Genomic DNA, 513,185 nt, shown 5'->3' on the forward strand with positions numbered 1-513,185 from the left:
AAAATGAAACATATTTTTAAAAACAATTTACATACATACATACATATATAGATATATATATATATATATATATATATATGCATGTGCGTGTGTGACCCTGGACCACAAAACCAGTCATAAGTGTCATTTTTTCAAAATTGAGATTTTTATATAATCTGAAAGCTGAATAAATAAGCTTTCCATTGATGCATTTGTTAGGATAGGACAATATTTGGCCAAGATACAACTTTTTTAAAAAATCTGGAATTTGAGGGTGCAAAAAAAGAAAAAGAAAAAAAAAAGATAAAATTGTCTTTAAAGTTGTCCAAGTGAAATTCTTAGTAATGCATATTACTAATCAAAAATTAAGTTTTGATATATTTACAGTAGAAAATTTACAAAATATCTTCATGGAACATGATCTTTACTTAATATCCTAATGATTTAATATTTTTATATATATATATATATATATTATTATATATAACTTAAAATATTGTGTAATTTAATATTGCTATTTAATCTAGATTTTATATAGTGTTTTTTAATGTTTACAATTGTATTAATTTTATGTTATATATAAATTTGTGTTATAGAAATAATATATATAATTTAAATAATATATTATTTTTATTTCTTTTAATTTTTAATATAGAGTTATTTTTTATATTATTTATACTATTAATTTTTGAGTTTTTATTTATTTATATTTTATATAGAATTTTCAACTCAATACAAAGCCTATTTTAACCAAATTTCTTCATAATGGCAAAATTACGAGGCATCATCACATATATACTTTATGGACAATGCAGTGGCACAATGCATTACATCTAACAGCGTGGTAATACATACTTTAAATATTTTTTAAATATTTATTTATAATTTTATAACATTTAAATATTATATTTAAAATGTACAAATTTGTGATAGAGTAGTGAACATTTTTATGATATTCATAAATATAAATGTTTATTTATATACTATTTAGCTATGTATATAATTGCCTGGACATTTACGATGCAAATTTTCAACAGTATTTTGTTTGGAGTCTATTGGTCAATCCTATCTAACAGGTCGTGCTCAGATTGTACAGCTGAAGCATTTTACAGCAAAGCCTTCATATGTTACTACTGGGGTCCCACAGGGCTTTGTTTTGGGTCCTCTCTTAATTATTTATCTTTTACCTCTCGATAATATTTTTAAGAAGTCTGGTATTCAGTTCCACTGCTATGCTGATGATTTAGATATATACATATATATAGTGTATATATACATATATAATGTATATATATACTGTATGTATACATTTTCCAGTGTCTACACATATAAGCACATATAAACAGTATCATTCACTTATTTCCACATACATAATATTAACCAACCGTGTCCAGCTCTTTCGGTAAAGAGCACAGCAATTCTTGTTCATGTTTTAGTCACTTCCCATATTAATTATTGTAACGCTCTTTTTTTATGGTCTGCTTTCAAAGCTTCTTTATAAACTTCAATTAGTACAGAATTCAGCTGCATGAATGATTTGCAGATATAACTGAACACACTACTTCCATATTACAACACTTGCACTGGCTTTCGGTTAAATACCATATTTGACTTTTTAAAATATACAAATATATGATTTTATAGATTTTTAAATTTTACTATTTTAACTAAATACATTATATCAATACATAATTGCCTGAACATTAAAGATTCTAAATGTAATATTAAAATTATAATTGCTAAAGCCTTTTTGCAGAAGCGGAGATTAGCGTGGGAAAAACCACAGGAAGTGAGGATGGCTAATTACGCGGAGATAAGGAGTATCTCATTTCCAGAGGAAATGTGTGGAGGCTGTTTGTGAAAGGATCCGTGCATTCACGCAAAGAACAAAGGAGAAAAGATTTTAAACCAATCTGACTGCTTCGTCTTTCATGCATTGAAACCGTGCTTTTGTGTTTGTTAACTCTGCCAAATACAAAATTGCTCAAAAGCATATTAAAGTCTCTACTAAAAGCATTTAATAGATAATGATAAGACAGCTGACTTTTAGCATTCTTAAATGGTAGTTAATGGGAGTTATAATCTGGAGGTCAAAGTTCGAGGTTCTGCAAGTCTTACCACATCCAAGAGTAATGATGTGTTCATTCATCCTTCCAGCAACATGAAAGCAGCACTTGTGTGACAGGAAAGCAGTTGTGGATCATGACTCAGCTACGGCATCTGTGTCATAATACTCGGAATACACAATTGTTTAATCACAATAGAAGGAAAATTGACAAAAAAAATGTTTTTACCATGAAATGAATAATTTAGGACATTTAAAAGAAAACTCAGACAGCTTCTCAGATACAACCTGGGGTCAAAAGTTTTGCTCAAGTCATCAATAATGAAACTCTGACTCTGTTCCAGATCTTATTGAGCTGCCTGTGTAGACACACTAACACAGTTAACTATAAAGGTAACTATAGCGAAAACTATATTAGCATCCGCACCAACAGACGATAACATTGTGTTCGTTTTCAGATGCTACTACTGTTTAAGGTTGTGTGGATTCTGATTAGCTCTCAATGTTTTCATTGGTTATTTAAAAAAATTATTTTGAAAGTGATTCCAACGATTATTCCTTTGTGTTGTTATTGTTGTAGTTAAACAATAATGAAAAATTTTTAGTTATAGAGACATATTTTTATAGGCCAAACCCAGAAACAAGTTAACATTTTAGCATTTCTGTTGTGCTGAAGTCAATGGGTTTTTAGAACTATAATAAAAATTTGAACTGTAATGAAAGATTTTTAGTTATAGAGACATATTTTTGTAGACTAGTGTTCAGTGTTTGAAATATATGTGGTTAACACAATCTCAACATGTTTTCATGTTTTATTTAACAACATAAAATACATCAGTAATACTACTTTGTGATCTTTTCTTAACAAGTGGCTAAATGAGACTAAAGAGGTTGTCAGGGACAGTAAACATTATCACACCGAACATGTAAAATAATCTACTCACTAGTTTACGTTCCCTGCCTAAAGTTCGAGGGAAAATGTTAAATTAAAGGGATAGTTCACCCAAAAATTAAAATTCTGTCATTAATTACTCACCCTCATGTTGTTCCAAACCCATTAGACCTTCATTCGTCTTTGGAACACAAATTAAGATATTTTTGATGAAATCCAAGAGCTCTCTGACACTCCATAGACAGTAAGGGTACTACTATGTTCAAGACCCATAAAAGTACCAAAAGACCAAAACTCAAAACTTCACAAAAACCTCTGAGCACAAGTGATTTAAAACAAGCATGCAAAGTTTTAAGGAGGAGGACCACAGCTTGCACTATAACAGTCATAAATGTTAAAAAACATACTATTTCTATGATAAATTACCTGGTTTTGTCGAAATTGCTTTTGACAAATTTTGGTGGTTACAGGCATGCTAAAAAATGTCCTTTTTCATATGTGCTTAAATGCCTTAAAGCGCTTGAACCTGGATAATCACTGCTTGCAGCTATATTTTTTCTATTTTGTTTTTCACTGTACAACAGAACATGCACCGGGACGGCCTGTTGACAATGTCGATTGTCCTCCATATGTTTTTCTTCTGTATTCACGTTTGATCTGGTGACTCTCTGTGAGATCTCGTGCCACTGTGAAATTGTTCCTACAATCAACAAGTGTGTGGTCTCGCGGTCTGGTTGAATCATCTAGTGTGGGTGTTCAGAGGATTATAAGGCAAAAAATCATTAAAACTGTCTTCATGTCTGTGGTCTCCCATGGTTTTAAAATTGGTTAAAGGAGAGCTCCAATTCCAGAACAAGAAGTTACAAATAATTTACTCACCCCCTTGTCATCCAAGATGTTCATGTCTTTCTTTCTTCAGCCGTAAAGAAATTGTTTTTTGAGGAAAACATTTTAGCATTTTTCTCCATATAATGGACTGATATGTTGCCCCGATTTTGAACTTCCAAAATGCAGTTTAAATGCGGCTTCAAACGATCCCAAATGCGTCTGTAAACAATCCCAGACGAGAAAGAAGGGTCTTATCTAGTGAATTGGTTATTTTAATAAAAATAATACAATTTATATACTTTTTAATGCCAAACACTTGTCTCATTTTACTGTGCCTGCATTGTTTTTGTTTCCGGTTCAAGACAGTTAGGGTATGTCGAAAAACTCCCATCTCATGTTCTCCCTCTCCATCAGTCCATTATATGAAGAAAAATACCAAATTTTTTTTTTCAAAAAACATAATTTCTTTACGACTAAAGAAAGAAAGACATCCACATCTTGGATGACAAGGGGGTGAGTACATTATATGTGACCCTGAATCACAAAACCAGTCTTAAGGGTCATTTTTTCAAAATTGAGATTTATACATCATATGAAAGCTGAATAAATAAGCTTTTCATTGATGTATAGTTTGGCCGAGATACAACTATTTAAAAATCAGGAATCTGAGGGTGCAAGAAAAGATCAAAATATTGAGAAAATCACCTTTAGAGTTCTTCAAATAATGTTCTTAACAATGTATATTACTAATTAAAAATTAAGTTTTCATACATTTACAGTAAGAATATTACAAAATATCTTAATGGAACATGATATTTACTTAATTTCCTAATGATTTTTGCCATAAAAGAAAAATCAATAAGTTTGACCCATACAATGTATTTTTGGCTATTGCTAAAAATAAACCCCAGCGACTTAAGACTGGTTTTGTTGTCCAGGGTCACATAAGTGAATCTTTGTTTTGGAAGTGGACTTCTCCTTTAAGATTTGAAAAGTGTCTAGTGTGTCCCAGGCCTTAAGTAGACAATCAGGTTTTGAATGGTGCTAGCAATCAGGCTCTTTTTAAAACTGATAAACAGCCTTAAAGCAACACCAAACCTGGGAGTTTGTATCTCCTAGTTACAAGATACAGTTTAAACTCTAAGCTGTTGCAGCTTTTAAGGTTACTACATGTTCAGGACATGTAAAGGTCAAGGTAACATTTCACAGACTGACTAACTGGACCAAAACGGTTCTACTGGATTGTTCCAGTTCAGTTCAGCGGGCCTCTCTAAAATGACATAGACTTAGCTGGTGCCCCACTTCCTCTGCCCGGCCACTTCCTTTCCTGTCAGCCTCGAACTTACGGGAACAGTGTGACGCAAGACTAAACAGAGCAGTGCTAAATGTTTTAGCGACCCGCTGCTTGGGTATCAGCCAGTCAGATGTATATCACATACAGATTCCTAGCTCTCCAGCTAACAGAAACAATCATCCATCATGTTCAGCCTTAGGCTGCAGAGACAGATGCAGACTCCACCTCTGCAAACCACATCAGCACAAAGCTGCTTTACATTGGAAAAGGCTGACGATTGTGTCTGTAGGGCGGCACTTGATTTTAGCTCTTGAGGACTGATTGGCTCATGAGTCATTTGGTTGGAGTGAAGAGGTTGGTGACATCAAAGGAAAGTAATTTAAATGGCAGAGCAAGTTATTAGATTTTGATGATAGATTATGAAGATTTATGCCAATGTTTTGTTTGTTTGTTGTTACTTTGGAATAGGTGTGTGCTGATGAATTGTGTACAATAAGGCCATGAATATGTATTTTAAATGACTTTTATGTTTTTTTACAATGAAAAAACTACACAAACCTTCTTAAAGAGATTGGACCCAATTATTTTTCATTGTTTGGACACAAAATTAAAAAAAAAAAAAAAATCAACATGTCATACTAACAAGAAACAATACTTCTAACCACAAGTCGAGAGCTTCCAACCACACAAGTCTGCAATGCTGTTTGCAAACGTTTGTTGTAACTATGGTTTCAGGAAATGCTGAATCTTTGCACATGTTGGTAACAATGGGACTTTGGGGCAACCATAGTTTCTGTATGGGGAAAAAAAAATGAGGGTGTAACTGATGACTTCTTAAAGAAAAGATTGTTCACCCATTGTCTCACCCTCATGTTGTTCCAAACCTGTATGACTGATTTTCTTCCAAAAGAAGATATTTTGATTAACTGTTTATGTCCACATAATGACAGTCAGTGGGGTCCAAACAAAACAGTAGGCCCCATTGACTCACATGTTTCAGGATATCTTCTTTGTCTTCTACAGAATACAGTCATACAGGTTTGAAATGCCATTAGGGTAAGCAAATGAATTTGCTTTTCAAGGTCTATGCGTTGAGTGATTTTCATTCTTGAAAGTGTGCAAAAATGTATTTTACTCAGTAGATCATGTGATTTATGATCATGTGACTCCAAACCTGTATGACTTTCTTTCTTCCTTGGAACATAAAAGAAGATATTTTGATGAATGTTAGTAATAAAACTGTATGTTTTTATTACTGTATGGACAAAAAACCTCAAAATGGTTTCTTTCATGTTCCACAGAAGAAATTAAGTCATACAGGTTTGAAAAAACACAAGGGGAAAATGGTAGTAAATGAGAGTAAATAATGACAGGATTTACGTTTTGGATGAACTTGTTCAACTATGAAATTATGTAATAATATATTTTACTCAGTAGACCATAAAAGCATGCAGGGTTAGGTGATATAACAGAGTTAATGATAGAAATTTGTCAACTGCTAGAGATTTTTGACTATTGTCTCTATCTTGGTTACACACTCACATGATGTTGCTGTGCTATGTGGTCATGAAAACGTATCATTTGCATTCATTTTTAAGCATTTCGGTTTAAAAACAAGTGATTTTAAGCTGTTAAAAGGCAATCAGCAGTGAAAGAGAACTCATTTCGCTATATGTGTGCGCTGTGTGAGTGCTATCAGAGAGCATTGTGCATCTTAAGACGGTGCTCAAGGAATGCCGGAGTATTGAACCGAGTTATTTTTGCAACTTTATAGGTCTTGAATGGTCAAATACACACATTTGTATGTGTTAAAATGCCCGTCTTTGCAAGTATCCTCGTAAACACAGTAATTTAGGTCACTTAAGTGAAAGCAAACATCTGAGAAAGAAAATACACATGTAACAGTATATTGGATCCGGGCAGCTCTTAAAGTGACAGCAGCCTAATATTCCTGCGTTTGTCATTTATATTAATGAAACAGCAATCACTGCTATTGACTAAATCTTTTGTAACTTTAAATAGAAGAAATAGATTGTTAATTTGCAGTGTTTTTATACATTTGATTACTTTTTGCAGTGTATGTAGCATTTCTTATTTATTTGTTTTACTGTAGTATTTAATCGCTGTTTTATTTGTAGTATTTAATCACTGACTGTTTGTCTTCAGTGATCCTGAGGGGTTTTTAGGCAAGTATTAGTTTTTTGTGATATTGACACTTGTGAAAAGAATCATGACATTTTTATGGTATCAAAAATTTAATTTAAAGCAAATATAACTATTGTGATATACATATATAGTTACCGTGAAATAAAAAGACTCATATCGTGATATAAGATTTTGGTCATATCGACTATCCCTAAGAGCATGTTTAAAAATAGCTTCCTGTGATGCGTTAAAAGGATGTTTGACCCAAAATGAAAAAGGACGGAAAATAAAAAAGCCTAAGACAGATCCTTGTGGCACTCCATAATTTACTAGAGGTTATTTGAGTTGAGTTATAAAGGTCGAACAGTTGGATCTAAACCATCTTAAAACCTGCCCTTAAATACCCACATAGTTTTGTAATCGATCTATGAATATGTCATGATCTATAGTGTCGAACGCAGCACTAAGATCAAGTGATGTTTACTTGGGTCAAATAGGTTTGGAATGACATAAGAGTTAGTTTTATTTTGACTAATTTTCATTTTATCCCATTTTAATTTTTAGGTAAACAATCCCAACCACCTAGCAATGCATTACAATTAGGGGTGGGAATCTTTAGGTACCTGACGAAAAATCGATTCACGATTTTTAATCACGATTCACATTTTTTTATGACATCAAATGCACCAGTATTTAGATACAAAAACACACCAGTCTATAGTATGGGTAGTCCTGACCATATGATAGTAGTCCTATCATCATTTACTCACTATCATGTTGTTCCTAACCTGTACGACTTATTCAGTTATTGGTATATAACTATTGTATGCATGAAAAGAACAAAAAATAAATTCAGGTATGGAAAATGACACAAGGGTGAGCAAATAGTGTTTTTACTTGTAAATGAGTATCATCAGCATAACAATGGAAACTAATCCCATATTTTCTAATAATATTACCAAGGGGCAACATTTATGTTGAAAATAGCAGAGGGCCTAAGACAGAACCTTGCGGTACTCCATACTTTACTGACGTTAATTGAGATGATTTCCTTCCCCGTTTAAATAAACAAAGTGATAACAGTCGGACAGGTGGGATCTAAACTATCTTAAAGCCTACCCTTGAATACCCATATAGTTTTGTAATTGATCTGTGAGTACGTCATGATGTATAGTGTCAAACGTTTACTTCTATTGTATGAAAAAGAGCAACCAGGACACTCAGCATTTGTTTTTACGAATTCCACAGAGACAACAAAATCAGATGGGTTTGGAATGACATAAAAGTCAGTCGATTTTAGTTTGAATAATTTTCATTTTAACCAATTTTCATTTTTAGGTGCACTATCCCTTTTTCATTTTTTCTTTGTTTAAGGTAATTTAACTTTAAAATGTCACATCTGGCCAAAATTTTGGATGAACTATCATGAAACTGTGGAATAATATACTTGACTCAATAAACATTTTAATCAACATTAATTTCCCATAAAGGGTTAAGACTCATGAGAGTTTCTCGAGAAGAATAATTGTGTTCAGTCTCAGCATGGTTACCTTGACCCTCCCACCTCTCACCCCCCGTCCCCCAGTAACGCAGTGTTTGTTGACGAGGCCTTTATCATTGCTTCTCATTACATTCAGGATCCCGTGTGCTTGTGGCGTCTTGGCCATGTGCACTTTGTACTTATCCTCCCACTCTCTTTTTCACATGGCATCTGCTCTGTCCTCCTCCCGCACCGATCGCGTCAGCAGCGCTCAGTCATCCGACCGGCATGAAGCACTGGAGGCGGTCACAGAGTACACCAAAAACCCCTTTCACCCTCCTCTTCCCTCCTTAGCTTCTGCAACAACCCGTTTCTGTGCTAAATGGCTCTAGGCACCTGTTTGAAATCCTATGATGAACTATGTTGTTCGTGGTTTGTTAAAAATCTGTCTATTTTAGTATGTTGCTTTTGTAACACACTGTAACGCACGACCTTGAGTGGCTTATTTGCACTATTTTTTTATTTAAACTCCTCTTGTGTACGTCTGAGCTGCATCTAGGCAGAAATGATGACGGATGCAATGACAGACGGTTTGAGAAAGAAACAGGTCCACAAATAGACCCGTTTTCGGGATCCACAGGAGAATTCGAGCCCCACTTTACCACAAGCGCCTCTCATTTTGCTTGTGCCCCAAGCCAAAGGAACCACTGGGAAATTAAAGCCGGAATTATTAGATCACCTACTAAGACACGCAATGCAAAAATGAAAAAGACACATGAATAAATACATGTTGTTTTAAAAAGTCACAAAAATAGGTTAATTTTAGGTATGACGTCTGGGAATTTGTTCATAAATTTAAAAATAAAGTTTTAAGACTCCTCATGTTGTTTCAAACTCGTATGACTTTCTTCTGTGAAACACAAAAGTAAATATTTTTAGGAGATTGTTCTGGCTGCTTTTTTCCATACAGTGAACATGAACAGGATGGATTTTGTTGAGTTCCAAAAATAGCATTGGAGAAATTTTGCATTATACGTTGCCCTCCAGTGGACCCTCTGGAGTGAATGGGTGTTGTCAGATAATTTAAAAGTTTCATCTAGTCTTGTTGAAATATTTAGTTGAGTATCATCAGCATAAAAATGGAAACTAATCCAATATTTTCTAATAATATTACCAAGGGGCAACATTTATGTTGAAAATAGCAGAGGGCCTATGACAGATCCTTGTGGCACTCCATACTTTACTGGCGTTAATTGAGATGATTTCCTGTTTAAATAAACAAAGTGGTTATGGTCGGACAGGTAGGATCTTAACTAACTTAAAGCCTGCCCTTGAATACCTGTATAGTTTTTGAGCCATACTTTTGAACGCAGCACTAAGACCAAGTGAAGTTTACTTCTATTGTATGGAAAAGAGCAACCAGGACACTCAATTTTTTTTTTTTTAGAATTAAACAGGAACAAAAAAATCAAATAGGTTTGGAATGACATAAGAGTAAGTCATTTTATTATTTGGAATAATATAAATTTTTTAGGTGCACTATCCCTTTAAATTCTATCTTTGTATAACAAAAATACTACAGGTGAAAACATACACTTAAACAATCCATCTTTTGCTCTGTAATAATTAAGGAGTTTTAAACGATCGCTTCTGGCCAAAATACGCATCTGTTATCCATAATAACACTTCGTTCAGTGAAAAAGTCCATCCCCTGTTCTCCTGTCACATTAAAATCCACCAAACATATTTCTTTAGAACTGTTCTGGACTGTTTTTACTTGTAAATCATCAGCAAAACGATGGAAACTAATCCCATATTTTCAAATAATATTACCAAGGGCCAGTATGTATATTGAAAAGACCAGAGGGCCTAAGACAGATCCTTGTGGCACTCCATACTTTATCTTTATCTTTATTTACGTCATGATCTATAGTGTCAAACGCAGCACTAAGATCAAGTGAAGTTTACTTATATTTTATGGAAAAGAGCAACCATGACACTCAATTTTTATTTTTATTATTATTTTTTTGTTTTTCAGAATTAAACAGGAACAAAAAAGTCAATTTTATTTGAAATAATATTCATTTTTTAGGTGCACTATCCCTTTAAATTCTATCTTTGTATAACAAAAATACTACAGGTAAATAATCCATCTTTTGCTCTGTAATAATTAAGGCGTTTTAACTTTAAACAATCACTTCTCAAAATATGCATCTGTTATCCATAATAAAACTTCTTTCAGTGAAAAAGTCCATCCCCTGTTCTCCTGTCACATTAAAATCCACCAACATATTTCTTTAGAACTGTTCTGAACTGTTTTTACTTGTAAATCATCAGCAAAACAATGGAAACTAATCCCATATTTTCTAATAATATTACCAGGGGCCAACAAGTATATTAAAAAGACTAGAGGTCCTAAGACAGAACCTTGTGGCACTCCATAGTTTACCAGCGTTAATTGAGACGATTCGCTGTTTAAATAAACAAAGTGATAACGGTCGGACAGTTGGATCTAAATCATCTTAAAGCCTGCCTTTGAATACACAAATAGTTTTGTAATCAATCTATGAGTATGTCATGATTCACAGTGTCAAACAAGTGAAATTTATTGCTGTTGTATGGAAAAGAGCAACCAGGACACTGTTTGTTTTCTAAATTCTGTCTTTGTGAAAACAAAAATACTACAGGTGACAACATACAACTGAATAATTCTTCTTTTGCTCTGGAAGTAAAATTACTGTTCGAGTTTGCTACAGTACATAGTAGCCTACAATATACTGTAAGCGCAACATACAGGTGCAAGAACAAAGTCCTCATGTGTTACAAAGAGCAGAGATTTAGCCGCGTACAAAGATGCGGCCCCTGACTCCTCCAGGCTTCAGATAACAGACAGCACTGAGATTACATTACTACCCTCAGTTTCTCACAGGAAGCATCACGCGTCACGCTGATATAGGCTGAACTTTTCCTAACCTATATCTGCGATCTCACACAAAACACGGCTCGGATCACCACACGAGTAGGGATTAGTACAAGTATAGAGTTTCCTAGTTCCTTGTATCCAGCTGAAGCTTTCTTCATATAGATGTGGAAGACTGGTTGTGAATGACATACCAAAAGAGATTGGATTTCAGTGTTGTGTACTACTTTGAGCTCAAATCAAATTGAAGTTTGCGGCTTTGTGCAAGAGAATAAAAAAACATAATACCTTAGTCTCCCTGGGGATAATGTTGCTGTGGATGGACCTATTTCTTATTTCCGATTTATAATAAGCATTTTTTCTTAAAGGCATAGTGCTTCCAAAAATGAAAATTATATAAATTTAATCAACTATAAGGAATTCACTTGAATTATATGTAAAAGAGCACCTGATCTCATGAGAAACATACTGTAGCTATTTTACGTTTTGGTGAATTGATGGTGAATTTGTACAATTTGATTCGTATAAAAATACAGAAAATGAATAACTAAAGCCTAAATAATTCACAATATGGTGTTACAATAGTACTCATAATTTCTCAATTTCTCATAATTGTCATTTCAGTAAGCATTACATTTATTTCCTTAAAGAATAAATAAATAAATAAATAACTTTCCTTTCATTTTTTTTAATTTAGCTGTATTTATAATCATAATTGTTACTAGCTGTAGGTATTTTTAGTTTTAGTCATTTTTGTTCTTCAACTTAAACTTGTTGTGAGTTATAGGTACCAAGGCATTTTTTGTCTTAATATGGGAATTAAATTTTATAATCTAATATGCTTTTTAAGTGATGATGCATATTTTAATTCATACATAAAAGGCTTGAATAATTGGTTTAAATTTGCACTTTGTCTCGTAATGCCATTTCAATGAGCATTACATTTATTTACTTAAAGAATGTTTTCACCAAAATGTAATCTATTTATTTATTTATTTAAATTAAATTAAATTAAAAACATATTTGATTATAAAATGATTAAATTAAATATAAAATTTAATTGAATTAAATGTAAAATTAAATGTCATAATTTAATATGTTTATATGCTAATGTGTTATCGAATAAATTAAATTTTGAATTAATTAAATTTCATTTACTAATATGTTTTTCAAGTGATAATAAATATTTAAATTCATACATAAAAGATCTGAATATTTGGTTTAAATTTGCACTTTTTCTTGTAATGGCATTTCAGTAAGCATTATATTAATTTACTTAAAGAATATTTTCACCCCAAAAAAAAAAAAAAAAAAAAACAAAAAAAAAAATAAATAAGTAAATAAATAAACAATTAAATTCAATTTAGAATGAAATTTAATTAAATTACATTTAGAATTAAATTTCACTATCTAATATGTTTCTTAAGATGATAAATATTTAAATTCATACGTAAAAGGCTTGAATATTTGGTTTAAATTTGCACTTTTTCTCATCATGCCATTTTTTCATAATGCCATTAGATTTATTTACTTAAAAAAATAAATAAATAAATGAAACTTTCCTTTTTATTTTATTTAGCTTTATTTATATTTATATTAATTATTAGCTGTAGGCATTTTCAGTTTTGGTCATTTTAGTACTTCGACTTATACTTATTTGTTTGAGTTAGATGACAAGGCATTTTTTTTCTTAATTTGAGAATTAAATTTATCATCTAATATGTTTTTAGCAGTGGTAATACATATTTATATTCATACATAAAAGGCTTGAATATTTGGTTTAAATATGCACTTTTTCTCTTGAGCATTATATTTATTTACTTAAATTTTTTTAACTAACTAAATAAATCACACTTTCATTTTTTTATTTTATTTAGCTTTATTTATATTTATATTTATATTAATTACTAGCTGTATGCATTTTTAGTTTTAGTAATTTTCGTACTTCAACTTGTTTGAGTTTTTTTCTTAATTTGAGAATTAAATTTATCATCTAATATGTTTTTAGAAGTGATGATACATATTTAAATTCATACATAAAAGGCTTGAATATTTGGTTTAAATTTGCACTTTTTCTAATCATGGCATTTTCTCAAAATGTCGTTTCAGTGAGCGATATATTTACTTTTCACCCAAAAACAAACAAACAAATAAATAATACAAATTATATATATTTCTATAATTTTAATTTTCTTTAGTTCAACCAGGACACTGTTTAACCCTAAATGGTTAAACCCATTTTTGAGTGAACTGTCCCTTTAAGGTCCTTAGACATCACTCTGTTTGAGTTTTATTAAAAATTACACTTGGTCTTCTAATGTAATGCTAGTTTTCGGAAAAATAAAAGGTGTGTGCGTCTGTCTGAGTCGCTGTTATGGTCGTATGTGGGTGTTTGTGAGTGTGAATCACCGGGCCGTCTGTGTATTTCGCCACTTGTTTTGTTTGGCAGGCGGATCACGTTGTGGCAGACGAGCTTTTCTGCCTAGACGACACAGCTGGCCTGTCCTTGAGACGACCTTGAGCTCACACACACAAATACCTGTGTGTGTGCGCTTAGTCCACTCCTCACCCACCGTGTGACTGTGCTTGCTTAAGTGAGCAGGCTTTGTGTGAATGCGGCATCTAGTTAGCGTCTGACTTCCATGAAGCGGCGTCTGCTGTACAGGGGAGGATAAAGCACGTTGAGGGTCGCGTCTCAGGTTACCACGAGCAGATTAAAAAATAAACACGGCATGAACTCGAGCCAGCCGCTCTTTCAGGGGATACGGGCTTTGGCAAAGCTGACAATGCATCCTTAAGAAAGTCTGCAATGATACCGTGGTACAGTGGCTGACTTAATCTAACGCTAATACTTTTAGACATTATTAGTTTAGTGCTCTGGCTTTCTGTCTACACCATAAAAAATACAAAAGAAATACTATTTCAGTTTTTCTAATTCAAAAAGTTCACATTTAATTCAGTGTGTTACTCATGGAAGTCACAGAAAAATAAATGAATAAATGTAATTACAACTTTCTTGCTGTTCTGAGTTTACATCTCGCAATTCTGAGAAAATAGTTCAGAATTGCTAGATGATGATTATTATTATTATTATTATGTGGCAGAAACTTCCATAGTTGATGTTTCTTTCTAACTGTTTGTTAAAATTTATTAGTAAAATTCTGAGCTGAATTTCTGCACCATTATTTTGTGTAGTTTTGTTTTTTAATAAATGCACAAAGGAATAAAGATATCTTATGATATTAAAGGCATAGTCCACCTTACAATGAAAGTTTAGTTATCATTTACTCAACACAAAAAACAAAAAAATCACAAAAACACATTTATTTATTTATTTATTTATAGTATTTTTAGTAGTTTTAATTTTAGTTTAAAACAAGGCAACATTATTTTAAGGTGTAAGGTTTTTTTTATTCATTTATTTATTGGCATTTTTCTTTTTCTTTCAGTTCTGTTTTAATATTTATTTTTCTTTCAGTTCTTTATATATATATATGAACTGAAATAAACTGAAACAGGACTATTATATATTAAATATACACATATATATTATATATTATATACTGTATATATATATATATATATATATATATACATATATAAACTATGTTATATAAACTATGTTATAAATATATATATATATATATATATATATATATATATATTGTCATTTTAACTTTAGTTTGTTTTAGTAATTTTGTTTGACAATTTTATTATTTTTTGTTTATTTAATTAATTTTGTTATTTCAGTATATATATGTATATTATATGCTATTATATTATATATTAAATGTTTATTTTATCTTTCTCTCTCTTTATATATATATATTACATGCTATTATATATATATATATATATATATTATAAAACTATATTATAAAACTACTATATATAGTCATTTTCATTTTAAGTTTTAGTGATTTTGTTTGACATTTTATTATTTTTTATTTAATTTTTTTTTTATTTCAGTTTTTTGTTTTAATAACTGTAGTACTTCATTGGTTTTAAGGGTTTTATATTTACTTATGTATTTTATATATAAATACCATAAATATTCATATATTTGGTAACAATGTTGGGAATTAGCTTTTATTTTTAGCAGTTTTCATTTTTATTTTATTGTAAGTTTTAGTCATTTTGTAATGCGCTTTCGCCATTATTCCCTTTTTACTATTTCTGTTTGGCTTTTATTTATTTTTATCTCAGTTTTTGTTTTAGTAATTGTAGTAGCTCAAGGCAAGGTTTTATATATTGATTTATTTTTACATTTTTGTTTTCAGTTTTGCTGATATATATATATATAGAGAGAGAGAGAGAGAGAGAGAGAGAGAGAGATAGTTAACAAATAACAAAACTGGCAAAAATTAAAATCTCTACACTCAAAACATCTCTCTTCTGTTTAGCTCTCAAATCTCATTTGCATTTGAGCGTGTTATGAAATTCCAAAATGTACAAATAAATGAACTCTTTTGTTTGTAATTTTAAATAGTTCAATAAGAAGTCAAAATTCCAAAGTAAAATGCAGAGTGTACAAATAAACAGACACATATTAAACGGTTTTGTTAATCATTTAAAAAAGGGTTTTATTATTTATTTAGTTGCACCCCTATTTTGGAAGAACACATAGGTGCACTAGCGACTAGCATCACAGCAGTATTATATGAAGTGCACTGAATGCCCTGCGCCTTAATTCACACCCTGTGGTGTCTGAGTATTGCTTCATCAGGAGAGTGATTGACAGGAGAGCTGATGGCTGAGGCAACACAGCCCCAGGCAGAGAAACTGACAGGGAGATCCACAGGGAACCAAGGAATATTGTGCACCAGGAGCAGCCGGCTTCAAAGCAGGCTTACTGTGCATTATTAAAAGCCTCCTCAACACCTGCACAGTCGGCAGGAGACACAACAGACGCGCGGCAAGGGCAGAAGCGCACTCGTGTGGGCGAATGCATGAACATATACGTCCATACCAGTGCACACACACTCATGCACTCACAGGCGAGTGAGCGACACACACTGTGCAGGTGCGAGATAAAGATGAAGCCAAGATAGAGCCGCAGATGGAGCCGGAGGTAGACAGACGCGCTAATTTAGTCTAGTATGCAGACATGACCTATGACACAGGCCAGTTTTTAATGACTATATCATATAATTACTATATTTTGCAATAGGCGTCTAAATGAAGCACATGTTTATACTGCAAAGAATTATGGGGAATTATGTTACGTTAGGATTTTGCAGTCTAGACATGAGGGTGTCCAAACTCAGCCTGATGAATGTAGTCTACTGGGAAAAAGAAGAGGGGTAAAGTTAAGTTCACTCTTCTGTTTGGTATCCAACTACATTTATGGTTGCCATTAGGGGTGTGCAATATTTATTATCTATGATAATACCATAATTGCTGTTTTCACAACATGCAAGCTGACAATATAGAATGTATACACTGACCAAAATTATAAATGCAACACTATTGTTTTTGCCCCCATTTTTCATGAGCTGAACTCAAAGATCTAAGACTTTTTTTTATGTACACAAAAGGCCTATTTCTTTCAAATATTGTTCACAAATCTGTCTAAATCTGTGTTAGTGAGCACTTCTCCTTTGCCGAGATAATCCATCCACCTCACAGATGTGGCATATCAAGATGCTGATTAGACAGCATGATTATTGAACATGTGTGTCTTAGACTGGCCACAATAAAAGGCCACTCTAAAATGTGCAGTTTTACTGTATTGGGGGGTCCGGGGGGGTCTGAAATCCAGTCAGTATCTGGTGTGACCACCATTTGCCTCATGCAGAGTTGATCAGGTTGTTGATTGTGGCCTGTGGAATGTTGGTCCACTCCTCTTCAATGGCTGTGCGAAGTTGCTGGATATTGGAACTGGAACATGTACTGGAACATGCTGTCGTATTGTCGTAAACATGCTCAATGAGTGACATGTCCAGTGAGTCCAGTGCTGGCCATGCAAGAACTGGGATGTTTTCAGCTTCCAGGAATTGTGTACAGATCCTTGCAACGTGGGGCCGTGCATTATTATGCTGCAACATGAGGTGATGGTCGTGGATTAATGGCACAACAATGGGCCTCAGGATCTCGTCACGGTATCTCTGTGCATTCAAAATGCCATCAATAAAATGCCCATACCATAACCCCAGAGCCACCATGGGCCACTCAATCCAAAACATTGACATCAGCAAACCGCTCACCCACACGACGCCATACACGCTGTCTGCCATCTGCCTTGTACATTGAAAACTGGGATTCATCCGTGAAGAAAACACCTCTCCAAAGTGCCAGATGCCATCGAATGTGAGCATTTGCCCACTCAAGTCGTTTACTTCGACAAACTGCGGTCAGGTCGAGACCTCAATGAGGATGACGAGCATGCAGATGAGCTTCCCTGAGACGGTTTCTGACAGTTTGTGCAGAAATTCTTTGGTTATGCAAACTGATTGTTGCCGCAGCTGTTCGGGTGGCTGGTCTCAGACGATCTTGGAGGTGAAGATGCTGGATGTGGAGATCCTGGGCTGGTGTGGTTACGTGGTCTGCAGTTGTGAGGCCGGTTGGATGTATTGTCAAATTCTCTGAAATGCCTTTGGAGATGGCTTATGGTAGAGAAATGAACATTCAGTTCACAGGCAACAGCTCTGGTGGACATTCCTGCATTCAGCATGCCAATTGCACGCTCCCTCAGAATTTGCGACATCTGTGGCATTGTGCTGTGTGATAAAACTGCACATTTTAGAGTGGCCTTTTATTGTGGCCAGCCTAAGGCACACCTATGCTAGGTTATATATATGGTTGCTAGGTTGTTCTGGTTAGTTGCCAGAATGTTGCTATACGGTTGCTAGGTTGTTCTGGTTAGTTGCTTGAGTGTTGCTGTATGCTAGGTTGTTCTGGTTAGTTGTCAGAGTGTTGCTATAGGCTAGAGTGTTCTGATTGGTTGCCAGAATGTTGCTATATGCTAGGTTGATCTGGTTAGTTGCCTAAGTGTTGCTATATGCTCGGCTGATCTGGTTAGTTGCCAGAATGTTGCTATATGCTAGGTTGTTCTGGTTAGTTGCCAGTGTTACTATATGCTAGAGTGTTGTGGTTAGTTGCCAAACACCGCATAGCTTTTGTCATAGTTTGGAATTGACATTCTGTATTTAACATCTATTACTTTCAGTGAAGTAAATGATAATAATAATAAAAAGAATATCCATTATAATTATTGATCTGTATATGTTTTTCATGCAATTCCCAGATCCAGCAGTTGAGAAATGACTGAGGGCCTGTAGTCTAGACAACATAACATTATGCATTCAAGTGGGCTATCAAATGATATGTGGACTATCCTGTTCAGACAGAAAAAAGTATTTAAAAAAAAAAGCAGACCTGGTGTTGATGTTCCCTCTCTGTGGACATTTGAGATTACAGAAGATCAGATAACACACCCTCACTCCATCCTCCATTCTGGGCTGAGGAATATAAAAAGACTGTCCAACCTCCACCCATCTCCATCCAGCAATCTCTCTGTATTTCTCTCATATTGCCTCACAATGAAACCCAGCACTGCAGGAATAGAAGCAGAGCAGAAATAGAAGGTACCTCACATCCAGACTTACTCCCCCCATTAAGAAAATCTATAGCGGATGCTTGTATACTTTGACAATGAGACCTTATGAATAAAGCAGGAGGTGGCTCATCCTAATGGCTCAGATGGTTTATTGTAATACTTTCTCTCAAAGACTCAGACAGTGTTGCACAAACACACATGTAGACATATACACACTTCATTTCTCCATTTCCATCAACATCCTGTTCTTTATCATAATCCACTGATGGAAAGAAGCTGTTATCATTCAACTATAATAAAACCACACACATATTCGCTACTACAGGCTAGTCATAATCTATGGAAATGTAAACCTGTTGTTAAACCTGCATAGTGCTATCGTACAATTGAATTAATGCATATCTATCTGCATTAAACCCTTGAAGTAAAATAAATATATCTCATATAGTGGCAGGCAAGTGAGATAATTTGAAACCAGATCTTTGGCACCTCTTTGTGTTGTGAACGTATAGAATTAACCACTATAGAGGAAAGCAAAACTGTTGGCCTAGATACCTGACCTCCCTGTTGAAAAAAAACAGCATATGCTGGTTAGGTAGGTTTCGAAGCATGGAGGCTGGTTTTAGCTGGTTTAAGCTGGTCCTTAGCTGGTTTAAGATGGTCCCCTGATAGCACACGTACATCTTTGAGACATCTATGTGACGTCTGCATCTACATCTGCAAGACATAGTTTACTCATCTGTAATACGTCTATTGGACGTTTCCTATCAGATGTCGAATAGACGTCTATTAAATGTCTTTAAAATGCTTATGATTTAGAATGTATGTAAAACTGACATCTTACAGATGTCTGCCAGACGTTTGCACACAGCAGATGCTTTCCAGATCAAGAGATCTGTAACAGACATCTTGCAGACATACGTGTGCTATCTGGGTCCTTAGCTGGTTTATGCTGGTCCTAAGCTGGTCCTGCAGAGGGCCAGCATAAACCAGCTAAGGGCCAGCATAAACCAGCTAAGGACCAGCTTAAACCAGCTACCAGCTAAAACCAGCATCCATGCTTTAAAACCTACCCAACCAGCATATGCTGTTTTTTTGTTTGTTTTTGTTTTGTTTTGTTTTGTTTTTAACAGGACTAGCTTAACAGTGTGTTTTGTTTGTTTGTTGTTTTTATTACTCTACTAATCATGTAATATGTTGATTCATTATTCAAAGGAATCACAATTCTCATTAAAATATCAATATTTATTAACAACCCTAAAATGCAGACACTTTTGAAGACATTAGCATATTAGCAAGGTTTGAAGCTCCCAAACAGAAATCAAAACAAAACAAAAGGCTAGTTAGCATATAGCCTATTAGTGCCAGCTAGCATATGACATAACTACATGACCTGGGACCCAAAAAAAGCATGTTTAATTGAAAAGGTTTTTTTTTTTTTTTTTTTTTTTTTTTTTTTTTTTTTTTTTTTTTTTTTTTGATAGCAACACATAAATTCAAAATATTTCATTATATTGCAAATGTTTGGTTACAGTCCAGCCAAGGAACTGTTGAACGTTTACTATTGTCAAACCATGGTAACCATAAATTAACCATAGTTTTGCTACACTAAGCATAGTTTAACCATGGTATTTGTGGTTATACAAATGGTAATCAATACACCAAATTCCATGGTTACTACACTTTTACTGTAATAAAACCATGGTTCATTTTCATAAGGGTTTTCTCCCAAAGAAGTAATCAAAAACAGTATTTTGCTTTCACATTTTGCATTACACCCAGTTTTTATCATTAAGTTGCTAAAAACACATAGTCAAAAGGAAACCAAAACAAAACAAAAGGCTAGTTAGCATAGCCCATTAGCGTCAGCTAGCACATTATGTAACTACACCACCTGGGGACCCAAAAAAGCATGCTAGCAACACATAAATCACAAATATTTCATTATATCGGATGTTTTGTCACAGTCCTGCCAAGGAACCGCCTTTGAGATGTTAACAAATAGGTAGCAACACAACACCCGCATTTCAAAATCCAGTCAACACTCAATGGATAAACAGTTTGGTTCAATATTTAAAAACTGATTCTTTTTTTCCTAAGTAGCATTTTTGGAGGTTTTAGTAGTAATAAAAATTAGATTACATTACTCAGAGTCCATATTTTAACTTAAAGCCAAACAGGCACTAATAGAAGTAGTTCCCTTACGAAAATTAACCATGATTTTACTACACATAAAACCAAAAAAAAAGGTTTACTATAGTTAAACCATGGTAACCTCAAATTAACCATGGTTTTGCTACACTAACCATAGTTTAACCATAGTATTTTTAGTAAAACTGTGGTTATACAAATGGTAATCAATATGCCAAATACCATTAGGGTGACCACCCGCCCCGCTTTGCGTTGTACTGCACAGCATTTTCACCCCTTGTCCTGCACATTTCATATTAAGAAATTGTCCCATTTTCATCAGTCTATTGGTTTTAATTATCATATTAACAAAACGCCCATGCGTTCTTTTGCCTTTTTAACAAAGCTTAACAAAGGATTTGTGAACCTCATCAAGTGACCTCCCTGATAGCACCCATACATCTCGGAGATGTCTATTTGACGTCTGCTTTTACATCTGCAAGACGTAGTTTGCTCATCTGCAATACGTCTATTGGACATTTCCTATCAGATGTCAAATAGACGTCTATTAGATGTCTTTAAGATGTTTATGATTTTGAATGTATGTAAAATTTACATCTTACAGACGTCTGCCAGACGTTTGTACACAGCAGATGCTTTCCAGATCAAGAGATCATTAACAGACATCTTGCAGACATACGTGTGCTATCTGGGCTAGCACCACCGATGGAGATGGTCGAGCGCACACGGAAAAACAGATATTCTCCATTCATTTTAACCAATTTAAAAAATCGGTGCAGCTTTCAGACACAACTTTCTATGCCGTTATTTTAATGACAAACGTCTAGAACGCATTATTGTAATGCAAGGGCGTATCAAAATGCGCAAACACAACCTCTCTTTTTTTGCAGGTGGATTCTCTTTACTCTCATAAAAAAGACGCGCTTTCTCTCACTTGCATGTGTGCGCTCAAAAATATAAATCAGCCCAAATGACATTGGATGTAATCAGTATTTACTTAGCATAACAGTAGAAAATGTATCTGTCTCACACGTGTCCCGCATTGTCTCGCAAAATCAAATCTATGTCCCTCAACAGATCTGTTGCCAGGTGGTCACCCTAAATACCATGGTTTTTACACTTTTAATGTAATAAAACTATGGTTAATTTTCATAAGGGTTTTCTCCCAGAGAGTAACCAAAAGCAATATTTTGCTTTCACATTTTGCATGACAACCAGTTTTTGTCATTACGTTGCTACAAATATATCAAAAGTTGATGTTTTTAATAGCAGGCCAAAGCCTTAGAAACCAGCATTTAAACTCAAATGTGCCAGAGTCATAATCATTATGCATTCTCCTTTGCATACTGTATATCAACTGATTTAGAGCGATTAGCCTGCTCATAATTTCCTAGCGCCTGGAGGCTTGCTCTCGCTCAATTTGATTTTCAAATGAAGAGCCCATTGCTGGAAATATTTTCTGTAAAATGAGCAGCCATGAACATGGCCAGGAGTCTTGAACTGTCATTTCGCACAGAGGAAATCCATAAGGGAAATTTACTTTGCGAAAAATGTGGCTGGCGTGGTAAAATGACCTCAATGAAAATCTGGGTAAATTGGATAACGACTGGCTGTTGTCAAAACTTGTTTGCTTCAATTCATTTGCGAATAACAAGAGGTAACCGTTTCAGCCATCTGTGGAAGTGCATCCGTTTTGTTTGCTTTCTTCCAGCGCGCTGCTCTCGTAACTGATAAGTTGGTGTACATAAACTACTAAACCATTTAGCTTGTTTTACAACGGCTGTGGATATTGCTTTACTGGGTTTTACTGATCTGTGCTTGACATGACATGGAAATTAATTTACTTTGATTTGTTTTCCTAATACACATTCCTGGTCTTATTGTGAACAATTCATCATGTTGTTTAAAAAAAAATGTTTGTCTTTGTACCTTTCATCAAAACCTGGCTCCATGCTGGTCAAAGAGTCCATGTATGGCTGGTTAGCATAGCCACATTAGCGCTTGTGGCACATGGCACAACTACACCATCTGGGATCCAAAAAGGCATGTTTCATTTTTGCAAGCAACATATAAATCCCAAATATGACTTTATATTTCTTATTTCATTATATTCTCTTGCCACAGGCCTGCCTTTGGGATGAATGGGAATGCTAACAGCCAACAACATGTAATGATGCATTCAAGTGATGTTGGAAAGATCGCATTTAAAAGATAAACACATATGAACACCATCACAAGTCGTAATTACAAGTTGGAAATTCTGACCTTTTGCTACCTCCACGTGTGATTGGAAACTTCCTACTTCCCACTTCTGAAGTTGTAATTATGAGTTTGTCACGTTCAAGTGCTTTGTTGTCAGAAAGAACAGGAATCATGGTAGACGGCACATTCATGAGTTCATTCTTGCCTGGAAAATCTTACTAAAGCTAATAGATATAGAAGATATTTAGTCAATATCCAACAGGTTATGAATGAAATGTAGTGTCCTTTATTAGTAACTACATAAACATTCACTGCACTAGATATTCAGCTGGCTCACAATTACTAAATTTCAGTCAAATAAATGCTATGTTTTCTGTGTTAAATACATAAAACATGCATCAAATAGTTATTTATATAGGAGTATACATTACTATAATGGTAGGAGAAAGCAATAATAAATAAAAGTTTACAGTACTACAGCTATGTTTCTTTCCTCCAACATGTTAAATGTTTATGGCCCACCAAACTCTGAAACGTGGGTACGTTTAACTTGTAAATATGACTTGAGAGGCCGTTCATGTCCAATTTCTGACTTCTAAACTTATACTTACATCACATTTCTGAGTTGAGTTTGTGTCAGTGAGACAAAATGGCGGATGCAATACGTGCTGCATCTCTATTGACTGAAATTAATCAAATTATTATCTCTCATGTGCAAAATACAATAATATTACACAATTACGTTTGAATATATAATGATTCAATTCACAGTATACCTTCATAAATTGAGTAAAAATGGAAACACACACACACACATCCACCCAGTGTGCATTCTTTATTCGTCATTTTGTAAAGGTAGAGTAAAAAATCTTGCAAAAATTTTTTTAAAAATAGATACCAGCCACCTGACGTCATAATTTTGACTTCTGAATGACTTAAACACACCAAAACACCCAGTTTTTTACATCCAATCAATACTCAATTGATAAAATAAAGGGATAGTTCACCCAAAAATGAAAATTAAGTCATCATTTACCACGTTCAAGCCATCCTAGGTATATATGACTATCTTCTTTCAGATTAATACAATCAGAGTTATATTTAAAAATCTCCTGGCTCTTCTAAGCTTTATAATGGCAGTGAATGGGTGTGAGATTTCGAAGCAAAATAAAGTGCATCCATCCCTCATAAAAAGTTCTCCACACAACTCTGGGGGGGTTAGAGGAGACGTTCACTTCCAGAACAACAATTTACAGATTTAATGTACTCACCCCCTTGTCATCCAAAATGTTCATGTCTGTCTTTCTTCAGTCGTAAAGAAATTTAGTTTTTTTTAGGAAAACATTTCAGGATTTTTCATGGACTGCTATGGTGCCCCGATTTTGAGCTTCCAGAATGCAGTTTAAATGAGGCTTCAAACGATCCTAAATCCGGTTGTAAATGATCCCAGCCAAGGAAGAAGGGTCTTATCTAGCAAAACTATTGGTTATTTTCATTTAAAAAAATACAATTTAAACACTTTTTAATCTCAAACGCTCATCTTGTCTTGCTCTCCCTGAACTCTGTGTATTCTGGCTCAAGACAGTTAGGGTATGTCGAAAAACTCATCATCCCACATCGCTGCAGAAGTTCCGACCCAGTCTTTGCAAAGTGAACATGCAAAGAAGATCAAACACGCTTAAGAAAAAAGGTAAAACAGCGATATAGGGCGATTTTGAAGTTAACTAACTGTCATGACCTGGAAAAAAACAGAGGTCAGGAAGAGCAAGACAAAACTGCATTCAAACTCGGGGCACCATATCAGTCCATTATATGGAGAAAAATGCTGAAATGTTTTCCTCAAAAAACATAATTTCGTTACGACTGGAGAAAGAAAGACATGAACATCTTGGATGACAAGGGGGTGAGTACATTATCTGTAAATTGTTGTTCTGGAAGTGGACTTCTCCTTTAATGAAGGCCTTCTGAAGAGATTTAATGCATTGTGTAAGAAAAATATCCATATTTAAAATTTTATTAACCGTAATCTCTAGCTACATGGTTACTGTCATGCGCATGTTCATGAGAGAGTGGCGTTCCAGCGGATGATGTAGGATGTAGGCATAGCAAATGTTTTATAGTTGATTGATTCCCTTCAGAAGGTCTTTATTAACCCCCCAGATCCATGTGGAGTACTTTTTATGATGGATGGATGCACTTTATTGTACTTTAAAATCTCAACAGCCATTCACTGCCATTATAAAGCTTGGAAGAGCCAGGAGATTTTTTAAATATAACTCCGATTGTATTTATCTGTAAGGAGAAAGTCATATTAACCTAGGATAGCTTGAGGGTGAGTAAATAATGGGATAATTAAAAATTTTGGATGAACTATTCCTTTAAGTCCCACCCCAATTTTGTTTCTACACACATAATGTTTCACATTGAAATACATCAGTTTATGAAATTAGACTGGGTTGCAATGCCATGTCATGTAGGCTTTAACGGTAAGAACTGATCTCTCATTAGTTTTGAGAAGCTGCTTTAACAGAAAATGATAAAAATCTCTATGTAAATATCTTAATCTGTATAGATTACTCTGTAGCATATAAATTTCCTCTGAAGTTCCACCGGACAAAGGGGGAGTGTCTGTGGAACTCTTGTTATGTTTGAATTGGCCAGCGAATAAACCTGCATAGAGCTAATGTGGAATGCGTCTTAAAGGACAGATAGACAGCCATTTGATTTACATCAGTTTTCCTCAACTGAAATGGAAAAGAAGGCAGAGCAGGCATTAGTGGAAAAAAAAAATAGCTGGCACCATAATGCTCCTTGATGTTTTCAAATAAATGAGATTCCTTTAAACTTTAATGTTGCGCATTTAACATCTTTCTCAACAATGTGGCTTTCTGAGAAGGCCATCTCAGGTCACGTGGTACTAAAAAGCTCAACACCAACCCACAGCCTCCAGACTGCAGACATAACGCATGAAATACCACAGTCTGTCACTTAATTGTCACACTTTTAGAAAAAAACGTACTAACTAAACAACTAAAAGACATTTGTTGGCTAACACTACATATAGCAAAGCCCTTGAGCGCCGTGTATAAAATCGTGAAGTAAACTGGCTTTGAACTCAAGCAAGCATCTGCTACACTTGAAAATTAAGTGAAATTATAAACCCCTGTTTGTTATACGCGTCTCTTCGTGCACATTTTAAAAGCTTCCTTATGTAATGCCCTCTCACTAGTCTACAACCCGAGCTCAACCCATCACACAGACAAACCACGTTGCGAACATGTGAGGTTTGAATTAAGGAAAGTGCACTAATTGGTATATATACTCAGTTCACATGTACAAATTACTTTTTATGGGGAATTACAATTAGCTTTATCTCTTTTTTTAGATGAAAATAGTTGATTGTACTATAAAAACATTAAAAAACAAACTAAAAAAAAACATTGAAACACAAGCTCTGAGAAAGGATTGTTCTTGAAATGTTCATGCAGTGTTCAGAAACTTCACTCCTAAAAATAAAGGTTCCAAATGGAGTGATGCCATAGAAGAACATTTTTGGTTTCCTAAAGAACCCTAAAAAACCATTCTGAACATTTTAAAAATCTAAAGAACCTTTTTTGACTATAAAGAACCTTTTCTGCATTTGAAAGGTCAAATCCATGGATGTTTAAGATTCTTCACAGAACCATTTATGCCAATAAAGAATCAATATTTTTAAGAGTGTTGCTCCGCCCCTTACTGGGATGTAATATAAACTAAGTATCTTTCAGTTGGCCAATGCACCAAATTTTCAATTTTTGTCCTCAGGCGAAATTCCTATTTGAATGACTGGATTTTGCCATGTAAATTTCATTATATAAATCAAAACTGCCTAATGTTACCGACAGAAATGACAATCCAGGAAGTGGTTTAGGAAATGTGAAGCTTTAGATGTGTTGTTTAAGTGATCAACCCCAGCTGTGCTTTGATCATACTCAGAATTTGATTCAAAAGTAGTCTTTTACAAAAACGTGATTTTTCTCAGCTTTTTGTTCAAAATGTTGCTAGTTTCTGAAACGTACCCACATTCAAGTGTTGACAGAAAAAAGAATACATGAAACTAGAATAAAATAGTTTTTTGTTTAACAGCATATGTTCTCTTTTTTGACATATTGCACATATGAGCGACCAATTCGTATGTATTTTACGTGGCTAATTCGTACGAATTTGCATGACCTCACTCGTACTATTTTGTACGATTTGTCTAGACCCCAGTGACGGGTAGGTTAGGAGGTGGGGTTAGATTTTGGTCACTTGTATGAATTCATACGAATTAGAGAACTAATATGTACAATTTAGACAAAACGTACTAATTCATACAAATGAGGTCATACAAAATATGTACACTGTAAAAAATCAAAAACACAATTTGTTGAGTCATCTTAAAATAATGTTACCCTGCTTCCTTAAAATTTCTTTAAAAGTTTTAAAAGTTCAGTCAATTCAAATTAGTTTAGTCAACTTGAAATGTTAAGTTGTACTAAGTAACAACTTAGATATTTGTGTTTGCTAAACTTGATGGGTAAGTAACCCAGCTGCCTTAAAATTTGAAGTTGATTCAACTCAAATATCTAAGTTGTCACTTAGTATAATTTAACATTTCAAGTTGAATAACCTTTTTTTGAGTTGACTGAACTTAAAATTTTAAGGCAGCCAGGTTACAAATTATTTTAAGTTGACTCAACAAATTGTTTTTACAGTGTACATATTGTCATGAGAACGGGTTGGTTGGGTAGATTACATACAAATAGTAGTCCATTACTGATTACAGGTTACATGATGAGAGCTGTAGTTAGTAACATAATCTAGGTTACGCATTTTAGGTAATGTATTCTAAGTACTTTTTAGATTACTTTTAAATTATTTTTTATCTAACTTGTTTTAAACATTCCATTAAATGTACCATTTTGTACAATGTTGAGCGAGATTAAAGTCATAATATTTCAAGAATAAAGTTGAAATGTTTCGAGAATAAATTTGAAATTACAAGAATAAAGTAGAAATGTTTTTAGAATTTAAATTGTAGAAATTAAAGATATAATACTTTATGAGTATAGTCTATATTACCTATGCAAATGGCCCAGATTGAGAGCACCGGGAGAAGTTGCCAGGCCACTGGAATTTATTCGAATATTGTTGCATTCGAGTGGCCACATCATCTTACTGGGATGAGGAAGAGTCAGTTTTACAGACTCGTGGAAACAGCTTAATATCAAGAATACGATATTTATTAACAGACTGAACAGGAACTACTTTTTATCTTAACATCAGCTCACACACCCAGTCGACATTCCTTTGGGGGCCGTAGCTCTCTTATTTAACCCTTTTTAATGCACCACAAATATACTTGGGATTATTAGCAGAAATCATACCTTGTGCCGTACTCGCGGGAACAGTATGCTTGGAAATAATATTTCATGTCTTCAGTTGCATTCGTTATTTGTAGTGCGCCAGCCCTCCAATAGCAATAAGCTTTGTGCTTTTGGTATTTTTAATATAAAACAAAGTCTCAGCCTTCAAAATCAGTTTTATAGCAAAACACAAACTATGTGTCTTACAATAATGTGTAATCAAGCTCCTTAACGTGGCGGGACAGATCACTGTATTCATTTGAATTAAATTATACTGTTTCTTTGTGAAAATTCCACCACCTACTCCACAAAAACACCTACGGTGTCCAACCTTTCATTCCTCAGATGTAATTAATTAAAAACAACAATAAAACATTCTAAAGGTTGAAGTGGGCACCGACTCGTTAACATAAGTTACATTGTTGTCTTTTCTGAGGTATATAACGTATTCACAAGCTGTTTTTGTCTTCCATTCATTATTTGTAGTGTATCATGCCACCCAGTAATCGAAATAATTTTGTGCTTTGTTGCTTTTAATATAATACAGCTCAGCTTTCAAATTCTGTCAATTTTATCACAAAATACAAATGATAAATGTGTTTATTTCAAGTTTATAGCAAGATATAAAAGTGAAGGAACATCAGAAGGCATGAAAAAAACCATCATAGCCTAACTTAATTAAACAAATGTCTCTTTATTGTAATTGGAAAGATGATTGACATTGACATGCCGCTTAAATTTAGGTGAATACAGCGGTCTGTCACACCACATTAAACAGCGTGAAAAACACATGATTGTAATAAACATATTGTTTGTATTTTGCTATAAAACTGACAGAATTTGAAAGCTGAGACTTTGGAATATCTCCCAGTGCTCCCAATCCAGGCCATCTGCATGCACAATAGGAGAGAATATACTCTCAAAATATTATAACTTTAATCTCATAATTGCTACGAATTAATTCTTGTAATTTTGACTTTATTCTCATAATATTTCAACTTTATTCTCGTAATATTTTGACTTTATTCTCATAATTTCTACTTTATTTTTGAAATATTTCAACTTTATTCTGGAAACATTTTGACTTTATTCTCATAATTTCAACTTTATTCTTAAAATATATTAAAACTTGAATCTTAGATTTTTTTCGTAATTGCTACAGATTAATTCTTGTAATTTTGACTTTATTCTCAAAATATTTCATCTTTATTCTCGAAACATTTCAACTTTATTCTGGGAACATTTTGACTTTTTGAAATTTTCATAATATTTCAAATTTATTCTCATAATATTTCGACTTTATTCTCGTAATTTTAACTTTACTCTAGAAATATTCCAACTTTAATCTCGTAATCTTAGATTTTTAATTTTTTTGTAACGTGGCACTAAAATGCCATCGTAATATTAATATAAAAAGCAAACGGAAAGAAAATGTATTCCTTTTTTATATTAATATCATAAAATGCATTAAAAAAATTACATTAAATCAGGGTTTCCCAAACTGGGCTTAATGTAAGAACTGCAGTGGGTTTGTGAGTTGATAAAAAGCTAATAATTAATTGAATCATAAAATATGTCCAAAAAAATTATTTAAACACTTTAACACTAAAAATAGAAATAATTTATTTGCCTGTTTACCATATCAGTGTGACCATTAATCAGCATCAGAGAACTGTAAAGATGTGAATATGTGTTAAATTATTGAAATATTAGCTTCCGCAGAGATATTGCAAGTAAATATTTCATTTCAAATGGGTTTGGCTGACAAAAACATTTGGGAATCCCTGCATTACATGAACAAACATTAATAAACATGAAAACAACAATGACATTACATGCTCAAAGCTATCAGAATCAGTCAATTATGAATGATTTCCTGCCATTGTGTGAATATGTGATTAGGTAATTAATAAAAAAAGTAACTGTAATCTGTTTATGAGCATTAAAAAATTTAATATACTCTAATTACGAGTACTTGATTTTTGGAATTAGATTACGTAATCCAGATTACATGTAATCAGTTACTACCCACTCTATGTATATATGCACACACAATAAAACATTCTGGGGGGCATGAAAATTTAGTGAAAAAGATGGAATGGAAAATGGCCAAGGGGCATTTTTATCTAGTAAAATTCTGCAAGCAAAAAAGGTCAGTTTTTTATTGTCTATTGTGTAGCATGTGTATGTATGAAGCATAGCTGACTAAGAAATCACTGTCAAACAAAGCAGCTATCTGTGCAGCGAAATGGATGCAAAATCATGCTGCGAATCTGAAGAATGTGTGGACTTCTATTGAAATGACTGTGTTTTGACCACAAAAAGCAGCAAACAATGGTAGCAGATGATCACAAGTGAACCACAGTGACAAAAATAAAATAAAAAATAAAACAAATATGACTTCTTTAATGAAGCTTCTGTAGGCATGCAGCATTTTATGAATCCCGAAAGACCTGCAAAAATCCCGGGAAATGCATTGCAGGACATGAGAGATGCAGTAGGAATGTCTATGAATGTGTGCTGGGATCTAAAAGAGAAGCCAGCGCACCAGCAACCATTCCTGGATGACATAAATCAACTCCCCCTCCCCTTCTTTTCCGCTCAGCCTGTGAATTTCACTACAACGTGACTTCCCTCCCACAGTTTTTACGAAACAGCTCGTGGCCTGAGCTGCCTTTGCATTCCTCCACCCAGAGGGAGAGAAAGAGAAGGAGAAAGAGACTGTACATTGTACATATATGTGCAGATCTTATGTCACAACTTGCCCATGTGCTTCAGTCCAACCAATAAACATCCTCAATATAATTTATCACCTTCTGCTGCTTGTTTTACAGCTTTCCTCATAACCTCACGCTTGGTTTATATGGAATATGAGGACTAGCATGTGAGGATAGGCATATGTATAACGTGACGTTTTCCCAGCAATAGGTGGTGCCGTGAGTTTAATGCAAACATGCATTACGGGCCAAAAACGTGAGGGAGCGGAAGTCATCCGAGACTTTGCGTATATACAATGCCCCTATTTGCAGCAGCCAGTCTTTCCGGTTTCCTGTCAAATGCATATGTTTCAGGCTTACATATACAAAGCTGCTGGTCAAGAGCTGGATTAGACATTGAGAACAGTCACGTGGAAACATTTACAGGTTGATGCAGGCTGGTGATTCATTTCTATAGGCGGCCTGGAGGAAACTGGCTCTTATATGGACTTATAAGCATCTGGCCCGACTGCACCTGGCGAAAACGGCTGTGATGCATTTTAAGCCATTTGCTTTGAAGTTTATCTAAATTGCTGTAAGGCATTAAAGCTCTTGATCTTGAACAAACTCTGGTTTGGACTTTTGTTTGATGAAACTCCTATCTATTTTGACGTACGTGGGGAAGAAAGGTGCGTTAAGGTTCCACAACCATAAAAAATCAATTCTTTTAACTTAAAATAACTTTTTCCAATGTATTTCATCACAGCTGTACAAGTGAAAGCCCTAAGAATTTGTAAGGAAGTTGTAAGAAATGCATACTGAGATGGCAACATTTCCTTCCATGACCTTCTCATGAACGCATGACAAAATCTGTAAGAATTAAATGATTACGAATGCAGGCAAAGGTTGCACAAAAAATGAGACAATGTAATGGTCTTTTGAGCTTCGTCACACATTTTTAAGGTCTAAGACCTTCAAAATGTAACTGTCTCAGTATGTTGCTGTGTTTTGTGACATTCTTGCGAATGCCTGACGAAGGTTGTGAGCCTGAAAGTCTAAATATGTTGCTGTGTCTTACACCATTTTTATTGTAGGAATGTCTGATGAAGTTCAAAATACCAAAATCTTGCTTTCTCAATACTGAAAGCCTGCATCTTATGCCCGATGCAGGCTTAAGATGAATGAAGATGCAAAATAAGTACATATCACTGCAGTTTCCAACAGAAATGAACACTAGAGGCGGTAACACAGTGTGCACTTGTAATCGTTTTCATACACAGTTATGATTACAGCTCCATATGTTTCACTTGCCGGGTCTAACAAGCTTTCTCGGAATCCTTGGGTATGAATTCCGTGAAAAACGTGACTTACAATGAAAGAGCTGAAAGATGAGATATCAAAAACCAGCCAAAACAACACACTTGCGATTGCGTTTTTACATCACATTCGCTTTTGTTCATACTACCGGGTAGGTTTAGGTGTAATGCAAATGGTATTTGAAAACATCACGAAGCATTAGAGTTATAGCGCCACTCAACAAACTTTGGTGACACATACAAAACCAACGTCACATAAAACATATCATATTTTTTACACTCTTTTAGTGCCATTCAGTGTTCATTTTTGTTGAAAACTGCAGTGATTTGTACTTATTGGTACCTATTTCACGTCTCACGAAAGAGTTCCCACAGGTGTGTTTTTGTCATGAGATCAGGTTGAAAAATGCTGGTGTTTTATTACATTGCCATCTTTTTACAAATACCTTAAGTTTGTAACATTGCTGGATTTATGTTGCCTCCTTTTAGAACCTTCTACAAAATGGCTGAAAAAGTTTGAAACAGCTTTTTTACAAAAGCCTGAAGTTTGTGAGTTTGTAACGTTACTGTCTTTAAACACTGCCTTTTTTACGACCTTCTTACAAATGCCTGACCAAGTGTGTAAGACCCAAGTATTGCAATCACTGTACGTTGCCGTCTCATACAACCCAGATAGCACACGAATGTCTGCAAGATGTCTGTTAAAGATCTCTTGATCTGGAAAGCATTTGCTGTGTACAAACATCTGACAGACGTATTTAAGATCTTAAAGACATCTAATAGACGTCTATTTGACATCTGATAGGAAACGTCCAATAGATGTATTGCAGAAGAGCAAACTACGTCTTGCAGATGTAAATGCAGACGTCAAATAGATGTCTCCGAGATGTACGTGTGCTATCAGGGAACATTGTAGTTTGCAAGGCCGACATATTGATTTCTCAAGAATTTGTTGTTTTTAATGGGGTTAACCCTTTATGTCTCAGTAAAAAACATTAATATTTTGCAAGATGTGTATGTCCAACATTGGCTTATTGGAAATACGTGCCTCTACAAACATTTCTGCATAACTGAAAAAAAAAAAAAAAAACATACCTATATGTACAAATCACTGCAGTTTCTAACAGAAATGTCCACTAGAGGCAGTAAAACTCAGCCGGCCAGAAATTGAACTTAGGATGTGGAATCCTTGGGTATGAATTCCGTGAAAAACATAACTCACAACAAAAGAGCTGAAAAATGAGAGATCAAAAAACAAGCTAAAAAGGCATGCCCGTGATTGTGTTTTTACATCGTAGTGCAAATGGTACCTTTAAAATTTCTCGGAGCGTTAGAGTTATAGCGTCACTCAACAGACATTTCAAGTCAGAACAAAACCAACTAAGGAGACCACCTGTCCCGCTTTGCGTTGTACCACACAGCATTTTCACCCCTTGTCCCGCACGTCGCATACTGTACATACGTTCTTTTGACTTCTTAAGAAAGCTTTTTATTTATTCTTTTTGCAGGGTTTTAATTGTTCAATTAAGGTGGTTTCTATGGCATTTTAATGACAAATGTCCAGATCACATTATTGTAATGCGAGGGTGCATCAAAATACGCGAGCACAAATCTCGTCTCTCACAGGTGGATTCACTTCATTCTCACGCAAAACGGACGCGGTTTCTCTCGCTTACATGTGCGCACTCAGAAACATAAATAAGCGCATATGACAACGGATGTAAATCAGTATTTAGATAGCATAACATTAGTAAATGTATCTGTCTCACAATTGTCCCGCATTTTTCAGCAAAATCACATCTACTATCCCGCAAAAGATCTATTGCCAGGTGGTCATCCTAAAACCAACATCACATAAAACGTACCATATGAATGTTTATCTGTTCCAGGGGAAAAAAAATTAACACTCAGAGCCACTCAGCGGACATTTCTGTTGAAAACTACAGTGATATGTACACTGTAAAAAATAAAAAACACAATTTGTTGAGTCAGCTTAAAATAATTTGTTACCCTGCTGCCTTAAAAGTTCATTCAACTAAAATAAGTTTAGTCAACTTGAAATGTTAAGTTGTGCTAAGTAACAACTTAGATATTTGTGTTTGCTGAGCTTAACAAATGGGTAAGTAACCCAGCTGCCTTAACATTTTAAGTTGATTCAACTCAAATATCTAAGTTGTCACTTAGTATAATTTAACATTTCAAGTTGAATAAACTTTTTTTGAGTTGACTGAACTTAAAATTTTAAGGCAGCCAGGTTACAAATTATTTTAAGTTGACTCAACAAATTGTTTTTTACAGTGTACTGGTACGTATTTTGCTTCTTGCAACAAAGTTCCTACAGGTAGGCTACATTTTCATCATGAGATCAGGTTGAAAAATGTTGACGTTTTAATACATCACCATCTTTTTACCTGAATACCTGCAGTTTGTAACGTTGCTGTATTTATGTTGCCTCCTTTTACAACCTTCTACAAAATGCCTGAAAAAGTTCACAAAGATTGGGCAAAGATTGATACAGCTGCCATATTTTATGACCTTTTTTTTTTTTTCGTAAAGTTTTGTAAGTTTGTAATGTTGTTGTCTTTAAACATTGCCTTTTATTATGACCTTCTAACAAATGCCTGACAAAGTGTGTAAGACACAAATATTGATTTCTCAATGATTTGCTGTTTTTAATGAATTTAACCTTGTCTCAGTAAAAAACATTAATATTTTGCAAGATCTGTTTGCCATTTCGTATGTCCAACAAAGGCTCATCTGAAATACGTGCCTCTACAAACATTTCTGCGAAACTGAAAAAACGTACCAATATATATGAATCACTGCAGTTTCCAGTTGAAATTAACACTATAGAAGCAGTAAAACCCCAACAACCTTTTTTTTTTTTTAAAAAAAAAAAAGGTATAATTTATACATTGAGTTTTGATTAATAAAGCCAAATTTTCAGACAGTTATAAAATATTATATTTTTGCTTAAAAACAATTGGAAACTTTGGAAACTGAATGTTGTCGTCACATATACAGCTTCATATGCATGAGTTTTCTACCTTCCTGCAGGGTTCAGCTCCAACCCTGATCAAACACAACTGAACCAATGAATTAGGATCTGAAGGAGCACTTGATAATTAAAGACAGGTGTGTTTGATCAGGGTTGGAACTAAACCCTGATAGATCCTGGTAGATCTCCAGGAACAGGGTTGGGCACCCCTGATATAGAGCCACGCATTTCCAAAGTGCCTGGGCTGCCTATGTCTTACCTTCTTTTAGTTTTTTAGATGGTTGTTAGGTGTATTCTATCAAAATAAAAATATCTTTTTAAATGGTACTAAAGGGATAGTTCACCTAAAAATGAAAATTCTGTCATTAATTACTCACCCTCATGTCGTTCCAAACCTGTAAGATCTTCGAAATTAAGATATTTTTGATGAAATGCAAAAGCTTTCCCTGATAGCACACATACATCACGGAGACGTCTGTTGGATGTGTGCATTTACATCTGCAAGACGTATATTTTAGAGTGTTTGCTCATCTGCAATGCGTCTATTAGACGTTTCCTATAAGATGTCAAATAGACGTCTTTAAGAGGTTTATGATTTAGAACTGACATCTGAAAGATGTCTGTCAGATATTTGTACACAGCAGATGCTTTCCAGATCTAGAGATCTTTAGCAGACATCTTGCAGACGTACATGTGCTGTCTGGGTTGTGACCCAGAAAGGTAGTACGAACGTTGTTAAAATAATCCATGTGGCTTCAGTGGTTCACCCGAAATCATGATACTCTTGTAATTGCGCATCAACTGACACTGAAGAGAAATTGTTAAAAAAAGTAATTATTTTTGTTTTCTTTGTGCAACAAAAAGTATTCTCATAGCTTCACAACTTATGTCACATGGACTGTTTTAACAATGTCCTTACTACCCTTCTGGGCCTTGACCGTGTCAGTTGCGTTTCTGTCAATGCAGGGTCTGAAAGCTCTTGGATTTCATCAAAAATATCTTCGTTTGTGTTCCAAAGATGAACGAAGGTCTTACGGGTTTGGAACAACATGAGGGTGAGTAATTAATGACAGGATTTTCATTTTTTAATAAACTGTCTCTTCAAGTTTCCAGATATTGATCATTGGCTGAAAACTTTCGAAACAAAACAGAAAAAAATTATATTGCAATGTGCAATGATTTATGAGCTCCTCAGAGATTGTGTTTGGCCATAGTAGACTACACAGATCCGACGGTTTATAGCCAGTCTTGCTTCAGGCTGATCACACACATTAGAGGCCCACTGCTGTCTACAGCCAATCAACACTAACCTCACTGTTGCCCCTGGGTGTTAACTAGTTCTCTGTTTTGAGAAAATACAAGAGCTGGCTTTAGTAATGTGAAAAACTTTTTTTCTTTGAAAGGCCACTGCAGTTTCTTGGCTCCGTTGCCTGATTGCTTACACGTGACCGTGCACATAAATAGTGTCTAATGTTTTCCGCCTTTCTAAATCTGTTTGCTGGACCTCTGACATTATCAAATGCTTGAGAAACATTAACCAGATTACATAACCACTTGGAGTGGATTGACATCCACAACAAAGAAATACCTGATTGAGGAGGCAATCACAGCATGCTGATCATGTTTTGCCACTCGTTTGACCTCTCAAACAAATTACGAAACGTCACGGCCGGTGCCATTTCTCGATTTCACAGGGTCAAGATGAGAGTTTTATGGGTGGGCCATGAAACTTCTTGTCCTGGTCATGGGAATTTTTATGAAGTATTGATTAGGCAGACGTTATCTAACTGCTTCTTAAGTACACAATAACAGGAATTTTTCACAACGATAAGCATTACTTGAGTTTTTTTTCGTCAGACATTTACTTATGTAACTTGACAAGTACAAAACCTTCAGCAAAAGAAAGACAGCGAGAGCTGGAAAGAGATACAGATAACAGAAATGAGAGAAAAATAAAAAATTATCCCAATATTATTTCACCCTCCAGCCTTCAATCCATCGCAGCGAACATCCTGTGGAGAACGCTGGCTTTAAAACAAGGGACTTTCTGTTAAGGCTCATTACAAACTATTTTGTTTTTCTATATTTATCTCCAAAAATATTACAGACTATTTAGGGACAGAATGTGCGATTGTTCTTCACGCAGCCTTGATGATGCCCTGAGGGTTTGAGGAAACCGTGTGTTTGACTGGATTACATACACTTGAAAAAGGTCAAACAGGCATAATAGAGGAAGAACAAATTCTGTGTCTCTAAGAGACAAGAACATCTATTTTCGCTGCAATTACGACGCAAAATAGTGTGGTCACGTGGACAACGCAGACACTGGCCAACCTACTTCTACACTCCACAGCTCTTACATAATATGTTTCTAATCACAAACGCTGGAAGACATCCAACATGGCCTCAAATAACTCTGTGCAGGCTTTAGGTCATAACTCTCCGTTAAGACAAGATAGCCACAGCTCGTCCTCTGAAAAGAAACTGATATTAGCTCTTTAATGCAAAAAGCCTGCAAGTAATATTATAAAACAGAGAGTTCTGGTCCTGATACAGTGTTAAAGCTGTGATAAAATAGAGTTATAAAAGATTACTGCTGTTATAAAACAGCAATATGATTAAAGGCACCAATGTTTAATTCATTAATAGCTTGAATAACCTGTAAGTAATACACTTAATAAGTCTAAATGTAGCTTTTTTTATTGCCAAGCAATTTAGGAAATTGGTAAAGAGATATTACATTTCATTCTAAATATTTCAATGCATAATAGTACAAAAATACACAGGTTGAATATATGGGTCAAACGTCAATGCTAATATGCCATATATACTGTCCAAAAATGCTAGGTTTTCTTATACTGTGTGTTTTAGTATGGCTGAAATGCTGTGCAACTGTTTTGTAATACAAGATGAATGAATGAATGAATGAATTTGCTTAATGAAACAATGTTTTTTTTCTATTTTGGGCTATTGTTTCTATTCTCTAAATGCTTAAATGTCAATGCAATAAGGCACTCAGTGCCATGGTGTATACTCTAGTGTATATTTCAGTTTCTCGCACGTTATTGCTTAATAAATGTCATGCAGCAAGGCTGTAAAAGTGTGCTCTGTCAAATATTGTTCTTGCATAAGAGGAAGTCCAAAACCCACAATGAGGATAACCAGCTACGAGTAGTTCCAAAACTAACCTAGATTATGCAACCAAAACATGCTGGGCTTTTGATAAATACTGGGTTTGCAAATGTTTTATTATCAAAACCTAAGATGTGGTTTAAATTTGTGGACTGCAAATTGAATACTTAGTTTTGTACTGTGTACTTGACTGCTGAGTCACTTCATGGAGTCAAATGGACAAACAAACAAATGAAAAACATCCTAGCGAAGAAACAAAAAAATGTGAAATTTGAAATGAGAATACATTTGCTGATAAAATTTTGGAAAGGTAGGAAAACTGAATGCATACAAGGAAAACGAAATTGGAATGAAAAATTACAAAAGAAATAGTGAACAAAAAAATAGAAAATGAAACTGGGACATAATTGGACAGCGTTGTGAACCTCAATTTGACATGAATTCACTAGGTAGCCTCTTGCTGTCAGGAGAAGATCAAGAACTTCTGCAGAGCTCTCCTGATCTCTGTTTTCTCCTCAGGCTTGCTGTCTGGAATCATATCGGCGCTGTGTAATGCGCTCAGGTGCACTTCTGGTCTCTTGTCTGTGACCTTCTGCAGCCCTGCTTGGGTCACGTTGCGACAGAAGTCCACCCTCACATCTGTGAGACTGTCACCGTGGTCCACCACAGCCTGGAGGACCGAGTCAGTCATTCGAGAGCAGTTTTCTAGACTGAGGCTACGTAGCCTCCTGCAGCTTTGTAGCACGTTAATAACATTGTGGTCCGTAATGTGCCCACATCCAGATAGAGTCAGCGAAAGTAGATTCGGACACCTAAAGAAACAAAAAGCAGAATTTTGTCATGCTTTTTTATTGTCAGGAATAATAATTGTGTATATTGTACAAGTGAAATAATGAGTAACAAACAAGTGTCTGTCAAAGCTGAAGAGTGAAATTTCTGTGCTGCTTGTTTTCAAACAGGTTTTCCCAAACACACCCCCTTTCATCATTGGTCGATTATACTGATAGCCCTACCCCCAAACTCATGCCATTGGTTGAGTCAGTGTTGCTATGCAGGCTGGTCAGGATTTTCAAACAAAGAGTTTTGAAAGACACTGTTTATATGTTGTGGGATTCAACACGTAAAAAAATACACATACAAAAATCTACATTGTGTGACATAGAACTTATGTGAATTATGAATTTATGTATGAATTTATGTATATATTTATTTTGTGTAGATTATGTTAAAAGTGGCGATACAATTAGTACAAACCAATTAAAAAAAAAAAAAAACAGGTTTACCGAATGCACTCCTGTATGCTATTGGTCAAACAAACACATAGCTCCGCCCCCAAACTCACCCCATTGGTCAGTGTCAAAGTCAGTGTTGCTATGCAAGCTGGTCAGGATTTTCAAACAAAGAGCAGTGAAAGACATTGTTTACATGTTGAGGGATTTAACATAGAAAGTGACTAAATTACCATTGTCTCTGCATTTTAGATTTGAATAATGTCATTTTAAAAAAAATACATGCGTACAAAACTCATAAGTGACATAGAACTTAAATAATTAATTTAAGGCGAGACACTGCAGGTGAATAGGGTAAAAACAAATTAACTATATAGTTATTACCTTACTTACCCAGTTGATTGATTACATTGATAATTGCAAACATTTTTTTTGTATTACAAGTTTTCTAAAATGTTATGTTTAAATATGCAAATGAGGCATTATTTAATGAAATATGTGCTAATTTGCATACAATTCTAGTACAAAAATCTAAACACTGGATGAAGTCAGTTTCAAAATTCATTTTTTTTGACATATTAGAGTCAAATATTTTTACAGAGGGAATTTTGGATATCTATTTTTTTTTACTCCATAATTCAGAAAATACTTAGAACAGAGAGAAAACAATATATTTTTTAAAATTTTGGAGGGAATAAAATGTATAAAATCAAGCAAATTATATATGAACAAATTCCCTTTGTAAAAAACCTTCAGGATATAGACAGGAATAAAAAAATTAAGTTTGGTGTGTATAAGTGTTACTGAAGTGGAGATTTATGGCTCAGTGTAGGAGAAAAAACTCATTTTGAGAAAACGGCCTTTAAAAATATGTATTCTAATTGAAATTTATTGACAGATAGATAAAGTGCTATAAAAAAAAATGTTTTCTTTCCACTAGTCTGAAAAAACACTTTATGAAAAAACAAAAAGCCTAAAATCTCAAACCTGACAGGTACATGAAAAAACTGTGTTTTTGCCTGCAGTGTCTCCTTGCATGTTTTGCGAATGCTCCCCTGTCTGCTATTGGTCAAACAAACCCAAAGCTCTGCCCAGACTCACCCCATTGGTTGAGTCTGTGTTGCTGTGTTGCCAATTCTCAAACAACAGAGAAATGTTTTGAAACACCACAGAGACAGTGCTTGGAATCAACAATGATTTAGACTTAGACTCTGCATATTACATTACAAAATGAGGACATGCACTTATGAAGTAAATAGTTAAAGTATTTGTTAATTCAGACAGGTTTTGTGAATGTTCAACCATCTGCTATTGGTCAAACAAACACATAGCTCCGCCTCGGACTCACCCCATTGGTTAAGCCTGTGTTGCTGCGTTAGGCTGGTTGGAATTCTCAAACAACAGAGAAATGTTTGCACATAGGGTCAATCAACAATGACTAACATTCACTTGTCTCTGCATATTACATTTGTAACCGAAAACATACACTTATTAACTTAAGAAAGTTCATAAGTGTATAATTTAAGATATTATTAAATGCACTAGTACAATCAACAGCATTGAAAGGGTGTTTGACCCTCCTTGCACATTCACTTTGCAAACACTGGGTCGGTACTTTTGCAGTGATGTAGGATGATTTTTAAGTTGGAGGAGAAAATGAGATGGGAGTTTTTCGACCCTAACAGCATTGAACCGGAATGCACAGAGTTCACCCAGAGTTAGACAAGATGAGCATTTGAGGTACATTTTTTTTAGAAAATTACCAATTGTTTTGCTAGATAAGACCCTTCTTTCTCAGCTGGGATCATAGAAGTCCACTATATGGAGAAAAATCCTGAAATGTTCTCCTCAAAAAAACAATTTCTTTGCGTCTTGGATGACATTGGATGACAAAAAAATTTTGTTCTGGAAGTCTCCTTTAACACACATGAAAATGATTTTTTTTTAAAAAGTGTTAAGATCTTTTTAAATGCACTAATACAATCACTAGCATTGAAAGAATGCTTCCTGATTTGCCATTGGTTAAACAAAGGCGTAGCTCCGCCCCAGACTCATGTCATTGGTTTTGGCCGTGTTTCCGTGTCAGGCTGGTCGGAATTTTCAAACAACGGGAATGTTTTGAAAACAGCATAGAGAGACTTATTTTTTCTTTTGGAAAATTGGTCAACAATATGCTTGTCCCAACATATTAATGTGGTGACGGTGAGAAATATGAATTGCACATATGTTAACGCCTGGTTGGAAAAAACACTAGTTTACTGCATTACGAATGTTATTCCTCGAGGGACACATCAAGTGCTAGACTGTATAATAAACGTGCTGTCAATAGACAGTAATTGACGCATATTGCAACATAGTAACTGTAACCCAAGATTGTTTAGGCAATAATTTATGTGGCCCCATCAGGCATTTGCATGGTATTACACTAAGCATAGCATAACAAAAACCATTCCCTAAGTCAGTGTTTGCTGTATCAGCTGTTTTTGCCACATAAACACAGCTGGTGCTCTTGCTAAACAGCACCAGCTGAAACCAGAGACGTTTCCCATGCCCACACCAGCGAGCTCGGGCAGCAGGATCCTTTCATGCCGGCTACTGGCGAGAGGTCCTTCTGTGTGTCCGTGTTTCTCCTTTGCTGCAGCCTGCTGGTGGACTCACACAGGGTCAGCTCTCACACACACTCGCACAGAGTGAGCTAATGGCTGTAGCTTTGAGATGTCATTCACGTTTACTGATGCAGATTATATAAACTCTTACATAATCTTACCACTTAACCACATGTGAGACCGGCACATTCCAGCCGCCTGTAAGTGTTATGAGCACTGTCCCAATAACCCTGGCCATGGGGCGGATCTCACGCTACACGTGCCATTGCTTTTATTATCACAGACGGCCATCGGTGACATAGACTGTGTGATAAAGGGATCAGCAGGAGAGGAAGCATGAGAGAGGCTCGCAATAATTTCAAGCCCCAGGGATCGGTTGGTTAGATAGTTTCTCCTGGAGCAGCTTTCAGCCATTGTGTTTAAGCGGGAGGAGCTTTCAGAGCTGGCCAGATGAAGTAAACACGCCAGATATATGCGTCGCATCATTCCCGGTTACATAAGCATGCCTTCCTCTGGTAGCTCCGCCCTTCTCTTGTGCAGATGTTTTGTTTGCTTTGGTTTTTTCAAAGGCATTTCCATCAAACAGGCTTAATGAAAAACTAACAAAGACTTAAGACTTAAGTCTTATTTTATTTTGCTTTTGAGAATAAGGCTGGGTGTGGGGGGCCAAAATCCTACTAACATTTTCCATAACACAATCTGTGAAGGCTTCCCTATGTGGATACGACCTCTGTAGACATCCCACACGTGGCATGACGGTAATTTACCAGGAATTCAATTCAGCGTCTTTTCTTTGAGCTCATAAAGTCGTCACAGTGACAGTAGTCATTCAAGAGACTAATGTCACTCTCGGGACGCGGTGGAGGGTGTGTCTAGGACTGAGTCTAGAGACTTCTTTTCCCTGAAGTGGCCCTAATGACCGGTCTATGCCAAGAACGTCAACAGAGAAAGTCCCACACAGCAGATGGATGTGGCCAAATGTAGCTGGGTTCATTTTCTTTATTTTCTTGGTTTCTAATAGCCTGTTTTGAGAAATGATGTTATTCATCATGCAATATCTATAATAAATTGATTCAGTTTCTTGTTGTGGAGCCAAAGGTCTACAGGAGATTAAAGCAGTCAAATTGTTGTGTCTTTTTGAGAGTTACAGGCCATTTAAATCGATGGCATATTGTGATCATTAGCATTTATTAATAATTCAAGAGAGGTTATCAAAATGTTCATTGTAGGAATGCAGATTATAATGTAGATACGTTAAATTGGTTAAGAAATATTGTGGTTTAAGCGTCAAAATTATTCAAGTAAAAATGTACATACTTTAACTTTAAACAGACAGACAGACAGACAGACAGACAGACAGACAGACAGATAGATAGATAGATAGATAGATAGATAGATAGACAGACAGACAGACAGACAGACAGATAGAAGGAAGACAGATAGACAGATAGACAGACAGATAGATAGATAGATAGATAGATAGATAGATAGAAGACAAAAAGTAAGACAGATAGACAGATAGATAGAAGACAAAAAGACAGACAGATAGACAGATAGATAGAAGACAAAAAGACAGATGGACAGATAGAACAAGACAAAAAGATAGATAGATAGATAGATAGATAGACAGACAGACAGATAGATAGAAGGAAGACAGACAGATAGATAGATAGAAGACAAAAAGACAGACAGATAGACAGATAGATAGAAGACAAAAAGACAGACAGATAGACAGATAGATAGAAGACAAAAAGACAGACAGATAGACAGATAGATAGAAGACAAAAAGACAGATGGACAGATAGAACAAGACAAAAAGATAGATAGATAGATAGATAGATAGATAGATAGATAGATAGATAGATAGACAGACAGACAGATAGATAGAAGGAAGACAGACAGATAGATAGATAGAAGACAAAAAGACAGACAGATAGACAGATAGATAGAAGACAAAAAGACAGATGGAAAAGAACAAGACAGATAGATAGATAGAAGACAAAGAAGACAGACAGACAGATAGATAGAACAAGACAAAATATAGATAGAAGACAAAAAGACAGACAGATAGACAGATAGATAGAAGACAAAAAGACAGACAGATAGATAGAAGACAAAAAGACAGACGGACAGATAGAACAAGACAAAATATAGATAGATAGATAGATAGATAGATAGATAGATAGATAGATAGAAGAAAGAAAGACAGATAGACAGATAGAACAAGACAAAAAGATAGATAGACAGATAGATAGATAGATATAGATAGAACAAGAACAGACAGACAGACAGACAGACAGATAGATAGATAGATAGATAGATAGATAGATATAGATAGAACAAGAACAGACAGACAGACAGACAGATAGATAGATAGATAGAACAAGAACAGACAGACAGACAGACAGACAGATAGATAGATAGATAGAACAAGAACAGACAGACAGACAGACAGACAGACAGACAGATAGATAGATAGATAGATAGATAGATAGATAGATAGATAGATAGATAGATAGAACAAGAACAGACAGACAGACAGACAGACAGACAGACAGATAGATAGACAGATAGATAGATAGATAGATAGATAGATAGATAGATAGATAGATAGATAGATAGATAGATATTTTTGTGTTCATTTTTGGCTATGAAAATTTCATCTGAATTCGGTTATAAATTTTAATAGATGCCAAGAGTAAGTTGGCAAAAGGTGTTCAACAAAGAGAAAGAAAATAAAAGTTTTATTTGAAGAATAAAACTAGATCCCTTCTTGAACTTAATGACACCATCTGAGACTGTCTCTTCCCCAGGCGCTCAGTGTTTTATATATTTTCCTGCAGCTGAAATGTATTGCCACAATGGCGTCAGCAAGTGTGTGCATCTTTGAAGGAAAGTGAGCGAGACACACACACACACTGCACACAGTGACTGCGACGCACATGTGCATTCCGCCCTCATCAACAAAGAACTGATTGTAGGCTCCACCTGCCAATGCAAATCACGAGAGGAGAGCTCACAAGGGAGGGACTTTACTCAGAGGAACTGCTTCTCTCCAATTTCATCATGTGTTGCTCCAATTTTCTCTGGTCAAAGAACAACTGCCACTACACTGATGAACCCATAATGTAACATCAAAAACATCTTAAAGGGACAGTTCACCCAAAAATGAAAATTACCCCATGATGTACTCACACTCAAGTCATCCTAGGTGTATATGACTTTCTTCTTTCAGACAAATACAATCAGATTATTATGTTAAGAAAATGTCCTGGCCCTTCCAATATTTATAATGGCAGTGAATGGGTGCTCAGATTTTGAAGTCCAATAAAGTGCATCCATACATCATAAAAAGTACTCCAACGTGTGCACAACAGTTCATGGAAGCTAGAAGTTTTAAGTGTGGATATTTTTCTTACACATCTGCATTGCTTTGCTTCAGAAAGCCTTTATTAACCCCCCGGAGCCATGTGGAGCACTTGTTATGATGGATGGATGCGCTTTATTGGTCTTCAAAATCTCAACAGCCATTCACTGCCATCATAAAGCTTGAAAGAGACTATATTTGTCTGAAAGAAGCAAGTCATATACACTTATAATATAACATCATATGACTCCAAAACCTTCTGAATGATTCTTCAATGGTTCCTCTAATCTGAGGGTGATGCAAAGAACCACTAAAGAAGCCTTTTTTATTATTATTTTGAGTGTTTTGCCAAATCACACAGTTTCTATTTTTCTCATAAGTGAGTTTACAGTGCAAAACAGCAGCGGGAGAAACCGCAGAGCTCCATCACATCTCTCTTTATTATTGGCTGCCTGGAAGAGGCTGTACAGATCTGCCCTTAAAACTCCAGAGGGTAATTCAGCTGTGCTCTGCGTGCTACTCCGCAGACCTCGTGTCAGTCAAAACTTGAGGCAAACTGCATTCCCAGCCTCAGCACGCTTCGAACACAAGCTGCATCTATCGGTGGAAGACAGTGATGACGTACTTGCTCAAAGCTAAAATGTGTTTCTGATCAACTTTTATTGCAACAAAGGTTTAAGCAAATCCCCATTAGTCAGACACTGCCGGAGTTAAATGGCTATGTGAGGACCGCTCATGCTGAAGTACTTTTAAGCTTCTCACCACTGACGTCTGTTCTTTAAAAAAAATATCACGCTACGTAGTAATGTATCGGTGTTCCTTAAAAACAGACGTTTGTAATTGCGGAATGTTCTGTACTCATGCAAATCTTGTCAACTCATAACAAAAACTGGTAAATGAGTAATGCCGCCGCACACAAAAACAAAAGTGGCTGAATGGCCGACGTATTGTTCTGTACTTTAAATGGTTGTGGTAAAAGATACTCTGAGTCCTTACGGGTGACAGTCCCACAGCTTCCTGTTGACTGAGGGGTCTGCGGTGTGCCAGCAGCTGTGGTGCGATGGGCCAGCTGTTGCAGGCAATGGTTAAAATTGCAGTGCAGTGTCCATTTAAAATCTTTCATATTGGGATTTAATAAATTTATGTCACATTCAAAGGCCTATATGCTCCTTCCTAAACCATACAGAGTTCATAAACATTGAATTGTGACTTGTTTTACCATGAGTCAGGAATACTTTGATGATTTTTTAACTTAATGAGTTAGTTCTTACAAAAATGTCATTATTTACTCATCCTTGTGTTATTCCAAACCTGTTTGATCTATTTCAATTGGGGAACGCAAAAGCTGATATTTTGAAGAATGTTCCTGCTGCTCTTTTCCACAGAATTCTGTTGTTTTAAATTATTACTGTTGCTGCAAAGCGAATACAGGAACTTGCTACTGCCAATACATACGCTGATACAGTGCTGTGAATATTTAAGTCATACTGCTGCTAAATAGCATATATATATAATCTATTTTTTTATTTAATATTTTACCAAAACCTGAAGTACAAAAGATATTTCATTTAATACTGACCTGAGTAAGATATTTCATGTAAAAGAGGTTTACATATAGTCCACAAGAGAAAATAATAGTTGAATATATAAAAATAACCCCGTTCAAAAGTTTACACACATTTGATTTTTAATACTGTTGTTACCTGAATGATTCACAGCTGTGTTTTTTTTTGCCTAGTGATAGTTGTTCATGAGTCCCTTGTTAGTGCTGAACAGTTAAACTGCCTCAGGTCTCACAAATTATTTGGTTTTTCAGCATTTTTGTGTATTTGAACCCTTTCCAACAATGATTGTATGATTTTAAGATCCATCTTTCACACTGAGGACAACTGAGGGACTCATATGCAACTATTACAGAAGGTTCAAACGCTCATGGATGCTTCAGAAGAAAACAAGATGCATTAAGAGCCTTTTGGAATTTGAAGATAGTGGTAAATTTAACTTATTTTGTCTTCTGGAAAACATGCAAGTATCTTCTAGCTTCTGAAGAGCTAAAAGTAGTAAATGAAAGAGATACGATATTTTGGCAAAATAAGAAAAATGTTCGAAAGTTTTCACCCCCCATCTCTTAATGCATTGGGTTTCCTTCTGAAGTATCAGTGTGAAAAGATGCATTATACATTTATTGTTGGAAAGGGTTCAAATACACAAACGTGCTTTAAAACCTGAAGGAATTATCTGAAGAACAGCAGGCAGTTTAACTATTCAGGACAAACAAGGGACTATCCAACAGCTGTGGACAATTCAGTAACAACACAGTATTAAATGAACAGGGTAATTTTTTAAAATTAAAAAACTATTATTTTCTCTTGTGGACTATATGTAAAAAATCTTTTATGTGAAATATCTTATTCAGATCAGTACTAAATAAAAAATAACATGCATTTTGTTTTATCCCTCTTATTTTGATAAAATAATTAACATTTTGCAGATTCTGCGAGGTGTATGTAAACTTTTGACCTCAACTGTAGCAGATCTATACAGGTGGAGCTGGGGAGGTGGAGGGTTTCAAAGGAACTCTAGCGAATGTCTAACCAGTCATTTAAATGTAATGAAGCAAGCTTATTGGCTACGTATGCAACCGTTTGCGCCAAGTAGTTTAATGCTGTGAATATTAACAGCCTGCACCATCAAGAGTTTCATGACAGAACTTGTCATTAACCAGAAACATCAAAAAGCATCATTGAAGTAGTCATTATGAAGTCTGTGGGAAAGAGACAAAAAAGAAAGTCGGCATGAAGCGGAAAATCTGAGTCTTTTCTTGAATGGGAAAAAACGAGACGGTTGGGAGTTTATTTGATAGTTTACATTTGCTAATCGCTACGATCTCATGTGAGTAAGAAGTTGCTGGAGGACATGGATTGAAACACGTCAGGCTGTCGGACAAACACGCCAGTCTACAAGTCATCAGAGAAGAGACGTTGCAGAGAAGAAAGGATGTGCATGTTTTTAATTTAAAGAAATAAAAAATAAATAATGACGTGCGCATTTATAATAAACACATCACACAGCATTACCAAAATATAAGCAGTGTCTGTTTTGATTTCATGGTGACTTTGAATTGTTTACTGACAATCATTCCCTTCATCATAGCTATCAAATCTCATGTTGCTCAGTGATCAGTTATGAAACAAAAATTGAATGTGATTGGTTTCTTTGATGTAAAGACACATCGTTATGCACTAAGTTCGAAAATATGCAAGCGCAAATGAGATTTAAGCACTATGCCAAAAACGACTACATTTTCAATTTGTTACACAAATTGGTCTTATTGATTTTGGACAATATTTATGTAAACAATAGTTTGTATTTTGTACTATTTTGAAAGCCACTGTATACTTTTGCTTACAATGGAACAGATCTGTGTAAACATTCGTCTTTCACGGTTTGGAAAAACACAAGGGTCAGTAAACAATCGCAGAAACTTAATATTGGAGTCATTACCATTCTTCTAAAAATAAAACTAGATGTGGGATGCATTGAGGTTATTTTATCTGTCTAAATATCTCAGAGTAGCAACATCTGCCTGTCCAAGATCAAACCAGTGAAATGTTGATGCCAAGACAAACAGAAACACTCACATGTGGCAAACACGCTCCAGGAAGTCTCTGACGAGGCTCTCGTGCTTCCTGCAGAGGTCCTTCTGGAATGTGGTCTTCATCCAGTCCTCAATGTTGCACACTTTGACCCTGCTCGAGTGCCAGCATATAGCCAGGTACCTCAGCGAAGAGCCCAGGACGTAGTTGTCCCTCCTCAGCTCGCACGGAGACCTGAAGTGAAGTAGCGTCCACAGCTGCGGGTCCAGGAAGACCTGTCTCAGTCGTACGCAGGTCAGGGACAGGCTGTGGCGACTGTCCTTGTCTAGGTATGAAAAAAGGTGTAGTAAACACTCCTGATCTAGTTCTGTGAGATGCATAGTAAGACAGGAGACACTAACAGGCCTGCTAGCAACCACAAAACAGCAATGGGACAACGGTGTGTCTCGTGTGGCCTGGATTTGTGATTCTCTTTCAGACTATAGTCTCGTGGAGGCCTTGCACATATAAGGTCGTGAGGAATGGGGGTTATTTTGGGAGGACCGCTGCAGGCATGGTCAAAAATGGAAATGTGTGAGGCACATGGACTTTCCCAGTCCATCTGTCTCCGACGCCTGGACAGGAGGCAGTGTGAGGGACGTTTAGAGTGTGACAGCTTCTGTTTATCACTCGCAAGAGGCGCCCTGCATCTTGGGGGATGGGGAATGGCGAGACACTCTTCCACTTTGAGGCCCGTTTACACCTGTTTTTGCTTGCGTTTTGGTTGATCCGATCACAAGTGGTCAAAAGAGACACATGTCAATTTACACCTTGTGTAAATGCAACTCAAATGCGTCTCTTCTGACCACGATTTTGCATGTTGAGGGCAGGGTCTCTAATTTTATCTCACTGTGTGTGTTGATAAAGCACACATGTAAACAAAAATGGGGGAAACCATCCAGTTTTTTAAATTGGAACTGCACATAATGGGTAAAGTTTAAACCCATGTTTTAGCAAAGAGGTTGATCCCAGTTCAAAAGTATTCAACCCTTTGAGTGTTTGCACTACAAGTGCACTGTGGTCAATTGAATTTTAACCACCTTCAAATGCACTTTAAAGTGGACAAGTGCAAATCAGTTTTGACTTGGTTTACCCCGTATTTAGTCTGTTGCTTTCTTGTGATCGGATAAGCCAAAATGTATCTCAATACCAGGCATAACTGTGCCAGAGATTCTGTTGGATTTTGCTTGTTCGGGCTGCCAGAGCTTCACTGACACACATTTGATGAAAATTTACATAAAACTAACTAGCAAAGAAGAACATTTGTATACAGACAAAATGCAAAAATAAAGACAAAACTGGCTTCTAATTGGAATGATATTTAGATTAGGGAGCTACTCGCCATCGATGCAAACAGCAAAATTATCCATCAGTTTAGCTGTACCATATGCAAATGTTTATAAGAAGATACAACCATAAATGATAAAGTGGGGCTTCTCAAGAGGAGCTTATTTTGCTACGTGTTTCACGTATCAGATCTTCTAGTACTAATCCCAGTAATGTTACTAGGGAATTTTGCAGATGTTTTTGTCTTAGATAGTTAAGTAGAGACAAGAACTGATAGGAGAGAAGAGAGGGGAATGGGATCGAGAAAGGACTTTGAGTTGTAGCTCTCAAAATTATGGCTCTGACTGGGATTCATTTTTTTTCTGTGTTATGTTTCCACTTTGCATTTACATAAAAGTCTCTGAGTCAGAAATTTTCCAGAAGCAAACCCATTGTGAATGTTAAATTTTGAATGCACTAACTTTTACTTAGACTTTTGCCCTAATTTGCAGTCTGGATGAGTCAACGCTAGTTGCCATTCTGCGGATTTTGGTCAGTTTGAGTTTAATCGAAAAAACATTGTGTATGATGGACATTGTTAGAATTTAATATCTAATCTACTGCCCAGATTGAGTTTGGTTGAGCGATGGAGAACAGAGTCGGGATCCCGGACCAATCAAATGAACACACACAAAAGTGCAATTCACTCAAAGGCATTTATTAAGAGAAGACTCCAACATTTATATGGTAAATATGGAGAAGTGAAAGATCAAACATCACATCCTTAAAGGAAGTACACCATGTCCTATGATTCTCTAGACTAGACTTGGGTCATGTCTGCTTTTCAGGTTAGTATGAGAGGGGCACAGGAGGTCAAGATTATTACAATCTCACAATGGCCCCTTTATGACAGATTGCAACTGTGTTTTAGCTTTGGAATATTGCTATGTTTCATTTCAAGACTGTGTGTCCAGAGATTGCTAAATAAGTACAATTTAATTACAAAATAAATGTAACTGTAATCTGTTACAGTTACTGAGAATAAATGTGTAATTAAATTACAGTTATGAAAATGTTAATGATTACAAAGGGGGTTACATCCGAATATTTCCACACACACACATTGCATTGATTGCTCTAAAATATGAGACACCAATGTTTCAGGAGTTTAGAATAGGACACATGCTTATTCGATAATTGTTTTATTTTCTATTTGGGTTTATGTATAAGTTTTTTTGTTGTTGTTTTTTTTGTTGTTTTTTTTAAGATTTTCAAGTTTTTTGAAAGGCATTGTTAGATGCCAGTGTTTCCTGTTAAGAACTATGCAGAAATTCGATTGTAAAAACAGTATCATAGTTATCAACTACTTATTATAATTTTAATTCAGTATTTAACCTCAGAATGATCTTAAAGTAAAAAGAGGTGCTAAAGTCTGATTTTCTGATGGCTGGCTGTGGTGATCTGACTAATCGTAATGCCGAATCCACCATTCTGTCTGACAAACAAATCAGACAGGAGAGTATAGATTAACTTCGGGTGGACTTAAACTTGAAAAATTGTGTGTACTGACGTCTTTCTGCGATTGAAAGAAAATACCTTCTGATGTTCATTCATGTTTTTTTTTCTTTTAGCAAAGAAGAAAAAACGATCGGTAAGTGTGTCGATTGATCTAATAAGGCAATAGAGTGATCTGTCACAACACAAGAGCCACAAAATGGTATTTATTGTTTAAATTTCTTTCTTTAAGCTTAGAATTTCTTTCATACCAAGTAACCGGCTCTGTCTTGTCTGTCGGCGCATTGTCGGCGATGTATTTTTACTGCATGAGAACATGATGTGTAGCGTGAGAGCGGCATTGTACAAAAAGTAGTAAGTTACATTACTTTAATAAAGTAATTGAAAAAGTTACACTGATTATTACATTTTAAATAGGGTAACTTGTAATCTGTAACCTATTACATTTCAAACTAACCTTCCCAACACTGATTTATTTACACCTCACAAAGACTAAGTGTCAGTTTTTATCATGGTTTCTTTTTAAGATGACACATTCTTGATCATGTATGCCGCCGATGAATGTGATCTCTAGAGCTGTTTTCGAGCTGTTTTTCTCTGGCGCAGCTTATAATTCCAACCATTTGGAGAATATCAAACGTGTTTGATATTTTGAGCTGATTTTGGAACACAGTTTTCATTCAGTGTTTCTGCGTTGAGTTTATGTTCAGAACAACTTGAAAGTCTGGTATCGTGCGATCCTCAGTCATTCAGTGTTTTTCTCTGTAACCATTTACAAAGTTGGCAAGTGTATGATGCCTGGTGTTTTAAAATCTGTTCAGATTTTAAAAGTTGAGTAATGTATGCCTTAAATGGTTAGTTCACAGAAAAATTCTGTCATTAATTACTGACCCTCATGTCGTTCCAAATCTGTAAGACCTTTGCTCATCTCCCGAACACAAATGAAGATATTTTTGATGAAATCCCAAAGCTTTCTGACCCTGCATAGACCCTGCAAACACAACTGAAACGTTTAAGGCTCAGAAAGGTAATAAGAACATTGTTAAAATAGTCTATGTGCATGTACATCAGTTGTTCAACTGTAATGTTATGAAAATACAAGAATACTTCCTGTGTGCAAAGAAAACAAAAATAATGCATTAAGTAACACAAGTTATGTAATCAGATTGCTTTTTTCAAGTAACTAATAAAGTAATGAATTACTTTTAAATCCACAACAAAATATCTGAGTTACTTTTTAAAATGAGTATCGCAAGTGTCTATTTACATTAACTCCGCCCACCAACGTGTGATTGCGATAGTCAACACTACAAAAGACGACAATAAAACATCTGTTATAGTGGCGTAGATGATAAAGCACGTGCAATAGTGTTTTCGACGCGACAGACCCGAGTTCGAATCCACCTCTTGCCAAACCTTTTTTCTTCATTTTCAAGACTCACATCATGTCGGAAATGCATTTATTTTTGATAAAAATGAAGGAAACAATCAAAAAGTTGAAAATAAAGTATCAGGTAGGTGTAGGGAGGGCTTTATTGCCCCAGTAAGGTGTTATCCATTTAATAATTCGAATTAACATTATAATTTACACTCAATACGTTAGAATTGTATACTCTTTTATAATTTACTACAATACTGAGATGCAAATAATCGCCACTGTTTGCAATAAGTAGTATAAATATCAGAAAATCCTACTATTTTAACATAGTATAAATAAAATATGTAGCTATTTGCACTTAGTGTAAATATTGCTAAAAAATACTACTATTTTCACTTCGTGTAAATAGCCTCTTTTAAAGGAGAAGTCCAGATAATGTACTCACCCCCTTGTCATCCAAGATGTTCATGTCTTTCTTTACTCAATTGTAAAGAAATTATGTTTTTTGAAGAAAACATTTCAGGATTTTTCTCCATATAATGGACTTCTATGGTGCCCCGAGTTTGAACTTCCAAAATGCAGTTTAAATTCAGCTTCAAACGATCCCAAATGCATTTGTAAACGATCCCAGCCGAGGAAGAAAGGTATTATCTACCGAAACAATCAGTTATTTTCATAAAAAAATAATAGAATTTATATACTTTTTAATGTTAAACGCTCGTCTTGTCTTACTCTGCCTGAACTGTTTTTTTTTCCGGTTCATAACAGTTAGGGTATGTCGAAAAATTCCCATCTCATGTTCTCCCTCAACTTCAAAATCATTCTATATTGCTGTTTTACCTTTTTTTGTCAAGTGTGTTTGATGATCTTTGCATGTTCACTTTGCAAAGAGTGGGTCGGTACTTCTGCAGCGATGTTGGATGATTTTGAAATGATTTTTGAAGTTGAGGAAGAAAATACAATTGGAGTTTTTTTGACATACCCTAACTGTCTTGAGCCAGAATACACAGAGTTCAGGGAGAGCAAGACAAGACGAGCGTTTGAGATTAAAAACTATTGAAATTATATTTTTTATCGCTAGATAAGACCCTTCTTCCTCAGCTGGGATCGTTTACAACTGCATTTAGAATCGTTTAAAGCCACATTTAAACTGCATTTTGGAAGTTCAAACTCAGGGCAGCATAGCAGTCCATTATATGGAGAAAAATCCTGAAATGTTTCCCTCAAAAAACAATTTCTTTATGGCTGAAGAAAGTATGACATGAACATCTTGGATGACAAGGGGGTGAGTAAATTATTTGTAAATTGTTGTTCTGGAAGTGGACTTCTCTTTTAAAAAAAAACAAATAAACAAACCCAACCAGGTAACACAAATGTAACATAATGCATTACTTTCCATAAAAAGTAAATAAGTAATGCAATTAGTCACCTTTATATGGAGTAACGCAGTATTGTGATGCATTACTATTAAAAGTAACTTTCCCAACATTACATTACAGGTGAGGTAATGTTGCATCAGCAGCACCGAACTGAATTACAAAAATTATGACTCATTCCCATCTGCAATTGGTCAGCCAGATAGCCACGCCCCAATCTCACATCATTGGTTGAGCTAACATTGCTGTGTCAGTCAGGCAAGTCAGGAACCTCAAACAAACAGAGCAATGTTTTGGCAATAAGCAAGGCATTCGGTTTTGGCAGCCCGTAAAATTGAAGTGAAAGTACAGGGTGAGCTGCAGTTCTGCACGACTTGTGCTCGGCGAACAAAGTGTACTTCTAAACTAGCTAGGCTAGCATTGCTGCCTCCATACAGGAGTTATTCAAGACAACATCAACACTTGATATGGCACATGACAACACCACCTGATATCGTTACATGACTCATGGCAGACCTGGCAAAATCTTTCTGGGGCAAAGTTCGACTGCAGCTTGTGCTGTTTGAGTCACTCTCATTGAGTCATGACGTGCTGCGATTGACGCAGCGGCATTGATAACACAAGCAACGTGATCTTATCGGGAGAGAGAATGAACTTAGTTGTCCTTTCTAAAGTACGGCGGTTTCAGACAGACAACTGCGAGCGAGTCGAGCAGCTGTTCCTTCTTGCCTGTCAGGGACGATACCTCGCTGGCACGTGGCGTGTGGGGAGCCCCAGTGTTTGTTTGCCCCTGGGAGCTCGTGCGAAAGCGTATGTGTGGGCGGCAGCAACTGATAGAAGGAGCGAGGGGGAAGAAAAAGAAAAACTCACAATGGGAGCGAAGCACGCCCTCTTACGCTCTTGTTTTGGAGCGGTTTACGTCATTAAAATCCATTCAGCATTTACATTTCACAGTGGGTGACACTGGAAGTAGTTCTTTGAAAAAGATTAGAGAGCGCACGTTCTTGCCGCTATTTCGAGCGAGGTTGAAGAGATTGCCAGCTACTCCACCTGCAGCAATTACATGGGCAGAACAGAGGAAGCACATGCAATCGTCTGCATTGTGACACACTCTGACTGAACCCACACCCGTGTTTGAGAACAGAGCGTACAGAAACATTCAATTCCATATCAGCATTTCAGATTGAGCAACAGTGTGTTCTTTTGTATACAAAATACACCCAAGTTAACATGGAGATCACAAGCAAAGCAAAATCCATGATGTTACATAGAACACACCTTGTATATATATATATATATATTTATCATAGAATTGACAACAGGAATAGGGTGACACTGGCCATGCAAGACAGTGAACTGACGCCATCATATTTTCAAATGTGGCACATTTTTTGCTTTCCTCTAGGATTTTATTTATTTATTTTTTGGCTGAACACAGCTAATCTTTTAATTTTTACCCTATTTCTATGTCTGATACACAGAAGTGGGGCACAGCTAGTCTCAGCCTCAGACGGCACACCCACGGACCATCTGATGCGTATTTGAACTCACACACACACACAAAAATGGCATGCACTTCCTCTATTTGGCAAGCTGTAATCTGATTGGCTCTTTTTGCACAACTATTGGAAACCAAAACATGTTTATAAGGTACAAGATTGCTAGAATTAACAGTTGTGAGGAAGAACGAGTTAAATGGATTTCAGCTTAATCTGGTCCTAATTGTTACGTAAAAAAATGAGCCATGACACTAAAATAAAACTATAAAGAAGAAGGAATTTTAATTCATTTTAATTTTTTAATTCAGCTATTCACCCAGGCATCATTTCTTATTTAACTTGAACTAAAATAACTAAAACTAAAATAAAAATAAAATAATAAAAAAATAAGTAAAAACAATGGAAGCCTATTTTTCGCCCCTGAATAAATAATGAACAAAAAGGTAATTGCAACGTTTTTTCTTGGAATTGCAAGTTATAAAGTCAGAACTGCAAGATATAAACTCACAGTTCTAAGAAAAAAAAAAAAAAAAAAATCACAATTGTGAGACACAATTCTCAAAAAGTCAAAATTGTGAGATATAAACGGGCAATTCTGAGAACGTCACAATTGTGAGAAATATACTCGCAATTCTATGAAAAAAAATCTGAACTGAGATAAACTTGCAATTCTCAAAAAAAAAAAAAAAGGTCAAAATTGTGAGATATGAACTTGCGGTTCTAAGAAAAAAGTCACTCCTAATTCTGAGAAAAGTTATAATTGCAAGATATAAACTCACAATTCTCAAGAAAAAATAATTGTGAGAAACTAGCAATTCTCAGAAAAAAGTCAAAATTGTGAGATATAAACTCGCAATTCTGAGGAAAAAAAAAGTCACAATTGTGAGAAACTCGCAGTTCTGAAAAAAAAAAGTCAGAATTGTGATATAAACTCAATTCTGAGGAAAAAAGTCACAATTGTGAGATATAAACTTCAATTCTGAGAAAAAAATTACAATTGTAAGATATAAACTTGCAGTTCTGAGAAAAAAAGTCACAATTGTGATATAAACTCAGTTCTGAGGAAAAAAAGTCACAGTTGTGATATAAACTCAATTCTGAGGAAAAAAGTCACAATTGTGAGAAACTCACAATTCTGAGTGGAAAAAAGTCAATTGCGAAATACGAACTCACAATTCTGAGGAAAAAAAAAGTCACAATTGTAAGTTTACATCATGTAATTCTGACGTTCTTTCTCAGAATCGAGTTTAAATCTGAGTTTTTTTCCTGGCAGTTTTGAATTTATATCACACAATACTGACTTCATAACTCAACAGTGTGTTTATCACACTTTATAACTTGAGTTTATATCTCACAGTTCTGAGAAAAAAAAATCTAAATTGTGTTTTTGACGCAATTGTTTACAAAAAATCTGAATTGTGAGATTTAAAAAAACAAACAAACAAAACACAGTCATCTTTTTCGTTTTTTTTTTTTTTATTCAGTGTCAAAAATGGGCTTCCATATATATATATATGGAATATATATATATATATATATATGATCTTGTGAAGTGAGCAGGTGTTGGCCAACGTAAGCTTATGTTTCATACGGTTTAATTTTGAGAATATAATAAACACACAAACCAACTTTTGCACAATCTGCCTCCCTTTAATTCTAAAAGGACAGAAAAAGTACATCTGGTCAAACATTTTCAAGCGTAAAGGAAATGAAACACGTGAGCTACTGGACCCTTCAAAAGTCATTTTCACATTAGTGAGGTGATCTGAGTCAACTACTGCTTTGTGATACAGACGACATCTTGTTTTGTCACGTAAAATCAAACATTTCAAGTTTTAGTCTGGAAATCCCTCCACATCAACCTAGATCAATGAACAGCAGGCTCAGAGGACAAGAATGAATTTCCGAGCTGAACAGAAAACAGTTTTTCCGGGAGCAGCGAGCGGATCGTTGGCGTGAGTAGGAGACGTCAGTGTCTGACACAGAAACGTGACAGCTGTCATCACTTCAGACGACGGAAAAACACTCAGTGAGGAGACGGGAAAAAAAAAAAAAAAAAAAAAAAAAAAAAAAAATTGTAAAGCATTTTGTTTCTAGTTAATCGGAGTTCATTCGGCAGACAAAAATCCCCCCTGAAGAATTGCCTTTGGAATCTCATTTCACAACGGTGGCGAATGGAGACAAAAAAATGTGACAGTCTATTAAACGTAAAAGTCATCAAGTCGAAACGTAAGCAGCAATTCGGTTTGTACTGAGGTTTTGTGACGCAAAAATCTGCGGAAATAAAAAATAAAAAAATAACTGGATAGCACAAGACATGAGACAGATGAAGACACACATATGAAGGTCCGATAACTGATCTGGAGGAAGTCTTAAAGCTTGGCTGGACTCTCTTGATCGCTGCGCTCTGTGTAGAACAGAATGTAGGCCTTGGCTTTCAGCACAGCCTCCTCGCTGACCAGAGTGACCGTGCTGTCGTTGAAATGGTACCATCGGCCCTCGTGAAGCCCGTATGCCGTGTAATGTCCCGAGCCGATGCTGTGGGAGAATAAATATCTGATTATCTGTACAGAGTGGGAATTGATTAAACAGGAAAGATCACTAGAGATACTGATTTAACATCGCCCCCTAGTGGAGGACAGGAGAAACCCAACCACAGGCTGGTAGAGTAAATGAGATGCAAGTAGTTTTGAAATGAAACAGTTGTCTATTACACTTATGAGAAGTCAAAAACAATATTATACTGTTATTAACGTATGAAGCATTCACTTACCCAGATCCATGATGCACCACTACTGCAGCAAGATCATACAGACATTTCTCTGGCAAGCTGTTTTCAGGCTGAGGAGAATTACATAACTGTTATAAAATCAACATTACATAAAACAAGACATCATATCATTAAAAATTCTATTTAATGATGTAATACTGTAATAATTATTTTAACCATATTCGTTATAAAAGGTATATAATTACATTACAAAAACTAAATGATTATTAACTCTTTAACTGTCACTCCCATTTTTGAGACTTACATTTTTATAATTCATGAATGAAAACATTTTGTAATATGATTTTAATGTACATTTTTCGTGGGTGGTAATGCATTGTCTGATTTTAAAATGCCTTTCAAAGGATGAATTTTGAGATTTTAAGTTTTGAACTGATATTTAATTCTAAAACGTGGTAGGGAAAAAGGCAACGAAGAAAGTCTTTTGTGACAAAGGTCAGAACTCATGTTACGTTGCAATCTTGACATATATTAATCTATTACTTTTCTTACATCATTTGTAACACAAAAATATGGTGAAATATCTATTTAGGAGTCTTAGACCTTTCCAACGATGTTTAGTTTGTCATGATTAGATTAGGATTTATTTGTAATATGATGAAGACAGGGAGGACGGTGACAGTTAAAGAGTTAAATTACAAATATATTTAATGATAAATCAAATTTTAATGTAATGGGCAATAAAACAAGTGCTGCATTAAAGTAAAATTACTTTATTACATTGCTATACATTGTATTTGTATTATTATACTTTATATGTTATAGTACATATATTTATCATATTTGTTTAAAAATAAAAATATAATATTGTAATTATTTTAATTATGTCCATTGTATAGAGTATATAATTTAAATGATTATTAAATTACAAAATTAATAATGAATCAAGTTTTATGTAATAGAGTTATTAAAATGATTTTACTTTATTATTTGTATTACACATTATATTTTATTATTGTACTTTATATATTAGACTTTATGTAGTACATATATACAATTTATTTAAAAACAAAACATTTATATTAATATATTTGACGTTATAATTAAAAGAGTTTCTGCAATGTATGCATTTATATGTTAAGTGTAATTATATTTAATTTAATATTATTTAATAATATTTCCTATTATTTATCTTTAACATTTAATATTATTTAAAAGATATTATTTAAAAAATAAAATTACAATTAAATATTAAATTAGTATATTTAAATATTAAAATATGCAAGTATTCAATAAATAGTAATATAAATATATTTAATTACTTTATATAAATAAGCATTATAAATATTTAAATATTAAAATTAATTAATTTATATTATAATTATATTTCATTTAATATTAATTGAGTGATATATAAATAAACACACATATTACATTATTACTGTATTATTATTTTAAAATATATTATATTACTATATTATGTTTAAAATTTAATTCAATAAATAAATATTATATTAATACATAGTTATTGAATTAATATAGCTATTCATTTAAACAAAAATAATAAAAAAAAATGTATATCACTATTATATTTCATTTTCTATTAACTGAAAGGGATACATAAATAAACATACATATTACATATTTACTATATTATTAAATATCACCTTTAAAAAATTATTAAATATTAAACTAATATATTAAAATATGTAGTTATTCAATTAATTGTAACATGAATATTTCATTACTTTATATAAAATAAGCAAATATTATAGTTATTTATTCAAATATTAAACATTAATTAAAAATATATATTACATAATTATATTTCATTTAATATTAATTACACACATATTACATTATTACTGTAGTACTTAATATCTTTAAAAATACAATTATTAAATATTACATTAATGATTGAAATATTAATATATATATTTATTCAACTAATAGTAATATGAAAATTGTATTATTTTAAATAAAATAAGCAAATATTATAGTTATTTAAATATTAAAAATGTAATTAATTTTTTATATTGTTGTATTATAATATTTCATTTAACATTAACTGAAAATCATATAAACACACACATTACATTACTGTATTATTACTTAATCTTTAAAAACAAAATTATTAAATATAAGCTAAATATAGTTATTCAATTAATAGTAATACGAATATTATTTTATTACTTTATAAAATAAGCAAATATTATAGTTAATTAAATATTTTTTTAAAAAAATTACAATTTTATGACATTTTATTATTATATTTCACTTAATATTAATTGAAAGTGATATAATATTAAGTAATAATACAGTAATAATGTAATAGGTGTTTATTTATCTTTACAAATAAATTATTAAAAATAAAATAAACCATATGAATATTATTTTATTATTTTATATAAAATATTATATTCTATAATTATATTTCACTTAATATTAATTGAAAGTCATCTATAAACAGACATATTACATAAAAATTTTACATAAAATTAGCGTTAAAAATAAAATGATTAAATATTAATTCAATATAAAGTTATTCTATTAATAGTAACAGAAATATAATTTTGTTACTTCATATAAAATAATGAAATATTATAGTTATTTATGTAAATATTAAAAACTATTTAAAAATAACGTAAACTTATGACATAATTAAACACTTAGCTCGCACCTCCAGCAAGTAGCTTTTCATGTCAAGGCCACACATGGGAAACTCTACATAGGTGTCAATCTTATTCCTCAGAAACGCCGTCCAGTGGAACCTCTTCAGATGCAAACAAAGCACCTGCACACGGAAAAGACAAGGTATAAACGTTACAAACTACATAAAATACATTTTATTTTGAAAATCTCATATTTCTACACTTCTGTCACCGTGGGCAATTTCTGGATCCAGAACTTCTTAGTGGACTTCTGTCGCTTTTTGCACTTGTGACACATGTAGAGCTCGGTTTCATCAAGCTCCTCGAGGTCAGTGAAACTCCGAAGACAATCTAAAAAACAGTACATGCTGACATAGCGAACAAAATGAACCAAAAAATTCATGTAATAGGTTCTAATAACATTCTTACCATTTAAAGTGCACGTGGGCCGCGGCTCTTGGTCTTTCGTGGTCTTAATTCTGAACTGGCTGGGAATGTCCAATGAGAGATCTGGAGGAGAACGAGATTTAGAGTAACCATAGTGACAGAGACCAACAAAGCTTTTAAAGCTGATAACCCAAATTGAAGGCTCACCTAGGAATGGATCAAATTTTCGAGACTCGGTGCCACATATCAAGCAGTAAACCTCATTTTGCAAGACGCCACCAAACACAGATGTAACAATAGTGGAGGTCCCATTTCTGAAAAAAGCAAAACCATTCTACATTACTAAATAAACCCAAACAAGTCCGTTCTGATAGAATCAGGACTTAGTGAAAGCACATCTAGTCCGTCTATTCGCAGCAGGATTAACCTGCCATTTTGTTCAGCACAATCCACTGAGCACGCCACAACATTGCACTTCCTTTTCAATAACCCCGGCAAATCCAGTCAGGTCACCCTCACGGCTCTTGGCTGAGGGCTTCCTCACTTGTCTGCAGCTATTAATACAAACACAACAGGGTGGCTCTGGCTGTAGCAGCAGGCAAGTGTGGGAACAGCCGTCTCTGTGTACGAAAAAGACTTCCCTCTGTGCGCCGTAAAGAGTTATCTTTATCACTGCTGCCCACGTACTCGCAAAACTAGCAGGGAAGATATGGAGCGAGGGGCGGCCTGCTGAGATAGACCAACCTCGAATTAGAAATTTGCCCCGAACCATCTGTGTAGTTCACTCAAGACAAGTTGTGCATTTTTTCATACTGAAATACTGTAGCGCTTTCGTAACATGCTGTTTGTGTTTGAGGGGTCCAAAATATATACAGTTGAAACCAAACGTTTACATACACCTTGCAGAAACACAAAATGTTACTTATTTTACCAAAATTTAGCTTTTAGTACTGACTTGAATAAGATATTTCACATAAAAGACATTTACATACAGTCTACCAGAGAAAATAATAGTTCAAAAGTTTACATACGCTTGATTCTTAACACTGTGTTGTTACCTGAATGATCCACAGCTGTTTTTTGTTTAGTGATAGTTGTTCATGAGTCCCTTGTTTGTCATGAACAGTTAAACTGCCTGCTGTTCTTCAGAAAAATCCTTCAGGTCCCACAAATTCCTTGGTTTTTCAGCATTTTTGTGTATTTGAACCCTTTCCAGCAACGATTGTATGATTTTGAGATCCATCTTTTCACACTGAGGACAACTGAGGGACTCATATGCAACTATTACAGAAGGTTCAAACACTCACTGATGCTTCAGAACGAAACACGATGCATTAAGAGCTGGAGGGTGAAAACTTTTGGAATGTGAATATCAGGGTAAATTTAATTTATTTTGTCTTCTGGGAAACATGTGACTATCTTCTGTAGCTTCTGAAGGGCAGTACTAAATGGAAAAAAAAATATGATATTTAGGCAAAATAAGAAAAATGTACACATCTCCATTCTGTTCAAAAGTTTTAACCCCTCAGCTTTTAATGCATTGTGTTTCCTTCTGGAGCATCAGTGAGTGTTTGAACCTTCTGTAATAGTTGAATACGAGTCTCTCAGTTGTCCTCAGTGTGAAAAGATGGATCTCAAAACCATCTCTCAAAACCAAGAACAGCAGGCAGGACAGCTGTGAATCATTCAGGTAATAACACAGTATTAAAAATCAAGTGTATGTAAACTTTTGAACAGGGTCATTTTCATAAAACTTTTATTTTTTGTGGACTATATGTAAACATCTTTTATGTGAAATATCTTATTCAGGTCATGACTAAATAAAAAAAAAACAGCATGATCCTTTGTATTTTGGTAAAATAATTAACATTTTGCAGATTCTGCAAGGTGTATGTCAACTGTAGTTTTGGGAGTGATGACCTGTTTATCCAAACAAATTTGGACAAGGGAGTACAAATGATGATTATATGTGTTCGTACATGCAGCACTTGCTCTCTGAGGCATGTTTGGGTTGGTCCGGGGACAGGGTGGGACTAGGCGACCCGTTCTTGCTTCCCTGCATCTCTCGGTGGAGATGATCCAGAAGGTAACGCAGGAACTCGTGAGCATCCTGTTGCTGGTAACCCCTGCAAAATACATCAGATAGTCAAGTCAAAATGTACTTTCTTAAAGACATTGCTGATTTTATTTTGAACAATTTGTAAACATGTTCATTTAAAGACATTTTTATGAAAAAAACATCCAACATTGAGAATTTAAAGGCACAGTTTACTCAGAAATGAAAATTTTGTCACTAATTACTCACCCTCATGTTCCAAACCTGTAAGACCTTCATTAATCTTTGGATCACAAATTAAGATATTTTTGATTAAATCCGAGAGCTTTCTGACTCTCCATAAGCAGCAACACAACTGATACATTCAAGGCCCAGAAAGGTAGGAAGGACATCATTAAAATGGTCCATGTGACATCAGTGGTTTAACTGTAATTTTATAAAGCTACGAGAATACTTTTTGTGCGCAAAGAAAACAAAAATAATGACTTTATTAAACTCAAGACTTCATCATTTTAATGTGTTCCGAAGATGAACGAACTTCTTACGGGTTTAGAACGACGGGTTTCTTCTTCTTACAGGTTTAGAATGGATAAGTAATTAATGTCAATCTTCATTTTTGGATGAACTCTCTCTTTCACGTATGCATGAAATTGGAATATCATATAAAACAAAGCATAATCGCATTAGCACCGTTTCCATCCAAGTCGAAGAGAACAAAATCGTCACTTCCTGATAAAATGGCACTATATATCACTAAGAAAATAAGGAGAAGCCCCTAAACTTTCTGGAACTGGTATTTATAATTAAGGACTAAATTTTACTCTTTACATTGAATTGTTACCTTTTTCCCCCCCATTTAATATTATGCAGTATTATTACAGATAATATTATAAAAGTAAAATTCAAACATTTGACATTTAATATTGTAGTACTGAATATATTTAATAATACAAAAAAAAAAAAAAAAAGTTGTCAACCAATTTGTATAGCTAAAGCTGATATTAGGGCTGTCACTAACTATTATTTTGGTATTCAAGTAATCGGTCAATTATTCTGACGATTAATCGAGTAACTGGATAATTATATTTTGGGGTTTTTTTGTAGTAATAAAAACAGCATGAACCATGATTAGTGCTGTCACTAATGATTATTTTAGTAATCGAGTAATCGGTCGATTATTCTGCCGATTAATTAAGCAATCCGATAATTATATTTTTTGGAAAGCAATAAATACAGCATTAACCATGATTAGGGCGGTCACTAATGTTTATTTTGGTAATCGAGCAATCTGTCGATTATTCTGACGATAAATTGAGTAATCAGATCATTATAATTACATTTTTTGTAGTAATAAATGTCAGTTTCATGGATTCTCATCCAATAGAATGCTCCACTTCTGGTATTTTGCTTGATTAATTTGTACTTAAAATTGATTAATTTTCTAATTATTTATTTCTAATTCTAATATTCATGTGAAGTGTTGTATGCATGTTTAGTTTACATCCATCTTTAAATTAATTGATGTCTATCTATCTGACCACATACATATAAATAAATAAATAATATATAATGAAACAAATTCAAATTAATTTTGGTAAATTTGTAGTGTATCTTAAATAAAAGCTCAGGATAGTAAAAACTGTGCAACTGTGTGATTTTCATGATACCTGAAACTTGGCATGATTTTCCAGATGACATAAAAGAGAGCGTCTGGGCTAAAGGCAGTCTGACTCCCTTGCCAAAGTGAACAGAGTGTTTTTCTGAACTCCTCAACCAGAGACCTGCACAACACAGCAGAGAAATGCAGGTATGTTAATGGACATTACAGGGACTCAGTATATCAGAGACACTAGTACAGCGCTTATATACTGAAAGATCAGGCCTTTTCTGATTTATTGAGAAACAGTAAGTACGCAAATAACACTGTGTATCTCACCGTATAATTGTGTGTTTAGGAAAACAAAATAAATAGGCTGCCATCATCCTCAAAAACCATAAACAAACTACAAAACAAGGTAAAAACAATAACAAAAAGACTCCACTTAAATACGGGCTGTAGTGAGGATAAACACGGATTGCGTCAACGGTCAACCACAAAGTGTTTTGTGAGCTTAATTATTGGCTGCAGAAAATAAGTAACCATTAAAATTCATAATAAAAAAATTCCTTTTAAGCCTTTATTGTGTTAATAATTTACATAAAACTAAACAGTTACATATAACTAAAATGTAAAATTCAAATTCTTTTTAAAAATGTAAAAAGATATCTATTATTTTTATTTTTAAAAAATCAGAATTTCACATTTTTCATATTATTTAATATAGTTTTATACGTGTAATTAATTTATATTTATTTACTTTTAATCCTTATTTTTAAAAGACAATCAGATGTTCGTCAAGGTATAATAATTCTGTAAGTAACAAAAACCATAAGCATTTAGACTAATATGGTATTTTTCATGACATAACACATGATATTCAAAGAGCTGACATTATGAAAACTACATTCTGACTATTTCTTTAAAAAAGCACATCATTTGAACCCCCCCCTTTTGCCATTCAGTGGAGAGGACCTTACACACTGCTGTCCCCTTGACTTCTGGTGTGGTACATTCTCCTTCCTGCCGTTTTCCCGCTTCGTAAGGCCACCGAGGGCAGCTCCTTAAAATAACAGCTGAACACCTGGATGTTACTGGAGACAGGAAACAAAAACCAGTGTTTAACTAAACAGTGATGTCTTAAACATGACTCAAAATCATCCTGAGTTACGACCGTTTGGTATATCTTTCCAAACGCAAATTAAACATCGAAAATACGCCAGAATACTATGGAAACCTTGCCAAGGCTTCCTTTTCCATGGATTATGGCCAGCAAAAGTGCGCAAATGGAAAGGTTTTTTAGGTGGATTTAGTGTCCTCATCCAGGCCTTAAAATCAATAACAGCTCAGCAATAACAGAGGTTTTTAGTAGTCAGAGTCAATAAAATGTTGCAAACATGTTTTAGCATTGTGCTAGCATGACTTAACATGTTACTAGCATGTTTCTCACATGGTTTGGCACAGTGCTAGCATGTTTTAGTATGTTGGTAACATTTCTATCTTAATTAACGTGTTGCTAGCATGTTTCAAGAATGATTTAACACATTGCTAACATGATTTAACATTACTAGAATGTTTAAGAATGCTGATAGCATGATTTAACAACGTTACTAACATGTTACTAGCGTGATTACCACATGACTAGCATGATTTAGCATTGTCAACATGTTAAAATGTGAACATATTAATATGATTTACCCCATTGCTAACATGTTGCTAAAATTATTTGACATTACCAGCAGGATTTTGTTAACATGTCAACACACTAATATGATTTAACACACTGTTAAAGTTTTATCATGCTGCTAACAAGATTTAACATTATTATAATGTTTGATAGCATGATTTAGCTCATTGCCAACATGTTACTAATATGATTTAACACATTGCTAGCATGATTTGTTAATATTACTAACACACCGCTAGCATGATTTAACATTTTGTTAATGTACTAATACGATTTAACAATTAACGTTAACGTTTTATCATGTTGCTAACAAGATTTAGCATTATTAGAATGTTTAAGAATGTTGTTAGCATGATTTAGCTCATTGCTTACATGTTACTAACATAAATCTTCATAGTGCTAGTATGTTTTAGTATGTTGGTAACATCTAGCTAACGTGTTGCCAACATGATTCCCTTTTTTTTAAACGCATTGCTAACATGATTTAGCATTTTGTAAACATACTATTATGATTTAACGCATTAAACACATTACTAGAATCTTTCAGAATGCTGGGAGTGCGATTTAGCACATTGCTAACATGTTATTAGCAAGATTAACCACATTTCTAGCATGGTTTAACATTTTGTTAACATGTTAACATAGCAATATGATTTAACACACTGCTAACATTTTACACGTTACTAGAATGTTTAAACATGTTATTAGCATGATTTAGCACGTTGCTAACATGTTACTAGAGTCATGTGCCACACTGCTAGACGGTTTAACATTTTGCTAATATGTTCATATACTAATATGAGCCGTTTCTCAATATGCGTTCTTGTCTGTACTTGTGTTCTTGTGGACTTGTTCCAATTCAAAGTTCACATCTAGCCAAGTACAGTTCAAATCCACGGATGTCTTCTTGCTCCGCCCCTTTTATCAAAGATGCATCAAGAGGAGACTTGTGCGAACTTGAGGCAGCCATGTATCCCAGAATGCATTTCGCACCAATCAGCGAGCGTTAATGGCGGAGGCGAAAACCCGCGTAATTTTCAAAATACTATTGTTGTTGTGTCATGAAATGTAGTTTTAAGAGTATTTCAGGTGAGAACGTAGCTGTTTAAAACTCAAATCTGTGGTTTATTTACAAAGACCGTGCCTATTTGAAAATTTGTTTCGCCGATTTCGGAGATGTGAGTTCCAGGCGAACACCGGGTGCTCAGTGCTCATGTGTCCCGCAGAGAGAGCCTCACCACGGCTAGTCCTTCTAACGTTTGCCGCTGGTCCTGACATCTCTGTAGTGGTTAATCAAGAGGTATAATTCGTTTTGGGTAAATCTAACAGCTAATTTTTGGTCTCATGAATCTATTATTTATTCCAGGTCATATCGTTTTGCCTGAGGACTTTAAGGAAGTTAAGCTTCATAAATTATTATTTATCAATCGTAATTCAACACTGACTTTTTAGCATGCATTTGACTGAATTGTTTGCCTTTGTCTTAATTTCCAATTACATACGTCTCTTATACTTTATGCTTATACTTTTATAATGGCTAATATTGTTCATTAAAACTGACATTTAACAAAAAAGTCAGAGTTGTGCTTGTCATGTTTCACTTTATTATACATAGAGTAAAGATGTGTTATATACAGTGCACATATTGCCTAAATCACATATTAATGTGTTTTATTTTTTTTTAATGAGTACGAAAAGAGGGTTGTGGTTTATATTTTGAAGAAAACAAAGGCAGTGGTGTTTGCTATCGCTTCGTTTTATTGTAATGCGTGTACGCGCTGCATGAACCACATTTTTGTCGCTATTATTATGTTTAAATGAAACAGAAAAGAGGCAGTGCTGTTTGATATAATATTTCATTTCACTGTAATGTTGTACATTCCCTGAACTACATTTTTGCAGCTATTAATATGTTTAAATGAAAGTGAAAACGGAAAGAGGCAGTGGTTGATATCATATTTCGTCTTATTATAAATACATACAGTGAAGATTACCGGAGTAGAAAAGGTGAGCTGACTGACGTTATCAAGTACGCTGCTGTTCCATTTGCAGAATTACAGGACTTGCGTCCTCCCGTCCTCAGGAGTTCGTACTCCCAAGTCAAACTACCAAGTCCGAACTTTGCATACTTGGTATTGAGAAACGGCCATGATTTCACACATTGCTAACATTTTAAAATGATGCAAACATGGTTTAAAACATCAATATAATGTTTAAGAAAGTTGACAGCATAATTGAACATGTTACTAACCCTAACATGTTGCTAACAAGGTACTAGTATGATTTAACACATTGCTAGCATGATTTAGCATGTTAACATGTTAAAATGCTAATTTTAACACATTGCTAACGTGATTTAACATTACCAGATCGCTTACGAATGTTGATAGCATGATTTAACATGTTGCTAACATGTTACTAGCATGGTTTATGATTTTGTTATTATACCAATATGATTTAGGACATCTCTAACATTTTAACGTCCCTAACATGTTTTAACATCAATAGAATGTTTAGAGACATTGTTAGCACGATGTTGCTAACATGTTACTAGCATGATTTACAGCACTGCTAGCATGATTTAGAATGTTGTAAACATGTTACAAGCATGTTAAATCATGACGCTATACTAAAAACAATAAAAAAAAACAATACATTGCTAACACGACTTGTTAGAATGTTTCTAGCATGATTTAACACACTGCTAACGTTTAGTATGCTGATATCATTTTAGCATGTTTCTAGCATTATATGCCACATTGCTAACGTTTTAACATGTTGTTAACATCATTTAATGCATTGTTAGCATATTCTAACATAATTTAGCATTAGCATGATTCAGCACAAGAAACATTTCTTACTATTATTTAAAAACTAAATATTTATGTGGAAACCATGGTAAATTTTGTTCAGGATCCTTGATAAATAGACATTTCTGAATGACAGCATTTACTTCACTGCAGATCAATTTAATTAATCCATGTTGAATAAATGTATTAATTTTGCTCAAAAAAAAAAAAGACTACAAACAGACTACAGACTTTTAAACGGTAGTGTAACTTCAGTGAAATGAATGTTTCCCCTCAGTAGTTTGTAATAACGCAGGCTAAACGGTTTATGTGATATTTGGCATGAGTTGCTAGCTGTGGTTTAGCCATCAGCCCAGCCAGTGTAAGGTTGGCTGCGGTGAGCAGGCAGACGGCCTAATCCGTCCCCTGGCTGCCCACCAAGCTCTCCTCCTGGCCACAGAGGCACGGTTACCCGCCAGCACATACTAGAGGCTCCAACAGAGCACAGGGAGGCTTTCAACCTCCACCAGCCAGGCCACCCACACCCTGCCAGGCTACGCATCGCCGGCTGCCCTTGGCTTGGGGTCGTGAGGGTTGCTCTTACCTCAGGGACTGGAGAATGGCGTTCATGAAGCAGGTGTTGCCCAGGTTGCGGAGGCCCGTGGCACACTGCGCTACGGTGCCGTCCTGTGTGGCGGCATTAAAGAAATATTATGGATCAAGAACACATTTGACAAATGATGCATACAAAATTGTAATTATAAAGCAAGTGTAGGCACTTCACTAATTAAATTTACCAAGCAAAATTCCAGGTACTTAACAGTGTTGTCACCTTATACTGTAACTTATACTGAATGTGTCAATATATTTTACAATCATTTTATACTCTACATCCTTAGATAGATAGATGGATGGATTGATAGATAAATAGATGGATGGATGGATAGACAGACAGATATTTGTAACATTTTAACAGTATTTACCCCTCAAAAGCATAATTTTCAAAGTTCTACACTAGAGACCTATACATGTAAGCTAGTCAGCTTCACTTTAAAAAAAACTGTTATTGTTGTTTTTTCTCCCTTTTTTGTATATACTTTTATATATATAATATACAATATATATATATATATATATATATATATATATATTAATGCATTAATTATAATTATTTTCCCTACATAATAAACATATAATAATAATACAATAATACTATATATATATATATATATATATATATATATATGTATGTGTGTGTGTGTGTGTGTGTGTGTGTAAACCAAATTTTTTTTTTGGGGGGGGATGCATTAATTATAATTATTTTCCCTACATATTAAACATATAATAATAATACAATAATACAATATATATATATATATATATATATATATATATATATATGTATGTATATAGTAATTATAATAATACAATAAATATATATTAATGTATTAAATGTATTAAGTTAAATTACAAACTACATTTATACGTTAAATTTATATGTCATATGTAAAATATATGTTACATTTTTTATTTTTTATATATGCACATTAAATCATTTTTTACAATCTTTACTCCGGTTTAAAATGTTTTTTTTTAATTATTATAATTATATGTATAATAATATCATATATTACATTAAATTATTTTTTAATAAATAATAAATATACATTTATCTACTATTTTATTTATTCATTTTTGTGCTTTTTACCTTTTTTAAAGCTATATGTGACCCTGGACCACAAAACCAGTCATAAGGGTCAATTTTTCGAAATTGAGCTTTATATATCATCTAAAAGCTGAATAAACAAGTTTTTCATTGATGTATGGTTTGTTAGTACAGGACAATATTTGGCCGAGATGCGACTATTTGAATATATAGAATCTGAGGGTGCAAAAAAATCTAAATATTGAGAAAATCACCTTTAAAGTTTCCAAATGAAGCTCTAACTAATGCATATTACTAATCAAAAATTAAGTTTTGATATATTTACAGTAGAATTTTACTAAATATCTTCATGAAACATGATCTTTACTTAATTTCCTAATGATTTTTGGCATATATACCCCAGCGACTTAAGACTGGTTTTGTGGTCCAAGGTCACATATGTTTGGCCTACACATAATGATTAAAACAAGAAAATATTCAGCTTCTCTTAGACTTAATGACAGCAATCATATAACAATTATGAAACCTGAGTCATTTTTACCATCCGGTAATTATTAATCATTAAATATGTGGTGAGAAATTTGGATGGATACATCAAGTTTTTCTGAAGCATATCTTAGCACACCAAGGTCTTTTACACACGTATCTAAAATCCAGTTAAACTCACGCTGTCTTTCTTCAGCTTGCTGTCAGGAGAGGAACTGTCTGACAGTTTTCTCTTCCTCTGTCTGTCGGTATTAGACACAGAACTGAAGAAAAGAGAATAAATCATTTCAAAAACAATAATATAAACAATTTATTTAAGTGTTGATGATTAATGAATGGATACACTTCGATAAACACCAGACATACTTTTCCAAACTCTGCAGATGTTCTCTGACCCTCTGCACATGCCCGAGTTTTGTGTCGTTCACCACAAATTCATCACATCTGTAACTACAGGAAAATAAATGGTATAAAAAAAGAACATCAAGATTAACACAACACTGTTCACTGAATAATACCGTATGTACTGTCCCTTTAAGACACTCGCATCTTACTACTGTCCAATTTAAAAATAATTCTGGAAAGAAACTGTAATAGGAAAGAAACCCACCAGAATGTGCTATAACTGTTACAGTCCATACACACAGAGTGCTGCTGACTCTTCTCGCTTGACTTTTCTCGCTCTGGCTTCCTTTGACCGCCTCCTGGTGCCTGAATCTCCTCGAAATGCTTTTTGGCATGGCCGTTTACATATCTGCCACAGGAAACAAATGCAAAGTCTTTTTCTCAGTATCTTTACATTGTTGTATGCTTTAATTCTTTAATACAGCTTGCATATAATTCCAAATAATCAATTACATGTAATGTTTACTGTAAGTCATAAAGAATGAAACCACACAGACTAAAAATATCAGTGTAGGCACTCACCTTCCACAATGCACGTTCAAACACGTCAGGCAAACCCATGGGCTTTTGTTTGACCGGCAAACTACAAAACATCAAATTGTACAGTATATGAGAAATGATTTGATTTGGCATTTTACAAATGTACAAATTGACCATTTTAATACATTTTAGTTTTTTTCTTTTTTTATGAATTATTTTCTGGATACATGTAAAATAGTCAGCTTCTTTTGGGCCAAATAAATGTAAGCAATATGTAATATAAATAAGGAAAATATAACAATATAACAATATAACTATTAGGGCTGCAACGATTAATCGAACGATGTCGTGAGGCGCGTTTAGTCAATGAAGCCGGTACGTTGATTAGTAGTAAAGCTCCATCACGTGCGTTCAGTACACAGAGCAAGTAATACACAGAGCCGTAAAGCACTGACAAGCTACGCCAAATCGGCCGCAAAATCGAGTTCGATTTTGAGCGCGATTTTGGCGTAGCTTGTCAGTGCTTTACGGCTCTGTGTATTACTTGCCGCTCCAGCTGAACGCACGTGGTGGAGCTTTACTACTAATCAAAGTACCGGCTTCATTGAGTAAACGCGCCTCACGACATCGTTCGATTAATCGTTGCAGCCCTAATAACTATAACTATATATATATATATATATATATATATATACATACACACACATCCCATTTCTGAATGACATACAATTCTTCTCTTGGCCTTAAGAAAAAAAATGTATATATAATATACATATAATAAAATATTAAAAAAGTATAAGCATATTTTTTTCAAGCTCTGTACTACACCCATATATGTAATCTCTGTAAATAAATTAATAAGGAAAATATAACAGATAATAACAACAAAAAAAGTTGTCTAATTTTAATTTAAAATAATTTTAAATGAGTATACAACGCCTAATAAAATATGTAAAATATTCAGGCTGCCATTAAAATATTAAAATAGGCTACAACATGTATTAAAATTGTATAAAACCAAGCCTTTTTTTTTTTTTTTTTTTTTTTTTTGATTTGTAAATTTTTTTTATTTATTATTTTGTCCAAACTAGTAAAATAAGCAGCTTCTCTTGGGCTTATAAAGAAAAAAGAAAAAGAAAAAGAAAAAGAAAAAAAAGGTATGTATGTGTGCACAATACATACATGTATGTATAACTACATATAAATTCAACTATTTATATTATATATATATATATATATATATATATATATATATATATAACGAAAGTATTTTGCCTATATATATAAAATAAAAAATAAAATAAAATAATAAAATAAAATAAAAATTAAGTAATATGTAACATAAATAGGGAAAATGCAACTGATAGCAAAAAAAAAAATAAAAATAAGATAATAATAATAATAATAATAATAAATATTTAATTACATTTAAAATAATTACATTTTATTACATTTTGCCTACACTTGTAAAATAAAACAAAAATAAAATGTAATAAAATATTTTTTTTAAAAGGCAGTATTTTTACATACATGTAATTTTGGGAGTAAAATAAATAAATAAATAAATAAATTGCACCATATAGTTTCTTTTCTGTTTAACATTTCTATCTTCATTTAACAAATATCATTTTGACCCACAAATTCAAACCATGAAACCTTGTGTATAATAAAGACTTTTGCAATGTGAAGAGAGAAGATGGTATGTTAACCTCATGTGAATGTAATCTCAGGCTGTGGCCTGCTGAGAGCGAGCGCTTTGTTCTAATTGCCTTGATCACCTTCCCTCTGAGCGCACAACAAGCATCTGAATTAGCCGTTGCTAAGGAACGGTTGATTCTCGTGAATGCCGGTCTGTGCACGACCCAACAAATGTGGAAAAAGTCAATAGACCCGGTCCGTTTCCTCGTACCTGCTGACCGCCTGGGCGCTGATTAAGAAAGCAGCAATGCTGTGCTATTGTAACATGCTTTATATAATGAGCTTCACACACAAAGGCAGCAACGTTTTAACAAAATCACACTGTTGTTACGAACAAATCAACCTAAGAGGTATGTGGTGTACGATTTTTCCAAAGAATCGGCCATTGAGTGGAGTAAAACTGAAGCCATATTGATTTATATTGTATTGAAGGTAGTTCATAGCTGTTTTACTATTTAAAATGAGCACTTACGTAAATAATTTTTGCAGTACTGACGACTGACATGTTTCATAAGTGTGAAATGTGTTAAACAAGAGATAGGGGCATTTCTAATGCTGTGGGTGTGCTGAGGGGCCACTGGGCGTCACACCCTAAATGTTTATGGGTTTCCAGTGTAATCTAACATTTCAATTCATCTTCATTCTGGTCTTAGTCAAAAATACACATCATTATAAACTATTATGTAATAATTATGGATGCAGGATATATTGGTGATGATATTGGTGTTAAAGTAAAACTATAATTCTTTTTTTTAGATATACATTAGGATAATAGATAATAACATCAAAAAAGACAAAATGTAATATTTTCATTTTAAAGCATTTTAAGTAGTAAATTATTCAGGCTGGGATAATAATATTACAATAGGCTACAAAATGTATTAAACAATTGTACAAAAGCACAAAAAAAAATCAATAAAATAAATTAATAAATGAATTAATATTTAAATATATATAAAATAGGCAGCTTCTCTTAGGCTTAAAATATATTTTTTTATTTAAATAATAAAATACATAAATTCATTTGATGTATGCCAAGTAGCATGAACACTGGTTAAAAAAAAAGACAGAAAAAAAAAGTACAAAACCAGATCATTTTAAAAATAAAAATACAGTAAAAAAAAAAGTTGTCTCATATTGTTTAATTAGTCATCGATGCTAATATTTATAGACTGGAATGCCAGAAATATAACCTAAAAACTGTATGACATGAAATAAGATGTACACAAAATGGTACATTTACATTTTACTATATATAACAAACTTTTTTATAAAACAAACCTTTTTTTACTGGTTGTCTATATTCACAAAATACCTAAAAAGGACATGTTTATGCATTGATATTTGTTGGGAAGATAAAAACAGATAGATAGATAGATAGATAGATAGATAGATAGATAGATAGATAGATAGATAGATAGATAGATAGATAGATAGATAGATAGATAGATAAATAAATATTTTTTTAAATGAAAAAAATAATCTTGATGATGATGATAATAATAATAATAATAATAATGTATAATATCATACGTTAATATGAAGGATCATGTGACACTGAAAACTGGAGTAATGATGCTGGAAATTCAGCTTTGCCATCACAGGAATAAATTAAAATGTTAAATGTATTAAAATAGAAAACAGTACAATTTTATATTGTAACAATAAAATAATTTAATAATAAAATATTTAATGAAATAAAATTGAATAAAGAAATAGTAACAAAAAAAAGAAAAAGAAATTGGATAAATAAATTTAATAATAAAATATTTAATAAAATAATAAGAAAAGTAAATAATTATATAGTAAAAATAATTTGTTACACTACTCTTTTTACTGTATTTTACAGCCTAGGTGAGCATATTAAACAGTTATTTTACATTGTAAAAAACAATTTGATAATAACATATTTGATAAAATAATAAAAGGGTAAAATCGTAAAAAAAAAAAATAGTGAAGTAGTAAAAATAATTTGTTACATTACTCTTTTTACTGTATTTTCAGCCTGTCAGCCTATGTGAGCATATAAAATAGTTATATTGTAATAAAATAATTTAATAATAACATCTGATAAAATAATAATAAAATGTAATATTAAAATAGTAAAATTAACAAAAATCAATAGTTAAATAGTAAAAATAATTAGTTACATTACTCTTTTTATTGTATTTTATAGTCTAGCTGAGCATATAAAACAGTTATTTTATATAGTAATAATAAAATATTTAATAAAATTTTATAATAAAATAGTTAAAAAACAGTACAATTTTATAACATTGCTCTTTTTACTGTATTTTACAGTCTAGTTAAGCATATAAAAGTTATTTTATATAGCAATAATAAAATAATGTAAAAATAAATTATTTAATAAAATGTAATAATAAAATAGTTTTTTAAAAAAAGTAAAATTTTATAACATTGCTCTTTTTACTGTATTTTACAGTCTAGTTAAGCATATAAAACAGTTATTTTATATAGCAATAATAAAATAATGTAAAAATAAAATATTTAATAAAATGTAATAATAAAATAGTTTTTTAAAAAAAGTACAATTTTACAACATTGCTCTTTTTACTGTATTTTACAGTCTAGTTGAGCATATAAAACAGTTATTTTATATAGCAATAATAAAATAATTTAAAAATAAAATATTTAATAAAATGTAATACTAATACAGTTTAAAAAAAACAGTACAATTTATAACATTGCTCTTTTTACTGTATTTTACCATCTAGTTGAGCATATAAAACAGTTATTTTATATAGCAATAATAAAATAATTTTAAAATAAAATATTTAATGAAATAATAATACAATTTAATAACAAAATAGTTTTTAAAAAAATAGTACAATTTTATAACATTGCTCTTTTTACTGTATTTTACAGTCTAGTTGAACATAAGAAAATGTTTTCACAAACATTTTAAAAATTGTGCCAACCCCAAACTTTTGGAAGGTAGCGGTCTTTTACTACTTATAATATTGGCCATAATATAAAAATAAATTTCGATAGCACGCATCCCAATAAATACTCTCTTTAATATACCCATTTCATTTTTATGGTAACACTTTACAATAAGGTTCATCAGTTAACTACATTAGTTAACATTAACTAAAAAAGAACAATACTTCTACAGCATTTATTAATCTTAGTTAATGTAAATTTCAGCATTTACTAATGCATTATTAAAATCACAAGTTGTGTTTGTTAACATTAGTTAATGTGCTGTGAACTAACATTAACAAACAATGAATGACTGTATTTTAAATAAAATTAACAAAGATGTATAAATAGTGTAATAAATGTATTATTCATTGTTCATTCAAGTTAGTTAACACATTAACTAATGTTAAAAAACAACACCTTATTGTAAAGCGTTACCATTTTTATCTGTACATGAAATCTGTGTGTTTCAAGGAAATGCTGATGCTAATAAAAACAAACACTAGATCCTACACTTCTCTCCACAAGTTTGTTGCCATGAGACCTAATGGGTTACTCTAAAGGTCTCTCCAGACTTTAACAGCTTCCTCGAATGTTCTCGGCAACATTTTTTCCAGCAAACGGGCCCCTGTAAAAGCAGTCCCACACTAGGCCAACAATTACCATCCACAATAGCTCACAATAAAACTTTCCTTTACAGCAAATTTCTCAGAAGTGAGAAAAAGTTACAAAACGTTTTCAGATCCTTTGTATAAACTCATTTAAAGCCACAAAGGTATAAACATTACACTAATGTTGTAAAAGCGTTTGCAGACATGATTTCCGGTTTATTTTGAGGTCTGCCCGTCTAGACTGCTTTATATGCTCTGCATATGAAGATCAATACTAATCATTTACTGTAAATCAGCAGGTCTGTATGTTAAATCAACATACTCGATATAAACGACAATAATATCAAAATAACAGACGAAAAGCCACTAAAAAAACTCACTCAACTTTCCGAGGGTGAAACAAACAGTAGAAAGCCAAAGGAAAATAACGTTATTGTTTATTATTATTCAAAACATTTGCCTCAAATGTGTTCACAGAACAATAAGCTTTGCGCTATCAGACACAAATTAGCAAGCTTGACTGTTGTGTGAAGCTAAAGTCGGTTTGGTTTTTAAGATTTAATAAAGCACGCTTATTTATTAACACTCATTTTATACGTTTATGGTTTTCAGTTTTCAGTTTTAATAGTAGAAAAACACAAAAGTCTCCTAGCGGGAGCTGCACTTCACGTTAGCCGGTTCGGCTAGCTTTAGCTGTCTGACAGGAAACTGACGGAATTGTTACTCGGTAGTTGTGTATTATCATTCGGATCCGTTTTTAACTCACCGGAGCAGCACCATGAGGAGGGGGAACCGTTGGGGAACCGGGTCGGATCCACCGTCATACAGACACTGGAGTTGAGGTGAGGGCACTCCATGAGTCTGTGTGCTAGCTAAAGCACTAGCTAACCCAGTCTGTCGTCTTCTGGATGGTTTCTATGGCCGTTTAAACTCTCAAAAGTGTGTTAATAGGCACTAAATGTGTTTTCGCTTTCCAGTTGGTAGGTTGTTTAACGTTTAAATGCGTGAGGAGTGATGTTGGTGCGCTAAGTGAGCTCTGTGTGTTGTTATGGTTTAAGAGAGCAGACATGCATGCACACACTCGGGCTGTGTCAAATCTACTGAGCGCCCTAACTAGACAGCAAAGTAGAGAGCGGACTCGACAGTCTGCTTTCAGATTGGGTTTGGTTAACTTTTACTTTAATGGGATGTTTACACAAGCGTGTGGCTCGAGAAAAGGTATGATTCATTCAGGACCACTGCTATATAAGGCGAATAAACGTTCGTAGGGAAAGCAATGAGCGTAAGAGAGAGAGAGAGAGGAAGTGGAAATATGAATAAATGTTGACGTCTCAGGACGAGATTCGTCACAGTGTAGCTATTTTACAAGTTAGTATTATGTTGGAGGTGTTTTGAAACGTTTTGATGCTGTGAATAAAACTATGGATAGCAATGTGATAATATAATGTAATCTGTATGTATTTATTTACTTATTTATAAATGGTAAACAAATTTGTAAAATTGATAAAATAATAAAATATATAATAGAAGAATCATCTTATTTTTTTTTTTTTTTTAATTTTATTTCTGAAGCAAAATCCAAAAACTATGACTAACTATATAATAGCATATTAATTTTGTTTAGTTTAATTATTTTATGTATTATTTTAACATTATGTGAATGATAACCTATTTATTTTTAAATGATAAATACATTTCTAAAATTAATTAAATAATCATATATATAATATATATATATATATATATATATATATATATATATATATATATATAATTTACTCAGCTTATTTTATTTATTTTTTATTATTTTTATTTTTAAAGCAAAAGCCAAAAACTGACTAACAGTATAATAGCATAATAAATTCTGTAAATGTTCATTTATTTTATTTTGTGTTTGATTTAATTGTTTAATTATTTGATTATTATTTTATTTATTTATTATTTGATCGTTAATTATTTAAATTATAAAGTATTTATTTTAAAATGATACATTTCTAAAATTGATTACATAATAAAATATATAATCATATATACAGCTTATTTTATTTATTTTTTATTATTTTTATTTCTAAAGCAAAATTAAAAAAAATTGATTTTATTTTTAATTGTTTAATTATTTTATTAGTATTATTTTAACAATAATTATTTAAAAGATAACTTTATTTATTTTTAAATGATAAATACATTTCTAAAATTGATTGAATATTACTAATATTTAATATAATATTATATATTATTTTATTTCTAAAGCAAAATGTTAAAATATGACTAACAATATAATAGCGTAATAAATTCTGTAAATGTTCATTTGTTTAATTTTATGTTTAACTTTTTAGTTATTTTATTATTTTATTTATTATTTTAACATTATGTAAATTAACTTATATAACTTACTGATTTTAAATAGTAAATACATTTATAAAATGTATTAAATAATAAAATATATAATATCTAATTATTTATTCAGCTTATTTTATTTTATTATTTTTATTTCTGAAGCAAAATCCAAAAACTATGACAAACAATATAATAGTATCATAAATTCTGTAAATGTTTGTTAAACTTTTTAATTATTTTATTATTGTTTTATTTATTATTTTAACGTTAATTATGTAAATGATAACTTATTTATTTATTTAATTTTAAATGTCTAAAACTGATTAAATACTAAAATGTATAATATATAATTATGTATTACGCTTATTTTATTTATTTTTTTATTTTATTTCTGAAGAAAAATCCAAAACTAACAATATAATAGCATAAAAAATTTTGTGAATGTTGATTTATTTACTTTTGTTTAATTTAAATTATTGTATTATTATTTTATTTATTATTTGAACATTATGTAAATGATAACATATTTATTTATTTATTTTTAAATGATGAATACATTTCTAAAATTGATTAAATAATATATAATCATTTATTCAGCTTATTATTTTTTTAAATTATTATTATTTTTATTTCTGAAGCAAAATCCAAAAACTGTGACTAACAATTAATGTAATAGAATAATAAATTCTGTAAATGTTAATTTATTTAATTTTATGTTTAATTTAATTGATAATTGTTATTATTTTATTTATTATTATATTATTATTATATTAACATTATGTAAATAACATATGTATTTATTTTCAAATGATGTTTTCTAAAATTGATTGAATAATAAAATATAATATATAATCATTTATTCAGCTTATTTTATTTCTAAAGCAGAAGCCAAAAACTATGACTAACAATATAACAACATAATGAATTCTGTAAATGTTCATTTATTTAGTTTTATGTTTAATTGTTTAATTATTTTATTATTTTAACATTAATTCTGTAAATGATAACTTTTTTAAAATGATAAATACATTTATGAAATAATAAAATATATTGTATATAATAATTTATTCATCTTATTTTATTATTTATTTATTTATTTTATTTCTGAAGCAAAATCCACAAAATGTTACATTTATATTTAATTGTTTAAGAATTTTAATATTATTTTATGTATTGATATTAATTATGTAAATAACTTATTTATTTTTATATTTTTACACACATAATATTCTCTCATAATGAAATTATATCTACAGTTATCTGGCCTGTGATCAATTTTCCAAGCACAGACATACAATGCCACACTTCTATACTTTAAGGCATTTACGACCATACAGACATTTCTACTTTAAATGTTTATTGCTATATGACCAGTTTAGCGGACATATAAAACAAACGAGTAATTGACTTCCAAATACAGTACAAAGTACAAGTAAATAAGCAACAGAAATATAACATACCAAGCATATTTACCTGCACATCTTTAAAAAAAACTGTAAACAATGATTAGCCAAAAGTTTCAATGTACATTTGTTGTTTAAAATTTTAAGTTTAAGTAAAATTTCAATTTTAAGTTTAAGAGGCTTCACGAGCGGCAGGCTGTGCTTCTCCTCCTCCCATCTCAATGGCCAGCTCCTTCAGCGGTTGCTCTGCAGACTTTTCCTTTCCCTTTCCCTTTCCCTTTTCTTTCTTCCCACGTTTCTTCGAGCTAGGCCTAGAAAATTCAATGTTGACGATGTAAAAATAAATCCAATAAAGCCAAACACATACACACACACATACATAAAATGTAATGACATACTTCTTCTTCTTGACAGCAATAACAATCACCACAATGATGATAACAGCACCAATAAGACCGAACACAACTCCCACGATAATTCCTGATGGGATGATGGCAATACATTAATATCATGGAATAAAAAAGTTGAGTGAGGCAAAAAAATAATATTTAAGTTTCACTTACCAACTGGTACACCTGAGTCACCTGAATTCTCATCTAGTCAAACAAATATACATTAACATACGCTTTTGCATAGGGTGCTCTGGGTAAAATCACTATTAGCACATACCTGCATTGTGACATGTGGCATTGCACCAACTCATCGAGAGGAATCGGTTTCCATTGCCCTCACAGCCGCTCCAGAGGAAAGACTTGCATTCCTTATCCTCAGGACTGTAGTAATAACGTCGATAGTTACTGGCACATGACCCTACCAGTTTTGGAAGATAGCAACCTTGTCTTTCTGTTAAAAACAGTAAAATGAAACAAAAACAAATCAAATATTGTTTCAACCACAGGGTGGCGGTATGTTCTTAAGCCAACAAATGAATGAATCAGTCCATCATAATGTACATTTCATGTATAAACGCAATTATATTACCGTCCGTAGGAAACAGCTTTTCGCCCCTCTTTGAACAGTTTCTCATGCATTGTCTCTCTATTAGGAAACGGTTTGCATTTCCACCTTTCCCAGTGTATCGGAACGGATAACAGGCGTCTTTTTGTGCATCGTAATGCATTAAAGTTGTAGCTTCAGATTCAGATCCCGATTCCGTCCCCTTATCCAGTGGTAGATTGCAGATATCTACATTTTTTGAAGAGGAAAGACAGAGAAAGTGATTTGTACTGCATTACATGTATGTCCAAGATTTAGAAAATCACAATAGCCTGGTGAAAAAAACAGCATATGTTGGTAGGTATGTTTTGATGCTGGTTTATGCTGGTCCTTTGCTGGTTTATGCTGGTCATGTTGCTGGTCAAAGACCAGCATGAACCAGCAAAGGACCAGCATAAACCAGCAAAGGACCAGCTTAAACCAGCATCAAAACCTACCTAACCAGCATCTTAGCATCAAAACATACTTACCAGCATATGCTGGTTTTTTCACCAGGGTAGGCCTGATAATTTTGCTACATTATGCAAAAAATTGAAAAAGCAACCACCGAAATGGTGTGATCTTTGTATCTTGAATGAGTAATGTGTAACTAGTCTGGCACAGTCCGCACCTAGTTTTTATGACGGTTGTAAATGTTGTCATTTTTTTACAGTATGTTAACGATTACTAGGGTTTTACACCGGGACAGCCCGTGGCCAACAAAAACTCAAACATAATTTGTACCGGTTACAGTCGTAAATCCTAGTAAATTTGCTATTGTAAACAAACTCAAATGTTTAATAGTCTGATTCTCATTTATCAACTTATCTTGCAATGCCAAGTGTTTTGAAAGTGTAAAATAATCTGCCAAGGTTGTAGTTTACACCGTTTTATGAGTGAAATCTGTTTAAACTTGTCTATGTGTTGGTTCATATGCTGGTTAGGTAGGTTTTGATGCTGGTTTAAGGTGGTCCTTTGCTGGTTTATGCTGGTCCTTTGCTGGTTTAAGCTGGTCCTTGACCAGCAACATGACCAGCAAAAACCAGCAAAGGACCAGCTTAAACCAGCTAAGGACCAGCAAAGGACCAGCTTAAACCAGCATCAAAACCTACCTAACCAGCATATGCTGGTTTTTTCACCAGGGCTGTTAATACATTATGCTGTTGTGGATCCATTAATGTTTCTTCGCCGTTTATTTCTCCGCTTTTTTACGTGACTGACACTTACTGTAAGCATTAAGGAGCTTTTTTCATGATTTAGCAAGAATATTAATCTTATTTTTACCCTAAAAGCGGACGCGGCTATTTGTAAATTTCATGTGCAAGGCTTCCGGTCTCATTAGCTTCTAGCTATTTTTAGCTGTACAAAAGAGCCCGTTCTGCTGCTTGATACGTCAACACTTCCCCATTCTACTTCTATTTCCCTGCAGCGGCTAATAAACTGTCTAGCACATGCACAGAAAACGGCTTAATTTCACATTGAAAAATAAGTTGGATAGTGTATATATATATATATATATATATATAGTCATGAGTTTGAATTTGAATTAAATTGGCCACACCCCACAGGAAGCTGACTTGGGATGACAGGAAGTGGAATTTACTGAATTACAATTCAAACTTTTTCAAATGGAGTATTCTTGCAGTTAGTTCATAAAATACAAAATTACAGCTAGTTCATAAAATGTAAGTTAATTTATTAAACATGAAGACGTTCAAGCAAATTAAGTACATCTTTAGGGCCTAACATTTCGAACAGATTTATACATATTTTCCATCCTGTTTGTCTTTTAATGTTTTTTAATGTTTTTAAGTGTTAATTCAACATTTGTCTCAATGCACCTTCCTTTTCTAGATATGAATTACATTTAAAGTCAAAGGAAGTTTTTTTTTTCCAAATTCAGTTTATTTAAATTCTACCTTCTTAAAATATAAACTGCAATTCTGCATTATTTGCTTTCTCAAAATCAGGCATACACACACATATAAATGTACATATACATAAATACAAATTCCCTCCGATTTGCTGCCAATGGGCGAAGGGACTTTCTAAGGTGTGACTGTCTACAGAAAGTTCAAAGAAGAACCTTTGCTCATGCTTATATATTTTTCACTTCACCTCATTTTATCACATAAAACATATTTGTTAGTTTCTCTGACCTTGAGAATAGTATTTTCTACATTTAACATTTAACAACATTAAATAATTAGGAAAAAACAGAACAAGCCAGACATAAACCCCTTTATCAATCATAACATAATTTAATATCTTACCTGAATTAATTGTTTGGCCCTGAATGTTGTAGCTTAGAGCAAAAATGAACAAAATTACGCCAAGTTCCCTCATAGTGAACCACATAGTCGTATGAACACTGGTGCAGATGAACGTTTGCAAATTCTGATCAGAGAGGGGAGGACGATTTGCACTTTGTACTTCTCCAGATAAGAGTAATAAACTCTAAGGAGGGTACAACAGACCTATAGATTAACAGTATGATTTGTTACAAATAACTTAATTACCAGAGACAGTTTTACAGCAGTAAAATTAATCTTTGTTATTTAGCATTCTTTATTTAAAAGCAGTAACTAATGCTAATTTGAAAATTGAACTGAAAATATGTGTTTGTAATCCATAATCCGCAATCACACATCCTCTAGTTAAAAAAAAGCCCATTAACTGTTGTCCTCTCACATCAAAATCCACCAACATATTTGTTTAGAAATATTTTGGACTGCTAAACAGTGCTTGTGCATATTTCTCTCCTGATACAGATGACTTTTTCATTGCAGAAAGCAATTAATAAATGCTTAATGGATTTGTTTTTTAAAAACATGCAGCTTTTCACTTTACAAGACAATAGTTGATAGATAGGATTGGTGTGGATTGCTTGTGGATTATTGTGATGTTTTTATCAGCTGTTTGGACTGTCTTTCTAACGTAACCCATTCACTGCAGAGGATCCATTGCTGAGAAAGAGACGTATTGATGAATTTCTCAAAAATCTGTTCTGATGAAGACCTGAGGGTGAGTACATTTTCAGCTAAATTTTTATTCTTTAATATATTTTTGTAGTAATAGTAATACCATAGATAGTGACCAAAGCATTGGCCATTCTCTTTTGGAAGCTTGCAAGCTTTGCAAGGCTTTCTGGTAAAAATTAATTGTTATTTTTACCACATGATGGCAGTATGTAAGTCTCCTACAAAATGCAGTTCATATGTTGTGTTCATAGAAAAATTACAAAAAAAAAAAAAAAAAAAATATATATATATAGAGAGAGAGAGAATTTCTTATTGCATAGATCCAGTCTACCAAATAGTTTCTACAACATATTTTCAAATGCTGCCACTTCTGCCCAATCCTGCAATCCACACAATAAAAAATGATTGTAGTTTAATGGCAAAAAACTGTAAAAATGCTACAGTAAAAACCTGTTATTTGCTTAACAGTATGTTCACTTACTATGGTGAAAAACTAATCTATCAGGACTTAAATGTAATTTTATGTTCAATAATGAAATTTACAGGTTTTGGAAGTAAAAAGAACAAGTAAGCTTATAATTAACATTCAATATTCCCTGTGTAACATTTTGCATTTGATGGTATTTCATTTAAATAAATGTGTTTTTATTAGGTTTTGTTGTAAGTTATGATTTTTGTTACATCGTTTGTTAAATGAATGTTTATTGTATTATTTTAGTGATGTGTTAACATGTTTTGTGTTTGTGTATGAAACTCTTCACCTTCTATATATTCAGATTTACGTCAACTTGTGGAAAAGCTGGTGATGAACTTTGATTCTACATGTCTTACTCTTTACCACCTGTGTTATTATGGTGGTTGTCAGTATATGTTAAAGGATCAAAACAGATTTTGGTAGCAGTGTGGTTGTGCTAATTCAGCAGAAAGTGACGGTTGGATTTACTGGTTTAAAATTGGTTTTGTAAAACGGACAGGATTTTACAATTCAAAACTAAATAAATTCTATATATCATTCATCATCTAATATCAATTTTGGATCTTTCTTTTTTTTTTTTCCATTGGTGCTGTTAAAGCTTTTTCATCAAGACTTTTTTGAATGTGTCACACCCCTGTGAACTGTTTCGTTGGTTTTTTCCTATGTGTCCTTATTTGGTCTTTCCTGTTCTGTTTCGTATTATGACGTCATTGTTTAATCACTCACACCTGTCCTTGTCTTATTAGCCTGGTTATTTAAGTTTGATTCAGTTCTTCGTTCATTGTCAGTTCTTAATGTTACTTTTCGTTGTGTTAGCATGTGGTTTCCCTGCTGTTCCTGTTCCCTTGTTTGGATTGTATTAATAAACTGTGTTCATGACTTCCTCGTCCCTGCTCCTCCTTCCCGCACACGACGCCTGACAGAATGCTGAAGCTGCAAATACCTGAAAAGCCAAGAATGTGTCTGTTTTTTACTATTCCAAATAAAAGTCACACATTTTATCAGCTTGTTTAAAGAAAGACAGAAGAACTTTACATAGGATAAACTGCAGGGGATATTTTTATTATATATTTGAAATGCATTGAACTGCATAGATTAAGTAAAACCCATCTATACACTACCTGTCAAAAGTTTTTGAACAGTTAGATTTTTAATGTTTTTTTAAAGACGTCTCTTCTGCTCACCAAGCCTGCATTTGTTTGATCCAAAGTACAGCAAAAACAGTAAAATTCTGAAATATTTTTACTATTTAAATATTCTATTTGAATATATTTTAAAATGTAATTTATTTCTGTGATGCAAACCTGAATTTTTAGCATCATTACTCCAGTCACATGATCCTTCAGAAATCATTCTAATATTCTGATTTGCTGTTCAAGACACATTGTTTGTTGTTATTATTATTATAAATATTTAAAACAGTTGAGTACTTTTTTTTCAGGATACTTTGATGAATAGAAAGTTTCAAAGATCAGCATTACCCCAAATAAAAAGCCTTTGTAACATTATACACTGTACCATTCAAAAGCTTGTCAGGATTTGTTTTTAAAGAAATTATAGAAATTAATATTTTTATTTAGCAAGTGTGCTTTAAATTAATCAAACGTGATGATAAAGACATTTATAATGTTTCAAAAGACTTCTATTAAACAAACCTGAAAAAAATTCTACTCAGCTGTTTTCAACAATAATAATAACAACAATAATAATAATAAACATTTTTGAGCAGCAAAGCTGAATATTAGAATGATTTCTAAAGGCTGGACATGTGACTGGAATAAATTATATTTTAATATATATTCAAATAGAAACAGTTAAAAATATTTCAAAATGTTGCTGTTTTTTGCTGTACCTTGGATCAAATAAATGCAAGCTTGGTGAGCAGAAGAGACTTTTTCAAAAAAAAAAACATTAAAAATCTTAAAAAAAAAAAATAAAAATAGACTAAAAATCTGTTCAAAAACTTTTGACTGGCAGTGTACATATCACAAGTCTCTTGCATTAAACAAACTCTGCTTAATCTCTTAAATTTGGGGAAAAGCTTCTCTAAGATGTTAATGCTTTCCTAGTGTTTAACACTTGGGCAACCACTCATTGTGGCCTATAAAAAGCTGAGGCAATGGTTTTGTTTCTGTTTTCGATCATTACTTAGAAAATTGTTCTTTTGGAAGAGATGTACAACTGCAGGTCTAAGTAATTTTGGTACCTCAGTGCAAACATTTTTCTTTTCTAATTAAAAATAAACTTACTGTACATAAATGTCTCTGAACTTCAGTTCATTTTAATTATACTTCCTACATTCAAATTTGAATTTGGATTTCTACATTCTGTTTGCTACCTCATTTCATTTAGGGAAAAATAAATAAATTCATTTAGAAAAAAAACCAAAACCTTATACTTTCACTTTACCACAGCTGACTTACAAATTTGATTATGACAACTTGATTACCAGAGTCTGTTATGCCAAGAGACAGCAGTAAAATGAATCTTTATTACTTGGCATTCTTTTTTACAAGCCGTAATCAGTAAAATGGAGTGGATTATGTGGATTATTGTGATGTTTTTATCAGCTGTCTCATTCTGACGGCACCGATTCACTGCTGAGGATTCTTTGGTGAGCAAGTCATGTAATCCTAAATTTTTCAAAATGTGCTTCTATGAAAAAACAAACTTATTTACATTTTGGATGGCATGAGGGTGAGTACATTTTTAGCAAATGGTAATTTTTGGTTGAGCTGTTCTTTTAAACACAATCAGCACTGGTCTAGCAAGGAAATTCAGAACTTCAGTTCAAAGTGTATAGATATAGCAGAAGACAGTAATATAATATCATATAATATAATGACCATTTTTGTGCACCTCACTATGGGAGAATTCTTCACAGGTTACAGATGAAAATAGTATCCAGCATGGTGCCAGTAAGAGGCCCCACAAAAGATGTGCATGAAGATTCAGGTTTCATCATTGGCCGTTACTTATAGAATGTACATTAAAACATAATTTAACAACATTATTTTTCAGTCCCATCAATTTTATTAGTAGGCTTTTAAAAATGTTAAATATCTTGAGTGGTTCAGGTGGTAAATTACTGAAAGATTCTCCTCATTTGAACCTTGGGTTCACTAAAAGATCATCTACAGTGTCTCCAGTGGCTGATTCACATAGTATGTGACACACATATGTGACAGATTTAGCTTGTAGCGACATTATAAAGCATATCAGAGTGTATAAGGAACAAATTCTCAAAAACCTTTTTTACAGCATGGATTTTCCCCTCCTTCAAATTATGCCAGGTAGACAAATTGGTTAAAGGGATAGTTCACCCAAAAATAAAAAATTACCCTATGATTTACTCACCCTCAAGCCATCCTAGGTGTATATGACTTTCTTCTTTAAAGTGAATACCTAATCTAAAAATATCCTGGCTCTACCAAGCTTTCTAATGGCAGTGAATGGGTGTTGAGATTTTGAAGTCTTATAAAGTGCATCCATCCATCATAAAATGTGCTCCAGATGGCTTCGGGAGGTTAATGAAGGCCTTCTGAATGGAAACAATGTGTTTGTGTAAAAAAATATCCATATTTAAAACTTTATAAACTAGGGTTGGGTACCGAAACCCGGTGCCGTACCCATGTGACCGGTATGTACCGGACCGAATCAGAAATTTCGGTGCCTCATTTTGGTGCCACTTAAATGCCTGAACTGTCGATTGAAATATTTGTCTTCTAGTGCTATGACACGGATGTAGAAGCATTGATTCATCAACATGCATGATCGCTAGTTAAATTTAAATACTGCATTACTGGGGTGTCAGAATGATCAGAAAATTTATTTACTGAATGAGAAAACTCACGTGAACGTCGGAAAGCTTTGATGATAGAAATCCAAGACATCTTTGTTGTTACTATCCATTTTCACATTTCGAATTAAAAGCACAAATTGTCTGGAAATGAGACCATCACCCAACACATGGTAAAATTTTACCTTTTTTAGGTTTTGACACCATATGAAAGCTGAGTTCAGGCCCCTTTCCAAAACTTTTATTTTTTACATAACCTACATTATGGCTATCTTAGGTTGGCTGATAGCGATGATTTTCAGGAATGGGATTTTGAGAAAAACGGCCAGTTAGTCCAGTTAGGAGCGCTACTGCATCATTAGACAAACAGACTAACGTTTGTTTTCCGTTGATCACCCATTTTATGTTTAGTAAATAATGCAGCCTACCTTGGAGTAAAAGCGAGCGCAGCGCAACTGTTTGCGCACTGTGCATAAAACAGACTGTCATCGGACGACTCCTCTTTAGTAACTTCATCATCCGATCTTTCATCTCTGGATGTCAAATAGCCCGTAACATCATTTAGGGCACTGACATCACCAAAACTGAGCAGACTGAGACGAGTAAGATCGGTTAAGTGAGCAGCTGCAGTACTTTAGACGGCGTTGTTGTGCTCCGCCATCTCACGATATTAAAATAAATAAATAAATACATAAATAAATAACCTTGCTTGCCGTACTTTACACAGGACTGGTGGAGAATGTGAACTGATACGCCTTTACTAAATATGTTACGTGGTTTATTTTGATAGGTTAACTGTTTTTGTGGTGTTAAGGGAAAGCACCTCCGCAGCGCGTTCTTAACAAAGAGAAAGACAGTCATTTCTGCAATAAATGTCTATTTTTCTGCACTAAACAAGTGAATTTCAAAGAGATATTTTCAGAGATGATAGACAAGATGTTATAGAATAATAATTTAATGAAAAACGAATTTCCTGAAAACGTCTCACCGCGACATCCGACGGGTTTTCCCAGATCTCATCACATATAGTCATATTTCTGCAAAAGAATTGCTGAAATTTTAAGCTGTTAAATTATTGTAGTTGGGTTAGGTGGCTTAGGTTTTATTGTTGTTGCGTTTTGCATTGACTTAATAATGTATAGTACTATTTTTTTTTTTAATACATTGTTCAATTTAAAGAACTTTTTTGTCCAATAAAAATATATTCTTGTGTCATCCACCACTTTGTGGCTTTTTTAAAAGTATCGGTTCAGGCACTGTTTTGGCACCGGTACCGTTTTAAAAGTATCGATTTGGCACCGGTATCGAAAAAACCCCAAACGATACTCAACCCCAGCTTCCGCTAACTTTCGTATACACGTTCATGACAGAGTGCCGTTCCAGCAGGTGGTTTCTTAACTTTTAAATATGGATTTTATTCTTCTCCATTTCAAAGCTAAAATAGATGAGAGAAAAATAGAAAATTGACCCCTGAAACAAGTCAAAGGTCTCCAGCAGGGGGAACAGAGATGGGCAAAATCCACTTTTCCTGTTCCAATAGAGTGTTTTCATGACACATCATCAGTCAGCCATATTGGCAGCATTGAACGTAAACAGTGCCACTGAATGAACAAAACTTGCATATTTTGATGATTATTGCTGCTGAAAATGGTCAATTATTGTCATGTTTTGGGCTGTACTAATCGGTCAGACCTGAAAAAACATTTGGAGTACTACAGACTGCCAAAAGTTGTGTCATTCCATAATTAGGGGAACATTTAGAATTTGACAATATGAAGAAAAAAGTTTTCCTGTTTCCCAAAAACCCAAACATGACCTTACATTGCTTTGAAACAATCTATATAAATGAAGCAGTAGAATGAGTAGAATGAGCAACTTTACAAAGTCGGACAGCCGAAAACCAGGGTTGTATGTGATATGAACATCACTTTTTGAACAAATATGGCTTTTTTTTTAACATTTAGTAGTGTGATTGGGAAAAATATAATTGTGTGCTAGAAAATTAACCATCTGGGCTTTATATTGATGAAAATATATTAAAAATATACTTTACAGACATGAGATGTACCCACAATTATAGAATGATAACTAATCAAGTAGAAGAGTGCAAAAAACTGTCTGAGGACCGAAAGACATTTGTGGTTGACCAAACTGAACCAGGATTTTCAGGGCAGGAATCTTGACAACATTCGTGTTTGTTCTTATCATTTTCAGTCAGGTAGGTGGAATATTAGGCTAATATCTTAATTAATACTGCTCTTACGTATCTTTACCATCTAATAACTTTAGTTTGTCAAATATTGCGCTCTTCCTGCTTACTAAGTCCTTCTCTTCCATCAGCTTCCACATGTTTTTTCAGGGGTTTAGACAACATAAATTAGCAGAACAGTGTATTCAGTAGTACATTAACTGTGCAATCCATGCTGTTGTTTATATATTTGTATCACCAATATGTCCGCACATCCGGGTAATTGACCAAATCGTGACGTAAGTGCAAACCCTCTATCTTTAAAAGAGAACTCCACTTCCAACAATTCACAAATAATTTACTCACCCCCTTGTCATCCAAGATGTTCATGTCTTTCTGTCTTCAGTTGTGAAGAAATTATGTTTTTTGAGGAAAGCATATCAGGATTTTTCTCCATATAATGGACTTCATTGGTTCCCTGATTTTGAACTTCCAAAATGCAGTTTAAAGGCAGCTTCAAAGGGCTCTAAATGATCCCAGCCGAGGAAGAAGGGTCTTATCTAGCGAAACGATCTGTCATTTTTTTGGGAAAATAAAAATTTCTATACTTTTAAGCACAAAAGCTTGTGTAGCACAGGCTCTGGGATGTGCGTTCACAACGCTACGTACTATTGAATCACGTCGAAAGGTCATGCGGAGCGTAGGCGGAACTACAGACCCACTGTTTACAAAACAAACATGCAAAGACAAAGAAAGTGCAAGTAAGTCAAACGCTGTTTACAAACAAAAAGGTACAACGATGTCGGACGATTGTGAAGTTGTAGGAGAAAATAAGATTTTATTTTTTTCACCATACTCTACCCTTTTTGAGCCGGAGTACACAGACGATGAACTTAGACGTGATTCGTAGTAGTGATGGGAAGTTCGGATCATTTTACTGACTCGGACCTTTGAGTCTCGTTCAGCAAAATGAACAAAGCTTTTTTCGAGTCATTTTGTTCATTTTAGCAAAATATTATTAAAATTATTAAAATCACACAAACGTTGATCACACTACAAACAAGACAAAACTATAATGCTATAAGAAACAGAAAAGATTAATTTATTGTTTACCTGGGTCTTTAGTCTATGATTAGCTCACCTCACCTCTTATCTGACAAGTTTTCGGGTTCGAGTCGTTTGTTCATCACGTAACAGCTCTATAAGATGAACGAATGACTTGAACAACTCGAAGACTCGAAACAGGTGAACTAAATCCAGTGCAGAACTTAACAGGATGTTGCACATGAACAAATCACTCCCTGAGACAACTCGTTCTTCCAAGTCACATTAAAGATTCGTTCAAAATGAAAAATTCGTTCAAGAATGAGCCATCACTAATTTATAGCATCGTGGACGTGCATCCCAGAGCCTGTGCTACACAAGCTTTTGTGCTTAAAAAGTATACAAATTTTTATTTGTAGAAAAAAATGACCGATCGTTTCGCTAGATAAGACCCTTCTTCCTCGGCTGGGATGTTTTAGAGCCCTTTGAAGCTGCATTTAAACTACAGGTTTGATATTACATTATTGTACATTTTGATAGTATGTCATAATTTATATTTTTGGTGTTTTATAAATTGATATGTGTCAAATCATCCCTTAGGCTTTACAGTGCAGGCTATTGGGGCATGTTGTCACAGGCCAATTAAATAGCGAGATATATGATAAATTATGGTGCGATAGCAGCAAAACCAGTCAAAGATAATGTATATACAGCTGCACAATAAACACGATGCCCACAATATACATGGACACCTATAATAACGCAGTATGTTATTTGCGGGCACTGTAAACACCGAGCAAATGCTGCAATATGGAGATATAATCACTGTCATATAAGCTGTAATTTTTTTCTCGTATCAGATGACGCTCTATTGTAACGTTACCTTGTTTGCGGAGTTTTCAAATTACCACTTTGAGAACGTGTGGCTAATAGCTATTTATCAAAGTTAAGACAAAGCTGTGCTCCTCTGATGCCCAAAATGCTGTCTGGGTAGGCAGCACACTTGCTCGAAGCACAGCCGCAGATTTGTATGAAGTCACTCACTGTAAACGCGCGACAGATATTCTGAGGCACTGCTCTTGTCATCGCCGTGACGTCAGTTTGTTTAACTCGCGAGCGCTTGATATAAGAGACGGTTCCGACAGCTATGTCAACGTTTTTCTCCTCTGAGTCGACTTCTGAGGGCACTTGAGAAGCACACGGTACCTTTCCGCAATGACACTTAAACTTACGTTCATCATCTTCGTCGTGTGTCCCTTCGCGTCCTCAGGTAAGTCTTGGAGAACTTATGTTATAATAGCCTAACTTTCATTGATTGGTCAAAAACGTGATGACCTATCAATCACTCAACAGGTCAGTACTACATGTGTATTCCAAATTGTAGCCTACACGTGAAATGAATTATTAGTAATATGTTAAACATTTTATAATGTGTGAATCTTTGCTAATAAGTTGATGTGTACAGTGTTTGTTGGTGAATAATGAATTATAGATGTGACGTTTGCATATTATACTGCACAGATATGTAACATTTACTTTTATTTCTGTTCATTCTCTCAAACACTTTCATTTCTGAAAACTGTGAATGTTTTTAAAGTACTCAGTAAAACTATGCAACATTTTGCATCACTTTAAATGGACAATATGTTCTCGTATTGGTGTAGAAGCAGTAATTTGGAAGAAAATTGAACATTAAATATAGATTCCTGGAAGTTCATTTAAGTTGTTAACATAATGAGTGGGTGAATGCTGTTTCCATAAATGAACAACCTTGGGAGTAAAGTAAGAGCACATAAAATCATAATGTGTAATTATAAATTTGCAGAACCCCAAAATGCTTTGAATTAGCAAGGCTGTGTGTGCAGATCTGAGAGATGCCTTCGAATGACCTCAGTGTAGTGAAAACCACAGGTGAAACATTTGTCACGCCAAATTAGCGCTCAGGTGCTGACCTAACTGCGCTGTTAATATCTTGTCTGTAGATCTTCCCCAAAGGGTCAGTTTAGGAAAAACCTGCGGTCCTACGGTAACAAGGTAGATTAACTTTTGCGAATTAAAGCGATGACCAAATTGCTCTGTACATTTTTGCGGCTTCCTGTTTGGACTCTCAGTCTCATATTGAGAAAACATCATAATTTCCTGTGTAATTTGGGAAAATTTTCCATTACTGTACAGTTAATGCATTAAAAATAGCTGTGCAAAAATGCGTTTTATTATAGACTCTGCGTCACCATCTGTTATTGAATTAAAATTAAACTTATGAACTTTAATCATTAGAGGAATGCCTTGATTTCCAATGACTTACTCTTTAGCATTTTAAGCAGTGATGGATTATACATGCTCCGGGAGAATCTTATTGTCAGCCAGAAATCTCTGGGAAAGACCAGCAAGAGTCTGGCTCAGCCTGTCAGTCAGATTGACTGAGAGTAACCAGCAGTGACCAGAGCAGCAGGTTGCAGCCAGAATGGAGTCCAGCTGCAGTGGAATGCATTATCTGACTGATTTATGATTAGATTGAGTGATTCGTTTAGAACCTTAAAAACATTTAACATTTGTTTTTGTTTCTTTTTCAGGGGTAAAATGGGCATATAATGGTAAGTAGACCCTTTATTTTATTATTTTTAACTTCAATGAAATAACCATTGTTGAAAAGATTAATATAAACTTGGCAGGCTTTCCACACTAAATGAAGAAAAATAATTTACGTATATACAGTTGAGGTCAAAAGTTTACATACACCTTGCAGAATCTGCAAAATGTTAATCATTTTACCAATTTTTTTTTTTTTTTTTCACATAAAAGATGTTTACTTATAGTCAACTAGAGAAAACAATAGTTGAATTTATAAAAATGACCCCGTTAAAAGTTTACATACACTTGATTCTTAATGCTGTGTTGTTACCTGAATGATCCACAGTGGGGCAACTATTGCAACTATTACAGAAGGTTCAAACACTCACTGATGCTTCAGAAGGAAAACTATGCATTTAGAGCCGGGGGTGAAAACTTTTGAATAGAATGAAGATTTTTCTTATTTTGCCTAAATATCATATTTTCCCATTTAGTACTGCCCTTCAGAAGCTACAGAAGATACTTACACAAAAAAAGTTGAATTTACCCTGATCTTCAAATTCACCCCCAGCTCTTAATGCATAATTTCTTTCTGAAGCAACCTTAATTGTGTAGATAGATTTTTTTTCTGTGATGCAAAGCTGAATTTTCAGCATCATTACTCCAGTCTTCAGTGTCACATGATCCTTCAGAAGTCAACTGATTTGCTGCTCAAGAAACATTTCTCATTATTATTAATGTTGAAAACAGTTGTGCTGCTTAATATTTTTGAGGAAACTGTGATGCATGTTTTAGATTTCAAATTAGACAAATTAGATGAATTATTCTTTATGGTCATTTTTGATCAATTTACTGTGTCCTTGCTGAATAAACGTTTTAATTTCTTTTTAAAAATCTTATCCAACCCAAACTTTTGAATATTTGAAACATTTTAATATGTTAAAGTGCCACACAGACTTCTGTGAGCAGTGCTGATTTGATGAAACACATAATTTTTTATTTGAATCATTGAATCATTTGATTCATTCAAACAAACAACTCAAACTGATACCCTGAAATTAATCGAACCAAACTTTACGCCATTTTTACTACTGAGAAATGCTCATTGAAATCAGAAAGTTGCCAAAGAATTTGTGCTGACAAATGATAAAAAAACCCAACAAATTAATCACACATTTTTTCTGAATTAATCACATTAATCCCAACTAACAATGAAGTTTTTAAATATACTTTTATATTGATATAATTTCACATTCAATCCTCATATTAATGTAGAAACAACATAAAGACATATTTTAAATATTTTTATGACTAATGGTGAGTATCGCTGATACCAATATTACTGATGTCTCTAGGAAATTGTTCTTTTATTCCTAATATTTAACCACTGACTATAGCTATTCAACATTACAGTATAATTGAGAGCTGTTAATTTTAACATTTATTAAACTTCTAATTTAAGTGAACTTAAAAACAATCTTCACATAACCCCATTATTTACCTGTGCCCTTCAGCAAGTAGGATATATACAGAAATTAAATAAAGTCATCAAACACTAAAGGTCATTGCACAATTTTCAGAGTCCGAAATTTTCGTATCTCGTACACAGAAAATCGAACCTGATCCGAACTTTTTTATGACGGACGAAAGTTTTGGAGGCAGTGTGTAAATGTGATTGACACAACGTAAGGTTGTATTTGTTTTTTAACTCATCTTAAATACAAAATTAATTATAGATTAATTCTTAAATCTACAAAGGTTATTGATTTCCTCTTTTTCTTTTGTTCTTTGATTAATAAGCATGACAGCAGCTTGGATATTAGGTTATTTGACTGCTATTACTTTAAGACCTGCCCTGTTAAACATGACGCGGATCTGACGCGCATGCTCATAGTTTCATTCGCGATTTAATATGGCTGACAGGACAAGAAAATTTGTTTTTCCTGACATATGGCCTGACAACATCTCATCTGACTTCAGGTTGACCAGCGCCTGGCGCTGAAGTGAAGTTGAGAGTGCGTCTGAAAGCTCTCCCATTTGATGTGGTCGTAAAGATGTTCCACAACTAAATAAATGCACTTCTTGTCAAGAATAAAAGAGACAGAGCAGCAGTTGTGAGTGGGGCGGCCAACCCTAGCAAACCTGCGTTAACTGTGTTACATATTTTTAAAGCCATTAAACTGGAAAAATTAATTGCCTATGTTAACATGCTAATTTTGACAGCACTGCTGCTGTTTTTTTCCAATCAGATGCAAGAATCGTGAATCTTTTAAGTTAGGTTATCCCCTCAGATGGAGTCGTTTTCACCTTTTCAAGGTCGTCCAGTCATCTGCTACAGAGACCAGCAAAACGTGCTCTTTAGACGCTGAAGAGCTTTAAAATAAACATGCTCAATCACGGCCCCTGTCGCAGTGTTCTGCTCTATTGCCTGCACCTAGGGAACCAAACAGGGTTCTGGTTACCATGCTTGTGAGTCAAGACTATTCCTGGGCAGGCTTTTTAACCCTTATCTCTAACAATCCCAGTGTGCCATACCAGTGTGCACATGGAGACCATTTGGCAACCACGAATGAGGTATCAAAGAACATGTTGCTCTTGGAAAATGGCATCTCGTGGTGCAAAAATGACCTGGTTTTGACCCCTGTTGGCTCTCACGGCTCTCATGTCATTCCTGTTAGCTTGCCCACTCAGTTCTCTCCTCATGCCGCTGCCACTCACGTGTTCTTTGCAAGAATACCATGTTGAATTATTGGAGGTTCATTGAGTAACCCAGAATTGAATTACACACTTAATTACACTACATGTCTTGTTTTGACTTATATTAAGGCTGGTTTTGAACGATGTAAGACGACTCAAGGAACCTCAACTACAAAATAGAGAGTTATAATAGCTTTATTTTAGGAAGGGATTGTTCGTCTAATTGCTCGGCTGTGAAAATTCATAGCTCTCTATACTTAGGAAAGAACAATGCATAATATTATTCTGTCTTTGTGTGTGGCACATTGCAATTTACAAGCTGAATCCTTTCTATCCCTTCAGTTAAACTTGTGAAATAATTTTCACTTCTCTGTGCAAATTTACAGTGCCTACAAAATCAGACTAGCTTGTACTGTGCTGTATTTAGGCTTGTAGACTAAAACTTTTAGACAATGTGATTATCAAACCAACCACCCTCATTAAGCAAATTGCTAAGTTGAGTTGCTACTAAAACTAGATCTTTGAATTTTCTGAAGAAAACGTGAGTGCTACTCATGCAGAAGTCACCAAGTGTCCCAAAGTCTATAGGAATTTTTTGCCTTATTAACATGTTAATGTATATCACAAAAACTATATTTTGAAATGCAGACAATGTGACAATTGAGTGAAGTGTCCAGCTGACCACTGTTTGAAATACCATGATAAATAGCTCAATGACAAACACTGCAGTGCTTGTCCTGTTGTGTAGATGTTATCGTGCCCATCGGACAGAGCTCAGATGAGTGTTGTCCTTTGTGCCAGCTAACACTGAGAGCTCTTGACATTCTGAGTCTGAATTAATTCCGCTGAGTCAAGGCCGTTTTCAATCATGTACAGGGACATAATGACATCAAACATCTCACTGCCTGAGGTCTAAGATGAAAACATATGCACCAATGCTCAAAAGTTAGCTGAGATCTTAGCATAATTTATCCCAGACAGACATTAGTGATACTTTAGTCATGCATCTGGTTGAATATCACCTAGGATGAGGAGGCTCTTTTGATTTGAGTCAGTAAGAAGTCACCTAACAACCATCTAGAACAGTGGTTCTCAGCTCCAGTCCTCGGGGCCCACTACTCTGCACATTTTGTATGTTTCTGAATCTGACACACTCAGTTCAGCATGGAACTTTCTCCTAACAAGCTGATGATCTGAATCAGGTGTGTCAAATGAGGGAGACATACAAAATGTATGTAGTGGGCCTCGAGGACTGGACTTGAGAACTATTGATCTAGAACACCCTAGCAAAGAGAGTTCAGACTGAAATTGTGAACTAGATAAGTAAAGCTGAGAAAGTAGGGAGAAAGCCTAGAATGAAGTTTAAAGCATTTGTAAAATCATAAAGTTTGAAAGTTAGACCAGTCTTAGGTTTTAGATTAGACTAGTGCTTCCCAACCATGTTCTTGGAGGCCCCTCAACACTGCACGTTTTGGAGTTCTTCTTTGACACACCCATTTCAGGTCTTGGAGTCTCTACTAATGAGCTGAAGATCTGAATCAGGTGTTTAATTTAGAAGACAGGGAAAACATGCAGTGTTGGGGGGGCCTCCAGGAACCACATGATTAAACAGATGTTGAAAGCATGTTGCTAACATGATTTAACATGTTGCCAGTGTTGGGGGTCACAAGTAGCGCAAGTTACATAATTAGATTACTTTTTTTAAGTAACTAGTAAAGTAATGCATTACTTTTTAATTTACAAGAAAATATCTGAGTTACTTTTTCAAATAAGTAACGCCAGTTACTTTTTTTTTCTCCTATTTATTGATTGAAAGCTCTGCTTTTCCCATGTTGAGAGAAATCTGGGGGTGTTTCATAAACATGTTTACCAAATAAGCCAGGTTTATTTTAGTTAGTCTGAGTTATTGTCACTTGATTTGGCTTAAAATGAGTCAAACCAGCTGAAATAAGCCTGGCTTATTTGGTAAACTTGTTTTATTAAACACCCCCCCTGGAGTAAAATGTTACTTTAGTGTTACTTTAGTTCTAGAATAAATGTGTACAAGCATTAATTCATCTCACTCACACAAAACAAACAAACAGATTCAGTTTTCCTTAAAATGAATAAAAACAGTTGTAACTCAGAATATGATGCCAGCCTGCAATATTTAAAGGGGTCATCGGATGCCCATTTTTCACAAGTTGATATGATTCTTTAGGGTCTTAATGAAAAGTCTATAACATATTTTGGTTAAAAATTCTCATTGGTTGTGTAAAACAACACCCTTTTTACCTTGCCAGAATCAGCTCTGCAAAAATCATCCTGTTCTGGTCGAGGCTGCTTTAAATGCAAATGAGCTCTGCTCGCCCCGCCCCTCTCTTCTCTCTGTGGAGTGACAAGCCTATTTACTTTAGCCGTGTTTAGCTGCTAAACTTGCTAACTAGCACGTTATTAGGAAAGGTGATTGCAGAGATTCATAAAAAAAAACCTTATACTCACTTCTGCTGTAGGTGAAGCTGGATCACGAATGATAAATATACGATGAAATATAATCCACTGCATCTTCAGCGGCTCAGATGTCGGGAGTAAATGACGACCACTATGTTCATTATTACATCCAGCAACACAACACCTCAATCGCTCAATCTGAGATGTTCTTGTCTAACTTACATCCCTGCTCCGGCATCGAAACAATGGAGGTTGGACTGTTACAGCTGATCTGAGGTAAGACGCTCATGTCAATCAACTATCGTGGGAGCGGCCTCTGTCGGTGTGAGAATCTGGCATCTGAGAATGGCTCGATTTGAAAAAGGGGATATTATTTTTACAGATTAATTAAAAACCACTGTGTGGATTTTTATCATTATAGGGTAGATTTGTACATACACTGACAACACACATTAATGTTCAAACAACATGAAAAAGTGAACTTTGAATCCGATGACCCCTTTAAATATGTTAAATTATACAAATGTCTTTTATGTATTTAATCCCGTTTTTTAAACCAATGTCTATTTACCTTTTTCTTTAACGTGGAAGTAACCCTGTTTGAGACTTCCGGTTTGGGAAATAACGAGAATAACAACGTGCAGTAAATGGTAAAACTGTTTGAACTACAAACCAGTGTGTTTGTAATTAAGATAATACATTAAAATAACATGGTAAGGCACCAATTTGTAATATCAACAAGCTGTTTTCAGGGCTTGACATTAACTTTTTTGCTCACCAGCCACTGTGGCTAGTGGTTTTCCAAAATTACTAGCCACTCAGTATTTTCACTTGCCACAATTTTGTTGTTGGGAAATTACGTTTTATATGACTAAAAGTACTGCATGCTAAACATTTTTTTTAATTAATTTGCAGGTCTTTTTTTTTTTGCCTATTTAAAGGAGTCATTTGAGTCATTGCCTTCAAACGATTTGTTCAGACGGCTGATTAATTCAAGACTGAAGCAAGTGCCTGTCTTTATAAATGGACCATCACTGAATCACTGACTCAAATGATTTATTCAAAAACAGCAAATCATTCAGTAATAAAACACTGCTGTGTGTTGATCAGAGATGCACAATTGTTCTTCTGTGACCTTTGTTTAGAAGTATTTTTGTTTATCAAATCGAGCCAAAACATTTAACACTGACAATATTGCACTGAAATGTATGTTAACTACTCGTTTGAACTTAAAGGGGTCATCGGATGCTAAGAACAATAATGTGTGTTGGCAGTGTATGTGCAAATCTACCCTATAAGGATAAAAATCCATGCAGTGTTTTTTAATTAATCTGTAAAAATAATATCCCCTTTTTCAAATCGAGCCGTTCTCAGATGCCTGTCATTGTTGCGTCACACACAGAGGCCGCTCCCACGATAGTTGATTGACATGAGCGTCTTACCTCAGATCAGCTGTAACAGTCCGGCTCTTTGTTTCTATGCCGGAGCAGGGATGTAAGTTAGACAAGAATAGTGGTCATCATTTACTCCCGACATCTGAGCCACTGAAGATGCAGTGGATTACGTTTGTTTGTGAAGGGATGTTGTCAGCATCTTCTAGCATGATTAACATATTGCTAGCTTGTTTAACCATGATTACCTTTGTGCCATCATGTTTCTAGCATGATTAACATGTTGCTAACATGTTTTTAACATGATTAGCATGTCGTTAGCCTGTTACTACCATGTTTTTAGCATATTAGCATGTTGATAGCATGTTTCTTGCATGGTTAGCATGTTGCTACCATGTTTCTAGCATGATTTATATGTTTTTACCATGAACAGCATGTTGTTAGCATGATTATCATATTGCTAACATGTTTAATTATTTAGGATAGTCGTTAAGCTTTGCTAGTGATAGACATCTTAACACTGTAGTTTCTAAGTCTTATTGTACAAAAGTTTTGACCCCCTCAATGAAAGTCTGTGGGATTTTTCTTGTTTTGATCATCTGTTTAACATAAATCATAAATCCGATCAGTTAGAAAAAAATATAGCAATCCGAGTCAGACCAGTCTAAATGTCTGACCCAAACTTGGTGGTTGTAGCTTGAAAACTCATGGAGGAGAAACAATCCAGATTTTGTCTCAAAGGAGAAGAAGCATCTTAAATAGCATTTCATTAAGTTGGCTTGCAACAAATTCCATATTAGCTTTCTTTTATATATATATATATTAATTATAACTGAATTATTTAGAATTTATGCAATTTAATTATATTGAATATTACATTTATTTATTATTCTACTATTTAAATAATATTATTTAGATAATTGTTTAATTTAGTTATTTAAAATTAATAAAATTTATTTTAATAAGTTACTCATTTTAATTTAAGGTCAACACCACCACAGGTTATTTTAACTTAAGAATTTTGTTCCAAATAGCATGACCTCAGCTTCCAAGTTCAGTGTGTTAATGTCCGACACATCCAGACCGGAGTGCTGCAGATGTTTTACTGTAGAGGTCAGCTCATTATGACTACACAACAGTTATGATTTGGGGTTATGAACCTCTTAGGGCCGGCCACAGGCATCTGATGTGATTATGATTGAGAGCCCAGTCCAGATTAGAAATGAACTGAGCAGTGAGTAATTACAACCGCAAGGGAGGAACATGTTAAGCTACTAAAAGAAACATTGTGTTGAAGTCTCACAACTGCAGCAGTCCAGAAAACAAAAGCTGCCCACAAAACCATGACCGTCATTGACAAAGAACACACAAGCCCTTAATATGATGCTTTTAGCCCACAGCGACAACAAACTACTTTTACAGCCACTGTTTCAGTAGCAGAAAACAATGCTAATTGCATTCAAAAAGCCTTGTTATAATTAATGTAGAAACTTTGCCGTAGTATTCAAAAAATGAACTTTTCTGTACCCTCTTCTCTAGAAATGCCTTTTAAACTGTTGACTTTGAAGCCTCCCCCAAAGCAACAAAACATTATCTTTTATTGTTGGGTGTGGTATTCATGTAAGGGCATTCATTTTGTAAGGCAGTGTTCTGTGACCGCTGACCTTAGGATGTGTCTTAGCAAAACTTTAATGCAATCCAATTCTGCCCACATCAATTGTTCAAACGTGCACTGCCAGATAAGAAACACTAACTTCTGTAAACACAACTTTTGCTTTCAGGACCTGACGGAGAACACAACTGGTCCAGCAGCTTCCCATTTTGCGGAGGAGCGTTCCAGTCGCCCATCGACTTCCAAACAGAGCTGCTGAGATACGATCCAAACTTGCCGCCCATCCAGGTTCAAAACTACAACCTGTCGACCAATGAGCAGCTCACTCTCAGCAACAACGGACACTCTGGTTGGTGCAGTATGATTATGGGTCATTTTGTTTTTTAAAGACAACTAATGACTATTGTCACCTTTTAAATGTACATTTTTAGATATTAAATTTCATATTGTAACGTCTGAGCGAAAACATACACTACAATGGATTAAAGGATTTGTGGTTGTTAAGCTAATGAGACCGTGCGTCACACATAAAGGTAAAATAGTCTTTCTTCTCCAGCTTAATTTCTAGGTCAACGTGGAGAAAATGATAGAAGGATCTATTTTGCATGTCTCCCATAGCAATTTCCCGTAATCACCTGCTTATTATGATTAAACAAACCTGTTCGTATTTTAGTCTGGAAAATAATGTTGTGATTCGAGGTAACGTCTTAAACAACATCACAAATGCTACTTTTCTAGGTAATGGGTATTTTCTGTGATATTTTTGGTCAAAAGTGCTTTAAACAGACTGAAGTTCTTCAATCTACTATTTCTTGACTGGGATTGTTTACTTAAGATACTCTTTTATTCACTCTCACTCCATGACTGGTCAGAAAGAGATGGAAATGTATGGTTAACTACAGTAAGCGTGCACTGCCACCACAGAGCTTTTGCCACGAGGATGAATACTGATGAAGTTTCCAAACAGTGTACCATTCTGTTTGGAGTTTTGAAACCATTTCAGACTTTGTTTGGAAAATTTACGCAGGATTACTAGTTGAAAAGCTTGCAGAATTTGTATAGTAAATGGAAAACTTGATACAGATATGCAAGGCCTTAAATTAAGGCTTTTTAGGAAAACATTCCAGGATTTTTCTCCATATAGTGCACTTCAATGAGGATCAACGGGTTGAAGGTCCAAATTGCAGTTTCAATGTAGCTTCAAAGGGCTTTACATGATCCCAGCCAAGGGTCTTATCTAGCAGAGGGGTTCTTATTTTTTTCTTTGAAAATAAAGAAACAAAAATGTATATAGTTCTTCGTCTGTGAATTTCAGTTCAAAAAGGTAGGGTAGGGCGAAAAACTCCATCTCATTTTCTCCTCCAACTTTCAAATCGTCTGACATCATTGTTTTACTTTTTTGTAAGGGCATTTGACTTTCTTTGCACATTCGCTTTGCAAACACTGAGTCGGTACTTCTGACTACGTCATGCGTGACCTTTCTAACTTGTTTACGCATTATGTGAAGTCAAGCTAGTGCACGATGAGCATTTGTGGTTAAAAAGTATATAGATTTGTATTTTTTTTTAGAAAATGACCTGTCGTTTTGCTAGATAAGACCCTTATTTCTCAGCTGTAAACGTGCAGAAGCAATGAAACTAAATTAAAACTACAATTTAGACCTTCAGTCCATTGGATCCCATTGAAGTCCACTATATTGAGAAAAATCCTGGAATGTTTTCCTCCAAAACCTAAATTTCTGAAGAAAGAAAGACATCTTGGATGACATGGGGGTGAGTAAATTATTAGGGATTTTTTTTTTTTTTTCTGGAGGTGAACTAATCCTTTAAGACTGGTTTGCCCATCAAACTAAACCTAGGAAAATCCCATAGATTTACATTGAATTTGGCAAAACATTTCCCCCTATTTTGCATCAGGTTCAAGGTCTTTTTTGTCTTGCATGCAGTATTGGGCATGTTACTTTAAAAAAGTAATTAGTTATAATTACAAGGTACTTCTCACAAATAGTACCTGAGTTACTGAGTTATATGTCATTATAAAAGTAACTAATTACCAGGTAAAGTAACTATTGTGTTACTTTAAAAAAATGTCAAAAAATGTCAAATAACTTGGTATGCCCCTAATATTAACTATGGTAAATGAATAAAACATTGTACACTGATCTACACTGTTTTAATGTTGCTGTAGGACAATGTGAGAGATACTTTCCAGGGGCTAAATATTATGTTATTGGGGTTGCTTCAACCCACAGACATGAAAAACATCCCACGGCAACACTGTTAACCCTCCTTGGTCGTGTTTTTTCTTGATGAGCGCTAAAAGAGCTAAAAATACTCCTGGCATCGTTTTGAAACTGCAAAGGGTCTACTTTTATTTGTGTATGTCATAATAACAAGAAAACAATGTGCTTTTGTAAAATAAAGAAAATAAACAGGGTGCGCTCTCTGACAGTGCCTCACAGATATGAGAAATATATGTATAGCAAGCTAGAAATGTCTACTTTTAAATGAAGTAAGTCACACTGAAAACAATGTTCTCTGTTAAAGTAATCTGTATGATACCAACACGAGCACTAGTTTTTCTAATGTAATCACACTCACGAGCGGCTCCACTTTTCAAATGTTAAACATCCACATGAGACACCCGGACATGTAGGTAGCAGCCGTGTCACCTCCGTAAACAAACGTGAACATTCATCAAGTTCATCTCGGCTAATTTTTCATTTCTGGAAGAAGACGCGCTAAGAAGAATAAGCCAGAATTTATCTCAGAAGAAGAACGCAACGCGGAAATTATAGTAACAGCACATTTTATTGTCAGTAATGGTAACAGCATTCTAATTAAACCATTTCATATATATATATATATATATATATATATGAAATGGTTTAAGCAGTTCTGAGCGAGATGTCTATAAGCCCCTCCCTTCCATAAGCCTACTCTGTTCTGATTGGTCAGCTGGCCAAGCCTGTTGTGACTGGCACATAGAGGAGTCCTTAAGCAAGTTAGCGAGTGCTACAATCTGTGTCGCCAAGTCCGTGGTTGTTTTTGATGTCGCGGGTTGAAACATCCGCAATAATGTCATTTTTAGCCCCTGGTATGCAAATTTACCAGGGGAACCCTGACAAAAATGTGTATTTTACGACCTCAGAACGCAGATTTTTTAACAGTGGACCCCCTCAAATCACTGGCCGGGTTTTGTTGTGACAACCTGGCAACCCTAGCATGCACCTTTACATAAAACAATAATATAGTGCTCCAATCCGTTCTTAAAATAATGACAAAACATTTTGTTTAACACTTATGCAAGCACATCATTCCTACAGTTAAAGTTTAGCTGCTAAACTGTAAACACTTCATAAAACAATAATGGTGGATACATTAGCCGACTGCTAACATGACTAGCTAATGAAACAATACAGTTTGTAAACCAAAATGTGTCTACTGTAATGACGAAAGACAGACAGAAGACATAGTTCCATATCTTAACTTTTAATCAGAACAGCTGTATCACAGGCGCGCCAGCCTAAATCGTCTGTCTCTCACCACCAGGACTTTACTCCATGCATTAACTCTATAACTGCCATTGCAACAAAATAAACAGTAGTTTTGACAATGATTATAAAGTCTGTGCACTACACTATATTTTTTATTATTATACGAAATATTTACAACAAAGACAGTCTACATTAACCGACACATTCTTAAGAAATAATGGATTGACAACAAATTATCAGAACTTTCCGCAAGACAGTAATATCATGGTTTACCTAAACCTAAAGCTGCAGTAGGTTTACATCACATATTAGCACAAAAAATACTTGATGTTTTGAGCACTCACTTGAAAATGTTCACATAACATATTGTACTTACAGGTTGTGGTTCGGAAATGCTTGTTAGTGCAAATAAAGAAGATTAGAAGCCAAAAAAGATAAAAGCCAAGATTAGAAAAGCAGTTCTTGGTAAAATGACGAGCACAACAAAAGATTCAGTTTGTATTGCTGTGGTATTGTGGAGCACAGTGTCTTCTCAACATAATGTAAACACACTATAGCGAAGTGTTTGCGGGCAGGATAGAGTGTTTGTATTTTGACAGTGACGTAGATCAGTAACAGCCAGAAGATTCAAACATATAACGACTCATTAAGGCGATTCTAAGTCGACTCTCTCTTTTGAGAGACAATATAATGTACTTTTTTGATTAACAACTTTGCAGATTAACAGCTCTTTACATTGAAGGATAAGCTGTAAACTGCAAAAGAGATATTTTTCGAAAACTCATACGACCTGCTCTTAAATGAAATTTATGATTTATTTCCTTTATACCCACAGTGCAGTTGTCTTTGCCATCTCACATGTACATCTCCAGCCTCCCTCACCGATATTCAGCAGCTCAGCTCCACTTCCACTGGGGCTCTTCCGATCTGCTGACTGGATCAGAACACACTGTTAATGGCAAACGGTTTTCTGGAGAGGTAAAGTAAATATGTACATGCAGACACCAAAGACGAGACCTCGTCCATTACTGTGAACACATTTAGTGCGTGTTTAAACTGCTTGCAATTGCATAAGCCCATTAAAGAGGATTTAAAATGAAACCTGAAGTCAGGACTCAACAGTGCATGATGCAATGTTTGGTAACGTGTTGAGGTGTGCCAAGTAATAATCACTCTATCTCTGTTACCACTTTAGGACAGGGAAAATGCCTACACAGTTTGTGTTCCTAGAACACACCTAAATGTGTTTCCAAAGATAGGACTAATAGTAATTGTGGCTCTGTAGTTCAGACCTCTGCCCTTTTATACTGGCCTGTTGCCTTTCCTTCCAGAGTCTAGAGGGCACATGCTGTGAATTGACCTGAAAAAACACTGTGAGAATTTATGGCTTTCTTCTAAAATTCTTTACACAATCAAGCAGCATGTCCAAAAGAGTTTTCTGTAAGATGCAGCACTAGGTCATGAGCTTGGCATTCAATCTGGTATACAGTTGAAGTCAAAAGTTTACATACCCCTTGCAGAATCTTCAAAATGTTAATTACTTTACCTAAATAAGAGGGATGATACAAAATGCATGTTATTTTTTATTTTTAGTACTGGCCTGAATAAGATATTTCACATTAAAGACATTTACATTTAGTCCACAAGAGAAAATAATAGTTGAATTTATAAAAATGACCCCATTCAAAAATGTACATACACTTGATTCTTAATACTGTGTTGTTACCTGAATGATCCACACCTGAAGGTTTTTTTTTGTTTAGTGATAGTTGTTCATAAGTCCCTTGTTTGTGCTGAACAATTAAACTGCCCGTTGTTCTTCAGAAAAATCCTTAAGGTCCCATAAAGTATTTTGTTTTTCAGAATTTTTTTTGTATTTGAACCCTTTCCAACAATTACTATATAATTATAAAAGCCATCTTTTCACTCTGAGGACAACTGAGGAACTCATATGCAACTATTACAGAAGGTTCAAACACTCACTGATGCTTCAAAAGGAATCACAATGCATTAAGAGCTTGGGGGGAGGGGGACTTTTGAACAGAATAAAGATGTGTACATGTGTACATAGATAGATTGATTGATATACCTGTGTTTCCCCATTAAAGCCAGCCTTTTCTGTTGTATCCAGATGCATATAGTACACTTCAATTCTGAAAAATACCCCAACATCTCAATGGCAGTAGACAAGTATGATGGATTGGCTGTGCTGGGAGTTTTCATTGAGGTAAGTCCAGACCTCAAACCACTGCAACTGATGTGGTGTAGTGGTTAAGGCTCAAGAATGATGCTCGGAAGGATGGCGGTTTGATTCCCGCAAGAACTGAGTAATAAGCCATCACCGTGAGGCATTTAACTCCCAATATTTTAGGGTGTGCAGGGATGCCCAAACTTGGTACTGGAGGGCCGGTGTCCTGCAGGGTTTAGCTCCAACCCCAATTAGACACACCTGAACCAGCTATTCAAGCGCCTGCTGGGCACACTAGAAACTTCCCGGCAGGTGTGTTGAGGTGAGTTGGATCTAAACTGTGCAGGACACCAGCCCTCCAGAACTGAGTTTGGACACCTCTGCTTTAGGGTGATTCTCCCTGTAATAAGTACTTGAAAACTCTCATTTTCTTACGAGTCAGTGTTTTATATCATTTAGATTGGAGATTTCAACCCTGCTTTTGACAGATTCTTCAAATTCATGAATGGGATAAAGTACAGAGGTACATCAACTTCATATAGTTTCAAAATACCTGTGATTGGGATGTGTACAAGTATGCTAACTCTCTCCTATTGCTAACCTGTGAACTGACAGATCAGAAAATACAGGTTCCAGCATTTAACATCCGTACGCTCCTACCAGCCCGTTTAGACGAGTATTACCGCTACGATGGTTCTCTGACCACACCGCCCTGCTATCCCAGTGTGCTATGGACTGTGTTCAGGAGACCAGTCACCATTTCAAGAAAACAGGTATTTCACAAAAACAGGTACTTTACATGTAATCAGTGATGCTTTGCTTTCAAGAAAATGTGGTTTAGGAGAAATCAAATCAAAGGCAACTGTTAGTTCACCCAAAGGATAGTTCACCCAAAAATTTAAATTCAGTCATTAATTACTCACCCTCATGTCGTTCCAAACCTGTAAGACATTGGTTAATCTTCAGAACACAAATTAAGATATTTTTGATGAAATCCAAGAGGTTTCTGGCCCTGCATAGACAGCAACGTATCTACCACGTTTAAGGTCCAGAAAAGTAGTAAGGAAATCATTAAAACAATCCATGTGAAATTAGTGGTTCAACCATAATGTTATGAAGTATATTTTGGTAGAATGCATGGCTACTTATTAAAGGAGAAGTGCACTTCCAGAACAAAAATTTACAGATAATTTACTTAATTTCCCTTGTCATCCAAAATGTTCATGTCTTTCTTTCTGCAATCGATAAGAAATTATGTTTCTTGAGGAAAACATTCCCGACTTTTTCTCCATATAGTGGACTTCAGTGGTGCCCCCAAGTTTGAACTTCCAAAATGCAGTTAATTTAAATGCAGTTTCAAATGGCTCTAAACGATGCCAGCCGAGAAGGATCTAGCAAAACGATCAGTCATTTTTTAAACAAATTGAAAATTTATTTACTTTTTAAGTCTTGTTTCTGCGATGCACAGTCTGTGTAATCTGGGTCAATACAGTTAGGGTATGTCAAAAAACTCCCATCTCGTTTTCTTTATTAACGTCAAAATCGCCCTACATCGCTGTTTTACCTTTTTTTTGTAAAGGCATTTGATCTTCTCTGCATGTTCACTTTGTAAACTCTGGGTCAGTACTTCTGCAGCGATTTAGGGTGATTTTGAAGTTGGGAAAGAAAACCAGATGGGAGTTTTTCAACATAGCCTAACTGTATTGACCGAGTTCACGCAGACTTAGACAAGACGAGCGTTTGAGGTTAAAAAAGTAAGAAAGACATGAACATCTTGGATGACAAGGGGGTGAGTAAATTATCTGTAATTTTTTGTTCTGGAAGTGAACTAATCCTTTAATGGTTGTCAATAGGTGTATTACATTTAGTTATGGCATAACTGCAAACAGCTAACTAGCCAAACCTTGACCCTTTGAGTGTGACTTGCAACTCTGAGGCAACAGTCTCAGCTGTCCACATTGTGTGTAGTAATGTTACTATTGTGTATTTACAGTTTTTGGCACTGGCCACAGCTCTGTATGCCTCTCATGCTCAAGAGACTGCTACCGTGCCACTTCACGGAAATTACCGGAAACCACAACTCGCAGATAACAGAGTGGTACTGGTTTCCTTCAAGGACGGTAAGTACAATCTAGATTGCAATTTGATTGTGTATGATATGGCCTGGAAGCTTAATGAAGGACTAAATCTGAAGTGCTAAAATATCTGCTGCAATGCTTAAAAGAAACGGCGTGGTTTCCTATCAAAGAACTGATAGGAATATGAGCTTTCAAGTTGGCTTTGTCTCGCTTTCGGCCTCGGTTTATGCACTGTTACCTTTTTTCCTCGATGAAAGACCTTCGCTACTGCAGGCTTCTTCGAAACAAATGCTGGGTTTTAAATTAGATGCTTCAGCTGACATAAATCTTTCCCTCTAAACCTGGTTTTAGAGTTGGTGCACCACAGAGTTTACTTCTAAATGTCAGGCATTTTGTTGCTATGAGAGAACTCTGGGTTTGCTGTCATCACCAGACGCTTGTGATCTTGCTCTTTGCTAACATCCTTGCATGAAGGCTCAGTCCATCAATATCCTAGTCTACGCTTGCTGCATTCTTTACCGCATGGCAGTGTTTCCTAAGAAGCAGAATTATGGAGAAGAAAGATCGCTCCTTCGTTTTTCCTTCCAGCTCCTGCACTAGTCAGGCTTTACCTTAGCAGTCCTTCATTGCAAGCTAAGCTTGAACCTCTCTCTACATTGTGTCTGGTGCAGGACTGCATGGTATTCTTTCAGCGGCGTCCCCCTTTCAGAGGAAGCAAGTCATCCAGAAGCTTCTGGTGGGTGACCTTGCGGACTTGGCTGACGAGGGACTCCACCAGCTTCTGCCAAAGTTGAGTTCCCAACCGGTACAGGATAAAAAGTGGAAGAAGAACAAGAAAGGACACTGGAGCCAAGCAACCCAGAAAGAGCAGTGGTCCAAGAACAAGGTGCCACACAACACTGGCTACTCCTTTTCCGCTAGAAAGAATGTGGCAACACCGTGGTATATGGGAGCATTTGATACAGATAAAGGGATGTGCTTCATATCCCTGGAGGAGAATGTCGTGCACCAGCTCGAGAGATACCATGCAAAGGGTCTGATGGTTGAGGCTCTGAAAGAGGTTGTATTCCCAGAGTTGAACCTCAGGAGTTACTTGCACTGCCGGTCCGATCTAGACCTTCAGACCATAAGAAAACTCATACAAGGACGATCTCGAGACGAAGCCGCCGAGCTCGAACAATCTCTGGCTGAAGCCATGCTCAAGAAGATGAGGAGGCAAATCAACCAGCATAGAAACCCAAACATGAAAACCACCATAGGGCACCCTCCAGCCACAGTCCCGAAGGACTTCAGCTCGGCTTTGACTTACCGCAGACCTCAACGTGTCGAGTGGGAAGATTAGACCCAGCGAGGGCCACGAACCTCCCCGAGGGCCTAAATTTCTGCAGTTCGCTGTCACGCACAATATTCACATAGTCAAGTCAGCTCCTAAGGCTAGCATGTCATTTAAATAATATTTATTTAGTTTGATGGTACCCCTCTAACGCTGTCTTTGTCTTTGTCTCAAACTAGTTTTGCTTTTGCAGTAGATGACTTGTTGAGCAAATAATGTTTGTGATATGTTACGCCGCCGGTTATGAAAAGTTGTAGTTACTTTCCACTGAACTGGAAAGTATCCTTGACAGGACCAAAAAATTTTCATCCTTCAAAATCCAGATTAACTATGTAATGATTAGTCTAGACTAAAAGCTAAGTCTGTTTTAAGCATTAGTGGGATTTTTGTGGGAGAATAAGGCTGAAACAATCTTAATTATGATATGCAATGCACAAAAAGACAGAAGACCATAATGGTGAGGGCATATTTTTACATTTTATTGGGAAAAGTTGAGTTGTATGTTGCAGTAATTGTATTCTGTGGTTGAAAAGAGTCAAGCGCAAATTAAAAGGGACAAAGAGACAAAATCAGCACTTGAAGTATTTTAACATTCTCACGTTCTCGAATGCTGTGTGGTACTGTTTTTTCTTTGGGTGTGATCTAAGACCAGAGAGAAAGCAGACAGCGTAACCTTTTTTTGGACACTGACTCAGATTTTGGTCTGTATAATTCTGTGTAAAATGTTTAGATCATGGACTGTAAAATAAAAGCAAAACTTTAATTAAAAATGTATCACTTTTTCCACTTGTAAAGGTCAAACATGTCGGTTTATATTCTAAATGGTGTTCAGACGTGATGTCTGAATATTATAAAGTACAATGGTGTATGTTTATATTTGTATTTATACTGAGTGTATCAGAATCTTTGGACCTTGTATGATCCACATTAGTAAATCCAGAAATTATCCCTAAATTCTGTCTTTGTTTATTTACCCGAATGTCATTCCAAACCTGTTTGACTTTATTTCTGAGTACAAAAGATATTTTTTTTGTCCCAACAATGTAAGCCAATAGAGTCCAGTGTTATTTTGGACCCCACTGACTTTCATTGTATGACTTACATTCCTCACAATTCATAGTTTTCTCTTCTTTCCTCTAAGGAGACTTTACTTGGATGAGCTGGGGTACGTTATAGTAAAACAAACAGTTTGTGCATGCATGTGTGTGTGTCTGTTTGTGATGTCAGACGCTTCCTCACTTCTGGCTAACAGACGTGACGTCTTATGTTATGACACTCATGCGAGGCGATGAGCTGGTGGCCATGCAGTGACGTTTAGCTGCAGTGTTGCGTCACCACTGTCATTGGCCACAACATAATTGCTGCTGACATAAGATTGAACATATGGAGAGGGCATGTTTGTGCACTTAGCATGACTTTAGGCCCTTTCATTGACGTATCCATGGTTTAGATCTAATTGTAGTGCTGCGGTGCCTGACAGATATCTTCAGTTTAAACCACTGCACACTATACGTGTGCATGCTTGTCTCATTTGACACCACTTGTGTCGTCATAGCCACATTTGTGCATTTTTGTGCATTATGTCAGTTGTGTAACATTAGTGTGTGATGACTGCTTATCATATTGAGAGCTGCTAACCAAAGAAGCTAATCTGGGCTTAAGGAGTTACAATGTATTTTTAACTTTTGTTGAGTCAACATGAAATCAGAATTTACCCCAAACTTTCTTAAAGGAGAAGTTCACTTCCAGAACAACAATTTACAGATAATGTAATTACCCCATTGTCATCCAAGATGTTAATGTCTTTCTTTCTTCAGTAAAGATATTGTGTTTTTTGAGGAAAACATTTCAGGATTTTTCTCCAGATAATGGACTGATATGGTGCCCCGTTTGACATTAAAAAGTGTATGAAGTCAGTCCATTATATGGAGAAAAATCCTGAAATGTTTTTCTCAAAAAACATAATTTATTTACGACTGAAGACAGAAAGACATGAACATCTTGGATGACAAGGGGGTGAGGACATTATCTGTAAATTGTTGTTCTGGAAGTGGACTTCTCCTTTAATACACATTTACATGCTTGATTCATAAGTGAACATTATTCTAAAGAAAAATGTTGAAAACTTGACTTTTCTTGTCAACGTCCACTTTTCATAACTGAATCAGTTCCCTCCTGCCATTTTTTTCTTGTTCCAAAATGGGTTCCAAATGCCATTTCATGTTGACTTTAACGGCACTGACTTTCACTTGATGCACAAAAGTAATTTTAAACCAGGTAACCATATTCTTTGATAAATGTTCACAGTTAAATTGCATGAAAAATGCACTTTGTAAGCGAAACAAATGCAAGGTATGCTGGATTAAAGCAATAGTTGAGATAATTAAACATACTGTTAATTATGAGGTTAATTTTCCTTTCAGGTATTCTAGCAACAATAATTGTGGCCTCCATGCTAGGACTGCTACTCATCATTACTCTAGTTTGGTGTCTTTTGAGAAAAAGGTAAGTGTTAAACCTAAATTAAATAAAAATGTGGTCTTTCTGCAATTGTTTAAGATCAAAATTTAGTCATTTTAATAGGAATCAGTGTGATTAATCACCCTCATGTCATTCCAAACCCATGTGATTTTCATCCATCTTCAGAACGCGAATTAAGATATTTTTGATCAAATCCGAGAGCTTTCTGACCCTGTATAGACAGCAACGCAACTGACACATTTAAGGCCTGGAAACGTAGTAAGGACATTGTTAAAATAGCCCATGTGACATCAGTGTTTCAACCGTAATGTTATGAAGCTATAAGAATACTTTTTGCACGCAAAGAAAACAAAAATAATGTTTTATTCAATCATTTCTTCTCTTCTGGGTCAAAGGTCAGTATTCTTGTAGCCATACAAATTGAGTGAATTATAAATAATTTATTCACAATTTGTGAAGATCACATGCCATGTAATATAAAGATCCTATCAGAATTAATTAACACTAATTTAGGGAGCTTCAGGCACATACCAGCTGGATAAGTCATCTTCAGTAGAAATGTTGGTTGGAATCCAACTACATGGTGATTGTTTTAACAGAGTACATGATTTTATAGATGTACTCCCACATTCATTTATTAGTATTTTTCATTATGCTAAAAGTGCAGTCATATTTACCGTTGCTTTGCAAAATTTTAATGGAATCTGCATGATCAGGATTTTGAATTAATTTGTGTTGAAGTTGGTCACGCTGACTACGAAAAACACTGACTTGGTTCCAAAACGACATCTTTTAATCGGACGGTTCACCCAAAAATGAAAATTACCCCATGATTTACTTACCCTCAAGCCATCCTAGGTGTATATGACTTTACTCTTTCAGACAAATACAATCAGAGTTATATTTAAAAAATTCCTGGCTCTTCCAAGCTTTATAATGGCAGTGAATGGGTGTTAAGATTTTGAAGTCCAATAAAGTGCAACCATCCATCATAAAAAGTACTCCACATGGATCTGGGGGGTTATTGAAAGCCTCCTAAAGCAAATTGATGTGTTTTGTATAAAAAAAATCAATATTTAAAACTTATAAACCGTAATTTCTAGCTTCCGCTAACCGTCGTACGCACATTCCTGAGAGAGTGTTGTTCCAGTGGATGATGTACAACGCAAATGTGGTGTAAGCTCCGGTGAGAATATGCTAGTCTCACAAGAACCAAGCTTTGTTTACAGCGAAGGAAAACCAGTCCAAGTCCAGACCGAAGACAGAAAGACATGAACATCTTGGATGACAAGGGGGTGAGTAAATTATTTGTAAATTGTTGTTCTGGAAGTGGAGTCCTCCTTTAAGAGACAGGGGGTGAAAACTTTTTGAATTTAAGATCAGGGTAAATTTGACTTATTTTGTCTTCTGGGAAGCGTGTAAGTATCTTCTGTAGTTTCTGAAGAATAATATGTATTTTGTATGATCCCTCTTATTTTGGTAAAATAATTAACATTTTACTGATTCTGCAAGGTGTATGTAAACTTTTGACTTCAGCTGTATAATGGCAGTGAATGGCTGAAGTCCAATAAAGTGCATCCATCCAACATAAAAAGTACTCCAAACAGCTTAGAGGGGTTAATAAAGGCCTCCTGAAGTGAATCGATGCATTTTGTATAAAAAAACCAAACAAAACAAAACAATATTTTAAACGTTATAAACTATAATCTTTTGCTTCCTCTTACTGTCAGATGGGTGTTCACGAGAGAGTGGCATTCCAGCGGATGATGTAGGACACATGCGTAGCATAAGCTTCAGTGAGAATATGCTAATCTTGTGAGAAACAAGTTTTGTTTTTACCAAAGGATAACCAGTCTCTTCTTGGCTTATATCGAAGTTTTGTTCTTATATTGAAGTTCACCGCATTCGTCTACGTCCTATGTCATCCGCTGGAACGCCACTCTCTCGTGAGCGTGCATACGACAGTTAGATTACAAGAACCTAGAGATTACAGAGGACTTTATTAACCCCCTGGAGTTGTCTGGAGTACTTTTACTGATGGATAGATATACTTTATTGGACTTCAAAATCTCAACACCCATTTACTGCCATTATAAAACTTGGAAGAGCCAGGACATTTTTAATATAACTACGATTGTACTCATCTGAAAGAATAAAGTCGAATACACCTAGGATGGCTTGAGGGTGAGTATGTGAAATGTTTCTAACGTCTGTGAAATGTTGCTAATGTGGCCACACCTTTTTACCAGTTTACCAGTTTTATTATTCCACAAGTTAACACAATAAACTGCAAGTCTTGTATTCTTTTCACTAGATCTAACACTGAAGAACAAAAAGAGAAAACCAATGGGTACAAGCTGGCTGAGAAAGAAGAACACATCTCCAAAGTATAACCTCTCAACATCTGATGAAACTTGAGCAAATTACACTTGCAGTCCATCCACTTTTCCAATATTCACATTTTGTCCATGGCTCAGTTGAAACCATCTAGTTGCATGCAATATTTAGATCAAAAATGTTCAAGGAACTCTGACTATTTGAGGTCTGTTCTTCTTCGACCACATTCAAATCCAACAGGACCCGAAAAAAACCCTGTGATGACACGAGAGGAGACTAAAAAATATGTTGTTTTCATACAGCATGTAATTCACCTCATTTTTATAACCCACCAGACGACATCAAACCCGGTGCTTTGCGAAGCTTGAACAGTCATACAATAATCTGTCGGGGTGGCCTTCCTTTGCTGTCCACCGGCATGTGACATCTCTCTGTGCTATGCCAAGCGGACGTGGTGGGAAAAAGCAGCTTCTGCCCGAGGCTGCAAGGACATTCTGGTTCAGCATGGATATGTGGCGGCTTGAGATGGGTAGTTATGATGTCCCCACCCTGTATTTACTATTGTGCTGTTGGACCGATTAGAGTAATGAAAGGGTACGTGCCGAGCCGGGCTCTCGGTTTGCACTGAACATGCCACAGAACTGGCCTATTGTTCCTCGGCTTGAGTGTAGGTTGACCTTTGACATTTTATGGCCTGAGCAATCATGAGACAAAACGCCTACGCAAACCCTGTAACCCGTACAAATGTATTGTACCGGAATGCTCAGGCTTTCCCAGACTGCATAATGAGTGATTAGCTTGATTAGCAGGCTCGTTCCTGATTTTCAACATCCACCTTCACCTGTCTATAATTTCTAAAGTGAGCAATGATCTTGATTAGCTGTTTGATTTTAATCAACTCCACAGGAAGTTGATGAGGGTTTGAGTTGTGTGGCATAAGAACTAATGGCAAAATAATGATTATAATTTCACTTGAGGATCTTGAAGCTGTGAATTCTCAAAAGACCAGTTTCCATGCTGTTCCAGGCTGGTTTTTCTGGTAAAGCTGGTTAACCATTTTTGCTGAAGATGACTGACCAAAGAACTTTGGTGATTAAGCTTCTGTCATGAAGAGAGTTTAGCATGGTAACATACACGGCAGTGTTGTGTATTTGGTCTTCGCGAAACAGATTTACAACACTGCTGCAAAAGAGCAAGTACTGAGACTTGCTACTGCTAATACATCCACAGACATGCTGCTGTAAGCATGTAAGAAACATAACATATATGAAGTAACCGGCATATGTAACATACATGAAATCACTCCATAGCAGATCTATACAGGTGGAGCTGGGGAGGTGGAGGGTTTCTGAAGTGCTGCAACTGCTACAGCAAGCACTAACCGATTATTTGAATGTTGAGCAGCAAGCTTATTGGCTGCTGATGGAAAAAAAGAACCAATCAGATCTAGAGCTTAATGACAGAACTTTGCATTTAAAAGCCTTCTTTTGCACTCCAGCAGTGGCTGAATATTGAAATAAACTCTCCACAGATGGAAAATGATAAGAGATGGCAAACAGAATGTGATTTTGATTTATTTTGCATGTTAGTTGTACACTGCACATATTTGTGATGCACACTGTGAATTTTGAGGTGTTATTTTTCATTGGATTTTTCCTCATTTTGTGTCTTAAAAATTGTTTTGGTGTAGTGAATCTTTGAGTTGTGATGTTTTTGTGCTGACATTAAATTGACCTGATAAAGCACAAAATACACTGTTTTTAGTATTATTTTATATTTATTTATTAATACTTTTATTCATTTTTTGTATAGTCTTTTTATTATGGGAATTGTTGTGTATAAAACGTATTAGTACTACTAATGCATGAAATATAATGTACTAAATTTTGACTACATTTAAAAATTTTGTGTACTACTTTGACGTTGATATTAGTTTAGTTTACAAACTACATTTGCGAAGTACACAAAGTAATATCTGATTATAATTTAAATATATTTTCATAGCATTTATTTGTCACAAATAACAATAATTGATATTTTTTGCATACTATGAAAACCAAAACACAATTTGGAAATTTGGTTGTTTAATCACTGTGGCACCTGCTATAAACCATAATGATAAACAGTTTCAATATATAAATATTATTTATTTTATTACACAAGTTTATTAAATTGCTAATTTTAGATCTACATTTTATATAGTTTACTAATTATATAAGTTTACTATTAGTTAATGTATACATACACATTACCAGTCAAATGATTATGAACAGTAAGATTTTTGTTTTTTAAAGTCTCTTCTTCTCACCAAGTCTGCATTTCCCCATAATACAGCAAAATCAGTAATGTTGTGAAATATTTTTACTATTTAAAATAACTGTTTTCTATTTGAATATATTTTAAAATATAATTTATTCCTGTGATCCAAGCTAAATTTTCAGCATCATTACTCCAGTCTTCAGTGTCACATGATCCTTCAGAAATCATCCTAATATGCTGATTTGCTGTTAAAGAAACATTTTTATTAATATTATTATTATCAATATTTAAAACGGTTGGATACATTTTTTTTCAGGATTCTTTGATGAATATCCAAAGATCAGCATTTGTCCGAACATTATACACTATACTACTCAAAAGCTTAGAGTCTGTTTATTTTTTTATTCATTTTTTGGGGGGAAAGAAATGATAGAAATTAATACTTTTATTTAGCAAGGATGCTTTGAATTGATCAAAGTGATGATAAAGGCATTTATAATGTTTGAAAAGATTTCTATTTCAGACAAATGCTGTTCTTCTGAATTTTCTATTCACCAAAGAAACCTAAAAGAATTCTTCTCAGCTGTTTTCAACATAATAATAACAATAATAATAAATGTTTTTGAACATCAAATCAGAATATCAGAATGATTTCTGAAGGATCATGGAGTAATGGTTCAGCTAAAAATTCAGCTTTAAAATCACAGGAATAAATTACATTTTAAAATATATTTAAAGAGAAAACTGTTATTTTAAATAGTAAAAGTATTTCAGAATATTACTGCTTTTGCTGTACTTCAAATCAAATAAATGCAGGCTTGGTGAGCAGAAGAGACTTTAAAAAAAAAAAAAACATTAAAAATCATACCGTAATAGTTTAGTTTACAAACTCCTACAAAGTACATAAAAAGATACTCAGTTATAATAAAGTAAGTATAATTCAATAGCATTTATGTGTCCTAATAGCTTCTAATCATATAAGTGCACAAAATACGTTAAATTATATACATAGAATCCAATCAAAACCAATTCAATTTGGAAATACAATAAAAACATTTGGACAAAAATATATATTTGTTATTTGTCTTGTTCTATTCACATATTACATTATAATAACTTTTGAACAAAAACACAAAAGATTTTCACACATTAAATGTTAAGATGGTCTGTGCTAATTTTACTTTTTGATCATAGTCTTATGATGCACCATTTAAAATCTGGATTGTATCAAACAAAGCAAGTATAAAACATTACATTTTATTACAACGTTTGAAATGAAGCAGAAACAAATCATAAAAGCATTGGAATATTTCCAAGACCGCTGTTTAAGAGCTTTAGATAGCTAATACAAACATTTTTTTTATGGAAATCTACTGTAAGTAGCAAAACAAACAAACCCTGTTGACAAATATAAAGTACAGGCCTTGAGCCTTTTATGTCTGAGTATAAAACTATAAACATAAAGGAAACCTACGTGACTGAAGATCATGGAGCTGTATTTTTGATAGTGTAAAACAATGCAATGGCGTCCTCTAGTGTTCATTAACCCAAGCACTCGTGATTTGCAGCTGCTTGTTATTGTCATTGTACTTCCGGGTACAAGTGCAGAGACGCGTCTGCAGCTGATCTGTTCATTCATAACTACATTAGTTTATAATCATGTACCACCAACCCATACTGAAAAACAGACGGACTCTACTGGAGCGAGCGGAGAAGTTCATCTCCGATATATATTTCACAGACTGTAATCTTAGAGGAAGGTAAGCCAGTGTTATCTTATGTACACCGTCTCATTTTTTCTATGAATTCTTATGTTTGGAATTTTAATATTTGTGTTTATGCAAATTAATTGGACGTTATTCAGGTTAAACTTGCGAATTATACTCTACATGTCTTTAAATATTCGTGTAAGCTGTTCCTTGAAAGTTCACAGAAGACCTTTGACCTTGTTTACTCTAGTTGATGGTTTGTTTTGAGCAGTGATTTAAACACTTTTCTCTGCAGACTGTTTGGAGACACTCATCCACTTGAATCCATCTCCGTGTTCCTGTCAGAGAAGCGTATTCCTTATTCAGAAGCCGTCCAGAAAAATTTTAAGCCTTGTGCAGTTGGTGATGCGTTCGGGCCCACGTAAGTTGCGTAAAATGTGAACTGTCTGACAAACTGTGTATAGTAGCGTACTGAAGTAAATGTTTCACAGATGGTGGACGTGCTGGTTCAAAGTGGTCTTGAAGATCCCAGAGGCCTGGAGAGGAAAGGAGGTCCACCTGAGATGGGAGAGCGATGGAGAGGGAATGGTGTGGCGGGATGAACAACCTGTCCAGGTCAGGAAAGAGCAGATCAGAATCTCATGAATGCTGAATGTTGACGAGAGTATTTAATGTGATTTATTTTTCAGGGTTTGACCAAAGAAGGTGAGAAGACCAGTTATGTTTTGACCGATTGTTTGGAGGACAGTGAGCCTCATGGGTAAGTGAAAATCAGCGTACTGATCTATTATTTAAACTTCTGAACCTAAATTTAAACACTATTTCGTCCTAGAGTTTTTGAGCTACGGCCACCGAACTCAGCTCAGACCTTCAGACTGATCTGACTCGGGTTGCTACATTTTTTTTAGACTGATCCAGCTTATGGTTTTCATAAACCAGACTATCAAAACCACCAAAAATCCCATAGACTTACATTGATGAAATGTTCAAATGAGCAACACTCTTCAAACTCCAACTTCAAATTTGAACTCCCAGAATTCCTTGAGGCTCAAGCTTCCCTTCTGTGTATTATTTCTAATCCATTTAGACTAACATTTAATACATATAATATTTCTAATCTATGTAAATGATGCTAGCAATATGCTAGTCATGCTTACAAACATGCTAGTACCATGCTAAGGTGCTAGAATCATGCTGGTAATTTGCTAATCATGTTAGCAACATGCTAGTAACTTCCTAATCATGCTAGATACATGCTAATCATGTTAAAAACATCGTAGCAGCATGCTAATCATGCTAGAAACATGCTAGCAACTTGTTAATCATGCTAGAATCATGCTAGTAACTTGCTAATCATACTATCAACATACTAGTGACTTGCTAATTATGTTAAAATCTTGCTAGTAACTTGCTAATCATGGTAGTAACATGCTAATCATGTTAGCAACATGCTGGTAACATGCTAATCATGATAACAACATGCTAGTAACTTGCTAATCATGCTAGTAACATGCTAGTAACTTGCTAATCACGCTAGATACATGCTAATCATGTTAAAAACATCTTAGCAGCATGCAAATCATGCTAGAATCATGCTAGTAACTTGTTAATCATACTATCAACATACTAGTGACTTGCTAATCATATTAAAATCTTGCTAGTAACTTGCTGATAATGTTAGATACATGTTAGTAACTTGCCAATCATGTTAGCAACATGGTAGTAATATGCTAATCATGCTAGAATCATGCTAACAACTTGCTAATCATGCTAGCAACAGGCTAATAACGTTAATAATGAGAACAAAATGCTAGCTAACTTACTAATGCTAGAAATATGTCAGTAACTTGCTAATCATGCTGGAATCATGTTGTTAACATGCTAGTAACTTGCTAATCATGCTACTAACATGCTAGTATCATGCTAATCATGTTAGAATCACGCTAGTAACTTGTTAATCATGCTGTTACATGCTAGTAACATGTTAATGCTAGAATCATGTTAGTAACATGCTAGTGAGTTGGTAATCATGTTAGAATCGTGTTTACAACATGCTAATCATTTTAGAATTTTGCTACTAACTTGCTCATCATGTTAGAAGCATGCTAGTAACATGGTAATCATGCTAGAAACATGTTAGCAACATGGTAGTAACATGCTGATCGTATTATCAACATACTAGTGACTTGCTAATTATGTTAAAATCTTGCTTGCTAATCATGGTAGCAACATGGTAGTAACTTGCTAATCATGCTAGATACATGTTAGTAACTTGCCAATCATGTTAGCAACATGTTAGTAACTTGCCAATCATGTTAGCAACATGGTAGTAACATGCTAATCATGCTAGAATCATGCTAACAACTTGCTAATCATGCTAGCAACAGGCTAATAACGTTAATCATGAGAACAAAATGCTAGCTAACTTACTAATGTTAGAAACATGTCAGTAACTTGCTAATCATGCTGGAATCATGTTAGCAACATGCTAGTAACTTGCTAATCATGCTACTAACATGCTAGTAACAGGCTAATCATGTTAGAATCATGCTAGTAACTTGTTAATCATGCTGTTACATGCTAGTAACACGTTAATGCTAGAATCATGTTAGTAACACGCTAGTAAGTTGGTAATCATGTTAGACTCGTGCTTACAACATGCTAATCATTTTAGAATTTTGCTACTAACTTGATCATCATGTTAGAAGCATGCTAGTAACATGGTAATCATGCTAGAATCGTGCTAGTAACTTGCTAATCGTACTATCAACATACTAGTGACTTGCTAATTATGTTAAAATCTTGCTAGTAACTTGCTAATCATGGTAGTAACATGCTAATCATGTTAGCAACATGCTGGTAACATGCTAATCATGATAACAACATGCTAGTAACTTGTTAATCATGCTAGTAACATGCTAGTAACTTGCTAATCACGTTAGATACATGTTAGTAACATGCTAATCATGCTAGAATCATGCTAACAACTTGCTAATCATGCTAGCAACAGGCTAATAACGTTAATCATGAGAACAAAATGCTAGTAACTTACTAATGCTAGTAACATGTTAGTAACTTGCTAATCATGCTGGAATCATGTTAGCAACATGATACTAACTTGCTAATCATGCTAGTAACATGCTAGTAACATGCTAATCATGTTAGAATTATACTAGTAACATGTTAGAACTTGTTTATCATATTAGAATCATGCTTGTAACTTGTTAATCATCCTGCTACATGCTAGTAACATGTTAATAATGCTAGAATCATGTTAGTAACACGCTAGTAAGTTGGTAATCACGTTAGACTCGTGCTTACAACATGCTAATCATTTTAGAATTTTGCTACTAACTTGATCATCATGTTAGCATGCTAGTAACATGGTAATCATGCTAGAATCGTGCTAGTAACTTGCTAATCGTACTATCAACATACTAGTGACTTGCTAATTATGTTAAAATCTTGCTAGTAACTTGCTAATCATGGTAGTAACATGCTAATCATGTTAGCAACATGCTGGTAACATGCTAATCATGATAACAAGATGCTAGAAACATGTTAATCATGCTAGAAACAGGCTAACATGCTAATCATGTTTGAAGTTTGCTAGTAACTTGCTAATCATGCTAGTACCATGTTAATTATGCTGACAACATGCTGGTAACATGCTAATCATGCTAGTAACATGCTAATCATGTTAGCAACATGCTAGTAACTTGCTAATCATGCTAGTAACATGCTAATTATGCTAACAACAGGCAAGTAACATGCTAATCATGCTAACAACATGTTAGTAACATGCTAGTAACATGCTGATCATGTTAGAAAAGTGCTAGTAACATGTTAATCATGTTAGAAAACACGCTAGTAACATGTTAATCATGCTAACAACATGCTAATCATGTAAACAACATTGTAATCAGCCTATAAAAATGCAAACCACAAGCTAATGTTAAAACATGCTAACAACATGTTAAATCATGTCAGCAATGTGCTAGATCATGATAGTAACATCAACATGCTAGAAACATGGTAATAACTTCCTAATCATGCTAACAACTTGCTAATCATGCTAGCAACAGGCTAATTACCCTAATTACCCTTGCCTTGCAGAATTACCCTATATGTGGAACTTGCATGTAATGGACTTTTTGGAGCCGGACAAGGTTCCATGATCGCCGCCCCCGACCCAAACAGGAAGTTTACTCTCCAGAAGGCCGAGCTTGTTATTTTCAATCAAGATGTCAGGGAGCTTCTCACTGACTTTGAGATGCTCGTGGACATTGTTAAGGTATTTTCACACTATGATGTTAAAGTTATCAGGGAATCAAAAATGTATGCTGTAAATACACATTCCCGGTCTGTTTTGCACTGTTTTTGGGCAGTTACTTGGAGAAGGAGAGCAGCGTGGATTCCAGGCCTTGTTTACAGCCAATGAGATGGTGAATCTGTGTGATCCAGCCAATCCCAGTTCATTTGCTGCTGCTCGAAGTCTAGCCCAGAAGTTTTTTGGACAGAAAAATGGGGACAGTCAACATGTGGTACATGCTATGGGTCACTGCCATATTGACTCAGGTAACGTTTAATAACTTATAGTAAAATTAGAGTAATTAAATCTAATTTAAAAGATTCAATTGGGACTCAAATCCAAAGGATTCGGAATCGACTTGATTAATTGATTCAGAATTAATAGTTTACACTTTATTAACTGTTCGTCCAGCGAAAAAGTTTCACTTAGTATATCTTACCAATTCTGGATGTTTATATTATTTCCGTGGCCATAGGATTATAATATAAACACAGTATTAGGTTGTTATTGTGAGCTAGGTAGCAAAATCTAGGCACAGGCAGTAACTTCGTAAACATAAGAAACAAGACAATGTTCTTTCGAATGAAACAAGAATTTATTGAACTACTCTAAGATACATGAACTAAACTACTAAAAATTACACACATACACACATGCATACGGTTCAAGGAATGAGAATTTACGGAGTTTGAATGGAATCCCAAAAGTTCTACTATCTGCTACTAGATCTTAAATTGCAACCTGAGAAGACCACAAAAGCAGAGATTTGACTTTTAGCTGCTCAAGGAGATGGTTCTTTGGATGTCCTCTTTGGGAAGCCTTCGGTGGTGATTGGACAGTTGGAAAGGCTGGAAGAAGCTTCAGTTGGTTGCTTGGTTACGCGGATGATGCTCTCGGAGCTCAGGTGAGCGCTGGTGAAGTGTTTTCTCGTTGTGAGCGTCTCAAGCTGTTCACGCCATCAGAGTGTCTCAAGCTGCTCCAGTTCAGCGTTCAGGTAGTTCGAGCAGTTCAAACAATTCTCCCAGTGCAGGCCGTGGAAGCTTGGTCACCCAGTGTGATGAGCTGTAAGTTCTTTGAAAGTCAGAGTTGCGGGTCGCAAAGACTTTGAGAGTTTCACAAAGCTTTAGCTGGTTCTGTGGAGTTATGGATGGCACAATTGCGTAGTGGTCAAGCTGGGAGCGCTGGTGAGATCGAGCTCAAATGAAAGGCGAAAGGCTGTTCTGGACATTTGATTTTACCCGGGCTGACGAAGTCCGTCCCACAAAGTTGTGTTCCAATCATTTGGGTTGCAAAGCGGAGCTCCGCCCCATATGGTTGCATACTGTTTGTCTGTCACGTGAAGGCAACTTTTCTTCAAGAGTTTGTTAATCACTAAGTGTTGTAATGCAAGCATCGTACATAATATAAACTTTTCCTTCACGTCAACATCTTGGAAATAAAATAAGCTTTCATTTAATACCAAACGTCAGGTATCTTGAATACACATTAATAACTTTGTCTACCTAATGGGTTACACAGACATTGGTTAGCTTCGTAGGTTACAATGAACACACCGAGCATATAAAAGACATAGACAACACATAATTGTGAATTATTTGCTCTACTAGTAACGGTGATAAATGATTGTCTTATAGGATTGTTTGTATAAGTTTGTGTATTCTTTGTTGGAGGGGAAGAACATTTGGACGTATCCAAGAGGAGGGGAGAAAGAAATGTTGAGTGTCACATTGTAGTGACCCGTGTGTCCTGTGGGCTGGACGTGCCAATGTAAATCTGCCTCTCTTGTTTATTTGATTAGCAATTGATTCATGTAAATTAGTCTTTCCTGTTTTTCTTACATGGGTCTGACTGAGGCTGGTCAAAAGGTGATGATGAGGCATTTGTGGCTTCATGTGATCCCAGCAGAGAACAAGAGTTCTCTGTCCTCCTGAATTAATTCATTTATTGCCGATTCATCCCTGAGGTGAGAAGTCAGTCTAGGGCAGGAATTGGTCAAGACGCGCTGGCGTCATGTGAGCTCCCAATCTGTTCTTATGGTCGCCCCAAATGGCTCACAGAAAACTCTGAGTTGTTCTCTTCTCTGAGGCCCCACAAACTGTTAGTTTACTGTTTGTGACACAAAAAGTAGTTATTGTTTCATTTATGCAGCTGTTGGTAATTTAAAATGTATACTAGCTTTCCAAATTTACACTTTATTAAGAAACTGTGACTTTTTTTCAGCAAGGACACATTAACATGACCAAAAGTAAAGTCAGTAAAGACTTTTATATTGTTACCGAAAGTATATTTTAAAAAAGTAAATATATATATTATTTTTATTTTTTTTAAACAAATGATTTCTTTTTTCAGCAAGGACACATTAACTTGCTGTTATTATTCTTGTAAATGCTGTTCTTGTGAACTTTCTATTCATCAAAGAATTCTGTAAATAAATAAATAAGTGAATAAAAAAAATATGTATTTATTAGAATGATTTCTCATGTGACACTTAAGACTAAAGTAAAAAATTAAAATTCTAAATATATTAAAATAGTTTTAAATTGTAATTAAATTAAATATAATTAAATATATTAATGTTGACAGTAAGTTTATATTGTTGCAAAACTTCTATTTAAATAAATTTAAATTGTAATAATAATTTCACTTTTTGTTTCATTTTAATATTAAAATATACTAAAACAATTGGGATCTGTTTATTCATCAAAGTATTCTGAAAAAAAAACAATATATATATATATATATATATATATATATATATATACATGTAATAAGCATTAAATAATAAACATTTTGAATTTCACATTTGTAATTTTTAAAATTAAAAAAAACGATTGTTTTAAATTATAAGAATAATTTCACTTTTTTCAACAAATCTGCAATATATATAAATTCTTAATACAGAATTTTTAATTGTAGGGAACGTAACAAATACTAGATCATGTTGAAAGTGTTCAATCTCCTCTTCAGCTTGGTTGTGGCCATATGAAGAGACCATCAGGAAGTGTGCTCGCAGCTGGGTCACTGTGATCAGACTGATGGAGAAGAACCCAGAGTTTGTCTTCACATGCTCACAGGTAAGTTTTTCAACGATGCTTACAGATTTTCTTCCTATTTATTCACAACGAGAAGGAATTGCCTTCACTGTGGCTATTAGCCGATGGAAAATGCTTAATGAACATACCAAATACTGTTAATTCGAATGTAAAAAGATTTTAGTACAAACCAAAAAACATTGATAAAGTACTTGTATCATGATCGAAAAACAAACGTGTATGTCCAGGCACAGCAGTTCCAGTGGGTGAAGAACTGGTACCCGAGCCTGTTCTCAGAGATCAAGCAATTTGTGCAGAAAGGCCAGTTTATTCCGGTCGGAGGCACGTGGGTGGAAATGGTAGGATGGAAATATACTACACAAGGTTTCTTCATTGCACTCTGTTCAGAACTAGTTAAAATATCTTTAACAAGCTGGTTTGTTCTGCTTCTTTGTATTAGGATGGCAACTTGCCATCTGGGGAATCCATGGTCAGACAGTTTCTACACGGCCAGAAATTCTTCAAGGATGAATTTGGACATTACTGTAAAGAGGTACCACTCAACGTACATTCCCCCACCATGACACAATAGTTATTTTCTCTACTTCGCTATCAGTGTTGATGCAGGTGCATGCAGTAACTCATTGGCACAGGTCTTGAAATCTTTTAATCCTAATAAATCTGCAGTTTATCAGGAAAAAAACAGATTAAGAAAAACAGTGCATGTCTTTTCTCAGCCAAGGCTGAGGAGTTCTTGAGAACCTGAAAAGGGGGGAACATGAGCCTGTATATCTGTCAGACGCAACCCACAGATGGGCCTTGAGAAGAGATAACAGAAAAAAGCCATTTTAATAACTTGTAACTAATTTATGACATTCATTTTAAAAGGATCATTTTGAACCATATCGATATAAAAATACATAGAGAAAGAAAATATATTCCATTCTTTGTTATCAACAACATGAAGTGCATTAAACATTACATTGTAAGGGTTTCCCAACACTGGGTTGGAAGACTAATTGATTAAATTATAAAAATGTAAATAAATAAAACTCTAAAATAAGATGAAATATTTTGTTTACTTGCATATCGTGGGAACATCAACTAACATCAAAATCTCAGGAGATATTGGAAACTGGATCTCTGGAAACTGAGGGTGCAAAAAAATCTAAATATTGAGAAAATCTCCTTTAAAGTTGTCCAAATGAAGCTCTTGGCAATTTCATTACTAATGAAAAATTAAGTTTTGATATATTTATGGTAAGAAATTTACAAAATATCTTCATGGAACATGATCTTTACTTAATATCTGAATGATTTTTGGCATAAAAGAAAAATTGATCATTTTGACCCATACAGTGTATTTTTGGCTATTGCTACAAATATACCTTTGCTACTTAAGAGGTTTTGTGGTTCAGGGTCACAAATTAGATCAGTAATTTGTGCATTTTAACATGTTTAAAAAATACAAGGCTTCTGAAGACATAGCAATACATTGTTAAATGACTGTGCTAATATGCTCAAATAGTAAATAAAGTGTGTTTATCAGAAGTTGATTAACTATGCATCAGTGAATAATAATACTGTAATCTTTTACAACTTAATCTAATTACAAGTATTAAATTTGTAAAATCTAATTACATATTACGTAATCTGATTATACATAAAAGATACAAATTAGAAAACATCCTGCAATTTCCTTAATTTCAAGGTCATTGCTTTGTCCTTTGTCCTGTAGTTATCCTAACAGAAATAGAAGGGCAGTTTTTAAAGCATATTTCAAAAATTAATTGTATTTTAAAGCATAGTATAAAAACTTAAAATGAGATATTTGAAATACAATTCTGATCAAAATTACAGAAAACTGAGATATCTTTAAATTATTACAGTTAATCTGTTGCTAATTATATGACAAACCATATTTAAGGTGACTGAAACCCTACGACAGGAGGTTGTCCAGATGAAGGCCAAAGTGATGACCCTTTCAGCCACTATGAGAGAAGTTGCTCATTCCAAATCTGTGATTTCTCACAATGACACTAATTCATTCAAGTCCCAAAAAAGGCTAGTCGTCCACGTAAGACAAATGCACGAGAAGACACACTAATGCAGAGCCGCTCAGTGGGGAATGGGTTCAGCACTGCAGCTGGAATTGCTTGTCAGTTCAATGCTGACCAGGATTTGGATCTGTCTCAGCTCTGAAAGTGGTTACTGTTCTCTAATTTTGATCACTGTGTTTTCTACACAATAAAGGTTTTTGTAGAAACACCTTGGATATTCTGTCAAACATGTTAGTAGAACAGTGATATACCTACAGCTAATACTCCTTCACTCAGATTCTACAGGTTTATGCATTATGCTAGTCACTGTTCTAAACACACTCAGTAATTTCCTGTACTAAATCATTGTCTACTGTGTCTCACACAGTTTTGGCTGCCAGACACGTTTGGTTACTCAGCACAGCTGCCTCAAATCATGAAAGAAAGTGGGATCTCTCGTTTTCTTACTCAGAAGCTAAGTTGGAATCTAGTTAATACATTCCCGGTATGTACCTACCACATCTTTATCTTAAAATGATTGTTTTTTTACATTTAAAGCATTTAAATCCTCGTTCCACCAGCATAACACATTCTTTTGGGAAGGTATTGATGGGACGCAGGTCCTCACTCATTTTCCTCCGGGTAACTCCTATGAGATGAAGGGTAAAGTGGAAGATGTAAGTATGTGATGTATCATTTGAGAGCTTCCTCTAATGAACGCCCATCTAATGTCTCCCTTTTTTTTGGCTCAACGCAGTTGGTTAACACGGTGAAGAACAATAAAGACAAGGGACGAGCCAATCATAGCGCGGTATTGTTCGGTTTTGGAGACGGTGGCGGTGGCCCCACGCAGCTAATGCTGGATCGTCTACAGCGTATCCGCAACACTGATGGCTTGCCAAAGTCAGTTTCCTTTTTCTCTCATTTCCTTTTGTTTAGACAAGTGTAAAGACAGACATTAAAATGTGTGACGTCAATGAAGGATAATTACCAGAATCAGTCTTTATTTAGTAATGATTTGAGATGATCGTAATTGTGTCATCCAGGGTTCAGATGTCAAATCCGGATGTCCTGTTCTCTCAGCTGGAATCGGACTCATCCCTTCTGTGCACATGGGTGGGCGAGCTCTTCCTTGAGCTACATAATGGCACATACACCACACAAGCAAAGGTGTGTCTCCGACTCCTAAAACCCAATATATATATATATATATATATATATACAGTTAGAGCCATAAATATTTGGACAGAGACAATTTTTTTTCTAATTTTGGTTCTGTACATTACCACAATAAATTTAAAATAAAACAACGCAGATGCAGTTGAAGTGCAGACTTTCAGCTTTAATTCAGCGGGCTGAACAAAAAGTTTGCATAAAAATATGAAGAACTAAAGCATTTTTTTAAAACACAATCCCTTCATTTCATGGGCTCGAAAATAATTGGACAAATTAAATAACTGAAAATAAAATGTTCATTTCTAATACTTAGTTGAAAACCCTTTGCTGGCAATGACAGCCTGAAGTCTTGAACTCATGGACATCACCAGATGCTGGGTTTCCTCCCTTTTAATGCTCTGCCAGGCCTTTACTGCAGCGGCTTTCAGTTGCTGTTTGTTTGTGGGCCTTTCTGTCCGAAGTTTAGTCTTTAACAAGTGAAATGCATGCTCAATTGGGTTAAGATCAGGTGACTGACTTGGCCATTCAAGAATACGCCACTTCTTTGCTTTAATAAAGTCCTGGGTTGCTTTGGCTGCATGGTTTGGGTCATTGTCCATCTGTATTATGAACCTTCTCCCAATCAATTTGACTGCATTTAGCTGGATCGGAGCAGACATTATGTCTCTGAACACCTCAGAATTCATTCGGCTGCTTCTGTCCTGTGTCACATCATCAATGAACACTAGTGTCCCAGTGCCACTGGCAGCCATGCATGCCCAAGCCATCACACTGCCTCCACTGTGTTTTACAGATGATGTGATATACTTTGGATCATGAGCTGTTCCACGCCTTCTCCATACTTTTTCTTGCCATCATTCTGGTAGAGGTTGATCTTGGTTTCATCTATCCAAAGAATGTTTTTCCAGAACTGTGCTGGCTTTTTTTTTTTTTTTACATGTTTTTTAGCGAAGTCCAATCTAGCCTTTCTATTCTTGGGGCTTATGAGTGGCTTGCACCTTGCAGTGTACCCTCTGTATTTACTCAGTAGCCTTTGAGTCAATTGTCCAATTACTTTTGGTCCCTTTATAAAGAGGGTGGCACATGTTAACGAGCTGAAACTCCTAAATCCTTCATCCAATTTGAATGTGGATACCCTCAAATGAAAGCTGAGAGTCTACACATTATGTCCATGTCCTTTATATAACTATAACTGGAATATGTTTCAGTAAACAACTAAAAAAACAAAACTTTTGTCAGTGTCCAAATATTCATGGACCTAACTGTATATATACAGTGCTGTGCAAAAGTCTTAGGCCACTAGTATTTTCACCAGCTAAAAAATGGTTTAAAATAAGTTATTTCTATCTTTTGCTGTAGTGTGTCAGTAGGAAACATCAGTTTACATTTCCAAACATTCTGTTTGCCATTAATTGTAATAATCTAGTGAGATTTTTGTTTGCACAAGGAGTCTGACAACAGCCAGTGCTCCACACAGACATCTGATCTCACCATCATCCAGTCTGTCTCTGGAATGACAAGAAGAAACAGAATAACTGAAACAGACTAAATCGAGAAGAACTGTTTCAACATCTCCAAGATGTTTCAAATAACCTACCTGCAAAGCTACCTGAAAAACTATGTCACAAGTGCACCTAGGGCAAAAGCTACTTTAAATGCAAAGGATGGTCACATCAAATTTATTTTAGTTAATAGAAGTTCATTGATAAAGAAAATCTATTTATGACATTGTTTTTGACAGCATCCTCATTTTATGTGCCTAACTGCCTAAAAATGTTAACAGTACTGTAGCTTTGTAGGTGTAAGTCTTTTAAAGCATCTTGGAGATGTTGCCACAGTTCTTCTGGATTTAGTCTGTCTCCGTTTTTTCTGTTTCTTAAGAAAGACTGGATTGAATGATGGAGTGATCAGATCTCTATTTGCACAAGGAGTCTGACAACAGCCTGTGCTCCACACAAAAATCTCACTGGATTATTACAATTAATGGCAAAATGAATGTTTAGAAATGTAAAGTGATATTTCCTACTGACACACTACAGCAAAAGACTGACTTTAAACCATTTTTTAGCTGATGAAAATACTAGTGGCCTAAGACATTTGCACAGTACTGTATATATGCTGTTAAGAATAAACAGTGAAGATATTGCATTTTTTGGTTACTGTGCCTTTACAAGTTTGTAAATTACCTCAGTTATGACTGGCTAACCTCAACTTGGAAGTGTAGTTCACAACATTATTCATCAGGGTTGGGTGTCCCAACAGCATTCTGCCATCTAATGGTCTCTACGGTCAGCTTAGCTCATGATGGTTTTGAGAAGCCCAGTCCAGATGTATAAAGGACGTCATTTGCTAATGCTTTTCCAATGTCAATACTGTCAATGTCTGAATGATTAGCTTGGTTCATGTGATAGATTATATTTATATTATTGGTCTGTTTTAACCAACAAGGCCATGATGTGTCCCCTTTTAATTCTTTTTCGGTAGATAAAGTTGGGAAACCGCCAATGTGAAGCTCTGCTTCATGACATTGAGGTGGCTAGCTGCCTAGCCTTGTGTAAAAAAGAGTGCTTCAAATACCCAGCATGCAAACTTCAAGAGCTGTGGAGGCAAGTACTGATGCATTACAGATCCTAGTGATAAGTGCATAGCTGAGATCTCAAGTGACTCTCTGGATGTCTTTTAGATTGCTTCTACTCAATCAGTTCCATGATGTGATTCCTGGCAGCTGTATTGAGATGGTTGTTGAGGATGCTTTACAGTACTATGACGGTAAACCATCTGTCTGTATTCTGTCTTCTAACTATCGATTTTGGAAGAATAAGAGGTAGTATTAAATAAATGTTTAAAAATTCAGTTATTGTATTACTCCCCCTCATGTCGTTCCAACTCTGCATTATTTTCATTCTTTAGTGGAAGATGATCTTTTTCATTCAGTCTAAATGAAGGGGGACTGTCTGTGTCTAGCTTTAAATATGGGGGATGGGGTGGGGAATGAACCTCATAAAATTACCAAAAAGTATTTCATACAATTCAGGCATTCTATTCCAAATCTTCTAATGTCATTTGATAGCTATGTGTGGGCAGTATATTGAATTTTAAGTCATTAAAAGTGTTGCCCTTAAGCAATCTCAAATCTCAGTCACACTCAAATTTGAGACTCATGAGAACCAGTGGCACTTGGTATTGCTGACAGCAAAATTAGTGTAATGTATCCTCACATGGCATATTTCAGAGCTATGGTGGAGGAATAAGAACTTAAAGGGTTAGTTTATCCAAAAAATGTAAATTCTGTCATTTATTATCTTATCTTACCTGTCATTAAAATATCTTAATTTGTGTTCCATGATGAACAAAGGTCTGACAGGTTTGGAACGACATGAGGGTGAGTAATGACATAATGAATAATGGCATATTTGGGTGAACTATCCCACAAGTAATTTATGTAGGAAAAATAGAAGCAACAACTTCTATTTTTATTAGTGATACTTAACGCCTATGCAACTTTGTAAGAAAACATAGCTAATGTTGTATGACTTGAGAAGATTTGGAATCCAAATGGAAAACTTGTGTAAACATTCTGCCTGTCATCCCATCCTTCATGTTGGGTTTGGAATGGCATGAGAATGAGTAAAAGATGACAAAAAACAAAAAATATGCTCTAAGACAATAATCATGTCCACAAAGTAATGACAAATCTAACATAAGTAGTATGGGTCTCGATGATTTATAAGATAAGCTCTACTTCCTGTGTCTGTGGTATCCCCAGTGGACTGCATCATCAGATGACTTAATGAACTTCATATTTTCAGAGATACGCACCACAGGGTCAAGACTACTTCTTGCTGCTTGTGAATCTCTGGGAACCACTCCTGGGAAGAATGTAGGATCCAGCATGGCTGTGTTGAATACTTTACCTTGGGAGAGAACTGAAGTCATATCACTGCCGGCGGAGGACACTCAAACAAGATTAGGTACTTTCCACAAACAAAACGTGACTTTGTTCAGATGACCTTATTTTTGGGTAAACCTCTAAGATATCACCTACTCATGTAGGAGATAATAATAGGGCAAGATTTTTTTAAAGTAGAGAAAGGCTCTTTGAACCACATCCATCATTATGGTCTATACCCGTTTCCACAGTCTTGGTGAAAGTACCTAGTGTGGGAGTAGCTCAAGTCATAGAGACGGAAGAGCCTAAGGATTCTGTTTCCATCACAAAGATGGTACTTGATTCCCTTGAACATTTTCCAGCATTTAAAGTTTCTCTTCAACCCACACATTTTCATCATTCATTGGGTGCTCTTTGTGATACAGGTCGATGGGACTATTATAATGGAGAATGGTCTTTTGAAAGCCACTATAGACCAAACAGGTCATTTGATATCCTTGCTTTTACTCCAAACAAACAGGTGAGTCATAATGTAGGGCCTTCAAGAAAAGTGTCTTATAAGGTTGTTTATAGTACTGCAAGAAACTATGTTATGACTTCAGGGAAACCATTTCTGAGGGCTGCCTCGGGAACCAGTTTGCTTTGTTTGATGATGTACCTCTGTATTGGGATGCCTGGGATGTGATGGACTACCACCTTCAGACAAGGTGAGCCTGTTTCTTGTCACTGCAGTGGGTGGGATCAGATTCTGATCCAGTATAAACCCAGCTTTGAACTCCGTACGAACCCAAGTTAATGTCATATTCTTAATGGCAATTACTCTGATTTCCCAGGAAGCCTGTAATTGAGGTCATCGAACCTGCCAAGGTGGTGAGATCAGGGAGTCTTCAGGGCAGTGTCTCCTTCTCTCTAAGGATTAGCGGGAAAAGCACTATTAGACAGGAGATTCTTCTTGATGCTTGCTGCCCCTATATCAAATTCAACACGCAGGTGAGCGAAGATGAATTACTTTAAGATTGTCATTTTATGCTTGATAGGCACTCAACCGATTGTAATGGATATCTTGTTTCCAGGTGGACTGGGAAGAGTCACATAAGTTTCTGAAGGTGGAGTTCCCTGTGCAGGTGCGCAGCCCAAACGCTACCTATGAAATCCAGTTTGGACACTTGCAGAGGCCCACTCATAGAAACACCTCTTGGGACTGGGCACGCTTTGAGGTAGTGTGTACTTGGTTTAATCCCTTTTACACAAATTTTACCCTCAATCCTGGCAGTTCTTTTCTAGAGTCAACATGCTGGTAACTTCACAGTAGAAGTCAAGTAGTAGTCTACTGTGTCCTCACCAATGTGGGTATGGCAAAACGTCACAACAACCCAGCAAACATGCCCCTTTGGGACAAAAAAAATTAGCCCCATGCGGGCCGCCCACTTTGGGCTCTGCTACCAGCGTGAAACGGGGCACATGTGGGCCCCACACTGTTGGTCCTGAGTGGGACAGCCCAAAGTGGGGGCTGAGTGTATGCTGCCCCACACAAAGCAGAGCTACTGTGGGCCCATAACATGCCCATAGTAGGTTCACACCATGGACTGGGAAGGGAACATGGTGGCCAAAAAGAGGTGCTCATGAGAGCCAGAGCTTAGTTTCAAATTGGTTCTTTGTCTTTAGACACCAAAAGCATCATCTTGGAACCAGGAAAAGTGGTTTGTAAGTAGCACCAAAACATTGCTGGGAAAGATGAGATGTATTCAGTAATGAAAGACCTGGTTCTGTGGTGGCTCTCTAGCCCGTAGAAAGACAGACCAGTTCTTATAAGGCTTGCCAGTCAAACCAACTTCGAACCAGCAAGAACACTGGCTCTGAACTAGCACCCGTTCATGCTGGTGGAAAAGGGGTAATAGTGGGCTGGGAAGGGAACATGGTGGCAGCAAAGAGGTGCTCATGAGAGCCAAATAAAAACACAAATTGATAAATAGGACACCTTGCAGCAGGTTTGGGCATCTCAAGGTCAACTGCCTTGCAGAGCATCAACACTAATGATTTCTGGAGGACAGTCGACTTTGAGCTGGAGCTGCCCAGCCTTGCTCTAGGTTTGTAACAGGGGTGTTCAAACTCAGTCCTGGAGGGCTGACTTCCTGCAGAGTTTAGCTTCAACCCCAATTAGCACACCTGAACCAGCTAATCAAGCATTACTACAGTAGGCATACTAGAAACTTTCCGGCAGGTGTGTTGAGGCAAGTTGGAGTTAAACTCTGCAGGACACCAGCCCTCCAGGACTGGATTTGGGCACCCCTAGTCTATAAACTTGATAGACTTAGTGTAGCCAAGGCTACAAGTCAACAAAGCCCACAAGTACTCTGTTTGGCGCACTTTTGTACACTTGGGTAGTGTACGGTTCAGTAACTTGTCCACCAACAAAATCAGGAAAAAAATTCATATGGTAAACCTTGATTCTTTAGCTCAAATCAAGCTAAAAGCTGCATTTTTCTAGTTCGGGGTGCCCAGACTCAGTCCTGGAGGGCCGATGTCCTGCAGAGTTTAGCTCCAACCCCAATTAGACACATCTGAACCAGGTAATCAACCATTACTACAGAAGGCATACTAGAAACTTTCTGATAGGTATGTTGAGGCAAGTTGGAGCTAAACTCTGCAGGACACCGGCCCTCCAGGACCGTGTTTGGGCATCCCTGGTCTATACAATTGATAGACTTAGTGTAGCCAAGGCTACAAGTCAACAAAGTCCACAAGTACTCTGTTTGGGACATTTGTTGGGAAGTGTACAGTTCAGTAACTTGTCCACCAACAAAATCAGGAAAAAATCTGCAGGACACCGGCCCTCCAGGACTGAGTCTGGACACCCCTGCTGTAGTTGGTCCAATGAATGCCCATGCATGTTTTAGACCAGAAAGACCAAGACCTGTTGGGTTTTTTTATTTGAAACACCCTCATGTTGAACACTGCAGTTTCTCCCATGGGTTTCTCAGCCATGTCTCCTCCTTGTAACATCTGTGGTTTTATGTTCTTTTGGAGAACTTTACATAATGTATGAACTTATGTTTTTAATATTAGGTGTGGGGACACAAATGGGCTGATCTTTCGGAGCATGGCTTTGGTGTGGCTCTTCTTAATGACTCCAAATATGGCTACTCAATCCATGGAAACATCATGACCTTGTCCCTGTAAGCTACCCACGCAAAATGAAAAAACTAAGCAGTTTCATTCTAACACAAGTACAGACAGGTCATTAAAATGTGTTTATGTTTGGGCTAAAACCACACTTTTTTTCCACAGCTTGCGGGCTCCAAAAGCACCAGATGCCAATGCGGATATGGGTAGTCAAAATTTTACCTACGCCTTGATGCCACACACAGGTTAGTACATACTCTTGCAACAAAAAAACATTATAAATCATTTTCAGACAACACCACAAATAAAATTAACACATCTGTAAAGGCCCCTTCCAGGATGCTTCAGTTATCCAGCACGCCTACAACCTGAACTTCCCACTTCACGTCTTTCACCGTGTTATTTCTGAACCCTGGAGTGCATTCTCTGTGAACTCCCCTGCTGTCATCCTGGAGACTGTAAAACAGGTGCCTATTTATGAAATGTCCTGCTGGTGACCTCTCCTAACAGATTTTGCCCACTCTCTGTGTTCGGCACAAACCCTGTTTACTTTTTCTCACAGGCGGAAAGCAGTAAAAAGGCTCTTCTTATTCGCCTCTACGAGTCTCATGGAAGCTGCGTGACTACGACTCTGTCAACATCCCTTTCCGTGAAAGAAGCATGGCAGTGAGTACACAATAAATAAATGTTGTTAAACTGTCAAAAACACTATTCTTATAGATGATTGTTTTAACAGTTGTGATTTCCTGGAGCGTCCTGTTTCCAGTATCCCTGTGACAAAGACCACATCTGGAATATCCTTAACATTCAAACCCTTTCAGATCAGATCTCTGCTCCTAATTATATAGTATTCAATTTAACCGCATATCAATTATGATGCAGGTACTTGAATCACTTGTAAAGTAGCTGCTGCCACTTTCACTTTTCGAAAATTGTTGTTTATGATATTAATACACATTTTTTTTTTTCCACAAAGCTTTATTTTTTTTTGTAAAAAATAAATTCCAGTGTAATTTAAAATGGATTACTTGTTCTTTTTTCCCCCGTCAACTTTTTTGTAAAATCTTAAGAAAAAGGTAGTGAAGATGATTACAGTTGATTAAACACTACACTGTAAAAAACAATTTGTTGAGTCAACTTAAAATAATTTGTAACCTGGCTGCCCTAAAATTTTAAGTTCAGTCAACTCAAAAAAAGTTTATTCAACTTGAAATGTTAAATTATACTAAGTGACAACTTAGATATTTGAGTTGAATGAACTTAAAATTTTAAGGCAGCACCCAGCTTACTTACCCATCTGTTAAGTTTAGCAAACACAAATATCTAAGTTGTTACTTAGTACAACTTAACATTTCAAGTTGAATAAACTTATTTTAGTTGACTAAACTTAAAATTTTAAGGCAGCAGGGTAACAAAATATTTTAAGCTGACTCAACAAATTGTGTTTTTTTATTTTTTACAGTGCAGAAGTGAGGCCCAAGCAGGCATTTTACACAACAAAAATATATATTTTTATATACTTAATTACTACATATATTTCTTATTTGCTTTAAAAAAGGACTATGAAATCACTAAGTCAAAAATATATATATTTATATATTTGATTACATACATATATTTCTTATTTGCTTTAAAAAAAGAAAATCTGGGTGGTCCATTACAGTAGCTTGCTGACTTTCACCTCTTGTTGAAAAGGATTCTGATGATTCAGTCTGAGTGATTCACTTGGTATGGCGTCGTCTTGCGGCACTATTTTTCCGCTGTGGTTTTGCTACAATAGAATTCAGAGGATGATTAAAATACCAAGACACAACAACTCATTGAGCACAGTCAGCCTAAGAATAAAAGACCGAATCATACCTTTTGTTGCGCTTTTCCTGCAGGTGACAGGATTCCTTTTAGTTTTAATCACTTTCTCCACACGTTGACCTTTGATTCTGTTAGTTCCAGCTTTTGGAGGAACTTAAAAAAGGACAACATTGTGGTGAAACCAGGATCTGACTACTAATAATACTGCAAGTAGCCATAAAAATGGTAAATGTGAGATTCTGACCTTTTAAGCTTCTCTTTCCTTGTGTTTTTGGCTTCTTGTTCTTATCCGCAGGTGCAGTGGCCCTTTTTGTGCCTTTTTTCAGTCCCTTTGAAGCATTTTGTGTTTTAGAGGTTGCTTGTTCTTTTTTTACCTTTATGTTTTCCTTTTTCTTGGCAGGTTTTTGTTTTGGAGTGCTGTCGGTGCTGGTCTTTTTAGCTTTCTAGAGTGAAGCAGATATTGTGTAAAGTTCTTGCATCTGTTTTTGAACCCAAGTGTTGGAAATGTAAAGTAACAACATCTCACTTTTGAATTGGTGTAATCCTGATCATCTGTCTGCCTTTTCCACATAATTTTGCGAGATTTGGCACCTAATGGAGGGAAATTTTTAGTTTTGTCACGTGTTACTTTAACATTCTTAGGATCAATCATGTGTTTATATTGCAGAGGGATTTTACCTTTAGGCACCATAGGACCAGGATCCCCCTAAAACCAAAGCAAACAATGAAACAAAATCATATTGAACTCTAAATATGTTACAGAGTAGTTACAGGATTAGAATTAATATTTGCAGAGAAATGCACATACTTTGAACCAAACTGTACGTCCATTGTGGTCACCTAATGAGTTCATTCCTTGCACGCAGTAACACTGCATCCATGCTTGAAGCACAGAATACTTCCCCTTTGCTGGAGCATAACCATTATCACCTTAAGGTATAAAAAGAATAAAGTAATAAAGCAGATGTCATTTAGGATGCAATGGGTATGCAAGTACCATCATATGCACATCTTAGCATGTACAACTGTGCAAAATAAGTTAATAAATCACAATTGGTTGAAGTGTAAACAAACCCAATTTCACCACCTCCAAGGGAACCGTGTGACATAAGGAAAGGAGGTCTGGGGTCTCAGCCTTCACCCCTTTCTTCCCGATTTTATCTGTTGACTGAATGAAAGAGAACAAAGAGATGATTTATGCCAAACAAAGTGCCTATTAATACACTGACACAGACAAGAGGGTCAGATTCCTTCACCTCTACAACTGTAATCGCCTTTTTGACCTTCGTTTTATCCTCGTCTTTCAGTACAAGTCCCTCTAGAGCAGTCCGTGCCTTCACAAACGGAGGGATTTGTAATCTGAAAAAGATTGGGGAAAATAAGTCCTTTTTCTCATAATTAGATTTGGACTGACGTGATAGTAGGCCATCAAAGAGAGAAGTTCAAAGGCTTTTTCAGCTAAACAATGTGGTTTTATTCTTAAAGGAGAAGTCCACTTCCAGAACAACAATTTACAGGTAATGTACTCACCACCTTGTCATCCAAGATGTTCATGTCTTTCTTTCTTCAGTTGAAAAATAAATTGTTTTTCAGGATTTTTCTCCATATAATGGATTAGTATGGTGCCCCGAGTTTGAACTTCTAAAATGCAGTTTAAATACGGCTTCAAACGATCCCAAATGCGGTTGTAAATGATCCCAGCCAAGAAAGAAGGATCTTATCTAGTGAAACGATTTTCATGAAAAAATACAATTTAAATACTTTCTAAAAGTCTTTCTCTCCCTGAACTCTGTGTGTTCTGGTTCAAGACAGTTAGGGTATGTCAAAAAACTCATATCGTATTTTCTCCCTCAATTTCAAAAATCATTTCAAAATCATCCTACGTTGCTGCAGAAGTACCGACCCAGTCCCGACCCATGGGAGTTTTTCGACATACCATAACTGTCATGAACAGGAACAAAAACAGAGGTCGGGAAGAGTAAGACAAGACGAGTGTTTGACATTAAAATGTATATAAATTTTTATTTTTATAAAAAAAAAAATTTTTTTTCGCTAGATAAGACCCTTCTTCCTCAGCTGGGATCGTTTACAACCGCATTTGGGATGAAGCTGCATTTAAACTGCATTTTGGAAGTTCAAACTCGGGGCACCATAGCAGTCCATTATACAGAGAAAAATCCTGAAATGTTTTCCTCAAAAACCAATTTCTTTAAGACTGAAGAAAGAAATACATGAACATCTTGGATGACAAGGGGGTGAGTACATTCTGTAAATTGTTGTTCTGGAAGTGGACTTCTCTTTTAAAGTTGAGATACAGTTTAATTTAGAAATGCACCATTCGTGATTTTTCATGGTTGATTCTGATTGCAGTTTAATTTATTCATTTATCTTTTTACAAGCAAATCAGACCAAGCTCTGCACGACATGCAGGAAAACAAAGTAAATATCATTCTCATAAACAGATGTAGATGCCTCTCACTTAAAATGATTCCGTGTAACGCTGCAAGGCTTATTATTATTTTGTGCACCCGATTTACTTAAAATGAGGGAACGGATTATTATATTGTGTGCACTATTTACTTAAAACGAGGGAACAATGTGTGCACAATTTAATAAACCGAGAGAATGAATTAGTGAATCATTTGCATGATTTAGTAAACTGAGAAAACGAAATGGTAAATCGTTTGCATGATTTAGTAAACTGAAAGAATGAATTAGCAAATCGTGTGCATGATTTACTAAACCAAACACGAATGAATAAAATCATTTGCATGATTTAGTAAACTGAGAGAATGAATTTGTAGATTGTGTGCACGATTTGGTAAACCAAGAGAACGAATTACAAAATTGTGTGCACGATTTGTTAAACCAAGAGAACGAATTAGAAATAATGCGCACTAATTACTAAACCAAGAACTAATTAATAAAATCATTTGCACAATTTAGTAAACTGAAAGAACTAATTAGTGAAACGCTTGCACGATTTAGTAAACCGAGAGAACAAATCAGCAAACTGTGTGCACGATTTAGTGAACAGAGAGAACAAATTCGTAAACCATGCACACAAGTAAACACTAGTAAACTGACCGAAATGGTAAATGAAATGGTAAATCGTTTGCATGATTTAGTAAACCGAAAGACCGATTTAAACCGAGAACGAATGAGTAAGATCATAAGAATGATTTAGTAAACTGAGAGAATGAATGTGTAAATCGTGTTCATGATTTGGTAAACCAAGAGAATGAACGAGTTAATAGTTTACATGATTTACCAATTTAGGAAACAAATTACTGTAGCAAATCGTGCTGATTTAGTAAACTGAGAGAACAAATTAGCAGATCATGCGCACAATTTAGTTAACCGAGAGAACGAATTAGCAAATTGTGCACACAATTTAATAAACCGAGAACAAATTAGCAAATCATGCGCATGATTTACTAAACCGTTAACTAATTAATACAATTATTTGCACAATTTAGTAAACCGAGAGAACGAATCAGCGATCTGTGTGCATGATTTAGTAAACCGTGAGAACGAATTAGTAAATCATGCACACAATTTGTTCTCAGTTTACAAAATCAGTAAATAATTTACACGATTTTGGAAACCGAGAGAACAAATGACTAAATCGTGTGCACTGAGAATTAGCAAATTGTGCACACGATTTAGTAAACCGAAAGAACGAATTAGAAAATTGTGCGCACCATTTGGTAAACCAAGAGAATGAATTAGCAAATGGTGCACAGGATTTACTAAACCTAAAAAACAAATTAGTAAATTGTGCACAAAATTTGTTTTTTTAAGCCACAGACAAAAAAAAAAGAATACATATATGAACAAGAAATACTATATAGCATCAGAAGTTGTTTTTGTTGTTTTAAATTCGAGCAAAAAACTGAATGGTTTGACTTTAGCTTTGTAATATTACATAAAATCAAAATATATAAAATCCTTAAAAATATATTATGCAACCAATTTATGCAATGAGTAAAACAAAGATGCTACAGTAGTTGTTTTATTTTAAATCAAATGATGTCAATGTAATTTTAATATAAAATGAAATGACAGTCCTACAACAAATTAAAATGGTTGTGCTTAATGTCCTTCTACACTGTAAAAAACAATTTGTTGCCTCAACTTAAACTAATTTGTAACCTGGCTGCCTTAAAATTTTAAGTTCAGTCAACTCAAAAAAAGTTTATTCAACTTGAAATGTTAAATTATACTAAGTGACAACTATATTTGAGTTGAATCAACTTAAAATTTTAAGGCAGCTGGGTTACTTACCCATCTGTTAAGTTTAGCAAACACAAATATCTAAGTTGTTACTTAGTACAACTTAACATTTCAAGTTGACTAAACATATTTTAGTTGACTGAACTTGAAATTTTAAGGCAGCAGCGTAACAAATTATTTTAAGCTGACTCAACAAATTGTCTTTTTTATTTTTTACAGTGTACTTCCATTTTTTTAGACATCACAGCTTGCAAGTTTGGGAAATTACATAGAACAGTTGAAGGTGTGTTAAGAGCAAGCCGGTTCCAGTTGATGGCCAGTCGACCAGTGCAAGGTGAGTTACCTGAACAAAATCTCTGATCGAAGATAGTTCCCAATCCCGTTGAAATACTTCTGATTTAAGAGCACCTCACAGATGGGTTTGTCAAATGCCTTATCAGTCAGATGTGAAAGAACATTCTCCCTGAAAAAGTTAAACGTGCAGTTTTAGTAGTCACCGATAAGCCGACAACACTGTAAACTGACCTTCTGTTTGAAATGCAACTTCGCTGAGAACTGTGGAATAATATACAATACCAGCATCACATTTTGCCCAATATCAGCATTGACCTTAACAGTTTCCATGATGTAACTTTATGTGCTGCGCTGGTCAAACCAAAATAGCAGACTAATCTAGTACACCACAATAGCAAACCCACAGGGATAGAAATGAAAATGACCCCATGATGGTATATGACTTTGTTCTTTCAGACAAATACAGCACAGTTGGAGTTACCGGCATTTCAAACAAAGCAGTTTTCTGTCAGTCAGGGTGGAGAATTCAATTGAAAATAGGTGGGAGGGGAGGCTTTTTGCACTGACAGGAAACTCCAGAGCCCTCCCGAAATGATTTTACCAGTGAAAGTTTGCTGATTAATAGTACTGTAAAAATAACCATTCCTATACAGTTGGATGCATTGTGAAACACAGTCCCAATGAACTTTTCTCCCTCACCTAAAGCTCTCGTACTCAAACATGACGCAAGGCCCTCTGTCTTTCTGCCAGGTCCCATTTGGATGCCAGCTGCCAAATCTGCGGGTGTCCTCGAAACTCAGCACCCTGCGTGGGGCTTCATTAGTGTAGAACCGCAGGTGGGCATGTTTAGGAAGATCGTCTACTGCAGTGAAGCGGAAAAACCCTGACATCCCAAATCGGAAAACCACATCCATGGGCTGCTGGGACTGATGTTTACTGACCTTGCGTTTACTGTTGTCATCAGTTTTAATGGGCGTGAGTGTGAGTCTGACTTCTTTTCCTCTGGACTGGGCTTTGATGCAGTAGGCATCGCAGCAGAACGGGACCTCGGGATTTTTATTGACTTCAGATTTCTCTACAGCACCAGTAAACACAAGCCCTTCGCACATCTTGTTGACATACAGGCTGGCCAAATGGAGCTCAGGGCCTTCTGGCATTTTTAAGCAGGAAATGAAGATAGGGCGACAGAAACCTAAACATAAGATAGTAAGGGGTCAGACGTTGTTACAGAAAATCAATTACAAAATAAGGCCTACAACTCCTAAAAACGTAACTTTTTACCAGTCTATATCATTTTTTTTGCAGCTTTCTAGGGAAAATCTTTACATAAACATCCCAAATGAACAGACACAGGCAAAAAAGATGATTTTATGACCATGGGTATCAGAGTTACTTAAACTGTCCTTAGGAGTTAGCTGGGTCGTAAGTAGTAACTAATACATTTACATTTCACATAAATCGATGAGGGGAAAAAAGTGTTTTTCTTAAAACGTGAGTAACAGGATTCAAATTTCAGTCACCTCTACAACTCTTGTAAACCGTAAATAATAAGTGGACAATAATAGCATTTATACTCGTATATGAATATGTGTACAGTACACTAACGAAAAGCATCTGACAAGCTTTCTGTGCAAGTTTTCTATAAAATCTTTTCCTCATGCTGAACGATGTTATTGTTAAAGTCTGCTGTTAGTGCTAAGCAACTTGTACGTGCATATGTCTCTACATGCAGACGTCAGGAATTGCCCCATAGCAATGTGCGCTTCAAAATAGAATGTAGGATCTGCAGTAAATCGATGATTAAAATTATTGAAGCGAATCGTGCACCAACCCACCTTTGCTCCTCAAGATTGTTATGTCATCAGGGAAACGCGCAGGGTTTATGCTACCGTTTATGAAACGGACACGAGAGGCTCATGGGAGTTGTAGTTTATTTCTAGATTTTCATTTCTTACGCCGGAAACTTGTGGACCGTTTGAATTGGTCCAAAGTCAGAGTTGAAAATGTCTTGAACAAAAAAAAGTATGTATGCAAACTGTATAATGTCCATGGTACACACTTCTAGATATTGTGCAGTTAATTCTCATATTGTATTTTCAGAAAGTTTTGAATATTTGTCCTCTCCCAGAATTTATCACTAGGGAAACGCAGTAATATATAGATTTATACTGTTAGATCACTGTCTCCATGCCTAGACAATTAAGATCCAGCCCCGGACACCAGATCCCGTCAGAAAATATCAGTTTGTCCAGTATCAGAACAACTCGTCAGCATAGAGGCCTAATACCCAAACCCTGTTAACAGGAGGTCTTTGTCTGGTACCCAAAAATACCCAAAACACTATTAACAGTCTTCTATCAGCCAGCTGACTGAGGAAAAACCAGTGAAAATGAAGAACAGAAGCAGGAGATGAAGTAATGATGGTAAAAATGAGCAGAGTTTATTGAATAGTCTTAGTTGCGAATCTCAATGCACAAATACAACAAGTGCTGTTATACCAAACTGATTCACAACAACATCCCATAAACCTTGAGTTTCTATAAACCTTCCCTTGTATCTCTTATTCATGAAGACAAACAGCCCTTGAAGCTACACAGTCATAAGACTAAACAACAATGGAAAATATATATAATATAATATTAAAAAAAAACAACTATAATATAATATAAATGACTAATCAATTAATGAATCAATAAAATGAATATATAAATGACTATAATGATTATTATGAATGATTATATGAATACATGGAATAATAAAATGATTAAATGATTAATGATTAAAAAATGAATGAAGAACAAATGAAGAATATATAAAAAGAAAGCAAAACACAACACAAATGTATGGTTGCTCTGAGGCAAAACACACACAGTTTGCATTTGAGGATCGTCGGATCCTTCAATACTGACCTATATAAGATATATATATACACTACCGTTCAAAAGTTTGGGGTCAGTAAGACTTGTAATAGTCTTTAAAGAAGTCTCTTATGCTCATCAAGGCTGCATTTATTTGATTAAAAATATAGAAAAAAAACAGTAATATTGCAAAATGTTTTTACAATATAAAATAATGTTTTTTATTTTAACATACTTTAAAATAGAATTTATTCCTGTGATGAAAAGCTGAATTTTTATCAGCTGTTACTCCAGTCTTGTGTCACATGATCCTTCAGAAATCATTCTAATATGCGGATTTATTATTAGAATAATCAATGTTGGATAATATCAACAGTTGTGCTGCCAAATATTTTTTGGAACCTGTGATTTTTGAATAAGTTTAAAAAGTACAGTGTTTATTCAAAATATAAATATTTTATAATAATGTAAATTATTTATTATTAACTTTTAATAAACTTTTAATTATTAACTTAATACATCCTTGGTGAATAAAAGTATTAATTTCTTAAAAAAAAAAAAAAAAGAAACAATAAAAATGTACTGACCCCAAACTTTTGAACGGTAGTGTGTGTATATATATATATATATATATATTTTTTTTTTTTTTCTCCAGAGGTAAATCAATAACAATCAAAAATCAGTTACATTTTGAATCCAATTTTTCTTTGTAAAAGACGAAAAGTTGATTGTACTGATTTCAAAGTTAAGGATTCATTAGTTTGAATATACATTGAACCAAAAACTATCATAACATCTTAGTTGATAATTCAGTATACGATAAAAACATCCCATGTTTTTGCAAATTTTTGGTAGCAACCACATCACATTACAGAATTTTAACTTGCATACTAAAACACTACTAAAACTTAAATAACAAAAAATTTCATAACTACTAAAATTTGGTTTATTTCCCCCAAAATATGAGGATTATGTGTTCCCCTTTGTCACTACTGTCCACTGTAAAAAACAATTTGTTGAGTCAACTTAAAATAATTTGTAACCTGGCTGCCTTAAAATTTTAACATTTTTAGTATAACTTGAAATGTTAAATTATACTAAGTGAAAACTTAGATATTTGAGTTGAATCAACTTGAAATTTTAAGGCAGCTGGGTTATTTACCCATCTGTTAAGTTTAGCAAACACACATTTCTAAGTTGTTAATTAGTACAACTTAACATTTTAAGATTTCCAATGGGTCTGAATAGATGTCTCAAGGCCAAGTGAGTTAAAAAAACAAACAAAAAAAAAAACATTGAATATTTAAGAATTAAACCAGAATAAACTCTAAAAAGCATGCACGTTTGAAAGATCCATATTTTTCCTGTTTATTCATAACATATGACAAAAAAATGAACAAAAACTGTAAGCATCATTAAGGATTCTGAATATGCAGCAATGTGACAGACACTGAACATTTTTTTTTTTGTTAAGAAAAAGAAACAATACAGTAACAAAAACACATATGACATTAATATAATCAAGACAAATACATGAGGTGAGAAATCACTAAGAGCTGGTTATTCTCTGAATAACACAGATCAACAAGTGACAAATTAATCTAAGAAATTAAAAGAAATGAATAAACATAAATCTGACTGAGGCGCTTTTTGAACTCAGTGCTCAATTTGAGCAACATTAGTCAACATTTTGACTACTCAGGATGTGAAGAGCTATGCAAAATACATGATAGTAGAAAAACATTTTTCTTTTCTTTCTCAGAAGCACAGTATATATAAACAGGCAGATTCTGTGCACATTTCAACAATATTATTCAGGAAACGCTGACTGGCTCACTGTAGTGCATTCATCATAGTCTGTGCTTGTTTGAGTTCTGGAAAGCAAAAACAAGAAAATTTACAATAACTAAAAAATACAATATACACTTAAGTATGTTAAATATTTATGCAATTGATTTGCACATAAAATTCCCATTCACACATGCAGCTTTTCACATCACAAGATGTTAACTGATACACTGGAGTTGTGTTGATTATTTATGCATTGTGTTTTTTTTTTTTTTTTTGTTTAAATCAGCTGTTTGGACTCTCACTCTGACGGCACCCATTCACTACAGAGGATCCATTGGTGAGCAAGTGATGTAATGCCAAAATTCTCCAAATCTGTTTTGTTCAAATCTATATCTTTGATGACCTGAGAGTGAGTAAACTTTCATTTTTAGTGAACTGTTGTTTTAAAACACATTCAGTTTTTTAGTACTATTACAGGATGCATCATATACATCAAGTTTATACCTTTAAAAGAGAACTCCACTTCCAGAACAACAATTCACAAATAATTTACTCACCCCCTTGTCATCCAAGATGTTCATGTCTTTCTGTCTTCAGTCGTAAAGAAATTATGGTTTTTGAGGAAAGCATTTCAGGATTTTTCTTCATGTAATGGACTTCAAATGTGCCCCCGAATTTGAACTTCAAAAAAGTAGTTTAAATGCAGCTTCAAAGGGCTCTAAATAATCCCAGCAGAGGAAGAAGGGTCTTATCTAGCGAAACGATGTGTCATTTTTTTGAAAAATAAAAATTTGTATACTTCTTAAGCACAAAAGCTTGCGTAGCACAGGCTCTGCGATGCACGTCCACGGGTTGTTCTTGAACGATTCGTTAATTTTTTTTTTTTTTATTATTATTATAATTTCACTTACAACTTAACCAGAATCACACATCAATTTAACTTCCCTCCACCCTCCCAACCACCCTTCCCTTGCGGTCTCATTAAAATGGGGTACCTAATGAAATAAAAAAAAAAAAAGATAACAGAAAAGCAAAGCCACAGGAATCATAAAACATAAAATCCAGCAATCAACAATGCAAACTAAAAATACATAAATAAAATAAAAACTACAGCGTTAAGACATTCTTTCTGAGCCCTGGTCATTGTTTTGTGCCATGAACTTGGAGATCTTCTCAGCAGCTATAGTCTGTAATGTAGACATTTGTGCCAGGTTCACCCGAGCTGTGGATATTTCAAGCATTATAATGTCCTGAAGTTGTATCAACCATTTGTACATATCCAGGCTATGTGGTGGAAGCCAGTGTTGCGCTAACAGTTTTTTTGCTGATGTTAACCCGGCCAGCCAAACAGTTTTTTGTAGCTTAAAGAGATTCGACAGAGAATCGTCACTCAGTAATAATATAGACGGGTTCACCGGTATAGGATATTCAATCATTTTTGATAAGATTGCACACACCTCATTCCAAAATTTTTTAACTTGGTCACATTCCCACATCATATGAAAAAAGGATCCAAGTTGTTGGTCTGGACATTTATCACAGAAGGGACTAAAGGAGGAATCAATACGACGTCTTTTAAGTGGGGTCCAATAACTTCTGTGACAGAAATTATAGTGAATCAGTTGGTGATTGGGATTTTTAGATGAAGCGAAAATATTCAACCATACTCTTTCCCAGTCCGCAACACCTTCCTCTTGTTGACAGTCTCTTTCCCAAGTGCGCTGTATAGCTAAGCGTTTTGTTGTAGCCACTAAAGCCTTTCTGTACATCCATGAGGTGAAATGGCTGGAAGAGGACAGATCAAACCAGGCAACGATTGGATGCACGGGTAGATTTTCCCCCCAGGGAACCCCATAGGCCTTCATGGCCGACCTTAGACGCAAATATAAGAACAGAGAGGAGGGTTCAGGTCCATACCGCTCACACAATTCTTGAAAACTTAACATGCAGTTAGAACCAGAAATATCTTTCAGTGTATAAATACCTTTCTGCATCCAATCTCTTGAAAAAAAATGGTGCACCACCAGAACGAATATCATTATTGTACCAAATAGGAGTATGGGTGTGCCAATTATGTGAGTGTTGAATGCATTTTTCCATCAGTTTAAAATTGGCTATTGCATTGGCAATGATTGGGCCAAAAGCTTGCATACATTGTTTGTTGTTTAATCCAGAGAACAGTATATCTTGTAACCTATATTTATGTGCTAAACTCATTTCAATCTCTCTCCAAGAAACCCTAGAAAGCGGGTTGAGCCAAACATTGATGCATCTTATTTGAAAAGCCCTATGATATAATTCAAAGTTCGGAAGAGCTAATTCCCCATTGTCTTTTGTACGCTGCAGAGTTTCAAATTTTAATCTAGGCTGTTTCCCATTCCAGATGAATTTACGAATCATAGAATTAAGTTTGAGCCAAAACGTTTTAGGAGCAGGTAAAGGAATCATAGAACTAAGGAAATTGATTCGTGGCAAAACATTCATTTTAACACTCGCTATTCTGGCACGTAGTGATAAGGGCATCGAGGTCCATCTTTGGAGATCTTGCTCCACCTTAGTTAGAGTTTGAGGATAGTTGGCATCTGGAATAGCCTGCAGGGATGATTGAACAACAATGCCTAAGTAACTCATGGACGTTTGTATGGGAACATTACATGGTAGTTTGACTTTTTTAGCCATGCAATTAAGTGGAAGCAAAGCAGATTTATCCCAATTAATTTTGTAACCGGAAAGCAAATTGAACATTCCAAATATCTTCAGTATCTGAGGAAATGACGCTTGTAGATGTGAAATAAACAGTAATATATCATCCGCATAGAGAGATATATGTTGTTTGTAGGACTAGGCTAGTGGCTCGAGCGACAGTGCAAATAACATGGGGGATAACGGGCATCCTTGTCTGGTGCCACGTTTTAAATGAAAAGGTAGAGAATGTACCCCGTTGGTTATAACAGAAGCCTTTGGGTTTTTATATAATACCTTTATCATGTTCACAAAATTTGTTCCAAGGCCAAAGGCATCCAAAACAGACCAGAGGAAGTCCCACTCCAGCCTATCGAATGCCTTCTCTGCATCCAAGGACAGAACTGCAGCTGGAGTGGGACAAGCTGCAATCGCAAGGCCAAAATTCTGGCATACATTTTAATATCCGTATTTAACAAACTAATGGGTCTGTAATTTGCACACTCTAAGTGATCCTTCCCTTTTTTGGGTATCAACGATATAAGTGCTGTATTCAACTGTGGGTGAAAGGCCCCAGCTTCTACTGCCACATGAATGGCTGTCAGGAAGACAGGACCGAGTAGATCAAAGTATTTAAGAAATAACTCTGTAGGGATCCCATCTAAACCTGGCGCCTTGCCTTTTTTAGCACCCTGTAACGCCTCTTTAAGTTCCTCCAAGGTAACAGGCTGACCTAATTGATCCGCTTCCACATGACTAAGACGAGGTAAAGTAAGAGAATGCAAGAAAGTGGTACAGCTTGGACTTGAGGGATTAAGTTCAGATATATAAAGTTTAGAAAAGTAATCAGAAAAAGCAGAGTTAATTTCTTTGCCATTCCTAACCAATCCTTTGGATGGGTGATTAATTATATCAATGTATGCTCTCACTTGACTTTGCTTCAATCTAAGGGCTAAAAGTTTGCTAGGTCTAGCACCACTAAAATAATAGTTCTGTCTGGTCGTGTGAAGTGCAAATTCTGCTTTCCTTCTCAGAAGATCATTCAGTTCAGCCTTAAGGATTTGAAGCATCTTAAACACGGAGTTGGAAAATGCAGATTTTAACGAACGTTCAAGTGATTGACATTCTTTTTCTAAATAGTCGATTCTCTGATTTTGCATCTTTTTTAAATTAGTATAATCTCTACTCAAGGGGTTTCCAGATCTCCAAACATCGATCAAATTTAGCGCTTTTACAAAATTATTAAGCGCGGCAGAAGAATTGAGCTGAACTTGATTGCACAAGGAAGATCTATCCAATACTGGAACTATAACCGCATTCATTTCCCCCTCAGTAATCAGAGAATAGTCTATCAACGAGATCAAGTGGTTAGTAATTTGTGGAAAAAAATTTGCCTCAAATATTGTAGGGGCATAGATTGATACAAATGCTATTTTCTTCCCTTTAATGTTTGTGCAAACATAGGCAAGTCTACCAGATTGATCTTGGCTCTCTCTATCAATCTTGAGGTTACATCTACGAGAGATCAAAACAATAGTACTTTTAGTTTTAGTATTGTCAGTAGAGAAAGCCGCTACTCTATAAAATTTATTCTGTAACCTCTGAACATCTGCTCTCTTAAGATGGGTTTCCTGAATTAAAGCGATATCAACCGCTTTCCTGCGCAAGTAAATCAAAAGTTTGGCTCTTTTGTTAGGACTATTAAGTCCTCTGATATTAAGCGATATAACTTTGAATTTATCCATAATCTATTGGAAAAATGGTGCGAATTTTAAGAAGTTTTGCACAACCAAAATATATCTGCCTGACCTGTGACGAAACCAAAATAATGCAAAAAATACATAGAAATAACATGAACAAATACCCCCTATCTGAGACTGCAAAATCCCCTAACATTACACCAACATCAACACCTGGCAACATCCACCTTCGTACACCAGAAAGTCAACGTCAACCCCCCTCTTCCATTGAACATGAAATATGAAGCAAAACAGCATGCATAATGTAAACAGTAATGACAGTCAAAATATATGTAGGCTACAACATAAATTAACAGAGGGCAAGTGCCTCACCAAATAAATAAATAAATAAATAATAATAAAAAAAAATGTGGAAAAAAAAAATATATATATATATATATATATATATATATATTTATATTAATAAATAAATAAATAAACTAACAAAAATCTCAGGACTCAAACCCTCTGAAACAGATCGTTACATTGTTACACTACTACATTACATTACATTACTAAACAGAGGCACTTACTCCTAACCCGTTCATGGACTCTTTACTCTTCCATAGACTCTGCAGACGGCGAGGGACCATAAAAGGCCAGTTTACGTCTGGCACCGGATGCGTGCCCATTACGGGCTTCCACTAAGAATTCCTACGCTTTTTTAACTGAATCAAATGAGTGTTGATTCCCACCAGAACTAACGCGAAGAATGGCAGGGTAAATGAGGAAGTTTTGGAATTCCCAGCGCATGCAACTCCTTTTGAATACTTCCGAAGGCCTGTCGTCTACGGGAGGTGAACCCGCTATAGTCGGCGAAGAAACGCAGCAGGTGATCCTGATCACGAATCGGTTCGGTTTTCATCACTTCCCTGGCTCCCTGCGGAATCGCTTGCCGGTCCTGGTACCGTAACACGCGAACGATTAAAGTGCGGGATTTACCAGAGCCGTAAACTCTGTGCGCTCGGTCAATCTCGATCGGTCCCTTCTTCTTCAGCGCTGGTATCCAGGCAGGGAGCATCTTTTGAAGAAAACCTATTGGGTCATCTCCTTCACGGCTCTGCGGGAGCCCCACCAGACGCACATTATTACGGCGAGACCTGTCCTCCAACTCCGCAATTTTCAAAGTGAGGCTTTGCTGCTCTGTTGTGCACATGTTTAAATCTTTCTTCATCTGTCGCGTCTCACCCTGAATCTAGTCAACCTTTAATATCAAGTCTCGTACCGTGTTTGTTTGAGATTGTACTTCTTGGCGGAGCTCTATCACAGATGATTTAACATCTTCCATGGCCACTCGTATAGCTTTCTGAACCGTTGTTTCAAGCGATATTTGCTGTTTCGAAAGCGCCTCCGCAATGGCGTCGGTCAAATTAGCTTCGGAGCTCGCTAGCTTCATCTTTTTCTTCCCCGAGGGGGTTGTGGACGGCGAAGAGTCCTGTTTTCTGTTTCCGTACATAATGCTGACACTATCGCAAGTAGAAATTACTGACTGTCAAGTACAATAAACTATTTAAATGGAAAAAGAAAGTGGGTTTGGACGGAGCATCAATATCTCTCAACCATTGCGTGTATGGGTCACGTGACCACTCAACGATTTGTTCATTTTGAACGAATCTTTAATATGACTTGGGAAAAACGACTCGTCACGGGGAGTGATTCGTTCAGTCGTGCGTGCGCAACATCCTATTGGTTTCTGTACTGGAATTAGTTCACCTGTTTCGAGTCTTCAGGTTTTTCGAGTCGTTCGTTCGTTCGTCTTATGGGGCTGTCACGTGATGCTGATTTTGCTAAAATTAACGAAATGACTCGAAAAAAAGATTAGTTCATTTTGCTGAACGAGACTCAAAAGTCCTAGTCGGTAAAATGATCCGAACTTCCCATCACTACTACGAATCACGTCTAAGTTCATCGTCTGTGTACTCCGGCTAAAAAAGGTAGAGTATGTCGAAATACTCCATCTTATTTTCTCCTACAACTTCAGAATCATCCGACACGTTGTAACTTTTTGTTTGTAAACAGCTTAAAAAGTATACACATTTTTATTTTACAAAAAAATGACCCATCATTTCGCTAGATAAGACCCTTCATCCTTGGCTGGGATCGTTTAGAGCCCTTGGAAGCTGCATTTAAACTACTTTTTTGAAGTTCAAAATCGAGGGCACAATTGAAGTCCATTATATGAAGAAAAATCCTAAAATGTTTTCCTCAAAAACCATAATTTCTTTACAACTCAAGACAGAAAGATATGAACATTTTGGATGACAAGGGGGTGAGTAAATTATTTTTGAATTGTTGTTCTGGAAGTGGAGTTCCCCTTTAAAGACCATAAGACCAAACCCATAAGACCTTTATCTTCAGAACACAAATTAAGATATTTTTGATGAAATCCGAGAGCTCTCCGACCCTGCATAGACAGCAATGCAACTGACACGTTGAAGGCCCTGAAAGGTAGTAAAAATAGTCCATGTGACATCAGTCATTGTGGTTTGCACACAAAAAGTATTCTCATAGCTTCATAACATTACGGTTTAACCACTGATGTCACATGGACTAATTTTAACTACCTTTCTGGGTCTTGAACGTGTCAGTTGCATTGCTGTCTATGCAGGATCAGCTTTTGGATTTCATCAAAAATGTCTTAATTTGTATTTCAAAGATGAACGAAGAGAATGACTAATCAATGACAGAATTTTCATTTTGGGTGACCTATACCTTTAAGCCAATGGAAATGTTATATGCAATTCAAACTCATAAATCTTACTGATCAGTCACCTGTTAGCAGTACTCTGAACTTGTCAGCAGTGATGGAGACAACGGTGGTCTTTGTGGAGTCTGTCTCGGGGTCCTGAGCCTGAAGTCTGAGCTGGACTGTGGGTTCATTCACTTGCTTCAGTTCGCTGGAGCTCAGGGTGTAATCGACCCGCCAGTTCACCGCTTCCAGTCGACCCACTGACACACGCCATGGATCAGGCACATGGATATTACATTTCAATGAATGATCTGAACTGTATTTCTACTTTTCTTCTATTTTTTGCTAATACTCACAGCGCAAGCTGCTCTCCCTCAGCTTTTCCTGTAGAGCGATGTGCTTATCCTCATATGATTTACACAATCCGGTGGTGTGCTCTAAAAACGGATACAAAAGTGTGTTAAGTTTTAAAGGGGTCATCGGATGCTAAGTTCACTTTTTCATGTTGTTTGAACATTAATGTGTGTTGGCAGTGTATGTACAAATCTACCCTATAATGATAAAAATCCATGCAGCGGTTTTTAATTAATCTGTAAAAATAATACCCCCTTTTTCAAATCGAGCTGTTCTCAGATGCCTGTCGTTGTGGCGTCACACCCACAGAGGCCACTCCCATGATAGTTGATTGACATGAGCGATTTACCTCGAATCAGCTGTCACAGTCTGCCCTCTTTGTTTCAATGCCGGAGCAGGGATGTAAGTTAGACAAGAATATCTCCGATTGAGCAATTGAGGTGTTGTGTTGCTGGATGTAATAATGAACATAGTGGTCGTCATTTACTCCCGACATCTGAGCCGCTGACGATGCAGTAGATTATGTTTGTTTGTGAAGGGAATGCGCCTCCCGATCTACATAAATCCGTCTATGTTCGCACGAATCATTCATGATCCAGCTTCACTTACAGCAAAAGTGAGTATAAGGTTTTTTTTTTATGAATCTTTGCGATTGCCTTTCCTTATAACGTGGTATTTAGGAAGTTTAGCGGCTAAACGCGGCTAATGTAAACAAGATCGTCTTTCCACGGAGAGAAGAGAGGGGCGGGGCGAGCAGAGCTCGTTTGCATTTAAAGGAACAACCCCTCAGAATGAGATGATTTTTTCTGAGCTCATTTTGACAAGGTAAAAAGGGTGTTGTTTTACAAAACCATTGAGAATTTTTAATCAAAGTATATTAGAGACTTTTCATTAAGACCCTAAAGAATCATATCAACTTGTGGAAAATGGGCATCCGATGACCCCTTTAAGTAAAAACTTGAAAAAGTTGATCAAGCGCATATCCTTACCTTTAGGCAGGCCAAGCTGCTGAAGTTCACTGGAGAGAGATTCACTGTCCACATCGTGCTTAGCAGCACTGGACAGAATAAAACTCAGCACTGCTACACTGGCTTTAATGTCTCCACTTTCTGGAAAAAAAAGGACACTCTAATCAAATGCTTTAGTATTAAAAACTACTAATTTTAATTACATTTCATTTATATTTTAAACAAGCTCATTAGTATTAATATTTTTATTTCACACTGAAAAATTACTGAGACACAAAAACAGGGATTTACTTACCAAACTTTGCATCTGAGGTTAGTTTTGAAACTTTGTCATACTGAAAACAGATAATTATATGTCATTTAACGTAGAGGAATATCTATTAGTAGACATTATAACATGACTGCTGTATGCACTGCTGTCTTACATCGATGCCTTCATCAAGCAGATCTTTAATGACTTGCACGCACAGAAGTTTCATCTTGACGCTCGACTGTGAAGAAAAACAATAAGGAAAATGACTTGTTTTGAGCAGAAACTGTCAAGACGGACAACACTTATTAATGTCAGACTTACTATTCTAGCTAAGGTACTAATTTCTGCAAGGACCCAGTCAGGACAGTCAAGATCTCCACAAAATCGGAACCTCTGAAATAAAAGAAAGCAGCGAAATGAGTTTATGTTTACGTCTATTGCTTTGCCTTTAAAACGTACAATGATTAGCGTTCGCTATCCATAAAAATTAATTGAAGTAACCATGCACTAACAACAGCGGACGCATGTTTTAACTTTAATGGTTTCAGACTTGAAACCAGAGTAAAACGAGCTATTGTTCAATAAGAAATAAGACAAATAATACCATTTTGACATGTATTCATTCAAGTCAGCTGATCTCCTTTCTTCTTCTGGTACGTAACGCCAGCTTTACGGAATATTTCCGCCACCCAATGGACTGGTTGTATTAGTGTTGTTCCTTATATTGACAAAATTGACATATTTGTAAGTAAAAAAAAACAACTTCGAAGCAACAGGGACCAAAGATGCGCTTTTTGTATTATAAGGTCTTCGCTAAAACTGCAGTAAAGTGACCTTTTGAAATGTTTCTTGAGGAGCAAATCAGCATATCAGAAGTAAATTACATTTTAAATTATTCAAATAAAAAATAGTTACTTCACATTGCAAAAATATTTCACATTATTGCTGTTTTTACAGTATTTTCTGTATAGAAAAAAAATAAATACAGCCTTTAAAAGAATAAAAATAGCCTTAATTTAAAAAACGTAATAAATACATTTAAATAAAAATAATGTTCCCAAACTTTGGCAAGTGCAGGTGAAATAACTGGAAGCCAAGGATACCGGAAGCATCGCACATTCAAGTTATAAATGGTTGCGTCCACTATAATATAAGGTAGAAACATTGCCTTATCATTTTGAATAAAAAAAAAATATGTAAAATATTTTAAAACATTTAAGAAGACAGCAAGGTAATACAGACTAGCAGGGGGCTGGTGGTGCTGTGTTGTCACGGTCTTTTCACATTATTGCTGTTTGACTATATTTTTGATCAAAAAAATCCAGCCTTCAGATGTATAAAAGAGACTGTAAATCAATTAAAATAAAAATGTAAACATCATTATGTTCACACCTTTGACAAGTACTGTAGTTATTGTACAGGTTTAAATAAGTAACATGACATTGATCTTCAGGCCTTGTTCATCACAACTTGATATGAAATGTGTCCAGGTCCTCCGCATACTTGAAGATGAATAAAAAGACACACATTACTTCTTTGGGCATTTTATATTTATTTTTTTACAAAAATAATTAAATTTAAAATTTTACAGAAATATACACTACTAGCCCAAAGTTTTTGAACAGTAAGATTTTTATTGTTTTTTTGTTTTGTTTTTTTTTTAAAGAGGAGTCTTCTGCTCACTAAGCCTGCATTTATTTGATCCAAAATAACACAAAATTTAAGCTTTCTATTTGAATATATTTTAAAGTGTAATATATTTCTGTATATATATTGCACAGATTTTTTTATACATATATACATACATATATATATATATATATATATATATATATATATATATATATATAAATTTGTTGTTAGCTAAGTAAAACGTGTCTGTGTGAAGTTTAAAACACATACTAAGCGTGCCGAACTGTTGTTTATGTACATGAACACAACAATGCACACATTCCTAAAAGTTGTCACTGTTTTCAGTGATGGTAAAAACCAAAGATATATTATTTACTTACCCACACGGCAAACAACTTCTTTTTTAGCGGTTAATTCAAAAAAGCAGATGAAAATATACAATCACCTTCAGGAGAACAATAACAATGTAGAGAAGGTAGAAGTAGGAAAGAGGAGAAATAAAATACAATAAGGGGGTATGTTGCTTACAATAAAGTAAAAAAAAAAAAAAATATATATATATATATATATATATATATATATACACACACACACATAAATAAATAACTACATAATAATAATAATGATAATGAAAGAGCAATGAAGGAAAGCTCTCTAAACCTAATCAGAGTTATTAGAAATATTTTTTTCATATATTCATATATTCATACATACCTACCAGCATATGCTGTTTTTTCACCAGGGCACGCTCTTCTCCAATCTATATTATTAATTAAGGCAGCCCAATGGGATCTTCCTCAAGGAACAATTAGGTCTCTCTTCTGAAATATCTGGCGAACATGTTTATTATTACATTTCTTGTCATAAATGCCAATGCTGCCCAACAACAAAGCCGATTCCTGTATATCTTTGTTGGTGTATAAAATATGGCCTTTAACCAGATGCATTAAACCAGTGGGAAAAGCTCTAAGAACAGTGTTATATTCTTTGAAAGGAAAGTCATGGACAGTCGTGAAATGTTCATACGACAAAACATTACCAAAATCGTCAAATAAAGATAAAACATAAATTAAACCTCTATTAAACCAATTAGTGAAAAAAAGAGATTTGTTCCTAACAATTATATCCATATTATTCCACAAGAGAGTTTTGTGTGGTGAGAAGTTGTGAACGTAACACAACTTCCATGCAAGAAGAGCCTGCTGATGAAAAATTGCTAATTTAACTGGGAGTTTATTATACATATAATTACATTTTAAGATAAAGGGGAGGCCTCCGATTTTATTAAAGATATAATTAGGAATAAAGGATCATACAGAATTTGGACTTATTAAACACCTTCTTAGCCAGTTTATTTTTAATGCGTATTACTAAAGTTTATAGCTTCAGGTCCCCCATCACTTCTACAATTAGATATCACTGCTTTTTTAAGTGTATGAGACCTGTTTTTCCAGATAAAATCGAGGAAGAGTTTATTGATATCTTTAATAGTACAATCGTTGACATATAAAGAGAGTGAAGGATAGATGAAGCAAGAAAGACCTTCTGCTTTAGAGAGGAGAACCCTACCATAAAGAGAGAGGTCTCTTTGTAACCAAAGATTTAAAATATTTTGAGTCTTGAGTCTACTAGAAAAATTAAGTTGCTGTCTGGCTATTACATTTTTTAATACATAAATACCCAAATATTGTATTGTGTCTTTAACTGGAATACCTTCAGCTGACACGTCATCACATTTATGCAGTGACATTATCTCACATTGGGACAAATTTAGTTTTAAACCAGAAGCACACGAAAATTTTTTAATTATCTCAGTGGCTTTACAAAGTTGATTTTTATCCTTTAAAAAAAGAGAGGTGTGATCAGCTTGCTGAGAAATTTTTATTTCCCTATCAAAGATGGAATTTCCCTTCAGATTCTGATTGTGCATAATAGGTAAAGATAATAATTCAGTAACCAAGATAAATAAAACAGGGCAAATCTGCTTATCCGTACTACTTCCTGTTTCAAAATGAATGAATGTGACGTATTTGGACATGGGCGTGGTTTGTGGCGTCGCGCTTGGACGTGGACGGGGTTGGATTTCAACCGCAGGCTGCAGGGAGCTCTGCTTGGCCAACCCCGCATGCATTCAGACACAAGGCTCGTTTGAGATGAGCAAATTCTGCGCAGAATCGTTCACCGCTGATCACCGCAAGATGCATGCCGGTAAGAAATGTGTCCAAGTTATGTCCGCCTTGCTCTGATGTCATGCTGACGTGTGCCAAAAAACTCTGTGTCGGATTGAGCAGTCGAGCGCAGTAGCTCTCCTATGCCGCGTACTCCGTATGGCGCGTACTTCGTGCCAAAATCAAGCGTTCGACCGACCGACCGGCTAATCGAACGTCTAACCGAACGTCCACGTGACGACCTGACGTGACGTCAACGTCATGAAATTACTTGGTTTTTAAAATGTAATGAGCTCAACTGCTCTTTAGAGACTACACATGAACATTACAACAACTGGATGTACATATTTGATAACAATACCCAACCATTTTTATTAGCTGATTTTTTATTAGCCGTCAGCATGACATCAGAGCAAGGCGGACATAACTCGGGACACATTTCTTACCGGCATGCATCTTGCAGCTAATAAAATTGGTTGGGTATTGTTATCAAATATGTACATCCAGTTGTTGTAATGTTCATGTGTAGTCTCTAAAGAGCACTTGAGCTCATTACATTTTAAAAACCAAGTAATTTCATGACGTTGACGTCACGTCAGGTCGTCACGTGGACGTTCGGTTAGACGTTCGATTTAGACGAGTTAGACGCTTGATTTTGGCACAAACTAAGCGCCATACTCTGCACCGACTGCGCTGAACAAAAGCACGATGGGAAACGCCTGGATGACGACACATGTGCTCATTGGTTCAGACAACTGTGATGTTGCCGTTCTTTTCTAAAATGTTTTATTTTTTAATCTAATGTCATGTGGTTATGTGTTTAAATTGTGCATGAATATTCCCAAACACTATGTCACTGCGATCTCTGCGTGAGATATGTGATTGTTGTCATATTTTTTATAAACACGTAAAATACACGTTTGTATTAAAGTAAAAATGGTTGATAAATACGCCTTTGGTATGGAATTAAATAGCAAGCACTTTGAGTGTCTTGTTCATCATATTTATTTTCATATAAAAACAACAGAGCTGAAATTGTATCACGTTTATCAGCAACACAGGTGAGCGTGATAACGCGATATCCGCCTTTGATCTCGTAGGTGTCTGTTCCGCTTCGAGAGGTCAGAACTGTCCGTCGTGACTGCGCTTATTTCACTCCTCCCCTCATAGGAGCAGCCTACTCTCGTCACATTTCAGGCGAGGCGCATCTCAAACAAGCCTACAGTCCGACATGGGATATGGTCGTGTTATTCTGAGCGGATAGACTGTGTGGGACCATGATTTTAAAACGGCAATATTTCTCTGTCAACATCAAAAGGAATTTGGCGTATCCGTGGCTTATTTATGGAGCGTGCTTTCATTGTGTCTTTTGTTCTTATAATCCCAGATTAACTCTGAGACAAGGTAAGATAACATTAAATTTTCCTCTGTAATCAGAATAATTATGTACACTAGTCATTTACACACGTTTTCCTAGTAGTCTATTCAGAAATACACTTATACAGGAGACTTTAATTGCTTTAAATAATCAAATGAGGCAATGTCTAAACATATTATATATTAATAGACAACATAACTTTAGGTTTGTTTGTTTTTCCCCCAGATGATGCGCCATTTCTATACAAACGAAATTATAGTCATACAGTCTTATTCCATCAGGAAGGATCAAAGAATCTGTTTGTAGGAGGAATAAATAATGTCCTGCATTTTGATGTAGACAATTGCCAGATTGTGGAGGTAAATACTAAACTGGAACTTGTCATTAATATGTAAATTATATGTGACTATGGACCACAAAACCAGTCATGGTAAAATGTATACGAAGGTTAATAAATGAGCTTTCCACTGATGTATGTTAGGATAGGACAATATTTGGCCAAGATACAACTATCTGAAAAAATCAAAATATTGAGAAAATCGCCTTTAAAGTTGTCCAGATGAAGTTCTTAGCAATGCATATTACTAATCAAAACTTAAGTTTTGACATATGTACAGTAGGAATCTTCTTCATTATCTTAACGGAACATGATCTTTACTTAATATCCTAATGATTTTTGGCGTAAAAGAAAAATCAATCATTTTGACCCATACAATGTATTTTTGGATATTGCAACAAATATATCTGTGCTACTTAACGACTGGTTTTGTGGTACAAGTTCACTGTAGGATTTTGCCATTTCTGTTGCAATTTTTCATTCAAATAATTTAACCCTGCCCTTTCTAAACCTTTCATTTACAACTTAAATTAATAGTTCTGACTTTTAGCAGTGGGTGTAGTAAGTCCAGCCTGCAGTAAATTATATATTGTGGATAGATTTCAGTAACTGTAGCCAGTGATGCACACACAGACAGCTGTGTCCACATTGAACATGTCTGGGAATAAAAAAGGCATTTCAGATGTTCATGAAAGATTTATTTCCACAAACAAGTCTGTTGTTATGGTTGCTGTAAATAATTAAAATGTTAATTGCGTGATTGATTAGTGAAAAAATAAACCTCATGGTTGCTTTATACACGTTTAGGTAAATAATTGTGTACGCATTGTCTTATCTCTAGAATTTAAAATATTTAACATCAATTTTTGAGGAGTGTTCAGTAGATTTAGGGACCAAGATAATAATGAAATATTTACATTTTTATGTATTTTATTTTATTTATTTATTTATTTTTAGAACTTTACTCTGAATCCAAGATGTGGTAAGGTGAGTTTTCTAATTATGCTGAAAAATAGAAAAAAGTAAGAAAATATTATTTTGTTGTTTCACTGTCTTACTGATATTGTTATATCTATACAGGGCTCCTGTGACAATGTAGTTACGGTAATTGAGAAGTTTGATGACTACACACTTGTATGTGGGACGAATGAAAACCAGCCAAAGTGTTGGAAACTGGTAAGATATAAATAAACAAAGCAACAATTTTGGCGTAGTTTCTGCTACATATTTAGAAACACTTCTGCTTCTGCATTGCCTTGTGGTATACTCTTTTTTAGTACGAGCATACTGAGGAAAAAAGTGGGTTTTCTTTTAACTTGCTTGTATGATTTTTAATGATACCTAATGTTTAAGTTTGTGCCCGCTCACAATGTGCCTCATTCGCTAATAATTTCGTACAGTTTACGAACTTATGTGCGCATACGAAATCACCACCAGATTGACAAGAGAAGCTCACTCGATACTCACACTGCAAGTAAAAAGCTTGTCAATTTTCTGCCATGACATTCATTAAGTCTACAAAAATTTCCTTTACCAAAAACAGAAAAAAATGCAATGTGAAACTCAAAATACAGTAAAAATCAATGCAAAATTCTCAAAAACGAGCATTTCCTCAAATCGAATTAAAACAACAGTTTTATGTGCTTAAACTATATGCAGTCAAGTTTCAAACCTCGCATTTGCCGACTTTACAAGATGCTTTTTTTCAGATGTGTGGTCTTAGATTGTAAGTTTTAGTGTAAGTTTAGAAAAAATGTAATTAAAAATGTGATGAATAATCAGTTATGTGTGACGGTTCGCATTTGTGCGCACAAATATGTGAACGAGAACCAATTTCTTACTAGTTTACATTGGATGGCAAGCCAATTTTACTTTTAATTATTACCAGAATATGAATTTTGTAAATTAACAGTTTGGTTTTTAGCTAAAATCATAATTCTTGATATGAGGAATTGAATTTTTACTAGTAAAAATGTCTGTTTTAGATATCAGTAATTACATTTCCAATAGTAAAAATGGGAATTCTTGATATAAACAATTACTAAATTGCTCACAGTTTTCAATTCTTGACAGCAAAAAATAAATGTTGACTAGTCGAAAATGAAAATATTTGAGATCTATAATGGCAGACGCATGCAGAATGCATGCGATTCTCTCTTTTGAATCAATTTCGAGGTTAGTTTTTAACAGCAGATGGCACTGCACGCTTTAGAAACAGGTGTACTCTGCTTGCTTCCAATTCCTTACATGCAGTTGAACCTAAAATAATCATTCATAAAGTTCAAAAAGGTTGAAGTGAATTACAGTGGGCTTTGTTTACATTAATCTTGCATCATAAAGGCATTGCAGGTACATGACTAGTGCCAGAGATTGTCTTACTATAGGGAGGTGAGAGGGTCTATATTATTTATTAAAAAATAGGTAACTGCTAACTTGGATCACGTGTCCCTTAATAACCAATCACATTACAGCCTTGACATCATTGCATTTCAGTCAGAGTTGTTCAACACTCAATAGTTCAATCCAAAAGTGTGGTTCAGTGTAAAACATGTTGAAGATTAGCAGATGTCGATTCATTAAATTATAACTTCAGAATCAATTCCAGAGAGAATTGTGAAGCATTTGGAAAATCTCAGAAAGGATCCATGAATTGATTCTGCACTGATTTATTGTCACATCCATATTATCTATAATTTGTATCCTCCAAGTGAATAAATGTTAAAATGGCTTGCCATATCTCTGATCTCTAATAACATCTCCTTCCCAAAGTTTGCCGGAGAAAGCAACCATTCCACAGAGGATATAGACGGCACAGGAATCTCACCTCATACGTGTTTGCAAAACTCCTTGTCACTGGTGGCAGGTATGTTGGAGCACAAGCAGCTTAGTGTTTTGATCTGCTTAGACTTGGTGAATGAGCTGGAGGATTGTAGTTGCTTATGTACCGTAACACCTAGGCTTTCTTTGGTTCTATACAGATGGAGATCTGTATGCGGCAGCTCCTCTATACGATGATGGAACCCTCCTGCAGTTTCGCAGAAAATATGGACAGCGAACCAGTGTGTGGATGTATGACCAGTGGGTCTCAGGTTGGTAGAATCACACAACTTTATTTAAAATGACTAGAAGAAAGCATATTTAAAGACAAAAGACATTAGTTTATCCTCGAAACACAAATCATAGTGATTTTGATCAAATCAGAGCGCTTTCTGACCCCGCATAGACAGCGACACAACTGACACAGAAGAGAAGAAATTGTTGTATAAACTCAATTACTTTTGTTTTCTTTGCGCACAAAAAGTAGCTTCATAAAATTACAGTTGAGCCACTGATGTCACATGGACTATTTTAATGATGCCCTTTCTATCTTTCTGGGCCTTGAACATGTCAGTTCCATTGCTGTCTATGCAGGGTCAGAAAGGTCTTGGATTTTATCCAAAATATCTGATTTGGTTACAAACATTCTTCAAAATATCTTCTTTTGTGGTCAGCTGAAGAAATAAATGAATAGAGGTTTTAAACCAGCTGAAAGTAAGTAAATGATGACCAACATTAATTTTTAGCGAACTGTCCCTTTAAGTAGACTGGTAAATCTTACTTTGCCTAATCAACATTTTACCACTGATGCTTTAATTACTAAACTCACTTGAGTCTGCACTTTAATGAAAACAAAGTATGTTTGTGGACAGAGTGGGCTGAGCCAGCAAAAGGTCCTCATTTACTGACTTGCCTTCAGACCAGCCAGCATTTTTTCTCTTCCATGTTGCAACTCTAAAAATACAGCCAGTCACTGTTTCTCTCATACATTAGGCTTCTCACTTGAAAATTAGTGAAAATTTGGAATGAGTCTTTAAGAAATAATTAATGAGTCATTCATACTTCCCAACAGAACCCACTTTTATTTCTAGCTTCCTGGCCAAGCGCAACAACGACCCCTTGAATGAGAAAATATACGTCTTATTTCGTGAGAAAAACTCAGACATGAGTCCAGAAGCAGATCCGTGGATATCCAGAGTGGCCAGAGTGTGTAAGGTATGTTTCTCAATTACGTAAGAAAGATGTAACGGTTCTTTGTGAGGCTTCCTACACATAACCATCAAATCTCAGACTTCCATTGTTAGGAAAAGTGACCTTCAGCATCAAATTTATCAACCTACACATTTCAAAGATGATGAATGGATTTATCTTATAAAGCCATCTGATTCACGGATTGTTTAGCATGAATTATTCAGGAGATGGAAATTCGAGGACTTTGAGAAAGTCAGAACAAGCCTTGAACAAGCCTTGCACACTGTCACAGCTGACAGTTTTAGCCAGAACAACATGACTGTTATCAGCAAAGTTAGGTTAGAAAACAAGAGTGTAGGCAAGAGTCCAGATGTGAGACAAAATGTGAGACACAAGCACCGTAAGAAACCTTTCAGGGCCTGAGGATAAAAACATCAGCTTCCTGACAGAACATTGTTAAACAGCTGTGAAAACATCAATCTCACATAGGTCGATGAAGGTGGTCCCAAGCAGTTACTTCAGAACATCTGGACCTCCTTTTTGAAGGCACGACTAGTGTGCGGGATTCCTAGTGAATCACTGTACTTCAACCGCCTGCAGGACATTTTCATCCAGCATGCTGATGACTGGAGGAATTCACGAGTATATGCGCTCTTCTCCAGCAGCTGGTAAACACTGCATTATCATCTCACATTTACAGTTTTTTTTTTCAAAAATGCTTACACAGTTTTTAAAACTATGGCTCCATTTCTCAAAAGTCAAAACCACAAAACGTCACACATCTTGCAAAAGCAAACACTTCTGTCTGACACAAAGATATGAAAGATGTAAAACACTAGCACATACAGTGCCTCGCAAAAGTATTTATACCCCTTCATTTTTTATTTTTTTTTTCACGTTTTATGCTAAACTGCTTTAAATTATTTTTTTCCATACACTGTAATGACAAAGTACAAGACAGGTTTGTAACAACTTTGTAGATTTATTAGAATTAAAACACTGAAATGATTCCATTGCATAAGTATTCATACCCTTTTTAGGGACACTTGAAATTTAGCTCAGGATCATTTATATTGGTTGTAGATGTTACTACACTTTGAGTGGAGTTAACCTGTGGCAAATTCATTTGAATGAGTATGTTTGGAAAGGCACACAGCTCTCAATAAAAGGTCTAACAGATAAAAATGTATATCAGCAAAAACCAAGCCCTGAGTTCAAAACAGCTACCTGTAGAGCTCAGAGATTGCATCAAGCCACACATTTGGGGAAGAGTTGAAAAAATTTTCTGCTGCAATGAAGGTTCACAGAAGCATGTAGCCTCCATTATCCGTAATGGAAGAACATTACCAGGACTCTTCGTAGAGCTGGCCTCCTGGCCAAACTGAGCAATTAATGGAGAAGGGCTTCAGTTAGACTGGTAACCAAGAAGCTGATGGTCACTCTAGTTGAGCTCCATGTCATATGTGGAGATAAAAGAAACTTACAGAAGGACAGACATCACTGCAACACTCCACCAATCTGGTCTTTATGGCGGTGTGGCAAGACTCAGTGTCTGATGAACCTCAATTCCAAGTATCTTGAATGGAGGAAATCAGACACTGCTCATCACCTGCACTGCTGGTAAAGGTGCTTCAACTAAGTATTGAGTTAAGGGTATGAATACTTAAGCAATATACTTATTTGAGTATTTTATTTTAATAAATGAGCAGATTTGTCACAAATCTGTTTTGTGCTTTGTCATTATGTGGACAAAAAGGTAATTCAAAGCAGTTTAACATAAGGCTGCAAACGTGAAAAATGAGAGGGTGTTACTTTCGCAGGGCACTATATATATATATATATATATATATATATACATACAAGGTATTGTTTTCCTTTTAGGACAACTTTGATGAAAAGTATAGATCAACTTCAAATGTTGAGTACTATATATGTGTGTGTGTGTGTGTGTGTGTGTGTGTATGTGTATCAGGGTTGCCAACTTTTGCATTCAACTTGGAGTGAGAACTCCCACAGCGGGTTGGGGTTTTATATATACCAGCCTTAAGTAGCACTATTTGTAGCAATTGCCATACATTGTAAGGGAAAAAATTATTGATTTTTCTTTTTTTGCCAAAAATCATTAGGATATTAAGTAAAGATCATGTTTCTTGAAGATCTTTTGTAAATGTCCTACTGTAAATATATCAAAGCATAATTTTTGATTAGTAATATGCATTGCTAAGAACTTCATTTGGCCAACTTTAAAGGCGATTTTCTCAATATTTTGATTTTTTTTTTGCACACTCAGATTCCAGATTTTCAAATAGTTGTATATCGGCCAAATGTTGTCCTATCCTAACAAACAGTGTTGCCAGATAGGGCAGGTTGCCGCCCAATTGGGCTTCTTTTGTTTGGCTTTGACCAGAGAATAACACATTGGGTGGGTTGACAAAATTTGGGCTGCTTTAAAAAAAAATTAAAAAAACGCCCAATCAGCTGCTATTTTCTTCGCTTTTATCTTTAGTCATGTTATTTTAATATGTTCGAGTTTAAAGTATATCAGTAAAATAATGTGTAGTGCAGTCATCATCATCATTTAAAAGAGACCTGTCAATCAATTTACCATATTTTATGTTGGTGAGATGTGATGACTCGTGAGTGACTGGGTTTTGGCGTTATAAAGGGCAAGATTTTGAATGTGCAGCTATATATTCATTCATTTTATTTAAGTGATTGCGATGGCAAAGTGGCCTAAATATATGTTACACTATAAAGAGTCTAAGAGGGACTGAAATCTCACAACGTGGATTACATGTAGTGAGAGATGAATAGAAGTGTGTTTGCATCATGTGCATCATGTGTACTTTGCATCACCTACCCCTTACAGAAAACATGTTTGAATTGTTACATTTTCAGATAAACATCATTTACTATTTTAATCTTTTTTTTTTTACATTGTGGGGACCGTCAAAAATTTCAGGTTTTACTATCCTTGTGGGGACATATGGTCCCCACAATGTAGCAGGAACAAGTACACACACACACGCACACACACACACATAGTATATAATCTGTCTATCTATCTATCTATCTATGTACTTATTCATGTTAACAACATGCTAATCATGCTGAAAACATGTTAAATGATGGTTATCAACATGTTAGCAATGTGTTAACAACATGGCAATCATGCTAAATCATGCTAGCAACATGCTAATCATGTCAACAATGTGACAGAACATGCTAGCAGAGGGCTAAATCATATTAAACATGCTGACAATGTGTTAAATCATGCTAGCAACATGTTAAATGATGTTAAAACATGCAGTGTGTTAGATCATGCTAAAACAAACATGTTAGCGTAGCAACATGCTAATTGTGCTAAAAACATGCTAGCAACATGTTAGTAATGTGTTAGCAGCATGGTAATCATGCTAGCAATGTGTTATATCACATTAAAACGTGTTAGCAGTGTGCTAAATCATGCTAACAACATGTTAAAGCATATTTGCAATGTGGTAAATCATGCTAGCAAAACATACTAACATGTTAACAGTTAAAATGCTGACAATATGAATTACCATTTGTATAACCATAGTTTTAGTAAACTATGGTTATTGTAGCAAGACCATGGTTAATTTGTGCTTACCATTGTTTAACTATAGTAACTATTAGGCATGTGAGGAGATCTGATGTGTCTCGCGAGATCTCGTGACCATATCAACGCAAAACGATAATCCAAAAAATATGGAGATCTCCATTCAAACACCCACACGATCTTATTCCTGAATAACAACGATTTCGCTATGTCTATTACATCGCGAGTGTCAGTGGAGCGTGAGAAACACGTTTTGTTGCTGCCAGTTTTGGGCAAGTTACTTCCAAAATGTAATACATTATATATTACTAGTTACTGTCTTTTAAAAATAATTAGTTACATTACAATAATACCGTCTCTGAATTGTAATGCGTTACACTACTTTTGAGTTACTTTCACCAAAATATCCACAGAAGTATGACTAGGCATTATAAAATATCAAAATGTAGTTTATTGCTGCTTATTACACACCCAACGGAGGGTAATGAGGTAGGTCTATATAGCATAAAATTATAAAATCATATTTAGATAGGCTACCGGTATGTAGGTCTACATTAACCTTACTTAAACACAGATAAGCACAAAATTATTACATTTATAAATAACGCCGGTAAATAAAGCGAAAGGTTATAATGTACAAACAATATACACAAAACTTAGCCTGTAGACTATTTTAAACGGATTTCGGAAAAACACAAGAAATAAATATATAAGTTGCTAAACAAACTTATAAAAACATCCTCACATGAGCAAATATGTCTTTGGCCCGACCTCAGGCTGAACCCCTGTAGATGTTTGGCTGACTGTATTTTATTCTGATAATGAACAGACTGCAACGTTTGCAATGCTGTATGTGTGTGCGCGTGGGACGTTGGGCGTTTTCGTCATACAGGTCATTCCAAACTGCAGTGTTTTTACTTTTCATTTCTGTCATCTCGTTTTTTCCCGTAAACTTTCGTAGAGCGCCGCGCCACACAAACATGAACCAAACTCAGCAGCATATGTCACTCAGTATTTTCCTTTGGTTTTGTTAATATGTTAATTAGGCTGTTTAAGTTAAGTTAAATTTAATTTTGAGTTAAAATTAGGGGTGCTCATTTTAACCGGTTAACCGTTAACCGACGGAAAGAATTTTGACCGATTAATACAATCAGTTAAACGGTTTAAAAGGTCAATTTTTTCCAGTAATTCATCAAAATACTTTAAAACGTTTGCTGGATGATTAAAATAAAATAAACTTGTATTTCTGAGAGGAAAAAAGATAGATCGTCTAGGCCTATAAGTCGCATTTTATTATTACATTCTGAAGCCGAAGCGAAATGTTTACAAACACTATAAACATAGGCTAGGCTATTGTAGTTCTCCCTCACTCTATAAAAAAATTTTCAATTTAACAATATTCAGGAAAGAACAAGGATGTAAAATATAAGAAGCTAGGCTATATAAACGACAAGCCAAAATAAATTCATTAAGGCTAATGTCGGGTCTCTCATTCGACACAAATTCAAATGTTTCCGTATTTGAGATGTATTTGAATGCCAAAATATTATTTATTACATAAACCTGGTTTTGTACTTCACTTGCATTCCAGTATCCACATAAAACAAATGGTTTGGCATGATATTACTTCAGTGTGTTGATAACGATTAAGCAGTGTGATTTTTCCATATGTTTGGCTGACTGTATTTTATTATGATAATGGAAAGGCTTTTTCCTTCTAACAGTGGAAACGACTCCTTCTAGTCATACAGATAATCGAAACTGTAAACGGTTTGCTTTTGTTTGTGTACATTCACAATAAAAACAAATCTTTGTGCTTTTGCAAAATAAAGATCAAAATAGGATGAAGCTTTTTAGCCGTCTTCCTTTCGCGCAGCACAAAAATGAATCAAAAACTCCGCATACTATAGCTACTTGGTGCACAGTTTTTTCTTTCGTTTTGTTTAGTATTAATATTTATTGTATAGGCCTATTCATTCATTTTATATATATAGCCTAGCTTTATGACGTTTTTCTCCGCTGGCAGAAGCGCTGCAAGTGCGTGATGTGATGCGTCCATGCGATTCCTCATGTTTTGTTGTTTGCTGCTTTTTGCACATGTAAAATTAAGGAGTCACAGACACTTATCCTTTCTAAAATTATTAAATTCTATTTTAAAATAATCTTGTCGGTTAACGAGCGTCTGCTGTTGGTTAGGAAAAATAATGGAAATGAACATCCCTAGTTAAAATATGTTGTTGTAACTTGCGTTACTGAGATTGTAACGAGTAATTTTATTGCCCAAATTTGATTAGTAATGCATTATATTACTGCATTACAGCAAAAAGTAATATACTACTGTAATATTATTACTTTTGTAATGCGATCAAAACGAAAGTATCTTAACACTTGTATGTATTGTAACGCGTATAATATTCCGACAGGAGGTGGCCACAACTGCCCGTTTTAAAAAAGTATGTCATTGAATCATTCACTCAGATTTCAATAGTCAAACAAGTCTCAATGAAGTGAGACACTGACTCCATTGAATGTTTTAATTATGTTTTTAAAAGACTTAAGCAATGAACAGTTTGTCAGAACCACTAGTAAATTACGTTTGTTTAGTTTTCTAATCTTTTTTTCTCCAGAATCGTGAGAGAATCATAGTCTCCAATTTATTAAAAACAACTGGGATTCTCAACTTATCCAGAATCGTAAAGCTCTTGTTTAAATGTTGTTTATTACTGCATATAATTCATTAAAATGGAAGTTTAATTTCATAAAGTTCAAAACGCACCTACATTTTTTTGCATTTTGTCTTTTTCAGTTGAATAAAAGACTATTTTCCCTATATATTTCGTCATTGAGGATTTCGTAAGAAAATCGCGTCTCGTCTCGTGAACCCAGTCTCGTCTCGTGGGATAACTGTCTCATCACACCCCTAGTAACCATGTTGGTTTTATTTGTAAAACCATGGTTAATTTTCATAATGGTTGGTTTTTTATGTTTTTATGTTCAAATGGTATTTTTTTTATGTTGTTGTAGGAACTCTACTGCTGTGTGTATTTACTCGTTGGCAGACCTTGATGTTGTTTTTGAACATTCCTCCTTCAAAGGTTATTCTGGGGCCATCCCCACCCCAAGACCAGGAACGGTGAGTAACAACATACACGCCCATGTTTCATCAAAAATTGAGTTTGGTTGGGTAGAAAAAAAAAACGAAGTTCTGTTTGTTTGGCCCCTTTTGTTTTTATACTACACTTCATTACAACACTCACTGTTGACCACTGTGTTAAAATAATGTGTGCGGGTTTCCTAGTATTCACAAACACCACAAACAGACTTCTTCATGGGCATGACTGCAGTATTCCATGTATTGTTTCCAGATTTGTCAGGATTTGGAAGTGTTGAGTAGCTACAGTGGTATTGTGGTACCATTTTTTGAAAAATAACCATGTTAATCAATTCTGATTAACAATTCTGGAAATAATTATTGTTTTTAATATAATTAAAACTTACAAAAAAATAGTACTGAGTAACATCTGAGTCAGGTGAAGCATGTTCAATTCAAAATGAGATTAAATACACATTTTCCCCAGCTTTATTTTTGTATTTTGTTTATGCCCAACAACTTCCTCAATCATTTTACACTTGACCGAAAGGTGAATTGTTAATGCCTGTTGTTTGTGAACCAAGGTTATTGTTTCCTCACAATAGCTATTTTAAATCTCCTCATATATTTGAGGAAATGAGCAGTTATTTTTGCCACAGCCTTGACAACAATGGGATGGCTGTAATCTGGGACCTTAAAAGTGCTATCCAAAATTATATTATAACAGATATAACTCTCTTTTCCAGTGTGTCAAAAAAAGCAATTCCATTCCAATTTCTACCCTTCAAATCATTAAAGACCATCCAGAAATGAGGGACTGGATTCACCCCATTCAAAAAGATACACCTTTTTTCACAAGTAACAAGAACTTCACCAAAATTGCTGTTGACAGAGTCCAAGCTTCGGATGATAATATGCACAATGTGCTTCTGCTTGCAACAGGTACACTTTTATGTGGTTTATTAATTTAAGATGTCTGTATATTGTTTTTTGCTTTTTCCTTTATACCACAAACAATAACAATGCTCTTGATGAAAATAAACCCCTCCCTTGTTACCGGCTTTTGTTCTGATTTCTTTTTTTTTTTTTACCAGTGGTGGACGAAGTACACAAGTCAAGTATTTGAGTAAAAGTACAGATACGTATAATAAAATATTACTCCAGTAAAAGTAAAAGTGCTCCTCTTTCAATTTTACTCGAGTGAAAGTACAGAAGTACCCGATTTTTTATGTACTTAAGTAAAAAAGTACTGATAAATTTATTTAGCAATTTTATATAGGCTACTTAATTGAATTTTATATTAGCACATATTTTTTATAATCCTACTGCTCAAAATACTTGGGATTTTCCCAAAATAACCACTATATGGAGTAAAAATACATTTTTGTTGTTGATATGGACTGAAGTTAGCAAGAACATTTTAGGGAAAATATATTTGGATTTTCATAATGATTCTTTCTTTTTCCCTCGGATGTAATCTATCTGGTTGAATAAAAATATTTGGACTTTATATCTAAAAATTACCTCAACTTAGCACCAGCAAGCTTATTAGCTAGACAGTTCGCATCAATATTTACTTATTTTCAGTATGGTTAGGAATAAACATTCATCAATTTAACAGGTTCATTGAAAAGAATCAGTTTGTTCATGAATCAGACACCGCTTTTGCGTCTCAAAGCATGTGATATATTATAAGGAGTAACGTTTGTTAATGTTTTATGAAATGTAGTGAAGTAAAAAGTACGATCTTACACTTTGGAATGTAGTGAAGTAAAAGTGAAAGTTACTCAACATAAAACTAAAGTACAGTACAGATACTTGAAAAATGTACTTAAGTACAGTCACGAAGTACAACTACTTTGTTACTGCCCACCACTGATTTTTACTGAAGCCTTAGTCAAGGTTTTACACGCACCTAGTATTTTACTGCAAATGCTCTTGTTAGTTCTTTCAGACCGCAGACTGTCTTACTCAGCCATTTGGTGTCTTGGTTCTTCTTAGACAATGGAGCGATTCTCAAGATCCTGGAAGATGGCTCCAAAGCCTTCATCATCTCTGAAACGCATCTACATAATGGTTCAGCACCCGTACATTCAATGAAACTCGACTCTGAGAAGGTAATCAAGCAGCCTTGTGAATCATTAAACACTTTGACTCTTCCATTATGACTCTTCAGAAGTGTCTGCAGTTTGTTGCATGTTCACCCACTGTTGATTTTCTCTGCAGAGGAAGTTATTTGTAGGATATCCTGGGCAGATTTCCATGTTAGACCTGCAGAGATGTCAAAACTACAATGCTTCGTGTGAAGAATGTGTCCTTTCCCGTGATCCATACTGCGCTTGGACCGAACAAGGCTGCACATCACAAACTAGGTAGAGTTTTATATGTTGTTATGCAGGAATATTATATTATTTTTACACCCTAGCATTGTTTTTAGTATTTTTCTGTTTGGATTGTGTTTCAGAGGAGGAATACAAAACATTGCTGATGGACTCACTGAAGTATGTCACCAAAAACCAGGTATAAGATCTCCTCATTGCTTGCGTATCATCAGACACAAAACTGTCTTCCTAACTCATGTATATTTAACAAATGTCTTTTAAGGTGGAAGATTCAGAAGAGAAGTACAAGAAGTGCAGACAGTTCCATTAAGGATTCAACTCTCTGTGCCCACTGGTGTCCCCTTCTATCTCTCTTGTCCTGTCGATTCCCATCATGCCGATTACAAATGGGAACATAAGCAAAAGAGCATCCCATGCCAGAAGACCCCATCAGAATGTCTCCTGCTCATCCCAGCCATGACAGATGACATGTATGGCAGTTACAAATGTACATCGAATGAACTCGATTACGCCAGAACTGTGAAGGAATACAATCTCTTTAATAACAACTTCAGATCTGATTCTAATGATGCTCAGATGCACAGAGTACAGGGCTGGTTAATAGGCGCATTTGTCAGTAGTGCCTTCTATCTGCGTACACTTTAAGGTCAAGGCAGTTATTTAAATGTCAGTGCTTCCATCTTCAAGCTTTTCTGATGACCTGTAAGCTGATTAAAACCATCAGTCACACGTTGCCAGGCGCCAGTCGTTGGTCTTATCAGGTGAAGTTTATAGGGAAGTAAACACTAAATTAAAAGCAAGAAAGCGTCCATCCTAGCAGGTAGCTTGCCATTACGTGCTTCGCAGCTGTTGAGTGGCTGTGGAGTGTATACAGTGCGGTTCAAAGTCTGACACTGAAGTGGAGATTTGAAAAACTGGAAATCCTGTCCAACAGTTTTAGAGAAACAAAACCTCATGACGTAAAATGAAGAAAATATTTCAGAGGCTGCAGTGTTTTTAGGTCACAAGATACCTTTTAAAACATTCCCCAATATTGTTACCTAATATAATAGGCCAGTGGATGGCAAGAAGTGACTATTTTCATGAGTGAGTCGTTGAATTAGTCATTCAGCCAATTTGTTAAAAAATGCTTATTTTTTCAGAAACAAAATAATGACTGTTTTTGTAAGTGAGATTCATAACTGATTCATTCAAAAACACTGATTCAGAATAGTCAAAAATATTTAAGTTAAATGAGTCATTCAGCCAGTTTGTTAATAAATACTAATTCTTTCAGAAACAGAACAATTAGTGTTTTTGTGGGTGAGTCATTCCATTATTCACTCAACTGATTTATTCAAAAACGCTGATTCAAAATAGTCAAAAATGTTTGAGTTGAATCAGTCATTGAACCAGTTTGTTAAAAAAACGTTAATTTCAGTAACAGAACAATGACTGTTTTTGTGAGTTAATGAATCATTCACTTAACTGATTCTTTTAAAAATGCTTGTTTAGAATAGTCAGAAATGTTCAAGCTGAATCTGTCATTCAGCCAATTTGCTACAAAATGCTAATTCTTTTACAAACAGAGCAAGGACTGTCTTTGCGAGTAAGTCATTGAATTATTCACTCAACTGATTCAATCAAAAATGCTGATTCAAAATAGTCAAAATGTTCGAGCTGAATCAGTCATTCAGCTTTTTTTTTTTTTAAAAGCAAATTTTTTTTAGAAACAGAACAATGACTGTTTTTGTGAGTGAGTCATTGAATTATTCACTTAACTGATTCATTCAAAAACATGGATTCAAAATAGCAAAAATGTTTGTCGTATCTGTCATTTAGCCAATTTGTTAAAAAATGCTAATTCTTTTAGAAACAGAACAATGATTGTCTTTGCGAGTGAGTCACTGAATTATTCACTCAACTGATTTGTTGAAAAACGCAGATTCAAAATAGTCAGAAATGTTTGAGTTGAATCAGTCATTCAACCAGTTTGTTAAAAAAACGTTAATTTCAGTAACAGAACAATGACTGTTTTTGTGAGTTAATGAATCATTCACTTAACTGTTTCTTTTAAAAATGCTTGTTTAGAATAGTCAGAAATGTTCAAGCTGAATCTGTCATTCAGCCAATTTGCTACAAAATGCTAATTCTTTTACAAACAGAGCAAGGACTGTCTTTGCGAGTAAGTCATTGAATTATTCACTCAACTGATTCAATCAAAAATGCTGATTCAAAATATTTAAAAATGTTCGAGTTGAATCAGTCATTCATTTTTTTTGTTTATTTTTAAAAAAGCAAATTTTTTTTAGAAACAGAACAATGACTGTTTTTGTGAGTCATTGAATTATTCACTTAACTGATTCATTCAAAAACATGGATTCAATATAGCAAAAATGTTTAAGTCGTATCTGTCATTCAGCCAATTTGTTAAAAAATGCTAATTCTTTTAGAAACAGAACAATGATTGTCTTTGCGAGTGAGTCACTGAATTATTCACTCAACTGATTTGTTGAAAAACGCAGATTCAAAATAGTCAGAAATGTTTGAGTTGAATCAGTCATTCAGCCAATTTGTTAAAAAGGCTCATTCTTTCAGAAACAGAACAGTGGCTGTCTTTGTAAGTAAGTCACTGAATTATTCACTCAACTGATTCATTCAAAAACGCTGATTAAAAATAGTCATAAATGTTTGAGTTGAATTAGTCATTCAGCCAATTTGTTTAAAAAATGCTGATTCTTTCTGGAGCAGAACAATGGCTGTCTTTGTATGTAAGTCATTGAATTATTCACTCAACTGATTCATTCAAAAATGCTAATTCAAAATAGTCAGAAATGTTCAAGTTGAACTATTTTCATTTGTAGAGCAAAAACGCATACATGTTTTTCAGGCTGTTGTATGAAAGCATTTTCACACTCGCAGACATGCTATTCTTCCAAACATCAGAAGAACTGTGAATTAACAACAGCTCTGTTGCTCACTTTTAGATTTCACTGTATGAAATGAAAGCACTTTAAATTTGTTTCTGCATTATCTTTAAAGACTGTAGCTTGTCTGTACAGTCACATACAGTATGTGATGTAATCAGGGGCACACCAGACAAACTATTTTAGATCTATAAATGGGCACAACGGTCTTGTTCTCACCGAATTTCCCAATTGTAGTGTGTTTGTTTACTGGAAAACTTCCTTCCAACCTCCCTCCATTAGGGTAGCCTAATTTGTGAGATAGCATATGTTTATTAATGATTATGCCTGGCACTCGTGTTTGCACTTTCTTTTCATTTGTCATTCGTATTGTTTCAAGCACTTGTCCTTCAAAATGTATATCGCTAATGGTTCATGAGTTTGGTTTTGTGAAGAGAAACAGAAATGTTGGGTGTTATCGTGTCCATACACTTGTTCAGGAAGTTTGTTAAATTGGGTGTAGTAAGGGAGTTTCTGGAATTTTGGGTGTGGTGGGCAAACGCAAGGTCTCTATTGGACTTCAGTGCTTTTGGCCGATGTGTAAAAATGGATTTTGTTCTTTAAAAACAAAGTTAAATGAGTTGAAGCATTTCCAAGATGTGCAACTCCAAAATAAATATACAATGGATCATTTCTAGTTCTCAAAATATGTAGCAACTATATGTTCTGAAAGAATTCTCTTAATTTAGAATTATATAAGTATATAATATTATAGAATTATATAATATAAGTATTTAGGGAACAAGATTACGCACCTTGTGTTTTTAATTCATTACAACTATAAAGTAGGTAATAAAGTAAGTTTGAATGATGTGCTTGTAGAGAACGAAAAAAGGGGTGCCTTAGGTTGTAGACTTATGAAAATGAAAGGAATTTTACATATGTATGTTCACCCAAATGTGTTACTGCAGCAATGTAGTTTTATGTAAAAACACATATTTGTCTTGCAGATATTTAATATTGGCTTTATTGTTTCCTATGCCACTGATAGTACCAAGGCATTGCTTGTAATACAGTGGTCTCATTCATTTTTTATGTAATGATGTAACATATTAATTTATTAAAAGCTGGAATTAACAGCATGACAAAAGAGCCACAGCTGTGAACCGGCTGTTATGTTTCCAGTGTATTTCACGTCGATATTTTGAATTCAATTCTTTGTCGTGTTATACAACAGCCGCTTTGTGATTAATATTTTTTCTGAATAATTTTTACCTACAGCTAAATACCTCCCAGTGTACACCTTATATTATGTACTGCTGTGTTATGTTGTACTTTCTATTTATTTTTATGTATTTCCCTAATCAAAAACTAATACAGCTATATTTTTCTATCACTTGAAATCTCTGTTATTCTTACGCACATTCTTAACACACCTAAGCACATTTGGAAAACACCTCAGGATTCACTATATTCAGTATTTCTGTAAATAAACACAGATAACAACACAAACAGTGATAGATTTGCTAAAAGCCCCTACACTTCTGGATTTTATTAATACTTCCATCAGTAAATGTTCTGACAACAGTTTTGGAAATATAGAAAGGCACAGGGAGTTGTTTTAAATTCCAGAAAGGGAAATACTTTATAATCTCAAGCCAATCGCAGTCCTTCGGGTTTATAAACATCTGGTCTCTAGCTGCTTTCTTTAGATCTGAAGCCAGACCGAGCCGTTCCTTTGAAGTCTGGCCTGACCTGTTGTCCATTAGCCAAAAATGTGAATAGGTAAACTAAGCTTTTGTGTCAGATCACAGAAATATCTGTTATTAACCACCCAGCCATATATGAATGATAAAAAAGGGCAGTAAATAAAATAAGTTATCAAAATCTTGAAAAATAACACTGGGGGTGTGTCCGCCGTTGGTGCTGAAGCCACGCCCATATGCGGGAAAGATGCCTCCTCTCTCGACTGTCAAATGCAAATAAATGTATAATTTTACAATAATATGTTAGACAAATAAAATAATAAATTTGAAGATGTATTTATAACTGTAGCAAATATATAGTTGCATGCAAAAATAGGGCCCTATTTTTTTCCCCAAATTTCGCTTTTTTTTTTTTTTTTTTTTTTTTTTTTTTTAATTCTGTTTTTCTGTTTTCATTTTTCTGGACTTCTTTTTAATGGTTAAATTTAATTTTATTTATCAAAATGTAATTAATCATGTGTAATTAATTAAAACCATGAATCGTATACAATTTACCATCAATTTATCAAAAGTTAAGAAAAATGACATGTTTAGGACCCCATGAAATGTTTTATTTTTTCTCACCTTATGTTTTATTGTTACCAAATATGTTTTAGCATGTCTGTTTTTTTGAATGCATAAAAACAACTTTTATTTATTTTTACAATAGCCTTATGGGATTATGTGTTGTGTATTGTTCTGGTTATCAAATGAAGGTATAAAATATTAATTAAATTGATCTTCTAATGAAAATGATATTTTATTTTTGGCAAATAAAGGGGATTTACTATTCAAATTTAAAACATGGAAGAAATATTGTGTGAGAAATTTGTATAAATTTTTTTTTCATTAATAGTAGTAGTCATAGTAGTAGTAGGCACCTACATTATACTGAATGGTTAACAAAGTTAAACCGAACTTTTACTTTGACGGGTTGACGTGAATACCTTTAAATTTCTGTGTGTATATTTGACGGTTATTATATTATGTGATAAGTGATACGTTATAATTGTACTTTTTAAGTTTAGACATAAGTCGTTGAAAAAACGACACTATCAAATCTTTACATTTGGCATGACTTATTGTGCCTTGTGTTTACATGCTGCCTCGAGTTTCCACAGAACACATTAAAAATCCCACAAAATACTTTTGGTTGTTTTTGAACCACAAAAATGGTCCTTAAACGTCACGTGGTGACTTTTATTGTCAGCGCTCTAACCTGAACACATGAAGACTATAAAACATCATACAATAACGTTTTCCCCAGACAAAATGAGGCATATTATATTATTGTTTGTGGCTGTGACTTGTTTTTATGTGACTTGAAAAGGTGGATTCATATGGCATTGTTATTTAGAATGTCTAGACGGGTGTAACTGTACTATTTTACTATTGTCTGTTGTATTGTGTAGTTAAATTTAAGCATTTTGTTCCAGATATTACTCATTACCACAGAGCTTTGGTATCATACATCTCTTTGGAAGCTATGTTCAAAACCTAAATGTTTTAGTTTTTACAGACAGACAGTTATAAATGGTCATGTACATGGAAAACATTAAAATTAACCAGTTTTGTGTGACTGGGAAATCATCACAAGCTGCTTAAGGAAACTGACTCATAGTAAACCAAAAAGCAAAACAGAGTGGCTAAAAACAGCTAAATTCCGTTTAACCCTAACAGGAGGTGAAACGTTTCTCTCGCTCAACGTTTACCGTCAATCCATCTGCAATTAGCTAATTGGCTTGAGCTTCTTTGGTGTGTAGGCCTAATCTTTAAAGGTTAATACCTTCCATCATCTGAAAGTAGTGCATAAGCTTTACAGCTGATATCTTCATATGTCCATATTGATTCACTTCATATGTCCATATTGATTCACTTTACTTTGTTGGTTTGCCCATGAATATTTTCAGCAAGGAAATCAGATCATAGAGCATTATGTGTATGCGCTACATGGAGACAATCAATAAGTACATCTCTTCCTGAAAGCCTTTTATATTTAGCTTTGTTCAGGGAAGATTGAAATTCAATTGCAGTATCATGTAGCATCAGTGGACTGGATAAGCCTAAATGTATATTTTCATGACACAGCGCCACACTTCACTCTTGAATCACGGCCTTTTTGTACCAAGCTGTATTTTGGCACAGTGATTACTGTGAAACAATGTTTATTTTTTTAGATGTTTATTATAATTAGGGGTTTAAGCATGAAGTGCCAATAGGGGGTGCTACAGTGATGGTAAATGTGAAAACACTTTTTAACTCCACTTTTCGCCCAGTTGGAACCAAACCAGTGCAGAAAAGTTCTCTGGAGTCTGATTAGCAGAAGTTATCAAAACCATTTGAAATTCAATTGTCAGTCTGAACAGGACGCAAAAATGTTCAGAGTGGTTCAAAGTGCTTTGGTCACTTGTACCAAAAACAGTTAATTGTTGGTACTATAACAGGAAAAAAAAACAGGAAAATGTCTGCATATCTCAAAAAACATGACCACCATCAGCTAATCAAATTTAAGCATCTGTTAGATGAGGTCAACGGAGGCTGATCGGAACGGGAACTCGATGGACCTGTTTGACTCATGGCACAAGAGGTCTGAGAAATCTGAAAGAAATGGGCCAATAGGTGGTGTTGTTGTGTTTTACGCCTCACACAATGTTTCACACATACACATAGATTTCCTCAATCTGAAAAACTTCATTCTAGACAGTTTGTCTGGTTTTCAACAAAACTGATCCTTACCAAAACTTATCAAATGCTTCTTAATAGACGGAACCGCTCAGCGCTTTATCGTGTATACTTTTGCGAGTCCTAGGTTTTTCACGCAATCAGAACCAAAATAGTGCAGAAAAGTTCTCTGAAATCTGATTAGCAAAAGCTGTCAAAACCAAGTTGAAGTTCCATTGTCGGACGCAAGAGCAGGACGCAAAAATGTTCAAAGTGGGTTGGGCCCACTTTTAACATTGTCGTGATTTAGCTCAAAGGGAAGCGTATATAAATAATTACAATTAATTTTGATTAATTACAATTATTTATATCAGCTGCAAGTAGTAACTGTTGCAGCATTAATTTTCCATCAACTAATCTGTTTGCCCAGCGAACTTTCAGTATAATTTTATATCAGCTCTAAGAAATAGTATTTTCTTGGCCACATAAAAAATAACTTTCTTAAAGTACTATTGCATTAGAGCATGTAGCTTGAATCGGAATCATAAAGGGACATTAATTTGCAAGGCAGAATCAGAATCAACACTCATGTAATTTGTGCACAAGAGTTTTATTAATGAAGGACTAACACATAACTAATCTAAACAAACAAACAGGAAGTCACTCATACATGGGGGAATGGTCAGTGAGAAGCAGTTAGAGAGAGACAAGGAAATGAAGCTATGAAAAGAGTCAGTTAGCCACCTGAGTGAAACCATTAGTGCTGTCTACAGCTTATACTAAACCTCTGTTTTGTTTAGTTAAATGTACAATACTTGCATTGCCTTGACTTGAACAAGTGTCTGAATGCAGTCTCGGGTGAAAGTCTTGATGGTTGGAGCAGTGGTGGTTTTTGGAATCGTGATCACGTTCTTCTGGGTCTGAAGAGTGATGAACTCCAAAGATGTTCTGACTCGATGGTGACTGGGAGTTTCTTCCCATGTGAAAAGTGAAGAAGAACCAAGAGCTGAGAGGGACCCAGCTGAAGTCCTGTGATCTTTGGGGAATGGAAAGACAAGGCTGCAAGGCCTGGCGCACGCTTAGGGAAGTCCTGAAGAGTTCTAGCTCATCTTCTAAGGTTCTAAAAGAACCACTGACTGACCGAGGCGAGTCATGAAGATGAATTCCAGGGATGAGTGGAATTGTCTGGCTCTTTGTGGTCGAGAGCCACAGCTCTGTATGTTGGGGCCTGTCGGGCCCGCCGGGCACGCCCTGTGCCGGCTCAGGCTCCCCGTGGGTTCCTCCACACGGGCAGCGATCGGAAAAAGAGAGCGAAGTGAAGAGAGGGAGGCGATCAATCGTTTGATGCCTTTAAGCTCTCTGGAGGCTGTGCCTCCAGGAGGTCCACAAACCAATGGTAACTTTCACCTTTGGAGGGAAAGTTTACGACTCTTTGTCTGTGAGCATAGTATTTTGCATATGTAATTTGATTGGGTGTTGGTGCAAAAACTACTAAGGTTTCTTAAAACACTAATATGTTACATAGGTATCAACATCTAATTTACACCATCTTTTAGATCATCAAAATACGAATTCAAAGAGACCAAACATGGCACAGGTGGGTTATACGACTAGTCATCTATCGTAACGCATGCATGAAATAGTAGAAAGACAAATACAAATACAACAGACAAAATTAAAATACAATGCAGTAATACTGTACACAATGACCTGGGCTATGTGTGATAGGAAGGTCAAAAAAAGGTTTGTCTGTTAATGAATAGGAAAGAGTCTATTTCTATAGGCATTGTGCCTTTCCTATGGGCAAACGTAGCATGGGCAAATGTGCATTCCTCTGGGCAATAAAACCTCTTATCAGATAGTCGTCCTGGCAACTGAGCCCTTTTGGGGTGTTAGCTGCTTTGGGGGGTTGTCTTTAGAGCTCCAGCATATAGCTGGCTTGTTGGGTTTAAAGACTATTTGTTAAATGTAACAATTAATGTATGTCTGATTGGTCCGGATGCTACAACGTCTGTAACTCCTGAAAGGAATGACATAATTTAATCAAAGTTGGAATGCATATGAATGAGCATAGTCTTTAGTAAAATTACAACAAATTGGGGAGTTTGGCCACTTGGCAAAAAAAAACATGAAAATGGCTTGTAACTACACACCCATTAGACCGACTTGAAATCAATCAATTTTAAGCACCTGTTAAATGAGGTTAACGGAGGTCGATCGGAACGGAACTCGATGGGCCTGCTTGACTCTTGGCACGAGAGGTCTGAGAGAACCGGTATAGAAATACATCACACAATGTTTCACACATACACATAGTATTCATGTCATATTATAGATTTCCTCATTCTGAGCAACTTTGCCTCTAGAACCACTGCTGTCAATCAAACCATTCGCTAAATAATTGACAGTGTAAAAAATCTGCTTTTTCAAATTCGTCCTAGAAGGCTTGTCAGGCTTTCAGCAAAATTGATCCTTACCAAAACGTATCAAATGCTTTTTAATAGACTCAACCATTCTCGAATAACTCACAAATGAATTTGACGAAGAGCTCGCCAAAGTGGACACGAGGTTATTTCTCCTAAACACTTTATCATGTTCAGATCAAACTTGGAGTTTGTTATGGCAATTATGTCTGAGGTTACCTGCACAGTTTCAGCACAGTGCCACCTAGTGGTCAGGAGATATGAAAATGCCAAAATAAATATAAGGCTGTTTCTCTGCAATTCTTATATAATTGGAACCCTTGGCTCAAGACAAACAAAATTACATTTCTGTCATGAAATTTGCGCCATTTAGAATTTTCCGCAAAGCGCACTTTTGCAAGTCCTAGGTTTTTCGCCCAATCAGAAACAAAAAAAGTGCAGAAAAGTTGTACTAAAATGGCTATAACTCTTAAATGGAATGAGCTATTTTCATTAAATTCGGAACACATATAAATGAGCTCAATCTTTAGTCAAATTACAAAAATTGTGGAGTTAACTATAACTATGGGTGTAATGGGTGTAACTATGCACCCATTAGTCTGACTGGCTCGAAATTTAGCATGCTGTGTCTTTGTCCAATGTGCAACCAATATCTATGAGGGCATTGGCATCTCTCAAAAAACATCAATTTTAAGCACCTGTTAGATGAGGTTAACTGAGGCGACTGGATTGAAACTCGAGAAATTTGAAAGAAATGGGCCACTAGGTGGCGTTATTGTGTTTTACGCCTCATATATCAGACAGTGTTTCACATAACACACAGTATTCATTATCATATGTTAGATTTTCTCATTCTGAACAACTTTGCATCTAGAACCACTGCTGTCAATCAAACCATTTGTTAAATATTTGATATAATCTAAAAAAATCTACTTTTTTTGAACTCGTCCTAGACAGTTTTCAGCAAAATTGATCCTTACCAAAACTTAGCAATTGCTTTTTAAAAGACTCAACCATTCTCGAATAATGCGCAAATGAATTTAAAAAGAGCTTGCCAAAGTGGACTTGAGGCTATGTCTCCTTAACGCTTTATCATATTCAGACGAAATTTGGAGTTTGGAGAAACCTACTTTTGTGAGACCTAGGTTTTTCGCCCAATTGGAACCAAAAACATGCAGAAAAGTTCTCTGGAGTCTGATCGACAAAAGCTGTCAAAACCAAGTTGAAGTTCCATTGTCGGTCAGCAGTGTTGGGGAGTAACTAGTTACATGTAACGGAATTACGTAGTTTAATTACAAAATAAATGTAATTGTAATTAGTTACAGTTACTGAGAAAAATGTGTAATTAAATTACAGTTACTTTTGAAAAATGCCAGTGATTACAAAGGGGATTACATCTGAATTTTTTCACACACCCACCCCCACTTACAGATTCAATTGACTTCTTTCATAAATTGCATTGACTGCTCTAAAATGGGACACCATTGTTTCAGGAGTTTAGGACACACATGCTTATTCGATAACTGTTTTATTTTCTATTTGGGTTTTTGCATAAACTTTATTTTTTAAGTGTTTTCTGTCATAACTATGCAAACATTTGATTTCAAACTCTGATTGGTTCAAAATCTGATTGGTCATTCCAAGGTATGTTATTCCCCAATAACAACTGGTAGGAGGTAATAACTCAGACTCTAATGAATTTGACCAAGAGCTCAAAATTGACATGAGGCAATATCTCAACGCTTTATCATATTCAAACGAAACTTAGAATTTATTTTGACAACCATGTCTTGAGGTTACCTGCACAGATTCAGCACAGTGCCACCTACACTGTAAAAAATTAAAAAACACAATTTGTTGAGTCAGCTTAAAATAATTTGTTACCCTGCTGCCTTAAAATTTTAAGTTCAGTCAACTAAAATAAGTTTAGTCTAAGTAACAACTTAGATATTTGTGTTTGCTAAACTTAACAGATAGGTAAGTAACTCAGCTGCCTTAAAATTTTAAGTTGATTCAACTCAAATATCTAAGTTGACACTTATAATTTACACTTAAACATTTCAAGTTGAATAAACTTTTTTTGAGTTGACTGAACTTAAAATTTTAAGGCAGCCAGGTTACAAATTATTTTAAGTTGACTCAACAAATTGTTTTTTATAGTGTAGTGGTCAGGAGATATGAAAAATGCCTTAATGGATCTATAGCTGTTTCTCCGCAATTCTGTGGTATATTGGCACCAAACTGTGTGTGTATGTGTGTGTGTCATCAGCAGCGCCACCTATTGGTCAAAAGTGATAGTTAAATAATATTTCTAGTGATTTTACTTATGATTTTTCAGCCTTTTTGAGTGAAATCATCTTAAAAATGTCTATAATTTTAAAACACTTCTTACGTTTCTTTAAAACACTAGGTCTTAAAACGTTTGGCCCTCTGTAAATGCTGCTTGCAGCTATATTTCATTGTTTTTTCATCTGCTTATGAACCCCTGCTGAAAGTTAAACTTGCCTGAAAGCAGAAATGAGAGTGAAAAGATGGTTGCTGTTGTACAGTATGTCAAAAAAGTGTTAACAGATTTTTATCAACATCTATTAAAAAGTGTCAGGCAGTAATAACGCCAGCAATAACAGCTACCTCCCTACTGATCTCTGCCGAGAAATAAAAAAAGAAGCCAGTCTGTTGAGCTATTACTGAGAAGAGTGAAATGTGAAATGCATATATAAATGTCTGTATTGTGAGCTACAGACTTCAGTTAGTACTTTTCAACTCTTGAACTAACAGAATGGCTCACTAAAAAAAATAAAAAATTGCTCAAACAGGAAGAACAGGTACAGCAGGCTATACATCCTAAAGCCTCCCATCCTTCCTGCTTTTGGTAATAGTGGCTTCCACTGTGTGACACACAAAGGTCTCAGGAAGTTAATACGTGATCCAAGCCATTAGTGATCACTATTGAGGCCAGCTCTTCATTAATTTATTATGAAGTATCTGACGTAGACACATACTGGGTGTTCCCAGAATGTATTTGGAAACCTAAAACACACATTTACAATTCCATTTAGGGAGGGAAAATGTTAAACCAACAAGCATTTATCTTTAGGAAAATACTGCATAAGCACAACTCATGCAAAACATTTAAGTTAGGGTTAAAATTACACAAAAATAAACAGTTGAAAAGCAGACTAGTTTTGGGCATCTGGTAGTCAGACTGGGAGGAATGTGTTCAACGTGATAAACCATACATGGTTACTTCTACTGAAGAGAAGGAGTGAATAGCAGGTTAGAGTAGAGTGTGTGTTGAGACATTGACCTCTGGTGGTCTGAAAGAGCAACCGCAGTTATGCTAGGCTAATGATTATCAATGACTTTCATATTCATATTATTATTAGCCTATTTTTCCATCAAATCCTGTCTTATCCTATCCTCTTGTCTTAAAGGAGAAGTTCACTTCCAGAACAAAAATGTATAGGTAATTTACTCACCCCTTTGTCATCCAAGATGTTCATGTCTTTCTTTCTTCAGTTGTAAAGAAATTATGTTTTGTTGAGGAAAAAAATCAGGAATGTTCTCCATATAGTGGACCTCTATGGTGCCTGTGACTTTGAACTTCCAAAATGCAGTTTAAATGCAGGGTCTAAACGATCCCAGCTGAGGAAGAAGAGTCTTATCTAGTGAAACGATTGGTTGTTTTCTAAAGAAAAAAAAAAAAAATTACAATTTATATACTTTCTAAACTCAAATTCTCCTCTTGTCTAGCTCTGCGTGAACTCTGCGCATTCCGGTTCAAGACAGTTAGGGTATGTCGAAAAACTCCCATCTCATGCTTTCCTCCAACTTAAAAATTGTCCTACATCGCTGTTTTACCTTTTTTTTGTAAAGGCGTTTGATCTTCCTTGCACGTTCACTTTGTAAACACTGGTTCAGTACTTCTACAGCGATGTAGGACGATTTTGAAGTTGGAGGAGAAAATGAGATGGGAGTTTTTCGACATACCCTAACTGTATTGAACTGGAATGCACAGAGTTAACGTAGAGCTAAATATATATATATATATATATATATATATATATATATTTTTTTTTTTAGAAAATAACCAATCGTTTAGCTAGATAAGACCCTTCTTCCTCAGCTGGGATCGTTTGGGCTCTTTAAAGCTGCATTTAAACTGCATTTTGGAAGTGTACTACATGGAGAAAAATCTTGAAATGTTTGCCTCAGAAATCGTAGTTTCTTTACAACTGATGAAAGACAGGCATTAACATCTTGGATGACAAGAGGATGAGTAATTTATCTGTAAATTTTTGTTCTGAAAGTGAACTTCTCCATTAATTTGTAAATTATGTGTAATATATATATACTTGCTGACACTGGCTGATGCAAATGTTAAAATGCAAACAAGGGAAGGAAAATATATATATATTTTTTTATGGGAACTTTTTTTATGCAAAATAAAATTAAATTACTGTAAGCCCTAAGAATATATTTATAGATGTTTACTTTCCTATGAAAAAGAAATGACGTCTGCAGTTTAATTATCTTTAAAGTTCAGTTCTCCACAGATTCTCCATGTTTAAATAGTCATAAACAACATTAAAGGATTAGTTCACTTCCAGAACAACAATTTACAAATAATGTACTCACCCCCTTGTCATCCACGATGTTCATGTCTTTCTTTCTTCAGTCATAAATAAACTATTTTTTTGAGGAAAACATTTCAGGAATGTAATTGACATGTAATTGATTTAACATGTACATTAACGTAATTGACTTAACATGGTGCCTCCAAATTTGAACTTCCAAAAAGCATTTTAAATGCAGCTTAAAAGGGCTCTAAACGATCCCAACCGAAAAATAAGCGTCTTATATAGCGAAACGATCAGTTATTTTTATTTAAAAAAAGTACAGTTTATATACTTTTTAACCTCAAAGGCTCACGTCTAGCTCTATGTGAACTGTTTTTTTTTCTCCGGTCATGACAGTTAGGGTACGTCTAAAAACTCCCGTCTCGTTTTCTCCTCGAACTTCAAAATCGTCCTACATTGCTGTTCTTACCTTTTTTTTTTTTTTCTGTAAAGCGTGTTTGAAGTTCTTTGGATGTTCACTTTGTAAACTGTGGGTTGGTACTTCTGCAGCGACGTAGGAAGATTTTGAAGTTGGAGGAGAAAATGAGACGGTAGTTTTTAGACGCACCCTAACTGTCATGACCGGACAAAAAACCGTTGACAGAGCTAGACGAGACGTTTGAGGTTAAAAAGTATACAAGTTGTAAAAATAATAATAAAGAACGATAGTTTCGCTAGATAAGACCCTTCTTCATCGGCTGGGATCGTTTAGAGCCCTTTGAAGCTGCATTTAAACTGCATTTTGGAAGTTCAAATTTGGGTGCACCATAGAAATCCATTACATATGGAGAGAAATCCTGAAATGTTTTCCTTAAAAAAAAAACATAATTACTTTACGACTGAAGAAAGAAAGACATGGACATCTTGGATGACAAGGGGGTGAGTAACCTTACATTATCTGTAAATGTTTGTTTTGCATGTGAACTAATTCTTTAACTATGAGGATAGTGAAATTCTGTTCAACTACAAGCTGCATTAACTGAAAATTAATCTTTTCAAAACCTCACATATCTTAAACTGTATGCAAAGTATATTTCCTTTAATGAAAGCAAGAATAAACACTGCATAATGATGTTCTTTATTCATCTCCTGAGTATTTCAGTACAGCCAAAGTCAATTTTTCCAACCGTCAAAATTATTGCTTTGGTGTTCAGGAGACTATTTATCACCAGCATAAAACGTGTTACATTTAATCCAACAGTGAACAACACCGATTTATAAAAATCAAATCGTATTCTTCTAAGTCAGGCGAAGTTCAACACAGGACCCAAACTCATTTATTAGGATATTTAAATAACAGACTAAGTGTTTTACAGGGTTATTCTAGATGTATGCATGAAGGGTACGTCTGAAAGCCCAGAGACTGAAGAACTCCAGATTGTATGAACTGTTTGGAAAAAATAATGCAGAAGATACTGTATTTATATACAAGTGTATGTGAAGAAAATCTAGAAGTTGATAGCTTTTCCAAACGAAGCAGCAAGGTTGGCTTCTCTGAAGGCCTCTGATACAGTCTGGGAAAAGAAGAAAAGGTTGATTAACATTATTGTTTGTGGGGGGAAAAATATATAGAAAATTGTAATCACTTAATTATTATTATTTGCTTAATTGTTTTATCATTAATACCAATTTTATAAATATTACTAATTAATTAGTTATGTAATTATTTTAAATCATTCCTCAGAATGTCTACTAATTACAGGGACTACAGAAAATAATATTATATTACATTCAGAGATACTTACGGGATGGGCGTGACACACTCTTGCAACATCCTCACATGATGCTCCATATTCCATAGCTAATGCAGCCTCATTAATCATTTCACCTGCCCCCTGTAAAATGAAAATTGAATATGAATTATCACGTAATTAAATATGACCTCCTATAGAGGAAAAGCATAAACTGTCACATTACCGATCCCAGAATATGTGCTCCCAGCATCCTGTCTGTGTCCTTGTGGCTGAGGATCTTTACCAGTCCATCTGTATCAGCATTCGTCTTGGCTCTGCTGTTGGCTGCGAAGGGGAATTTGCCTACCTTATATGGCACGCCCTGAAAAACAGGCAATTATTGTTATTTAATAGTTATTTTTAATGTATATTAGAGAAAAATGATTAATATGACATACAATTTAAATAGAAAAGCGTGCCAAAGTAAAAACAAGTCATAGGTGGGCGAAATGACCAAAATCTTATATCACAAGACAAGTAATTTTATTTCACAGTAACAATATATATTACAACAGCGATTAGTTGTTGTATTACAACAATTAGTTATTTTTTCTTTAAATAAGGTCTTTATGATATCAAAATTTGATACCATAGAAATTTCACAATTCTTGTCACCAGTGTCAATATCACAATGAACTAATACTAGCCTAAAACAAACAAACAAACGTGAGTGCAACAGTCAAACGTGTCCATGTTTACATAGAAAGAAACTATGGAAAAGTGGCGCAATCGAATAAAAAACCTTGTGAAGAACTACTACTGTATGTCTGATATTTCATGTTTGCATCATGGTGACAGACTGGAGGCTGCTGTTCGTTGTTTTTCCAGAAGATTTATAGTTAATAATAGTGAATTTGAATTACCTTGACTTGAGATTTTTTTTTAAAGCATTTTCCTCTTACTATCTCTGAACATGTAATATGTATAAGACAAGTTTGTACAATATGTAGTTGTAGTTCATACATCTTTTCTGCAAATATATTGTGATTGTTTAATATTTACATCATGTTGAAAACTTCATGTGTGGTCCACTTGGAATAGAAAATTCTTTAACTAGAGGGTTAATACAGAAAAAGTTACTTGATTCATTTTGTATTTACATTTTTAAGTTGACTAGTTAAAAAAAAAACAACAACAAAAAAAGAGAATCGGTCAAACGATTTTCATTTTTTGCCATATCGCCCAGCCATATGTAAGAGATTTTCTCTCTTTTGTTGTTTGATTAACATGAATGACTGACAGCAGGAATATGAGACTGCTGTCACTCTAAGAGCTGCCAAGATCCAATATACTGTTACATGTGTAACCGTATATTGCTGTTTGCTTTCACTTAAAGGAGAACTATACTTCTAGAACAACAATTTACAAATAATTTACTCAGCCCAAAGGGCTCTAAATGATCCCAGCCAAGAAAGAAGGGTCTTATCTAACAAAATGATTGGTCTTTTTTTTTTTTTTAATTTGCATACTTTTTCAGCACAAAAGCTCATGTAGCACAGGCTCTGGGATGCATGTCCACAATGCTACGAATTAGTAATGGGCCGTTCTTTGAACGAATCTTTAATGTGACTCGGGAAGAACGAGTTGTCTCGGGGAGTGATTCACAATGGAATTAGTTCACCTGTTGAGTCTTTGGGTTTTTCAAATCGTTCGTTCATCTTATGGGGCTGTCACGTGATGAACGAACAACTCAAACCCAAAAAAACTTGTCAGATAAGAGGTGAGGTGAGCTAATCATAGACTAAAGATTCAGGTAAACAATGAATTAATCTTTTCTGTTTCTTATAGCATTATAGTTTTGTCTTGTTTGTAGTGTGATCAATGTTTGTGTAAGCAGTAGATGTGTTAGGGAAGTAACATGCAACATTTTAATTATATTTTGCTAAACTGAACGAAATGACTCGAAAAAAGATTTGTTCATTTTGCTGAACGAGACTCAAAAGTCTGAGTCCGTAAAATGATCTGAACTGATCTTATTTTCTCATACAACTTGAGAGGAGGACATTGTTGTACCTTTTTGTTTGTAAACAGCATTTGACTTACTTGCACTTTCTTAGTCTTTGCGCTTTCGCTTTGTAAACACTGGGTCTGTAGTTCCGCCTATGCTCCACATGACCTTTCAACATGATTCAATAGTACGTAGTGTCGTGAACGCACATCCCAGAGCCTGTGCTACATGAGCTTTTGTACTTAAAAAATATTTTTAAAAAATGTATTTTCCTAAAAAAAATTACAGATTGTTTCACTAGATAAGACCCTTCTTCCTCGGCTGGGATTGTTTAGAGCCCTTTGAAGCTGCATTTAAACTACATTTTGGAAGTTCAAAATCAGGGCAACAATGAAGTCCATTATATGGAGAAAAGTCCAGGAATGCTTTACTCAATAACCATAATTTCTTTATGACTGAAGACAGAAAGACATGAACATCTTGGATGACAAGAGGGTGAGTAAATTATTTGTGAATTGTTGTTCTGAAAGTGGAGTTCTCCTTTAAGATTTAAAGTCCAAAATCTCTACCAGTTGACAAATTTCTAGTGGTATATCGCCCACCTCTAACGACTCAACTCACTTCTTCTTTGAGCTGTTCCTCGGTCTTGCCGACCCAGGCGACCTCTGGATGTGTGTATATAACGGAGGGCACACAGTTGTAGTCGATATGGACGGCTCCTCCTGCCATTCCCTCAACACAAATGATACCTTCATCCTCAGCTTTATGGGCCAACATGGGTCCAGCTACAACATCTCCAATGGCGTAGATACTGTAAGAGATTTTCAATGCATGTTAGGACTTGTATGTCACAACATATACAAGACGACTCATTTGATATCTCCATACCTGGGCACTTTGGTCTGGAAACGGCCGTTGATGGGGATTCTCCCGCGGTTGTCCAGTTCAATACCCACAGCCTCGAGACCAAGGTTACCGGTGAAGGGACGGCGGCCAATGCACACCAGGAGAACGTCACAGGTGAGCGTCTCGTTCTTGCCGCCAGCTGCAGCTTCCACACTATCCAATGGAAACAACAAAATGAGCAAAAGCACCAGATTATTTAGTTCCTACACAGCGGCTGGAGAAGCAACACACTTACGCCACATCGATCTTGCCGTCAGGTCTCCTGGTGGCACCCATGACCTTGGTGCTCAGTTTGAACTTCAACCCCTGCTTCTGAAGAATTCGCTGGAAGTTCTTGGAGATCTCCATGTCGATGCCCATTCCGCCGACGTGGCCGAGGAACTCCACCGCTGTGACTTTGGCGCCCAGTCTCTGCCACACAGAACCCTGGGAACAAACAAAATGGATCTCCATTATCAAACCCACTTCAGAAGCACCATCAGAGTTTAAATGGTACGAACAAGCAGTTTCACTAGCAAAATTAACAATTTAGATCAGTTTTATGATAAATATGGAATAAAACACCTTAATCATCCAGTCATGAACACTCACCAACTCCACGCCAATGACTCCAGCTCCAATCACGATGAGCTCCTCTGGAACCTTCTTGAGGGACAAAGCACCAGTGGACGAGACAATGGTGTCTTCATCAATCTATTAAAAGGGGACTATAATTATACAAGATGGCAGAACATGCAAGAAAAACCTTAAACATGCATCACTAATTAAAATAAAAATGTGAAATGTCACTTAGTACAGAGGTCGACAACCTATGTCACACAGGGATAATTAAAGAGATCATCACTGACACGTAAGCAGTAGGAAAAACAGAGAGTTAGGAGCTGTAAATACTATGAAAGTGTGAGAATTAACCTGTGCTAGTCTAGAGATGCATGTGGCTCCGGCAAACCATTTGCACAACTGCTGCGCCTACAAGGTGCTTCAGATCAATGATGCATGTGCTTTCGCATAGGTTAAGTCCATTTAGATTCAGTCACGCTACGCTATTGAGTGCATGACAGCTTACAGTTTATTCTGCATTTGTTGCTCTTAGCAACAAATAAATTACTGCTGGAAATGTTGGTTATTTTAAAGTTGGTATATGAAGTTTTTAACACTCCACACATTGATCACAATAGTGTTGTGTGAACAACATTATTCACACACATACACTACCAGTCAAAAGTTTTTGAACAGTTTTTTTTTTTTTTTTCTTCCCACCAAGCCTGCATTTATTTGATTCGAAGTACAGCAAAAACAGTAAAATTTAGAAATATTTTTACTATTTAAAATAACTGTACTCTATTGAATATATTTTAAAATGTAATTTATTTCTGTGATTTCAAAGCTGAATTTTTTAGCATCATTACTCCAGTCACATGATCCTTCTTTGAGACTTCTTTTAAAAAACATTAATCTTACTGTTCAGAAACTTTTGACTGGTAGTGTATAGTGATGTTCAGTAAGGTCACACTGTAAATCTGTTATTCAAAATGTAATTTAAAGATTTTAGGATTTTATCATAAAAAACTATTTATGATAAAATAATTCAGAATTCTGCACTATTTGTATGATAATCAAATACAGACTTATCTGAACATTTAAAAATGATTATGTACTGTGGGGAATAAAAATAATTCAGAAGTAAAAATAATATTACTATAGTAATTTTTACAGCTGTACTATAAAATAAAATAATTCTATATTTTTTAAATACCCCATTTATTTTACAGTCAAAGACTACAATTGTTATATTTCTTATTTTATTTAGCAATCATTTAATTATTTGTGTACAGCTGGTCAAAAGTTTACATTCCCCTTTCAGAATCATTAGAAATGTTAATTATTTGAGCAAAATAAAAGGGATCATACAAAATGCATGTTATTGTTTATTTAGTACTGACTTGAATAAGATATTTCACATAAAAGATTTACATATAATTGATTTTAGTTGAATTTATAAAAATGAGCCGGTTCAAAAGTTTACACCCCCTTGATTCTTAATACTGTGTTGTTACCTGAATGATCCACAGCTGTTTGTTGTTTATTTGTTTGTTTAGTGATAGTTGTTCACAAGTCCCTTATTTGTCCTGAACAGTTAAACCGCCCTCTGTTCTTCATAAAAATCCTTCAGGTCCCACAAATTCTTTGGTTTTCCAGCATTTTTGTGTATTTGAACCCTTTCCAACAATGTATGATTTTGAGATCCATCTTTTCACATTGAGGACAACTGAGGGACTCATACGCAACTATTACAGAAGGTTTAAATGCTCACTGCTGCTCCAGAAGGACAAACGATGCATTAAGAGTCGGGGGGTGAAAACTTTTGAACAGAATGAAGATGTGTACATTTTTTTATTTTTATTTTGCCTAAACATTTTTTTTTTTATTTAGTACTGCCCTTCAGAAGCTACAGAAGATACTTACATGTTTCCCGGAAGACAAAATAAGTTAAATTTACCCTAACTTTCAAATTCCAAAAGTTACCTTGACCTTTTATCCTTATTACAGTTTTGAGCAGTTAGTTTAGCAAGCTCTTTATTGACATTCTCTACTGAATTTGCATCTAAGCTCAAAGTATGCTTCAACCGTCCACATTTAATCTTCATCAACAGAAGTGTACACTGTCCGCATACAGCCCAATTTTTGTGTCCATGCAGACAGTCTGCATACAACAGTGCAGACACGAGGTGAGTGCTGAGAACGAGTGCCCTAGGTCAGTGGTTCACTCCTCTGGGCCCACTGCTCTGCACATTCCGTTCAGTTCATGTATCTTTCTCCTAATGAGCTGATGATCTGACTCAGGTGTGTTAAATAGGAGAGACATACAAAATGTGCAAAGCAGTGGACCACTGCTCTAGGTAATACAGCATGTGTGTTGAACCTGTCTGTGTGCATCTGCAGTTAAGTATTCTTTGAAAGCTGTGCAGACATGGCTATGTGCGAGATGGAGCGGAACGTGCAAAAAGAAGCACACGTGGGTCTTTAGAAGGCAGCTGTCTATGTAGGTCAATGTTCTTAAAAAACCAATCCTGGAGGGCCACTTCCCTACAGAGTTTAGCTCCAACCCTGATCAAACTCACCTACCTGTGATCTTCAGATGATGCTGAAGACCTTGATTAGCTTGTGTGTTTGATTAAGGTTGGAGCTAAACTCTGCAGGGCATTGGCTATCCAGAGCAAGATTTTTGGAACCGTAGGCAGTAAACAGTGAGGCTTAGGTTCTTGTCTGTCTCTGTTGTACCTCAATGCCTGGGAAGGGGGTGACCTCTGATCCAGTAGCGATGAGGATGTTCTTGGTGTTTATGACTTGCTCTCCTTCAGCAGTCTTTGCAGTCACTTGATTCTTGCCGGTTATCGTTCCAAAACCGTTGACGTGAGTTACCTACGGATTGCAAAAAATGATTTAGTATGGCACTAAATAGTGTATTGATCCACAACCACATGATAAAGCAGAAGTTCACTTCCAGAACAAAAATTTACAGGTAATGTACCCACCTGCTTGTGATCCAAGAAGTTTATGTCTTTCTTTCTTCAGTCGTAAAGAAATTGTTTTTTGAGGCAAACATTTCAGGATTTTTCTCTGTAATGTGGACCTCAGTGGTGCCCCTGAGTTTGAACTTCCAAAATGCATTTTAAGTGCAGCTTCAAACGATCCCAGCCAAGGGAGAAGGGTCTTATTTAGTGAAACGATTGGTTATTTAAAGGTCACATATTGTACACACAGGTTTATTTTAGCTGTTGATGTCCTTAATAATATATGTTTGCAGTATAAGTGCCAAAAACCATCTCAATATATTTTTACAGCTCCTCTCTTAGGAGCTCTGTCAATAACAGGTCGATTTTGGCCTGTCTAATTAATATTCATGAGCCTCTCTTCTGATTGGCCTGTGGATTTTTGAGTGACGCACGGCCTGTAGCTTGCTGTGGCTCAACAGAATGTTTCAGAATGGTAATTATTTTATTTTTTTTTTTTTCAAACACCGAATGCAGTAAGCTACGTAACTATTGCTTTAGTAAAGCCCCTTTCACACTGCATGCTGATTCCGGAAAATTGCCGGAAAGTTGCCAGAGTGCGTTCTGTGTGAATGCAAATACGTCCTGGAATTGACATTACACGTCACAGGTCTTTACGGGATCTGTACAGGTTGTGTGTAAAGCATGCACAGATTCCAGAAAATCACTGTGTGAATGAACCAAATTAAACAATTCCGAAACAAATCATGGGACACATCATCTGTTTATTTTCCGGAATCGCTGTGTAAAAAAGGCTAAAGCTGACGTGCCACTGGTTTCTTATATCAATGTTGTTCGGAAGTCTGTACAATGATGTAGTTTCCTGACATCCATCAACTGAACTGCATTTTCTCAACTTGTTTCCGTGTTGTTGCTCAGCAATGGCATGGATGCAATTGTTGTCTGTGGGTTTGGCAAAAGGAGGGTGCGATGGTGGTTGGTGCTCAGGGTAGTGACTGAGTAGTTTCGGACGTCACATTTTTACGGAAATCACAGCGGCTTGTGAAAAGGCACAGCTACTTTATGCAGGCTGTGTGCATTTTACTGTGGATTGACTGTTTTGAAACTTATATGACAGTTACATAGCCCCTAGACCTCAGTTATCATAAAAAAAGCCAGGAAAATTCAGTTTTGACAATATGGGACCTTTAAAAAAAAAAAAATTCTATTTATATACTTTTTAACCTAAAACGCTCATCTTGTCTAGCTCTGTGTGAACTCTGTGCATTCCGGGTAAATACAGTTAGGGTATGTTGAAAAACGCATCTCATTTTCTTCTCCAACTTCAAAATCGTCCTACATCGCTGTTTTACCTTTTTTGGGTAAAGGGTGTTTGATCTTCTTTGCATGTTCACTTTGCAAACACTGGATCAGTACTTCTGCAGTTCTTCTGGCTTTGATGTAGGGCGATTTTGAAGTTGGAGGAGAAAATGAGACGGGAGTTTTTCGACATACCCTAACTGCATTGACCTGGAAAAAAGAGTTCAGCGCAGACGAGCGTTTGAGGTTAAAATAACCGACTGTTTCGCTAGATAAGACTATTCTTCCTCAGCTGGGATCGTTTAGAGCTCTTTGAAGCCGCATTTACACTGCATTTTGGAAGTTCAAAATCGGGGCACCATATCAGTCCATTATATGGAGAAAAATCCTGAAATGTTTTCTTCAAACATGAACATCCTGGATGACAAGGGGGTGAGTACATTATCTGTACATTTTTGTTCTGGAAGTGAACTTCTCCTTTAACACTGGACAAACAGATAAAACTACTGGAAATATAAATACTAAATCTCACTTTGTTCTGTTTGAATAAGTGTGCGATTCCTCCAGTCAGAGCTTTGACAGCCCCGCTCTTCTGTGCCATCATCTTCTCCAGGTTCAGTGAAATCCCCTGAACTAATGTAAAATAAATCATGTTGAAATAGATGTAAAGACAGGAACTGAAATACCCAAAATGCTCTCAAATGGCCTCTTTCAAATCCGTTGGCTTCTGCATATCCTTGACGTTCAGGTCACAGCAACATGTGATATGTGGGCTCATATCACATGTTTACACTTACTTTCAATGCCTCTGCTTTCGAAATCTTTCCCGTGTGCCAAGTGATACAGGTACGAGTTGTTCAGCAGAGCCTTAAATGAGCAAAAAAAAATAAAGTTAAGCAAAGTTAAAAGCATTTTAAAGGCGCTTTTAAAATTACAAACCTTTGACGGGATGCAGCCAACGTTCAAGCACGTTCCTCCGAGGGTCGCGTTCTTTTCCACACATACTGTCTGTGAAAGACAGTTCTATGTTACCAATGCATTCAAAGAAATGTTGATGGTATCTGTGATCCGGGTGTCAAAATGATACCTTAAAGCCAAGCTGAGCTGCTTTGATGGCGGCGACATATCCTCCAGGTCCAGAGCCCACAACTGTGACATCAGCATCAACTTTGACAAGACAAATCATTAGATGAATATTGCATTACATATTAGTGCATTTCACATCATTTAACTTGTCTTCAAAGATTTTTGTAATGAAGGTCATGGCTTTATTTAACAATACCAATCAAATATGTGACCTTGGACTACAAAACCAGTCTTAAGTAGCATGAGTATATTTGTTAGCAATAGCCAACAATACATTGTATGGGTCAAAATGATACAATTTTTCTTTTATGCCAAAAATCATTAGGATATTAAGTAAAGATCATGTTCCATGAAGATAAAATACTTAATTTTTTATTAATAATATGCATTGCTAAAAACTTAATTTGGACAACTTTAAATCAATTTTTGATTTTTTGTTGCACACTCAGATTGCAGATTTTCAAATAGTTGTATCTCAGCCAAATATTGTCCTATTCTAACAACCCATAGAAAGCTTATTTATTCAGCTTTCAAAAATCGACCCTTATGACTGCTTTTGTGCTCCAGGGACACATATGACTTTAATTCATCTTACTTGCTCCTTTATCAGCATATGTTCTCGCAGACAAAACTGTGGCTCCATGCAACTTGCAGGGGATGTGCTGACCTCGCTATATTGTACAATAGAAATGGAAACAACATAATTTTATTTTATTATACAGATATTGCTTCTCCATGCTCTATTTTAATGCTTACAAATGACAAACAAAACATCTGAATACATTTTAGAATAAAATAAACAATCCAAAGGGAGAAAAAGACAAAAACAGAAAAAATACATTTCAAAATGTAAAGAATTTTTTAAAAATTAAAAAAAAAAAAAAAAAGTTAATAAGTTTTAAACAGTTGCATAATTGTGTTGTAATAAAGGCAGGCCTCAAATATTTCCATAAGAATATTAATTAAAAAAAAGACTGAAAATTAGTTGTCTTAGCTACTAACTTAAAAAAATATAAGTTTAAGTTAAAGTATTAAAATAACTAAAACAGCAAAATAAAACACAATATATTTAATATATTTAAGAAAAAAAAGTATATATATATATATATAAATATATATATATATATATATATTTTTTTTTTTTTTTTTTAAATAATAAAAATAAATAAAAACTAAACTTTTTTTTTTTTTAATCTTTATTTAGATTTTTTTAGACTAAGAATCACTACCAGTCAGCATCCAGTGACAAAAGGCACAAGGAATATTTTATTTATTTATTTATTTTATTTTTTTTTTTTTTCAGTTTGCTTTTCCAATTTATTTTTGCACAGTCTAGTACTAATAACTGAAAACAGACATATTTATTATATAAACAGAAACATGCCCACATTCTTGTACAGTAAGACAGCACATGCATGACCAAAAAATTTTTATAATATGTAATCACTTCTTTTTCCAAACTAAATGTTCCCTAAATGTGGTTTTGCCTTAAAACCAATGTTCTGTCTACCTAGTCTGCACTTTTTGCCATCACTGGCATATTTTAGGTAGGTGGGTCACTAAATATTATATTTAAACAAGCTTGTAATAGCTAAAAATGCAAAATAATTGGTGTGTACTTAAATCAGAATGATGTGACCTATATGGCAAGTTATCAAAAAGCTCCACAGACTTATTAAACTACACGCCCCTACAAGTTCAACCAATGATCACAGATGTAACTCGTACTTTCAGTTGTGTAAATATGCATTAGCACTTTCGATAAATTACATATAAATATAAGTAAAGTAAATTAAATTCAAGTAGCTAAACTCAGTCCCCTTCGTTTGTGTTTATTGGCTGACAACTGTGCAGGATGACATGCGACTATGTTGGGCCTACACAGTAATAACATTGCATTTTTGTCCACGACGTCTTCTTTACATTCTAACGGAGTATGGATATGAATAAAGTACAATGTCCCTGGTCAAATAAATAGACATTACCGTGGCGAGTGTGCGGTATAGATGGTTCCAGGTCTGCATTTTGAATGTACGTCCCTTCCGAGACCGCTTCACCTACAGCGATCGCTGCGTCCAAGGACTCGTCGATTTACGCATGCGCAGTACGGAAAGCAATCGGAGTCGCTGCCTGATGATGTCACTCGTCCAGCTTGTTACTCAACCTGGACAAACTTCACGAAATCAGAAAGAATTTTGGTCTCAGATTTCATTAATTGTTTTAGAGGTTTGTCCACAAAAATATTTAAATATTTGATATAATGATTTGTTTAGGATGATTTGACAATACAATCGAAAATATCACGTACATAAATAAATTATGTGACAGTTGTGCCAAGAATTAAACTGTTTACGATTGACAAACGTTTTTTTATGACTTTATGACTCATTTCTATACGGAACAATAGTAAGGCATTATGCATGGATGTATATATTTTGTTAAAAAAAAAAAAAAGAACTGTTATTAGGTGTTAAATTGTTAATTGTATATTGTTAACTGTATATTAACTGTTTTGGAATTCAATAAAATTAAAAAAAAAATGTATAATTGAAGCGGACTCACTTCTCAAATCTTATTTTACTAAATATTTTAAAAACTGACTTACTGTACGAAATGTTTCAGCAGTTAATGTTCATTGATTTATACACAGCTTTCTATGTACCTTCTCATTAATATTAATGAATGTGTAGGAGAATAAAATACATTTTCAAAAATATTTACTGAGGATTTTGTTCCCCCGGCTTCTTACACCCTAAAAAATGCATAACATAAATAAAGCATCCAAATTGTAATATAAAATAATACAATACAATACAATATAATATAATTTAATATAATATAATATAATATAATATAATATAATATAATATAATACAATACAATACAATTCAATATAATATAATATAATATAATATAATATAATATAATATAATATAATACGATACGATACGATATAATATAATATAATACAATACAATACAATACAATATAATATAATACAATATAATATAATATAATATAATATAATACAATATAATATAATATAATACAATATAATATAATATAATTTAATATAAAACAATATAATTTAATTTAATATAATATAATATAATATAATATAATATAATATAATATAATATAATATAATATAATACAATACAATATAATACAATACAATGTAATATAATATAATATGATATAATACAATATAATATAATACAATATAATATAATACATTTTATTGCACAGTGGGTGAAAGTGTAATTCTTTACTATCTCTGCCATCCCATCAGTGCGCAAAGAAACAGTTCCCTCTAGTGGTTAAAGAAGTCAATTGATACTCAGAAACTTTTTTTTTTATATATATCCACAAGCAATACTGACGTGTTTTGGCTCGGTTTAGACTATACTATTTAAAAAAAGATCATGGACACATGGTTCATTTTGACACCCTAAAGGTAAAACTCTTAAGAAGTTATTTAGTAAATTAAAGATTTGTCACATTTCAGCTGTTCATTACTTGCTGACTGTTGTATTTAATTTAATTAATTAAATGTGTTTTCATTCGGGGAAAAAAAATATACATTTACAATGTTAATTTAAACATTAATATTGCATAAAAATGCAAAGATATGTAAACATAATGTAAATTACGTCGAAGCCGGTAACACAGTACACAAAACAGAACCATATATCACGGTTGATTTTCCATCAGTTTCAAGATAAATAATCGGATTAAAGAGGATTAGACCGGAAGTTCACTCAAATCATTGTTTTTTATTTCTTTATTTATTTATTTTTTTTTTTTTACATATGCGTAATTGTACCTGAAGCTTTCATTATGTCCAATCTCCTTTTTTGCTTCGCAAAATAAATTATTTCACACCGTTTTGTAATAACATAAGGATGAGTACATTTTTGCTTGAACTATTCCGTTAAAAAAATAACTATTAAAATGATTTGCTTCTGTCTTCTGCAACGATTTTCTTTATTACAGCTTCACTTCAATTAAGACTATTCCATTAATAATTAATAATTAATAATTAATAATAATGAATAAATCACGGTAACTTTTCCTACAGCAGGGCGTTGACTTTTGCCACCTCGACTGCGCATGTGCGGTATCACAGCAACAGTGATAAACTTGCAGACGGACGGTGAACCGGTGGCCGAGATGTCATCGCCGCGGGAGCAAGAGGCAGCAGAATACCTCGACAAACACAAAATTGTTGAGCTAATGGATAATTTAACTAGTATGCTCTTCTTCTACAGACCAGGTGAGGCTTTGACGCGTTTCGTAGTAGATTTGGTAGATCAGCCTACTTGTTTAGTTCACTGTCTACCTCTGTATTCGTCGCATTCACCTTAATAAATTTGAAATTGAAAATGATGACATGAATAAAGACCGTTTTGTGTAGTGCATAGACATCTAGAGTAGTAAACAATTTCTTTTCCAGCAGTTACATTTCTGAAAAACAGAAAAAAAATCTCATGAGTTCTGCCGTTACAGATCGTCCAAGAGAATTTCTAATCGAGCAACTCGAAAAGCTCAAAGTTTCCAAAGTTCATCCAGGAAATCCTCCGTGCCTCTTTAACGACTCCAACTTAGATGCTCTATTTGGAATCCTGGATCCTTCCCATCAAGGCTTTATTACTTACAGTCAATACAAAGAAGGTAAAACTGCCTAAAACTGAAGGTAAAAAGTTGCTGAGGTTGTAAAAAAGGTTTTGTGTGAGGTCAAATGAGGTCATTTAAATAAAGGTGTCTGTCAAATGCATGTAAATTAATTTTATGAAGTATCAACAAACATGTTTTGAATTGAGAATTGCACTGAATATATATTATATTTTGTTGTTCATTTAAATAGGCTTCATAGCTGCAGATTGGGCAAAATATCAGTGCTTAAATACCAGCAAATAGTGCTCAATGTTAATTAATGCAAAGACAAATGATGGCAAATATCTATGAAATTTAAGGATAAGTTTTTATCTTTTTTTAAATTAAATGTTTATAGTGGCACAAGCTTTACTAATTCTACATATAAATATTTAAATGTAATGACACTAAACGGGGACTTGCACATTGGTGGATATTCAAACGTGACCCTGGACCACAAAACTTAGTCTTAAGTCTTATCACTGTATGAGTAATAATCATTAGGATATTAAGTAAACATCATGTTCCATGAAGATATTTTGTAAATATATTAACACTTAAATTTTGATTAGTAATATGCATTGATAAGAATTTAATTTGGACAACTTTAAAGGCAATTTTCTCAATATTTAGATTTTTTTGCACCCTTAGATTTTAGATTTTCAAATAGTTGTATCTCAAATATTATGCAGTCCTAACAAACCATACATAAATGGAAATCTTATTCATTCAGCTGATGTACAAATCTCAATTTCAAAAAATTGACCCTTATGACTGAATTTGTGGTCTAGGGTCACATATGAATACTATTTATAAAATAAAAAATATATTTTTATTTTAAGATTTCTTCTACATTACTTACTTAGTTTACCCAAAAATAAAAATGTACTCACCCTTAGGTCGTCCATGATGTAGATGAGTTTGTTTCTTCATATGGACAGATTTGTAGAAATTTGTGGATCCTCTGCAGTGAATGGGTGCCGTCAGAATGAGAGTCCAAACAGCCTGTTTCTAATGAGACGCCGGAATGAGAGTATAGTTCCTAGCCATATCGGCCTAGACTTTTCATTTTCTGTCAGTCTTAGTACACAATGTAACTGCAGAAGAGTCAAGTTTTAAATAGGAAAAATATAGAAACTCTTTGGTCATTTTTGAGCGAGATGCTAATGGTCTAATCAAATTCGAAGATCTGTGCTAAGCTATGATAATAGTGCTGCCGCCAGACCCGGAGATCGGCTGAATGGATTCGAAAACGGTAAAACTCAACTGTTTAACTCTAAGGGAGTTGGAAAATGAGCTTATTTTCAAAAATATTTATGTGTTCCTTTAAGGCACTTTAACTTTAAACTGTTGCTTCTGGCCAAAAGTCCAGTCCATAATCAATAATAACACTTCCTCTGATGAAAAAAATCCTGTGTTATCATCACACATGAAAATTCATTGATGTATTTGTTTAGAACTGTTTTGGCTTGTAAACAGTACTTGATCTGTGCATATTTCTCTCCTGATACGTACAACTTTTTCACTGGAGAAAGCTAATATTATATATTTAGCTGGAAGCAATGGTTTCTAATTAAAATTGCTTAATGATGGATTTGTTTCTTACAAACACGCAGCTTTTTACATCACAAGATGTTAACTGATGGATTGGAGTAATTTACTTGTGGATTATTGTGATGTTTTTATCAGCTTTTTGGACTCTCAATCTGACGGCACCCATTCACTGCAGAGGATCCGTTGCTAAGCAAGTGTTCTGATGAAGAAACAACGTCATTTACATCTTGGATGATCTGAGAGTTGCTGAATTTCAGTAAATTTGAATTTGTGTGTGAACTATTCCTTTAAATCTATCAAATAATGTAACTGCATTCAGCATCCGGTTTATTGTATAAGCAGTAAGTCATGAGGAAACAATAGACCCTGAGAATGACCTAAAATATGTCACTTTTACAGTATTTCACTAAATACTTCCATGTAAACTTAAATTGTTTTGTTTACAATTCATGACTATAAAAAATACTAATGGTCTGACTCTATATACGCACAACATGGCTTCCCAACAGCCCTGAAGACACTCGGCATTAAGAATTTCAATGAGTTCCCAGAAGGAGCCAGTGATGACAGAATATCACAAGAGACATTCATAAGAGAGGCGTAAGTAGAACTGCTGGAGTGATGTGGCATCATTTGAAGATTGAAAAGCTCTGAATTCAGACCTAATACCTAATGCATTCACTATTCCTATGTAGTGTTTGGTATATGTTTGATTATACCAGCAGTATGTTATGCCTCGCATGTTTTAATACCCTTGAATAGGAAAAAATTAGATCTGTGCATTTTGCATTTTTGTTCATGCTTTATCCAGACCTCTCTAATTCTCTCTTTAGGACAGAAGGGCTTGTCGGAAGTGCAGCGACATTCCACCAATAGGAGAACTCAACAACTTTGTCCTAAGTATCTATATAATTGCTTTTATATAGGAAAAAGTACATACTGTATGTGTGCATGTATATACAAATAAATGATATAAAAAAGTACCTAATGCAAAATAAAAATCTTTACACATCTCACCATTTCAGCTGTCCTGCACTTCAATTTTAACAGTTCTTATGTGTGTGGGTCAGATTTTGCCAACTTTGTGAAGACCAAATGTCTCTATAGTTAAAACTTTAAGAGATGGTTCACCTAAAAATAAAAATTCTGTCTACTTTAGTCTTCTGCTGAACAAAAAAGAAGATATTTTGAAAGAATGTTGGTAACCAAACAGTTGATGGTCCCAACAGACTTTCATAGTATTTTATCCATTTTATCTCCTTGAAGACCAGCCAACATGAGTTAATAATCTTATTTTAATGAAAGTATAAAAATAATAATAAAAATAGTGTTTTTTTTTAAAATGCGAGATTCCATGAAATACAGCATTATAAATGTATTTTTATATTTTTTATTTATTAAATAAATATTATAATAATTTTGTATGTATTCATTTGACAATTATTCAACTTATTTAATTTTTATCTAATTGTAAGAGTAAAATGATGTGTCTAAGTACATAAAAATACCAGAAAACAGCTGAAATAAAAATGAAATGTAAACGAATCAACACAGAGCATGAATACATTTTATAACACATACAGTAGGACTCCTTATTAATGCAGTGATGCTGAATAATTCATGACAGCCTCAATGTTACAGTTTGAGATGTAACCATGACCTCACATTGAAAGTGTTCTTTTTTTTTTTTAGTAACAGCTAAAGCTCTTGATGCAAATATGACTCCTTATTGACCTTGTACCTTATTTCATACATTATGAACATGGGTTTTATTATTACATGAGCTTTCATGCAAGTGTTTTAACCTTTACAGAATTTGAATGATTTCTTATATCAAAATAATTTTACACATTTTGTATAGGTGATTACTATATGGAATACAGTACAAATTATAATGCAGTGTAATGTTAAAGCTGTTTGGATACTGGATGGACAAGGAAAATCTAGTATGCATATAAAGAACATTAAAAGAAATCATTCATTCCAAAATCAACATTCTGTGACCATCAACTGTTTTAGTCCATACTATGGAAGTCCTAGTTACCTAGTTACATGAGTCATCTGTCCTTCTAACACAGGGACAGAGACACAGGGAAAAAAACATTAATGGTGTCAAAAACACCTTATTACCTGAACTAGAGAAAAAAAGAAAAAAAACAAGTATTTTCTTCTGCCATTTCCCTACTGCATTTACAGTGTGTCTATACAACTATTGAAAATTCATTAGTAGATGTCACATGACATTCCAGCCTAAATGTATTGGAAGTGCACAGAATTGTCTGTGGTGCTACCTTTCAGTGAGAATCTAGAACTTTTATTGTTTGCCTATATTAAAAATGACACATAACCATTAGATAAAATGTTAAAATTAGTCACGTTATTAAAGGAGAAGTCCACTTCCAGAAGAAATTAAAATTATGAAGAAAACGTTTCAGGATTTTTCTCCATATAATGTAAACGATCGGTTGTAAACGATCCCAGCCGAGGAAGACGGGTCTTATCTAGCGAAACGATTGGTTATTTTCATTAAAAAAAAATACAATTTAAATACTTTTTAATCTCAAATGCTCGTCTTGTCTTGCTCTGCTTGAACTCTGTGTATTCTGGTTCAAGTTAGGGTATGTCGAAAAACTCCCATCGTATTTTCTCCCTCAACTTCAAAAATCATTTAAAAATCATCCTACGTTGCTGCAGAAGTTCTGACCCAGTGTTTGCAAAGTGAACATGCAAAGAAAACCCTTAATAAAAAAGGTAAAGCGATATAAGACGATTTTGAAGTGGAGGGAGAACATGAGATGGGGAGTTTTTCGACATACCCTAACTGTCATGAACCAGAACAAAAACAGTTCAGGCAGAGTAAGACAAGATGAGCGTTTGACATTAAAAAAGTATATAAATTGTATTGTTTTTATGAAAATAACCGATCGTTTTGTTTGATAAGACCCTTATTCTTCAGTTGGGATCGTTTACAACTGCATTTGGGATCGTTTGAAGCCGCATTTAAACTGCATTTTGGAAGTTCAAACTTGGGGCACCATAGAAATCCATTATATCGAGAAAAATGCTAAAATGTTTTTCTCAAAAAACACAATTTCTTTACGACTAAAGAAAGAAAGACATGAACATCTTGGATGACAAGGGGTGAGTACATTATCTGTAAATTTTTGTTCTGTAAGTGGACTTCTCCTTTAATTAATTTTTTGAATGAACAAAAACATGCAGGTAGGTTTAAAATGATAAATCAATAAATATACGATGCAAAGTAAAGATAAAAAGTATTGTGACACTTTGTGGAAATCGGTGCACTCTTTAAAAAAAAGGGGGTTCTTTATTGTCATCTGGCTTCATGAAGAACCTTTAAAGCTTTAAAATCCTTAAAGGGTTAGTTCACTCAAAATGAACAAAATGAAGATATTTTGTATGAAATCCGAGAGCTTTCTGACCCTGCATAGACAACAACGTTGAATAAATTACGAAATTCATTATTTTTGTTTTCTTTGTGTGCAAAAAGTATTCTCATAGCTTCATAACATTACGGTTGAACCACTGATGTCACATGGACTATTTTATCAGTGTCCTTATGACCTTTCTGGGTTTTGAACTTGGTAGTTGTGTGTCTATGCAAAAATGGGTTTAACATTTATGTTCTGAAGATGAATGAAGGTCTTACGGGTTTGAAACAGCATTAGGATCTTCACACAAACAAAAAAATGGTTGTTTTAAAAACTGTTCACTGAAAAGTATACTTTGACTGAACCAAAAATGGTTCTTCTACAGCATTGCTGTGAAAACACCCTTTTGGAATCTTTACTGAGAGTATGAGATCATTAGTTTACACCTATATAATTTCATAAATCCACTAAAAATCACTAGGATTTACTAGAAAACGTTAAACATAAACTAGTAAAAGTGAAGTTTGATAAAATATTAAGCATTATTTCTTTGCAGATGCTGCTTGGGAACTTCTTATTTATGTGGAAAAACATTGATTACATGAGTAGGCTACATTTATCATCAGACACCAGTTTACCTAAACAACCCTGTTTGTAATTACACTTACAAAATGCAGATGTGCGCTGGAGAGAGTGACAGAGAACTGCTTACATTAACAGTTCAATGGGAAGAACAATGACATGCTAATTCTGGTGGCAACCGTTGAAAAGTTGTGAACACAAGTAGGTGTGTTCATTCAGTTACAAAGAGTTGTAATGTCTTTTCAGCGTTACTTTCTGCAGTGTTACAGTGAGTAGGCCACTACTTTTATGCTGTGTTTATGAATTAGGTCTTGCAAATGCTAAAATCGCAAACTGTCATAGCATAAAATAAATAGATAAAAATAAAAATGTAAAATAAAAAGGTATTCAAATAGGAGAAATATTCTGTCCTCCATGATGGTTTTAATAACGATAATAAAACACTTTTTAAAAGTAGATTTAAATAGAATTACACCTACTTTACATTTACAGTACATAAATCGTGTTAATGATGTAAACAGTAGAAATGTCATTTATTTTACACTTTTACTAAATAATCTGAGATTTAGGTGTCTTTACCAAAACTGACTGTTATTTTAAAATTTTAATTCAGAAACTATTTATTTATTCAAAAAAATTAATTAGCTGCTCAATTATTGCATTAGCAAGTCTGACTTTTCTTAGACTTTTCGACAAAAAAAAAAAAAAAAAAATTCATTACCATCGCAGCAATATAAAAAAATCCAGACAAAAAGATTTTTAAAATCTACTTGAATGTTGACCAAGGCCTGACTTTATTCCAGAATGTGATACATTTTTAACAAACACACTTTGAAGAAGTTTTTCAAGATCTCAAGTAGTTAGGCTAAAAAAGTTAAGTACACTGTAAAAAACAAAAAACACAATTTGTTGAGTCAGCTAAAAATAATTTGCTACCCTGCTGCCTTAAAATGTTAAGTTCAGTCAACTCAAATAAATTTAGTCAACTTGAGGTTTTAAGTCGTACTAAGTAACAACGTAGATATTTGTGTTTGCTAAACTTAACAGATGGGTAAGTAATCCAGCTGCCTTAACATTTCAAGTTGAATAAACTTTTTTTGAGTTGACTGAACTTAAATTTTTAAGGCAGCCAGGTAAAAAATTATTTTAAGTTGACTCAACAAATTGTTTTTTACAGTGTATTTAAAATTGATCAAAGAATCAAATATAAAATAAATAAATTGTGTTAAACAATAGAAATGTAATTTATTTTACTTTCACAAAATAATCAGAGTAGATATATGTTTATTAAAAAAAAATAATTAGCTACTGACTCACTTATTGTGTTAGCAAGTCCGACTTTTATTTGAAAAAGAAAAAGAAAAAATGTTGTTACCCTCAACGTCATTACCATCACAACAATATCAAAAATCCACACAAACAGACATTACAATCTACTTGAATGATGATCAAGGTCTCACTTTATTCCAGGACATATTTTAACAAAAACACACTGAAGAAGTTTTTCAAAATTTCAAGTAGTTAAAAGTTTAAAGAGCCCCTCATAAATGAATTCAAACATAGTTAAAATATCATTATCATCCAAACTTTAATTCATTTATCAAAGAATGAAAAAATGAATTGTGTTAAACAATAGAAATATCATTTATTTTACACTTTCACAAAATGATCAGAGAGTAGATTTAGGTGCCTTTACCAAAACTTATTATTTTTCTTCTTATTACTTATTAGTATTTTAGTTCAGAAACAATCAATTTAGTTATTTATTTTTTTCAAAAATTCAAAGTTAATTAGTTGTTAATTCACTTAAGGCACTAGCAAGTCCGACTTTTATTCGATTTTTCGACTAAAACCGAAAAAATGTCATTACCCTGGCCATCATAACCATCACAACAATATCAAAAATCCACACAAACAGACATTAAAATCTACTTAGAGGTTAATAAAGGCCTGACTTTATTCCAGGACATACTACATTTTTAACAAACACACTTTGAAGAAGTTTTTCAAGACTTCAAGTACTTAAAAGTTTCTGTGATTAAAGAATTCCTCATAAATGAATTCAAATCTAGTTAAAATATGATTATAATATGATCTGGGAAAGATTTTTGTATAAAGTCGTTTTTTATATTCTGCATACATTGAATCGCCGTCTTAATCGCCAAAGCAAAGACCGGTTTGGCTTAAATGTGGATTTGGAATCGGTGCATTCGCAACGGTTTCGTTTGGGTGTGTGAAATAGAAACGGCTCGTTAATTTCCTCACTTAGTGGCACGGGTTGTGGGGGGTCAGATGTAAAAGCACCAACCCGGCGACAACATCGGGTGCCACATTTTGGTGGTCTTGAACATCCATTGCACCTTTGCGCAACAGCCGCTTCTCCGCCGAGAGGTCCTCGCGGTGCACAAAGGCAGCTTCCGAGAGGGCAGCGTCAGCGCGACAGGCGAGAGAAACAACCCCCGGACCGCGTCCGACCATCTTAACTCGAAAGCCAGCGTTGTTTTTCCACAAGGTAAGAACTCCGCGAACACATCTCGCCTGATTTCGACCGCGGGAGTTGCCCACTCGGGCCCGGAATCGTGCAGCGGACCAGTGTCGTTTCCTATCCTGCGCGAGCGTGGTTGTTCTTAACAGAAAATGGCGTCACCGTTCGTGCTGGCTGTGCAACCGGGGAAAACGCACTTGTTCCGAGCGCTTAAATTAGAGCGAGAGTTGATTCGGACTCGCCACGACCGCCCGCAGAGGTAGAGCAAGTCCACGGGCCTACTTGGGAGCGAATATGGCACTTCATAACAAAACACCGAAGCGGAGAGGACGCGTAAAGGCGGAAGGGTCACCAGACCTGTGCGCCAAAGCGGCTTCGGGAAGATGGCACAGCGCCGCAAAGCGCAGCACTTTATCATTCGGACCTGACCTACAATCGCGCAAATCCTCTCGAATGTGCTCGCTTTGTGACTCTGAGGACGCGATTTCATATTTTGCTCGGTTTGGGCTCGGAAAAAGCAGTGCAAGTTAGTGGCAACGTCGTCTTTTGTATCAGGCTCTCGCCTCAGCCCGCCTTTACGCCGCACTCACTCCCTGGTAAGCATCAGTCCTTCTTACGCCGCTTTAAAGCTCCATTCTGCACATGGGCTCTCCTTCTCCATCAAGTTAATCTGGCCCATTGTGGTCCGCAATAGAGGAGATTTGGCCTGACAATGTAACCGTGTAAAAGAGATTTACAGAATAATGGAGCGATGCAAATTGCTTCACGAAAACGCTAAATAGCCTGAATATCCGCAAAAACCCGGCGATGTAACCTGCACTTACATTTTAAAACAGTTTGGCTAAATGAAGTGTATGCGCCACGACGTGTCTAAATTGCGCATAGGGGACAACGCAAACCAGCGCTTTTCCAACAGGTTTTGGAACCACACAAACAGCCACGAATAACGCAAACGCACAGTTTTCGCTGTAATCCCAGTGATACTATAGGATGCAGTCTCTCTTTCGTGGTCAGATGCTTCTTTTTAGCAACTGTGGACTTGGTGATGCTTGTGCAGCCAATGGCTTCGCGCGTTCCCGCACACATGCATCCACAATCTAACATGGTAAGTCAGTCAAACGTGTGAACTCGTGTTAAAATGTGTTTGCTTGCCATCCACATGTTCCAGCTGGATATATTCGCTTCCATTTGGAGACTGTCAGTGCTGGATTTGGGTATCAACTTTTCACGTTGCTCTCTCACATTTGGCCCCTTGTGGTCCCAGTGTGTTTTGATGGGGACTCGCGAATGCGAGTGTGTTTTTAAACAAGTTACGTACATTTTTCATACTTTAAAAGTGTGAATTCATTGCTTAACCGTAAATAAACAGATCTGTTTGTAAAAGCGTGATATTAAATGATGATGTTTTTGTTTGGTGAATGTGCTCGCTTGACCACGTTATTCTAAACAACCCCAAAATCTAGATTTTTACCACATCAGTTTTTAAAACATCACTTCATGATGATTTTAATGCCTACAGGGCGTTTAATCCAAAAGCTTCAGGAGCTTACAGATCGGGTGTCTATTATTTTAAATTATTATTTTTCCGGTCACGTGGCCAAATGTCTCTGATGCTTTGGGTGGTGATGGTCATTTCAAGACGTTCTCGGTTGTTATCCGTGTACTCGCAGGCGGATATCACGTTTTAGCATTATTAGTAAATCTTCAATTGTTATGAAGTTTGCAAAGTACTTGTTCAGGCACGAGTCCACACGGGTAGCGAGATGAACCCGCGACTTATTGATTTGCCAAACACAATACGACTCGTATCGAACACATTTCCCTGCCATCAACCGAATCGCTGCATATAAAAGCATGAAGGTGGTATTATAAAGCATAATTATGTTTATTTCTACGTTTGGCCACGGACACGTGCTCCGTTCGCGACTTCCTGCCTCGGTCGCGAATGTTTGGGCAGGACACTGGCAGTGCGGTCAGGTGTATGTCCTTCATAATCACAACACATTTTTCAGATATCATTTTTGCTTTTAGAAGCAAACAGGTTAGGTTAATACAGCGGCACACGCCGAAGCACATCAGTGAATAACGTTACCTTTTACCATGGTAACTAGAGTTTCCGCCCAAATACCACAGTCACTACAGTTACAGCTGCTACTTACAGTGACGACTATAAAGAGAGAGCTGACAAGAAAAGTCAACCACTTGTCACACGACAATACTCTTTAAATATATACAAAAGCTAAAAAATGAAGAATTTAAAAGAAATTAAATATTAATATGAAATGTGTACATATGTTAAGCTACATATGTTAATACATAAGATACGTTCATGTTTTTGTAGCTGGTATTTTTTATGCATTTTCAGTTTTTGAGGCACAGTTTTAACCGAGTTACCTCAGTTTTACTGTAGTAACATTATAAGTGTCATACTGTGGAACTATTTGTGATTGCGGTGGCTGCTAAAATAATGATTATTTGATTATTTCCATTGTATAAATTTGTGTATTTGTCTGGTTTTGCTAGAAATCCAAGGAGTTTTACATTTCATACTTTACATTTAGACTAATTTGATTAACATTCAGTGTTCATTGAATGATTTTGTAAGATGTTTTAAAGAGATAGTTCACCCCAAAATGAAAATTCTGTCATTAATGTCTCACCCTCATGTCGTTCCAAACCATAAGACCTTTGTTCATCCTCAGAACACAAATTAAGATATTTTGGATGTGGTACTCGTCATAATGGCGCTAGGGTGATAGCGTATTATTATATAAAGTTGCTATTTTTTTTTCTTTGCACATAGAAGTATTCTTGTAGCTTCATAAAATTACGGTTGAACCATTGATGTCACATGGACTGTTTTACAGATGTTCTTACTGCATTTCTTGAACGTGTCAGTTGCGTTGCTGTCTAAGCAATGTCAGAAAGCTCTCATATTTCATCCAAAATATCTTTATTTCATACTCAAAGTTCAAAGTTTCAAAGTTCATGTCAGCTGATTTTGTGAAAGGTTTTAAAGTTATAGTTTACCCAAAAATGAAAATTCTGTCTTTAATTACTCACCCTCATGTCGTTTCAAACCTGTGAGACCTTCGTTCATCTTTGGAAAACACATATTAAGATATTTTGGATGTGGTACCCACCATAGGGTGATGCAAAAGAGAAGATTTGTCGAATAAAGCCGTTATTGTTGTTTCTTTGCACATTCTCGTAGCTTCGTAAAATTACAGTTGAACCACTGATGTCACATGGACTGTTTTACTTTTCTTTGCCTTGAATGTGTCAGTTGCATTGATATTTTTCATCCAAAATATCTTACATTTTTTACGTTTTATACTTTAAATTTAGACTAATCTGATTAACATTCAATGATCATTGAATGATTTGTAAAAGGTTCACCCAAAAATGAAAAATCTGTCATTAATTACTCACCCTCATGTCTTTCCAAACCTGTAAGACCGCCGTAGGGTGATGCAAAAGAGAAGAATTGTCAAATAAAGTCGTTATTTTCATTTTCTTTGCACATTCTCATAGCTTCGTAAAATTACGGTTGAACCACTGATGTCTCATGGACTGTTTTACCGATGTCCTTCCTGCTTTTGCTGTCCAAGCAGGGTCAGAAAGCTTTCAGATTTCATCAAAAATATCTTAATTTGTTTTCGGAAGATGAACGAAGGTCTTACAGGTTTGGAACGACATAAGGTTAAAGTAATTAATGACAGAATTTTCATTTTTGGCTAAACTATCTCTTTAATATTTAAAACCTCTGATGCAATCTCATTTCAGTTTGTCCTGTTGTCAGGCATTCTCCTTTCCATTACAACTAGGCAATTATGATGTTTGTTTGATGCATGACAGACATTTCCATAATTCATATTGTTTTGTCCTTTTTAGCACATAGCCGTTATGCCTCATCTTGACATTTATTTCCTTGGTAAATGTGCAGTGAAAGGTCTTCATCATCATACGATCATCACGGCGACAGTAATGTCTGTTTGTCTTTGTCAGTACCTGCATAAACGACCAGCGTCGACTTACAACAAGCAAATATTTCTAGTACTGTGTATACAATTTTTGAATTTCAATTTGTGCTGCTGGAGAACTTGTTGCCATTTTGGAAAGCAAGCGGGAATGAAATCATTCCTCCATCAAAAGCAGTGAGGAGAAACAGCTCCGCTGATTAACTTTGTGATTTGTCTTTTAAGTTCATAAAAGAGGCCTCAGAGATGGAGGCTGCTAACAGCGAAGATCAGGGAAGCCGGACTAGTGACAAATGCTGCCAGACTGAGACACTTCAGGCCTGCTGTTGCCAAACAACAGAAACCCCTCAAGAGCCTTGTGGCAAAAATCCAGGTAGGAACTCAGCACCTTAAAGTCAACATGAAATCAAAACTGACCCCGTTTCCTTTTTAAATACACATTCCTAGTCTTTTTGTGCACCATTTGTCAGTGCAAGTCAATCCAAAGCGGAAAGAAACATCTTTCCTTTTAGGATGACGTTACAAATCACTCTAATTTTTGACTGATTTTTGGTATCCAATCAATTTTAAATGAATAAAATTAACTCCTGACTTCACTGAACTCTCATTCCAGAAGTATGAGTTGAGAAGGCTGGTTTCATGGTTTGAATGTATTTTATTGATAATCCTATGCTGTGTTATCCCTTCTTCCTGATATCCGTGCATAATCAGAGGTAGTTGCTAACCCGCATGCATTGTGAAATCAAGATTTATGCCTTCTCTACACATTTATTGCAGAGATCTATCAGTGTAGTTCGATTTAAATGCAATGTCTTGTGGCGACTTGGTTGTTAATGTTGGACAATCACATTCCAATGTGTTTACCACATATTTCCATAATTATCAATGCTGGAATAAGATTTCTAGCTCAGCGGGTTGTTATTTGTGTTCTACAGTGCTGCTAATTTCAGTGACCTGGAGTTGTTTGGCTTTATAGTAATTTATGGCCATAAATAAAGACAAGCTGTTCTGAAGCAGAGAGGGTCACATATACTGGCTGATAGTGAGATGCAGACCAGATAAAAGTTAATTCTTTCTTACTGAAAAGAATCAGGGTGGGCTTTTAATGCAGAAAGATTTGTTTGAGCAGCATCATATTGTTTTAGCTTATGAAAAATATTTAATACACAATAACCCTTTTCATTATTTATTTTAATTTAAACATGCATTTACTTTGTCCACTCTGGACAAAGTAAATGTACAGTTGAGGTCAGAAGTTTACATACACCTTGCAGAATTCGTACGAATAAGACATTCACGTAAAACACATTTACATATAGTCCACAAGAATTTATAAAAATGACCCCGTTGAAAAGTTTACATACGCTTGATTCTTACTGTGTTGTTACCTGAGTGATCCTCAGCTGTTTTTTTGTTTAGTGATAGTTGTTCATGAATCCCTTGTTTGTCGTGAACAGTTAAACTGCCGTTGTTCTTTAGAAACAAGATCCCACAAATTCTTTGGTTTTCCAGCATTTTTGTGTATTTGAACCCTTTCCAACAATGACTGTATGATTTTGAGATCCAACTTTTCACACTGAGGACAACTGAAGGACTCACATGAATCTATTACAGAAGGTTCAAATGCTCACTGATGCTTCAGAAAGAAAAAACAATGCATTAAGAGTTGGGGGTGAAAACTTTTGAACAGAATGAAGATGTGTACATTTTTCTTATTTTGCCTAAATATCTAAAAAAATTTTTTTTTTTCATTTAGTACTGCCCTTTCGAAGCTGCAGAAGATACATGTTTCCCACAAAACAAAATAAGTTGCGTTTACTCTGACCTTCAAATTTAAAAAGTTTTCACCCCCGGCTCTTAATGCACTTAAATAAATAAATAAATAAATAAAACCCCCACAGCTGTGGGTCATTCAGGTAACAACACAGTAATAAGAATCAAGTGTATGTAAAATTTCGAACAGGGTCATTTTTATAAACTCTTTATGAAGACTATACTGTATGTAAATGTAATTTATGTGAAATATCTTATTCAGGTCTGTACTAAATAAAACAAATAACATGCATTTTATATGATCCCTCTTATTTTGGTAAAATAACATTTAGCAGATTCTGCAAGATGTATGTAAACTTTTGACTTCAACTGTATAATGAGAAATGTGGAAGGTATTTAAATAAAAAAAGACAAATATATAAATAATCTTATATAAATATAAGAGACCTGTGGACACAGATGGTGTTTAATATGTAATATTTTAATGTATTCTCATAGTTTCTCATAGTACTTTTAGACACCTGGTGTCAGATGAGAAGGTGTAACTTACACATCCTCAGAAGTCCCCTTAGATTAAACGGTTTTACCAGGTGACTCTCAGTTGGTAGATGTCAATGAAAAGAAAATAACAGAAGGTTGAGATCACTACTATCAGTGTACTGTAGAGTTGCCTTAAGGAGCAATGATAGAGTCATGTAGGTGTCCAAAAGAATGATGGAGTGTTGCAAACCAAAAGATGGTTGTGTCCGTGGGGAAATAGAGCTACTATTTTATTTTTTCTGGCCTCGGTTTTGGCCTCACTTTCCTCCAGTTTTTGCTGGAGACGTCTCTGATAACTAAACACTGAGAACATTTACATTCTACTGGTTTATTTGAAAGCCTTGAGGCAAGAATGCCATGTGGATTTATTGTTGTTACGTTCTAGTGACGAATGCATTAGTTCATTCATTTGGATTATATACCAAATGAAAACAATTACAGAAACCTGACCCAAAGATTTTCAGTTTTGTCAAAGAGATTTCTTTAAGATTCTAGTGCCTTTACATAATAATTCTACTTTTTCTTGTAAATTTGCATTATCATATTCAAAATGCAATTATTCAAGCATTGAGTTCCTTCCTATAGTTATTATCCATGGTGTGTATGTGTGTAATCCATCTTGCTGTCATGTACTAGTTGGTATCATGTGAAGATGAGCAAAGAGTAGAGTTACATGTGGCTTTAATTCAAATTAAAATGTAAATGAAAGGTAAAAATGCATCCAGGTTGAAATTGTGAGGTTCTTTTGGGTGAGAAACCAAAAGGAGACGTGTTGGCCTCTTTGTGATGAAGGAAGTGGCTTAGTATTTTCAAACCACTTGCCATCCTCTACCTAAATGGTGGAACTCCAACAGAAGATTGATGTGAAAACCTGTTTTATGTAAAGCATAATCTAATGTGTTGTTTTCTGTTTTAGTTCATGCGATTGAGCCTGGTGATCCACCCCTGCTTCAGCAGCAGCTCCAGACCTCCAAGTCAGGAATTCATCAAATCATTGAGTGTTTTCGCTCAGGTACTTCAATCCCAGAACCTCATTCAAGTAAATACATTTCATGTAGACTTCTTTTATTCACCAGGTGTGACATTTTGCCAGCATCAACTTATTTTCTGTACTTATTGGAAATACAAAGTCGAAAACCACGATGAGTGAGATTTTGGATGAATGAGATTCCCCCCAGTATACTTTTCTATCATTAAAATATGTGTTGGCTTATTGCTTAACGATAACTGCTTGTTTTCAATATGTTCTGTAATTGCAGGTACAGCTCAACTCAAACACATGCTGCTGAAGGAGGTTGACACCATATTTGAGTGCAAAATCTGTCGAAGTCTGTTCCGTGGTCTACCAAATCTAGTCACTCACAAGGAGCTCTACTGCTTTTCCCGACAACCTCAGTCAGATGGTTTGTACATCCATTTAAGTGCTCTGATTTATAAAGCGATCAGATTAATGAATGCTTTTAGATAAACAACAAAACATAGACTGTCTTTGCTTACCTTGATGTTGTTTGAAACCTGCAAAAACACAAAAGGTTGAAGAATGATTCAACTTTTCAAAGTCATTTGTGGTCCTGTGACATTTTTTTTTTAAATATATTATTCTTCTGAAAACAAGTAGAACATTCAACTACCTAGAAATGGCCTAGTAACTTTTTAGCAATACCCTCGATACCACTCACAACACCATAGCTTTGCGATGACAGGTTTTGTGTGGACAAGCACCACTCACATTTTCTGTAGTTCAAATTTGTACTCAGTTGGGCCCACAAATGTAATACATTTTTGATGCTGTTACTTTCTACAGAGCCTTCACAAGGTGGGCAGAGCCAAGCTATCAAAGAACTTCTTCAAGCCATCTATCCACAGAAAGACCAAGAAAAACATGTCATTCAGCTGGAGGCCATTGAGACCAACCCCAATGCAGTGTTCCAACAAGTGGCAGTAGTGGAAATTCAGGACATGCCGGAAAACCCAGCCCCTACACCCCAGACTATGATCCCACCAACTGAGAAGAAAAACAGACGCAAATCTATTTTGGCACCCAAAAAGGTCCAACAGTCAGATTTTGAAGACGAAATGGAAACTGAACCTGAAGAACCACCTGCTAAGGAAGGTCAAAGCTGCGAAGAGCAAATAAAGATTGAGCCGGTGGAAGGGGAGGAAGAAGAAGAGGAGAGTGCCGCCTCTGAGGTAAAGGAGATGAGGATCTCTTGCTGCCTCTGCGGAAAAGACTTCAGCTCCAGACGTAGTGTCCGACGCCACTGCCGGAAGATGCACTGGCAGAGGATGGAGGAGTTACGCAAATTTACAGAGACACGCACAGTGCCTACCAGCCTGCTGTCTATGGTGAAGGACAAGCACCCTGTTGAACCACCACCTTCTCCTGGAAAGAGTTGCCCAGTGTGCAAAAAGTCATTTGCCACCAAGGCCAATGTTCGTCGCCACTTTGATGAGGTCCACCGAGGTTTGAAACGGGATTTGATCACACCAGAGATTGCCACAAGACCAGGCCAGCCTCTTTTACTTGACACTCGTCCTCCTTCTCCTGCGAAAGCACCAAGCTCTCCTTTGAAGCAAGAGAAGACACAGTACAACCTGACAAATTGTCGCTGCAAGCTGTGCAAACGCAAGTACAGCTCCCAGCTAATGCTTAGGCGGCACATGCGAATCGTTCACAAGATGCCCATTATAGAAAGCAGCTCTCAGAAGGCCAAGTCGAAGCATGAGAGAAGAGATAAGGTTTTCCCAAAGAAAGAGTCTCTCTCGAAAGCTTCAGAAGATGATGGAAACCATGGTGTGAGTTTTGACTTCAAGAGGATCTACTGCTGGTTGTGTAAACGTCAGTTCAGTACCAGTCAGAACCTAGGCAAGCACATTGCCGAGCTGCACACCGATGGAAACGACAGCATCTACATCAAGTTTTACCGATGCCCCATCTGCAGATACGAGTCACGGCGAAAGCGTGACGTTATTCGCCATATCACAGTGGTGCACAAGAAGTCATCACGTTATCTGGCAAAGGTTATGCCTGCCTTGGAGAACCAGGCAGTCAAGAAACCAGCTGATGCAGTCTTGAACAGCGCAAGCAAGAAAACAAACTCAAAAGAAGAGGGTAGTGGAAAGCAAAAAACGCAAGACCCACCAGCTTCTCCTAAAAGTTGTCAACAAGATCCTCTTGTATCTTCCAAAGCAAAGAAACAAGAATCCCCAACATCTCCAAACACTCGAAAGCATTCCGCTCTAACGTCGCTTAACACAGGCAAACTTGAGTCTCCGCTTACACCAAATAGACAAGACAAGAACCTTCAAGCATCCAAGAACCCACATGTCACTCGCAGTCATAATGTTATCAAGGGGCCACCCATCACCAGAAGTCAGGAGACCTGCACGGAGGTTAGGGTAACAAAAAACTTTTCCCTTCACGCATGTGATATGTGTGGCCGGGCGTTTGCCAAAAAGGTCTACCTTGAGACGCACAGGCGGAGACACAGGACTGCCATCGCGAGTGGGGACAAATTACAAGGAAGAAGCACTCGATCAAAGGCCCTCATTTGGTAGGTTGCTCTTCAGTTATGCCATTCCAAAAAGCATCTTAAGATAGTTAACGTTGCTTGCTAAAGCTAGCCTTAAAGCCTGTAATCCAGGGATCTCCAAACCTGCTCCTGGAGAGCTACCGCCCTGCAGACTTCAGTTCCAACCCTGCTTCAAAATAACTGCCTGTAATTATCAAGTAACACCTTAATTGGCTGGTTCAGGTTTGTTTGATTGGGGTTGGAGCTGAAATCTGCAGGACGGTAGCTCTCCAGGAGTAGGGTTGGTCCCTGCACCACTAAGCGTTAAACTGTTGGTTGGAACTTGGTTGTAACCCCAAAACTATGTGTTGTTTTGAGGTAAGATTTGTTAGTTATTTAAACAGTTAGACATTTAAAAAGGCGGGAAATTCCTTTTGACCAGTGGTGTCTAAACTTGGTCCTGGAGGGCCGGTGTCCTGCAGAGTTTAGCTCCAACTTGCCACAACACACCTGCCTGGAAGTTTCTAGTAGGCCTAGTAGAACCTTGATTAGCTGGTTCAGGTGTGATTAATTGGGGTTGGAGCTAAACTCTGCAGGACAGTGTCCCTCCAAGAGCAGGAATAGACAACCCTACTGTTAGAACTACATTGACAAAGGGACCTGAGCCATATGTAGGGACCAGAATATCATAGAGAACTGGAGGTTGAGTCCTTCAAAAATTTGGACCAGTAAGTAACCACCTAGCAAATTCTCAGCATCCCGAAATACCATAGCACAGCGCTGGGCAACTTTGGTCCTGGAGGGCCACTGTCCTGCAGATTTTAGCATTGACATTGATTAGTTTGTTCAGGTGTGTTTGATTAGGGTTGAAGCTAAACTCTGCAGGACAGTGGCTCTCCAGGACCGTAGTTGCCCAGCACTGCCCTAACAAATACAAAGCAACAACCTGATAACCACGCAGAACACCTTAGCAATGGGGTGTCCAATCCTGCTCCAGGGCCAGTGTCCTGCAGATTTTAGCTCCAGCCTGCCCTGAAATGCGTGCCTGGAAGTTCCTAGCAAAGCCACTAGAAGGCAAGCCTGCAACCATTATCTTAAAAAGTGTAACAGTTAAAGCTAACGCTTTCAGTCTGGCAGTACGTGGGAAAGGAGACCACAGACCGTTTTCTTTGAATGGATGTGGAAGAGAGGGTTTACTACGCTGAATAAAACAGCTTTTTAGAGGAAACGGCTTATTTAATGAATCAACAGCCTATCTGCTAATCTTCAACATGTTTTACACTAAACAATACTTTTGGATTGAACTATGTTCAGAGTTTACCACAAAAAACTTTTCATGAGAAGTCACTGACTTTTTGGGATTCAGCTTATGGCACTTTTCATTCATTCCTACGGTATCCGTAAACGGCGATTGAGTGTTGCACAACTCTGACTAAAATTCAATGACGTCAAGACTGTAATGTGATTAGTTATTAAGGAAAACGTGATCCAAGTTAGCCATTAGGCTTTCTCCAATAGTAAGTAATACAGACCCTCTCATCTCCCTGTAGTAAGAAAATCTCTGTTCCTAGTAATCCTGAAGGCCTTGATCACCTGGTTCAGGTGAGTTTAATTAGGATTGGAGCTAGACTCTGCAGGATTGTTGCCCTCCGGGAGCAGGATTGGATCTCTGCCTTGGCGTAATGACGGCAAGTTTTGTACTGGGAAGCACCACTCACATTTTCTCCCAAAAATGCAAAAATCAGAATCAAAATTCTGTTAGTAACAAGTTACAGAGCACCATAGCCTGTAAATAACACTGTGTAATACTCCGAATATATTTTATCCATCCATCTTAAGTACTCCTAAGCAAGCACTACTTAGTGTTCCAAAAATAGTGATCTTAGACTATGTCTATGAAGGTGCAATCCCTTATAATTGGATGCAAGGTTTCAAACTGATGTGAGCTTTCATGCCTTAATATGCTTGCAGCATTCCCCCAGAATATAATGGATGAGATGCTCTACAGAATCAAACACCATTTCATAGTGTTTGTCTTTATTAAAGGTGCTCTCTTAGCCAAGTATCACAGTTAAGATTTCTCATATTTATGGTTGAAGGTTTGCTTTAAAGCCTCTTCAAATCCGAGTTTAGCTCAAACTCTTATCAAACTCACCTACCTGTAATTTTCTAGTAACTCTAAAGACCTTTATTAGCTTCCTTAGGTGTCATTGATTAGGGCTGAAGCCAGTGGTGGCGTTTCAAAACTCCATAAGGTATGGCATTGCCATCCAGGGGGAGCGGGTGGGTTGTCCCCCTCGATCCATTTGTGAAATTGCATTCTGGGGTCACAGGGGGCGATTACCAGGGTATGGCAGGAGAGGCTAGGGCAGGGGTGTCCAAACTTGATCCTGGAGGGCCACTGTCCTGCAGAATTTAGCTTCAACTTGCCTTAACACACCTGCCTAGAAGTTTCTACTATGCCTAGTAAGACCTTGATTAGCTGGTTCAGTTGTAGTTAATTGGGGTTGAAGCTAAACTCTGCAAGACAGTGGTCCTCCAGGAGCAGGACAGGACACCCCTGGGCTAGGGTATGGTGACTGCCATACACCGCCCTGGTTAGAGCTAAACTCTGCAATGCTGATGTCCCCTCCAAAGCCACATTTGAGAAACTATTTTAAACCAAAGTATTCAGACTAAGTTGGGGCAGTAAACAACCACCCAGAATCACCCTAGCATTGTTGTGGCAAGTTTTGCATGGGCAAGCAGTACTGACATATATGTAAATGTAAAGATTTGGTTGTGTTTCATTTCTTAAACTTTTAAGTGGTTTCTAGGGTTCCAAATTGGGCACATTTGGTTTCTGTTATTCTTTTGTTACCCAAGCCAGTGTTGCCGCAGCGCTTATTTTTCCCATCACATGCTCAGACAAAGTCTCTAAGGTCACTGTAATAGGAATTGCTCTCTAATTTAAATTCCTGGGTACAGATAGTATCTAAGAGGGATTCCCCATCGTCTCCTTTCTGTAATAGATATGTAGATGTGGTGAACTTTTACACATTTCGGCCTGACCTTTTAAACTCCTGGCGGCCTCCAGTGGTTTTGCCCACAGAATAGTGATACTTGAGATTTTTTTAAATGCCAATTTCCTTAAAGTGATAGTTCACCTAAAAGTAAAAAAGTCAGATGTTTTGAACGTGATGTCAGAAAATTCATTCATGGATTAACTATGTTATTGACTACAGTATGTTGTTATATATTTAATGATGAATGACATGTTTGATTCTCTCTCATTTACTCTTTCTTTCTCTCCATTTAGACTGTTTTTTCTCTGAATACGTAGCACATTTGCACTGGATTCCATGGATGGGTTTATCTCCATGCGAAAGAAGAGGAAGGGATATGGACAGACTTGTGGGTAGAAAACAGAGAATAAACTTTGCATAAAGAGGTTGAGTGAGTCAAAAAACCAAAGTGCACCAAAAATGTTTTTCCAGTTTTTACACAAGAGGGCGCTGTTGTAAAAGAAATGGTATCCACCCTCCAAAAGGAGAATGATCTTTGAACAAGTTTGACTGATTACTGGTGTTGACAAAGTAAACCAACTCTCGAAATGAATTTTGATTAATTTGTAAACGGATTATACCACTATTTTTTGTATTCTCTCCGACAGTTTCAAAATACACAAAGAATGTTTCATAAATGGACAATGGACAGACATAGGAAGTTGCTCTGTATATGTACAGCATGTCTAACTAATGTTAAATATTCATACGTAGGTAAGTTAATGTAACTCTGCTTCATATTTTCCTGCCATGTGATCACCTCTCTAATCAACTATGGATTGAAATGCTGCTAATTTGTTAGAAATGTTAGAAATGTACTTATATTTCTTCTACCCTTTAAGTCGAAGCCTACATATTAAGCTGCTCAGGATGTGTCTTAATTGAGAGCCCAGTTTTTTTTGTTTTTGTTTTAACAGCTTAAACTTTGTCTTTAACGAAAAGTTGCAACTGTGACTAAAATCAATTAGAATACTACTGTATTTGTTTAGTTGGTAGCCTACTAATAACTGAAGCTAATGAGAAAATAATTTCAAGTTTTAGTAGATGGCTCTCATCGTTGCTTTCAAGTATAAATAGTTATAACAAAGCTTTTGAGCAAGTAAATTGCAAGTACAATTTATTTTAGATGGGGTGCATGCAGAATGCCTTGATTAAACCCTTTGTTTATGTGTACAATAGGGCTTTATCTAAACGCCAAAACTTAGATCCATTCTGATGGTGCGCACTCCTTTTTATTTGCAAAATCCTGGTATATCCTTGCTTGCAGTAGGATTTTTTTTTTTTTGTTCAAATAAAGATAATGAATACAATCTTTGTCAGCTGTTTTTGGTTATTATCTATCTATCTATCTATCTATCTATCTATCTATCTATCTATCTATCTATCTATCTATCTATCTATCGTCTATCCTTCTGGCTACACACACACACACACATACATCGATTAACAAGTTTCGTAAGTTTCATTAGAATTCATTAACTAGTGAATTTGACATACATAAATAATATAAAGGCTAGAAAATCTGACAATTAGTCACCTTACCTTCAAACACTCATTAAATTTAAGGAGAAATTACCTTGGGTGATGTGAAACAAGCATGACGATCACACATTAATAAGTCACATACGTATACGTAACTCCTCCCCATTGAAATTACGTCAGCATACGGATGTTTGTGAGTCTTGCAAACTTGAGTGAATGAGCAAACTTGGATGAGACCGCGAAACTCAAATACGAATTCGATATGAAATTAACAGCGTTCAATAGAAAATCTATACAACCGGTATAATTGCATATATCACGGAAGCGAACTCATATTTGCATATGGGCGGGAAAATTAGATCAGATTCATATTCGTTTTGATGAGACACCACGTTTAAATACACTCTGAGACTAGGAAAGCAAAACAAAAAAACAACAAAACAAAACAAATCTGTCTATATATAAAATACATATAATAAACTGAACTTTCCACAGGCCTGCAGGCTCTACACCACTGGAGAGGAATTATTGCCCTTTATTGCTGTCAAAACCCGCTAGTTTTTCATATAGGAGACCGAGGTCACACTTTTCTCTCCAGTGAATATTTTCAGGGGTAGGTTTGTTTATTACTTTCTAATTGTTTTTTTAGAAATGTCACTGTAAAATGTTGCCCGTAGGCTAACCTAAGCAGTCTACTGTATACAAAATATCAAACTATGTGTTAGTGAACATAGAACGAGTTTTAAAAGGATAGTTCACCCAAAAATGAAAATTACCACAAAAGTTATTCACCCTCAGGCCATCCTAGATGTATATTACTTTCTTCTTTCAGACGAATACAATCTGAGTTATATTAGAACATATCCTGGCTCTTTCAAGCTTTATAATGGCAGTGAATGGGTGTTGAGATTTCGAAGAGCGATAAAATGCATCCATAAATGATAAAAAGTTCTCCACACAGCTACAGGGGATTAATTAAGAGTGTCTGAAGTGAACTGATGCATTTTTGTGAGAAAAATATCAATATTTAAAACTTTATAAACCTTAATCGCTAACTTCCGTTGACTGTCATTCGCCCAAAAATTACTACAAGAGCGTAGTTGCGTACCACAAGAGTAGTACTACAATGACGTAGGTGAGCGCTGGAGCGAACGTAGTGCAAAACAAGGAAAAAAATGTTGGAAGATTTCGATATAAGCCAAGAGGAGACTGGTTTTCCTTTGCTGTGAACAAAACTTGGTTCTCGGGAGATTAGTATATTCTTACCGGAGCTTACGCTACGCCTACGTCCTGCGTCATCCACTGAAATGCCACTCTCTCATGACTGTGCTAATGACAGTTAAGCAGCAGAAACTAGAGATTATGGTTTCTAAAGTTTTAAATAAGGATATTATTCTTAAAAACACATCGATTCACTTTAGAAGGCCTTTATTAACCCTCTGGAGCACTTTTTATGATGGACCAACACAGTTTTTTCGGGCTTCAAAGTCTTAAACCCCATTCACTGCCATTATAAAGCTTGGAAGAGCCAGGGCACTTTTTAATATAACTCCGATTGTATTCGTCTGAAAGAAGAAAGTCATGCTGCCTTCGCCATGTCGTAATTACCGTAATTCCGAGATGACAACACGTGACATTTTACTCATAGCTTTCCATGTTGTCGGACTCGGAGGTAGCGCCTAAGTTGCGCCAAAACGAGCCTGACGGCGGTCACGTGGTACATCTGTCACTAGTTTAAGTCGTAATTGTAAAAAAATTCCGAGTTTACAAGTTGTAACTACGAGTTCAGGAACACGTGAGGGCTTTGGCGTTGATAGTGTTACCATAGAAACACATAATTCAGATAGAATAGAATGTCACGTGTTTTCATCTCGGAATTACTGCATGGCGTGAATGCAACTGCATATACACCTAGGATGGCTTGAGGGTGAGGTAATTTTCATTTTTGGGTGAACTATCACTTTAAATAATTGTATTATTTTGTTCCGAATGGCTGTTTTGGATTGTGAATATATAGTCTATATGGAATCTTGTGAGGATTCCAAATATGACTGATAGAACCCTTTAACGTTCTACATAGAGAAACTTTTTTTCTAACAGTGTAGGAATGCTGTAAGTCCACAGTGTTCACACTAGATGGCGCAATGGGATAATTCACAGCAGTGACTGTTGAACAGCTTGATCTCTTCAAACCAGCTGTCAAGCCAAACTGAACTGATATTTCTACGTACAGTTTTGCATTTATCAGTCTGAACAGTAACAAATACTAATATCTTCATTAATATCAACGACACTATCGCTCATTTTCGACTCAGTACAAACAAATGATCGTTACTTAAACGTCATAGTCTGTAAGTCGCTTCCACATAATAAACTCTTTTCTTTTCCATTTGTAATACTTCCCAGGAGTCGTTCGCAATCGATTGATTCCAGTTTGTCCTGATGCGGCTCGGGGCGAAGAAAGCGTCCAAATTGTCAGACCAATCATAACGGAGTGGGAGTATTTGCGCGAGAAATGATGCGCTCCCTCCCAGCAGCATCAAAGCAGCAGCAGCGATCAGCGCACGGAACACAGCTCAGGCACCTGCAGGTATGAATGCTTTCAAAATGTTATTTCTTTATCTTTGCGAAAGCAATACAGTGAGTTGTGCTGGTCTTATAATATGGTGTTTATATTTGTTTAATTGTTGCAGTGCTATTTGGGCGCAACTATGGTCTGTTTAAATGTTTCGTGGTGATGCTACTAAATGCGTTTAATCTAAAACAACTATTAGACAAGGGTTTTTTTTCTGTCATTTAAATGTTTGAAAGTTTTTTTTTTATCTGTTTAGTTATTTATTTTTTGGCAATGCCAACAGTATGCAAAGCTATTTCTTCATTCCTAACCACAGTTTCTACTACGATGGCATTTGATGAGTTCTTACGCAACAGTGTTGACTCGTTTAAATTTATTCATTGTAAATTTGCGTTTATACATTTTCGTTGCATGTATTGCCTATACTTTGCACTGTAGATTTAGACTACTTAAAGGGCCAGTTTGCAGAAAATAGAATTTCTGTCATTATTTACTCACTTAAACCTTTTTTTCTTCTTCTGTGGAGCACCGTTTTTGTCACATTGACATTTATGCTATGGAAAAAAATGCATTGAATGTGACATCTGACTGAGACCGATTGAGCCATCTGTATTTGTGGTCTATGACAGAAAGAAATGCATTTGGAATGACATCAGGCTCAGTAAATGAGCTGTCCCTTTAAGATTTTTATTCGACTTCAAGGAATCAGTCAAACTTATTCTGCATTGACTTATTGCTTACTATCTTCTTCTGCTCTTCACTGGGATCGATTCCAAGCAGCATTTGCAAAGCACAGTGGCTCACTTGTTGTATAAAGATATTTCAAAGGGAAGTGTTAGACAGGCTAATTATGCATGCATATTTATGCATAAACACATGCATGTTTTAAAAGTCGATTGTCAGATCAGATGTGTTTAGCGAATACACAAATGCACTGATCGCTCTCCATTTTTCACACTTGGAGCCTCCCTGCTGTGCAGTGCATATGTGTGCTCTAATAAATAATGTGCCCAATCTTTGCTGATGAAGGCATATTCCTCTGCTGTTCCCTCTCACACAGGGTTCTAATGGTCTGTGACCTCTGCAATTGAGGAGCTAGCAACTATGTGATTGCCTCCTATTCCATCATCTCATTTGTGTGGCACCCTTACTCGTCTTGCCCCCAAAAACTTCAGGCGAATCCAATGCTCTCCTTGTCGTCGGATTGCGCTGCTCCAGTGAGGGGCACTGATGACCCCGTTCAGTTATTGTGCACCGTCCCTGCTGGCTTCCCACCTTTGTAACTGCGTCCCCACTGCTGCTTGTGCATCTGGATCCACTTTATGCCGCAATGGTGAGTGCCTTTGAATGGTATGGCTGTTTTCTTCTGCTGACGGGGGTGGCCGGGTCCATCAGCCAGCGTACGGATCCATTGGCGCCCCCTGCTCCCGAATATGCCCACTCTATACGTCTGGATGGTGATATCATCCTGGGAGGTCTTTTCCCAGTGCACGCTAGGGGCGAACGTGGCGCCCCTTGTGGGGAACTGAAGAAGGAGAAGGGTATTCATCGGTTAGAGGCCATGCTCTTCGCCATTGACCTCATCAACAAAGACCCCGACCTCCTGCCCAACGTGACCCTGGGGGCGCGTATATTGGACACCTGCTCACGCGACACCTATGCTCTGGAACAGTCGCTTACCTTTGTGCAGGCGCTCATCGAGCGTGATTCTACTGATGTGCGATGCGCAAGTGGAGAGCAGCCAATCTTTGCCAAGCCGGACAAGATCATTGGCGTGATAGGTGCAGCTGCGAGCTCCGTCTCCATCATGGTGGCCAACATCCTACGCTTGTTTAAGGTAATTCCTGTTTGTGCTATGCTAAAAGTTGGGGACTTTGCTGCAGAACCCACGGAACCAATCGAAATCTATGTTTAATGTTGTCTATGGTGTATTTTTTAGATGGTCTAGATAGTTTTTAAGGTTTCAAGGGCATGTAATGCAACTTACCATGTTGGTATCTGCTTGGTCTTGAAGTGAGGGATGAATATGTGCCAAAATAAATGGATCGTTCACGAAAAATGAAAATCACACCACCCACAAGCCATCCTAGGTGTATGCCTTTCTTCTTTCAGATGAATACAGTCAGAATTATATTAAAAAATATCCTGGCTTTTCCAAGTTTTATAATGGCAGCGAATGGGTGTTGAGATTTTGAAGTCCAAAAAAGTGCATTCATCCACCATAAAAAGTGCTCCACACAGCTCTGGAGAGTTAATAAAGACCTTCTGAAGTGAATCGATGCATTTGTGTGAGACAAATATCTATATTTAAAACTAAATTAAACAAATATGGATATTTTTCTTACACAAACACACTGATTTGCTTCAGAAGGCCTGCATTAACACTTCAGAGCTGTGTGGAGTAGTTTTGTGATGGATAGATTAACTTTTTTGGGCTTCAAAATCTAAACAGCCATTCACTGCCATTATAAATCTGGGAAGAGCCAGGACATTTTTTAATATAACTCCGATTGTATTCGTCTGAAACAAGAACGTCACACTTAGGATGGCTTGAGGGTAAGTAAATCATGGGGTAATTTAAATTTTTGGGTGAACTATCTCTTTAAGGTCATTTCTTTCTTTGCTACATTATAGGTCAGTGGATTTGCTTCAGGACCCACAGAACTAGATGCAAACCATATTTCATATGTAGTTTAGGGTGTAATTACTTTAACTTTGTGTAGTTTGGTCGTGTTTTTTTTTGGATCATTGTCCTGATCCAACCACGGCCCATCATAAGATTTCTAACAGAGGCAGTCAGGTTTCAATTTTTTATCTGTTGGTATTTGATAGAATCCATGATCCCATGTATCTGAACAAGATGTTCAGGACCTCCAGCAAAACAAATAGGCCCACAACTAAAGAACCAGCAGTATCTGGTGGTTTTGCTGCCAAAAAAGCTCTTGTTTGACCATAGTTCCAGTGGTGTCTGACAACTGAATATGCTGGAGTTTTGTTCTTAAAACCCCCCTAAACAGCTTGTGCTGATGTAGAGGCTGTGATATTTTTTCAGGCTTTCTGACCTCAAGACTCAACTAACCTCTGCAATTCTCCAGTTGTGATCTTTGGAGAGTATTTGGCCACTCAAACTCTCCTCATCATGCATTAGAATGATATAGACACGTCCTCTTCCAGGCAGATTTGTAATATCTTTAGTTGATTGGATGTTCTTAATCATTGTCCTCAGTGCTTTAGCTATTTTCTTACAGCCACTTTCTATTTTGTAAAGCTCAAAAATCTTTCAGCACATCGGAATTCTATTCGTTGGTTTTACTCATTGTGATGGATGATGAAAGGAATTTGGCCTTGTGTTTCTCATATTTACAATCCTGCGGAACAGGAAGTCATGGCTGGACAATTTCATGTTCTTAGTCAGCCTGGTGTGCTAAAAAGTAAAATGAATGGGAATATACTTCAGAGATATTTTACTCGGAAGAACGTCTAGGGGTGCCAATAATTATGGCCAACTTGCATTGAAGAAAATGCATGAGTTTCCCCCCACTTTCAATTGTTTCACTTCAGTGAAAGGTTAGAATTTTGTGCATTTTTCAAATGAAAGATCAAAAAAGATAAACAATGCAGATTTATTTTAACAGCCGCCTTTGCTCAAATTTACCAAGGGTGCCAATATTTGTGGAGGGCTTTGTATTCACAATGTAAATATATATATAAAAAAATCTACCTAGATATTTTTATAGTGTACACAGTGTGATGATGTTTGTAATTCACTGGTGGTTTCCTTAGTGTTTTAATTGTATTTTTAGACAAAATAGTACAGAATTTAAATGTATGCCATTTATCGGTAACTGTAATTAACAGTCAGCTTGACCATAATTTTAATATCAGTGCATCCCTAGATGCCTCTTCATTTTTTTAAGGATTCATAAGCATATTTACTTCGCTCACTTTAACTATGTGTGATTATATGGCTTGTTACGTCTTATAATTTGCATTTATCATCATTTTCGCCCTGCTGTCCATGACTGCTATAAACATGAAATAAGGAAATCTTTTGGAGTGATTCAGATGCGCTTTCAAAGGGAATTCACTTGCGCACACTTTTTGGCAGCACTGCCCTGACTCTTTTAGTGGATATAGCAGCCTGTAATTGAATCTGTTTTGAGGGCTAATCAATATTCACTTGGGTCTCCTGAGCACTAAACAGGAACCACCACTGATTATAAATGAATAGAAATTTGTCAGAAGCTTCTCCAATGGTGTTGAATCACTAGATCTGTAGATGAAATATTTTTTTCCGGATTGTCCTAAACTGATTAATTTCCTGCTATCTGCTGTTTATGCTGTGCAAAGATTTTCTCCCTTTGAGTCTCAAAAATACTGCCACTGGGTTATCTTATGTTTCATGTCTCATTAATAATTGAGTGTCTGTTACAGATACTAAATATAGCTGGCTTGTAATTGGATCAAATAATGGGTGTCGTGTTTATCTGAAGAAAGCATTCACCTTTTCAACTGCGAAAGAGATCAAACACAGCATTACTCCATCTGCAGCAGAGATATGAAAATAGAATCATAGAAATGGATGGAGAGGGAAAGAGTGTGTTTATCAGACACTAAAAGTTGGCTTGGACTCCAGAAGAAGTGAGACGTCTGGCTTCACCAGTTCATCTGTATTGAGCTTGTTGACTGGCTACTGCATTGTTCCTTACCATGTGCATCAGTCATTTAAATCAGATATTGATTGTGGATTTTTTTTTCTCAGTTGTTTCTACAGTCACATGCATGCACAGATCAATTTTAGCTGAGGCAGTAGATGCTTGATTCCTTTTGCTGTTTTTTGAAATTTTAGAGCGTCCCCGACAATGTAGAAAATGTGTAATTGGATTACTCACCCTCAAATTCCGTCGTAGCGTCTTTTCTCTTTCCTTTGCTCCTTCCTCTCATTGATCTACAGAGACTGGACATTTGAAATTGATATGTGTCTGGAAGTCTCAAAACAGGAAAGTCACTGGGTTTGTTTCTGCCTTGGATTTAATGTAGCTCAAGGCTAGCAATTAGCTTAGTAAGAGAAAGTCAAGTAGATGTATCATGTAGATTACGCATTGACTTTTTAAAGAAATTCTGTCAGGATGTGGTGAGATGAGATTCATTTAGTGCAAACCAATTATCGTTTGCTGGTGCTAGCGTAGTTTGCTAACAGTCTTTTTAAATTTTAAACAAATGCTAATGATTTTTACTATATTTGTGAGGTGTCGTTAGGTGCTGTTGCTAATGTTTTCTGATGTAGCCTTACGTTGCAGTGCTAACATCACTTAATTTGCTAACACCTATTAAGTGATTTCTGGCTAACATTTGGGTTACTTAAAGGATTAGTTCCGTCCAGAATTAAAATTTCCTGATAATTTATTCCCCCCCCATTGAAAAAACTAGCAGATGCTGGTAGCTCTGGTCCTTTGCTGGTTTATGCTGCTCATGTTGCTGCTCATAAACCAGCTAAAGACCAGTTTAAACCAGCATCAAAACATACCTAACCAGCATCCCAGCATCAAAACATACCTACCAGCATATGCTGGATTTTTCACCAGGGCCCTGTGTCATCCAAGATGTTCATGTCTTTCTTTAGTCGCAGAAGTTTTTTTGAGGAAAACATTCCAGGATTTTTCTCCATAGTGGACTGCAGTGGGGATCAAAGGGTTAAAGGTCCGAATTGCAGATTCATTGCAGCTTCAGAGGGCTCTACACGATCCCAGCCGAGGCATAAGGGTCTTATCTAGCAAAATGATCTGTCATTTTTAGGAGTGTAACAGTACACAGATGTCACGGTTCGGTATGTACCTCAGTTCGGGGGTCACGGTTCGACACATTTCAGTACAACAGGAAAAAAGCAACAAATCTACTATGCTGTGTTTTTTTATATTTTTTTTTTATTTATTTTGAACAGAAAGTAGTACCAATTACAATTTTTTTCCACCTAGATGTGAAAATACTACATATTATATCAAATTATAATGTATATATGAAGAGTTCAGATGCAAAACCAGCTAAATCCATCTGACGTCTTTCTTTAAAAAATGCATTTTTATTAGGCTTAGATGTATAGGTTTCTATGTAAGTACCAGTACTTCTGATTGGGCTGAGGCTGGAATTTAGCGAGTTTGAAGTAAAAGTATTTGATGGACGTATAATATGTGTCAAGAGCATTCACACAGTATCATTATCTCATTTTTGACCGAGATGCCTTTTAGCTGGTTTTGCATCTGAACTCTTCATATATACATATAATATGCAGTACATAGCCTATATACATACAAGCAACAAATACTTGAAATATATTTGATTTAGTTAACAAATAAACAAAGGAAAAACAGTGCGACACGTAACATAGCCTATATATGCTGAGTTTCAGTTCATTTTGTGACAGCAAGTAAACTCAAATGGCAGAAAGCGACATCCTATTTTTTTTCTTTATTTTACAAAAGACCTTTTACAGTGATGCATTATTAATAAAATAATAAATGACAGTGTGTTCAGTTGATTTTGCTGGTCTAAGGTTGAAGTAATCGCACTGGCGTGTGCACACACAAAACATATCAGTTCCAGCATTGCTGACTTGACAGTGCAGTTGGTACTTTATCAAAATAAAACACAGTGAAGCAAACATCAGTGCGCCCACCTCATTGTGTCACTGTTGTAACGTGACTGTACAAAGTCTATAATTTACATAATAAATAATAGTTTAGCATTTGGATACAATGCAAATATGAAAATATTATGGAATATTTGGATTTGAGGTAGGATTCAAGAGCACAAAGCTCCATTTCGCAGTGGAGTGCACAAGCCTTAAAAGTAACGTTATACTCCTTTGTCAGTGAGAGACGCGTTCAGAATCAGCACATGGTCACTGTCTAGTGGTTTTGTTCTCAAGTGCACAACTCCTGGCATTCGCTGTTTTTCTGCTGGCGGTTATCAAACAGAGTTGCATTACTGAGGGCGCCCCCTTCTGGATTGAGTTGAATTGCGTGTATTCATTGTAAGGCCTCATGCACCGAACCGAGATGCCCGTACCATGAAGGTTCGGTACGGATACATGTATTGTATACCCCTAGTCATTTTCTTAAAAAAAAGAAATAAATTACATACTTTTTAACCACAAATGCTCGTCTTGCATTAGCTTGACCTCTCACGTTGGAAAGGTCACTCATGTCATAGGTGGAAGTACCGACCCAGTGTTTACAAAGCAAACGTGTTAAAACAACAATGTAAGACAATTTGAAGTTAAAGGAGAAAATGAGACAATTTTTATCCGAAATACACAGATGTAGAACGAACCGCGTGTGAATTTTTCAACGTGATTACGTAATGCGTGAAGTCACGGACGTGCATCGCAGAGCTAGTGCAAGACGAGCGTTTGTGGTTCAATATACTTTTTTTTTAGAAAATGACTGATCGTTTCGCTAGATAAGACCCTTATTCCTTGACTGAAATCATGTAGAGTCCTCTGAAGCTGCATTTAAACTGCAATTTAGACCTTTAACCCGTTGATCCCCACTGAAGTTCACTATATGGAGAGAAATCCTGGAATGTTTTCCTCAAAAACCTTAATTTCTTTTCGACTGAAGAAAGAAAGACATGAATATCCTGGATGATTTGGGACTGAGTAAATTATCAGGAAATTTTAATCCAGGAGTGAACTAATCCTTTAAATCAATGATTGGCAACAGGCGGCCAATTTTATTTACAATTTATTTAAATCTTCTTTGAATAAGCACTTGCCGTTCACTTTCACTTTCGAGTTTGCGATCAGGCACACTCTGTGTAAAGGGAGCACATCTTACGATATAACACTGTGTCCTACTACGCGACGCTGGGACACACAATAAAAGGAGCTTTTGTCCTAACTAGCTGCGATGGCGACACACAAAATTTCTATTTTAGAAACTGTTTCTATTTCTGCAACGTCATAGCTGGAACAACAACACAAAACTATGACAGTTAACATCTCAGGTACTGATTATGGGCTTTATCAATGTAAAAAGTGTCCAATGTGAGTTTGAATATCATTTTTGCGTAACATTTATAGCTATGCTGAAAGCAGCAACAGATAGTTTACCTCAGATCTTGAAAATAAATTTAAGCAAACATATGTTAAAACTGCGAACAAATGTTTTCCATGACAAAGATGGTATCAGTCACTCAATATTTAGTTTTAACAATGTTAAAAAGGTTGAATATTTATGAATTAGATTACAAACTTGTACATTTTGTTGAGAGTGCAGTGCAATTCTGCACTTCTGAATGGCTATGGCGTCATGTGACTCACGTTTGGTGTGGATTGCTAATATGCTTGTTGCTGGAATCTTGTCGCGTCACGTGTAGTTAGGAGCTTAGGATCTTTTGAGCAGCAAGACTTGATCAGGTGCAGTACTAACTCTCTGTGTTTAAAGGATTTGCTCTGGTGCATCAAATCAAGCAGATGTTTGTCATGAGAAGTGTCCACAAAAGAGCTATGGTTTGCAGTCAGTTATAAGAGTTGATGTTACAAGTACTTTTTTTGTTTATACTGTGTGAACTCATTGTCTTGTTAGCTCGGAGAGCTTTATTTTCCCTCCTCACTAGGTTTTGTCAATTGTTTTGTTTATTGGTCTAATTCTTATTTTGGGTTTCTCTTTTTAATTAACCTTACATTGGGTTAGCCACTCAATTAATTCTCTTGTGCTTCGTTCCCACCTTTCTGAATTATATTGCATTGATAAGGAGTTATCACAAGCTAAGACTGTTTAGTTGTGCTATCTTACAATCAATATATAGTAAATGTAAGTTAAAGTGTTACCAATGTAACCAGTTAACACTTGAAGTGGCGATGAGGTCTTAAAATGTAAGGAAAGAGTCTTAAAAAGGTCTTAAAAAGGTATTAAATTCAACTCCATGATTCCTGTATATAGCCTGGAGTAACAGCTCACTACCAGTTACAAAAGACACTGTAACAGTCTGTCACAAGCTGTGTTTCCATCCACCTATTTTTATGCACGTTTTGGAATATCGCATAAAAACTCTGGATAGAAACGTGAAGATGTGCATAAATTCTAAAATTGTGCATACATTTTTTTTTTCTGGCCCGATGCCAAGCTTACTTGCCGACCACTGCTTTAAATGTTATTTGATCTGCTGTTTATAAGTTTTACAAGCGAATAATTTAGCCAATCATGGTGGAGGTCATTTGCATAGTCTTAAAGGATAACTCCACTTCCAGAACATCAGCTTATAAATAATTTACTCACTCCCTGTTCATGTCTTTCTGTCTTCGGTCGTGAGGAAATTATGGTTTTTGAGGAAAGCATTTCAGGATTTTTTTGCCATATAATGGACTTCATTGGTGCCCCTATTTCGAATTTCCAAAATGTAGTTAAATTCAGCTTCAAAGGGCTCTAAACGATCCCAGCTGAGGAAGAAGGGTCTTATGATTCTGAAGTTGTAGGAGAAAATGAGATAGAGTTTTTAGCCATACTCTCCTTTTTGAGCCTAAGTACACAGACGATGAACTTAGACGTGATTCATAGCGTCATGGATACACATCCCAGAGCTAGTGCTACACAAGCTTTTGTGCTTCAAGTATACAAATTTTTATTTTTTGAAAAAAATTACTAATTGTTTCGCTAGATAAGACCCTTCTTCCACAGCTGGGATCATTTAGAGCCCATTGAAGCTGCATTTAAACTACATTTTGGAAGTTCAAAATCGGGGCACCAATGAAGTCCATTATATGGAGAAAAATCCTGAAATGCTTTCCTCAAAAAACATAATTTCTTTACGACTGAAGACAGAAAGACATAAACATCTGGGATGACAAATGGGAGAGTAAATTATTTGTAAATTCTTGTTCTGGAAGTGGAAGGTACAGTAGCACAAACAACTAGTTCAATTCTGAAAATGCAGTCACATTAACCGCTGTTTGATTTTAATGACAGTTTACGCAATTTCTGTTCATGTTTGTGTCAAGTTGGTCACTCGTTGGTCAACTGAACAAAACTTTGTTTGGAAGTGATTATGTGTGAAACACAAAGTTCTGCCATGAAATTCTAGATGGCGCAGGCCGATACGTTCTAACTCAGTCTGATATAATCACAGCTGATTGGTTCCTTTTTCCATCAGCAGCCAATGAGCTTGATGCTCAACATTCAAAAACTTGGCTAATGCTTACTGTAGCAGTGTGCTTCAGAAACCCTTCACTTCCCCAGCTCCACCTGTATAGATCTGGTAAGGGACAATTTCATGTATGTTACATATGAGAGTTATTTCATATTATATGGGCAGCAGCTGAATTTCCTACATTACCATGTTAAACTCTAAGAGTTGTCAAGACAGAACTGTGGCTTAAACATCGCTACACTATTGAAAACAGACAATGGCCATAATTTTGCAGAAATTTTGCTAATGTGGTTATTCATCTCTAAATTACCAATGTTTGGTGCACGAGACCATTTTAAATAAATGTAAACCCACCACAAATTACATTATATGGCCGTCTGCAGAACTTTATATCACAAAGCCATCGCAAATGAACAAACAGTTGATGTTAAGATGTATTCTGTATTTCCTACACTTACACAATTGTCTAAACAGCAATTGAGCTCAGTGATTGAGCACTTTATCCAAGCAGGTAAATGGGAAGTTAGGAATAATTCAAACAGTCACAGTGACTGCATGTATATTTTAGCAGCTCATCCACTCAGAAGTGTGAAATATATTCATGCATATTTCATGAAGGGGAAGAATAAAGGAGACATCACAATCCGGTTCAGATAATGACTTTATTGGTCACCAGTTGCAGGGCAGAGGTAAAGCCTGTCTCATTCATCTAGCTTGTAATGTAGACGTAAGACTTGAAACACTGTGACCGCTACGCACCTGAGATCACAGTAGAACAGACAGAGGTGACACTGGGGGTGTGCGTTTAATAGAAAAAGAACAGATTGCTTGAAGTGAAGACATTTGATGAATTTATTGGATTTTGAAGATGTGGGATGCTGTTTGGATTCACTTGCCTGTTTTCTTTGTTTACCAGTTCTGGGATTTAATCAGCCAGAAGCTATCCACTTGTCTTTCATCTGCGATTGAATAGATAAAATCTAATTTTGTTAGTTTTAATATTTTATTCTTTTTCATTTCTGTTTGTTTGTTTCATTTCGATTTCAAGAATTAATGGCTTTTCTGATAAGGTGCCCTAAAGCAAAGGCTTCACACATGAATGATCTGAATAAATAAAAAATGCAATCAAATAATAACTTCGACTACATAAGCTTAAAGTATAATCTGTCAAGAAATGCATATGTATAAATGAATTGTCTAATGAAAAATTAACCTCTGAAAACCTTAAAAACAAAGGTTTGTAGAATAAACCATGAATGCAGATGTGTGTGTAAATGCATTTCTCAACTCACAAAATTATTTTACGAATAAGTTGCCTTCATACATGAATGATCTGTATAATTAAATAAATAATACAATGAAATAAATAATTGTAAATAATAAAATAAATTAAAAACCTGTAAATACATGTTGTTTTAAAAGCAAAATGATCGGTTTGTAGAACGAACAATACATGAATGCAAATGTGCGTGCATGCAAATGTGGTTTCAATAGAAGAAATAATAATAAATTAATGAATTGTCTCAAGAAAACATGTAAAAACGTGTTGTTTTAAAAGCAAAGCGATCAATTTGTAGATTGAACAAAGAATGAATGCGGATGTGCATGCATGCAAATGCATGTTTTTCAATTTAAGAAATAATGATTTTGCTAATAAGGTACCTTGAAGAATTGCTTCACACTTGAATGATCTGAATGAATACTGCAATAAAATAATTGCTTTTTCACAAAATAAATTAGCTGAAAAGTGCAATTTTGGTCAGAGTTAAATTTGATTTGTCTAAAAAAACATCAAAACTTGTAAATACATGTTGCTTTAAAAGCAAAGCGATCAGTTTGTAGAATGAACCATGAATGAAGTATGAATGTGGATGTGCATGTGTTTAAATCGGCTTGATTTGTTTGGCATTCAGGGTATGATTGCCACCTCCAGGTCTCTATTATGGCATTAGATTAGGTGAAGCGTCGCATTGCAGTCTTAATCAATACACAGCCTTAGCACAGTCAGAGAAACGGGGGAGGGAAGATATTCATTCTTTCCTGTAGCCGAGGCTGTGAAAAAAACATCTGTGTTTTCATGCCAGCCTCCTACGCCAACTCTCTTGTGCTGAGATGAAATGTGGTCAGAGCACTGGTGTGACTGTCACCCTGTATTGACTCGGTGAAGAGATATGAGTGGGGTCAGTCCACCTGAGGGCATATGTTTTAGCACAAGACAGGAAATGAGGTCATAGAGGGTGAAGCTTTAAAAGAGGGTTGCATGTTTCTTGAATATGCAGCATTTGGATGGCAGAAATTGTCATACTGTGTGTGAGCAACTGCAGCAGTAGATTTGGTTTATTTTGTAAGGGACAGAACCCATGTTAGGGGTCAAGGTAGTTTTTTCATTGACGGTACGTTCAAAAGGTATTCTGATTAGGATTTTTTTGTTAGCAACACTTAAATAAGAAAAAAAAAGTATTATATTAGAGTAGATGAATATTCCAGTGAATATTCCAAATATTGTTACAGTGCAAAACATTGTACAGAAATACTCTGAATTCACTGTTACATTGCAATTGACTCTATAGTGCAAACATTTTGTATAAAATACTCAAAATTCACTGGAACATCGCAAATGACTCTACAGCATGAAACACTGTATGAAAATACTCAGAATTCATTGTGACATCACAACTGACTCTACAATGTAAACATTTTGTACAAAAATACTCAGAATTCACCTTAAAATCGCAGCTGAACAAAACATGTTCCAAAGAAAACATTGTATGGAAATACTCAGAATTTACTGTAACATCGCAACTGCATCTACAGCACAAAATGTTGTAAGCAAATACTCAAAATTCTCTTTAACATCACAACTAAATGTAAATTCACTCTGACATCTCAACTGAATCTACTGCACAAAACATTGTACAGAAATACTCAGAAATTAATACATCACAACTGACTCTACAATGTGAACATTTTGTATGAAAATACTCAGAATTCACTGTAACATCACAACTGACTCTTCAGAGTGAACATTTTATATGAAAATACTCCAAATTCATTGTAACATCGCAACTGACTCTACAGCGCAAAATCGGGTTGTCAAAAGGTATCGGGTTCGGTACTTTCGGTACCAAAAAATTTTAAAAATGTCCATTTCCCGCTCACATTTGAGTGCTGTTGAGACGATTTTTAAACTTCGCTGATTCACCATAGTGTTCACGCGCTCAACAGACATGACTGTGATTGGCTACGATGATAACCGAACGCTCACACATAAGCACAACAGAAGCGTTTGAAAGCCACATGTGTCAGCGGATCCTTAGTACATCTGCATATAGATGGATCCGCTATATATAATTTTTTTTTTAATTTCATACCCGAAAGTACCGAACCCGGTACCTTTTGACAACCCTAGCGCAAACATTTTGTTTGAAAATACTCAGATCACTGTACCATAACAACTGACTCTACAGCATGGACATTTTGTACAAAAATACTCCGAATTCGCTGTAGCATTGAAACTAACTCTTCAGTGTGAACATTATATATGAAAATACTCAGAATTCACTGTAACAATGCAACTGAATCTACAGCAAACACATGCTACATTCAAGTTTCCTCCCAAAAATTATTCTTATGAGTCGGTTCATGTTAATGTATTTTGATTTATGATCAAGTTACTTTTGAGATCAGTCGACCTTTTGAGAGGTTCTTTTTATTGAAACAAAAAATATACAGGGTGACCACTGTATTGCAATTTCTGAACAAATGATTCTTATGACCTGGTACTTGAATAAAAAATGTACAGTGCAACCAGTGCAGTCTGATTTCTTAACAAACAACTTTTAACTTTTAAGTTGGTTCTTAAACCTTAGTGAATGACTCAATAACTGAGTTCTATAACTGAAAACAGCTGCTTTAAAAAAAGTTAAGAAGTCTGTTTAAACAACTTTTGCAATTTTTTTAAAAGATATATATTTATTATTTTATTATTTGGCAATGGAATTGCATTTCTTTTTTTATAAATATTTCTTCCTCAGAAGTACATGAAAGAATCAATAATAAAGGTGATTAAGAGACCATGTCATTAAGAAGAGGAATCCAAACCAGAATCATTAAACTGTCTCAAAGCGCTACATAAACATCCATAAATGATACCATCTTTTGCACCTGCATGAGTGCAAAAAACATGTCTAGATGCTATTTATAAACCTGTTTGGTGTGCTATTCTTGATTCTTGCTATTGTGGGGTCTATGCAGTTCTATCTTCAGCTCTGTAGATTTGTTAAACTGCAGACTACGAGTGTTTTAGGCCTCTGCTCCGCTCTACTCTCAGCACCAAACTACACTTATGTAACATTCTGCAGTGTACTGGAAACATCCACATCATCAAATTGCTGATTACACCACAGTAATTGGGCTAATCAACAGCAGTTATGAACCTCCACAGAGAAATAAGCGAGAAGAAAGCCACTTTGAAAATAATATCTTAGCAAATTTGGGGTTTGCAAACTGTTGCGAACATCTAGGAAATGATCCCATAGAGTTTTCACACTGGTTGCATCAAGTCTCCTTGAATTTAAGGGTAGGACAGGAAGAACACTGGGGGGCGAATTCACTAAACGCTGCACTATTTCAGCTCAACTTCCATCTTGTTAGGCTCATTATAGATTGTGCTGTATTCAAAATTCATTGCTGTTTGGTGCAATTAACACCGTAGTGATAATGTGTGCAGAGACCAACAAAATTTAATTTAGATTTAGATGATCACAGCTTGAGTTATTCATCGAATGTTGGAGACAAGCATTATAAATGACTAGAAATCCAAGTTTGCAATGTAGATGAGCTTTTTTCTACATTTTGTTGTTAAACAATACTGTAGAGTGGTAAAGTACGCCAGATTTCATAGTCTGCAGCATCCTTCAAAATGGAGAGTTTAGAACAAACCTAAAAAAGCTTTTAAAATCTGTATGAACAGCTAATTATAGAAGGCTGATTCCATAATGAAAAAAAAAAAAAATAAATAAATAAATAAGGTAACTGCAACTTTACTGCAAAATACAGAAGTTCTTGTAATTCTGGAAAATCTTGCAAATCTGTTAAATGTAAATACAAAATTGCAGGATCTAAGCTCCAAGTCATTGATTTGATTGATAGATTGATTGATTCATTCATTCATTTTGTTGCGGAAACGGGCTTCTGTTCTTTCTTAAAAATAGGAGAAGGTGTTGTAATAATAAATTGCATACTTTTTCACACCTTTAAGTGAAACTTTTGTGTTTTTGTTCAATATATGTGCCTATAGCCTCATGCATGATTCACGAGTGAATTAACTGCCTGTGAATTAGTGGCACGTAATGTAATGCCGCAAACTGAGGAACATTAAATATTTAGGAAACAGCAATAAGTGTGTCAATAAAACGGCAAAGGTTTCTGCTAATTGGTCTTTTTTTAGATTGCTTACCTGCATATCATCAAGCCTAATATGCACTAAATGTCAATAGGAATATGTAGATTTCATCAAAGTATATCTAGCTGTTGATGTCATATCCATGCTAAATCGTTCACTGAATCATTTGTGGGAAGTGACTTCTAAATCTCACAGCTCAAGCAAACCAATATTGTTCTTGCCGGCAGACCTTGTTATTTCAGGTCAGTATTGAAAAGACTTCAACATGATGTCTAAACAACTAAACCGTTCATTAGAGAACACATTATCTAAGAATGAATCACCCTATGAATCATGCCTTATTGTCCCAAAGTGATCCCCAAAAGTTATTTTTGCCTCAGTGATTTTAACAAGAACAATTTCAGTGTTATACTTGTGTATATATGTGATCTAATATTCTCTGTAGTTCAGATATTATGAGAAGTACCCTGATGAATCCAGTGCTTTACAGTCAAAAGTGGTTATTTTTAGAAAATAATACAGTTATAAACTTGCCTTTATTTAAACATTTATCATATAAATAACCAGTCAGTAAGAAGTCTAAGTAGGTGTCTCAAAAACTTAATACACCTTCTAGATTGATTTAACGATTGAATCAGACATCATTCAAAAAATGACTCGTTGTTCAGTGAGTCAATTGTTAAATTGTGACGGCTTTCGACGATTTACTGAGTGAGTGAATCTGATTCAAGCTACTAACTCACTTGCAGTTGAGGATGTTTTGTGAAATCATAATAAAGCATAATGCTATTGTGAATTCACAAATGCTATGATTCACTTAAATATATGCAATGCAGGTTTAATATATACAGGTTTAATATTTACGTGTGTGGAGCATCTTAAACTCCATCTCTGAACATTGTGTTCATCTGGGAATGCAGTGTGCACCATTTCTTCAGATTTGTAAAATAAATCATTTATAAACCTACAAAGACACAGAAAGTTTAAACCCTCACTCTGAGTTAACACATTTTGATATACAAATATTCAAGAAATGGCCAAATATTAAAGATTAAGTGGACATTTGAATTTAAATGTTGTTTAGTCGATAATAAACAGGGATTAGATCATGCTGTAAAGTACATCACACGATTTTAACAGTTTTGTTCAATAAAACCATACGATTATTTGCTTTTGATACTTTATTTGAACTAATATTGACTCATTACTGTTTATATATATATATATATATGTAAGTCATTTTTTAAGACCATTCACTTATGCCTATTTTTATTACTACAAAAAATAATTATAATTATCCAATTACTTGATTATTTGTCAGAATAATCAGCCGATTACTCGATTACCAAAATAATTGTTAGTGACAACCCTATTCACGGTTCATGCTGTATTTGTTACTACAAATAAGTTAATTATAATTATCCGATTACTCGATTAATTGTCAGAATAATCGACCGATTACTCGATTACCAAAATAATCGTTAGTGACAGCCCTAATTACAGGTCCTGCTGTATTTATTACTACAAAGAGTTACTTTAATTATCCGATTACTCGATTAATTGTCAGGATAATCGACTGATTACTCAGTTGCCTAAATAATTGTTAGTGAAAGCCCTAGTCACGGTTCATGCTGTATTTATTATTACAAAAAAGTTGTTTTAATTATCAGATTAATCGATTAATCATCAGAGCAATCAACTGATTACTCGATTATGAAAATAATCGTTAGTGACAGCCCTAATCATGGTTCATGGGTGTATTTATTACTAATGAAATGATAACAATAAAAATCTGATTACTCGAATAATCGTCAGAATAATTTACCGATTACTCGAGTACCAAAATACTTGTTAGTGACAGCCCTAATTACGGTTCATGCTGTATTTATTACTACAAAAAATTATTATAATTATCTGATTACTTGATTAATCATCAGAATAATCGTCCGATTACTCGATTACCAAAATAATTGTTAGTGACAGCCCTAATCACATTTCATGCTGTATTTATAACTACTAAAAATAAATAACTAAATAATTATAATTTTCAGATTACTCAATTAATCGTCAGAATAATCAACCGATTACCTGATTACAAAAATAATTGTTAGTGACAGCCCTAATCATGGCTCATTCTGTATTACTACAATATATATATATATATATATAATTATCCGATTACTCGACAGCCCTAATTACGGTTCATGCTGTATTTATTACTACAAAAAATTATTATAATTATCTGATTACTTGATTAATCATCAGAATAATCGTCCGATTACTCGATTACCAAAATAATTGTTAGTGACAGCCCTAATCACATCTCATGCTGTATTTATAACTACAAAAAATAAATAACTAAATAATTATAATTTTCAGATTACTCAATTAATCGTCAGAATAAACGACTGATTACTTGATTACCAAAATAATCGTTAGTGACAGCCCTAATCATGGCGCATGCTGCATTACTGCATTACTGCAAAAAATTAATAATAATGATCAGATTACTTGATTCATCATCAGAATAAAAGACCGATTACTTGATTACCAAAATAATCGTTAATGACATCTCGTTTCATGCTGTGTTTGTGTGAAATACAAGCGCACACAAGATGATATTTGTGAAATAGCACATGGATCCATATAAACATTAAATTTTAAATTATTTAAAATCTAATTTTTAAATTTAATTTTTTTTAAATTTTCACAGTCTGGAGCAGGGGAATGTTTATGGAAACATGTTTTAATACAGTCATTATTGCTGCAGTATTGGTTGTTCAGAAGATGCTGCTTCTTTATTACTACTGTCTATTATTTAACACGTGCACTTTTGATTTAGTAGTAATTATAGGTCATTTAGTCTTTTAAGAGGAATTGGTGGGACCGCGGTTGTTAGAATAGAAACCAGCAGTGAATACGAATGAAATGAAGAGCAGATCCAGCATTGGGTGTTTGTCTACTGGGACATTCTGCTCTCAAGAACTGTGATGGATTTTAAATGGATCCATTCTGGCTGCATTTCAGCTTTCATTTCGGCCATTGACAGGATAGATATGAACTGGTGTGTTTAAACAGCTTGTTTAGAATTCATCACTTATATCTGGTTATTATGCAGTATCTGAATGAATGCTGCAGTTACAGGAATAGTTCACCCCAAAGAAGGAAGATGTGCTGAAATTATACTCACCCTCAGGCCATCCAAGATGTAGATGAGTTTGTTTCTTAATAGGAACAGATTTGGAGAAATGTAGCATTGCATCACTTGCTCACCAATGGATCCTAGTGAATGGGTGCCATCAGAATGAGAGTCCAAAAGGTGAACTACTCCTTTAATGTGTATCTTAAATCTGATATTGCTGTTAAGTACTTTTGTAACATGTCAGACTCCTTCAGTGTGATGTCTGGATTAGGATGCCAAATTAATTACAACCACCCCTCTCTGTCTTCGTTTGTCCCTGAGGCCCTATTAATGAGAGCTCTAGTCTCTAATCGGTCAAGCAGACCCAAACATATGACAGCGGTTGAATAAAACTCACCTTCAGTGACGGGGCATGTGAATCATCACCCCTGACCCATCCTCCACCAGCACTCACACGCTCCAATCGATCACTGCACTCGCAAAAGCCTGTGGTTGAGCATCCATATGTATGAAACGGATCCCACAAGTGGATGCAGTCGATTGAGCTCCCACATTCTTGCAAGTATTGCCGTTTTCAGATAAGCTACTGCAGCCAAATCCAATATTCCTATTTTTTTTTTTACCAAAATTGTCAGTAGAGGTGGTGGTCAGTTCAGAAATACACTAAAATGTGTAGGTAAGGTTATGCATTAGGTTAGCTTCTCTGATAAATTGTTTCGCTTTTGCTGAAGTGGCAATAACTGATTGAATTATTCAGGTTTCTTAATTTGGATCTGGGAAGAAATGTCAGAAACCAATGACTAAAATACTTAATACTTAATCATTAAAAAAGACAATACAATTTTGAATAAAAAAAGTTGTGTATATATGCATGTGTGTAAATATATATTTAAATAATTAAAATATATTAAGAAATAATAATGAATGATTATTAATAATAATTATCATTGTAATAAAATAATAATAATTATTATTATTATTATTAGTAGTAGTATTAATAATAATTACCATAAACAATAACTGCAATATTTAAATAATATTTAAATAATTAAAACAACAACAACAACAACAACAACAATAATAATAAATATTATAACCATAAAAAAGACAATACAATTTTTTACATAACAGTGAATTAAATTATTTAAATAATTACAATGTAACAATAAATAATAATAAATGATTTTTAATAATAATTATGATTGTAATAATTAATAAATTAATAATAAGTAATAATTACCATAAACAATAACTACAATATTTAATTCATATTTAAAATTAAAATAAATAATAATAATAATTTTTGTTTCTAAAATAAAAAAATAAATATTATAACCATAAAAAGACCATAGAAATTCAAATAAAAGTGTGTTTATATGCATGTGTGTAAATGTATATTTAAATATTTAAAATATATTTAACAATAAATAGTAATTCAAATAATTGATAATGATTTTTTTTTAAATCAGGTAAAAACTTATACATATTATTACTGCATGTATTTATCACAAAAAAACAATACAAATAAAATATGTTTGTGTATATATATGTGCATGTGTGTAAATGTATATTTAAATAATTAAAATATAATAAAAAGTAATAAATAAAACTTAAAATATTGAATATTTGCATTAAAATAATTCAGTTACAAAAAGTCTATATATTGTATTTATCCATATATTATGTAATAATTAATAATAATTAGTAATAGAAATAATTAATATAAATAATAATAATAATAATTATTAATATAAATATTCACATTATTATTAATATTTTAATTAGGAAAAATAAACAATAACTACAATATTTATATTATATTTAAATACTTTAAATAATAATAATAATAATAATAATAATAATAATAATTTTTTTTCTAAAAAAAAAAAAGGTGTTTCTCTTTATTTTATCTTTAATTGCAGGAAAGAAAAAAAATCCAAATAATATCTCACTTGTTTTTCCTAGACAGTAATTTAATTGTATAGAGAGCAAATGTAGGTGTCACGAATCTGGTCTGTGTCTCGTTGTCCACCAACCACCAGATGTCACTCTCGCATCACTTACACACTCTGACTGTCACTATCAATCTCGGACTGCATCTCCCATCCTCCACCGCTCTTATTGCGTCAGTCCCCGTGACCAATCAGGCATCCTTAAAAACCCCGCTCCCCCTCAGTGCACTTACGGAGTATTGTTGTTGTTATTGTTGTGTTTCCTAGTTCCCGGTTCCAAGTTCCTAGTGTTTAGTTCTATCGCCTGGTCTTCTCGTTCTCGTCTGTCTAGCCGCCTGCCTTTTGTACCCTCGCTCGTGTTTACGGATTATTCCCTTCGCTCAGCCCCTTTATGGATTATGTTCGCCACGGATCGACCCACGCCTGACTCACGGACTTCTATTGTGCATCGCCCCAACATACCTGTTTGCTGTGATTTTGACCCTGCCTGTCTGACCATGTCTTTGCCTCGTCCATTAAATAAAAGTTCGCAATTGGATCCGCTTGCCTCTCGTCTCGTTCATCCCGTAACAGAATACTCCGTCATACAAGGATCCAGCAACTTTTTTCACGGACATCATCCAGGTATGGACTGTACTTATTTGACTGTGGGCTCGTTTTTCACGGTGGGGGTCGCTAATGAGGAACGCGATACCCCAGTGATGCCGGTCGCGCAACCCGCTCGCGGAGTGGCGGGCGCGTCGGAGCGCGGTCATATAATGGCGGCTACTGTGGAGCCGGCTCGCAAAATGGCGGCCGCGCCGAGCGCGACGCCACGAACACGCCGGCCGCCTGGCCTGCTCACGACACGGCGGCTCTGCTGGAGCACGCTCAAGCAGGGGTGGCCGCGTTGGATCGGCTTCTCGAAATGATGGCGAACTTGGAGCTCATTCGCAAAATGGCGGCGAGAACGGAGCTTCGTCACGTCACAGCTGCTATACCTGAGCCATATGAAGTTGCAGCTGCGTTTCCTGATTCAAGTCAAGTTTCCAAGTCAAGTCAAGCTACAGCTGCTGTTCCTGTGTCAAATCAAGCTGGAGCTGTGTTTCCTGTGTTAAGTCAAGTCAGAGCTGCTCTTCCTAAGGCAAGTGAAGTTAGAACTGTTGTTCCTGTGTCAAGTCGGGTTAAAACTGTGTTTCCTGTCTCAAGTGAAGTTACAGAGCCACCGCACAAGATGGCTGCCACGCCAGAGCCACCGCACAAGATGGCCGCCACGCCAGAGCCACCGCACAAGATGGCCGCCACGTCAGAGCCTGCTAAAGCCCCGTCAGTCAAGCCACAGCCTGCTCAGGCCATCTCAGTCAAGCCACAGCCTGCTCAGGCCATCTCAGTCAAGCCACAGCCTGCTCAGGCCATCTCAGTCAAGCCACAGCCTGGTCACGTCATGTTTTCTGCTCCTGAGTCGGCACCCATCATGGCCGGTCTTCCCGAAGCGGTTTCAGACTCAAGTCACGCCCCGCCTGACGGCCCAGACTCAAGTCACGCCCCGCCTGACGGCCCAGACTCAAGTCACGCCCCGCCTGACGGCCCAGACTCAAGTCACGCCCCGTCTGGTCCCAAGTCTGCTCCAGAGGTCCCGTCAGTTGGAGAAGCCGCGCCAATGCCTCCTGAGGTGTCAGCCGTGGCTGTGGATCCTCCCTTGAAGGTGGCGCCCCCCTACAAACTCTCTGCTTCTTCCCTCATTCTGTCTGCCTCCTCTGTCACTGTTCTCCCCAGGTCCCAGTCTATTATGCGGGTTCCTGCTCAGCCCTGGTGGGCCCTGGCGCCTCCTGTTCCGCCCTGGAGGGCCTCGGCGCCTCCTGTTCCGCCCTGGAGGGCCTCGGCGCCTCCTGCTCTGCCTCCGGTGCTGTCCTGGAAGGTCCCGGGGTCTCCTGCTCTGCCTCCGGCTCCGCCCTGGAAGGCTCCTGCTCCACCTCCGCTCTGGAGGGCTCTTGCTCCGCCTCCGGCCCCACCCTGGAGGGTACCTGCTCTGTCGGTCCTGCCTCAATCTCTGGGCTTCCCTCATGGACCTGGTCCTCCAGCCCTCGCCCTGTCTCGCTCCCACCCCACCGCTCCCCTGGACTGTTGTTTCCCTCGAGCGTCTGGAAGCCGCTCCTTGGGGGGGGGCTATGTCACGAATCTGGTCTGTGTCTCGTTGTCCACCAACCACCAGATGTCACTCTCGCATCACTTACACACTCTGACTGTCACTATCAATCTCGGACTGCATCTCCCATCCTCCACCGCTCTTATTGCGTCAGTCCCCGTGACCAATCAGGCATCCTTAAAAACCCCGCTCCCCCTCAGTGCACTTACGGAGTATTGTTGTTGTTATTGTTGTGTTTCCTAGTTCCCGGTTCCAAGTTCCTAGTGTTTAGTTCTATCGCCTGGTCTTCTCGTTCTCGTCTGTCTAGCCGCCTGCCTTTTGTACCCTCGCTCGTGTTTACGGATTATTCCCTTCGCTCAGCCCCTTTATGGATTATGTTCGCCACGGATCGACCCACGCCTGACTCACGGACTTCTATTGTGCATCGCCCCAACATACCTGTTTGCTGTGATTTTGACCCTGCCTGTCTGACCATGTCTTTGCCTCGTCCATTAAATAAAAGTTCGCAATTGGATCCGCTTGCCTCTCGTCTCGTTCATCCCGTAACAGTAGGCTTTTGCTTAAATCTCCTGTTTCTTTTAAAAGAAAAACACCAAAGAAAAACATTCTTGTCAATTTTTTTTTTTTTTCAGCAAATGTGAGAGATTTTGAACTTATTTCAGAATCGTTTTTATCAGATTCTTTCAAGACCAAATTTTTCTGGGCTCCGCTTTCCACATAAATCTTGTTTGTGTTTATTTTTATATCTTCTTAGAAGTTTTAAAAGAAAAAAAAAAAAAACTTTTTTAAAAGTAAGAAAAAAAAAAACATTGCCTGCGAGCTCTATTAAGTCTCCTGAGATATGAGGGAGCAACCTCTGGGTGACAGAAAGGATGCAGTATTTTCTTCCTTATCCACTTTTATCAAAAACATAGATGGCTTGATTTAAAATATACTGAAATGTAGTTAAGTTACTCCCCAAACAATACAGCAGATCCTCAGTTCTGTAATATACAGCAATAGTCTCTCCCGTCGTGTCTGGTTTGATGTGGAGAGATCTCACTGCCTCTCAGTCCGTAATGCATCCTGATGGGAAGTGAATTATCTGAAGTGTTTGCTTATGGAGAATAGTGTGTGAATGAGGGATTAGCTCAGCACAAATGAGGTCTGAAATTCAATTTTAAAGAACATAGTCCGTTTCATGCTTCTCATCACTCCTGATGCTTTTTGTCCTCGCAGCTAAGGCGAACAGCGATTACGACAGACATCCTCCTTTACTTAAGAGGAAATGAACAGTCCAGCATACTTCATATTCACGTAATATGCACATGGAGGAACTAATATGATACCAGTGAAGGAGATATTTGTCGCATTAAACTATATTAGCAAGCATGCTCGCAGTCTGTTCATTCACAAAACTAGCTACCTACCTAGGCAGCCTTTTAAGCTTCCCCTCACATGATTGATTTATTTATTTTTATGTATTTATGTAGACTGCATGTACTGTATCTTTCAGAAAAAGGCAGCAATCCCAGGCCAGAATGCTTTGGGTGAAACACAGATGTATAATCGTAAACATATTTTAGCGCTTAGGCACCTATTGTATCTATTGGTTTTCTTGTTTCTTCTTCGACTTCCACTCTAGGAGTCTATGGTATCCCATAGAACTGGTTGCGAAAAAAATTATGAAATTTGGCACACAGATATAGGACAGTCTCAATATTAACCATAGCAAATTTGGGGTCTCAAACTCTCTAGCGCCACCAATAGGCCAGATTTGCGCTCATATTTCTGCTAATAACTACTAATTCAAAATGCAGTTTTGAATTTAGCAAAAAATCTGCTTTTTCAAACTTGTCCTAGACCAAAATCTGTCAAAAGCATTTTGTTATACCAAACTGTTTTCGTAAAGCTTGTTAACTAATTTGACGAAATTCACCCAAAAATGGACGTGAGGCTACATCTGTGCAATGCTTTCATGGATTCAGACCAAACTTGGCACGTGTTATACCAAGCATGACCTGAGGGCACATGAGTAGCTTTGGCACAGTGCCACCTACTGGTCAAAAGATATACAAAATTGACATTTTTGTTTATATTTTCTAAACAGTTTGACCAAAAATCATAAATGATTTCATTAGATTCTGAGTAGCATACTGAATCATATGTCAGCCATTTTGAGCATGGACTTTTTCGAATTTTGTAGCAAAATTTTTTAAATGCTTTAGCATATTGTTATGAATCTTATAGAATCGCTTGCGAGGAAATAATGAAATTTGGTACACAGATAGAGGACAGTCTCATTATTAACCATAGCAAATTTGGAGTCTTTAACTCAAACTTTCTAGTGCCACTAATAGACAAAATTTGCACTCATATTCCTGCTAAATTGCTAAATTTGCACTCTTATTCCTCCTTGCGAAAAATCTTCGTTCAAACTGGTTCTAAATGGTTTGTCCAATTTTCACCAACATTAGCTCAGATCATCTTCAGACAAAAGCTTTTTGATATACCAAACCGTTTTCGTAAAGCTTGTTAAAGAATTTGACTAAATTTACGCAAAAATGGACATGAGGCTACATCTTCGCAGTGCTTTAGCGGATTCAGACCAAACTTGGCATGTGTTATACCAAGGGCACATGAGTAGTTTTGGCACAGCACCACCTACTGGTCAAAAGATATAAAACTTTGAAAATTTTGATCAGTTTGACCAGAAATCATGAGATCGATCTTTTTTACATTTGGAGCAGCATACTGAATCAAACAATATCCAATGTAACTATGTCAGCCACATTTCGTATTTTGTAGTGAAATGCATTGTATTGTATTTTTTAAACACTTTACTGTATTGTTATTAATCTTATGAATCTTATAGAATCGCTTCCGAGAAAGTTATGAAAATCGGCATAGTGATAGAGGACAGTCTCATCATTAACTACAGCAAATTTGGAGTCTCTAACTCAAACTCTGTTTATGGTTTTGCAGTTTTTAATTGTCAGTTTTCAAACTTGTCCCAGACAGTTTGTCCAATTTTTACCAAAACTGGCTCAGATCATCTTCAGTGCATTCTGGCAATAAGATTTTTGATCCAAATCATTTTTGTAGGGTGCACTAATGAATTTAACAAAGTTTGTGCAAAAAAAGGACACAAGGCTATATCTCCGAAACGTTTTAGCGGATTCTGACCAAACTTGATGTGTGTTATAACAACCATGACCTGAGGGCATGTAAGTAGCTTCGGCACCTACTGGTCAAAAGATATAAACTACTGACATTTCTGCTTATAACTTCTGACCAGTTTGGCCAAAAAGCATGAGATCTTGTTAGCCTTGTTAGATTTAGTACGGCATGCCGAATCAAACAGAATCTAAATTTCCTATGTTGAGTTTAAAATTCTGTATCAGCAAATGTCTTTAACAGAGGTCTTCAGCCCTGCTCCTGGAGAGCTACCATACTGCAGAGTTCAGCTCCAATCCTAATCCAACACGCTTGAACCAGCTAATCAAAGTGTTCAGGTCTACTTAATTACAGACAGGGGTGTTGAAGCAGCGTTGGAACTTAAGCCTGCAGGAAGGTAGCTCTCCAGCAGCAGGGTTGGAGATATTCAGGATAAGTATCAATACATTCAGTTAAATTAATAATTGACTATTGTACAAATTATTTGTGTGTACATTGTATTGAATGCACATTTCATGCTTATTGGAATCTTGCTCTGTTAGCATAGCAACACGCTAACAAAAAAACTCTTCCAAATGAAAATAAAAACTTAATTTTCTCCATAGGAAAACTTTAAAGACAGATCTGAGGTGGTTGTTCAACTTATTTTTAAAGGTATCATGTTTATAAGTGGAATTTATGCTAAAAACTACATTACCCATGATGCTGTGCACAAAATCCCACCAATCAGAGAGTCACAGCCAGCAAATCACGCCAAAAAAGTGCAACTAAAACACATTGTTTCTACAGATGTGATCAACAACTTTACTGAAGGGTTTTATATTTCTCCATCATTTTTAATTTGATCATGTAATTCGCAATGCTTCATGGGATTGTAGTTCTTGCATTTACTGAAGTTATTAAGTACACAGTGCTTGCGCTTCTGCCTTCTTGTCCATAGTAGTTTTTTCAAATACAAGTTTGCACTGTTGTAGTTTTACCTCATAGCTGGTTGACTGAATGAAAAATGAATAGAAAAAATGCTATGGCTAATGTGATGTTTGGAGTTCCAAATCAGTTATTTATGAGGTTCCACTGCAGCTGGGATGCAGTCTTTGTAGTCAGTTATCAAATCAGCTCACTAGGTTTCGGAACAGAGCGGTTTTATCAGTCATCCTGTCATATTTTTCAAAAGTCATTAGAGATGTTTTGCCACCTGCTAAGCTGAGTGTACTTAAGCGCTGCAACTTCATTATCAATTGACATTTAATGCTTTCAACCATTTGTCATTGTCCTTTTAAAACCGAGAGTCAGAATTTTGTCTGCTTTAGCAAAATCGTGACACTATGAGGGATAGGTCAGTTGTTTATTTTTTTGCGTTTATGCAAATGAGAAGTTGTCCTTGCGGTCTGCTTAGTGTCAGGTGAATAGATCTGCATAATAAGTGTAATGAGGTAATAGGTCAGCATCTGTCTCAGGCCTGCAGACCAACGCATGACTACACATCTTCATTTTGTGAGGGTCGCTTGTCATACAAGCATTCCTGCAAAATTAAAGACTGAGCAACATAATGTGATATATAATGTAGTAAAATATACATAATGTACATATTATATTATATTATATTATATTTTTGCAGATGCCACTTGTGTTGCTGTCTAATGCCATTTCACACATTTCTAGGTGTGATTTACATCTCCAAAAGGGCTCAGTTACTTTATAGATCTGTGTATGTTTGTACTACACAGGTTTGGTAGGCTCGTGGCTGCTTGAACATTGTGTGTGTGTGTGTGGTGAGGTCTCCTTTATTTCTTGACATTGAATTCCAAGGTGTTTGATCCCGACTTGCCCCCAAGACATATCACACTCAGCATGCAGCCTGCCATGTCCACGACTTATCAGATCTAGAGATATCAGATCTATAGCCGTAGTTTGTGTGTGTGCTTCACACTGACCCTTTGAAAAATCTATGGGACACTATTAGAAATTCATACAGACCAGCGAATGTTGTGCTTTAACTGGTTCTCTTCACTCTCACACCTTAAATGAAATGAAAGGAAAATGACATTTCTGTCATTAATTACTCTCCCTCATGTCGTTCCAAATGCGTAAGACCTTTGTTCATCTTCGGGAGCACAAATTAAGATATTTTGGATGAAATCCAAGAGCTTTCTGACCCTCCATAGACAGTAATGGTACTACCACGTTCAAGACCCAGAAAGGCAGCAAAGACATGATTAAAATAGTCCAAGTGACATCAGTGGTTTACTAACACTAATGACTTGATTCAACAATTTCTTCTCTTCCGTGTCAGTCTTCGACATGCATTCATGAGAGTACGTGGTCTCTAAATATAGCTTTTTTGATCTTTAATAGCAGATTAACTCAGCAAATGGCAAAATAATGTTTGTAGCTTTTCTGGATATATCTGTATTTTTTTAGTAAACAGGCATTTGAACAAACAGCGCTATCTCACAACCAATTTGTATGTATTTTACAAGGTGGCTAATTCCTACGAATTTGTGTATGACCTCACTTGTACAGTTTCTGTGAGGGCTAGGTTCAGGACAGGGTTAGGGGTGGTCCTTAGTATAAGTTCCTAAGGATTTGCAACCTCATAAAATATGTACGATTTTTAACAAAATGTATAAATTTGTACTAGTCAGATGAATTCATATGAATTAGCCACCTCATGAAATATGTATGAATTAACTTAAGATCAGGTTGGAACAAATTATAGCATACTATTTTTAATCTTAAGTATGTAAATTATATGTAGCAAATTAGCTTTTTCCATGCAGCATGTAACTAGCCTCCCACTTTCTCTCTGAAGGTTAGCTTTTAACTTAGCTAACTACTCTTAGCAAGTAGCTTGGACAGCTCTTACCAAAAAATAAAATTCAGTCTGTTTAAAGGGTCACAGACTTCTCACAATAAGAAAATAAATTTAGCTTTTTCCATGTAGCATGGAGTGCAACTAGTTGCTCTCTCTCTCTGAAAGTTAGTTTTCAGGTTGGTTTAGCTAACTACTTTGAGCGAGCTTGTACAACTTACCAAAAGAACAAAATTCAGTCTGTTTAAAAAGTCACAGACTTCTCACAATAGTAAAAGAGATTTAGCAAGTTAGCTTTTTCCATGTGGCATGTAGTGTAACCGGTCACTGTCTCTCTGAAGGTTAGCTCTTAGCTTAGCTTAGCTAACTACTTTTAGCAAATACTTGTACAACACTAACCAAAAGAATAGAATTCAGTCTGTTTAGAGAGTGACTTCTCAAAATAGTAAAAGAGATTTAGCAGGTTAGCATTTTCCATGTAGCATGTATCTGTATCTAGCTGCTCTCTCTGTGAATGTTAGCTCTTAGCTTAGCTTAGCAAACTATTTTTAGCAAGTATCTTGCACAATAAAAATTCAGCCAGTTTAGACTTCTCACAATAGTAAAAGGTATTTAGCAAGTTAACTTTTTATGTAGCATGTAGTATAACACTCTCTCTCTCTCTCTGAAGGTTAGCTTTCAGCTTAGCTAGTTACTTTTAACAAGTAGCTTGTACAATACTTAGCAAAAAAAAAAAAGAAAAAAACAGTTTGAAGAGTCATAGACTTCTCAAAGTAGTACCAAGGACCAGCATAAACCAGCAAATGACCAGCACAGACCAGCAAAGGACTAGCTTAAACCAGCACCAAAACATACCTAACCAGCATCCCAGCATCAAAACATAGCTACAAGCATATGCTGTTTTTTTCACCAGGGTAAATAAAATGTGACTGATCAGGACTTAAAAGACATTTAACAGATTACAGGATACTGTTTTTAATATGTCACACATGAAAACATAAGTAGTTTATATGTAGCAGGTGAGCTTTTTCCATATAGCATGAAGTGTAACTAGCTGCTTTCTCTGAAGTTCACCTTAGCGGAATGTTCTATAGAGTAGTTAGTAGGCTGTATCCGAAAACTGGAAAATGCTGCCTTTGGAGGACACATTTCAAGGTAGGAATGCATCAAGGCACGTTCAAATTCAATGTTAGCTTCACTTCCTGCCTCCTGAGTTACCTTCATACATAGATGTATCCTTCGCTGCCTTTGATATCTCACAATCCTGTGTGTTCCATTCCGTGATGGTTGAGCACAAAATAAAGATGGCATCTGAAAGTTGCGTTTGGTGGTCAGTTTGTGTGTAAATGCATGTTATTTCTAGCAATAAATCAGCATTATAGTAATTAAATATTCACTTACCAAAGCTCGTTCTATTTTGTTGTAAAAAAAAATCTGTCCGAAATCAGTTTCGTGAGGTGCCTTTGTGCGCAAACGCTGCCTGCGAAGTCAGTGCTGAATAAGCGAGGCAACAGGTCAGCTGCCTAGGGTTTCGTATGCAGCTGTAGTTTAGCTAGCTGCCATAGCTAAGTTACAAACTGTAATAGCCTGCACAACATTTACGAAAATGAAAAACCAGTCTCACCCCAGAAAACACATGTACATCTGCAAGATGTCTGTTGAGGATCTCTTGATCTGGAAAGCATCTGCTGTGTACAAACATCTGGCAGACATCTGTAAGATGTCAGTTTTACGTACATTCTAAATCAATCTTAAAGACATCTAATAGACGTCTATTTGACGTCTGATAGGAAACGTCCAGTAGACGTCTTGCAGATGTCTTGCAGATGTCAAATAGACGTCTCAGAGATGTACGTGTGCTATCAGGGACAGGTTTCACTCAGTAGTAAAAGAGATTGTATTTTAACTGACATGGAAGACCTCTAAAGATCTGATAGCACAGGTACATCTTGGAGACATCTATTTGACGTCTGCATTTACATCTGGAAGACGTATTTTTTTTTATTTTTTGCTCATCTGCAATACGTCTATAGGACGTTTGCTATCAGATGTCAAATAGGCATCTATTAGATGTCTTTAAGAAGTTTGTGATTTAGAATGTATGTAAAACTGACATCTTACAGACATCTGCCAGATGTTTGTACAAATGCTTTTTTTTTAGCTTTTCCATGTAGCATATACTGAAACTAGGCACTTTCTCTGAAGCTTAGCGTAGCATAGCTGATTGTTCTAAAGCGTAGTTTGTAGTTTAGCGATCTGCTCTTTTAAAGAGAAAAGACATTAACAAAAATTAAAATTCAGCCTCTTTAAAGTGTCACAGCCTTCTCACAGTAGTGAGACATGGGAGACATTTAAATTCAAATGTGACTGAACAGGGCTTTAATGAAAAGCCTTTTATGTAACCTGTATCTCAAAGCAAGATTCTTAAGACAAGTTTTTCTACGGATTCCTAAAAGTTCAGTTTTAAGTAAGTAAGCCTGAGAATTCAGACCCATCTGTCCCCTTTTACAGTGTAAGGTCTGCTAAAAGAGAAATGGCCTGGAAAAGCAAGGTCACCAGCCAAGTGACTCGTGATCGCACAGGGTTCACGGTTTCTTGCCCGTCGGCCAGTCTTTCAACATTACTCTACATTAGCGTCCTGAGGTCACATGGCCACGAATCTCTTTGGACTATCCTGGCAAACATGTTATTAAAAATGTGACAGCCAGGGCGAGTTTAATTAATCAATCTCTAATACAGAGTTTTAGTTACTCGTTCACAGCACGGATGCAGGTCACTGCTTGCAGCTCCATGAATCTGGCATATATATTTGGCTCGGCTTATGAGGTGGGATTCAGGTCTTCAGGGAAAGAAAAACTCAGAGCCCCATTCCTCATCATTAAGTTTTAAGCACTTCTGTTGAGTTCACCCAGGCTGACCGCTACAGTTAATCACTAGCTGGGGGTGTAACAAGGGACAGAGAAAAGACATTCAGAGGAAACCATAAGCAGTTAGCAAGTGAAAGAGGCCTGTTGTGATTGAATATTCAACTACAAAGTGTTTAGATGCCTTTATGGCAATTATATTCCATTACTTTTATGGTTATAGCTAATGAATAAATATACATTTTCTTTAAAATGTTTTTAAATGAATATTTTCTGGGTTAAATACAAGCTAACTGACAGCAATTGTAGCATAATGGTGATTGGGATAAAATTATTCCACCTTTTACTTAAAAAAATGAGGCACTTACTGTACAATGGATTGAATGCAGCCAGTCTGTGAATGTTAAAATACACTGTAAAATTTAAGGTAAAAAAACAGGAGCAGCTGTGGTTGCCGGAATTTTACAGAAAAAAATCCCTGATAGCACATGTACATCTTGGAGACGTCAATTTGACGTCTGTGTTTACGTCTGCAAGACATCTGCAAGATGTAGTTTGCTCATCTGCAATACGTCTATTGGACATTTCCAATCAGATGTCAAATAGACGTCTATTAGATGTCTTTAAGATGTTTATGATTTTGAATGTATGTAAAACTGACATCTTACAGATGTCTGCCAGACTTTGGTACAAAGCAGATGCTTTCCAGATCAAGAGATCTTTAACAAACATCTTGCAGACGTACGTGTGCTACTAATTTCTGCAAACTCAGACAGAGAGTCAGAAGAGAGTTTATATTTTGCAGTTCTGAGAAAAATAGTCATAATTGCGAGATATAAACTTGTAATTACAAGAAAAAAGTCAGAATTGCGAGATAAAAAAACCCCTTAAAACATACATATTTTATGATATAAAAGAGTTAAGAAATTATTATTTGGTGGAATAACCCTGATCTTCTGTCACAACAAATTTGTCATTTTGACCAACTGTCATTTTCTGGGAAAAAAAGGACAATATTTGTATTTGAAATTTGGAAGAAATTACCCTTCAGGTCTTTCTACACTGTAAAAAAGAAAAAAAAAGAAAAACATTTGTTGAGTCAGCTTAAAATAATTTGTTACCCTGCTGCCTTAAAATTTTAAGTTCAGTCAACTAAAATAAGTTTAGTCAACTAAACTTGGGTAAGTAACTCAGCTGCCTTAAAATTTTAAGTTGATTCAACTCAAATATCTAAGTTGTCACTTAGTACACTGTAAAAAATATTCCGTAAAATTTACAGTAAAAAAACGGCAGCTGTGGTTGCTGGAATTTTACCATAAAAAATATGGTACATAAAAAATAAAAATACATAAAAAATACATAATACGTAAAAATACATTTTATGTTTTGCGGTTTTCACTTAAATTTACAGGTAAATACCGTAATTTCATTAACTGATATAATGGTAATGTACCAACCTATATTGAAGTACTGAAATCTGTTTTGTACCTTTGTAATACACTGATAACCACCAAAAGCAGGTGGTGATGAGAAAGATGATGAACCAAAGCTCATTACAAATAGCTTTTAAATATTAACATATAGAAGGTGCACAGTGTCATTCACACAAACACTAAACACCATCATGGTAACACACAAACTGAAATAATGCATAAACATTAATTTAACAACATTAGATGTAACATAGAACACTAATGTATAAAACAGCTAAGAAAAAACTAAGAAGAAAGGGTTATTTCAACAAAAAAACATCAAATTTAAAAAAAAAATGTAACACAGGGAATTCTGGGAATGTCAGTTTACGGTAAATTTGATCACTGTTCACTGTAAATTTAACGGCCTTTTACCATTTAACAGGTTTTTACTGTAGCATTTTTACAGTATTTTCACCGTTAAATTCACAGTAATTTTTGGTGCAATTTTTGCATGCACCAGGTTACAAATTATTTTAAGTTGACTCAACAAATTGTTTTTTACAGTGTAGAGGTCCTTTAAATCAGACCTTTATAGAATAAAACAAATATTTTCTTAGGGCTGTCAAATGATTAATTGTGATTAATCGCATACAAAATAAAAGTTTGAGTTTGCCTAATATATATTTGTGTGTAATTTGTGTAACTATTATGTATATAAATACAAACACATGCATGTATATATTTAAGAAATACTTACAAGTATATGTATTTATTATCATTTTTATATAATTTATATCATATATAAATAAAAATATTTTGTACATAACATATTTCTCCTAAATATATACATTAATTTGTGTGTATTTATATATACGTAATAATTACACACAGTACGCACACACATATATTAGGTAAACTGAAACTTTTATTTTTTATGCGATTAATCGTGATTAATCGTTTGACAGCCCTAATTTTACTCAAACCCATTCTTAATAAATCCAGAGAAACTGAGAATTTTCAAGTAGTCTCTTTTCCATTTGTTCCCCCCATATAGTGTGTGTATATCTATCTATATCTATATATATATATATATATATATATAGCTTTTTTCATTTTAATAATCATAGTCACAGCTAAAGCGTTGTTCGGAACAGTGTTAATGGCCAAAACTACTATTAAAACATTCCATAAAGTCTAGCAGAAGAATTTGGCTGAAGAATCATATAAAAGCCCAGCCTTTATTTCCCTCCAGTGCTTTCCCATCTTTAATGTATCACCGTGCTCTGACACCTCAGTGCAACTTTGCATTTGTGAAGACACAGTTATTAATAAGTACTTCACTAACACCTTTAACAGACTTTTTGCTTTCTCATGCTGATAAGCGGATGAAATGTGTTTAAAATGAACCACGGGTTTTGATTAAAGTGCAATGGCTTTCCACGGCAGAGCTTTTTGAAGTTAAAAATAACTGGTGCGATGCAGAGGTGCAATATGCTGCCACACATTTTTTGCAGCGTGTGAAGGGGAGCTGTTATTGCAAAGTGATAATTAATTGGATCTTCAAACTGCCTGATTTAGAAAGCCTTAGGCAAGACTTCCCATAAAGCTCATACTGCCATTGATGAAACATGTTCGTATGCATGATTTAATGGGCTACTTTTTCTCATGAATGCAGGAGGTATATCTAACTCTTTTATGTGACCTACCTTTTTTAATCCAGTGTAATGTAGTAAGAAAATTCTTGATAAATAAATAAATGCTAATATGATTCGACTCAGTTTTGTAGCATAATAAAAGCTGTTTTATTTCACATTGGAGCTGGTCACCTTATGGCTGTGGCCATATTGTGATCCTGAGATGTATCACTGTACTCTGACACCTCAGCACAACTTTGGATTTGTGAAAACACAGTTATCAATATTTACCTCAATAATTCAGTACTCGTTTTACATGGAGCAGGTCACCTCATGGCAAAGCCACTAGAAGGCAAGCCTTCAAGCATTAGTCAAAAAAGCATAACAGCGAATGCTAACACTTCCGGTTTGGCAGTACATTTTTTTAAAAGATATCAGTGGAGGAGAGGCTTTACTATGCTGAATAAACAGCTTTTTAAAGGAAATGGCTTATTATTTAATGTATCAACAGCCTATCTGCTAATCTTCAACATGTTTTACACACAATACTTTTGGATTGAACTATCTTTAGAATTTACCATGAAAAAATAGCGTTTTGTAAGAGAAGTCTGATTTTTTGCGACAAGTGGGATTCAGTTTAAGGCACTTCCTATTCATTCCTATAGTATCTGTTAACAGTTATTGAGTGTCGTACAACTGTGACTGAAATTCAATGACGTCAAGGCTTTAATGTGATCAAGGCACACATGATCCAAGTTAGCTGTTACGCTTTTTCAGTGGTGGATGAAGTACACAAGTCAAGTACCTGAGTAAAAGTACAGATATGTATAATAAAATATTAATCCAGTAAAAGTGCTCCTCATTCAATTTTACTTGAGTGAAAGTACAAAAGTCCCCGATTTTTTATGTACTTAAGTAAATAAAGTGCTGATAAATTTTATATAGGCTACTTAATTTGATTTTATATTAGCACTTATTTTTTATAATCCTGCTCATTAATGCTCAAAATACCTGGGATTTTCCCAGAATAACCACTATATGGAGTAAAAATACATTTTTGTTGTTGATATGGACTATGCTGATGAGACTGATGCAGTAATATTCACTGTGAAGCTTACACTGCAGTGTACCTGAGGGAAAACAGATTTGACCATCTAATTTTCAGCAGTAAGAAAAAAGTGCTTTAGAGCTTGTATAACGTCACAGTTATATATGGTATCAAAAATAGGGCCTGAAGTTAGCAAGAACATTTTAAAGGGGTGATATTATGCTTTTTCACTTTCTGAACTTTAGTCAGTGTGTGGTGTGTATCTTTGGGCATAAAAACATCTACAAAGTTACAAATCTCAAAGTACACTTCAAAAGGAATTATTATTATTATTATTATTTTTTTTTTTTTTAAATCCGTTTTTAAGAACTACAACAAACGGCTCCTTTGGACTACAACATTTGTTTTCTGCATGCAATGATGTCTCAACACAGTCAATTAGAATATCATTAAAATAAACCCTGCCCACAGACATTTGAATTGTTGCTCAACACTACTGTAGCGTATCATTTACTCACCCTCCATGCATCCTAGGTGTATATGGCTTCCTTCTTTCAGACGAATGCAATCTGAGTTATATTAAAATTTATCCTGGCACTCCCAAGCTTTATTAACCCCGGTGGAAAAAGCGCTGTTTCAGGGGTGTGTTCCCTAACATGAAAATGAGCTGCAACTTCCCGCCCAACTCCAGAAAGGGGCAGAGCCTAGACGTCTCTGTTTTGCGTATGGTAATAAACAGAGAGGAAAAGCAACGTAAGCAAGCGTGAGAGGACTGGTATTTTTACTGTGCTTAAATGGAACAAATGCACCAAAAGTTGCAATGAATCACAGTCTGCAGTCTGTGATTGCATGCAGTTGATGACTTCAGTTGCTTTCTTATGCGCTCTGTTTTATCGGTTTCACTTTCGCTTTCTAAATCAATGATGAGGATGAGAGAGGATGGACAAGGGGGCATGGCCTGTGATTGCAGTCACGTCCCCCAATTTTTTAACCCTTGAAGCTGTGTGGAGCACTTTTTATGATAGATGGATGCAGTTTATTGGACTTTATAATTTCAACACCCATTGACTTCCATTATAAAGCTTGGAAGAGCCAGAGCTTTTTTTAATATAACTCTGATTGTATTCGTCTGAAAGTCAAGTCATATACACCTAGGATCAAAAGTGTCAAACTAAATGTAATGTAAAATATAGCCATTTTATAAGACAGAAGTTGTAGTAAATAAGATATCAAATTAAGTAGCAGTTAAATCGTCACTGTGCAGTTGGGTAAATTCCAGCTTAGAGCCTGAATGAGGTAGAAGTGGATCTCTGGCATTGTGCCTGTACCAGGGAAACCCTGAGTGGGGCACCTTGGCAGACCAGCTGTTGGCCGACTGGGCACAGGAAGTATTTTGGCTTCCCTTTTAAAAAAAATGATAGGTGGTTTCTGAAACGGAACAAAGTACTTGGGAATTTACCACATATAACATTGGATTTACTTGCCTTGCCCGCGGCCATGTGGGCAATACTCTTACATTCACACGCTCCAGTGCACTGTGGGTAGGAAACACTTATCCTTTCCCAAACCAGTGGTCACTTCTCTTGCTCATCTCATTACTGTCATTGCGTTTTACCGTGAGATAGACTTCTGAAAGTTTATGAATTCACTGAGAATATCACTAATATTCATGCATTTTATAGAGCAAGTACTTAAAACAGCTCGTTAAATTTGACATTTTTGATGAAAGCTTGGTAAATATCAGTGATTTTTATCAGCTTGATGAAACCGCAGGTTCTTCCATGTGCCGAGGACACACTTTCCACCACCAGCTCCAGTGTCAGAGCACCGTAATAGCAACAACCACGTCAGTCAAAATAATTGCCGATGCTGAGGGCCAAAAGTTTGCTGAGCAAGAAATTATTTGTTTGACCGAGTGGAACAGTCACTTAGACAGAGTGGCCTACCTTATGTTGAGTCATACAGCCTTCAGGCTGTCTCCTTTTCTGTTCACTTCAGGCAAGTGAAGTGTTACAAAGTATTTTTGATGGCTGTGCTAAATGAGCTTCCATTGCTCCAGGATGCTTTACAAGACCGAGGGGTGTTATTGTGAATGTGTCTTAGATCCATAAAAATAATGCTAATCAGTGACATTGAGCCCTACATGCTTTGAGATGTCACTGTGTTGGTGCATGAAATATGCGCAAGTGGGTCATTTAATGAAGGTTCACTTTTAGTTCAGTGGTCAGTGTATCACAGAAATGTACAGTGTTGTAATTATGCATTTAAAAAAAAGAAAACTGCTCTGGTTTTGTGTGTAAATTTAGTACTATGATAAACTATGCCGTATCATACTATGCTACATTGTATTTAATCATCGCGCAGAATATTTGTGTCTTAACATATTATTTTAATGTTTTAGCTTAATTACAAACACACTGGATTGTAGTGCAAACAGTTTTACCATTTACTGCACGTTGTTATTCTTTCTCTATAGCAGCTAATGAACCGGAAATCTCACCCATAGGCTTACTTCCGTGTTGAAGGATAAGGTGGATAGCGCCTCAATACCATAGTAAAAATGTAATCACAAAAAATCCTGTAATTATATTCCATTACTCCTTTAATATACTTGGTTAAATTAATAATAAAATAAATTCGATATGATTAGAGGGTTTGCACGTACGTCACGGTTTGGTCGGTTACCCGGATGCACCATGGGCCATATTGGCGATACTCAGATGTAAACAACAGCTTGGATTACACGGTTAATATACGTGATACATTGTTCTGATAATTTATGCTGTCTAAACCACAGAAAAAAATGTATGAAAGCTGCTAAATCATATAGAGAAGAACTTGGTAAACAGGAAGGGGCTAAATATTTTGACAAACAAAAATTAATAGGTGGTAAAGATACGTATGAGCAGTATTAATTCAGATAATAGCCTAATATTTCACTTACTTGATCAGAAATGATAAGAACAAACACGAATGTTGCCAAGATTCTTGCCCTAGAAATCCTGGTTCATATTTTTCACGTCGCTTGTTGCGAATTTGTGTCTATTTGTGTCTGTTTGCATCTATTTGTGTCTTTGGATTGCCTTTACTCACGGGAAAAAATTAATTTGCTTTTGGTGTGCACACACCATTAGACTGTGCAGTGCCCTCTGCTGAATGTTTTTCATGTCACTCGCGCAAATAATATCGTGTAATGCTTTCCTCCATTTTGTCATACAACCGCACGTGTCAAACTGAGGTTCTTTGCTGACTGACTTGCGCGACAACGCATCATACGAATTCTCCACTCAACTTTAAATTTTTCAATTTGCGCGGTAGACGTGATATCGCGTGTTCGTGGCAATCTCGTCGCCCAATTGCGTTGGCTGTCACAAATTGGCATCTGTTCACGTCTTCGCATTGACTTTGTATGTATCTACTCAGAGGAAAAATTAAATTTGCTTTTAGTGTGCACACGCCATTAGACTGTGCAGTGCCCTCTGCTGGATGTTTTTCGTGTCACTCACGTAGATAGAATCATTGCATAATGTTTTCTTCCATTTTCTGATACAACCGGACTGATACAAACTGAGGTTCTTTGCTGATTGACTTGCGTGACAAATCATCATATCAATTTTCCGTTCAAATTGAAATTTTCCAGTTTGCGTAGAAGATGCGATATCACGTGTTCGTGGCTGTCACGTCCCCCAATTTGTTTTCCACGTCGCCTGGCGTGAATTCACGTCTATTCACATCTTTACATTGACTTTGTATGTATCTACTCATGGGAATAATTAAATTAGCTTTTGGTGTGCACACACCATTAGACTGTGCAGCGCCCTCTGCTGGATGTTTTTTTCTGTCATTCGTGCAAATAAAATCATTGCGTAATGCTTTCCTCCATTTTCTGATATAACCAGCAGTGGCGGCTACTGGTCTGTCAAATAGGGGGAAGCTCATGACATCAACATCATAAAATTGTCTATTTATTTATTCACAAGAATGTGCCTTATTGTCATAAGTAAGTCACAATGCAAACAATTGTAAAAAAAAAAAGCTTTAGTTTTATTATGCAAAATATGATGTATTTTTTCTTTTAGTCAGATGCTACTATATAGTATAAATATTTTGCACTTTAAATAAGGTTATTATGGAGATTTATTTATTTATTTATTTATAAAGTATTTTAATAGAAATATAAGGTTTCATTATGTTATGTTAAAATTTTTCAAGATTACTATATATATATATATATATATTAATTTATAGTCATCCTCCATGTTAATATTTAATGTAGTAATCTATATATATATTGATTACTACATTAAATATTAACATGAATGAATGAATGAACGATCTAAAAAAAATATTAAACTCTGTAAAAGTGAAACAAGGAATGTGGTGTATAATTGTGTGAAATGTATGATGAAAATCAAGCAATTTCGCCAAGCAAATATAAAGAAATAGGTTGCAGCAGTTTTTATTTCGACTGAACTTGAGAAATCCGCGATGGGACTGAGCGCGAATAGCTTCAGCGATTCCTTATAGTACAAAATCGCTGTCAGTCAAAAGGAGATGCAATCTTTCGACAGACCCTCCAATCATCACGCAGAAGCTCGGAGTCCAGGCCAACCCACTCCTCATTTGCTCCTCATTCACCCCCAGAGACGCTGAGCGTCCGTGGGCGGGACATAATCGCAGCGTTTATCCAATGACCGTCTAGTTTCAAAGCACTGAAAAAAAACGTTCAAAGCAGCCGCATTGAAGTCAATGGACGCTGGGCTTCAACGGGGAAATGCACTGTGACGCTACGGGAATGTATGAGAAGAAAATCAAGTCAGCCGACCTGCTATATCTAACTGATTCTGAACGAACTCGTCTTTGAGATGAACGTTTTCTAACGCATTTTTAGTCAATAAAATGTTAATACAATAGTACATAATTTGACCATTAATTTTGTGACATTATAGGGGAAGCTGAGCTTCCCTTGCAGTCTTAAAGAAATCGCCACTGATAACAAGATGTGTCAAACTGAGGTTCTGACTTGCACGACGCCGCATCATACGAATCTTCCCCTCAATTTGAAATTTTTCAATTGGCGCGGAAGGCGCAATATCGTGTGTTTGTGGCAATCTCGTCACCCAATTCACATTTTTTGTGTCGGCTGTAGCAAATTGGCATCAATTCATGTCTTCGCATTGACTTTGTATGTACTTCCCTCCAAAAGTTTGGAAACACCCCTGGCAAAGTGGTTTTGGACGATATCAGCATAAATCCTTATCATTTTTTGGTGCAAATATATTAAAGCAACTTGACATTATCATTAAAGACCAGCAATAATACTTTTCATTTTGATTACATAATAATGGCAATATATACATGTCAAAGTCAGACATGCCCCTTTGCCAGCTGTGATGCCTGGTTACTTGTTTAAACTTGGCCCAGGAAAAATTAAATTTGCTTTTAGTATGCACACACACCATTAGACACTGCAGCGCCCCCTGCTGGATGTTTTTCGTGTCAGTCACGTAAATAGAATCGTTGCATAATGTTTTCCTCCATTTTCTGATACAACCGGACTGAGGTTCTTTGCTGATTGACTTGCGTGACAATGCGTCATACAAATTTTCCGTTCAAGTTCCAGTTTGCGTAGAAGACACGATATCACGTGTTCGTGGCTGTCACATCCCCCAATTTGTTTTTCGCGTCGCCTGGCGTGAATTCACGTCTGTTCACATCTTTACATTGACTTTGTATGTTACATTGACTTTATTATCTACTCATGGGAATAATTAAATTAGCTTTTGATGTGCACACACCATTAGACTGTGCAGTGCCCTCTGCTGGATGTTTTTCGTTGGTTTGTGTGACAATGCATCATGAAATTTTCCGCTCAAGTTGAAATTGTTCAATTTGCCCAGAAGACACGATATTGCGTGTTCGTCCCCCAATTTGTGTTTTTCGCATCGCCTGACGTGTCTATTCACGTCTTTGCATTGACTTTGTATGTGTCTACACATGCAAATAATTTAATTCGCTTTTACTGTACACCGTTGGACTGCGGCGCCCTCTGCTGGTCAAAGCAAACACTTCTAAATTGTAACCTGTAGGCTTCACTTTTCAGTCTTTCTTTGCCAGATTAAGGAGTATTTTTCTTCAGGGGGCTGTTTTGAACGCACAGTGTAATCGAGGACATTTCTGAAGACTGCTCCAAAGAACTGTCCCCGGAAAACATTGACAACTTTTCTGGCGTGCTGGAAAAGCACATCCTGTAATAACTGTACATTATGTATGATAGCATATGGAAAGCCAAGCCATTGAAGTAAATAGACTTAGCATCTCCTTTTAAGCTTCCAGCTCTTCTCTGCTGTCTGGAGGTGGGCTGAAAGCACTGTCGTCTTAAACCACGGTTTGATAGTCTCAGCTGGACACTAGGTAGTTGTGGCAGCTGCAGCGAAGCGTGGGAGCATATGGCTCGGAAAGTTACGGCTGGAGTCCAGCAATTACCACACCAGGGGGCTCTGTTACACCAGCACCAGCCATGGCCAAAGATAATGAGGCACATCTACAACAAACAGCACTTCTGCTTTAGGACATCCAAACATTCGTGCAACTCTCCCAGCTGGGCCCACAGGAAAGTGTCTGATTAAGTACAGCAGAGCCAGAAAATCTGTAAGCGCTGCACGGGGAGAGCCGTTAAAGCGCCAAACTTTGTTATAACTGCTTGTTGGATGGAGCAAAGCTTTATTTTTTGGATGCACACCAGAGAATATCTTTTAAGCGGTCAGGTTTTAGGGTCAAGAGGGCGCTGGCACACCGTCTGGGGAAGTGAGCAGAGATGAGCCGTTTTTGAATGTTGTGCCGGTGCTTTATGTCGCAATCAGCACATTTGGTGAAAAGACACTCTTGCTGAGTATTTCTGAGGTGGATTCTCTGGAAGTCAAGTCTGGCAAATGCAATTTGCTTTTCTGAGGTACCCCAGGGTTTTGTGGTTTCTGTATACATATGTTGACAGCACCTTAGTGAGTTTAGGATGACGCTTTTGAATATGTGGGGATACAAAAATGTGCTGCCTTTTACTTTCACTGACTCGATTTACTCTGAACTTCCACTTCTTACTGCCTCATCAAATGATAGAAAAAATATGCATTTGCCTCTGGTTTTAAATGTGTTTAGTGGTTATTATTTCATTATTGTTTATATACGATTACTGTATTTATTAGTACTTTAAATTTTATAGCTATTTTTTTGTAAAAGTGATTAAGTTTTGCATTATTTTACTTTGTAGATTACATTTTTAGTAATTTTGTTATGTGATTTTTTCAAATAAATATTTCTATTTAGCTTTTATTTTTTTTACGTCAGGTTTAGTAATTTTAGTGCTTTATTATATTTACTGTATTTATCAGTACTTTCAATTTTATAGCTATTTTTTGTAAAAGTTAAGTTTTGCATTATTTTACTTTGTAGATTACATTTTTAGTAATTTTGTTATGTGATTTTAATTTTTAATTGTTTTTCTTTTTTTAAATAAAATAAATATTATGTCAGGTTTAGTAATTTTAATCTTTATTATATTTACTCAATTTAGTAGTAATGACAACATTTCTAATCTTGTGTGCTTTTTTCATTTTCATTGTTTTTTCTTTTTAATAAAGCTTTTATTTTATTTCAGTTTTGGGTTTAGTAATTTACTTCATATATTTATTTCATTTAGTAGCAATAACAACAACAACAGTTTTTTTTTTTGTAATAATTTTAGTGTGATTTTATATAATCATTTATAAATGTTTAGTGGTTATTATTTTAGCATTGTTTATATATGATTATAATATGTATTAATACTTTGACTTTTATAGGTATTTTATTTATTTATTTTTATAATTTATACTTTTATAGCTATTTTTTCTAGATTTAATTTTTACATTATTTTAATTTGTAGTTTACATTTTTTGTAATTTTATGTGGTTTTGTCATTTTCATTGTTTTTTTAATATTTCTATTTAGTGTTTTTAATTTCAGTTTTAGGTGTAGTAATTTTAGTGCTTCATTATATTTATTTAATAAAGTAACAATGAGAACATTTCAAATTTAATTTTTTAAAAATTTTAGTATGATTTATGTATTCATTTATAAACGTTTAGTGGTTATTATGTTAGCACTGTTTATATATGATTATAATATATATTAATACTTTCACTTTTATGGCTATATTTCTTTATAATTTTCCCTATTATAGCTATTTTTCTAGATTTAATTTTTACATTATTTTAATTTGTAGTTTACATTTTTTGTAATTTTATGTGCTTTTTAAATAAAAGAAAACTGAAATTTTTATTTCACTTTTTGGTTTAGTAATGTTAGTGCTTCATTATATTTATTTAATTTAGTAGCAATGATAATATTTCACATTTTAGTTTTTGTATATAATTTCAGTGTGATTTTATATATTATTTATAAACATATATTTTAGGATTGTTTTGTAAATGATTATACTATTTATTAACTGTCATTTTATAGCTATATATATATATATTGTTTTGCAATTTTAGTACTTCATCATATTTATTTCGTTTAGAAGCAATGACAATATTTTTAATTTTTGATATGTGATTTTTTTTGTTTAAACTCTAATTTGTATTTTTTTGTAAACTATTAAAAACACTGTATTTTATATATGATAAGATATATATATAAGAATAAAATAAAATGTATGTTAAATGTAAAATATATATATATATATATATATAATTAAAAATGTAACTACAACATATGACATTATAATTAACTCAGCTATTTGTAAGACTATTTTAAATACAGTAGTAATGCTTTCACAATAACATTTGCATTTTAAATAAACAAAATGCCAATATGTTTTTTTCCTTTCAGTTAATAATTAATATTTAATAAAGCTGATGCATTTTTACAGATATTTTGCCACTATATTAAAGAATAGTGCTTATAAGCAAATGCTTGCTTGAGACACATTACTAATAAAGTCAGAGTATTAGTAGGATATACTCAACAAAACAGATAACAAGACTTTACGGGCCGGTTGTTGTGCGACATCTCAGCCGATCCCCGGAGGCGAGCGCATTTCACTCACACTTTGAAAACGCTGATTGGCTCTGGCAGTTTTCATCTTGTTCCTTTACTCCGTCGATTTCATTACGGCGAAGCGTTCGGAGCAACGTTCACATCCTCTGACAAGCGAGCTTCTGATTGGCCTCGGATAAAATCTTAATTCCCTCCCAGGATTTTATAGCTGGAGTCTCTCTGAGTGTGTGTGTTTGCGAATCTGTGCGTTGCATTTGCAAGGGTGACGGATGCTCCCAAAGCCCGGAGGTGATTCATCTAAGGCCAACTGCTCATGGAGGAAGATTGACAGGCTTCCTCTTGCCCATGACAGATGGGCTGGTTTTAGCCATAGGAAATAGGCAGGCTGTGGATGCATATACAGTAGTGTTGGGAAAGCTAATATATTTTTCATTTGCCACTTTCTGTGGACGGGGTACAAATTGCTTTTCCATTCCCTTTTTTTGAAGCATTAGATGCATGTTTTTGTTGTCGTGAGAACTATTAGATAGGCGAGGTAAACTGTTATCTAACGTAAGATGTAAATGAGCTAGTTTAAATGTTTGCTTTTATCTGTTTTTGGTGAATTTGGGCTGTTTCATGGTAGAGGTCCTGACTTCTTCATTGTATCCAGCAATTAAATTCAATCGACAAATGCAATATTGTTTTTTGTTTTTACTACCACTCAAAATTGTCCCAAACTAGCCAGCTTTTATTAAATAACTGCTTAATTTGAGCTACATTTTCAACCTTATTTCCCATTTTGGTGATTTTCTTTTTTTTTTTTTGTTTACCCCTTTTATGTTTTTAAATGTTATTGTGTCCAATTAATTTTGACACAATTGCATGGCTGTTTAGGGAAAATATTTATTTTATTCAGCGAAAAGACCATGCTTTCACATACTACAAAAGTCATGCTTCCGTTTACACAAAAAAAAAAAAAAATTATAATAATAAAATAAATAAATAAATAAATAAAAGAATTACAATAAAATAAAATGTTTTAATAAATAAAATAACAAATACAATTTAATTTTAAAATAATTCAAACATTAATGTTAATAGGAAATTATATTATATATTTTTATAGAAAATTAAATAACTGTTCCTAAAGCTGAACAATTACATTTTATTAAGGTTTTTTTTTTTTTTTTTTTTTACTTTTTCAATTACCATTTTTTGAAAAATGGAAAACAAAAATGGACTGTCTTAGATTTATTATTATTATTATTATTATTATTATTATTATACTACATACTACCATAAATGGAAAATTATGAATTATAATATTTGTTCGGAAGTTAAATAAGAAGAAACGGGCTATTATTTTTTAACGAATACTTCTACTACTAATAATACAAATACAAATATTTGTTAATTAATGCTTTGTTTATACCTCCACGTACCTAAGATTGTTGACCACTAACAATAATATACAATAAAATAAAATAATACATTTTATGTAAATAAAACTTAATTTTAAAATGCAGTTAATTTAAACTTCGTAGTAATAGAAATTAATTAAAATAATAAAAATAATAAAACAGTAAAAATGAATTGAATTAAAAAACATTTATACATTTTATGAATAAATTTTACTTTTTTAAAATTGTATTTCATTTTATCATCATCATCATCATCATTATTATTTTATTATTTGGATCATTTACTAAAAAAAATTTAATTAAAAAAATATATAAAATTTAATTAGGTTGACAAGTACAATAAAATAAAATCGTATACAATTTATACAATACAATACAATTATTTAATGTAATTAATAAAATACAAGTATTTTAATTATTTTAATTAATTATTTTTAGTATTTTAAATATACATTTAAATTATGCTATAAATTTATAATAAATTATATATATATATACATATATATATAATATTTTAATTCATATTTTATTAAACAATTTTTCACTGACCATTTGTTGGAAAAGAAGAAAAAAAAAAGTTTAGTCTCTCATATTGTTTTGATGTACTAAATATTATTCCAGTATAATTACAGAAAATTATACAATATTTAATTGTTGTAAAATTATCATTGTTTTTGTGCCACAAATAGATAAATAATAAAATGCCTAAGGTTGTTGCCGCCTACTGCACCCTGAAAATCCTGACATGAAAGTGATTTTCGATGAAATGTCCTAAGATCATGTTTCTTTCTTCTTGTGCATTTGTCATTTCAAGTACAGTCATAAACGTGTTGGTAATTTACAGGTTTGTGATGGATGGGTCCGCACGTCTTGTATAACCCCGGCTGTTTGGGGTGGAGGCGGCTTTCTTTAATTGTCACGTATTTCTTGCTCACATTGCTGGCTTTTGCTTTGTATTTTATTTATTTATTTATTTATTTATTTTTACCTCAACCAGAGGCTACATTTGTAAATGCCAGCCAAATACCACAGGTAGCTGTCTGCCGGCGTTCTGGCACATTCTGCGCGCTTGTAATGCGGCCAGTTCATTTCCATCCCGGGTTTGATTCTGCATTTCACAGACTCGCCATCAGCTGTTTTCTCTGCACATCTTCCAAAGGCTCGTGATCAAAAAGAAGCAAGATGTGCGGCGACTTCTACACGGAATGGCTAATCACATAGAGCGCTTACCTCTGTCTGAGACTGCGGGATGTGACTTCATCCCATTTCCTCAAAGAAAGAGATTCATAAGGCTTGCAAATCTGAGTCAGGGATTCACATAAGAGGGTCATCGTATCCCTTTTTTTCCCATCTCTCTCTTTCCAAGTCCTCTTTCATTTATTCAGTGCTTGGCATGGTGCTGTATGTACTGTTTGATTTGCAGTGGTACAAACGTGACGAGCAGTAGAGATGCTGTACAGTTATACTATGGTAGAAATGTCTGCATGACTCATGTATCTATTTTTTACTATAGTTCCAAACATAATGCATAAATTCATTAAAAAACAATGTGTTTTATTGTGCCGTTTTTACTGTTTTGAGCCAGGTGTTAACATCTCGAAAACTGTAATTTTTATATATATTTTTAATTTACTGGCTTATCTAAAAATTGGCATTAATTATTTGTTTTTTTGTTTAAAGATTTTAGTTTTTAAGAATATTTTAGAAGTGTTTTCTTTTATTTGTCTTCAACAATATAACATAATTTAGAAAATAATATACAACATTTAAAATGTATAATTTATTGTTTTTGTTTTTAAAAATATGTAAATTTTATTTTGTGTTGTTTTTAATATTTTATTTTACTGTACGTTGGATGTTAAAAAATTGTTTTTTGGACCCTTTAATTTCCTGGCTTATACAAACATAAGAATTACTTATTTTTATTTATTTTTAGATTTTAGTTTTTAAAGATTATTTTAAAAAGTATTTTTTATGTTTGTCTTCAAAATAATAATATATAATCTAATATTTCTTACATAATATTTCTTTATATAATATTTATAATGTATAATTCATAATTTTCTTTTTTTAATTATGTAATTTGTTCTTGTTTTCTTTAATATTTAATTTTATTGTACATTCAGTGTTAATAAATTGTGGTTTTAAGACCCTTAAATTTGCTGGCTAGTCTAAAAATGGGCATTACTTATTTTTATTTTTATTTATTTATTAGATTTTTGTTTTTTAAGGTGATTTTATGAGTTTTTGTTTCTTTAATTTGTATTCAGCAATATAATATACAATATAATATAATATATATTGTACATTGAATGTTAATAAATTGTGTTTTTCAGACCTTTAAATTTGCTGGCTTATCTAAAAATTGGCATTAATTATTTGTTTTTTTGTTTAAAGATTTTAGTTTTTAAGAATATTTTAGAAGTGTTTTCTTTTATTTGTCTTCAACAATATAACATAATTTAGAAAATAATATACAACATTTAAAATGTATAATTTATTGTTTTTGTTTTTAAAAATATGTAAATTTTATTTTGTGTTGTTTTTAATATTTTATTTTACTGTACGTTGGATGTTAATAAATTGTTTTTTGGACCCTTTAATTTCCTGGCTTATACAAACATAAGAATTACTTATTTTTATTTATTTTTAGATTTTAGTTTTTAAAGATTATTTTAAAAAGTATTTTATTATGTTTGTCTTCAAAATAATAATATATAATCTAATATTTCTTACATAATATTTCTTTATATAATATTTATAATGTATAATTCATAATTTTCTTTTTTTAATTATGTAATTTGTTCTTGTTTTCTTTAATATTTAATTTTATTGTACATTCAGTGTTAATAAATTGTGGTTTTAAGACCCTTAAATTTGCTGGCTAGTCTAAAAATGGGCATTACTTATTTTTATTTTTATTTATTTATTAGATTTTTGTTTTTTAAGGTGATTTTATGAGTTTTTGTTTCTTTAATTTGTATTCACCAATATAATATATAATATAATATAATATATATTGTACATTGAATGTTAATAAATTGTTTTTCAGACCTTTAAATTTGCTGGCTTATCTAAAAATAGGCTATATTTTATTTTATTTTATTTTTTATTTTTTCAAAGATTATTTTCTAAAGTATTTTCTTTTATTTGTCTTCAATAATATACAATATATTCCTTAATATAATATATATTTTTTATATTTTTCCTTTATATATATTTCTTTATATAATATAAGTTATATAATATAATACAGTTCCTTATATAATATAGTTTATAAGTTCTAATTTATCATTTTAATTTTTTAAACTATATAATTTATTAGTTTTTAATATTCATTCGTATTATACATTGTAAGTTCCTAAATTGTTTTTTAAACCCTCGCTGGCTTTTCTTATTTAATATTCTTCTTATTTAATATTTCTGTTTGTAGATTTTCATTTTTATGGATTTTATATAAATAAATAAATAAATAAATAAATATATATATATATATATATATATATATATATATTTGTATTGAATATTAGCAAATTGTGTTTTCAAGTTTTGTGATCACTCTAAAAACAGGCATTACTTATTTTAATTGTTTGTTTTGATATTACATTATATTTTAGCATTTAAAATGTACAAAATTATTTTTTTACATTGAATATTAATTATTTTCAGGTGTTATGGCCCTTTAATTATTTTATTTGATAAATATATATTTATTTATTCATTTAAACACTTTAAATTTAGTTTAATTTAATTATTTTAATATTTTATTTCATTTTACATTGAATGTTATTAAATTGGGTTTTAAGGTGTTATGACTATTTAATTCATTGGCTTATTTACAAATATTATTACTTCAGTAAATAGTTTTTTTTAATTTTTTAATTGTATAATTAATGTTTTCTTATTTACATATATTTTTTTTAATTAATTATTGTTTAATTATTTCATTTTATATATATATATATATATATATATATATATACATTTTTATCATATTTAATTGTAAGTTATTTCATTTTTCAAATATAAATGTATGTTATTTTTAATATGTAAACAATATTTGCAATTGAATTTCCAGCCAAAAATATCTATATTCTGCTAAACCATCACCGCTTTATAAAAAAAAGTTTTTGCTCATACTGTCCACCTCTAGTGCTCTTTATCTGAGTTTTTTTAGCATATCTATACCTCAAGTCTCCAGTCTCTGTGGATCAAACTCACAGGCTCATTTGCTGTGTGATATGCAGGAGAGGGTCGTATTGGAGCGCACCGCCAGATACATTTTCTGACTGAATAAGTGTTATAGTTTACAGCATCATTGAGTAGCATGGAAAAATATTAGCAGAGGACAAGAAGTTGACAATAAATCCTCCTCCATTAGGATCCTGTGGCCAGCCCGAGGTATTAGATCACGCTCAATGGGCCTCTTCGGTGACAAAAAGCATTTTTAAAGCTGAAGAAAAAGTGGTGGGCAGAGCTAATCCATCTAGTGACTACTAGAACCACACAAGAAATCGCTGTAGACGGCAGTGTCTATAATCAAGTATTCATGAATTTAAGTATGCTTTTTTTGTCGTCTTTTGTTGTGCTTTGATTGTAGGAATTATCCTGGCGCCGCTGTTGGGATTAAAGCTTTTCAGCAGCACACGACGCCTCAAACGCTCACGGAGGACAGCTAATGTAATGGAAATCTGTAGGTTGGAGTCAGAGTAGGTGGTCATTACTAAAGATGCAATTAACACCTGAACCAAATCAGTGAGTCATCGCAGGTAGCATGTGCTGCTATTACGATAGTTTTATTATGTGTGAAAAATAAAACTTGTTGTCTCATTTGTTACTGCACTCTTAAAAATAAAGGTGCTTTAAAAGGTTCACAGCGATGCCATAGAAGAACCATTTTTGGTTCCACAAAGAACCATTCAGTCAAAGGGGTCATCGGATGCCCATTTATCACAAGTTGATATGATTCTTTAGGGTCTTAATGAAAAAGACCCTAAAAATTCTCAATGGTAGTGTAAAACAACACCCTTTTTACCTTGTCAAAATCAGCTCTGCAAAAATCATCTCATTTTGGTCGAGGCTGCTTTAAATGCAAATGAGCTCTGCTCGCCCCGCCCCTCTCTTCTCTCTGTGGAAAGACGAGCCTGTTTACTTTAGCCGCATTTAGCTGCGTTTAGTCGCTAAACTTGCTAACTAGCACGTTATTAGGAAAGGCGATCGCAAAGATTTGTGGAAAAAAAAAGGTTTTTCTCACTTCTGCTGTAAGTGAAGCTGGATCATGAATGATTTGTGCGAACATAGACGTTTATATGTACACTACCGTTCAAAAGTTTGGGGTCAGTACGTTTTTATTGTTTCTTTTTTTTTAAGAAATTAATACTTTTATTCACCAAGGATGTATTAAGTTAATAATTAAAAGTTTATTAAAAGTTAATAATAAATAATTTACATTGTTATAAAATATTTATATTTTGAATAAACACTGTGATTTTTAAACTTGTTATTCATGAAAGAATCCTGAAAAAAAGAAAATTACAGGTTCCAAAAAATATTTGGCAGCACAACTGTTGATATTATCCAACACTGATCATTCTAATAATAAATCCGCATATTAGAATGATTTCTGAAGGATCATGTGACACTTAAGACTGGAGTAACAGCTGATAAAAATTCAGCTTTTCATCACAGGAATAAATTCTATTTTAAAGTATGTTCAAATAAAAAACATTATTTTATATTGTAAAAACATTTTGCAATATTACTGTTTTTTTTTCTGTATTTTTAATCAAATAAATGCAGCCTTGATGAGCATAAGAGACTTCTTTAAAGACTATTACAAGTCTTACTGACCCCAAACTTTTGAACGGTAGTGTAGATCAGGAGGCGCATTCTCTTCACAAACAAATATAATTCACTGCGTCTTCAGCGGCTCAGATGTCGGGAGTAAATGACGACCACTATGTTCATTATTACATGCAGCAACACAACACCTCAATCGCTCAATCAGAGATATTCTTGTCTAACTTACATCCCTGCTCCGGCATCGAAACAATGGAGGTCGGACTGTGACAGCTGATCTGAGGTAAGACGCTCATGTCAATCAACTATCATGGGAGCGGCCTCTGTCGGTGTGACGGCATACCGACAGCCATCTGAGAATGACTCGATTTGAAAAAGGGAATATTATTTTTACATATTATTTAAAAACCACTGCATGGATTTTTATCATTATAGGGTAGATTTGTATATACACTGACAACACACATTATTGTTCAAACAACATGTTAAAGTGAACTTAGCAGCCGATGACCCCTTTAAAGAACCATCTCTTTCTTACCTTTTTATAATCTGAAGAACCTTCCTTTGCCACAATGAACCTTTTGTGAAACAGAAAGGTTCTTCAGACGTTAAAGGTTCTTTATGGAATCATTTAAACAAAAAAGGTTCTTCTATGGCATTGTGAAGCACCTTTATTTTTAAGAGTGTAGTAGATGGTGTGCACATTAGGGGGAGAGCGGGGACGGAAGTACCATTTTTCAGAAAAACATAATTTAAAAAGATAAAGTTGTAGACAGAGATATATTTTTGCAGGGATGACGGTAACCAACGGTACTTTTTTTCTGTACTTTACTCTCTGTATAATAACAAAAACATTTTTTTCAGTGAAAAAAAAAGAGTCCAAAACTCTCAATTTCAACATTTTAAACAATAGAGCCCTTTTTTTCCAGAATTTTTTGTTTTATTTTTGTTTTTTTGATAATCAAATGAAGGCATTAAACATTTATTTATTTTAAATCAAATGAAAATTAAACCCTTTTATTTTTTTGGCAAACAAACAGAGGTTTACTGTTAAAATACATGGAAGAAGATCAGTGTGAGTATTCTGTTAAAAAAAGGTTTTATGCAATTAAAAAATTGACATGAAAAATAACATACTTTTAATAAAGTTACACAAATGCTATTACAAAGGTAAAAACAAAATCCCCCTTTAATTCACTTTAAGGAGTCAAATATCACCTCATAATGGGAAGGCTATTTTTTATCAGATTTTTTGATTATTGATTAGAAGGTGCTCCTGAAATTTTGACTGTGCTCCTAAATTTCTTTAAGCGTAGAGCCCTGATGGATTTACTGCATTTTGGGAAAAAAAAAAAAAATGTTTTTATAATAAATCTTTGAAGATCAAAATCTGGATTTGAATTTTTAATGTTACTATAACCTAAAGATGCTATTTGAAAGTTTGAAAATGAATCAAAATGGATTTATAGCGTTTTGGAACCAAACTCTTCATTTAAAGGGGTCATCGGATGCTAAGTTCACTTTTACATGTTGTTTGAACATTAATGTGTGTTGGCAGTGTATGTACAAATCTACTCTATAATGATAAAAATCCATGCAGTGGTTTTTAATTAATCTGTAAAAATAATATCCCCTTTTTCAAATCGAGCCATTCTCAGATGTTGTTGTGGCGTCACACCCACAGAGGCCGCTCCCACGATAGTTGATTGACATGAGCGTTTTACCTCAGATCAGCTGTAACAGTCCGACCTCCATGTTTTGATGACGGAGCAGGGATGTAAGTTAGACAAGAATATCTCCGATTGAGCGATTGAGGTGTTGTATTGCTGGATGTAATAATGAACGTAGTGGTCGTCATTTACTCCCGACATCTGAGCCGCTGAAGATGCAGTAGATTACTTTGTTTGTGAAGGGAATGCACCTCCCGATCTACATAAATGCGTCTATATTCGTGCAAATCATTCGTGATCCAGCTTCACTTACAGCAGAAGTGAGTATAAGGGTTTTTTTTATGAATCTTTGTGATCGTCTTTCCTAATAAGGTGCTAGTTAGCAAGTTTAGCGGGTAAACGTGGCTAAAGTAAACAGGCTCGTCACTCCACAGAGAGAAGAGAGGGGTGGGGTGAGCAGAGCTCATTTGCATTTAAAGCAGACTCGACCAGAATGAGATGATTTTTGCAGAGGTCATTTTGGCAAGGTAAAAGAGGTGTTGTTTTACACAACCATTGAGAATTTTTAACCAAAGTATATTAGAGACTTTTCATTAATACCCTAAAGAATCATATCAACTTGTGGAACTGGGCATCCCATGACCCCTTTAAAAGTAAAGGTTTAATTCATACTGTCCAAAAAAATTTTTTTTGGGTCAGTGGCTACCTCAAGTCTATAGTCTCTTTAGAACACTAAACAACACTAAATGTTTATTTTATTTTAGTATTTTATTTTATTTTATTTTACTTATTTTTATTTTATTTTATTTATTTGTTTTTTGTAGCCTTTAGGTTTAAGAATCATTTATTGAATGGACCTAAACATCTCGTTCTGAAGAGGTAGAGATGATCAGAATCATATTTAACTATTATTAAACTATTCATTTTTGTACTCTTCACAGATGGTAATAAAAGTTAGTTAGCTTTAGTCAGCATAGTTTTTTTCCCCCCGGCTCAGCTTTTGACTGTCATGAAAGTAATAATTCAGACTCAGCCAACTGTTATAGGTTTCCAAATGAGAAGAAAACTATTCAAACGACTGAAATGGCAAATTATAATGCTGTTCACAGCCTGTAGCCAACCTGGCTGCAAACAATCTCTCCATCATTCCCATTAACTCTCAGCTAACCCGGACCCCTCAGGATGTTACATCCAGTGTATCTGCATCCTTTACCCAACGCTAATTGCGAATATCCTATTTCAGTCAACCTGAAAAATAAAGTTTGACTATTGCCGCTCCACTCCAAATTTCTGTGCGTGTGCCCAGGGGGCGACTTATGCTAATGCCATCGCTAAATCGACAGCATTGCCTTTGAGAGCACAAATCCTGTTTGCTTCTTCATGCTGACAGGATCTGAGTGAGATGTGCTTGTCCTCGAGGCCTTTGGCTCATTATAATCCACTTAAACAAATTCACTCATTTGGGGTATCAGAATTAGTATGAGCGTCGCTATCTTCAGTAATTAAAGCATTGTGTCATCTTTTTTGGGGATGAGGTTATCTGCGGCGCTGTCGTTTGATGTCAAAATCACATTTCAGGTGAATAAACATCTCTTCCTGTGGCAGCTTGTTGATAACGGATGTAGGGATTTAATTTACCAAATAATAAACATAAAAACTTTATGCGACTGCATCACAATGAGTTTAACTTCCGTAATGTGAGATACAAAGCCACAAAAAGATCACGATCACTTTACGTCTTTGCATGCTTCTTTTTCATTGAATGCGATGCTGCTGATGTAGAGAAATCATATCTTGCACTGAGTGGCTAAATTGTGCATTAATTCCAATTTGTAGTAGTCCACTACTGAGGAACAAATGATTAATATGATTACAAGCATTGAGGTTTTGCAAGAAAAAGTGAACAGCATAGAGGCAGATTCTGTGATTGATTTTGTTGGCTGGGATTCTTGTAATATTGTCATCTCGTCTTGCGGCCATGAAAAGTGGCCCTCATTGCTTGGCTTCTTGCTGTAATTTGAATTCGGTGGTGTTTGTGTAATAACTTATGCCCTAGGGTGAATCTACAGTTTGTTTTATTCATTTGCTGTAATGCACTGACTTCTGAGCTTTTTTCTGCTTCTTGTAGTGATGTTCTTTTTGCAGATATCCATAATATTGAATAAGCAGTCTGTGTTATTGAATGAGCTCCGTCCCTTGATAATCTGTTTGGTCTGGATCGATACGATATGAAATGGCTTATTCTAACCGTGTGTCTTGTACTTTGTTGATTATGTCAGGTATATGTTAATAAGGGATAGAGATATAAATTCGTAATTCTGAGGGGAAAAAGTCAGTATTACAGATATAAACATAGATTTCTGACTGTTTATATCTCACAATACTGACTTTGTTCTCTGAATTTTGAGTTTGTGTAGCACAATTCTGAGTTTTTCTCTATATTTAGAGTTTATATCTCATAATTCTGACTTTTTTTTATCTGAATTCAGAGTTTGTCTCACAATTATGACTTTTTTTTTCTACATTCTAAGTTCTAACAGATTTCACTTTTTAAATCTAAATTTCTGACTTTTCTCTGAATTGTTTATATCACAATTCTGTTTTTTCTCTAAATTGCAAGTTTATATCTTGCAGTTCTTACTTTTCCTCACAAGTGCAAGTTTATATCTCACTATCTTGATTTATGTCTTGAGTTTATATCTCAGGTTTTTTTCTCAGAATTGCAAGTTTATATTAAACAAAAAATAATAATAATAATTTTGGGTTATAAAAGTATTCACAAGTATCACAATTCTTTCAAAACTTTTTTTTCTCTAAATTCAGAATTTATCTCACAACTCTGACTTTCACTCAGAGTCAGAACTGATATCTCACAGTTTTGACTTTTTTCCTTAAATTCAGTTTATATCTCACATTTCTGTCTTTTACTCTAAATTCATTGTTTATATCTCACAATTTGTGCTTTTTTAATCTAAATTCAGTTTATATCTCGCATTTCTGACTTTCACTCTAAATTCAGAGTTTATATCTCACAATTTTGACCTTTTTAATCTAAATTCAGAGTTTATATCTCACAATTTTGACCTTTTTAATTCAAATTCAGTTTATGTCTCAATTCTGACTTTTTTTCTAATTTCAGAGTTTATATCTCACATTTCTGACTTTCAGTCTAAATTCAGTTTATATCTTACAATTCTGACTTTTTTCTCTAAATTAAGACTTTATGTCTCAATTCTGACTTTTTTCTCTAATTTCAGAGTTTATATCTCACAATTCTGACCTTTTTAATTTAAATTCAGAGTTTATGTCTTACAATTCTGACTTTTTCCTCTGAATTCAGTTTATATCTCACAATATTGAGTTTTTTCTCTAAATTCAGTTTATATCTCATAATATTGAGTTTTTTCTCTAAATTCAGTTTATATCTCATAATATTGAGTTTTTTCTCTAAATTCAGTTTATATCTCACAATGCTGACTCTGAATTTTGAGTTTATATCTTGCAATTCTTCGCAAATGCAAGTTTATATCTCACAGTAATGAGTTTATGTATCAGTTTATATCTCTGAGTTTTTTTTCTCAGAATTGCAAGTTAATAAATAAATAAATAAATAAATAAATAAATAAATAAATATCTGAATTGTGAGATAAAAGTTACAGTTTATTTATTTAATTCAGTGGTCAAACCAAACTTCTATATTAAAGTGATTGTTTAAACAAAAAATAAAATAAATAAAATAAAAATTATGTTCTAGCCATTTTTGGCTGTACAATTAGGATGCCCATTTTCCAGTTAATATGATTCGTTAGGGTCTTAATGAAAAGTCTATAACATACTTTGGTTAAAATTTCTCAGTCGTAGTGTAAAAAACACCCTTTTTACCTTGTCAAAATCAGCCCTTTCCAGAGTGAGCCGTTTTGTTGCATTTGCCTTTAAATGCTAATGAGCTTAGCTCACCCCGCCCCTCTCTTCTGTGGACTGATGAGCTGTTGTGTTTACTTTAGCATTTATCACAAATGATTTGCACAAACATAGATGCATTTATGTAGGTCGCAGGGCACATTTTCTTCAAAAACGAATGAAGTAATGTTAATCCTCTGCATCTTCAACGGCTCAGATGTCAGTAAATGGCAACTGCTATGATAATTATTACATCCAACAACAAAACACCTCAGTCACTTTGGAGCCATTCTTGTCTTCTCCTGCACCACAGTTGACAGAATGACGGACTGTTCACAGCTCACTCAGGGCAGGTCTAAGGTAAGACAGCCGTGTCAATCAAATATTGTGGGAGTGGCCTGGGTATTTGTGATGTCACACAGACAAGATGCTGAGAATGGCTTGATTTGAAAAAGGGGATATTACTTATAAAGATTGGGGTGGATTTTTATCATTATAGGGTGGCTGTGTACACACTGCCAACACACATTTGCAAACAACATGTAAAAGTGAGTTTGGCATCTGATGACTTAAAAATAAAGGCTCTGAAAGTGTTTTATCACAGTGATGCCTTACAGAAGAACCACTTTTGGTTCCCAAAAGAACCTTTCACTGAACATTTTATAAAAGAACCATTTATTTTTTTCTTAGTGTAAAGAACTTTTTAGTAATATGAAGAACCTACTTTTAGAACCTTTTGTGGAACAAAAAGTTTCCATGGAAGTTAAAGGTTAATCATGGAACCACTGATGCCACTAGAGAACCTTCATAAAAAGCACAGAGATATTTTTCAAAATACCTTCTTTTGTCTCTTATAAATCACTAGTCACCAGTGACTTGAAATAGCCATACACCTGTCCTGCTAAAGAAAAGAGAGCTTCAGATTGAGAAGACATGGAATCTCTGAGGAAAATGGAGCGTGAACAAATGTATCACAGCTCTGGTGTTATAACATTATCGACGGTGTAGGCAAACACGCTTCTCCTCGGACTGAACATTCAGTTCTCTGCCATCTTTTTGTTTCATCTTATCCTGCCCAAAGCGGGCTTTCACTTCCATTTACTTCAGAAGCGTTCTGCCTAAGCAAACAGCGTTTATCAGCTTGAAGGGCCGCGATATCTCTTCGAGCGGAACATTAGCGGATATATTTGTCCCATCTCCAGACGCTACCGTTCTCACTTTCGGTCTCGCTGGTCTCAACGCAGCTGATTTAAAGATGGCTGCAATACGTCAACGACGCCTCAAGTCCAGGCCGGAGCCCTTTGAAAAATTCAGTCGTGTGTACGGCAGGTGCACGCTTGCTTTCATGCGCTCGGGGTGCGAGACACGGGCATCAGCGAAAGCATGATTCCACACTTCAGCTAAGACAGCGGTCTCTGGAGAGCGGCGCTCTTTCAGGCAGAGGTGTGAGGCTGAAAATGGCACACAAATGGCAGTTCGCACATGCTGCGTGTTTGAGCGCCGCACAAGCAGGCCGACCAAGCCGGAGTGAGAATTGCATCGCAAACTCCCGAGAATCGGCAGGAGTAGTTGGGGGTTTCTTGTGGATTCAGTCACAGTGGGAGTGTAATTTTAGAATGAAAGGCTGTGGGATGACAATGCACGTGAGAATGATCTACCTCGCCTGTGCGATATCTCCGGCTTTGCTCGGTCGAGGCTTATCTAAATCCACTGCTTGGTCTTCTTTACAATGGCCTTTAGATAAGGTGTCATCATATCAATTTTAAACTCTGTATTAAGGAGCTGAAGAGAGTCGAATGTCATTGCGTTCATACACTTGAAATATAGAACACCTTTTTTGTGGTTTGTCCTCTGCAAAATATGTGATTTTTCCTAATTTAATAGGCCTGCAGTATATTTTACAAAATAATCATACTTTTAAAAAAAAAAAAAAAAATGTGTCTGTCACTGTCAAGTATGTCAGTTAATTGAAGTCAAATATAAAATGAACTTGTTTCTAGGCCTGTCTGGGCATTGTGGCAGAGTGGAAGTGGCCACTGGCTTTTACTCATGAATATTTAATGAGTAGCCTCAGGCAAGGAATAAAGGCTTAAGTGAGCTAAAAATAGTTGTTGGTGGTCATTAATAGGGGTCATAATTGTCTTTACTGGTCTTTTAGTGGAATTTACTCTGTTTAATATTAAATTGTGATGTTTGATATCCATTTTCATGATGGGTCTTTCTAACTCAGCTGAATCTCTACTGATTGAATGTTCAGTATATTAAAGCACACTATCTGCATGTCAATCAGTTAAAGTCAAACTGAAAAATTTGGTTGTTTCAAGTGTATATGCATTTGAAACAATTTTTTCAAACTGTTTTTAGCAAAGTAATGTCAATTATCTTGTTTCTGTAAGCCTATCTGTGCAATATGCTTTGGTTGCTCATGAATATGTAATTAAAAGTAATTTTTTCTGTGTGTGTGTGCTGTTCTCCACAGAAATATATATATTTCTCCTAATTGTACACCTTTACATTTTTTTTATGTATTTATTTATTAATACCCCTGTATATTGCAAAATAATAATTTGTTTTTGTTTTAACATTATTAAAATTAAGTTGTTTTTTAGGCCTATCTGTTCATTATGCATAGCGGGAGTGGCCACTCGCTCATTAATATTTAATACTTAATAATATTTAATAAAGTAAACAGCTAAAATTAGTTGTTGGTGGTAATCAATAGGGTCATGATTGTGTTTTACACACCTTTTAAGTAGCATTTATGCTGTTTAGTATTAAATTATGATTTTTATTTGATATCCATCTATATGGTGGTTCTTTCTAATTCAGATGAATCTCTACAATACTGATCAAATATTTAATATATTAAAGTACACTTTAACGTTCTATCAGAATGTCAAAGAGAAAAATTGAGTTGTTTCGAATCCTATGTGTGCTTTATGGTATAGTGGGAGTGGTCACTGGCTGCTGCTCATGAATATTTAATTAGTAACACCAGGAAAGGAATAAGGGCTTAAAAGGACTAGTTGTTCTTAGTGATAAATAGGTCATAATTGTGTTTTACACATCTTTTAAGTAGCATTTATGCTGTTTAATATTAAATTGTGATGTTTTATTTTGATATGCATCTTCATGGTGTTCTTTCTAACTGAATCTGAGTTCTCTACGGTATCTCTGATCAAATGTTCAGTATATTAAAGAACACTAAAGCAGAAACATTAAGTTGTTTGAAATCGTATCTGTGTATTATGATGTAGTGGGTGTGGCCACTGGCTTTTGCTCATGAATATTTAAAGTCACCCCAGGAACGGAATAAGGACTATAAATAGTTGTTTTTGGTAATAAAAGGGGCATAGTTGTGTTTTACACATCTTTTAAGTAGCATTTATGCTGTTTAATGTTAAATTATAATGTTTTATTTTGATATCCATCTTCATGGTGTTCTTTCTAACTTTACTAAATCTCTACATTACTGATCAAAAGTACAGTATATTGAACCTGTCAGTGAAAGTCAAACAGAAAAATTTGGTTGTTTTAAGTCCAATCTGTGCTTTATGGTGTAGTGGGAGTGGCCACTGGCTTTACTCATGAATATTTATTTAGTCACCCCAGGAAAAGAAATAAGAGCTTAAAAGGACTATTAGTATTTACTGTTGGTAATTAATAGGTTTGTATTTGTGAGTTTGTGAGTGGTCACTCCACAGAGAGAAGAGAGGGGCGGGGCAAGCAGAGCTCATTAACATTTAAAGCAACATTGACCAGAACAGGATGATTTTTGCAGAGCTGATTTTGGCAAGGTATAAAAGGTGTTTTTTACACTACGATTGAGAATTTTTAACCAAAGCATTTTATAGACTTCATTAAGACCATAAAGAATCATATCAACTTGTGGAAAATGGGCATCCGATGACCCCTTTAAAAGGACTATAAATAGGTGATGTTGGCAACTATTATGGTTTATAATTGCGTTTAAGTCTTTTTTATTTATTTATTTTTTTTTAGATGGTTTAATATTTATTTGCAGTGTTTTATTTGATTTCTTTATTCATGGTGTTTCTTCTCACCCTGCTGAATCTCTACCGATCAAATGTAGAGTATATTAAAGCGCATTTATCACACATCTAGCTCTACCAGCACCTAAAAAAGAAGAAAATTCAAGGCTATTACCGAATCTTGTCACTTTTCTTAGCCATGTTGCTTTAAAATGCAAGCTAGTATATTAAAACATGCTAAATCAGATTTTTGGTTGAATGAAATGTCCTGGATCTGCTCCCTTTATTCCATAAAATCAATTTTTAGTATGTTCAACTTGTCTGAAACATATAGCAATTTTGTATTTACAGTACTAGTCAGGTGTGTTTTTCTTCCCTCTTTATTGTTGTTGCTAGCACTAATGCTAAAAAGTGCCCTGTGTTTGTTGTGAAGTGAAAAATAGGGAAAGAAATGTGAAACAGAGATATGTAAACGTACATACGAATAAAATAAGAACTCGCAACATTCCAAGAAGACTTGAATGCAGCCATGCCATATGCGCCAGCTGCTGCTCAATGTCAGTGACCTGTTATTAATACTTTTGAATGTCACATTGTGACAAATTAGGTAGACCAACATGCACAGATCACATATATACAGGTTCAGTCATCATGATTTCATCTTCCCGTGGCCAGACCGGAGGAAGAAGATGATGACATCTGTCTGTCAGACAAATAACTCTGACATTTGCACAACTTCCTCTAGGTACCCCAGATCAAACAGCAGTAGCCGTGCATGAAGCCAACCTGAGAGACATCAGGATTGCTAAATAAATATCACCTCGGTAGACAAAACCTGCTCCGCGGCTCCCATTGTGGCACGGCATTAAGACCGTGAACCTGATGCGTATTTACATACAGCTTAACAGCCAGATCTGATGTAATTTAATCAAATCCTGTTAAAAATAAAGCCGTAATGCCTCCCGCAGGTCAATAGCGCTACGGGAAGTATGCTAGCATGATGCTACATGCTAACACCATTATGTTTTTAAAGCACACGGTAGTTTCTAAAAGCACCATCGTGTGTAATTCATCTTATGGAACAAAATAGGAAAGTTTCCACAAGTAATTTTAACCACAGTTGTTATTTTTCCCTCAGGGACTTCCTCAAGTTAGCTCAAGTTAGCAACTTGAGGTTCTGCACCGTTATATGAAACATCCTTTGAGGATGGCGAATACGTAATTATGGCATGTGTGCACTTTTATGTGTTGAAAAAGGCCAAGGAGGGAAAATGAAAGAGTGAATGATTAAGCGCAAGCATCCCTCACTACGCAGCAATTTGTGTCCACTTCTCTTTCAGCGAGGGTTTTAAATAAAGGTCTTCGGAGAGGTTAATTAGTATTGTCTGAATGTAATCTATCAGCAGCAAGGGCTTTTCTCGATTTGACAGCTCCATTATGGCGGCAAACACTGATGACTATGTGCTTTGTTTCGTGGAGATTAAAAAGATAACGACAGGTAAACAAAACGCTTTAATATTCAGGTATGAGGCTTTGAAATTGCACATCATTCAATTTTGTTGGTATGTAGATGCGGATAATTCAAAGAGCCGTGAACGACGTAGATATTGGTGTGTTTTTGTAGCTTCCCACGTTACAAGCTACTCATAACTCAGTATAATTAGTAGTAGTAAAGCTAGAGTTAGTAAAATATAAGATAAAAATATTAGATGAAAAACTTTTTATAGATTTTGTAACTTATCTGCTAATTTTATAACTTACAATTTATAGAGATTTTAAGTAGATTTTATATAGAAATAAAATCTATTTCAATATATTAATAAATATTGTATAAATAATCCTAAAATAATACTGTTTAAGAAAAAATGTACACTTGCAGTCAACATTTTATAAAGCTAAAAAACACCAGTAAAATGACTAAATTTAAAATGAAAATGTAAAACTAAACGCTATTTCAAAATGATATTACTATAATATACCGAATAAGTAAATAATATATAATATAATAAATATGTAAATTTAAGTACTAAAATAGCACATATTAAAGCTGAAATAAAATCAATCTAAACAAACAAGCAAATGGAAATGACAAATAATAATATATTAATTACTAATAAATTATTAAACTTTAACGAACAAAAATTGACAAGCACACAATAAAATGACTAATACTAAAATATAGAAACTGAATCTATTTCAAAATATTAACAACTAATATATAAATAATACTAAAATACTGAATTAGATATAATGTATATTTGCAATCATCAATTATATATCATTTTATAAAGCTAAATAAAAAAACACCAATAAAATAATGACTAAATTCAAAATGAAAACATAAAATGTAATACTAAAGGCTATTTAAAAATAATATTAATTACTATAATATACAAAAAAAAAAAAAAAAAAAAAAAAGAAAGAAAGAAAGAAAGAAAGAAAATAAACCATGCCTATTTGGCAGCTGAGCAAATAAATAATGTAAACTGAAGTACTAAAATAGCAAAAATTAAACTGAAATAAAAAATTAATCTAAATAAATAAACTAACTAAACTACAATATAGCAATAAAATCTATTTCAAAATTTTAATAATTATAATATATTAAAAACATACCAAAGCAACACTACATTAGATATAATTTATGTTTGCAATTATCAATGTTTTTGTAAAGCTAAATAAAAAAAAAAACACTAATAAAATAATTGTTGCATTTAAAATGAAAATGTAAAACTAAAGAATACTTTAAAATAATAATTACTATAATATACCAAAAAAAAAAAAATAAAAATAAACCTTGCCTTTTTGGCAACTGAATGAAATAAATAATGCAAATTAGAGTTCCAAAAATAGCAAAATATAGCAGAATTTTAAACTGAAATAAAATTTAAGCTAAACAAGCAAATAAATAATAAAAATGCCAAAAGCACACAATGAAACGACTAATATTAATAAATAATATATAAATAAAATAACGCTGTATTAGATATCATTTCTATTTGCAATCATCAATATTTAATGAAGCTAAATACTACAAAAGTACCTTTTTAAAAAGTCTTTTAATCTTTAATGATTATGTTTTGTGTTTAATTTGAGTTAACTGATATTTAATTTCTGTGTTTAATTTAAGATTTTATTTATTTTTTTCATTTTATTTATTTATTTTTTATTTATTTATTTTATTGTTGTATATTATTATTGCATTCTCTGTAGCACTTTGAGATTTTCTTTCAAATGTAAAATGCTTTATAAATAAAATGTATTATTATTATTATTATTATTATTATTACAAACAAAATACTACTTAAATAATTGCTACATTTAAAATGAAAATGTAAAACTAACACTATTTTGCCAATTCAAAATAGTGTTAATTACTATAATATACAAAAAACCTTGCTTTTTTGCCAAATGAATGAAATAAATACTGCAAACTGAAGTACTAAAAAAGCAAACATTTGAACTAAACAAACAAACAAATAAATAATAAAAACGACAAAACCACACAATGAAATTACTAAAACTAAAATATAGATATCGAATCTATTTCTAATCTAATAGATTTGATTTCTATATTTTAATTTTAGTAATTTCATTGTGTGGTTTTGTCGTTTTTATTATTTATTTGTTTGTTTGTTCAAAATAGTACTAAATAAAACTAAAATAGCACTGTGTTAAAACTAACTTCAACTTTGATTCAGTTTTATATATTTATATTTTATATATTCATATAAAAATGTTATCTACTCTAATTCTAATATAAATAGCATCTAAACATTCAGCAATACACTTTGGTTGATGCTATACAATATATTTTTTTACTTACAACGAATGCCTTAGTTTAATATCATACTGTTGTTTAGCTAAATGCAATATGGTTTATGGGAATAAAGTTCATGGCTTCAACAAATCAAGTACTTTTTTGTTATATCTTGTACTTTACACCAACTTTCAAGTACACTTAAATTCATAAAATATTGTAACATAATTGTAATCAATCTCAGAACTGGCTGATTTGGTTCAAGGCTTTAATGAAGAATGTTTGAAATCCTGATAGTTCAAATGAATAGTGAAAAATACTGATGAATAGTACAAAATGAGTAGTGGCAATTCTATAACCAAGGTCAGTGAGACTGTGGGCGATCGCTGTTGGAGCAAAACAACTAATAACTCTCTTCCTGTTGTAGGCACAGCATATCTGTAAGACCGAGTGTCATGTCTGTATGTGGTCTATTCAGCTGAAGCAGCAGAGTACTTTGTAGGTACAAAACACATGCTGCATCCCTTGAGAAATCATCAAAATCCCATAGACTTTCTTCCGCTTCCTCACACTCATTCTGCTTCTCTCAAACACGAGACGGCCGAGACGTCTGAAGATGACAGTAGCGCTCAGAATTAACGTATGATATGTCCCTCACACTCATTGCAGGCCTGGAAAAGCAAAAGCACAGACAGTAAAATGATCCTGCCATCTGCACAAGCGTCAATTGTAGCTGATGCTGCAATCATGTGTTGCAATTGCTTCAAATCATCTTTGCGCTCTTGAACTTCGGAAACTTTCTTATAAACCCAGTACAATGAAAAGTCTGATATTGTAGACGTGTTAGGTTTTCCTTCCCTGCATCACATTGTAAAAAACATACAGTAAATTATAAACAATTAATAATAACTGTGGTGTATAAAAATAGAATACAAAGCATAGTGTAATCAGTAATAAGTGTGTGTTTGTGTATATGTATGTAAAATAAAATATAAAAGAATTACCTTTAGATTACGGTAGATAAATATACAGTTGTTTATAGAATAATAGGTGCATGGATGTATTAGTATGTATAGTAATAGTTAATTTTTATTGTTTTTATTTTTTTATTTTAATAATTACTGGTAAATCCTGTCAAAGTTGTGAATGTATATTAATAATTTTATAATTATTGAATATAATCTTACAGCTAATTATTCTCTCTCGCTCTGCAGCTGTTAGATTATATTTAATAAGTATCACAATCATGATAGAATATGGGTACAAATGTCAATTAAATCAATTAATTAGTCATAATTAATCAAATTACTGTTAGATTACATTGTGTAATAATAATTATTAATTAAATCAATTAATCATAAAATGTTTTGGATTACTGCGATGTAATATTAATTATTAATTAAATCAATTAAATAATAATAATCAACCATTTTATTTTATTGTAAGAAATTACTGTTAGATTGCATTTTGTGTAATATTTATTATTAATTAAATCAATTATTTAATTATAAAACGTTTGTATTTTAGATAATAACTGTTAGATTACATTCAGTGTAAAATGAATTATTAATTAAATCAATTATCATATTAATATTCATAGTCAAAAATATTTTTATTTTATTTTAGGTTACTTTTAGGTTTATTTTTAGATTACGTTCAGTAATTATTCAATATTATTAATATATAATAATTTATAATAGATATACAGATTTGAATGAATATTTTATTTTATTTTATTTTATTTTATTTTATTTTATTTTTTATGAAATTTCACAGTTTATTAGTTATTAACCAAATAATTATAAATTAATAATTATTGTATTTTAAGAAATTACTGTTAGATTACAATCATAAAATGTTTTTTCATTTTATTTTAGGAAATAACTTGGATTAAATACAATGTAATATTAATTATTAATTAAATCAGTTAATTAATCATGATAAAAATCATTTTATTTTAGGAAATTACTGTTAGATTGCATTCTGTGTAATATTACTTATTAATTAAATAAATGAATTAATCATAAAATGTTTGTATTTTATTTTAAGAAATAACTGTTAGATTACGTTCAATCTAATATTAATTAGTAATTAAATAACCAATCATAATTAATCATATTTAATTTATTTTATTTTAGGAATGTAGAGATTTAATATGAATTATTATCTTAATAATTATTTAATTAATTATGAATTAATAATTATTTTATTTTATTTTATTTTATTTTATTATTTTAATTTAAGAAATTGCTGTTAAATCCTGGCAAAATTTCACAGTTTATTAATTATTAACTAAATAATTATAAATGAATAATTATTTTATTTTATGAAAATTACTGTTAGATTACAGTGTAATATTAATTATTAATTAAATCAATTAATCATTATTGTTATTTTTTTAAGGAAATAACTTATTTCATGCCATTAAATATTGATTATAAATTAAATCAATTAATTAATCATAATAAAATTTTAGGAATTTACTGTTAGATTACCTTCAATGTAATATGAATTATTAAATTAATGTTAATTAAATTAAATGTATTTTATTTTAGGAAATACTATTAGATTACAAGATTACATTCAGTATTTATACAATATTAATCATATATTATTATTCATATATAATAATTTATAATAAATGTATAGATTTAATATTAATTATTGACAAAATAATTATGAATGAATAATAGTTTTTATTTTATTTTATTTTATTTTATTTTATTTTATTTTATTTTATTTTATTTTATTTTTATAAGAAATGACTGTTAAATCCTGGCTCAATTTTGCAGTTCATGCATAAAACTTTTTTTTTTCCTTTTTTGAAAAAGTATTCCAGAGAGTTATGGGTTCTTAACTCCATATAATTTACAACGGAAATTGCACGCTATTATGCACTTCTGAATTGCATTGTATGAAGAAATATTATTGCAGTGCTGATGAAGCTTAATTTGTTTCTCCCCATCAGCGGTATTATATTATTTTATGGAAAGCATCGCATTTGATTTCCCTTATGGCCGCATTCAAAAGTCTTAGGTTTTCCGTCTCCCGTGCATCTCTTTTGTGGCTCTGTAATATTTTATTAAACTGGAAACATGAGTGTGAAATTAAGTTCCACAGGCATCATTTCGGAGTCTAACCTTTGCTGTGCACCAAAATTCAAAACACTGTAGGCTGAAGTCTGAAAAGAAGCATCTGAAGAGACAGAGAGACTCTGTCTTTCTTGAGCTCCTTAAAGTTTCTGTCATTCGCTTGAGCTGCTGAATGAAATGTTCCAGAGCGAACCTTCGGGGAAGAGTCTAAACCGTTTAAAAGAGCCTGCCTCGTTTTTAAAGTTACTCCATGCACCATCCATCTCGCCTTTCACTGACGAACAGAAGAACATACGACTTTCATGTGCGCACTGTAATCGCTCGAGACGAAGACGGCATTTAAGCTTGAAATCTGCATGTGAAAGCATGTCATTACATGTGAAATGTTGTGAAACCACACATAAAGCACATGTGAATTAATCTGACATCCTCTGACAGCATCCGCAACCGCATTCAGACCCTCAGTCTGTGAAAGTGAACAAAAACGTGTTTACAGTCAAGCGCTTACAATGGATCTCTATGAGGCACGACTTTCCAAGCAGAAATGTGAAGCTTGTGTTTGTGTGGCTGCACTTACATGAATTACAAAGTTGAAAATAGTGATGTTTGATCAATAAAGTTGTCTAAATCACACTTTTTGATGTTGGACAACATTTGTCAATAAACCTCTGGTTCATTTACCGTCATATTTCGTCATGGATAGTAAGATTTGTAACTAATTATTTTAAACCCATAAAGCAAACGTACATTTCAAATGTCTAAGGTCTCCAAATTATCAACTTGATCAAAACTTTGCTGAAAAACCCTGTTATTTCATTTTATATGTTAATGTATTTTATTATTTTAACTTCTTTTTAATTTAATTTAATTTAATTTAATTTAATTTAATTTAATTTAATTTAATTTAATTTAATTTAATTTTATTTTTTTTATTTTATTTTATTTTATTTAGTTTTATTTTATTTGATTGTTTTATTTTATTCATTTTATTTTATAGTAGGAAGTACTGTTAAAGAGAGAGAGAGAGAGAGATTCATTTTTCATTCATTACTATAAAATAATTTATAATAATGATAATATTTATTTAATTTTATTTATAATGTTTTTTTTATTTTATATTTTTTTTATTTATTTTATTTCATTTCATTGTTTCTTTTCTTTTTTTATTTATTTTTTATTTTATTTAAAAATGTGCATTATTATAAAATAATGTCTAATTATATTTATATTATTTTATTTATATTATTTATTTTTATATATTTTTTATTTTATTTTATCATGTTTTATTATTTTATTTTATTTTATTTTATTTTATTTTAGGAAGTACTGTTAGAGAGAGATTCATTATTCATTCATTATTATACAATAATGTGTAATTATATTTCTGTTATTTTATTTATATTTTTTATTTTTATATATTTTTATTTTATTTTAGCATTTCTTTTATTTTATTGTTTTATTTTATTTTATTTTAGGAAGTACTGTTAGAGAGAGAGAGATTCATTATTCATTCATTATAAAATAATTTATAATAATTTTTATTTTATTTATATTATTTATTTTAATGTATATATTTTTATTATTTTATTTTATTTTATTTTATTTTAGGAAGTACTGTTAGAGAAAGAGAGATTCGTTATTCATTTTTATAAAATAGTTTATAATAATATTTATTTTATTGTATTTATATTGTTTATTTTATTTTATATATTTTTATTTTATTTATTTTCAATTTTTATTTTATTTTATTTTAGAAATTTAGAGAGAGATTTCTTATTCGTTCATTATTATCAGATAATTTATAATAATATTTATTATATTTTAAATATATTTTTTATTTAATTTTTTAATTTATTTTATTATTTTATTGTATTTTCTATTTTATTTTTTTAATTTTAGGAAGTACAGTTAGAAAGAGACATTTGTTATTCATTCATAATAAATAATTAATATAAAATTAACATAATATAAAATAATTTAGAATAATATTTATTTTATTTTATTAAGATTTTTTATTTTATTTTATGTATTTTCCATTTTATTTCATTTCATTTTTTATTAATTTATTTTATTTTAGGAAGTAGTGTTAGAGAGAAAGAGATTCATTATTCATTCAATATTATAAAATAATTTATAATAATATTTATTTTTATTTTATTTTTTATTTTATTTCATTTAATTTTATATTTTATGTTGTGTCATTTTAGGAAGTACTGTTAGAGAGAGAGAGTCATTATTCATTCATTATTATAAAATAATTTATAATAACATTTATTTTATTTATAATATTCTTATTTTATTTGTTTTCTTTTATTTCATTTCATTTTATATATTTCTATTATTATATATATATATAGTCAAAAGAGTCGCAAAAGAATATTTCTTGATTTTTTTTTTTTCCCCCATACAGTGTAAGTCTGGTGGGACCAGCGATGCTTTGAACCCCATTATATGAACAAATAAGTTTTTCTGCATTTCACAGAAGAAAGAAAGTGATAAAATGACACAAGGTGGAGTAAATGGTGACAGTATTTTCATCCCTTTAAGTTATATTTACCCTGAATGGTGCTTTACCCTACAGTAGTAAGGGATATCACACTTTATTGTCGTTTAACACCTGATAATCACAAGACAAAAGGTTTATTTTTAAGGTGTGAGATCTAGTGTTGGCATTCGTGCTGCACGTTCGATATAACACTTCCCAGAAATAACACGCACGCATCTGTTTCACAGACATGTTTCGCCCATGTCAACACATCCGTGACATTTGTGTTTACAAGCCTGCGATCCGGGGTTGCGGGTGAAAAAGCGGCGGTACCCGATTCGCCAGCCGGTGAGTGGCATTTGTATTGCGGTTTGGTTCTCTCCTGCGCCGCTGCTGCGATGAATGCTGATGAGCGCAGCCTCTGGGGCTCCGGCTGACAGCCTGGCCTTTTGGCTGAGGAGAAATCAATCACACCGTCAATCGCCACCAGAAGCCATTACCCAGCTTGCCTGCTGGCAGGCTTCACCTCGATTCTTTCTACCATAACACGTACTTATTTGTCTTTGTTACCTGGTCTTGTTTTCACCTTTAGCGTCACCTCACGGGTTGGTAGTCGTTTACATCAATAGCTCTGGGCTAAAAGCAGGTCTGGAGGTTGCATATGTGTTGCTCCACCTTTGCTTGCTTTAATTGGTTCTGCATTTTCCCTTGTGCTTCAGGCAGAATTTAATGATTAACTTTTGTGAAAGAGTCAATATTTGCTTCTTTTGGAGCTGAAACTTTTTTCACTGGCATTTAAAGGAATAGTTCACCCAGAAATTAATGTTTGCTGAAAATTTAACCACCATCAGGTTATCCAAGATGTAGATGAGTTTGTTTCTTCATCAGAACAGATTTGGAGAAATTTAGCATTACATCACTTGCTCACCAATGGATCCTCTGTAGTGAATGGGTGCCGTCAGAATGAGGGTCCAAACAGCTGATAAAAACATCACAATAATACATAAGTAAATGACACCAGTCCATCAATTAATGTCTTGTAAAAGGAAAAGATACAAGTTTGTAAGAAACTAATTCATCATTAAGGCATTTTAACTTTAAACCATCGTTTTTTGCCAAAAAAAAAAGAAAAAAAAGAAGTCCATAATACATAATAACATTAAATAAAATCAACATTACATAAAAGAAAACCAAAAGACAAAAAAACAAACAAATATAAAACAGAACAAAAAAAACAAACAAACAAACAAAAACTAAATATTAAACATTAAACAAAAAGCAACAAAACAAAAAACATTAAATAACATGAACAAAATGATTAAAAAAACATTAAATAAACAAAGCAAAACAAAATGTTACACAAACAAACAAAAAAACTCAAAATAAGAAAGGAAACAAAACTAAAAGAAACAAAACATGAATCAAGAATAAAATAAAACAAAAATAAAACGTTATTATAAAATAATAACAAACAAAAACAAAACATTAAACAAAACGCATTAAAAAACATAAAAAAAACATTAAATAACATAAAACAAAACATGGAACAAAATAATAAAAACAACAACAAAAAAAACACAATAAATAAAATGATTATGACAACAACAAACAACAACAACAAATAAAACAAACCATGAATTAAAAAAAAATAAAATAATAACAAAACAAAAACAAAACATTAAACAAAAAGCAACAAAGCAACCAAAAAAAAAAACATTAAACAAAACATGAATAAAAAATAAATAAAAATAAAACAAAAATACAATGTTATTATAAATTAATATCCAAACAAAAACAAAACATTACACAAAAAGCATAAAAACAAAACAAAAACATTAAATAACACGAAACAAAACATGGAACAATAAAAGCAAAACAAAAAAAAACATGAATCAAAAATAAAATAAAACAAAAATAAAAAGTTATTATAAAATAACATCCAAACAAAAACAAAGCATTAAACAAAAAGCAACAAGACAAAAAAATTGAATAACATGACGTAAACAATAAAAAACTATGTAAAACAAAACAAAACAAAAAAACTCAAAATAAAAAAGAAACAAAACAAAATGAAACAAAACATGCATCAAAAATAAAACGTTATTATAAAAACAAAACATTTAACAAAAAGCAACAAAACAAAAAAACGTTAAATAATATGGAACAAAACAATAAAAACAAAACATTAAATAAAATGATTCTGATGGCACCCAATCACTGCAGAGGATCCACTGGTGAGCAATTTAAAATTTCCCGAAATCTGTTTTAATGAAGAAGCAAACTCATCTACATCTTGGCTGGCCTGAGGGTACATAAATTGTCAGCTAATGTTTATTTTTGGGTGGACTGTTTAAGAACTTATGTTCTTGGCTCTGGACTAGAATGTGAATTTTTTTTTTTTTTAATCTTTGAGTAACAGTTTGTTCTTTTTTCTGCTTTAACAGATCCCTCAGATCAGCTATGCATCTACAGCACCAGAGCTGAGCGATAACACCCGGTACGACTTCTTCTCCCGCGTTGTTCCGCCTGATTCCTACCAGGCCCAGGCCATGCTGGACATCGTGACCGCCATGGGCTGGAACTACGTCTCCACACTGGCGTCTGAGGGGAATTACGGGGAGAGCGGCGTGGAGGCTTTCGTTCAGATCTCACGAGAAAGCGGTAAGCTTCCAGTGAACATTCTGAAATGTGTTTCTGTACGAGAGCTCCGGATTATCTTCTGATGTACGTCTCGCTTCACTGATCGCAACTGATTGACTGACTGAATTGAATTTCTTTCGAGTGGTGCGACATAGCTTTGTGATCAAGGCATACATTTTATGATTTTACAGTGTGTGATTTTATTACGTTTTATTTTATTTTTGTGTGTTTTTTAAGGTTTTCTTTAATGGTTCCTGATTTGTTTATTTTATCAAGTGTTTATGATTTTTTTAGTGTTTTTTTCATGGTTTGTGTTTTGTTTTGTTGTTATTGTTTAATGTTTTTTTTGTTATTATTTGATTTTTGATTAATGTTTTTTTTTGTTTAGTTTGGTTTTGTGTTTTGTTTTTTGTTTAGTTTAGTGTTTTGTTACATGTTTTGTTTCATGTTATTTAATGTTTTTTGTTTAATGTTTTCTTTAGTTATTTTTAATTAATATTTTTCTTCATTTTGTTTAATTTTTAGTTTAGTTTCACGTTTTGTTTTGTGTTTTTGTTTTGTTTCATTTACTTTTTATTTTTATGTTTTGTTTTGTTTTGTTGCTTTTTGTTTAATGTTTTGATTTTGTTTTGTTATTTTTTTCATTCATTTTTGTTTAATTTTGTTTTGTGTTTTGGTTTGTTTATTTTGATGTTTTGTTTTTCATTTTATGTAATGTTTTTTGTTTTGTTGCTTTTTGTTTAATGTTTAATTTTTGTTTTGTTATTATTTTAGTTAAGTTTTATTTTTGATTCAGGTTTTGTTTAATTTTGTTTTGTTTGTTGTTTTTTGTGCGTGTTTTGTTTTGTTTAATGTTTCTTAGTGTTTTTTTGTTTTGTTATTATTTTTGTCTTTAGTATTGACGTTTTTTATTTTAATTTTGTGTTTTTTTGTTGTTTTGTTTGATTTTTTTTAATGTTTTGCTTTGTTTTTTATTGGTTTGTTCCATGTTTTGTTTAATTTTATGTAATGTTTTGTTGTTTTTTGTTTAATGTTTTGTTTTGTTTTATGTTTTATTCTTTTATTGTTTAATTTTGTTTTGTGTTTTTTTATTTCTTTTAATTGTTGTGTTTTATGTTATGTAACGTTTTTTGTTTGTTGCTTTTGTTTAATCTTTTGTTATTTTAGTTAAGTTTTATTTTATTTTTGATTCAGGTTTTGTTTAATTCTGTTTAGTTTCATGTTTTGTGTTTTGCTTTTTTAAAGTGTTTTGTTTCATGTTATTTACTGTTTTTTGTTTTGTTATGATTTTTGTTTTATTTTTATTCATGATTTTTTATTGTTTTGTTTTATTGTTTTGTTGCTTTCTGTTTAATGTTTTGTTTTTGTTTTGTTATTATTTTAGTTTATTGTTGTTTGTTGTAATTATTTATATTATTTATATGTATTATTATATATTATTTATAGTTTTATTGTATTTTTGATTCATGTTTTGTTTTGTTTTGTTTTGGTTTGTGTTTTGTTTTATTTCAAGGTTTGTTTTGTGTTTTGTTTTGTTTTGTGTTATGTTTTCCTTAAGTTTATTTAATGTTTTGTTTTGTTTTTAGTGTTTTGTTAAATGTTTTGTTTTATGTTGTTTAATGTTTTTTCTTTTCTTTTATTTTTGTGTAATATTTTGTTTTTCCATGAAGTCCCCTTATAAGACAAGTTTTCTTGTGGCATAAATAAAAAAATTAACAATATGTAGGTCTGGACTTATATAAAGATGAGTAAAATATAAAAGATGACACTGTTTTCATTTTGGATGAATTACTCCTTTAAAGAGGCTGTTTGTGCTACTGTACCTTTAAGATTTCTATACATAAATTACCTCTGTTGCAGCATAAATTATGTTGTTGTTCATCAGGGATAGCCAAGTTGCTAAACATACTGCTGTTAATATGTAAATGTGATATCAATATTTTGACATTTATAAATAACCAGTTTTTGTTAGTAAATGATCTGGTTGGACCGGGTGGAGTTGTATTTAGAATAGCAACTGATGCCTACATTACATCAAAATCTTTTTTTTTTTTTCTGTGATATGTCTGCTTTAATGCATTTCAAAAAAAGGACCTTAAAAAATGACAAATTGCATCATACTGATTTATGGTGCAAAGCTTTTTCTGAGTTTGCTGACCAGCACTGCAATACACAAAACATCAGTGAGACTGAATTACATGCTTTGACAGAGATGGAAGGGAAATCGCTGTCTCAACAGAAGAAAGGTCAAGTAACATGGAAAAAACAGGCTATATTGTAAGGACACGTCTGAAAACCTCAACCCCCATCTTCCATTCTGTCAAATCGGAGCCATCAAAGTCGAGCTGAGCTTATGTTTTGCCGTCCGTTATTCAGCGATTTTACACAGAATTGAATAGTCAAGGAGTCAGGAAGGTCAGGAGGCAGAAGAAGATACAAAAAGTGTTCAATTGTGACCTTAAAGAACTCACCAATCCAGAACTACAAGTCTGTATTCACACTCACACCGCTTTGGATTTTTCTGCTTATTGCTGTTAACCCATAATTCACTTCATTCTGCATCACATAGGTCGCACGGTAATGGCTCACATTCCCATTTTCCCTCCCACACAAGCCGGCAATAATATAGAGCATTACCGTTAGCGCACGTCCAGTGGAAACCACAATTACAGAGAAGCTTATCAATAAAGAAAGAGAGTAGAGAGAAAAGAATGGGCCTTGATATATAGAGACATAATTACAGGCACAGGTCCGGTAATGGACTCGCCGCTGCGTCCCAGAAGAGCATCATAACCGACCGCATCACGGTCACCTGGTGCGGAGTGATTGATTTATTATCGCGGTGCGTCTTGCTCATGTAGACACGGACATGCCACGTTAATTATGTTGTAATTATGGAAATACAATTAAAGGAAGAGACACATGTGAGCGATTAACATCGTTCCTCCAGGCTCATCAAGTGTGTTTATCCCCCAGTGTGTGCGTGCTTAGCTGTCTGAATGTAGTCTAGGTACTTTATTAAGCTTTTAACAAGATCATACATTTTTCTTAGAAGTACTGTAATGGGCAATGTTACAAATATCTATTATGAAGCTTCTTAACGACAGTCTTCAGTAAACCATTTATATGATTTTTTTTTATTAAATATTTTAAAAATATATTTTATTTCCAGGTTCTGTGTGAGGTTTGTAAATGTAAAGAGGGGTATATAAAATTATGAGCACAAATTTATGAGTAAATTATTACCATATTTATTGCAATAATATTCATAAGTATTCCAGTGGGCATTTAAGCAGGAGGTTTCATTTAAAAATGTAAAAATAAATAAACAGTATTAAATAAATGTTAAAATTTACAGAATTTTAAATCAGTAATATTTCATTCTGCTTTATAAAGTCCAGCCATAAACTAGCCTTTTGTTTTCTCAAATAAAATCTAAATATTAAATTAAAAACTTTCAGTTAATTTCCAGAAAAAAAAATCTAAATCTAATCTAAAAAAATCTAAAAATCTAAAAAAATCTAAAAATCTAATTGTTTTCTGAGTAATAAAATTAAGTAATTAAAAATCAAAATAAAACTAAATAAAAATTAAAAAAAAGAAAAATGTCACAAGCACACAGCAAAATTACCAAAATTTAAACTAAAACTAAAATGAAAACTGCATTTAAAGTAAAAGCAAATTAAAAATATTATTAAATAAATACTATAATAGTGTATATATACACTAAATGAATATCTAAAATACTAAATACTATAATGTATATAATACTAAATACTATATAAAGTACTAAATATATAATCAATAAATAAATATATAAATGCTAAATACTATAATGTATATAATACTAAATAACTATATACAGTACTAAATACTATACAAGTACTAAATAACTATATAAAGTACTAAATACTATGTAAACACTAAATAAATATATATATGCTAAATACTATAATGTATAAAGTACTAAATACTACATAAAGTACTAAATACTATATAAAGTACCAAATAAATATATAAATGCTAAATACTATAATGTATATAGTACTAAGTAAATATGTAAATGCTATATACTGTAATGTATATAATACTAAATAATATATAAAGTACTAAATACTATATAAACACTAAATAAATGTATAAATGCTAAATACTTTAAAGTATATGATACTAAATAAATATATAAAATAGTAAATACTATAATGTACTGTATACAGTACAAAATTACTATATAAAATACTCCATACTACATAAATACTAATTAAATATATAATATACTAAATGCTATAGTGTATGTAATACTAAAAAAACTATATAAAGTATTATATAGTATAATAGTATATAAATACTTTATACTATAATGTATATAAATACTAAATAAATACTGAATAATACCTAAAATACTAAATACTATTAAAGTATATAAATACTAAATAACTAAGTACATTGTAAAAAACAATTTGTTGAGTCAACTTATAATAATTTGTAACCTGGCTGCCTTAAAATTTTAAGTTCAGTCAACTCAAAAAAAGTTTATTTAACTTGAAATGTTAAATTATACTAAGTGACAACTTAGACATTTGAGTTGAATCAACTTAAAATTTACCACTTACCCATCTGTTAAGTTTAGCAAACACAAATATCTAAGTTGTTACTTAGTACAACTTAACGTTTCAAGTTGACTAAACTTATTTGAGTTGACTGAACTTAAAATTTTAAGGCAGCAGGGTAATAAATTATTTTAAGCTGACTCAACAAATTGTGTTTCTTATTTTTTACAGTGTACTAATAGTATATAAATACTTTATACTATAATGTATATAAATACTATATAACTATAAGACTAAATGCTAAATAACTATCTATAGTATGAAAATATTATAATAGTATACTAAATATATACTAAATACTATAATGTATATAAACACTAAACATCTGTATAAAATACTAAATACTATAATAGTATATAAATGCTAAATAAATATATGAAGTACTATAATAATGTATAAATAATACGGAAATAACACTGAGTTGATCCCACTGACTTTCATTTGTCTTTATACATGAAAATATATAACTGCATTTTGGCAAGGAGATTGATTCAAAGAACAATCATATTTAAAAAATCCGGCAAAAGTGTTAAAACCCCCTGCTTTAAAGAATTGCACTTATTTAAATATAACTGAACAGTATTGCATCTGTATCAGAATGTATTGTTCAGAAAGCATTTAGCACCCTGTTGTTGATTGTGACTGTAGGAATTGCATTAAAATAAATTTTTTGCTGTATTTGCTGTATTTTCCTAAGTAGCTTTATTGTAAATCCAAGGTTTAACTACTGCATGTTGAATAGCCTTTGTACGTATTAGAAAATAATGTCAAATTCGGCAGTGATAACTAATGAAGTATTGTGTAGACGCGGTTTGACACTACAGCCAATCACAGAAAAGAACGTTTGTACTTGTGTTAAAAATGCTTGTGCATTTTTCCCCCTCAAAGGCCAACCATAAAAGTCAACTCAACATCATTACAGAAAATTCATAATGTATTCTATGCAAATCAGCCTTTGACACCATCTACACGTTCTTGCTTTTGAAATGTGCCCCTTATCACGAGTTAGAGTCGAAACTGTCTGCAGAACAGTAATAACTGGCAGTTAATTATACTCTTGAATAAACAAGCAGTAACCAGATGCTATTAATTTTCGTCTTTCTGCCTGATTGGCATGCAGTGGAGCCTTGCAGCGTGGCAAAGTGACCCTCTCCATCATTTGAAACCCCACTACATCATTACCGTAGTGTTTAGGAGGCCGTTCTCAATAGCACGGCAATGCAATCTCTATGTAAATGGTGCATAAGCAACAATAATCATGAAAAATGACGGCAATATACAATTTGCTGCTCCAGATAAAATAGCAGTTTTATGGAAAGGGAAAACAAACACTCGTTTTTCCTTTGGGAACAAGCACGCGCCCATTCATGTTTGCTTCGCCGTTATGAGTTATTTAAAACGCTACAATCTGTCTCTCTGAGATGTCTCATCAGTCTGAGTGATCTTGTTACATGATTGGAGAAACTGAAACTGCGCGTGACTTTCTCCTGCTGCTCATGTGTTGTGTTGTATACAGACAGACTAGTGTATGTTTATTTGAAAACAGTTGATCAGTGTTGTGCTGTTTGACTTTGTTCAGATTTCCTTCAAATATTTGCGATTAGACATTTAGCAGGCGTGTTTTGTTCAAAGCAAAGAGGGAGTCTTAGTCATAGACGCTTGTGTCTTTTTGTTCTTCCTGTGTCAAAAATGAAAAGGCAAATTCCTATTTATGAATTTTAATTGAATTTCATTTGAATTTGACAGAATGCAGAATAGTGGTTCACTAATTTGAATTGAGCTGAATGCAGAATTTGTGTTTTAATTTAATGACATAAAATGAAAAAGGAATTCAACATTTTCCAAGGACATTTCTGAAGTCCTTAAAATCTGAGGGCAGTGATTGGTTGATGTTGTAACAGGCTCTGAATTTAAAGGGATAGTTCACACAAAAATTTCATCATTTACTCACCCTTGTGTCGTCCCAATTTTTTTTTTTTTTTTTTTTTTTTTCTGTGAAACACGAAAGATATTTTGTTGAAGAATGTTTTGAACAACATTGGGCAAGTTGTTTTTGTAAGGTACAATTATTACAAATCACTATTATAAATTGAGAAAATATAAATATTACATGAAAAAACAAATTTTGGTTATTTTGTTTTTTTGAGTCTTAAGATACTTATGTAGTATATATGTATATATATATATATATATATAGTACTTATTAATAATTGCTTTATTTTCTATATAAATATTTTTAATGTTTGTTTTCATTTTCATTTTAGATCATTTTAGTCAATTTGTCATTTATATATATATATATATATATATATATATATGTGTGTGTGTGTGTGTATATGTATATATACACACACACACACATTTTAAATAGTAAAAATATTTCAAAATTGTACTGTTTTTGCTGTACTTTGGATCAAATAAATGCAGGCTTGGTGAGCAGAAGAGACGTCTTTAAAAAAAATCCCCATTATATATATATAATGTTATATGTTATATAGTTAATTTTTTTTTTTTTATTATTATACATTTTTTATTATTAACAGATTTCTATTTGAATGTGTTTTAAAATGTTATTTGTTTCTGGCACTTCAAAGCTGAATTTTTAGCATCATTACTCCGGTCACATGATCCTTTACAAATCATTCTACAAATTCTGATTTGCTGCTCAAAAAATATTTATTATTAATATGATGATGTTGAAAACGGCTGAGTACATTTTTTTTTCAGGTTTCTTTGATGAATAGAAAGTTCAGAAGAACAGAAATTATCTGAAATAACATTATAAATGTCTTTATCATCAATTTTGGTCAATTTACAGCATCCTTGGTAAATAAAAGTATTAATTTAAGTAAATAAAAGTATTAATATATATTTAAGTAAATAAAAGTATTAATATATATTAAATTAAATGTAAATTCATGTCCCAGTTACATTTTCTTGGTTTAATAAACCAGGCAATTCTATTTATTATAACCAAGTATAAATGTCATCAATTGTTTTTAAGCATTTTACATTTATTCCAAAAAATACTTAAACAATATATTTCATTTAAACAGTTATATATTTTACTTATGAACTGATGCTCAAGCTGTTTTTTTTTCATAATAAACTTATTTTCAAATCATCAGTCATTAGAGCTTGGGTAAACACTGGTCACAGACACTGTTTGCTCATTAAAAAAATACCCACAGATAATTTTTTCATGACATTTTAAGTCTTATTTTGAGGTAACAAAGTGGTTATATCTAAGTTGTAAGCTGTTTGATTTTTTTAAATAGTCTTTCCATTAATGGCATTGTATTGTTCATTCGAATGCAGAACACGCATAAACACAAGAGGCGGGATTTATTGCATTAACCAATCACAACTGAACATAACCAGTCATATTCAATCATATCGCGATGGAGGCATTGCCTCCTCTCATGTGACTTTCCCCCAATTAATTCTTAATTACCTCCCACCAAACTCACGGCATGCTTTAGGTTGTCTGTTAAAACTTAATGGGCTCAGGTGAGGTGAAAGCGACGCAGACTCCCGCTGTAATTATAGTAGCTTGTGTGGCTGTTGGACAGTGTTTCTTTAGAAAAACTAGTGATTTATGACAACGAATGTTTAAATGGCTTGTTAACATAAAAAAGATGCATTATCTTTAACTCTAGTTTTACTTTTAATTCCATCTCAAAATTTGGAGCTCGCTAAGGCAACACTGCACAACCCATCTGACCTCCAATGAACTAAAGAAATCACTAAGAGACTGTCTTAACAGTAAAAAAGTAGCATTTCAAACAGTAGCGCACTCCAGGTTCCGGTCTCCTTCACATCCCGTCTCTCCCACTGCGATACTGCGCCTGAAGCAATGCGCTACTGTTCCCATTATGCTCACTAGGCTGTCCCAAGATGATCAAAAGTACATAGCTGGATGTCTCTCTCCTCTTTGCTGAGCTTGCTATTGCGAAATGCCTGTCTTATAATCAGTTATCCACACCTGCCGTATCACCGCAGGTAACAGAGGCAGGAGTCTGTTATTCAAAATCCCCCCAACAGATTCAGAGTAGACGTCTTTTCCCTCGCGTTAAAGATGCTTAATGAGCCCCTAACAACAGTAGGAACCCGAGATATAATGTCGATTCTTACTGCGTGACAGCTTTTATGGTGGAAATCTTCACATGGGATGCAAAGTCACTGACCTCATTGCCTCGGATAAGCTGTCACGGATTAAGAAGGAATTTACATATAGTGAGATGAAATTCAGCCCAACCCAGAACCACCTCAGTTGAACCTTTCGTTCTCTGTGAAAATGACTAACAGCCATTTAGGGAGGATGTCATCGAATTAATGGTTTTTGGAGTGTGGTGATCTCATTAGTTTAGATTCATCTCTTCAACTTCTCATTCTTTTTCACCTTTGAATATTCAGAGAAGTTTTATTTGCTCATCCGCACCTGTTCATCCTATTGCTCTCCCATAAAACAGATTGATGAGCCAACTGGTGCCATCTGCCTAACCTAATGAACTTTTCTTAAAGGGACGGTTCTCCCCAAAATTACAATTTTGTTATTTACTCTTTCTCGTGTTGTTCCAAGTCTTTTGAAACCCATTGCTTTGTGTAAGAAACAAACCAAAACGTTGCCGTTATTCGCTGAAAATATATGTGAACAAGTCAGATGAATCAGTTGATCCAGTCTGAATGATTCATTCGGTAATCCAACTGATCCAAATGACTCAATCACAGCTCTTAAATGATTAGTTCACTTCCAGACTAAAAATGTTCTGATAATTTACTTGACCCCAAGTCATCCAAGATCTTCATGTCTTTCTTTCTTCAGTCAAAAAGAAATTAAGGTTTTTGAGGAAAACATTCCAGGGTTTTTCTCCATATAGTGGACTTCAATGGGGATCAGCGTGTTGAAGGTCCAAAATGTAGTTTAAATGCCGCTTCAAAGGGCTCTACACAATCCCAGCCAAGGAATAAGGGTCTTATCTAGTGAAACAATTGGTCATTTTATTAAAAAAAAAAAACTTTTTAGCCACAAATGCTCATCTTGCACTAGCCAGACTTTGCGCATTACGCAGGCGGAAGCACCGACCCATAAGCGAATGTGCGAAGAAAGTCAAACTCCATTTACAAAAAAAGGTAAAACGATGTTGGACGATTTTGAAGTTGGAGGAGAAAATAAGATGGAGTTTTTCACCCTACCTTTTTGAACTGAAGTATACAGATGAAGAACTAACCACATGTAACTTTTTCAACATGATTACGTAATGCGTTAACTAATGGATGCAAAACGCCCAGCTAATGCAAGACGAGCATTTGTGGTTAAAAAGTATAGAAATGTTTATAATTTTAAGAAAATTACCAATTGTTTTGCTAGATAAGACACTTTTTCCTCAGCTGGGATCGTGTAGAGCCCTTTGAAGCTGTATTGAAACTACAATTTGGACCTTCAATTCGTTGATCCTCATTGAAGTCTTCTACACTATAAAAAACTATTCGTTGAGTTAACTTAAAATAATTTGTTACCCGACTGCCTTAAAATTTTAAGTTCAGTCAGCTCAAAAAAGTTTAGTCAATTTGAAATGTTAAGTTGCACTAAGTGACAGCTTAGATATTTGAGTTCATTCAACTTAAAATTTTAAGGCAGCTGGGTAACAAGCCTAGCTTTTACATTTAACAAACCAAACTTTTTGTTTAGTCAAGTTGTCACTTAGTCCAACTTAACATTTCAAGTTGACTAAACTTATTTAAGTTGACTGAACTTAAAATTTTAAGGCAGTAGGGTAACAAATATTTTAAATTGACTTTAAGTTAAACTTAACTTAAATTGACTTTAAGTTGACAAACAAATAGTGTTTGTTTGTTTGTTTGTTTGTTTGTACAGTTGTATATGGCAAAATCCTGGAATGTTTTCCTCAAAAACCTTAAAGCAGAAGTTCACTTTCACTTCCAGAACAAAAATTTACAGATAATTTACTCACCCTCTTGGCTTTCAAGATGTTCATGTCTTTCTTTCTTCAGTCGTAAAGAAATTATGTTTCTTGAGGAAAACATTTCAGGATTTCTCTCCATATAATGGACTTCAATGGTGCCCGCGAGTTTGAACTTCCGAAATTTTTTTTCTAAAAAAAATGTATATACTTAACCTCAAATGCTCTTCTTGTCTAGCTCTGTGATGTGCATGCATACTCTGTGTAATCCGGGTCAGTACAGTAAGGGTAGTTGGAAAAACTCCCATCTCATTTTTTCTTCCAACTTCAAAATCAGGACGATTTCAGGAATTCAGGACATCACGTTTTTTGTAAAGGACGTTTGACCTTCTTTGCACTTTCACTTTGTAAACACTGGGTCGGTACTTCTGCAGCGATGTAGGACGATTTTGAAGTTGGAGGAGAAAATGAGATGGGAGCTTTTCGACCTACCCTAACTGTATTGACCCGGATTACACAGAGTACACGTGCACTTCGCAGAGCTAGACAAGATGAGCATTTGAGGTTAAAAAGTATATAAATTGATATTTTTATTAGAAAATGGCCAATTGTTTTGGTACATAAGACCCTACTTCATCGGCTGGGATCATTTCTCAATGCACCTTTGAAACTGCATTGAGAAATTGTTTTGTATTTGACTACTTCTATGATGCTTTTACAGTTTGTTTTGTCTTCAGAGTTTCTCCTTTTGTGTTCCACTGAAGAAGAAAAGTCATACAGGTTTGGAACGACATGAGGGCGAGTAAATGATGACAGATTTTTCATTTCTGCTTTTCATTCCATCCACAGAGGGCAGCGGAATGCCAATTGAGATCGTCCAGCAGCACTCAGATTTCATGACAATTGGTTTGTAAACCATTTTGCTTGGATGTTCTTCCAAATCTGAAATCTGCTGTTTCTTCTTGACAGTTTATTGCATTACTGTGGAAATGCACTGCCAGAAAGAAGTGCCAGAGCTATGCAGGCCTCAAAAGATGAGGCAAAGTCTCCAATCTTCAACCGGCTTGAATTATAATCACAAACCTTCATCTCATGCTCTTATTTTTTATTTAACAGGTACTGTAGACAGCAAAACAAGCAGACTGAAGATTATTGTGGAGAAAGGAATCAGAACACAACACAAGCCAGATTCAAACCTAGATTTCCAAGATGAGCAACAATCGCTAAGCCACAGCCCCAACCTTGATTTTCAGTTCTGAAAGCGGCATGCATTTGATGAAGCACAGATGAAACCGCTACACTTTTATATTGTCACCAGCTGTAGATTTTAAACAAGAAAATATTTAGAAATGCATCAAGCTCTGGAACATTTTAACTGTCAAGCATTCTGACCGTGTCCGCTGAATTCATTCGAATCAATACTATTGACTGACACGACAGATTGCGCGCTTCAGTGTAACAAATTCAAGATCTCAAAATTGCAATCCTTATCTGGGGACCTTAAAGTAAAAGAGTTTCACGTTATGTTCTTTTGAATGATTTATTGGTATTGATCAGTAAACTCAGGGGCCGACATAATGAGATTATGTGTCAATACAGCTGTTTTTTGTCATTCATCTTGCAATATACTTGCAGCCTTGTGGGAAACACGGTGGATCTGAGGTACAGTAGCGTGCGAGGTCATTGCATATTAACCACTTAATTAATAGTCAATGACCTCAGCACTGCATAATATTATGCAGTTCATTTAATCTGCATCTGAGGGGTCTGAATCCACTTAAATTGGAGAGCTTAATGCCACATTTATGAAGCGGCAGAATTCTGAGCTTTGCAGATTTGAGCAGAATTCTGTGATGCTTTGAAATCAGACACAAACAAAAACCTCCCATTTCCAAAAACTGCTCATCAGTCTGTCTGGATTCTCCGATTCACGTTTGAGAAATGGATGAAAACCTGCTAAACAGGCATTTGTCAGGGCACACTTTTAAAGCAGGTCCCCTGAGCGGCTGTTCCACTTCAGTGGCGTTAGTTGTGGTTGACTGTAGGGGCCGCAGAGAGGTCTGAGAATGGGGTCAAAATGTCACTGCTGAGGTAAATTGCAAAAACAAATGCAGGTTTTACTGTGAGATAAGCGATTGTGGTGGGTTTCACAATTCTTGGTTTTACCAGCTTACAGTTGAGGGGAATCAACTATTCATTCTTAAAAATAAGACTCTGTGTGTGTTATATGGGCACTGTACGTTTCAAAACACATATATTTAGTGATATGTTTAAAAAAAAAAAAATAAATAAAATAACAATTTTACTGTTGCTATTTGAACAGGGTATTTACTGGGGCTGATTATTGACACATATTTTATGATTTGATTCGAATCCAATTTTGATTTATTTCAATATTGATTATTTTGGATATATACACTACCAGTCAAAAGTTTTTGAACAGTAAGATTTTTAGTTTTTTTATAGAAGTCTCTTCAGCTCAACAAGCCATTTGATCCAAAATACAGCAAAAACAGTAAGAAAATCTGAAATATTTTTACTATTTAAAATAACTGTTTTCTATTTGAATATATTTTAAAAAGTAATTTATTCCTGTGATCAAAGCTAAGTTTTCAGCATTGTTACTCCAGGCTTTGGTGTCACATGATTTTTCAGAAATCATTCTGATATGCTGATTTGCTGTTCAAGAAACATTTTTTTATTGTTATTATCAATATTTAAAATAGTTGAGTACATTTTTTTCTTCTTTAAAGAATAAAAGATCCAAACATCAGCATTTATCTGATATAAAAAGCTTTTGTAACATTATGCACTATACAATTCAAACGCTTGGAAAGAAGCTATAGAAATTAACATTTTTATTTAGCAAGGATGCTTTAAATTGATCAAAAGCGATGATAAAGACATTTATAATGTTACAAAAGATTTCTATTTCAGATCAATGCTGTTCTACTCAGATATTTTCAACATGATAATAATAATATGTGGTTTTTGAGCAGCAAATCAAGATATTAGAATGATTTCTGACTGATCATGTGACTGATGATGCTTAAACTGTAGTTTTGAAATCACAGGAATAAATTACATTTTAAAATATATTCAAATAGAATACAGATATTTTAAATAGTAAAAATATTTCAGCATTGTACGTTTTTGCTATACTTTGGGTCAAATAAATGCAGGCTTGGTGAGCAGAAGAGACTTTAAAAAAAAAAATGAAATCTGTTCAAAAACTTTTGACCGGTAGTGTAGGTGCTATTTGAACAGTGTATTGACACAAATTTCATGATTTGATTCAATTACAATTTGATTTGATTCAATATTGATTATTTTGGATATATATCAGGTATAATAAATGGCAAATTCTCAAGGATAATAAAATCTCCCAACCAATGTTAAAAAGTATACATGTCAGTTGGTACTACATTATAATAATATTGTTATTGTAAAATTAACTATTAACTAAAATTAACTATTTGTATACAAACATTTAATTAAACTCAATTAAGTTTTTATAATAATAAAGTAATTATATTTTTGAATAACTATATTTCTACTCCGATTCATAGTCTGAAATATGAACGCTTAAATGGTGGCTGTGATAGAAACTTGCTGGATTTATTTAAACACAAATGAAACACTGAAAAATAGTAGCAGTGATGTCATATGATGCATATGTTTAGCAAAATGCTCTTATCTAGAGTTCATCTAGAGTTTAGCTAAGAATATGCCCACCGAATAACGTATGTTTTTTCTGAGGTGAATGTGACGTGACATTGTTTACAAGCTGTTATACTGACGTCTTTCCGCGGTTGAAACACTGATTGAGCGATTACATGAGACAGGATACCGATCTCGGTAAATTGTACTTATTCTTTTAACATCCCTTTGAATGTTTATTCATGATTATTTCATGTTAAAACTGGTTTTAAAGCGATGGAGATGATAAGTTTAGCCCACGTACGCTAAGCTGAAGCGCCAAAGCAACCGGTCACTCCATATTAAACAGCGCCAAAACGGCATTTATTGGTTGAATATTGTAATAAAATGGCCAGGATTTGAAATCTGAGACTTTGTTTGATATCAAAAGTAACAACTGTGAAAAAAAAAAAAAAAACAACTGTGCCAGTGCTTATTGCGATTTACTGGATGGGAGGCGCACGTGGCCATTTAATGTTATAATAATACATTTTATGTTGATATATTTGTTATAATACAATATAATATAATTTATAGCATCTTTGGAAAAAATTGAATAGATATACTAGCAGATTACAGAAATCAGACTTTATGGAATCTGACTCCACTGTTGAATGACGTCCACATACTTGGACAGTTGGTTTTTGGTGAATAAAAACTACATTTTGCTCAAATTTTTAGTTTATAAAATACTAACATATTACTCTAAATGGAGTTAAATAACTGTCCACAAATGTGGACACCATGCATGAAAGAACAAAGAAGCTATTACAAAAACACCGCCCACTGAGCTACAGCAAAAAACGAAGAAAACTTGCACTTTCCCCACGGTCCCTTACTGAATGCTTCGTTGAGAGCGAGCTCTCCCGGCTTCATGCACATTGCGACGGCTTGTGCGGGGCAGTGCTCATTATATAGAGCGAAAATACTGAAAATGAAGGCTGTGAAACATGATCAGCTTTGCCCTTTTGGCGGTCACACCGTTTAGACTTTTTTAGGGCAAGTCGTTTTAAAGTTATTGGCGTTTATCGCTGAATGTGTCACGAATATCGAAAACAAAACCAACTTAACCCCGCTAAACTAGCGATATCATTTCGTGAAAATAAGAATCGATTAAAATCGAAAAATCTATATTTTTACTGTTACCCAGCCCTAGTTTTTACAGTTTGGTCACTTTGCAACCTTTTTTCCCAACTGCAATCCAGTTCTGAAAGGAAATAAGTGTAAATGTTCTCAAAGATGCATTAAAGACATATTTGCAATACAGCCATCTCAGGAGGTGGTTTAAGATTAATTCAAAACACGACTTGGCCAAGCACTTTAAACACCACAGGTTGTTGGTTTGTGCTCATTTCCCCCAGTTATGTTTGCATGTGGTCGGTGTATGAAAGAAAGAGGCTTTTTTTTCACTTGTGCTTCCTGTTTTTGTGTTTTTATGCTCACATTCATGTTGATGTTTGCCTCAATGCAAGGCAAGCATGCTGTGATATGTACTGAGTTTTAGTTAATATTCAAAGTGGATTTGGGATTGTTGAGTTTGTATACTTACATGCTGTGATACAATGCAGATTTATGAGTAACTTGTTTATTGTTTTAAAACAGTTATTTGAGTATGTTCCGTTTATGTTTTGGTGAATTTAATGGCTAATTGACCGTTATATTTAGACTTCAGACTTTAGACATTATACACTGGGCCAATGTGCCTATTTGGGAGAAATTGCTTTAAATTTTACTTTAATTTAATTTAATTTCATTTAATTTACAAAGTGTAAATGTACTTATTTTGAGAAAAAATTAAAATGTTGTTTTATTATTTTACTTCATTTTATTGTTGTTTTATTTATTTTATTTTAAATAAATGTTGTATTTTCTTTTCTTTTCTTTTCTTTTCTTATTTTATTCTTTTTTTAAATAATTAATTAGGCCATTATGCTTATTGGGGAGAAATTTCTATAAAATTTAATTTAATTTAATTTAATTTAATTTAATTTTTTAATTTAATTTAATTTAATTTAATTTAACATTGTCTGAATGTGCTTATTTTGGGAAAAAAAAATATTTGAATGTTGTTTATTTTATCATTATTATTATTAGCATTATTGTTCTTTTTTTTTATTATTGTTGTTGTTATGATTCTTCTTCTTCTTCTGTATTTATTTGTTTGTAAATTTTTTTGGTAGTTTTTGGCAAATATTTGAGGTTTCAATAAAATAAAAAAGTGTGTATATTAATTTGGAAAAATATTATTTTGTACTGAAATAATCGTATTTTAACATCTAATTTTTCTTTCAAAGCGTGATGATACATAGTTGATGCATAAATTCACTTGTAGTAATTAAAATGATTGAGTTTTAATATTTTATTTATTTATTGACAAATAGAATATTGGCTGTTTATTATTTATTTCCTATAGCTTAAAAAAAACATCTTTATTTTCGATATTAGCCTGAATTTTAATGTCCTTACTTATATTATATTTAGACTTCAGACTTTATACCTTGCTTGTTTTTTCCTAAAAATCATGTTTCGTATAATTCACAATGTACAACTTCATAAAAAACATGCTAAAGGTTATGCAGAGCCTCCACAGACAGTATCTGCCATGCATTCATGATTCCTTGGCATGGTCGCAATCTGCTGATATATTCCTGTCTCTTTGGGATTGGGATTGAACTGTGATATAGTTGATCTTGAGGTGACTCCTGTGAGGAAGAAATTGAATTCCACACTCCTACCGTTCCTCTGCCCGCCCTGCGCTGAATCCCATTGTCTGAGTGAGATAAAGTAACCAGATTTGCAGCCCTGCAGTCTTGTGTTTTTTTTTTTTCCCTATAGAAGATTGCAGGCAGTGGATGAGGCTTAGTCTGCGCTGCTTGTTACTGTGGCTCTTCGGGGCATTTGTGGTTTTGCATCAGACTCTCAATGACTCTGTGAGGGTCTCGAGTTTGTGGTAATTAACGCCAGCTGCTCGTTGTTTTCAGTTATGGCGAACATAATTAGAGTTTTATATACGATCTGTAGTCATCTCTGTCGAACACTGGGGATGCGTAATGCGTGGAAACAAGAAATTTGCAGGGAGCACCAAAAAAAATGGCAAGGAACATCACAGTAAAGATGAATCACAATCAGATTCAGAATTCGCTTTATTCACCAAGTGTGCGCAAACACACAACGAATTTGTTGTGTTTTTTTAAGGAGAAGGGGGATCAGTAAGAGACCAAAAATGAAGGAAAGAGTAAGAAATTCAGTCATTATTCACATTAGTTTTGTTCCATTTTGTATTGAATATACATTTTTATTTCAATGAAAGATTATTAATATTATTATATTGTTCTTTATTTTATTTTTATTTCTATTTGTATTTATTTTATTTTGAAGTTTTAATGAAATAAAAATGTGTGTCTATATTTAACTGGATAAATATTTTAATGTGCCAAAATCTTGATATTTTAATATATTATTAGTTTATTCAAAATGTGATAAATTACAGTACATTCACATGAAGTTAATCCCTACAACACTAATTTAAAAAACAAATATACATTTAAGGTTTAAGTATTTTTTTATTTGAAGTAAGTCTTTTAAATTTATTTAATCTTTTTAATGAAAGAAAAAAAACTATTTTAATATTGTTAATATAATAATTAATATTGTTGTTGTTGTTGTTGTTGTTGTTGTTTTTCTTTAATGATTTTTTTGTAGTGTTTGGTAAATATCTGAGGTTTCAATAAAATAAAAATGTCTGTGTATTTATTTTATTTTATTTTATTTTATTTTATTTTATTTTATTTTATTTTATTTTATTTTATTTTATTTTACAATTTTATTTTTAAATAATACATTGGGCCATTGTGCTTATTTGGGAGAAATTGCTTTAAAAATGAATTTAATTTAGTGTAATTTATTAAAACTTTGTTTTAATGTGCTTATTTTGAGGGGAAAACATTATTTTTTGTTTTATTTTATTTATTTTATTTATAATACACTGGGCCAATGTGCCTATTTGGGAGAAATTGCTTTAAATTTTACTTTACTTTAATTTAATTTAATTTACAAAGTGTAAATGTACTTATTTTGAGAAAAAAATTAAAATGTTTTATTATTTTACTTCATTTTATTGTTGTTTTATTTATTTTATTTTAAATAAATGTTGTATTTTCTTTTCTTTTCTTTTCTTTTCTTTTCTTTTCTTTTCTTTTCTTTTCTTTTATTATTTTATTCTTTTTTTAAATAATTAATTAGGCCATTATGCTTATTGGGGAGAAATTTCTATAAAATTTAATTTAATTTAATTTGATTTAATTTAATTTAATTTAACATTGTATGAATGTGCTTATTTTGGGGAAAAAATATTTGAATGTTGTTTATTTTATCATTATTATTATTAGCATTATTGTTCTTTTTATTATTGTTGTTGTTGTTATCATTCTTCTTCTTCTTCTTTATTTATTTGTTTGTAAATTTTTTTGGTAGTTTTTGGCAAATATTTGAGGTTTCAATAAAATAAAAAAGTGTGTATATTAATTTGGAAAAATATTATTTTGTACTGAAATAATCGTATTTTAACATCTAATTTTTCTTTCAAAGCGTGATGATACATAGTTGATGCATAAATTCACTTGTAGTAATTAAAATGATGGAGTTTTAATATTTGATTTATTTATTGACACATAGAATATTGGCTGTTTATTATTTATTTCCTATAGCTTAAAAAAACATCTTTATTTTAATATATGTATTAGCCTGAATTTTAATGTCCTTATTTAGCATCCTTATTTAGTTTCTTTGTCATTCTTTCATTTCTTAGCCCCGTTCCCTTACTGTTCTGGATTTATCCGCATTCTTTCACTTCCATTAACAGATGAGAGTGTGTGTTCTCATTAGACCTGAACTCTGTAGCTCGTACTGTATTTAAGGAAAGGCAGCAGAGATTCTGAGCGTGGCACTATGCATAGAACCTGATGAAACCTTCCGTTCGCCTGCAGGAGTCTATGCACATGAGCTTTGTATAAATACAGAAGGCGGCGAGGTAAATGATGCACTTGTGATACCTGCGGCGTGGTAATGGCCTCAGCAGAGGTTGATTGAGCCCGCGAGGCTCTCCGTACAGTGCGGTGGCACAGAGGGATCTTTTAATAAGCCATTCATAGGTTTTGGAGCCTCTAGGTGCTGCTACAGCACTCGCCTCACAAAAGGACCATTCGTCTCCCACATCAAATGAGCTGGGAGAGATCGGTGCTTGTCCATTTGCAATATTCGAGGTTATTTATAGTTTGCAAAAGGGCCCCCTTTGGGGCTGACATTCTTACTCCGGGGCTGCAGTCATGAGGAAAACTTTTTAACCTTTTTATAAAACTTGTGCAAGTAGAGCAAAGGTGCGAAATTCGTGACATTTTATATTGATCAGGTGAGACCTGGGATTTTTATTTGCCTGAAATGAGCAAGAAAAGTGCTGCTGGAGCTATTGTTTTTAAAATTTTCTTTTTTAAAATCTTATTTTAATACAGTCATGGTGCTTATTGGGGATATATTGGTTTAAATTATTTTATTTAATTTTATTTTAATACATTGAGTCATGGTGATTATTTGGGATACATTGGTTTAAATGTTATGCTTTTATTTTATTTTATTATTTTATTTCAATACATTGAGTCTTCATGGTTCTTCATTGGGATATATTGGATAAGTTTTTATTATTTTATTTTATTTTATTGTATTGTATTTATTTTATTTACTTCTTTTTTTTATTACTCATGGTGCTTATTTGGTCCCAAAAAATGTATTTAGTTCTTAATTAATTAGTTCTTAATGTAATTGGTGTATTCTAATTTATTTTAATAGTTATGGTGCTTATTTGGATTTTATTTTATTTCTTAATCCATTAAACCATTGTGCTTATTTGGAAAAAAATTTAATTTAATTTAATTTAATTTCATTTCATAATGCATTTTATTTTTTATACATTGATTCATTGTGCTTATTTCGTTTCGTGCTAATAAAATGTATTTAATTTTATTATTTTATTTTATTTTATTTTAATACACTGAGTTATGGTGCTTATTTGGGATATAGTGGTTTACATTTTATTTTATTATTATTTTTTTTTTATTTTAATACATTGAGTCATAGTGCTTATTTGGGATATATAGGTTTTAATTTCATTTAATTTAATTTAATACACTGAGTTATAGTGTTTATTCGGGAGATATTCATTTAAATTTCATTTTTATTTTAGTATTTTATATTGTTTATTTCATTTTGTTTATTTATTTATTTATTTATTTGTATTACATTGACTCATGATGTTTATTTGATGCCAATAAAATGTATTTAGTTTTATTATTTTATTTTAATACACTGAGTTATGGTGCTTATTTGGGAGATAATTGATTTAAATGTTTATTTTTTAAATGTTTTACATTTTATTTTGCTTTATTTATTTATTTATTATAATATTTGAGCCATTGTTTTATTTGAGGAATTTAATTTAATTTAAATATTTAAATATTATTATGTGTTATTAATGTTATTTTATTTTATTTTGGTATATTGGGGCATGGTGCTTTATTTGAGAGAAGTGGTTTTAAATTATATTATATTGTAAATTAAATTATATTATATTATGTTATATTATGTTATATTATATTACATTATATTATGTTATATTATATTATATTATATTATATTATATTATATATTATATTATATTATATTATTAAGATTAGATTAGGTTAGGTTAGGTTAGATTCAATTAATGTTATGTTTATTGATTTTTATTTTCCACTTTTGCTATTACTAAAATGGAATTAAAAAGAAATCTAATAAAATCAAATAAAAAAGGAATAAGAGGTAAAAAGAAAAGAGTTGATGAGACAAACTGCTATATAACAGCTCATTATATTGACTCCAAATCATTACTGCATTCAAAGAGCTCCTGAAACCATTGCGATGTCGCTAAATCTGAAAGAATCTTATCCTGATGGACAAGGCCTGTGTGTTCAACATTGAAACAATTACTTTAATCTGTGTTGGTATTTCTAAGCTAAAGCTCAATATGCTTGTCAAATGAGTTGTTTGTAGCATTGAAGGATCTTTCATTATTGACATCAATCTTCCGCCACGACTCTAATACACAATCTCCTGACTTTTAATTAAGACTTTAATTTCAGCAATAAACCCAATCATAAAGCTCAAAATTGGTTTTATAGCCCTGGAGATGAATCGGAAAGCTGTGAAAGAACGAGCTCTCAGAGGCGTTTTATCAAGGCGGGAGTGCAGACAATCGTTGTGAGCTGTGATTTGACAGGACGGTTGTGATGAGCATTCAGAAATACTTTCGGCCGTCCTGTAACGCCATTAGAGCTGCACTAATTAGATATGCCATGCAGTGGTTTGAATATTTTAGCGTTTGAGGTTGCTGCAATTTTTGGAAATATGTTAATAGGATTGGGTTTTCATCGGGGACTCCAGTATGTAAGTATTCCTCTCACATTTGCCATTGCATATGAAAAGTTATTGAAAAGTTAACTATCCTATGAAAGAGTACAAACTACTCACTGGTCATGAATAATAATTAGGGTCATTAATAGTAATTGTCAGTTAACATACTTATTTACTAAGTTCATTTGTGAGTCTAGACACTTTAAGACGTGCCAGGTTGACAGTGTGGTTGCCAAAAAACAGCTTGCATAAAAAAGCAATTGACTATCCATTATGACATGTAGACATTTTTATATTTATGTACACAATAATAATCTTTTACACTGTAATCTTATCATTTTTAATATTTGGCATGTTTATGTGTTGCTGAGCATCCCTGTGTGCACCTGCCTATAGGTGCTATACGCGCTCTTTAAATAACAAAACAAATATTGTGGCATTGACTTTGGAGCAGGTTTTAGTTGGTCAGTGGTGCAGTCTATTTCAGTTGCCTCAAAATAACAACGCGCCTGAACACACCTCGTTTTTCGGGCACACAAATGCATATTTAAACAACGTGGCACAGGATGTTTGGGAGCTTTTTTTCTGTTTATTGTAAAACATTAAGTCATGGTGCTTATTTAATTTTAATTTTAATTTATTATTTAATTTAATTTAATTTAATTTTTATTTTTTTATTATTATTATTATTTTAATACACTGAGCCATGTATTATATATGGGAAGAAACTGGTTTAAATGAATTTAATAATACGTTGGGTGAATTTGGTTATTTGAGAAAAAAATATTTAAATTTTATTTTATTTTAGTTTAGTTTAGTTTAGTTTAGTTAGGTTAGTTAATTATACTGGACAATTGTACTTATTTGGGAAAAAATAGTTTTAATTTAATCTAATTTAATTTAATTTAATTTAATCTAATTTAATTTAATTTAATTTAATTTAATTATTTTATTTTATTTAATATTTAGTTTAATTTTAATAATACACCGGGTGAAAAAAATATTTAAATGTTTATTTTATTTTATTTTATTTTATTTTATTTTATTTTATTTTATTTTATTTTATTTTATTTTATTTTATTTTATTTTATTTTACAGTGGACCGTTGTGGTTCTTTGAGAGAAACTGGTTTAAATTTTAATTTCATTTATTTTAGTAATACATTGGGTTAATTTGGTTATTTGAGAAAAATATTTACGTTTTTTATTTTATTTTACTTTATTATTTTATTTTATTTTACTTTATTTTATTTTATTTTATTTTATTTTATTATTATTTTGTTTTAATTAATTAATGAATTTATTATTTATTATACATTGGACTATTGTGCCTGTTTGAAATTAAAATTTATTTACATTTTAACTTAATTTAATTTAATTTAATAATACATTGTATACATTTGGTTATTTGGGAAAAATATTTTATGTTAGTTTATTTTATTTTATTTTATTTTATTTTATTTTATTTTATTTTATTTTATTTTATTTTATTTTATTTTATTTTTTATTTTATTATTTTATTTTACATTGAACCATTGTGCTTATTTGGGAGAAATTTGTTTTAATTTAATTTAGTTTAATAATTGGGTGCATTTGGTTATTTAAGAAAAAAAAAATATTATATTATATATTATAATTATATTATTCTAAAATAATTATTATATTATATTATATTATATTATATTATATTATATTATATTATATTACATTATATTATACACTGGACCACTGTGCATATTTGGGAGGAATTGGTTTAATTTTTCATTTCATTTGATCATTGGGTGAATTTGGTTATTTGTGAAAAATATATATATATATTTATTTATTTTTATTTTGTTATTTTGTTATTTATTTAAAATTTATTTTTATTTATTTTTTTCTTAATATTGTGAAAAGATTGAGAATAGAAAGGATGTTTTGCTAAAAGTATTCATTCGTTCGTTTGTTCATTCATTCATTCATTATTGCTGAATTTTCAGCATCATTAATCCAGTCTTTAGTATCACTTGATCCTTCAGAAATAATTTTAATATGATTTGCTGATCAAAAATATTACCATATTCTTATTCGTCTTTTTAGTCCTGCTGAGCATAAGAGACTTTTTATAAAATCATTTGAAAAAAAATCCTAATTATTCCAAAATTTTAATCGCCAGTGTACTTTACAGTGTCTTGAAAACATATCTAGATGCTGCATTGGGTGAAAGCGCTAGTTTCCATCTATCTTGAATGTAATTCATCAGACGGAGAGAGTTAGAGTGAGGCAGAGAGAGATTCTCCAACCCAGTCTGTGTGAGTCATACATACCTCCACATCTCACAGACACTAATAAGGCCATATCAAGAGGTAAATGGAGCATTTGGCCAGTTGCCCTCAGTCCAAATGTGTAATTTTGCTTCAGATTACAACTCATCAGCGAGTGAGAATTACTCTCCCGACAAGTTTTACTGTGAACCCCGGACCCTTAATTCCCATTTTAAAGTAACCACCTGAAGGCAGGAGATGAGAGGAGCGCTCAACACCGCCTCACAAAAAGCTCTGTGATGTGCTGCTGTATGGTCCAGGGACAGCGTTGCGTAAAACGAGTTCAAAGCAGCCAGAACGCTGTAGCCGGCAGCGCGCTTTCGTTTCCTCTCGCAGACACGCGGCAGATTTCTGCCCGAACAATTTCTTGTTAACAAAAGCTTATCATACATCCTATACATGGTGCATTTCAAAAGAGCCTGCGGAGGGTGACGGGCAGCCGCTGAAATTACTCACGGACATTTTCTGTGCCATGCAAGCGGCATCTTTTTTTTTTCTTCTTTCCTGAGGGGAAGCATGAATACTTGTGCAAACCCCTGAATCTAAATCATAGATGCCCAGAAAGGTATTAAATATTAATCACACAAAGGTGGTCAGAGGACAGAGTGAATGGGGTAAATATTAGATGAAGATGGATTACTTCATCTCTCCCTCAGCCAGAGGAAGGATTTATTTTTTAAGGGGAGAAAAAAAAGTAGTTTGGTCAGGGCTGTCAGTTAATTTTTATTTTTTAATCTAATTTGGGAAGAAATCAAAACAATATGTATAAGTCTCATGTATAATGGAATAAAAAAAAAAATGATACAATTAAAAAAAAAAGTGTAATTACAAAAAAAATCTATTTACTAAATACAAAATATATATATATATTTCAAAAAGAAAATATATATATATTTAAGAATTTTAATAGTTATATTTAATATATTTTATAGTTATATATTTAATATATTTAATACAAAAACTATATTGTAAAGCATATAATATATATTTAAATTAAGAATGAAAGATACATTGGAATATATATTACATCATATATATTTAAATATAAAGCTTTTACTATACAACTTCATATACTGTATATTTAAAAATAGAATTTAGAAATTTAATCTAAACATAGATTACTATAATCTATAATATAGATTATTTAAAAAATATTGTAATGTATGTATCATATAAAGTTAAAAATAGAACTTCAAATATAGAACTTTATGTATATTTGAATATAGACTATAAATATAATCTAAATATAGATTATTAAATATAGATTATTTAAAAAATATATTGTAATGTATATATCATATATATTTATAAATATAGAACTTCATGTATATTTAAATATAGACTAAACATATAGTCTAAATATAGATTATTAAATACAGATTATTGAAAAAATATATTGTAATGTGTATATATCATATATATATTTAAATATAGAACTTTAAATATAGAACTACATGTATATTTAAATATAGACTTTATAAATATAATCTAAATATAGATTATTAAATGTAGATTATTTTAAACAATATATTGTAATGTATATGATTTCATGTATATTTAATAATAGAACTTCATATATATTTAGATATAGACTTTATAAATATAATCTAAATATAGATTATTTTAAACAATATATTGTAATATATATATATATATATATATATATATATATATTATATTATTAATAATATAAATATTTGTAAATAAAAATGAAATAATATAACAAAAAGATTATTTAAAAAAAATGTATTGTAATGTATATTGTATCATATGTATTAAAATACAGAACTATAACACCATATATATTTAAATATAGAACTTCATAAATATTTAAATATAGAATTTAGAAGTTTTATCTAAATATAGATTTTGCAAAAATATATTGTAATGTATATTACAACATATATTTGAATATAGAACTTTATATATTTAAATATAGACTTTATAAATGTAATCTAAATATAGATTATTTTTAAAAATATATTGTAATGTATATTATAGCATATGTATTTAAATACATAACTCTTACCCTATATATTTAAATATAGAACTTTATATATATTTAAATACAGAATTTAGAAATTTTATCTAAATATAGATGATCAAATATAGATTTTTTTCAAATATATTGTAATGTATATTACATCATATACATTTAAATATAGACTTTATAAATGCAATCTAAATATAGATTATTAAATATAGATATTTTAAACATTATATTGTAATGTATTATATCATATATATATATTTAAATATAGAACTTCATATATATTTATAAATATAATCTAAATATAGATAATTTAAACAATATATTGTAATATATATTATATTATAAATAATATACATTTTTGTAATTAAAAAGAAAATAATATAACAATTTTCTTGCACTTTATAGACTTAATCTTACATACATAACGTACTCTAATGCCCATCATGCCTTTCAATTATATTTTTAGATGATATTTTGCTCGTGGGTGATATTTTGTACTCTCTTTGCATTTTGATGACAATCAGTGATTATTTCTTAGAAAAGCACAAAATGTTCCCACCTGACAGATACTGAAAGGTGTCTTGACAAATCACACTTGTCAATTCTAGGCTCTAAAAACGACACAGAAAAAAAAGTCTGTTCTGATAAGCAAATAATAAAACGTAACAATTTTGGTAGTATGAAGGGCCATCATTTGGGTCCTGAATAAAAACCACTTGAAAACTGCTGTGTGAAAGAGGAACACTGGATGTAAAATTAATTTTTACATATAAATGTGTCTGAAAACACAACCACTCTACAATGATAAAAACTAAATAAAACATAAACATAAAACCTAAACAGTCTCTGTTATCAAGCTGTTTAGATTTTCTGAGCAGTGTGATGTCATACCACTCATTTTAATGAATAAAATTTAATTTAGCATTTTCTTTTTTTTTTCTTTTGTGCTCATCTTCTTAAATATTTTCATTAAAATCGTCCTGTCTCAAAGTGTTCCCATATGCTTGTGATTGCCTTTCATCTTCGGTTTCCGTTTGTTTAGTCAACTTCAGAGAGTGGGCGACAGATAAGGGAGAAGGCGGGAAAAGGAGAACACAGAAGAGGGGAAGAAAAATCTCCCATTAATTTCTCAGCAGTTTCATTGACAATGTGCCTGGCGTGATGAAAAAGCAAGATGTTTCTCATAGTTTGATAATGCGTGCAGAGCCCGGGCTGAAATTGACTCGCTCAGCAATTGGCGCCTCCCACGCCTGCGTGACGGATTAACTAGACCTGATAAGAGCGAGCAGCGCTGGGACTCCTGCTCCCGTGTATATCAGATGCACTGCCGCACTGAGAGGACTCGCCAGCTTTTGTTTAAAATTCAATCTTTATGGGATTTTTCAGCCTTGCTATTTATAGGACCCAGGCAGAAGAGGTGGAATGGGATCGGTTCATATGGAGCCAACAGGTTTTGATTTCATTAGCATGTGCTCTATATGGTCGTGCTTTACGCATTTGTGCCAAAACACGTGTATTTAATAGGGATGTGACGAGATGTCGTGCAACGATATCCTCGATATCCTCACTTCCAAAACAAAGATTCACATATAATGTACTCACCTCCTTGTCATCCAAGATGTTCATGTCTTTCTTTCTTCAGTCGTAAAGAAATTACGCTTTTTGAGGAAAACATTTCAGGATTTTTCTCCATATAATGGACTGATATGGTGCCCCAAATTTTGAACTTTCAAAATGCAGTTTAAATACAGCTTCAAACGATCCCAAATGCAGTTGTAAACGATCCCAGCCGAGAAAGAAGGGTCTTATCTAGGGAAACGTTCGGTTATTTTCAGAAAAATAATACAATTTATATACTTTTCAATGTCAAACGCTCGTCCTGTCTTACTTTGCCTGGACTGTTTTTGTTCTGGTTCATGACAGTTAGGGTATGTCGAAAAACTCCCATCTCATGTTCTCCCTCAACTCCAAAATCGTCCTATATCACTGTTTTTTTTAGCTTTTTGGTTAAGGGTGTTTGATCTTCTTTGCATGTTCACTTTGCAAAGACTGGGTCAGTACTTCTGCAGCGATGTAGGATGATTTTAAAATGATTTTTGAAGTTGAGGGTGAAAATACGATTGGAGTTTTTCCACATACCCTAACTGTCTTGAGCCTAGATAAGACCCTTCTTCCTTGGCTGGCATTGTTTACAACCGCATTTGGGATCGTTTGAAGCCACATTTAATAGGGCTGTGTATTGCCAAGAATCTGGCGATACAATACATATCACAATGCAGGGGTTGTGATACGATATGTTGCAATACATTGCGATATTGTAAACAAGGCGATATATTGGGATATTTCTTATTTTATGAATAGGACATAATTTTAGGAAAGCTATAATTAAGAACCCACCACCATATGCAAACCATTCAATGTTATTGAATCACTTTTTGACTATATATTTTTAGACACTGCTTTACAATTTAAGTTTACAACTGTAACCATGTCAGATCATTTTGATCTGAGCTTAAGAATTACATCTGCTTAATATCAATAAAAAATGAAGTGCTTACAGGATTGCTAAAGAAAACAAAAGAATTGTAAAACAATAAAATAAATACAGATATTGGACATTCTGAGAACCTTTTTGTTCTGAGAATTTCAAAAGTTTTGGATTTCGCAAGTTTTTCACTTTGTAATTATGCTTCGCGTGGAATCGCCAAGACCGCGACACAAGCACCGGCTCAGCTGTGCAAAACAGCCCCACCACGAGAGAAAACGGCGTGTAGCCGCACGGCTACACCACCGCGCCCGGCGCGAAGGCCCTTTCACGGGATGCGGCAAGCCACGGAAACCCGACGCAGGCGCCGCCTCGGCTGCACTGGGCGCTTCTGCTGTACACTGTAACAAATTTGACACAATTTGTTGAATCAGCTTAAAATAATTTGTTACCCTGCTTCCTTAAAATTTTAGGTTCAGTCAACTAAAATAAGTTAATTCAACTTGAAATGTTAAGTTGTACTAAGTAACAACTTAGATATTTGTGTTTGCTAAACTTAACAGATGGGTAAGTAACCCAGCTGACTTAAAATTTTAAGTTGATTCAACTCAAATATCTAAGTTGTCACTTAGTATAATTTAACATTTCAAGTTGAGTTGGCTGAACTTAAAATTTTAAGGCAGCCAGGTTACAAATTATTTTAAGTTGACTCAACAAATTGTTTTTTACAGCGTACAGACGGGTGGTGGTCGCGCTGCGGTTCCGCTGCTTGCCGCGTCCTGGAGCGAACATTACCTCGAAAGCCGAAATGACGCCACACTTTACACCGAGGCGGGAGCAGGAACTATTCTTTCATCCTCCATTAACGCTAACATTAGTGGCGTGCCCTTATGCTAGTATTTCCTGTCACTGTTTAAGTTCAGAGATAAGAGAAGACTGCAATCTAGTGGTCACGGTATAAGCTCAAAACAAAGCAACTGTCATGAATCTTGTATGATTTTTCTTTAAATATCGATATTCCGTTTTTGAAAATCGATACAACAACATATTGCGATACTCACGTGATTCGATATTTTCTTACACACCTAGCATTTAAATTGCATTTTGGAAGTTCAAAATTGGGGCACCATATTAGTCCATTATATGAAGAAAAATGCAGAAATGTTTTCCTCAACAATTTCTTTACGACTGAAGAAAGAAAGACATGAACATCTTGGATGACAAGGGGGTGAGTACATTATCTGTAAATCTTTGTTTTGGAAGTGGACTTCACCTTTAAAATATCAAGATCTCGATTCAAACAGCCACGCGATCTTATTCCTGAATGATTTAGCTATGTTTAGTAGGACTGTTTCACTTCGCGAGTGTCAGTGGAGCGTGAGAAGCATGTTTTGTCGCTGCCCATGTTAATGAATCAGAGGGTCGGGGTAAATGTGAACGCAGAAAGAGCAACACAAGTAGTCTTTTCAACCACATTATAATCATTATTTCTGTGTTACACACATTTAAATAATAGAAGTACGGGGATAAAAGTTTATAGTTTGGGTATAAACACTTACTGTCTACAGTAGCGATCAAAACGAAAGTATCTTAACATATGTATGTATAGTAACGTTTACGTTTACGTTTAAAAAAAGTATGTCATTGAATCATTCATTCAGGAGATTTCAATAGTCAAACAAGTCTTAATGAAGTGAGACATTGACTCCTTCATTGAATGTTTTTTTAAATGAATATATGTTTTTAAAAGACTTAAGAAATGAACAGTTTGTCTGAACCACTAGTAAATTACGTTATTTTGTTTAGTTTTCTAATCTTTTTTTCTCCAGAATCATGAGAGTCTCCAATTTATTAAAAACAACTGTGATTTTCAATTTATCCAGAATGGTGAAGCTCTTGTTTAAATGTTGTTTATTACTGCATATAATTCATTAAAATGGAAGTTTAATTTAAACTATTATAATATATAATATATTGATATAAATTATTTTAAAATTATTATAAAAATAATACTTTAAATAATTTCTAGCAGTTTATGAACTCAATCTTATATGTGTAACATTCTCTGATTCCCTTCTAATTCATAAAGAATAAAAAATGTTCCAAATTATTATTAAATTATAATATTTGCAAATTATGGAGTGAATTTTACATTATTATTGTTACTATAATTTTATTAAAAAAATAGGGCTGTCAATGTTAACGTGTTAATGCATGTGATTAATTAAAAAAAATAATAATAATTTCATGCAAAATTACTAAAACACAATTTATTCTAAACTTTTTCCCCGATTTCGCTTCTGTTTGCAATCAGATCATGTTAAGCTGCTAAACTCTGGGAAATTTTTTTGTCCAGTTTAGATCCAGTATGCTAAAACGTTCAAACAGTCAATCAAAAAAAACAAAAAATTTATTTATGTTTTTTAATAAACCTTTGAGGTCAGTCCTTGGTTTTCGTACTAGAATTGGTGATATTTGCCCATGAAACAGTAAAATCAAATGCTAATGTCAAGCTTAAAGGTTAAGTGTGTGATTGTAACTAGAGTGACCAAAAGAAATTGTAAATAGATGATGGTTGCAGGTGATATTCACAGCTATCGCAGGAACAGAGAAGGTGCTTGACATTAGTTATTTATTCATTACGTAACAATTGAAATTCCATATGAAAGCTGTTATATGAATAACACAGATGGAGAGTCACATCTGTTAGGAAATACCAGTTGTCAGTCTTGCTGCTTCATGTAGGTGTGGTAGAAAAATAAATAGTTTTTTTATTTCTTCAAGTCATGAAAGCTTATAGTAAATGTCAGAACGCTGACCTTGCTGCAATAAGTGCTTTAAAATGTTCCAGTGGTTATGAACAGCATTAAGTTCTCACAATACTTTGCAAAAAGACTCAGGACATTAATGTAAACAATTAGAGGATTTTGCACACTCTTAAACTCTTTTGCACAGTAGATATTATAGAGGCTTGTGGGGAATAGCCCACTATAAATGCTCGTCTCTTCTTCTGTCGGAGTCGAGAGGTTTAATTGGGGAGCGTTGCAATTTAATCCTCTTCTCCATGCTCTTCACTCTAAACCTGCATCCTGCTGTGCCTTTTCAGCCACGCTTCAGCTTCTGTCAGTGCCATACAGTTTGACGGAGTCAGATTTATCAAAAAGAATGGGTTTATATACAGTATATTTTCATTTTATATATAAATATATACACACTTGTTCAGAAGTTTGACATTTCTGTTGTGTTTTTGATAAAGTTTTGTTGATTCATCTACATTTATTTGATTTGAAAATACAGTAAAACAGTAATATTGTGCAAAAATGATTACAGTTTAAAAAAGTAGTTTTCTGTTTCAATGCATTTTAAAATGTAATTTATTCCTGCTATGGTAAAGCTGAATTTTCAGCAGCTGTTATTAAAAGGCTAATGTTTTTAGTTATTATAGTACAATTGCGAGAAAAAGGTCTGAATTGCAAGCTACAAATTTATAATTGCAAGAAAAAAAAATGAAAAAAAGAATCTTGCAAAAAAAGAGTCTGAATTGTGAGGTACAAACTCGCAATTGCGAGAAACAAAAGTAAAAAAAGTATTTCGCAATTCAGAATTTTTTTAGTGCGATTGCGAGTTTGTATTTTAGGTCAGAATTGCAAGCTAAAAATTCACAATTGCAAGAAAAAAAGCAAAAATTTATCTAGCAATTTTGACTTTTTTTTTCTCGCAGTTACAATTGGGAGAAAAAAGTCTGAAAGTATCTTGCAATTCAGACTTTTTTCTCACAATTGGGAGTTTGAATCTTAACTCAGAATTGCAAGAAAAAAGTCAGAATTACAAGCTAAAAATTCATAATTGCGAGAAAAAAAAATGAAAAAAGGATCTCGCAATTCTTTTACGAGCTACAAATTCACAATTGAGAGAAAAAAACTGAAAAATAATCTCGCAATTCTGACTTTTTTTCTTGCAATTGCAAGTTGTATTTTAGGTCAGAATTGTGAGAAAAAAGTTAGAATTGTGAGATACAAACTTGCAATTGCGAGAAAATGTAAAAAAAAAAAAAGAAAAAAGGATCTTGCAATTTTGTATTTTAGGTCAAAATTGTGAAAAAAGAGTGGGAATTGCAATTCTCGCAATTGCAAGAAAAAGTAAAAAAAAAGTATCTTGCAATTTCTACTTTTTTCTCGCAGTTGCGAGTTTGTAGCTCAGAATTGTGACAAAAAAGTCAGAATTATGAGCAACAAATTCACAATTGTGAGAAAAAAAAGTGAAAAAGATATCTTGGAATTGCGAGAATCTATCTCATAATTCAGACGTTTTTGCAAATTTGTATCTTAGCTCAGAATTACAGGGAAAAAAAGTCAGAATTACAAGATATAAACTCGCAATTGTGAGAAAAAAAAGTCTGAATTGCAAGCTACAAATTCACAATTGCAAAAAAAGCATAGAAAGTATATAGCAATTCTGAATTTTTTTTTCCTCGCAATTGCAAGTTTGTATTTTAGGTCAAAATTGTGAGAAAAAGTTAGAACTGCAAGATGTGAACTTGTAATAGTGAGAAAAAAGGTTTAAAAAAGTATCTTGCAATTTCTACTTTTTTCTCGCAATTGCGAGTTTGACCTACAAATTCACAATTCTGAGAAAAAAGCAAAAAAAAATATTTTTTGTGAGAATTGCGAGAAAAAGTCTTAAAGTATCTCACAATTCAGACTTTTTTCTCGCAGTTGTGAGTTTGCATCTTAGCTCAGAATTGTGAGGAAAAAAAGTCAGAATTGTGAGACATTTTACAAATTCACAAATTGCGAAAAAAAATTACAAAATGTACAAATTTTATAAATTTCAAATTCACAATTGCGAGAGAAAAAAAAGCATCTAGCAATTTTGACTTTTTTTTTTTTTCCTCGCAAGTTTGTATTTTAGGTCAAAATTGTGAGAAAAAGTCAGAATTGTGAGCTACAAATTCACAATTGAGAGAAAAAAAGCAAAAAACGCATCTCACAATTTTGACTTTTTTTTCTCACAATTGCAGTTGGGGGAAAAAAAGTCCGAAAGTATCTTGCAAATCAGACTTGTTTCTTACAGTTGCGACTTTGCGTCTTAGCTGAGAATTACGAGAAAAAAGTCAGAATTGTGAGATTCTAACTTTATAATTCTAACAAGATTCTGACTTTATAATTCACAATTGCAAGTTTATATCTCACAATTCTGGAAAAAAGTCAGAAGGTCAGAAAAAAAAGTCAGAAGTCAGTTTGTATTACACAGTTGTGACATTTTTACTTCCCAGAATGTGAATGTAAACTTGCAATTGCAAGAGAAAAAGTCAGAATTGTGACAAAACTTGAAATTACTTTTTTTTTTTTTTTAATTCAGTGGCGGAAATGGGCTTCTAAACAAAAGTAATCTAGACATAAAAACAGAAAATAAGAATGAATAGGCTTATATTGATTCAAATATCTAATAGCAGCCAATTAGGTACTGATATATCATGCATCTTTATTTTATTTATTTTATTTTTAAGTAGGAATGTTGTTCCAGGGCCAATAAGAGACAGTTGAATCCAGGAACGCATCACGATTGATTCAGGGACACTACATCATAACTGACTAGATCACATTGTACTTCTGTAAACATTTCATGTTTAGTTTGTCATTGCCGTGTTCCGCTAGTTTATAGCCGTAACAGTTAAAGACGAGTAATGGCCTGTTTGATCTCATTAAGCGTGGACTGTGGATCGTCCAGAGGTACAGAGCATGTCAGATGAATGCTACTTTCTTTCTATTGATTTTGAGAGAAAATCCAATAAAAATGAGTGTTGTTCCAGTTACCAACCGCGCTCGTATGGTTTACCTCAGCAGAAAGAACAGGGGTTCGATATTTTTCCTTGACGCGACACCTTTCCCTTTTCCCGAACCTGTTCTTTAAAGCCTGTTAAATTTTGCATTTGCCTCTAATGAGGGAAGAAAGAGCTGATATGGCTGAAATACAGTGACATTTCTCTGTTCTGGACTAGTTTAAGACATCAGTGCTCTGAAAAGAGATCAAATATTCATTTCTATGTAATATATTCGGTTAATGTCCTCTTAAGTGAGAGTGCTGAACTCGCTCCCTAATGAGGGTGAAAAGAGGAAGTCGGTGTGATATAATAGACTTATCTAAAGGGCTATCCTGCCTGTGGGCCTTTTATAATTAATAATCCATTTTAATAGAAAGAGATCAGTAGATATGTACAGCGTCCCGAACAATACAGTCGGTTAACAGTGTGGATACAATACGGTTATCTGCTCATATGTGAAATGCTCATTATGGTATTAAATTAAACTGACTGTAGCTGTTCTTCTTTTACCACATGAATGAAATGGATAGTCCATTTCAGTTTAAATATTCTACTGTGTGTGTGTGTGTGTGTGTAGTATATTGATGTTTCTAATATTATGAATTTACTAATATGATATATTGGTTTCAGTCAATAGGAAATTCTTAAGATGATACATAATTACAGTTAAATGTGATATTTATTGTAATGGGTTTATGTGAAGATATATATTATGTAATTTTTTTGTATTGTTTATTAAGTTATTTTTAACAGTTTAGGCCTATTAAATGTTAAATATTATGGTACAGCTTTAAATGTAATGTTGAATGGCTTACTGGTTTTGTTCCCAGAACTTGTATAATAATTTAATATAAATTAAAATATATTTATAATAAATTAAAATCAATTTCTGTTAAATTGTGCACCGGTTGTGAATGTACCAAAATAAAATAAAATAAAATAAAATAAAATAAAATAAAATAAAATAAAATAAAATAAAATAAAATAAAATAAAATAAAATAAAATAAAATAAAATAAAATAAAATAAAATAAAATAAAATAAAATAATACATTCAATAATTTCTCCTATATAATGCACCATGCCACGCTGTACCAAAATAATATAAAATAAAAATTTCCAAGCAATTTCTCCCAGATGAGCACTTAATGCACCATGCCCAAATTAAATTAAATTAATTAAATTAAATTAATAATTATAATAAATTCAAATCCATTTCTCTTAAATAATGCACCATGCCCTACAGTACCAAAATAAAAATTAAAGATAAATAAATAAAATAAAATAAAATAAAATAATAATATCAAATCAATTTCTCCCTGATGAGCACTCAATGCACCCTGCCAAAAATTTATATAAAAATTAATAAATTTAAATCAATTTCTCTTAAATAATGCACCATGCCACAATATACCAAAATAATAAAATAAATTAAAATAAAATAATTAAAACAATTTCTCCCAGATGAACACAGTTCTCAATGCATCATGGCAAAATAAAATAAAATTAAATTAAATTAAATTAAATTCAATTAAATTCAATTAAATTAAATTGAGGCGGTGATACAGTTTTTTTTATTTATAATTCATAGTAAAAAGTTAAAAATATAATATAATATACATATTTAATATATACCACCTTTTCTACATACATTTGGAGATACAATATGAAAATATATTTGTGATTAGAAATTTTAATGTCAGGTACAATAAAATAAAAATTCCAAAGTAATTTCTCTCATATGAGCACTCAATGTACCATATAATTAAAAAAAATTAAAAAAATAAATAAAACTATTTCTCCCAGATGAACACAGCACTCAATGCATCATGCCCAAATAAAATAAAATAAAATAAAATAAAATAAAATAAAATTAAATTAAATTAAATTAAATTAAATTAAATTAAATTAAATTAAATTAAATTAAATTAAATTAAATTAAATTAAATTAAATGAGGCAGTGATACTGGTCTTTGTTTTTAATTCATAGTAAAAAGTTAAAAATATAATAAAATATAATATACATATTTAATATATACCACCTTTGCTACATAAATTTGGAGATACAAATATAGAAAATAGATAAAATATATTTGTAATTAGAAATTTTAATGTCAGGTGCAATTAATTGTGATTACAGAAAAATGTGTAATAAATTTATTTTTTTATTGATTGGCAGCAATTTATCTATCTATCCATCTATCTATCTATCTATCTATCTATCTATCTATCTATCTATCTATCTATCTATCTATCTATCTATCTATCTATCTTTATTTGAGTGCATTTAGTGACTGAATTGCGAGTGGTTAGTGAATTAGACGCAGCAGTTTTTTTTAGCTAAAATACCACATGCAAACCTGACCCTGGAGTTAGAAGAACTTAAAATAGACCTCTTTTTTTTGTCATGACCTCTATGAAACCAGTTTCTTACATTGTGATACCCTGACACAGGAGGATCTTTCTTCCTTTGTGAGTTTGTGCCGATTGTGTTGAATATTTTATGTTTGTAAGTGTTGTTTGCCAGCGACTGGAATAAATGTGTCTATAGACACATGCTCTAAAGTATTGCTCTGCCCTAATTGATCGCATTCGCATGCCTTCTTGGCTGCTGTTCAAAAGGAATGCGACAAGCGATGGCAAATCTGGGGCATATTAACAGGCGAATACATCTTCACCCAAGACGCCCCCTCAGTATTCTCCCACTCTCTGTAACCAATCCTTTTTTTTATTCAGAAGATTTTTGATTCACAAAGGATTTGCAATGTTACTTTTGGTTTGATGATGGCTTTAATGTAGCATCCAAGGACGTTAAGACGATAAAAATAAAACGGCAACCGCGGTGTGGGGAAAACATAATAGACAATCAGGGCATTCAATGTTCCAGTTGTTGATTTAATCTCATGTTGTTTTTACACTTACAGCGCGTTTGCCGGAGTCTGAATCTGAATTTGATTGCCGTACGTTCCTCCTCCCCGCTGGTCTGCTTTCACTCTGGTATATTGTGTGAAAAGTGCTGTGAGGACCACAGGAAGATGCTTAGTGCTGCTGTCAGGCCATAAACCTTGAAATCTAAAGTTTAAAATAGAGAATAGTGTTCATTTTGCATTTGCGTTTCAGATTTGTTTATTGGCTGTTACTGGGATTTTTTAAGGACATTAATTGGTATATATTAATTGGTGTGTGTGTATACAGTTGAAGTCAAAAGTTTACATACACCTTGCAGAATCTGTAAAACATTAATTATTTTACCAAAATAAGAGGGATTATACAAAATGCATGAAGTTTTTTATTTAGTGCTGACCTGAATAAGATATTTCACATGAAAGACGTTTACATATAGTCCACAAGAGAAAATAATAGTTGATTTTTTTTTTAAATATGACACCGTTCAAAAGTTTACATACACTTGATTCATAGTACTTTGTTGTTACCTGAATGATCCACAGCTGTTTTTTTGCTTAGTGATAGTTGTTCATGAGTCCCGTTTGTCCTGAACAGTTAAACTGCCTGCTGTTCTTCAAAAGTCCTTAAGGTCCCACAAATTCTTTTTTGTGTATTTGAACCCTTTCCAACAATAACTGTATGATTTTGAGATCCATCTTTTCACACTGAGGACAACTAAGGGACTCATACACAACTACTACAGAAGGTTCAAACACTCACTGATGCTCCTGAAGGAAACACAATGCATTAAGAGCCGGGGGGTGAAAACTTTTGAACGGAATAAAGATGTGTAAGCATAAAGAAAGCACTGCCTTTTTATTTTTGACTGAATAGTTTTTTCAGTTGGCTGGTGCTTTTATGTTGGCTGTTGCTGTTGTTTATCAAATATTATTAGTGTTGTCTAACAATAAAAAAAAAAAAATCTGAAATTAATTGCGATTAATGGCCCCTGCGTTAACTGCGTTATTTTTGACAACGTTAAAATGGAAAAATTAATTGTGTGCGTTAACGCACTGATTTTGACAGCACAAATTATTACTCATTAATTGTATTTTAAATAAATAATAGTATTGAGAAACCGTGTGTGTTCATGATGGTGGTTTAGTTATATTATTCTGCTAGATGGCGACGAGAGAATTTTTTTGAGCGATAAAGACTTTTATATTGAAAAGAGACCAAGGAACTTATTTTTACTGTCAACACCACCTTATAATACGCAGCCAAGAAATGCACTGAGCAGTGCTGTCAGCGGAAATCACCATTAACAGATGAAAGGATAGTATGACAAAGATATCGCTTTCCTCAGCAGACATTTAAACTAATGTTTTATTGTGAATTTTTTTACATTTATTTATGCCTTTATTTGGACAGGACAGTGTAAAATAGACAGGAAAGCATTGGGTGAAGACAGAGGGGAGTGGGATTGGACCACGAGCCAGGATTCAAACTCGGGCCGCCACGAGTGCAACTGGGCTGTATGTTGGTGCACTAACCACGAGGCTATTGGTGCAGACACAGTGACATTTTAAAACAGTAATACAATGAGCTTTCAACGTTTTCGAATTAGTAACGGAGGCTTGGGCTCAGCTGTTAAACTGTCAAACTAAGATTTGACTCTGTGGTGGAAGGAATTAGTTTGCATAAAAGAGGGTTTTTAAACACACTTTGTTGTTGTATCTTAGGTATTTACACATTCGCGCCGTCAAACTGTTGTATAAACATCTGCAGCCTCGTGCCTATGGCCCAATCACAGCTGTGCCGATATACAGCCAGGGTTGCCAGGTTTTCATAGATGTTGGATAGAAGCTTTGCATATTCCATGAAAACAACACATTTTAGCCTATAAGAACAAAATAAATGAAAGTGACCAGAACTAATTTCATCAGTTGTTTAGTTTGTTAACATCCTGTTTGCTCAGCCCTGTGTGTCTGCAGCCGGCTAGTTACACGGAAGATGAATTAGCATTAGCCTGTCCGTTTCCTTTTTGCTTCAATGGGTAGCTTTTAAGTTTACAAGGCTTGTTTGACTGGGCTTTATTGTCTCCATTACCGGAGTCATGAAAGGTTGTCAGTGTTCTCTTAAGGATGAACTCAGAAAATGAGTAGCTAATTTTCACAGTTTGACTTGTGTCTCTTTAATAAGGGAGAGTTAAAAACGCATCTGTTGTTCAATTAAAGTCAGCGATTTCAAAGGAGCTTTTTGAACGCTGGGCTTTGAAGTCGAGGAATGCTTAGTAATTTCATTTATGTTCCCTTTTATTTAAGTATTTACTTTCTTGTGATTAAATCGTGTAGAGCCGCGTCATTCCGATTTCCCTCAGAAATCTTTGTTCATTTTAGAGGAGCAGTAAGCGTCAACTCATCTCTCAGAGCTGTTAAGCTTCACTTAAGAACATTTGAGATTTCTCTGACACCTCTCATCCTCACATTCAGCCGTGGATCTTTTTGGATTGGTGTCCTGCTGAACTCAGAGCGGCTCTGATGACATTTGGCAATGTGTAGACCTTCAAGTACGGGAGAGTAACAGCAGGACCCTTTAAGGAAAATAACACCCCGCTCTGCACAGATTCCTGATCAGGGCTTAATACAGGCGTTAACCTAATGCCGACAGCATCCCACTTGGGACCAATGGTCGTACAGTCCTAATTGTGTTTATGGAATCTGGGTGGGTTTCCTATTTGTTTTAACCCGGTTTGTTTGTGTTTATGCCTGGCTCTGGGCATTAGAAAAGAGGAGATACTAAGTGAAAAAACTGATTAAAAGGCTAGTGAATTAAATGAATCCAGTCAAAAGTGTGCAGTGCTCTCGACTCACAGCAGGTGGTTTCCTGTCATAGAAGTGTCTTTGATTAAGAGATCTTGGTTACAGAGTAAAGAAACTCATTGCCATGATGCCCAAAACTACCATGTAAGATCTTAAAGGGTCATCGGATGCAAAGTTCACTTTTTCATGTTGTTTTTCAGTGGTTTTTAATTAGTCTGTAAAAATAATATCCCCTTTTTCAAATCGAGCCATTCTCAGATGCCTGTGGCATCACACCGACAGAGGCCACTCCCACGATAGTACCGTTGAGAATTTAAAAAAAAAGTATATTATAGACTTTTCATTAAGACCCTAAAGAATCATATCAGCTTGTGGAAAATGGGCATTCAATGACCCCTTTAAAGATACATATAAATAAAAAAGAACGTTTTCTTACTTTAATAGTAAGTAACTAATATTTTTTTTCAATAAAAAAGCCTTAAATTGATTAAAAGTGACAGTAAGACATTTATAATGTTACAAAAATATTTCTAACTTATTACAAATTCTAAATAAAATGTATCACGGTTTCCACAAACATATTAACCAGCACAACTGGTTTCAACATTGTTGATAATAATAATAAAATCAGCATATTAAGGTTTCTGAAGGATCGTGTGACACTGAAGACTGGAGTAATTATGCTGAAAATCCGGCTTTGCATCACTGGAATGAATTTTATTTTAAATTATACTAAGATAGAAAACAGTTATTTGAAATGTTAATGATATTTCACAATATTGCTGTTTTCACTTTATTTCCAGCCTTGGTGAGCATTGGAAATGTCTTTTAAAAAGTCACCAACCCTAAACTTTTATATGGTGTATAATTAATAGTTCACTCAGAAATGAAAATTACCCCACAAGCCATTCTAGATGTATGTGACTTTCTTCTTTCAGACAGATGTCCTGGCTTTTCCAAGCTTTATAATGGCAGTTAGGGCTGGGCGATATATTGAATATTAGCGATAATATCACAATAATTTTGACGACGACGTAAAATTTGAAAATATCATGAATATCGAATATTTCAAATTCAGGCATACTTTCCCAAAAGAGTGCGCCGAATGTCCAATAGTACATCCCCTTACGTATTACCAGGCAAAAGACGTGAGGTGAGGTGCTCTACTACTACGCCTCTACTACACGAGCTTTCATGAGTGTGGTTGCCAGATACCAAGCATTCAGATCCCCAAATCAGAGCTTTGCTGTTACAAGGATACATTTTATGCCTAGTGTTTTGCTTATTTTAAGCAATCTAGCAACAACGTGCACAAGTTCGCTCTTCATTGCGAAAGCACCGACGATGATCTGAAAACACAGACAAACAATTAAGCTGAAGTTTAGCGATCAAAAGAAAAGTGTCACTCAACCAGTCTGTGTTCTGTCATTAGATCTCAACAGTATTGTTTGCGTCTGTGATCGCTGAATAAATGCACTTAGGCTAACGTTACTCAACTGCTGTTGTTTTAATAGAGAAACATAGACTATTGCAATTTGGAATTACTATTGGGAATTTCACTGTTATAATATTTTTCATTTGTTTTACCAGTTTTCATAACATAGACAGAGAGAGTGCATAAATCTTTGGTATTAATTTATAAATGTTATTGCACTAAACATTTTGTATTTACTTTGTAACAATAGCTGTTCTATCTATATTGTTTTTGTTGTTGTTTTTTAATGGGGGCAAAGGAAAATTATGTTTTTGCAAATGCAAACATATCGGAAAATTATGTTTAAGCAAATGCAAACATATCGAGATATATATTGAATATCGTACAGATTTTTACGAATATCGAGATATCACATTTTTATATATATCGCCCAGCCCTAATGGCAGTGAATGGGTGTTGAGGTTTTGAAGTCGAATAAAGTGCATCCATCCATCATGAAATGTATTCCACACAGCTCCTGGGGGTTAACAAGGCCCTCTGAAGTGAAACGATACGTTTGAGTTACAAAAATAACGTTTGAGTTGAACATTAGCGGAGTGCTAACATGACTAACTAATGAGCTGATTCTTGAATCCGAACTGTACACTGTGTCCAATGTAGTCAAGCTGAGTCTTAAACAAATTACCCTTTTGAGCTTGTTCTTTTTAGTGTATTAAAACCTCACAATGTGACCAGTGTACTTTACTTGGTTCCTGAACAAATGACTCTTATGAGTTGGTTCGTTTTAGCTAATGAAATAAAATGCAGCACGATCAGTCCGATTTCCAAATGAATGATTTATATGAGCTCGTTCTTGAATCAAAACTATACACTGTGTCCATTGTTGTCAAACGGATTCCTGAACAAATGACTCTTTTGAGCTTGTTCTTTTTAGTGAATTAAAGCTAAACAATGCGACCAATTTTTACTTGATTTCTGAACAAATGACTCTTGTGAATCATGTTTTTTTTTTTAGCTAATAATATACAATACATAGCACGATTAGTCTGATTCCCAAATGAATGATTCATATGAGCTGGATCTTGAATCAAAACTACACTGTATCCATTGTTGTCAAACTGATTCCTGAACAAATGGCTCTTATGACTCGGTTCTTTTTAGCAAATAAAAAAACAATACAGCACCAGCAGTCAGATTTCCAAATGAATGATTCAAATGAGCTGGATCTTGAATCAAAACTATACACTGTGACCACTGTAGTCGAACTGATTCCTAAACAAATGACTCTTTTGAGCTTGTTCTTTTTAGTGAATTAAAACCAAACAATGCGACCAGTGTAGTTTACTTGATTTCTGAACAAATGACTCTTATGAATCATGTTTTTTTTAGCTTTTTTTTTTAGCTAGCTGGATCTTGAATCAAAACTATACACTGTGACCACTGTAGTCGAACTGATTCCTAAACAAATGACTCTTTTGCTTGTTCTTTTTAGTGAATTAAAACCAAACAATGCAACCAGTGTAGTTTACTTGATTTAATCATGTTTTTTTTTTTAGCTAATAATAAACAATACACAGCACGATTAGTCTGATTCCCAAATGAATGATTTAATATGAGCTGGATCTTGAATCAAAACTATACACTGTGTCCAATGTAGTCAAGCTGATTCCTAAACAAATGACTCTTTTGAGCTTGTTCTTTTTAGTGAATTAAAGCCAAACAATGCGACCAGTTTAGTTTACATGATTCCTGAACAAATGAGTCTTATGAATCGTGTTTTTTTTTTGTTTTGTTTTGTTTTTTTAACTTATAATATACAATACACAGCACGATGAGTCTGATTCCCAAAAGAATGATTCATATGAGCTAGATCTTGTATCAAAACTACACTGTATCCATAGTTGTCAAACTGATTCCTGAACAAATGACTCTTTTGAGCTTGTTCTTTTTAGTGAATTAAAGCTAAACAATGCAACCAATTTTTACTTGATTCCTGAACAAATGACTCTTGTGAATGTTCTTTTTTTTTTTTTTTTTTTTTTTTTTTTTTTTTTAAGCTAATAATATACAATACATAGCATGATTAGTCTGATTCCCAAATGAATGATTCATATGAGCTGGATCTTGAATCAAAACTACACTGTATCCATTGTTGTCAAACTGATTCCTGAACAAATGGCTCTTATGACTCGGTTCTTTTTAGCAAATAATATACAATACACAGCACGATTAGTCTGATTCCCAAATGAATGATTCATATGAGCTGAATCTTGAATCAAAACTTTACACTGTGTCCACTGTAGTCAAGCTGATTCCTAAACAAATGACTCTTTTGAGCTTGTTCTTTTTAGTGAATTAAAGCCAAACAATGCGAACAGTTTAGTTTACTTGATTCCTGAACAAATGACTCTTATGAATCATGTTTTTGTTGTTGTTGTTGTTTTTTAGCTAATAATATAAAATACACAGCACGATTAGTATGATTCCCAAATGAATGATTCATATGAGCTAGTTCTTGAATCAAAACTGCACTGTATCCATTATAGTCAAACTGATTCCTGAACAAATGGCACTTATGAGTCGACTCTTTTTGGTGAATACACAACACTATGCAGCTCATAACTTACTGTACTACATTGTGTGTTACTTAAAGGGACAGTTTACCCTAAAATTAAAATTCTGTCATTATTTACTCACCCTCATGCCGTTTCAAACCTGTATGACATTATTTCTTCTTTACAACATATAAGAAGGAATTTCAAAGAATGTCTCAGTTTTTTAGCTATACCAAAAGCGTTTGGTTACCAAAAGTCTTTGAAAGATCTTCTTTTGTCTTCTACAGATCTGAATGATCTCATCTCATTTAAGATTTTAAACCAAATATTTCTTGAAACCATTAAAGACTGGAATCATAAGAGCAATCAGATTTGTTAAATAACTTACATTTCCCTTCCCTAGTGACCGGATATTAACATTTTAAAAGAAAGAATATCACTTTTATTCATTGCATCTGTAGGGCAGGTATGTATTCTCACGCTTTCTTCCTGTCAAAAAGTCATTTAGAATTTGCAAAACTTCTGTTTTCCTCTGCTCCAGACATTAATAATTGAAAGGAAAAGTTTTAATATTACTTTAAAAGGAAATGAATTGTAATACACCTCCTGCGGTGAAGATCTGACAGCCCGTCTTTCTCTCTCTCTCCTTCTATTGGTGGGTTTGTGTCAGTTTGACTGTGTACACAAGCATTTGGGATTGTGCTGGATGTAAGCATGTAATATTTAAAACCGTTTCCACAATATCCAACAGTAGATACATTATCCCTCGCCTCTGGAAACAAATAAGTGCCTCGGCTTACAGCTTCATCCTCGCTGTAATAAAAAGGCCTTTGCTGAGAAAGTCCTTGCATGAATACTGAATTTCTGTCATCTCTTATGCATCCAGAATGAGATCAGTGAGTCAATGATGAGATTTATCATTAGCATTTTCATAAGGGGTAAAAGGTTGCGTGTCCCTCCGGGCTCTTTTGCACGTAGAAAAGTACAACGCCGCCAACCTGACAGTGACAAGCAGCACCCATCACACGATCGCTCTGATCTGAACATGCAAATAAACCTGGTCTTTCATAATTAACTACGCTGAATAAGCATTTCCAGATGGCCTATGAAATATTTAGGGGCTTGAGGAGGTTTGAGAATTCAGGACATTGCCAAACTGAGTAGATATGCTCCTGTTGGCACAAATAGCTTTCTGTTACCTGGATCGGTGTACAGAACTAGTGTGCAAAGGTTAAATGGTGAATGAGTCTGATTAATGAAATGAAAATGTGCCTGACACACTTTCGCTCCGCTCAAGCCTTAGCGTTTATGCTAAGCAAATTTTAAAAACTAGATTGTGGAAATGGTATTTAACATCCAAGCTTGTTATAATATGTACAGTGTAAATGTATGATCTATTAAATTATAGGTTTTTCTATTCTATTCTATTCTATTTAGTTTTTTTAGTTTCTGTTTATTTGTAATATTGTATATTTATTTGTATTATATAATAATTTGCACGTGTGATTTAATATTTTTTATTTTACACAAATATTAGAATTTATATATGTTTTTTATATATTATTATTATTTTGTATTTGTTTATATAACATATATTTATTTACTGTAATGCATCTTATCAAATATATTTACATCATTTATATACATACTTTTTATATTTTATTAAAGTATATTTTATTTTAATTGTTGATATAGCAATGCACACACTTTTTTGTTTCTTAATTTTTATTTTTATTTACATTTAAACCTACGAGAATATATTAGTAGCCTATGCTATATGCATAGTTTGTAAATTTATATTTTTTATTTACTAATTAAATGCATGTAATAAAATGTATTACATAATTTATTAATATAATAAATATAAATAATGGAACTTATGGATTTTTTTTTTTTACACAAATATTAGGATTTGTGTATGTATATATATAATTATTTATACATGCTACATGCATCTATTTTTATTTGCTTATAAAATACAATTTTCATTTATTAATATATTATTTCATTTGTTTTATTTTATTATTTTATTTGATTTAGTTTGTTTTTTTGTGTACGTATGGTAATATATGGACAAAATATTTTGATTATTTAACACAATTATTTAATTTATACTGTGTTTTATAAATTGTTATTTCCTATTATGTATATAATATTTATAAAATTTATAATAATATATATTAATTTTTATGTATATGTAATGGCTCTTATCAAATGTATTTTAAATCATTTGTTTATATAAATAAAAATGTGTTTTATTTAAATTATTGATATATATCAACACACATGTGCGCGTGCACACACACACACACACATTTTTGTTTTATTAATTTTTATTACAATTTTTATCTAACCCACATATTAGAATACAGTAGTAGTCTATGCTACATGCATAGTTTATATATTTATTTAGTTTATATTTTTATTTACCTATAAATTACATTTAATAAAATGTATTATATTATTTACCAATATAAATTTTATTTTTATTTTATTTTATTTTATTTTATTTCAGCTGGACTTATGGAAATATATATATATATATATATATATATATATATATTTTTTTTTTTTTTTAGAATTTATATATATATATATATATATATTGTTTTATATATTATTTCTAATGTGTTTATATAATAATTATATAATTTTTAATTATATAATTACTTGTAATGCATCCTATCAAATGTATATTAAATCATTTATGTAAATGAAGGGGTATTTTATTTTAATTGTTAAAATATATCAATACACACACATACATATGTTTGTGTGTTTCTTTATTTTTATTACAGTTTACACTAGAAATCTAGACTACATGCATAGTTTATATACATATATATATATATATATATATAATTTACTTATGAAATACATTTCATAAAAAGTGTTTTATCATTTACTAATAAAATTTTTTTTTTATTATTTAATTTTATTTTATTTTATTAAAGTATATGGAAAAAATATGTGGATATTCAAACACTATGCCTCATGAGCTTGTTGAACATTTAATTTCAGAGCCATGGGAATTATGTTTACACATTTGGCAGATGCTTTTATAACATTTTATCAGTATCCAAACCAATGATTTTGCCATTGCTATTGCCAAACTCTGTTAATAGAGCTGCAGGAACAGGAAATTGGTCCTCTGTTTGCTGCTATAACAGCTTACACTCATCTGCCTTCATTTTCCACTGTAATTTAAGTAATTAAAAATAATGATAGATAGATAGATAGATAGATAGATAGATAGATAGATAGATAGATAGATAGATAGATAGATAGATAGAATAATGATAGATAGATGTGTTTTAGGATTGTCCTTTATTTGTCACTGAACATGTTGAAAAATTATTTTACAGTTGAAATATTGTAAGACTGCTACATTTTTTTTTTTGTCCTTGAAATGCTTATCATCATTTGTCATCACCATTTTTTTCATTCTTAATCTATGTTTGATAGCAGCTCTTTGTATGTAATATATCACTCCCTTGCGAATAATTGCAGGTATGACTGATGATGGTCTTATTAAGCTGTTTTAGCAGTCACGGTTTGTTCGTTCTGATAGGTGGGAATCGTTTCCATGTGGTAAATGGTCGCTGCTTCCAATTTTTAGTTGAACTGAGGCAAGATTGAAAAATGAGTTACAATAAAACAAACAGTGAGAACAGCACAGCAGCATAATGACATGCTGGATATCAGTTTAATAGCAGCATGCAACTTAATCAATATTTGTTGTTTGTTCAATTGTGCAGCCTCAGATGTTTTCACATCTAATTGATTCTGGCAAAGAGGCTGTTGCACAATGGATGAGCTTATAAGTCGGTATAATGTATTGCAAAAGTTGTACTGCACTAAATACAGCTGCATGGGTCACATGGGCGAGTTATTAGTGGTGTCTGCTCTCTGTTTTCTCTTTTATACATTCTTACATATGCATTCTTACATATATATATATTATATTCTTACATATCTTACACATGATGAGCGTGTTTTTATTTTATTTATAATTTAAAGTATTATTACTTATGTTATGTGAGGTGACTCCCTAAAAATGTATTGAAAATTATTATTGTTGTTGTTGTTGTTGTTGTTGTTATAGTGTTATATGTCATGTGGGGTTATTAAAAATGTATTGAAATTTATTAATTAATTATTTACCAAATAACAAAATAACAATTCATGAAAAAAAAAAAAAAAAAAAAAAACTTTGGAAAAGCATTTAAATATATTATATATTATTTGTGTTTATACACTAGTATAATATTTAGATATTTTTTAATAATCGGTAATACATTATATTAAATGCATATTATTTCTATGTACTAATTATTTGATTTAGTTTATTTGCTAATTTTTATTTTTATTTGCTAACATTATTATATTTTTAGGCAAATAAGGTTACTTCAGTTTGTAATATCATGTTGTGACTCTCTAAAAATGTATTAAAAATTATAAATTAGCTATTTAATTATTTATTATTTATTTAACAATTAATTGGAAAACCATTTAAATACTTTTATAATGTTATATATTTTTGTGTTTTTTTATATTTTATTTGACCCAAATGTTACAAGAGAAATCTTTAGATGCAAATTATATTATGCCATATTTATTTATATAATACTTATGTATTTTTTACTTAATTGTAATACTTTATATTAAAAACATTTTATATGTCATTGTTATATGCATATTTGCACATGCTATTTATTTTGTTTTGTTTGCACATTTTTAGCCTGATTTTGCTAAATTAATTTGAATTTTTTTCCTTAGAAATTTATTGAAATTTGTAAATTAATTATTTAACTATTTATTGATTATTTATCAATGAACAATTCATGATATTTGTGAAAAAAAGAACAACAAAAAACATCAGGAAAGCATTTAAATACTTTTTATAATATTATATATTGTTTTTGTTTTTCATATTTTTATTTGACCCAAATATTAGAATACAATAAATTCAATTTAAAGTATTATTACTTATGTCATGTGGGGTGACTCCCTAAAATGTATTGAAATTTATTATTATTATTATTATTATTATTATTATTATTATTATTATTATTGTTGTTGTTGTTGTTGTTGTTGTTGTTGTTGTTGTTGTTGTTGTTGTTGTTGTTGTTGTTGTTGTTGTTGTTGTTGCTGCTGCTGTTGTTGTTGTTATAGTGTCTATGTCATTTAATTAAAATGTATTTGTATTAAAATTTAAACAATTTGTTAAGAAAAAAAATAATTATTTGTGTTTTAATTTGACCCAAATGCTAGAATACAATAGTATAATATTTAGATATTTTTTGATTAGTTGTAATACATTATATTAACTGCATTTGATATTATTTATATGTAATAATTATTTGATTTAGTTTATTTGCTAATTTTTATTTTTATTTGCTAACATTATTATATTTTTAGGCAAACAAGGTTACTTCAGTTTGTAATATCATGTTGTGACTCTCTAAAAATGTATAAAAAATATAAATTAGTTATTTAATTATTTATTATTTATTTAACAATTAATAATTCATGATATTTGTATTAAAAAAAAACATTGGAAAACCATTTAAGTACTTTTATAATGTTATTTGTGTTTTTCATATTTTTATTTGACCCGAATGTTAGAATATAAGAGTAATCTTTAGATGCAAATTATATTATTTCTTATTTATTTATATAATACTTATATTTATTTTTTTACTTAATTGTAATACTTTATATTAAACACATTTTATATGTCATTTTTATATGTGTATTTGAACGTACTTTTTATTTTATATGGTTTTAACCTAATTTGCAACAAAAAAACATTTAAATACTTTTAGAATATTATATATTATTTTTGTCTTTTATATTTTTATTTGACCCAAATATTAGAATACAATAAATTCAATTTGAAGTATTATTACTTGTCATGTGAAGTATTATGTCATGTGGGGTGACTCCCTAAAATGTATTGAAATGTATTAATTAATTGACCCAAATTGACCCAAATATTATATATATATTTATATATATGATGTGTAATACATTATATTACATGCATTTTTTATTATTTATATGTACTCTTTATTTTATTTAGTTTTATTTGATATTATTTGTTTCATTTGCTAACATTATTATATATTTTTTGGCAATTAAGGTTACTGCAGTTTACAATATGTCATGTGTTGTGACTCCCTAAAAATAACAATTGATATTTGTTAAAAAAAAACAAAAAACATTGTAATAAAAAAAATATATTGAATTCTTTTTATTTAAAAAAAAAAGATTTAAAAATTAAAATGTGTTCACTCACATGCATTTAAAAACTTTTCTTAAAACAGTATAAAAATAGTATAAACTCACATGAAACATGAATACAAAGAGTATATTTTTAATAACATATTAAACTAGATTTTAAACTAGATTTTTAAAATGATTTTTCCTTTTTTTCTTTAAAAAAATCATGGATACTTATTTGTAATTGACACAAACGTAATAGTACTATTATAGTATTTATTCATATTTTGAAGTAGCTTTGAATTAGCTTTTTTTTATTTTATTTTTATATCTTATTTTTTGTTTTAAGTTTTTAATATTTGTCATGTTTTATTTTATTTCAAATTTACATCAATTTCCAGTTTAAGAGTTTTAGTTTTAGTTAACAATAACAAGACTGGTAAACAACCACCCAGGAAACCCTAGCAACTGCACAGCAACAGAACCCCATAAAATGATACATAGCAATATATAATGATTGATTGTTCAATACAGATTCGAAAAGGCCTCCGAAGGAAGCATCGTTTCATGTTTACACCCATGTTAACGATCAATCCTTCATGTTTATGTATCACCTGAATGTGTAATTAGAGAAGTTGAAAGACGTGCACAAATTTCACCGTCAGGTTGAGAGCCGACAAACAAGAGCAGCATTTCTGTCAGGCGACACATAAAATGCAGCCTCAGGTGACTGGCATCTCGAGCTAATGTTCCTTGCCTGTATGAAATGTGCCACCATTCAGCTCCACAAACCCCCTCCAGCGGCATATACGGCTCCAGTATGCATCATTGTTCTTAGATGACAGTTTTAATCAAGGTGACAAGTCTTTGTGTGCTTTCATTAATGGCTGACAGCCGCAGTGGCGTGGTACATGAGGGAAAAACGCAATGTGCTTCACGGACTATTTCCTTTGCCCCAAAAGCAGAACGCTATCTGAGGATTACAACCTGTCACACAAAGACAATTACACTTCAAAAACACTTTATGAGCTCAGCCGATAAAGACAAACGCAGAGGCACCACTTATACCCACCGCTAACGCCTGCGCCGCACAACGGAGTGTTTAAGTCGCATTGTTTGAAACGTCTATAGGGGGTTTAAGTTTCAAAAATAGTATCTTTTATGTCACGGCAGGGAGTGAAGAGACAGTAAGATTCCTTGGGGACACTTTTATTGAAGCGAAACCAAACGGTGTGAAACAAAAGCGCTATTGTGCAGGGCTCTATTACATCAGTTTATATATACAACAGTTCTTTCTGGTTCTCGAATCTGATTGGCTGAGAGGAGTGCGATATTCTAGTGATAACAGAACTTTTTCAGTTTCACTGTTTGTATCACTCTGCTTACGGCATTTCTCACTGCGATTGTCATGGCGGACACCCAAATCCACTATAATTTTGTAAATAATAATGTTTTGTGTCACAGAACACAAAGTCAGTTTTAAGCGCTTTTATGTATTTACACACTTGTGCTGTCGAACTGTTGTATAAGCGCAGTATTGCACTTGTAGCCGTGCGATATGGCTGTATATTGCTGTAAGTTTCTAATATATCTATATTATATTATATTATAATTATATATATCATATATAATTTCAGACACTTTTCTCCAAAGAAACTTACGATTGAGGACAATAGAAGCAATATAACAATACTTATGTACCATTCAGAAGTCAGAGTCAGTATTTTTTTCTTTCTTATTTTGAAAGAAATTAGTATTTTTATTTTGCAAGGATGTTTTAAATTAATAGAAAGTACACTGTAAAAAACAATTTGTTGAGTTAACTTAAAATAATTTGTTACTCTGCTGCTTTAAAAATTTTAAGTTCAGTCAACTCAAAAAAAAAGTTTAGTCAACTTAAAATGTTAAGTTTTACTAAGTGACAACTTAGGTATTTGAGTGGATTCAATTTTAAGGCAACCAGGTAACAAACAAAGCTTTTAAGTTTAACAAACCAATTTTTTAGTTTAGTCAACTCGAAAATTTAAGTTGTCACTTAGAACGACTTAACATTTCAAGTTTAATAAACCTATTTGAGTTGGCTGAACTTAAGTAAAAGTAAAATTGTTGGAAAATATTTCTATTTCTATTTTGAATAAACACTGTTCTTTTAAACTTTTTATTCATCAAAAAATCCTGGTTCCAAAATATTAAGCATCACTACTTTGATGATAAATCAGCATATTAAAACTATTTCTGAAGGGTCATGTGACTTTTATTTATTTATTTGTTTATTTTTATTTTTTATTTTTTTTTTACCAGGTTTTAATATTTCTGGGTTTCATTTTAATTGTTTAATTAAATTTTAATAATCAAAAATGATGTCTAATCTATTGATTCATAAAAACTTTTATTGATTTTTTATATTAAAATTTTAATATTTTATTTTAACAGTAATAGTGTCAATGTCAAATAATTGTGTCAAAACAATTGTAATCAAATAAATGCATAATTTTAACAGTTTAATCAGTTTTTGAAAATGTAAATTTGAACAATTCCTTTAATCTTTTGGCAAACAAAGTGCTTCACGACACAGCTTTATTGTTTAAAATATGGATGAAAAATTAAGTGATATAGATAAAAATGATGTTTTAATTAACTTTGTTATAATTGACCCTTCGCAAACAGTTTGACTGACAGGCAATCTGTCCAGTCATAACTGGAAAACAGGAGAGTAGATTAACTGGTGGATTTAAACTTGAAAAACTGTGCATATTGACGTCTTTGCGCGGTTTAAATAAAATACGTTTTGCTGGTCATTGATGGTTTTTTTTGTGCTTTAAGTAAAAAAGAAAAGACCGGTTCACGTGTCAGTTGATCTGATAAGGCAATACAGTGATCTGTCATGACACATTAAAGAGCCACAAAATGGTATTTATTGTTTGAATTTCTTTAAAAAATACGTTTTTAAGCTGAGACCTTGTTTCATACCTAAGCAACCTTGTCTTGTCTGTCGGCGTGTTGTCAGTTTTCTCTTTGCTCCGTGATGTATTTTTTACCGTGTGAGAACATGATGTGTAGTGTGAGAGCGGCATTTTTTGTCAGACATAGCAGCAGTAGGAGGGCGTTTTTTTTTTTTTTTTTTTTTAGGTAAGGGTCAATTGCTTTAAGTACATTCTACTGTAAAATAGTAATATATTTCTGTCATGATTTCTTCAAGATAAGCTGAACTTTTATTTTGTAGGTTTATTTTGTTTGTAATGAAGACCTTTTGTGTTTCTATGCATTTAGTTTTGCTGAATGAAATGGTGAAATTCTCATGAACTGATGCTCAGAGCAGCTCTGGAGATGAAGATTGTATGTACATAAACTCATACAGTACAGTGAGACGGCAGAGGCTAAAAACACCACAAGCGTTGTGTGTTTGAGTGCTGTACAAGTACACTCTTGAAAAAAAAGATGTGTAAAAGAGTGCCTTTATTAGCATCTGGTTCTATGAAAAACCTTATAGAACAGAATATATAGAAAATAGAATCTTTCCATTCCACAAAAGGTTCTTTATAGTGGAAAATGTTCTTTAAATTATAAAATACTCTTCACATTAAGAAACAAAATTGACCTTTTAAAGGGGTCATCGGATGCCCATTTTCCACAAGCTGATATGATTCGTTAAGGTCTTAATGAAGAGTCTGTAATATACTTTGGTTAAAATTTCTCAGTAGTAGTGTGAAAAACACCCTTTTTACCTTTTCAAAATCAGTCCTTTTCAGAGCGAGCCATTTTGTTGCATTTGCCTTTAAATGTTAATGAGCTCTGCTCACCATGCCCCTCTCTACTGTGGGGTTGTGAGCAGTACTGTTTACTTTAACCACATTTAGTCGTGTTTAGCTGTGAAACTTGCTAACTAACACATTATTTAAAAAGGTGATTTGCAAAGATGCATAAAAACCTTTTATACTCACTTCTGCTGTAGTGAAGCTGGATCATGAATGATTTGTGCAAACATAGATGCATTTATGTACATTGCAAAGCGTAAGTAATATAATCCTCTGTGTCTTCAGTGGCTCAGATGTCGAGGTAAATAATGAGTGCTATGTTCATTATTACATCCAACAACAAAACACCTCAATCACTCAATCAAGAAACATTCTTGTCTTCCCCTGCACCATAGACGACACAATGGCGGACTGTTCTGAGCTCACTCAGCTCATTTAGGGCAGGTCTAAGGTAAGACGGTCATGTCTATCTTGGGAGCAGCCTGGGTTTTTGTGACACCACACAGACAAGATGCTGAGAATGACTTGATTTGAAAAAGGGACATTACTTATAAAGATCGGGTGGATTTTTATCATTATAGGGTGGTTGTGTACACACACTGCCAACACACATTTATGTTCAAACAACATGTAAAGTGAGTTTTGCATCTGTTAAGAACTGTCAAAGAAAAATTCTTCGGAGGAACCGAAAATGGTTCTTCAGTGGCACCGCTGTGAAAACACCCTTTTGAAACCTTTATTTTTAAGAGTGTAGTAGACGAAACTACAGCGTTTATTCATTTTGAAACATGCAGAACATGCAGACTTCATATATCAATAGCAGTATTTCTGTGCTTCATTATTCAGAAAAACTATTCTAATGACATGCAATGATAAGCCTTTCTAAACCTGCTGTCCAACAAGAGTTATAAAAACAAAAGTTAGAAAAAACATATCTTTTTTTAATTCACAACATCAGTTGAGTGTTTAAAATAACTTCCTTATGTGATCTGATGTGGCTTCGTATCACAGAATGAGGCAGACAATATATTCTATACTCATATTCTATGTATGTCAATTAGCAGTGGCTTACAGATACTTTTTCTGCACAAGGGCACCCTCTGGCGACCAGTATGAATGAAACCCATCCTATTTTCCATAAAAATCGAAAAATAATACCTCACTCAAAAGAAATATTAACCAGGCATATGATAATTGACGCTTTTTTCAGTGTACAGATGTTTATAGGAGTATTTTGTTGTTAAAGAGATCAGAGTTCACTCAAAAATGAAAATTTGATGTTTATCTGCTTACCCCCAGGGCATCCAAGATGTAGGTTACTTTGTTTCTTCAGTAGAACACAAACAAAGATTTTTAACTCAAACCGTTGCAGTCTGTCAGTCATATAATGGCAGTCAATGGCAACCAATTCTTTGTGAGTAAAAAAAAAAACCATACACAAACAAAACCAAATTAAACTCTGCGACTTCTTGGATGCCCTGGGGGTAAGCAGATAAACATTGAATGTTAATTTTTGGGTGAACTATCCCTTTAATTTGTTGCAACAAAACACACACTGATGTGGCAAGCTATTAGAACCAAACCGAAAATCGTGGTTGAAAACCGAAGTAAGTATTGAACCGTGGACTAACTGTATTGTTGCAACCCTATTAAATACTATTTTTTATGACTTGATTCTATGATTCTCTCTGCATTTTGCAGATTGTATAAATCATAGGGCCTCAATTGTGTAACAAATGTTTTGCTGAGGTAAAGGTGGGCAGAGTCACAGATGCTTGTGGTTCAACACCACACCTGGACCTCAAGGACAAACGGTGCACAGGTTGCTTTAAAGGACGAGCTCAGCAAATGCAGAAATGCAGTGCTAAATTTACGTCAGTATAATGGTTTTGATTAATTAATCAGCACATCATTAAATTAATTTAATAAAAAACTGAATTGATCAACAGCCCTCAAAACATATTTGTGTTTTCAATGCTGTTTCTTTAGTTCCTTCGAAATAAAAAAAATGGCTTGATTACTAGGTGATTTGTCCTTGCTTTGGTTGGAATGGCATTTTTGATTGTGGCATTAAAGATTTGCCACTGTGTGTTTTCAACTAAACTGAAAGAGAACTGAACCTCTTCATTTTTAGCTTAACAACCCAGTGCAATTATAGCACAAACGCCAATCGCAAGGCTGCTTTGGTCCGTCTTTTCAGCGTACAGAGAAACATTTTCAATTCAGCTCAAGGCAGCCGCTTCTAACCTTGTAGAAACTGATTCTTTTTCGACACATGTTTCTTGATATTTCTTTCTGTACTGGCACATAAACACTCTAGCAATAGGTTCAGCAGCAGAGCTGCTTTCAAATCACTATCTACAGCTCTTTCCCCATCTTTTTTTTCTTTAAGTTAGGTAATCTAATTTGAATGCAAATGTGCAAGCAGTAGGCGAGAGAGAACGTGCCTTTAAAATATCAATATTTATTGCATCTATTTAAACGGCTAGGTTGGTATAACGTAGGATATTTAAAAATGTGTCCGTGGCATGTGTTTGAATTGTAACTGTGGATTATATTAAATGCACTAGTTATGTATTCAAACTCTCGAAGCCGTCAAAAAAAGGCATTAACACCAGTCAAGAGGAGATCGCTGTGTATTAACCACATGAAAGCATTTTCTGTCATTCTAATACTATGCAAACACCCGTCCCGGGTGAAAATTGTCTCCGCACCCACTCGCGTCCTCCGGGACGTGTAATGGGAACGAATTGTGTCCTCTTAGTTTTCCCTAATGTAAAGAAAGCCGTGCACGGCTCTCAACAGAGAACGGTAGACGCTGTGAATGCAAAGACGAGCTGATCCTTAAGGCACTTCTGATCCTCAATCTTAACGTTTGGCATCTGGAAGCTTGTGATTCAGTTGTACTTCGCTAGAGGACGCATGTACAGTAATAGCAGAATGACACAACCATTAATGAATTATTCTCTGTGTTGAATGTGCACATTACTGTAATGTGGTATAAATATTAAACATATACTAATCCACATTTTACTATGCGGCATGCAGGGTGAAACAATTATTTTGCAGAATATTCACTTTGAATAGCAATTCAAAGTGATGTGCTTTATAAATATTAATTAGCCTTTTACTGTTTAGCATGTACGTAGAGAGTTTTATTTGAAATCTCAATCAGTGGTTGCTAAAATCACAGAAATACTACTTTTCATCATAAAGTGTTTTGAATTTTGATACTGACCAACAGCTTCATTATTTAATATGTTAAAGGGATTGCTCACCCAAAAATAAAAATTAAGCTTTTATTAATAATCAGTTGTTTCTAAAATTATAGAAATACTACTCATGATCAACAATTCATCATAAAGTGTAATAACCAGCATTTTCCTATCTATAGTTATTATCTATAACCATAAGTATATAACCAACAAGTGTTTAAATCTACATGCTTCAGCCCGATTCACAACGGTAAGCTTATGATGTTTTGTAATTCAATTGGTACTGGTAGGAATTTGTGGGAAATTCCGTGTCATAACGTCACATCTGTACATAAAGAAAGCTTCCTGGCTAGTAGGCTGTATTGCTGTATGGCATGTGAGGATGCTGCAGGTGCTGGATTGTTTATAGGCTTTTCTCACAGCAGCTTGAATAATTAAATTTAGCATTTTGATGGCAGATTGTAATCCAGAAAGGATTATGTGTTTATGAAACACATGTGACTGAAATTAAATTATATTCCTGTTTTAAATGCGCATCTGATTACAGATAGCCTACATGGGATTACAGAAGATTTGTATTTTTAAAGAGAACCAGTTCTAAGGAACATAAATTTGGGGTTAAAAGAACAATTTCTTTATATGAAATTCGAATGGTACGACAATTAGAGATTAGACTGTACAGAATTGAAATCTACATGTTAATACACATTAAATACACATAGTCACACAATGCTGATGTTGTTAACATTTACAGTTTAAGAACAAAGTATAACAGTAAAAATAATTTGCACGATTTGATGTGAAAAGAGCTCGTGATAACCGATTGTTAGATTTAATCACCACTGGTAGCGTGATTTATTGTAATTTTTTCCTCAGTTAGTCAGAACAAAAGTGGCAGACATGTTACTTACTTAGAATCATTAAAAATGTGAATTATTTTACCAAAATAAGAGGGATCATACAAAATGCATGTTATTGTTTATTTAGTACTGACCTAAATAAGATATTTCACATAAAAGATGTTTACATATAGTCCACAAGAGAAAATAATAGTTGAATTTATAAAAATGACCCGGTTCAAAAGTTTACATCCCCTTGATTCTTAATACTGTGTTGTTACCTGAATGATCCACAGCTGTTTTTTTGTTTTTGTTTTGTTTTGTGTATTTGACCCCCTTTTCAGCAATGATTGTATGATTTTGAAATCCAACTTTTCACACTGAGGACAACTGAGGGACTTATATGCAACTATTACAGAAGGTTCAAATGTTCACTGATGCTCCAGAAGGAAACACAATGCATTAAGAGCTGGGGGGTGAAAACTTTTGGAATTTGAAGATCGCAGTAAATTTAACTTATTTTTACTTGTCAGAAACATGTAAGCATCTTCTGTAGCTCTTTCTTTTTTTTGTGATAATTGTTCATGAGTCTCTTGTTTGTCCTGAACAGGTAAACCGCCCACTGTTCTTCAGAAAAATTCTTCAGGTCCCACAATTTTTTTATTTATCTGTTTTTTTGAGATTTTTTCCAACAATGACTGAACGTTTGAATAGATTGAAAATGTGTACATTCTTTTTTTTTTCATTTAGTAGCGCCCTTCTGAAGCTACAGAAGATGCTTACATGTTTCCGACAAGTAAAAATAAGTTAAATTTACCGTGATCTTCAAATTCCAAAAGTTTTCACCCCCCCAGCTCTTAATGCATTGTGTTTCCTTCTGGAGCATCAGTGAACATGTGAACCTTCTGTAATAGTTGCATAGAAGTCCCTCAGTTGTCCTCAGTGTGAAAAGTTGGATTTCAAAATCATACAATCATTGCTGAAAAGGGGGTCAAATACACAAAACAAAACAAAAAAACATCTGTGGATCATTCAGGTAACAACACACACAGTATTAAGAATATAGGGGATGTAAACTTTTGAACTGGGTCATTTTTATAAATTCACCTATTATTTTCTTTTGTGGACTTTATGTAAACATCTTTATGGGAAAAATCTTATTCAGATTAGTACTAAATAAACAATAACATGCATTTTGTATGATCCCTCTTATTTTGGTAAAATAGTTAACATTTTTAATGATTCTGAAAGGGGGACTTGACCTTTTTTGACCTCAACTGTACACCTCAAAACAGATTTAAAATGTCAACCGTTTTTTAGAGATTAAAAGTACAGAAACACTACATTTACTTACTAACAAATGAAAGTGTGCTACACTGAAAAAAAAAATGGTGTAGGATACAGACGATGAACTAAGAGAGTCGTGATACTCTTGTGAACGCACAATGTCACATGGACTATTTTAGCGATGTCCTTACTACCTTTCTAGACCTTAAATATGCCAGTTGCGTTGCTGTCTATGGAGGGTCAGAAAGCTCTCGGATTTCATCAAAAATATCTTAATTTGTGTTCTGAAAATGAACGAAGGTCTTATGGGTTTGGAGCGACATGAGGGTGAGGGTGAACTATCCCTTTAAGTAGTGACAGAAACAAAGATCTGTTGTTGTTGAAATTAAACTTGCTGAGATCCTCAAACAGTTATTTCATTTCTTTGAACCGATCGCTGTGACATTTTCAGGCTTGTTACAGATGAATACTGTCAGCATCGTCTGCTTAATGCAGTCTGATGTGGCAAAGATTCATTTATAGCACAGAAGTCCCTCTCCTCTGGTCCAAACGTATCTTTCTACAGCAATTAACTGTGGAAAGGTTGATCTTAGATGTGAGCGGGCAGAGATGTGTCTTTGTCTACAGTACAAACCCACCGCTGTTTCTCTTCAAAGGATGATAGCAGCCTCCCCCAGGCAACGCTGCGAGTTATATGGCGTTAAACTTTGCAACTTCCTACCTGGAAAAGTTTCAAATGGAGTTTTAATGTAATTACTGCTTCAGTGATTTTAATAGTTAGAAATGAGCTGGAGTAGGAGCAAGCTGTTATTCCTAATAAAGAGTAATCTTTAGTCTTTACTATTCATTTCCATAATTCATATTGACCTGTTATATAACAGGATTCAAATCCTACATTGCCTGTTGTCTTGATTTAAGACACTCTACATACGATTTATGCATCTAGTAAGAGAAATAAAATGTGAAATAGCATGTTAACTAATATTTACGAATTGCTATTGAAACAGTGTGTTCATGATACTTACGGAGGCGGCTCACCAGATTTAGGAACGGAGTACAATGACAAAGCCGAAAACCTTGTTAACTGACTTTTATGCGCATTAACACAACTTTTTTTACTGTGCTAATTACCTCAACTGTGACTGTAGTCGTTTGGTATAACATGCAGTGTTTAGTACAGATGCGAGTGTATCTCTTCCCACAGAAGCTTTTGTTCCGGTTTCAAACATTTCATTGCATGCACAGTGTGGTGTGCATTTGTGTCAGCTTACGCACACCACACCGCTAATGGCTGCCACGGTTTGCATGTGAAACACAAAAGCCCTCGCTCCCACGCTCAGCGCACTTTTTGTGCGACGCTGGCTGCGCTCGTGTCTGAGGAAAAAGGTGAGATTGTTCTGCCGTGTGATAGCAGAACGAGGCTTGCTTCTGCCAAAATATTGAAAGCCTGTATGAAATGAACAGTAAACAGTGGAAAAGAAAATTTGGCTGTGATGTCTGAAGGCTTCAATGTGGGATTTATTTCAAAATCCACAAAATGCACTTGGCACTGATTGCATTAATATTTTAAAGCTGCCTAATGTCTTTTAGCTGCGTTATTTGTGATATGAAAGCAAACTTTTGCCCATTAAAAAGTTTTATCTTTAGCAGATTTATCAGTCTGAAAGCAGAACTTAATGAAACTTTGGGAAGAGGCTTTATTATGCAAGACAGAACAGATACTGCATTTTCTGTAGGGATGCACAATATATCTATACCATATTGGTTATATTCCAGATTTCTAATAACAGTAACGATTCAGTCATTTGGTGTTGAGTAATTAATTGTGCACCAACTAAATAAAATGAACTCTTAGACAATATGGAGCTAGAAAAATGCCAAAAATGAATGGCAAAAATAATACAAGCCCTTGAAACCAAATAACGATAGCTTGGTGATTTGGTATTGGATATTTAATTATGCACCAACTAAATAAAATGAATTCTAAGAGAATATGGAGCTAGAAGAATGTTAAAAATGAAAAAAACTTAATGAAACTTTGGGAAGAGGCTTTATTATGCAAGACAGAACAGATACTGCATTTTCTGTAGGGATGCACAATATATCTATACCATATTGGTTATATTCCAGATTTCTAATAACAGTAACGATTCAGTCATTTGGTGTTGAGTAATTAATTGTGCACCAACTAAATAAAATGAACTCTTAGACAATATGGAGCTAGAAAAATGCCAAAAATGAATGGCAAAAATAATACAAGCCCTTGAAACCAAATAACGATAGCTTGGTCATTTGGTATTGGATATTTAATTATGCACCAACTAAATAAAATGAATTCTAAGAGAATATGGAGCTAGAAGAATGTTAAAAATGAACGCCATGAATAAACCGAGGCCTTGAAACCAAGCAACTAAAGTTCAGACGTTTGGTATTGGATAAATAATTGTGCACCAACTAAATGAAATACATTCCAAAAAAAAATAAAGAGCTAGAAAAATGGAGCTAGAAAAGTGCCAAAAATGAACACCAAAAACCCCTTGAAACCCAGCAAGGATAGTTCAGTTGTTTAGTATTGGACATTTAATTGTGCACCAACTAAATAAAAAGAACTCTGAGAAAATATGGAGCAAGAAAAATGTCAAAAATTAACACCAAAATAAACCAAACCCTTGAAACCCAATAGTTATAGTTCAGTCATTTGGCATTGAATATTTAATGTGCACCAACTAAATAAAAAGAACTCTTGAGAGAATATGGAGCTAAACAAAATGCCAAAAATGAATGGCAGAAATAAACCAAGCCCTTGAAACCAAGTAATGAAAGTTCAGTTGTTTGGTATTGAATATATAATCATGCACCAACTAATAACATGAACTCTGAGAAAACATGGAGCTAGAAAAATGGCAAAAAAGAACCCCAAAAATAGACCAAACCCTTGCAACCCCGTAATGATAGTTCATTTGTTTGGTATTGGATATTTAATTGTGCACCAGCTAAATCAAATGAACTCTTGAGAGAATATGGAGCTAGTAAAGTGCAAAAAAAAACCACAAAAAATAAACCAAGCCCTTGAAACCAAGTAACAATAATTCAGTCATTTGGTATTGGATAATTAATTGTGCAACAACTAAATAAAATTAACTCTTGAGAGTTAGAAAAGTGCCAAAAATTAACACCAAAAATAAATCAAGCCCTTGAAACCAAATAACAAATAGTTCAGTTGTTTGATATTGGATATTCATTTGTGCACCAACTAAATCAAATGAACTCTTGAGAGAATATGGAGCTAGAAAAATGCCAAAAATGAATGCCAGAAATAAACCAAGTCCTTGAAACCCAGTACCGGTAGTTCAGTCGTTTGGTATTAGACATTTAACTGTGCACCAACTAAATATAATGAACTCTGAGAGAATATAGAGCTAGAAAAATGCCAAAAATGAATGACATAAATAAACCAAGCCCTTTAAACCAAGTAACAAAAGTTCAGTTGTTTGGTATTGGATATTTAATGTGCACCAACTAAATAAAATGTACTCTTGAGAGAATATGGAGTTAGAAAAAAATGCCAAAAATAAACCAAGCCCTTGAAACCAAGTAACAATAGTTCGGCCATTTGGTATTGAACATTTAATGGTGCTAAACAAAACCAAACAAAATGATCTCTGAGGGAATATGGAGCTAGGAAAATGCCAAAAATGAATGCCAAAAATAATGTCCTTGAAACCAAGTAATGATACTTCAGTGGTTTGGTATTGGATATTTAATTGTGCACCAACTAAATAAAATTAACTAACACCATAAATAAACCAGGCCCCAGGATAATCAATCTGTTTCCCTCACAAAATTTGCAATTGCCTGGATTCCTATTAAAATAATTGGATTTTGCCAGCAAACATTCACCAAACAATGGTAAATGTGACCTCACCTTTTGTGAATAATATGAATTAGAAATTTTGAATTATATCTTTTTTTTTGGTGGTGTATTTTATAGTTTTGAATTTTGCACATTTAAATTTTGGTGTTTTTTATTGATTTGTATTAAATAAACATTTAGATTTAAATCAGGAGATTTTAAAAATACATCTTTAAGTTTTCAGAAATTCTGAGCAGTAAATTTAAAAATGTGAAACTCATAAATCACACAAAAATCGTACAAAACTACTTAGTGCCAAAGTTTAACCTGATAACCTCTGGAAGCTTTTACCTGTAGAACACAGAAACTTGACCTTTGCCCTTGTTTTTATCCGAGTCAAGAACACAATTTTGCCTCCATCTTCAGCAGGATATGTCTGTCTGTCTGTCTGCCTTTCCAATGAACTGAAACACTTTTTGCAGTATATGCGCACTGCTGCTGAATTCGTTGTCAGCACTGAGCTCACAGCTGGCACAATCTGCTAATTTATGTTGCCTTTTAAGCTTGATGGGAAAATGATCAAAAATTGTATTATTAATCATCCAGAATGCTTCTCAGCTCCTGCCATTAAATGAAGCACAACCATTTTCCTTTTTAATTACTATGAAGCATGAAACACAAAATCTGTCATTTAGTTACTGCACAGTTCTTATTTTGAACTCAAACACTGACATCTTGAACCTGATTTTATTAGCTGCTCCACTGTTGAGAGATGTGAGATATGGATTGTGTTGTCTGATTATTTTATCGAACAAGTGACATGCCCTGCTGACAATAGACAAGATGCTCCAGGCGCTGATAAATTGTTTGAGATTGCGATTGTGGTACCGCTGTCGCACACAACAATATGACTAATGCAACTGCAAACTCCTAATGCCTCAGGCGGATTTGACACCAGGAGCTTTAAATGAGCTTCCTTGCCAGACGTGGCCGTTGACCTATTCAGACTTCACTGATTCTGGTGTCACGGCCTGTCTGAATATTTTATAAGTGGCAGGAGACCTAGAGTGTAGCGGATTCAGAGGTGAACGACATGGCGTCAATAACACAGTGTTTGTTTGTGAACTTCAGATGAACTATACTTAGTTGACTCATCACCTGCACAAAAATTTGAGTGCTGTTAACTTAATGCCTAAATAGCTGCCTTCTAAAGCCTTGTTTACACCATGAATGATAACTGTAAAGATAACTATAATCGATTTATTGTCATCTGCCCCATTAAATGGCAGAGCTCTTTGAAGGTGAAATCTCATTGGCTATCAATGTTTTTATTCCTCATTATCTGAAAAACTTCATAATGTGATAAATGTGTTATTGTTATTTTCTCATTTCTTCTTACCTAATTTTCTGAGGTTTCATTTTGGAATTACAAGCTTTTGGGTACACTTTGAAAATAATAAGGCTGTCATCAACTAAAGATTTTTCTGGTTGACTAGAAGTCTTTCATTTTAAAGGAAAAGTCCACTTCCAGAACGAAAATTTACAGATAATGTACTCACCTCCTTCTCATCCAAGATGTTCATGTCTTTCTTTCTCCAGTTGTAAAGAAATTATGTTTTTTGAGGAAAACATTTCAGGATTGTTCTCCATATAGTGAACTTGTATGGTGCCCCGAGTTTGAACTTCCAAAATGCAGTTTAAATGCAGCTTCAAATGATCCCAAATGTGGTTGTAAATGATTATTAGTGTATTAGTCGACTATTAGTCACACATTTATTAATATAAATAATAATATTGAGCATTTAATTGCCTACATAGCCTAATAATCGCTCAAGCTCACACAAACTGCCACAGCAAACTGGCAGATATAATAATTATGAATATGTCAAGGAAAAACAGCAGGGAGACTGCATTCACGTTTTAATATTTTATTGATAAACTAGCATTTTCTTTGTTTTTGGGTTAAGAGATGAAGTTGGCGACACTAGTAGTAGTGATCGCCTGTATGCATGTTTCATACGGATTATGTAATCAGAGAATATTTGTTTTTGATTTGAATTGCTTCATTTGAAAGTAGACATTTCACTCTCTATATGTTTTTAATGTCTGTAAAGCTAGTATACACAGAGTTTCAAAGTTTCACACTTAAGTTCACAGAGACCAAGACGGCAGAAAGCTGATCCTGTTTGCTTTAATTATTTTACAAAAGCACAATGTTTTGTTGTTACTGTGAGTGCACACAAATAAACCTAGAGTCTTTACAGATTCAAAAGATGTATTACTCCTATCTGCGTGGCCAAAAATGACGGAGTATTTTAAGAGTATTTTCACCTCCATCCATCATGCATTTAGCACGCTATGTTCAGCTTTCATACTCCGTATAGACACTTCAATAGCGCACATTTTACTAGGTTAACATTGGATGGAGCAGCAATGTAAAGTTGCTACTACTTACATATTTTAGATGATAAGCCATATGCATTTGGATGTCCTGCCCGATGTACTATATTACCACGTAGACCAGCCGTTAATGATCTGTCCGTCACAGAATTTTTTTTCTGCGTCTTAGCAACTATTCAAATTTCGGTTGACGTAGTCTCTTCTGGTCGACTAACAGTTAGTGGAATATTAAGGGGCAGCCCTAAAAAAATAAGATAAATCGGCATTATTGTCTTTAGAAAATCTTGCTATTTTTTCATACTGTTTATAGATAAACAGGTCTTCTACATGCTGTTGCCTTAATATTTTGGAAAGCGGACCATCATATGAAGAATACAAATATCAGTGAACTATTAGTATACTTTTAATTACTATTTCAGTATTCCTTGGGACTAAATTGGCCCACTTTCTAGTATATAAAAGTATACTTTTAAGTAACAGTAGTAAACTTTGAGTGCACAACTAGTTTACGTCTACGTTTTCAGTTTGTATGCAACTATACTAAACGTGATGATTTCAAACATCAGGGGTTAGTAAGTAATATTAATAAGTATGTATTTATTATATTACAAGAATATTTCTGAAAAGTATATAAAGCACATTTCTGAGAAGTACATAAAAAGTAGACTGAAAGTATACTTTCCTTTTTTAGTTTAAAAGAAGTATACTAATAGCATACTTGAATAAACTTCTTTTTTGTAAGGGTAGTGACCTATAGTGTTCTTTCAAAGGCCCCTGTGCCCAGCATTTTGGGGAAATTGTCACAGATTTCAAATACAAATGGGCTGTTTGGCACCAGTATCCCTCAATTTTGCCAGTGGCTCAGTGGGTAGCATTGTCACCTCACAACCAGAAGTGCCCTGGTTCAAGTCCTGGCTAAGCCAGGTGGCCTTTCAATCTGACCTTTCCATGTTTTCCCCCTGGATCCTTTGGTTTCTCCCACGGCTAAACCAGGTGGCCTTTCAATGTGGCCTTTCCATGTTCTCCATATCTTGACGTAGGTTTCCTCTGGGTGCTCTGGATTGTCTCACAATCCAAACGCATGAAGCATAGGTGAACTGGACCATCTGTCCAGGGTATTTCCCTGCCTACACTCTTAAAAACATCCATATATTTTTAAAACCTTGCCCTACATAGGGTCGCAGGAATCCTGGAGCCTAACCTAACATCTTGGACCAAAAAAGTACAAAAGCTGTCACTAGGGCAGTACCCTTTAAAAAGGTCTATCTTTGTACCTCATTTACTCCTAAAGGGTGCATATTAGTGACAGTTTTTGTGCCTTTCTTCTGAGAGCGTACGGCTCGAGACTCTGAGGTAGACTCCAGTGTCCCCTCTTCAAGTAGATGGATGTTATTTCCAAGGGCAGCAAGTGAGATTGTGAGGTTGCATCTTGTTTTCCCTAATAAGCCTCGTTCTTAAGTCAGACATGACATCTTGAAGTGTGCCCCATGAAGACACCCCGCCAGTAGACATTATCGCCGCACAGCATCTCAATTACATGATGATGACTGAATTGATAACAAAGGAAAACAGCCACCATTAAGGATTGCGCTTATCCTTGAAAGGACGCCCATTCGGCATAATCACTGGGTGTCTTCGGGTGAATCGGGCTTCGTGATGGCTTCCTGAGCTGCTCTCGGGATGGGGCCACCACAGCTGTTCATTAAATGGACTGTAGTGGCAAGAGCGCCTATTTGGAGGGGTGCTAGAGTGTTTAACTCAACCCGTGAAGTGCTAATGCTGTAATGGAGGGCTTAGAGACAAGATGGAGGGTTATTATAGCCGCAGTGCAGTGGCCTGATTCCATATCAAATGCTGCTTGCTGCAAACTTCCTGACAACACTATGTTAACAGTGGGGAAATAAAGTGACCACGAGAGCAGATAGTTTGTGAGAGACGGCAAGCACGAGTCTTCCATTAGTGTGACTGTTAGACTGTCTGAGATGCGTTGAGGACCTAATCAAATCTTGACGACATGGCTTGTCACAATTTTCTTGAGATGCGGAAACCGTTTTGCTATTGTGTATGTTTTTGGAGGATATGACACTACAGCCGTAGATTTTCAAGTGTAGAATCGTAGGCTTTTTGAATTGCATTAGGCCGAGTAAATAAGCTGGGACGTGTTTGACATCACCTGGTGTTCCCACAGGCACCTTGGGCAAGGTGACACTATCAGATATCATTTGAATCTAAACACGCTTTCCTCACTCCGCTGAGAAAAACACTGAATCTGTTTGTTGTTTTCTGGTCCCTTTGTATCTAATCTATGTGCGTCCCTGTCCGACTTATAATGGAATAAGTTTCCGTCGCCGCCCCGGTGTTTTCATCCTTCCTTCTGTGCTTTCTGACCTTCTCATGTCCTGTCTTTCTCTTTCTCTCTTTGTCGGTCTCTTCTGCTTTCATACTCAATTTCATTCGCAATATCCTATTATCTTCTTTTCTGTCATCCTCCTTTTTCCTCTTCATCTTTCTTTTGTCTCCATTGTCACCTTATTTTCATCCCACCCCTTCGTGTCACTTTTTTCCTCTTATATAATTCCTCTTATCCTTTCCCTTTCCTTTCATTTCCTTTTTCTTTTCCTGTTCTTTTATACCTTTGTTTATTTCATCTTATCCAATTTCTTTTTCCTATTCCTATCATTTCCTTTCCACTTCCTTTTCATTTTCTTTGCCTTTCATCCTTTCTCATCCCTTCCATCCTTCCATTTTATTTCCTTGTATCAAATTTCTTTCTTCCAATTCTTACTGTCTTTTTTTCATTCTCCTCCTAACTTTACCTTTCCTTCATTTACTTTATCCAATTAATTTTTCACTTTCCCTAATCATCCCACCCCTTCTTCCTTTACATTTCCCCTTAAAATATTTTCCCAACTCTCATCCAACTATCCTTTCCTTTCCTTTCCTTTCCTTTCCTTTCCTTTCCTTTCCTTTCCTTTCCTTTCCTTTCCTTCATTTATTTTTTCCAATTAATTTCCTTTCCTTTTTCATCCTACACCTTCTTCCTTAATATTTCCTCTTAAAATATATATTTTCTTAATTCTTATCCAATTTTACTTTTCCTGATTTTCCTTTCCTTTTCCCCCCTTTCGTTTTGTTTCCTTTCCTCCCCACCCTTTCCTTTCCTTCATTTATTTTTTCCAATTAATTTACTTTCCTAACATTTCCTCTTATTTTCCCAATTCTTATCCAATTTTCCTTTCCTTTCCTTTCCTTTCCTTTCCTTTCCTTTCCTTTCCTTTCCTTTCCTTTCCTTTCCTTTCCTTTCCTTTCCTTCTCCCACTTTTCCTTTCCCCCTTTCCTTTCCTTCATTTATTTTTTCCGATTAATTTCCTTTCCTTTTTTATCCCACACCTTAACATTTCCTCTTAAAATATATATTTTCCCAATTCTTATCCGATTTTCCTTTCCATTCCTTTCCTTTCCTTTCCTTTCTTTTCCTTTCCTTTCCTTTCCTTTTCTTTCCTTCTCCTGCTTTTCTTTTCTTTTCCTTTCCTTTCCCCTTCCTTTCCTTCATTTATTTTTTCCAATTAATTTCCTTTCCTTTTTCATCCCACACCTTCTTCCTTAACATTTCCTCTTAAAATATATATTTTCCCAATTCTTATCCGATTTTCCTTTCCTTTCCTTTCCTTTCCTTCCCTTTCCTTTCCTTCTCCCGCTTTTCCTCTTTTCCTTTCCTTTCCTTTCCTTTCCTTTCCTTTCTTTTCCTTTCCCCCTTTCCTTTCCTTAATTTATTTTTTCCAATTAATTTCTTTTCCTTTTTCATCCCACACCTTCTTCCTTAACATTTCCTCTTAAAATATATTTCTTCCCAAATCTTTTCCAATTTTCCATTCCTTTCCTTTCCTTCTCCCACTTTTCCTTTCATTTCCTTTCTTTTCATTTCCTTTCCTTTTCCCCCTTTCCTTTCATTTCCTTTTCACTTCATCTCATCCAATTGTCCATTCCTTTTCCTTCCCTTTCATCCCATCTCTTCCTTTATTTTCCTGTTATCCAAACTCTTTTTTTTCCCTCATCTCTTCATCGTTCATTCTTCCTCCTCTTATTCTCTATCATTTTCTCTTTCTCCTGCCACTTCCTGGTCTTCTTTCTCTCAGGCGGTGTATGTATTGCTCAATCTCTGAAGATCCCCAGAGAGCCTAGACCGGGAGAATTCGACAAGATCATCCTGCGGCTTCTGGAAACACCCAACGCTCGTGCCATCGTCATGTTTGCCAATGAAGATGACATCAGGTGTCTTTATCAGTAGATGTCTTTCCTTCCTCCTATTCACAGATGTTTATTTGATCAATAATAACAATAATCTGTCTTGGTAATATGCTGGAAAGTTGGGTTTTACAAGCAATGTAGACATTTGGTTTGGTCCCTTTTTTGTATCCATATGAGTAATTTTAAAATAAGAAGAATGTTCTTACTTAACTTTCTAAGTTTTTGAGTTGATTTTCTTCATTTTGTTTACAATATAATAGGCTTTATTTATCTTAAAGTGGGTGGTAGGACATTCTCAATCTAAGACACCTCTTACAAAAATATTTTAAAAAATCTTACCAACCCCAAACTTTTTAACAGTAGTGTATTTGGTCCTTTTACTTGGGAGAGAATATTTAAAACATGTGGAAACTTTTAGAAGTAGACTTGCATTTAGGTGGCCTGGAAGTTAATAAATGCATTGGAAATGCACTAAGAAGTCCAATTTTTACTTCATAGGGTCTTTAAAAATCAGATCTGCTGAAAAGCTACCAATTTTGGACAAACCACAGATAGTATTTAACTGGGACTTTCACAGAGTTAAATTGAAGATGATGCAGTCGAGCTGTAAGTATTGCTCTTAGGCGAAAACCTCAAGAACAGGTGAAGTCAGCTATTTCCTATAATGTGCTGCCTAAGGCCTGGAGAACTCATTTTAACATAATACACTTTTCAGTAATTTTTGACTTGGAATTTCTTGTACCTGTAGCACAGGATCAAATCACGTCCTCATATTCCCGAGAGCCGTTGCCCTTCTAAGACTATTACGTGACGTCCTTCAGATTCTCGCCCATTACATTAGTGACTTCGGACCAGTTTCCAATTCTGAATGTGTTCAACACTGTTGACCTCAGAAAATCAGAACAAAGCAGGTCTGCTTGAAGGACATGTTTAGGTTCCTCACCGGCTTACATGTGAATGCATATTTTGTTTGCTCATCTTTCAGACGTGTCTTGGATGCCGCAAAGCGCAACAACCAAACAGGTCATTTCCTGTGGGTGGGATCGGACAGCTGGGGCTCAAAAATATCTCCTGTCGTCCAGCAGGAAAGCGTGGCAGAAGGCGCTATTACCATCCTTCCAAAAAGAGCATCCATAGAAGGTAAAGCTTCATCTAGTATATAAATTCAGATTGAACGCTTCTCTTGCAATTCCAATCCAATACTTTCATACTTATTTTCAGCCTTTGACAGATACTTCAAAAGCCGTTCCTTGTCCAACAACCGACGGAACGTTTGGTTCGCAGAGTTCTGGGAGGAGAACTTCGGATGCAAGTTAGGGATGCATGGCAAGCGTCCCGGCAGCCCCAAGAAGTGCACTGGTATGAAGTTTTTGCATTACTGTCTCTCAACCTGGTTTAGAAATTACACTGTTGCTGAAAGAGTTCTGCTCTGCCTGGGAGGCAAAGCAGTCCATCAGGCTGACATCGGATTGGACCTCTTTGAGGATTCAGTGTTTATCGTGGTTGAGAAGATCAATGGGGACATCAGGCACAAGAGATTGTTTAGACAGCAACTGGTAAATCCTTAAGTAAACAGAAGAGTCTTCTGCTAACATGAGCACACACGCATAGAAGGTCAAAATCTTTACAATCTGATGGTTCTTCTAAGCTCTGATTGATTTACTTGGCTAGTTGGGTTGTTTAAGCAGAAGCTTAGCCTTTATTTAATCAGCTCTACATTTATGGCTGCTGTGATATGTATGTCATAAAAAATCTTTAGCTAGGTTTCCATCAAAGACAGGAAACTGTTGAATAAAATTATTTTTGTTTTCTTTGTGCACAAAAAGTATTCTTGTAGCTTCATAAAATTACGGTTGAACCACTGTCACACATCATTGTTACGTTTCTGGGCCTTGAATGTGGTAGTTACGTTGCTGTCTTTGTAGAGTCAGAAAGCTCTCGGATTTTATCTAAAATATCTTAATTTGTGCTCTGAAGATGAACAAAGGTCTTATGGGTTTGGAACAACATGAGGATGAATTTTCATTTTTGGGTGATCACTTGTATTAAGTTTGGAATATTACTTTAAAGTAGTAACGGATAAAAAAATTCTTCAGTTTTGCTCTTGTTTTCCCTTGTCACTTAATTTTGCTTTTCTCCTGTATGTACCTCCTGTGTACACCTACATAGAGCAGATGGACATTTGGGGTCCTTTTATGAAAGCACAGTTATTGTTCTGGCACGGTGATTTGACATAATGAGAATAATTACATAGCTGTGGATGCGGCACATGGCTGTCTCTCTAGCTCTCTCGCTCCCTCTTTCTGAATGATCTGTAAGGAGATGCTCAGACTACGCTTCACTGCAGATGGATGCCTCTGTCAACAGCGTGCTGGCAGAAATGCTGATTACCATCATCTATTCCTTAAAGAAGTACGAAAAGGGAGAGCTATTAAGCCATGACAAAAAGATGCTCTTTTTGTCACATAACAAAAACAGACACCGAGAGAGATCCCAGCTGTTAGGGGCCGCGGAGTGCCGAGGCCGAGGAAGTGTAGATTTAAATAGATGCAATGAAGATGCCCGAAGACACATACATAAGGATGCAAATACACCATTACATCAGTTTCTAAGTGTTGAAATGCTGCAAAACAACATGAAGTGACATAAGCAGTGGATTTAACTATCAAATGTAACATTTTGGAAAGGAACTAAATATTTAGTGAGACATAATATAGGATGAAATTTAATTTTATCCATCAGCATGTAACTCATACTAGTCTTTTTTGGCATGAATAATGCTTAACATTTATTTGTTTATTTATTTTTGGATGAATATCAAGAGACGTGGAGGTGTGCCCTTTTGGACTATTAAGCAACAACTCAGGACATCCTAGCAATCACATAGCAACTCTTTAGCAACCACTAAGAACAACCTAGCAGCCATCTAGCAACTCCCTAACAACCACCCAGAACACTCTTGCAATAACCCAGAACACCCTAGCAACCACATAAAAATGTTTGAGGCTCTTGACCTTGGCTAGTAAGCAGCAAGCTAAGACACTGCAGCAGTCATCTAGCAACTCCTTGGCTACCACCCTGAACACCCTAGCACCCACATAGAAATGTTTTTTGAGACTTTTGACTTTTTGGCTAGTAAGCAAGAACCAGTAACACCATTGCAACCACATAGCAACCGCAACTCCTTGGCAACAATCCAGAACACTCTTGCAACCACACAGACATGTTGTCTGAGCCTCTTGACTATGGCAGGTAAGAAACACCCTAGCAACTCCCTCGCTACCACCTAGAACACTCTAGAAACCACATAGCAGTTCTTTAATAACATCCCAGAACACCCTGGCAACTCCCTAGGTACCACCCAGAACACCCTAGCAACCACATAGAAATGTTGTTTGAGGATCTTGACTTTGGCTAATAAGCGACAACCCAGAACACCCTAGCAACCACATAGAAATTCTTTAGCAACCACTCAGAACACCCTAGCAACCACATAGAAATGTTTTTGAGGCTTTTGACTTCTTGGCTAGTAAGCAAGAACCCATAACACCATAGCAACCACATAGCAACTCCTTGGAAACAATCCAGACCACTTTAGCAACCACATAGACATGTTGTCTGAGTCTCTTGACTTTGGCAAGTAAGCAACAACCTAGAACACCCAAGCAGCTCCCACGCTACCACCCAAAAGACTCTGGAAACCACACAGAAATTCTTTAGCAACCACATAGAAATGTTGTTCGAGACTCTTCACCTTGGTTAGTAAGTAACAACCCAGAACACCCCAGCAACCACATAGCAACTTTCTAGCAACCACCCAGAACACTATAGTAATCACCCAGAACACCCTAGCAACCACACAGAAATGTTGTTTAAAACTATTGGCTTTGGCTAGTAAGCAACAACCCAGAACACCCCAGCAACCACATAGCAACTCCTTGGCAACAAACCAGAACACACTAGCAACCACATAGACATGTTGTCTGAGCTTTTTGACTTTGGTGAGTAAGCAACAATCTAGAACACCCTAGCAACTCCCTCACTACCACCCAAAAGACTCTGGAAACCACATAGAAATTCTTTAGCAACAACATAGAAATGTTGTTCGAGATTCTTCACCTTGACTAGTGAGCAACAACACAGAACACCTCAGCAACCACATAGCAACTTCCTAGCAACCACCCAGAACACCATAGCAACCACATAGAAATGCTGTTTGAAGCTCTTGACTTTGGCCAGTAAGCAACAACCCAGAACACCATAGCAACCACATAGCAATTTCTTGACAACAACCCAGAACACCCTAGCAAATTCATAAAAATGTTGTTTGAGGCTCTTGAATTTGGCTAGTAAGCAACCACCCAAAACAACCTAGCAGCCACACAGAAATGTTGTTTGAGGCTCTTGACCTTATCTAGTAAGCAACAGCCAAGAACACCTTAGCAACTCTCTAGATATCCACCAGAACACTGTAGCAATCATATAGCATTTCCTTAGCAATGATTCAGAACACCCTAGCAACCACATGAAATGTTATATGAAGATCTTGACCTTGGCTAGTAAGTGACAACCCAGAACACCCTAGCAACCACATAGAAATTCCTTAACAACCATCCAGAACACCCTAACAACCACATAGAAATGTTGTTTGAAGCTCTTGATTTTGGCTAATAAGCGACAAGCCAGAGCACCCTAGCAACCACATAGCAACTCCTTAGCAACCACCCAGACCACCCTAGAAACCACCTGGAACTCCCTAGCAACCACATAGCAACTTCTAAGCAATCACCCCATAGCAACCATATAGAAATTTTATTTGAGGTTTTTGATTTGGGCTAGTAAACAACACAGAACCCCATAGCAACTCCCTAGCTACCACCCAGAACACCCTAGCAAATACATAGCAACTCCTTAATAACAAACCCAGAACACCCTACCAACCACATAGATTTGTTGTTTGAGACTCTTTTGACTTAGCAACAACCCAAAAACTATTAACTATCTAGCAAATTTCTAAGAACCACATAGCAACCACTCCAACACCACTAGGAACTAGTGTTGCACGATATACCAGTACTTAAAAAGTATTGTAATACCCTGCATTTAAACGGTATGATTCTGCATTTTACTAGTACCGGTGCTTTAAGAATGTATTTCAATAAGAGCCGTATTTCTGCATGTCTGTGTTAGTGAATGGCGCAGACGCCAGTTTTATTTACTACACACATACGCGTGACGCCCGCAGTGTTTTCAGCCTCTGCCGCCTCAATTTATGAGTACATGAACACATGAACAATCTCTAGAACTGCTCTTAGAGTCATTTCATGAGCATTTTACCATTTTTTTTCGGAAAACCATCGTCATATAATGAAGACCCTAAAGGTCTTCACAGCAGCCCGTCAAAATAAAAGTTCAGTTTAACTTCACAGTCAGAAATATATTAATATATTACTTAATGTAAAGATAGTACTATTGCAACTAATACAAAATATTATTAAAACAATGTTTAAAGTATTTTTACCAGAAAAAAAATATTTACCAGGATTTTTTTACCAGAAAATTGTAAAGTGTTTCTGAAAAAAAGAAATAAATAACTTGTAATAAATTAATTCTTTATCAAATCTAATTATCCTTTATAAATTCATTAGACATGCGTTTGATTATTAAAATGTAATGAAACGATTAAAATATAATCCGGAAAATTAATAGAAAACAGAGATCCACAAACAAAACTGAATTTGAGAAAAAGAGTAAAACGTATTTCATAGGGCCTTAAAAACATGTAATTTTTGTTAAACTTTTAATAAATTGCTGTTAAATTCTTCAAGTTTCATGATTTCAATTAATTAGACATGCTTTTTGATAAATATTTTTTTAATGAAACCATTAAAATAGAGTCTAGACAAATTAAAATGGAATTTAGGAAAAAATAAAACAGATTTCTTAGGGCCCTCTTTATTTCATTTGTGCCTTTTTTTTTTTTTTTTGTAGTTGTCCTTTAGTTCCTGTTCGTCCATGTATTTTTTTCGTAGTATCTGTTCAGTAGTAGTATCATGATATTTTAGTCAGGTATCGTATTGAAGTCAAAATGTTCGTATTGTGACAACACTACTAGGAACATAGCTACTCTCTATCAACCACTTTGAATGCTTTGGCAACCGTATAGCAACACCCTAGTAACCACCCTGAACATACAGCCTAAAATCTCCTTAATATCCACTTAAAACACTTAAAATAGCTACATGTTTGGGCACCCATGAGTGTATGATTCTATAATGACATAGGAATATAACAGAAGTTTTATAAATATTATAGTATTCATAGCTTTCACTGAGGGGGTCAAATATGCCATTTCAAGTCGCATGATGGTGATGCACCACTGATTCTGTTTGAGCACATCTCGCAGGCAGCCTCATAGACAAGCAATTGGGAATCCGAGCACTCAACGCCATAGTGTTATATTTAGTAGAGCAGTGATGCTTTCCTGTCTGGGCTGTTAGCGGAGGTAGCAAGCCGTGAGAATGCATCAGTTCACTTTAGGGGATTTCTGTCACGGCATTCACTTAAGCTATATCCTGATTTAGACTTCATAAACTCTCCATGCACTCACTTCAGAAAGAAAATAGACTGTACTAGAAGAAGACATCAAAGTGGACAAACCGGCATCTCTTTGATGCTTATTGCAAGAGAAACATGTTCAGCGTAGCAGTTAAATATGATGTTTGCAGGGGAGATAGCTGTTAGATACAGTCTGATTGCATTTGTGCTGGCTGTATAAATAATTGCCTAGTGGTTAGAGCATTGAGCCTAATCTCAGGACCAGAATATCATGAAGATATGCCCAGCTACACTACAACAAACTGCATAGCAGTGTTCTAAAAGCTATGGAAGCATGCTAAAAACACTCAGATGATCCTATCAACCACTTTGCAACATGGTAAAAACAGTCAGAAACTGCAAAGCAACAAGGTAAGAACACTTAAAAAGCCACGGTGGTCACACACTGGACCATAAGTGCTGCACTGCATTGTGGCTAAGAACAACTAGTCGTGTTCAGTTTAAGGCAGCAGTCCGAAACAGTGAATCTAATAGCCAAACAAGCAAAAGTGCACTTCAAGAATAAACAAAGTGGTATTGATGATTTTAAAGTTCAGTGTTTGAAGAAAGGATGATATATCTATATCCATTACCTCTTTATTTGAGACGTGCAGTACATATGTGAACAAGGTAACAATTAACAAACTAAAAAAACACTCAGAACACCACCTAACAATTGCATAACAGCATACTGAAAAACACACACCTGTACATCACTCTAGATGTGGCATAACAGTAGCAACATATTGCAAACCATCCTAAACCTCTAGCAACCGCAAAGCAACACACTGAACACTGAACAACCTAGTAGCTGCATAGCAACCTGTTGAAGACACCCTCAACACTCTAGTAATCACATAACAGCATTATAAAATTTGCTTAGAACACTCTAGCAACTGCATAGCAACAAACTAAAGAACACAGAACACCCTAGTAACCACATACCAATAAACTACAAAGCCTAGCACACCCTAGCAACTGCATAGCAACATACTAAAAAAACAGAACACCATAGTAACCGCATAGCAACAAACTAAAAACACAGAACACCTTAATAACTGCATACCATATATACTAAAATAACAGAACACCCTAGTAACTGCATACCAATAAACTAAAAAACCTAGAACACTCTAGTAACTGCATAGCAACAAACTAAAAAATACAGAACACCCTAGTAACTGCATAGCAACAAACTAAAAAACACAGAACACCCTAGTAACTGCATAGCAACAAACTAAAAAACCTAGAACACTCTAGCAACTGCATAGCAACAAACTAAAAAACACAGAACACCCTAGCAACTGCATAGCAACAAACTAAAAAACACAGAGCATCCTAGAAACTGCATAGCAACAAACTAAAAAAAGCACAGAGCACCCTAGTAACCGCATACCAATAAACTACAAAACCTAGAACACTCTAGCAACTGCATAGCAACATACTAAAAAACACAGAGCACCCTAGTAACTGCACACCAATAAACTACAAAACCTAGAACACCCTAGCAACTGCATAGCAACAAACTAAAAAACACAGAGCACCCTAGTAACTGCATAGCAACAAACTAAAAAACACAGAACATCCTAGGAACTGCATAGCAACAAACTAAAAAGCACAGAGCACCCTAGTAACTGCATACCAATAAACTACAAAACCTAGAACACTCTAGCAACTGCATAGCAACAAACTAAAAAACACAGAACACCCTAGCAACTGCATAGCAACAAACTAAAAAACACAGAACATCCTAGAAACTGCATAGCAACAAACTAAAAAACACAGAACACTCTAGTACCTGCATAGCAACAAACTAAAAAACACAGAGCACCCTAGTAACCGCATACCAATAAACTAAAAAACCTAGAACACTCTAGCAACTGCATAGCAACAAACTAAAAAACACAGAGCACCCTAGCAACTGCATAGCAACAAACTAAAAAAAGCACAGAGCACCCTAGTAACCGCATACCAATAAACTACAAAACCTAGAACACTCTAGCAACTGCATAGTAACATACTAAAAAAAAAAACAGAACTCCCTACTAACCGCATAGCAGCAAAACTAAAAGAACAGAACACCCTAGTAACACAAACAACAAAATAAAATACACAGAACATCATAGCAACTGCATAGCAACATACTAAAAAAACAGAACACCCTAGCAACTGCATAGCAACAAACTAAAAAAAAACACAGAACACTCTAGTAACTGCATAGCAACAAACTAAAAAACACAGAGCACCCTAGTAACCGCATATCAATAAACTAAAAAACCTAGAACACTCTAGCAACTGCATAGCAACAAACTAAAAAACACAGAACACCCTAGTACCTGCATAGCAACAAACTAAAAAACACAGAGCACCCTAGTAACCGCATACCAATAAACTAAAAAACCTAGAACACTCTAGCAACTGCATAGCAACAAACTAAAAAACACAGAGCACCCTAGCAACTGCATAGCAACAAACTAAAAAAAAAAGCACAGAGCACCCTAGTAACCGCATACCAATAAACTACAAAACCTAGAACACTCTAGCAACTGCATAGTAACATAACAAAAAAAAAAACAGAACTCCCTACTAACCGCATAGCAGCAAACTAAAAGAACAGAACACCCTAGTAACACAAAGCAACAAAATAAAATACACAGAACATCATAGCAACTGCATAGCAACATACTAAAAAAACAGAACACCGTAGCAACTGCATAGCAACAAACTAAAAAACACAGAACACTCTAGTACCTGCATAGCAACAAACTAAAAAACACAGAGCACCCTAGTAACCGCATATCAATAAACTAAAAAACCTAGAACACTCTAGCAACTGCATAGTAACATACTAAAAAAAAAAACAGAACTCCCTACTAACCGCATAGCAGCAAACTAAAAGAACAGAACACCCTAGTAACACAAAGCAACAAAATAAAATACACAGAACATCATAGCAACTGCATAGCAACAAACTAAAAAACACAGAACACTCTAGTACCTGCATAGCAACAAACTAAAAAACACAGAGCACCCTAGTAACCGCGTACCAATAAACTAAAAAACCTAGAACACCCTAGCAACTGCATAGTAACATACTAAAAACAAAACAGAACACCCTAGTAACTGCATAGCAACAAACTAAAAACACAGAACACCTTAGCATCTGCACAGCAACAAAATAAAATACACAGAACAGCCTAACAACTGCATATCAACAAAAACACTCAGAACATCCTAGTAACTGCATAGCAACAAACTAAAAAAACAGAACAAAACAAACAACAACAACAAAAAAACGCTCAGAACACCATAGTAAATGCATAGTACCATGCTAAAAAAAATAATAGCAATGACACAGCAACATGCTAAAAAATTGCACACAACACCCTAGCAACTGCATAGCAATGCCCTGGCATCTACCCACAGCCTGGCATCTACCCACAGCCTAGCATTGTAGCAGTGACTGTTGGATGGGCAAGCACTACTTGCGGTTCTGTTAGAAAATATAAGTCAGCTTAATTTATAGTCACATCCGTTCCAGTTGACTTGAACACAATTAGCATTACACATCCAAAATTTTTTTGTCCTGAGAAGTACATTTTGCTGACTACAGCATCTTCCAGACGGAAAAAGTCAAGACGAGAGTGATCTTACGTTTATTCTGACTGTTCATAAGACAGGCACTTCGGGCTAAATCCCACGGAAAGATGTCAGGCAAATGAAACTGGATTTACAAAATGTGCGGCGATGGGTTTGCTGGAGGACAACGAATGAGCAAAATCTCTGGACTCAGCTTGCCTGCTAAAGAAGGTGTATTTTGACTAGTAAGGAATTGAGTTTGAAAGCGGCTCGTGTGTGTAAGACTTATCTGTGGGATTGAGGCAGGCAGTGGCGGTCTGAATTGATTTTATGATCAGCTAGAGATTGAGGTTTGGTGGAGCCGGTGAGGCAGCTTTTATCAGAGCCGGTCTGCCGAGTAATCGAACAGCTGACTCGGCAACACGTGTGGCCAGTGTTCTCCTGTGTGTATGTGAAGAGCAGAGAGAGCTCCATGAATATAAAATTAACCCTGTGAAAGTGCTGATATATCACATGGTTTGCTTTCACATGTTGCAGTGTGTCTGCAAGGCAGACGTGTCTCCATGTATTGATGTCTGTGGTTGTGGGATACATCTAATGTGTCCTACATGTTGCATCAGACCTGGCAGGGAAGCTAATGGAGTTTGATTTTGTATTCCGTTACATTTGCTTCTTACGTGATGTGTGTGAGTGTTCCTGACTAGGATTCCTGTGTACAAACCAATTTTATAGGATTTGCCTTTTTAAAGGAACAAGGGTAATTTTTGAATTCAAAGCAACGTGGAGTCCAAATCGACCCCATTTACTTTCTTAAAGGGATAGTTAACTCAAAAATGAAAATTACCAATCAATCCATCCTAGGTGTATATGCCTTTCTTCTTTCAGATGAATACAATCTGTCCTGGCTCTTCCAAGTTTTATAATGGCAATGAATGGGTGTTGAGATTTTGAAATCCAATAAAGTGCATTCATCCATCATAAAAAGAACTCCACATGGCTCCGGGGGTTAATAAAGTCTTCAGAAGTGAATGCATTGCAGGTTGTTTTTCATGTCCGAAGGTTGAAGCGACCCTAATAACGTCATATTTAGCCCCTGAAATATGAATTTACCAGGGGAACCCTAATAAAAAAAGTGTACTTTATGCAATATGCAATTTTTAATCGGGGAACCCATAGCAATTAAGCAGGTGATGATGGTTTCTAAAGTTTTAAATATGGATATTTTTCTTACACAGACGCATCGATTCACTTCACAAGGCCTTTATTAACCCCCCCCCCCAGATGTCGAGTACCTGAACCTGTTATAAAATATGCATGGAGAAATCTTTTTCACCAACAAAAATTTCATCTTGTATAATGCATTTAGGAACAGAATGTCACATGATATTCATAGTCCGCACACTGAAACCAACCTGGAGTATTCCATTAAAGGCTCCTAAGCCACATTGGAATTTCACTAGTGCTCACATCCAGAGTTCAATAAACTCTTATGAACTTCACAAACGCTCTTGTGTGGATCGCTGCTCTCTCTGCAGACTTGGTGCAGCTGTTACTTTATTGCAAATGGCAGGTGAGACTCCAGAGGGCATGTAGGTGCAAAGAGTTTGTATTGTAGGAGCAGCTACACCCACATTCTTTCTTTTTCAGGTGCTCTGATGCTAATAACGCAGCAGTGGTACAAGTAGCCCGAGGCGATCAGCTGAATGGACCCTCACAGGGCCCTGAGTAGGCGCGAGCTTACATATGCAGGGCCAGAACTCAAGTTAATAGCACTCACATCCCCTCACCGAAACCCCTGCCACGAAACGGGCCACTTTTCATGACTAACGTATGCGCTGAGGTAGGAGTGATTATACAGGAGTGTCAACAAAACATTCACAGTATGTTTCTTTTTGGATGAAGTGGGAAACCTGCATGGAGGAAAGTTCTGAAAATGCATTCAGAGGTCAATCAAAGTCACAAACTTTCTGGCCGAATGCTAATGCAAGACCTCCACGGGTGAAAACGACTGCGTCTGATGTTTGAACGTGTCTGATGGCTGGGCACGAGGTGGGTGTCCTTGATACTAACATTGTTCTCCTGTTCGGAATACCATGTAATTTGCTCGCACTGTCATTTAGGTTCATTCGTGAGCGTTTTTGTGCATGTGTGTTCGTGCATTGCGAATGCTTCGCTGAGTTAAGAACCGCTGCGTGATAATTAGTGTTTAGTGCAAACTTGCACTCGAGCGAGGATAAGAGGACACCATGATCATTGTCAGACAATTCATTGGAGTGAACACTTTCGATAATGACTTTGAATTACCTGCGTGATCTCACTGTGAGTGGACGCCATGACTTTCGGAAAGCGAGGCCACGTGGAGATCCAAGTTAAAATACTCTTATGTATGCCAATTGTCTTGCTTTGTCACGGCCGGATCAACTGTTTTCATTTCATGTCCTGTGAAAGAAAAAAGGATGATCTCTGTTAATATTCATATTTAATATAATTATATGAATTTTATGTACAATTTGAAGATATAATAAACAAAACAAACAAAAACAGGTTTATATGTTTGCAGGTTTATAGATGGGCAGATAGCTAATATATAGTCGTCAACTAGATGGACGAACAGATGGATGGATATATACGGATGAAAGCATATATGGATAGATGGATACACAAATGTTTTTATGGATGATGGACGGATGGACTGATTGGTAGATGAAAGATAGATAGATATATAAATAGATAGATGGATGGATGGATGGCTGGGTGGATATATGAATGCATACATGGATAGATGATGGAGATATACAGACAGACAGATAGAGATAAATGGATGGATATACAGATGGATGGTACATGAATAGATAGATAGATAGATAGATAGATAGATAGATAGATAGATAGATAGATAGATAGATAGAGATGATGGATGGATGGATGGATATACAGATGGATGGTACATGAATAGATAGATAGATAGATAGATAGATAGATAGATAGATAGATAGATAGAGATGATGGATGGATGGATGATATACAGATGGATAGATGGATATATACTGATGGATGGATGGATGGATGAATGGATGGATATATATACGGATAAATGGATGGCTATATATATACGGATAGATAGATAGATAGATAGATAGATAGATAGATAGATAGATAGATAGATAGATAGATAGAGATGGTGCTTGGATGGATGGATGGATGGATATACAGATGGATAGATGGATATATACGGATGGATGGATGGATGGATATATATACGGATAGATAGATAGATAGATAGATAGATAGATAGATAGATAGATAGACAGATAGACAGACAGATAGATAGATAGATAAATGGATGGATATATATGGATGGATGGATACATGAATAGATAGATGGATAGATAGATGAATAGATAGATAGACAGACAGATAGATAGATAGATAGATAGATAGATAGATAGAGATGATAGATGGATGGATGGATGGATGGATATACAGATGGATAGATGGATATATACGGATGGATGGATATATGGATGGATGGATATATGGATGGATAAATGGATGGATATATATATATGGATAGATGGATGGATATATATATACGGATAGATGGATGGATATATATATACGGATAGATAGATAGAGATGATGGATGGATGGATGGATGGATGGATATACAGATGGATAGATGGATATATACGGATGGATGGATAGATGATGGATGGATGGATGGATATATATATGGATAAATGGATGGATATATATATACGGATAGATGGATGTATATATATATATATATATATATATATAGACCATTTCGCTAGATGTAAACAACACTGGTCCAGAAGCACTTCCTGTTTTTTGTTTTTTATTTTTTATTTTATTTCACATATACATCTTAAAGGTTCTAATGTAACATTTTCATCCAGTCAAATGTTATGTTGGTTGTATTTTTTTGTGATGTTTGTGTAAAGTTAAAAAAAAAGAAACAGGAAGTGTATCGGGACCAGTATGTTTACATCTAGCGAAATGGTCTATATACGATAGATAGATAGATAGATAGATAGATAGATAGATAGATGGATGGATATATACGGATGGATGGATGGATGGTTACATGAAACAAATCATCTACTGTATTAAAGACATAAGTGGGGACATGAGAATGTACTGCTTAAAAGGAATGACCCATTAACATTCTCTTGTCTCACGCTGAGAGAAAACCACTCTCAAGTAAATTCCCTGAAATGTTTGGGATTCACATGAGAGCATCTAGCGTAGGCAGCCTGTTTAATAGCACATTTTTTCAGCCCTCTCGTGCACCTGCATTACAGCCTTTCACTATGAAAAAGCATCTAAACGCAAAGCGTCTGTGTCGGGGTCTGAGCTCCACTCGTCACTTGCCTCGACTCTAATAGCTCCGAGCCCTTTATGCGAGAGCAAAATGGGTGTCCGCGGGAAGAATGAAAGCAAGCCAAAGATGCCTGTTAAGTGGAGGGCACTTGAAGACATTTCATAAAGTACACCTTTGTCCGTGTTTTCTTGGAAGTATCAAAATTGCATGCTTTTTGCCAAATGTCTCCTGTGAGTCACGGCAGAATTGAACGGCTAACTCCTCATTTCGTTCTTTTTCGCTCACCGTACGATGAGAAGAATGTGAACCGTACCGTTGAAGTGTGCTGTCAAATCAAGTACTTTTGATTCTGAGCGATGTAACCTGTGGAAGACATCCATATATGGAGAGAATCTTTTTGAACTGTTCTTGAGAGCATGTTACCTTGACTATAAAGCGTTTATGCTAATCCAGGCCCAGTAGACTTCTGTAAAGCATGAAGGATTACATTATTTTGTCAGACAAGATACATCCTTATACGTTATTAGTATTTTTCTTCATAGCTAGATTTAAAATATAATTTATGTTACACATGAGGCAGCCTGTATATAGATTTAGGTAGATTTCAGGTCATTTGGTCTTGAAAAAATTTGATGAGAAATGTTTGAGACCAGTTTGAGAAGTCGTGGAATCTCTATGGAAGATGACAGAGCTATTTTTCTTAGAAGCAACATTTGAGAAGCAGGAGACTCCTGAAAAGTGATTTATTCAAAAGTTGTGTAGCAGTAAGTTTAAATAATTGAGTTGGGTTGGTAATACCAAAGATTTAGGTTTGAATCAAGACTTCCATATCCCATAATGCCTTTTAGCAAGACACAGGCGAGTACGATTGATCCAGAGGGCTGCGTCTGCAATTAAGGAACTGTGAAGTCGCAAAATGACAGGTAAATACATAAAGTTCACATTATGTAGCACAATCATTTCACCAACGGCTCTCATTGTAATGATAAATGTTTAAGATTATCACAATTTTTCTTGTGCCTGCGCAGAACTTCAGTCACTAACTAGTTCATAAAAATTGCCAAAGGGTTTTCAGATGAAGTTGAAGGCTATATCACATGTGGGATGTCAGCGCTAAAATTTCAAATGAATACGTGATCATTAAAATGTTGCAGCTGCAAATTACAAGTCCCATTTGTATAGCACACGGTCTGATGATTTAATCTAGTCAGGTAGCCATCGCAGCTGTCCTCAAGCTTAGATTTCATTAAAACTCCAAGATTTAGCGTGCTACTTTTCCACCTCCACTCATACCTTTTCGATCCTGTCAAAAAGCGGGGCAATATTACCATCCTATGCAAATGCGTACCCTGATTTACATTCCTTTTTTAATTGGAGAAGAAAAAAGCACATATGTGAGAGAAGAAATCATGCACCTGACTCCACTGTAGTTATTCTGCTGTTGAAACAACATTAGTAGCAGCTCATTTAACACATGTCCAGTTGTTGATGTTCACTTCGAATTGTCATTTTTATTAAAGGAGAAGTCCACTTCCAGAACAAAAATTTACAGGTAATGTACTCCCCCTCTTGTCATCCAAGATGTTCATGTCTTTCTTTCTTCAGTCGTAAAGAAATTGTGGTTTTTGAGGAAAACATTACAGGATTTTTCTCCATATAATGGACTGCTATGGTGCCCCAAGTTTGAACTTCGAAAATGCAGTTTAAATGCGGCTTCAAACGATCCCAAATGTGGTTGTAAATGATCCCAGGCAAGGAAGAAGGGTCTTATCTAGCAAAATGATTGGTTATTTTCATAAAAATTTACATACTTTTTAATCTCAAACGCTAGTCTTGCATTTTGGAAGTTCAAACTCGGGGCACCATAGAAGTCCACTATATGGAGAAAAAATGCTGAAATGTTTTCCTCAAAAACATAATTTCTTTACGACTGAAGAAAGAAAGACATGAACATCTTGGATGACAAGGGGGTGAGTATATTAACTGTAAATCTTTGTTCTGGAAGTGGACTTCTCCTTTAAGGAAAGTTAAAACGTAATGAATAGGAAAGTGCTACAGCCACGAGAAGCTTTAGTTCCACTTTCTCATTACTGTGAAATGTTCTGTAGATTGACACTGACAGGATTCCCAAAAACCCTAAAAGTCAATTGGATTGTAAATTAGGTGATTTCTGTCATGCACAGGCCCCCTGTGCAGTGAGGAGTTACTTCGTCCTAATGTTTTTGTCAGTTGTACTGAAACTGTGTTGTCTATAATGACATTTTTTTCCTCTTTCATCTCACTTCTGCGTCTTAGGATTGATGGGAATGAGGGAAAAGGACATTTTGAGAAGCTTCCTGTTTTGATTAGAGTTTATAGATATTTTCAGAATCCATTACTTCAGTCTTCAGTGTCACATGATGTTTCAGAATCATTATAATATGCTGGTTTGATGCTCAGGAAACATTTCATATTGTTATTAATGTTAAAATGTAATATTTTTGTGGAAACTGATATATTTTTTCATGATTTTTTGATGAATAGAAAGTTCAGAAGAACAGTATTTGTTTGCAATAATATGTTGTAGTATTGTAAATATCTTTGCTGTCACTGTGTAAGACTAATTTCATATTTTTATTCCAATTTTGTGTAAAAACTTTTAAACTTTTGGCAGTCAGACCAAATAACCAAGTACAGGGCTCTGTGCTTTGCTTGTGCTTAAACATTTAGGAGCACAGTCAAAATTTTAAGAGCACCTTCTAATAAATAATCAAAAAAATCTGATAAAAAATAAGCCTTTCCATTACAAGGTGATATTTGACTCCCTAAAGTGGTTTACAGGGATTTTTTTTTTACCTTTGTAATGGAATTTTTCTAACTTTATTAAAAGTATGTCATCTTTTAACTCAAGTTTTTTAAAAAAATGTTGGGGGGTCCGGGGGGTCCGAAAACCAGTCAGTATCTGGTGTGACCACCATTTGCCTCACGCAGTGCAACACATCTCTTTCGCATATCAGGTTGTTGATTGTTGCCTGTGGAATGTTGGTCCACTCCTCTCAATGGCTGGGATGTTTTCAGCTTCCAGGAATTGTGTACAGATCCTTGCAACATGGGGCTGTGCGTAAGGTGATGGTCGTGAATGAATGGCACAACAATGGGCCTCAGGATCTCGTCACGGTATCTCTGTGCATTCAAAATGCCATCAATAAAATGCACCTGTGTTTATTGTCCATAACATATGCCTGCCCATACCATAACCCCACCGCCACCATGGGCCACTCAAGCCACAATGTTGACATCAGCAAACCGCTCACCCACACGACACCATACACGCTGTCTGCCATCTGCCCTGTACACTGAAAAACGAGATTCATCTGTGAAGAGAACACATCTCCAAAGTGTCAGATGCCATCGAATGTGAGCATTTACCCACTCAAGTTAGTTACGACGACAAACTGCAGTCAGGTCGAGACCCCGATGAGGATGACGAGCATGCAGATGAGCTTCCCTGAGACGGTTTCTGACAGTTTGTGCAGAAATTTTTTGGTTATGCAAACCGATTGTTCGGGTGGTTGGTCTCAGACGATCTTGGAGGTGAAGATGCTGGATGTGGAGGTCCTGGGCTGGTGTGGTTACACGTGGTCTGCGGTTGTGAGGCCGGTTGGATGTACTGCCAAATTCTCTAAAACTTTGGAGACGGCTTATGGTAGAGAAATAAACATTCAATTCGCAGGCAACGGCTCTGGTGGACAGTTCTGCAGTCAGCATACCAATTGCACGCTCTCTCAAAACTTGCGACATCTGTGGCATTGTGCTATGTGATAAAACTGCACATTTTAGAGTGGCCTTATTGTGGCCAGCCTAAGGTACATCTGTGCAATAATCATGCTGTCTAATCAGCATCTTGATATGCCACACCTGTGAGGTGGATGGATTATCTTGGCAAAGGAGAAGTGCTCAATAACACAGATTTAGACAGATTTGTGAATAATATAGAGAAATAAACCTTTTGTGTACATAGAAAAAGGCTCAGATCTTTGAGTTAAGCTCATGAAAAATGGGGGCAAAAAACAAAAGTGTTGAGTTTATAATTTTGGTCAGTGTATGTTTATGACTGTGTTTATGAATGTGAAATGGAATCACTGATTCACTAGATTCGCTTAAAAACGCATGTTCATTCATAAACGAAACTGTGTTTAAATTGAGATGTGCAGAGGCTCAGTTGTGACTTGTTTCAAACTATTTTTGACTACGAAATAGAGCAAAATCAGGCAATCGTGTTATAGTCAGACAATGTAAGTCACTTAATATTAACTTCTTGTTTATTTAACTGTTGTATTAAATCAATATTTCATTTACAAACTATGGTCGCACTGTAGAGCCTTGAAGGAGACGTCTGGGTATTTATTGACATTAATTCATCTAAATGCAAAGTCACTGCAAGCACATTGCATTGTGGGATATCTCACAGTCACCAAATTAGTCCAGCAGATGTCAGTCAGTTTCTGACATTTCATCACTATCGTGACGCTTTATAAGATGATGAACTACCGTAGCTGTAATGTCACTCAATTAATGGAAATATATCCGAAGCTGACAGATGCAAAAATGGCCTCTGATGTTGTTCCCGTTTCTTTTTTTTTTTTCATTAATCTTTTGATGAAAGAAAATCTCAGTAATTAATTTGTCATTTATCTAATTTTCCCATCTAGCCACAGCAGAGCGCTGTTCGTCTACCGCAAAACGGCGAGATGTGTTGGTCTCGTCTGGGGCAAATTAAATTAGGCCCTGTAAATGAAGTTTAATTAAGATGCTGGTTTTAATGATTGGGCTCTGTGTCCTCTACATTGCCACTCATCACTCATTTAGACAAAAGATCCTTCCCTCTCATGCCTCCAGACTTTCTCAGGCTACAGATCTGGGACTGATTATGAGACTAATGTGTGTTTGGACTGTGTTTTCATGCACAGAATGGCTTGGCTTAACTGTATGCATCAAGATTTGCCACTCTGCCTTCCAAGAGCCCACTTTTAAAATTGTATGGTTTTCAAAAAAAAAAAAGGATTTTTAAATTCAGTATCACAGTGGATTTTTATAGTGTTTTTATAGCCTGTGCAAAACTCACACAACTTGGATGTTGTGGGTAGTTGCTGAGGTGTGCATTTAGAATGCATTTTTTTGATGTTCTTTGTATGTTATCTTATATTAATCTATTGCATATTGTATGTGTCAAGGCGGTGAGGATTTTTCACTGACACTTTTTGTAGGTTATATTGTTACGCTAGTAGATGGCGACAAATGAGTGTTGTTTTGAGTGAGTCATTAACTCATTCTTTCAACCAATTCGTTCAAAAACATTGATTCATTCTAAAACAAAATAAGCCTCTATGAGTGAATCACTGAATCATTCACTTAACGAACAAGTGACTGTCGTTACGAGTGCGTCATTGTCACGCTCAGTCACAACAGACAAAGGGGGTAAAGTATAACAAGTGAGTTTATTTAATGTACTCAACGTAAACAGGTTCTCTGCAGGTAAATATCCAGGTAAGTATTAAAGCAAGTAAACGTCAACAGGATCACAAATCAAACAGGATTCCGCAGGTAAGTGTTCAGGTGAGTATTAGTGCTGGTAGATGTCAACAGGATCACAAATCACACAGGTTCTCTGTAGGTAAATGTCCAGGTAAGTATTAGTGCAGATAATAGAAGTATACTCAATCTGTAAGGCATTCATTCGAGAAGCAAGGCAGACAAAGTTCGTTCTTCAAAAGGGCACGCGAGTAGACATGCAGGCAGATGATCCAGGAATGACAGAACGTATCAACCTTGAGCTCAGCCATCGAATGAATGGCTGAGCGATCCTTTTAAAGGGAGCTGCTGATTGTGACCAGGTGCTAGTAGTCCGGTGATTGCGAGCGAGTGATTGGTGCTGAATCAGGTGCGGGTGATTGCGTGCGTTCGGTGGAGACTGGTCCAGGGTCAGGTGAGTGTGACGGTGTGACATTACCCCCTCCTCCACGAGCGTCTCCTGACGCTCGTACTCGACGGCGAGGACGGCCACGACCTCTGGGGGCTGGACAGGTAGGATGGGACTGGTGGAATTCCGCGGTCAGGGAGGGATCGAGTATGTCATCCCGGTCGATCCAGCTTCTCTCCTCAGGACCGTACCCCTCCCACTCAATCAGGTATTGAAGCCGCCCATTCCGCCGCCGAGAGTCGAGGATCTCTTGGACTCGGTAGATGGTTTCAGTGGTTTCGATTTCGGGTTGAGGAGGGGGTTCCGGGTGGTCTGCAGAGGAAGGAAACGTAGGATTAAAGTGACGTTTCAACAGTGATACATGGAAGGTGGGTGCTATGCGGTAGTGGGGTGGTAGTTGCAGTTCATAAGTGACATCATTTAGACGTCGTATGATTGGAAATGGACCAATGAACTTTGGACTCAGCTTGCGGCAGGGCAAACGAAGGTTGATATCCCGAGTGGAAAGCCAAACTAACTCGCCCGGCTGGTATTCCGGTGTCGGGGATCGGCGAGTGTCAGCCCACCTTTTGTGCCTTCGAACTGCCCGCTGTAGGTGAGTATGTGCTGAGTTCCACACCCTCTCGCTCTCCCGGAACCAGTAATCTACCGCTGGGACCGAGGAAGGTTCATCATTCCAGGGAAAGAGGGGTGGCTGATAACCTAGAACACATTGAAAGGGTGTTAAGCCTGTGGTTTCTTGCCTTAATGAGTTCTGAGCGTATTCGGCCCAGGGCAGATACTGGTTCCAGGATTCCTGATGGTTATGGCAGTAGGACCTGAGGTAACGACAGATCTCTTGGATTTTTCGTTCTGTCTGGCCGTTCGTCTCTGGATGGTACCCCGAGGATAAGCTGATTGACACCCCGAGTAATCGAAAGAACTCCCTCCATACCCGGGATGTGAATTGAGTCCCTCTATCCGAGACAATGTCCTCAGGGATTCCAAAATGTCTGAAAATCTGAGAAAACAACAACTGAGCAGTGTTCATGGCTGTGGGTAACCCCGGTAAGGGAATTAGTTTACAGGCCTTTGAGAAGCGGTCTACGACCACTAGAATGGTTGTGAAACCATCAGACTTAGGCAGGTCAGTAGCAAAGTCTATTCCTATATGGGACCAAGGCCGTTGCGGAATGGATAATGGAACCAGCTTACCCTCGGGCAGACGGCGAGAGGTGTTGTTTATGGCGCAGACGACACATCCTCGGATATAGCGGTACACATCACAAGTCATCTGCGGCCACCAGTAATGATTGCGGAGGAGCGAGAGGGTGCGTTTGCCGCCTGGATGCCCGGAACCTGGAGAGGTATAAACAGAGTCCAGAAGGTAGTGACGGAGAGAAGATGGTATGTACTGTTTACCTTCTGGACCTCCCGGTGGAGCTGGTTCGTGACGTGTGGCTTCCTGGATCTGGTCGTCCCATGACCATTGAATGGGAGCGAGAAAGACTGACTGAGGTAGGATGGTTTCAGGTTCATCAGAGATGGGGTCTGGCTGGTGAAGACGGGACAGAGCATCTGCCTTGGTGTTCTTTGTACCTGGTCTGTAGGAGATGTGAAAGTCAAACCGGGTAAAAAACAGTGCCCATCTCGCTTGGCGTGGATTTACCTGTTTGGCTCCTTGCAGATACTGCAGGTTTTTATGATCGGTAATTACAGTGAATGGGAATTGTGCTCCTTCCAGCCAATGGCGCCATTCTTCAAGGGCTAGTTTAATTGCCAACAGCTCACGATTTCCCACATCATAATTCTGTTCCGCTGAGGATAACTTCCTTGAGAAGTATGCGCAGGGATGCAGAATAGGCGGATCTCCGTGCCACTGGGATAGAGTAGCGCCTACGCCGGTGGTAGCGGCGTCAACCTCCACAATGAATGGTGAATTCGGGTCAGGATGTTTTAAAACAGGTGCGGTACAGAAGGCAGATTTGAGTTGAGTGAAGACCGTTTGTGCAGCAGAGGTCCAAGTGATAGTCTTCTTGGCTCCTTTAAGGAGAGAGGTGAGTACAGAGGTAATTTGGCTATATCCTTTGATAAAGCGTCGATAAAAGTTTGCAAACCCCAGGAAGCGTTGTAATTCTTTGACCGTGGTGGGTGTGGGCCAGTCCTGTACAGCAGCCACCTTCTTAGGGTCCATTTCAATACCTTCTGGGGAGATGTAGTAGCCCAGGAATTGCACTCGGTCCTGATGAAACTCACATTTTTCTCCTTTCAAATAAAGCTGGTACTTTCTGAGTCGTTGGAGAACCTGTTTGACGTGGGAGATGTGAGAGGACAAATCATTAGAATAAATGAGAATGTCGTCGATATAGACGACCACAAATTGATGTAGCATATCCCGGAAGATCTCATTCATAAAATTTTGAAAAATGGAGGGTGAGTTGGCTAGGCCATACGGCATAACCCGATATTCGTAGTGGCCACTAGGGGTGACAAAGGCGGTTTTCCATTCATCACCACTACGAATACGGATTAAATTATAGGCACTCCGTAAGTCTAGCTTACTAAAAATCTTGGCTTGTCGTAATTCCTCTAAGGTGGATGGAACGAGCGGAAGGGGATATGCAAATTTTACTGTCTGCTCATTTAAGGCTCGGTAATCAATACATGGCCGAAGGCCTCCATCTTTTTTTGCCACAAAGAAAAAGCTAGAGGCGGCGGGTGACGTGGATGGTTGGATAAAACCCTGCGCTAACACCTCCGCTACATATTCGTCCATAGCCCTTCGTTCAGGTAAAGAGAGTGGGTATACCTTGCCTTTGGGTAGAGTGGCATGTGGCACTAGATCTATAGCACAATCCCACCTTCGGTGTGGCGGTAGTTGTGTGGCTGCAGTTTTGCTGAACACATCTTGAAATTCTGCATATTCCGGGGGAATAAGAATCTCCAGCTGCACCTCTGGGCTTTCGATAGTGGTTGAATAACAGGAGATCACCTTACGCTGTGGAAGGGACGATAGACAGTGATGATGACAATGGTTACTCCATTTCAGAATTTCACCTGTGCTCCAGCGGATGTGTGGGTTATGTTGCTCTAGCCATGGTCGTCCCAACAGAATGTCCACAGTGGCTTTGGGCAGAATTAGGAAAGAGATGGACTCCTGATGGAAACAACCTATTTGAAGAGTCAGAGGGTGAGTACAGGAATTAATGGGTCGGGCATCCAGGGCTTTTCCTTGGATAGTTGTGATACGGTAAGAGATGGTGCTTTTGCGTTTAGGGATCTGCAATGCCTCCAGACAGCGTGAGGAAATGAAGTTGTCTGCCGCTCCTGAATCTACTAATGCTTTCACAGGGAAGAAGTTAGACTCAGAGATAAGTACAGCGTCAATAAGTGGTATGGTATGCATATTATTCGTTACATGACCCACACTCACCGTGGATTTAGCAGGACGGACTGGGCATTGTAGAAGGAGGTGAGATGGAGCACCGCAGTACAAGCATAAGCCTCCCTGAAGCCGTCTGGTGCGTTCTTGAGCAGTTAAATGATAAGTATCAGTGTGCATGGGCTCCTCTGTGGAGGTACATGATGGGGCGGATTCGACTGGTGTCTCACAAGCGGTTAAGTGTTGGGATATAGTTACTGCTCTCTTGAGGAATGCATCGAGTCCCACATTATCCTCATAGATGGCCATTTGTTGGCGAATGTTAGTGTTGAGACCTCGACGAAACACGGCCAGCAGAGCGGAATCATTCCAACCACTTGTGAGGGAGAGAGTACAAAAACGCAGAATATACTCATGTATAGGTAGTTTGCCCTGATGGAGTTGCAGCAGTTCTTCCTGTACGGTAATCGGAGTGACAGGTTGACCAAATACCTGCCGAAAATGTTGCAGGAACAGATCCAATGACCCGAGATGAGGGCTTTTCGAGGTCCACAGTGCCTCTGCCCATCGCAGGGCTCGTCCCGTTAATAGCGTGATAATCAGGGCAATCTTGCTGCGATCTGTGGGGAATTGGCCGGGCTGTGCCTCGAAATAAAGAGAACATTGTAACAAGAACCCATCGCAGGAGATATTGTCACCAGAGAAAGGTAGGGGGCGAGCCACTGGGCTCGGTGAAACTGGCTGAGCAGAGCGTACCTCATGTAAGATTTGTAGAAATGTTGCATAAGGCTCAACAATCGCCGCGGCTTCCTCCCGTTCCATGCTGCTTTCTTGTCAGAATCGTCTTTTGCGGGGCTGAGCTTCTGTCACGCTCAGTCACAACAGACAAAGGGGGTAAAGTATAACAAGTGAGTTTATTTAATGTACTCAACGTAAACAGGTTCTCTGCAGGTAAATATCCAGGTAAGTATTAAAGCAAGTAAACGTCAACAGGATCACAAATCAAACAGGATTCCGCAGGTAAGTGTTCAGGTGAGTATTAGTGCTGGTAGATGTCAACAGGATCACAAATCACACAGGTTCTCTGTAGGTAAATGTCCAGGTAAGTATTAGTGCAGATAATAGAAGTATACTCAATCTGTAAGGCATTCATTCGAGAAGCAAGGCAGACAAAGTTCGTTCTTCAAAAGGGCACGCGAGTAGACATGCAGGCAGATGATCCAGGAATGACAGAACATATCAACCTTGAGCTCAGCCATCAAATGAATGGCTGAGCGATCCTTTTAAAGGGAGCTGCTGATTGTGACCAGGTGCTAGTAGTCCGGTGATTGCGAGCGAGTGATTGGTGCTGAATCAGGTGCGGGTGATTGCGTGCGTTCGGTGGAGACTGGTCCAGGGTCAGGTGAGTGTGACGGTGTGACAGTCATAGAATTCATTCAAAAACAGATAAATTTGGGAAAGAACACAAGTCACTGAATCATTCACCCAGCCCATTTGTTAAAAACCGAGTAATTCAGGAACATCACTACTGTTTGTTTGTTGGTTACTCGCAGTGGTTCTACTGTGGCTTTGGAAATAATATATAATAATATACAATAATAATACACACAAGTAGCTGGCGATATTTTGTCTAAAATGAAAGCTGCTCGATATTAACACCATGTTTATCAGACTGTTGTATAAAAGCAATGGCACGCTGTTATAGCGGTAGTTGGTGACACACGAGTGTCTTCACGAGTCATTAACTCATTCTATCAACCAATTTGATCAAAAAGTTTGATTCATTCTGGAACAAAGCAAGCCTCTATGAGTTAGTGACTGAATCATTCACTCAACAGATTTGTTCAGAACAGATTCATTTAGGAACAAAACAAGTTGTTGTTGTTATAAGTGTGTCATTGAATTATTTGCTCAACTGATTCGTTCACAAGAAACACTGATTCATTCAGGAGTGAAAACATGCCTGTTGTTATGAGTGCAGTAGTATTGAATTATTTATTTTTTTTTACTTTTTATAATCTGAAGAATCTTCTTTGGCCACAAAGAACCTTTTTTGAAATAGAAAGGTTCTTAAGATGTTAAATGTTCTTTATGGAACCATTTAGACAAAAAAGGTTCTTCTATGGCATTGTGAAGCACCTTTATTTTTAAGAGTGTAATTCAGGAACATCATTACTGTGTGTTTCTCAGATACTTACAGTGGTTCTACTGTGGCTTTTGAAATATTGTTGATGGAGCAAAAAATACACAAAGTTCCTCGATATTAACATCTTCTTTATCAGACTGTTGTATAAAAGCAATGTCACACTGTTATGGCAGTAGCTGGCAACATGTGAGTGAGTCATTAACTCATTCTGTCAACCGGTTCACTCAAACACTTTGATTCATTCTGGAACAAAACAAGCCTCTATGAGTGAGTCACTGAATTATTACTCAAAAGATTTGTTCAAAACAGATTTATTCAGGAACAAAACAAGTGATTGTTGTTATGAGGAATGAATCATTTACTCAACTGATTAGTTTGAAAACAGATATATTCTGGAACGAACACAAGTCCGTTATTATTAGTGCATCAGTGAACTGATTAATTGACAAAAACACAGATTCATTCAGGAGTCAACACAACACTGTCATTTTGAATGAGTCACTGAATCATTCACCCAATCAATTTGTTTAAAAAAGAAAAAAAAAAACTAAACAAAAAAACTAAATAATTCAGGAACATCACTACTGTGTGTTTCATGGTTCTACTGTGGCTTTGGAAATATTGTCATCAGTGAAGAAAAATTAGACAAAGTAATATTGTGTCTAAAATTAAAGTTGCTTTATTTTAACGTCTTCTTTATCAGACTGTTTTATAAAAGCAGTGTCACACTACGGCAGTGGCTAGCAACACATGAGTGGCTTTATGAGTAAGTCATTAGCTCATTTTATAAAACAGTTCGCTTAACATTTTGATTCATTCTTTTACTCAACTGATTAGTTCACAAAAAAATAGATTCATTCAGGAGTGAACACAAGCCTGCCATTATGAATGAGTCATTGAATCCTTCACCCAACCAATTTGTTAAACAACAGAGTATTTCAGGAACATCACTACTGTGTGTTTCTTTGTTTCTTACAGAGGTTCTACTGTGGCTTTGTAAATGTTATCATTGATGGAGCAAAAATACACATGGAACTGGCGTTTTTTTTGTCTAAAATGAAAGTTGCTCGATATTAGCATCTTGTTTATCAGGCTGTTGTATAAAGCAGTGGCAGTAGCTGGCATAACATGTCAGTGAGTCATTAACTCATTCTATCAACTGGTTTGCTCAAAAACTTTAATTTTGCAACAAAACAGGCTTCTATGAGTGAATTACTGAATCATTTACTCAGTCATTTTTCAAAACAGATTCATTCAGGAACAAACCAAGTGACTGCTGTTATGAGTGTGTCATTGAATCAACTGATTACTTCAAAAACAGATTTATTCTGGATCGAACACAAATCTGTTGTTATAAGTGCATAATTGAATTATTTACTCAACTGATTAGTTCACAAAAAACACATTCATTTAGGAGTGAACACAAACCTGTCATTATGGATAAGTCACTGAATCATTCACCCAACCAATTTGTTAAAAACTGAGTAATTGGGGAAGAACATCTACTGTGTGTTTCTCAGATACTGACAGTGGTTCTACTGTTGCTAGATATTGATGTCCTTGTTTATCAGACTGCTGTATAAAAGCATTGTCATACTGTTATGGCAGTAAAGTCATTAACTCTTTCTATCAACTGGTTTATTCAAAAACTTTGATTCATTCTGGAACAAAACAGGTCATTATGAGTGAATCACTGAATCATTCACTCTACAGATTTGTTCAAAACAGATTCATTCAGGAAAAACAACTGACTGTTGTTATGAGTGTGTCATTGAATTATTTACTCAACTGATTTATTTAAAAACAGATTCATTTGGGAACTAACACAAGCCTGTTGTTATGAGTGCATCATTGAATTATTTACTTAACTGATTAGTTCCCAAAAACCCATTCATTCAGGAGTAAACACAAACCTGTCATTATGGATAAGTCACTGAATCATTCACCCAACCAATTTGTTAAAAACTGACTAATTGGGGAAGATCATCTACTGTGTTTCTCAGATACTCGCAGCGATTCTACTGTGGCTTTGGAAATATTGTCATTGATGGAGCAAAAATAGACAAAGTAACTGATTAGTTCACAAAAAAAACCAAAAAAAACATTTGTTTAGGAGTGAACACAAACCTGTCATTATGGATAAGTCACTGAATCATTCACCCAACCAATTTGTTAAAATCTTTGATTTATTCAGGAACAAAACAACTGACTGTTGTTATGAGTGTGTCATTGAATTATGTACTCAACTGATTCATTTAAAAACAGATTCATTTTTGAACAAACACAAGACTGTCATTATGAGTGCATCATTGAATTATTTACTCAACTGTTTAGTTCACAAAAAACACATTCATTCAGTAGTGAACACAAACCTGTCATTATGGATAAGTCACTGAATCATTCACCCAACCAATTTGTTAAAAACTTTGATTCATTCTGGAACAAAACAGGTCATTATGAGTGAATCACTGAATCCTTCACTCAACAGATTTGTTCAAAACAGATTCATTCAGGAACAAAACAACTGACTGTTGTTATGAGTGTGTCACTGAATTATTTACTCAACTGATTAGTTTAAAAACAGACTCATTTTGGAACGAACGCAAGTCTGTTATTATAAGTGCATCATTGAATTATTTACTTAATTGATTAGTTTACCAAAAAAATGATTCATCACTACTGTGTGTTTCTCGGATAATCGCAACGGTTCTGCTGTGGCTTTGGAAATGTTGTTGATGGAGCAAACATAGACAACTGGCAATGTGTTTAAAATGGAAGCTGCTTGATATTAACGTCAAGTTGTTATAAGTGCATCATTGAATTATTTACTCAACTGATTAGTTCACAAAAAAACAGATTCATGTACACAAATCTGTCATTACAAATGAGTCACTGAATCATTTACCCAATTACTTGTGTTAAAAAACAAGTAATTCAGGAAGATCACTGGCGTGTTTTGATACTTGGAAATATTTTTATTAACGGAACAAATGTAGACAAAGTAAACTGTCAATATTGTGTCTAAAACATTGGTTGCTCAATACTTAACAAAGTTTAAAAAAGCAAGATCTTTCAAGCACAGTACCATCTTAAATCTCCTGGGGTCACATAGCGATGTTCGGCAGCCAAAGTTGGCTTCATTTGTGCAGTCTATAGCCTTTTTTTAAGTTCATAGTCCGGTCTTGAGATTGCGATGAAGTGGTTTAGTTTGTGGCATTTTCCAAAGATACTATGTCCAAGTTCACCTTAATGTGGCTGAACCCGGGTGATTCATTAAACCAACAAGACGAGTAAGTGCTCCCTCCAGTGAGATAAAAGCTTCCCATTCAGTTGATTCGTAGACTTTGGTTCACTACAGAGATGCATTGTGTTTCATTCTCTATAAATGAGTCGCTATAAATTCCAGTCTGACAAGTTCAATGATTGAGCGCTCCGCTTTGACCTGTTAATTTGCTCTCCGCTACTGACCATTTTGAAAGCTCTCCTTTGTCGCTTTACACAGGATTTAACATAAATGGAGGTATCAAGACTCCACAATTAACTTCAGATATTATAGAAAGTCACGGCAGGGTCGGCTTTCAGATTATGCGTGTGGGTGATACTGATAACATTGAGTTAAAGCTAAGAAAAGATGAAAAAAACTGACCAGAGTTTGGAGGAAAGTTATACAATAGTCTTTGCAGGGAATTTGCACTCTTATTGGTGTTGTTTGTTTTTGTCATTTTCCCTCGCTAACCTCAGTGGAAAGGTCACTTCAGTCGGCGTTAATAAACTAATTATCGCAGAACACGGCATGAATTCATCATCAGGCATTGAGGCATTGTGTGAATTAGTTTGGCATGCTTTGGAAAAAAGAAATTGCATTGGAAATCCTTTGAAAAGCTTTGCAAACAAATTAAACTTGCATATAAATGAACGCTTCCACCCAGATTCGGCCGAGAACTTGCACAAAGCCTGTCACTTGGGCATGTTTAGGGAAATAAATGAAAAACAGGATCTTTGAACTCTTATGGGCCAGATTTAAGCACTTTTTTGCATTGGTCTCATGTCTTCTTTGTTCTTTTTTTTAGGCTTGGAGAAAGTCGGCAGGGACTCGACTTACGAGCAAGAGGGAAAAGTGCAGTTTGTAATGGATGCGGTGTACGCCATGGCTCACGCGCTGCACCGCATGCATAGAGACCTCTGCTTGGGATATCCAGGTCTTTGTCCCCGTATGAGCAACATAGATGGCAAGGAGCTGCTGGGATACATCAGAAACGTCAGTTTTAATGGTGAGAAACATCTGCTAGTCTAACACATTATTCTGCTACTTGGTTTAATTGGATTGTTGGAAAGCACACTTGAACCTCAACCCCGATTGTTTAATTAATTTGCATGTTTTTTTAAAAGCCATCATTATTCATAATTAGAAATGTCTCTGCTTTGAAATCGCACAGCTCCTGTTGTGTATTTGGGGGTAAAAAATGTCATTTGTACAAGTTCTTAATCATTACACTTATTATTATTATTATTTTTTATTATTATTTTAATTTTAATTAGCATTTTTATTGTTACTTAAATTTAAAATATGAATTAATAATAATAAATAAAAAATGTAAAAATTAAAAACAATTAAAAAGGTTGTTGAGGTAGTTGTTTTATTAATTTTGGTATTTTTTTAAAAACCCAGCTTTGTTCATAATCAGCCCTTGTTGCATATAAACAACAACAAAACTTTAATTTTAATTTCAGTTTTAAAAATTTCTTATTAATATATTTTGTTTTATTTTACATTACTTAACTATTTTAATTGCTACTTAAAATGTTAAGGTAAATTTGATATATATATATATATATATATAAATTAAATCTTTAAAAAATGACCTCAACCCTGATTGTTTATAATTGTAATTAATTTGTATAAAATACAGAAACATCTCTGCTGTAAAACTGAACAGCTCTTGTTGTGTATTCAGAAAAATATTTTAATTTGTACAAGTTCTTAATCATTCCAATTCTTATTTTTGATTTTATTTTAATTTAATTTCAATTAGCATTTGTATTGCTACTTTAAGTACATTTAAAATATGAAAACATACTAATAAATAATAAGAAATTTAAAAAATAAAAAACTATAAACAATTAAAAAGTTTGTTGAATAAGTTGATTGTTTTATTAATTTTCATAATTAAAAAAATCATTGTTTATAAATCAGAAATTTTAAACTTCAAAAGCTTTTTGTATATGTGAAAATTATTTAAATGTTTTATTTTATTTGAATTTACTTTAAATAATTTTTGTTGCTAAATGTTAATAAAATAAAATAAGAAATTAAAACATTTAAAATTCTAAAACATCAACTGATTGTTTTCATTTTTGTATTTTTTTGAAAAGCCACCTTTGTTCATAATCAGAAATGTTAGTACTGTAAAATCAAACAGCTCCTGTTGTGTTTTCATTTTTTTTTTTTATTTTGTACAAGTTCTTAATTATTACAATTATTATTTTTGAATAAATTTAACTAGCATTTTTATTATTACTTTAAAAAATAAAGTAAATTTTAAATATAAAAGAATGACAATAAATAATAAGAAATGTACAAACATTTTTTTTTTAATTTGTTGAGTTAGTTTTTTGAAATTTTAAACTTGTTTTAAACTTGCCCTTGTTGTGTAGACATACGTTTTTTAATTCATCAAATATTTAGAATTTTAATGTAAATTAAATAACCATTTTTGTTGATACTTAAAAATTGTAAGGTACATCAAAATTTAAAAAAGTAACAGGAAATCCTTTAAAACCTTTAAAATTCTAAAACTTCTACCCTGATTGTTTTCATTTTCATAATTTTTTTAAAGCCACTTTGTTCATCATAAAACAAAATGTTTGTATATTAAAACTGCACAGTCATCGTTGTGTATTAAAAAAATAATTAAATGTAAAAAGTTTTTATTTAATTGTAATAGTTCTTAATCATTTATGTTTATAATTAGGAATCAACTGGGTGTAAATAATCAACTTATTTATTTATTTATTTATTTATTTTTAAAATACTGTTATTGAATGATTTTCATGGTGTTTGTTTCCAATGGAATGTCTTTATCTACAAATAATAATAATAATAATAATAATAATAAATAAATAAATAATCAAACAACCAAAAAAATAACAATTAAATAATAATAAAAAATCAGAATTTATCATATAAACATCACAAACGTTGGTTTCAGTCGTTTGTGGTTTTCCAACGTGATTAATTGTTTTTTTTTGTGTGTGTGTGTGTGTGAAATTTCTGATTTATTTCTGTTCGGTTAATTTGACTTCTAGGAACTTTTCTCTTGAAATGTTTAAATGAATTGTTCACAGAGCCATTAAGGAACTGAATATCATCCGATTCACTTCCCTGCGGTCTCTCCACGCTCCTCTTCCTCAGTTCCTCTTCCTGTCTCCTTTACATGAACTCTTCACCTCAGCTCATCCACACACACTCTTTTTAGAAGATGCTTTGTGCTGCTACATTTTGTTTCTTCATGCAGAGCATCAAAAATTCCTCAGTACAGGGTTCCCTTTTCTCACTAAATCATTTTTGACTGATCTTCTCCGAAACCGCATCTCACACATTTTAAGCGATTTCAGCTTTTTAACATTTCTTTTTAGCCTTTTTCTTTTATGTAGATCAGAGGGATTTATGCAGTAATGCAGATGGTGACGTACCCACTTCTTCTTTCTCTTACAGTCTTGCTCCTTGAACTTTTCAAAGCGTTTTGCGCCAATGCTTTAATCTGATATATGTGAATAACACGTGTACCAGCATTCACAACCCATTTTACATCTGTAATATGACACATTTCTTAATGGAAAATAGAAACTTGAAGCAACAATGTTGGTGCGTGTCGTGATTTTTATCCGTAGTTATTTGATTGGACTGTGAAAAGTGTCTTTAGATGTGAATGTTTGACTCATTCAAGGCATAAAAGAATAAATTTCCTATGTTCAATTTACTGCTGGAGTTTAATGATCCACTGTAGATTTTTTTTTTTTCTTTTGATGTGGTTGAGTCATTTGGTCAAACATTTATGGATACTATTATATTCTGCTTCATGTAGATTTCAGTGACTAGAAATGAAAAAATGGATAGCTAGGTTTGACCGGTTCCACATTTGATTTCGGAACCAAATTCATTTGTACATTTTATGAAAAGAAATTGTACATGTTATCAAAAAGACACTGTAAAGTCTTTGAAATAAGACATTCAGTTTGACATTTGACAAACTGTTTAGATAAAATTTCAACAAACCTGATATCTTTTTCACTCTGCTAGCTAAATCTGCTAGATTTAGCTGCTGTATTTGTCTTATTTACAGCAATTTGTATTAAGTATTTATATGTAAAAATGTTATATTTAACTATTAGAATATAATATAATAGTTATAATTCATTTGTAGTTAATTATAAGTTAATTAACTTGAAGTTTTTAGATTTAGTTTATTTAATTATTTTAGCCACTGTATTTGTCTTATTTATAGTAATTTTTATTAAGTATTTGTATTAAAAAAAAAAAATATATATATATATATATATGTGTGTGTGTGTGTGTGTGTATATATATATATGTGTGTGTATATATATAAACAAATATATATATACGTACATACATACATGTGTGTATATATATATATATATATATATATAATTATTAGAATATAATAAAATAGTTATAAATAATTTGTACGTAATATTTGTTAAGTTTAGGCTTTTAGATTTACTTTATTTAACTACTTTATTTTACTATTTCAGCCAAGGTTATATTTAGCTGAGATTGATTAAATAATTGATTGATTGATACACACATATATATATATTTATATATTTATATATATATATATATTTAATTATTTATTGATGTTTTGTTAAGTCTATTATTTTAGTATTGAGACACTATTACACTGTTGTAGGTTTTATTCATATTTTAAATTAATTTTGATTTTCTGTTTTCTTTTTTAAGGTGTAATAATTTGGCCAGAATAGTATTAATATTTTGTTTAATTATTTTTTATATAGTTTTTTTGTTTTTTAAAGTAATTTTTATTTTGGTTTTCATTTTATTTTAGTGTTGATATTTTGAATTGTACTTTTGTATTTTATTTTTCATTTTAATTTATTTTGTTCTGTTTTTCTTATTTTTTACTTTTAAATGTTTTGTGTAGTTTTTTATTAGGTTTAAGTTTTTAGTTTTAGTTTTATTAATTTAGTTTTATTTATGTAATTATTTTTAAATATTTAAAATATTTAAACCAGGGTTATAGTTAGCTGAGAATAAAACAAACTAACAAAAGAAAATAAATAAATATAAAAATATTTTGTTACTTCTGTCACTCTTGTTGTTTTGTTACTATTTTGATACTTTAACTGTAATAATGTAATAAAAATTTATTTATGTTTATTTGTTTGTTGTTTTTGTAAATTAAGTTTGTTTTTAGTTTTAGTTTATGTAATCATTTTAGTAATTAGTTTATGTAATCATTTATCACTTTCAACCAGGGCTAAGTATTTCATTAGTATTTATATAATTTATCATTTTATTATTTTTATGTATTTTGTATTTTTTTTTTAACTTTTTAATGTATTTTTTATTTTAGTTATTTTAGTGTTAATACTTTGAATTGTATTTTTTGTACTTTATTTTTTATTTAATTTTGTTCTGTTAATTTTGTCTTATTCATTTATTTGTAAATATTTTATATATTTAGTTTTATTATTAAGTTAAAGTTTTTAGTTTTAGTTTATGTAATAATTATACTGTTAAAACCAGGGTTATAGTTAGCTGGGACTAAAACAAACAAACAAACAAAAATAAATAAATAAATAAATTGTCCATTTGTTTTGTTACTATTTATTATTTTTAAAATAATTTTTAAATATATGTAAATATATTTTTAAATATATTATATATTATATATTACACGGCTATACTGTTTTTTGTTTCTATTTTGATTTATTTATTGCATAATTTAGAAAATGATTTAGTTTATTTTTTTAAGTCTTATTTTTGTATTAAAATTACCATTATTGTAGGTTTTATTAATATTTTGAATAATTTTTTTATTTACTATTTTCATTTTAAAGTTGTAATAATTTGGGCAGAATGTGACATTAGTATTCATATTTCATTATTTTATGTATAGTTTTTTTAATTAAATAATTTTATTTTGGTTTTCATTTTAGCATTAAAGTTAGTATTTAATTATTATTATTATTATTATTATTAGTTTTATTTAAATATAATATCCCTGCAAGTAACTTGATGTGATTACATCACATGCTGATTAATTCATGAATTTAATCTCATATCAATATTTGCTAAGAAATTATAAGATAATTTAATGGTTGAGGAGCCTTGTGGGACTTTATCTTTAATGCGTTATTAAAAAATTAATTGTGCTAACTTAATATATTACACTGGCAGCCCTCATTAAAACACTGAAAACAGTGACTGAAGAACAAGACGTACAACAAAAAAGAAATGTGGGAAGGATTTCAGGACTTTTAGCGTGAAACATGGCCAGTTTGGTCCTCAGCGTAATGAATGTAAAACCGTGGCTTGAAGGGTTTTACGCCTCTGCACAAACAACTGCGTTAACATGGACGTGACCGCAAGCGCATGCTAGTTCGTCTGTGCTCAATCATGTGATGCTAAACTGTTGATGTTTATGTTCAGACGGATTCATGAGTCAGATGTAATGTTTAATGTTTAATTTGTTTGACAAAGCGCTTTTCAAATGCTGTTTTTGTGTTTTGCATTCATTAACATTCAAAGCTATATGTGTGTGTTCGTCTCGCATGCACGAGTGTGTGTTTTTGTGCATATATAAGCTATCGTGTGTTTAGGATCATGTGATGCACATCTGACATTTCTATTCTGTGTTTTCTTGCATGAAAAGCTTGATCACGTCAGTAAGGGATGTTTTTTTTTCCCCTCGGCAAACAGCAAGAAGATGCTTTCTAATCAAGTCAATGATAAAAGCAGCAGATCTGGGGAGTCGAGCATCAACCCCACAACCTTTATCCCAAAGCTATGACAGCTACTGTGGCCGGCAGGCAATTGCCAAGTCAACTGCAATCAGATGCACTTCAGTGGCTTCTTACATATGCTTATTTTTAGATGCGTTTTAGAGCAGGGCTACAAAATGAACGTGTCTGTCATCGTCACACCAAATGTCCTGTAGTTGTTCTGCTACTCGTGCGTTTTGCATGTCGTGTACGCATGTGGTTTAGTGGCCGACATATATGCATGTCAGTTTTTTTAGATTTATTCTTAAAAAGGAGATATATTTAGCAATAGTGTGAAATAAACTTCGATATATATTGAAAAGTTACTTTTATTATATAATTTAATATTATAATTTATTATTTATTATTTTATTATGTTTTTTTTTGTTTTGTTGTCAATGTATTTTTATTTGTCTTTATTTTCTACATATTCTATATATTTATAGAATTTTCTAATTTTCTTTTTTAATTTTCTAATAACTTTTTATTTTTAGTTTTTTGTTTTCATTTTATTTTATTTCCTGTTATTTCATTTTATATTTTATTTCTGTTGTAAATGTTTCATTGTTTTTTATTTTTTATTTTCTAATAACTTTTTAAATATTTCAGATTTTATTTGACTTTTCATTAGTTAATTTTGTTTACAGTTGTTAACATTTTAAGTTATTTTCATTTGTCTGCTTTTTTGTCTACTGTTTTTTAATTTTCTGATAGCTGTTGTTGTATTTTGTTTCACATAAACAATTCACATATTTGATTTGATTTGATTATTTTATTTTATTTTATTTTTTATGCAGTAATTTATTATTTTTCATTTTTTATTTTATTTCTGTTTTTATTTCATTTTTCATTTTATTTTTTATTTTCTAATAATATTTCTTTATTTCATTTTATTTTGGTATATTTTGATGGTCTTTTATTTTATATAATTTGTCATGCTAATGTTTTTATTTTCTACCAGCTTTTATATTATTTTATTTTATGCAGTGATTTATTTTTCATTTTATTTTATGCAGTGATTTTTTTTTTCATTTTATTTTATTTTTTGTTGTTATTTTATTTTTATTTTATTTTTTATTTCTATTGTTAACTTTTGTTTTTTTTTATATTATTTTATTTTTCATGTTATTTTTTTTTATTTTCCAATTACTTTCAATGTTCTTTAACTACAAATATTTTATTTTATTTTCGTATATTTAAAATTTTCTTTTACTTTTTTCATTCCTGTTTAAGTTATCCATTGTTAACTTTATTATTATTATTGTTATTATTATTATTACTATATTAGTAGTAGTAGTAGTAGTAGTAGTAGTAGTAGTAGTATTTAAATGTCAGTGTATTTTTCATTTTCTACTTTTCCATGTTTTTTTTATCTTTAATAACTTTTCTTATATTTTATATCACATTATTTTTATTTTTATTTTTTTATATTTTTTATGGGTACTAAAAGGACAGTCCTGTCTTTTTTTCGGTCTTTTTTTTTCTTTTTTATTTATTATCCTGTCTTTTTAATGTTTTTATTATTTGTCCATTTTTTTTGTATGGTTTTGACTTGTATTAATTATTATTATTTTTATTATTCATACTGAACAGAACTTAAGTCACAAATTTGTAATATATAAAACATTTGCTTATTATCTTATTAGTTTAATTAATTAATTTATTTATTTATTTATTTTAATTTTATGCTTACTGAAGGGAACTCACATCTCTTATATATTCTAGAATATATATTCCCTATTTGTCCATGTCTTTTTCATTTTTATTTCATTTTAGTTTACTTTATTTTACATACTAAAGGGAACTTAAGTCTCGCCTTTGTAAATGTAACGATGTGTCTTGCCGAAAGCATGAGGGGTGCATGTATTAACTCTTTATTAATCTAATAAGTCTTTATTAAATGAAACACAAGGCCAGTCCACAAGAGAATAGACTCAAAACACACAAACATAACTAGTGAACCCAACAAAAACTAAAGGAACAAACAGGAACTTAAATACACAGGATAATTACAAACACAGGTGAACAGAATCATAATCAAACTAAACAAGGAAAGGAACATGACCAAATAAGGAAACAGGAAGAACTAAGGGCAAAACGTTTCCAAAAGTCTGACTTGGTCTGTGTCTTTTTATTTTTATTTACATTGTTTTCCATATTTTATTTTATTTCTATACTGACAAAAATATTGTTCTACAATACAGACGTTTTGTACACATACTGTTGTTAAGGTATATAATTACCAAATGTACAGTAAGATTCAATATTCAGGAAGAAGAGGAACTCCCACAAGCTAGTCAGAGTGTCTTAATAGCGAGCGATTGATTACCGCGCTGACCTGGAAAGATTTGATTGTGTTTTCATCTCTAATATCGATTTTCTCTTAGTTTCTCGGCAGCTAAGTGAAAACAGATTATTAAGTAGCTAGATAATGCTTGAATAAACGGAGGACATTGAAAGGACGTTGCGCGTGTCTGCTGTGAGCATGTCGGCAGCTAATTGTCTTTACAAACAGTGGAAAAATCAATAGAGAGATGAGTTCAATAAACCGTGGACTGTAGGTATCTACTTTTTTCTTTTTCTTTAATACGTGATGTTGTATCTCAGTCTTGGAAAAGGGCATCACCACGTCACATCGGACAGCTGCATTAATGGAAGAATTAACCTTTTGACAAGGCATGGACTTCCTTCGTTTGTCTGACATGAAGGTGCTCTGCTGTCAAACTCTGCTGGCATGAGTTCAGGAATATCATCTTTGGCCTGAGCACAGGTGTTTTTGTGCTGCGTATGAAGTTGTAATGATTAACCTGTATGTAAGGTTGGATGGATATCTTGTGAATTCCTACGCTTGTCTTTTTGCCTCGTCAGTTGTTTTGCATCATAAGCAGCGGCTGTGTGAAACTAGATCTATGTCAAGGGATTGAGTTATAAGAGGATAGATGTGATTCTACTGTATCAGGTCACTTTAAGGCCAGTGGACTGGAAATTGGTTTCTACGCTTGCTTCATTTACTTGGTCCAGGACCAAGTTTGATTGTACTCTCCTCCTGCCTCCAGCATATACTGTATATAGTATAGTATAGTATTATATTTTTCTATAGTTATTATTATATTAGTTATATTAAACACTAGGGCTGGGTATGGAGTTCGATACTTTTTAGACACCGACCGAAATGCCTCCATCGAGTAAAACCTCTTGTCGTTAGGATCCGAACTTTGATACCTAAAGCCGGGCTCACACTACAGGATTTTTAGCCCAATTTTGCTCCAATTTTCCCCTCCCGAGAATCGGAGCAAAAATCTTTTATTAATCATTTATTAATCTTAGTTAATGTTAATTTCAACATTTACTAATCCATTATTAAAATCAAAAGCTGTGTTTGTTAACATTAGTCAGTGCACTGTGAACTAACAATGAATGTCTGTATTTTCATTAACTAACATTAACAAAAATTCATAAATGCTGTAATAAATGTCCATTGTTCATTCATTTTAGTTAACACATTAACATTGTTCTGTTTTTCTTTTGTTTTCTTTTTTTCTTTGCTTTCGCTTTGTTTTGTTTTTGTTTTGTTTTGTTTTATGTTTTGCTTTTGTTGTAATGTTCGTTTTTTTTTTTTGTTTTGTTTTTTTGTTTTGTTGTTATGTTTTTTTGTTCGGTTTTTGTTGTTGTTGTGTTGTTTTTCTTTGTTTTGTTGTGATAACATTTTTAAAATTAATTTACTTTTTTTTTTATTTTACCATGTTGATTTTTATTTTTACATTTTGTTGTATTTTATTTTGTATATTTTATTTAGTTTTTTCTTTTTTTATTAATGTCATTATTTTGTTTACTGTTGTTAACTTTTATTTAACTTTGTTTTATTGTATTTTATTTTCAGTGTTATTTTATTTTTCCTATTTTCCATCTTTAAAGTTTTCCATTTTATTTTCTTATAACTTTTCTTGTCTTTTATTTATTTTTATTTTATTTTAAGTATGAGTCCTTTTATTGTATTTTATTTTTAGTATAATTTTATTTTTGCTTTGTGTTTGTTTTGTTGTTTTTGTTCAGTTTTTCTGTTTTATACTTTTATTTCATATATTTTATTTTTAGTGTTTTTCTCTTTTTTTTACTTATTTTTTTATTAGTTAATTTCATTATTTTGTTTACTTTTTTAGCTTAGAACTTTAGTTTTTTATTTAAAGTACAAGTCCTTTTTATTGTATTTTATTTTAAATGTTATTTTATTTTTGCTGTTTTATTTTCCATTTGTAATGTTTTAACTTGTATTTTATTTATTTATTTTCTATATTTTGTATTTATTATTTTTATTACAATAGGACAGTATTTAGACAGGAAGCAAAGTGGGGAAGGGGGCTGTATTTTTTCATTTCATATCTATCTATCTATCACTTAAATCTAAAAGACTTAAAGAGTCTTCTCGAAGTCTCTTCATTGCTTTCTCTCTCAGCTCACTTCATCATTTGTTCCTCTACACATTCGCCCTCAGACTTTGGGCAACTTCTGTGTCTGAAGACCAAGCCTGAGGTAGTTCAAATCATATTGGCACAAATCTCTCAAAAGACGTAGAAAACACTCTAATCCAATTCAGTGAACCAGCGTAGGGCTCCGATTACTTCACATTTGCCAGAAACGCAATGCTAGCGGCGACGGTTTTTACAAATGCGGTGACACAGTTGGCTGCGGTCCACGCCTGGTGGACAGTTTTGGAGATGCACCCTGCAGAGATGATCCTTCATGCTCTCCACACGACTGAACGCCCTCCTTAGAGCAAAAACTCTCTTATTTACCATTGACTCGGGCTGTGTGAGCGTCTCGAGCATTCAACTTGTGTTGATTAGGTTAGCACAGAGCTGGCAAACACAGCACTTGAGCATGAGCTCCATCAAATAGCTATTAGTATGAATCTCCCTCGAGGTTGTCGAAAGGCGTTTCCCTCACAGGAAATTAACTAAGATGTAGCGGTTCAAAAGTAGCCCACTTCTAACACACGGGAATTGTGTATCTGGCCCTAATAATCGAGCCTGGGACTCCAGGAGTTTATGGGGTTGTCGATTCATCACATAAGCTGTCATGATTCCCATTTTTGATCTTCTGCGCCGAGCGCTCGTATGAACTAATTTCGTTCGCCTTTGTTCTTTTTAAATACAGCACACTTGAGCTGATTCATTGTTGATGCTGAATATTAGCCACGGTGTGTTATAATGAGATACATCTTCAGGCAGTGCACAAGCGTGATTCACCCCACTGCGGATGATATTTGCAATGCATGTACTGTGAAAAGTAATGCCGAGATCAAGTCGAAACTTGTGCCTACACGCTGTGCATAAATTACAGTAGGACTGCGCGTTCGTTATAGGCACGTTCGCTCTTCATGTTCTGCTTTCTGCAGGCCACTCTGAATTAGCGCCATCTAATTGTAAGTCTTGAGCATGAGGTCTAACCTGTGATTAAACCAAGACTTGGCTTAATCAAAACACCTCGTCCACCCTTTAATAATACCTTCTGTATTGTCACAGTCTTCGTATGAGGCGTTTGGATTGTGTGAGAGAGAGGCCGCAATCAAGTAGTTGATTGGAGAATAGTCAGTGTCCTGCTTCAAGATGATGAGGATTCTGCCAGCTTCGTTATGGATTTTAATATTTTACAGCAAAAACAGAAGCAATGCATAGATGATTTATTTAAGGGATGGCGTGTGATCCGGCTTGTCTGTGGCTCCTTGTAACTGTTATTGACACATTTGGTGTTATTTTTCATCATTATCTTTTTCTCAGTAACTCTGAAATGTTGCATTCATACTATATTCCTTGGTTTGTTTGTTTTTTTGTTTTGTTTTTTTGTGTTTGTGTTCTATTGTGTTGTGTTTTGCTCTTTGTTTTGTTGTGGTGTGTTGTTTGCTTTTGTTTTGAGGTGTTTGTTTTTTATTTTATATTGTTTTGCTTTTTGTGATTGTTTTGTTGTGTTTTCTGTTTTATTTTGCTATATTGTGTTGTGTGTTGTTGTATAGTGTTTTGCTTTTGTTTGTTTTTTTTGTTGCTATAGTTTGTTGTCTTTTCCGTTTTATTTTGTTATGTTGTTTTGCTTTTTGTGGTGGTTGTTTTGTTGTGTTTTCTGTTTTATTTTGTTTGTATTGTGTTTGCTGTGTTTGTTTTGTGTTCTCTTGTGTTGTGTTTTGCTCTTTGTTTTGTTGTGGTCTGTTTTTTTGTGTTTGTTGTGTTTTGTTTTGTTTTGTTTCATTTTGTTGTATTGTCTTTGGGGTGATTGTTTTGTGTTTCAGTGTGTTGCATTTTGTTGTGGTTTGTTTGTGGTGTTTGTTTTGTTGTGTTTTGCTGTGTTCTGTTTTGTTGTTTTGCTCTTTTTTGTTGTTTGCTTTTGTTTTGTTTTGTGTTGTTTGTTTTGTTTTATTGTGTTGGTTGTTTTGTTTTGTGTTTTGTTTTATTTTGTTGTGTAGCATTGTGCTTTGCTTTTGTTTTGTTTGTTGTGTTTTCTTGTTTTGTTGTGTTGTATTGTGTTATGCTTTTGTTTTGTTTGTTGTGTTTTCTGTTTTATTTTGTTGTGTGTTGTAGTTTGTTTTGATTTTGTTTTGTTGTTGTTTGTGGCATTTGTTTTGTTGTGTTTTGTGTTCTATTGTGTTGTTTGCTTTTGTTGTTGTTTTTTCATTTAATTTTTTTGTTATGTGTTGTATTGTGTTTTGCTTTTGTTTTGTTTGTTGTTGTTAATTTGTTTTGTTGTGTTTTGTGTTCTATTGTGTTGTGTTTTGCTCTTTGTTGTGGTGTGGTGTGTTTTTGTGTTGTTTGCTTTTCTTTTGTGGTGTTTGTGTTTTTTGTTTTTGTTGGTTTGTTGTGTTTTTGTATTTAGTTTTGTTGTGTTATGTGTTGATGTAGTGTTTTATTTTTGTTTTGTTTGTTGTGTTTTCTTTTTTATTGTGTGGTGCTGTTGTATTGTGTTTTGCTTTTTTTCGTTTGTTGTTGTTTGTGGTGTTTTTGTTGTGAGTTTTGTTTTGGCTCTTTGTTTTGTTGTGGTGCGTTTTATGTTTTGTTGTATTGTGTTTTGCTTTGTTTTGTTTGTTGTGTGTTTGTATTATTGTGTTGTGTTTTGGTCTTTATTGTGTTGTGGTGTGTTTTTTGTGTTGTTTGTTTTGTTGCATTTTGCTGTGTTTGTTTTTTGATTTGCTCTTTTTTGTTGTGGTGTATTTTTTGTTTGCTTTTGTTTTGTGTTGTTTGTTTTGTTTTATTGTGTCTTTTTTTGGTTGTTTGTTTTATGTTTTTTTTTGTTTGTTTTGCTGTGTTGCATTGTGCTTTGCTTTTGTTTTGTTTGTTGTTTGTTTATTTTGTATTATTGTGTTGTGTTTTGATCTTTATTGTGTTGTTGTGTGTTTTTTGTGTTGTTTGCTTTTGTTTGTGATATTTGTTTTGTGTTTTATTGTGTTGTGTTTTCCATTTAATTTTGTTTTGTTGTGTGTTGATGTATTGTGTTTTACTTTTGTTTTGTTTTGTTTTGTTTGCTTTATTTGCTTTGTTGTGTTTTCAGTTTTATTTTGTTATATTGTTTGTTTTGTTTTGTTTTGTTTTCCATTTAATTTTGTGGTATGTGTTCATGTATTGTGTTTTACTTTTGTTTGTTTGTTTGTTTGTTTTGTTTTCTGCTTTATTTTGTTGTATTGCTATTGCTTTTTTTTATTTAGTTTTTATTTGCTTTTTTATTAGAAAAAACAAAAATAAACACACTCAAAGGTGTTTATTCAGATTTTATTGTACGCTGTACAAGTGTCTAGTTTTTGTCATACCAATAGAGTACACTAAATTGTTATAATTCACCATCACCATGACACATTCCTCAGAAATGTCACCCAAAGTATTTAGGGAGAACTTGTGTCGTCGACTTTATTTCATCAGTCATTTCACTTTATTTGTAAGCTCTAAATCAGAAGCTTACAAATAAATCGTCTGGAATCGCTGCCTGGCACGCGGTCACATCTTAAAAGATAATGTGAGTGCAGAGTGTGAGTCTCTGAATGAGTAATCTGATTATTTTGTTGCTCGAGGTGTGTCATAGCAGCAAGCAGCATTTCCTGTGGAATCCTCCAGGCCCACTCGACAGCTGACTGTATGCAGGTGTTTTAATAATGCATGATTCCCCATCTCGAGAGACGCTCATTTGATACAAACTCTCCCTCCTCATGAGCTGCTCTGTATGCCGCTGAAATTGCTCATCTGAGACGACTCCTGTAGGCCCGAGAAAACTCACCAGGGCTTCATAATGACGGAATGATTTTGTATAATAACAGATAACAAACGAAGAAGATCCTCTCATGCTTTGTTAGCAGTTCACTAAATTGTTTTGTTCAGAATATGACCCTGATTTCATTTTTAGCTTATCACTGATTGTAATTCATTCATCTTGTTGGTTGAATGGATTCATTATGCGTACTTTGTTTATGCAGAAACCCTGATGTTTTTATGTCTCAAGTAATGTCTGATGTGTTTACTGATTCATCTTGGCCACAGGAGGTTATGTAGTCGAGGGTGTCTGATTCAGGATTGCACGATACGACAATCATAATGTTGTTTCATCTCTTCGGACAGGAAGTGCCAAGACCCTCGTTGTGTTTAATGAAAACGGAGACGCCCCTGGACGCTACGACATCTACCAATATCAGATAACAAACAGGTCAGCTGAGTACAGAATCATCGGCCACTGGACGGATCAGCTGCATTTAAATGTAAGGAGTTCATTAGGTGTCTTTTCAAGTGTACTTAAATGTTAGAGGCTGCCTGTAAAACAGTTATTTACTTTGATAACGATGATTATGGTTTAGATAACTGTCATAATGATTATGGCAATTACACTGTACAATTAGTGGTGTTGAATTAACACCCGGAATGCAGAAGTAATTTTCGCTCCATAGACATGAAATTAACTGTGTATGTGCTGGCACTGATGATGATTTGCACTACGTTTTAAAAGTCTGGGGTCAGTATGATTTTTTTTTTTAATTGAAAGAAATGAATACTTTTATTGAGCAAAGATGCATGATTTACCCTATGATTTACTCACCCTCAAGCCCATCCTTGGTGTATGTGACTTTCTTCTTGCAGGTTTTATAATGGCAGTGAATGGGTGTTGAGATTTTGAGGCTGAAAAAAGTGGTGTCCTGTGTCATCTACTGGAACGCCACTCTTGAACGCATATACGACAATTAGCAGAAGCTAGAGTTTACGTTATAAAATTTTAAATATGGATATTTTTCTTACAAAAACATATCGATTCACTTCAGAAGGTCTTTATTAACATCCTGAAGCTATGTGGAGTACTTTTTATGATGGATGGATACACTTTATTGGACTTCAAAATCTTAACAGCCATTTACTGCCATTATAAAGCTTGGAAGAGCCAGGATATTTTTTATATAACTCTGACTGCATTTGTCTGAAAGAAGAAAGTCATATACACCTAGGATGGCTTGAGGGTGAGTAAATCATGGGGTAATTTTCATTTTTGCTCATTTTCACTTTAAATTGATCACAAGTGACATTTACAAAAAAGTTTAAAAGAAAAGGTTTCAGTTTCTTTAACTTTTCAACAGTGATAAAAATGAGAAATGTTTCTTGTGCATCAAACCAGTATATTAGAATGATTTATGAAAAATCTGGACTGAAGACTGAAAATTCAGCATTGCATCACGAAAATAGATTATATTTGAAAAACATATTTAAACAGAAAACAATTATTTTAAATTGGAATATTGGAATATCACAGTGTTTACTGTATGTCAGCATAAGAGAATTTTCAAAAACATAATAATAATATTAAACCCCAAGCTTTTGAACAGTACAGTTGAGCTCAAAAAGTTTGCATCCCCCTTTCAGAATCATTAAAAATGTTAAATATTTGACCAAAATAAGAGGGATCATATAAAATGCATGTTATTGTTTATTTAGTACTGACCTTAATAAGATATTCTACATAAAAGATGTTTACATATAGTCCACAAGAGAAAATAATAGTTAAATTTATAAAAATGACCCGGGTTCAAAAGTTTACAACCCCTTTGATTCAGTGTTGTTAACACAGTGATCCACAGCTGTGTGTTTTGTTTTTTTTTTTTTAGTCTAGTGATAGTTGTTCATGAGTCCCTTGTTTGTTCTGAACAGTTGAACTGTCTGCTGTTCTTCAGAAAAATCCTTCAAGTCCCACAGATTCTTTGGTTTTCCAGCATTTTTTGGTGTTTGAACCCTTTCCAACAATGACTGTATGATTTTGAGATCCAAAATATAAATAAGGTGTGCACATACTTAAACCCAAACCAGGGCAAAGGTGCAGGACAAAAAATCAGAAATTAGCAAAGAACACAAGTGTAATGTCCGCACACTGGTGCTGCTCCATAGAAAAATATTTATTTGCGACAATGTTCGACCAGTGGGTCTTCATCAGGTACCTGTTCTATGGAGTAGTACCAGTGTGCGGACATTACGCTTGTATGATTTTGAGATCCATCTTTTCACACTGAGAACAACTGAGGGACTCATATACAGCTTTTACAGAAGGTTCAAACGCTCACTGATGTTCCAGAAGGAAAAATGGTGCATTAAGAGCCGGGGGTGAAAACTTTTGAACAGAATTGAGAGTTTTCTTATTTTGCCTAAATATCATATTTTTTTCATTTAGTACTGCCCTTCAGTCATTGTTGGAAAGAGTACAAATACACAGAAATGCTGGAAAACCAAATAATTTGTGGGAGCTGAAGGTAGTTTACCTGTTCAGGACAAACAAGGGACTTATGAACAACTATAACTAAACAAACAAACAAAAAATAGCTGTGGATCATTCAGGTAACAACACTGTATTAAGAATCAAGGGGATGTAAACTATTCAACTTTATAACATTCAACTATTATTTTCTCTTGTGGACTATATGTAAACATCTTTTATGTGGAATATCTTATTCAGGTCAGCATTAAATAAACAATAACATGCATTTTGTATGATCCCTCTTATTTTGGTAAAATGATTAACATTTTTAATGATTCTGAAAGGGGAATGCAAACTTTTGACCTCAACTGAATATTATATTATATCATATTATATTATAATTATATTATATCCACAGAATCTGAAAATCCATTTACCAGACTAATTCTGAAATTGTTTGTCATCAGATGAATGCCATGCAGTGGGTGAGCGGGGACTCATCTGTGCCGGCGTCTGTATGCAGCCTGCCCTGTCAGAAGGGTGAGCGGAAAAAGGTTGTGAAGGGGGTGCCGTGCTGCTGGCACTGCGAGCGCTGCGAGGGCTACCATTACCAAGCCAGCGAGTTCACGTGCCAACTTTGCCCGTATGAGCTACGGCCAGATCAGAACCGCACTGGCTGCCAGCCAATCCCTATCATTAAGCTGGAGTGGCACTCGCCGTGGGCCGTCGTACCTGTCTTCATCGCCATCCTGGGAATTCTGGCCACCACCTTCGTGGTGGTGACGTTCGTGCGTTACAACGACACGCCAATCGTACGAGCCTCCGGCAGGGAAATGAGTTATGTGTTGCTAACAGGAATTTTCCTATGCTACGTCACCACGTTCCCCATGATAGCGGCGCCCGGAGTGGCTGTATGCTCCTTCCGCAGGATCTTCCTGGGTCTGGGCATGTGTTTCAGCTACGCCGCGTTGCTCACCAAGACCAATCGCATCCATCGGATCTTTGAGCAGGGTAAACGGTCGGTCGCAGCTCCGCGGTTCATTAGCCCCGCCTCCCAGCTAGTCATCACCTTCAGCCTCATCTCAGTTCAGTTAATGGGCGTGTTTGTGTGGTTTGTGGCTGACCCGCCGCACACCGTTGTGGATTACGGCGAGCAGCGCACACAGGACCCTGAGAATGCTCGTGGGGTGCTCAAGTGTGACATCTCAGACCTGTCACTTATCTGTTCGCTGGGCTATAGCATCCTTTTGATGGTCACGTGCACTGTTTACGCAATCAAGACCAGGGGAGTGCCGGAGACCTTCAATGAGGCCAAGCCTATTGGATTTACCATGTACACCACCTGCATCATCTGGCTGGCCTTCATACCCATCTTCTTTGGGACTGCACAGTCTGCAGAGCGGGTGAGTCTATGATGAAGTGCTAATTAAGTGATTTTTTTCGCTGCTGCTGTTGGTTATTGCTGTTGTTGTAGATTATTGCTGCTGCTGCAAAGTAAGTATAGGAACTTGCTACTGCTAATACATATGGCAATATGGTGCTGTGATTTAAGACATACTGTTGCTGCACAAATAGCATAGATAATAACCCATAGCAGATCTATACAGGTGCAGCTGGGGAGGTGGAGGGTTTCAGAGGAACTCTGAAAGCACGCGGCAAAATGCTCTAGTGAATGCCAACCAGCAATTTTAAATGTAAAGAAGCAAGCTTATTGGACCAATCAGCTTGTGCCAAGTAGTTTAACTCTGTGAATATCATCAGTTTGCGTTAAGGACCCATTAGCTTGCGCCATGTAGAGTTTCATGACAGAACTTATATTTTATATTTTAATATATTATTACAATTTAAAATAGTTGTTTTCTATGTAAAATAAAATTATTAAAGGAAACCCCGGGTATTAAGACTTGTATGGCTTAATATAAGGTAAATTATGTCTTTTACTGAAATATGTACTAAAACCCCATGAAAGATTTATGTTATTTAAAAAATCCACATCATTATATACATATTTTAACATGAAATGGTTGAACTCTGTGAATTACTGGCACTGCATGTTGCTATTTTTACTACAAAGCAACTTGGAAAATAAAATACTGATACGACAACCACAGCTACTGAAAGAGCCTACAGGTGGCAATGGATATAAGAGTATGCTTAAACCAAATGCCGTACCATTGATTTTTCCCCACAAGGAGTCTAAACACCCCCTCATACCGAGTAAAATCAGCGCTGAGAAACTCCTTCAGTGTCTGTGGCGTCATGACAAGCGTCGGCATGTTTACATCCTGCCAGCATGGCATCTAGCGTTTCTTGTCTCTGCCGTTCGTAAGCTATTTCAGTAGTCTCAAAAAAAAGTCTCAAAAGCATCAGGGCTTAAGTGGAGAGAACAAAGACACTGGTCTTTAGGAAGGTTTATTCGTCCACTGGCATCGTCCCATTCTTTTTACCTTTTTAGCGCTAGGAAAGACTTACATTGCTTTTCTTGTTGTCCTTCGAGTAAAAGTTACCACCAAAAACCACAGAATGTGGTTTCGTATCAGTATTTTATTTTCCGAGTTGTGTTGTGGTAAAAATAGCAACAGGTAGCGACAGTAGCTCATCGAGTGAAACCATTTTACATCATTTTTGTCGAAATTTGGTGTTTCCATGACTTGTTTCTGATGCAATACTTCAAAATACGCATAAAAACAGGGTGATTGAAACAGCTAGTGACTATTTTATGTTAGAATAACTATTTGCCTGTATATATATATATATATATTAAACTTTATTAGATTTATTTGAATGTTATTATGAATATTATATTATAATGAAATGTCCTTGTATTAAAAAAAAAATTTCATGTAAATGAACAAATGAAAAAAACATTTTCAATGTCCTCAACCTGTTATCAGTTATGTTAACATAATGCATTAAATTATTATATTATATATGTACCTTCAATGTTAGAAAATGCAGTGTTGTGTTGTTTTCAGTCAAATCACGTTCTGTTTGGTGGAGTCATTAGGTTAAATTACAACTTCATATGAATCATCCCTCAAGCAGCATATTATACTGATATCTAGAGCTATTGACATTACTGTCATTATCTATCCTTACATACCTCTCTCTTATTATTGCGCCAACCTGATGAAGTGAACAGATGAGGATCATCTATATCATCTCCTCATTGGCAGCAGCATCAGTACACAGTCCTTGTTATTCTTTTAGGTCTTTGCATCAAAAACAAGCACTCATCTAAGAGATGCTCATTATCAGATATATGGAGATGATCAAACATGACCCAGAGGAATAGTACTGCTGTTAATGGGCCATAAATAGAGCGTGCTGCCTCTGTCGGTCCGGGCCAGTGTGGGTCTTATAATGTTGATGACTTCAGTGGTGGTCTGCAGACTGTAGGCTGAGCCCTCTGTTCTTTCTGCAGCAGGATGTATTTCTGTCCAGTGCTCATTAGTGCTGCCGAGAGAAGCCAGGATTAAAAACACAGTCTTCTCTGCATGTCTAATGTCTGTGACATGTGTTGAGATTTCGGCCTGCAAAGATTTGCTGTCAGATATTGATGTCAAGTGTTATGTTAAAGGACAAATTGTGCAAAAACCAAGAATTGAAAGCAATGCTCATTAAGAATTCATCTCCAAGAACTCGACAACATGATTTTCTCAAGATATAACAGCTAGAGATGGAGTTGAACTTGTTGACCTAACTGCTTTCTGTTAGCATAGATGGTTTCCTTATGTATTTATATTTTTTTATATGGACGGCGCTTTAGAATACCTGATTTTGGTTGGTCGATTATTGCGTTCTGTAGTTTTATTGAATGATGACCACGAAACTGTATGACTGACTGAGCATTTATGTTTCATGTCTGCTATCACTTCATAGCCTCTTTTTCCTCACATAATAAATAATTAGGGATTCAAGCACGTAGTGCTGAAAACATATTGTAATTGTTAGAATACCCAAGGATTAGCAATCTCCACATAAAACTGATCGGGCAGACCAAATTAATAATTATCAAAAAAAAAACAACTTTTGACTCTCCGTTGCAAAGGGACGCCTATATATTCGAAAGGAGCAGTGCCGCTTTTATTGCACTGACCAAAATTATAAACACAACACTTTTGTTTTTGCCCCTATTATCTTGAGCTGAACTGAAAGATCTAAGACTTTTTTCTGTGTACACAAAAGTCCTGTTTCTCTCAAATATTGTTCACAAATCTGTCTAAATCTGTGTTAGTGAGCGCTTCTACTTTGCCGAGATAATCCATCCACCTCACAGGTGTGGCAGATCATATTTACATTTATTCATTTAGCAGACGCTTTTATCCAAAGCGACTTACAAGTGGGGAATACATCAAGCGATTTATCCTAAAGAGGCAAAGCGACATAGGAAGTGCTCATAATACCATGTAACAGGCATTGTACAGATAAGTATATGCTAGAAAGGGAAGAATAGGAAAAGAGTAGAACAAAAAGGTTTTTTTTTTTTTTTTTAAGTCAAATAGTATCGAAAGAGATGAGTTTTCAGCAGTCGCTTGAAAGTTGTCAGGGAGTCAACATTCCGAATAGGGTTGGGAAGATCATTCCACCAGCCAGGAGTGGTGAAAGAGAATGTTCTGGAAAGTGATTTTGTGCCTCTTTGTGATGGTACAACGAGGCGTCGCTTACTAGTGGATCTCAGACTTCTGGAGGGAGTGTAGATTCGTAGCAGTGAATGGAAGTAGGTGGGCGCTGAGCCTGTGGCTGTTCTATATGCAAGCATCAGTGTCTTGAATTTGATGCGAGCCACAACCGGCAGCCAGTGCAGGGTAATAAAGAGAAGTGTGACATGGGCTCGTTGAAGACCAGTCGTGCTGCTGCATTCTGAATCATTTGTAGTGGTTTGATTGTGCATGAAGGAAGACCATATCAAGATGCTGATTAGACAGCATTGTTATTGCACAGGTGCAAGGCCACTCTAAAATGTGCAGTTTTACTGTAAGGGGGGGGTCAGTATCTGGTGTGACCACCATTTGCCTTCGCGTAGTTGATCAGGTTGTTGATTGTGGCCTGTGGAATGTTGGTCCACTCCTCTTCAATGTTTGTGCAAAGTTGCTGGATATCGGCAGGAACTGGAACATGCTGTCGTATACGCCGATCCAGAGCATCCCAAACATGCTCAATGGGCGACATGTCCGGTGAGTATGCTGGCCATGCAAGAACTGGGATGTTTTCAGCTTCCAGGAATTCTGTACAGATCCTTGCAACATGGGGCCGTGCATTATCATGCTGCAACATGAGGTGATGGTCGTGGATGAATGGCACAACAATGGGCCTCACAGTATCTCTGTGCATTCAAAATGCCATCAATAAAATGCACCTGTGTTCTTTGTCCATAACATATACCTGCCCATACCATAACCCCACCGCCACCATGGGCCACTCCATCCACAAAGTTGACATCAGCAAACCGCTCACCCACATGACAACATACACGCTGTCTGCCATCTGCCCTGTACAGTGAATACCGGGATTCATCCGTGAAGAGAACACCTCTCCAAAGTGGCAGACATCATCGAATGTGAGCATTTGCCCACTCAAGTCGGTTACGACAACAAACTGCAGTCAGGTCGGGACCCCGATGAGGATGACGAGCATGCAGAAGAGCTTCCCTGAGATGGTTTCTGACAGTTTGTGCAGAAATTCTTTGGTTATGCAAACCGATTGTTGCAGCAGCTGTCTGGGTGGCTGGTCTCAGACAATCTTGAAGGTGAAAATGCTGGATGTGGAGGTCCTGGGCTGGTGTGGTTACACGTGGTCTGCGGTTGTGAGGCCGGTTGGATGTATTGCCAAATTCTCTGAAACGCCTTTGGAGACGGCTTATGGTAGAGAAATGAACATTCAGTTCACAGGCAACAGCTCTGGTGGACATTCCTGCAGTCAGCATGCCGATTGCACGCTCCCTCAAAACTTGCGTCATCTGTGGAATTGTGCTGTGTGATAAAACTGCACATTTTAGAGTGGCCTTTTATTGTGGCCAGCCTAAGGCACACCTCTGCAATAATCATGCTGTCTAATCAGCATCTTGATATGCCACACCTGTGAGGTGGATGGATTATCTCGGCAAAGGAGAAGTGCTCACTAACACAGATTTAGACAGATTTGTGAACAATATTTGAGAGAAATAAACCTTTTGTGTTCAAGAAAAATGGGGGCAAAAACAATTGTGTTGCATTTATAATTTTGGTCAGTGTATAATGGCTGTAACTTTTGAATGGAATGAGATATCTTCACCAAACTCAATGCGTATGTATGAGTTCAATCTGAGGTCACATGAAAAAAAGACCCCCCTAAAATCACAGTTGGGCTACTTTTGGCCTTGTTTTGAGTAGCAGTTGGGTGGGTTTTGTTGTGAAAACCTGGCAGCCCTGATATTGCAATTTTTGAAGGGCATAAACGATTGTATATTGCACTGTTTTTCACACATGCGCAAGATATTCATATCATACGATAAAACTCCTCATTCCGAACAACTTTGCCTCTAGAACCACTGCTGTCAATTAGATAAATGTTAGGGAAGCCCTTTGGGAAGCTATAACGGGGTTGTTTAGAAAAGGGGCCTATCCAAATATACCCAAAAGCCTATAAAGCCTAAACGAAAAATCAAAACTTCACAAAACCAGGTGAGCATATGCAACAAGTGATTCTAAACAAACATGCAAAGTTTTAGGGAGATCAGACCAGAGCTGGCATTATAACAGTCATATGTCTATGGTAAATGACCTGTATTTGCCAAAAATGCTTTTTTAGGTGGTTACAGGTTTGTTAAATAGTATGTATTGTCTTTTTCCATGTGTGCTTCAATGTCCTAAAACACTTGAACCCCGGTAATAGCTGCTTGCAGCTATATTTTTGTTTATTTCTTCATTTATTTGGCAAGTAGCCAGTTATTAAGTGGGATGATGTGTAGTCAGCTGGTCATTGTCATAAAATAAATCCTCTTCAGAGGGAAAAAAGACTTGTCTGTGGAAGCCCATTTCCGCCACAGAATGCAAAATAAAAAATATAATTGCGAGTTTTTATACTTTCATACTCTTCTGCTCACCCTGTAATGTCATATGATGATCGCCTTTGCATGGGACAGCATCTTCAAACATAAAGGCTGTTATACAGTATATGTATATCATATGTATAAAATCCCATTTATGCTGTGTTAGAAAGTGTTATATTATGCAAAATTAGATAATTGAGATTTATGTTGTTACCGTACTAAGGCCAAAAAGTATTACATTATTAAAATACTGGAAAATCTGGAAAATAATGACTTAGTGTAAGATTTTTTTAAATTATTAAATATTTTAAATTTATTTAAAATTTGGATGTATGTATACACACACACACACATATATACATATATATATATTGTCAGGATATGCACAAACGCTGGACAGGAAGGTGAGTTCAATCCAGTATTTATTAAATGAAAAGCAAGTTTAACAGGTGTAGGGAGCGGAGGAATGTAGAACTTGCGGATGGATGATATAACAGGAATAGTCTTACTGCAGGAAATGAATAGAGTTTGGGAAGCACACACCTCTGTGTCAGAGAGATAAGCCGTGTTCAGGAGTAACTTCAAGGAGATAATCTTCGTTCAATGGAGATAGTTTGTAGGAACAGAAGATCACTGGATAGAGAGTCTGTATCCAAATTGAGGACAGACAAGGACTGAACTGAGGTGTGTGCTTATATGCTGTGGTTGATGAGGGTGTACTGATTGAGTGCAGGTGTTCAGAATTCAGGTAATTGGGATCGTTGAGCGGTGGTGAGAGAGCCTGGTGACTCCGTGACACATATGCATATACATACTGTATATATTAATTTATAGTTCCCTATTTACAGTTTACTATACTTTTTTTTAAAGGCATTTTTTTATTCTCAAATTTTCCACAGGCCCCTGTTTGAAACCCCTGCACTGCATGAGAATCTTTCTCAACTATTGAACTTTCTCATCAACTTTTTCATCAAAGTGAATAAATCCCAAATGATGGTACCCTAAGCAGTCGCCTGCGTAGCGTAATGGTTTGCCCGGCTCTGCTGCCGGGTTTGTTTTGTTATAATGACCGGCTAACTGTTTGTTATTCCTTACATATTTTGTTTGATCATATTTTCCCTGCCGATAGCACATTTCCTAGCATTCCTTCATTTTGTGATTGTGTTTTTGTTTACAACATTTAGTAACGTTACACCTTTAATAATCTGCATTTTTGACACCATTGCTACAATGTTCTAGGTCTACTGCTGTGCAAAGACATCTGTGAAAAGCTTGTCATGCTATTGAATCCAGTTGTGGATGCAATACAGAATTAGCTCATGGAGCGATTCAGTTTAGTAATTAGCAAAAGGGATTTAAAGCACACTGACATTGATCGAACTGCCATTTTCCCACTTAAAATGTTCCCGGCATGTGACGTGCATGAGGCTCATTACAATAGATTATCCCTTGGATAGTTTCCCTTGCAGACAAAATACCTGCCAATCAACTCAATTGTCTGTAATCCATTGTGCCAACCTATTGAAAATGACTAGAGGGGGTTAGCGGTTTCAAATCCACCCTAGTATGTGTTTTGCATGCAGCAAATGCTAAAGCTTTAGGTATTTGCTTTTTTAATCCTTGACACTTGGCTGATTGGCTCAGAACATGTCATGGGTCAAACTTGAATTTGGGTGATCCACATGAGCGCCAAAACACAATGCATCTGGATTATATATGCTCACCCCTTCACCCTATTATCACATAAATGGTTTCTTTAAACCATGTCCTGATGATTTATTCACCCCCAAGCCATCCAAGATGTGTATGATTTTTGTTCTTCAGCCAAAGAGGAATTAATATTTTGGAGGGCAGCGTTCCAGGATTTTTCCCCATCTAATGCAAGTGAACAAGGCTCAACGTAGACCATTTTTGACGGTCCAAAATGTATATATAGGTAGTGTTCATATAATCCACACTATCCAAGTTGACAATTAAGGTTCTTCTCTAGCAAAACGATCAGTCATTTTCTGAATATTTTTTTAAGTATATACTTTTTAACTACAAATGGTTGCATCATCCAGCTCAGTGTAGTATGTTGGGAACGTCACACAAGAGAACCAGCCCATTGTTTATAAGAGAAATGTGCAAAGACTACATGTTAAGATAGTTAATGTAAGACTAATATTAAGGTGTGGTCACAATTACCCTTGTTCTGTGAATTTTTTGAAGTAACCACACAATTGGTGAATATTTCTTGCCGCGTTGACCAACTGAAAGATGTTTGGTACTTTCTTAGGGTACGTTTACACAACAACAGTGTACTAAAAATGAAAACATTTTTTTCCATTGTGTGTGTATGTGTTAAATTTGCATACAGATAATGTTTATACAGATGTTCATACAATCGATTCTCTTTTTTACAAAACAATATAAATTTTATTTCATTTTCAGTTAATGAACGGAACATCATAGTGCACCTCCCATTCAGTAAATCGTAATAAGCTTTGTGCTTTATTACTTTTGATATGAAACAAAGTGTTATATTGCAGAGACGTCAGTATAACAGCTTGTAAACAATGTCATGTTACGTCACATTTACCTTGACCATAAACTCGTTAATCAGCTAGAAAAATTAACTCTAGAGAGGAGCATTTTGTGAAATAAACGCAACATATAACATTTTTATTTTTCTTTAATGTTGAATTTATGTTTGAATAAATATGTCAATTTTTTACTATTTAAATGTTTATGTTTCAAAAAAAACAAACAAATTGGCATAAAAAATGTAAAATGTAAAAATATAATTACTTTACTATTATAAAAACTTAATTGAATAATGTAGTACCAGTAATGTAGTACCAACTGACTCTCATGTACATTCTACAGCATTAGTTGAGTGATTTTTTTTTTTATTCCTTGAGAAAATTTGCCATGCACTATACCTGATATACTTCCAAAATAATCAAAATCAAATAAATTTGTGAAATTTGTATCAATATCCAGCCCTAGTATTATGCATGCACAAATCTGTCCTGTAGTCCGTCATTTTTGTTTTGGTGGCCGTATGGGTCTACAGAGTTTGGGCGGGACTTTGATACCACGGCTTGGTTTCCAAATTAATCTCTACTGTGCAGACTCTGGTTCCAAATGATGCAAGATGACAGTGGCCATACTGAGATGTTTTGGCTTCATTTTCCTATAGTGGAAGGACGTGGAGACGGGTCGTCCATCTTTTTTACAGTCTATGTGTAATATGCATGTACATAACTGTTTACACAAATTTAGGTTTTTATACTTTACACAAAGATGTTATTGATATCATTTTCAAAAACTTGCACTTCGAAACCCGTTTTTAAATGTTCGCGTTTTAAGGTCCACAAAACACCATTTTAATTAGTTTTCAGAAAATGGTGACATGTAAACGCCCCCTTAGTGATGACAAACAAGGTTGAGCATTACGTTTTTCAATTGGCAAATTCAATTGGAATCAGGAAAAATTTCCCCATGTCAGTTTTGCAACATCTTCAAATTGACCAACAGAAAGCAAAAGAAATTTGGTTTGAAAATGACTGCACTGCTAACCATGTAACACACCTTAAAAACCTTGCATTACACACTGTAAATGTCATGTGCCTGGTCTTTGTCTTCTGTATTCGTGTTTAAGGACTTTTATTTTGTAGTTTTTGTGTCTTATTGTTCCCTGCTTCCCTGTACCTCTGTTCCCTTGTTTGTTGCCATGGATCTTCATTGAACCACACCCACTCCCTCATCAGTTACCCCGGTTACCAATTAGATCATTACCTCACCCTGTGTATAAATAGTCCTTGTCTTTCCCCTGTATTTTGTCAGTTGTTTAATGTCTGTGATGGTTGCTCCCTGTTCTTGCCTGGATTCTAAGGGTTCCCCGTTCTGGATAATTTGTTGTTTTCTTTGGATGTACAATAAACTCTTGCACATAGATCCTCGTCTCATCTCCGCTTCGTTACAGAACAACTGACCAACTATGGATCTAGCAGGAGTTTATCGCGACCCTCTGAGCACTCTTTGCTCAATTTTTCAAAACGGCCGACCGATCGAATATTATGTGGAGGAGTTCCTTTATTACAGCCAGCTAGTGCCTGGAGATGACACCAAAATAAAGGACTGTTTCTGGAGTGGACTCGATCCAGAGGTTAGTTTAAACTTACCGGATGAGGACCCCAGCTGGACCCTGTCACAGTATATAGACTTTGTTTTGCTATTCTGTGAATCCCCTTTTTCTGTTAAGGAAGTAGAAAGGGTAATTCACAGCATGGTCGCCACTCCTGAGTCTCCTTGCAAGATGGCCGCCAGCCCAGACCCACTGCACAAGATGGCCGCCACGCCAGAGCCAGTCGCAAAGATGGCCGCCACGCCAGAGCCTGTCGCAAAGATGGCCGCCACGCCAGAGCCTGTCGCAAAGATGGCCGCCACGCCAGAGCCTGTCGCAAAGATGGCCGCCACGCCAGAGCCTGTCGCAAAGATGGCCGCCACGCCAGAGCCTGTCGCAAAGATGGCCGCCACGCCAGAGCCTGTCGCAAAGATGGCCGCCACGCCAGAGCCTGTCGCAAAGATGGCCGCCACGCCAGAGCCTGTCGCAAAGATGGCCGCCACGCCAAAGCCAGTCCACAAGATGGTCGCTGTCTCCAAGTCACGCCACATGATGACCCACGTGTTGGACTCCCCCTAATGGCTGTACGGACAGCTAAGATGGCGCTCCCTCTTGTTGCGGCAGCTACCCCTGATTCAAGTCAAGCTACAGGGCCGAGTCAAGCTACAGCAGCTGTTCCCCACGAGTCAAGCCAAGTCAATGTTGTTCCCGAGTCAAGCCATGTTGTTCCCGAGTCAAGCCATGTTGTTCCCGAGTCAAGCCATGTTGTTCCCGAGTCAAGCCATGTTGTTCCCGAGTCAAGCCACGTTACAGCAGATCTTCACAAGCCAAGTGACGTTATCGCTGCTGCTCTTCCCTTAATGGCAGTGGCCATGTGGTGTGTGTGGGCTACACACTGTGCTCCTGAGGTCACGCCTGTTCACAGGTCAGCCTCTGAGCTCGTCTGATCACAAGCCTGCACCAGAGCTCTCGTCTGGTCTCAAGTCTGCCCCAGAGGCCCCGTCTGGTCTCAAGTCTGCTCCAGAGGCCTTCCCCGTCGGAGAAGCTGCGCCAATGCCTCCAGAGGTGTCGGCGCCAGCCGTAGAACCTCTTACGGAGGGGGCGTTAACCACCAAACTCTCTGCTTCTCCCTTTTCCCTGTCTACATCCTCTGTCACTGTTCTCCCCAGGTCCCAGTCGATGACGCAGCCTCCTGTTCCGCCCCGGAGGGCTGCTCCGCCTCCTGTTCCGCCCCGGAGGGCTGCTCCGCCTCCTGTTCTGCCCCGGAGGGCTGCTCCGCCTCCTGTTCCGCCCGGAGGGCTGCTCCGCCTCCTGTTCCGCCCCGGAGGGTTGCTCCGCCTCCTGTTCCGCCCTGGAGGGCTGCTGCGCCTTCTCCCTCTATTCTGTCTGCCTCCTCTGTCCCTGCTCTCCCCAGGTCCCAGAGCGTGATGCAGATTCCTGTTCCGCCCCGCAGGGCTGCTCCGCCTCCTGCTCCGCCTCCTGTTCCGCCTCCTGTTCCGCCTGGGAGGGCTGTTGTGCCTCCGGCTCTGCCCTTGGGGGCTCTAGTGTCGCTGGCTCTGCCTCCGGCTCCGACCTGGAGGGCTGTAGCGCCGTCTGTTCTGCCTCCGGCTCCGCCCTGGAGGGCTCTAGTGCCACCTGTTCTGCCTCCGGCTCCGCCCTGGAGGGCTCTAGCGCCGCCTGCTCTGCCTCCGGCTCCACCCTGGAGGGCTCTAGTGCCGCCTGCTCTGCCTCCGGCTCCGCCCTGGAGGGCTCCTGAGCCTCCTGCTCCGCCCTGCTGGGTACCGCCTGCTCCGCCGTGGAGGTCTTCTCTCATGATCTGGTGGTCCTCAGCTCCTCCCATCTGGCCGACTCCACCCTGGCCTCTTGCTCTGCTTCAGTCCCTTGTTTATCTCCCCTTACATGGACCTGGCCCTCCATCCCTTCCCCAGTTCTGCCTGAGCTCCTCCCCCTTCCTGGACTGGTATTTCTGTTTGGAGCGTCTGGAAGCCACTCTTTTGAGGGGGGGGGTTATGTCATGTGCCTGGTCTTTGTCTTCTGTATTCGTGTTTAAGGACTTTTATTTTGTAGTTTTTGTGTCTTATTGTTCCCTGCTTCCCTGTACCTCTGTTCCCTTGTTTGTTGCCATGGATCTTCATTGAACCACACCCACTCCCTCATCAGTTACCCCGGTTACCAATTAGATCATTACCTCACCCTGTGTATAAATAGTCCTTGTCTTTCCCCTGTATTTTGTCAGTTGTTTAATGTCTGTGATGGTTGCTCCCTGTTCTTGCCTGGATTCTAAGGGTTCCCCGTTCTGGATAATTTGTTGTTTTCTTTGGATGTACAATAAACTCTTGCACATAGATCCTCGTCTCATCTCCGCTTCGTTACAGTAAACAGCAAACCGATAACTAGGGCTGGGTGATATGGCAAAAAATTTAAATCTCGATTTCTCAAAACGATTGACCGATTCTTGATTTTTACGATTTTTAACTATTCAACTTAAAAAATAACTACAACATTATTCAAGTAACTTTTTCTTTATTAACTCTCTAGTTAATGAAAATTCTATTCTAAGTGCCCCCACACATAAAGTTGTCAACATGATGTAAATGTATAGAAATAATGAGCAAAATGCTTTTAAAAAAATCTCAAAAGGAAAGGTAATTCAAATTCAAGTGACTGAAGGTAGACTATTATTACCTATAAGTGTTGTGTAAAAACAAGCTTTCAGCCTGTCATCATGATGCAAACATGAAATATCAGAAGTACAGTAGTAGTTCTTCATAGGTTTTTTATTAGATTGCGCTGCTTTTCCATTGTTTTTTTTTTTTATGTAAACATGGACATTTAACTTGGCGTTTAACTGTTGCATCCGCATCTCTTGCATGAAACGGCATTATAAAAACACAGCGCTCAAGTTAAAAGAAGTTCACTCCCATCTTCTTGCAAGATTTTCTTATTCCACTGCCCGGGTCACATTTTTGTCAACACAAGTGCATTTGTGTGAATGCCACCTAGCGATATGAGTGGTTAATCACGTGCACCGATATGCAGTTGGAGCGTTTTTTTCTCTTTACTGTTATTATTGGCATATTTTCAAAGTGTCTAATTCTAAAATTTGGTAAAATTTTCATTCAAAAAAACAGCCTGAGACAGTGTTGCCACCTTGTGGAACAAGAGATTACTGCAAAATAAATTCAGTGCACATCCCTGGTCTTCTCCCAACCTGACCAGCTAATAAAGTGTCCAAAACCCCTCTAAAACCATCCTGCTGACCAGCTAAAACCAGCCAACCAGCTTAGGCTGGTTTTAGCTGTTTTTTGTTTTGTACGCTGTCCCTCGCGAACGCATAAAAAGTAAAGTATACTTTAGGCTTACTACAGTCAGGTTTCTCACAGGTGTGTTAACATCACAGCTAGCAAACGCAATGCAATGGTCATGACTTTGTGTCTCTATTTGCATACAGCATATTTTTTGCCATCAAATGTAAGGTGTTTGTAGTCATACTCGTTTAATTATACAGGCTTTTCATTGAGCTGAAGTATCATTTAGTCTGATTTTACATAATGTTTTAGATAAGCAAATTATGAAGCTTTTAAGCCTATATATAGTACAAAATGTCAAAATCTTCCTCTCAGCTTTTCCAGTGTTTAATTATCATCTGCTAGATAGCATATCTCAGTCAGATTAGCATAAGTGAGTTATGATAGGCTATTTTTACTCAGCGAGGTGGCTTCACATACACGAGGGATTAGCGGAACCGCAGAATTTAGCATAAAAGCATTCATTTTGAGAAACAAACACGGTGAAAACAAACGGCGTGGTAAACAGCTGGCCCTCGGGGTGGTATTAAATTAAAAGTTACGTAAAAGAGGAAATTGTTTCCCTCAAATCATTCCTCCGCATGACAAAAGACTCCAAATGGAAAGAAATCCGCCGAGCGTATTTCCCGTTTCCCTTATCTCTCCCGGGCTTATTTCTTTCGCCCTCACTGATGTTAAAAAGATTATTGCAATGAGCAACCGCAATATGAGGACACAGATATGAGTATTTTATTGAGGCATGTCTCTCTTATTCACGTCTCCTCACTCCGTGCTCATTAAATCTAAGAAGTTTCTTTACAGCTGCATGGCGTGTAATTTGAACCTTGCGCCTCCTCGTTTCTGCTTATTTTCTGCATTAACGCTCCCGTTTCTTTAGCATACTTGTGCATTTCCTCATTGAAGGGAGCCGGTTGTACATTAGCATTGGGATTGCTTGTGTTAAACGTCCTGGAGTGAGGGAAGGAACTATACCAATTGGTTTTTCTGTCAGTACCCTTACTTTGCATTGCAGTGCAGCTGAATAGAGGGGAACAGATGAAAAGATGAGGAAAGGATGCCTGCCGGGGGTAATTAGAGTTAGATGAGTCATCTGCAGTTTTACGGACATTTTGAATGAGTTCCAGTTTATATATAGTTGGTTGTGTTTATTCGTTCACCGCTCGCATGCTGTGGCATTGATTTTTAAACCACTTAAGCTCCCCAAAGATCTTTAGTTAAATGGAGTTTACTTCTTCATATGGCTTTTTGAGAGTGTGTTTTCTTTTTTTACCCCCGCTGTTTTGGTTCTACTGACTGACGCTGTGAATTACAATAGGCACATAAAAATATAAAAACACACACGCAAGTGCTTTTCAGGATACACTATAGAAATATGCTGCATGTTCTTGATGTATTTGCTGATTTTCCTGCAAATATGTAAAATTAAGCAGCATTCATTCGATTTTAAGGATTTTCTGTGGAGGTTGCATTGGCTTTGTGCTTGATTTTATGCACCTGTTAGTAATGGGTGTAGCTGAAATACATTTACATTTATTCATTTGGCAGATGCTTTTATCCACAGTAACATATAAATGAGGAGTGCTTGATAAAATCCTTTCACCCTGGTTGTACAGTAACATGGAAAGTATGGCAAAGCAAACTTCTAGATTTGAACAGAAAAGTACAAAAATACAAACCCGTCTAGAAATGGAGGAGAGACAGAAAAGGATAAGAAAAGAGATGTTTGTTATATATTATTATTATTGTTGTTATTTTATGAGTCAGGTCCAAGGTGGCAAATCTGCTTGCTGATTCACAATCAAAAAAGAAGTGGAATTATAGCAATAAACTACTGTAGATGGCAAGAACAACTGGTGCCTACATTGACAAGATACTGTCACTTGTAATAAGGCAATGCGATTGACTGAGCATATGTTAAGCATTACATCAAAATGGAAGTTTAATTTGGGCTTAAGGAATAGTAAATGAATCATAGCAGTTAGCATTATCCTAAGATAGCTGTAAGCTTGCTAAATGATGGCTAACTAAAAACACAAAGAAAGAGAAATGTTTAACTGAGCCATTTTTATTTTCTTTTATTTTCTAGGCAGTTTGTTTCTGCCACATTATATGATGTAATATACAGTATATGGAGCCCCCGAAGGGACATGGTAATGAGAAAATAATGGAAGGAAAGGAAAAACTGGATCAGAAAATGTAATTTAAATGCTTTTGAGTTTCTCTCGCAAAACTTTTGTGTTCCCCTGAGAACCTTTGGGTTCTCTCGTGAAATTGTTGTGTTCTCTCACAAAACTTTTTGTTCCCCTAAGATCTTTTTCATTCCCCCAAGAACCTTTGGGTTTTTCTGCAAAACTTTTGTGTTCCCCTGAGATCTTTTGCATTCCTCACAAAAGTTTCACAAAACATTTGTGTTTACCTGAGATCATTTGCATTTCCTCGAGAACCCTTGGGATCTTTCACAAAACGTTTGTGTTCCCCAGAGATCTTTTTTCATTCCAAAAGAACCGTTGGGTTCTTTTGCAAAACTTTTGTATTCCCCTGAGAACTTTTGCGTTCCTCACATAAGTTTCACAAAATGTTTGTGTTCATCTGAGATCTTTTGCATTTCCCTGAGAACCCTTGGGTGCTTTCGCCAAATTTTTATATTCCCCTGAAATCTTTTATATTCCCCCAAGAACCGTTGGGTTCTTTTGCAAAACTTTTGTGTTCCCCTGAGATCTTTTGCATTTCCTCAAGAATCTTTGGGTTCTTTTGCCAAACTTTTGTGTTCTCCTGAGACTTTTGGGTTCTTTCGCAAACTTTTGTATTTCCCTGAGATCTTTTGTGTTCCCCCAAGAAACTTTGGGTTCTTTTGCAAAAGTCTTGCGTACCCCTGAGACTTTTAGGTTCTTTCACAAAATTGTGCATTTCCCTGAGATCATTTACATTCCTCGAGAACCTTTGGGTTCTTTCGCAAAACTTTTGTGTTTTCCTGAGAACCTTTGGGTTCTTTCGCAAAACTTTTTTGTTCTCCTGAGAACCTTTGGGTTCTTTCGCAAAACTTTTGTGTTCTCCTGAGAACCTCTGCGTTCTTTCGCAAAACTTTTGCGTTCCCCTGAGAACCTTTGGGTTCTTTCGCAAAACTTTTGTGTTCTCCTGAGAAACTTTGGATTCTTTCACAAAGCTTTTGTTTCCCAGAGACCCTTTGGGTTCTTTCGCAAAACTTTTGTGTTCTCCTGAGAACCCCTGGGTTCTTTCGCAAAACTTTTGCATTCCCCTGAGAACCTTTGGCTTCTTTCGCAAAACTTTTGTGTTTTCCCAAGAACCTTTGGCTTCTTTCGCAAAACTTTTGCATTCCCCTGAAACTTCTTTTGCAAATGTTTTGTGTTCCCTGAGATCATTTACATTCCCAAGAGAACCTTTGGGTTCTTTTGCAAAATGTTTGCATTCTCTCACAAATAATTTACATTGCCCCAAGAAACTCTGTGTTCTCTTGCAAAACCTTTGTGTTCCCTCAGAGAAACTTTGCATCTTGCCCACAAACCTCTAGTGATGAAAATAATATGAGCTGAAAAAAAAAACCTTTATTTCAATGCTTTTGTGAGGAAGCAAAGTTTCTTTGGGAAATGCAATACTTTTGCGAGTGAACTCAAAGGCATTGAAATATCATTTTTCCTCCAATCTCATATTCTTTCCATCACTTTGTCTCCTTAGGGGCTCCATAGATATATGACATTTGACATGACATGAAAAAATATCAAAGTCTTTTTGAAAACAAGTAATTCAGAAGCCATTTAGTCAGCTATTTCCCAAATAATCCACTTCTTTTTTGGTTGTAGCTGGTTTTTGATGGTTTCACAGCTTGACCAAGCTGGTCTGACTGGTGTTCAGCAGATTTAACTGGTAATAGTCCCAGTCTGAACAGCTAAAAAGTTGCCAAAGCCCCTTTAAAACCAGCCATCAGACTAGCCTAGTTTTTTCAGCAGAGAATCCAGCTAAAATACATAACCATTCTCGAAGAAATGCTAAAGGCCATACAACTCCTTTGCTTGTTTTAATTAAAATGCCATACTTCCTTTGCCACATCCACTACAGTATGTTCTCCAATTTCTTTTTGCAGCGAGTGTCCTTCCTTATACCGTCTGTCAGTATGGAGACTCACACAAAGGAGTGGTAGCAGGGTCACAAGGTTAGACTTGAATTAAATTACAATTCAAAGAGAGATTCAGCGAGCATTGTGCGCAGTCAAATTTCCTTGACAGGATGGCAGCGCTCTATTGTCTCGGAGAGACAGTACATGAAATCCTCTGCTGATGTGTTTACCTCTCTGCCCACGTCAGTACTAAGCAATACAGTTAATTTGATTTCAGTCTCATCTAAGCAGTAGTACGGAGTGACATCCTCCTGCGGTGCTCCAGATTCTCCTTCCCTGACCTAAAAACCCGAGCTCATTCATTCTCAGCACCCCATTTCTCTTAATATAAACGTGAGGAGCTTTATCATCTGCTTCACCCACAGCAGGCATATGTTATCATTTACTGCTCGTTAACTTACTGATCACTCGCACCCAAGGTAAGGAAAGCAGTAATATATTTGTTAGCGGGGTTAGCCATTTATCAAACTCTCAGACGTGGGCAAGGATGAATCGACATTTTAAATTGTCTTGCTCGGGGCGTGTGGTTGCATCCTAGGTTTAGGTTTTGTAAATTTGTTTGTTAGCATTATTGCTAAAAGTGTCAGAGTCAGAACTGATCGTGAGGTGCATTCTAACTTAATAATCAACTAACATAGTAATATTAGCAATAATTTGTTACTAAACTTGCTACTGTATGTAACTACCTAGAACAAATCCCTAACCCAAATCTGATGCAAGTGCTTTAAACATAAATGATACACCACCTAACACTAAAAATAACTGCCTAACAGCCATACAGAACAACCATAGAGCAGTGAGTATATAAAACATAACACAGGAGTCTAGTTAGTGTGGCCTTGGTTACATGAGTAAAAGAAGAAAGTCACATCAAAGGTGGAGAAAGTTATTTCTCCTTGATAAAAGATTAAGAAACCACATTTGTTTCTTAAGAGTATGGACATTTATGAAAGAAAATGTTTTATTAGAACTTTTGTCGCCTGTAGAGCAGTACTGTTTTGCACAGTATTTTATCTATACTATAACCACTGATATCTCCCTCTTCTTTTCTCCAGATGTACATTCAGACGGCCACACTGACCGTCTCTCTGAGCCTGAGTGCATCCGTGTCTCTGGGGATGCTGTACATGCCCAAAGTCTACATCATTATCCTGCACCCGGAACAAAACGTGCCCAAACGCAAGCGCAGCTTCAAGGCCATCGTCACTGCAGCCACCATGACAAACAAACTCAGCCAGCTAGCCAGTGAACGGCCCAATGGAGAGGTGAAAACCGAACTCTGTGAGAGTGTGGACAATAGTAGTGAGTACAGACGTCTTCTCTTTTAAGCACAGTTTGTTAATGTTAAAATGGCACATGGGTCAATGACATTATGTTGATTTTTTTATCTTAATTTATTTAAAACTACATTAAAAATGCAATTCATGTATTTTAATATCTCCTTTTGGGGGGTGTAGGGGTGAAAAATTCAAGGTTATAAAACTCTCCTGACATCATAAAGTCAGAAAAAGACTCAAAGAAGTTCTTGAAAAGAAAAGCTTAGTAGTTTGGCTTAATATTTTATTAGCAGTGGTTCTCAACCTCCAGGCCCTCCACTGTTCACAAGATGTTAGAAGATCCAACAGTCCTAGTTTATGGAAATTAAATTTCAGGATTCCAGACATTTTCAGAGCCAAATGTTCTTTAGGGTTTCTGCTCTTTTTAACTAATGAATTTGCATGATTTTTTTTCTCTTATACAGTTGAAGTCAAAAGTTTACATACACCTTGCAGAATCTGCAAAATGTCAATTATTTTACCAACATAAGAGAGATCATGCAAAATGCATGTTATTTTTTGTTTAGATATTTCACATAAGAAACATTTACATATAGTCCACAAGAGAAAATAATAGTTGAATTTATAAAAATGCCCCCGTTCAAAAATTTACATACACTTGATTCTTAATACTGCGTTGTTACCTTAATGATCCACAGTTGTTTTTTTTGTTTAGTGATAGTTGTTCATGAGTCCCTTGTTTGTCCTAAACAGTTAAATAAACTGCCTGCTGTTCTTCATAAAAATCCTTCAGGTCCCACGAATTCTTTGGTTTTTCAGCGTTTTTGTGTATTTGAACTCTTTCCAATAATGACTGTATGATTTTGAGATCCGTCTTTTCACACTGAGGACAACTCAGCATTAATGAGCCAGGGGGTGAAAACTTTTGACCAGAATCAAGATGTGTACATTTTTCTTATTTTGCCTAAATATCATATTTTTTTCATTTAGTACTGCCCTTGAAGCTACAGAAGATATGTTTCTCAGAAATCAAAATATTAAATTTACCCTGATCTTCAAATTCCAAAAGTTTTCACCCCCTGGCGCTTAATGCATCATGTTTCCTTCTGAAGTGTCAGTGAGCGTTTAAACCTGTAATAGTTGCATATGAGTCCCTCAGTTGTCCTCAGTGTGAAAAAATGGATCCCAAAATCATACAGTCATTGTTGGAAAGGGTTCAAATACACAACAATGCTGAAAAGCCAAATAATTTTACTTCAGCCGTATGTCATTGACCACATATATTAAAGTAAACACGTAGTATATTATGAACGGAAATGTAATTTTTGAGTGAACTGTTCCTTTAATGGTGGCATGATGTTTGTGCTAATGAACTGATAACTAATCATTCTGCAGTGCTTGCATTGCTTACTCTCTTTGGTATTTATCTTGTCATCTGAAGCTTTTTATTGTGAGGAAATGGAGCAGATAAGGACGCATTCACTAAAGTATCATTGCTAATTCATTAGCTATGCCATCTACATTGTCTGACACCAACACTAGATGGAACATTTAGGCTTGATTCACATCTCGTATAAATAAAATGACATCTGAGGGAATCTGAATTACTGACTGCAAACTCATGGCAGCAGACCGTATTTCAGCAGTTACCTTTTACTTGAGGGATCCGATCATTAACCAGGACAAGGGCAGCATGCGCAGGTTCACAGCACTGTGTAAAAAGTTAATGCAAATGTTCAGACCCTCACTAATGTGCCGTGACCCTTGTGCTAAAGGGCTCTAACACAGGGCAAGTTCGTAATGAGAGGCAAATGTGGCATGTAATGAGTAAGCAGAGAATGCCATTTGGAGGACAAACACATTTTGGTGTTTCTCACGATGTTTAATTTGTGTACTGTAAATGCTGCATTACAACACTAAAATATGCTAATGTGTTGTCGTGAGTCAGGTCTGTAGAGTCACTGTATTAATCATTAGTAGCAATATGGACCAATTAATGAGACAATATTTAAAGTGAAATTTTCAGACAAAATAGTGTTGATAGTGTAGCAATGTATTAACTAAGCAGCTTTCCATTGGTCAAAACAGTGAATCCACATGACCAACTTGAGCCTTTTGCAAAATCTGTTGTTTAAAAACCCTGAACTTTCTTTCTTGTGTGAAACACAAAGATAAAATTTTGAATAATGTGCTCTCGTCTCATTGAATCCACCATAAAAATGGTCCGTATGACTAGGACAGTCCTTTATAGTCATTATCATATATAGTCATATATCATTTTAGGGCCTGAAAGACATAGTTCTCATTCAGATTTAATAATATTGTCAATAGTAGCTGAAATATTTTTCAAAAACTCACCTTTTGAAAGAAATGAAAGAAAGAAATTCATGTGGGATTGTAACATCGTGAAGGTGAATGATGGCAGAAGTTATAGGAGCATATTTTCTGTTTCCAAAAATTGAGTGAATAATGTCTGAAATAAGTGTTCGCTCATTTTACTTCATTGCCTTGAATTCTTTTACAATGACTTCTTGAGAGTGACATGTCACAGCCCAGACCTTTTTTACAAAAAGGCACAAGATAAAGACGTGACAAAAGAATATGTTATTACTTTCTCAATTGTCCCTTTCTACTTTTAAATGAAAGCAAAAGAAAAATCATTTTCAAACCATGAAATGAAGTGGAAATTAACTCAGCATACCACAATTCTCTCATCTCTTGTTTTTTCCTTTCCGACGCACTGCTGTTTTCTTTAACTGGCTATTTGCTTTTTCAGCACCGTCCACAAAAACAACTTACGTCAGCTACACCAATCATGCCATATGAGTGCACATCCTGAAAATGGTTTGGCATGGATCTGGCTGGCTCCGACAAAACAGGATCCAATGACTGAAATCCAAGCATGAGACATCGGTGTTGTTTGTGGACAAGAGGATGGACTCTTGGACTTTTTTTCCTGGATATTTTATAAGAAAGCATAGGCGGCCGTCCAAAAAAAAGGAGACAAAAGCTGCCATTTACGTGGGCAGCCAATAAAACGGGACACTGGCAAAAGGGTGAGAGAAAAAAAATAAAGAAGTTTAAAGAAACAGAACAAATATTGGAGTCGACCATGTTACATGTTATTCTAATTGTAAGTATTTTGTGGTTGTGAAAATTTTTCATTCTTGTCCCAAAGTGTCAGACCTGCATTGGAAAATGCGTTTGTCTCTTGTATTGGCTACTCTGGTCTATAACCTCGGGTTGTGAGTGTGCAAATGCCATGGTTGAAGCATGCCAATTCAATTTTTTATACAAATAATTTATTTATAATAAAGGAATGTTTTTGAAATGTGGAGGGTTCTTGGTGTTTGGACTTTTATATTTTTTGGGATAAAACTTGTTACAGTACAATCATAAATTAAGTTTCAAAAGTGACTTTCTATAGCGATGCGATAGAAAAACTATTTTGGGTTCCCAAAGAACCTTTTCAGAAAAACTTTTTAACAAGTAATAGAGTCTTTTTCCACTATAAAGAATCTTTTAATTTAAAAATACATTCAGAATTCCCGAAAAATTCAAGATAAAGGGGCAAATATGCCTCTGTATGACTTTTAAATTTCTTTTATTTTTGTATTATCTGATACATAATAGTTAATATCACACAAAGAGGATAGTTTTTTTCTCCAAATATCAGTATGCCCGCAAATGTGATATTTTGTAAAACAGGCCGATAAATACGTTAATATTATTTGACTTACTTACATTTTATACACAACAGTTCCTGTTTTTGCTCTATTTCGTCAACAAAAATAGTTTCAAACAAACCACAGCAGAACTGTTTTGTATGGAAGCCTGTTTACGCCACTGAATAAAAAATAAAAAAAAAAGGAAATTGCGACTTTTTCTGTTCTGACAGAAAGTTTAGACTTTTTTTCTCACAATTGCGAGTTTACATCTCCCGATTTTGACTTTTATATTAAGTCAGATTTGTGATATAAACTCGGAATTTTCACTTTTTTTCTCAGAATTGCAAGTTTATATCGCGCAATTGTGACTTTTCTAACTTACAACTGTGTATTATAAAGTCAGAATTAAATTGCAATTGTGTATCATAAAGTCTCACAATTCTGAGAAAAACAAAGTTAGAATTGTGAGATATGAATTGTGAAATATATAAAATAAAAAATTCAGAATTGCGAGATACAAGCTCGCATTTGTGAGAAAATAGTTGGACTTGGAGATACAAACTCGTAATTACAAGAAGAAAAGTCAGAATTGCAAGTTCATAACTCACAATTTTGAGAAATTTGTCAGAATTGCGAGATATAAATTCGCAATGGTGAGAAAAAGTCCGAATTGCAAGTTTATATCTCACAATTCTGAGAAAAACAAGATACAAACTCGAATTTGCAAGATAAAAAGTTAGAATTGCGAGATACAAACTAAAATTTGCAAGAAAAGAGTCCGAATTGTAAGATACAAGCTTGCACTTGTGAGAAAAAGTTAGAAATTGGGTGATATAAACTTGCAATTGCAAGAAAAAAGTCAGAATTGCGAGTTTGTTTCTCATAATTCTAAGAAAAACAAAAACTCGCAATTTCCGACAAAGTCAGAATTGCGACATACAAACTTGAAATTACAAGAAAAAGTCAGAATTGCGAGATATAAACTCGAAATTGCAAGAAAAAGTCTGAATTGCAAGATACAAACTCAAATTTGCAAGAAAAAAGTCAGAATTGCAATATACAAACTCGCATTTGCGAGAAAAAAGTCAGTTCAGAGTTTTTATCACAATTCTGAGAAAAACAAAGCCAGAATTGTGAGATATGAACTCATATTTGTAAGAAAAAAGTCAGAATTGTGATTTTATATCTCGCAATTTTGACTTTATTTCTCGCAATTCTGAGAAAAAAAAAAACGTCAGAATTGTGAGATAAAAAGTCGCAATAACCTTTTTTATTTTTTATTCAGGGTTTGAATGAATAGTTTGAATGAATGACTCAGTGACTCACTATTTAACTTTTCGTTTTTAAAACATCAAAACATTATTTATGCACTTGTACCACCTCTACATTGCAAACACAAATTTTGTTGATACTGATTTCATTTGATTGGTATAGTGTATTATTATTTGAATTTGTTAATTAAATTTAAGAATTTGACACAAAAGATGATGCATACATTTAATTAGGTTAGAAAAACCTTTAAATTGTCTTATAAAGGGGAAAAAAAAAAAGAATATCAAAAGCTTTGGGAGTCAGCTGTCCACACCTGCCAAAATACCAGCACTATAACACACTTAGCAAAATATTGTTACTAAGTGTGTTAAATTATCGACAAAATTCAAGAAAATATTGCACACTCCTAAATGTAAATGGCATAACACGGCATCAGTTTTTTATGTCTAATGGCTTTTTCTTTTTCTTCTGACATATAACTTCAGTAGACGTGGAATATTGTGTTTTTTATTATTATTATTTAAGCTAGATAGTCCCTGACCATTGCTTTGACTGTAAAAGAGCAGCATGGACATTCTGTAAAACATCTTTTTTTATGTTGTATGGTAGAAAGTCAGTCATAGAAGTTTGGAATGATATGATGCCTGCAAATGATGACAGAATTATAATATTTTAGAGAATTAATCCTACTTTTTGTAACACTAAACATGTAATAGGCTGCAGAATGTGTGTCATACATGTGTTTTCTGTTCAGGTGAGTCTAGACATTTCCAGGTGAGTCTAGCATATAAAAATGCCAAGCTGGCAAGTTGGTATAATTTATGAGCTGAATCTGAGCAGGTGTACTGTGTTCCAAATATAGCAAACGTCCATTTTTTTCCAGGGCAATACAAAAATGTGTTATTTATTGCCATGCCATAAAGCCTTCCTTGAATCTTAAAGCCTATTTTATTATGTAAGCAGCTCAAGACTGTCCAACTTTCCTTATCCTAGGAGAAGAGGAGTAAGTGTTGCACACAGCATTTTAAAAAGCCTTTACTGTCCACATAATTTCTTACACTTCCATCAAAATAACCTTTCACGCCCGCTATGCCTTCCTCAATGTATTTCTAACCATAAATGCGACTCATTTACACGCTGACTTTGCAGCAGTTTCTACAAAGGATGTTTCGGGTCCAGTCGGATACCGTTAATTGGCTCTCTGACAGACAGAAGATTCCTGCAACTAAACTACTTCCTTGTAACTATGTCTACTAAACCCAATTATCTCTCCTTAGAGCTTTTTCTCGCTAATTACTGCCTCTCGGGTTGCTATTTAAGACTCATGAGATATGGGGGAAAAGCATTGATAACCAAAATAAACAGGCTGTTAAATATTTCTGGCACTTCAGATGTTTCCACAGTGCACAGCTTGCTGGATGGCATCCTTCCCTTTGACAAACACAGCGCAACTGGCTTGAGTACAAGAGCAAAATGGAGAAAATTGACCACGTGTTGACAGTGATCAATATTTGTACTGTGAAGAGAGACGGCGACAGACAACTTACACCTGTGAGAGGAACATCAATACAGCACTAAAAATAGCAAGTAAAACGCTTTATGTAGAATTCAAACAACATTTAACAGCTACTATAAAATCCACTTATAATATAAAGCAGACATTTTATGGGAAGCAGTTTACCTCTATTTTAATTTTACTCTATTTCCATTTATTTATTTTGCTATCATCCAAGCTATTAAAGTGTTGTGTTGTTACACTGAAAATGATTTTTTTTTATTTGAAAGTTGTAAATAAAGATTATTGGAGTATGTCTTATAAGAAAGTACTACTTTAGTTATTCTACTTCAAAAGTTTACATTCAATTCAATGTGTTACTTTGTTGTTTCTTTGTAAGCTTTTGTTAAAGCAGTTCCAAAGCAGTGGACCAATCAGAAGAACTCGGAGGCGGGGCAAGCGTTGCAATCTTCTGTTTACAGTAGCAAGTTGGCATGACAGCTGTTTTATTTGACGGCAACTTGGAGGAGGAGGCGCTCATAGTGGGTGTGTTTGAATGCCCTGAAATTTATAACCTTTCTTGTTCACAACTTGTTCCTTATAAAAATAGCCAGGAAATATCTCTGTCACTGAATATTGTCGTTATTGCATCACGTCTCAAAAGTGCGTCTGGAGACCCTCGCGTTACGCTGCGCTTTTTTTAAAACCATTCCTGAGCGCTGTATCTCACGTTTTTAGAGACAAAGACGCATTCTGTGTGAATGGCTTCTGTTTATTAACGCTAGAGCACCAAAAATTATGGACCGCAGCTATACATTTACTAGAAATTTTCAAAAAATTCAGAAAGAAGTGAAAATTGTTTCTACACCTTTTTTTTTTTTTTTAGTGCAGTTGCATTTAATTACTTGAATTTTGCTGCCTATGGCCCTATAAGAACACACCTGCGTTTATTCATTCATTCTTATTTTTTCTTCTTATTATTTATTTATTATTTATTCATTCATATTTATTAGTTTGTTTTTGTTTGTTTGTTTGTTTGTTTGATAACCCACTAGGTGAGAATGACTAAAATAAGGTAAGTATCATAATAAGGTAAGTTATAATCAATGTATGTGTAAAATTTAAAAAGGTAATTGTGACTTTTTATCTCACAATTCTGACTTTTTATCTTATAATTGTGTGATACAAATTCAATTCTTACTTTTGTTCTTAGATTTCTGAGATATAAACTTGCAATAGCAAGTTATAAAGTCAAAATTGTGAGATATAAACTACATTCTGAGAAATAAAGTCAGAATTGTAAGATACAAAATCACAATTCGTCCTTTTTATTTAGAATTGCGAGTTTATATCTCACTATTTTTTTCTGAGAATTGTGAGTTTATATTTCGGAATTTATGACTTCATAAAACATAATTTTGAATTAAGTCAGAATTGTGAGATGTAAACTCAAAATTGCCAGTTATAAACTCACAAATCATAATTTTCTCAGAATTGTAAGTTTATATCTTACAAATGTGACTTTTTCTCAGAATTGTGAGTTTATATTTCAGAATTTATGATTTTATAAAACAATTGTGTGTAAAGTCAGAATTGTCAGATTTAAACTCAAAATTGCCATTTATAAACTCATAATTCGTACTTTTTTCTTAGAATTGTGAATTTATATCTCGTAATTCTGACTTTCTAACACACAATTGTGAGTTAAGTCAGAATTGTGAGATTTAAACTCAAAATTGCCAGTTATAAACTCATAATTCATACTTTTTTCTCAGAATTGTGAGCTTATATCTTAAAAATTTAAAAATGTGACTTTTTCATAAAATTGTGAGTTTATATCTCACAAATGTGACTTTTTATCAGAATTGTGAGTTTGTATCTCGTAATTCTCATTTTGTAACACATAATTGGGAGTTAAGTCAGAATTGTGAGATGTAAACTCAAAATTGCCAGTTATAAACTCATATTTCGTACTTTTTTCTCAGAATTGTAAGTTTATAACTTACTAATGTGACTTTTTCTCAGAATTGTGAGTTTATATTTCGGAATTTATGACTTTATAAAACATAATTGTGAGTAAAGTCAGAATTGTGAGATGTAAACTCAATATTGCCAGTTATAAACTCTCAAATTGCCAGTTGTAAACTCAGTTCATACTTTTTTTTATATCTTTATATCTCACAAATGTGACTTTTTATCAGAATTGCAAGTTTATTTCTCATAATTCTGACTTTATAACACAATTGTGACTTTATATCACAATTCTGAGAAAAAATCAGAATTACCTGAAAAAAGTCACAATTGCTCAAAACTGCCACTTACAAACTCACAATTTGTACTTTTTTTCTCAGAATTGCGAGTTTACATCACAAATGTTACTTTTTCTCAGAACTGCAAGTTTATATCTTACAAATGTGACTTTTTATCAGAATTGCAAGTTTATATTTTGCAATTCAGACTTTGTCAGAATTATGGTATGTAAACACAAAATTGCCAGTTATAAACACAATTCATACTTTTTTCTTAGAATTACAAGTTTGTATCTCACAAATGTGACTTTTTCTCAGAACTGCAAGTTTATATCTCACAATTCTGAGAAAAACAGTCATATTACCTAAAAAAAGTCACAATTGCAAGGAAGAAAAAAGTCAGAACTGCAAAGATATAAACTCACAGTTCCATTAAAAATAAACTCACAATTATGTTAATAATCATATAGGGAAGAATTATGAATCTTATTATGTCTTAAGACACTTACACACTAGACTTAGTGCTGTGTCAGTGATCGCTGTGAATTCATTAATTTCACTGGGGAATGTGTCTTATAGGAGGTAGAGGATAAATTGAAAGTTTTAAAGAGCAGAAAAGCAGAAGCCTTGCCCTCATCTCAGAAATGTAACCTGCTGTCATTAAGTCTGCTTTTTTTGTTTTTTTATCTATGCCAACTCTAATTGATTCACACATGATGCGGGAGGCTAATTGATCACAGAAACGGATTCCTTCAAGCCTGAGAGGGAGAATCTAAGTAAAGCTGTTTTTTTTTTTTTGTTTTTTTAATCTGCAGACTTTCTATGGGATCAATTTGCTCGGCATTGACCTAGACACAGAAATCCCAGAAGGCCTTTACTTTCTGCAGCAACTGTAACAGCTTTGCTCTGGTAAGGGTATCTCATTTGTACAACTTTTCCTTTCTTCCTATAAGCAACCTTTCCTTTGAATTTATTCAGACCTATACTTTAAACAAGGATGAAGTAATGTGCTTTACTCAGCATTAATCTGTGCTGCTTTTTTCCACACTCATAATTGTGGTAAGTACAGACATTATGGACAACTTGCTGTTTCAATTTGCCACTTACAGAGCATTCTGGCACCATTTTATGAAATAATGCAGACAACAAAAAAAAAAACATATACTGTAGTTATGCATTATCAGTATTTAGATTAAACAGCCATCAGCTTAAAAAGAAAGACTTTTTTTCATATTTTTTTCTATTTAAAAGGTACTATTTACCAATGTAGTAGGAGAAATAATGATCTCAGAAAAGACCAGAAATTGTCACATTGTCAGCTTTATCCACCTTTGCTATCACAAAAGGCAAAATGTGCAATGTAAGGGATGCTTGTGTAAAGTAAAGTGGGAAAAGTGTAAAGAAAGAGTCCACAGCAACAGGGCTCCACATGTATAAAAAACAGTAATTTCCTCACAGAAATTGATTTTTTTTTTTAATGCTACTACACAGTGTAAATCTTTCAAAACAGACGTACTGTGAGCTCTTGAGATTCAGTGTTAAATGTTTCACTTTTAGTTCAAGAACAATGTATTTTAGAGAAGTCTCTGTAGGTATTAACATGGAATTTCCAACATGGAAACAAAAGTATTGCAAATGACTTAATCCACTGTACACTATCTTGTTAAATTTACATTAAAAACAGGCAGCTGTGGTTGCCAGAACTTCATTGAAACAATACACTTCATGTTTCAGATAATACGAGATGGAATATTGGTGCCTGTATATTTTACAACTTAAAATTTACTGATAACTACATTTACAATACAGGTGGTAAAACTAAATGCCACTTATGAATCAAAGTTTCATCACCTTAAGTGTTTTCCACAAAACAGTGCACAAACAAAGATTAAAGCTGCAAGCAGCGTTGAAAGGACCCTCGCACCCAGGCTCACCTCCACCTGGTGGCTTTAGGAAAACAGTGAACGGTAAGCAATATGCATGGTAAATAAGGAAGGAACATGTCACATTTATATGTGCCAAACTTCCTGCTGCCAGCTGGGGGCGCTATGACTATAACTGGATATTGGCACGTAGATGTGTTCAGGCAAGGACTTTTGTAAAACATATGAAGTTTGGTGCAGATTGAACATGGTATGTTTGAGTTAGTGCAAAGCATGATGTATCCTGTTGCCAACAGGTGGCGCTATGATTATAACTGAATATTGGCCTTTAGATGTCTTCAGGCCAGGAGTCTTACTAAGCATGTAAGGTTTGTTGCAGATTGGACATTGCATGTTTAAGTTAGTGTAAAACAAGTCATTTCCTGTTGCCAGCAGGTGTCGCTATGATTGTAACAGAATATTGGCCTTTAGATGTGTTCAGGCCAGGACTCTTATTGGACGTGTAAAGTTTGGGGCAGATGGGTCATTGTATGGCTGAGTTGCAACAACTTCTATTCCAATGGCGAAACATAAATTTGTCAGGCTGCCATGGACACGCCCTTCAACGAAAACTCAAGATCTTTGCAATTTAACAACGCAAAGGCCTTTAGATTAAACTGACCAAATTTGGTGTTGATCTGTTTAAATCTCTAGAAGAAGTTTGTTTAAATACAACACCTGAAAATGGCAAAACGGCACAAAACTTGACGAAAAAAAATTTAAAAATAACAGACTTCCTGTTGGGTTTCGGACTTCGTACAGCGAACTTTTTTGTAGGCGTGTTACATGTGCCTACCGAATTTTGTACATGTATGTGAAACATAGCTTGAGGGGCACTTCGTTGAAATTTTATAGGTGGCGCTATTGAGCCATTTTGCCACACCCACTTCTGAAACCCATATCAGATGTAAATTTTACCACTTTTAACACTATGTAAAAGTAGGGCCATTTAGGGCCATTTGTAGTATAGTTAAAAATACTAGAATTTAAACTATACTATAAATTATTATATAACTTTAAGTCAGTAGTTATATTGTACAACTTGTACAAATTTTTCTGAATACCTCATAAGTAATTCTTCATGGGATGCATAGTTACAGCATTTAATTTTGTTAAAAATATTTAATTTTTTAAAACTATGTAAAAGCTTTTAAATTACTTTGAATTAAAGACTTTTGAAAAATACTTCCGGAGTCAAGGCCGCTGAGTGGGCGGCCACTGTTGAGCTCTGTTGTTAATCTTTCAATGCAATACTATTCAACCTTTGCTGTACAGGCTCCCATCAAAACAAAACTGAGAGGGTACATTTGTCTTTATTTCAAAATAACCTTTCCTTTTGTGGTTACATGACCCTGAATATCTTCCCGAAGTTTCTGAACCAAATCTCTTTATATCACATCACCTTCGCTGACCCCATCAGCAGACTTTGCATTGAATTTTAAACGTGTCAGCACATCTCTCTAGGGTCAGAGCTACCGATTTCAGGGTCAGATTTCACCAAAGTTTACAGATATTTCATGTAATTGCAGTTTAGCAAAACTAAACCTTTTGAAAATAAAAACAACAAGAGCATCAGGGAGTTTGAGCAGCTCTGCAGAATCTGATACATGAAACTTTAATTCTAACCTTGAGAATCATTTTTCATTCAGGAATAGCTGCGAGTCTTTCATTTAAGCAGCACCACTTGAGCTCTGCAACTTCTAAATAGTTGACTTTTTATCAAAATTATTTTTTTTAAAAAAAGGGGTTTTCAAGACAAATATGCTTTTGTGATACTCAGTAAATTAAAGTTTGTTAACTATTTAGACAATGACCAGATAATTTACAGAATGAAACCTTGACAGGTTGGAAATTAATATCTAAAGTTCGACATTCCATGCATGACAGTGTCAGTTTGACGTTCAATTTGATATTTTTAACCAACTTTATATTTATATTTTCATTATTTAGATGTGTGTGTATATATATATAAACACAAACATCATGGAATTCACCAAATCTACTGCTAAATGTGTTTCTACTGTTGGTTTTCCACCAAAATAATGTCATAAAATAATGTTCTTTCTTTTTTTCAGAATATGACTAAAGAATAACAGATGTAAAATACATGGAGGACTCTAAAATTTAATGAAATTCTAATTATTAAAAAAAAAAATGCTTTATTTGAATATTTTCAATTTCACAGGGAAACAAAAATGATGATACATTGCTAGTTTTACATTTTAGAACTTTGCCCAAACGTGAACACAAATAATCCATAAACTATCTGAAAAATTAAGCTTACATCTCAGAGAACAAAAGCTACTTGAAACTCTTTTTCATGATCTTAAATCTGAACATTTCTGCCTTCAGATGGACAAAACGTTCATTAATTTTGTGCGTAATAATGCCGCAAGTTCACTGACTTCTGTCACATCGTTTAGAACACTGTGTTTGAGGTTTGAAGTACCAAACATGCCCTGAAGGTGTGTGTTCTCATAAATATATTCTTGCGAAAATGATTAGTTTTATGCTCCCTAGGGAAAACACTTTTAGTCTTCTAAAGGTTGCTAACAGTTTTTGAGGTCGCTGTAATTAATTGTGGTTTGTTTAGTTCTACAGATATGCCTTCAGTCCGTAATTCGTAATGAGCTAAAGGTTACAGGGCGAACTGCTACGGTATAATGTGGGGAGATGGTGCGTACTTAGTGTAGGTTATGTAGAAAAGATACAATGTTGATACACACGTCAGCAAGCTTCCACTTTACAACATAAATTAAACTCTTGAGTGCATGCAGTCCTATTAGTGTAAGTGCACACAATGAATTTTACGAATGAATAACATTCATTGTGATTGACTTAAAATGCATCCTAGGAAAAAAAAAAAAAAAGCATTTTCAGTCTGTTAATGAATGCATTATGCTTTGTTTGGTGGTGGAGAATGCGGGCACTAATACATACAGTTGATGTCAAAAGTTTACATACACCTTGTAGAATCTGCAAAAAGTTGATTATTTTACCAACCTGAATAAGATATTTCACATAAAAGTTGAATTTATAAAAATGAACCCGTTCAAAAGTTTACATCCCCTTGATTCTTACTACTGTGTTGTTACCTGAATGACCCACAGCTGTGTTTTTTTGTTTAATGATAGTTGTTCATGAGTCCCTTGTTTGTCCTGAACAGTTCAACTGTCTGCTGTTCTTCAGAGAAATCCTTCAGGTCCCACAGATTCTTTGGGTTTTCAGCATTTTTGTGTATTTGAACTCTTTCCAACTATGACTGTATGATTTTGAGATCCATCTTTTCACACTGAGGACAACTGAGGAACATGCAAGTATCCTCTGTAGCTTCTGAAGGGCAGTACTGAATGAAAAAAATATGATATTTACGCAAAGTAAGAAAAAATGTACACATCTCCATTCTGTTCAAAAGTTTTCACCCCCGGCTCTTAATGCATTGTTTTTCCTTCTGAAGCATCAGTGAGTGTTTGAACCTTCTGTAATAGACGGACAGTTTAACTGTTCACAACAAACAAGGGACTCATTTTGAACTTTTGAACGGGTCATTTAATTTAATTTAATTAGAAATTTAAATATTATTTTCTCTTGTGGACTATATGTAAACATCTTTTATGTTAAATATCTTATTCAGGTCACTACTAAATAAAAAATAACATGCATTTTGTTTGATCCCTCTTATTTTGGTAAAATAATTCACATTTTGCAGATTCTGCAAGGTGTATGTAAACTTTTGACCTCAACTGTAAGCATGCACATTTTTGTCATATTGCAATATACAAGTTTATGCTGGATGCAATATATTGGAGATGTGATGGAGTATAAAGAAAGTGAAATGTCAGCAACATCAAACCACCCCCACCTCCATGACTATCTCGCAACAGCCTGCCACATGTCTACTGCAGGCAACGGTTTCTTGTCACCATCCTGCCGCGTGTGATACAATACTCAGAGACAGATAGCTCCTTTGAGGTTTTTGTGGCCGTAGAGAATAGTACCAGACATATGGCAGCCCAATCTTGCTTGTCTTCTCTGGATAGTTAGTACACTACAGGCCCTGCCATCTATGAAGAAGCTCTTATATACAATAGATTGTGTGCCGTGCATACTTATGTATGCGTGTGTGTGTGTGAGTATCTTTGACTAAATAGGAACTGGTGTCTGTGGTGGTAACTGCACAGGACAGTTCTTTTCTGGAGCTCTGCTCCAAAATCATCTGTGCCACATACCTAGATATTATTTTAAAGGGATAGTTCACCCAAAAATTAAAATTCTGTCCTTAATTGCTCACCCTCATGTCGTTCCAAACCTTTAAGACCTTTGTTTATTACAGTTGAAGCACTGATCTCACATGGACTATTTTAACAATGTCCTTCCTACCTTTCTGGGCCTTGAACTTGTCAGTTGTGTTGCTGTCTATGCAGATGCCAATGTAGACAGCGCTAACGTGAGCTAGCGTTTCCAGTTGTGTCTCCAAAGGGTGCTTTGAATGAAAGTCACCCATTGATGGGCTGACATCTTTTTCCCACCGTGAGCTGTATATCATCATTATTCTCAGGGGACGTGATCTACACTTTCACCTGGGCCGTATATTTTTGTACTTTCCCAAGATCCATTCCTGTCAAGGCCTGAAGATACTAATTGGACCATAAGTCACTGATGTAGGGCACCTGTGTCATGCACCTCATATGGTCTCATTGTGAACTGAGCTTCAGAAGCTGTAAATGTAATTTTTGTCGTTCCAATGACCTCAAACGTTTCTGTGAATGATTGCTGTATTGTTTTCTCAGATCTAGATGGAAATTCAAAGTTTGTATGACTCACACGGAACACAAAAAAGATTTTCAGTGAAAAGTTATTTGAAATCGAGAAATCGTGACAGCAAAAGGAAACAATGTAAGTCTGGTTCTATCCATCAGTTTTTTGGTGGATTTTGAAATGTGAAGGTGAGATTGTGATCAATTGACCTTTCACAAACAGCTCGATTGACAAGCAATCTGACCAATTATAATGCTGAATCTGTCATTTTGTCCAACAAACAAATCAAACAGGAGAGAAGATTAACTTTAGTAGACTTAAACATGAAAAATTATGTGTACTGACATCTTTCCACGGTTGAAATAAAATACGTTCTGATGTTCATTCATGTTTATTTCGTTCTTTAAGTAAATAAGATGATTGGTTCACGTGCTGCTTGATCTAATAAGGTCTAATAATACAATGATCTGTCACACATTCAAGAGCCACAAAATTGTATTTATCGTTTGAATTTCTTTAAAAAAAATGACAACATTTTAAAGCTGAGACCTTGTTTCATATACTCTAAAAAATGCTTGGTTATTTATTTATTTATTTATTTTACCCAAATGCTGGGTTCAGCCTGTTGGGTCATTTTATTGAGTTGTTTTTATTATTTTACCCAGGTGCTGGGTTTGTTCTGTGACTAAGCTGCTGGGTCATTTTTAAGGCTGGGTTATTTTTTTCTACCCAACCGCTGGGTTAAGCCTGTCTCTGACAAAACAACCCAGCAGCTGAGTTACAGTCAGTCAGAGCATGGGCTTTTTGAGTCCTCTAGAAAAGAGCGGTTCTCAGCGCTGCCGATTTGGTGCACTTCTTCAGCAAAAAAAAAAAAAAGTTTGTATACATTATATTTCATTTATAAAGTCTTCACTGTGCTGTGAATTATATTATTTTACGCAAGGCAACATAAGGATGAGATGTCAGTCAGTTGCATCAGTCAGCTGTGTCAGTCAGCTGTGTCAGCAACGGTCACTTCGTATGATGGAAATGCCTTTTGCCTTGCATAAAATAAAGGATTTTATTTGTTATAGTACTGAGTTACTAATTACTAATTTAATTTGATGTTAAAATATGTTCTCTAATGTCAGTACTGTTTGTTTATGGGCAGGTTTTGGAGTCAGTCATATCTCTCAGCTACGAGTGAAATCCGAGGCTGCGGTCTGAAGTTTGCAGTTACCCCGGCGAACAACAGTCAGATTTCGGTAACACGTCGGCATGGGAATTAGCGCTATTTCAGTAAAAAGCGATTACAGAAAATGGTTGAATGCACTAAAATTAAAATGCTACTTTTAAATGTTACATTTTTATGTCTGAATTGCTTGTTAAATGAGTTTAAATGTATGTAATATTGTAAACTATGCTATATTCACCCAAATAAATTTGATTTGTCTTGTATTTTGTCCATGTGTTCTTGCTTAATAATAAATGTTCATCTTGTGATTATTGCTGTTGCCTCTAGTAATTCTAGTGTGTTTTTTGTAAGTTCCAGTCCATTTTAAGCCTGCAATATAATTTTTAAACAATAGCTGACTTAAATAAGATAACCCAGCATGTTTGCTAAAAACATTTAAACCCATCTGCGTCAAAAAAAGCCAGCATGTGTTCTGTCCCATATTTACCCAGTGCTGAGTTGCCAAATTACCCAAGTTGTGTTGTTTTTAACCCAGCATTTTTCAAAGTGTATCAGAAGTAACTTGATCTGTCTTGTCTGTCGGCATGTTGTCAGTTTCCTCTTTGCTCTGCAATGTATTTTTCACTGCGTGAGAACATAGTGTGAGAGTGGCATTGTTTGTCGGACATAATAACAGTGGATTTTGCAAAGGGTCAGTTGTGAGAGTTTAGGTGGACTAAATGATTGGAGACATTCTGTGGTCGCCATTCACTTTTACCTTATGAAATAAGGTATTCATAAGGTATTCACTTTTCAGGGAATACAATGGACCAACATGAGTGTGGAACAGGTGAGTTTCTGTCTTACTATATCTAAAATGAACCATTTAGATGTTTTCACAAAAGTGACCCTATACTACAATGTCAGTGAATTCACAATAAGTGCTGTAAAGTTGTTAACATGATTGATTAGTTCAAAAATCAGAAGTGACATGGCTAAACATTTAACTATGCAGTCTTTCCCTATAAAAACTGATCCATTCTCCGTACTTCTTATCCTCTATTGGATCGTGCAATATGTACTTATGTTGATACAGTTGTTCAACATTCAAAACAATGCAGGGGTATAATAACAATATATCATGTCACAATATATTGTAATACTAAAATGCAAATGTATTGTGGATAGCGACAACTGTGTACCAACAATAAAAGCGATTTAAATTTTATTTTTACATTAGGTCAAGTAAGATTTATTGTCATTCTGCTATATATGTTGAGACATAGCCTACAGTGGTTGAGTTCAGGTGAGTAAGCTTCATTGTGATTCAGCTATATAAATGTACCAAAATATAATCTAAACATTAATATTCCTTATGAAAATTAACCATGGTTTTACTAAATAAATACCATGGTATTTGTAGTAAAGCTGCCATTATAGAAATGGTAACCTGCAAAAAAAAACATGGTTACCACACTTTTACTATAGTAAAAGCATAGTTTATATACACGCCTTGTACAACATTTAAAACTAAAAGTGGCCTGTAGGAGATATTTCATATTTCACACCAATATTTTACTCTGAATACAGATTTTAGTCTGACAATAGCCTGAAAAATCCACCTAAAATATGTAGCTTTTTATATATATGCAAGCAACATTTTAACTTATGAAGTTAAGAATCAAAGGCTACTTTCAGAAATTATATTAGTGGCTCTTCAAAATGCAAACATTCGTCATCTGAGTCACTCCGAGAAGAGTCCTTGCTGTCCAGAGTGTGTCTTCACCCATGTAGGTAGTTTAGTATTACAATATATTGTGACATGATATATTGTTATTATACCCTATGTTATTTTGAATGTCGAACAATTGTATCAACATATGTATATATTCTATATCCATCGATCCAACGGAGGATATGGAGAATGGATCAGTTTTTATAGGGAAAGACATCCTAGTCACATGTTTAGCCATGTCTCTACTGATTTTCGAAATAATCAATCACGTTAACAACTTTACAGCACTTATTGTGAATTTCACTGACACTGTAGTATAGGGTTGTTTTGTAAAAACATCTAAATGGTTAGTTATAGATATAGTAAGACAGAAACGCACCTGTTCCCCACTCATGTTGGTCTGCTGTATTAAAGGTAAACGGGTGTTTGGGGTCTCGGGAGACTAGTGTAAATGGACTTGTTTGGAAAAGGAAGTTGCTTAATTGCATTTGTGAGAAAATCTGCCTGCACACATTTGTGAGAAAATCAAGCCAAGTTTCCCCATGAAAAGGGAACTGAGTCTCTAACAGTTGTAACACACAATACATATATTTGTCCATACCTCTGCGTTTTCTCTCTAATAGAGTTTCATATTTGCGAATCACTTTGCGTTTATTTGAAAGTTGCGTTTTTTCTTTGCAAAGCAGATTGTGTTTATTTGCAAAATGCTGGATTAGTTTGATAAATATTGGCACGAAATTCACTCCATAACATTTCCCCCCAACTTATTTATGTGACTACAAATATGAGATGTATATGCACACACATGTACAAGATGCAAACAGTACATGGAGAAACGTGCAGGCTGTATTGCCTTCCTGTTTGAGTTAGGACTGCAATTATCCCTGTGTAGTCCCTATAGACTGAAAGTAAAGCAAGCTTGGAGTGAATTGTCTGTGCTTGAATTAATGATTCTCAATGCAGTGTCATAGCTAGATATCAGTTTTTCAGCTTTATCTTAGAGTCCTAAAAAAATGTCCTTTGAAAGTCTGGCTCACTTTGGAATGCTGATGCGTTATGACTTTAAAAACTTGAAAAACTTCAGTTTTGGAGTTTTAGAGGGTGGCGAATAATGTGGGGTTTATCAGTTTGCCGACATGCACGCGCACTCACTTATCTCGAATAGCCATGACAAAATGAACCTTGCAGTTTTTGGAATCTAAGCTGCCACACGGCACAGGCTCAAGGCCAGAGGAATTTGTTTCCACAAATTTCTCAGCATCGCCGTAGAGCAGGTACCATGTTGTCCCCCCTGGAGCAACCTAGGGTTAAGTGGTAGCATAAGCACACAATGGTGACAGGTTATGCATCCCCACCTAATGAGACTGAAATGTTCAACCTTTTGCTCACCTACTAGTCTATACAGTTTGTTCTGTGAAAATCGTTGATTTTCTCATTTAAAGCTGCACAAATGCAAAGGTAGGTTTTATAGACTATAATTATAGATTTCCCACTGTTTTCTTTCATAGTAATATACCCAGGGAGTAAACTTGGCTTTGGGTATTTCTGTGCAAATTTCCATGCAAATTAAGTATGGATAAATACAGTATACAAAAGGATAAATTTATTCGAACAAGTTCAAGAATGATTGCTCCCTCAAATCACTGTGTAATGAGGCATGTCAAGAAAATAGCCACCCAGTGTGCTATTGAAATTGTAATTTCAATGATTTTTTTGGACATTTCTAATTGTTATGTTCCTGTTCGTGTTTGTGTTTTGACTTGGAAATGAGCAAATGGGTCATTCCTACAGTTGGATCTTGCATCCCTGTGAAACAATATTGCATATTTACATAAAATGTTAATCAACTTTAACGCCACATGGTTTCCATGAATATATGTATCTCATTAGCACAAATTCATAATGATTATAAATTAATTAATTAAGAATTTAAAAAAGACAAATTCCCATGTCCTCAACCTATGTCCCCAATGTTACTCAACTTCTCTTTGAAATGTAGTTTACATTAGCATTTTGAGTATTAGTAAATATATTTAATTTTTCTCTTAGATATAAAACATAATTTATTGTGATACATACACTACCAGTCAAAAGTTTTTGAACAGTAAGATTTTTTAATGTTTTTTATAAGTCTCTTCTGCTTACCAAGCCTGCATTTATTTGATCCAAAATACAGCAAAAGCAGTAATATTGTGAAATATTTTTTTTCTATTTGAATATATTTTAAAATGTAATTTATTCCTGTGATTAAAGCTAAATTTTCAGCATCGTTACTCCAGTCTTCAGTGTCACATGATCCTTCAGAAGTTATTCCAATATGCTGAATGTCTATTCAAGAAACATTATTATTATTATTTATTATTAATAATTTATTATTATTAATTATTATTATGATTATTATTATTATTGTCAATATTTAAAATGATAGAATTATGGAAATTAATACTTTTATTTAGCACAGATGCTTTAAATGGATTAAAAGTGATTATAAAGACATTTATCATGTTACAAAATTTTTATTTCACATAAATGTTGTTCTTCTTAACATTCAACTCATCAGAGAAACCTGAAAAAAAATTCTACTTGTTTGTTTGTTTTCAACATAATAATAATAATAATAATAATAATAATAATAGTTTTTTAAAGCAGCAAATCAGAATATTAGAAAAGGAAAGATCCTTTCTAAAGGATCATGTGACTGGAGTAATTATGCTAAAAAATTCATCTTAAAATATATTCAAATTGAAAGTAGTTATATTAAATAGTAATATGTGTGTTTTTGCTGTATTTTCGATCAAATAAATGCAGGCTTGGTGAGTAGAAGAGACTTCTTTAAAAGACATTAAAAATCTAACTGTTCAAACAATTTTGCCTGATAGTGTATTTTTTAAATATGTAAAACCAGGATTTTTCTTCATATAATGGACTTGATTGGTTCCCCTGATTTTTAACTTCCAAAATGTAGTTTAAATGCAGCTTCAAAGGGCTCTAAACGATCCCAGTTGAGGAAGAAGTGTCTTATCTAGCGAAACGATCTGTCATTTTTTTTTGGAAAATAATTTTTTTTTTAAGCACAAAAGTGAATCACATTGAAGGGTCAAACTACAGACCCAGTGTTTACAAAGCGAATGCGCAAAGACTAAGAAAGTGCAAGTAAGTCAAACGCTGTTTACAAACAAAAAGGTACAACGATGTCGGACGATTCTGAAGTTGTAGGAGAAAATAAGAGTTTTTCTCCATACTCCATACTTTTTGAGCCGGAGTACACAGACAATGAACTTAGACGTGATTCGTAGTAGTGATTCGGATCATTTTACTGACTCGGACCTTTGAGTCTCGTTCAGCAAAATGAACGAATCTTTTTTCAAGTCATTTCGTTCATTTTAGCAAAATATAATTAAAATGTTACATGTTACTTCCTTAACACATCTACTGCTTACACAAACATTGATCACACTACAAACAAGACAAAACTATAATGCTATAAGAAACAGAAAAGATTAATTCATTGTTTTCCTGGGTCTTTAGTCTATGATTAGCTCACTTCACCTCTTATCTGACAAGTTTTCGGGTTTGAGTCGTTCGTTCATCAGGTGACAGCCCCATAAGATGAACGAATGACTCGAAAAACCCGAAGACTCAAAACAGGTGAACTAATTGCAGTACAGAACCTAATAGGATGTTGCGCGACTGAACGAATCACTCCCCGAGACGACTCGTGCTTTCCGAGTCACATTAAAGATTCGTTCAAAATGAACAAATCGTTCAAGAATGACCCATCACTAATTTATAGCATCATGAACGCACATCCCAGAGCCTGTGCTACACAAGCTTTTGTGCTTAAAAAGTATACAAATTTTTATTTTTTGAAAAAAATGACAGATCGTTTCGCTAGATAAGACCCTTCTTCCTCAGTTGGGATCGTTTAGAGCCCTTTGAAGCTGCATTTAAGCTATATTTTGAAAGTTAAATTCGGAGCACCAATCAAGTCCATTATATGAAGAAAAATCCTGAAATGTTTCCTCAAAAACCATAATTTCTTTACGACTGAAGACAAAAAGACACAAACATCTTGGATGACAAGGGGGTGAGTACATTATTTGTGAATTGTTGATCTGGAAGTGGAGTTCTCCTTTCAGCAGTCTTTAATAAACAAACACGAGGGATAATCTACAACTGAGGATTAGCAGACACACGAATACAACAAGTAGACCCGACAAATGATAAATGAACAGACAGGAACTTAAATACATGGGGTAATGAGGGAAACACACAGGTGCATGTGAAAATCAATTAAAGTAAACAAGGACAGGAAAATGATCAAATAAGGCAAAACAGGAAGAACAACAGGGGCAAAACAGGTCCAAAAGTCTGGTACCTATGCACACTATATTATTATTATTATTTTTTTTTACAAATCTCTAGATCAGTACATAGACTATTTATTCATCAAAGCTGTAAAATATAATTTTAAAACCCTATTTATAACTTTTTTTTTTTTTTTTTTTTTTTTTTTTTTTTTTTTTTGTAGTGTTTCACTGTTTCTGACTGGTGAAAGTCATCTTTTATATATCTGGCCAGCATGTCACCTCAAACCAGAAGTGCTATTTATACCTGAAATGACACTGGAAGGAGGCTTTTTCTCTCTCAATAATACAAGCCTTTCTGCATCATTAAACATTTCTTTTTCCTTTTTTTTGTTAACATGTTTGTCTCCTGTGTTTAACCCCAAGGATATCCACAGACTCCAACTGTCTGTGCACCTATTGTGAGGAACACAAATGGCCTGAGCGCTTTAACTAACACAAGGCATTCAGTCAGCATCTATGGGTTTCTTTTACATACAGTATCAGAATGATGCAAAACAACACTGGGCTTGTCTATGATGGCATTGTACCTTATGCTATTCAGCATTTGACACTGTTTGAAATTTCTGATTAATTACTCCTTGCCTAATCTATTGAATATTTGTGACTCGAGATGCCAGGTTGTCAGTGAGTTTCTTGTGGCCTGTCAATTTCAGTGATGAAAAATGTCTGTCAATAGGAATTGCTATGGATGTAAATCCTTCAGCCTGTGTAACAGGGTAAGCATCTGTTTGTAATTTTCAATTCTCGAAATGTAAAAACCAATTTTCCAATCTGACAGTTTGGAGGTTTTATCAATTTTGTCAGCATAAAGAAAATCCCCTGATGTCTTGCAAATGCTAATTTCGAATCAGAATAAATCAAACATAGCGCGCCGAACAGGTGGTGTGGTCGTACTTCATTGGCGTCTACAATGCGTTTAAGTTAAGCAACTTCGATGAGCAAACTTTCAAATAAGGCCTTACTCATGAGAAAAACAGTCACCGAATGCAACTTACCTCATCATTTTAAGTCATTCTGGCTATTGTCACTATGTATAATTGCTCGTTTCTAAAAGAGCAATTCATTGGTGGCTTAAAAAATGAATACATAAAAAATTCTTAGTTTCTTGAAGCTATGACTGCTCAGTGAGTGCATTGCAAATGTAGTGTCTGATGCAACCTTTCTAGAGAGCTGAGACTGTGACATCCACAAGCTGCTGACCAGGCCTTCATCGATTGTGACAGGTCTGTGAGGAGAATGCTATCTCAAGATCACGCCAGGGGGATGGCAAGATAATTTATTGATTAAGATGACCTTGGTCGCAACCTCTTCAAAGTGCACGTGTTTTTACAAAACAAGCCACGGCTGTATCGATCCGATCGGCGCTGGGGAGTTTCCTCTCAGAGATTTGCAAAAGATAGCTAGTCCATGAAAAGAAAGTGCAAACAACTGGCTTGAAGTTAATTACTTTCTGCGAGGTGATAATTGAGACAAGGCTTGAAATACCCAAACCATGTGCTGAATGAAGATAACGGTGTGCATTCAGAATTAGCCCTGGGACTAATTTTTTAATTGGAATAATGGACTAGTGCTGAAGTGACAAGACGATCAGTTGACCACTAATGGCCTGTTACTAAAGGTCAAACGCTATCAACTTTTCCCGTTCACTAGAATCACTGCACGTGCAATCTGATCTCACAAATAATCCAATAGCATTTAGGCAGCATCTAAAACTTATATTTAATAGATATAACAGTATATTTATGTATGTAGGGGTTATTGAAAGATGATTGAAGGTTTTGTGCAGATTGTCAGTCATTTGAGGCCTAAAGAGACAGCTGAGAGCCAAAACATCATTTAGACACTCACCTGGATCTGGATCTGCACCTGAAGAGGCTCCAAACCCTGCTGTTGAGCAAAATTTTCAAGGACAAGATGTATAAACAAACCACTTCAGGGAAATGAGTGTCCTATGTGAGAGAGTCCCATAGTGTTCTGTTCTTCAAAGTGTGAGCTTGCAATCGGTATCACTTATCGATATCATCTGATTTCATACATCAGTTACATCCGCAAAAAAACGTATATTTTGGACCAGGGGCGTTTCTAGGATTATAAAACATCCAGGGGCTGATGCCAAAACATCAGGGGCTAGTGGTGTTGGGTGGGAGCTCACATCATGCTCACATAAGATTTTGTTAGACACAGGTGTTTGAACCTGGATGGGGTCCAGGGGCATTAAACTGGGGGTTAAAGACCTTGTCACACTATGAACAATAGTAAATAGTAATCACTGCAAATAGCAAACATATCAAAGTATTATAACAAAATTATAACTTTACAAAAATATGTTAGACAAATAAAATAATAAGTTTGAAGATGTATTTATAACTGTAGCAAATATATAGTTGCATGCAAAAAATAGGGCCCAGTTTTTTTCCAAATTTAGTTTTTTCTGTTTTTCTGTTTTCATTTTTCTGGACTTCTTTTTAATGGTTAAATTTAATTTTGTTAATCAAAATGTAATTAATCATGTGTAATTAATTAAAACCATGAATCTTATACGATTTACCGCCAATTTATCAAAAGTTAAGAAAAATGACATGTTTAGGACCCCATGAAATGTTTTATTTTTTCTCACCTTATGCTTTATTGTTACCAAATATGTTTTAGCATGTCTGTTTATTTGAATGCATAAAAACAACTTTTATTTATTTTTACAATAGCCTTATGGGATTATGTGTTGTGTATTGTTCTGGTTATCAAATGAAGGTATAAAATATTAATTAAATTGATCTTCTAATGAAAATGATATTTTATTTTTGGCAAATAAAGGGGATTTACGATTCAAATTTAAAACATGGAAGAAATATTGTGTGAGGAATTTGTATACGTTTTTATTAATTAATAGTAGTAGTCGTAGTAGTAGTAGGCACGTACATTATACTGAATGGTTCATAAAGTTCAACTGAACTTTTACTTTGACGGGTTGACGTGAATACCTTTAAATTTCTGTGTGTATATTTGACGCTTGTTTTACTCAAAGGAAACAGTGAAATTCTCATGAAGTGACTCTTAGAGCAGTTCTGCAGATGTTGTTAATGTATTTATGTTCTAATTTAGTGAAACGGCGGACGCTGAAATCACTGCGAGCGTCACACGCGCATCAAGAAACCGCGCGTCCGCCCAGTGTTGCCAACTTACCGACTTTGTCGCTAGATTTAGCGACTTTTGAGACCCCCTAAGCGACTTTTTTCCCAAAAAAGCGCCTAGCGACAAATCTCGCGACTTCTTGGACAAATCTTTAGTTTCTGAGGCTCTCCGGTACTGCCGCATGAGCGCGAGGTCGTGCTTTTCCTGCGCGTGCGGGCACCTCTCTCTCTCTCTAGCTGCGTCTGCTCTGTTCAGCGAGCAGCCGATAAGCCTTGGTTTCAGTTAGAAAAAGATATTCTGTTGCTTCTGACTATTTTACATGCAAGTGTAAAGCCGAAATCACAGCACAGCCACTGTCTTAATTGTATGTGTATTCGATTTCATTACAGAATGTCGTGATTATGCGTCAGGATTTTAGTATAGATTCATATCTTCGTCTTGGAGAGCTGGTAATGTAGTCTTAATGGTCCGCGTTTCAGTCAATATTTCATATTCATCCCGTTGTCTGACGACAGAAACAGTAAAATATATCTATGAAAACCGTTTTATTGAGAATTTGGCTGCATTAAAATGCAGTATGTGAGCCCAGAGAGGCAAGACAGTACGACACACTGACGTCATGAATATGCTAATTATCGTATGACGTCATCTAGCGACATTTGGCGACTTTTCAAGCGGGGTTTAGCTACTTTCCATTGAAAAAAGTTGGCAACACTGCGTCCGCCCCGTTCATTCATAAAAAGACACGCAGAACATGCAGGATTCATATTTAAATAGCCTTTTGTGGCATAATATTTACAGATACTAGTCCATGTCGCGACTTGATTTAAGTGTAATGACCAACTTTTGATTAATTCATTCAAACTTTGACAAATTCTGTGGAAATAAACATTCGGAATGATCAGCCCTAGCGACGCCCCTGTTTTGGACTAAATCTTTTCAATGGTTTTGTCTATTTGTGCTCTGCCAACGGTCAGGGGCGTAATTTCGAATAGGGACGAGGGGACATGCCCCCCCCACACACACACACACACTTTTCAAAATAACGTTTGCGTCCCCCCACTTTCAAATTCGTTTGTTAAATTAATGTCTTGTAGAATGCACGCTCAGCACAGTCGAGAATTCGGGCGATTTTTAAAACGAAACCGAAAGTAAAACGCGCACGTGCTTTCAAAAGGAATTTTAATACCACGCTTGTAGAGAGCGGTTCCCCCATGCGCGCAAATTAGGCTACATAACATTTCTAGGTTGTTATTGGTATGTAGGCTATAATTGTTTGTGTAGTTGTCTATAGCTCTGTATCATGCTTGAAAAATTTGGTCTCTGTTTGCACTTTGAATATTGTTGAATATTGAGAGAGTAGCCTAAAGCCTACTTTGATTATGGCTGCTCTTATTGTTTCCACTTAATACGACTATTTTTTGTTTAGACTATCTTTATTTATATTTGTAAAAAGATCTTCAGTTAGGAGGTCAACCGTTCTAAGCTCACAATTCATGTACAGTTCTAAGGTCTGAAGAGACTCAGAAATCATACAGGAGAGAAGCCAGTCAGTTGAGTTTGTCATCCCTGGTGAAAAACCAGCATATGCTGGTAGGTATGTTTTGATGCTGGAATGCTGGTTAGGTAGGTTTTAATGCTGGTCCTTAGCTGGTTTATGCTGGTCCTTAGCTGGTTTAAGCTGGTCATGTTGCTGGTCAAGGACCAGCATGAACCAGCTAAGGACCAGCATAACCCAGCAAAGGACCAGCTTAAACCAGCATCAAAACCTACCTAATCAGCATCCCAGCATCAAAACATACCTACCAGCATATGCTGGTTTTTTCACCAGGGATGTGTGTAAATGCAGGAAATGGGATTCAGTTAGAAAACTGAATACCTCAGACCAAAGTTATACCCTTGGAAACGGTCAAAGCAGAACTAACACGCCTCCAAAGAACAGTGATATTTCTTTCGTGATATGAATCAGCTGATATGAGTCAGCTGGGTGAATGTTTTTGAATAACTCACTCACTGATTGTTTGAGTGATTCACTGTTTGACTGATTTACTTACGTCAGTCATTTGACTGATTCACAACTGTTTGAGTGATTCACTTACGTCAATCATTTGTTGCCACCTACCGGCATCTAAAAATGCCATAGATTGTAGGGAGGGAAAGTAAAATAGAATCTGACAATTCTGACTCTTGCAATTGCGAGTTTACATCTCTAAATTTTGACTTTTTTCTCAAAATTGCGTTTTGAATTATTTTATTTCTTCAAAATTGTGGGATGCAAACAATTTAGACATGTTTTTGATATAGACATGCAATTCTGACTTTTTCTCTAAATTGCAATATAAACTTGCCATTTTTAATTTTTTTCAAAATTGCATGACACAAACTCACTGTCATGAATCTGGTCGGTGACCTTCAGTCCGCTCACCACCAGCTGTCGCTCTTGCACTTTCACATCACACAGACTGTTGCACTACACTCCGGACTATGTCTCCCATCACCCATCGCGCTGATTGCGCCAGCACCTGTGGCCAATCAGATGCGCTATAAAAAGGTGCGTTCACGCCATATCGGAATTCCCATAATTAGGAGATTCCAACTTGTAAAAAGCATTCACGTCCTCGTAGAACTCGTAATTACAACTTGTGAACTGGGAGTCTTCTGAGAGCTACGAATTGTACCACATGACCACTGTACCACCTGACCAACGTAGGCTCTGTTTAGGAATTGATAGCGCTGCCATAAAAAAAGCATAATTCCGAGTCTGAGGACGAGAACAGCTCTGAGTAGTACATCACATGTTGTCATCTCGAAATTACGGTAATTACGATATGGCGTGAACGCAGCATAAGCCCTGGACTTTCCCTCTGTTACTCACCGAGTATTCTGCCCTACAAAGGCAAAAGACCTTAACTCGCTAGAGTGTGAAACTGAGGAAAATGACTTTAAAGTTTTTTATTTGTCCAGCCAAATTAATTATAGGTAGGACACTGGAAATTTGGCAATTAGATGTTTAGTATTTAGCTTTCTCGCCTGGCCATCTCGTTTCGTCTATCTTACCGCCTGCCTTTTGCACTGCTCGCTCGTTTCACGGAATACCCCTTTGCTTTGCCCGCCTGGATTACGTTGGCCGATCTTCGACCCACGTCTGCTGCACGGACTATTCCCATGTCTTGCCTTTGCTACACCTGTTTGCTATTGTTCCGACCCTGCCTGTTTTCGACCATGTTTTTGTCTGACACTAATAAAAGCTTGCATTTTTATCCAAGCTTTTATTCTCGTCTCCCTCTCCACCTTACACTCACAGTTCCGACTTTTTTTCTCAGAACTGCGAGATATAAACTTGCAGTCTTGACTTTTTTTTCTGAATTGAAATATAAACTCGCAGTTTTATTTATTTTTCTCAAAATTGCATGACACAAACTCAATTCGGATTTTTTCTCTGAATTGCGAGATATAAACTGACTTTTTCTCTGAATTGCGATATAAACTTGCTATTTTGATTTTTTTTTTTTTTCTCAAAATTAGAAACAAACTCACAATTAGTGAATGTATGTGTGAATGAGAGTGCGCGTGTCCCAGCACTGGTGCACTCTCAGGGCTGGGTTGTGGTTAGAAAGCCATCCGATGTAAAAAAAAAAAAAAAAAAAAAAAACCTGCCAAATCAGCTGTGCGGATCACTCCGCTGTGGTGACCCCTGAAAGCGAGCAAGCCGAAAGAGAGAGAGAAATATACAAACTTGCAATTCTGACTTTTTTTTCTCAGAATTGCTTAATACAAACTTACAATTCCAACTTTTTCCTCAGAATTATGATATAAACTTGCAATTCTGACTTTTTCTCTAAATTGCGATATAAACTAGCAATTTTACTTTTCTCAAAATTGCGTGATACAAACTCACAATTCAGTTTTTTTTTTTCTCAGAATTGCGATATATAAACTTGCAATTCCAACTTTTTTTCTGAATTGCAATGTAAACTCACAGTTTTTTATTTTTTCTCATAATTGCGTGATCAGGGCCGGATTTACCTCTTATCGTGATCCTATTAATACATAATATTACCACCGCAGCAAAAAAAAAAAAAAAAATCAATGGAAACCTTTAGTGTTTTCTATCGCACGCCCTTCCGTTGAGTCAATAAAAATCGAATGTAGTTCTTAATTTGTTTTAGAACGGAAGAAGTCCATTCCATTAATAGGCTCTAGTGTAATAGCCAATACCACTTCAGAAGTGCATTATCTTTCTAATAATCTAATCATTTTAACAGCCTGGATTCACAACCACACCTCAAAACATTGTGTAGATGATTTATTTCAAGACATTTGTCATGTTTCCATTTTGAAACCTTGTGTATGTTAAACTAATTTCTTACGCACCTCATCTCAAACCTTCCATTGCAAATTCCAAATTGTCATTTTACAGCTATTAACAGAGGTCTGAGCCACTGATATACAAGCAAATGCAGTTATTAATGCAGTCTAATGCAGTTATTAGAGAGAGAGAGAAAGCGTGTGTGAATACCTGCTATGCGTCTCTCGTTGTCGTTTTTTTACCCCATTGTTTGTTATATTTATTTGCTTAGTGTCTTCTAGGGTTTTGTTTGTTTTACTGTTGTAGATAGCCCATAGTATAACAAAAGTATTATATGGCTCTTTATTGTGTTTGGGCCACCCCTGGACGAGCGATCATATAGGCACGTGCCTAAAATGCCTACATGTAAACCCGGCCCTGCGCGTGATACAAACTCACAATTCTTACTTTTTTTTTCTCGGAATTATGATATGAAGTTGCAGTTCTGATTTATTTTCTCCGAATTGCATGACACAAAATCACAATTCTGATTGTGAGATAGACTTGCAATTCAGATTTTTTTTTCCTCTAAATTGCAATATAAACTTGACTTTTATATTGAATGCAATGCAATGCCTTTTTTCTCAGAACTGCAAGTTATAAAGTAAGAATTGTGGGATGAAATTTGCAATTCTGACTCTCACAAATGCAAGTTTGTATCTCGCAATTCTGATTTTTTTCCAACAATTCCAAGTTTATATCTCTCTTTTTTCCCCTCAGAATTGTGAGATATAATCTCGCAATTTTGAGTTATAATGTCCAGTTTTGAAGGGCAAAAAGGTACAATTCTGACTAAATAACTCTGCGTGTAATAAAGTCAGAATTGCAGGATATAATTTCACAATTCTGAGAAAAAAGTCAGAATTGCTGGAGAAAGTTTGCAATTACCTTTTTTTAATATTTTAATTCAGTGGCAGAAATTTTCTTCCATAGTTTAGTCTTTTTACAGGATACAAAAGAAATCAACTATTCATTCATGAAAGATACGGTTTGTGTATGCACGGTTACAACAAAACTGAAGAACTGCTCTGCAGGACAGCTCATTATTGCCAATTGTTAATCTGGAATACGTAGGCTAATAAAAAAGGTAGAAAATTCAAGTGCTGTTAGACTAAATAGCAGCATTCTTTGTTGATCAAATTTAAGGACCAATGTAATTGCTATTATTTATTTGGCGTCAGATTTTTCAGATTTTTTTCTAGTCTTGATGTTACCTTTTTTCAGTAAAGAGTAAATACAGGCATAAAGACCAGGCTATAACATTACAATCTAGGCTCACATTGGCCCATCTATTTTGAAACTGGCAAGCTTTCCTAGTCAGCATGATTCTGGACGCCAGACCAAAGTACATCACATGAAAGCACTAATTACAGCTGAGGTCACCATCAAATACAGCATGAATCAAGCAGTGTTAATTCCCCTCATACACCAGGGAAAAAATTGCTCTAGAAGTTATTTTTACTCAGAAACTGCTAAATTTCACAAACAGTTACAAATAACAGATTGAATTAAATGTGAAATTTGGTAGTAGAAAAACTGACATTTACTCTTGTAATAAATGGTTTATTTAGTACTTTGAAAAATATTTTTATAAACATTATTATTACATGTAAAATTATATATATATATATATATATATATATATATATATACAAAAATGTTTATGCATTGCAGTATATTGCTTTATTTGTGCAATGTAACTGTTATTCAGCAATATTTCAAAGCATTCCCTCAAGAGCATCTTTGAAGACATTTTGGTTATAGGCTCTATAGTGCTCTGAGAAATGCGAGTAGAAAAGCACAGTTTCTTCTCTTCCTTTAGCTATATGCAGCCCAATGCACATTGACATTTTGGGGAGGGAACAGAATAGTTGTCCCTTGTGTCTACTGGAAACACAGTGAGGTGATATGAATAACAAAGCAGCAAAGCTATCTTTTTATCTCCTGCTGTGCGATGTGCAGACCAGGGAGATCAGGATTATATCATAGCTGTGGGCCATCGCTGCTGAGTTTGCACAATCTTGTAAGAAGTTTGTTTTAGTCTACTATTACCGGCTATCTCCTTAAAGTCACGAGCTCTGTTCCAGAACCTAATGAGCTGCCTCTGTAGGCAGCATTTTGACACAAAGCCTGGGCAAAAGGTGGGCAACTTAATTACACTGGCTCATAAGATACCTTATATCAGCCAAATTAAAGACAGCTCACATGTATTCTTTGTGGAGAAGGTAATCCCAGAGTGCACTGTGATGAACTCTGGCTTTAGGTTCAGAATGGAAAAGTAGCTTAATAGTTATTGAATACTGCATAGTATAAACTGTATATAGCATACAATTTTTTAATGCAAGTGATATAGTGTATAGACATTATTCCACAATACATATTTCTAAAGTAGTGTGCTACACTGTTAATTATTCCAAACATTTGATTTCTAGAACTGTTAGCTGCTATCAAAAATGAGAATTTATTACAAATAAATAAGTAATAATAATAATAATAATAATAATAATAATAATAATAAAACATTTACTACATTAAACCCAAACTCTCTACACTCTAAAAAATGCTGGGTTCAGCCCGTTGGGTCATTTGGTTATTTTTAATATTTTTACCCAAGTGTTGGGTTATTTTTTTTAACCCAAATGCTGGGTTCAACTTGTTGGGTCATTGTATTGGGTTATTTTTAATATTTTTACCCAGGTGCTGAATAGTTTTTCTGTAACTAAGCTGCTGGGTCATTTTTATGGCTGGGTTAAGCCTGTCTCTGACAAAACAACCCAGCTGCTGAGCGATTTTCCCACGGAATTGGGCTACTTTAAGACTGTTGCCGCAGGTTGTTTTTAATGTCTATGGGTTGAAGCGACCCTAACAACGTTATATTTTGCCCCTGGAATGTGAACTGTACCAGGGAAACCCGCCAAAAACGTATGTTTCACTCCCCAGAATGTGATTTTTTCTAGAGGACCCCCCTCGAAATGCAATTGGGCTTTTGAGTAGCAATTGGGCAGGTTTTGTTGTGAAAACCTGGCAACCCTGCTGTTGAGTTACAGTCAGAGTGGGGGCCAAAGTCCCTTTAAGGCAAGTCATTTCACTCGGCGGCTGTCTCTGAAACGCCTCTCTGGCTGCACTTTATATAAATAAAGTGCAGCTCCTATCTCTTTGAAATATTGTTCCTTATGCTCCAATAGCATTAAAAAAAGCTTATTTTTCAGACTAGATCAGCCGGTGTGCATGCGCAGTTTTGAGCGCATGTCTCAGAATGCTAACCGTTTCTATAGCAACTGCAGTGATGCGCTGACTTTACTAATCAACGATTGGCTGTTCAGTTCAGTCATAGGCACGATTTACTTTGCGTGTCGTAATGTTCGAACCCCAGATCTTACTTTGCCAGTACATTTTCATTGGGACTTATTTAATAATTACATTTTGAAATACCCAGTCATACAAGTAATATGAACAATACAAATTATTTCAGGAAAATGAAATATTTGCCATATGCAATTAATATATGTGTACACTATTCTTCTACATCATATTGATATTCGTACTGGCATTTAATGGCACTGTTTAATGGGTAAATTAATTTATCAGAGTCAGAAATTCAACAAACACACTCACGGTTAGGCTTTCATTTGTGCATATGACGAGTCGATCTATGGAAATTGTGGTGAATGCTTCTTCCGACGGAGCCTCACAGGCTTTTAGCTGCTTTATTTTTTACTAACCACTAACCACGCTGTTTTCGACACTCTCAAAGCTTTGAATCTTTTCTCGAAACAGTCAGAGGAAAGTCTCGGTGCTTCACGAGGCCTTATTTGCCCGTCACTCCTGTCAACTGTTAAATGAATGAGTGTCACATCCCGCTCGTTTACTTTGAACCGGAAGACGCTCCCACGTTTGACGCAAGGCCTTATGGGGCATAAGAAACTTGTGGATAGACTGCGTCCGAAAGCTCTAAAATGCTGCCTTCGGAGGCAGCATTCCAAGGCAGGAAGGCTACAAGGAATGTCCGAATCCAAATTCTGCTTAACTTCCTGCCTACCTTCTTTTGCTCAAATTTTGAAGGCAGCATAGATGTATCCTTCGCTGCCTTCGGTTTCCCACAATCCTGTGCGTGTGTGTCGTATAAGCTATATAAATAAACATATTCTGCTGAAATTAAACTTGTTACTTATATAATAGATGAGATCTTGACCATGATATACTTTATGAATAGTAATAGTGTAAAAAGCATAATAAATAATATTGTAAAATTTACAATATACTACCAATTATAACGAAAGAGCCACTAAATAACAACAATGTTCCCTTGCAACAGTGCTTTTATTTTTTAAGCAAAAAATGCAAAAAATAAGCATTCTCTGCCCTCTTTTCTGATGCACAGACCTTTAATGACAATGACATTGAGAACTTTATGTATTATTAAATCATTTATACATAACTGTTTAAGATCGTTTTTCTATAAAATGTACAACTTAACCGTTAGGTAACCTAGCAACGACTTCACATTGCGCTGTCTCTGAAGTCTGTCCGAAACTGTTTCTTGAGTCGTCTTCGCAGCCTTCGAAGTCACTGCCTGATAGGGCAGCGAGGCAGGCTCTCGGACGCAGCCATAATAGTCTTTAATGCGGGCTTTTTGAGTCCTCTTTGTCTAGGAGAGAGCGGTTCTCAGCACTGCCGATTTGGTACACTTTTTCAGCGAAAAAAGGTTTGTATACATTTTATTTCATTTATAAAGTGTTTACTGTGCTGTGAATTATATTATGCAACGCAACATAAGGACGAGATTCAGCAGCGGTTGTTTCGCAGGGTGGAAAACACTTTTTGCCTTGAATTAAATAACGTTACGTGGATTTTATTCGTTATAGTACTGAGTTTAATTTAATTTGATGTTAAAATATGTTCTCTAATGTCAGTACTGTTTGTTTATGGGCAGTTTAGAGTCAGTCGCGGTGAAACGCGAGGCCGCGGTCTAGGGCTGCACGATAAATCGCATGCGATTGTGAGGCGCGCTTATGTGAAGCCGATACTTTGATTAGTAGTAAAGCTCCATCATGTGCGTTCAGCTGGAGCGGCAATTAATACACAGAGCCGTAAATCACTGACAAGCTACGCAAAATCGGACTCATAATCGCAGATGAATCGCATTCGATTATGAGCGCGATTTTGCGTAGCTTGTCAGTGATTTACGGCTCTGTGTATTAATTGCCACTCCAGCTGAACGCACGTGATGGAGCTTTACTACTAATCAAAGAACCAGCTTCATTGACTAAGCGCGCCTCACAATTACATGCGATTTATCGTGCAGTTTGAAGTTTGAAGTTACACCGGCAAACAGCAGCTCTTAACCAGCTCAGATTTCGGCAACACACCGGCATGAGAATTAGCTCAATTTCGGTAAAAAGCGAATAAAGTGAATGGTTCAATACATTAAATTTAAAATGCTACTAATAAATGTTACATTTTTATGTCTAAATTGCTTGTAAAACACGTTTAAATGTATGTAATATGTAAACTATGCTGCATTCATCCAAATAAATTCAATTTGTCTTGTTTTGACTATGTGTTCCTTGCATAATAATAAATGTTCATCTTTTGATTATTGCTGTTGCCTCTAGTAATTCTGTGTGCGTGTTTTTCATAAGTTCCAGTCCATTTTAAGCCAGCAATATAATACATTTTAAACAATAGATAACGTAAATAAAACATTTAACCCAACCGGCTGGGTCAAAATAACCCAGCATGTGTTCTGTCTAATATTTACCCAGTGCTGATTTGCCAAATAACCCAAATTGGGTTGTTTTAACCTGGCATTTTTAGTGTATAGGTTTCTACATCAATAGCACAGCATACTCTGTTCTTTACTTGTTAGTGAACTTGACTGGGTCCACTTTTCCTGTTCAGTCCCACTGACAGCATACTTCTTGATTGCCTTACCTCTATTTCGAGTTCTTTTAATCAAAGCACAAGTCTTACTCTGTTTGGGGAGGTTTTGAACTGAAGGAGGTGGGACATAAAAGCACCCTGCTGGAGGATGAAATGAAGTCTCAGCCTTTGAAGACCCTATAGATATAATGACCAATACTAGCTCCTGCTAGGATAACATCAGCAGAGGTAGAAATATTTGCATGTTCATTATTTTTTATTTTTTTATTTAAGCTCAGTGACATATTCACTTTAGCTTCACACCTGAGGTGTTTGCATCTGGCTTTGAAGTGTATAAACACACTACTGATCCATAAATGGAAAAGCAGGAGACTTTGGATATGCAATCTAGGTTATGCATAAGAAGCTGATGCAGCAAGCGGACCTGGTTTATAGTAGAACTAGGTCATTTTTCACTTTTTAATTTTCGGAGATCAGGACCTCTTTTGTTGGAGACCCAAACATTTTCAGTTGGAATTATTTTCATGGCAGATGCTAGGTTTGTATTTGGTCCATTGCTGTGATGATTATTTCAAGAGGTTGCATAAGACGCAAAGCCAAGAAGTGGCAATGAATGCCAAATGAATGCCAATGATCATGTACTGAAAAGACAAATAAATCTGGTGGTCCGTTGGAGCCTTTGTACCCTTTCCCCCATTAATTAAACCAGGTGTTTTTTTAAAAATATGTTTTGGCTTGTTTTTTTTTTGTTTGTTTGTTTTGTTTTGTTTTTTTGTTATAGAGGAAGATGTTCTTTGCAGCAAGATGGTGTAGTTATGAGCCACAGGGACTAACAGGGCCATGCTAACCACACAGCACTTGGCCCACTGGTGCCATCCAAAGTAAGACAGGAAGGTTATGATCTATACTTTGTTTGCACATGTAAAGATAAAAGCAGGTGGTCACGGAGGGCCTGCAACAGTAAACAAAGGCCTTGTTGTGTCTGCAACATAGACTTTTTTACACTTTTTAAGGTTGCAACTTTGTCCTTGCAGTGCACACAATATATACTAAACCTTCAGGGGTTGGTTTTCGGCTGGATTGCAGTTCAAGTTAGTAAATAGAAGTTGGCATTGAATGTGCCCAACATATGCAGGAAACTAGACAGGAAGTTATTTGGTCACAAGAAGGTAAAAACGTCTAATGTTTAGGACTAATTTCAAAATTAAAGTGTGTATGAAATCCAGATGGGAGATTTTTGGCTTTTAGTGCATGTTTGTTAGTGTTGAGAACATCTATATGTTAAAAAGGATAGTTTATTGAAAAATAAAAATTCTGTTATCATTAACTTACCCTCATGTCCTTTCAAACCTGACTTTCATCTGTCAAACACAAAACGGTTTTGAAAACTGTCATTTTTTAATTTAACTTCACCTAAAAATGAAATTTCTGTCATTAATCACTCACCCTCATGTTGTTCCAAACCCGTAAGACCTTCATTCATCTTCAGAGCATAAACTGAACATAAAAAATAAGATATTTTGGTAAAATCCGAGAGCTTTTATGGGGTACTTATCGAAAACTGACACGGAAGAGAAGAAATGGTTGAATAAAGTCATTATTCATTATTGGGTTTTTTTTGTGCACAGAAAGTATTCTCGTAGCTTCATAAATTTAGGGTTGAACCACCGATGTCACATTAACTATTTTAAAAATGTCCTTCCTACCCTTTTGGGCCTTGAATGTTGTAGTTGCTTTGCTGTCTATGCAGGGTCAGAAAGCTCTTGGATTTTGTCAAAATAAATCTTCATTTTTGTTCCGAAGATGAATGAAGGTCTTGCTGGTTTGAAACGAAACTATTTTAAGCTGACTCAACAAATTGTGTTTTTTATTTTTTACAGTGTATTGACTTTTGTTTTATGGACAAAAACAGTTACACTGTAAAAAGTTTTCACTAGTTTCAACTTAAAAACTTAAGTTTAGCAACTGCCTTAATTCAGCTTAAATGTACAAGTCATTTCAACTCACATGTTAAATCATCTTAAAAGTACAAGTCATTTTAACATTTTATTGTAATGAGTTAAAATGACTTGTAGTTTTAACTTGATTTAACTTGAAATTATAAGTTTTTAAGCGCTGGTGAAAACATTTTACAGTGTAAAACATTCTTCAAATTATCTTCTTTTGAGTTCAGCAGAAGAAAAGAGTCATGACAGTGAGTAAAAGCTAACAGAATTTAAATTTGGGGGGTAAACATTTAACCCTCATGTTTGTATTCCAGACATTTTGACTTTTTCCCGAAAATGCTAATTAATGATATATGACTGATATGATGATACGATGACTACGACTTACTGACTTTGATCAAACAGAGTAAAACACTTTCCCCAAAGAATTTGTATAATTTTTGTACTTTTTAAGGATTTTTCCCCCCCATCTAGTTACACTTGTGGCGTTCCCAGTCAAAAATGACCAGCCTACAATATATTGCTTATACATTTTGTTTTATGCAATATTAGGTAACACTTTATTTTAAGGTGTCCTTGTTACACATTACATGTAATTACTATTGTAATAACAATTAATTTTGTATAATTACTTGCAAGTAACCCTAAGCCAAACCCTAATCTTAACCATATAGTAAGTTTATGTAGTTAATTAATATTACTCAGTATTTAAATGTATAAGTACAATGTAACAAGGACACCTTAAAATAAAGTGTAACCCAATATTATTACCAAATTTTGGATTCAGTCTTGTTTTCTTTCAATTAGTACAGGTTTTGTATTTCTTTTTGAAACTGATTGATCATATGCCTCCTTAATCTGAGTTTGCACTTCAAAATTATCCAAAAATAATGCGTTTTTCCCTCAAAAACCAAGGTGCAGATCAGATCAATGAGGCCTAGAACCAATCAATTTAAAAACACAATACAAACCCTGTGATAATATAGCATAATATCCACCTTATTTTTCCCGTAAGTGTGGACGCGGTCCATTTGATAATTTTATGGGTCTGGCTTCCAGTCTTGCTATTTTTAGCTGTACAAAACAGCTCATTTTGCTGCTTTATTTTTCAAATTAGTGTGTCTTACCATATTTGAATGTATTATCTTAATTATGAACACACTGAAACCACTGCAAACAGTTTTACTGTTTACTGCACTTTGTTATTTTTCTTGTTATTTCCCTATAGCGGCTAATGAAATGGAAGTCTCGCCCATAAGCTTCCTTAGAATAAGGTGGATAAGATTTACAAACAATTTTTTAAAGGCCTGTCATTTTTGACCAGGAATGCCTAATTAGATAAAAAATGTTTCAGGGTTAAATTTAATCATGTAATAGCAGACCTTAAACAACATGATTTGAGGTATCAGACAAGGCAACGGTGAGGGCCAAAATACTTATGGTAAGAGATTTGTTCAAATTCCCCATCCCAAGTATGCTTGCCTTAGCAAAAACCATTAATGAGCGAAGCAAGTGCACTTTAAGCCATTACTACTGGCAGACAGCTCATGCTACACTACATAAATACGTAAAATGAAAGATCATGACATACGAATGTGGCATGATAAGAGCATCTTGTCCTTATGTTCCTAATTAACGCTTTAAATAAAAACAGCATCTCACTAAATGCATCTGTCACCATGCAATCACTAGTGATTACACAAAGCCAAGTTCAGATAAGCTCAAAGCAACAATTCAAAACATTTCCCTTGAGGTGTTTCTATCAGCAAAGCACTGATTGCTGATCTATACTGCTGTATGGTGCATTAGTGCATACTGACATTGATGCAACTAAACAGCACATGTGGATGTTAGGCGTTATTTGCCAAAAGCTGTGCATGAGATAAACAACAGATGGCCACGTTTGTATGCAGTCGCGCCTCGCTTGTTTTATTTACCATTGAACACACCCCCGATCATCAGGCTTTGCTTCCATGAAGTATTTATTCTCTCCTGAATGGTAGAGAAGCATAACAAATTGTCCTCTAAAGACAGGGAGTTGGCATGTGGCGGCTCGAATGACACCTTGTTTATCTGTCTACGTTGCGAGCGTGAAGCTCAGTGCTTGGTACAGGGACAGAACTGCTCTGATAAGCTGTTAAGGATAAAAGCCATTGGATGGTGCAGGTTTGGGATAGCTATCAAAGATTGCATGGAATGCCTTGACAAGCCAGGTTTTTACTGTGTTGATATATTTCCTATTGAAATAGGATGTTCGGGTGAGATATATTGATGTGCCGACATGCCTCTGAGTGCTGGATGAGCCGTGCATATTTTTGGTTTGTTTTACTGGAAAAGAAAGAGTGTAGGTTTTAAATGAGTATGTCTGAATCAAAATAATCATATAAATTCATTAAAATAAGTGACTGTTAAGAAGATAAAATGGTAAAAAAAATACACCCATGAACTTACAGTCATGGTGGGATTCAATATTTTTTTAAAAAAAGAAAAAACACCATAGCAAAAGCGGTGTATTATGTGAACACCTCAGCAAACTCATAACGGTGTTAGTTTAGAACATGTTAGCAACCTCATAGCAAATTGCTCAAATCTGCACTAAACATTAACAACCTTATAGTAACATGCTTAAACCATATACGCCTCATAGCAAAGAGCTAAAATCTACACGTTAGCATCCTTAGAGTAACATGGTGAAATCTACACCGAACATGTTAGCAACATCACTGAATTCGTTAGCAATGTCACAGCAATGTGTTAAAAATCGACATTACACACACCACCTCATAACATGCTAAAATCTAAATTGAACACATTCCCAGATAGCACACGTACAAGATGTCTGTTAAGGATCTCTTGATCTGGAAAGCATCTGCTGTGTACAAACGTCTGGCAGACATCTGTAAGATGTCAGTTTTACATACATTCTAAATCATAAACATCTTAAAAACATCTAATATACGTCTATTTGACATCTGATAGGAAACATTCAATAGATGTATTGAAGATGAGCAAACTACGCCTTGCAGATGTCTTGCAGATGTTAATGCAGACGTCAAATAGACATCTCCGAGATGTACGTGTGCTATCAGGGTTAACAACCTCATAGTAACATACTAAAACGTATTTCAAACACATTAGCTAACTCATTGTAACATGCTAAAATCGACTTCAAACACATGAGCAAACTCATACTACTGCGTTAAAAATGTACAATGAACATGTTAAAGGGGTCATCGGATGCCCATTTTCCACAAGTTTAAATGTTAATGAGCTCTGCTTGCCCCGCCCCTCTCTTCTCTCTGTGGAGTGATGAGCCTGTTTACTTTAGCTGCATTTAGCCGCTAAACTTGCTAACTAGCATGTTATTAGGAAAGGTGATTGCAGAGATTTATAAAAAAAAAAAACCTTATACACACTTCTGCTGTAAGTGAAGCTGGATCACGAATGATTTGCGCGAACATAGATGCATTTATGTAGATCGGGAGGCACATTCCCTTCACAAACAAACTTAATCCACTGCATCTTCAGCGGCTCAGATGTCGGGAGTAAATGACGACCACTATGTTCATTATTACATCCAGCAACACAACACCTCAATCGCTCAATCTGAGATGTTCTTGTCTAACTTACATCCCTGCTCCAGCATCGAAACAATGGTGGGCGGACTGTTACAGCTGATCTGAGGTAAAACACTCATGTCAATCAACTATCGTGGGAGCGGCCTCTGTCGGTGTGATAGACACATTAGTCACATCATAGCCACATGCTAAATTCTACACTGAACAAGTTAGCAACCTATAACAAAATGCTAAAATCTACTCCAAACACATTCCCTGGTGAAAAACCAGCATATGCTGGTAGGTATGTTTTGATGCTGGTTTAAGCTGGTTTATGCTGGTCCTTTGCTGGTTTATGCTGGTCATGTTGCTGGTCAAGGACCAGCATAAACCAGCAAAGGACCTGCATAAACCAGCTAAGGACTAGCTTAAACCAGCACAAAAACATACCTAACCAGCATCCCAGCATCAAAACATGCCTACCAGCATATGCTGTTTTTTTCACCAGGGTTAGCAAACTTATAGCAATGTTTTAAAAAAAATCTACATAGAATGCTAAAATCTATATTAAACACATTAGTCACATCATAGCCACATGCTAAAATCTACTCTGAAACATTATCAAACTCACAACAACATGCTAAAGATCTATGCTAAACATGTTAGCAAGCTAAAATCAACACTGAACACATTAGCAATGTCACAACATATTAAATATGTAGACTGAACACATTAGCCACGTCTTAGCCACATGCTAAAATTTACACTGAACACAGTAGCAACCTCACAACAACATGCTAAAATCTATCCAAACACGTTAGCAATCTCATAGTAATGTTTTAAAAATGTACATTGAACATAGTAGTAAAATGCTAAAATTTACATTGAACACATTAGTCATTGAATGTATAGCCACATGCTAAAATTTACACTGAATACGGTAGTAACCTCATAACAACATGCTAAAAATCTACTCCAAACACATTTGCAAACTCATAGCAATGTTTGTTTTTTATAAATCTACATTGAATGCTAAAATCTACATTAAACACATTAGTCACATCACAGCCACATGCTAAAATCTACTTTGAAAACAATATCAAACTAAAAACAACACTCTAAAAATCTATGCTGACCATGTTAGCAAGCTAAAATCTACACTGAACACATTAACAATGTCACAACCTGTTAAATATGTAGACTGAACACATTACATGCTAAAATTGACATCGAACACATTAGTCATTGCATAGCCACATGCTCATGCTAAAATTTACATTGAACACAGTAGTAACCTCATAACAACATGCTAAAAATCTACTCTAAAAACATTAGCAAACATGGCAGTGTTTTAAAAATATACATTGTATGCTAAAATCTACATTGAACTCAGTCACTTTATACCCACATGCTAAAATCAACACTGAACATGTCACCAACCTCATAACAACATGTTTAAAATCTACATTGAACACATTAGTCACTTCATAGCCACAAGCTGAAATCTACACTAAACAAGTTAGCAACCTCAAAGCAATGTAATAACATCTACATTGAACACATCAGCAACCTTATAGCAGTGCGCTAAAATCTACACCGTATGCGTTAGCAAAAATTACAGTTTTGTTCTGTGTTTTCTTCACTGGTAATTATAGCTGGTCAAAAACCGCAGCTACATTTTTCATTCTTGTCATGTCTGTGATCGCAGGAGGGTCTCAGGAACAGCATCAGGCTGGATAATCTTTCCAAACCGTGCTCACTTCCTGCCAGACGAGAGGGTAACGAGGCCCAAAACAGTGGCAGAGAGGGAGACAAATTGGACAAACAGCTGGGCTTCAAGAGAGCAGGATGTGTGTGTCGAGGAGAGGACAGCTGGGGAGGTACGCATGAAACTGGCAGCAGAGAATGTCAGGAACTAGATTGGAGTGATAATTTCTTCCTTCATGTCAAAACATCCTGAATCCACACAGAAAACATGCTAATATAAACCCTAATATTTCTGTATAAACAGCAATTTATGAAATTTGAAATGATTTCTGCACATTTCTGTACCTCCAAACAAACATATTGTGTCTAAATGGGCACAGAAGAACATTTTATTGCTCATCTCAGTAGACATAATGGAGATATTAATTTAGCATTTCTTAGATCTTCCTCCTAACTGATTATGAAAAAGACACAAATGAGACAATATTGGAAAGAACATTAGATGTTCTCTTTATAAACCGATCACAAGGTCGAATCAGCAACTGGCCAATCAAATTTGAGTGTTATTTGAACTTCAAATTCCACATTCCATGACAAATGTTTACTTTCTCACGCTGTTTTAAACCCTCACACTGTTTTTAAGGAGAAATTCTGGAGGTGAAACAGTGTAAAGCACTAAATTAAATTTTGAAATTCTAAAACAGGATGTCCCACAGAGCATGAGGGTTCATTAACCAGACTGTGAGGAATTCTTGAAGTGCACGCTGTATCCGTCTTATATTGGCCAGTGAGAGTCCCTTGAGTGGGTAAGTATATGATGTTAAAAGTGGTTTATGGAGTAAAGAGAAGAAAACTGTTTATATGAAGAGCACTTTATCTCTGAGGAGCAAGAAGACTACTCATGTGAGAAGCAGGAGAATGTGTCTTTCTCTTTTTTCCCCTCCATTTTCTAAAAACGATCCTTCTAACCTTCACGGAATTTGAAAGCTAGCCAGCATAATTTAATCAATTTGCATCTATAATGGTGAAAAGCGCCTTTGATCTTAAAGCGAGTAAGTTATGAGGCGCTCAAAGTTATTGTTGCTCGACTGAAGAATCTTGGTCTAGACACCTAATATTAATGATATCAAGGATAAAACAATGTTTTCCACCTGTTCAGGATCTCTTCTTTTTTGAAGCCAAGCACAGAAGGTTTTGTTATTATTGTTTTGGAGGGTTTTTTCCTGTTGTTTTTTTAGTGGACCTTAACTAGATTCATCAGTTCATTTTCAGACTGCTGGTTGAACATTATTATAGCCTTTTGATATTATAAATTGAAAATGTATTTGATCTGAGGCTGAAACATTGCAACAACTGGGTTTATTGTCACAAAACTTTCTGTATATTGTCACAATGCTCTGTCCAATACCCTATCAATTCAGTCATAGCACCACCTATTGGTTAGAAGTTATACTGTGACTATTCAAGCAGGTTTTCCTTAAAGGGGTCATCGGATGCAAAGTTAACTTTTTCATGTTGTTTGAACATTAATGTGTGTTGGCAGTGTATGTACAAATCTACCCTATAATGATAAAAATCCATGCAGTTTTTTTTAATTTATCTGTAAAAATAATACCCCCTTTTTCAAATCGAGCCATTCTCAGATGCCTGTCGTTGTGGCGTCACACCGACAGAGGCCGCTCCCACCATAGTTGATTGACATGAGCGTTTTACCTCAGGTCAGCTGTCACAGTCCAACCTCCATTGTTTTGATGCTGGAGCAGGGATGTAAGTTAGACAAGAACATCTCAGATTGAGCAATTGAGGTGTTGGCGTTGCCGGATGTAATAACGAACATAGTGGTCGTCATTTACTCCCGACATCTGAGCCGCTGAAGATGCAGTGGATTACGTTTGTTTGTGAAGGGAATGCACCTCCTGATCTGCATAAATGTGTCTATGTTCATGCAAATCATTCGTGATCCAGCTTCACTTACAGCAGTTTTTTTTTATGAATCTCTGCAATCACCTTTCCTAATAACGTGCTAGTTAGCAAGTTTAGCGGCTAAACCCAGCTAAATGCGGCTAAAGTAAACAGGCTCGTCACTCCACAGAGAGAAGAGAGGGGCGGGGCGAGCAGAGCTCATTAACATTTAAAACAACCTTGACCAGAACAGGATGATTTTTGCAGAGCTATATATATTATATATACAAAGTATATTATAGAGTTTTCATCAAGACCCTAAAGAATCATATGAACTTGTGGAAAATGGGCATCCGATGACCCCTTTTTTAAAGTGGACCTGTTGTTCAAAAATTACTTTCATAAGGTGTTTGAACACAGTTGTGTGGTCACAACCAGCCTATAATGGTAAAAATCCACCCTCTCATTTTTTTAAAATAATCCCAATAAATCATAAGCAGTCTCTCTGAACTCGTAATTCCAGATTTCTCCCAATGTTGACATCACCATAAAGAGAAATCCGTCAATTTGTGACGATCAAGTGAATGCTATGCTAATGCTAATTTAATTAGCATAGACACAGCCCAAGTCCCGCAGAATTGGGCTACTTTAACGCTGTTGCTGTGGGTTGTTTTTGATGTCAGCGGGTTGAATCGACCCCAAAAACGTGATATTCAGCACACAACACGCCCCCCCCCGCCCACCCTCCCTCAAAATGCGATTGGGCTAGTTTTGGACTAGTTTTAAGTAGCAATTGGGCGGGATTTGTTGTAAAAACCTGGCAACCCTGAGAGTGAGAAGGAGCAGTCTGCCACTGTTTTTTTTTTTTTTTTTTTTTTTTTGCTGTAGCTGCTGGAGATATACAATGTCAGCGCCAAAGAGGTATTACAAGTGTTGTGTTTTGGGATGCACCAACAAACAGGAGTCTCCATAGACTCCATCCATCTGATCCAGTGAGGACACAGTGGGTAAATTTCATTATTGAAGGATGAAAAAAGTTCCCTATATGTTCGGACCAATCATTACACAAAGGAGGGTCAGTTTCATACTAGTCTCACGTAGCCTGACCTTCAGACTGACGACAGAAGTTCTGGGAACTTTGACCACTTTGAACGGCCAAGGCCGGGCCAAGTATCATGTTTCGTTTTGTGCCGCATCATGTTTAGGGGCGTGGAAATCTCGGCACAATAACAGACCGGTGTGTAAAACTACATATTTTACATTTTACGTCACAAACTTTTCACGTACTTTTGAAAATCCAGTGATTTAGTTGATCCTGATAAGCGCTCGTTGTCACAGTTGTAAACACGACGGCTTTCTTCTTTCGTGAGGGGGTTTGGCGCCTGCCATTTTTGTTTCCAGATGGAACATTAAAGAACACGACACACACATCTCCCGGAAATCCTGTATAATCTAACCAATCCGATGACGACTTCGAAACTCCCGAAGTGTTTCCAGCTAAGTGTGCCATATGCATCAGACGTTTAGCCAATGTTCTGTGGACATGATGTCTGAGGTTTAAAACGGCGTTTTAAAATGAAAACGTTCCTCATCTACACTAAAGTTGTCACTGCATTTCAGAAACGATCCACATCTACACTACAGAATCGAAAATGCATGTCGCATGACCATTCGTGCAGGTACAACCATAGATATGTATAGGTAGATGCCCTATTATTAGATGGCGGACGCGTCTAAGTGCTTGGAGTGGTAGAATAAAGCATCTACGTATACATATCTATGGGTACAACAATGAGCATGATGTTATTGTTTACACGGTCACCAATTATACACACAGAGAATGTGGGTAGCCACGCCATCGTATACAAAGTTCGCCGTTTGGGTCAGTTTACACTAAAACGCAACCCTGGAGTTCTCAAACTAAAACAGGGTCTGCAGCATTTTAAAAAGTCTCCGTTTTCGTGGGTCGAAAACACCAAAGTAGTGTAAATGACAGGGCGTAACTGTAGCAAAAGTTATGCATTTTAAAACGAAAATGCACTAGTGTAAATGCAGCTTAAGGCTGAGACTAGTTCAATACTGGATTTTTGCAAAAGGTTGATTCTGAAACGCTTTATGCATGAACCTCAGCTCCAGACAAAGTAAGTATTATGCATTTGTTTTCCAAATTGGCTTTCTAAAAAAGATTCTTGGCACTCTGTAACGCTAATGTTGCTAAAGCTACTACTGTCTCTGCCAGTTTTCACTGACGCTGCCTTCACGTGCTACCAGAATGATCGTAAATAGGAATGTGGTACTTAAAAACTGCATATGAAAGCAATGTGAAGTCAACCGCTTGAATTTGTCGAGCTCGTAATCACAAGTGGGACTTCTAAAGTTTTTGATAGCACACAAAGGCACCATGAGACCAGCCATGTTAGTATTTTTATTCGCTTGTTAAGTAATGATGCGTCCATGAACGCACCAACGAATGCTGTTTCCGAGTCCGAGCCTCAGCTTATTTAACTTGGGAATACTATCTCAACAGCCGTTTATGAGCACTGTTTATTCATATTAAACATTTAAGCTAAACGTTTTCAAACTTACGGTGTACACTACAGTCTGCGTGCTCACAGCGTCCCAAACACATAATTTTTCTACTTATTTATTTATGTGCGTATTTTCATTGTTTGGCTATCTGGGATTTCGGTATGGAGTTAAAGGGGAGGATTTAAATTTTTTGGTAGTATTATATCATATTGTGTGTATATTAGCACCATTTGTTTTTTTCTCAGAGCGTTCGGACACGGGAGTGGTGACGCGTGACGTCAGACTTAAAAAGTGAATAGCGCCCTGCTCCCCGTCTGTGTAATTCATAAATGCGCATTTATTGTGCACAGTACAATCAGATGACAGACTTTTAAACCAATTCCGGTTCAAACATATAAGGCTGAACACAGCTACTAAGAGTTTCTGACATTTTCAGTGCATGAGATTGTCCTGTTTTGTTTTTGCCAGCTCTTGAAGCTCCGCCCTTTTCTGAAAGGAGGTTTGCATTTAAAGGGACAAACACAAAAGCACGTTTTGGCTCATACCCTAAAAGTTGCAACTTTAACAAGCTATAAAAAATTATGTTTTTTGAGGTTAAACTTCACATATACAATCTGGGGACATCAGAGACTTATTTTGCATCTTGTAAAAAGGGGGATAATAGGTCACTTTTAATGACACAATTTCTTTCTTAAGGCTTGGTCTTAAAAGTGAAAACCTTTTTAACCCTGCGATCTAAAATCTAAAGATAGGTTTTTTAATGTTGCCATTTTATTAGGCAGTGATGAGTTTTGATAGTAAACTACTCAAGTATTAGTTTTACATAACATACCGTATGGTTCATGGTTCATTTTCAACACATTCATTGTCAACTTCTGAGAATGTTCTAGGAAGCAGCACCACACTGCTCACATGTTCAGTGTGAATACTGTAACCTGTTATATTGGCCTAAAATTACACAGCAAATGCAGAATGTGTGAGATGATGATGTGTCTTTTTTTTTTCATTGAAAGACTTGGGCAGATTTTGTCCTCATTAATGCAACGCAAGTATTAGATTCACTCATACAGAACTTATTCACTTATATGTATTCAGTACTCTAACTCTCTATGGTGTTTCTGAATGCTAATGAATCCTAATATTTGTTTGAAACTTTTGCCCAGTTTTGATTGGGTGAACATCATTCTAATATAACACATCATTCATCTTTATAGCAGTTTATCTTTTGCTGATGCTTCAGGCTTACAAAATGTTTCAAATAATAATGTTAAGAGCTTCACTTCAGATAAATCTTGCACAAAGTTTTTTCTTGTACAACTGATGACTTTTGTGTTTTAAGACTGATGAGTATCTTTTTGCAGACTTTGGCCTTGAAGGAACTTTTTTGTTCTTCTCTCTCCGTCATTCAAACCTGTGTAACCTTTTACCACAAAGCACTCCGAAGAATTGGAAGAGAAATGAAGACCCATGGACCTTTCGAGCTCCTGAGCGCTATAGACTACAGATGATCTTTACATTAAAAGGGGCTTGAATGAGCTCATGCATTTCAATACCATAGAGAAGAAGACAGATGGAATGGCAGATGAGATAAAGAGGTCAATTCTTGCCTAAGGTAAGACAAATGGAAGCTGTTTTAAAGCTTAATATGTTCATATACGACAATTGCTTTGTAATAGTCCACACATGGATTTTTTTAGAGCACTGTGTATTTCTCCAACAATCAATGGACTTCCAAAAAAAAAAAAAAAAAAAAAAAAAAAAAAAACGCAACACAATTTCTAGGGAAGGTAAATCCAGTGAATCATTTCTGAAACATATGCTTGAGTGTAAAATATTAATTATTCAGAAAGTTCATTATTAACATTTCTGTTGTTTGATACTCTCTGTGGGTTCTCAGAGCTTCAGTTCCCCAAGAAGAGATCACTTCAGGCAACCCCAAAACCGAGAGGAACACTGCTTTGAATGAAAAGGAGATGTGAGGTATAAAATTTGTAATTTTGTAATTTCTGTGGCACATAAAGCACCAACTGTTTTCAAACAGGTTTCCTGAACTCCCCCTTCTGCTGTTGGTCAAGCAAACCAATAGCCCCACCCCAAACCAATGTCATTGGTTAAGCCAGTGTTGCTATGCTGAGCAAGGCGGAATTCTCAAACAAACAGAGAAATGTTTTGAAAACACCAAAGAGACACTCTGAGCCCAAATATGTCTACTTCCCTACTATATAAAATGGTAGTCTGTCCGAATTCATAGTATTTATAAAATACTAGGCAAAAATTATCTGGAAAATACAACTTCTGCCGAATTTCAGAAATGTGCAATGAGGCCTTGAGGGAGACTTGTGAATGGCAGTGAAGCAATGCAACTGATGCTGTAAATCACATAACAATGACAACATTGCAAATGTACACTACCAGTCAAAAGTTACAGTAAGATTTTTAATGTTTTTTTAAAGAAGTCTCTTCTGCTCACCAAGCCTACATTTATGTGATCCAAAGTACTGCAAAAAATACAATTCTGAAATATTTTTACTATTTAAAATAACTGTTTTCTATTTGAATGTATTTTAAAATGTAATTTATTCCTGTGATTAGAAAGCTGAATTTTTAGCATCATTACTCCAGTCACATGATCCCTTAGAAAACATTCTAATATTCTGATTTGCTGCTCAAAAACATTATTATGTTGAAAACAGCTGAATATAATTTTTTCAGGTTTCTTTGATGAATAGAAAGTTCAGAAGAACAGCATTTATCTGAAATAGAAATCTTTTGTAACATTTTTAATTATAAATGTCTTTTTCATTTTAATATTGATATAATAATAATAATAATAATAAAAGTTTTTTTGAACAGCAAATCAGCATATTAAAATGACTTCTGAAGGATCATGTGACACTTAAGCCTGGAGTAATGATGATGAAAACTTAGCTTTGATCACAGGAATAAATTACTTTTTAAAATATATTCAAATAGAAAACAGTTACTTTATATAGTAAATATATTTCAAAATTTTGCTGTTTTTGCTGTACTTTGGATCAGATAAATGCAGGCTTGGTGAACAGAAGAGGCTTCTTTAAAAACATTCAAAATCTTAAAAAAAACTTGACTGGAAGTGTCCCTGATAGCACACGTACATCTCAGAGATGTCTATTTGACGTCTGCATTTACATCTGCAAGACGTAGTTTGCTCATCTGCAATACATCTATTGGATGTTTCCTATCAGATGTCAAATAGGCATCTATTAGATGTCTTTAAGATGTTTATGATTTAGAATGTATGTAAAATTGACATCTTACAGATGTCTGCCAGATGTTTGCACATAGCAGATGCTTTCCAGATCAGGAGATCTTTAACAGACATCTTGCAGACATATGCGTGCTATCTGGGGTAGTATATTTAAATTTCATTCATATATAGAACATTAACTGTCACAAAGTAAGTTCAGTATATGTAATATCATAGCTACAGTCTTTACACTTCTTGAGAAAATCAATCTACTTATAGTTATCTCAGCTTTTACACTGGGAAAGGGAAAAGTATTTTCACTTAAAAAAAGACAGATGAGAGCTAATGTTAATTAGTGCCGCTTCCTTGCTGTCGTTTTCGCATCAGTCTTCACATTAGCCAGAATCACACACCAAACTTCATACGTTTTGATTCAAATAAATGACTTCTTGTCTGCGCTTTGTGTTAGATCTAACTGTGCACTGGTACAGATATCCCGCGCTTGTCTGCCTTGTACTGCACCAAGAACCATTGTGAGCATGACGAGAATATATTTGCATGAAATTAAACAATTGGAGGACAGATCAAAACATATTACACTGCTAGCAGTTAGTGTGAGGTAATTACTTTCAAGAGGGTGGGAGGGGGATGAGGGGCAGATGGTTATGCTTTTAATTTGAATAAGACTGATTAAGTTTCCATAACTTAAATGAAATGGCTTATTTAGTCATCTGTGCAGAGAGAACGGATCCGTCACTGTCATCCCATCATATGGTATTCACACCTCGCAGTAATAATTATAGATCCTGTACTTTACACAATCACATGCCCTTTGATTTTGGTGCTTAAAGTCAACATGAAACCACTTTTATGACCAAAGAGGTTGTAAGAAAACAACTGTTCGTGTGAAATACTTTTACGATGGATTTATGCATTTTTTGGGGATTCAGAGTCTCGACCCATTCACTGACATTATAAAGCTTGGAAGAGGCTGGACATTTTGTATTATAACTTCAACTGTATTTGTCTGAAAGTCATATACACATAGGATGGCTTGAGGATTAGTACATCATAATTTTCATTTTTTGGGTGAATTATACCTTTAACGAAAGTGTTTCACCCCTCTGCATCAGTATGCATTGCTGTACCAGGTGTGCTACTGAGCAAGTTTACTACATTAGAAAAGCCGCACGTACAGTGGGTACGGAAAGTATTCAGACCCCCTTAAATTTTTCACTCTTTGTTATATTGCAGCCATTTGCTAAAATCATTTAAGTTAATTTTTTTTCCTCATTAATGTACACACAGCACCCCATATTGACAGAAAAACACAGAATTGTTGACATTTTTGCAGATTTATTAAAAAAGAAAAACTGAAATATCACATGGTCCTAAGTATTCAGACCCTTTGCTGTGACACTCATATATTTAACTCAGGTGCTGTCCATTTCTTCTGATCATCCTTGAGATGGTTCTACACCTTCATTTGAGTCCTGCTGTGTTTGATTATACTGATTGGACTTGATTAGGAAAGCCACACACCTGTCTATATAAGACCTTACAGCTCACAGTGCATGTCCGAGCAAATGAGAATCATGAGGTCAAAGGAACTGCCTGAAGAGCTCAGAGACAGAATTGTGGCAAGGCACAGATCTGGCCAAGGTTACAAAAAAAATTCTGCTGCACTTAAGGTTCCTAAGAGCACAGTGGCCTCCATAATCCTTAAATGGAAGACGTTTGGGACGACCAGAACCCTTCCTAGAGCTGGCCGTCCGGCCAAACTGAGCTATCGGGGGAGAAGAGCCTTGATGAGAGAGGTAAAGAAGAACCCAAAGGTCACTGTGGCTGAGCTCCAGAGATGCAGTCGGGAGATGGGAGAAAGTCTGGCCCAGCCAGAGTCCTGACTTAAATCCAATTGAGCATCTCTGGAGAGACCTAAAAATGGCTGTCCACCAACGTTTACCATCCAACCTGACAGAACTGGAGAGGATCTACAAGGAGGAATAGCAGAGGATCCCCAAATCCAGGTGTGAAAAACTTGTTGCACCAAAAAAGACTCATGGCTGTATTAGATCAAAAGGGTGCTTCTACTAAATACTGAGCAAAGGGTCTGAATACTTAGGACCATGTGATATTTCAGTTTTTCTTTTTTAATAAATCTGCAAAAATGTCAACAATTCTGTGTTTTTCTGTCGATATGGGGTGCTGTGTGTACATTAATGAGGAAAAAAAATTAACTTAAATGATTTTAGCAAACGGCTGCAATATAACAAAGAGTGAAAAATTTAAGGGGATCTGAATACTTTCCATACCCACTGTATATGGAACTGAATATTTGATGCAAATGTCAAAATGTATTAGTTTATAAATCATGCATTATGATATAAGCTTTTTGAGGTCTTGTGCAAGAGAATTTGTGTAAAATTACTCTTTAATAAAACTGGAATAACATTTGTTGGTGTTTTACTGCCACAAGTGGTCATTTAGGTTGAATTGTACTTTTGAGTTTTGTAAAAATATAAGTAGAGGCATGTTCTCCCAACAAGCCTAGGTTGAGGGAGAAAGCAATCTGTAAGCATTCTCATTCACCTTAATGGGAGTAGCTCAGCTTGAGACCTTATTTGTAAGCCATTTAACCTCAGTAATTTGACATATTTCTGAGGCCTTCTCCATACTAATATGTTTTCATTTGAAAACATCTTTTTCTCTCCATTTTGGCCTCCGTCCACACTTAGATGGTGTTTTTGTCATAGAAAACAGAGCTTTTTAAAAACGCTCTCTAAAGTGGATAAATTTGAAACCTCGACGTGGTGGTTATATGGGTGGGGATAAAAAATAAGGGGGCTTGAGATGTCAGGTGGAGAAAGTTTTAGTAAAAGATTGTGAAGACAGATCAAGAATATGGTTGATTTGATTTCATGTTGACTTTGAGTCATGATAAACAAGAAGGTACAAAAAAAATGGACCATGGTGAAGCCATTTAAATCTTGTTTGGGTGGTATTAGGCACACAGCAGACCTCGCATTCATGATTACCATAGTCGAATAATCATATCTGTAATGATGTCTTCAACATATTGTGATAAAACAGTTTTATAGACACTGAACGTCATTAAAGCATGACAACGTTTCACATGGAAAGCGCAAGTTAATTTTCCTCGCAAAGTGTGGAATAATGAACTAGTCAGAGATCTTATGTCCCTGAGAGTGATGCTTCATATTGTGTCTGTCTAATGGGCTCCTGTTGCTGTGGAAACCACATTCTTTTTATCTGGATGAATGGAGTTCCATTATATACGTCCCCTTGGTTAGTAAGTCCACCAACACCAAGAGAGAGGTTTTACAAAAAATAACAATAATAACAAAAGAGAAATATGAAAAAAGGAATTGCAAGGTTGAATTCTTTTCTGCCTCACTAGCTAAGGCCAATGAAATATGTCAAAACAGGACTATAAAACAAGAGCTACAAAGTGAAAAAAGACAAGGACAAAGAAAACGAGAAAAACAAGAACCTATTGAGCCATTAACGTCAAACTAAATATAAAGGGCTATATCTGTCCATTTTTCAGAATCACTTTGGTGTGGGAGCAAAGGTGAGTGAACGTGTGGCTGGGGGCGTTCTGCGAAACAGCTTTCATTTCAGATATGAAAGGATAAATGAGCATTTCCTTTCTTTTTGTTCATTGCGCACTCATTTGAAGGTTCTCAAATCTCTGATGATGCACAAGGGGTGAGCGGCAGTAAATCATTATCTGCTGTATGGGGTCATTTAATTGTTTAGATGTTTCTGTCAAATACAGGTTTGAGCAAAAGAAATATAGCTTGTGAGTCATAAGAAAATAGTAACGTACAGTCAACTGGCACACTATATGTGACCATGGACCACAAAACCAGTCATAAGGGTCAATTTTTCAAAATTGAGCTTTATACATCATCTGAAAGCTGAATAAACAAGTTTGTTAGGATAGGACAATATTTGGCCATGATACAACTATTTGAATATCTGGAATCTGAGGGTGCAAAAAAATCTAAATATTCAGCAAATCGCCTTTAAAGTTTCCAAATGAAGCTCTTACTAATGCATATTACTAATCAAAAATCAAGTTTTGATATATTTACAGTAAGAATTGTACTAAGTATCTTCATGAAACGTGATCTTTACTTAATTTCCTAATGATTTTTGGCATAAAAGAAAAATCTATAATTTTGACCCATACAATGTATTTTTGGCTATTGGTACAAATATACCCCAGCGACTTAAGACTGGTTTTGTGGTCCAGGGTCACATATATTAGTCTGCATATCACACAGCAGTTGTATTTGTATGAAATGAGAATGCAAGTCCACGAGAGACATGAATGTAAATTTCGGATGTGATGTAGAGTGACCAAAATTCAGTGTCGGTTCAACGGCCAATGTCAATGTTAATTTGATATCCAATACCGACGTCAACTGACATTGATATTTTGTTGTTGCACATTTTTTCACCTGGGGTAGTTGGTGTTACACGGTGTATGGTCATACACCGATTACATTACTTGACCACCACTGCACCGCCTTGACTGATGTTTAGCATTTTATAGAAATAACAATCATTAGTTCAGTTGGAAAATTTACGCTACAATTCTAAACTGAGAGCAACTGCTGCACCAATGTGATCTCATGATAATACATATGTATTTTACGTAAAAAGTGGTTCTATAAATTGTTTTCGTTTACGCTTTTCCAGACACTAAAACAGGCAATATTGACGTATTTACTGTACAGCATCTAAACGTACAAATATTTACATATTTTCCGCATTTAAACGTACAATACTGCAGCGTTTTCAAAAGTCTCCGTTTTCGAGGGTCGAAAACTCTGAAGTAGTGTAAACAACAGGTGTAACCTTAGCAAAAGTTATGCATTTTAAAACGCACTAGTGTAAATATAGCCTCAGACTTTGGTCAGAGTTAAAAGATTTCACAGAAAATCACATAGTGTATGATAGGCACAGAACTCGATTTTATAGCTTCAGATGTTTTCATTTGTCATGCGTGAGATTGTTGTGTTTTGACTGACTGAAGTGTGTGATCTTTAGTCATTTCCCAGCTAATAGGGAATGTTCTCAGAAACTTTATTACAGTAACTTAAATATAATGTTTGTCTGATATTGTCTGGTCTTTGATAATGTTCTTAAAATATTTCTTTGTTCATGGAATGTTTTTTGGAAACATTGTAGTTGGACGTTTCTAACATTCCTATAACGTTTGCAAAATTCTAAAATGGAACATCATGGAACAGTTCACCAAAAAAAAAAAAGAAAGAAAGACATTTCTGTCATTAATTACACACACTCATGTCGTTCCAAACCCGTAAGAACTTCATTCATCTTTGGAACACAAATTAAGATATTTCTCATGAAATCCAAGAGCTGACACAATATAGACAGCAACACAACTGACAGCAACGCAACGCAATATAGACAGCAACGCAATGCAACTTAAAGGCCCAGAAAGGTAGTAAGGACATCGTTAAAGTAGTCCATGTGACATCACTGGTTCAACCGTAATGTTATGAGAATACATTTTTGTGTGCAAAGAAACGAAATTAACGACTTTCTTCAACATATTTTTCTCTTCCGTGTCAGTCTTCATGTCTGTTTGTGAGGGTACCAAGGCTTTAAAGCTTTAACATTTGCATAACCAATAAAAAAACATTTTTTAAACATAAAAAACTGGACATTTTAAACGTTTAGAGAACATTCATAGATAACATTTTCATAATTCAAAGGAATAGTTCACTTCCAGAACAAAAATTTACAGATAATGTACTCACCCCCTTGTCATGCAAGATGTTCATGTCTTTCTTTCTTCAGTTGTAAAGAAATTATGTTTTTTGAGGAAAACATTTCAGGATTTTTCTCCATAGTGGACCATAGTGCCCCCAAATTTGAACTTCCAAAATGCAGTTTAAATGCAGCTTCAAATGGCTTTAGATGATCCCAGCCAAGGAAGAAGGGTCTTATCTAGCAAAATGATTGGTAATTTTTTAAACAAATTGACAATTTATATACTTTCTATCCTCAAATGTTCATCTTGTCTCGTCTGGGTAATCCAGGTCAATACAGTTAGGGTATGTCGAAAGACTCCCATCCCATTTTCTTCATCTTCAAAATCGCCCTACATTGCTGTTTTACCTTTTTTGTAAAGGGTGTTTGATCTTTGCATGTTCACTTCGTAAACACTGGGTTGGTACTTCTGCAGCGATGTAGGACGATTTTGAAGTTTAAACTGCATTTTGGAAGTTTAAACTTGGCAGCATTGAAGTTTGCAATATGGAGAAAAATCCTGGAAATGTTTTCCTCAAGAAACATAATTTCTTTTTGACTGAAGAAAGAAAGACATGAACATCTGAGATGACATGGGGGTGAGTAAATTATCTGTAAATTTTTGTTCTGAAAGTGAACTTCTCCTTTAATGTGAACATTTGGAAAAAACGTTCTTAAATGTTCTTAAGTTCTTTAATGTTGTTAGCTGAGTTAGTGTTTTTCTCTGTAACCATTTACAAAGTTGACAAGTGAATGATACCTAGTGTTTTAAAATCTTTAAAAGTCGTTTAGTGTATTCCAGCTTTTACCGGATGAGTGGACTAGGAAACATTGTCCCATAGGATGGGATGATAGACCAATCAGAATCGAGTACTGCAGAGCGATGCCTAACAACAAACAAAAAGTAACGCAGTATTGCCATGCATCAATTGAACCTGATGGGTTGTGTATGCTTCAGTGTAAGATTTAACAGCTGTTAAGGGATGCTGCAACAAGAAATTATAACAAGCAAATTAAAACAGCTTTGTGTGTTGTCTTTTGAGACAGCTTTGACTGTACATTTGAATCTAAATCCCAATGCTGATATTCTCTTGTTGCATGAGTTCATTTGCATTTCCTGAAAAAAAACAAGTGCTGGCAATAAAGTTAAGGTAAGTGTAGATTTTAATGGCAACCTTTCCTGGAAGACTCATTTCACTGAAGAAAGAAATATTATGGATAGAGTACTCATATTATATCCAGAAGCAATAGAGTGAAATTAAAAATGGCTTAATGATGGGTGTGTTTTTTGTTTTTTTTGTTTTTTTACAAACATCCAGCTTTTCACTTTACCAGACATTAACTGATGGACTGGAGTCATGTGGATTACTTGTTGAGTTACGTTTTTATCAGCTGTTTGGACTCTCATTCTGACGGCACCCATTCACTGCAGAGGATCTGTTGGTGAACAAGTGATGTAATGCTGAATTTCTTCAAATCTGTTCTGATGATCTTAGATGACTTCAGGGTGAGTAAATGTTAAGCAAATTTTAATTTCTGTGTGAACTATTCCTTTAAGAGACTTGGGCTAATTGAATTAATGTTTAATAGCCTACTTGAGGCTTAGGATTTTGAATAAACTCACAAACAGGAATATCAGTACATTACTGACTTGCAGGTGCTGTAAAGATAAACCTCTGATGGCTGTTTAGACATATGTTTAAAAATACCTTGACTTATTGATTATAGTGTTCTTGCAAAACTAGTTTATGATGTGAAGGTCATACAAGCAGTCAGCTTTACATTGTTGCAGGGTCAATGTGATGAGTTTGCCTCTGCTGGCTTAAGTAACATCAATAATTCAGCTGAATGGGGTGAAGACTTATACATTTTGCAGTGGTTAAACTTTTAGCTTGTATAAAATATGAATGAAGCTGTATTTTAGGGGTTGGCTTATAAAGGATTTTTGGAAATCTCCTGAGTGCCTCTGGTTAGGGGGAAGCCTATCAATTACACTTATGATGAAAGGACTGGGGAATCATCAGGGACCACGAAACGACTGGAATGTATATTTATGCAGGCTGTAAAGCTTTATGTACAGTACATCATCATTAACACAAATTATATAATGCTTAACATAACAGCTGTTGTGCTCATTGTAAAGCTCATGAGATTTTAGTGTGGCTTGCATCCAGATTCTTTGCCATTGAATCTTAAATATTTATAGTACATCATACTGTTTCACATTAGCAAACATTTTGAAACCAACTTTATCACCAGGTTTAAATTAGAATTCAAATCCCAGAATGTCAGTGTGGTTTCAGACGAGTTATATATAGGTTTCAGTGTGGTTATTTAAATGTTTTGCATTTAAACGATGTATTTACAGAAAATTACAACTGGATTTTGTATGTTTTCTTCCTAGTTAAAAATAAATATTAACTTATGTTAATAATATTAATTTTTTGCTAAATCAGCTAAAACATGCTCAATGTTAAACATGCAAGCGGGCATCATGCTAATCATGCTAAAAAATGCTAGCAATTTTGCTAAAATGGTCCTAGAAACATGCTAGTACAACGTTACCAAATGCTTATCATTCTAAAAACATAGTAGCAACAGGATAATCATGTTAAAATATGGTAACAACATGTTAATGACATGCTAATAACATGTTAATATGTCAAAACATGTTAAAAACATGCTAGCAACATGACGTACTAGAAATATGTTAACGTCATGCTAACAACATGTTAATCATGCTAAAACGTGCCAGCAATGTTGCTAAAATGTTCCTAGAAACATGCTAACACTATGTCAACAACATGTTAATCATGAGAGAAACATGGTAGCACAATGTTAACAACATGCTAAAACATGCTAGCAGCATGCTAAAACATGCTAGCAACATGTCAATCATGTTAAAATGTACTAACAATATCTTAATGACATGCTAAAAAAATGCTAATAACATGTGAACAACATGCTAATAACATGCTAATCATGCTAACAACATGTTAGTCATACTGAAACATGCTAGCAACATATTAATCATGTTAAAGCATGCTAGCAACTTGCTGGGCATGCTATAAACATGGTAGCAATGTGTTAACAACATGTTAATCATGATAACAACATGCTAAAATGTTCATAGAAACATGCTTAAACATGGTAACATGTTAATCATGCTAAAACCATACTATCACAATGCTAACAACATACTAATAATGTTAAAAGCATGCTAGAAACATGATTGTCATGTTAAAACATGTTAGCAACATGCTAATAATTTTACAATGTGTCAGCAATATGTTAATCATGTTAAAACATGCTAATTATGCCAGAAACATGCTGGCACAATTGTAACACAGTGCTACTCATGATAAATACGTTAACTTACTCTTGCTAAAAACATGCTAGCAGTATGCTAATCGTGCTAAAATATGTTACCAACATGCTAATCACATAACAAGGTACTCTCGCTAGAAACATGTTATCATGCTAAAACATGCTAGCAACATGCTAGTCTTGCTAAAACATGTTAACAACGTGTTTCATGCTAAAACATGCTAACAACAAGTTAATCATGCTTGGAACATTTTAGCGACATGTTGACAACATGCTAGCAACATGCTAGTTTTGTTAAAACATGTTAACAACATGCTAATCATGCTAAAACATGCTAACAACATGTTAATCATGCTTGAAACATTTTAGCAACACGCTAATCATGCTAAATACAAACTAGTGCTAACAACATGCTGCTAGAAACATGCTAGCACAATGCTAACAACATACTAATAATGTTAAAAGCATGCTAGAAACATGATTGTCACGTTGAAACATGCTAGCAACATGCTAATCATTTTAAAACATGTTAGCAACATGTTAACAATATGTTAATCATGTCAAAACATGCTAATTATGCCAGAAACATGCTAGCACAATTGTAACATAGTGCAACTCATGATAAATGCGTTAACAGCTTACTCCTGCTAAAAACGTGCTAGCAGTATGTTAATCGTGTTAAAACATGTTACCAACATGCTAATATATAACAAGCTACTCTCGTTAGAAACATGTTAACATCAAGCTAAAACATGCTAGCAACATGCTAGTCTTGCTAAAACATGTTAACAACATGCATATCATGCTAAAACATGCTAACAACATGTTAATCATGCTTGGAACATTTTAGTGACATGCTATCTACATGCTCGCAACATGCTAATTTTGTTAAAACATGTTAACAACATGCTAATCATGCTAAAAATGCTAGCAACATGTTAATCATGCTTAAAACATTTTAGCAACACGCTAATCATGCTAAATACGTACTAGTGCTAACAACATGCCGGTAGAAACATGCTAGCACAATGCTAACAACATGCTAATCATGTTAAAAACATGCTAGCAACATAGTCACGTTAAAATGGTACCAACATGCTAACCATTCTATAAACATGTTAGCAACTCGTAAACAACATTTTAATCATGTTAAAACATGATAATAACGCTAGAAATGTGTCTGCATAATTCCAAGAACATGATAATCATGCTAAAAACATATTAGCACAATGCTAACAGTGTGCCAATCATGATAAAAACGTTATCAACAAGCTATTCTTGTTAGAAACATGTTATCAACAAGCTATTCTTGCTAGAAACATGCTTGCAGTATGCTAATCATGTTTAAAACATGTTAACCATTCTAAAAACATGCTGACAACATGTTAAATCACGTAAACAATGTTCTAAATTATGCTAACAGTATGCTATCAATATCTGTCTAATCTAAATGTTCAAACTTTTACAACTTTTACAAGCTTTTACAACTGCTTCAAACATTCAGGCTAGGCTTTCTCAATTGTAATCATTACATATAATCATTATAATCATCAAGATAAATATTATGTTAATATATAAAGTACAGTATTAGAGCTATAGAGCTAAAGTGTTCAAAAATGCACATTAATGCATTGGATCGATGGTGTGTTTCAAGTTTCTGTCTAGCCCTGATTATGATATAAAGCTTTTTATGATCCAGTCACACACAGTGTGAACTCATTATTCTATAACTGCAGGGAAGTCTTCTTGCTAAATAAAAGTGAATGTTTTTGAACGTTCTTTTCTTTCTCTGTCCCCTAACTTTGTTGTTAACTATATTTCAAGGCTGCGTGTGGCCTCCTGGTCGGGAATGAAGTATTTCTGAATTACGAGGGGGTGTCTTCATGTAATAATTTTAGTAATTATCACAATCAAACATTTTCTCGTTCTGCTCTCTTGTTACCGCATTGTACTTGAGATAATGATGAATTTAATTATGCTCTGCGTAATTGTATATAATTATCAAAGAACTGAACATAAGAACTGGCGGACTTCGCTCCACGTGCCACCGATGACAGAAAACCATTCAAACTAGTTCTATCACCTTTTCCAACCACGTTTGTGTCCTGAGCTCAAGTGTGGCTGATTAAACACCCTCAAACTTCATTGTTTAAATAAAGTGCACCATTTTATTGTTAATTAGTAGCTGCAAATTAGCATTTATTATATGGAAACAGGTCAAATGGCTGCCAGAATTAACATATTGCTTACTATTCCCACTTACATCTGTGTAGTGGTGTTGACATTTCTCTCTCCTTTATTAACATTTTGACTTTCATATGTTCAGAATTGTTCATCCAGACAATATCTTAATTTGTGAAGCTAAACGGTTCCCAAATATATCGTATGTTACACAAATTATATGTTTTACAAAAATAGCTGGGGGGTATAAAAACAGCCAAGGGAAATAATTCCCTGGTTGACATGTCTAAAGATACTGCGGCCGCACAAAAGCATAGTCTGAATGAAATGGGTCATTATCACACCTTCCTTCCAAAATGGCTCTGATGCAGCAGATAATAACACATTGATTCAAATGAATTTGACAAACTAAATAAATATTACAAATGCAACTCACTGCTTTCATTGCACCATGAAAAAGGAAGTCCTAATTAGTGCCAATGGAACAAACCATAAGCAGAACGTGTAATTTCATAGTTTAATTATGGTGTCACAGGGATTTGGATTTGCACTGTGAAGCCCATTTTAATGCATGGGGGACAAACGTTATTTTAAATTACTTTCTACAGTGAAACACAAAACAAATTATGTGTGTGTGTTTCAGTGTTATTTTAGGATCATTGATACACTATATCATAATTTTTGTTAATTTTTTAACAAATTAATTTTTCATTTTTATTTTATGCTTCCACTTGAAGTTTTAGTAATTTTATTGTTTTTGTCATTTGTATTATTTATTTAAAATATGTTTGTATAGTTGTATTAATGTCTATTTATTAGTTTTAGTTCATTTAGTTTTAAGTTATTTTAGTAAGTTCCAAAATGAGAAATGTTGCCTGAAATCAAATAAGTTTATTTCTCTCACAACTACGTGTGAAGGATAAGCACAAAGACGAAGGTCAACGAAATCAAAAGTCTTTAATATATTCCAAACGGGTAAACCCACAAGCAGGGCAGGAACACACGTACACATAGACAAGACCAGACGACAAACACTGAACTGAAACCAACATAAAGACAGGTGATTACAATGAATTTAAGACACATGATTTAAGGTTAACTCATAATGACATACGAGGGCGGAACAGGAAAACCATATATGGGCACAAAAAAAAAGGGAGGGACGGAGGAAACTTAGGAGGAGGACAAAGGAGTGGATGTAGGATAGTGACAAGAGACGGCGATGAGCTGGCAGGAAGTCAGTGCTAGAGGAGGCTGTGGTGGAGGACGGACTCCCGGGAGGAGGACGATAAACAAGGTCCAAGGAGGTGACGATGGAGGGAGGAGCCAAAGAGAAGACAGGAGGGACTTGGAGCAGGAGGAGCCAGGCAAGACCCAGGCAGCAGCCAAGATTACGACCCATGGCGGAACTGATGGAGGGAGGAGCCATGGTGGAAGAAGGGCTGACGACTCCAGGGTGCCAACTAACGGCGGCAGAGCAAGTGGAGGTGGAGCCCGAGGTGGAGACGGAGAGCCAACGAGTCCAGGCAACACAGACAATCTGTCCAAGGCTCAGGCGACCAAGGTGGAGGTGGAGATCGGGAGGTCCGCGGTGGAGTCAGAGTGACAGCAGAGCTGGAAGGAGGAGCCCAACGGAGCCGGTGGGAGTGCAGTCCCGAAGTGGAGTTAGGGGGATGACTGACCAAGGCAGAGCCAGAGGGACAAGGGAGCCCGGTGGAGCTGGTGGACTGATGAGCTCTGGTGGAGACGAGGGAGCTGGAAGCCATGGTGGAGCCGCTGGGTCGCAGGACTGAGGTGGAGTCTGGAGGGAGGGAGGAGCCCAACGGAGCCGGTCGGACGAGAGGACGAGGTGTAGCCGGAGGAGTGCAGTCCTGAGGTGGAGTTAGGGGGACGACTGACCAAGGCGGAGCTGGAGGGACGAGGGAGCCCGGTGGAGCTGGTGGACTGACGGGCTCCAGTGGAGACGAGGGAGCTGGAAGCCATGGTGGAGCCGCTGGGTCGCAGGACTTAGACGGAGTCTGGGCCTCGAGGGCTGGAGGGGGAGTCGAGGAATCCTCCAGACACGACGCCAGTGGAGCTGGAGATGGACAGACCAGCGGCGAGCCCACGCCACAGATGGTGAGCAGAGGGGCTGACAGGATCCAGCAGAATGGGCATTGAGGCAGGGAACAGGTCAATAAGAGGCGGCGGGAGAGGGAGGTTGGATGGGATTTCTTCCCAGTTCAGTAGTTCAGATAATGACGGAAGCAGTATTGGTAACTCACAAACAAAGTCAATTAAATCTTCAGGGTCCAGTGTTTGCTCACCCCCAGCGGTGGTGCAGTGGGCAGGGCTTCCTTCCGTGCCCTCATGCCCCACTGTGATCTCCTCCACAGCGGGCTTCGTTGCTGGCTCACGCACCTGATCAGACGTGTCGGGCTCTAGCTCCAGGGCGATCCTCGGCTCTGTCGCTCTTATTTGCGATGGCTCATGTGTTACGGCGGGCTTTGGCTCTCCGTCTGCGGTGGGCTCAGGCCTTGGCTCTGTGCAGCGGGGTAATGGTGGGCTGGGTTCTGGGCCCGGAGTGGGGCTTGTGTCATCTTCCACGATGTCCACAGTCAGATGTGAATTGCAGGACACCAGCACCCACTCGATGAAGGCAGTGAGGCTCTCTCGAGGACCATCTCCAGACAACTGCGCTCATATGGTGTGCAGTCCAGCAAAATGGAAAGAGCAGAGGCAGTTGTCCGGGTAGTTGGCCAGAAATAAAGTCCGTGGTGTGGTCCTCAAGAGAGCGTTCCCCCTGCTCCAACAGGAGGATGAGGATGGCAGGGTCATTCATAACAACAACAACAACAACAAAAAAAAACACTGAGCAAACGGAAAAACAAAACACAGGGTAAACACGCTGCTTTACTTTATATGGTTTGGTCTTCTGTCACAACTACATGTGAAGGATAAGAACGAAGACAAAGGTCAATGAAATCAAAAGTCTTTAATATATTCCAAACAGGTAAATCCACAAGTAGGGCAGGAACACACATACACATAGACGAGACTGGACAACAAACCCTGAACTGAAACCAACTTATAAAGACAGGTGATTACAATGAACTTAGAATTTTTTTTTTAATTAGTTCAAACTCAAAAATTAGAATTTTTGCCTGAAATAAAAATTATTTAAGTTTTAAATATTTTATTTCAGCTAGCTAGTATTTTATTTCAAAAAATGAAAGTTTTAGTTTTAGCTTTGTCTGTGTATTTTTGTATTTATTTCTTTTATTTTATTTAGTTTTAGTTTAGTATCAGGTTCCAATAAAACTAAATCACTTTTATAAATATTTTATTTCAGTTAAACTTTATCGTATTAATTAATTTTACTGTTAAGTAATGAAAATGTTTTATAGTCTTAGTTTTAGCTTTGTCTACATTTTTCATATTTATTTGTTTTAGTTTTACTTTAGTATCCAAAATTAGAAATGTTACCTGAAAAAAGTTTTAATTTAAGTAATTTTTAAAAATATTTAACTTTATTCAAGAAATGTTTTTATGGCCTTTTTCAAGTTCAAACATTAAAAATGTTGCCTGAAATAAAATAAGTGCATGTTTTTTCACATTATATATTATTTCACATTTATTTTATTTAAAGCTAAGATTTCTGTTTCTTCCATGCTCTTAGATTTAATTATAATAATATCTTTAATGATAACAGAATTTTCATTTTAAGGTTAGCTATCCCTTTAAAATTCAGTCAAGCCACTTGTCTCCAGCATGTCTACCCAGTCTGCCCTGGGAATCCTCTATGTTAGCCACTAACAGCTTGGAAGTCAGAGATTGATCTGAACAGTATAGTGGTTACAGCCTTATGGCTCACATATCATTTGGGGCTTTGAAAGCTTAAAAGGATGACTGAGGATTTTATTTAGTTTGTTATTTAAACTACATGCACTTCAACTGTTTGTGGTGTTCATGTTACTTTTCTATAATAGAGACTATAGCCAGTAAACATAACACCCTATAGCATTGTGGCGGCAAGTTTTGCACAGGCAAGAACCATTCATAATTTTTCTTTTCAAACATCTTTTATAAAACTATTTTTATAAAATAAGTGCTCAAATCAATAACCTATGATATGGGTGGCCTTCACTAAACAAAACAGTTAATTCTGCACGTATTATATTTTCTCAAGGCCAAGAACTTCCCTATTTATAGATGTAACGTGTGTGTCTGTATCATCTGACTTCTGAATTTTAGTGACCACAGGAGTCTTGTATCTCGGTCTCTTTCTTATTTCTTATTCTGTCTCTCTCTTTAGTCTCTCTTTCATATTTGCCACATACATACGCACATACAAGCCCAGCAATGACAGATGCCTGGTTCTCCGCGGGCTCATTATGACCCTGTCCACCATAGATTTACTTCCCATAAAACATGTGACATTTCATCAGGAAAGTGCTGGAAGCAAAGCCTCTGTCCAGGGCCTGCTCATAATAGGTCTCTAAGGCTTTGGTGTTGATGCTTTGAGGAACCCCAAGACAGGACGTGCGGTCATGGGATGACCCTAAAATGACAAATCCTTCATTTGTATTGTTTTCAAGTAGGATTCGAGGTCTGTCAGGTATACTAATGTAAGTGGCAGACCTTTATGTTGCCTCATTTTGAGTTATTCACCAGAGAGAGATTAGCTCCTTAGGCTAATTGCTGTAAGTGGAGGAATTGAAAGAAATTTCAAAACTCCTATATCACATTTATGTCAGGCACCACAAACCCTCACTCACGGGTTGAGTCTTTTTCCTGAAAATGGCCTCTCGACACCCAGTAATAAACATTCACCTGACAATTTTTATTGAATTGGAAGAAGTGAAAAGAAATTGCTGGGGACTGCATGTCTAGATAATCTAGTGTTATTTAGATGGATTCGTCTTCATTCTGTACATTGCTGAGGAACGAAAGCCCTGTTTGCAACAAAAGCGGGCGAGGTGACATGCTGACATCTGTCTTTGTAAGCAAAGTCTATTTCCTCCTTGTTTTGATGTTTCTACTTTCAGCTTCTACACATTTAAATGGGACAAACAGGGTTTAGTTCACAGAGAAGGTGTTTTTGCATTCTGCTGTGTTGCTTTTTAATAGTTTTTCTATGTAAACGCACTAGATGGACATTTTTGGTCATTCAACAGTGCGCATGAGTACAGCAATCGTACAAATGTTTCCTTTTGAGACTTGTTACTGTCACGGGATAACAAAAATAAAAAAAATTCTCATGAATTCTTACAATTCTGTATTTATATCTTACAGTTCTGATGTTATGCATGTCTGAAGCCCGTTTCCATCACTGAATAAAACTAATTTCGACTTTTTATCTCACAAATCGGACTTTTTTTCTCCAAATTGCGAGTTTACATCTCACAATTTTTTTCTTAAAATTGCTTGATATAAACTCGCAATTGTGAGTTATAAAGTCAGAATGGAGGGCTATAAACTTGCAATTGCAAAAAAGTCAGAATTGCGAGATATAAACTCACAATTGTAAGTTAAAAGTCAGAATAGTGGAAAATAAACTCGCTATTACAAAAAATAAAGTCAGAATTGCAAGATAAACTCACAATTCTGTTATAAAGTCAGAATTGCAGGATATAAACTCGCAATTGCGAGTTAAAAAGTCAGAATAGTGGGATGTAAACTTACAATTACGAAAAATAATGTCAGAATTGCAACATAAACTCGAGATACCAGAATGGTGGGATGTAAACACGCAATTGCGAGAAATAAAGTCAGAATTGCGAGATATAAACTCACAATTGTGTTATAAAGCCAGAATTGTGGCATAAAAACTCACAATTGTGAGTAATAAAGCCAGAATTGTGAGTTATAAAGTCAGTTTAGCGAGATATAAACTCGCAATTGCGAGTTATAAAGTCAGAATTGCAAGATATAAACTCGCAATTGCAATTAGAAATGTCAGAATAGTGCAATATAATCTTGCAATTGTGAGAAATAAAGACAGAATTGCAAGATATAAATTTTTGTGTTATAAAGTCAGAATTGCGAGATATAAATTCGAAATTATGTAGTTATAAAGCCAGAATTGTGGGATATAAACTTGCAGTTGTGAGAAATTAAGTCAGAATTGCGAGATATAAACTCACAGTTGTGAGAAATAGTCAGAATTGTGAGATATAAACTTGCCAATGTGAGTAATAAAGCCAGTTTTGCGAGATATAAACTCACAATTGCGAGTTATTAAGTTAGAATTGTGAAATATAAACTTTCGTGACTTCAGAATTGCGGGACATAAACTCAAAATTGCGAGAAATAGTCAGAATTGTGAGATATAAATTTACAATTGCGAGTTATGAAGTCAGAATTGCGAGATATAAACTTGCAATTGCAATTTGAAAAGTCTGAATAGTGCAATATAATCTTGCAATTGTGAGAAATAAAGACAGAATTGCAAGATATAAACTTTTGTGAGTTATAAAGTCAGAACTGTGAGACATAAATTCGCAGTTGTGAGTTATAAAACCAGAATTGTGGGATATAAACTCGCAATTGCAAATTAAAAGATGAAGTGTAAGATTTTTAGTTTTGGATTTTGTTTTTATATGGGGTTATATTATATTTTAACAGCTGCATTTCAAACAAATGAGCTATGTCTGTAACATGCTTCTCTGTATATTTGTAATCTGTATGGATTGTTGTGTACTATTAAAAAAATACATTTTATCCCAAAAAATGTTGTTGTTTATTGCCTTGCTTAAAAATCTACAATATTAAGGTTGCTAAAATACTATTATTTATTAACAAATGTAGTACTTATTGTTTACCAAAGTGTTTTAATATTGTTATTAATTTTATCTGGATTTATCGTACATTTTATCATAGTTTTATTTATTTAAAATAAATATATAGTGCATATAGTGGATAAAGCTTTCATTTAAACAAATATCATGTTAAATCAACAAGGCAATGTGGCATAAAAGCATAAAAACAACATAAAAAATCATGTTCATCTGACAAACATAACTTAGGTAACATAAACAGAGATAAATTACATTGAGAGAACCGATGTAACCGATTTTTTTTACGTTAGTCCAGCAGATTTTTTTTTTTTTCAGTGTACTGTGAAAAGTCACAATTACCTCTTATTTTTTATTCAGTGGCAGAAACGGGCTTCCATACGCTTCCATAATTGTGAGATAGAAACTTACAATTCTAAGAAGAGTCAGAATTGTCAGGTTTTCAGAATCATAACTCAGAACTCTTTTTTTCTCCTCACAATTCTAAGTTTATATCCCATAGTTCTGTTTTTTTTTTTCACCAAAAAAAAAAAAAAGATAATTGTGACTTTTTATCTCATGAATCAGATTTTTACTTGCAATTGCGAGTTGATATCTTATAAGTTAGAACTGTTAGATCTTTTGAGATAACTTTTGAAAGCAGAATGTGGAACTCCTTTTATCTAACCAAAAACTGAAAGGAAACAGACTACTGGGAGAATTCTGCATCTCCTAATTGGCCCACTTGAAGCCTCACAATCGGCCGTGTCATCTTTAAGACTTTCTGACCTGGAAAAGTTTGTTGAGGAGGGACAAATAAAAATGTGATACACATAAGATACAGTCATATCCCTAGCGTCTCAGCTTGGGGAGTGTGAGAATGTGGCTATTACAATATATAAGTGTGAAATGAGCCAAACCTGTCTTCACTTGCATGTCACAAAGTTTTATGTCTAAACACAGCACAAAGTTATGACAGACACATTTAGCACATGCCTAGTTTGTTTAACACTTTTAATGATCTACAGTAAGACACATCAACCAAGTCAAGGACATGAGTTGACATGCATTAATTTACCATTGCTTGAATAACAGAGCTGACGACTATTGAAAATGCATACATTGCCATTATACATTTCTATTTTAAGATTCATTTTGCTCTAAAACTGTATGTCAAGAAGGTTTGAGATTAAAGGGGACTTTTACATAGTGTTCGCATATAGTTTGTCTTAGCAGATTGTGGACACAACCGCCATACAATGATAAAAATCCATTCACTCCTTTTTAATCCCCAAAAAACCTAAACAGCCTCAATTATCAAGCCATTTTGAATGGAAAAATATGCATCTTTGATTTAACATGCAT

The 513,185-nt window shown here is 34.8% G+C and overlaps 11 protein-coding genes across 19 annotated transcripts; 6 read left to right on the forward strand and 5 right to left on the reverse strand.

The window, feature by feature from the left end:
* Positions 1-37,754: 37,754 nt before the first annotated feature.
* fbxl22 (F-box and leucine-rich repeat protein 22) lies at positions 37,755-56,432 on the reverse strand. 3 transcript variants are annotated; one of them, XM_051100077.1, is made up of 4 exons: positions 56,286-56,432; positions 53,553-53,652; positions 49,887-50,166; positions 37,755-39,855 (listed from the first exon to the last, which is right to left on the reverse strand). In XM_051100077.1, exons 2-4 carry the CDS (start codon positions 53,587-53,589, stop codon positions 39,507-39,509), a joined length of 666 nt encoding a protein of 221 aa, XP_050956034.1. In that variant the 5' UTR covers positions 53,590-53,652; positions 56,286-56,432; the 3' UTR covers positions 37,755-39,506. The 3 variants fall into 3 exon arrangements, with proteins under 3 accessions (XP_050956034.1, XP_050956035.1, XP_050956033.1); XM_051100078.1 differs by lacking the exon at positions 56,286-56,432 and having other exon boundaries at positions 53,553-53,674; XM_051100076.1 differs by lacking the exons at positions 53,553-53,652; positions 56,286-56,432 and having other exon boundaries at positions 49,887-50,627.
* Positions 56,433-58,969: 2,537 nt separating this feature from the next.
* On the reverse strand, positions 58,970-80,354 carry usp3 (ubiquitin specific peptidase 3). Its single transcript, XM_051099897.1, has 15 exons — positions 79,868-80,354; positions 73,892-73,952; positions 73,575-73,718; positions 73,331-73,414; positions 73,146-73,227; positions 71,417-71,499; positions 67,317-67,430; positions 66,407-66,520; positions 64,663-64,809; positions 62,891-62,997; positions 62,726-62,806; positions 62,529-62,647; positions 62,326-62,439; positions 59,688-59,755; positions 58,970-59,452 (listed from the first exon to the last, which is right to left on the reverse strand). The coding sequence occupies exons 1-15, from the start codon at positions 79,956-79,958 to the stop codon at positions 59,287-59,289; spliced, it is 1,575 nt and encodes a 524-aa protein (XP_050955854.1). The 5' UTR covers positions 79,959-80,354; the 3' UTR covers positions 58,970-59,286.
* A 2,430-nt stretch (positions 80,355-82,784) lies between these two features.
* si:dkeyp-73b11.8 (BPTI/Kunitz domain-containing protein) lies at positions 82,785-86,230 on the reverse strand. Its single transcript, XM_051099898.1, has 6 exons — positions 86,090-86,230; positions 83,823-84,026; positions 83,511-83,684; positions 83,405-83,437; positions 83,240-83,321; positions 82,785-83,152 (listed from the first exon to the last, which is right to left on the reverse strand). The coding sequence occupies exons 1-6, from the start codon at positions 86,172-86,174 to the stop codon at positions 83,014-83,016; spliced, it is 717 nt and encodes a 238-aa protein (XP_050955855.1). The 5' UTR covers positions 86,175-86,230; the 3' UTR covers positions 82,785-83,013.
* Positions 86,231-95,226: 8,996 nt separating this feature from the next.
* On the forward strand, positions 95,227-115,210 carry ca12 (carbonic anhydrase XII). Its single transcript, XM_051099835.1, has 9 exons — positions 95,227-95,573; positions 96,877-96,897; positions 105,174-105,353; positions 109,336-109,478; positions 110,632-110,727; positions 111,148-111,211; positions 111,304-111,461; positions 112,682-112,808; positions 113,438-115,210. The coding sequence occupies exons 1-9, from the start codon at positions 95,519-95,521 to the stop codon at positions 114,106-114,108; spliced, it is 1,515 nt and encodes a 504-aa protein (XP_050955792.1). The 5' UTR covers positions 95,227-95,518; the 3' UTR covers positions 114,109-115,210.
* Positions 115,211-122,775: 7,565 nt separating this feature from the next.
* On the forward strand, positions 122,776-147,673 carry man2c1 (mannosidase, alpha, class 2C, member 1). 4 transcript variants are annotated; one of them, XR_007825784.1, is made up of 27 exons: positions 122,776-122,936; positions 123,181-123,306; positions 123,377-123,500; positions 123,575-123,645; positions 127,002-127,179; positions 127,274-127,463; positions 130,165-130,271; positions 130,478-130,588; positions 130,690-130,782; positions 132,657-132,773; positions 132,850-132,945; positions 133,026-133,171; positions 133,315-133,438; positions 135,929-136,050; positions 136,128-136,213; positions 137,254-137,415; positions 137,585-137,667; positions 137,759-137,853; positions 137,936-138,040; positions 138,167-138,323; positions 138,407-138,550; positions 140,400-140,509; positions 140,622-140,701; positions 140,784-140,923; positions 141,019-141,122; positions 146,721-146,835; positions 147,546-147,648. XR_007825784.1 is itself a non-coding variant. In XM_051099822.1 (26 exons), the coding sequence occupies exons 1-26, from the start codon at positions 122,836-122,838 to the stop codon at positions 147,616-147,618; spliced, it is 3,045 nt and encodes a 1,014-aa protein (XP_050955779.1). In that variant the 5' UTR covers positions 122,776-122,835; the 3' UTR covers positions 147,619-147,673. The 4 variants fall into 4 exon arrangements, 3 of the variants coding, with proteins under 3 accessions (XP_050955779.1, XP_050955780.1, XP_050955778.1); XM_051099822.1 differs by lacking the exon at positions 146,721-146,835 and having other exon boundaries at positions 147,546-147,673; XM_051099823.1 differs by lacking the exon at positions 147,546-147,648 and having other exon boundaries at positions 146,721-146,977.
* A 3,550-nt stretch (positions 147,674-151,223) lies between these two features.
* commd4 (COMM domain containing 4) lies at positions 151,224-160,990 on the reverse strand. Its single transcript, XM_051099837.1, has 8 exons — positions 160,734-160,990; positions 160,451-160,522; positions 160,302-160,367; positions 160,172-160,211; positions 159,898-160,017; positions 158,911-158,991; positions 158,638-158,814; positions 151,224-151,527 (listed from the first exon to the last, which is right to left on the reverse strand). Exons 1-8 carry the CDS (start codon positions 160,734-160,736, stop codon positions 151,487-151,489), a joined length of 600 nt encoding a protein of 199 aa, XP_050955794.1. The 5' UTR covers positions 160,737-160,990; the 3' UTR covers positions 151,224-151,486.
* Positions 160,991-165,015: 4,025 nt separating this feature from the next.
* sema7a (semaphorin 7A) lies at positions 165,016-182,946 on the forward strand. Its single transcript, XM_051099833.1, has 14 exons — positions 165,016-165,333; positions 165,533-165,666; positions 166,602-166,631; positions 166,725-166,820; positions 168,414-168,507; positions 168,623-168,733; positions 169,534-169,676; positions 170,142-170,320; positions 176,257-176,365; positions 177,070-177,265; positions 178,325-178,440; positions 178,550-178,695; positions 178,788-178,843; positions 178,928-182,946. Exons 1-14 carry the CDS (start codon positions 165,207-165,209, stop codon positions 179,308-179,310), a joined length of 1,920 nt encoding a protein of 639 aa, XP_050955790.1. The 5' UTR covers positions 165,016-165,206; the 3' UTR covers positions 179,311-182,946.
* An 11,111-nt stretch (positions 182,947-194,057) lies between these two features.
* Positions 194,058-205,618, reverse strand: dldh (dihydrolipoamide dehydrogenase). The gene is made up of 14 exons (XM_051099834.1): positions 205,471-205,618; positions 204,081-204,156; positions 203,487-203,566; positions 203,339-203,407; positions 203,197-203,266; positions 202,932-203,032; positions 200,868-201,008; positions 198,177-198,278; positions 197,821-198,011; positions 197,568-197,738; positions 197,301-197,490; positions 194,916-195,053; positions 194,744-194,833; positions 194,058-194,512 (listed from the first exon to the last, which is right to left on the reverse strand). Exons 1-14 carry the CDS (start codon positions 205,507-205,509, stop codon positions 194,447-194,449), a joined length of 1,524 nt encoding a protein of 507 aa, XP_050955791.1. The 5' UTR covers positions 205,510-205,618; the 3' UTR covers positions 194,058-194,446.
* Positions 205,619-207,598: 1,980 nt separating this feature from the next.
* On the forward strand, positions 207,599-210,691 carry si:dkey-42p14.3 (EF-hand calcium-binding domain-containing protein 10). Its single transcript, XM_051099838.1, has 4 exons — positions 207,599-207,761; positions 207,995-208,159; positions 210,205-210,295; positions 210,529-210,691. Exons 1-4 carry the CDS (start codon positions 207,599-207,601, stop codon positions 210,569-210,571), a joined length of 462 nt encoding a protein of 153 aa, XP_050955795.1. The 3' UTR covers positions 210,572-210,691.
* Positions 210,692-215,355: 4,664 nt separating this feature from the next.
* On the forward strand, positions 215,356-230,294 carry znf800a (zinc finger protein 800a). Of its 4 annotated transcripts, XM_051099830.1 has the most exons (6): positions 217,076-217,259; positions 220,360-220,507; positions 223,364-223,459; positions 223,707-223,850; positions 224,252-226,001; positions 229,258-230,294. In XM_051099830.1, coding segments are annotated over exons 1-6 (2,199 nt in total). In that variant the 5' UTR covers positions 217,076-217,199; the 3' UTR covers positions 229,259-230,294. The 4 variants fall into 4 exon arrangements, with proteins under 4 accessions (XP_050955788.1, XP_050955789.1, XP_050955786.1 ...); XM_051099831.1 differs by lacking the exons at positions 217,076-217,259; positions 229,258-230,294 and adding an exon at positions 215,356-216,181 and having other exon boundaries at positions 224,252-226,005; XM_051099832.1 differs by lacking the exons at positions 217,076-217,259; positions 229,258-230,294 and adding an exon at positions 216,189-216,750 and having other exon boundaries at positions 224,252-226,005.
* Positions 230,295-231,026: 732 nt separating this feature from the next.
* On the forward strand, positions 231,027-446,444 carry grm8b (glutamate receptor, metabotropic 8b). The gene is made up of 12 exons (XM_051099824.1): positions 231,027-231,098; positions 232,892-233,075; positions 234,121-234,897; positions 306,340-306,556; positions 376,220-376,355; positions 377,317-377,471; positions 377,553-377,690; positions 406,389-406,589; positions 420,936-421,072; positions 423,510-424,445; positions 442,679-442,925; positions 445,677-446,444. Exons 3-12 carry the CDS (start codon positions 234,391-234,393, stop codon positions 445,724-445,726), a joined length of 2,724 nt encoding a protein of 907 aa, XP_050955781.1. The 5' UTR covers positions 231,027-231,098; positions 232,892-233,075; positions 234,121-234,390; the 3' UTR covers positions 445,727-446,444.
* The last annotated feature ends 66,741 nt before the right edge of the window (positions 446,445-513,185 follow it).

The sequence above is a fragment of the Labeo rohita genome, chromosome 25, assembly GCF_022985175.1.
Source record: "Labeo rohita strain BAU-BD-2019 chromosome 25, IGBB_LRoh.1.0, whole genome shotgun sequence".
Classification (NCBI taxonomy): domain Eukaryota; kingdom Metazoa; phylum Chordata; class Actinopteri; order Cypriniformes; family Cyprinidae; genus Labeo; species Labeo rohita.

What these genes read in the sequence shown, in the direction of transcription:
- fbxl22 (XM_051100076.1), bottom strand. Translation starts at nt 50,221, where the DNA reads ATGCATCTCACAGAACTAGATCAGGAGTGTTTACTACACCTTTTTTCA. An exon ending in CTGGAGCGTGTTTGCCACAT is followed by an intron (nt 39,856 to 49,886) that starts GTGAGTGTTTCT and finishes TTGTTTCTTTAG; the next exon opens with GTGTCCGAATCTACTTTCGC.
- usp3 (XM_051099897.1), bottom strand. Translation starts at nt 79,958, where the DNA reads ATGGAGTGCCCTCACCTCAACTCCAGTGTCTGTATGACGGTGGATCCG. An exon ending in AAAATCATGCCAAGTTTCAG is followed by an intron (nt 64,810 to 66,406) that starts GTATCATGAAAA and finishes TGTATTTTGCAG; the next exon opens with GGGTTACCAGCAACAGGATG. An exon ending in TCAGAGAGCAAGTGCTGCAT is followed by an intron (nt 62,998 to 64,662) that starts GTACGAACACAT and finishes TGCTTTTTTCAG; the next exon opens with AAATGGGACCTCCACTATTG.
- si:dkeyp-73b11.8 (XM_051099898.1), bottom strand. Translation starts at nt 86,174, where the DNA reads ATGTGGTTCACTATGAGGGAACTTGGCGTAATTTTGTTCATTTTTGCT. An exon ending in AAAGCTGTTTCCTACGGACG is followed by an intron (nt 83,685 to 83,822) that starts GTAATATAATTG and finishes TGTTTTTAACAG; the next exon opens with AAAGACAAGGTTGCTATCTT. An exon ending in TGCCACATGTCACAATGCAG is followed by an intron (nt 83,438 to 83,510) that starts GTATGTGCTAAT and finishes TTGTTTGACTAG; the next exon opens with ATGAGAATTCAGGTGACTCA.
- ca12 (XM_051099835.1), top strand. Translation starts at nt 95,519, where the DNA reads ATGACACTTAAACTTACGTTCATCATCTTCGTCGTGTGTCCCTTCGCG. An exon ending in GTGTCCCTTCGCGTCCTCAG is followed by an intron (nt 95,574 to 96,876) that starts GTAAGTCTTGGA and finishes TTTCTTTTTCAG; the next exon opens with GGGTAAAATGGGCATATAAT. An exon ending in GAATGGGATAAAGTACAGAG is followed by an intron (nt 111,212 to 111,303) that starts GTACATCAACTT and finishes GTGAACTGACAG; the next exon opens with ATCAGAAAATACAGGTTCCA.
- man2c1 (XM_051099821.1), top strand. Translation starts at nt 122,836, where the DNA reads ATGTACCACCAACCCATACTGAAAAACAGACGGACTCTACTGGAGCGA. An exon ending in ATCTAGTTAATACATTCCCG is followed by an intron (nt 132,774 to 132,849) that starts GTATGTACCTAC and finishes TCGTTCCACCAG; the next exon opens with CATAACACATTCTTTTGGGA. An exon ending in TGAAGGGTAAAGTGGAAGAT is followed by an intron (nt 132,946 to 133,025) that starts GTAAGTATGTGA and finishes GGCTCAACGCAG; the next exon opens with TTGGTTAACACGGTGAAGAA.
- commd4 (XM_051099837.1), bottom strand. An exon ending in TGCTTGATGAAGGCATCGAT is followed by an intron (nt 160,212 to 160,301) that starts GTAAGACAGCAG and finishes ATCTGTTTTCAG; the next exon opens with TATGACAAAGTTTCAAAACT. An exon ending in GCAGCTTGGCCTGCCTAAAG is followed by an intron (nt 158,992 to 159,897) that starts GTAAGGATATGC and finishes ATCCGTTTTTAG; the next exon opens with AGCACACCACCGGATTGTGT.
- sema7a (XM_051099833.1), top strand. Translation starts at nt 165,207, where the DNA reads ATGATTTTAAAACGGCAATATTTCTCTGTCAACATCAAAAGGAATTTG. An exon ending in CAGATTAACTCTGAGACAAG is followed by an intron (nt 165,334 to 165,532) that starts GTAAGATAACAT and finishes TTTTTCCCCCAG; the next exon opens with ATGATGCGCCATTTCTATAC. An exon ending in TGAAACTCGACTCTGAGAAG is followed by an intron (nt 178,441 to 178,549) that starts GTAATCAAGCAG and finishes TTTTCTCTGCAG; the next exon opens with AGGAAGTTATTTGTAGGATA.
- dldh (XM_051099834.1), bottom strand. Translation starts at nt 205,509, where the DNA reads ATGCAGACCTGGAACCATCTATACCGCACACTCGCCACG. An exon ending in TATACCGCACACTCGCCACG is followed by an intron (nt 204,157 to 205,470) that starts GTAATGTCTATT and finishes TGTACAATATAG; the next exon opens with CGAGGTCAGCACATCCCCTG. An exon ending in ATATGCTGATAAAGGAGCAA is followed by an intron (nt 203,567 to 204,080) that starts GTAAGATGAATT and finishes GTCTTGTCAAAG; the next exon opens with TTGATGCTGATGTCACAGTT.
- si:dkey-42p14.3 (XM_051099838.1), top strand. Translation starts at nt 207,599, where the DNA reads ATGTGCGGTATCACAGCAACAGTGATAAACTTGCAGACGGACGGTGAA. An exon ending in GCTCTTCTTCTACAGACCAG is followed by an intron (nt 207,762 to 207,994) that starts GTGAGGCTTTGA and finishes CTGCCGTTACAG; the next exon opens with ATCGTCCAAGAGAATTTCTA. An exon ending in GAGACATTCATAAGAGAGGC is followed by an intron (nt 210,296 to 210,528) that starts GTAAGTAGAACT and finishes TTCTCTCTTTAG; the next exon opens with GACAGAAGGGCTTGTCGGAA.
- znf800a (XM_051099829.1), top strand. Translation starts at nt 217,200, where the DNA reads ATGCTTGTGCAGCCAATGGCTTCGCGCGTTCCCGCACACATGCATCCA. An exon ending in TGCATCCACAATCTAACATG is followed by an intron (nt 217,260 to 220,359) that starts GTAAGTCAGTCA and finishes TTGTCTTTTAAG; the next exon opens with TTCATAAAAGAGGCCTCAGA. An exon ending in GCCTTGTGGCAAAAATCCAG is followed by an intron (nt 220,508 to 223,363) that starts GTAGGAACTCAG and finishes TTTCTGTTTTAG; the next exon opens with TTCATGCGATTGAGCCTGGT.
- grm8b (XM_051099824.1), top strand. Translation starts at nt 234,391, where the DNA reads ATGGTGAGTGCCTTTGAATGGTATGGCTGTTTTCTTCTGCTGACGGGG. An exon ending in GCCAATGAAGATGACATCAG is followed by an intron (nt 376,356 to 377,316) that starts GTGTCTTTATCA and finishes CTCATCTTTCAG; the next exon opens with ACGTGTCTTGGATGCCGCAA. An exon ending in TGAGAGTGTGGACAATAGTA is followed by an intron (nt 442,926 to 445,676) that starts GTGAGTACAGAC and finishes TTGCTTTTTCAG; the next exon opens with CACCGTCCACAAAAACAACT.